This window comes from Pongo pygmaeus, chromosome 17, assembly GCF_028885625.2.
Source record: "Pongo pygmaeus isolate AG05252 chromosome 17, NHGRI_mPonPyg2-v2.0_pri, whole genome shotgun sequence".
Classification (NCBI taxonomy): Eukaryota; Metazoa; Chordata; class Mammalia; order Primates; family Hominidae; genus Pongo; species Pongo pygmaeus.
The window spans coordinates 35,573,530-36,085,777 of NC_072390.2; the positions used below are offsets into that span (position 1 = coordinate 35,573,530).

General features: G+C 41.2%; 4 protein-coding genes, 1 long non-coding RNA gene and 2 other non-coding genes across 29 annotated transcripts; 2 read left to right on the forward strand and 5 right to left on the reverse strand.

Moving 5' to 3' along the window:
* Window positions 1–33,375: 33,375 nt before the first annotated feature.
* On the reverse strand, window positions 33,376–34,944 carry LOC129018665 (uncharacterized). The gene is made up of 3 exons (XR_008495394.1): window positions 34,866–34,944; window positions 33,980–34,038; window positions 33,376–33,710 (listed from the first exon to the last, which is right to left on the reverse strand). It is a non-coding gene; the product is annotated as an uncharacterized LOC129018665 (long non-coding RNA).
* GREB1L (GREB1 like retinoic acid receptor coactivator) lies at window positions 34,923–322,792 on the forward strand. 6 transcript variants are annotated; one of them, XM_063653474.1, is made up of 35 exons: window positions 34,923–35,107; window positions 66,783–67,005; window positions 164,435–164,544; window positions 181,029–181,194; window positions 181,753–181,950; window positions 192,856–193,032; window positions 198,564–198,740; window positions 201,822–201,944; window positions 232,706–232,834; window positions 237,285–237,401; window positions 238,033–238,152; window positions 239,166–239,303; window positions 241,989–242,174; window positions 247,259–247,585; window positions 248,775–248,903; window positions 249,845–249,979; window positions 252,120–252,317; window positions 270,644–270,824; window positions 274,802–274,994; window positions 284,082–284,215; window positions 288,181–288,520; window positions 293,808–293,923; window positions 294,594–294,838; window positions 297,868–298,445; window positions 298,679–298,781; window positions 302,676–302,831; window positions 303,076–303,215; window positions 305,382–305,543; window positions 305,648–305,855; window positions 311,080–311,245; window positions 312,682–312,909; window positions 313,821–313,962; window positions 315,247–315,447; window positions 317,882–318,020; window positions 319,884–322,792. In XM_063653474.1, exons 4-35 carry the CDS (start codon window positions 181,038–181,040, stop codon window positions 320,045–320,047), a joined length of 5,907 nt encoding a protein of 1,968 aa, XP_063509544.1. In that variant the 5' UTR covers window positions 34,923–35,107; window positions 66,783–67,005; window positions 164,435–164,544; window positions 181,029–181,037; the 3' UTR covers window positions 320,048–322,792. The 6 variants fall into 6 exon arrangements, with proteins under 6 accessions (XP_063509544.1, XP_063509543.1, XP_054316315.1 ...); XM_063653473.1 differs by lacking the exon at window positions 66,783–67,005; XM_054460340.2 differs by lacking the exon at window positions 66,783–67,005 and having other exon boundaries at window positions 305,651–305,855.
* LOC129019206 (small nucleolar RNA SNORD23) lies at window positions 248,401–248,504 on the reverse strand. The gene has a single exon (XR_008495551.1). It is a non-coding gene; the product is annotated as a small nucleolar RNA SNORD23 (small nucleolar RNA).
* On the reverse strand, window positions 319,960–393,186 carry ESCO1 (establishment of sister chromatid cohesion N-acetyltransferase 1). Of its 15 annotated transcripts, none has more exons than XM_063653478.1 (13): window positions 392,779–393,068; window positions 378,359–378,489; window positions 369,567–369,669; window positions 367,209–369,325; window positions 361,874–361,988; window positions 360,055–360,121; window positions 358,071–358,185; window positions 354,733–354,864; window positions 337,158–337,247; window positions 333,294–333,437; window positions 329,702–329,889; window positions 327,619–327,719; window positions 319,960–324,522 (listed from the first exon to the last, which is right to left on the reverse strand). In XM_063653478.1, exons 4-13 carry the CDS (start codon window positions 368,736–368,738, stop codon window positions 324,482–324,484), a joined length of 2,523 nt encoding a protein of 840 aa, XP_063509548.1. In that variant the 5' UTR covers window positions 368,739–369,325; window positions 369,567–369,669; window positions 378,359–378,489; window positions 392,779–393,068; the 3' UTR covers window positions 319,960–324,481. The 15 variants fall into 15 exon arrangements, 13 of the variants coding, with proteins under 13 accessions (XP_063509548.1, XP_063509550.1, XP_063509552.1 ...); XM_063653480.1 differs by having other exon boundaries at window positions 360,055–360,115; window positions 392,779–393,053; XM_063653482.1 differs by lacking the exon at window positions 337,158–337,247 and having other exon boundaries at window positions 392,779–393,053.
* A 5,166-nt stretch (window positions 393,187–398,352) lies between these two features.
* Window positions 398,353–421,065, forward strand: SNRPD1 (small nuclear ribonucleoprotein D1 polypeptide). Its single transcript, XM_054460351.2, has 5 exons — window positions 398,353–398,468; window positions 404,357–404,642; window positions 414,943–415,019; window positions 415,965–416,156; window positions 419,890–421,065. Exons 2-5 carry the CDS (start codon window positions 404,629–404,631, stop codon window positions 419,964–419,966), a joined length of 360 nt encoding a protein of 119 aa, XP_054316326.1. The 5' UTR covers window positions 398,353–398,468; window positions 404,357–404,628; the 3' UTR covers window positions 419,967–421,065.
* Window positions 421,066–440,413: 19,348 nt separating this feature from the next.
* On the reverse strand, window positions 440,414–496,222 carry ABHD3 (abhydrolase domain containing 3, phospholipase). 4 transcript variants are annotated; one of them, XM_063653463.1, is made up of 9 exons: window positions 495,893–496,222; window positions 494,967–495,130; window positions 493,691–493,873; window positions 475,415–475,460; window positions 455,454–455,566; window positions 450,213–450,386; window positions 448,119–448,167; window positions 447,876–448,041; window positions 440,414–441,271 (listed from the first exon to the last, which is right to left on the reverse strand). In XM_063653463.1, exons 1-9 carry the CDS (start codon window positions 496,037–496,039, stop codon window positions 441,099–441,101), a joined length of 1,215 nt encoding a protein of 404 aa, XP_063509533.1. In that variant the 5' UTR covers window positions 496,040–496,222; the 3' UTR covers window positions 440,414–441,098. The 4 variants fall into 4 exon arrangements, with proteins under 4 accessions (XP_063509533.1, XP_054316328.1, XP_054316330.1 ...); XM_054460352.2 differs by lacking the exon at window positions 440,414–441,271 and adding an exon at window positions 445,127–446,098 and having other exon boundaries at window positions 495,893–496,170; XM_054460353.2 differs by lacking the exons at window positions 455,454–455,566; window positions 475,415–475,460 and having other exon boundaries at window positions 495,893–496,170.
* A 7,262-nt stretch (window positions 496,223–503,484) lies between these two features.
* On the reverse strand, window positions 503,485–503,654 carry LOC129019223 (small nucleolar RNA SNORA81). The gene has a single exon (XR_008495564.1). It is a non-coding gene; the product is annotated as a small nucleolar RNA SNORA81 (small nucleolar RNA).
* Between the last annotated feature and the right edge of the window lie 8,594 nt (window positions 503,655–512,248).

The following is a 512,248-nucleotide window of genomic DNA, read 5'->3' on the forward strand; positions in this document are numbered from 1 at the left end:
GGAGGCGGGGTTTCACGTGTTAGCCAGGATGGTCTCAATCTCCTGACCTCGTGATCCGCCCACCTCGGCCTCCCAAAGTGCTGGGATTACAGGCATGAGCCACCGCGCCCGGCCAATACTTCTGCTTTAGACTAATAACCCCAACTGCAGGTGTGCCTGTTGTGCTCACAGGCCAGGAACCCCTGTTTCACCTTTAAAGAATAAACCTCCATTATTTTGCGAGGTAAAAGACAGTCATCCAGCTTTATGGAATTGAAGAGGAGATCTGGGAATGTAACTACTTCATAGAGTTTCGACTTAGCCTTCTATTTTGAGCCCCAACTTCCAACTATAGCTGATGCCACCAATTCCTAAGTCTCTGGAAAATCCTTGTATATGTGTTTGCTTCCAGGCTTTCCTGTTTCCAGTTTAGACATTAGCTTTCTCAAATCTGCTAGATCCGTTGTCATATATCCATCTCTTCCCAGCTTCCTAAGTTTTGTTACTGTTGTCTGCTTTCTGGTCCTTTATATCCCTATGGATTTCTGTCTTTTAAAAAATCCCAGCTGGGCTTGGTGGCTCAGGCCTGTAATCCCAGCACTGTGGGAGGGTGAGGTGGACAGATCACGACGTCAGGAGATCACGACCATCCTGGGCAACACGGTGAAACCCCATCTCTACTAAAAATACAAAAAAAATTAGCTGGGTGTGGTGGTGCACGACTGTAGTCCCAGCTACTTGGGAGGCTTAGGCAGGAGAATCGCTTGAACCCAGGAGGCAGAGGTTGCAGTGAGCTGAGATCGTGCCACTGCACTCCAGCCTGGGTGACAGAGCAAGACTCCGTCTCAAAAAAAAAAAAAATCCCTTTATTATTATTTTAATAGAGTTTCAGTAGGATGCAAAAATAAATGAATGAGTGGAATTTGTCATTTTCATCCATAAGTTGACTTTGAAATGTTCTAGTCTCCTACAACTATTATTTTATTTTTGCACACAACTAAATGTTGAATTTGGAGTTAAATTTCTCTTAGTGACCATGCTTCAGTTTATGGTATAAAATAAACCATTTATCTACCACTATGCCTTTAGTTTTAGTTTAGTCAGAAATTTGAGGAGCAAATTGCAACATAGAAGGGAACACACATCTGGCCTGGCCCTGGCCATGGCCCTGGCCTTATCCTTCTAAATTTCTTTAACCTCCAAACTCTAGTGTGCCTCTGAGAACAAGGTGATCTTTCCAAGTGTGGCCTTGGCTGTTGGGAATAGGAAGCCAATTATCTGAGTTTCATGGTCCAATAATTTTTTTCTTTTAAAAAAAAAGACCTTTTTTTAAATCTGCCTACTTTATTTGGTAAAACAAAACAACAAACAAAACCTTATTTTTTAGAGCAGTTTTAGGTTCATAGCAAAATTGAGAGGAAAGTACAGAGATTTCCCACATATCCCCTATCCCACATGTGTATAGTCTTGCCCATTTTTAACATCCCCCACCAGAGTGGTACATTTGTTATAACTGATGAACCCACATTGATAGATCATTATCATCCAGAAGTTCATAGTTTACATTAAGATTCACTCTTGAGTACATTCTCTAGGTTTAGACAAATGTGTAATGACATGTAGCCATGATTATAGTAGCATACAGAGTAGTTTCACTGCCCTAAGACTCCTCTGTGCCCTGTTTATTCTTCCCTCCCTCCCATCAACCCTTGGCAACCACTGATCTTTACTCTGTCTCCATAGTTTTGACTTTTCCGGAATGTGATATAGTTGGAATCTTATAACATGCAGCTCTTTCAGATTGGCTTCTTATTTCACTTAGTAAAATGCATTTACATTTACTCTATATCTTTTTATAGCTTGATAGCTCATTTCTTTTCATCACCGAATAATAATACATTGTCTGGATATACCACAGTTTATTTATCCATTCACCTACTGAAGGACATCTTGCTTGTGTCCAAGTTTTGGCAATTAAAAATAAAGCTACTGGCCGGGCACAGTGGCTCACACCTGTAATCCCAACACTTTGGGAGTCCAAGGTGAGCAGATCTTTTGAGCCCAGGACTTTGAGACCAGCTTGGGCAACATGGCAAAACCTACCTCTACAAAAAAACAAAACAAAACAAAACAAAAGTTAGCTGAGCATGCTGGCGTGTGCCTGTTTTCCCAGCTACTCAAGAGGCTGAAGTGGGAGGATTACTTGAGTCCAGAAAGTTGAGGCTACAGTGAGCCATAATTGCACCACTGCATTCCAGCCTGGGGGCCACAGCAAGACCCTGTCTCAAAAAAAAAAAAAAAAGAGAAAAGAAGGAGAAGGAGGAAGAGGAGGAGGAGAAGGAAGGAAGAGGAGGAGGAAAGAAAGAGGAAGGAAGGAAGGAAGGAAGGAAGGAGAGAAGAGGAAGAGGAGGAAGAGGAGGAAAAGGAGGAAGAAGAAGAAGAAAGAAGAAGGAAGAAGATGACTATAAACATTCATGTACGGTATTTATTTGCTATTTGTATATCTTCTTTGCTCTGGTGACTTAAGATCTTTGAGCTATCTTTTAATCAGGTAATTTGTTTTCTTATTGTTGAGTTTTAAGAGTTCTTTGTATATTTTGGATAACAATCCTCTACCAGGTATATTTTTTGAAAATATTTTCTCCCAGTCTATGGCTTGTCTTCTCGTTCCCGTAACAGTGTCTTTCACAGAGCAAAACATTTTAATTTTAATGAAGTCCAGCTTATCAATTCTTTCTTTCATGAATCACAACTTTGGTGTTGCATCAAAAATTTATCATGAAACCTGAGGTCACCTGAATTTTCTCCTATGTTATCTTCTAAGAGTTTTATGGTCTTGTGTTTTTCAAGTCTGTGATCCATTTTGAGTTAATTCTTGTGGAGGGTGTTAAGATCTGTGTCTAGATTCATGTTTCTGAATGTAGATGTTCAGTTCTAGTACCATCTGTTGGAAAGTCTATCCCCTCTCTATTGTATTGCCTTTGCTTCTTTGTCAAAGAACAGTTGACTGTATTCATGTGGGTCTCTTTCTGGGCTCTCTGTTCTGTTCCATTGATCTGTTTGTCTATTCTTTCATCAATATCATGCTGGCTTGATTACTGCAGTTTTGTAGTAAGTCTTGAAGTCAGATAGCATCATTTCTCCAATTTGTTCTTTTCCTTCAATATTGTGTTGCCTATTCTGGGTCTTTTGGCTTTTGGCTCTCCATATCAACTTTTTTTTTTTTTTTTTTTTTGAGATGAAGTCTCACTCTACTGCCTCGGCTGGAGTGCAGTGGTGCGATCTCAGCTCACTGCAGCCTCTGCCTCCCAGGTTCGGGCGATTCTCCTGCTTCAGCCTCCCAAATAGCTGGGATTACAAACATGCACTTCCACACCCGGCTAATTTTTATGTTTTTAGTAGAGACGGGGTTTCCTCATGTTGGCCAGGCTGGTCTTGAACTCCTGACCTCAAGTGATCCGCCCTCCTCAGCCTCCCGAAATGCTGGGATTGCAGGCATGAGCCACTGTGCCTGGCCCCCATATCAACTTTCAAATCGGTTTGTCAAAATCCACAAAATAATTTTCTGGGATTTTTACTGGACTTGCAATGAATCTATAGATCAATTTGGGAAGAACTTAATAGCTTGACAATACTGACTCTTCTATCCATGAACATGAAATAATCTCTGTATTCATTTAGTTCTTTAATTTATTTCATTAGAGTTCTGCAGTTTTCCTAATATAGACCTTGTACATATTCTGTTAGATTTAAAATTAATTATTTCATTTTGGGGGGTGCTAATGTAAATGATGCTGTGTTTATTTTTTGTTTGTTCTTTTTTTGTTTTTTTGGTTTTGTTTTGTTTTGAGACGGAGTCTCACTCTGTCACCCAGGCTGGATGGAGTGCAGTGGTGCAATCTCGGCTCACTGCAACCTCCGCCTCCTGGGTTTAAGCAATTCTCCCACCTCAGCCTCCAGAGTAGCTGGGATTATAGGCATACGCCACCACGTGCAGCACCATGAGACAGAGTTTCAGCCTGTTGCCCAGGCTGGTCTCGAACTCCTGGGCTTAAGCAGTCTGCCCACCTTGGCCTCCCAAAGTGCTAGGATTACAGGCTTGAGCCACCTGATACTGTGTTTTAAATTTCAAATTCCGCTTGTTCATTTCTGGTATATGGGAAAATGATTGACTCTTGTATATTAACCTTGAATTTTGCACCCTTGCTATAGTTGCTTATTAGTTCCAGGCTTTTTGTTGTTGATTCTTTTGGACTTTATACATATACCATCATTGCATCTGCTAGCAAGGAGAGTTTTATTCCTTTCTTCCCAATTAGTATGCTTTTTATTTCCTTTTCTTGGCTTATTGTATTAGCTAGGACTTGGAATACAATGTTGAAACAGAGTGGTGAGATGGACATCTTGCTTTGTTCCTAATCTTAGTGGGAATGCTTTAAGTTTCTCACCATTAAGTCTGACGTTAGTTGTAGGTTTTTGTAGATATTCTATTCTGTTTGTTTGTTTTTTTGAGACAGGGTCTCACTCTGTCGCCTGGGCTGGAGTGCAGTGGTGCAATCTCAGCTCGCAGCAGCCTTGACCTCCCGGGCTCAAGTGATCCTCCCACCTCAGCCTGTCAGGTAGCTGGGACTACAAGTGCATGCCACCACGCCAGGCTCATTTTTGTATTTTTTGTAGAGATGGGGTTTCGCCATGTTGCCCAGGCTTGTCTCGAACTCCTGGGCCTAAGCAGTCCTACCGCCTTGACCTCCCAAAGTGCTCAGATTACAGGCCTGAGCCACCGTGCTCAGCTAATTTGTAGATAGTATTTACCAAGTTGAAGACATTCCCCTCTATTCCTAGTTTGCTGAGACTTTTTATCATGAATGGAAGTTAGATTTTTGTCAACTATTTTTTTCTGCATCTATTGGTATGATCATGTGAGTTTTCTTCTTTTAGCTGTTGATGTAATAGATTACATTATTTGATTTTTGAATGTTGGACCAGTCTTACATACCTGGAATAAATCCTACTTGGTGTGGTAATATAATTCCTTTTTACACATTATTGATTCAATTTGTTAATATTTTTGAGGATTTTTGTATCTATGTTTATGAGAGACATTGGTCTGTAGTTTTCTTTTCTGGTAATGCGTTTGTCTGGTTTTGTTTTAAGGTAATGCTGGCCTCATAGAATGACTTAGGAAGTATTCCCTCTGCTTCTATCTTCTGAAAGAGGTTGTAGAGAATTGGTATAATTTATTTCCTGAATGTTTGGTAGAATTCATCAATGAAGCCATCTTGGCCTGGTGCCTTCTATTTTGGATTTTTTTTTTTTGAGACAGTGTTTTGCTCTTGTTGCCCAGGCTGGAATGCAGTGGTGTGATCTTGGCTCACTGCAACCTCCGCCTCCTGGGTTCAAGCGATTCTCCTGCCTCTACCTCCTGAGTAGCTGGATTACAGGCGCGTGCCACCATGCCCAGCTAATTTTTTATATTTTTAGTAGAGATGGGGTTTCATCATGTTGGCCACGCTGGTCTCGAACTCCTGACCTCGGGTGATCCACCCACTTTGGCCTCCCGAAGTGCAGGAATTACAGGTGTGAGCCGCCGCACCCGGCCTGGAATGTTTTTAATTAGTGATTCAGTTTCTTAATAGATATATTAAAGAATTCATATTATTTACCTTTGGGTGAGCTTTGGCTGATTGTGTTTCTCAAGGAACTAACTAGTCTGTTTCATCCGTGTTATCAAATTTGAAGTCATGGAGTTGTTCATAGTATTACTAGATTATCCTTTTAATGTCCATGGGATCTGTAGTGATATCCCCTCTTTCATTTCTGATATTAGTAATTTGTGTCCTCTTTCTTTTTTTCTTAGTCTGGCTAGAGGCTTATTGATTTTATTGATCTTTTGAAAGAATCAGCTTTTGTTTTGTTGATTTTCTCTATTGATTTCCTGTTTTCAATTTTAGTGATTTCTACTTTTTAAAATTATCTCCTTTTTTCTCCTTACTTTGGATTTAATTTGCTTTTTTATTCTAGTTTATTAAGGTAGAAGCTTAGTTATAGATCTTCCTTCTTTTCTAAAATATGCATTCAATGCTATAACTTTCCCTCTAAACGTTGCTTTTGCTGCATCTCACAAATTTAGAAAAGTTGTTTTTTCATTTAGTTCAAAATATTTTAAAATTTCTCTTGAACTTTCTTCTTTGACACATATGTTATTTGTGTGTTGTTTAATCTCCATGTGTTTTGAAATTTTCCAGTTATCTTTCTGTTAATTAACTTCTAGTGTAATCCCATGGTAATCTGAGAGCAGATATTGTATGCTTTCTTTTCTTTTAAATTTGTTCTCACGCCTGTAATCCCAGCACTTTGGGAGACCGACACGGGCACATCACGAGGTCAGGAGATCGAGACCATCCTGGCTAACATGGTGAAACCCCGTCTCTACTAAAAATACAAAAAAAATTAGCCGAGCGTGGTGACGGGAGCCTATAGTCCCAGCTACTCAGGAGGCTGAGGCAGGAGAATGGTGTGAACCTGGGAGGTGGAGCTTGCAGTGAGCTGAGATCACGCCACTGCACTCCAGCCTGGGTGACAGAGCGAGACTCTGTCTCAAAATAAAAAAATAAATAAATAAAATAAAATAAATTTGTTAAGATGTGTTTCATAGCCCAGAATATGATCTACCTTGGTGAGGCCTCCACATGAACTTGAGAAGAATGTGTATTCTGTTATTGCTGGAGGAAGTAGTCTATAGATGTCAGACATATCCAGTTGACTGATGGTGTTTTTTGAGCTGAGATTCAACCCAGGGAATCTGGTTTCTATAGTAGCTGTTAGCCTGTAGTCCCAGCTACTTGAAAGGCTGAGGTGGGAGGATTACTTGAGCCCAGGAGTTCAAGATAGGAAGTCTGGTTCCGAAATTCCATGCACCTAGCTACTTCACTATGTTGCCTCCTGGGGGATTGATTTCTCTCAGTTTATTTCATAATTTTAGAGGTAACCACTTTAGCTGGAATTTTAACATTTCATTTGTATCTTGTAGCTATCTACTGTGTGAAAGACAACATGGAATGAAATACAACAAGGCATTTCTGTTTCGAGTTCATCTTCTCAAATCGTTTTTATTGTAAAGAGAAATTAATTATCATTTTAGCTTGTGATAAAAGGATAAAAATTAAATGTCATCACTGCTGAATAGGTCAGCTTGCTATAATTTATAATTTATTTATAATATAAATAAATAAGTATGATCCAGCTCTACTTACTTGACTAGCCTCATCTTGCTCTGCTCTTCAGAGCATATTAGCTGCCTTTCTGTTCCTGTCCCCCTACCTGTAACTCCTACATACTTCAGGTCTCAGCCTAAATTATCAATTCCTCAAGAAATTTATCACTGCCTTTCCAATATAAATTAGACTTCTCTGATATCTGTTTTTATAGCTCTATGTTTTTCTCTGATGACTCATACTGTAATTATAATCATGTTGTTCTTTGTATATCTGTGTCTGCTATCACTTTTTTTTTTTTTTTGAGACAGAGTTTCATTCTGTCACCCAGGCTGGAGTGCAATGGCGCGATCTCAGCTCACTGCAACCTCCACTTCCCAGGTTCAAGTGATTCTCCTGCCTCAGCCTCTGGAGTAGCTGGGATTACAGGCGCCCGCCACCACACCTGGCTGATTTTTGTATTTTTAGTAGAGATGGGGTTTCTCACTGTTGGCCAGGCTTGTCTCGATCTCCTGACCTCAGGTGATCTGCCTGCCTTGGCCTCCTAAAGTGCTGGGATTACAGGCGTGAGCCACCGGGCCCGGCCTGCTATCGCTTTTAAACTCGACAGGCATCTTGATTATTTATGCACTGTTTTATCCCCGGCACCTAACACAGGGCCTAGCACATAGTAAGCACTTTGTTTTCTTTTTGTTAATAAACTGCATCTATGTAATTAATAACTCTAAAGCTAATAAGTCAAATTATTGATCTGAGCATGTCAAATGGGTAAAATGGAAAATTGAGCAAATTTATTTATAGGCCACTAAGACAACCATATCTTAAAGGTAATTTTTAAAAAGCAATAGCCCAGTGATTGAAAGTATGTGTGCTTATATACCTTTTCACCTTGTAGCAGTCAAGAATTGGGGCATGTAAAATGATTAAAACAATATTGTCTGAAACTGAAAAGGACAGCCTGCCTCCTTTGCCTGGAATGCTGCCTTTCCTTTAATGTTCAACTCCTCTTGTATTTTCTTCATGAAGTCTTCTTGTAAGACTGAAACGCCCAGTGACTTTTCCTCCTCTGAATTTCTGTTAAAGTCCAAGGCCCCAAAGTCAGCACTAGATCCTATAGCCTGCCTTGTATTGTCCATAGCTGCTTTCAATGTTAGTCTTATCTCACCTTATTAGATTGTAAATCCCTGGAAGGGAAGAAACATACCTTTATACCTCTTCTATAATCCCATGGCGCCTAAAGCAGTGCTGAGAACATGATGTCTGCATAATGAGCACTCATTGAGTTGTCTGTAGGCAAAAACAATTAATTAATCTGACAGTTTGCAGTTTGTGGGTCATGGGTGTGTTTGAATCTTTTCAGCACGGAGCTTGCTCTCCAACTACTGTCAGCCTGGATCGTCAGCAATAAGGAGGGATACGGAGTCTCCTTTCTTCCTCTTCGACTTCTCTAAGGTCTTGCCATAAAACAAACTAAAACAAATCATTAGAACTGTTCCTACTCTGGGATTTGCTTCTCTTTAAGGAACACGGTTTAATGGTCAAAAAAGCAGCTGCTTTGTATTCTGGAGAATGTACCTAATTAATCAGAGGCCAAACAAATAGAAATAAATTCAGGCTTCCATTTTATTATTGAGTAAGGCCCATTTGACCTCCAAACAGATTTTGGGCAGGACAGGAGCATGTCCTGCTGATTTGAGGAGCTCCTCACAGATCCGTGGGAATTTTGGTAGGATCAAGCAGCGTCCTTGAGCAATGGCAGCCTCCTTTACTGTAGACCTCTAGAAAAAATTGCCAAGAGGTAATTGCTAGCCATACAATGAGAAGGAAGGGAGAGTGTTGCACTGAAGACAGAAAGGATGTGGATGGCTGGCTCTTTCTGTAATCCTTCATGCTGACCCTATTCCATTCAATTGGTCGTTTGTGAGCTTTTCAAAATTATTTCTTGAGACTATTATATGACTCAAGTGACTCTAAGGAAAAGTAAGAATTCCTTCTAGCTTTCTAGGAGCTTGCAATCTGCTCAGAAAGATAAGATTACACACGAGGCAGGTAGGTAACAATAGAAGACAGAATTTGATGACATATTGATCAGAGAAGGGCAAAATCACTCTGAATGGGAATTATCAGAGAAGATTCTGTAGGGTAGTGGAAACTCTACTGAACTTTGTAAGGGCCATTTATGGTGATATTTTCATAGCTAGGTCATTAACAGTTAATTTACTTCCTTCCCCAAAATGGTTCAATTTACATCAGATGCTGAGTTATTTGATTTACAAAATCCGATTTAAGAGTCAAGGTGGCTCACACCTGTAATCCCAACACTTTGCGAGGCTGAGGCAGGAGGATATTTAGAACCCAGGTGTTCAAGACCAGTCTGGGTAACATGGCATAACCCTGTCTCTACAAAATATGCAAAAAATTAGCTGGGTGTGGTGGCGTGTACCTGTAGTCCCAGCTACTCAGGAAGCTGAGGTGGGAGGACCGCTTGAGCCCAGGAGGTAGATGCTGCAGTGTGCCATGATTGTGCCACTGCATTCCAGCCTGGGTGACAGAGTGAGATTCTGTCTCAAAAAAAAAAAAAAAAAAAAAAAAAAAGCCAGGGGCAGTGGCTCACACCTGTAATCCCAACACTTTGGGAGGCCAAGGCGGGTGGATCATTTGAGGTTAGGAGTTTGATACCAGCCTGGCCAACATGGTGAAACCCCATCTCTACTAAAAATACAAAAATTAGCTGGGTGTGGTAGTGCATGCCTGTAATCCCAGCTACTCGGGAGGCTGAGGCAGGAGAATTGCTTGACCCTGGGAGGCAAAGGTTGCCGTGAGCTGAGATCACGCCACTGCACTCCAGTCTGGGCAACAGAGAGAGACCCTGTCTCAAAATAAATAAATAAATAATAAAAATAACAATACTGTGTAGCTTACCTACCTATGAGTTTGTCTAAGTAAACAAAGGACTGTTTGGTTAAGCAAATCGGTTTATCCCTGTGTCCTCTCTTTCTATAAAAATGAGGGCATCAGTTTAGAGAGCAGTTTCCCAAAGAAGTTCTACAAAATGTTAATAGATATTAAAAAAAAAAAAAGGGTGGGGGGCTGGGCGCGGTGGCTCACGCCTGTAATCCCAGCATTTTGGGGGCCTGAGACGGGCGGATCACCTGAGGTCAGGAGTTCCAGACCAGCCTGACCAACATGGTGAAACCCCATCTCTACTAAAAATAGAAAATTAGCCAGGCGTGGTGGCATATGCCTGTAATCCCAGCTCCTTGGGAGGCTAAAGCAGGAGAATTGCTTGAACCCGGGAGCCAGAGGTTGCAGTGAGCTGAGAACACGCCACTGCACTCCAGCCTGGGCAACAAGAGCAAAACTCCATCTCAAAAAAAAAAAAAAAAAAAAGGCAGGGGGGTGCTACATGCTCATGTGTGTTTCACAAACTACCGGTTAAACAAAGTTATACTGGGTTCTTATAATAGAATTTCTTGCAGCCTTTAATATGATTATTTGAATTGTGGCTTCTCAAGATGAGGGTAAAGTATTAATATGTACCATTTCCCAAGCTTATTTGACTATAGGATACCTTTTAAATAAAGTGTCACTAGGACTGTGCTCTAAAAACTTGGGCAAGAAGAATGCCTTTTCTGACTTAATTCTGTGATTCTGCGTTTGTACATTAAATGTATTTTTGTGGATCTATATGAAATCTAATTATTTTGCTAGTGTTAATTTCACTTAGAACATGTAAGAATTAGGCCAGGCGTGATCACTTAGAACATAAAAGAATTAGGCTGGGGCTGGGCGCAGTGGCTCATGCCTGTAATCCTAGCCCTCTGGGAGGCCTAGGTGGGTGGATCACCTGGGGTCAGGAGTTTGAGACCAGCCTGGCCAACATGGTGAAAACCTGTCTCTGCTAAAATTACAAAAATTAGCTGGGCATGGTGGCACACGCCTGTAATCCCAGCAACTCGGGAGGCTGAGGCAGGAGAACAGCTTGAACCCAGGAGGTGGAGGTTGCAGTGAGCAGAGATCGCACCATTGCACTCCAGCCTGGGTGACAAGAACTAAACTCCATATAAAAAAAAAAAAAATTATGCGATCTTTTTAATACATACCAAACTTAGAGAACATGTTTGTTTGTTTTTCTCAAGTAATCTAAACCAGGTTGCAGTTACAGGTAATGTGTTATGCTAAAAGACTGAAATGGTGCCAATTATATAATTGAAGTTCAATATTTTCTTGATATTAATTTTATAGTCTTTTGATTCTCTAGCGTTTTCGCCAAAGATGGCCACCTTAGAAACAACTTTTTGTGCTTAAGTTTGTCCATTAAAAGGACTCTGTTTGATATGAGCCCATTTTTCTGTGGCAGAAAATCACCTGATCAAAACAAGGTTAAACCTCAGAAAAGTTACCTCCTTAAATAAAGCCTGGAGCTTTATTTAATTATGATTTTACTATCTGATAACTACAGATTGCCTCCACTCCCAAGAAAAGATGACAAGTCAAGTTTGTTTGTTTGTTTCCAGAATCTGCAAACACTTACTTTTACATTTAAAAAAGTTACCCTGCCTCGAAATGTCAGCCTCTGGGGTTTTGTGAGACCCCTGCTGATTGACCCTACCCTTGACCTTAGCTCCAAAGCCCAACTCCATTCTGGCATGCTGGTGTAGAGAATTTATTTATTTTAACAGTAGGGAGCCAGAATTCCAGGAATATGCTTTTAAAAAGCCTCAAGAGCTATTTACCAGATCATCAGCTCCACAGGACTGGGAGGCCTCCACTAACACACAAAGTGGGTAGTAGTGGTTGGTGGCAGCCAAGGGCTCCAGGGGCTGGCTCAGCTCTAAGCAACAGGACATAAGGGAGTGTGAAAGGACTTCCACTAGAAGTGGTCTTTTTGATCATCAGGAAAAAAAGGAAAATAGACATATTTTAATAGTAGAGACCTTTCAGTAAAAAGGGGTGGTCCTTTAAGTTCCTCAGGTTATATTTATTAAAGCATGGAGGCAGTCTTAGGGCCAACTCTCCATTTTATCTGTCTGCCTCTATCCATTGATTCTCATTCTCTGTCATATGTCCTGTTAGTTTTACTATAAGATTGTAAAGTATGAGATAATATGCATCTTTATTCTCTTAAAAATGGTTTTTATTAGAATTGGGTAACCTGCCTGTTAAACGTTTGTAAAATACTAAAAAGTACGAAAAGGAAAAAATAAAAATTACTCATATGATGCTATCCAAACACAGCTACTATTAATAATTTAGTAAATTTCCTTTAGTTTTTTCTTGGGTAGGGCAGAGTCTCTTTTTACACATTTATAATAATTTTTATATACAATTTTCTCAGTAGATTTACTTAAATATTTTGAAGCATACAGAAGAGTTGAAAACGTTTTATTGTGAACACCTATATTCTCATCACTTATTTATACAGTTAACATTTTACTATAAATGCTGTATCACATATCTCTCTATTCATCCTTCAATCCATCTTATTTTTAAACATGTTTCTTTTTATTTTTTGCGACAGGGTCTGGCTCTACAGGCTGGAGGGCATTGGCGCCATCTTGGCTTACTGCAACCTCTGCCTCCTGGGTTCAAGCCATCCTCCCACCTCAGCCTCCCAAGTAGCTGGGACTATGGTGCATGGAACCATGCCTGGCTAACTTTTATATTTTGTGTAGAGACAGGTTTTCACCATGTTTCTGAAGCTGGTCTTGAACTTGTGAGCTCAAGCAATCTGCCACATCAGCCTCCGAAAGTACTGGGATTACAGGTATGAGAAACATGTCAAAGTAGGCATATAGACATTATTTTCTTTTTCTTTTCTTTCTTTCTGTTTTTTTGAGATGGAGTTTCACTCTTGTTGCCTAGGTCTGGAGTGCAATGGCGTAATCTCGGCTCACTGCAACCTCCACCTCCCGAGTTCAAGTGATACTCCTGTCTCAGCCTCCTGAGTAGCTGGGATTACAGGCATGCGCCACCATGCCCGGCTAATTTTTGTATTTTTAGTAGAGATGGGGTTTCTCCATATTGGTCAGGCTGGTCTCAAACTCCTGACCTCAGTTGATCTGCCTGCCTCGGCCTCCCAAAGTGCTGGGATTACAGGCGTGAGCCACTGTGCCTGGCCTGACATTATTTTCAATTGCTATATTTCTTGCAGTGAATTTTGATTTTCTTTTAAATTATTTCCCTATGGTTGACCAATTGCTTACTTCCCATTTTTTACTATTTACATAGACTTCATAGGAAGGATACACTTTTAAAATTTAATAGTAATTTCTGGCTATAGTAGAAGAGTAATACTGGAAAAATTGATAGGGACCATGTTGTGGAAGGTTTTGAGTACCAGGGAAGTTACAGCAAAATGTAGTATAGTTACATTATTGGAATCAGATAGATCATATACTTATTAGGTAACTGACATTGGAAAAAGTGTTAAACCTCTCTCAGGCTGTTTTCTCACCTGTCAAGCAGAGAGGCTATTATTACTTGTCTTACAGGGTAATTGTAGGGATTAAGTAACATATATGCTACTTCCTTAAAAAATAGAAGATTTTATCTGTACATAATAAATAGAAGATTTCTCAAAACAGTGGTTTCATGTCAAAGTTCATGGAAAAAATGTATTGGAGGATTTTTGAGTAGGACAGAGATGTAGATCAGACCTGATTTTAGGTGGCTTAATGCTGTAGAATTGTGCATGATGCATAAGAGTGAGGGAGAAAGGTTATAAGGAGGTAGATTTTATTCGATTTAATAAATATCTACTGAGTGTGTTTGAAATGTAAAGCACTGTGCTAGGTGCCTTGGGATTATAAAGCAGAGTGAGACAGCTGCCACAGAGATTTTAATTTGGTGGGTAATACATTGGGTGAAGCAAGAGCTATAAAACCATGCAGAATCCATCCACCCTGATTCATTATTTACCATCCATCCACCCATCCATCCATTTACTCATCCACCCATCCACCCATGCATCCGTCCATCCATCCATCCATCCATCCAATGAATATTGATTTGCTCCTGTCCTATGTCAGTTACTGTTCTAGATGCTGAAGATATAGCATGAGCAAAACAGAATAAAATCCTTGCCTTCATGTAGCATACATTCTAGTGGAAGAGGAGACAATATATAAATAAATGCATAATAAAATATCACATAGTATAATAATGAGTATCTTGAAGAAAAAAACAATGTAAAGGAATAAAGCCGTGTGGACAACTGGAGCCCTACCTCATATCATATCTTTTTTTTTTTGAGATGGAGTCTCGCTCTGTCGCCCAGGCTAGAGTGCAGCGGTGTGATCTCGGCTCACTGCAAGCTCCGCCTCCCACATTCACACCATTCTCCTGCCTCAGCCTCCTGAGTAGCTGGGATTACAGGCACCCACCACCACCCCCGGCTAATTTTTTGGATTTTTTTTAGTAGAGACGGGGTTTCACCGTGTTAGCCAGGATGGTCTCGATCTCCTGACCTCGTGATCTGCCCATGTTGGCCTCTCAAAGTGCTGGGATTACAGGTGTGAGCCACCGTGCCCGGCCGTCATGTCATATTTTTAAAACTTAATTTCAGCTGGAGTAATAACGTAAATGTGAAAGTAAAAACCTTAAATTTGGCCAGACGTGGTGGCTCATCCCTGTAATCCCAGAACTTTGGGAGGCCAAGGTGGGCAGATCGCTTGAGCCTGGGAGGTTGAGGCTGCAAAACCGAGATGGCGCCACTGCACTACAGAGCAAGACCCTGTCTCAAACAAACAAACTTTATGATTTTGAGAAAACATAGGATAATTATCTTTAAGACTTGGGAGTAGAAGATGATTAAAAAGTATAAACTATGAGAGGTAAAAGATTGATAAATAAAAGTTCAGATTAGGAACGTCTGCTCATCAAAGACACTATAAAAAGACTGAAAAGACAGGATATGAAATGGAAAAAGTATTTTTTCTTTTTCTTTTCTTTTTTTTTTTTTGAGACAGGGTCTTGCTCTGTCACTCAGGCTGGAGTGCAGTGTTGCAGTCATAGCTCATCTCCACCTCCTGGTCTCAAGCAATTCTGCCATCTCAGCCTCTCGAGTAGCTGGGACTACAGGGACCACCACCACGCCTGGCTTATTTTTTTATTTTTTGTAGAGACGGGGTTTCGCCATGTTGCCCAGGCTGGTCTTGAACTTCCAAGCTCAAGGGATCTGCCCACCTCGGCCTCCCAAAGTGCTGGGATTACAGCCATTGCGCCCAACTGGAAAAAGTATTTTCAGCACACACGCGCGCGCGCGCGCGCATACACACACTCTCTCTTTCTTTCTCTCTCTCTCTCTATCTTATTTCAAGGTATTGGCTTATATGATTGTGGGGACTGCCAAATCTGAAACCTGTAGGGCAGGCCAGCAGTTTGGAAACTCTCAGGCAGGAGCTGCTGCTGCTGTTTTGAGTCAGAATTTTTTCTTCTTTAGGGAAACCTCAGTTTTTCTCTTAAGGCCTTTCAGCTGGCTGGATAAGTCTCACCCACATTATCAAGGATAAGCTCCTTTAAAGTAAATTATTGTATGTCTTTTTTTGTTTGTTTGTTTGTTTGTTTGAGACAGAGTTTTGCTCTTGTTGCCTAGGCTGGAGTGCAATGGCGCAATCTCAGCTCACCGCACCGTCTGCCTCCCGGGGTTCAAGCGATTCTCCTGCCTCAGCCTCCTGAGTAGCTGGGATTACAGGCGCCCGCCACCACACCTGGCTAATTTGTTTTGTATTTTTAGTAGAGATGGGGTTTCACCATGTTGACCAGGCTGGGCTTGAACTCCTGACCTCAGGTGATCCGCCCACCTCGGCCTCCCAAAGTGCTGGGATTACAGGAATGAGCTACTGTACCTAGCCAATTGTAAGTCTTAACAGTGTCTCCAAAATACTTTCACAGCAACATAAATAACATAAATAACTGGGTGCTTTAGCCTAGCTAAGTTGATACATAAACTCACCATCACAGTCACAAAACAAAGAAGTTATGACACACATTTGTCAAATGCTGTAAAAGCTGGAGGCCAGAGAGAGAGGGTGCTTAAAAGAGTTCACAAGGAGCCTTCTCATACCCTAGGTGAGAATGTCAGTGACTTGACAACATATTCAGGATCCCCTTATCAGAGTGTGGATTGGCCTCAGTAAAAGCAGGGAATATTCCTTTAATGAGACCAAATTGTATCAAGCAGTCCCCGCTTATCAGTGGTTTTGCTTTCTGTGGTTTCAGTTACCCATAGTCAACCATGGTCTGAAAATATTAAATGGAAAATCCCAGAAATAAACAATTCATATTTTAAATTGCACGCTCTTCAGAGTAGCATGATGAAATCTCATGCCGTCCCACTCCATCCTACCAGGGAGATGAATCATCCTTTCGTCTAGCCGTCCATGCTGCACAGGAATACTTGGGAAATGTTGTGGGTTCAGTTCCAGACCACTGCAACAAAGTGCGTATCTCCATAAAGCGAGTCACACAAATTTTCTGGTTTCCCAGTTAGGTTTACATTATACTGTTATTTATTTATTTATTTATGAGACAGAGTCTCACTCTGTTGCCCAGGCTGGAGTGCAATGGCGCGATCTCGGCTCACTGCAACCTCCCCGCTCCAAGTTCAAGCGATTCTCCTGCCCAGCCTCCTGAATAGCTGGGATTACAGGCACCTGCCACCTCACCTGGCTAATTTTTGTATTTTTAGTAGAGATGGGGTTTCACCATCTTGGTCAGGCTGGTCTTGAACTCCTGACCTCGTGATTCACCCACCTCAACCTCCCAAAGTGCTGGAATTACAGGCGTGAGCCACGGTGCCTGGCCTATACTGTAGTTTATTAAATGTGCAATAGCATTGCATCTTTAAAAAGTACGTACCTTAATTAAAATATACTTTATTGCTAAAAAAGTAGCAGTACTAATAATGCTAACAATAATCTGAGCTGTCAGCGAATCATCTTTTTTTTTTTTTTTTTTGCTGGTGGAGGGTCTTGCCTTGTTGTTGATGGCTGCTGACTGATGAGAAGGGTGGTTGCTGAAGGTTGGGGGCTGTGGCAATTTCTTTCTTTCTTTTTTTGAGATGGAGTTTCACTCCTGTCACCCAGGCTGGAGTGCAGTGGCACAATCTTGGCTTACTGCAACCTCTGCCTCCCAGGTTCAAGCAGTTCTCCTGCCTCAGCCTCCTGAGTAGCTGGGATTACAGGTGTGCACCACCACGCTCAGCTAATTTTTTTTGTATTATTAGTAGAGACGGGGTTTCACCATGTTGGCCAGGCTGGTCTTTAACTCCTGACCTCAGGTGATCCGCCCACTTCGGCCTCCCAAAGTGCTGGGATTACAGGCATGAGCCACCGTGCCGGGCCTGGCAATTTCTTTAAAAGAAAACAGTGAAGTTTGCCACCTCGATTGACTCTTTCTTTCAAAAAGATTTCTCTGTAGCATGCAATGCTGTTTGATCCGCTTTTATCCATAGTAGAACTTCCAGAATTGAAGTCAGTCCTCTCAAACTTTGATACTGCTTTATGAATTAGCTTTATGCAATAATCCTTTGTTGTGTTTTTTTTTTTTTTTTTTTGAGATGGAGTCTCGCTGTGTCTCCAAGGCTGGAGTGTGGTGGTGTGATCATGGTTCACTGCAACCTCCGCCTCTTGGGTTCAAGTGATTTTCCTGCCGCAGCCTCCTGAGTAGCTCAACTACAGGCATGTGCAACCACGCCCAGCTAAGTTTTGTATTTTTAGAAGAAACTGGGTTTCACCATGTTGGCCAGGCTCGTCTCGAACTCCTGGTCTCAAGTGATCTGCCTGCCTCAGCCTCCCAAAGTCCTGGGATTATAGGTGTGAGCCACTGCGCCTAACCCTTTGTTGTCTGAAAATTTCAACGATGTTCACAGCCTCTTCACCAGGAGTAGAGTCCCTCTCAAGAAACCACTTTCTTTGCTAGCTCATCAAGCAAAAAAATTCCTCACCTGTTCTTTTCTTTTCTTTTTTTTTTTTTTTTTTTTTGAGTTGGAGTCTCGCTCTGTCACCAGGCTGGAGTGCAGTGGCATGATCGTGGCTCACTGCAACCTCTGCCTCCCAGGTTCAAGCTATTCTCCTGCCTCAGCCTCCCGAGTAGCTGGGATTACAGGCGCTCACCACAATGCCCAGCTACGTTTTGTATTTTTAGTAGAGACGGGGTTTCACCATGTTGGCCCGGCTGGTCTCGATCTCTTGACCTCGTGATCTGCCTGCCTAGGCATTGCAGAGTGCTGGGATTAAAGGCGTGAGCCACTGTGCTTGGCCACCTGTACAAGTTTTATCAGGAGATTGTAGCAATCTAGTCACATCTTTGAGCTCTGCTTCCACTTCTAGTTCTCCTGTTATTTCTACCACATCTGTAATTACTTTCTCAACTGAAGTCTTGAACCCTTTGAAGTTGTCCATGAGAGCTGGAATTAACTTCTTCCAAACTTCTGTTAATGTTGATATTTTTACTTCCTCCCATGATCACAAATGTTCTTAATGGCATCTAAGTGGTGATTCCTTTTCAGAAGGTTTTCAATTTACTTTGTCTAGATTCACCAGAGTAATCACTACCAATGGCAGCTATAGCTTTAAAAAATGTGTTTCTTTTCTTTTTTCTTTTTTTTTTTTTTTTTTTTTGAAATGGAGTTACTCTCTTGTCGCCCAGGCTGGAGTGCAATGGTGTGGTCTCAGCTCACTGCAACCTCTGCCTCCCGGGTTCAAGCGATTCTCCTGCCTCAGCCTGCTGAGTAGCTGGGATTACAGGCATGCAGCACCACACCTGGCTAATTTTTTTTTCTTTTCTTTTCTTTTTTTTTTTTTTTCGAGACAGAATTTCACTCTTGTTGCCCAGGCTGGAGTGCAATGGGGTGATTTAGGCTCACTGCAACCTCTGCCTCCTGGGTTCAAGTGATTCTCCTGCCTCAGCCCCCCAAGTAGCTGGGATTACAAGTGTCCACCACCATGCCCAGCTAATTTTTGTATTTTTAGTAGAGACTGGGTTTCACCATGTTGGCCAGGCTGGTCTCAAACTCCTGACCTCAGGTGATCTGCCCACCTTGACCTCCCAAAGTGCTGGGATTATAGGCGTGAACCACGGCACCCGGCCTAATTTTGTATTTTTAGTAGAGTTTCACCATGTTGGCCAGGGTTGTCTCGATCTCCTGACCTCAGGGGCCACTCGCCTACGCCTCCCAAAGTGCTGGGATTACAGGTGTGAGCCACCATGCCCGGTCAAAAAGTGTGTTCCTTAAATAATAAGACTCAAGGCTGGGTGCAGTGGCTCATGCCTGTAATCCCAGCACTTCAGGAGGCCAAGGCGGGCAGATCACCTGAGGTCAGGAGTTCAAGCCCAGCCTGGCCAACATGGCAAAACCCGTCTCTACTAAAAACATAAAAATTAGCTGGGTGTGGTGGCAAGCACCTGTCATCCCAGTTACTTAGGAGGCTGAGGCAGGAGAATCCCTTGAACCTGGGAGGTGGAGGTTGCAGTGAGCTGAGATTGGACCATTGCACTCCAGCCTGGGCAACAAGAGTGAAACTCCATCTCAAAAATGAAATAAGGGCTGGGCGTGGTGGCTCACGCCTGTAATCCCAGCACTTTGGTAGGCCGACATGGGCAGAGCACCTGAGGTCGGGAGTTTGAGACCAGCCTGACCAACATGGGGAAAGCCTTTCTCTACGAAAAATACAAAATTAGCAGGGCATGGTGGCACATGCCTGTAATCCCAGCTACTTGGAAGGCTGAGGCAGGAGAATCGCTTGAACTTGGAAGGCGGAGGTTGCGGTGAACCGAGATCATGCCGTTGCACTCTAGCCTGGGCAAAAAGAGCGAAACTCTGTCTCAAAAAAAAGAAAAGAAAAAATAAGACTCTAAAGTCAAAATTACTCTTTGAGCCATAGGCTACAGAATGGATGTTGTGTTAGCAGGCATGAAAACAACTATTTTTTTTTTTGGGGGGGACAGAGTTTTGCTCTTATTGTCCAGGCTGGAGCGCAATGGTGAAATCTCAGCTGTGCCTCCCGGGTTCAAGCAATTCTCCTTCCTCAGTCTCCCAAGTAGCTGGGATTACAGGCATCCGCCACCACGCCCAGCAAATTTTTTTGTATTTTTAGTAGAGACGGGGTTTCTCCATGTTGGTCAGGCTGGTCTCAAACTCCCAACTTCAGGTGATCAACCTGCCTCGGTCTCCTAAAGTGCTGGGATTACAGGAAAACAACTTTTAATCTACTCATACATCTCCATCAGAGCTCTTGGATGATCAGATGCATTGTCAACGAGCAGTAATATATATATATATTTTTTTGTTTGTTTGTTTGTTTCTTTTTTCTTTTTTTTTGAGTTGGAGTTTTGCTCTTGTTGCCCAGGCTGGAATACAGTGGTGCAATCTCAGCTCACTGCAACCTCCGCCTCCCGGGTTCAAGCAATTCTCCTGCCTTAGCCTCCTGAGTAACTGGGATTACAGGCATGTGCCTCCATGCCCAGCTAATTTTGTATTTTTAGTAGAGATGGGGTTTCACCATATTGGTTAGGCTGGTCTGGAACTCCTGACCTAAGGTGATCCACCTGCCTCAGCCTCGCAAATTGCTGGGATTACAGGCACGAGCCACTGCGCCTGGCCCCAGCAGTAATATTTTGAAAGGAATTTTTTTTTTCTGAGCGGTAGGTCTCAACAGTGGGCTTTAAAGTATTCAGTAAACCATGCTGTGAACAGATGTGCTGTCATGCAGGCTTTGTTGTTCCATTTATAGAGCACAGGCAGAGTAGATTTAGCTTTTTTTTTTTTTTTGAGACAGAGTTGTACTGTGTCACCCAGGCTTGAGTGAAGTGGTGCCATCTTGGCTCACTGTAACCTCTGCCTTCCGGGTTCAAGTGATTCTTCTGCCTTAGCCTACCGAGTATCTGGGACTACAGGTGTATGCCATCACACCCGGCTAATTTTTGTATTTTTAGTAAAGACGGGGTTTTGCCATGTAGGCGAGGCTGGATTTAGCATCATTTTTAAGAGCCCTAGAGTTTTTGGAATGGTAAATGAGCAATGGCTTCAACTTAAAGTCATCAGCTGCATTAGTCCATAAGAAGAGAGTCAGCCTGTCCTTTGAAGCCAGACATTAATTTTTCTCTAGCTACAAAATTCCTAGATGGCATCTTCTTCCAATGTAAGGCTGTTTTGTCTACATTGAAAAATCTGTGGTCTGGTGTGGTGGTTCATGCCTGTAATCCCAGCATTTTGGGAGGCTGAGGCAGGAGGCTCGCTTAAGCCCAGGAGTTCAAGACCAGCCTGGACAACAAAACGAGATTCTGTCTCTACAAAAAATAAAAATTAAACAAAAAAGAATGTCTGTTGTTCAGTGTATCCACCTTAACCCATGATCTTAGCTAGATCTTCTGGATAACTTGCTGCAGCTCCTACATCAGCACTCGCTGCTTCACCTTGCACTTTTTTTGTTACGGAGGTGGCTTCTTTCCTTAAACTTCATGAACCAACCTCTGCTAGCTTCAGACTTTTCTTCCATTGCTTCCAGCACTCTCAGCCTTCATTGAATTGAAGAGTTAGAGTTAGGGTCTTGCTCTGGATTAGGCTTTGGCTTATGAGAATGTTGTGGTTGGTTTGATCTATCCAGGCCACTTAGACATTCTCCATTTCAGCAATAAGGCTGTTTCACTGTCTTATCATTCATGTGTTCACTGGAGTAGCACTTTTAATTTCCTCCAAGAACTTTTTCCGGCCAGGCACGATGGCTCATGCCTGTAACCCCAGCATTTTGGGAGGCTGAGGCAGGCGGATCACTTAAGGTCAGGAGCTCGAGATCAACCTAGCTAATGTAGTGAAACCCTGTCTCTACTTAAAATAGAGGCATGGTGGTGGGCACCTGTAATCCCAGCTACTCAGGAGGTCGAGGCAGGAGAATTGCTTGAACCCAGGAGGCGGAGGTTGCAGTGAGCCGAGATTGAGCCACACTACACTCCAGCCTGGGCAATAGAGTGAGACTCCTGTCTCAAAAAAAAAAAAGAACTTTATCTTTGTATTCACAACTTCGCTGTTTGGTGCAAGAAGCCTAGCTTTTGGCCTCCCTCAGCTTTTGATATGCCTTCCTCAGTAAGTTTAATCATTTCTAGCTTTTGATTGAAAGTGAGAGACGGCTGGGCGTGGTGGCTCACGCTTGTAATCCGAGCACTTTGGGAGGCCGAGGTGGGCGGATCATGAAGTCAGGAGTTCGAGACCAGCCTGGCCAACACAGTGAAACCCTGTCTCTACTAAAAATACAAAAATTAGCTGGGCGTGGTGGTGGGTGCCTGTAATTCCAGCTATTTGGGAGGCTGAGGCAGGAGAATCACTTGAACCCAGGAGATGGAGGTTTTAGAGAGCTGAGATTGTGCCACTGCACTCCAGCCTGGGCGACAGCGCTAGACTCTGTCTCAAAAAAAAAAAAAAAAAAGAAAGTGAGAGACATGTGACTCTTCCTTTCACTTGAACACTTAGAGGCCATTGTAGGGTTATTAATTGACCTAATTTCAATCTTATTATGTCTCACAGAATAAGGAAGCCTGAGGTAAGGGAGAGAGAAGTGGGAATGGCTGCTTGGTGGAGCAGTCAGAACACACACAACATTTATATATTAAGTTCGCTGTCGTATGTAGATGGGCATGGTTCATGACACCCCAAACAATTACAATAGTAACATCAAAGATCAGTGATCACAGATCACCTAACAGATATAATAATGGAAAAGTTTGGGCGGGGCGTGGTGGCTTATGCCTGTAATCCCAGCACTTTGGGAGGCCGAGGTGGGTGGATCACGAGGCCAGGAGTTCAAGACCAGCCTGGCCAACATGGCGAAACCTGAAACCCCGTCTCTACTAAAAATACAAAAATTAGCTGGGTGTGGTGGTGTGCGCCTGTAACACCAGCTACTCAGGAGGCTGAGGCAGGAGAATCGCTTGAACCCAGGAGGCAGAGGTTGCAGTGAGCCGAGATCGCGCCACTGCACTCCAGCCTGGGTGACAAGAGCAAGACTCCGTCTCAAAAAAAAAAAAGGAAAAGTTTGAAATATCATAAGAATTACAAAAATGTGACACAGAGACATGAAGTAAGCACTGCTGGAAAAATGGCACGCATAGACTTGCTTGATTCAGGGTTACCACAAACCTTCAGTTTGTAAAATGCAGTATCTGAAGTACAGTGAAGTGAAGCACAATAAAACAGAGGTGTCCCTATCTCTGCTACTCACCTGTTAGTCACTTAGCAGTGTCTTGGTTACCGGATCAAAAAAGCACAGTAGATATAGGGTTTGGTACTATCCATTGTTTTAGGCATCCACTGGGGGTCTCGGAATGTATCCCCTGGGATAATGGGAAAGTACTATATTACAGAACATCTGAGGTGAGTCATAGAAATTATGTAACCATGGCATTTTTATCACTGATAACTCAGTAGTGAGGCCAAGGGAGACTGTCAGAGGTAAAATGGAAAGAGGGGAGACAGTGATTACTGGATGACAGGGAAAAGATGTAAAGGTTTACTGTGCATTGTTTTTGGGTTTTTTTTGAGACAGAGTCTTGCTCTGTCGCCCAGGCTGGAGTGCAGTGCTGCGATCTAGGCTCACTGCAAACTCTGTCTCCCGGATTCAAGCAATTCTTCTGCCTCAGCCTCCCAAATAGCTGAGATTACAGGCATGCACCACCATGCCTGGCTAATTTTTATATTTTTAGTAGAGATGAGGTTTCACCATGTTAGCCAGGCTGGTCTCCAACTCCTGACTTCAAGTGATCTGCCTGCCTCGGCTTCCCAAAGTGCTGTGATTACAGACATGAGCCACTGCGCCCGGCCAACACTGTCTTTTTAATGCCCAAAACTAAAAGGAGACATGTCCGTGGGGAAAGGATATATCAAATTTGAAAAGAGTTCACTAATGACCAAAAATTCCAAATCATAGCTGGGACTCCCTCAATTTCTTTAACCTTTGCCCAGTCCCTCCACCCCACACTATTCTTCAGCAATTAACTGAATTACTTAAGTTATTAAAATAAGAAAATATCAGCATGAAACGTGTAAGAATGGAAAATAAGTAAATAAATTAAAAATGTGAAAGAAACAAGCAAAAAGTTAAAAAGAAAAACCATTATGCCTGTAATCCCAGCACTTTAGGAGGCCGAGGCAGGCAGATCACCTGAGGTCAGAAGTTCGAGACTGGCCTGGCCAACATGGTGAAACCCCATCTCTACTAAAAACACAAAAAATTAGCCGGGTATGGTGGCAGGTGCCTATAATCGCAGCAACTTGGGAGGCTGAGGCAGGACAATCGCTTGAACCTGGGATGGAGAGGTTGCAGTGAGCCGAGATCGTGCCATTATACTCCAGCCTGGGCAACAAGAGCAAAACTCCATCTCAAAAAAAAAAAAAAAAAAAAAAAAAAACTAAGAAAAACAATCCAAGGAAACATGAAAAATTCCAACAACTCGTTCTGTGTAGTCTCAAAAAAATCAGATATTATTATCTCTCTACTAAAAAGTATCTATGAAGAGATGTAAGCATTTAAAGAGGACATTATGAAATAACCTAGGCTAGGTGTGATGGCGCATGCCTGCAATCCTAACTCTTGGGGAGGTTGAGTGGACACATTGCTTGAGGTCAGGAGTTTGAGACCAGCCTGCCCAACATGGCAAAATCCCATCTCTACTAAAAATACAAAAATTAGCTGGGCGTGGTGGTGTGCACCTGTAATCCCAGCTACTTAGGAGGCTGAGGTGGGAGGATCTCTTGAGCCTGGGAGGCAAAGGTTGCAGTGAGCTGAGATTGCACCACTGCACTCCAGCCTGGGTGACAGTGAGACCCCCCCATCTCAATAAAATAAAATAAAATAACCTAGAGAGTTTTAAAAGCAAGCTGGCAAGCCTTGCTTTTAAAGCAAGGCTGATCCATGTGTCAGAGGTCCTTCCTTTTTAAGGTGGAATAATATCCCATTGTATGTATTTATCACATTTTGTTTATTGATTCATTTATTGATTCATCTGTAATGGATACTTGGGTTGCTTCTACCTTTTGACTATTGTTAATAATGCTGCTATGAACATGGGTGTACAAATCTCTCTTGAGTCTCTGCTTTCAGTTCTTTTAAGTGTATATCCAGAATTACTGGATCATGTGGCAATTCTGTTTTTAATTTTTTGAAGAACTGCCATACTGTTTTCCACAGCAGCCGTACCATTTTACATTCCTGCCAGCAGTGTACAAGGATTCCAGTTTTTCCGCATTCTTGGCAATACTTGTTATTTTATTTTTTCTTTCTTTCTAATAGTAGCCATCCTGCTGGGTATAAGGTGGTATCTCATTGTGGCTTTGATTTGCATTTCCCTAGTGATTAGTGTTGTTGAGCATCTTTCATGTGCTTGTTGGCCACTTGTATATCTTCTTTAGGAAAATGTTACTCAAATTCTTTGCCTGTTTTTTGATCTGGTTGGTATTTTGGTTTTTTGTTTGTTTGTTTTTTGAGATGGAGTCTCACTTTGTCACCCAAACTGGAGTGTAGCGGGGCGATCTCGGTTCACTGCAACCTCTGCGTCCTGAGTTCAAGTGATTCTCCTGCCTCAGCCTCCCGACTAGCTGGGATTACAGGCACACGTGCTACCACACCCAGCTAATTTTTGTATTTTTAGTAGAGACAGGGTTTCACCACATTGGCCAGCCTGGTCTTGAACTCCTGACCTCAAGTGATCTGCCTGTCTCGGCCTCCCAAAGTGCTGGGATTACAGGTGTGAGCCACTGTGCCCAGCCTGGTCTTTTGTTGTTGTTATTGAGTTTAGGAGTTCCTTACATAGTCTGAGTATTAACCGCTTATCATATACAAGATTCGCAAATGTTTTCTGTCATTCTGTAATTTTTCTTTTCCCTCTTTGTGTCCTTTGATGCACAGTTTTTTATTTTGATGTAGTCTGTTTTATCTATTATTACTTTTGCTGCCTGCGCTTTCGGTGTCATATTCAGAAATCATTCCCAAATCCAATGTCATAAACCCCTGGTTTTTAGTAAGTGTGTTTTGACTGTTCATAACTTCTAACTAATCTGTAATTGCAGATTATATTTATTTTTATATAGAAAAAATTAACTCATCAAGCAGATTTATTCTTTTAATAATTAATTTGTAGCTTTCTTATTTTAGGGTCAAGAACTATGGCTTAGGCTCTAGATTTCCATTCTTTAGAATTTGTTAAGATTTTCCTTGTGGTTTAGAACATTTCAATGTTTGTAAATATTCTTGGACTTTAGAAAAGAATGCATGTAGGCTGAGTGCAGTGGCTCATGCCTGTAATCCCAGCACCTTGGGAGGCCGAGGCGGGCGGATCACCTGAGGTCAGGAGTTCGAGACCAGCCTGGCCAACATGGTGAAACCCTGTCTCTAGTAAAAATACAAAAAATTAGCTAGGTGTGGTGGTGGGTGCCTGTAATCCCAGCTACTCGGGAGGCTGAGGCAGGAGAATCGCTTGAACCTGTGAGGCAGAGGTTGCAGTGAGCCGAGATCATGCCATTGCACTCCAGCAGCCTGGGCAATAAGAGTAAAACTCCATCCAAAAAAAAAAAAAAAAAAAGAAAGAAAGAAAAGAATGCATGTACTATCTTTTTAGAGTTCAACGTTATCTATATGTATTATATGTGTTTTTTTGTTTGTTTGTTTGTTTGAGACAGAGTCTCACTCTGACACCAGGCTGGAGTGCAGTGGCGCAATATCTGCTCACTGCAACCTCCGCCTCCCGGGTTCAAGCGATTCTCCTGCCTCAGCCTCCTGACATATGTGTTTTGTTTATTTTCCAAATCCTCTCTGTTTATTTTTGGTCTATGTGATCTGTCAAATTCTTAAAGAAATGGGTTAAAAATTTTAAAATAAATTCTCCTTTTATCCCCATTAGTTATTTATTTGAATATTTTGGTGCTATGAGCTTGCACTTTAGAATTAGCATATCAGGGTTTGAGTTCCATGTCCATCTATCACTGTGAACTACGAACATCATTTAATCTCTCTGATGTCTAGTCTTCATTTGCAAAATGAAAGAAGGCATTAACCACAGTCATTCCATGGAGTTGTAAACATTATTTGAGAAGATGTATTTAAAGCACTCTCACTACAGGTGTGTTCAAAAGATACTCACTATTCTTTTGTCTTGTCCTACTTAATGCTTTTTTTTTATTCATTCATTCATTTTTTTTTTTTTTTTTTTGAGATGGAGTCTTGCTCTGTCGCCCAGGCTGGAGTGCAGTGGCACAGCTCACTGCAGCCTCTGCCTCCTGGGTTCAAGTGATTCTCCTGCCTCAGCCTCCTGAGTAGCTGGGATTACAGGTGTGCACCACGACATCCGGCTAATTTTTGTATTTTTAGTAGAGACAGGTTTCACCATGTTGGTCAGGCTGGTCTCGAACTCCTGACCTCATGATCCGCCCACCTCAGCCTCCCAAAGTGCTGGAATTACAGGCGTGAGCCACTGCAGCTGGCCCATTCATTGATTCTTGAGATGGGGCAGGTGGCAGCAGGGGTGGGGTGGTGTTCTTGCTATGTTGCCCAGGCTGGTCTCAATCTCCTGGCCTCAAGAGATCCTTCCACCTGAGCCTTCTGAGTAGCTGAGATTACACGCATGCACCACCATGCCTGGCAGTGTTGTTTTTTTTTTCCTTTGAGATGGAATCTTGCTCTGTCGCCAGGTGGGAGTGCAGTGGTGTAATCTTGGCTCACTGCAACCTCTGCCTCCTGGCTTCAAGCGATTCTCCTGCCTCAGCCTCCTGAGTAGCTGGGACTACATGTGCACACCACCACGCCCAGCTAATTTTTGTATTTTTAGTAAAGACAGCGTTTCACCATGTTGGCCAGTATGGTCTGGATCTCTTGACCTTGTGATCTGCCCGCCTTGGCCTCCCAAAGTGCTTGGATTTACAGGCGTGAGCCACCAGGCCTGGCCCGTGCTTTCTTTTAAATCATCAATTTCACTTTGATTTTATATTGCTACTTTTGCTTCTTTTTGTCTTCACTTGTTTTACCTTTGTTGGCCATCCATTTAATTTCAATCTATGTTGTTTTAATTCAGATATTATTCATAAAGAGAATATAGCTGTATCTTCTTGTTTTTTCAGAGAGATTTTTATCTTTCAATAGGGAAATTTAGCCCACTGAATTTGTTGTTATTGATGCTAAGAATGTATTCATACACCTTAAATTGTGTTTTCTCTTTTTTATACTTTGTTTTTCCCTTTTCTTCCTGACTTTTGTGGTGTTGGTGAAGTGGTATTGGTTTTAGTTTCTTTGTTTTTCTTTCTTCTCAAATTATTTGAAAGTTCTACAAGTTGTGGTATCTTTAAAACAAAACAAAAAAACTGATATGTTTATAAATAACCGATATGCTTATAAAGAAAAAAAGGATGTATCTTTTCTCTTTTTAAGACAGGATCTCTGTCACCAGACTGGAGTGCAGTGGCGCCATGATGGAAACTGTAGCCTTAACTTCCTGGGCTTAAGTGATTCTCCCACCTCAGCCTCCCAAGTAGCTGAGAGGACAGGATCATGTCACCACACCCGACTAATTTGTTTATTTTTTATAGAAACAGGGTCTCACTATGTTGCCCAGGCTGGTCTCAAACTCCTGGGCTCAAGTGATCCTCCTGCTTTGGCCTCCCAAAATGCTGGGATTACAGGCATGAACCACTGTGCCTGGTGGTATATATTTTCTTATTCCCCATTCTCTTCTCCAAACATAATGAGACTTTTAATGGTTAAAATTCACTCCCCAAGGGCCCATACCACCCACATTTATTGAAATAAACTGGGATTTTAATTATAGATTATTTTTAATATTTCAATTTTTGTTTTTTCTATGCTATATAGCATTTGTATTAGATTTTATAAAAACATTATCAATAATTATTTAGATCCCACAGGGCTTTTACTTTCCAGTACTTTTTGTTTACTCTATTTACCTCTTCATTGAGTTTTATTTAATTGCAAGTAGCATCAAATGTTCTTTATATATATACATATATGTTCTTTATATATCTACATAATAGATATTTATATATCTCCATAATAGATATTTATCAGATAGATGATTTGCAAATGTTTTCTCCCGTATTACGGGTTGTCTTTTCACTTTCTTGATTCTGTCCTTTGATGTACAAAGGTTTTTAATTTTTATGAATCCATTTATCTAGCTTTTTCCTTTGTTGCTCGTACTTTTGGTGTCATATTAAGAAACCTAATCTAGTGTCAAATAACTCTATAAAGGTAGTTTTACAGTTTCAGCTCTTACATTTAGATCTGTGATCCATTTTAAGTTAATTTTTGTATCTGCTGTAAAGTAGATGTCAAATTCATTCTTTCTCATGTGGATATCCAGCTGTCCCGGCACCATTTATTGAAAAGACTATTCTTTCCCAATGTATTGCATTATTTTGATATCCTTGTTGAAAATCAATTGACCATAGATGCATGGGTTTACTTCTGAACTTTTAATTCTATTCCATTGATCTGTATGTACTTATGTGAGCACCACATTGTCTCGATTACTATGGCTTTGTCATGAGGTTTGAAATTGGGAAGTGTAGTCCTCTGACTAGGTTCTTTTTTCTTAAGTTTATTTTGGCTATTTTTGATCCTTTGCATTCCCATATGAATTATAGGATCAGCTTATCAATTTCTACAAGACAGGCAAATGGAATTTGATAGAGATTATGTTGCATCTGTAGATCAACCTGGAGAGTATTGCCATCTTAACAATGTTAGGTCTTTAAATCCAGTAACACAGGATGTCTTTCCATTTACTTAGGTTTTCTTTCATTTCTTTTAATGATGTTTTGTAGTTACAGTATATAACATTGTGCTCCATTTTATTTTTCAAGCTTCCAACATATCAATAATAGCTCCCCTGAATTTATTTTTTCTCTTTTATTTTTTCTTTCACAATTTCAATTTCTTCATCTTTTTGCTCTGTACTCTGGAAATACTGAGATGGTCTTATAATTTACTAATTCAGTTTTCAGCAGTATCCATTTTTTCTATTAACTGCTTCCTTAGTTTTTTCAACTTAAATAGTCATCTACTGTTTAATTTCCAACAGCATTCTGGTTTTCAGATTGCTTCATTTTCACAACCTGTTTGTTACTCTTTAAATTTCACTAAGAACATGAACAAGATTTTTAAAAAAGTTTTGTCTTATTTCCTGCATTAACTCCATTTTAGTGGGTAATATTTGCTCTCGTTTGGTCCTCTTCCTTCAAATGGTAGATTCTCTCCTTATGATTGGTGATATTTTTTATCTGCTCATATTTATAAGTGAAGATCTAGATCATTCAGCATTGGTAACTGGCATCCGATCTGGAATTAGAGAGACCTTTGTTCGGTTCCCCACAGTGTATCTTCCCCTCTGACAAAGATGGTGGTAGGTTGGTTTTCCTTTCCAGTGAATTGGCTTTGAGTGGGAAAGTAGTAGCACCCTTTCTAGTAGAAGGCGAATTTTTTTTTTTTTTTTTTTGAGATGGAGTCTCGCTCTGTCACCCAGGCTGGAGTGCAGTGGCACGATCTCGGCTCACTGCAAGCTCTGCCTCCCGGGTTCACGCCATTCTCCTGCCTCAGCCTCCCGAGTAGCTGGGACTACAGGCGCCCACCACCACACCTGGCTAATTTTTTATATTTTTAGTAGAGACGGGGTTTCACCATGTTAGCCAGGATGGTCTCAATCTCCTGACGTTGTGATCTGCCTGCCTCGGCCTCCCAAAGTGCTGGGATTACAGGCGTGAGCTACTGCGCCCGGCCAGAAGGTGAGTTCTTATAATGCATGAGTATGCTGAGCCACTAAGCCTCATATCTTAAATTGAGAGAAAGGGAAACACAGTGAGGAAGCAAAGAAATAAAGTATTTGCAGCTTTGCCCAGGAAAGAACTTTGGGTATGATTACTGGCCCATGGAACTCATAGGAAGAGGATAGTCTACTAAGTGTCTAAGGAAATTGTAAGGTCAAATCAGCTAGAAACCTGACCTTTAAAATGCCTTACATATAGGCCAGGAGTCGTGGCTTATGCCTATAATCCCAGCACTTAGGGAGGCAGAGACTGGAGGATGGCTTGAGCCCAGAAGTTTGAGGCCTGCCTGGGCAACATAGCGAGACCCCATTGTCCACAAAAAGGAAAAACAAACAAACAAAACCAAAAAACAAAACAAAATCCTTAAGTATGAATGAACCCTCAGGACTCCAAACTTATATCAGCAGGAAATGCGCTGTGAAAACTGTGAAGTCTCTGAAGGGCTTACTTCCTAGTGTGCACTTCAGATATGGTCATGGAGAATAATGAACAAGGAAGAATATTCCAGAGTGTGGAGCCAAGGGCCACAGAAATAAATGCAAAATGGTGTTCATCCTTGAGAGCAGAACCAGGACGTAATCATAGAACTTCCTCCACTGCCAAGGTGCAGGATCGTCACAGTAACTACCCAGAAGGATTCTGCCATTTATGTATGAACTCTGTTATGAGTCTCATATTTTTCACTAAATTTAGGGTTTTAAGGCAGCGTATCTATGTAGAAACACTTGGGAATCACTGTTATGGGAGATAGTGGAGGGATGCACAGGCAATGATTACAGTCAACATTTAATAGTGTTCCGGGCTGGGCGCAGTGGGTAACACCTGTAATCCCAGCACTTTGGGAGCCTGAAGCAAGCAGATCACCAGAGGTCAGGAGTTTGAAACCAGCCTGCCGACATGGCGAAACCCCATCTCTACTAAAAATACAAAAAATTAGCCAGGTGTGGTGGCGGGTACCTGTAATCCCAGCTACTCAGGAGGCTGAGGCAGGAGAATCGCTTGAACCTGGGAGGCAGAGGTTGCAGTGAACCGAGTTCGTGCCACTGTACTCCAGCCTGGGCGACAAGAGCAAAACTCTGTCTCAAAAAAAAAAAAAAGTGTTTCAGGCACTAATGCATCTTTTTTTTTTTTTTTTTTTTTTGAGACGTAGTCTCACTCTGTCACCAGGCTGGAGTCAGGATTCAAAACTATGGGACCATTTTTCAGAATGTTCTCTGTGAACCCTATCATCTTTTATAATTATGGAGGTCTACTGGGCATGATGAGGGACATAGAAATCCCAAAGGGAAGACAAGGCATATACACAAATTCAGGACAAAGGAGTGTGAAATCTTTTTTTTTTTTTTTTTTTGAGTTGGAATTTTGTTCTTGTTGCCCAGGCTGGGGGTGCAATGGTGCAATCTTGGCTCACTCCAACCTCTGCCTCCAGGATTCAAGCGATTCTCCTGCCTCAGCCTCCCAAGTAGCTGAGAATACAGGTGTGTGCCACCAACACCTAGCTAATTTTGCATTTTTAGTAGAGATGGGGTTTCACCATGTTGGTCAGGCTGGTCTCAAACTCCTGACCTCAAGTGTTCCACCTGCCTCGGCCTCCAAAGGGTTGGGATTACAGGCGTGAGCCACTGCACCCAGCTGGGAGTTTGTTATCTAATGAAGATGGCATTGAACTCTTTTCAATCTACCAGGATATATAGATTACTCTCACTTTTACCCTTGTTAGGGACTTGCCTTGTTTACTGATAAATCACCACTACTACTGATATATTGTGCCGTCTAACTCACAGTAGGTGCGCAATATCTGTTGAATGGATGAAGAATGAATACCAGAATCCTGTAATATTAGACTATGGTCCTTGAGTGACTGCCAGATTTGCTTTCACATTTCTAGGGTCTAGTGTACTTGGTACTCAACAAATAGTCCTTGAACTAAACAGAGAGAAAACTGCACTGGTGGTTTTACTTTAAAGCTGCTCATTGTTCAGTTTCCTTATCTTTAAATTGGAAGGTGTTCTGCTTCTGCCCAACCCCCACACACTCTGCAGACCTTGTGATGGGTGTTTCCAAAAGATTCTCACCTGCTTTAACTTATATGAGCTTAGTTTATATTCACCAGGTGAACTTAAAATTTCAGGTTTCTACAGCACTGTCTTTTCCACGTGTATGGCCAGTTCTCATGATGAGTTTACTAAGTGACTTTGGATTCTTTTTAGCTATTGCTAATCATCTGCACCTTTCTGTTGTAGTTATTTTAAAGCCCGCACGCGCGCGCGCACACACACACACACACACACACTTGAGTCAGGGTCTCTCTCTCTGTCACCCAGGCTAAAAGCGCTGGGAATACAGACATGAGCCACCGCGTGGGGCCAAAAACATACGGATTTTATTTACTAAACCTGTATTGTGTGCATGACCCAGAATTATGAGAGTACAGCAATGACTGAGTAAAGCCATGTTTCCCACCCTCGTGGCACATAACAATGTTTCTATGTGTTTTTAAAGGCCGAACAACAGGGATTCAATTGTAAAATAAAAATATTTCGGTACAAAACATTATTGAAAAAAAAGACAACTATGTCTTCCGAATGGAGGAGGGAAAGGACAATCAAACCTCGAACAAATCGTTTATCTTGCTAGTCACAGCTTAGCTATGCCTTGTTATTTTCCGGTGATTCCAAACTTCCAGTCCATTCCCTCTGCATGAATCAAAAGTGACAGGAAAGAAAAAAACGTATTTCGGATATGGCAAAAAAGAAAAATGCAAGACAAGCAAACAAAAGTACTGGGACATCGTATGAGAACTACTTTAATTAACAATGTCTTTAAATGGTACCTAACACTCGACAATGATTCCAACCCACCCGGGCCTGGGCGCCGCGGCTGCCTCCCCACTCCCACGCACACGGGGAGCTCTCTGGGGCTGTACTGCACCAAAGGCACTCAAAATACATCAGCCTTTCCTTACCTAGATTCTTCCACCACATCCAGCATGGAGCTGCTGCTTCCAGAGATGTAGTCGCCTATCTGTGGCAACAATTAGTTTTAAAAATGGAGCTGCATCTCTAATAACAAAAGCCTCCAGCTGTGAAAAGTGGAGCGAAATCTCTCTACCGGGCCGCAGCATCTCTCAAGAACCTTTTCCCCGCAGCTCCCGTCAAGACCCAGGGCCAGCTGGACGCGGCTGCCCTGGGGTGGAGCCGTCCCCGTGGTCCCGGGAGGCTCCCGACGAGCCAGGGCCCGGGGCCGGAGGGCGTGCTCCTCCGGGAGGTGCAAAAGTCGGCTTGGGCCCGGAGCTCCCGGGTTTGTTTGGTTTTGTCCGCGCCCTGCCCCCACCCTACCCCCTTCATGCAAAAGGCCAAGGGTTTCCAAGCCGCCACTGCCCAGGCCGAGTTCACGCTTGGGGCTCTTCAGCCGCCGTCCAGTGAACAGAGAAAGCAATCGCGCGGAGGCGAGAGCACGCTGAATGAACACGGGCTCCGAGGAAATAATTTTTCCTCCTGGCTTCGCGCGTCAGCACACTGGGGTGCAGCCCTCCTTCACAGAAGACGCCCCACTGCACGACCCCCTGTACACCCCTGCCTCCGCACCCCCCAGGGGCTGCGCGTTCCTCTGTGCGGCGGGGTTTGGGAATGGAGGCGTGAGGACCGCGCATCGAGGGCTCCACAGGCTGGGCGGGGGGCGTCGTTGGAGGGGGTGGGGGAGAAATGCGCGCCCACCACCCTCACGGAGGGTGAGGGACCCCCAAAAGCCACTCGCGGACGCGGAGGCAGCGGGAAGGCGAGAGGCGGGGCGGGGGGAGGGGGCGCGGGGGTCCCCGCTGCGGAGGCCAGGGCCGGCGGGAGGGGCAGCACCTGAGGAATCCGCCTCCGGCTGCGGCGACCGCCGCCTCGCTCCGCCCCGGGGAACTGAGCGCGCGGACCGCGCGCCTGCCAGAGAGACGCCAGCCGCCGGCGGCGCTAGCACCTCGGAGTCGGGCGGCCGGAGCAGCGGAGCGCAGCGCGGCGCAGAGAACTGCACTGGGGGTGGGGAGACCAGCCCGGCCGAGCCGAGGGCCACCCCCTGGTCCTCTGCCCTAGCGCCCCGCCAGGGCCAGGTGAGCGGCCGCGGGGACTCCGGGGCGCGGGCGGGAAGTGTGAGGTCGCGAACCGGGCGCGGGAGCTCGCCTGTGACCGGCAGGAGCTGCCCTTTGGCGGGCTGGACGCCCTGGCCGCGCGGGGAAGCGCCGCGGCGGACTTTTCCGGAGGGATGGGAAGCGCAGCGGGGGTGTGAGCGGAGAGCGTGCGGGCGGCGAGGGAGCGCCAGTGCCAGCCTGGGAGTCGCGCCTGCCCTCCCTGCCGCCTCGCGTCGCCCACCGAAGGGACCTGGCCGTGCTGTCCGCGCCCGGAGGCCGAAGGCCTGTCACCGGGCTCTACTCGCTGCCTTTGTGGCGGGAGCGAGGCGGCCCGGGGTTGGGACGAGGGAGCTGTGGCGCGCCGAGTAGCGCGGGGTCCCCGGGCGGAGGCGGCGACGGGGCACCTGGTCTGTCTCCTCGAGCCCAGGGGCAGTGAGGGGGTGCCGGGCAGGCGGGCGGGCGACAGGTAGGGCGCCGCGGAGGTGGCGGGGAGAGGATGGATGGAGCTCAGCCTGGGAAAGTTGAGAGCGTCCAGAGGTGGCTGGGCGCTCGCTCGGCGTCTGTGGGTTTTTTTCCTCCACACCAAATGTCACTTCGTCACAAGCGGGCGCGCGTGTCTTCCGGCCAGCATGTCCATTTTTCTGTGCATGGTTGAGGACCACTCTTATTCCGAATGAGACACAAAGAGTTGTGTTGACAGCTGACCCTGACACAAGCAGACAGCGAGTGAGGTGCGCCCTGGCCGGGGAGGGTGAGGGAGACTCGTTAAAGGAAATCCATTCCCGCCGTCCCTCTTCCTAGCTCCATTAAGAGGAAACTCCATGTGGAGATTCAGTGCGTGGGGTTTCTCAGTTACATGAGTCCAAGGAACGTCCCCGAACGCGACTCGTCTGCCCGGAACTGCCGCTGCCTCTAACCGAGGCTGCGGGTCCTGGAGAAGCTCCTCAGTCTTGTCCCTTTCTCCGGTGAACGTGACGGTTCCAAGGTCCTTATCCTCCCCACCCGCTCCTCTGGCTCCGGCTGAGACGATAGAAACCACATTTTAATTTCTGCTTTTCACACCGTAAGGTGTTTTTTTCCCCCTCCCCCCGCCTCGAGGCGGGAATCTCTGCTTAAATCACATTTTTAAACCTAGCCATTTAAATACAGGGAAGAGCTTTCCCACAAAAGGTTTTTGAACTCAATCCCCCTTAATAAAACCTCTCATTCATCTATATATGTTCTTAGACTTTAAATCCTGAAATTCTGCTTTGAGTGTTGTGACTGTGTTGTTTCTTCTCTTTGCTGAAATTTTCTAGGAGGTCTTATGAATGATACTGAAAAATTATTTAAAAGAGAAAAAATTAAATTGTTGAGATATTTAGTAATACAATTACATGCATATAGGTATGTATTTCAAGAGGAAAATGTTTAATGAATGAATATTGAAAAGTAATATAAGTAGGGTAAACATTTCAAACAACAGTGAAGAGTATACAGTGTAAATTAAGCCCTCTCTCCTCCCCTCCATACAAGCCTTCATCCTTCTCAGAGGCAGCCATTCTTGTACATTTTTTGTATATCTTTCCGTAAGTCTATTAAAATGGAATTACATTATAGATATAGATGATGAAAGGGATTGAATATAAGACTGAACTATATATTCGTGGTGATGACTATTAACTTGATACCCACTCATGATGACATGAGATTATTTAGCCAAATGTGGACAATTATTATCTTGAAGATCAATTAGAGGGCTAAAAATCTTAGAACAGTATGCAGTGGAAAGCAAAACTATTAAGCGAATATCTCTTCCCGCACACACACCAGTTTCCCTACACTGATTTTTGCAATCTTTATTGAATTTTTCCTCCATTTTGGAATTCTTTATGAAATAGAGAATGAGAACTGTAGTAGTTTACTTTGTCTACCGCAGTGTGTATCTGAAAACACTGAAAGGGCGTATGTATACTCCCATTGATATAATATAAAGATGTTAGTGGTAAAAGATAAATACGAAGGCCAAGTTTCAGATGTTTGGTTGCATCTCTTAGTTCTAGGCCTGGATTTGCCACAAACCCGCCACACGACGTAACTTTTTTTGGGAAGCTTTGTTTCCCACTCGGTTAGATAAAGGAATTGAACTATGTGATCTTTAAGGGTCCTTCCAACTCCAGAGTTCTACGATTAAAGTAGTTGTCCTAAAACTGGCTAAAGATAACCCTTGGACTGTGGATGTTAGACAGTGGGGCGACAAAAAAACATTCCTGAATGGTGGATTCATGAAGAGGAGGGTTAGAGATGTTTAAACTATATCCCTGCTTTTATGAGTTTGATGTCATTGGAGAACAGCTACTCTCCTTACCCACAGAAAGTGTGTTTATATTGCTGATAGAGGCCAAACACCGGGCTGAGGGCCTCTGCATGTCACCTTGTGTGGCTCAGGAGAGTGAATTCTTCTCGCAGCCCACAGCGTCATTTTTAGGAAAATTACTCTTACCAAACTCTTCTTTTTGGTAAAGTGGAAATAAACTTTGAAAGAGACTTGATATAATTTAGTTAATACTTCTCTGAAGTGTTTAGATTATGAACATCCCTTATAGCTAAGATATTTTGGTTACTTGATAAATATTCACTTAGGGAGTACGTTCTTATTAGGAAACTTCTAATTTGTAAAGTACCTGCAGCCTTTGGGCTAATGATGGGGACAGGAGTTGAGGAGTGATTGTAAAGTTGTGAAAGTAAAAATAATTAGTTGATTTTAGTCACTATGTATGGTCTAAATTAAGGGATTTCAAAGGTACACTGTAAGCGGTGATCGCAAAAAGTGTTGATGTTAAGATAGAGATCTCACACTGAAAGCTAAAGCTTTCTAAAAGCACCGCTGATGAAACATATGTAATTATTTTGAATAAGTCTAATATAAATAAATTGTTAATTCGCTTTAGGAATTGTTTGGGATCCTAAGAATAAGAACTAGAAGAATATATTTGTAAGGGTACTTAGAGTAATATTGATTGATTAACGAAGCTGACAGAAACAAAAGAAAATTCAATACCAGTAGTGAAATTCTTCAAAATGGTAATAGTGTTTATTTTTTCCAGCTCCCTTCCCAATCTTGCCATACGAATGAATATTTTTATAAATGTTTTATATTGCAGATAATTTTCACCCTGATTTTTATAAACATTTTTTCTGTAGCTTACTTCCCGTTATTTACAATAATTTTATAAAAGGTTATGCAGTGGATGTTCGTTATTAACTTAAACCTTCCTATTTTTGATTTTCCAGCATAAAAAATATAATGCCTATTCTTTTTTTTTTTTTTTTTTTTTTTTTTTGAGACGAAGTCTTGCTCTGCCACACAGGCTGGAGTGCAGTGGTGCGATCTCCATTCACTGCAAGCTCCGCCTCCCGGGTTCACACCATTCTCCTGCCTCAGCCTCCCGTGCAGCTGTGACTACAGGCGCCCGCCACCACGCTTGGCTAATTTTTTGTATTTTTGGTAGAGTTGGGGTTTCACTGTGTTGCAGGATGGTCTCGATCTCCTGACCTCGTGATCTGCCCGCCTCAGCCTCCCAAAGTGCTGGGATTACAGGCGTGAGCCACCATGCCTGGCCTATAATGCCTATTTTTATACATGTAACTTTATTTCTTTTCTTTTCTTCTTTTTCCCTTAAATTCCTTAGGATCGTTTTTTTCTTGAGGGATAGTATAATGTAGTTGTAAATGGGTGGGTTCTAAAATTAGAGGTTCTGGGTTTAAACCTAGCTCCATTACTCGTTGGCAATATTGGACAAGTAATTTATTTTCTCAGAACTTTAGCTTACTAAGATGTAAGATGGGTTATAGTAATAGTTCTTTAAAGTTAAGAAAAAAAGCAATAACACATGAAACACAAATATTAACTCTTATTTTTATTAGGAAATTTCTAGATTTACAGTAATTTCCACATTACTTTCTAAAAGGACTATATAAATTTATACTGTCATTAACATATGTGTGTGCTTATGTTTTCTTAAAACATATTATTGTTACTAATTTGATCAGTGTAACATTTTATACCTTTCTTTTGCTTTGTTTTTCTTTGGTCTTACACAAAGTGAGGGATAGATAGTTTTTTCCGCCATATTGCTATAGCTTTCCAAATTGAGTGATGGAAATTTCATTACCTCAGTCATTTTGAGCTGTACCATAAGCTCGACATATAGGAGTGGTCAGTTACACCACTAATGAATGGTGAACCAAATTTTCCAATAGACTTTTTTCAAACTAATTGTAGTTTTCTTGTATTTTCAGTCTATGGTAATATTTATTAGCTATTACTATTATTATTATTTAACTCTTAGAAAAGTAGCTGTTAACTAAGATATAAACAATATTTAAGTGAAAATGCAATCTTCCTTGAAGAGCTGATTTGTGGTTAGTATTGTGATCACAGTTTGCTGGAATTTTACTAGGAATGCTTCTCAAAACTCGAGGAAAAATCAGAGAGAAAATTTATGATCTCCAATCATGTTATCTTTTGGCTACAAATGGATAATGAAGTTATGCCCACTGACTTGAGTTCTTATATAGTCAAGGTAATTTAGACTACAAAAAGCATGCCCTTGTGAATTCTGGAATTCCAGCATCCCTGATATTTTTGGCAAATACACACCCAACATGGATAACAGCAGCTCTTTGTGCTGTTGAGCCCCAGAAGGGCTCCCTATTGTGTACACTTTCTTCCCTCCCATTCTTGACTGGTGATAGCAAGTCCTTCAAGTCCAGTTGTGGAGTCCCACAGTGACTCTTCTCTTCTACCCAACTCTGTATTTGCCCCTACCACCCCACCTCTTCAGTGCAGTTGTTTTTGACCTGCCTGTGATGTAGAGAATTCACTATCTTTTCAAGGTTATGGTTTCAGATTTTATTTTTATTTTTCCCTATGCTTTATGAGTATCTTCAGCAGTCCCTACAGTAGGACTGTTGCCATGTTAGCATAGATTAACACATAATCACTTGATAAATGTTTGTTGCTGTGAGATATATCTTGTATTGTCTTCTCTGTTCTCGTCATAGTTCTATTTTTATGGTGCCAGTCTGCAGGAGCAAGCACCAGTTGTGTCCTGTATTCCCGTGTTTGCCTATATTAGCAAGGTTAGGAGTTAGGAGGAGACCTGCTTGTTACGGCTCTTCCAACTTTTTGTGTGCCTAGGAGACTTTCTTAACTCCTGTGCTTTACTTTTCTTCTGTAAAATGGGATTAACAATTACTGCTCTAATTACCAACCTTCTGGATAGGTTTATTTTGAAGATAAAGTGAAATAAATGTAGACATATTTTAGAAAAATGATCTACAAATTCATATTATGTTGTCAAAATTACATATTGTCACTACCCTTCTAGGAGTGTCCATATCTTTGAGAAAACTTCATCTTGATGTAGAGTTGCACTTAGAGCTTGAGGTTACATGCAGATTCTTGGGGTCCACTCTGACCTGTTGAATCAGAAATTCTGGGGATAAGGCCTACCAATCTGCATTTTAACAACCCTTCTGATACTGAAGCACTGTTCTAGGGAGTCAGAAACTTCAGCACCCACTAAAAAAGTATTCTCCTAATAGTTAAATATTAGTTATAAAATAATCCAGAAATATCATAAATCATTCTTGCATGCTAACCATGGAATGAAAATTAGCTATTATTATTAGCTGCTATTTGTCTTTTAATCTCTCAAAATTTAATTCAGGTAGGAATTGTAAACTCAGATGCATGGAGGCGCCAAGCAGTAAACCTGAGTTGTGAAGCAAGACACTTGTAAAGTAATAGAGGTGATGAGTTCTGGTGGACAAGAAAGTCTGAAGGTGGCAGAGTTTCTAAGTCTCCCCTGATTGTTGCCTTTTGGGGTTGTGGGCCACTGTTGCTAGGCCATTTGATTTTTCAGGTGAAGCTAGAAATTCACATTTTTATATGAATTTAAATGTTGGCAATACATTTTAAAGAAAACACATGGACCTAATAATCTGGAAGCCAGATAACTTCCAACCTCTGAGTTAAATAATATGGGTGAACATATTTGCATTTGAATGAGTGTGAGGACAGAAGAAACAATCCCATTCAACATTATTAATCAAATAAATGTATATTAAAATCACACAGACACTTTTTAACTTTCAGATTACAAAGATTCAATAGATTGATAAAATCTAATGTTGGCAATTGGATAAAGAAATGGTTGTTCTTATACTAAGACTGATGGCAAATGATTACAACTTTTCTGGGGAGTAATTTGGCATCATGTTTCAAGACTTTAAATGTCTATACCTGCCCTGTCCAATATGGTAGCCTCTAGCCACATGTGGCTATTTAAATGTAAATTAATTAACATTATATACAACCAAAGATTCAGTCTCTCAGTTATACTGGTTACATTTCAAGCACTTAATAGCTGCTCATGGCTGGTGGCTGCCATGTTGGACTGTGTAGATATAGAACATTTCCATCACTGGGGAAAGTTCTGTTGGACAGTGCTGGTCTAAACTCTTTGATTTGGAAATTTCCTTTTGGAATTTGTTAGAAGAAAACAATTAGACAAATGCACAAAGGCATATAGCAAAAATATCACTTGAAACATTATTTATAAAAGTAAAAAAATTAGAAACCACCTAAACACCATGTTATTAAAAATCAAGTTGTAGTAAATATCTATGAAAATAGTGTTACATATGTCGTGAAACTATTTCTATTGTAGAATCTTTTTTTATATTTCAGTAGATAACTTAGTTACAAGGGGTTTGGGAATCACCTTTTCTCTTGTCACAAACGCAAGTGAGTATGACAGAACTTTCCCTTTTTAGCCTACAGCTCTTATAGTAGGATGGGTTGACTTTCACTAAAACATGAGCAGAGGCACTTGAGAACTCTCTAAATAACATCCGTATCAGCTGGATTCTGGTTAGATATTCAAAATCTCAGGCCCCATCCCGAGCCTACTGAATCAGAATCTCTGGCAGGACCCAGAAATCTTTATTAACAAACTCTGCTTACTAGTGGTATCTGCCTTCTATCACTAAATTGCTCAAGCTTCAGTTGTTTTATCTTGGCCAAGTTAAATCTGACCTCTGTCCAGGTACTGTTCTAAGTGCTGGGGATGCTGCAGGGAAGAAAAGTGAGAGATATCTGGCTGGGTGTGGTGGCTCATGCCTGTAATCTCAGCACTTTGGGAGACCAAGGTCGGTGGATCACCTGAGGTCAGGAGTTTGAGACCAGCCTGGCCAACATGGTGAAACCCTGTCTGTACTAAAAAAAATACAAAATTAGCCGGGCATGGTGGTGTATGCCTGTAATCCCAGCTACTCAGGAGGCTGAGGCAGGAGAATCACTTGAACTCCAGAGGCAGAAGTTGCAGTGAGCTGAGACTGCACCATTGCACTCCAGCCTGGCAACAAGAGCAAAACTCCGTCTTAAAAAAAAAAAAAGGAAAGTGACAGATATCTCTGTTCTCAGGAGAATCAAACAATGAACAAAAGAAATTGAGGAAAATATGATGTTTTTTAGTGAGAAGTGCCAGAGAGAAAAGTAGAGCAGAAAGGGGAATTAGAAAGTAAGCTGGAGGTTGCGATTTTCTACAGGTGTCATTGAGAAGTGACACAAAGAAGTGAGGGACTGAGCCACTGGAAAGGTTAAGGGAAGAGGGTTTCAGCTTGTTGTTAGAGGGGCAACTAGGAGGCCTGGGAGCTGATGGGGAGAGGCAAGCGAGGGAGCGAGTTGGGGATTAGGTCAGAGAGGTAATCTGGATCTTTTTACTTCAAATTCTTTGTTCTCTCTAGTGCACCACACTCTCAGATTCTTTGGTTAATCAGTTTGTAAAGAGATCAAACATCCTGAAATTCACTTTTCTTTAGCGTGATCTGTCAATTCTTTCTGCCACATTTGCCTGGGGTGCTTGTTAAATACGGATTATTGATCACTAGACCTACTAATAAGAATTTCTAGGATGGGACCCATGAATGTGCGTTTAAAAAAAAATGTTCTGCCATAGTCTGAGGATGAATGTGCATTTTAAGTGTCTTCCCAGGTGGTTTTTATGGACACAAGTTTTAGAACTACTACTCAAATGTATCATTCTGTAATTGTAGTTATTTTTAGAGCAGGTGCACTTCAAGTTGTCACCTCTGCCTGTGTAGGTTAGTGTGAAGAGAAGATGTAATTGGTATAATATCTCTCTGTATTTTTAAACCTATTTAAATGGACACTAATATAAGTTAACACGTATATCTTTTTGGGGTGTTCGGGGAACTCTGAGTCTGTTACCATAATTTGTATCCACATCAGATGGTGGGGGAACCTTTTCACTTGAGAGTTCTGCCTCTCACCCATACAGTCTGTTCTATTTTTTGGAAAGGGCACATTTATATCTCTTTGTTTTTTTTCTCATGTTTTCTTTCTTTTCCTCTTGTTTCCTTTCTTCTTCCTTTTCTCTTCTTGAAATCTAACCACGCTAAGTCAAACATCATCAACATTTTGGTAGCCATTCTTTTATGCATCTCTATGCATATTTATATATAATCAATATTAATAATCTTACATAAATAGGATCATATTATGCTTTTTAAGAAACTTGTAGGCCAGGCACAGTGGCTCATGTCTGTAATCCTAGTGCTTTGGGAGGCCCAAGTGGGAGGAAGATCACTTGAAGCCAGGAGTTCGAGACTAGCCTGGGCAATGTAATGAGGCTCTATCTCTAAAAACAAACAAACAAACAAACGAAAACTGTAGTTACTTCTTTTTTAAAAATTTGAGGGCTGTCTTTTCCCTTTCCCCTTTCTTTTCACTCCAACAATGTCACTTATCTATTTATGTTGTTACAACTTTTTCCATGATCATGTACCCTTATATATATTTTAGTACCATATATGTACTATCATATCTTTCTAATTTTCACCTAATATTCAATAAAACACAAGGAATATAACTCTAGGTTAACTGGTATAGCTTGTCTTTATTCTTTTAAATTGTTATGCAATATCCTATAAAAATAATCTATAGCATCTGTATTCCACAGTTAAACAACCATTACTTCATTGAAGGGCATTTATTTAAGCCAAACAAGAAACAAGAGCTATATATTAAAAGATAGACATGTGATAACACAATTTAAAAACATTTTTGTAAAGCAAGCACCATAAATAACTACCATAGACATATGATAGATTGGGGAAAAAATCTGTACCATATGCAAATAAAAGATTACCATCTCAGCTGGGCACAGTGGCTCACACCTGTAATCTCAGCACTTTGGAAGGCCAAGGTGGGCAGATCACAAGGTCAGGAGTACAAGACCAGCCTGACCAACATGGTGAAACCCAGTCTGTAGTAAAAATACAAAAGTTAGCCGGGCGTGGTGGCACATGCCTGTAATCCCAGCTACTCAGGAGGCTGAGGCAGGAGAATCGCTTGAACTGAGGAGGCAGAGGTTGCAGTGAGCTGGGATTGTGCCAGTGCACTCTAGCCTGGGAGGCAGAGTGAGACTCCATCTCAAAAAAAAAAAAAAAAAAGATTACCATCTCTAGTTTATAAGGAACTCTTATAAAATGGTAATAAAGTATTTTATGAAACATAATTTTAAAGTATTTTGCAAACATTGTCACTAGCTATTCACAGAACCGCTATTCCAAATGGTCAATAAGTATGAAAAATGCTTAGCCTTATTAGTTGTTTAGAAATGCAAGTTACAAATAATAGTAAACTATCACTTGATACCTACTTGATATTACTATAGAACTTTAATCAACATTAAAATTTCCAGAAGTAGCTTATTTGTTCTTTGAAAAATCTGTGCAGAAACATTTGTTTTGAAAGTTATATTAGTCCGGGTGCGGTGGCTCATGCCTGTAATCCCAGCACTTTGGGAGGCTGAGGCGGATGGATCACCTGAGGTCGGGAGTTTGAGACCAGCCTAACCAACATGGAGAAACCCCGTCTCTACTAAAAATACAAAACTAGCCTGGTATGGTGGCGTATGCCTGTAATCCCAGCTACTCGGGAGGCTGAGGCAGGAAAATCGCTTGAACCAGGGAGGCGGAGGTTGCTGTGAGCCGAGGTCGTGCCATTGTACTCCAGCCTGGGCAACAAGAGTGAAACTGCATCTGAAAAAAAAAAAAAGTTATATTAAAGCGGCCGGGCACAGTGGCTCACGCTTGTAATCCCAGCACTTTGGGAGGCCGAGGTGGGTGGATCACCTGAGATCAGGAGTTCAAAACCAGCCTGGCCAACATGGCGAAACCCTGTCTCTACTAAAAATACAAAAATTAGCTGGGCGTCATGGCGGGTGCCTGTAATCCCAGCTACTCAGGAGGCTGAGGCACGAGAATCGCTTGAACCCGGGAGGCGGAGGTTGCAGTGAGCACCACTGCACTCCAGCCTGGGTGACAGAGCGAGACTGTCCCTCCCCACCCCCCAAAAAAGAAAGTTTTATTAAAGCTATAAAACATAATTTCCCAGGGTTTCCTGTTTGCTCAGATAATTTGAGGGAAATTGACTTTTATTTCAATCTTAGCTCATAAGCCAAATGATGAGAACAGAGCTTAGAAAATTTAATTTTGATATCAATTGCCCATTTGTATTCAAAAGGGTTTCCTTCTAAGACAGAGCTTTGTTGGATTTTAGAGCCATAGATCAATCTACCCTGAGAGGAAAACACTGCAGGGTTTACTTGACTTGCCCAAGGTCACTAAACTAGTCCTGCATGTTTTCTAGTTTACCATATTGTTTCACAGTGTCTTCTTATACTTGTAATTGCAGCTAATATAGAGAAAACATATTTCAAGGATTTTTTTTTTTTTTTTTTGAAATGGAGTCTTGCTCTGTCACCCAGGGTGGAATGCAATGGCACAATCTCAACTCACTGCAACCTCCACCTACTGGGTTCAAGTGATTCTAATGCCTCAGCCTCCTTAGTAGCTGGAATTACAGGCATGTGCCACCATGCCTGGCTAATTTTTGTATTTTTAGTAGAGTTGAGTTTTCACCATGTTGGCCAGGCTGGCCTCGAACTCCTGACCTCAGGTGATCCATCCGCCTTGGCCTCCCAAAGTGCTGGAATTACAGGTGTGAGCCACCGTGCTCACCTATTTCAAGAATTTTTTCTCATTTTCAAAAACCAAATATACAACATTTAGAGAAATTATATGTAATGTGTTTAGATTTTAAATAGAAATAGTAGCATGTGAGAATAATATTAACAAATCAGAAACAGAAACATTACTTGTAATTCTGCCATCCTTACAAAGTGAACTGTTATTGCAGTTCTGCTTCAAGTATTTATCTATATGCATTAATGATTTTACATACTGTTAATATGATTTCCCTAATATTTCCCAAATCTTTTGGTAACTTTGACTTCCAGGCTTTTTTTTTTTTTTTCTTAGAGATAGGATCTTGCTGTGTCACCTAGGCTGGAGTGCAGTGGCACAATCATAGCTCACTGCAGCCTCGAACTCCTGGGCTCAAAGGATCCTCCTGCCTCAGCCTTCAGAGTAGCTGGGACTACAGGTGTGTACCACTATGCCTGGCTAATTTGAAAAACTTTCTGTGGAGATAGGGTGTCACTTTGCTGTCCAGGCTTTCAGGCTTTTTTTGTTTTGTTTTGTTTTGTTTTGATAGAGAGTCTTGCTCTGTCTCCCAGGCTGGAGTGCAGTGGCATGATCTTGGCTCATTGCAGCTTCCACCTCCCGGGTTCAAGCAATTCTCCTATCTCAGCTTCCCGAATAGCTGGGATTACAGGCGCACTTCATCACACCCAGCTAATTTTTGTATTTTTAGTAGAGACAGGGTTTCACCATGTTGGCCAGGCTGGTCTCGAACTCCTTTCCTCAGGTGATCCGCCCGCCTGGGCCTCCCAAAATGCTGGATTACACACATGAGCCACCATGCCTAGCCGCTTTTGGGCTTTTTAAGCTGGTCTGCATGACTCTCTTTCTATCTGTTTTTCACACGTGTCATTTTTAATCCTTGAACATTGTTTTGTATCATTCTACAAATGATCAAATGTCTTTTATAGGTACCAGTTACCTCCCTTAGCATTTCCCAAAGGGTGTCACCTTAAACATTAACACCCCAGTCTTACGCTGTCAGCTGCATGTAAAAAAAACCAAAAAACTAAAGGTATTAAACAGTAATGAGTTTGTTATATCACCAACATTTCTCAGGGTGGCAGGAAGGGCACTGCAATTCTTGGGTTAATTTGGGTGCTTGACAATGTCCTCAAGAACCAAGATTCTTTTGGTCATTCTCCGCCATCCTCAGCTTGTTGATGTTCGTCTTCCAGCTTGTCTTTTCACTATCCCAAGATATTTGCAGCACATATGACTCATACCCTCACACAGCTTTGACTGGAGTCAGAAAAAGGCTCTTTATGTTCAGGCTAAATGCTTTTAAAAGAATTTACCTACATACTTTGATGTCCCAAATCGTGGTGAGACTTCACTGCATGGTCATGCGTCAGCCAGTCACTGACAAGGAAAATGGGATTACCATAACTGATGTAGAATATTCAAGATTTACTCCAGAGCCTGGGAAAGGGTCTATTCTTTGAGGTAAGCATGACAAACTGTGGGGTAAATATTGAAGAAGATCAGGAAATGGCTTGATTAGGCAACCAGCAGTGTGTACTATAAAATTGAATTTACTTAGTTCCCTTCAAGGCTCTTCATAATCTGACCCCATGATAATTTAATATAAAACCTCTATTCTAGACAAGTCGATCAGTTGTCTTCCCTGCCTATCTATCCTGCTCATGTGCATTTCTACCTGTGCCTTGACATATGTTATTTCACTTTCTTAGAAAGTTCTCCCTGTTTATTAGAGCTGATGTAGCTATTTTAATTAAAATTTAAAATTTAGTTCCTTAGGCACACAAGTCCCACTTCAGTAGCCCTGTGACTAAGCGGCTGCTGTATTGGATAGTGAAGGAACAGAACATTTCCATAATCACAGGAAGTTCTGACGGAAAGCACTGCTCTAGAAATTCTTACAAAGCATACCTATTATTTACACAGTGTTTGCCAAACTATGGACCACCTAGATGAGAATCAGCTGTTTGAGATGCTGTTTAAATGCAGATTCTGAGCCCTAGGAATAGGCCCTGAGCCACTTTCATGCCCAATAAAGATGAAGAACACTGCTTTGAGATCTAGTTTTGTTTCTTTTATGGAAATATACTGACCATTGGAGTTTTCATTAGTTTTCTCCTTCTCTAGATTTCTATAGCATTCATAGTTTGATGTAAAGTTTTAGAATTTCTTTACGATATTAATATTCTCTAATTGTCTCAGAAAGTATTCCTCCTGAATATTAGAGTATAAGCCTTTTAAGAGGAGGTACTGTGGCATATTATCACTTGTATTTTCCAAAATGTCGAATATAAAATTGGGTTCATAGCAAATACAAAGTATTGACTGCTTAATTACATTCTACAGAATTGTCAATCTATAGTATATTCACTTGGCAGTTCTTTGAAAATCATAATACTGTCTGCAATATTGAATATGGATGATAGAGTATTTCTGTAATTTTTTTTCTTAATTTTATTTGTTGGAAATAAATCTGAAAATCTTGGTTATATTTCTAACAAGTAGTGTATGAGGATGTTCCCCATAATAAATTAGCATCATTTTAAAAAATGGCTATTTTAAAGTGCTCTGATCTTTTGATTCTCTTTGTAGAACATAAATTAGTCAAACTTCTGAAGCCATAGTTGATAAAGCAACTTTCTGTTGCAAATGAACTCCCCACTTGAACCAGGGTTCTTCTCCAGATTAACTAGAAAATTCAGGTAGCTGTTCTGGCTGCTCTACTTTGATGATTTAATAATGGCCTGAAAATCACTGGAGCAGGAGGTTAAGGTCTTGGCAACATTAGAGAATAGTTAGGTGTACATTTTCACAAGTTGGAGCACAGTGAATGATCACGGTGGAATAGTAATAGGGTAGTCATGACTAGCAGCAACTCACTTAGTTCTAAGGTGAGGAATATTTCTCTTTGTGCATAATTTCACAGACTGTATCATTCCCCAGGGTGATGTGAAAACAACTACATTCTCTGGTAGGCTCATTACCTGTTGGTACAAAAATCAATCTAATCTATTAAGAATAAAATCTCTATTGAACAAATAACTACCTTCCTGAGACTCTTGATATTTTTTACTCTGAGACAGTTGCCCCATAATTTGATTCCAAAAGAGGTCACATTTCTGAGATAATGAATCAATGCTGCCAAGCATGATGGCTGGTACAAAATAGACTCCCAGTCACGCCTGTAATCCCAGCACTTTGGGAGGCCAAGGCAGGTGGATCACTTGAGGTCAGGAGATCGAGACCAGCCTGGCCAACATGGTGAAACCCCATCTCTACAAAAAATACAAAAATTAGCTGGGTTTGTTGGTACATGCCTGTAATCCTAGCTACTCAGGAGGCTGAGGCAGGAGGATTGCTTGAACCCGGGAGGTGGCGGTTGCAGTGAGCCGAGATCGTGCCACTGCACTCCAGCCTAGGTGACAGAGTGAGACTCCATCTCAAAAGAAAAAAAAAAAGACTCTCAGGAAGTGTTAGTTATTTTTCCTCATTAGACTTGTTGAATTTAAATGACAAGTCTCAGACTTTATTAGAGAGTAGCAATTAGTTGCTACTATGCACGGCTAATTTTTTTGTATTTTTAGTAGAGACAGGGTTTCACCGTGTTAGCCAGGATGGTCTCGATCTCCTGACCTCGTGATCCGCCTGCCTCGGCTTCCCAAAGTACGGGGATTACAGGCATGAGCCACCGTGCCCAGCCGCAATTAGTTTTAAGCGTTTGCCTCCCAATTAAAAATGTTACCAAGTTCTTACTTTTCTGGGAAAATTAGACCATGTAAAAATAACCTTTTTCCCCCTTGTTCATTTTAATGGAGCAATAAAATACTAGCTGTGGTATTTTTTACAGTATTGTTGGTCAAAAATTGTATCAGAATTGTTTCATATCAGTAGGTATTAAATGGACCATTTGCATAATCTACTGAAGATCTTTTAGAGTCTGTAAATGTGTGTCTGGTTATGGTATTTCAGGTATTCTAAACGTTTGAGGTTTTATGCCATCATAAAGACCTCTGAGCCAGTGGTATGCATTATCTCAACTTCTGCCTCCAGAGTAGGAACTGTGATGGAACAGTGTAACACATGGCATAGTTGCATATCTGGAATTTCAAAGGGAACATATGTATGTCAGAGTATGTGTGTATGCACAAAACACAGCTTTTGATTTAAAAAACTGCCATAAAGGTCTTCTCTGCTTAGTCTTCTGCTGTTTATTGATTTAATTAATAGCAGAAATTAATAATTTAATTCAACAATATAATTATTAAAAATGTACCCCACCTCACACATTGTGCACATATAATTTCTAATCCTCACAACAGCCCTGTAAAGTAGGCATCATTATTCTCACTTTTACAGCTGAGATAACTAAGACTCAGATAAGGCTTAGGTAAATTTCACAAGAGCCTTCAGGTAGTAAGTGTAAAGTCAGAATTCAAATCTAAGTCTGGCTGATTTAAAGCTTTTGTTCCTGCCTCTGTACTCTTGGGTACCTGTTTTGTGATTCAACTAGATTATAAGATCTGGATGTCAGGAATTGCATCTTACAATGTGTTATATTACCCAAAAAGGTAACTTGTGGCAAATGTTGCTGTTCTTGCTGAAGGTGCTATAGATAGCTGCCAAGGGACATTTTAGCCTTTGCACATACCACTAGGGGACCATTTAGTGCCATATTTTTGGGTAACAGGCTGTACAAGGCTCAATTTTGGTTGGCAAGGAATGGTGCCAGTGGGGGTCAGATCTTGAGTTTATTCACCAGACTGCAAGTGCTTTGTCCCTTTTGCTCACTGTTCTATTCCCGGCACCTAAGACCAAGCACATAGTTGCCCCCTCAATAAATATTTGTTAATGACAAATAATAATAACAGGTCTGTAGGAACTGTTAACTTTCTTCCATGGCTATGTATTACATCCTTAACCTAGGCCAAAATTCCTTCTGATCTAAGCCACTGACTACACAGGAGTTGGGGCAAGGGTGGGTAATGGAACAACATAAGCTTATTACATTGACTGGAAATACCAACACAAGCCCCATGCCCTTTGGAAGCTAGTTCAGTAGCATTATCTTTTAAATAAAGGATGGTAATGAGGAAAAATAAATTCAAAACAATTCTGTGGCAGAGGTGGAGATACATTTCATTCCCCTTTTGTTTTTGAATTATACAAAATGATGATGTGTTTATAATCCTTTGTGCATGTTCAATTGATCATCAAATTTACTTACTTACAAATGTACCTATATAATTTAAGTAATATGGGCTTTAAATTTGCCAACAAATATCCTAGTTAATAAAATATAGTCTAAGCCGTGTATTTCCAGGATAATACTGCATAGTGGAATAGAACCATGGATTGATAGTCTGGAAAAAAGTGTTTTGAAAAATGTGACATTTCCTGTACAGTATAGATGTTACAATTCATATTGCTTATTAGATTTTAAATGGACAAGATGTCCAAAATCAAAACAGTGTGGGCTTATTTTAGATACTGTTGCATGGGAGATTACCAGACATCTGTGTGGTGTTTACCCCTGGAAAGCTAAAGTTCACATATTGCAAACAGACACCATAATTCTATCCTAGATTAAGGTTTGTTTAACCTGTACTGATTTTTTAAAAGGATTTGAAGTAATAATTGGCAGCAATAATTATCAAACTCTCAGTTTTCATTTGGGTAAAAGGAATGATTTCATGAAATACATTTGTCACTTCTTTAAAAATAATTTTCTCATAATTTTTCTACTGAGCAAGAGGTGTTTATTCAGTGGGGATAATAGAATACACCATTGGGCAGGAAATTAACAATAAGAGTAAGCTAATAAGTCTTTTTTAAGCACCTATGATTGGAAGGGATGCTGTGGAGAGAGAGAGGAAAATGAAGAGCTGTCCCTGCCCTTGGGGAAACTGACAGTCTAGTTAAAACACAGTAATGTGACTTGTGGTTTTCTAGATTCAGATCTCATTTTATTCAAACCATGTTCCTCAAACCATTACTAATATAGGAAAATATTTATATAACATAATATGTAAAGGTGTTTTTTGTCCTGTTTCCCAATACCTAAATTACAAAAGAATTCAGTTGAACTTATATCAAATGGAATCTTATGCCCATTTAATTTTTTAAAAACTAGAAGATGTTTTTAACTTGTTCATGAGGCATTGAACATATTATAAAATTTGAAATGGTATTGGTAATGTTAAGAAAATCATGGTATGATCCTTAAGTTGTTAGCGACACTCATGGATATTAAGGTACCTATAAATAACACCAAAACTGTGGCATTCCTTTTTTTCGTGGTGGGAGTATGAATTTGACCACTGTTCAACTCATATCCTTTTTTTTTTTTTTTGTCTTATAGAGCAGAAACTAACTTTAGTTAGTATATCACTTTTGAGATGTTCTTTATATAGAAATTTAAGGCATGGGAAATTATCATTTAGAAAGAAAATGAATGAAAGCTCATTTGGACCTTCAGACTATGTTTAAAGCACATTGTACAAGATTAATTAGTACATAACTATTCTACTGATGTAGATTATATTGAGAAATAAATATTTGAAACATAGATCTTAAAGCATTTTCTTATAAGTTCACTTTTTAGAAATTTGGATTTTCAGCAATTTTATATCACTGAAAGCTGTGTGTACTCTAATTTGGTCCTTGATATGTTTCTCATCATGAGCAGTATTAAAAAACAATAGAAAAAATATTTACCATAAGTATGTTATTTTTAAATACATTTCCTTTTAATTGAATGAAATTAAATTTTCTACCTGATTTGTGGACCATCAGAGAAAAGAAGATACATATTAAGGAGTGAAAAAAAGGAAAGAGACTGAAAGATTAATTAGAACTTATTCCTTGTACAATTATATTTTAGGTTTAAACTGTTAGTCCTTTATATTAGGATCCACTAAAAATCTTAAGTTAGCCTGCTAAATTTTAGCTCCTCACAGTAGCTTGTTTTCCAGAGACTTACCATGCAAAGGACCGTCTGTTCCGAGTTGACTTTTGTTAGTAGTAATTCTATTTTGACTTAGGTGTTCAGAAATACTTTTCCCTTAACTCTTACATTTAAAGCATTAACATATAAATCTAATTAAAATTATGTATTAAGTTGACTGATTAAAAATAGTTGTATAGTCACAATTTTCTTTCTCCTAAGAATTAGAGATTTAAATCTCTGAAAACATTAATGTGTGTGGGGTGGTTATGATAGTCCAGCTGCCATTGTGTGTGTTTCATTTAAATGTAAATTTATCTTAGAGACTCTAAAGTTGAGCTCAGAAGGTACAGAATTTTAATTTGAATAGTCATTTTCTTTTTTTCATGAATACTAAAATCGGTTTTATACTAAAGAAAAAAAACCTATTAAACAGCCAATACTCAATTACTTCGTTTTAAAGTTTCTAGTATGATACTGAGTATTATTTTATAGTTCTATGTAAAGGAAAACAGTGGTGTTTTAAAGAGAAATCAGGTTGTGGAAATACATTTCTAATAATTAAATCTGAGCTGTGAAAAAGATTACTAACGTTAGCAGAAACACATTGACGTATGTATGACACATACATATCTATATACTATGTATATATTTAGACTATATATGTATTTTTCCAACACACAGTTGCTGGCTTGAATATATTCTTAACCACTGATTAAAATTTAGTCTTACACTTAGTCTGATACTGTAATTATAAATAAACTTCCAGGAGCAATTCTTGAGGACAAGTTTTTAAGGAAGCTTCTGCTTACTGCTATTCTCTTTAAAACAGGTCAAGATTTGAAGCTCTGTAATTTTGCTTTATTTCATAGCTGTTGTTGGCATTGTGTCAGCTACCATGAATTTTCTCTTAAGCAAGGTTACCTTCTGTTGCTTTTAGCAGCCTTTTCTACTTCCCTACAATAAAATAGGCCATTTGTGTGAGTTGCTGTTGATTGCATATTTTGAAGTCATTTTTGTCTTTAGTCATTTAATTACCAGCCTGTGATTATCTTGTGTTAAAAAAACAAACAAGTAGGCAGAAAACCTCTTTGATCTACCCTAACCTTTCTATATGTAAATTTTGGAAAAGCGACACTGTAGCATGCCAATAAAATTTACTCCTGCATTGACATTTCCAAAGTAATTATAAAAAGGATTATAAAATTTACTAAAGGAATTGCTATTTGTTGGTTGACAAAATTTACTTAAGCCACATAAATGTAAATATTTCTCAAGCAACCCCTATAGAGTCAACGGTTGCCATCAAAGAAAAGACTTTTGTTTATTCTAAATACCTTTATTTTGTTTTAATTTTTTATTTTCTAAATACCTTTATTTTATAAAGCTAGGAAAAATAAAAGTGTTTTGAACATTTTGAGGTCTTACATTTTTACTTATGCCATTCTTTAATATAAATGTTTCCATGATTTAAGTATGACATAATTCTGTATGATTTGCTTTAAATTAATAGTTACTGGTTAGAATTTAAAATTGAGTTTTATAGTAACCAGTAAGGATGCGAATTGTGTATTTATGGCAGTATACTGATTTACAGATTCTATGACAGACGGTCAGACACACTGGTTTTTATGAAAATCCATGAGCGTTTTTCTCCTGTTTACTCCGTGATTCCAGAATAATATGTAGGGGTGATTTCCTTGAGAACAGGAGTTATTAGCATCATTCTTAGGGGTAGTAACAGTACCCCTCCTTTCAAACACAGATCTTTTTTTTTGCTCCGTCTCCAACTTCCCTGCCATTCCTCTTAACTTCTGAGGCTTGGAGAAAATGAACTTTAAAAACTAGAATTCTTTCTCTGTTTTGAATGACAGACCTTATGGGGTTACTTATGTGGTTGGGCTTTTCTCATCCCAGATGGAGTACGTAAATACTTCATAAAATTCTTTATAAGATTAGGTGCTTAGAGATGCTTTTGCTTGGTTACACTTTTGCCTTCCCAAACAGTTGTTTCTGTTTTTTCACACAGAAAGCATGTTCTACCTCATTTGCATCAAAGCCCAGTTAGTTTAAGACAGATAATTTTGTAACAAAAATTTTATGTTTCTTAACATGATTTGGAAATTAGTATTCATCATTATTATAATTACTTGTATTGGTAGTTTGTCATTGTAATTGTACAAAGTGTTTCTAGGTTACAAAACCTAGAAGTTCTTTGCAAGGCAATGGGCCAGTGATATCAACCCATGGAAATGGCCATGGTAAAGCAGTTTTCTCTGGGTTCATTTCTAGTTTGTGTCATGGTTTGAGAAAAACAATAGATGAGAACCAGTTAGTATGAATATTTTTAATCATTTCATCTGCTAAAACTTCATGCCATGCCTAAGAAACGATGGGCTTACAGGGGTATTTTCAAGAATTGCTTTATAGAACTTCCTTATTAAACATTTTATAAGGACATTCTGCTTTAACAAATTACATGGTGTTGAGGTGGGGAGTATATGTAATTGTAAAAGGTTTATACCCCACATGCAGATTATTACCTGGTGACTGAAAATGCTGCCTGGATCTTTTTTTGCAGTGCCAGGGAAGGTGGGGGATGGGGAGAATGAAACTTGAATCAGTGGCCATCTGGCCCAGATTTGGCTGATTTCCTGTGCACTGCCCTTTGTTTCAGCCAGACAATGGATTGTTCCTTGAAAAGATAAGAACTCCATTGATGACTTTGTGCTGAATCAGCACGTTTGGTTTGGGATTGCAAGCACAGACTTATATTGAAGGGTTTTCATTTGTTGGTAGGTCACTATCCTTGTCTTCATCCATTACAAAAATAGCCTTAAGGTTGTTTTCTGTAGTTTCTGTGCTGAGATTACAGACAAATTGAATAAAATAATTGGACATGTAGTTTTCTAGTTTTGTACTACCTGTCTTAAACATTGAAATCTCCTTGTCTTTAGTTTCCAAAATTAATATCTCCCTGATCGTGATTTTTGATAAATCTTTATATAGAATCTTTTCTTAAGTCTGAACTTGAATTTTCCATTTGAGTCTTCAATGACTTAAGTTTAATGTTGTCCTAAATCTAAGTTAGACTTTTATGATATGGTTATGTAAATGGTAAATTTTTTGTGACATCTGTCGTCATATATCTGCAAATTACATTTTAGGGTGGTAGAGCTACTCCTTACTTTAAATGCTACCTACTCACTGTGACACTGTTTAATAAATGGTTATTGACTAGAGAAGTAGGGGTCTCTCACCTAGCATTCTAAGTCAGTCAGTCATCAGTTTTTGTAGGTTATCTCAAGCAATAGAGATCAGAGAGTAGTTAAGTGTCATTTTTCAGAAGACAAGAACAACCTTCACTGCTACCAATTTGTTGTATGACAAAGAAATACAAAAACAATCATTTTTACGTCTGAAGTCATAGGAAGATTGTTGGCAGATTTTGTCTACCTTTTAGTTTAATTCTCATCTCTTTACAGTTGAGTTGCCTTGTGACTCCCCAGTGCAGAATTTTCTCTGAAACCACTGATAACTTCAAAATCAAGCATCTGAGCAAAATAAACTGCTTTGAGATCTAACCTATAATTCATTTGTGTAGATAAAGGTATGTTGTTTAGGTAGAATCAAAGGGCCTGATCACAAGAAAAAAGCTTAATAGTTAGTTCCTTAGGGATCTAATTACGTAGCAGATGGGACCACACAGCACAGTTCGCTGTTATTTAGTGTAATTAATTTTAGATCTGCATCCAGAAAAAAAAAAAAAAAAAACGATGACAACAAATGACACAAAATCTTAGTTTGCATCCATATAGGGCAGTATCCACTCATAATTGTTGTTCCTCTTCTCTTTTGGATCACTTTAATCTACTCCTTACTCTATTCGATGCTAATAAGGTCTCAGAATTGCTTATTTGCTTTAAATGCATGAGTAGTTTGGATACACTGATATTAAGGGTGTCATGGATGTTCATTGGAATAGAATACTCAGATTTAGAGGATTGGTTAATTAAACTGTAAAATAAGCCAGAGTTAAAAGCTACAACAACAACAAGACCAAGACAAGTTCTACTTTATTTTCCCCCTGCTTTAATCCGAAACTAGTTCAGGGAACTAGTTCGAGGTAGAGGGGAAGGTCTTATCCTTTCTCCCCCTCCCCCCTCCTGGTCACCCTTCACCCCCGCCCCACGCCCCCCAACCTCTGACTCTCCTTCAAATCTCACTGAGGAATTATAGTCTCTGCAGAAGCTTGGTTGCAGATGCCTGGAAAGTTTACACTGCAGAGAGTTGTTTTGTTTGGCATAGCTAATCAGGAGCCAGGCTGGAATTGCTCATAGCTGTCATTCAGGTTTTGTTTCAAAGTCCAAGGACCTGCTGGGAAAAACAAAAAGCTAATGAAAGCTGACTGTATTTAGGCCTCAAATCTGTAGAAACTGAAATGATGTCCTGACAGTGTATTCTTATTCTTCCACATTCTTGCTGTTACTAAGGTAACAGATTTTTAGAGGCTTTCCATCTTCATTGTCAAGTATTTGCTACACTTATTGTTGTTTTTCAGATTAGAGCAATTCAGATTATCTCCTTTTGAGATGAAGGAAAAAGAGAAAATAATGGAAATAAAATGTCTGAATCAAATACCCTGAATGCTAGTAAGATCAGTTTTTTTTAATGCCTTAAAATTGTTAAATTCATAACACATTAAAATTTAGGACAAGTTCACTTTCCCAACTTTGTGATGCTGTGTGTATGAAATTCCCATTCTTGTAAGGTGAAATAGTACATATTCATATAATCAGTAAAGAATATATCTTATAGGAAAAAGGTATATAGTGAACTATACTGTCTTTAAGATCTTCCTTCCTGAATGAAAAACCAAATTACATAAAAAACTGACGAGCTTGAATTCCTATCTGTAAATGGTAAAATCAAGTAGCCTGAAAAAATGGACTGTGATGGGCATATTTATTGAAACCATTGTTTTTTTGATATTTGTTTTTACAGGAAGATTTGTCTTGATAGATTAGCACTCACCTATATTGAAATGCTGTTGTTTTTACAGTCTATTTGGGGCACATATCAAACCTGTGGTTTGATAAGTGATAAGCAAAAGATTATTTTGTGGAGACAAGGTGTTCTTTGGGTTGGCTTTAGAACTGAGACTCTTCAGGGATGCTTCTCAATAGTGTTATAACCTTTATGAATCCTCTTGCCATGATGTTGACTCATTTGGAAGATGACACAGTTTTTCTTTTTTTTTTTTTTTTAACGGGCTTATCAAACATCTTCATTAAATACTCTTTTCCCTGTAGCAATGACTGTAATATTGAAATGACTTAATTTTAGTATTGATCAGATCATGTCACTAATTTGGCCCCAACACAGCAACACAGTAAAAGCCTATGTTCATGGAGATAAGATCTGGCTTAATTTTCTTCCAAGAAATAATTAAGAGAGTGGGCAGCTGGCTGAATGGAAAAAAACCCGTAAGGATCTGGAAGAAAAGTATTAAAAATGTATCTGGAGGCCCTTGTTTTAATTTCTGTATCTCTGTTCATGCTAGTTTTCCAGCCTGGAATTTTATCTTTTCTCACCTCTACTTATTAAATCCTATATGTCTCAAGGTCTGGCTCAGGTCTTTCTCCATTCACTAAGCCCTCTTCAGCTGCTGGTGTCCAGAAGATAGTCAAGAGAGGCTGTATCCTCAGCTGGTTACAGTATCGAAAGAACTGTGTTCAAATAGGGTTTCAACATTTTTAGGAGGAGAATGATTAGGATGGGGGAGATACAAAGGGAAAATAACGGATGGAATAGATCATTTGAAATGGGCAAGTTTAATCTAGAAAAGATTTAAAGAGAGACAAGGTATCTGTCTTCAAGGACTGACATATGCAGCTGGAATTAGATTTACTCTAATCAGCTTTAAGGTAGTGGTTTCAAATTGTGCTGTGCAGAGCTTCAGGGATTTTGTGGGGAGACTTGGGCTGCAGGGAGGTAGAGAAGAGCCAGAGACGAGTGGACATGCTGAGTGCCCCCTGCGGCTGCCAACTGAAGAGTTCCACTTTTAACTGCTTTATGTATTGTGTTTGTGCCTACTATTTCTTTTAAAAACACATTGCATGCTTTAAAAAATAAAGTTTTGAAAAACACTGCTGTATAGAATAATAAGTGAGAGAGTTTGGGTTCAAATTACAATAAAATGTTCTAGCAATAAGAGACTTCGAAAAATTAAATGAACTGCTTTGTGAGATGTGAGTTCCACATTAAAGCAGAACATTAATGACCCTGGCAAGGATGTTGGAAGATTTCTGCTTTTGAGGAAAGGTTGAGTTAGATGGCCTCCTGGATTTCCTACAGTTCTAAGATTGTGTGATTTATTTCTTCTCTTATTGTCAGTATCAGATAATCTGACATTTAGCTGTTTGTTTGTTTGTTTGTTTTTTTGGAGATGGAGTCTCACTTTGTTACCCAGGCTGGAGTGCAATGGCATGGTCTTGGCTCACTGCAACCTCCACTTTCTGGGTTTAAGCGATTCTCCCACCTCAGCCTGCTGACTAGCTGGGACTACGTGCGTGTGTCACCACACCCGGCTCATCTTTGTATTTTTAGTAGAGACGGGTTTTCACTATGTTGGCCAGGTTGGTCTCAAACTCCTGGCCTCGTGATCCGCCCACCTCGGCCTCTTTTTTTTTTTTTTTTTTTTTTTTGAGACAGAGCCCCCAGGGTGGACTGCAATGGCATGATCTTGGCTCACTGCAACCTCTGCCTCCTGGGTTCAAGTGATTCTCCTGCCTCAGCCTCCTGAGTAGCTGGGATTACAGATGCATGACACCACACCCAGCTAATTTTTGTATTTTTAGTAGACACTGGGTTTCACCATATTGGCCAGACTGGTCTGGAACTCCTGACCTCAGGTAATCTACCTGCCTCGGCCTCCCAAAGTGCTGGGATTACAGGCATGAGCCACTGTGCCCAGCCACATTTAGCTATTCTTAATTGGGCTTTTTGAGAAACCCCACCTCCCCATTACATCCTGAAGTTACAGAGAGTAGGAACAATGTCTTCATTGTTTTTGCTTTTGGATTCCTCAGATCCTAGCACAGATGTAGGGGCTCAGTAAATACCTGTTGATAGAGAAATGACTGCAAGAAGCACTTGCTTGATTGCCTTATGACCCCATCCAATCATAAATGATGATAAGGGAAGGTATTTGCAGGAATTTTTTTTCTGCTTTTGCTTTCTGCCCTTAAGAAATAGTAGAAATGACAGAGAGTTGTGATAAGCCAGTCCCACCCCAAGCTCTTTTTTTTTTTTTTTGCCCAGGATGCCAGAATACTGCTTCGTCTGAAAAAGTGAACATTGCTCCCAGAGAGCCTAATAGCTAAAAAATTTAACATGGAAATCAGGATTCTCCATACAAATAAGAAACTGAGGCACAGTAGAATGGTGAAGTGAGGAGATTTCCAGATATTCCAAGTGCAAATAGGGGAATATGTTATAAGAGGATCACATTGTCAGCCTTGACTTCAGGGTCTTTTGCCCCCTGATTTCAGTTGGTTCTCATGATATTGAGAACTAGGACTAAAGGATATGAATTACAGGAAAGTTCTTCCAGATGCACGATTGGAATCTAGTAACGGTGGTAGACTTGATAGGGGTAGGCAGGTGCTTGATGAGCACAGAAGAATCAAAAGCAGCACTTTCACCCATAGAAGGCCTTTCATATTTCCTGCCTTTGTCTTGGGTGGGAAAGAGAGAAGTGTTTGTGCCAGCTTCTGGCACATTGCCTTGTGCCAAGTAGACACTAAAGAAGTACTTATGGAATCAAGCTGAAGTTTATTAATGGTACTTTCAGAGGAATTACCAATTATAGTACACACCATAGATGGGAATCATAGTTCTTCTTGCTTGAAGTCCCCTGTTCCTCTACAAAGTCAGGCGAGTTTAGGAACAAGTTTCATGATGTCTATATATATATATATATATATATATATGTTTTTTCAGGCAAGGTTTCACTCTCTTGCCCAGGCTGGAGTGCAGTGGCACAATATTGGCTCACTGAAACTTCTGCCTCCTAGGCTCAAGTGATTCTCCCACTGCAGCCTCCTGAGTGGCTAGGACTACAGGTGCACCCACCACGCCTGGCTAATTTTTGTATTTTTTTGTAGAGATGGGGTTTTGCTGTGTTGCCCGGGCTGGTCTTGAACTCCTGGTCAGCCTCCCAAAGTGCTGGAATTACAGGTGTGAGCCACTGTGCCCGGCCCTGGTGTCAGTCTCTTAGAGTTCAAATGAGGAGATTGGTCATATCTGAAAACACAAATAGGCTTGTGAAGATCTCTGTACAAGTTGTTCATTGTTGGTAAGTGACAAGAAGAATGTCTGGAGCCAGTAAATGATTCCAGCACTAAAGAAGCCTTGCCATACCCCAGGAAAAGGGTTACTTTTCATTAGGTGAGTAGTTATAAATGCTAATTATTAATATGTGTACCATAATGCCTGGGTACTTTCTGGGATGAAGATGTCATAAACAGAAAACTAGATTGCAAAGGGATCTCAAAATTAGTCTAATACTCATGTCTGTTTTACTGATGGAGAAGAAATTGGGGCCCCAGAGATACTTAAAGAGCCAGGATTAGAGCATAGGCTGTTTGATTCCCAGTATAATCGCCTATTCATAATGGTAAAGGAGGAGGATATCTTTATTCATTCCATAAATTTTTTACAATATTTAGGAATGGTCTTTCTTCTCAAAGATGTTTTATAATTTGGGGATTATGCCCAATTCTGGGAATTATTTATGTATCCTTAAAGCTACTGAACATGTCTTATGGCTTTATGCAATAAGAGGGCACTACAGGTGTCAAGAACATTGTAGAGCTGCTCATGTAGTATACAAGATAACACTTTAATGCCTTAGGCAACAAGTGCTTTCTGCCAGTAGGAATGAAAATACAAGGCCTATGGAAAAAATTAATTAAAACAAGACATGAGAGTCAGAAGAGGAAATAAACCAATGAAGACAACTGATTTGGAAATGGTGTAATAGTAAGGAAAAAAAAGGATTGTTTAAGCATACTGGAACAAATTTTTAACTCACTTAAAAGAATATGTTATTAATACTTTTAGGGCTTTAATAAAAACTCAGTTGTATATACATATTTATATGATTCTTAGCAACAGTTCATTAACATGTTTATCAATTAATTAGTCAGCATACTTGATTTATACCAAGCATCTCTAGAGATCAGAAATAGGTAGGATTAGGATAAAAATTTCACAGATGAAGATAAAACATACAACAAGAAAGAACTTAAAAACATATTTTACTTTACTGTTATATATATTAAAGAGTCTAATAATGAAAATTAGATTGCATTCTACACCTGTTTCCCAGTCACCCAAATCCCCTAACCAGAGATAACTCCATTTCTAGTATACCCTTCCTGAGATATTCTGTGTATGTACATGCATTTAGGAAAATATATTGAACATATCGTTTGGTACTTTGGAGATTGATGAAAACCTATCTATGAGCTAGTGCTCTTAACAGTGTAACATGCTATCTTGTGATGTATCTGGGAAGTGTCACTTGTTCAACAAAGGCTGGAGGATGGGCTGCGAGGAATGTCACAAGGAATGTCACAGGGATTCCCATCCTGGGTGGAAGTGGACATTGATGACATTGAAGGTTCTCCTCCCAAATTCTGTGATATACTTAAGTGCCTACTAGGTGCCAAGCACTGTGGGGACAAAAAAGAAGCATAAGGAACTTATGTTTTAGTTCGGAAGATAAGATACAAATTCACATGCACACCACAAGAGAGAATGTAAATTCTGTAAGACAAAATAGTGGTATCACAAAGCTATATCAAAATAGTTGTTGAATGACCTGGGTAGATGGCAGTTAGTACTATGAGTTAAGCAAAGGGTGGAAAAGTCTAAGAAAACTTTGTTTACAAGGTGGGATTGCACCTAAGCCTTGAAGAATTGAATTTGGATTAATAGGGAAGAGGTAAAGAGAGTAGTTTATCATCGTTGAACGCTGAAAGTGAATACAGGGATGGCGGGTAGACTGAGATGAAAGTGAAGGAAATAAGACGTTGATTTGGAGTAAAGCTGTTAGGTTAAGACCATGTTATGGAGTCAATGAAGTCCAGGATCTGAAGTGCAGCCTACATAAAATGAGTAACAAGGGCCCACTGAAAGTTTCTTTTTTTTTTTCTTTCATTTTTAGTTGACACATAATAATTGTACATATTTATGGGATACAGAACATTTCAATACATGTATACAATGTGTAATGGTCAAATCAGGGTAATTAGCATATCTATCACCTCAAACATAATTTTTTTGTATTATAAACAGAATTCTCTTTTAGTTTTTTGAACACATAAATTATAGTTAACCATATTCTCCCTAAGGTTCTACAGGACATCAGAACTTATTCCTCTAATCTAGCTGTAATTTTGTATCCATTAAACTACCTCCCCTGTCCTTCCCCTCCCCTCACCCTTCCCTTCCTCTATTATCTACAATTCTGCTCTACTTCTGTAAGCTCAACATTTTTTATTTTTAGCTCCCATATATGAGTGAGAATACATGAGTATTTATCTTTCTGTGCCTGGCTTATTTCACTTAACATCATATCCTCCAGGCTCATCCATGTTGCCACCAAAGACAGGATTTCATTTTTTTTTTTTATAGCTGAATAGTATTTCACTGTATATACCACATTTTCTTTATTCATTTATCTGTTGATGGACATTTAGGTTTATTCCATATCTTGACTATTGTGAGTAGTGCTTCAGTAAACATGGGGGTGCAGATATCCTTTTATACCGCTTTCCTTTCCTTTGAATATATACCCAGTAATGCAATCATTGGATTCTATAGTAGTTCTATTTTTAATTTTTTTGAGAACACCCATACTGTTTTCCATAATGGCTGTACTAACTTATGTGATGGTTGTACTAATTTACACCAACTATATATAAGAGTTCCTTTTTCTTTGCTTCCTCACCAGCATTTGTTTTTTTTTTTTTTTTTTTTTTGTCTTTTTCATGGTAGCCATTCCAACTGAGTAGAGATGATATCTCATTGTGGTTCTGACTTGCATTTCCCTGATGATTGGTGATGTTGATCATTTTTTCATATAGTTGTTGGCTGTATACAAAAGTCCACTCAAAGTGGATTAAAGACTTAAACATAAGACCCAAAATTATAAAACTATTAGAAGAAAACAAGGGAAATGCTTCAGAACATTGAGTCTAGGCAACAATTTTATGGCTAAGACTCCAACAGCATGGGCAATAAAACCAAAAACAGACCAATGGAACTATATTAAACTAAAAAACTTCAGCATAGCCAGGGAAAAATATCAACAGAGTGAAAAGATGACTTGTAGCATGGAAGAAAATATTTGCAAACTATATTCAACAAGGCACTAGTGACTGGAATATACAAGGAACTCAACAGCAAAAAACCAAATAATCTGGTTAAAAAGTGGGCAAAAGATCTGAATAGGCATTTCTCAAAAGGTGACAGACAAATGGCCAACTACCAGACATTTCTTAACAGGAATGTGACAGTGTTGTATTTTAGAACGGCAACTTTAAGCTATTGCATACATATGGGTGCACGTGAACCTGAATATTAGTGTTGGAAATAAAAGAGAAAAAAAAGAGACTCAAAAAATAAAAGGAAAAGAGATACATGATTGCTGATTGAATTTTGGAGTCAGGGGAGAGGGATGAGAGACTGATAACTCTACGTTTTCAAGCCCAGTTTCCTGGGAGAAAGATGTTGCCATTAACAGTAATAGGAAAGACAGAAGTCAGTGTTTTGGGGATGGAAATGATGAATTTGATTTTAGATTAAGGTTGAGATGATGGAGAGACATTGAAATAAAAGTATGTAGTCGTTGAAAGAGTGGGACTAGTGTTCTTGAAAGAAATTGGATGTGGAAGGCAGCATCCCTAATGCAGTACCCAACTACACCCTGAGTGTACCATCTCTCCGGGAAAGAAAAGCTGTTCTCCTATTTAGCTGAACTCCCATCAGACCCAATTTAAGTGAGAGTGAATTATTTACTTATGACAAGGTAAAGTCCAATATAGGGAGATGAAAAAATGACTATACTTTTATTATTTGACTGAAATATTACATTTCATCTCTATAGGATATATGTTTTTGTTGTACTGTGATTGACATTTGTTTAAATTCTTGAATACTATTTCAGCTGTTTAATTCTGAAAAAGAGTTTTAAGATCGTGTTCTGGTTAAGTTACCCTTCAATATAACATTATAGTCTTTATTGTTATTAACAAATAATAGTTCTTATGTACATTTAAGTAGTGTGAAATTTAGTGAACTTATTTTTATCCTATGGCATATTGTACCTGCCTCTGACTTAGCAGTTTTTTGTTTTGGCGGGCAAAAAAAGAAAAAAAGTTTACTAACGACAATGTAATACCCAATATCGAATGATTGGGTGTTTTACTGAATGACTGATCTATATAACTGCTAAGATCACTATGTGCAGATAAGGAAGGGGTGAACTTTATTTATTGGTCTCTTCCTCTTTGGACAGAGTCTTGATGCTCCCCTCCTTGGCCTGGAGCCTCTTATCAGGGAGCTTGCATGCTTCTTTGGTCTCAGACCTGTGGGCCTCAGCCTGGTCAGCCAGGAGCTTCTTGTGGGCTTTGTCTGCCTTCAGCTTTTGGATGTGTCCCATGAAAATCTGCTTTTTTTTCTTTTTCTTTCTTTCTTTTTTTTTTTTTTGAGATGGAGTTTTGCTATTTTCACCTAGGCTGGGGTGCAATGGCACAATCTCAGCTCACTGCAACCTCTGCTTCCCGGGTTTAAGTGATTCTCCTGCCTCAGCCTCTGGAGTAGCTGGAATTATAGGCGCCCGCCACCACTCCTGGCTCATTTTTTTTGTTTTGAGATGGAGTTTCGCTCTTGTTGCCCAGGCTGGAGTACGATGGCGTGATCTTGGCTCACCGCAACCTCCACCTCCCAGATTCAAGCGATACTCCTGCCTCAGCCTTACGAGTAGCTGGGATTACAGGCATGCACCACCATGCCTAGCTAATTTTGCATTTTTAGTAGAGATGGAGTTTCTCTATGTTGGTCAGGCTGATCTCGAACTCCCAACCTCAGGTGATTCTCCCGACTTGGCCTCCCAAAGTGCTGGGATTACAAGCATGAGCCACTGTGCCCGGCCTAATTTTTGTATTTTTAGTAGAGATGGGGTTTTGCTATGTTGACCAGGCTAGTCTTGAACTCGTGACCTCAGGTGGTCTGCCAGCCTCGGCCTCCCAGGGTGCTGAGATTATAGGCATAAGCTACTGTGCCTGGCCTAATGCTTGTTTTTGAACATGCTCCCCTTCACCTTCCAGTATGGGATGTGATGCTAGTGGTGGTCCATCCTCTTAGGTTCACAGTACCTTCTGAGCAGCCAGTGCAGAATTCTCATACTCCTTATGTTGGTTACCGTCTTGGGCATTTGAGAATTGCCTGCCCTTGTGGCGGGCCAAAGTGTTTTTCCGGTATCGAGACTGGGAATGGACAGTCACGGGCTTGAGGATGATCAGCCCATCTTTGATCATCTTCCAGGTCTGCCTGCAGGAGTTGGTGTTGGCAATTCCACTGATCTCATTGGGGTCCAGTCAGACCTTTTGCTATAGTAGAGGACCCTGGAGGTTAGCCTTCTCTGAAGCTGACCATACTCATGCCTGGGGCCTCAATGCCTGAAGAAAAATTGTTTTAGCAATTTTTAAGCTGAAATGTAATTGGTTGAAACCTCTGGAATATCCCAAGTGAGAAATTATACCTTAAGGTAAGGAATAAGTTTTGTTTGTCCTGAGGAGCTGGTATGCATCCTCTTCTGTGTTGATAAGAGACTGTTGTGTTCCCCCTTTAGTTCCTGTTCCCTAGGAAAGTTAGAGTTAAATTTGATGCTGAACTCTACGTCTATTGTTTAGTATATTTGATTTCTTGTATCTCCTGGACCTGAACTTTCTTTTCCTATTTTGTTACATGATGTATATCTCTTACTATAAGCCAGTGCACATCTTGTGGGGGAAGACTAAAGGTACACATAAATTTAATTTATTATAGCCATTGAACCATTCCCAGAGTCAAGGTTGTGTTTGCTCAGCACATAGAATAATTCCAGGGTCATAATAGGTACTCTAAAAATGTTTTGGAATGAAGTTCAACAGACGTTCAGAAATTTCAGGAAGACTATTTGAGTGGGAAAACTAGAGATGCTATCTTGAAAAGGGGGGCATTTATGCTTAACTCTGAGAAACAAATAGTGTTTCATAGGCAGAGATGGGCTGATGGGTTTTTTAGGGAAGAGAGTTGCATGAGCAGAGATGTAGAGGCAGAAAAACATGGACCTTAATCCTTGTTAGGGCAAATAATCATTTTGGAGAATCATGGGGAAGGTGGATGGAGTGGTAGGAGGGAAGCCTGGCTGCCTGCGCTGTTAGGATTATCATCTGTGGCTATTCCTTGGCTTTTATCTCTTTCTCATCATGTCTAGAGCCAGGCCCCAGATACCATAAGCCCAGGGTGTAAGAGTTCATAGGAATAGGAGAGGGCACACACCCACTCTTCGAGTGTCCTCTCTCATCCTGCCCTTGACGCTTAGTCATTGACTAATCCTTTACTTAAAACAACTTAGCTGTGATGTTGTTTTAACCCTGCCTAAAATCCAAGGAGTCCACAGGCTGCCAGGAAACCTTAATTATTCTTTAGTTTACTCATCAGGAGTCCCTGAACATAAAGTACTCTTACACACATAGTCAGCAAGGACTTTCTCAATGGGTTATTTCACTACTTGAAGCTCTCTGGTGAAATTTGGAAGTAATAAAAATAACTGCTTATATTTATTGAGCATTGTGTGCCAAGCACTCGACTGAGTACATTGTATTGATTGTGTCATTTCATCCTTATCACCATTCTTAGACATATATGCTATGATTATCTCCATCTTAGTAATAAAAAACAGGTAGAAGTCTAGTACACTACACTTGAGTTCACACAGTAAGTGCCAGAGCTGGGATTTGAATCCAGGCAGCCTGATTTCAAAGCCTGAACTATTAGCCAGTACATCATATTGATTTAAAGGAAACACATTAAGAAAGTATGAGAGACACATGTTCTGTATTCAGTAGATGATGACAAACAATGAAGTGTGACTGTTATTTAACAGTATATAACAGACGTTTATATTTCAAATTTCATGAACTGAGTGGTTTTGGGCCCATTGAGGCCTTTGTTTTGTCATTTTAATATTTAAATTAAAAAAATCTTTGGATGTCTTTAGATGGGGCATGCACTCTTCTTTCATGCATGTCCCATATCACCCCACAAATTTATGGCATGAGTGTATTGTCATGTTAGTTCAGAATTCATTTATTGACTGGACATGGTGGCTCTCGCCTGTAATCCTAGCGCGTTGAGAGGCCAAGGCAGAAGGACCGCTTGAGGCCAGGAATTTGATACCACCCTAGGCAACACAGTGAGACTCTGTCTCTACAAAAAGCTAAAAAAAAAAATAGCCAGGCATGGTAGCATGCACCTGTAGTCCCAGGTACTTGGGAGGCTGAGGTGGGAGGATACCTTGGGCCCAGGAGTTTGAGGCTGCAGTGAGCTATAGTCTTGCCACTGCATTCCAGCCTGTGTGACAGCAAGACCCTGTCTCAAAAAAAAAAAAAAAGAATGCATTTATTATGTTAGTTCAGAATGTAGCCCCCACTCATGCAGGTTGCTGTTTAAGTTAAGGAGAGGGGAAAAAGGGATGATACCAGCCATGCAGGTTTCTTTTATCAGGGAAGGAAAACCTTTCCCAGAAATCCCTGCAGTGGACTTTCCATTAGGTTTCTTAGCTAGAACTAGGCTGCATGACCATCCCTCACTACAGGGGAGGCTAAAAGGGTGGGGAACAGAATTCTCATGATGAGTTTAGACCAACCAAAATCTTCCCTTAAAGCTGTGCAAATTGGCACCCCAAACAAAACTGGAGTCCTGTTAGCAAAGAAGTGGGGGTAGATACTAAAAACAGGACTAAGAATATCTGTCATTCATTATGTTCTTTAAAATTATGATTGACTGCACACTACCCTCACAATGGACTGATTCATTAGGATAAGCTAACTGCTGTAGCACACATCCTTAAAATTCCAGTGGCTTAATTACTTGCTCATGCTGTAGTCTGACACGGTGAGGCACTTCTCCTTGCCATCACTCAGGGATCCAGGTCCTTTCATCTTGTTCCACTACTGTCTTCCAATTCTAGACTCCAAGATTGCTGTGGAAGGAAGAGAGCACATAGGGAAGGCAAACAATTCTTAACTGTCTTGGCCTTCACATCAGCCACGTTCCATTATCAGAGCTAGGAAATGTTCGACCTTGTCTCCAGGGAGAGGAAGTGGGTTTGCTGTGCATCTAGCCAGCCTCTGCCACACTGCAGTTGAGTGAAATCTAGTTGTCACTGAAGACAGTTGACAAAATGGATAAAGGTATTTTTTTACAAATGTAAAAAATGGCTTTCATAAGAAGTTATAAATGGACTTATAATTTTTTGATATTTCTTAAAGATATTTCACCTACTTTTCCTCTTTATCAACAGTTAAAATATGAGGCAGCCTCAAGCACGTTATTTCCAAAACACCTTCCTTGACCTCTCCAGACAATAAGCAGCTCACTGCATTTACTTCTGTGCCGGGCTACCCCTTAGCTGTAATAACTGGTTGGAATACATCTCACTTGGCTCAAATCTCAGAGGGTGAAGACTATGTACAGTTCATCTTTTAATCACCAGGGCCTAATGCCAAGAAGATAATTAAAAAAAGATGTAATTGAATTAATGTCTAAATAGATAAATGCATGTATTGACAATAGTAAAACTTCAGACTAAAAAGAGAGAAAGCTAGTTTTAAATTGATGAAAATTTTTATTTATATAATTTTTATAAAAATGCTTTTCTCTGGCAGGCTGGGTACAGTGGCTCATGCCTGTAATCCCAACACTTTGGGAGGCTTGAGGCGGGTGGGTCACCTGAGGTCAGGAGGAGTTTGAGACCAGCATGGCCAACATGGAGAAACCCCATCTCTACTAAAAATACAAAAATTAACTCGGTGTGGTTGCGGGTGCCTGTAATCCCAGCTACTTGGGAGGCTGAGGCAGGGAGAATTGCTTGAACCCGGGAGGCGGAGGTTGCAGTGAGCTGAGATTGTGCCACTGCACTCCAGCCTGGGTGACAGAATGAGACTCCATCTCAAAAAAAAAAAAAAAAAAAAGCAAAATTTTGTAGCATAAATGATAATGATAATTTGGACTAGCTGCTCATAAATAATTAACATATGTAGTAATATTTTGTCACATCTAGTTCTATTCAAGTGATTATGAGGTGAAGATCTTAAATTTTTTTCATAAATATATTAAGTATGCTGTTCAGTTTGAGTGGCCTTATATTTCACATCTGTGGAGAATAAATGAGATTTTTCTTTTATTAGTAATATTTGTCATACTTATTTTAATTTTCTATTCATTAATTCAACCAACATTCAGTGAGTTCCTGTGCAAATAGAAGATACTAATAGACACCCTAATCTGTAATTATATAATTAAATGATTTTATTAGTTGGGATGAGGGCTAGAAAACGTTAGACTAACTAGGAGTTCATGATTTGTCTTGGAGATTTAAGAAAGTTTTTGAAGAGGTTTTCTATGTTGAGATGAAGAGGAAGATTGAGACAAAGCACAATGGAGAGTAGGGGAAAGAGCACTTCAGAATGTTTGAAGGTGCGAAGAGAAAGTGCTTGACACATGGGAGGAACTGAGAAAGAAGGCTAGGGCCATCAGCTGGAGGGACAGGACAGGTGGAGACGTAAGCATGGGCCTCCCAGACCATGGTAAGGCCACTGGACCTTTACTTTAATGCATTTGTGCATGTGATTAAAAAAAATGAAAAGAAAAACTTACCATTTTAGATGAAAATGTGTAATAAACATTTTAGCCATCATAAAATATTTTAGAATAAGATATGTAAATACTGTCTTAGTCCATTTTGGTTGCTATAACAAAAATACCACAAACTGGATGGCTTATAAACAACAAATATTTATTTCTTACAATTCTAGAGGCTTGGAAGTCCAAGATCAAGGCACCAATAGATTTGGTATCTGGTAAGGGCCCATTTCTCAATTCATAGATGATGCCTTCTAGCTGTATCCTCACATGGTAGAGGGGGCAGTGGAGCTCTCTGGGGTCTCTTTTATAAGGTCACTAATTTCATTCATGAGGGATATAACCTTATGACCTGATTACCTCCCAAAAACCTAACTCCTAAAACCATCACCTTGGGGGTTAGGATTTCAACATATGAATTTTGGAGTGACACAAACATTCAGATCATAGCAAATACCAAGTATATATATATATATAAAATATATATATATATACACACATACACACAAACAACACAATTTTTATTTCTATTTTTTGAGACTGGGTCTCACTCTGTTGCCCAGGCTGGAGTCCAGTGGCATGATCACAGCTCACTGCAGTCTCCACTTCCCAGGCTCAAGCGATTCTCCCACCTCAGCCTCCTGAGTAGCTGCGACCACAGACATGTACCACCATGCCCGGCTAATTTATTTAGTTTTTATTTTTCAATTAAAAATACTGGCCAGGCACAATGACACATGCCTGTAATCCTGGCACTTTGAGAGGCTGAGGTGGGCAGATCACTTGAGCTTAAGAGTTTGAGACCAGCCTGGGTGACATGGTGAAACCCTGTCTCTACAAAAAAACTAGGCAGGCCTGGTGGAGTGCACCCATAGTCCCAGCTACTTGGGAGGCTGATGTGGGAGGATCGCTTAAGCCCAGGAATTCAAGGCTGCAGTGAACTATGAGTGCACCACTGCACTCCAACCTGGGCAACAGAGCAAGACCCCATCTCTAAAAAAAATAATAATAATTAATTTAAAAAATTTTTAAATACCACACTTGTAATAACAATGAAAAAAATAAAATAGGCTGGGCTTGGTGGCTCATGCCTGTAATCCCAGCACTTTGAGAGGCCGAGGTGGGTGGATCACGAGGTCAGGAGATCGAGACCATCCTGGCTAACATGGTGAAACCCCATCTCTACTAAAAATACAAAAATTAGCTGGGCATGGTGGCACACGCCTGTAATCCCAGCTACTCAGGAGGCTGAGGCAGGAGAATAGCTTGAACCCAGGAGGTCAAGGTTGCAGTGAGCAAAGATTGCACCACCGCACTCCAGCCTGGTGACAGAGTGAGACTCTGTCTCTAAATAAATAAATAAATAAAAATGTTGGTTATATTTCATAAAGGGAAGGAGAGAAACTAAACTAGGTTGAGAGAAATGTAGGAAATAGATTTGAATAAGTGGGGAAAAATATTTTTGTTACAAGTATGTTATTTTAAAATTTTTGGCTGGGCGCGGTGGCTCACGTCTGTAATCCCAGCACTTTGGGAGGCCGAGGCGGGCGGATCATGAGGTCAGGAGATCGAGACCATTTTGGCTAACACGATGAAACCCCGTCTCTACTAAAAATACAAAAAATTAGCAAGGCGCGGTGGTGGGCGCCTGTAGTCCCAGCTACTCGGGAGGCTGAGGCAGGAGAATGGCGTGAACCCGGGAGGCGGAGCTTACAGTGAGCCGAGATAGCGCCACTGCAGTCCGGCCTGGGTGACAGAGCGAGACTCCGTCTCTCTCTAAAAAAAAAAAAAAATTATTTATTTTTTTAGAGCTGGGGTCTTCTTCTTTTGCCCAGGCTGAAGTGCAGTAGCAGTATATATAATAAACAAAAAGCTTGGCCAACATAGTGAAATCTCATCTCTACTAAAAATGCAAAATTAGCTGGGCGTGGGCGTAGTGGTGCTCGCCTGTAATCCTAGCTACTCGGAAGGCTGAGGCAGGGGAATCACTTGAACCTGGGAGGCAGAGGTTGCAGTGAGCTGAGATTGCACCACTGCACTCCAGCCTGGATGACAGACCGAGACTCTGTCTCAAATAAAATAAAATAATAAAATAAAATGTTAATATTCTCTGCATATAAAGCATTCTTACAATCAATTTTAAAAGAACAAATACCTCAAGAGAAAGGGATCTAGGGCAGAAGTTGACAAACTCATCCTAGACCAAATCCAGTCCATGTCTTATTTTGAAAATAAAGTTTTATTGAAACATGGCCATGCTTGTTCACTTGCGTATTGTCTGTGACTGCATTTGAGCTACAGGGATGGAGTTGAATGTGACGTCAAAACCAGCAATGTTTAGTCTCAGTTTCCTGACCTCTTATATAAAGGAAAATCCACTGTTGGTGGTCTTGGAAGACAATGTAGAGTCTCTTCTCTTTGGGATGGTTTTCAGTGGTTCTGTTTAGCTTCAGGAGAATGGACCAGTTGGGCTCTTGAGGTTCATTCCTCACTTTCATTCTGTTTTATCTTGAACTTGTCTTGGGTCAGGTTTTTACATGGGAATGCCTACACAAGACCTGTCCTCTCTTATGCATTTATTCCCATTGGATCAGTCCTCAATCGACCTATCTTTCTACCCTGACCTTCTGCGACACCACCTCTTCCGTGGTAAACCTGTCCCGGAGGCCTCGGTGTTTTTAAGACCCATTCCCCATTCTCTGACCTTCATCAATACCTAACTCTCCAACCATTTATTCTTCTTTGCTCTTGCACTCAGGTTGTTGACTTTTATTGAAGAAATTCACACAACCTAGGAAATGGGTGGTTCATTCCCACCCGTTGTACATTCACAGTCTCTCCCCTGGGCTGGGAATGCTGCCCTGAAATCTTACATGATTCCAAATAAGCTCCTCTCCAGTTACCTCTAAAGGTTGGCCAGCCTAACCTTACTTCTCTCACATCAGCATGCCTGTTCCACCATCCTTTCCAGCTCTCTGAAAATGAACTTGCCTTTTACTGCACAGAGAAAATGGAGGCCTTCATGTAGTAAGTCCTGGAGCTTAACCTTGTCTCATTCCTCAGAGTGAGGAATCCACTTGTGTGACACCTTCCTTCTGCTGTATTGTAAACATTTTATCTGTAAAATGTTTTCTTTAGCTTATAAATTAGTTCATTTCTAGTCTTTCTATTAAAAAAAGGAAAGGAAGAAAGGGAAGAAGGAAGGAAAGAAGGAAGAGAGAGGGAGATGAGGTGGGGAGAAAGAAGGAAAGAAAGAAAAGGAAGAAAGGAAGCTTTTTTGATACGTCTTTGGATCCTCCATTTCTCACCAATTGTCCTACACGGCTCTCCTTCCCTTTACAGCCCAGCCTTTTTTTTTTTTTTTTTTTTTTTTTAACGGAATCTTGCTCTGTCACCCAGCCTGGAGTGCAGTGGCGCGATCTTGGCCCACTGCAAGCTCCGCCTCCCGGGTTCACGCCATTCTCCTGCCTCAGCCTCCCGGGTAGCTGGGACTACAGGCGCCCACCACCACGCCCGGCCAATTTTTTGTATTTTTAGTAGAGATGGGGTTTCACCGTGTTAGCCAGGATGGTCTCAATCTCCTGACCTTGTGATCCGCCCGCCTCGGCCTCCCAAAGTGCTGGGATTACAGGCTTGAGCCACCACGCCTGGCCCAGCCCAGCCTTTTGAATACAGGCTGTCCACTTGTTACCAGTTCCTGGCTATGTCATAAGATTTAGCCTCCTGTGAGGCTTGTGCAGGTGCCCTGGCCAAGTTGCCATGCTAGGGGTACCCTTTTCATCCTTCTTGGATTCCTTTGTGCTTGTGATAAGAGTTGGCTTTTGCCTCATTCTTAAAATGTGCTTCATTTTCTTTGTTGATATTGTTCTCTTTTAGTTTCCCACTTATGTTTTTCTTCAGCTGGTTTGCATGCTCTTACTCATTTTCCTGTCTCTTAAGTAGAATTTCAATCCTTAGCCCCTTTTCTCACCTTCTTCCTAGGCAATCCCATGACCTTTGTACTAATGATTTGTAAATCTCTACTCCCAGCCTAGGCCTTTGTGTAAACTCCTTCATCAAGTGCCTACTAGGAGATCTGCATGCCTAGATGTTCTAATGTGATCTCAAACTGAACATAGTCAAAACTCAACTCCCTGTCACCCCTGTCATGCCATCCACACCATGCCATGCTGCACCCTGTCATACCGCATGAGCCACCAGACCATAATGCTCTGTGACTTGTCTGTCTGCCCAATTCTATTTTGAGGTTCTTGAGGGCAGGGATCTCATTTTTTATCTCCGTATCTTCAGTGTCCGGTACATTGAGTTTGCTCAATGAATGTGTGAGAGAATGGAAGTAAGGAAGAAGAGTGAAAGCAAGAAAGTGCCAAAAATGTTCTCCTTACTCTAGGGCCTGCTGATAAAACACAACAAAAACTCATGAGGCCTGTCGAAATGGGTCTAGCCATGACAAGTGACTTTTTATTTAGTGTTGAAGCCATTTAGGCTTACAGATTGAAGGATATTAAAGTTACAACAAGGCTGGGCACAGTGGCTCATGCCTGTAGTCCCAGCACTTTGGGAGGCTGAGGCGGGTAGATCACCTGAAGTCGGGAGTTCGAGACCAGCCTGGCCAACATGGTGAAACCCCGTCTCTACTAAAAATATAAAAATTAGCCGGGCGTGGTGGCAGGCGCCTGTAATCCCAGCTACTTGGGAGGGTGAGGCAGGAGAATCGCTTGAACCTGGGAGGCAGAGGTTTCAGTGAGCCGAGATCGTGCCATTGCACTCCAGCCTGGGCAACAAGAGCAAGACTCCATCTCAAAAATAAATAAATAAATAAATAAATAAAGTTACAACAGCATCCTCCTCAAAATATGAAGTTTAGTGGTAAACATTGGGAATTTTACATTTAACATTTAGCACACTTTTGCTTAGTACCTGAATTTTTGGTACTTGGTGGTATTAAGAGCACTTAGTGTAAAGTGTTCTGGGTGTAAAATGTTCTGGTATCAACTGTTCTCAATACTTTGAAGTCAGAATACTAATCCTTGAGCAATTCGTAACACTGACTAAAAGATAAGCAACAAAGAAAACACCAGTCATGTGGTAGATGTGTAGAAAAATTATGGTTTTCAGAGTCCAGATTTGAATTACTAAAATAGCAATCAGAAATCATAAGGAAAAGATATGTATGCCAAACTCAGTGCAGAAACCAATTGATTATCTATTTTTAAAATTCAGATTGTCTTAATGTCAATGTTTCATTAAGAAAAACTCAAGACTTTTGGAAATTTGAAACTAATTAACATTAGAATAGTCTAATAGTTACATTAGAATAGCAATAGTTCCTGTACACCTGAACGCATGTCCTATGAAGTAGTGTTATTTACAGCTAACTCCATGTTTCTTAATTTTCCTGACAAATATCTTATTGTAAAAATAAGCATTCAATAAAGTAAAAAAAAATCATTAAGACATTACCAAATGTAATATTTATATTAAAATCATTCTAAAAATGCAGTTTGTCTCATCATTTCAAATCCCTTACTTGTTTAAAGAAAAGATTACATTTTAGAAAATTTGAGAAATAGAGAAAAAGGGCATCTATAATCCCACCAACTTCATATAGCTTTTTGCAGAAACATTTATTTTCATAATTGTAATTATATATGTAATTTTATATTCTTCTTTTAAAGTTAGTATTTCTCTCATGAATATTTTTCTGTGATGTTACTGAATAGTTATTATTATAATTTCTTATGGAAGCCTAATTCCATCTAATTATATACCTAAATTTCTTTATCATTTACTGGATACTTTAAATGAGATCCAGTTTTTTACTCTGTACTTATGGATCCCTTCCCAGCATACTTTGTACTTTTTCCTTAGGGTAGATTTCTGAAAGTAAAATAGTTCAGTTGAAAGTTATACTTTTAGATACATAATATCTTAATAATTTTCCAAAAGATTCTTCCAATTTTTAATTCCCCCGGAATGTAAGAGTACCAATTTCACTGCGAATTTGGCAGGTTTAAAATTTTTTTCTTAAAGAAATGGGGTCTTGCTGTGTTCATTTTAAGAGGTGGGGTCTTGCTATGTTGCCCAGGCTGGAGTGCAGTGGTTATTCACAGGCACGATCATCATGCACCACACAAACTCCTGGGCTCAAGCAATCCTCCCACCCCAGCCGTGAGAGTAGCTGGGACTACAGGTGCATGCCACCTGTGGCTGTCCTGATTTAGCAGGTTTCTAAAAAACAGTACTTTATTGGTTGTTTTTTGTTTTGTTTTTAGTTTGTAGACTATTTTAGAGCAGTGTTAGGTTTACAGAAAAATGAAGCAGAAAGTACAGAGGCTCCCATATATACTGTTTTGAACCCCTCTTCCAGTTTCCTCTATTATTAGTATTTTGCATTACTGTAGTATATTTGTTACAATTGATGAATGAATATTTACACATTATTAACTAAAGTTCATATAGTTTATATTAGGGTTCACTCTTTGTGTTGTACATTGTATGGGTTTTGACACATATATAGTTTCATCTGTTACTATTAGCATATCATGCAGAATGGTTTGATTGTGCTCTACCGTTGTGCTAAAAATCCTTTGAGCTCCACCAGTTCATTCTTCTCTCCCTCCCTGTAAGTCCTGGGCAACCACAGGTCTTCTTACTGCCTCTTGAGTCTTGCCTGTTCCCAGAATGTCATATAGTTGGAATCAGATAGTAGGTAGGCTTTTCAGATTGGCTTCCTTCACTTAGCAATATACATTTAAGGTTCTACCATGTCTTTTTGTGGCTTAATATCTCCTTTCTTTTTTTTTTTTTTTTTTTTAACTGAATAATATTCCATGGTGTGGATGTACCACAGTTTACCTATTCACCTTTTGAAGAACATCTTGGTTGCCTCTAGTTTGGGCAATTATAAATAAAGCTGCTAAAAACACTTGTGTGCAGGTTTGTTTGTATAGATATAAGGTTTCAACTTGTGAGTAAAGTATATGTATTTATATCTACTTGTTATTGTTTAATACATATATTATCTTCTCTTCCATCTCGAATGTATTAAGGAAATAAGTGTTTAAACACTTTTTTTTCTGCCTTCAGAGCCTGTTTTCTCCAGGTTGCTTTTTGTTTGCTTGTTTTGTTCTCTATTTTCCATGTCTGAGATGTTTCTCAGTTGTCTAATAATTCTGGTTGTCTGCTCTTATTTAAGAGCAGTGCCCCATAAAGCTGATAAGAAGCTGTAATCCATGATGTCTTGCTATTTCACTGAGGAATACCTACTGTCAGTATGTTAAGCATTTCTTCTTGGACTGGTTAGATTCTACAGAGAAAAACCTAGCCTCCTGTCATGATGGTGTAGGACTGGTTACTATCTTTCTGGGAGCTGAGTTGGAAAAGAGGTCTGGAGGTGGGTGGACTCAGCTTTCAGTATATACAATGTTCACCTAATCCCCTTGTTTGCAGAATGGCACCCCCACCCTCAACTCTGGCTGTCCAGCTTTCTGTAGAATAGGGGAGGTATAGTTGCCTGCCTGGAAGTGAAGAAAGTATCTGGGGATTGAACCGACTTTGTAAAAGAGAATTTCAGTTAATTCTCCTGTTACTAAGCTCACCTTTGTCTCCATACCTGGAACCTAACCTGGTGCTGCCTTTGGGGAGGTGGTGTGGTTTATTGTGTAAAACTAGTTGTTTCTAAGCTTCCCTCATTGCTGAGTTGAGATTCAACTTCTCATTTCTGCAAGGTCAATTATTGCCTGTCCATTTGCTTTCAAGTTTATAAATGTTGTTGCTGTTTCATTTACTTCTGTCTTTTGCCCTTCTGAATTCATGCCTTTAAAAACCTCTTTACTATACTTTTAATTGGGTTTTGGTAGGAAGAGAAAATAGATGCATTTATACAATCGGCCATATTTATGTGGAATACTCATGTATCTTTTTGTTAAAGGGAAGGTTTAAAAAACTCTATAGGTAGTAGAAGCTAATTGGCTAAAAACGTCAGAAAAATATTTTTCAAAATTTTAATTAATTAATATTTGCTATAAACAGACCCTTGCATAAAATTTTGGTACATGTCCATTCTGACTTTTCTGTATGAATACATAATGTGATTTATTTTCATTTTTGTGTGTCTCAAAAATACAATTATTAGAGATAGAAAGCAGATGAGAATTGGCTGCAAACAGGCATGAAGGATATTTTTGAGGTGACATCTTCAAAGTGGATTGCAGTAATGGTTGCATAACTCTACAAATTTGTGGAAAACTTTTGAAATACATACCTACAATGGGTGTGTTTTATGGTATGTAAGTTATAACTGGATAAAGTTGTTTTAGAAATTTCCCACTAACCAGCCAAATAAAACTCAAATCATTATAACATATATTATAAATATTTGTTCACTTAAAAATTTATTGTGTGGCTAGGCACAGCAGCTCATGCCTGTAATCCCAGCACTTTGGGAGGCCAAGGCAGGAGGATCACTTGAGCCCAGGAGTTTGAGACCAGCCTGAGTGACTTAGTGACACCCCATGTTTATGAAAAATTAAAAAAAAAAAAGCCAGGGGTCGTGGCATGTGCCTGTGGCCCCAGCTACTCAAGACGCTGTCAGGAGGATCACTTGAGCCCAGGAGTTCAAGCCTGCAGTGAGCTGTGATGGAGCCACTGCACTCCAGCCTGGGCAACAGAGCAAGACTCTATCTCTTAAAAAAAATTATGGTGAATACCTTTCATGTCGACAAATTAAATTTAGATCTATAAAGTATAAATGGTGTTTAATTAACACATTGTATTTCTCCCCTACTCTTTTCCCCTCACCTTACAAAATATATGAAATCCACTCTCATAATAAATTTTTGCTTACCTCTTTTCATTCTTGTTTATATGCTTACATACTGATGCATAGTTATAATTATTGTATGAAATTTAAATTGTGATGATAAAACAGCACCCTAACCATTTTTCCATATGCTACATAGTTATTGTTGACAGTTATTGGGTTGTTGCAAAAGTAACTGTGGGTTTTACCATTACTTTTTTTTTTTTTTTTTTTTTTTGAGACGGAGTCTTGCTCTGTCACCCAGGATGCAGTGCAGTGGTGCAATCTCAGCTCACTGCAACCTCCACCTCCTGGGTTCAAGTGATTCTCCTGCCTCAGCCTCCCAGGTAGCTGGGACTATAGGCGCCTGCCACCACACGCAGCTAATTTTTGTATTTTTAGTAGGGACGGGGTTTCACCATATTGGCCAGGCTGGTCTCGAACTCCTGACCTTATGATCCTCCTGCCTTGGCCTCCCAAAGTTCTGGGATTACAGGCGTGAGCCACTGCACCCGGCCTTTGCCATTACTTTTAATGGCAACCTAATACATAGTACTTCATAAGGTACATGTACATTAATTACCTATTTTTCTATAAGCATTTTTGCTGTTTCAAAATTTCTACTGCCAAAAATGATGTAATGCATACTTTTATGCATTTAGCTTTTTCATCCTTTTTTGATTTTTTACTTAGAATAAATCCCTAGAAAGTCTCTACTGCACTTAAACTTAATCATGAATGACTTCAGAGCAAAACAAACTGGCTTTTACATAATTCCATTTTAATGTACCTCAGAAAATTCCACACATAGGGAACCTATCAGTTATTTGTTGCTAATACCTGTTAAATTGTTCTACATTATGAGTTCTGATATTTTGCTGAACATATATTTTATCAGATATACTGATTCAAAAGAGTGAAGAAAGGCAGGAATTCTGTGGGAAAAAAAATCCTAGATATTATTTTGCTGAAAGGCAGCAGCAACATCACAGTGGTTTTGCTTTACTTAAAATTCCCAAATGAAGAGGTGAAGAACCCACTTTAGTTAGGAAGTCTGAGGTTTCTAATGCCGGTTTATCCTAAATAATTGTCTGTGTTGGGGTATCTCATCATTGATTTGGAGCTGTGCTTTACTGGATACAAGCTGAGAGGCTTTCTTTTAAACCAAAAACAAACTTTAAAAAGCTTTCATTTAGCACGAATAGATCACTACTTGGCCAAGTGGGGAAGTGACTGGGCATTCTGGAGAAGGCTCTGAGAGTTCTCAGCATCTAGGAAACACCTCTAGGAAACAACCTTTAACATGAGCAGGGTACTCAAGTCACTGGAGTCAAGGAGTCTGAGAGTTTTGCTCTTCTGAAATGACCAGCTATTTGTAGTCTGTTAACTGTCTTTAGGATATGAACATCTTGTTCAATGGACAAGTTAGATGGTAAGGGCTTAGGAAGCCCAGGATCAACTTGGTTCCTAAGGAACAATGTGTGTTTTCCTACAATCTTCCCTACACTTTCCTCTGTGCTATAGCCAGGGTATGACAACCAGAGCCTTGTCACAAACATTTAAAAAGACAATTTTTAAAGGTTGTAAAACTTTTAAAGCCAGCTTCCTCCTTTGCAAATGCAACTCCTTCTCACCCCACTTCAGTACCTGGACAGCCAGGAAGCCCAATGTTAGGGGCAAAAAGTGCTCTGTCCCTGCCACCCTCTTTGTATGTGTTGTACCTGTCAGCCTGTCACACACCCCTACTTCATCCCCCAGTTGATTCAAGGGTCTGTTTAAATAAATAAAAAAAAAAGCTCTATTGAGCTATAATTCACATAAAACTCACCCACTTAAAATGTACAATGCAGTGGTTTTTAGTATATTTACAGAGTTGCACAACCATGATCACAATTAATTTTAGAAAGTTTTTATCACCCTCCAAAAGAAACCTGTACTCATTAGCAGTTACCTTCATTACTCCCCAAATCCCCCAGTCCTAGAGAATCACTGATGTATCTGTCTCTATAGATATGCCTGTTCTAGAAATTTCATACAAATGGAATTATATAATTTGGGGGCTTTTGTGACTGGCTTCTTTTACTGAACATAGTTTTCAGAGTTCATCCATGTACTAATACTTGTTTCTTTTTATTGCCAAATGCTACTCCATTGCATGATTATACCACATTTTGTTTATTCTTCATCAGTTGATAGACATTTGGTCTGTTTCCACTTTTTTGGACTATAATAAATAGTGCTTGCTGCTGCAGTGAACATTGTGTACAAATTTTTGTATGGATGTATGTTTTCAATTCTCTTGGGCACATACCTAGTCCTGGATTTGCTGGGTCATGTGGTAACTCTATGTTTAACATTTTAAGGAAACTGCCAAATTGTTTTTCAAAGTGGCTGCACCAGTTTATGTTCCCACTGCCAAGGTATGAGATTTGTTCTCTCACCATATCCTCACCACCACTAGCTAATGTCTGTTTTTTTCCTTTTAGCCATCCCAGTGGGTATGAAGTAGTATCCCATTGTGGGTTTGATTTCCATTTCTCTAATGGTTAATAACATTGAGCACCTTTTCATGTGCTTATTGGCCATTTATATGTCTTTTTTGGAGAAATACCTGTTTAAATCCTTTGCCCAGTTTTTGATCATATTTGCCTTTTTATTGTTGAGTTGTAAGAATTCTTTACATATTCTAGATACAAGGCTTTTATCAGATAAATGGCTTAAAAATGTTTTCTCTCATTCTGTGGCTTGTCTGTTCATTTTCTTTTTTTCTTCATTTTTTGTTACTTTTTAATTTTTATCGTTTTTAAAATTTTCTGTTCATTTTCTTGATGGTATACTTTAAAGCACAAAAGTTTTTAATTTTGATGATGTTCAGTTTATCTTTTTATTTTGTCACTTATATTTTGGGATTTGTGTCTAAGAAACCGTTGCCTAATCCAAGGTCATGGAGATTTGTACCTATGTTATGGTTTTCTTAGTGAAAAATATCCTTTTTGCCACATAGCCCAAATATTATTCTTATTTTCCTAAGTTTTATGATACAAACATCTGTCAACATAGTTGAAAGCACATGAGTTTTTGAGAATACAATCAATGCAGGTTTTCTTGGAGTCCAGGTCATATCTGGGAGAGTAGTGGAAAATGAGACCAATGCAGGAAGAACTTGGAGAGTCCATCTAGGTACAAAGATCCCTGGGAATATAATTGTTGTTAGAACAAATCAACCAGAACCTCCTCATAATGTTCTTTGTGGTTCATGCCGTAGGAGCACTTATTTAAATATTTTTGTCTGAAATTAATTTCTATCTAAAGCATCTTATTAAAATAGTGAATGAAAACCTGAAAGGTGCTTGGAAGGGGCCCCAAATGGACTAACCCTATATAGAATTTAATGCCATACTAAGTTGTTATCTAGCAAAATTCCAGTGGGAAAAATTACAGCTAACACATGTATGTAAATAGGTGACTATACTTGCTTGTGGGGTAGAGGTGGTTCTCTATAGCTTAGCATTGTCTTCAGTGTTCAGATTACCTGAGCTCACCCTTTTTAATAGACAGCATTTAATAGAGCAGGGCAGTATGTTAGAGCAGTGCCTCTCAAATGGTCTGTGATGAAGACCAGTTTATTTTCTTTTGAACTTGAAATAGGACAATAATTTTGTAAAATGCAATAAACATAAATAACTAGAAAAATTAAATTGTGAAAGACATAAAACATACAACTCCCACATTTTCAATATTAGATTAAACAGACATAAAGTTACTCTGTCAAATTGCTGTTCTGTACTTGTCCAAGGACCACACTTTCAGTAGCAGTGGTTTAGGGGGCAAACTATCCTGATAAGCTTATGCCAGGGCTTGAATTACCTGTACATGAAGTTCATTAGGAGATCTCTTTGATTAGAGTGTATACTCAGGGTAACAGGAGATGATTGTGTCTTCCAAGAGATGAGGGCAAAAATTTAGCTATTCTTCATTCTGTAGGGTAAAAAGATTCTAACAGGAAGGAGGAGGGTGTAATAAAATAGAAATGGCATCTCTAGAAATAACGTTCATGTTTCAGATTGATTATAGGGAGGAAAATGAAACACAGTGAGCCTTTAAAAAAATAAGTCACGAGACTTCGGGCAAAAAACAAATAAATATGTGGTCAAGTCTGAGGCTATGGAAGTAAAAATGGAGCAACAGCAGAAGTATTCAGTGAGCCTCTCTTACATACTAAATATGGTTCCCCGCACTTTGCACATATAATCTCAGTTAATCTTCACAACAATCCCATGTGGTATTATTATTATTATCATTTGAGACAGGCACTCACTTTGTCACCCAGGCTGGAGTGCAGTGACCTCAAGTGATCCACCTGCCTTGGCCTCCCAAAGTGCTGGGATTGCAGGCATGAGCCCCTGCACCTGGCCTATGATTTTGATTTTATTTTGATTTTGTTTTTAGAGACAGGGTCTCACCATGTCGCTTAGGCTGGTCTCAACTCCTGGATGCAAGTCACCCTCCTGCCTCAGCCTCCCGAGGTATTGGGGTTACAGGCATGAGCCACTGCACTTGGCCAGATCTTAACATTTTGTAAGGGACCTTTTATAATCTACTTCTAGTCATGTATCTTCTCTGAACTACATGCTTAGGTTTTTAAGGTCCTGTGTCTACCTTGTATATAATAAAGTATTTCATCTAGCCTGCTTTGAGTCCTGTTAGTGCCATGCCTTTTAAAATGAGCTAACCCTCTAGTAGAGCAATTATATAGGAATTTTTTTTGGCCTGAGTTTTTTGTTTGTTTCGAAAAACAGAAAAGAAATAGAATAGAGTATGTGATTAGTCATACATGCTATTTTTTCCCACACCAAGACTTACACCAAGAACTTGTACTAATTGTTCTAAAGAATTGCACACTCCACACTATTGGCACTCTGTAGATGTTAAATAATAACTCCTTGGGGAGTAGGAGAGGTCTTTTGTTAAAATGGAGTGCAATGTTCATTGCCATTTGAGATACATGTTCCCTGATAAATGGCCCAAATATTTGCAGTTGTCTTTTATCATGCATTCATAGTCAGCCCTGTCATCTGTATCTTCTTTCGAAAGATCATTGGAAGAATTGTCTATTTTTCTTACATGTTACTAAAAATGAATTTTAATTTAAAACATAGTCAATATTTTTGTTTCCTGTAGGAGCCTAGTATCTTATGACTCACTCCTACTTTTAACAAGGGAAACATTGCCCTTGAATGTATTTGTGTACCAAGCATGAGAGTTAATAGTTACCATCTTTTCATATGGGTAGACTTGTTGCTCTAGGGAAGTGGAGGAAGAGTCTAAAAGGTTTTAGCAGCCTGTGAGAGGAGGAAAAGAATATCAACATTAACTTAAACCTATCTGCATGAAATAAGTTAAAAATCTTTTTTTTTTTTTGAGATGGAGTCTCGCTCTGTTGCCAGGCTGGAGGGCAGTGGCATGCTCGGCTCACTGCAACCTCCGCCTCCCGGGTTCAAGTGATTCTCTTGCCTCAACCTCCCGAGTAGCTGGGATTACAGGCGTACCCTGTAATCTACCACCATGCCCAGCTAATTTCTGTATTTTTAGTAGAGATGGGGTTTCATCATGTTGGCCAGGATGGTGTCTATCTCCTGACCTCATGATCTGCCCACCTTAGCCGCCCATAGTGTTGGGATTACAGGCGTAAGCCACTGCGCCTGGCTTAAAAATCATCTTTAACTTATTAAAAGTCAGTATGATATTATTACTTTTTCCCCCATTCTTTTTTTTTAGTGGGGAGTGTGATGCATAAGACATTTTGGGTTGTGTTAGCTAAAAATAGCCCCAAAAGCTTTTTTTCCCAGAACAAGAAGATTATCCAGAAAAAAAAAAGAGCTGTGATCTTTCTTCCACCTGGGGGAAATGGGTGTGAATCTCTCTGTGGAGGGAGCTATACTGGTCCCTCATTTCTGGTGTGAACACATGTGTGCCACTGCAGGGCTGTAGCCAGATTACTGCTTTTGGACCAAGGACCACTGTCTGGGCTGACTAGTCAGCACCAGTAATTAATGAATAGTGGTAACCTCAGGTTCGAAAAAATACCAAGAGAGTTATTTCTTTCAACAGTAAATAAAAATGAAAAGGCTCCCATTTTATATTAATTGGATATTCTTTTTATAGTTTGTCCCCAATCATACATACAGATTTTTTGAAATAACTATTTCCCTTTTATGTAAGTCTAAGAACTTTTGTGCAGGTTTAATTTTGAGATAAATTCTGGGGGTATGTGGGAAGTTATGCTGTTTACAAAAAGCAGGGAATTGAAACAGGTGGCATAGAACTTGTAAGGCTACCATGCTTTTTTTTTTTTTTTTTTTTTTTTTTTGAGCAGAGTTTCACTCTTGTTGCCCAGGTTGGAATGCAGTGGCACGATTTCGGCGCATTGCAACCTCCACCTTCTGGTTTCAAGTGATTCTCCTGCCTCAGCCTCCTGAGCAGCTGGGATTACAGGCGCCCACCACCATGCCCAGCTAATTTTTGTATTTTTAGTAGAGACGGGGTTTCACCATGTTGGCCAGGCTGGTCTTGAACTCCTGACCTCATGATCCACCTGCCTCGGCCTCCCAAAGTGCTGGGATTACAGGCGTGAGCCACCGCACCTGGCCGGCTACCATGCTTTCTTTCTCTTTCTTGATCACCCTCCCAGTGGCTGAGGACAAGAAAATGAAGACTGTGCATCATACCCTTCATTAGAGGCTGAGCTACCCTTCTGTACATTCAAGGAACTCTGACTTACTGCAAGGAAACTGCTAACAGCCACCTCTCTTTCCTTCTGTTTCCTAGACCTACAGTGGTAAAGATTTACCAGAGAGGATCTTCTGTAAAGTATGCTTTTTAGGCCAGGTATAGTAGCTCATGCCTGTAATCTCAGTGTTTTGGGAGACTGAGGCAGGAGGATTACTTGAGCCCAGGAGTTTGAGACCAGCCTGGGCAATGTAAGAGAGACCTCCCCTCTCCAAAAAAACATTTTTTTAAATTAGCACCCAAAGTACCAGCTACTTGGGAGGCTGAGGTGGGAGGATCACTTGAGCCCAGGAGTTCGAGGCTGCAGTCAGTGAGCTATAATCATGCCACTGCACTCCAGCCTGAGAGACACAGTGAGACACAGTGAGACCATCTCAAAAAAAAAAAAAAAAAAAAAAGGCTTTTTAGTCTTATCCTTAACATATGTATCTATTTAAATAGAATGTAAATTACCATTTTACTGATACTGACTTAAATTATTATTTTGTGTATTTTGTGATTCCAGTTTACTTTGCACCCTTGATTTAGCATAGGAAGGGAAACAATCCGTGTTTATTTGGAGGACAAAAGTACAGTCACTGTGATAATCTGGATTGTTTTCTGCTTTATCTAGGCAATTAAATCAGAATTGTATATTTGTCCATGGGTGATATTTGATGGTGATATGCCATTACTATAACAACAGGCTACATTCTTGGTGGCTACTAATTGCCTCCAGAATTAAGAGGACATGGAGGGTTTTTTGTTGACAAGACACATAGTATTTGTAGAAAATGCAAAAAGGACCCTGTCAGAGCTACTTTATTCAGAATCAGCAGCTCACTGACTGCAGTGACTGTAAAAGACGAGACTCCTGGGATTTACCAGTGACTTACTACTGCCTTGTCTCTGTGATTGCTGACAAATGCTATGCTGTTACTTGGCTTCTGGGAAATGGAAAAGGTAGAGTGGGGCTTTGGCCTTGGAGTGCTTCTGTGGAAAATATAACAGTAGATAGAACACCTGCTTTCATATTCTACTTCTTCATTCAACTACCGAATGGATCATTTTAATCGCCCTCTAGATGTAGCCAAAACAAGAGAGTGAGGGGTTTCAGTGCATGCTAATGGTAGTACCATATTCCTTTTAAAGATGAAATAAGTTTCTTAACCTTTAATTTTCGGGCAGCCTTGCTGTATTTTGTATTAAATGGATGAGTCATCTTTTTATATGTAAATCACTGATTTATTTTGAAATCACAATACTCTAATATAAATTCCCTTAAAAAACACAGCTTATATAAATGTTTATATAATCCTTAACTACTGGGCAGATGGTTCCATTTCACTTTTCTGAATCATGGTTTGGGTTTTTCACCCCTAAAACAAGTCCACTTAAGATAGACCATCTCACCAGGTGCGGTGGCTCACGCCTACAATCCCAGCATTATGGGAGGCTGAGGCAGGTGGATCACCTGAGGTCAGGAGTTTGAGACCAGCCTGGCCAACATGGCGAAGTCCCGTCTCTACTAGAAAATACAAAAGTTGACTGGGTGTGGTGGCATGTGCCTGTAATCCTAGCTACTCAGGAAGCTGAGGCAGGAGAAATCGCTTGAACCTGGGAGGTGGAGGTTGCAGTGAGCCGAGATGGAGCCACTGCACTCCAGCCTGGGCAACAGAGCAAGACTCTGTCTCAAAAAAAAAAAAAAAGATAGACCATCTCAAGTTTATGGTGAATTTTACTGTCGAGTCAAGGCATGTAACACTTAGCAGACCTGTGAGCTGGCATTAGTAGCTGTTGTTTATATAATGAGACTTCCCCTTTTGAAATGCTTTATAATGAGCAATGCTTGTCCTATAGGATATTTGTCCAGCCAAGCAGTTTATTCTCTAAACATAGTTCTATATTTATTCTACTGATGTCATCAACTAAAAATTAATTTCTAGGCCAATATTCTATCATGTTCTTCAGCCAGGTGATCACACATCACAATCTGGCCCTGTTTCACCTCCTCTCCCACTCGCCCCAGGCAGTACCCTAGCTATACTGAGGACCTGACCCATTGTTCCTGAAACCCAAGCATTCTCACATCTCAGCAACTTTGTACACACCATTTCTTTGCTCACCTGGAGTGCTGTCCCGCCCTGACTCTACCCAAACCTGTTTGCCTGATGACAGCCTGGCTCAGTTGAGCCCTTGGGTTACCTCTTTGTTAAAGCCTTCCCTGACTCGCTATCTACCCTTCACTCACTATCCACTCTTCATGTTAGAGACATGTGGGGCATTTCCATGTTGAGCTCACATGTCTGCTTCACCACTGTAGAGTAAGTGCTTTTTCTCCTTTGTATTCTCAATACCTAGTGCGGTACTTGGTTGGCTGAATGAACAAAGAGGCAGCCTGTGTCATGTTTATTCTTTTTTATTCCTTTATACTATTAAAAGAGGGAGGAAGTGAAGAGCCCATGTTATTTGAAAATACTGTGAACACAATGTCTGTGTATTAAAAAGCATATTGAAATCATGAATCAGTGGCAACCTTGCACAATATTGTGAAGAAGGTGGTTCCCCAAGACTTCCTTATAAGGTTGAACTCATGCATCTCATTGGGGACTAAAACCTTAAAGAAAGAGAAATGGAGGCTGGGCATGGTGGCTCACACGTGGAACCATGAAAACACCCCTGGCCATATGTACAGGTATCTCTACATAATGACACCAAAAGGCTGAAAGATTTGTTAAGAATAACAAAAACCACTGTAAAGAATTACTGGTCTACATAGTTTACTCTGAATATTTGTGTAACATGAACTGTAGAAGATACAGGATGGGCTTGGATGTTATTTTCAGTGGACTAGGGAAGCAATATTTCTACATTGGTTTTAAGTATAGAACAACATTTGAAGAGTTAAATTATCTGCTGGGGCAGTTTTATAGTAAAATTTCAAAAGATACAGAACTGATAAGTTCTGTAAAAAATCGAAGCACCAGAATGAGGGGAAACAAATTAGGGATGAAGACAAGGTAGAAGGATTTACATGGGAAGCCTTGTTAGGTGCTACTGGCATCAATAAGTAACTGTCCAACATAGCTTAATGAGCTGCTTTAAGAGGCTGATCTTCCTTGATGCAGTGTCTGGTGCTGTGTTAGTAGGTTAAAGCTGGCTTTGATGCTTGTACCAAAAAACTGTACTCTAAGTCAAAGGCAGAAACTTGGTTCTTTTTAAAAATTGAGACATAATTCACATACCATAAAATTCAACCTTTTAAAGTATACTGTTTGGTGTTATTTGTATATTCACAGGGTTGTACAACCATTACCACTATCTAATTCCAGAACATTTTCATCACCCCCAAAAGAAACCCCGTACTCATTAGCTATCACTTCTCACTCCTGCCTCCCCCAGTCTTTGGCAACCTCTAATATTTTCTGTGTTTATGGGTTCACCTATTCTGGACGTTTCATTGGAATTATATCATGTGTCGCCCTTTGTGTCTGGCGTCTTTCACTTAGCCTGATGTTTTCAAGGTCCGTCCGTGTAAGCATGTATCAGTACTTCACCTCTTTTCAAGGCTGAATTGAGAAATGCAGCTCTTGATCAAAAATCAGATGAGCAAAAGACATTTTGTTACTTCCTGCTATGGGAAATTTTATGGAGTGAAATGAATGCCATCGTAGACTAGATTCTGAAGTTTGGTCACTGGGAAAGACCTCAGGAATGCTACTGTAGATGTAGTTAGGTTTTTCAACTTGAAGAAGCAAGGAAGAGAGCACAGCAGGGGAACTGTGGGCATCTCAGAGGCATAAAGGTCTTTTTGTAAGGTTTATATTTATGTTGAATGATTCTAAAGAAGGACCAGGAAGAGAGGATCAACATTGGATTGGGTGGCATCACGAAGCAGGGGCAGTTTAGTAACTGGATATCTTAACAATCTCTGTTCAGGATGGGGAAGGAACAAAGAGGGGCTGGGGAAGTCATTGGCAAGAAAGCAATAATCACAAAAGGAGTGATTTTGCAGCTCTGGTGTGGCCTTGGCAGAAATATTTTCTGTTGGCTGTGCCACTGGCCTTGTCTGTGCATGTAAGAGACTGCAGAACTGATTTGCACCCTCTCACATGAGAGGGATACACTCTGGTTCTAAGATTAAGGAGCAAGTAGACTTGGCAACGTGAGGCAAATAAAACACAGCCAAACTACTAAACAGAACTGACCATTCACCCATTGAAAGTGGTAACCCTTGACATAAAATCTCTTTAATGGGAACAATCATTTTATTTTATGTAATGAAGTGTTACCTGATTAAAAAAAAATTCTTTAATGGTCTTCTGGCACAATATGAATTATGAATTACCAGAAGAAGGCAAGGAGTTGGACTTCTTAACCAACTAATTAATTAAGCACCGTTTATTGCCTGCTATGTGATGACCTTCATGCTAGGTATTTTGTATATATTGTGTATATTTTCTCTTATGGGTTTAAATACTAATAATTAATCCCTTTTTATTCAGCCAAAAGAGTATGTGTAAATATGCCTGTTTGCCAATATAGTCACTCATTTACAAAGTCACTATAGTTAGAGCTAGGCTCTAGGAATGAATAAGACACGGTCCTTGTCCAATAGATTATAATAGTGCTGTTCAACAGAGCTTTCTTTCTTTTTTTCTTTTTTGAGAGAGAGTCTTGCTGTCTTACCCAGGCTGGAGTGCAGTGGAGCGATCCCGGCTCACTGCAACTTCTGTCTCCCAGGTTCAAGTGATTCTCATACCTCAGCCTCCCGAGCAGCTGGGATTACGGGTGTGTGCCACCATGCCTGGCTAATTTTTGTATTTTTTGTGTAGAAATGGGGTTTTGCCATGTTGACTAGGCTGGTCTTGAACTCCTGGCCTCAAGTGATCTGCCCACCTCAGCGTTCCAAAGTGCTGGGATTGCAGGCATGAGCCACTGCACACAGAACTTTCTGTGATGATGGAAATGTCCTATTCTGCATGGTCCGGTATGGTAGTCACAGCTACATGTGGCTCTTGAGAAGTTGAAATGTGGCTCATGTGACTGAGGAACTGAACTTTAATTTTTATTTATTTTCAATTAATTTAAATATTCATAGTGGCATGTGAGGCTAGTGGCTATCATTAGAAAGCACAGCTCTAGAAATTCACAGTCAAATAATAGAAAAACAGGTAATCAAAATTTAGGGTGTGATGTATCCTCCAATACAGGTCCCTATAAAATGCCCTAGAAGCTCAAGAGATGTTTCTGGTGGTGGAAGTGACGAGAAAAATGCCCAGAGGAAAGGAGATAACATGGAAGTGAGACTTTGAAAGCAAAATAATAATAATAATACAAAGGGAGGGAAGGGAGTGGAGGAGGTTCATTCCAGGCAGATGTGCAGAATCCTTGAGGCATTAGGAACATGTATGCAAGTTCCAGAAAAGCCATGTGGCTTGGTAGGGTCAATTGTATAGTGGTTATTATAATATAATAATGTTATATATAATATAATAGTTATATATAATATAATAATGACAAAAATGGATTTTATGGTAAAGGGTAAAGATTAAAAACAATTTTAACACAGCATTTATTTTATGGTATACATTGTTAGAAGAACTGCCATACTTGTCATTTACAATACTCATTAGCATTCTCATTTCACAGAGAGAAAATTGAGGCCTAGAAAGTTAAAGAAATTTGCCAGGGAACACACAAGGATTGGAGAGTCAGGATTTGAATCCAGGCCTGTTTGACTTAGAGATCAATCTCTTCACAATATGTCTTTCAATTTAAATTTTTCTCAGTTTGGCATTGTGATGAATTTCCCTTGGTATGTGTCCCATGATTCATTTCTGGCCATTAGACATCTTCTATTAGTTTTTTGTCTCTAATTTCATATTTAAAATATTTTCTGGCTAAGAGATAGGTATTATAAGATGAGTCTATCCCATTAACAAAGAATTCCATGAACTCAGATTTTGGAAATTACTAAAAATGTCTCTTCTTTTTCTGTATAGTTATGGCACTAGGAGCCTTTTATATCCTAAAATGGGGTAGTTAGGGAATTCGTCAGTTAAATTGGAGGACCCAGTCCATTCATTCCCAAATTTGAATGGGCTCCTGTGACCATCAGGTCAGAGAACCCTTGCTTCCTCATGGTGAGGAATGGCTTGTTATTTGAGCCTCTCCACATCTTAACCTAAAGGTCATGACCCTAACCTCTGACTTCTTTTTTTCTTTTTACTCTTCCTAAGAGCGAATCTTAGTGACTGGACAGAGGCTTTGCTTTTCTTAGTGAAGAGGAACTGGACATCTGCACCTGTCCGGCAGGCAGGGTCAAGTCCTGGAAATGTCCCTTCTGGCTGGAAAGTGTGCTTTGTGAGGACTTTTTTGTTTTGTTTTTTCTCTTCAGATGCGAAAGAACTTAATGTTATTTGCTGAATTTCCCTAAAAATCCATGACAGAGTCATAGTAAGATTCATCTAACATTTGTACCTGCCAGGCCTTGAGCATATGCAGGAGTATAATAAACAACACCTGCTTCAAGGAGCGCCCTCCACTGCTAATGCAGGATGAGAGGACAGAAGCAGGCAAGCCCTCCTGGAGGTCTTTCAAGGAGGGCAGGACTTACCTGAGGAGAGAAAGGTCAGGCTATACATGGAGCACAGGTGTGGGCAAAGGCACAGGGTAGAGGGAAAGAGTAGAATGGTTTGGCTGAAGTAGAAAATTCAACTTTGGCTGCACATGAAAATCACCTGCAGAGCTTTAACAACACTTCTTTATTACTAAAAAGTCAAAAAACAATGGATGCTGGTGAGGCTGCAGAGCAAAGGAACACTTATACACTGTTAATGGGAGTGTAAATTAATTCAGCCACTATGGAAAGCAGTTTGGAGATATCTCGAAGAACTTAAAACAGAACTACAATTTGACCCAGGAATCCCATTACTGAGTGTACACCCAAAGGAATATAGCTCATTATACCAAAAGACACATGCCCTCACATATTCGTTGCAGCACTATTCACAATAGCAAAGACATGGAATCAGCCTAGGTGTCTGCCAATCAGCAGTGCATTGGATAAAGAAAATGTGGTACATATACACCATGGAATACTACACAGCCATAAAAAAGCATGAAGTTATGTCCTTTGTAGCAACATGCATACAGCCAGAGGCCACTATCCTAAGTGAATTAATGTAAGAACAGGAAAACAAATATCACATGTTCTCATTTATAAATGGGAGGTGGACATTGGGTACACACAGACATAAAGATGGAACAGTAGACACTGGGGAGTACTGGAAGGGATGGAGAGAGGGTGGCAAGGGTTGAGAAACTACTTATTGGGTACTACTTTCTGTTCCTGGGTGATGGGATCATCCATACTCCAAACCTCAGCATCACTCAGTTTACCTATATACCCCCTGAATCTAAGATAAAAGTGGAAATTATTTTTTAAAAATCACCAGTACATACACATAAATGAAAAAAATACAACAGCACCCCAATCATTCAGCTTTTTTTTGTTTTTTGTTTTTTTTTTGAGACAGAGTCTCACTTGGTCACCCAGGCTGGAGTGCAGTGGCGTGATCTCAGCTCATTGCAACCTGCACCTCGTGGGTTCAAACAGTTCTCCTGCCTCAGCCTCCTGAGTAGCTGGGACTATAGGCACATGCCACCACACCTGGATAATTTTTGTATTTTTAGTAGAGATGGGGTTTCACTGTATTGGCTAGGCTGGTCTCGAACTCCTGACCTCAAGTGATCCACCCTCCTCGGCCTCCCAGAGTGCTAGGATTACAGGCATGAGCCATCATTCTGCTTTAATTGATCTAAGGTATAGCTTGAGCATCAGGATTTTTGAGTTTTACACATTATTTTAATGTACAGCTGAGGTGAGGGACCATTGCTAGAGTCTCTTTACATGGAATGTGGTTCTCTGACCAGCAGAGCCGCCCCACCTGGAAGCTTGTTAGAAATGCAGAATGTCAGGCCCCATTCCCAGACCTAGGGAAGCAGAATTTGCATTGTCACAAAATCCCAGGTAACCTCAATACACATTAAAGTTTGAGAAGCACTGCTATAGAGAAAAGATGAGAAATATGGTTGCAGAGGGCCTGATTACCTAACCAGGTTTCCCAGCCCTTATACTGGGCTGGGCATGAATTACAGGTGTGCAGTGATAATACTGTCCCCTCAAGCCATTAGGAATGCTTGTACTTCTTGTCGGCAAGAAGTCTCCTCTGGTTATCTCTGTGTGCTCCTCGGATATCGCAAGTTCTTTGGGTGCCTTGAGGGAAAAGGGCAGGGGAGCACCAGCCACAGAGCATCTGTCAGGAGTGGAGATCCCCTGAAGATTTTTGATCAAAGGATATTATGTGTGTCATGTTGTGATGGAAGAAGGTCTTGACAGAGACATATAGAATGGACTGTGTTGGGGGTGTTCCGGGGTCTGGGAGGCATGTTAGGAGAAAGTTGCAATAATTCACACACAAGGTGAGAGAAGCCACAACTAAGGAGCATGGTCATGCTTAAGAATCGGGATAGCACTTATATACCATTCCCAAGTCTTCAGAGCAAAGCTTGGAAGGAATTTCAACAGATTCCCTTATGCCTTTCTGAAGACACCTTTTAACTTTGGTTTTGTTTTGGTTTATGCTTGTGTGGCATTATCTCCAAGGGTCGGGAGAGTTCTGATGATTAAAATCTACTTGGCATAAATAAGGTCATAAACATTCAGCACTCACTCTGCATGACCCCCTAGTTCTTGGTGGGTGGGATCATCTGACTTGAGGGTTATTAGTGGATTTCAAAGGAGAAAGGAAAACAATGATGGCCATCATTTGGTGACGGGGCAGCGAGGAGGAGTTTCAGGAAATGGAGAGGTTAAAAGTCCAAGTATGAAAGGCTTGCTTTTGTGGAATCGAGACCATATACTCCAGTAGGGACAGCCCTCACAAGGGAACCCACACATTACAGGAGATTGTTTTATTTGGAAATAAATGTTGAAATTATTGGTATGTCAAATTGATTTATTCTTCAAGGCGAAGCTAGAATTGTACCTCTTCTGGGAATTCTTCCCTAGTTACCCCAGTTCACTGTGCGTCCACATTCACTCTCAGTCTCAGGCTCTATTTCTTGTTCTCCTTTTCTCTCTTTCTCTCTTTATCTCTCTCATTTCCTAAAATTCTCTTTAATAGTTCAACAAGTATTTTTTTAGTTTCGATATTTGAAAAGTAACTGTGGTATCTACTTATTTTCTAATAACTTACTTAGAGTTTATTTCATTTTTCTGATTTATGATTATATCCTATCTCCCAAAATACATGGTAAGCACCTTGAGAACGTGGACCATATCTTATTCGTCATTGTCTTCTTAGGGCTTTTTGCTAAGTGTGTACAAATAATGATGATTTTCTAGGATGAGTCATTTCCTTGGGGGATTTGTGACTTTATAAAATAGCTATTTTCAAGGGTGCTCCTGATTGAATGTAACCAATTAAAAATACTTTGCCATATACATTTGTGTTTTTCAAGTTTGTTGATATTTCCAATGAAAACAATGAAGGCTGAGGCAGGAGAATCGCTTGAGCCCAGGAGTTTGAGACCAGCTTAGGCAACATAGTGAGACCTTGTCTCTATGCAAAATGTAAAAATTAGCTGGGTATGGTGGCGCATGCCTGTAGTCCCAGCTACTTGGGAGGCTGAGGTGGGGGGATCACTGGAGTGTGGGAGGTTGAGGCTGCGTATGAGCTGTGATCATGCCACTGTACCCCAGCCTGAGCGACCAAGCAAGACTCTGTCTCTGGGGAGGGGGTTGAGGGGGAATGGAGGGTATAGAAAGGAAAGGCTAAAGAATCTTCAAAAGGCTGGGCCTGGTGGCTTATGCCTGTAATCCCAGCACTTTGGGAGGCCGAGACGGGCAGATCACTTGAGGTCAGGAGTTCGAGACCAGCCTGGCCAACATGGTGAAATCCTGTCTCTACTAAAAATACAAAAATTAGCCAGGCATGGTGGCAGGTGCCTGTAATCCCAGCTACTCGGGAGGCTGAGGCACGAGAATCACTTGAACCCTGGAGGCGGAGGTTGCAGTGAGCCTAGATTGTGCCCACTGCACTCCAGCCTGGGTGATAGAGCAAGACTCAGTCTCAAAAAAAAAAAAAAAATAAAAGAATCTTCAAAAGTACAGTAAATATCCAGTGTTTATTTTAAGCTACATGGTTTAAAATTAAGCCAGAAAATATTCGGATCTTTTTGTGCTTTCAATGACTCATTTCAAAACAAGTTTTTTAAAAATTATAAATATATAGACTCTTAGTAAATATCCCTGTTTTCCTAACCTTTTTATATGGTACTCATTTTCCTTAGTTGCTTTTCTCCTCCTACCATTTGGGTTTCTTTTTTCTTTCTTTCTTTCTTTCTTTCCCCTCTGTTCGGAAGTGATACCATTTGTCATAGGAAGGTAATCCCTGGCTGTGTTTGTCATCAAGAGTGTCACTAGCCATCTGGATGTGACCCACTAAGATGTTTAACCGTTAGATTGTATTTTATGGGCAGTGTATTGAACTTAAATGCTTTAACAATTTCACTTACTTTCAAATCTTGACATGCTATTTTCACGCCCTTTCTTGGAATTCTGAAACCTAGTTATTTGCCAAATTCAAAAGGCAGATATATTTTGAAACTTGGGACCACTGAAAATTGTCAGTGTCACCTAAATTTTGAAGGGGAAATTATTTTAATTGTAGTCTGTTATGATATTAGACATTATGATAAAATAAATGTGTATTACATATAGGATACCAGCTAGAGCTTGACCAGAAAGAATGAAACTACTTTACTGAAATTAAGTCAACACTTTAAAAAAAAATCTAAACCTGGAGAAAATCTTTTTAAAGAATTCCTTAATGCATCGATCAGTAGTTTATATCCTTAAAGAATTCTTTATGGTATAATAACATTTATAACAGAACAGAAATAAGCCATTTCCTAACGCTGGTTTTTCTGCCTACGGAGGTCATAAAAATTGTTAATGCAGATGAGGTTGCCTTCTGTTGTGTGATGCTAATAGGAAATGGATCATTGCAGTTTATGGGGTACTTAGCCATTTTGGTTCATGATAAATGGCTGACTTCAAGTGACATTCCTTCACGGATTTCCCACTATTCATCACCTGAAAGAATGGAACCCAAACATGAAGTTGATTTTGAAGTTGTCAGGAGTTTCACTGTGGTGTAAATCCATCATAAGCCAATGTTTTCATTGATTTAGGAAGAAATTGTACAAATAGAAACACTCTTAAATGTTTTATGCTTCTATTTTCTTTTGCTCCAAAGCCAGTTTTGTGGCTCTCTTATCCTGCTCTAACTTCTGTTACCTCTTCTCTTTCCCATCCCCCTCTCTAAACACTCTCTTTTGAAAACGCCCTAGATTTTATCTTTGCAGAGATGCTTTGATGTAATTACGTTGTTTTAATCTATAAAATCAACCCAACATAAGCAGAAAGAATGGAACATATTTTCACCTAGTCTGTCCATCTAGGTGGCAGGTTTTACACTAGTATGGAGGACTTCTTCCACTGCTGTGTTCTTGCTGTTATCTTATTCTCTTTCCTTTTTCATCATCTTTTCTTGAAACACTCCCTCCTCACCCCTTCTTCCCCAACAGGACACACACACCATCCATGTGTGAGGGGTGGTGGGGGGAGGGAGGGAGGCTGCCTATTTGAACAAGATCACATTATCTAGGATCTTGCTCTTAGAAAATTATTCCCTAGCTTACTTTCAGGGAGGCATTGTAAGACTTACTCAAGATCTAGTCATGCCTCACATGTGCCTAAAGGAAGTTTGAGTCTTTCCTGTGTTTTCTTGATGTCTGGGATGTTTATCTCTGAGGTAGAGCCTGTGTTTAATTCAGTAGCATGATGCTTTCTGTGCTACTGGCATTTGAGAGTGTTTGATATCTGGCAGGATGCTATTCGGAAAGAGAATGTAAATATTCCTGCAGGTTGTCTTAGAAGCATTTAATGTAACTGAGATAATTTGCCATTTATTTCATGGCTTCTTAAAGGGATTTTGAGCCTCATTATCTATGTGCATTGTTAGAGTGAAGCTGACAACAGGTTATTTTGTTTGCTTGGTAAAACTTAACAGGAAGAAGCCATCCTTGGCTTTCCTTGAGGTGCTGGTATCTTGGAAGGGAAGCTAGCCAAACTTTTCCTCCCAGAGGCTGTCTTTTGACACAGAACATTTTAGTTCCTACCAGATTTCTCTGAGAGGCTTTCATGGAGCCCAGTTACCCCTTCCCAGTTACCCCTTTTAGCAAATGATATTCATGAATACCCTGCTCACAAAGAAATTTAGGTGAATAAATAGAAAGCATTTGAGATATCTGGACTCTTTTCGTGCTCTAGAACCCCAGATGCTAGGGAAGATTTGGGAGAAAGCCTAGAAGTGGTAGAATTTAAATATTAGTTAGGTTTCTTATGGCCATCTTTCCTATGGAAACTCTAGAAATAGCTCATGGGATATAATTTAATTACATGGTCTTAGATAAATCCTCATCAGTCTTTTATAGCTGGTTATGATATTTGATGAGATAAAACAAACCAACTTTTTTTTTCAGATTTATTGAATGAGAATCACTAATCTTGAATACTTATTCAGCTCAGCTCAAACCAATTAGCAAACTTTAAAAATGGCCAGTTCTAATATGGTACAGGCCATTGAAGCGTATTCATAACTTAATTTTTGGCCTGCGTTTGCATGATCTGGCCATTGGTGGCATTGAGGCTGGGATTGGAAGGAGGTTGCTTAAGGGAGGAAGAATGGACTAAGGGAGAAAAAGGAGGAAACTGAGGAAGAGAGGCTGAGAACATAGATACCCTGGTAGACACATACTTTTGACAGCATTTACCACATTTTAACTCTGGTATGTTGAAATGAACATTGATAGCCTTTTACTTTCTTCCTTCTCTTTTTTGTTTCTTCTCCTCCTCCCCTCCCATGTATGGCTATAAATATGTTGAAACTAAGCAAAAGCCAACTAAGATCTAAGGTATGCAACTTTTTCTGGGATGGAGGGTGGAAGACTGAAAGAAAGACACCTTGTTACCCAAAGAGTGCCTTGGGAATGAATAGTAAGTAGTTGTATGCTTTTTTGGAGGAGGTGGGGGTTCCACATTCAGAGGATCTTAATTATTACTGTCAAAAGACAAAATTACAACAAATTTAGTTTTATATCTAATTGGCTTTTATTTGCAATTCATGAAAGAGGACAGCCTCCATTCTACAAAATAGAATGAGAGCTCCTACTAGGCAATGGCAGAATAGTGGGTTTTGTAAGGTGGAAAAAGAAAACAGAACAATAGAGAGGGAAAGCTGATTGGTTAATGTCAGATTATTTCAGGTTACTGTTTTGTAAGGGTTAAAGCAGAAGGACTTCCTTACTGAACTGCCTCAGGCAGACTGGGACCTATCGGCTTCCTTAAAGCCTCAGTTTGATGATGTGACATTTAACATGAGTGACTCCATTTTGGTTTGATCTGGTCTATTGGAGCTTAGTGCAGGAGTTCAGTCCAAACAATGGCCTTCCATAATGTTTATTTGTTTGTTTGTTTTGAGACGGAGTCTTGCTCTGTCGCCCAGGTTGGAGTGCAGTGGCGCGATCTTGGCTCACTGCAACCTCCCCCTCCCAGGTTCAAGCAATTCTCCTGCCTCAGCCTCACGAGTAGCTGGGACTACAGTCACGTGCCACCATGCCCGACTAATTTTTTGTATTTTTAGTAGAGACGGGGTTTCACCATGTTAGCCAGGATGGTCTTGATCTCCTGACCTCGTGATCCACCCACCTCAGCCTCTGAAAGTGCTGGGATTACAGGCGTGAACCACTGCACCCGGCCTAATTTTTCTATATTTAGCAGAGACAGGGTTTCACCATGTTGGCCAGGCTGGTCTCGAAATCCTGACCTCAGATGATCTGCCCACCTCTGTCTCCCAAAGTGCTGGGAGCCACCGTGCCCAGCCCTATGTTTATTTAACATTACTTTCACTCTACATTGGCAAGCCTTTTGAACGCAATGTGTTCTTGAAGTCTGGGTCTTCACATGGATACCTTTAAGGTGAACTTGAAGTTTTTATGCACTGTATTCTCACCCCCTGGGTGCAGTTACTATCATCTGTTAAGACTTGCACAGAAATCACCAAATAATCTCTTAGAATTAAACAAAAAATAGGGGGAAAAAAGTTCCCAAATGGAAAAATTCTTGTTCTTTTGTTTTTTAAAAAAATTCTGAAATATATTGGAAATAAATGTTTGGGAGAACTAAACTATTAAGCATAAATATAACATTTTTCCGGAGACTTTATAATTGATGTTGAAATTGTCACTAAAGAATTGGTTAGCTGTTAATGGTTTTCGCTCTTCACTTACTGATTCAAAGGTGTGATGTTAGTTTTACCCTGTAGGCTGTTAGTTTGCTTCTTCGCACTTCAAAAAGATCTAAGGTCACTCACTGATTATGACTTTGCCACTTCCTGCCCTATTGTCCTCACAAAGGGATTTTGTGAGTAACCTTACTGTAAAGAAGTCAGCCCAATGAAAAATTCTTGATATTTGCATGTCTATTAAATTTAACATGTTTGCTTTTTCATTTGAACCTTTAATTGAATATTTTTAATTGTATAATTTATAAGGTCATACTTATTGGGACTTGAGAGTTCCTCTTATGAGAGTTGAAATGCTTTTTGTTTACTTCCCTGGATTATGCAGTAGAGTAAAAGAGGGTCAACAGAAGCTGACACTGTGTTGGGGAACAGCCAAGTCAAGAGATGTTCACATTTCTGTGAAATTTTGTTGATCTACAACCAAAATAGCAAAAAGCATTAATGCATTCTTAACACCTTTTAGTCAGTTGCCCACCCCCCATAGAATTTACTCTTTTGATGTAGCAGTACTGATAAACCTTTCCTGCAATTGTCATGCCTCTTCTTAGATATCATCTGGGTGTGACCTATGTGTCAGGCTTAAACTATCAGAGCAATGCATCTGGTTGTGAATCAGTAGAGTACTGCCTTGACTTACTTTCACATCTTCATTAGTTAAGCCCATATTATTATTATTATTATTTTCTGATTGTGGTCATTCTCTGGTACAAGTTATTGTCAGTCATACAGTCTCTGGTAGGGGAATAATTGAACAAAGTTGGCAAGAGCATTGAGCAAACAAAAGATGATATTTCTGTTTTTGTTTTTATGATTGCTACTTCACATCATTCTGTGTTTTTTCAGCACTTCACTATGTGAGGCACAACAGCCTATAGAGGACATTTAAAGACACAGTCCCCACCTTTCTCAAGTGTATGTTTTTAATATTTTTCATTTGGATTATTAAAAAAAAAAAAAGTATGTCTGACCTTTCCCTAGAACCCCAGATTTATACATACAACTGTCCAGTCTGTATCTCCATTTGGATATAAATAGGTATCTGACATGTAAGATGTACAAAATGGGAAGAAGCAGACAGATTGGGAACCTATTCTGGAGATAGCCTTACTAGCAGATTGAATGGAGGATCTGTTAAGAGAAAGAAAAAATAAAAAATAACCCCTAGGTTTTTATAACCTGAGCAGCTTGGTATTGTCAGTAACTGAGAGGAGAGGGGTAATGGGAATGGAAAATGCTCATTCCCACCTAGGGGCTGTTATCTTAGCTGATCTTTGTCCTGGAATGCTCTTTCCCCAGATCTTCACATGGCTGACTTCTTCCTGTTGTTCAAGTCTTCCCTACAATGTCAACTATCAGGCCTTTCCTGAACATCTCATCTAAATTATATATCCCTCCCTCCTGTGTTAATCTTTTTTTTTTTTTTTTTTTTTTGAGACAGAGTGTCGCTCTGTTGCCAGGCTGGAGTGCAGTGGCACGGTCTCGGCTCACTGTAACCTCCGCCTCCTGGATTCAAGCGATTCTCCTGCCTCAGCCTCCCAAGTAGCTGGGACTACAGGCGCCCACCACCATGCCCAGCTAATTTTTGTATTTTTAGTAGAGACAGGGTTTCACCATGTTGGCCAGGATGGTCTTGATCTCTTGACCTCATGATCCACCTGCCTTGGCCTCCCAAAGTGCTGGGATTACAGATGTGAGCCACTGTACCTGGCCCCTATGTTCATCTTTATCCCATTACCTTATTTCATTTTATTCCTAGCAAAGATCACTATGTAAAGTTCTTATTGATTTACGTACCTGTTTGATTCCCTTACATAACCATTCTATCTACCTCATACTTGCTTGTCTCCATTTCAGCCCGCTTTCAGTTATTGACAATATCTACCTGCTCTTTTTATTTTTTCTTTCTCTAAACAGATCCCTCATTCAATCTGCTAGTAAGCCTGTCTCCAGAATGGGTTCCCAGCCTGTACGCTTCTTCCCATGTTCATATTCTCATTGTAGTTCCAGCCATCATTACCTGTTACTTGACTGACTACAATGGCCTTCTCTCCCCTGCAGTCTATTCTTCATACAAAGCCAGAATGATTCTTTTAAAGCAGAAGTCAGATCCTCTCCAGCTGAAAACCTTATGGCAACTTCCCATCACTCTTGGAACAAAATCTAAATTCCTTGCCCTGTGAGACCCTGCTGGTCTGGTATCTAGCTAACTTTACTGTCTTATCTCCTATCACTTTCCTTTCACTTACTGGCCTTCTGACTATTCCCCAAGCCTGCCCAGCTCATTCCCAGCTAGGGGCTTTTATCTTAGCTGATCTTTGTCCTGGAATACTCTTTCCCCAGATCTTCACATGGCTGACTTCTTCCTGTTGTTCAAGTCTTTCCTAAAATGTCAACTCCTCAGAGAGGCCTTCCCTGAACATCTCATCTAAATTATATTCCTCCCTCCTGTGTTAATTTTTATCCCATTACCTTACTTTACTTTATTCCTAGAAAACATCACCATCTAAAGTTCTCATTGATTTAGGTATCTGTTTATTGTATTCGCCATCCCCCCTAGAATTATGCACCATGAGGGTTGGGGACCTTGTCTGTCTTGTTCACTGAGGTATCCCCAGTGCTTGTAACATTGCCTGGTATGTACAGTAGGTGTTCAATACATGTTTATGGTTGAATTAGTAAATAAGAATATTGAGACCCATGGGGCATATAAACTGCTGAATCACTAAAGGTAAGTATAGATTATATTTTAGGGGGGATATTCCTGCCAATTTTTCATGATAATTAAGTGGTCTATGGGCAAGGGAATGAACCTTCTCTTCTGGTTATTCAATCAATTTGTGACAAGGAAAAAGAGACTAGCAATCATAGCTTTTTCTCTTTTAATATCTGTGTATATAAACTGGTCATCATTTATCAGTTCTGCATAATTTTCTTTGCAACCTGATGTGTTATGTGCTTGAACAACAGTACGAAGTGTACTCCTTGCAGATAAGAGTCTGAAATTGTGGTAAGTACTCATTACAATGAGAACAGCTTGCACTGAACAGGCAGTAGCCATGCATACATCTCTCTTAAGAAAGAAAACATCAAATTGCAGACTCAGTGTGGTAAACAGCAGTTCATTTAACTGCAAAGCTTCTGAATATATAATGATTTTCCAGGAATTAATGAACATGTAGATAATGACAACTTACTATTTCTTTTGTGACTAAATCTTTGCAAATGAAGTATAATAAATTGGGCATATGCCTATGATTAAGGGAGAAGGGAGAAGAAAACAGAAAGATCTTTTTCTTTCCCTTGCTGTTTGCTGATAAACATCAGTAGGTTATAGGGCACAGACTCACCAAAATTAAAAGATGGTGATATGTTTTATCTTTTTTATTTCTGAGACCACTCTAGGAATATTCTTAGACTCTACTTTCCATTATTCCATTGTGTTATTTTCTGTCACGTGATTGATAATGTTTTCCTTTCTACATTCTTAGTAAAAGTAGCAGACTTCAAAGTTAAGAACTTTTCCCACTGACATTCTTCACAAATTTCCCTGTCCCAACTGTCTTCTGTGTTCCACTGCACAGTAGCAATTTTTCCCTTAGGAGTTTTGAGCACCTTTCCTTCCGCTGTTCCAATGGCAAGTACCCAAATCTGAGTTCTGCTACATTCTCTCACAATAAAAGCTTTAGTTACATGCAGCAGTTACCATTAATCCTTCGATCAGTTCCCCTGGTAGGAACTATGCAGGAATCTAGAGCTGGTGGATTTGGGGCTGACCGACTTGGCCTGGTAGAATTAAGGTTCACCGTTTCTCTGTTACTTGAATATAACTTTCTTCTTAATTGGGATCTGATTTTTGTCCTGGATGATATCCTGTTTTTAAATTAGAGAGGTGGTCCTAACACTGAGATTTTGATAAGCAATATAGAATAAGAGTTTAAAGGTGATTCTTTCTCATTGGATTATGGATAGATTGATCGTGAATTGGCACCTTGAAGATTTCTAAACATCACTGGTTCAGGGATGGTGATTACCATGTTGAAGATATCTTCCTTTTACCCCTTCTAGTCACCTTTTCACCCTCCTCTACCCTAACTCTCCCTACCCGGGAGGCTGTCTGTGAGGACCACAGTGAGGGGCTCCTGTGCCCTCTGACTTCTGCCAGTAGCAAAGCCCCAGCAGGAGACTCGAGGGGGGAGGAGTGAGGTCAGGCTCATTATTCTCCTGCTCCCTCCTTGTGGGGTTGCCTTGGGCTGCCCCTGCCCCTCGACCTAAGGTCATGGTTCTTCCCTATAAGACTTTCTCCTTTGGGGTTCCTGTAATCAATCCTTCTCATCTCTTTTCCTCCAGGAGTGTTAACAGTTCTGCCGTTACTGTTGCCAAATTAGAGCAGTATCCCTTTTAGTACCCCGACACCATGTCCATATCTTTGCAAATAGTTGCTTTCAGATAAATTTCTACAAGTTATGCTAATTTGGATGTGCCATCTGTTTCCTGTTTGGATCCCATCTGATACAAATGACTTACTGTTTCTTGGAATTTTGACACTATCAACTATTTTTGACTAAGTACCTACTATATACATATCACCTTAATACAGTCTGTGGAGTAGGCACAAAATAGAAGAGTCACTGCCTTCTGGGGTGTCTGTCATGTGAGATAGACAGCTTCTCCTTTACCTTCTTTAGTATTCAGTCAACGTTTATGAAATAGCTACTGTAAACCAGACATGGAGTATGCATCTCAGGCAGATAGAAAGCTGAACACTGTTTGGTCCCTGCCATTATAAATTTTTATTTTAACTGTGTATTTACAGAACATTCTAGGTGTTCAGATAATTGTAATTCACAGTCCTGGACCAGACAGAGATGAAGTCCTTCCATCCCAGCCTCACACATTTGCCAAAACTAAACAATAGCTGAGAGTATCATCACCACTATCACCGTTGTCATCATCGTCATTGGTCCATAGGGACCTGATTGGGAGAATGTGGAGGGATGGGCTTTGCCCTAATTCACCTTTAGAGTATTGGTACCACACAGTGCCTTGCTTCAGCCTGCCGGTGTCTCTCACTCTCACTCTGTGATTTATTTCGTTTTCTTGGGTCATACCACCAGTTTCGTAAACCTCTCTGATGTCCACTTCCTGAACCTTTGTCAGTGCTTTGTGGCCCTGGACTGAGGGGAGAGGTGTCAGCCTGATTTCTGTGTCCCTACAGCTCATGGTGCTATTGACACTCAGTAGTCCTCAGTAAATCTTCTGCCTTGGGAGCTTGATAATCAGAAATCATCAGCTTGTTTAGTTGTGCCTGATGCCTGGGCCTGTCCTATTCTGTTCTAGCCTCCACCTCCTACTTCTATATGGTGACCTCTGTGATTCTCAAGCGTGACCATTTCCGGAGTTCATAACAGGACCTCTTTTGTGCCTTCGTCTCTTTGGATGGGAATCTTGTAGAGTATCAAGGAAACCCTTCTGGGCAGATGGAAGATTTCAGTTAAGCACAAGTCTTTTCTTTATGTTGGCATTGGGTAAAACATACTCAGTGGATATACTTCAGAAGAAGGAGCCTGTAGTTAAATAAACTTGGGCATTGTCTTTAAAAAGTTTCTTCACTGTAGGGCAACTCTAGGGCTGTTGGCCACATTTTAGGAAAACCTGCTTCGTATAGTTGAGTTGTATCCACCAGAACCTTAGGCTGTAGACTTTTCCCTACATGGCTGTCAATGCCTGCTAACCCAGAAGAGCTGTTCAGTCAGAAGACACAGTATCAGGAAGGTTAAAAAAGATCTGACACTCCCTGTTCTGTCCGTGTGAGTGCCCCTGCCCAGTTGGGAAGGCCTCATGGTCATCTTTAGCATCGTTCTGTGAGAGTGTTTTGGCAGCCCTGCATGTCGTATTCTGAACAAGAGACATCATCACTCTGCACTACAGCCAGAATGCTACACTACAGCTGGGGCACTGCACGATGCTGTTTGAGTGATCTAAGGGCCGTGGGGGTAGCCAGAAGGAAATCTACTACTGCACCTTATGGAATGACTAGGACCTGTTATAAAAAAGTAAAAGTCATAATCAGCCTTTTACCCTCTGGCCTTTTACCCTTACTTTGTCTCCTGTAACCTGCCCTAAATCTATTTCTCCTATTTTCTCTCTCAGTTCATCTTGCCCCTTCTCTGTGGGTGAGCAAAACATAATCTATAGCTGTATGGTTTCATCCAAATCAGGGTCTAGCAATGTCTGGAGACATATTTGGTTGTCACACTGAGGGAGTGCTACTGGAATTAGTGGGGAGAGTACAGGGATACTGCTAAAAACATCCTGCAATGCATAGAACAGCCCCCCATCCCCCCTACACACACACACACACACACACACACACACACACACACAATGAAGACTTATCTAGCCCCAAATCTCAATAGTCCTAAGGTTGAGAAACCCTAATCTAGACCTTAACCTGTCCAGTAGAACTTTCTGTGATGATAGAAATGTTCTATACAGTAGTCATTACTATATGTAGCAGTTGAGCACTGGAAATGTGACTAGGGCAACTGAGAAACTGAATTTTTAATTTAACTTTTATTTAAACAGCTGCACTCTAGCTAGAGGCAGCCATACTAGACAGTGCAAGTCTAGACCATGTATCCTGTCTAAATACCTTGGTTTACAAATGTTGGGCAGAAAAGGTTGGTAACTGAGAGAAGAGAGGACCGATGAAGGAGTTTAGAGGAAGCTGCAAGGTAAGTGTATCTTCAAGAAGCCATGAGACTGACCAAGTGCAGTGGCTCACACCTATAATCCCAGCACTTTGGGAGGCAGAAGCAGGAGAATCACTTTAGCCCAAGAGCTCAAGGCTGCTGCATTTTTTTTACATGAAAAATACCTATTTTCTAAAAGAAGAAATGTAATGACAAAGAATTGTTTTATATTTTTTGCAAGTCCTTTTAATGTCTGACTTACTAGAAAACAACTGAGTTCTCATATCTGCTTCTGCATTCAATGTAACATGTCATGTAGCCTCTGGAAAACTCTTCTGTATACTCATGAGAGAATGACTGAAAAAGATAAATTCCATCTTAATGTTATGATGAAAACAGTTTTGACTTTACCGACACCCTGAAAGGATCTCAGATACCCCCACAGGTCCCTGTATCATACTTTGAGAACTACTGCTAAACAGAAAAGTGGCTGCAAAATTTTATTGATTTCATATTCTATTACTAAGAGTTTGACATTTCCGTCATTAGTAATCATTCTCTCTGCTATACGGATACGTTAAATACGTTGTTAAAAAAATACACACAAAAAAATTTTAAATTTGAAATTATAAACATGAATAAGAGTTAAAAATTTTTTCTTCCTGCACCTCAAGTGCTATCTTGCACAACACACACCTCCTTGGAGACCCATTATTGTAGAGGATGAAGTCTTTGAATGTAAGGCCTTTGGGTTTGGTGAGTAGAGGGCCTATATCGCCAAACTTTGAGAAAACAATATCTATAAAATGGTGATTGTAGAAGTAATGTTTACAAGGAGTGACAGGAGTGATGGAGGGTGAGGAAGTTGAGATAAACTACTTTAACACTTGGTGAGGGACAGAGGACAATAGCTGATTTTCCAGGCAAGGACTAAGCAGAAGGTACACTTGAATCAAGACACTTTGAAAGAGCCAGTTATCAATGCAAGCATTAGTTATTTTGACTTCTCTCACAAGAGTAAAATAAACAAAACTGTAATGTCTTTGACAGTGGGGTGATAAATGCCTCAAAGCAAATTACACATAAAATTTGGAGATATTCTGACAATGGTGTTTTTGTAACAGAGTCAGACAATATAAATAGTTAATAGGTGTATAGAGGTTTATTCTAAGTTGGTCAAAACAAGTTATTCTAATGGTTTTGGATTGGCATCACCAGGCAGGAGTGACCACTCCTTTAGCAGATAGGTGTTCCTCTTTGCAAATGAACATATTTCCACAAATGAGTCATTGAAGATAATCCTCTGAAAAATGATAAATTATGCCCTAAGCGGCACCCATCCATCTGCCTGCTCAATGTATCTTTCCCTCCTCCAGGTACATGTGCTGCTCAATATGGAAACATTATTCTAAAGATACTATGCACTGCTGGATACCACCTAATTTCCAGAAACAGCTTGGTTATATTGGGTTGGTGCAATCGAATATAACCTGGTTATATTAGGTTTTGCCATTAAAAATAATGGCAAAAATCTCAATTATAGCATGCTGAGATGACAAGCATGTGGAAATGTATACATTTTTTCTGGCCACTCTCAATGGCAGAGAGGATTTTCTTTAACTTTTATTTCAGGTTCAAGGGTACATTTGCAGGTATGTTATATAGGTAAACTCATGTCATGGGGGTTTGTTGCAGATTATTTCATCACCCAGGTACTAAGCCTAGTACCCAGTAGTTATTTTTCCTGATCCCATCCCCCTCCCACCTTCCACCCGCAAGTAGGCCCCAGTGTCTGTTATTTCCCTCTTTGTGTCCATGAGTTCTCATTATTTAGCTCCCACTTATAAGTTAGAACATGTGGTATTTGGTTTACTGCATTACTGCATTACTCTGCTAAGGATGATGGCCTCCAGCTCCATCCATGTCCCTGCAAAGGACATGATCTCATGCTTTTCATGGCTGCATGGTATTCCATGGTATATGTTTAACACATTTTCTTTATCCAGTTCTACCATTGATGGGCATTTAGGTTGATTGCATGTCTTTGCTATTGTGAATAGTGCTTCAGTGAACATTCACGGGCATGTGTCTCTATGACAGAATGATTTACATTCCTTTGGGTATATTCCCAGTAATGAAATTGCTGGGTCAAATGGCAGTTCTGTTTTTAGCTCTTTCAGGAATCACCACACTGCTTTTCCACAGTGGTCGAAATAATTCACACTCACACCAACAGTGCAAAGGCATTTTATTTTTTCTGCAACCTCACTAGCATCTGTTATTTTTGCCTTTTAGTAATAGCCATTCTTTATTTATTCTTTATTATTTTTATTGTTATTTATTTATTTATTTTTTGAGGCAAAGTCTCACCCTGTCACCAGGCTGGAGTGCAGTGGCATGATCTCGGCTCACTGCAACCTCCGCCTCCCGGGTTCAAGTGATTCTCCTGCCTCAGCCTCCCGAGTAGCTGGGACTACAGACGCATGCCACCATGCCCAGCTAATTTTTGTATTTTCAATAGAGATGCGGTTTCACCATGTTGGCCAGGATGGTCTTGATCTCTTGACTTTGTGATCCGCCCACCTTGGCCTCCCAAAATTCTGGGATTACAGGTGTGAGCCACTGTGCCTGGTCCAGTAATAACCATTCTGACTGGTGTGAGATCATATCTCATTGTGGTTTTGATTTTCATTTCTCTAATGATCAGTGATACTGAGCTTTTTTCACATGCTCGTTGGCTGCATGTATGTCTTCTTTTCAAAAGTGTCTGTTCATGTCATTTGCCCACTTTTTAATTGTTAAAGTCCCTTATAGATGCTGGATATTAGACCTTTGTCAGATGCATAGTTTGCAAAAATGTTCTCCTGTTCTGTAGGTTGTCTGTTTACTCTGTTAGTTTCTTTTGCTGTGCAGAAGCTAGCAGAGAAGATTTTAATATTTTTAAAAATATTAAATATTTTTATTTAATATTGCTGGTAGTAGAATTTTGGTGACTAAGAAAGAAAAATAAAAGCCAGGAAGGTAATCGCCATACAAAATCATGCAGGCAACTGTGTCTACTCCACCAACTCTGAAAAGTCAATTTTGGGGACTTTAACATATATTATACAATATGAAGACAATAGCAAACAATATTTTATTGAGTACTTACTAAAAGCCAATTATTGTTATGAGCTAACTCATGTTACCTCATTTAATCCTTAAGACAACCCGGCAAGGTCACTGGTATTGTCAGCATTTTGCAGAAGATGAGGCTCTGAGAGGTAAAGAAACGTAGACAAGGTTGCCCAGCTAATGAGGGGCAAAGGAGGAGTGCAAGTCCACAGATGCAGACTCTTCTCTTTCACCCCATGATGTAGGACAGCCATACCAGCAGTGACTTAAAACAACAGAGCATTTCAAGACATTTGCTTTTGGTTTGTAGTTTTTCTAATGTAATTTGACAACAAGCTAATCATGCCAACACAAAAAAAGAAGGTATCTGGGTTTTAAATACTTTCTCCTCCCATTTGTCTTTCTGCTAAAACTCAAAAACAAAAAACAAAAACATCTTGTGTCAAACCACATTTCTTAGAATCCGCCAAAGTACTTGGCTCAGGTTGATTTTCTTTCCCAAAGCCAAATTACTCTGCTGTTTCCTCATCTTTACAAAGAATAAAAAACAACAGTGGTAGCTTCTTTTATTTCTCTTTACTCACTGTTTGTATGGGTTTTTTCCCTCCTAGACGTGAATTTTAATTTTTTTAAGTAAACGAAATAACTGTTGACCAATCCCTTGCTTATCCTAGTGTCAAAAAGTGGGCATTCTTTTCCCTGACTGGCTACAGCAAAAACAATAAGGGAATTTCTGCAGAAGTGATTACCTGGTACCTAGGAATTGTTTGTCTTGCCTGTTCACCTGCTCTTCCTGTATCTGCTATTAGTGACTTTTCACCAAGGTGGCCTAAGTATTGTGGTTCCAACTCCCAAGTTGCTACGGTGACGATGCTTCTGTTCTTTGCTACAGTTTCTTTATAATGCTTGTTCCTTACACAACCCATTCCTAGGACCTCAGAGGTGATGGGAGATAGTTTAGGATATAGTTTAGATAGTTTAGGAAGATCCCATTGGTTTTGTGTGAAAGCGTGGAAACTTTCACAGTTTCCACGCTTTCACACAAGGTCAAAAATGATTAATTACTGTTTCATAAGCCCACAGTACCTGAAACAAGGTCTGCTTGACACATAGTAGGCACTTGATAAGTGTCTGTTGAATAGGAAATGATGGCAGCTTGATTAAGATGTCAGCAGGAACATCAAAACAAGGCCAGGGCATCTGACTTGTGCAATGGGGAAGAAGAACCTATTACAGATTTATGACTTCATATTTCCTAATTCCCTGTTTCATGGTTTGTATTTTGTGATAATTTTAGATCATGGATTGGCAAAATTTCTCTAAAGGGCCAGATAGTACATATTTTAGGCTTTGTAAGCCAATCATCTATGATCCGTGTTGCAGTTACTTAACTCTGCAGTTTTAATGTGAAAGCAGCTCTAGACAATATGAAAATGAATGAGCGTGGCTGTGTTCCAAAAATATTTTATTTACGAAAATAGCTTATAGGCTAGATTTGGTGGGAGAGCATGGTTTACCCATCCTTGATTTTAAAGGTGGAAATTTAATGGATTTCAGATCAAAAGATACTAGATGAGTCAGCTTCCTATCTTGAAACAAAATGAACACATATAAAAGTCTTTAGGCTTTGCCTTTGTAACTGTTAATGTAGGTCAGTGGATTTGGCATGTAGGCAGAGGGTAGAGAGTTAAGGATTACATTCAGTAAGATCTGCTTATAATCTATTAGTTTAAGGTTTTTATTTATTTATTTATTTTTATTTTTTGAAGATGAGGTCTTACTCTGTCACCCAGGCTGGAGTGTGGTGGCATGGTTATGACTCACTTTAACGTCAAACTCCAGGGCTCAAGCGATCCTCCCACTTCAGTCTCCCAAGTAGCTGGGACTACAGGCACACGCCACTACGTGCAGCTAATTTTTAAATTATTTTGTAGAGATGGGGTTTCACTATGTTGCGCAGGCTGGTCTTGAATTCCTAGGCTCAAGTGATCCTCCCGCCTCAGCCTCTCAAAGTGCTGGGATCACAGGCATGAGCTACCATGCCTGGCTTAGTTTAAGATATTGATCATTAAGAAGTTTTGCCCTTTGGCCCAGTAATTTTTCATCTCAGAGTATGTCATAAGAAATAATCAGCAATAAAGGCAAATATTTATGTACAGATGTTCAACACGTATCATTTTAAATAAAAATTTAGGAATCATTTAAATGTTCAGCATTAGAGGAATAGTAAAGTCTATTATGATATATTTACATAAAAATATGTAAGCCTTCTCCCAGCATTTTTGGGGCCCAGGGCAAGAGGACACAGGGAGGCCTACTAATATATGTCTAAATATTTTAAAGTTATAAATCAAGCTAACAGACTGCTAAAATATGTTTCATCCTTCTGCTTGGACAAATACACCTTCTTAATGACCTGGAAGGCCAGGTTTAAATCCAGAATTCTCAGACTCTTTGGAATTCCCTGTTGGAATGTGGTGGCTTGAGGAGAGGCAGCCAGCCTGCTCCGCCTCCCAGCTCTGTTTCAGCCCCGCAGCAAGAGAAGCCTTACACAACCCTCACATCGAAGTCCATCAGCACTCTGTAACCCTCCCCTCCCTGTTGTGGGCCTGGGGTGCACACAGTGCTGTGCAGTCTGCCCTCAGGGATAGGCCTGAGGAAGGTGGCTAAGCAGCACCTTTTCATCATGGCATTTCAGGACTCCAAGTACTGTGAGAATGGTCTAGAAGGATGGCTCAGACTCTATAGAGATAACCTTTTCCTCTGTGCACCCGCCCTTCACATGATGAGGAAAGGAGCCAGAGGAGGGCCATAGTGAGGCTGCTTTAAAACACAGGGTCCAGGGCAAGGGAGCATTTGCCTGGTTTTATTTTTTATTTTTTATTTTTTATTTTTTGATATAGGGTCTCATTCTGTCGCCAGGCTGGAGTACGTTGGCATTATTTATTGGCAAAAGTAGGGCATGAGCAATTTCCTTTTGTACCAATCTTTGTCTAAGTGGTAGAAGACAGATCTGGCTCAAATTATAAAAACTCAAAGAAGGTACAATATTATATTAGAATACTCTTGAGGTTACAACTGAAATTTGTCTCCCAGATCTTTTTGTCTCTGCCAAATAGCAGTGACGCATTTTGAAGGCACCTGAAGAGATGAAGCTAGAATTAACAGGCAGAACATCAAGCACAGAGATGGTTATTCCTGTTTTATCCACATGCTTTTGTGTTCTTGGGACTTTCTGAGCTTGCCTTTTCCCATGTTACCTGGCTGTAAAAACCACTTCCTTGCTATTGGGCTGTTGCAAAAGATAATAGATAATAGTTTCAGAAGTTGTTTTAAGTTGTTGAAAATAAAGTATCTGTATAAATACAAAGTTGTATTGTCACCAGTGTTACCATGATTTATGACTATGCCTTTTTTTTTTTTTTTTTTTTAAACGGAGTCTTGGTTTGTCGTCCAGGCTGGAGTGCGGCATGATCTCGGCTCACTGCAACCTCTGCCTCCCAGGTTCAAGCAGTTCTTCCTGCCTCAGCCTCTGGAGTAGCTGGGATTACAGGCATGGGCCACCATGCCCGGCTAATTTTTGTATTTTTTATAGACACGAGTTTTTGTTGTGTTGGCCAGCTTGGTCTTGAACGCATGACCTCAGGTGATCTGCCTGCCTTGGCCTCCCAAAGTGCTGGGATTACAGGCGTAAGCCATCGCATCCAGCCAGGCATCTTCTTTTCTAATATTTTTTTTTAAATCTCCTATCCAAGTGGGTGTCATGTTACGTGCCTATAATCGAGCTATGCAGGAGGATCCCTTCAGCCTGGGAGTTCAAGGCCAGCCTGGGCAACATAGTGAGACCTGTCTCTAAAAATCAATCAATGGATTAATCTATCAATTCAATCAAAAGATCCCCTATCTAAAGTTATACAATGTTAAAAAAAATTGCAAACTCATTATACAATAAATTTGTGATTGTAGGCCTGGCGCAGTAGTAGCTCACACCTATAATCCCAGCACTTTGGGAGACCAAGGTGGGTAGATTACTTGAGCCCAGGAGTTCAAGACCAGCCTGGGCAACATGGCGAAACTGTGCCTCTACAAAAAAAAATAGCAAAATTAGCCAGGCATGGTGGCATGCGCCTGTAGTCCCAGCTACTCAGGAGGCTCAGGCAGGAGGATCACTTGAGCCCAGGAGGCAGAGGTTGTAGTGAGCCGAGATTGCACCACTGCACTCCAGCCTGGGCAACAGAGTGAGACCCTGTCTCAATCAATCAATCAATAAATGTGCAAGTATAAAAAAAATTAGTTTATCAAGTATCTTTTATGTGACTAAGAAGTATGATCTGCTGCTCATTTTCCTCACAGCTATGAACTAAAAGCCATTGAGCTGACCTGCAGTCAGTTTCAGCTCTGCTGCTTACATCTGGGTAACCTCATTTAAGTCCCCAATCCTGCTGATCTGTTTCCTCAGTTAGAAAATGAGGATAAATCTGCCAGGCACGGTGGCTCACGCCTGTAATCCCAGCACTTTGGGAGGTCAAGGCGGGTGGATTGCCTGAGGTCAGGAGACCAGTCTGGCCAACATGGTGAAATCCCATCTCTGGTGAAAATACAAAAATATTAACTGGGTATGGTGGCATGTGCCTGTAATCCCAGCTACTCGGGAGGCTGAAGCAGGGGAATTACTTGAACCAGGGAGGTGGAGGTTGCAGTGAACTGAGATCGTGCCACTGCATTCCAGCCTGGGCAACAGAGTGAGACTCTGTCAAAAAAAAAAAAAAAAAAAAAAAAAGAGAGAGAGAAATAAAAAAAAGAAAATGAGAATAGCCTCCTGGATTTGTGTAAGAGTTCAATGAGATGCTACTGTGAAAATACCCATTTCAGAACTTGGTATGTAGAAAGTATTCAACAAATGTCTAGAGAATCTAAATCTGTTTGATCAAGCCACCGCAAAAGAAGAATGATAAGGATAAAAACAGCAAGTAATAGTAGACTAGTGCTTAAATTCAGATGAAAACCCCCGGTATCTTATAGGTTTTTTTGGATTTTGTTTTTCTTTTCCTCCCAGGTGGGACCTTAAAGACTCTTCCTTATCCTTTCTTAATTCTTTTCATTATGTGCCTCTTAAAAATTGGTCTAGATTCTTCCAAGGATAAAGCGATCACAACAAGGCCCACATCTATGGGTCAAAACCCAGTCATAATTGGTCTGTACCTTCTAATATCTACAATTTTGAAAATTTTAAATAATGTAAATCCAATGAGTATGAAACTCAGATACTTTTTCATGCATATTCTATACTCTACCTTCATAAAGAGGAAGTCAGTGATAAATATGCCAGTATAAGAAATGTATTCCAAAAACAATTTGTGAGATGTGTCAGACTCAGATTATAGTGACAGCTCTTTTAACCTTGTAGGAGTCACCAGGGCTCTCTTTCTCATATATAAAACATGCGTAACAGATGCCCACTGACCGAAAAGAGCTGGGAAAGTGAAGATCTGAAAGGAGGACTCAGAGATCACAGGGTCGCTGACCAGTCATCCTGAAACACTGGTGTGGGTGAACAGTAGGAACTTTGTGGAAGCTGAGTGTGGCCTGCTCTGGAAGAAGGACTTCACCCCATGGAGAGGTCTATGGGGAGCTGCTTAGCCCCCGAGTAGCTGCCTCTGTGAATGCACAGCCAGTAACTGGTGGTGGGCCTGGAGTCCCTCTTGGCCAACAGTCAGGAAGAAAACCTAGATGTGGAAGAGAGGAGAGCAAGAACAAGCAGATACCCATTCTGGCACCAGTGACCATTTGTCAGTTTTTGACTGAAGCAATATTCTAAGGGTAATGGCTGTCTTCACTTCCACTTCCAAATCTCACGCCAACCTCTTCCATACCTACAAACTCTAATTCAAAATCATACAGAGAAGGGGAAACATTTCCTTGGTTAACCAAATTGACGAAGCCCAATCCTGCACATCCACTTTAACTCTTTCTTTCAATTAACCAACCAATTGTAGATCCCAATCATGCCAAATTAAAAGGCTTTTCCTATTATTTATTCTCCTATCTACATTTCAAGTATGTTGATAAATGTTAGGAAATTATGCCGGAAGGCCATATACTCTTATGTTGTATTTTCAGAGTTAATAAAAGTTAGAATATTTTAGTTTTAGAGTTAGTGTAATTAGCTGGATAGAATTTCCAATTTTAGTTACGGAGAAGAGTTAGTATTTTTTTCCTTTTTCTCAGAGATCTTACAAAGACAACTAGGAAAAAGAGAAACAGATGTTAAAACTCCAACTTAGACTTTGAAACATCTGAAACCCAAACTATAATGCATGAGCAGGCACTGCCAAATACAGTGAAAGTAAACCAGGGCATGGGTAGAGGCTTAGAGGGGAGAGCCCTGTGCTGAAGATCAGAGACAAAGCTGGCAGAACAGTTACCAAAGGAAAAGGAGCACCCTTAGAGACAAAACCAATAATTTTTTGTTATGAACATTGAGAATAGGTGTGCAAACTAATGCAAGAGCTTCCCTAGAGCTGGTTTGGCCTAAAGAAAAAGCAAGGTTGTTGGAGCTAAATAAGGAATGCCCACAGAAATAACATTCGTATAAAGCAGTCTGTGGGTAAGGCATGGTAAAGGAAAGAGACTCAAATTTTTGAATAGGACTTTAACTTCCACTTCTCTTCTGATCAAGAAGTTAAAGCTAACTCACACACACAACATTGTGTCAAAGAGAGAATTCCTGCTAGCTCAAAATATGGTCCTAGTCTCAGTTCTACATGAATCTGCTATAAATTGCTGGTCCTAGAACTTGTCTCATTCAAGAATGAGTCATCAAAAAGGAAACTGCACAGAATATGTACAAAGTTACAATCAGGAAAAGGGAGAAAATTGGTAAATGAAGAATACTAACATGCACTAACAAGAAAAAAGGTTGCCTTAGAAGAGCATATAGAAATTGTCACCAAATAAGCCATACACTAAAATATATATATAAACATGTATATATAAAATATTGTAATTATTGTTAAAAAACAAGAGCTTAAAGTGCAGATACAAGAGCTCAGGGACTATATGGCAAGTCAAATGAAAGATGAAATACAGTAAAGCTCAAGAAAACAGATTAGAAAAATAAAATTATTATGCCGGGTGTGGTGGCTCACACCTGTAATCCCAGCACTTTGGGAGGCCGAGATGGGTGGATCACGAGGTCAGGAGATTGAGACCATCCTGGCTAACACAGTGAAACCCCGTCTCTAGTAAAAATATAAAAAATATTAGCCGGGCATGGTGGCGGGCGCCTGTAGTCCCAGCTACTCAGGAGGCTGAGGCAGGAGAATGGCATGAACCCGGGAGGCGGAGCTTGCAGTGAGCCGAGATGGGGCCACTGCACTCCAGCCTGGGCGACAGAGCCAGACTCTGTCTCAAAAAAAAGAAAAAAAGCAAAAGAAAACTATTTTAGTGACAAAGGCCTTCTTAGAAGCAGCACAAAGGAAGAGAAACATTTTGAAACACAGTAAAGGACAGGAGGAGGATTGAAAAGAGAAAGTGAAATGACAATGAAGAGTTCTTAAAGATCAGAGGAAAAATGATACATATGGAAAACAAGTCTGATATTTGCATAACCACTGTTCCTAAATAAGATGAAAAAAGATCAAAAATAATATTTAAAGATATAACTTGGCCTGGTGCGCTGGCTCACGCCTGTAATTCCAGCACTTTGGGAGGCTGAGGCAGATGGATCACCTGAGGCCAGGAGTTCAAGACAAGCCTGGCCAACATAGTGAAACCCTGTCTCTACTAAAAATACAAAAATTAGCCAGGCATGGTGGCATGTGCCTGTAATCCCAGCTACTCAGGAGGCTGAGGCAGGAGAATTGCTTGAATCCGGGAGGTGGAGGTTGCAGTGAGCCAAGATCACATCACTGTACTCCAGCCTGGGCAACAGAAGTCTCAAAAAATAAAATAAAATAAAATCTTAAGAAACCTTATCAGAAACTAAAGAAATCTTCCATCAACAGATTGAAAATACTATTTCCCAGTTTTTTAAAAAGTGAAGGATAGTCCAGGCGCGGTGGCTCACACCTGTAATCCCAGCACTTTGGGAGGCTGAGGCGGGTGGATCACCTCAGGTCAGGAGTTCAAGACCAGCCTCGCCAACATGGAGAAACCCCATCTCTACTAAAAATACAAAAAAATTAGCTGGGGATAGTGGCGGGCACCTGTAATCCCAGCTACTTGGGAAGCTGAGGCAGGAGAATCACTTGAACCCAGGAGGCGGAGGTTGCAGTGAGCTGAGATTGCGCCATTGCACTCCAGCCTGGGCGACACAGTGAGACTCCATCTCAAAAAAAACAAAAACAAAAATGCTATGCCATTACCATTACTAAGTAGGGCTTCTGCTAGCAGTTCTAGAATTGTTCAAATAATTTTCTGCATTAATGGAAAAAGCATATCATTATCTCCATAGATGTCAAAAAGGCACTTTATAAATTCAACATCTGTTCTTGGTTAAAATTTCCTAAAAAAAGTAACAAAAGATGGATTTTTTTTTTTGCATGATACACAATATATCCAACCCCAAACCAGCATCATGTTTAATGGGTAAATACTAGGAACATTCCACATAAGGATGTTCACTATTAGCAGCTTGATTTATCATCATTGTGGGCTACTGACAATAAAGTTAAAAAAAATTAGAATAAGGAGGAGGTGAAATTATTATTTGCAGATGTGATTACCTCATAAACTCATGAAAATCAATGTTCGAAAAGCTATTATAAACAGTAAGATAATTCAGAAGGTGGCTGGATGTATAATTTAAATGTGAAAGTAAGTAGTGTGTATGTATAAACAACTAACTGGAAGACAAACTAGAGGAAAATAAATCATTTAGATTAACAAGAAAAGGAAAAAAAACCAACAAAAAAACTGGTATTAAATTTAAACAGAAGTATGCGTGATCTAGATGAGTGATTCTCAACTGGGGATGACTTTGCCACCCACGGGACATCTAGCAATACCTAGAGACATTTTTTATTGTCTAATTTCAGTAGTGCTGAGGTTGAGGAGCCTTGATCTAGGTAAAGAAAACTTTAAAATGCTACTTAGGACCACAAAAGAAGGCTAATCTATGTTCTTGGATAAGAAGCTCCTAAATAGTAAAATACATAAAATTTTCCTAAATTGTTATATAAATACAATGAAATGTCAGTAAAAATAAAATGAACCAGAAAAACTGATTCTAAAATTCATATATAAAATTAAGCGAAAAATTCTGAATAAGAACAGTAGTAGTATATAGAGAGTAATCCCTATCAGATGTTAAAACGTATCTAAAGCTATGATAAATATAACAGTGAACTAATTATAATAGACTCAAATACATACTAGAATTTAGGATATAATAGAGAAGACCTTTCAGACCAGACGGGGAAAGATACATTATTTAGTAAATAGACTTAAGTTAATTGGATACAATCTGGAAAAAAGTAAAATTAGGCCCATTTGCCACATCTTACACCAAAATAAATGAAAAATTAATTGAATATTTAAGTGTAAAACTTATGGTAGTAAACATGGGATTTTTTTTTTCTTAATCTTAAGAAGGACTTCTTAAGTTTGCAAATAAAAGATTCGTAAGTTCAATACATAGAAATAAAAATTGTATTGGTTGGGCACAGTGGCTCACACCTGTAATCTCAGTGCTGTAATCTCAGCACTTTGGGAGGCCAAGTTGGGCAGATTGCTTGAGCTCAGGAGTTCAAGACCAGCCTGGGCAACAAGGCAAGACCCCACCTCTACCAAAAATATTTTTTAAAATAGCGGGATGTGGTGGTGTGTGCCTGTGGTCCCAGCTACTTGGGAGGCTCAGGTGGGAGGATTGCTTGAGCCCAGGGTTGGGGAGGTTGCAGTGAGCCGAGATTGCACCATATAGCCCAGTCTGGGTGACAGAGCGAGATCCTGTCTCAAAAATAAAATAAAAAATAAAAATTGTATAATATAAGTTAAAGTCAGAAGACAAAAGAGTAACTGGAAAAATATTTGTAACTGATATTACAGACAAAGGGCTAATTTCCTGACTTTGTGAAGAGTCCTTCTATATCAACCAACAAAAAATGGAAAAATGAATAAAGAATATGAACAGACATTTCATAGAAAAGCTATAAATGGCTCTTAAACTTGAAAGCATACTTAGCCTCACTCAAAATAAAAAGAATACAAATTAAAACTGCAGTGAGCTACTGGTTTTCTTCAATTAAATAATCAAAGTTCTAAGATGGGCACAGTACCGTGTGGCTACTCCAAAGGCTGAGGTGGGAGGATCTTTTTGAGAGGCCAGAGTTTGAGGCTGTTGTGCCCTATGATAGCACCTATACATAGCCACTGCACTCCAGCCTGGGCATCATAGCAAGACCCCATCTCTAAAAACTTTTTTTTTAAATCAAAGTTCTGAAAGTTAGGATAACATTCTGTGGGTGAAGGTGTGATGAAGAGGTGCTCTCACACATTGTTGGTGGGATTATAAATTAATATAATTTCTGTGGACAGTAATTTAGCAACATCTATCAAACTTTTAGAGGCACAGAAGTAATTCAGGAATCAAAAACCAAATACAGCATGTACTCACTTACAAGTGGAAACTAACCTATGGATACACAGAGGCGTACAGAGTGGTATAATGGACATTGGAGATTCTGAAGGAAGAAGGATGGGAAGGGGATGAGGGATGGAAAATTACCTTTTAGGTATTTGATTACCTTTAGATACTGTTTTCAGTCGCCGGGAATTCCAGGTCAGTGACTCCCAGATAGAGAAGTTGTTACTATATTTGAATTGTTGAAAAATTTGGGCATGTACTTATGGTTCTTAACTAATAATATTTAATAAAATAAGCTCAGCACATAGATGGCCAATTCACACTTACTGAATCTAACTGAAGCAGTACTGTATTATCCTGTTATTACAGATAAGAATAAAAGCTGTGTTCAAGAGCTTAGTTTGTGGGAGTTTGGGTGCAGATGTACTGCCTATTTCTACGGTATAATTTGGCTCTTGGGAAAAAGATAAATCTTGATTAAATATGATAGGCATTTTTATATGAGAAAATAACAGATAACTGGAAATTCTAGGTAACTGGACATTTTTGTCTCTCTCAAAATCAACCAGAAAACTTTTTTGTTTTAATCTTTATCATTAAAAAATGCTTCTGGCCAGGCGTGGTGGCTCATGCCTGTAATCCCAGCACTTTGGGAGGCCGAAGCAGGTGGATCACAAAGTCAGGAGATCGAGACCATCCTGGCTAACACGGTGAAACCCTGTCTCTACAAAAGTACAAAAAATTAGCCAGGTGTGGCGGCATGTGCCTGTAGTCCCAGCTGCTGGGGAGGCTGAGGCAGGAGAATGGCGTGAACCAGGGAGGTGGAGCTTGCAGTGAGCCGAGATGGTGCCACTGCACTCTAGCCTGGGCGACAGAGCGAGACTCCGTCTCAGAAAACAAACAAACAAAAAATGCTTCTAAGGAGAATTACTCTACTTTTCTGCCCTAGAAGGAAACGGTATTTGTCATAAGTTAATTGCTGCATATGAGGACTCCTGCTGGTCCTAGAGTCACAGTCCTCAGAAGCAGTTCCATATGGCATGGGTGTAGATTCTGGTAATTTAATACCTAGAATTGCCTTTTCATTGCTCTCAAGACACTTACTGGAATTTCAGAAAGGTTTTAAATAAAACTACTGGTAGAAGTCTGTTTTACTGATCTTTTCCTTATTTTATGTCAAGTTTGGACATAATTTTAGTTTTTGAGCTTCCTAATGACACCAAAGTCTCTTTCTTAGAGAAATCCCAAGTCTTACCTAATTCTGTCCAATTACGCTAGGGAATTTGTCTTAGAGATTATAAAGAGAGTGTTTTTGTGGACGTGAACCTTCTAGACTGAAGCTTTTTGGTAAAATGTTAGTTATAATAAGTTGATCCAGATTAGCAGCATTATCTACAATTCTTCTCCACCTTTGGGAGACAAATAACCAAATATCTGCTACATTTTTTCTTGTACCTCTCTTCTATGCTCGAATCCAACAGAAATTGAACTGAATGAAATAATGGCCACACTGCTCAATACTATATGGCAGAGAATATAGTCATGCTGACTTGTTGCGAAGGTACAGGTATATATTTTTTTATGTCATCTAGTAAATTATAATAAACGAGGGCCTGGTGTGATAGCTCACATATGTAATCCCAGCACTTTGGGAGGCTGAGGCAAGAGGATCACTTGGGCCCAGGAGTTTGAGACAAACCTGGGCAACAGAGGGAGACCCTGTCTCTACAAAAAGTAAAAAATTAGGCAGGTGAGGTGGTGCATGCCTGTAGTCCCAGCTACTCAGAGAGCTGAGGTGGGAGGATCACTTGAGCCTAGAGGTTGGGGCTGCAGTGAGCCGTGAATTATGCCACTGCCCTCCAGCCTGGGCGACAGAGCAAGACCTTGTCTCAAAAAAAAAAAAAAAAAAAAAGTCCCATGTTCCAGACTACAGGGTTCACATGCACAAAAACACTCTATAATCTCTATGACAAATTCCAAATTCCCTAGCCTAATTGGACAGAAATAGATAAGACTTGGGATTTTTCTACCAAAGAGACTTTGGTGTTATTAGGAAGCTCAAATACTAAAATTGTGTCTAAACTTGACATAATGTATATAATAAATTAAGAAAATCTAAATAAAACTACTTACTAAATGTCCCCAAGCAGGGAATTGGTTAATAAATGATGGTACTTTTATATTGTAGGATTCAAAGTCTTCAAAGATTTGTCCATAGTTGTTTTTAGCATATGAAAATATCATAAATTGATACATGGAAAAAGAACAGTGTGTATGATATGATACCCACGTTTTTGCGAGAAATTACACACATATGCAGAAACAAAAAAAAAGTTCATATAAAAAATGTTAAAAGGAGTTGATTTTGTTAGGGTTAGGTTTGGCAATAAGTAACAAAGAGCTAAGAAATAGTAGATTAAATAAAATAGAATTTATTTCTCTCTTTTAGGAAGTCCCAAGGGAGGCAATCTAGGTCCAAGATGGTATCAGGGACCCAGGCTTTTTCTGTCTTTTGTTCCCCAACATTCCTACAGACACCAATAGCCGGTCGCTGGGGCTCCAGGCATCCTGTCTACAGTCCTCCCCGACTCTCAGCAGTAATTTTATATTCTTTTTATAAAAGTTAACCTGTTGGATGATCATGTCTTTTAGTGAATAAACCAAGTTGCTTTTCACTAAAGCATCATGTTAATTTTGTTTACATTTGTAACACTTTAGTTCATTGTTAATACAAATCATTTTTAATCTGATATATTAGATAGATGTAAAACAATAACATGAGAATAAGACTGCTACTGCCTTCTGAAAAGTTCTCTTTGACCTAGATCTCTATTAAACTCATCATTAAACAAGTTCTTCCCATTTAGAAACTTCCCGAGCAGTTAAATAGAAGTGTTAACCAGCCTGTTGTTCCTTCCTCCTTTTTCCCTAAACTTGCTCTCATTTCCCATTTGGCACATGAAACCTTTTGGTAGATGTCTGCTCTTCTTTTTTTGTTATTGTTTTTTCTCACCTGGCTGTCTCAGGCTTAAAGACTGGTCTAGCCACAAAATCCATTGAGACATTCAGTTTATGAAATAAATCATGAAACCTTGAATTTCTGGGGCAACTGTTAAAAATTACAATCAATATTGTGTGTCATAGGATTCCTTTGGAAAAGAAGAAGTAAAAGGATAGCTTATTACAAACAAATTTTAAAATGCTATTTTCCTAAGGTTCCAATCTGTTCTTGAATTCCCTCCTGGGGAGTCCAGGTGTTAGTAACACAAGGTAAACAAAAAGGCCCTCAGGCATGTCATGATGCAAATTCAACTCACACACATACAAAGGGCAATACTCCCATCCAAATTAATGGGATGACATTTGCTGAAGTCCTCAAACTAGAAACTTCCCAATTATCCTAGGCTTCCCTCCCTTCCTCATGTCCCACACCTGCTGGGTCACTAAACCCTGTCGACTCAGCATCCTATGTAAGCCTTAAATAAATGACATCTCAGCTCCACTGTCCTTGCCAGTCCCTCTTCATCTCTCGTCTAGACCATTGTAGTCATCTCCCTACTGGGCTCCCTGCTTTTGGACTGTTCCTCTTCCTGTTCCCACTCTTCCATTTTTATCTTTGAATTATCTTTTTGAATTATCTCCTGTGAATTATCTTTTTGAAAAGCACATTTGATCACACCATTCTTTTGAGTACTATCTTCAAGGACTCCCTTTTATCTGTTTAAAAAAAAAAAAAAAAAAAAAGGAAGAAAGAAGAAGGCCCCAACCTTTCTTTTTTTTTTTTTTGGTGGGGTGGGGAGGTGGGGGCACGGAGTCTCACTCTGTTGCCCAGGCTGGAGTGCAGTGGCTGCGATCTCGGCTCACTGCAAGCTCTGCCTCTCTGGTTCATGCCATTTTCCTGCCTCAGCCTCCCGAGTAGCTGGGACTACAGGTGCCTACCACCACGCCCGGCTGATTTTTTTTGTATTTTTAGTAGAGACGGAGTTTCACCGTGTTAGCCAGAATGGTCTTGATCTCTTGACCTTGTGATCTGCCCGCCTCAGCCTCCCAAAGTGCTGGGATTACAGGCATGAGCCACGACGCCCGGCCAACCCCAACCTTTCTTAACCTAGCTCCACTCTCTAGCCTAACTTCAGGACCCACACAAAGCTACACCTACTTCTGCCTGTTTCTTTATGAAGAATGTCTTCAGCTTCACCCTTTCTCTGTCATGAACTCCTGGTCATCTTTGAAGTCCTGATTCAGTGCCATTCCCCCCCCGCCCCCGTTCCCCAGGATGTTTAAGCACTGTGTGTACTCCTCTGTGAGAGCCCTAATCACACTGGATGGAATTGTCTGAGCTGTGAACTTCTGGATGGTGTAGTCTTATTCATGTGTATATCCTCAGCATCTGTCCCATTGAATTGAGTGAAATAAAAGCAAGTACAGGATATGCTTTGTGTATCCCAGTAAGACCCCAACCTGAAAATAGTGCCAAGACAACCAGGAAACTTAGTGGTCCAGCTGAGCTGTATGAAGCAGAATTAGGCAGACAGTCTGCAGTAGTTCAAATGGAGTCCTGAGAAATTGTGTCCAGCCCTCATGTCACCCTGGCCTGCCCTGATTTTCTTTGCTTGTTCTGCCTAACTTCTTCATTCTATTCTCTCACTTGCTCAGGGGGGTCCATTTGGCTTAATCTGTTGGACCTGCCCCTTTCTCAGCACTGAAGGCTGATGCATCTGATATGTGTGTGTGTGTGTGCGTACATGCATATGTGTATATGTGTGCATGTGTGTGTATGTGTCTCAAGATGAACTCCCAGAAATAGAACTGGATGTGTCCACTTAGGGGGTTGTATGAATGAGGGGAAAGGGGACAACAGGAAATGATAGTAATCAGTTACTATGTACTGTTTGCCAAATGTCAGGATTTGTATTTAATTGTTAAAACCACCTTGTGAATGGTAGTCACCATTATTATTATCCCCACTTTACAGATGAGTTAACTGAGGCAAAGAGAGACTGAATCACACACACCCTTGAAATATGGGGGAACTGGGATCCAGTCAGCATATGTCTTAATCCAGAGTCGCTGCTGTAAGCGCAATTAGTCTTAAAATATTGTAATGGAGGCCAGGCGCGGTGGCTCACGCCTTGTAATCCCAGCCCTTTGAGCGACCAAGGCAGGCAGATTGCTTGAGGCTGGGAGTTTGAGACTCCTGGCCAATATGATGACATCCCCATCTCTACTGAAAATAACGAAAATTAGCTGGGCATGGTGGTGTGTCCCTGTAATCCCAGCCAGTTGGGAAGCTGAGGCACGAGACTGGCTTGAGCCTGGGAGGTGGAGGTTGCAGTGATTGGAGATTAGGCCACTGTACTCCAGCCTGGGCAACAGAGTGAGACTCTGTCTAAAAAAAAAAAAAAAAAAAAAAAATTGTAATGGACCATATTACAATTGACCCTTGTCTTATAAAGATATCTCTGAAGGGCAAAATAATGAAATGTTTGCTTTTCCTTGAGTTTTTTTGTGAGCACTGGTATTTTTTTTTTCTCATGAATGACTTAACTCCAAGGATAATTGTGGGCAAAAAGATACTCCTTTTGAACTTGGACTTAATCTCAAGGACTTGATTGCTTTTCCACCCAGAGTGTCCAAGGAAGACTTTCCAGACCTTTTCCTGGGTCTTACGCACCTGGCTTTGAGCAGCATTAGTAGCCTATTGCTCAAGTTTCATTCTAACCATTAGTAAATGTTTATTGGTCTCCTTGATGAGATGCCTGATGATGCAAAATAGGTAAACAAAAACAATGAGGATTGGTCCCCCTTCCCCAAAACAACCCTCACAATCCTGTTAATTTCTGGTCCTCTGCTGCTGAGGGAACACTTTAGAGTTCCCTCTGGGCTGCTGCATGCATTTCCCATCTAGCCCCCTCTCCTGTGTTACTTTCACTACCAGCTCACTCTTTCTTGGTTTCCAGATTCTCTGTATTCAAATTCTGGAGTATATCCTACATTCAAATTTCTTGGCACTCCTCTTTACCCACAATGTTTTTTTTTTTTGGGGGGGGTCTTTATCTTGGATATAACTTTTTCCCTAGGTCTTCAAAGGGGTCATCAATCCTGCATTTAACTTTGTAACTGAAGAAAAACCATAATTAAACCAGTTCTTATAGAACACCTGGGTCCTGGCTGTGGGTCAGCTGTCAATTGCTCTGTTGTCTGGGTGGCAGGTCAGCTGGAGAAGAAGCCCCAGAGTAGGGCCAGGCAGTGGCAGTTTGTCCTAACCATGCCAAGGGCAGCACCGACGAGCTGCAGCCCTGGCTCGTGAGGGCTGGCCTCATTATTTGGGAATTGGGAAGGATAAACAAATATTTTCACAGGGTGTGTCCAGAACTGAGTATTCAAGGTCACTGTGGTACAGACAGAATGCATGGTGTCAGTGTGTCTTGGTGTCTGGCCTTAAGTGGCCTCTCTTAGCAGCATCTGTAAAGAACACAGAGCATGCTGTAACCTCTGCTGTTGATACTGGGTGCGCTCTTACCACGACTTAGAAATCTCTAGATCTGTTTCCATTTCGTGTTGATTGCTTTGACTGTAGAGCCCAGCTTGCATTTTCTGTGGATTGGACCTTTGTCCTGCATGTTTTGCTCCTCCACTTGAAACTGACCTATACTGCTCTGATTCATTAGTCCCACCCATGGAAGTGGCAGGTACTCACAGGAAGTCTCAAATGGCCTTTGGTTTTCTTCCACTGAGGTGGGGTGAGAACACACAGACATACCTAAGTCTCTCTTTGAAAAAACTTTACTAGAATGAGTTTGAAAAAAAAATTTTAAGGGAATGTCAGAAGCAAACTTGCTTCCTTGACATACCTAATTTTTTTTAGATGATAACATATGCCATCCCAACTCCCCACTTCCTCCCAACCTAGATAGCATTAATGGAGGTAAGAAGCATTGAGTGACTGTTAGAATTTTTAAAAATCACAGTATTATACAAGTATTGGATTTTTCTTGTTCTTTAATGGCAATGTCCATCTGCATACAGTATAGGTTATAACACTTTCTAATATACATATACTGTTCCATAGTTTTGAGAATTTCTTTTTTATAAATCGACATCAGGCTATTTCGTCTGCAGAGTTTTTTTCTGGCTTCAAAATCAGTGCCTTGTCATTAGCAAACTTCACTTACTAGTTTTAGTCAAGTCTGAGCTACACAATGGTTGAATTGATGACTATTATATTTGTTTAACTGCTGTAAAGTAAGTTTGCAACAATAGATGCTTGCACTTAAATAGGCATGCCGAGCATTGGGGCCCTATCAGTCATGCAGAGATTTCCCTCCTGCTGTCTCCTCTGATGGACAATTCTGCTGATGTGGATATTCAAAAAGAAGGGATCAGGAAGAACAGATGATGGATAAAGACAATCTTCTGTCTTGAGAGGAAATCGGAGAAATCCCTTTAAGGAATTTCTTTGTCATGGTGTCAGAAGATTAATTATGCTCGTGTGAGAACAGCTTTCTCATTGGGTAAAAAGAGACATTATCCTTCTGACTTGTGACAGAAGATTTTCAAAGAAAGAGAGTTAAAGATTTCAGCTGCTCTAAAATCTTCTTATTCTGTTGTCTTCTAAGAATTCTCCGAGACCCTTGCATTACATCCATGACATTCAAGGAATAATGAATGAATCTGGAATTTTTGTTTCAAGAAATTCCTCCTCCCGTTCCTCATGTAGAGTTTCAGAAACCTTAATACCTGAGTTTGTATATCAGCTTTAAAAATGACATAATAATGTAGGTGATAACTTATTACAAACCAGGAACAGTTTCTTGTTGTAGTGATATGACAGAGGAGATACGGGCAGTACCACCAAAAAATTGTACAGAAGATTAATAAACACAGTTTTTAACAAGGCAATGAATTCTATAATCTGAAAAGGTATCTTTGAAAAATTCACTCAATTGTATGATTTAATTTAGTTGTAAATAGTGACAATATTTAAGATATTTACATTCTTCACAGCCACTCTGAACAAAACAAATTGGTATTCTGAAAAACCTTTGAAAGTTAGAGACTCAATATATTTCATGGAACATAAGAATAGTAAAGTTGTTCCAAGTAACTTTATTTTCCAGATAACTGAAACTTCAAAACTTAAACAAACAAAAAAAAACATTTCAATGAAAAATCTTCCTAAAATTCATTAGTTAATACTCTGCCTTTTAAATAATGCACATTAACTGACCCAGGGTCATAAATATGAAGATCTGCTGTTGTACTACATTGAAATACATTGTTATCCTCAGGGACTGTTGAAGCATAGTGTAGGGTTATTTGCCTCTATGCTAAGTGGCCTGAGCAGCCCCATTTTTATTTTTACTGTCACTTTTTATACAAATGGAGTCTCTTTCCTTCAGGTAAGTTATCTCTTCTCCCTAGAATGTATGTATCATGTTGCTGGTAAGTGGCTATTTTGCTTCATACCTGAGGGTAAGCCTGTACCTACAAAACAAATCAGTTCCGTTTATTTTCTCATTCCACTCTAAAAAAAAAAAAAATTTTTTTTTTTTTCTTTTTTGAGATGGAGTCTGGCTCTGTTGCCCAGGCTATAGTGCAGTAGCACAATCTTGGCTCACTGCAACCTCCACTTCCTGGGTTTAAGCGATTCTCTAGTCTCAGCCTCTCAAGTAGCTGAGATTACAGATGCCTATCACCATGCCCAGCTAATTTTTATATTTTTAGTAGAGATGGGTTTTCACCATGTTGCCCAGGTTGATCTTGAACTCCTGACCTCAAGTGATCTACCTGCCTCACCCTCCCAAACTGTTGGGATTACAGGCGTGAGCCACCACACCTGGCCTACCACTGTAAAAATTTATTTTTGGCCAGGTGCAGTGGCTCAACACCTGTAATCCCAGCACTTTGGAAGGCTGAGATGATAGGATCACTTGAACCCAGGAGCTCGAGACCAGCCTGGGCAACATAGTGAGACCCTGTCTCTACAAAAAGTTAGAAAATTAGCTGGGCGTGATGACATATACCTGTAGTACCACCTGCTTAGGAGGCTGAAATAGGAGGATCAGTTAAGCCCAGGAGGTTGAGGCTGGCTGCAATGAGCCATGATTGCACCACTGCACTTCACCCTGGGTGACAGAGACCCTATGTCAATACACACACACGCACGCACGCACGCACGCACACACACACACGCACACACACACATGCACACAGTCTCTCTTATTTCTGGGTATCTAGGTTCTAGTTACCCAGAACCTGGGTATACTGGTTCTAGGCTAGGTAGTGGAGGTTTCCCAGAAGTCTGGTGTCTGGAAGGACGTAGTACTATGCACGCACATATACACACTCACGTGCATGCACTGGGTTCATTTATTATAACTGGGTTCATTATAACTGGGTTCATTTATTAACTGTATTAATTGTATAGTGATAGTGATAGAATATTTACATTATGTATAACGTATCATCTTAGTTACTCTGTGAATATATCATCAGGGTAATACTTTTATATCAGAGCCTTAAGAATAGATTTCTAAGGCCGGGCGTGGTGGCTCATGCCTGTAATCTCAGCACTTTGGGAGGCCAAGGCGGGTGGATCACCTGAGGTTGGGAGTTCGAGACCAGCCTGGCCAACATGGTGAAACCCCGTCTCTACTAAAAATACAAAAATTAACTGGGTGTGGTGGCAGGTGCCTGTAATCCCAGCTACTTGGGAGGCTGAGGCAGGAGAATCGTTTGAACCCGGGAAGCGGAGATTGCAGTGAGCTGAAATCGTGCCATTGTACTCCAGCCTGGGGTACAAGAGTAGAACTCTGTCTCAAAAAAAAAAAAAAAGAATATATTTCTAGTCTGGGTTTGGTGGCTCACCCCTGTAATCCCAACACTTTGGGAGGCTGAGGTGAGAGGATTGCCTGAGGCCAGAAGTTCAAAAGGAGCCTGGGCCACATAGCAAGACCCCACCTCTACAAAAAATTTAAAAATTAGCTGAAAGTAATGGCACGTACCTGTAGTCCCAGCTACTTGGGAGACTAAGGTGGGAGGATTGCTTGAGTCTGGGAGGTTGAGGCTGCAGTGCCATGGTTGAGGCTGCAGTACACGGTTGTGCCATTGTACTCCAGCCTGGGTGACCAACTGACGGAAGACCTTGCCTAAAAAAAAAAAAAATTAAATTTCTAGTGACTGTACCACTTTAGGTACTTCTTCCCTACCTTTCCTAGGGCCCCAACATTGCTGTTGTGAAATGGTAGTCACACCTTGGTTTTAAATAAAAATGAACTATTACATTCCTCAAGACAAAATCATTAAAATGTGCATTAAATATTAGCTAATATTAGTAAGTTTTGCAGTAACTATAGTAATTGTACGGTCAGATTCAGATTTTTGTGAGAGTTTGTAGCCATGACCAAGTGAGTCTTGTTTTAATTCACACTTGGTATCAGTACCTGGGTAAATAGATTTAGGTTCAAAATTTAGAATTCTTGAGTTTTGAGCAGGATCTGAACTTTATTATCAGTTCCATATCCAGTTTGAGTTTTTTGAAGATGATAAAACTGAAGTGATGATTCTCATGAAACACACAAAGTGTTTAAGAAATAGCTCCAGGAAAATAAAAGTCCAAAAAAGTTTTCTCCTTCCTTTGTGAAGAGGGAATTGATGATTCAGTTACATTTTGTCTTGCTGGATAAAAAAATCGCCCCATTATTGATCACGAGGTCAGGAGATCGAGACCATCCTGGCTAACACAGTGAAACCCCGTCTCTACTAAAACAAACAACAACAAAAAAAATTAGCCGGGCATGGTGGCACACGCCTGTACTCCCAGCTACTCAGGAAGCTGAGGCAGGAGAGTCGCTTGGACCCAGGAGGCGGAGGTTGCAGTAGGCTGAGATCGCGCCACTGCACTCCAGCCTGGTGACAGAGTATGACCCCGTCTCAAAAAAAAAAAAAAAAAATTTGCCCCATTATTATCCTTTTATGCTCTCTTTTAGCAGGATGAGTTAACCTTTGAGAGGCTTTAATTAAAACTGGAGGTAATTCACCTTGATGACTTAGAACATTTGAAGATAAAAGTTTACTAATTAATAAAAAATATAGCCAGTTACAGAAAACGTTTCTCTCTTTGTCTTTGTGAGCCTGCCATTAAAAGAGAACGATCAATTTATCCCCCCACTAGCTGTATGAATTCAGTGGAAAAGAACTTTGGGTTTTCTCCTTCCTAAACCCTTGCTAAATTGTTCTGGCAGTACATAAAAGTGGGTCATTTGTACCTAACGTATTTTACTGATGCTCCATTAATCTTAGTGACGGTGTTCTCTCTTTCCCTGTAATAAGCAGGACAGCGGGTTATTATGGGAAAAGAGGAGATGGTAAGCATTTCTTAAATGATTGTATAATAGGAAAAGGCCATTTAATACTTTGGAGCCTAGCCTTTTGAGTATGGATACATGATCAAAATACCCATGATTGTTTTGTGTTTTTTTTGTAGTATTTATTAATAGCATATCATACCTTTAGCATTAAGAAGAATGTTAAAACAATTTGTGAAAAAGATCATGTGTGTCTTTGGATGTATATCAAGAAGGTCTTCATTCCAAAAACAAATGGTTTGTAAGACAAAATTAATCTGAGAAGATAGATGAATCAAGGACAAAAGATTTTTTGGAGTGCTATTTTGTTTTACATGTAAAAGCTCTATCACACTGCTTCTTATACACAATGATTAAAAGGAAAATTAACTTAAGACTTGAGAGTTTCTCAGCCATTGAGCGTTTAAACTAATCTTATGAAGGCCTTGATTATAGCTATAGTGTGTTTTGCATTTCTTTTTTCTTTTTTTTTTTCAAGACAGAGTCTCGCTCTGTTGCCCAGGCTGGAGTGCAGTGGCTCCATCTTGGCTCACTGCAAGCTCCGGCTCATTGCAAGCTCTGCCTCCTGGGTTCACGCCATTCTCCTGCCTCAGCCTCCCAAGTAGCTGGGACTACAGGTGCCTGCTACCATGCTTGGCTAATTTTTTGTATTTTTAGTAGAGACGGGGTTTCACCGTGTTAGCCAGGATGGTCTCGATCTCCTGACCTCGTGATCCACCGGCCTCAGCCTCCCAAAGTGCTGGGATTACAGGTGTGAGCCACTGCGCCCGGCCATGTTTTGCATTTCTTAAAATAATTTCCTCATTAAATCATTCTTCATTCTTTCAGTGAGAGGATGCTAGATGAGCAAGGCTGCACTGACGTTCTATCTTGGTCTCCTCTGTTAGTGGCAGGTTTCAAAGGTTAAACTAGCTACAGGTGAAAGGTAATCACTGGTAGTTTGGTGTCTTTCCAGATCCCACTGGAAACTGTAATAGCCAACTCTGTTCATTTGTAAAGAAAAAAAGAAAAGCCATTCCCTGAGTAGCATGGAATGGGAAGCAACCACCCTCTTCTTCCCTCTTACTTAAATAAACAAGCTAAATGGAAAAATAAACTTTACTTCTTCACATCTGGTAGAAAGCTTTCTCTTCTGTTGAAAGTTTACATGCTCCCTTTGCTGTGCTTGGCCGTGTGAACCAGGTGTCTCCCTTCCTTCTGTGAAATGACTTGTGTAGCTACCATAGTGAGAGACCCTGATTGCTTTACCAGTAATCCAATAGCATTATTATATAGCAATAAGCAAAATAAATCCCTCAGCATTGGGAATTACATGGGATGACATTCACCCCAGCTGCCCACATACCTGTTAGTAGTAAAGCAACAGGATCTTATGACAGTAATGCTGCAAGGAAACTTTGAATAAGCACATAAATTCTGCTGGGTTCCCCTTATATGGAGTCAGATTATACTTATTCTTTTGCATGTGCTCTACTTAATGGGACTAATTTTCAGTTTATACAGTGATCTATTTCTCTTTCTGGCATACACTGACTTTAGCAAGCCAGAGCAGGATGCTACAGGCAGCGGCACCATGATTTCTCAGGCACACTGGCATTTACTTACCACCAGCTTACTGCTAGTGGTCAGAATTTATCTTTGCAGACTCCCTGTGCATCTTTCTATACCCTCCCTACCCCTCTCCAGCCTTTATGCTTCTGGACCACTTTATCAGAACTCTTCTCCTTTCTGTTTTATCCTTCTCTAGTGAAATACTTCAGTAATTGGTATTCAATAATGTGATTTTACTGCTTAACTTTTCCATGAAATGAGGGTGTCAAGTATCATTTGCAGCCTCCTTAACCTCAAAATTCCACAGACTTCATATGTCTTATTACATAGTTGAACATTCCACAGTGTTCTTTAGGAACACATACCCTTCATGTAATGCAGGATCCAGTGATGATTATTGAAATCTTGGTTAAAAGCCATTTTAGAAGAAAAAGTAGAATATAAAACTTGGAGGAATCCCTTTTTCTTCAGATCCTAAGCATACTGTTGAATCTCAGTGATTTTGTGAGGCTTTATTTCTGATGAAGCTGTTGGGATTCTTTTGCCGTTTGTTTTTAGTGTTTTGATTTTTTTTTATGTTTTATAATAAAGAGCCTAGTTGATAAACAGTGTTTAATTTTGTTTAGTATTCTTGTTCCATGATAGTGCTAGCCTGAGAGGAAAAGGTAAAGGTCAAATGCTACAGGCATCCAAGAAGTAGTGGAGAGTGGACGTGATGCTCATCCCAGGACCCGTTGCTGCTGTCATGGCAAAATGGCCTTTTGAAACTCTCTGGTGCTTGTAGGCACCCTTCTTGAGGAACTCTGAGCACTTTGTGACCAGAACCATAGAATGGCAAGGGGCTTAGGAGGCACCATAACTGATTTGTTTCCATTTTCTGAAGGAGGAGATGGAAGCACAGAGCAGTCAACTATCTAGTCCTAAAGTCAGACAGTGAGAGGTCTTTTTAAAAATTCTTTTTTTTCACCGGGTGCGGTGGCTCACACCTGTAATCCCAGCACTTTGGGAGGCCGAGGCGGGGCCAGGAGATCGAGACCATCCTGGTTAACACGGTGAAACCCCGTCTCTACTAAAAAATACAAAAAATTAGCTGGGCGTGGTGGTGGGCGCCTGTAGTCCCAGCTACTCGGGAGGCTGAGGCAGGAGAACGGCATGAACCTGGGAGGCGGAGCTTGCAGTGAGCTGAGATCGCACCACTGCACTCCAGCCAGGGTGACAGAGCAAGACTGTCTCAAAAAAAAAAAAAAAATTCTTTTTTTCTCCTTTCTTTTTAATATGTTTGGTTAATCCTTACAAATAAGTATCCCATTTAATAATTATACACAATTTTGATCTCTCTCTTAATCCAAATAAGTGGTTTTTCAAACTCTAATGTCATAGAGTCAAGCTTAGGGCTGCCTATTTGCTTAATCCATCAGCCCTTTCTGGGGTGTTCAAAATGCAAACTCCTGAGTCCTTTCCTAGACCCACTGACTCATGAATCTCTGAGAGGGAATAAGAGCTCTACATGGCAACAGTGTTCCTCAGGTAATGCTGATGCAGTCCTTGAGCTAAACTTTGTGAGAAACACTGATCTAAAATTCTGAATGTAAAGGGTGTTTCATTGGCCACACCAGTCACATCAGGGAAAATCAGTAGTAATTCCAAAGAGATTTTCTATTTTGTTATATTCAGATCAAATATAGCCCATGCTGTAGCCGTTGCTGAAACAAATGGAAATATCTGTTCTATTCTTCCTTGCTACTCCAGTTTATCATTCAGCACTTTCTACCACCACCATCACTGTCAGCCAGCAAAATGACTTGCAGAGCCTATCTCTGGGCACCAGGCCTCAGGGCTGACCCACTCCACCTCACTTGTCTGTTGATTGTCTTCATCCACAGCTATGATCACTTGTTTCTCCATGCTGTTTCTTCCTAGGATTCTCCTGTGTTTCTTCACTTTTTACCCCAAAATAAAAATAAGTTGTTTTTCAACTTAAGCCACCAGCCTACATATCTCAACTCCTTTAGGAGGTTCCTTATATTTTACTTCTCAACAAAGACTTTCCCAAGGCAGATAACAGAATGAAACGTTATAAAGGAGAGTGAGGATCATGTCCGTGGATCAAAAATTATCAGTCTGAGTTAGGTTTTAAACTTATCTTACTAGGCTGGGCACAGTGGCTTATGCCTGTAATCCTAGCACTTTGGGAGGCCGAGGTGGGCAGATTACCTGAGGTCAGGAGTTCAAGACCAGCCTGGCCAACATGGCGAAACCCCGTCTCTACTAAAAATACAAAAATTCCGGGCGTGGTGGCAGGCGCCTGTAATCCCAGCTACTCAGGAAGCTGAGGCAGGAGAATTGCTTGAACCCAGGAGGCAGAGGTTGCAGTGAGCCGAGATCGCACCTCTGCACTCTATCCTGGGTGACAGAGCCAGACTCCATCTCAAAAAAAAAAAAATTATCTTATTAGAAAAGTTGAAATTTAAAAGGCACATAGTGGAGTCAGAATGTATTTGATTGTATAGAATCATGTAAGAGTGGACTAGGAATCCCATATTGTTTCTTCAATTCTAAGCCAGTTTTAGGCTGTCAGTCTGACCCCAATCTGCGTAAGTAAAATCATGTTTAACCAACATAGCATTAGTTATTTCTCCCTTGAATTTTGATTAACAATTTTGATTACAGTTTGGACCATTTTACATATTCTTTTCTGTGACTATGGGGAATTCAGTGTAGCTTAGCCTGAAAAGCACATGATAGAGTTTAAAAGATATAGGTTTGAATCTTAGCACTGCTAACTTTCTTGAACAAGTCACTCAACCTTTTAGAGTCTGTTTTCTCATATAATGAATGAAAGGCTCTATCTCATAATGTCATTATAAGAATTAAGTGAAGCAAAGTGTTCAAAGCTTTCAATGCAGTTCTGAGATGTTGTTTATAAATTTTTGGTTAATTTAGACATTGGTTATGTCTAATGACAATTAGGAAACCTCTCTCAACCTTAGACTAAGATAACATGTTGTTGGGTCTGTTGTGTTCATAAGGATTTTTTTGAGCAACCTAAAATAATAACATTCTTATAAAGATCTAGAACCTACAACAATACAATTGTTTTCACTTTTATTCTGATTACCTTTTACCGTGGATGCTTTATTGACAAACCCCAAGTCCACCTCACCTCTCTGGCAGCTACCTAAGTGGTATGGGTTTATTTGTGTCTCTATTTTTGCTTCATTTGTTTGCTTCTAAGATCCCTCCCGGCTCAGGCCATGCTCCTCATCCCCACCCGCAGGATCTGATGCTACAGGAATATAATTGTGGTCCCACTACCACAACCCCTCATTGCAGCACAATAGAAAAACATTGGGGCCGAGCGCGGTGGCTCACGCCTGTAATCCCAGCACTTTGGGAGGCTGAGGCAGGCAGATCACAAGATCAGGAGATTGAGACCATCTTGGCTAACATGGTGAAACCCCGTGTCTACTAAAAATATTTTAAAAAATTAGCCGGGCGTGGTGGTGGGCACCTGTAGTCCCAGCTACTCAGGATGCTGAGGCAGGGCAATGGTGTGAACCCCGGAGGTGGAGCTTGCAGTGAGCTGAGATTGTGCCACTGCACTCCAGCCTGGGCAAGAGAGCGAGACTCCTTCTCAAAAAACAAACAAACAAAAAAACCACACTGGTTTTGGAGTCAGAGGACATGCATTTGAGTATCAGTATTTGGCTACTTATGAGTGTGGTAATTTTATAAAGATTAACCAAGATTTTTTCTTTCTTTTTTTTTTTTTTTTTTTTTTTGAGACAGAGTCTTGCTCTGTTGCCCAGGCTGGAGTGCAATGGCACAATCTCAGCTCACTGCAACCTCTGCCTCCTGGGTTCAAGTGATTCTCCTGCCTCAGCCTCCCGAGTAGCTGGGATTACAGGCGCACACCACCATGCCTGGCTAATTTTTTTGTATTTTTAGTAGAGACGGGGTTTCACCATGTTGGCCTGGCTGGATTTGAACTCCTGACCTCAAGATCCACCTGCCTGGGCCTCCCAAATTGCTGGCATTACAGACGTTGAGCTACCGCACCCGGCCCTAACCAAGATATTAATAATATACATGAAAGAATTCTATAAAGTAGAGAAGTGTGTTCTTCCCATGGTTAGGGATTTATATAAGGAGGAGTGTTAACATTTGTTGCATACCTAATATATGCAACGTATTTCACATACATTATTGTCTTTACTGTAACACTATGAAGTAGGAGATATATCCATTTTACAGATAACTAGCCTCAAGCTACATGATTATGAGGTAGTGAAGCATGATCACCACTGCCTGTCTTGGCTTTCAGAGCAGTAATGGTCAGGCCATTTTTGGTCCTGCCTTGGCTACCAAGAAGAGAGGAAAGGAGTAGATGAGAAAATGGAAGGAGACGCTCTGTGTTGCAGTCAGCAAATAAGGAGCTATCTGAGAATTTGTACTAGTCACTGACTTGATAGGATAGATATCTGCCACTTGACTTTGTGACAAAACTGGAAAGACAGGAGAGGCCACAGCACTGGCAAGGGTTCCTCCAGTTGAAAGTTTGCAGTGGAGAGCTGTGCCTCTCATCTGCAATCATCTTGAAATATGACTCAGCCACAAGCTTCTTGATTTCTGTACTTCCCTTGTCCTCTGTCAAACGAATGTGATTGCAAGTGCATACTGCAGCCTGGGCACAAGGGATCTTTCCACCTCAGCTTCCAGGATGTACTATCGGCATGCACCACCACACCCAGATAATTTTTTAAATCTTTTGTAGAGACAAGTTCTTGCTGTGTTGCCCAGGCTGATCTCAAACTCCTGGCCTCAAGGGATCCTCCCACCTTAGCTTCCCAAAGCACTGGGATTACAGGTGTGAGCCACCACACCTGGCTACTTATTATAACTTTTAAACCTAAAGGAGTGGTGAAGCCAAAAAGCATTTTGGAGTTCATACTGACTGAATTTTTCTAGTGTTTTTCTGCTTGAACACAAATGAAGTCAAAGCTTTCACCTGGCCTGAAAGCTTCAGCTGACAGCAGTCCATTAGGTGTAAGGTCTTTCCTTCCATGTCAGTGCAGCCTTGCTTATGACCCTATTAGGCTTTGACAAAACAATGGGAGTACCTTTCAAAGGGAAAGTGGCAGCTGAACTGCTTTTGTTGGTGGTGAGGGGCCATTGTTATAATCAAACAAAACTGGGGAGATATGATGAGAAATTAATTTCCTGAAAATAGAAATTATGGGGAAAGGTTTTCATTATTAAACCTCAATTTTGGCTTTAGGGTTTTAGGATTAGCATTTAAATTATTGCAACCGTTTTTGCCTATGTGCTTATAGGGTCTCTAAATGCATTTGTAAAATTTCAGACTGATTGATGGCCTGAATTGATGTTCAGTCCATCATCATGGACTGAATGTTGAAATGATGTCTACAACAAATTTTAATGTCATTACAGACCTTTAAAATATTAAGAAGATTAAAAGAGAAAAAGGCCACTGTGTCTGGTTCGTGAATTTTGGTCATGAACATGTTATATTCAAGAACCATCCTTAGGTCCTTGTTCTAGGCTTCACTGCCTCAAACACAACTTAGATGGGATTTTTTTTTCTGTAATAATTACACTTAAGCACCTGATGATCTAATGAAGACAATTTCTTAATGTGCCAAAATGAGTTCTTTGTATCTTATTTGAATCTTTTGTTGCTTTAAGCTAATCTGCTTTAGGGTTCTCAAATCCAAGCATTTTACAATGCAGGCTCTAGCAATGGCATTCATCTGGAATGCTGCCTTTTGTTTACTAGCTTTACCAGACGCTCACTGCTTCCTTTGGTCATCTGGTGTCTTCACTAATGTGATTTGTACTCTTAGGCTCTGCAGGTAGCCATGAGCCTTTATAAGTGAGATTTACAATGGGACTCACCACCCTGGCTGCTAATGAAGGTAGCCACAGGGATTTCGTTTTGTTTTTTTCATCTGTCCCCCAAAAGAGTAGAGGAAATTGTGCTCTGGGTTTTCTAATTCTCCTTGTTTTCCATATAATTTTTACAATTGATTTACTAACCACCATACAAAAATATAAATATCTTTGTTTAGGAGTCAGAATGTTTCATCTGCCAGCCCCTCATGCTAATCACTAGAATTATTATTGAACCTGAAAAGAACAAAGTGAAGTCTCTGTTTAAACTTAACCAATTGGCATTTTACCTTCATCTGTTTTTGTCTTTGAGGAAGATTTTTGACCAATTTGGTTATTTAAAAAATAAAAACTGTGTGACTGGGCAACTTGGATTCTGGTTCCAGCCTTGCCATTTAGTACTTAAGTCATGGACACCTTTTGGTTTCTTATCTGGAAAAAAAAAAAGGGGGGGGGGGGTTAGTTAGCAAGGTACATATAAGAGCCAAGATGATGTTTTATATTCTTCTAGCTTTCTTTTCTACTACCATAGTGAACTAAAGTGCCCTGACTGGATTTGTGGGTAAACCTACCATTGAAAAACAACCTTGTATCTGATAAAATGTCTTGCCTAGCTGTCAAAGCAATAAATATAAAATGTTAGTGTCTTCATTTTAGAAATGCTATGATCTCTAGATTATAACCCAGTTTTATAGAGACAGGAATTTGCCCATTTCTAGTAGGGAAACACAGAGCCCATGTATTATTGTGCTTCACAAGACAGTGGTTCTCAGGTATGGTTTAAAGGTCTCCCAAAGGTCATGGCATCTTTGGATTATACAAGAGAGGGCATAAGCAATGATTGGGCTCAATCCACTCAGTTTTACTAATGAGGATCAAGAGACCCAGAAGTGCTTAGTAGTTTGTCCCTGGTCACAGAATTTATAGAGCTGCCAGTAGAGCCCAAACCCCAAGGACAAAATGGCCACATACCAGGGTGGACATGTCCTCGCTACCTCTTAATGAAACACAGGGAGCAGAAGGTTAAGAAGAGAGTTTTTTGTTTTGTTTTGTTTTGTTTTGTTTTGAGACAGAGTCTGGCTCTGTCACCCAGGCTGGAGTGCAGTGGCACTGTCTTGGCTCAATGCAACCTCTGCCTCCAGGATTCAAGTGATTCCCCCACCTCAGCCTTCCAAGTAACTGAGACTACAGGCATGTCCCACCTCAGCTTCCCGAGTAGGTGGAACTACAAGCTTGTACCACCATGCCTGGCTAATTTTTGTATTTTTAGTAGAGACCAGTTTGACCGTGTTGGCCAGGCTGGTCTTGAGCTCCTGACCTCAAGCAGTCCACCTGCCTTAGTCTCCCAAAATGTTGGGATTACAGGCGTGAGCCACCATGCCCAGCCTGGATTGTTAATTCCAAGTCTGAACACTTAAAAATCACTGCTTGAGGCTGGGTGCGGTGGCTCACGCCTGTAATGCCAGAACTTTGGGAGACCAAGGCGGGTGGATCACGAGGTCAGGATATCGAGACCATCCTGGCTAACATGGTGAAACCCCGTCTCTACGAAAAATACCAAAAATTAGCCAGGCTTGGTGGCAGGCGCCTGTAGTCCCAGCTATTCGCAAGGCTGAGGCAGGAGAATCGCTTGAACTCGGGAGGTGGAGGTTGCGGTAAGCCGAGATTGTGCCACTGTACTCCAGCCTGGGCGACAGAGCAAGACTCTGTCTCAAAAAAAAAAAAAAACTGCTTGATAGTGTTAGACATTTGGCTTGTTTCTCCCTTGCAACTGACAGCGTAAAGTCAATCCGATCTCACAGATGTTGTACTGAGGTGATGGCTCCTGCAAAGGTGTTGAAACTATAGTTCCTCCCCTCTGGGAATTTACAGTCTAATCTGGAAATAAAACAAGTATACAAGTGGTACTGTGTGAGTTAGTGGGAATACAAATGAATAAAACACAAACTGTGACTCTAAAGATTGCAAAATCTAAAGGAAAGATGGATTTTAATACAACTTCATAGGCCAGGTGTTTAATAGCTGGTTCATGGTAAATTCAGGGTCGTGTGGGAACTCACAGGCAGTCTTAAATCAGACTGTAAGAAATGAAAGGAACTTACAGTAAAATGCTGGCCAGTGTTCCTATTCTTGAGTTGGTGATTGCTACTGGAGAAAATCCCTCATCATTGCAGACTGAGATCACTCTAAATTCATTGTCCCTATCCCTAAATGCTACCTACTTATATCTTTGACTGCCTTTGGCTGAGTTCCTTTCCTTTTTATCTAATCAATTATTCCAAATCTATTCCACTCTCTTCAAGCCTGTACCCACCTGCCCCTTTCTCAGCAGGCTGCTCCTCTCACTTCTAGGAATCCCTGAAGAGTCCCATTAATTGCCTTGACTTTAGCTGACCCTAAGTACTAGTGAAGCCAAGTTCTTTATCTCCAACCCTGGGTTCCCTTGCACTTCAGACCCTATTAGATTACTGCTGGATATTTCCATTTGGCTGTTTCACAGCCATTTTGAAACTCACGTGTCTAAGAACTGAATGGATCACCTTCTGTCCAGAAATCTCACCTTCTTTCTCAGAGTTCCCTGAATCAGAGAAGGTACCATCATCCACCCCAGTTTGCCTGAAAAAAGAACTACTCTGGCTGGAACATGCCATGTCCAGGTAGGAGGCTGCAGTAATCCTTGTCGTAGTCTTTAACACATTGTATATAGTTGCATGAGAAATAGCATTGTCAAGTGATTAAAAACATGGCTTTGAAGTATGATGGATCTGTGTTTGATTCCTGGCACCATCACTTATCAGTCAGCTGTGTGACCTTGAGCCAATTATTAAACTTTCTAAGACTGGGTTACCTTTTCTGAAAGATGGAGACCATAATAGTACTTACAGGCCAGGCGCGGTGGCTCACACATGTAATCCCAGCACTTTGGGAGGCCGAGGTGGGTGGATCACTTGAGGTCAGGAGTTCGAGACCAGCCTGGCCAACATGGTGAAACCCATCTCTACTAAAAATACAAAAATGAGCCAAGCATGGTGGCATGTGCCTGTAATCCCAGGTACTCAGGAAGCTGAGGCAGGAGAATAGCTTGAACTTGGGAGGTGGAGGTTGCAGTGAGCTGAGATCATGCCACTGCACTTCAGCCTTGGGGACAGAGTGAGACTCCATCTCAAAAAAAAAAAAAAAAAACTACTTACAGGGTATTCTGGGGATTAAATGAGATCTCACATATGAAGCAGTCATCATAGGTATCCCTAACTAAGATCAAGTAGAGCAGAGATCATTTAGATCATTTCTGACTCACTCACTTCTGTATCTGCCAGACCTGACACAAAGAAGGCACTCACTAAATACTTGTTGAATGAGAAAATGAGGTAGCGGCAAGCCTAGATAAGGCTACTGACAATAGGGATGGAGAAAAGAAGCAATGCAAGGCAGAGACCTAGACGTCTTCCTGAATTACTTCCCCATGTCATCAATCACTAATTCCCACTGATTTAATTCCTAAATATTTCCCAGGCTCATCCCACCCTCTGTAACCCTCCCATAACTGCACCCACACAGGCTATCATGACCACTCACTAGGACTATAGTAGAAGTTTCTAAACACTCTCCCTGCATCCTGTTTTACTTCCTCACAAGCCCCTACCAGATTGCCACTGGGGAAATCCGTTCAAAGCTAAAATGCGAACATGTCATTTCTTTGCTTAACACCCATTCACGGCTATCTTTTATCTACAGGATCTAGTCTCAGCAATTCAGACCTGGGCTACATTTCCATCTTTCTTTCCGAACATGCCCTCTCTCACATTTGGGAGTCTAGAACAAGATTACTTGGTCTTGGTCTTATCTTCTGGACATACTGTGCTATTTCATGTCTTCATGTTTTTAAGAGGTTTCTGGTTATTCTTGTTCTTTCCACAGCCCTTTCTCCTGTCCTAATTAGGTTTACATTTGTCTGCAAATGACAGGAAACCTGAAACAGCAAGTTAGAAGTTTCTTTCTTCTTGGCATAACATTTGGAGGTAATAGTGCAAGACTGATAAAGCATCTCTGCTATCATCAGGGAGCCTCGGTCCTGTCCCGTGCTTCTGCTATCAATGTGTGGCTTCCATCCTTGTTCTCTCTCTCTCCTCTGCCCCCTCTAGAACCTTATTCCATTAGTCATCACCTCTTCCTTTTCTTTAAGGAAAGAACCTCATCCTGTAAGCATCCCTCCTTCTAATTATTTCTTCCTGCCATTGTACCTTTCTTACAATTATCAACCTATTTCCACCCTTTTTCACCACACTTGCTTCTTGAAAGGCTAATCACGGGAGGGATAGCATTAGGAGATATACCTAATGCTAAATGACGAGTTGATGGGTGCAGCACACCAGCATGGCACATGTATGCATATGTAACTAACCTGCACATTGTGCGCATGTACCCTAAAACTTAAAGTATAATAATAATAAAATAAAAGGAAAAGAAAGGCTAATCACATGCCATGGGACATTTTCATTCCTGATCCTATTTGATTTCTCCTACCTTTTAAAACTGTCCACCACCGATCAGCCTGACCAATATGGTGAAACACCATCTCTACTAAAAATATAAAAATTAGCTGGGCGTGGTGGTGGGTGCCTGTAGTCCCAGCTACTAGGGAGGCTGAGACAGGAGAATTGCTTGAACCCAGGAGGTGGTGGTTGCAGTGAGTCTGAGATTGCTCCACTGCACTCCAGCCTGGGCGACAGAGTGAGACTCCGTCTCAAAAAAAAAAAAAAAGAAAAGAAAAAAGAAAAAAACCAACAACAACTATAACTGTCTACCACCTTCCATTTCTATAGATTCTCTTGTCCCTCAGCTTTCACCACACTGTTCTGCTCCTGGCTCCCTTCCTGCTTCTGCTGCTCCTTCTCCATCTGCTTTGCTGGTTTTACTCTTCCTTTGCTTCACTCTTTTTTTTTTTTTTGAGACGGAGTCTTGCTCTGTCGCCCAGGCTGGAGTGCAGTGGCGCAATCTCGGCTCACTGCAAGCTCCGCCTCCCGGGTTCACGCCATTCTCCTGCCTCAGTCTCCCGAGTAGTTGGGACTACAGGCGCCTGCCACCATGCCCGGCTAATTTTTTTGTATTTTTCGTAGAGACAGGGTTTCACCATGTTAGCCAGGATGGTCTCAATCTCCTGACCTTGTGTTCCGCCTGCCTCAGCCTCCGAACATGCTGGGATTACAGGCATGAGCCACCGCGCCCGGCCTGCTTGACTCTTAAATGACAGTGTTTCTCATGGTTTCCTCCTGGACCCTCTCTCATTCCACATACTTCTCCTACCTAGGCAGTCACGAGGTAATCTCACCAGTACCCATAGCAGCTGGGCATGGTGGCTCATGCCAGTAATCCCAGCACTTTAGCAGGCTTAGGTGGGAGAATCACTTGATCCCAGGAGTCTGAGACCAGCCTGGGTAACATAGTGAGACCCCATCTCTACAAAAAATTTAAAAATTAGGCCAGGCACGGTGGCTCATGTCTGTAATCTTAGCACTTTGGGAGGCTGAGGCAGGTGGATCACTTGAGGTCAGGAGTTCGAGACCAGCCTGGCCAACATGGTGAAACCCTGTCTCTACTAAAAATACAAAAATTAGCCAGGCATGGTGGCAGGTGGCTGTAATCCCAGCTACCCGGGAGGCTGAGGCAGGAGAATCGCTTGAACCCAGGAGGCAGAGGTTGCAGTGAGCTGAGATCGCACCATTGCACTCCAGCCTGGGCAACAGAGCAAGACTCTGTCTCGAAAAAAAAAAAAAATTAAAAATCAGCCAGGCATGGTGGCATGCACCTGTAGTCCCAGCTACTCAGGAGGCTGAGGTGGGACAATTACTTAAGCCAAGGAGGTGGAGGTGGCTGTGAGCCATGATTGCACCACTGCACTCCAGCCTGGGTGACAGAGTGAAACCCTGTCTCAAAACAAGAACAACAACAAAAAACCCAGTGTCCATAGAGGCTATCTCTGTGGCTGCCCTCTGTCTCCAGGGACTGCTTGTTTAGTCCTCACATCCTGAAGTCAAGTCCTGAATTTCTTACTGCACAATGAAGGGGCTTCTCTTCTCTGTTCCTTCCACCCCTGATTATGTGCGACCTCCATCACCTCTTCCTAGACTCCTGCACAAACTTTTTATCTGGTCTCTAATCAAGCTTTCATACTCCCAAAGTTACCTTTTATGTTTTAAAACATCTAATTATGTAATTTTTTTTTGAAAACTTCCATTGGCTTTCTCCTGCTTCTAGGATTATATTCAAATCCCTAATTTAGTGTATAAGGCTCCTTATAGAGACTGGCCCCAACTTACTTTTTAAATTTTTTTTTCTCTTGCCACTCAATCTCCATCCCCCAAATCATGCACCCAACAATTAACTTTAGTATTTCTAAAATACACTATGCCTTTGATAGTCTGCTCTGTTGACCTGTGAGGTCCTCCTAATTTGATGGGTTCCTACTTTGTCCTTTAAAGCAGGGGTCCCCAGTCCCCTGGCCATGTGGCCTGTTAGGAACTGGGCCGGCACAACAGGATGTGAGCCGTGAGCAAGTGAGCATTACCACCTGAGCGCCACCTCCTGTCAGATCAGTGACGGCATTAGATTCTCGTAGACTCCCAAAACCTATCATGAACTGTGTGTGTGAGGGATCTAGGTTGCATGATCCTTATGAGAATCTAATGCCTGATGATCTGTCACTGTCTTCCATCACCACCAGATGGGACCATCTAGTTGCAGAAAAACAAGTTCAGGGCTGTCACTGATTCTATATTATGGTGCATTGTATAATTATTTTGTTATATATTCCAATGCAATAATAATAGAAATAAAGTACACAATAAATGTAATAGGCTTCAATCACCGTGAAACCATCCCCCAACCCTTGGCTGTAGAAAAATTGTCTTCCACAAAACCAGTGCCTGGTGCCAAAAAGGTTGGGGAACTGCTGCTTTAAAACCACCCAAAATATCACCTCTTGTGTGATGTTGTTTCTATTTCTTCAGAGTTGCTACCCTCTGAGCTTTTATAGTACTTTGTTCCTACTTCTAATGAACATTTATACATGTACAGATCTGTCTTCATGTCTAGATTGGACTCTTTTTGAGATTAGAGACTGCCTTTATCATCATTCCTAGCACAGTTCTCAGTCGTTTCTAGGTGAATACATGAATAAAATAATAAAATGAGGGAAATGGAATAGATTTTGCTTTTTTTTTTTTTTTTTTTTTTGAGGCAGAGTCTTACACTGTTGCCCAGGCTGGAGTGCAATGGCGTGATCTCAGCTCACTGCAACCTCTGCCTCCTGGGTTCAAGTGAGTCTCCTGCCTCAGCCTCCCGAGTAGCTGAGATTACAGGCACGCACCAATACGCCCAGCTAATTTTTTGTATTTTTAGTAGACATAGGGTTTCACCATGTTAGCCAGGTGTGTCTTGAACTCCTGACCTCAGGTGATCCACCCGCCTCGGCCTCCCAAAGTGCTGGGATTACAGATGTGAGCCACTGCACCCAACTAGATTTTGCTTTAATAATAATTTCTGTTTTACATATTTTGAACATGTTGAGTTGACATATTGAGTTTGACGGGATGGCAGAACACAAAAATGATGTTCCCTAGATTTTTCTAGCTTGGCAGCAGCAACTCAGAAAAGACTTGATGGGCAATGATGTAGATGGAGGAGTCACCAGCACAGACGATAGGAAACAACTGATTGGATCCCATGTTTTTCAGGAATGAACTGAAGAAAGTTAGAACATCTATAAGAAGTGGGGAAAAGATTGTAGTGGGAATTTGGGATATGCAGGGAGAAAATCCGTAAACAACCTTGCTGGAAAAAAACTGTTTGACACTTTTATCTGAGATCTCTCCCTTCATACCCCGTACGCCATATTCCTGCTGGCTACTTCAACCCCATCTTATTTATTCTCATTCTCTGTTGTTTGGAGGTGGAGGTGGTGGGGGAGTTTGAGTTTCTGCCCCTTTTGTAATAGCAAGAGAGAATGGGTAAGATGGAAATATATATATTTTGTTCCCCTTACAAAATAATCAATACATTGGAAAAGTTTAATTTATTTTTAAGTGAAATGTAACATTTATTCAAATAGGTTTTTTTTCCTTCTTATCTCTTTCTCTCTGTATTCTACTGTTTTGCTTTCTTAGAGCCTCTAGGAAATATAATACTGCTTTACGTAGATGTTTCTACACAACTGCTTAACATTTTGAAAACTGGTTAATTCAATTATTTAAAAATTAAAACTGTTGGCCAGGAGTGATGGTTCACACCTGTAATCCCAGCACTTTGGGAGGCCGAGCCAGGTGAATCACAAGATCAGGAGTTTGAGACCAGCCTGGCCAACATAGTGAAACCCCGTCTCTACTAAAAATACAAAAATTAGCAGGGCATGGTGGCGCGTTCCTGTAGTTCCAGCTCCTTGGGAGGCTGAGGCAGGAGAATCACTTGAACCCAGGAGGCAGAGGTTGCAGTGAGCCGAGATGGTGCCACTGCACTCCAGCTTGGGGAACAGAGTGAGACTTCATCTCAAAAAAAAAAAAAAAAAGGCACAGAGATGGATATGGGCTTGTTATTGTTGGGGATGGCAATAAAATCAAATGGAAAGGAATAGATATTACATTCTGGGGTATGATGGGTGATAAGTTTCAGTAGGCACAGAAAGGTAAGATAATGAAAGTTTTCAAACACTAGGTTGTGAAACTTGTGTTTCATGTACAGGGTATCAGTTTCAGACTACTTCCTGTATGGTCATGGAAAGTTTTGCAAAGCTTCACATACGCAAGCTATTTTATTTTATTTTATTTTATTTATTTATTTTTTTTCTGAGACAGAGTCTCAATCTGTCGCCCAGGCTGGAGTGCAGTGGCACAATCTTGGCTCACTGCAAGCTCCGCCTCCCGGATTCAAGCAATTCTTCTGCCTAAGCCTCCTGAGTAGCTGGGATTACAGGCACGTGCCACCACGCCCAGCTAATTTTTGTATTTTTAGTAGAGACAGGGTTTCACCATGTTGGCCAGGCTGGTCTCAAACTCCTGACCTCGTGATCCACCCGCCTCTGCCTCCCAAAGTGCTGGGATTACAGGCGTGAGCCACCACGCCCAGCCACACAAGCTATTTTAAATAAATTTAACAAATTCATTGGCTTATGATAAAAATAATATATGGATGGGGTATTAAAAACAAGTTATATTTATAGTCTTTACTATGCGAACATCCATAAACTGTACTTGTCACAGTACATTTATCTACAATAAACCTACTGATGTGAAAAGGTATTACTTGTCATGAAAACATCAATGTTTTGCAGTAGCAAATGTCCAAAGTCAATAATGGTATTAGCAATAATAATAATAAATACAGGGCTTAATTAAGTTTGCAGTGTGCTTTTATATATATATATATATATATATTTTTTTTAGGCACACTCTGTCGCCCAGGCTGGAGTGCAGTGGTGAGATCTCGGCTCACTGCAACCTCCGCCTCCCGGGTTCAAGCAATTCTCATGCCTCAGCCACCTGAATAGCTGTGATTGCAGGCGCATGCCACCATGCCTGGCTAATTTTTATATTTTTAGTAGAGACAGGGTTTCTCCATGTTGCCCAGCCTGGACTTGAACTCCTGAGCTCAAGCAATCCACCCGCCTCAGCCTCCAAAAGTGCTAGGGATTACAGGCATGAGCCACTGCACATGGCTTTTATATTTTTAAAGTAACAATTTCATTGTAGAAAATTGGAAAATAATGAGCATAAAGGAAAAAATTTATATTCTATAATCACATCACCCACATAATGTGATTATATCACACTGTATGAATTTATATCTTATTAAATTATTTTTTCCTTATGGAAATGGGACCATATAGGCGCGATGGCTCACGCGTGTAATCCCAGCACTTTGGGAGGCTGAGGTGGGCGGATCACGAGGTCAGGAGATTGAGACCATCCTGGCTAACACGGTGAAACCCCGTCTCTACTGAAAATACAAAAAAATTTGCCGGGCGTGGTGGCGGGTGCCTGTAGTCCCAGCTACTCGGGAGGCTGAGGCAAGAGAATGGCGTGAACCCGGGAAGCGGAACTTGCAGTGAGCCGAGATTGCGCCACTGCACTCCAGCCTGGGTGACAAAGTGAGACTCCGTCTCAAAAAAAAAAAAAAAAAAGAAATGGGACCATATTGCTTTTATAACATATTTTCCATTTCATATATTATAAATACATATCTATGTCAAAAATATAGTATGATAGTGTTTCACTTACGGATGGATTTGTAAGTGTTAACTGAGACAGGGTGTGCAAGGTACATGGCAGGTACTCAATAGTAGCGGCTATTACTGTTACTAGAATATGCTTAACCATTTCTCTATTGAGGGAATATTTGTTCTCAAGGGTGGGGGTATTAATGTTTTACTTTATTATATATAAAATAGACATTAGCTCCTCATTAGGAACATTTTTCTTAGCTGATTCTTTTTTCATTTTATTTGTTTTAGATGTGTAATATACAGATGTTTTATATTTTCACTAGTCAACTATGTCAACCTTTGTGATTTCTAGGTTAAGAAAGCTAAACTTTCACTATAACATAATAAATGCTGGTAATATATGTGATATATATCAGTGTAATAAATAATTCTGCTTCCTCTTAGTTTTTATATGGTTTGATATGAATGGGCATGTAAATGTATTTATGTATAGACATTTAAATTTAATCTTTTATTCTCTCGAATTTATTTTTAGTGTCTCATATAAGTTCTTTCTTTTCTTTTTGAGGCAGAGTCTCTCTCTGTCACCCAGGATGAAGTGCAGTGGTGCAATCTCGGCTCACTGCAACCTCTGCCTCCTGGGTTCAAGTGATCCTCATGCCTCAGCCTCCTGAGTAGCTGGGATTATAGGTGCATACCACCACACTCAGATAATTTTTTTGTATTTTTTGATATAGACAGGGTTTTACCATGTTGGCCAGAGTGGTCTTGAACTCCTGACCTCAAGTGATCCACCCACCTCGGCCTTTCAAAGTGCTGGGATTACAGGTGTGAGCCACCGCACCCAGCCTATAAATTAATTCTTTCTTAATTGTTATTCTTAAAATTGTTGATCATTATTTTAGGATCATTAAATGAGTAATTTGTCCTTCCCTTTATTATTTTATAATGCCTCAATTGTCACATAATAATTCTTATAAATAATAGTCTTTCAGACTGTCACCATTGAGCTTTTTATTTTGTGTCAATCTGATACGTTAGATTATTATTCAAAAAATAGTTTTGCCCAGGTATGGTGGCTCATGCCTGCAGTCCCAACACTTAGGGAGGCAGAGGTGGGAGGATAGCTTGAGCCCAGTTATTAGGGACCAGCCTGGGCAACATATTGAGACCCAGTTTTCAACAACAACAAGAAGTTTGAAAAAATAGTTTGAGTGCCTCTTATGTTGGTGGGTACTACGGTAGGTGCTGTGATTTCAGTAATAGGCAAAAACAGAAAAACATAATTTTTGCTTTCATGGAGTTTAGAATATAATAGGGAAGATAAACATTAATCATACAGATTATTGTGCAGCTTAAAAGTTAATTGTTAGGAGGGAGACGAACAAGGTTCTATGAGAGCTTTTAGCAAAGGACGGAGGGAGTCAAAGATGGCTGCCATTAGGAGCCATGCTTGAGTTGAAATCTAAAGGGCGAAAGAAGTTTAAATAGACAAAAGTAAAAGATGGGGTGGGTGGTATTTCAGGCAGAGGGAATGTAAGCATTTAAAGGTTGATCAGTGTTGCTGGAACACAGCATTTAGGAAGAGAACGTTGCAAGATAAGGCTGGAGAGATGCGCAGGGATACTTAGGATGTTGATTTTTTTCCTGAGAGAAATGTAAAATCTCGAAGGCTTTTAGCAAAGGGTTAGCATGATTGCATTTGCATTGTAATGCAGAGAAGTGATTGGAAGGTGCTAAAGAGGAGGTAAGGAGGACAATTAGACAAGTTGATACCAGCTCTTGGGAAGAGGCCTCAGTTCCAACCCATGAAGGTCTCTCCACAGAGCTGCTTGAGTGCCCTTAGAGCATGGTGACTGCCTTCCCTCAGAGAAAGTGATCCAAGAGATCAAGTCAGAAGCTGCAGTATCCTCTATGACCTTTGGAACCACATGCTGTCTTTTGTTAAATTTTTTTTTTTTTTTTTTTTTTTTTTGATATGGAGTCTTACTCTGAAGCCCAGGCTGGAGTGCAGTGGTGCAGTCTCGGCTCACTGTAACCTCCACCTCCCAAGTTCAAGCAATTCCTCTGCCTTAGCCTCCCAAGTAGCTGGTACTACAGCACGCGCCACCATACCCGGCTAATTTTTGTATTTTAAGTAGAGATGGGATTTCACTGTGTTTGCCAGGCTGTTCTGGCAAACCTCGTGATCCACCTGCCTCGACCTCCCAAAGTGCTGGGATTACAGGCGTGAGCCACCACACCCAGCCTTCTTGTTCAATATTTTATTGATCACACAAGTCAGCCTTGATTCACAGGAAGTAAGAATCACTGGAGTCCACCTTGGAAGATAGCTACCGCAGACTAAACCCTGTGGAACACTAACATTTAGGAAATTGAGAAGCAGCCTATGGATGCAGGAAAACCAGAAAAGCAATGAGATGAAATCCAGCAGAAGGGAAGGAAGTTTCAGAAATCTACTCAAAGGCATGTTAGATGAGAACTGAAAAATGTTCACTGGATTTGGTGACACGGATTTATTGACCCAAAGTTCTTCCTTTATAATATGGTTTAATGTGGTTCTTACTCACCTCCCCTTATAATCTTCTTGAAAAGATTTTTTTCTTGTCTTAAATTATCTTCCTTGTGAACTTATAAATGTTTTTGTAAAGTTCCATAAAAATTCTACTGAGATTTTAATTAGAATTGTGTTGTTTATAATTTTGTATGAGAAATACTTACTTTTAAAATAATTAGGCTTCTTTTTTTTTTTTTTTTTGAGATGGAGTCTCACTCTGTCGCCCAGGCTGGAGTGCAGTGGCGCAGTCTCGGTTCACTGCAAGCTCCACCCGCTGGGTTCACGCCATTCTCCTTCCCCAGCCTCCCACCACCACACCCGGCTAATTTTTTCTATTTTTTAGTAGAGACGGGGTTTCACCATGTGATGGTCTCGATCTCCTGACCTCGTGATCCGCCCACCTCGGCCTCCCTAAGTGTTGGGATTACGGGCATGAGCCACCATGCCCGATGTAAAATGATTAGGCTTTTAAGAAACCTAGTATATTTGTCTATAATGTGTAAATTTTCACTTAAATCACCAAATAGTTTGGAAACTTAAAAAATAATATCATATAGCTGTCATTAAAATGGTTCCTGAGTATTATTTTTCTGTTGCTATTTTGAATAGAATGTCTTCCTTGCCCCCCCACCACCATAGTGTTTTCTTTTTTCTTTTTAAAATAGTTTTTAACTGAAAAATATAAATTAGGCCAGGCATAGTGGCTCACACTTGTAATCTCAGCACTTTGGGAGGCTGAGGCAGGTGGATAACTTGAGGCCAGGAGTTTGAGACCAGCCTGGCTGACATGGTAAAACCCCGTCTCTACTAAAAATACAAAAATCAGGTGGGCATGGTGGCGCACATCTGTAGTCCTAGCTACGGGGTAGGCTGAGACAGGAGAATTGCTTGAACCCGGGAGGCAGAGGCTGCAGTGAGCCAAGATCATACCACTGTACTCCAGCCTGGGCTGGAGTAAGAATCCATCTCAAAAAGTAAAAATAAAAAAAGTATATATATATTTATGTCTTACAATATGATGTTTTGAAATATGTATACATTGCAGAATGACTAAATCATGCTAACATATTCATTACTTCACTTTTAAAATTGTTTGTTATGAGAACCCTTAAAATCTCCTCTCTTAGCAATTTTCAGCCATACACTACATCATTAACTATAGTCACCACATTGTACAATAGATCTTTTGAACTTATTCCTTCTATCTTTTTTTTTTTTTTTTTAGACAGAGTCTCGCTCTGTTGTCCAGGCTAGGGTGCAGTGGCACGATCTCGGCTCACTGCAACCTCCACCTCCCAGGTTCAAGCAATTCTCCTGCCTCAGCCTCCCGAGCAGCTGGGATTACAGGCATGTGCCACCACGCCCAAGTAATTTTTTTTTTTTTTTTTTTTTTGTATTTTTAGTAGAGATGGGGTTTCACCATGTTGGCCAGGCTGGTCTCGAACTCCTGACCTCAGGTGATCCGCCCACCTCAGCCTCCCAAAGTGCAGGTACAGGCATTAGCCACAGCACCTGGCCTACTCCTTCTATCTAACTGAAATTTTGTGTCTTTTGACCAACATCTCACCCTATTCCCAGTCCAGCCCCTGATAACTGTCATTTGACTTTCTGCTTCAATGAGTTTGACTTTTTTAGATTCCATATATAATTGAGATTATGCAGTATTTTTGTCTTTCTGTGCCTGGTTATTTCACTTAATATAATATCCTTCAGGTTCATCAATGTTGTTCCAAATAACAGGATTTCATTCATTTTAAAGACTGAATAGTATTCCATTGTGTATATATACCACATTTTCCTTATACATACATCTGTTGATGGACACTTAAGTTGATTTCATAACTTGGCTATTATGAATAATGCTGTAGTGACCAGGGAGGTGCACATATTTATTCAGGATCCCAGTATCATTTCTTTTGGATACATACCCAGTAGTGGAATTGCTGGACCATATGGTAGTTCTGGTTTTAATTTTTTGAGAAACCTCCATACTGTTTTCTGTAACGGCTGTACCAATTTACATTCCTGCCACCGTGGTGCAAGGGTTTCCTTTTTTCTACATCCTCTCCAACACCTGTTATCTTTCATCTTTTTTATTATAGCCATTCTAACAGATGTGAGGTGATATCTCATTGTGATTTTAATTTATGTTTCCCTGATGATCAGTGAAGTTGAGCATTTTTTCATATACTGTTGGCGATTTGTATGTCTTTTTTTGAGAAATGGCTATTCAAGTCCTTTGCCCATTTTAAAATTAGGGTTATTTGTTCTCCTACTGTTAAATTACTTGAGTTATTTATTTATTTATCTATTTATTTATTTATTTATTTATTTGAGATGGAGTCTCGCTCTGTTGCCCAGGCTGGAGCGCAGTGGCACAATCTCGGCTCACTGCAACCTCTGCCTCCTGGGTTCAAGCAATTCTTCTGCCTCAGCCTCCCGAGTAGCTGGGACTACAGGCGCATGCCACGACATTTGGCTATTTTTGTATTTTTAGTAGAGACAGGGTTTCACCATGTTAGCCAGGATGGTTTCTATCTCCTGACCTCATGATCCGCCTGCCTCGGCCTCCCAAAGTGTTGGGATTACAGGCGTGAGCCTCTGCGCCCAGCCTACTTATTTATAGTTTGGATTTTAACCCCTAATTAGATGTATGGTTTGCAAGTATTTTCTCCTAACCTGTATGTTGGCTCTTCGCCCTGTTGATTGTTTCCTTGGCTGTGCAGAAGCTGTTTAATTTGATGCAATCTCATTTGTCTGTTTTTGCTTTTACTGCCTGTGCTTTTGGAGTCATAGTCAAAAAAATCATTGTCCAGACCAATGTCATGAGCTTCTCCCATGTTTTCATCTAGTAGTTTTATAGCTTCAGGTCTTATGTTTAAGTCCATTTTGAGTTGATTTTTCTAAATGATGTAAGGGTCTAATTTCATTGTTTTGCACCTGAATATTCAGTTTTCCAAGCATCAGTTATTGAAGAGACTGTTCTTCCCCATTGTGTGTTCTTGGCCTCTTTCTTGAAAATCAGTTGACCATAAATGCATGGATTAATTTTGGGGGCTTTCTGTTCTGTTCCATTGGTCTATTTTTATGCCAGTACCATGCTTTTTTGATTATTATAGCTTTGTAGTAAATAATTGAAATCAGGTAGTATGATGCCTCCAGCTTTGTTCTTTTTGCTCAAGATTGCTTTGGCTATTTGGGGTCTTTTGTTGTTCCATATAACTTTTATGATTATTTTTTCTATTTCTGAGAAAAATGTCTTGGAATTTTGATAGGAATTGCATTGCATCTGAAGACTGCTTTGGGTAGTATGGGCATTTAAACAATATTCATTTTTTAAATCCATAAACACAAGATATCTTTCCATTTATTTGTGTCTTCAATTAATGTTTTATAGTTTTCAGTGTACAGATCTTTCACCTCCTTGGTTAAATGTATTCCTAAATTTTTTTTTATTTTGTAGCTATTATAAATAAGATTTTTTTCCATTTCTTTTTTGGATAATTTGTGGTTAGCATATAGAAATGGTGATTTTTGAGGAAAAACAGTTATTGTATGTTCTCTTTATTTATTTATTTATTTATTTATTTAGAGACGGAGTCTTGCTCTGTCATCTAGGCTGGAGTGGAGTGGAGTGCAGTTGTGAGATCTCGGCTCACTGCAAACTCCGCCTCCTGGGTTCAAGCGATTCTCCTGCCTCAGCCTCCTGAGTAGCTGGGACTACAGGCACCTGCCACCACACCTGGCTAATTTTTTGTATTTTTAGTGGAGACAGGGTTTCACTGTGTTAGCCAGGATGGTCTTGATCTCCTGACCTCGTGATCCGCCCACCTCAGCCTCCCAAAGCTTGAGCCACCACGCCTGGCCTGTTCTCACTTATAAGTGTCAGCTAAGCTGTGAGGACACAAAGGTGTAAGAATAATATAATGGACTTTGGGGGAAAGGTTGGGAGTGGGGGTGAAAGATAAAAGACTACACATTGGGTACAGTGTATACTGCTCAGGAGACGGGTGCACCGAAATCGCAGAAATCACCACTAAAGAACTTATTTATGTAACCAAAAACTACTTGCTCACCAAAAACTGTTGAAATAAAATGAAAAGATAATAACTTCACGGAATAAAAAAAAAAGAAATGCTGATTTTGTATGTTGATTTTGTATCAACTTTACTGAATTCGTTTATTTGTTCTAACAGTTGTTTGGTGGAGTCTTAAGGTTTTCTATGTACAAGATCATGTCATCTGCAGAGACCACCATAAATGTTTTCAATCTAGAAGTGTATTACTTTTATCTTCATTTTATGGATAAGGAAACGGCAGCCCAGGGAAGATAGGTGTCTTGGCCATGGTTATTCAGGGGCAGATTTGGGAACTGCACATCTTGAGCATCCAAATATTTTCGTGCTACATTAGTAAGAAATCAGGGGCTGGGCTCAATGGCTCACGCCTGTAATCCCAGAACTTTGGGAGGCCGAGGCGGATTATGAGGTCAGGAGTTCGAGACCAGCCTGGCCAACATGGTGAAATCCCATTTCTACTAAAAATACAAAAATTAGCTGGGCGTGGTGGCGGGCGCCTGTAATCCCAGCTACTTCGGAGGCTGAGGCAGGAGAATCATTTGAACCCAGGAGGTGGAGGTTCCAGTGAGCCAAGATTGTGCCATTGCACTCCAGGCTGGGTGGCAGGATGAGACTCCATCTCAAAAAAATAAAATAAAATCAAGAACTACTCAGTCAAGTCTTATTCAAGTTAGTATTCCCTTACGTATCACTTTCTTTGGTATTAGACTTCAAAGTGATAATATACATTTTATAGCACATTTCCAGTTTTTAGCATTATCATTTTGAAGTATAGTGTCATGACTTGAGGAACCGCGTCTCATCTCCATTCAGTTCTCCTAAGACTTGATTCCTACCAGACAGGAACTGCTTCTTCTTTGAGGTCTAAATAGCACCTAACAGTCTATTGCACTGAATAAATATTTAATGAAGATTGGATATTTCCTCTGTGGTACATCAATTACTCTTGTTGACTGTTGAGGAAAGCTTCTTTTTGTTATGGTTATTTTCATGAAGTAGGTTAAGAAATTCATTTTCTTGAATATTGTTACTAATGCCAGTTTAGATATTTGTGTCATCTCAAATATAAATCTGAGAGTCACTGATCTGGTTGTATGCAATAAAGTAATTTGGTAGAAGGGTTGTTTTTTCTGGAATTTGTGGTATTTAGGGCTCTGAAAATGAAAAACATTTGCTAATGTGGTATAAGGATGTTTGTGGTGTATTTTTTAATGGAAGAAATATAACTTTTATTGATAAATACTTCCAAAATTGTGAATAATTCTTTCAGTTGACAAAGAGTTATATTATATTTCTTGTATTTTAAACTCTCAGTCATATATTTATTTTTCTTATTTTTAAGCTTTCTTAACTGATATTAGGGTTTTGGTTTTGGTTTTATTATTATTATTTCTTTGAGATGACGTCTCACTCTGTCATCCAGGCTGTAGTGCAGTGACACGATCTCAGCTCACTGCAACCTCCGCCTCCCGGGTTCAAGCAGTTCTCCTGCCTCAGCCTCCTAAGTAGCTGGGATTACAGGTGCTTGCCACCACACCTAGCGAATTTTTTTTTTTGTATTTTTAGTAGAGATGGCGTTTCGTCATGTGGGCCAGCCTGGTCTCAAACTCCTGACCTTAGGTGATCCACTCACCTCGGCCTCCCAAAGTGCTGGGATTACAGGCACGAGCCACTGTGCCCGGTGACTGATATTAGGATTAAATGAAATACATTTATCTTTGCCTATGGAGTCTCTAAACTTATGAATTTAGTGAAATAGCTTGAACATTTTCAACTAGTAAAATTAGATTACTATAGTTGAATCATTTGGTGCAAAGTGTTAATGTGACATTCAGATAGAATTTATCAGACTCAATTAGAAAAACTCCTCTAATTTAAATAAAACAAAAAATTGAATACGTAGAGAAAAGGTTATACATGCTTTTTATTCTCTTTCCATTTTAGAAAGCAAATGAACATAATTATGAAATAGATAAGTCATGCTGAGTGATAAAATATCCTCCATTTTTAAAGAATGATTTCACTGTGTTTCACATTTGGTGACTTTTGGGATCTATATTTCCATTTAAATAACTGTTGACATTGTTGGAAAATTGGTGAGTGTATGTGACGACAGTTACAGTACATATTGGATAACAAGGGTAGAATAAATCAGTTAAGTCGTGGTGGTCTGTTATCTATTTTTAGGTCTTTTTGACCCAGGAGTCTGTGACCTATGAAATCTCCACTTTTTTGGATTTGTTAAGGTATTTTACAATGCAAAGATTTAAATTTAGATGAGTACCACACTGAAGGATATTGGCTAGTGTGGTCCAAAACATAAAGGATATCAAAGTATACACTGGGAAAAGCTTATGAAGTTCCGATAACGTATGTGAGAGGAGAGAGGCTACAGTTAAGGAAGTTTCTTTTCTGCTCTAACTTATAACAAAGAGAATCTGAAATTTAAGCTGGTATTTGCCATGCTCTGATTACTCAGCAGCATGCCATTTTGTGAAATCATTGCTGAGAAAATGTACCCAAATCTTGAGTACAGAGTGTTCTTGCATCTGATTGGAAAAGGGGCACATGAATTGTTTCTAAGGTATTGCAGACCCAAGGCTGCACAAATTAAGGTGGAGACTTGGGGGAGGGATCCAGTCAGGGAAGGGAAGCTTCCTAGACATTACAGCTCTGTCCAGAAGCCAAATGGGAGATAAATCACCACTGGCCACCTCTCTTATTATTGAAATGGTACAGCCCTGGGGTTTAACTGAAGGACTAACGGGGTTTTGAAGTGCAAATAGAATGGTGAAGAGTAAACCCTTTTAGGGTTTCATTTTGATGGATTTTTTTTTTCCTGTGTGGATTTCTGGTACAGACTGTGATCTGGAAGGGGCCCTTAAAAAAAAAAAAAAAAGTTTTGTTTTTCATCAGTCAGACAATAAGAACTTTCCACAGGGGTGTACTTTTCTAGCATGCGTATTGATTCTATTGTGTTTTAAAGTAGGTCATTTAATTGGATCTTTTTTTGAGCCTTCTGCAGTGGAGCTGTCATTTCAAGGTCACTTCTCTTTCTTGTTATTAATGCCAAAGTTTGAAAGTGTTGAATGATGTGGTACTTTTGGATTAATAGATTGTGGGAGATTACTTAGGGCCAGTGTGTATAAGGCTTTGTTTATAAAGTCTCCTAGTTAAAGATCCAGTCCATATTAGAACAAGTATTTTATGTAAGTGTTCTATAATTATTTAATCTTTTTTCTATTGTGATATGATTTTACATACTCATTTTATTATTTTGTATGTATTCTACTTTGCCAGCCTTAAAAAAAACCCAGAAAATTCTGAGATTATGAAATATTATACTATGTTATTTATGAAAGATACATTGAAGTGTTTGGGGAAATAAGAGAGACATAAAAATGTTTAAGTAACTGATATGTTGATTTATATAAGTTGAAATTTTTTTAACCTCCTCCCCACAAGTAATTCAATCACAGGAGACAAAATATATTTTAAAATTTGTTTTTTTTTTTCGGAGAGTGGGGAGGAGAGAAGTCATTAGTAACCCCAAAGAAAAATGATTGTAGCATAACTTAAAGGCTTTGTGTGCAAACATTTTAGAGAAAAAAATATTTTTATTAAAGAAATGCCATTATAAGTATTTAGATTTCTTCTTAGAAATATTGTCAGTGGGAATTTTCTTAAGCATTTTGGCTTTTTTCTTTAGATGTAACATAAATATTTGTATCATTTGCCCTTTTTGAGAAGAATAATGTATTTAGCTCCAACAGAGGTTTTCCTGTGTTGCTCGATATCTATTCTAAAAACGGATTGTTAATCTCCATAATTGGCATTGACCACATGATGTTCTTAATTGACCTCCAGGTTAGTTTTTGTTTTTATGTTCTTTGAAATTTCCCCTTCACTGAATTTGTCTGAATGTTAGAGTTATATTTACTTCCTATTGCTGTCTGATGGTTTTAAATAAGATGTTTTAAACAACAGCCACAATGAAAGTCCTAGAACCTAGATGGCATCAAGCAGAGTCTCCTGCATCTACAGCTTCCCTGTCATTAGTTTGTTGCTGGGAGATGTTAATATGACCTTTCCTTTGTTAGAAAAGAGCTGTGCAGCCCTTCCCAGAATCCTCTTGTAAAATGTCTTTTTAACCCAAGTTGGAGGTTGTCTGATGAATGGTTGGCTTTTTCAAATGTGCTGCACATATTGTTGACATTGTCACAGGTTGCTTTTTAATTTCTAATGTATTTTTAATTTGCAAAGCATGCATGTGCCTTTCACTGCAGTAGAATTGAGTCAGCATTTCTGAGTCCAGATATTAAGAGTCAGGCTTAAGAATGCTGTATGGTAGACTTAGATTTCCTGAAACACTTGTGAATGAATTTCACTTTGAATATTGATGAATAAAAGAAGATACTTGAGAAAGGCTCCCCCTGCCACCCCCGCCTCCCCACCCCCCTCCCCCCGCCCCCCCACGCCAACACACAAGAACTCCTCCTGCCTATTGGTGAGTGAATTGCCCCAATATAAAAGCACTGGGTGGGGAAAAGTGAGTTACAGAGTGAAAAGGCAATCCACAAATAATCACTCTTTTCTGCCTTTGATTGTGTCAGATTTTTTTTGTGTGTGTGGCAATTGTTTTCTTTTTTGCTTAGAAGAGGTTTATGGTCCAGTGTCTGTCAAGTCAGCCCCTGTCTTAAGCTTGCAGTTGTATTTCTCTCTGGAGTTCCTGGAGGTGATGTTATCTTTTGTTCACTCAGCAGTGTGGTTGTTTCTGAGAGCATCTGTCACTTTAGGCATTACAAGATGGATGGGTCTCCAGTGAACTGCTGGTTGAAGCAAATGGTGAAAATAAGAAAAGTCAAGGGGTTTCAGGGTGTGCAGAGGGGACAGACAACAAGGAAACACTGTTAGAAATCAAGAGTAAGCTGAGCAATAGAGGAAGAGAGCAAAGATGGATCAGATGTCATTTTATAAACATCTTGGAAATCAGAATCTTTTGGTGGCTTTCGTGATCTGAGGGAGACATCTGCATCATGGTAAACAATTCCATGCTTTGGATTTGCAAAATGTGTTTGAATATATATTTTTTAATCTTGGTAAAGTATTGGGAAAGAATCATAATAATACAGAATATATTATTTGAGGATTTTGCTGTTTGGAGAATTAGTAGTCTTTTTAATGTTTTAAAGATTAAATTAAAAATCTAACCTTAAAATTTTTCTGTTTTCTTTTCTTTTTTTTCTTTCCTTCCTCTTTTTTTCTAAATTTTCTTTTTGTAAACAAGTGAGCAAGCATAGACATTAAAATGAAAAGTTTTGGCCACATAACTAATATTCTTATTGTTTACTAAACGCTTTTTGGCACTTTTGTAGAGGAATTCTGAAAATTCAATGCTCAGGCTTTTGGGAGGCTGGGGACAGATTTTAAGTTATTTTCAGTAACCTTCAACTTAAGGGGCTCTTTGGTCAAAAAAAGAAATATAACTGTTATTGATCTGTCAGAACAAGTTGGAGATTTGTATTGTATTTAGAAATTTATTTTGTTGGCAAAGGTCAAAATTTATAAATCCTGGCTAATACAAAGTTCCTCCTGTGAAAGACAAGGAACAGGAAGGAGGTTGGCCAGAGAGTAAGAAAGGAGAAGAGGGGGCAATATGATTGCAAAAAAAAAAAAATGATTTTGTCAAACTTCTTGGCATTTGTCTATGAAAAAGACCATAGGTTGAAAGGCAAAGAAATTAAGATGATTAGAAGCTTTAAGCTATACAAATGGTTGAGTATCTTCCTTCTCTATGGGTGTAAATAATAGATGAAAGAGTAAGAGTGACAACAAAGGATCAGGTCGTTTAAGAGAATGTGTGCAGCCTGAATAGGGGTCTGTGGCCCAGGGCCAAAGGTCTTAGCTTTGAGTGTAATTAGAAGAAAATACAAAAATGTCATTACTAACAGGTGAAGTGTGCAGCACGTGGCCAAAATTAGCAATTTTAGACTCTGAAGCTATTGGAATTAGATTACTGACTTTTTTTTTTTTTAATCATTAGGGTCCTTGTGGAGTAATATAGTTTCATTGGCAGTAATGCAGTTTGACCTTGTTGACCATATGGGGTAATCTTGGGTTTGGATGTGGGTAGCAAGGCTCCTGCTGACTTAGGAAAAGATGTCTATTTATGTGTGGGCAGGTGGGATATATGTGAGTTTGAAAACCTAGAGCTTCCATTTTTAATTATTATTTGGCCTGAAGACATTCTTCTGACAGTAAGAGGTAAGATAAATATTTTTATTCGAAAAATCTAAAATTTTTTTTCTTTCAAGTCGGCATAAGAGAAAAGTAAAACAAAAAAAAAACCATTTTTAGACAACATAAATTAATTTTACTTCAAGTATTTTAGTTATATAAATATTTATATTGAAGTTAGTTTCTTTCTTAGGAAAATCCTCTTTTGTTTTCTTTTTAAACAAAATAACAAAGGACTAGAAATGCTTCTGTGTTATCTATAAAAATCAATGACAAGTAGTTTTCATTTCACTTTATGTTTTACAACTGTATTTCCTATTTTCCCATGCAGTAGTTTATATTGACCATAATCTATTTAGAGGAGGGATGAGCACGCATACTATACTTTTCAACCAATTATATGCAATTATAATTACTTAGTTTAATATCTTCTAGGAATACGCTACTCAGAAGGGTAAGAAACAATAGCTTTTTCTCTTTGCAGGCTTTCTTACTGGAAATTATTCAATCAATGTTAATTATGTTTTACGTTTTTGATAGTTCTTTGAGTAGATAAATTTGGGCCGGGTATCAGGGATTATTACTCTTAAATTCCTTAGATAAGAAAATTACCTTCCACTAATTTCATTCCTAAAAATAGTCTGTTGGCTTTTGATATTATGGTAACATCTGCCATAAATGCAGACTTGACAGACTTATTCAACCTACTTTTAGTGGGGGAAATCATAAGAACAACAGAAATTATCCTTGAGTATATATAATTAGGAGTAATTATTTTGAGACTATTGAGAAAGGTGGAGTATCTGTATATTTGCTCATGATAATGTATATGGAGTTGAAAAGTGTGAGACTGATCATTTCTAAGTGTGATTTTCATAGAATTATAAATATTTGGATTATTATATTATAGAATATGTATTTGGAAATTAACTCATGTCTTTATGTATATATTTTTATTTTTTATGTTTTTGCAGGTGCACAAAAAGCTTTAAACAAGTTAAAATCTAGGCAACAGACTCCCTGAAGTGTTGACTGCCCAACTTAATCATGACTGTGATTCAAAAATGTTAATAAATAAACAAAGGTATTGTACAATTATATATGACCCTCCCCAATTTTTCAAGATCAAATTTGTTTTAGGAAGTTGTATTTAGAATTTAAATAAAACTACTATGTTTGCTCCTTAAAGTGAATAAGATATTTCCATGAGTCCCTCTCCTTCCCTGCTTTCCTCTCCCCTCCCCGGTCCGCTTACCCCATACCAGAAAGCTTCTGCAGTGAGTTCTTTCTCTACAACAACCTCTGTATTTCCTATATACCTAAATTAAGAAAATAAGAATTCGGTTCTTTATTCCCTTTTGTTGATTATGATTTTATGCTTCAAATTGTCTAGTAAATAAGACTTCTAGATTATTGGCTTCTGCATAAATACCCAGATTATCCCTGTTGACTGCATATATTTGTCTCATATAACACTATCCTGAGATGTATGTTCTAAAGATTTTATAAAAGTTTTTGTTTTTCTATTTTAGGAGGCTTTTAATTTAGAAAAGGAAAAAGGTGATGCTCCCCACCCCCACCCCATCAAAGAAAATCAGATGCTTGCTTAGAATTGAGAATTTAAGGCTACTGTTTAGGTAACTCCTGTCTGTCAGAAGGGGCATATCCCAAGACTGTTTCTCTCCTTTTGGACGTTACAATGTGCTTAAATAGCCTGGCATTTCCAAGAGAGGCCAAAGATCTTTTCCTCTTTTATAACACGTTGTATCCTTTTGAGGCCAAAAAGAACAAGAGGGTCATTGCCACTTCAGCCTGGTCCCTGTTTGTTCCTTCATGGTGACCACGCAGATACTGAAACCCAGGATGGGCTTAACATTTGGGCCTGGAACATCTGGAAAATGGTCAGAGAGGGAGCGGAGGAGGCAGAAGAAAGAGAACTGTTGCATTTTGTTTCACCAGGTGCTAGGAGGAAGCAACATTAGCCTTTTTGATATGGGAGGCACATTCTGTGGACCCTGGAGTTAGGCTGCAACAATTGAGGAGGTCAAAGGACAGCTGAGTGGGGTCAGTGAGACACCATGGGGTGTATTTTGTTACTTAGTAAAAGGAGCAGCCTCCTAAACCTTAAAGGATTCTCTTGAAAACCTGTGTTGTGAAAAGGTTTTATGAGTCTCATGGCAAAAACTCCTGATTTATCTAAGGAATGCTCGCTTTTGTCTAATGGAAGGATAATCCTTACCAAATGTTGGCAACGTCTATAAGAGTCAATATAGGTCTGAAAGAACAGTTGGAGTTTGAAGTGTACTTTGCTTTTCAAAATGTTTATCATTTTAGTGTTTCTCTCTCAGGAAGAATGTTGCACTGTTGAAATATCACCTTTTTCTTTCCTTGGAGCAGAAAGTGGTAGTGGGTGGGGAGTGAGGGAGGGTGGACGGGGAGAGGTAAGCCGGGAACCTACATTAATTTAAAAATCATTCTACAAGCTTTTGGCCTAATCCGCAAACAAGGTATTATTATTAAACCTTTAAAAACACCAAAACTTGTTAACCCTAAAAAGTAATATTTGAATTTATTTTAACTTATGTAATGGGTGGTACATGAAGTGTCATGTTTCTGGAATACAGATTTTTTTATTTAGTTGTTGATAGAAAGGGCTGTCAGTTGACAAATAACCTAAAACCTCGTGTTTCTTCCTGAATGTGGTCAAGAAGAAAATCAGTGTCAGAGTCAAGAATAGAGAATAAGAAAAGCAATACAATAAGGAGTTTTCTCTTTGAAGGGAAATGGAGAAGGGAAAAATCTGCATATTGTAAAAGCTCTCTTTACCACAACCCATGACCTCAAGAGACCGCTTATATGATTGTGGATACCTTTGAAAGGTATTAGCCACCTGACAGGTTGTGAAAGGAGACTGTTAGAGGAATTTGGCAGTATTTTGATATTCCAGTTTATATACTATCTTTTACATTCCAATCTATACACATATATAGAGAGAAAGCATATATTACAATGTATATAGTAAGGGAAGAAAGATAAAATGATAAGGCCTATAATAGGCCTTGTTAATTTATAAATTTACAATATCTACTACTTGTGTGTGATTTGTTTTGAATTTTTGATAATCACTCGTGTTAAAGGAACATACACATAAATGTAAGGCTTAGCATGTAGTCTGCTCTTTTTCTATTTTCTCAAGGTTAAAGCATCTTTCAACAACTAATTTAGAAACCTAAGTATAGTGACTGATAATTGCCTAGAGAAAACCCACAGCTGTTTAAGAGGCCTTAAAATTGTGGCAAAACTGACAAATACGATTAGCAATGTTAATAAGCTAAGAAGATGGAAAGACAGGGGCAGATGACAGAGTGGAAAGATGGAGGTAGCAAGAAATCATAAAAGAATAGAATGTTTAAGAAAAAAGCAGTGTTCACGGTTGCTTTGAATTTACAGTGCTTTTTCTTTCAAGCAAAGTCTACTTCTTTTATTACTCACTCTCTAAATTACCAGTGGAATGTGTGCTTTGCAGGTTAAATAATTCAAATACATTTGTTCAGCCCCTAATTCACGTCTGATTTTGAAAGAAGACAGCTATTTGGCAATAGTATTTAAGAAAAACAATCAAGTTTTGCTGATTCTAAGGCACAATTTGATTTGCGGTACTTTTTAGAAGTCAGTTTTAAATGTACTTCTGTTTTACTGTAATTACTTTGGGAATTTATTTACCTCTCTTTGTACCCTTGTAATGCTTACTCACTCAAATATATTACACAGGAGACCCTGTTTCTGGGTTTAGTGACCCACCATTATCAAAAACAAAACAAAGCCAAAAAAAACCAGTAGAAGTATTTAATGTGTTATTATTACTAATTATATTTATCTGGTTAATGTTCATAGCCAACTTTGCAAACAACTTTTTTGGGAAAATTAAATGAGGCTAGGTAAATAAGAGAAATCAGTTGAGTGTTAGGTGGAAAATATTTAGTTATCTATGCCTTTCTCACTATACTTTTTAAAGCATCAGATGAAATTTGGAAAATTATTATAGTATCTTTTGAAATTCTACTCTGCATTTGGGAAATTGGCGAATTGTTTTTTGCCTCTGGTGTTTTATGCAGATTTTAATGATTGTTGTGATAAATCCCCAGAAGTTTGTTTTCGGAAACCATAGAGACTCTGAACTCTGAATGTGACAGCGTTGAAAGATGTGGTGAGCCACGCTTTGGAAGCATTTCTGGTTATTTAATGTTTTCTGTTCTGGATTATTGACTGTTCTCCCTGTTGAAAAATTGGTCTCTGGTGACATGGTAGAGGTCACACGTTGCCTATTATTGTTTTGCTTCTTTGATCTTACACAAGGATTGCCTCTGGTAATTATACTAGTTCCAGAGAGTCTTGACAAGAGGTGTTTATTTTACAGAAGAATTTCTGGCATTTCAAGGAAGAAAGTAAAGATTTCCAGTGGTAATGTGTACTTCTTTGTTACAAAGGAAAAATAGCGTTGTAGTCATGATAGTTTTTAGTCATTATTATGAAATTAGTTGGCATAGTACAATAATTATTTCTAAAACAATTTAATACATATTGCATATCTGTAAGTATATTGCTAAAAAGGGTAAATTTTAGGATTAAGTTAATAGGGTTGGGTCTTTATTTGAATACCTAAAATACTTTTGGCTTTACAAACTATCAAAAGAAATTCGTCCAGCCTGGCCAACATGGTGAAACCCTGTCTCTACTAAATAAATACAAAAATTAGCCAAGCGTGGTGGCACGCGCCTGTAATCTCAGCTACTCAGGAGGCTGAGGCAGGAGAATCGCTTGAACCTAGGAGGAGGAGGTTGCAGTGAGCCACGATTGCACCACTACACTCCAGCCTAGGCAGCAGAGTGAGACTCCATCTCAAAAAAAAAAGAAAAAAGAAATCCAAATTTCCAAATTTAAATGTACAAAACTATTAAAGGAGTTTAAAATTTTTGTCTTTTAATCTGTTTGCACTTTCTAAACATTCTCAGCAAGAAGGATGAATAAAAATGAAATAAAACACTTCTGTTTTGAATGCATGGTTAGCTTTGTGCTTTTATGGAATGTGCTTGGGAAGACATATCTCTTCAGATCTGTTTAATATATAATTGGATAAGACACAAAAGCTCAAGGTCACATCAGTAGGGACACAGCCAAGCCTCTTAGAATTTAAGAAATCTTTTATCTCTCAATCATTGTACATACTCTAGAGTTGTACTGTTCAGTATGACAGCTACTAGTCACATGTAGCTATTTAAATTAATTACAGCTGGGCACAGTGGCTCACGCCTTTAATTCCACACTTTGGGAGCCTGAGGCAGGTGGATTGCTTGAGGCCAGGGGTTCGAGACCAGCCTTGCCAGCATGGTGAAATCCCGTCTCTACAAAAAAATACAGAAAATAGCCGGGCAGGTGGCACATGCCTCTAGTCTCAGGTACTTGGGAGGCTGAGGCATGATGCAGGAGAATTGCTTGAGCCCACGAGGTAGAGGTTGCAGTAAGCTGAGATCACACCACTGCACTCCAGTCTGGGCAACAGAGTAAGACTCTGTGTAAAAAAAAAAAATTAATTACAATTAAATAAAATTGAAATTTTAGTTCCTCAGTCACACTGGCCACGTTTTAAGTGTTCAACTGCCACATGTGGCTAGTGGCTACCATATTGGACAGTCCAGAATATGAACGTTTTCATTATCTTAGAAAATTCTGTTGGGCAGTGCTGTTCTTGGTGTCAAAGGTCATCTCATGATTTGTATATATGATTGTACAATTTCTTAATAAATAAATTGTATATAGTGCCAAATAGCAGCCTTTGGAACTTTTACATTATTTTTCCTAGAAACAAGGCTCCAGAATCTACTGTAGTGTCCAACTTTTATAAAGGAAAGAATGCATCTTACTTTTCTTCATATCCTCAATGTGGCACAATGATACAATTTTTTTTTTTTTTTAATTTAAAAATGGTTGCTACTGGCCAGGTGCCGTGGCTCATGCCTGTAATCCCAGCACTTTGGGAGGCCGAGGCGGGCGGATCATGAGATCAGGGGATCGAGACCATCGTGGCTTATGTGGTGAAACCCTGTCTCTACTAAAAATACAACAAATTAGCTGGGTGTGGTGGTGGGCACCTGTAGTCCCAGCTACTCGGGAGGCTGAGGCAGGAGAATGGCGTGAACCTGGGAGGCGGAGCTTGCAGTGAGCCGAGATCACACCACTGCGCTCCAGCCTAGGAGACAGTGTGAGACTTCATCTCAAAAAAAAAAAAAAAAAAGGTGCTACTATGGCTACCAACATTTTCTGCACTTTTTCCCTGTGCCAGGCACTATTCTAAAAACTTATTACTGTATGTAAAATCTCATGTATTTTCACAAAAATCTATGAAATTGAAAGTACTGTCTCCATTTTACAGATGAAAGATTGAATAATTTGCCCAATATCATACTAGGAGTAGGTGGGTACAGGATTTGAATTAAGGTCATTGGACTCCTGAGTCAATGTAATTAATCCCTATGACAGTAGAATTCCTATAAATGCTGAGTGAATAATTGTTAAAGTTTAGAAAGTGACATCTGTAAAGAAAAAGTTAATAGAAAACTAGGAAGTTATACAAATTTGTCTTTTTTTTTTTTTTTTTTTTTGAGACAGTCTCGCTTTGTTGCCCAGGCTGGAGTTCAATGGCATGATCTCGGCTCACTGCAACCTCCGCCTTCCAAGTTCAAGCAGTTCTCTGCCTCAGTCTCCCAAGTAGCTGGGATTACAGGCATTCGCCACCACGCCAGGCTAATTTTTGTATTTTTAGTAGAGATAGGGTTTCACCATCTTGGCCAGGCTGGTCTTGAACTCCTGACCTTGTGATCCACCTGCCTCAGCCTCCCAAAGTGCTAGGATTACAGGCATAAGCCACCATGCCCAGCCCCAAATTTGTCTTTTTAGTATTATGCCTGACATGAGAGATTTTTTTGCAATTTGTTTTGTTTTGTTTTTTAGCTCATCAGTTGTCGATAGTGTATTTTATGTGTGGCCCAGAACAGTTCTTCCAGTGTGGCCCAAGATGGCTTTGAATGTGACCCAACACAAATTTGTAAACTTTCTTAAAATATTACGAGATTTTTGCCGGGTGCAGTGGCTCATGCCTGTAATCCCAGCACTTTGGGAGGCCGAGGCAGGTGGATCACCTGAGGTTGGGAGTTCAAGATCAGCCTGACCAATATGGAGAAACCCCATCTCTACTAAAAATACAAAATTAGATGGGCGTGATGGCGGACGCCTGTAATCCCAGCTAGTCAGGAGGCTGAGGCAGGAGAATCGCTTGAACCTGGGAGGTGGAGGTTGCGGTGAGCTGAGATCACGCCAAAACAACAACAAAAAATTATGAGTTTTTTTTGCAATTTTTCTTTTTTTTTCTTTTCTTTTTTTTTTTTTGCTCATAAGCTATTGTTAGTGTTTGTGTATTTTATGTTTGGCCCAAGACATTTCTTATTCTTCCAGTGTGGTCCAGGGAAGACAAAAGATTGGACACCCCTGTTCTAGAGGGATGACTAAATTCATGATACCCTTTGGCAGGAATGCTTCCTAGGTGGTGAGTGTGCTTCATATCGTCTCCACTGAGAAGGCACGCATCATCTCACTGTCTCACTTTTAGTGATGCTAAGCTCAACCAGTGGATTCAGGAGGTGACAGCGTGATCTCTCCATTATAAAGTTCCCCATCAACCTTCTCTCTCATGGTTTCACTTATTAACCATTGCCTGAACGAAGTTTTCATTAGGGGTTACAAAGTGGTAATTTTATAATTCTGTCATTCTTTGCCCCCTGCCCCTTTTTTTTTTGAGACAGAGTTTTGTGTCACCCACGCTGGAGTGCAGTGGTGCTATCTCGGCTCACTGCAACCTCCGCGTCCCAGGTTCATGCGATTCTCCTGCCTCAGCCTCCCGAGTAGCTGGGATTACAGGCACCCACCACCGTACCCAGCTAATTTTTGTATTTTTAGTAGAGACGGAGTTTCACTATGTTGACCAAGCTGGTCTCGAACTCCTGACCTCAGGTGATCCACCCGCCTTGGCCTCCTAAAGTGCTGGGATTACAGGAGTGAGCCACTGTGCCTGGCCATCTTTGAACATTTTTTAGCTGGAATTCTTCTTTTAAAAAAATTCAAACTCTCAATAATCAGGACTATTTGGTTACTTGGAAGTACAGAAAGAGCAGAATAAATGGTTTGCTCTTTTCTTTTAGAAGTACAGAAAGAGCGGAATAAATGCTTTGCTCTTTTCTTTTCCTGCTTGTAGTGCTTTGTTTTTGTCTTTCCAAAGGAGCTCTTGCTTTTTCTCCTGTAGTAGCAAAATTAATTTGTGAATTTTTATATTTTAAATATGCTTCAGTCAGTTGGATTTATTCTCTTTTATGTTTGGTTTCTCTAATCTTTAGCCTATGGGAGCTCTTCAAGTAGTCTCATATGTCTTTTAACATGCTTCATTAGTTCTTTTTTTTTTTTTTTTTTTTTCCCTTCAGGCCAGGTTTCACTCTGTCACCCAGGCTGGAGTGCAGTGGCACAATCACAGGGTCACTGCAGCCACCACCTCTCAGGCTCAAACAATTCTCATGCCTCAGCCTCCCGAGTAGCTGGGACCACAGGCACACACCACCACATGCCCAGTTAATTTTTGTATTTTTTGTAGAGACAGGGTTTTGTCATGTTGCCCAGGTTGGTCTCAAACTCCTGGACTCAAGCCATCTGCCTGCCTTGGCCTCCCAAATTGCTGGGATTACAGGTGTGAGCCACTGCACCCAGCCTTATTAGTTCTTGATAACCTTTGCTTTCTTGTTCAGATGTTCGAGGCTCATCTTGCGTATTCCCTGCCCCAGACTTGGAACTGGTCATACCTTGAAAAAATCTTCATTCCTTTCAGTGTGGAAGGCATTAGGCCACTACAATCAGAGTATAGGAAGTGCTTATTAATAGTAATTGAATGGTATTGCTTCTCAGATTTTTCAGTAGACAAAGCTTAGAAATACATATTTTAAAACTTAAAATGAGTTATTACTTAGAATATGTACATCCCCATCTACCTGTACCACAGCTTACTTTGCTGTTAAAATCACACAACCCCAAATTAGTGTTTTAGATTCAGTTCTTTTTCTTTTAGCTTGTACATGATCTTTTTAAAAATCAGTGTTTTTCTTGTTCTTCGTTGTCATTTTCTTTTTAAAAATACTTTTAAAAATTAATGTTTATTTGTTTCAGATAGTTGGTATTAAAAGAAACTTTTATTAAAACCCCAAGTGCCATACTTGAAAATATATTTATACTTAATCAAAAGGGGAACTTTTTTCCTTTTTCTTTTTCTTTTTTTTTTTTTTCCACACAGGGTCTCATTCTGTCAGCCAGGCTGGAGTGCAGTGGCATGATCGTGGCTCACTGCAGCCTCGACTTCTGGGCTCAAGCAGTTCTCCCACCTCAGCCTCCCAAGTAGCTGAGACTACAAGCACCCGCCACCAATCTTGGCTAATTTTTTATGTGAGGAGGTTTTTTGTTTTGTTTTGTTTTGTTTTTTTGAGACAGAGTCTCACTCTGTTGCCCAGGCTGGAATGCAGTGGCACGATCTTGGCTCACTGCAACCTCCACCTCCTGGGTTCAAGCGATTCTTCTGCCTCAGCCTCCCGAGTAGCTGGGACTATAGGCACGCACCACCACGCCCGGCTAATTTTTGTATTTTTAGTAGAGACGGGTTTCACCATCTTGGCCAGGCTGGTCTCGAACTTCTGACCTCGTGATTAGTCCACCTCAGCCTCCCAAAGTGCTGGGATTACAGGCATGAGCCACCACACCCAGCCCTGATGTGAGGAGTTTTTTAATAGAGAGGTACGGTTATTTTGTTGTGATTTTTAAAATTGTTATTTGGCTTTGTGACTCTTAGGCTCATATCTTAAGTTAAAATTTCCTTTTCAGCATGTCTTGCAACTGTGATAAATAGAGATGAGGCCACATCAGCAAACAAACATTTTCTTTTCTGATTTTTTTCTTTGGAGGTCAGCAATTTTGTAGTACATTACCGAGTTTTCATTTACCCAGTTGGGCCATCTTGGTCAGTGGGTTAGTAGCTTAATGGTCTGAGTGATAAAGATAGCACCTAAGAGAGCTGCTTCTGAGCCAAACTGATTTGGTTCTACCCTGTTTACCTGTTTCCTTGCAGGGTGATCTTAGGCAAGTTCCTTAACTTCTCTAAGTCTCAGTTATCTTGAAAATGTGAGTAATAATAGTGCTTGCTTGGCACTTAGTAAGCTCTCCATGCTACTCTTGCAATCACTGAAGGGATGCTTTCTTTCACATTTTTTGACAATAACTACCACCACCACCACCACCACTACCACCACCACCACCACCACCACCACCATCACTACTACTAGTAATAATAACAACAGCTACTATTATATTAACTTCCAGTAATGCCTGCCATTGTAACACGTGCTTCACATACAACTTTAACTACAAGTAAGACTGTATATTCTGAAATCAATGCTTTAATTGTAAAAAGTCTTTGAGAGTTAAGGGAAAATTTTATCACTGAGGAGGGCATTTCTCTCTCTCTCTCTGCTGTATACTTTTTTTTTTTTAATTTTTTTGAGAGAGAGTTTTGCTCTTGTTGCCCAGGCTGGAGTGCAATGGCGTGATCTCGGCTCACTGCAACCTTCACTCCAGGGTTCAAGTGATTCTCCTGCCTCAGCCTCCCGAGTAGCTGGGATTACAGGCGCCTGCCACCATGACTGGCTATTTTTTGTGTTTTTAGTAGAGATGGGGTTTTGCAGTGTTGGCCAGGCTGGTCTCAAGCTCCTGACCTCTCAGGTGGTCTGCCCGCCTCGGCCTCCCAGAGTGCTGGGATTACAGGTCTGAGCCACTGCACCCGACCTCTCTGCTATGTACTTAATAAATACTATAGAAGTACAGTTTTAATAATAGAGTAATTATTAACTATGAAACCTTTCACAAAAAGGAAATGAAAACATACAGGTTAAGGAGTACTGTCCCTCAGAGTGCATTACTACTTTTTTCCATTTTCAGAAGGAAAAGGAGAATTGAGGAAAGGCGTGGAAGCATTAGCAGGCACCTGTTTCCCAAGCTACTCTTTTTTTTTTTTTCTTCCAACCTCTCTAGCCCCACTTCCTAAAGTCACCGGAGATACAGGCTGCCTGTTTTACCCACATCCCCATTCTACAATTTTTCTTTCTATGGAAAAAGGGAAAAGGATAGAGCAGAAAGGCTGCAAACCACAATGTTGTGGTGGTTTGTAGTTGATCCAGTGTGCATTTGGAGCAATTAATTAGGGATACAGAAAGACTTGCTCATATTTTTTACTGTCCTTTTCTTCCACATTTTCTCAAAGTCACAGAAGTGCTTGTTAGTATCTCAGAGGTCTGTAGTGCTATGACAAAATATTTAATATAGTTTGTCCTTTTGTAATTTTACAATAAAAAATATGGAAAAGCAATGTAATGGAGTCTTATAAACTTGATGTCAGCCAGATACATACAATACATAAGTATATAGTGGAAATTACAAGTTGGCTTTCTGTCTTTTTTTTGAGACGGAGTCTCAGAGTCTCGCTGTGTCACCCAGGCTGGAGTCCAGTGGCGCGATCTTGGCTCACTGCAAGCTACGCCTTCCGGATTCACACCACTCTCCTGCCTCAGCCTCCCGAGTAGCTGGGACTACAGGCGCCTGCCGCAACGCCCGGCTAATTTTTTGTGTGTTTTTAGTAGAGATGGGTTTTCACCATGTTAGCCAGGATGGTTTCGATCTCCGGACCTGGTGATCCGCCCGCCTTGGCCTCCCAAAGTGCTGGGATTACAGGCATGAGCCACTGCACCCGGCCCTGTCTTTTTTTTCATAATTATGTCTTAGAATCTACAGAAGTGATGTGAGATTTTTGGGCCCCTCAGTTCTTTGTTTTTGCTTTTTTTTTTTTTTTTTTTTTTTCTTAAAAATAGGCCAGGTGGCTCACGCCTGTAATCCCAGCACTCTGGGAAGCTGAGGTGGTGGGTGGATCACCTGAGGTCAGGAGTTTGAGACCAGCCTGACCGACATGGTAAAACCCCTTCTCTACTAAAAATACAAACATTAGCCAGGTGTGGTGGCGGGCACCTGTAATCCCAGCTACTCAGGAGGCTGAGGCAGGAGAATCACTTGAACCCAGGAGGGGGAGGTTGCAGTGAGCCGAGATAGTCCTATTGCACTCCAGCCTGGGCAACAAGAATATAACTCCGTCTCAAAAAAAAAAAAATAGAGACAAGGTATCATTATGTTGCTGGTCTCAAACTCCTGGCCTCAAGCAATCCTACCTCAGCCCCCAAAGTGATGAGATTACAAGCCACCATGCCTGTCAGAAGTTGCCTTTCTTTTTGCATTTGATGTAATGAGTAGTTTTGAAAAGTATCTTTCCATCTTCTGCCTGAAGTCAAATTTATTCACATTGACTTCCAGTCAGGTGTTACACCATCTCAGGCATGGGGGCTCTTTGAGATTTAGAGGAAACGGAGGCTGGTGGATAATGCCAACAATTTCAGTGACCCTGAATACCATGGCATATGACATTTAGAATATATTACACAGACGTCCTTTGAACTCCACCCTTCTTCTTTGGGTAGCATTGGGATATCAAGGGCAGAACTCCATAGTCAGCACTAAAGAAGTCTGAGGTCAGTTATGTAATTCTTTACATTACCATTATTTATTTTTATTTTTTATTTTATTTTTTGAGATGGAGTCTTGCTGTGTTGCCCAGGCTGGAGTGCAGCAGTGCCATCTTGGCTCACTGCGACCTCAGGAGATTCTCCTGCCTCAGCCTTCAGAATAGCTGGGACTAGAGGAGCACACCACCATGCCTGGTTAATTTTTTGTATTTTTAGTAGAGGCAGGGTTTTGCCATGTTGGCCAGGCTGGTCTCAAACTCCTGACCTCAGGTGATCTGCCTGCCTTGGCTTCCCAAAGTGCTGGGATTACAGGCGTGAGCCACCGCACCTAGCCACCATTATCATTTTTTAAATGTCCTGTTATGTTTTTATTTGGAATAGAGTCAGCTAATTCCTTTTATTCTACCAAATCTCAGCAGGGAATAGATACTTCCCATTGTCTTCATCTGAATATTGCTAATGCTTTTGTAGGGTTGTGAAACTCCATTGCCCATTTTTAAATTAATTTAGTGGGGTTTTTTTTGGGTTTTTTTGGTGGGGGGACAGGATCTTGCTCTGTCACCCAGGCTGGAATGCAGTGGCACAATCATAGCTTACTGCAACCTCCAACTCCTGAACTCAAGTGATCCTCCCTCCTCAGCCTTCCAAAGTGCTGGGATTCCAGGCATGAGCCACTAGGCCCAGCCTGATTTAATATTTTTATTCAGCATGATATTTATCTGTCATTTTTGTATGTTCTGTCGTATTACTCCTTAAACTCTAAGTTGAAGAGATTGAGATTATGTGATCCTCCATGTATAACTAGTTTAATTTTAAAATTAAACTAAAAAGACCTGTTGGAGAATGCAGGTTTTCAAGATTTTCTTTTTTATTTTGAAAGGAGTTTTGCTCTTGTTGCCCAGGCTGGAGTGCAATGGCACAATCTTGGCTGACCACAACCTCCGCCTCCCGGGTTCAAGCGATTCTTCTGCCTCAGCCTCCCAAGTAGCTGGGATTACAGGCAGGTGCCACCACGCCCAGCTAAGTTTGTATTTTTAGTAGAGAGGGGGTTTCTCCATGTTGGTCAGGCTGGTCTCAAACTCCTGACCTCGGGTGATCTGCCTGCCTTGGCCTCTCAAAGTGTTGGGATTACTAGCGCGAGCCACCACGCCAGGAGGTTTTCAAGCTTTTCAATGATGAAAGGAAGATAACTTGTTGGAGTGGTAATAGATATAGAGGTGGCAATATTTCCAGACATTGGTGCTCTGGAAAAAGGCTGAAAGTTCACTTTTGACGTTATTTCATTGTTCACAGATAAGCAATCCTATGGTTAACTCTGTAGTTCCTAGTCCTTTTCTCTCTTTAGCAAAGAAGAAAGGTGAAATGGTTGTTGGATTTTGATTTAGATGCATAAACTAGTGGCACAGCCTATTTCTCCTCCAACCTCCCCCGTGTTTTGATCATGTGTGGTGCTGCTGAAAAGTAAATTACTTCTGAGCTTTAAAAATTTTTAATGTTTGTATTGTACTGGTGGGGAGGCTTAGGAGCCTGGCCAAAAACTTGGTGTTTCAGGAACATTTCAGTTGACAGACTTTGTTGATTTTCTTCTATTTCTTCATCTTTTAATTGGGTATTTTATATACATATGCAACTTGTAATTGGGTATTGTACATTTTGAGTATAAACTTTTTGTAAAAAAGAAACCTAACAATTTAAATTCATGGCATTTTATTTTTATTACCTATATCAGAAAAGTCACCAAAATAGGACCCTGGCTTTTTCTCCAAATCGTGGGAATCTCTAATAAAGCTTTGACAAACCCAGCCACTCTGATGGAAATCACTGCATACTACTCACTGCCACCAGGAATCACATCAGAAGTCTTCTTTGCTGTGTAAAAGTAGCTCAGGGGCACCAAAATCTTCTGTAGAGCTTTAGTGTGTGTCTGGGAAACTTGAGATAGAGTTGTGGATTCCCATGCATCACCTCGTCTCTGCTCATGAGTGGGCACGTTGGGTGTTGGCACCCTTTCCTGATGAACACTGATGCATCCTCAGGGTTCTTCTCAACCAGTCCTCCAGCGACTCTCTCCAAGGAGTTAATCAGAATTGGCATTCCAGATAAATTTTAAATTCTATCCCTCTCTTTGATAGAAGGGGGGCCTAAGATATTCTCAAAATTACCTGTCTTGAAATAAGATTTATCCAAGGTGAGGCTGTACAGTAAGAGTGCAGGCTTTGTCATCACATGACTAGATACTGAGTCCTGGCTCTATCCCTTATTAGTTGAATGCTAGTGAACTGGTCACTTCGTTTCTTCAAGTTCTGGTTTTTTGTTTTGTTTTTTAATCTGTGAAGTGGAAAGAGGTCATACCTTTTTCAGAATACTGAGGATTAAATACAACAATTTTTATAAAGTGCTTAGTAAACTATCTAGCCCAATAGTTCTCAGACTGTTAGTATTAGAACCCATTTATACTCTTGAAGATTATTGGCCAGGCGCGGTGGCTCACACCTGTAATCCCAGCACTTTGGGAGGCTGAGGCAGGTGGATCACGAGGTCAGGAGTTCAAGACCAGCCTGGCCAAGATGGTGAAACCCCATCTCTACTGAAAATACAATAATTAGCCGGGCACAGTGGCAGGCGCCTGTAATCCCAGCTACTCAGGAGGCTGAGGCAGGAGAATTGCTTGAACCCAGGTGGCAGAGATTGCCTGAGCCGAGACTGCGCCACTGCACTCCAGCCTGGGCGACAGAGTGAGACTCCATCTCAAAAAAAAAAAAAAAAAAAAAAAAAGATTATTGAGGACCCCATAGCATTTTTGTTTATTAAAAATTAAAACTGAAAAATTTTACAAATATACATTACTTTTAGAAATTATAATAAAACTGCACTGTATATGAACATAGATAGCATATTTTATGAAAAATAATTGTATTTTCCAAAGACAAGTTAGTGAGTAGCTTATGTGCTTCTGCATTCAACCTGTTGCAATATCACACATCCTGCAGATTCTGGAAAATTCCATGTACACATATGAGTGAATCAGAGTCAAAAAGACAAATAATATCCTAGTAATAGTTTGATGATGTGCCCAAGAATGGACAGCTGACCCATTTCTAGCCAGAGATTCAAGGAAAAGTTTGCTGGGAAGAGGCATTCCATTCCAAATAAAAAGACCAAGTTTTCTAAAAAGAAGGTCTTTTGCCCTTTTGATTATTTGGAATGTAGACATGTTGCTTTGGTTTGTCACAGCTGTTTGGAGACAAGATCAAGAGTAAAAGTCAACACATTCAGGGTGATAGAGCAGAATGACAGGAAGAGCTCTGTTCTTGAGAGCACTGTTGAACAGCTGAACCAGCTCCTACAAGCCTTACCTACCAGCTTTGAACAAAAAAAAATTTTGTTTAAATAGTTTGAAATAATTTTGGCTGGGTGCGGTGGCTCATGCCTGTAATCCCAGCACTTTGGGAAGCCCAGGCAGGTGAATCACTTGAGGTCAGGAGTTCGAGACCAGCCTGGCCAACATGGGGAAACTGCATCTCTACTAAAAATATGAAAATTAGCCTGGTATGGTGCTGTGTGCCTGTAGTCTCAGCTACTTGGGAGGCTGAGGAGAGTTGCTTGAACCTGGGAGGTGGAGGTTGCAGTGAGCCAAGATTGTGCCACTGCACTCCAGCCTGGGTAAAAGAGTAAGTGAGACTGTGTCTCAAAACAATTTTTAAAAAAATAGTTTTGATTTCATGGACCATCGAAAGGGTAGGGTCTTGGCCCCACCTCCACCCCCAAGACCCTTTGAGTATCATTAGTTTAGCCATTAATTAGCATCCAATAAATTATAGTTATTATTGTTATACATGGAAATTTTTTTTTTTTTTTTTTGAGACAGAGTTTTGCTCTTGTCGCCCAGGCTGGAGTGCAGTGGCACAATCTCGGCTCACTGCAACCTCCATGTCCCGGGTTCAAGTGATTCTCCTGCCTCAGCCTCCTGAGTAGCTGGGACTACAGGCACACGCCACCATGCCTGGCTAATTTTTGTATTTTTAGTAGAGACAGGGTTTCACCATGTTAGCCAGGCTGGTCTCAATCTCCTGACCTCGTGTCACCCGCCCCAGCCTCCCAAAGTGCTGGGTTTACAGGCATGAGCCACTATGCCCAGCCTATGCATGGAAATTTTTATAACCAGCAAGTACTATAGTACTATATAAATATTAGTGATGAGAAGTAAAGGTCATGACTTCAAAGCTTTTTGCTATATACTTTCTTGAAGGGTCCCAAATAAGATTGTACTTCAGATGAAGCAAAAGAAACAACAGTGTTTTTCAAATACTAGTAATACATAAATGAATTATTCAACTTGAAAAGGCTCAAGTCTTGCTTTCAGAAATTTAATTAAATATAGAACCATAAAACTTTCATTTTTTTCCAGAAGAGAGCCTTTTTCCCCCATCTAGAGTAATAGATCTTTGTAAAGAGAAAATTCATTACTTACTCTGAAACCACTGATAGAGTTTCTAGGGAGTTACAGTAGCCTCCTATAAAGGTGATATGGCCACACTGTTAACCAGGTTGGGATTCATGACTGACAGGTCAGTCTTGATTTACTGGTTGGAGAGCCTTGACTTAAGCATTTATTACTGTTATAGATACAAAATCCCTTAAAGGGGCTTTTTGAGTTGGGTTTGGGCTGTGAAGACAAAAAGCACACGTGATACGATAACAAGTAACTTACACAAGCTGTCTTAAGATCTCTGGGTAGTTCATATATTTCACATCTTAACAAGATATATGGACATAGTTTAAATTAGCTCTACCTGTACTTTGAGACATAGAACCTCTAATTATATCAATTTTATCCTTTCTTCTTTTTCTTGGGGATGGGTAGGTGTAGATCATGGGGAATTCATATGCTGGGCAACTGAAATCTGCTCGATTTGAGGAAGCTCTCCACAACTCCATAGAAGCCTCCCTCAGATGTAGTAGTGTGGTACCGCGGCCAATTTTTTCCCAGCTATACCTGGACCCTGACCAGCATCCTTTCTCATCTGCAGGTAAGTTTCTCAATCACACACATTTCTGGATTCTTTTTTTTGTTTTGTTTTGTTTTGGTTTTGTTTTGTTTTGTTTTGTTTTTTTGAGATGGAGTCTCTGTCTGCGGCCCAGGCTGGAGTGCAGTGGTGTGATCTCGGCTCACTGCAACCTCCGCCTCCTGGGTTCAAGCGATTCTCCTGCCTCAGCCTCCTGAGTAGCTGGGATTACAGGCGCATGCCACCACTCTTGGCTAAATTTTTTTGTATTTTTATTAGAGACGGGATTTCACCATGTTGGTCAGGCTGGTCTTGACCTCCTGACCCGTGATCCGCCTGCCTCGGCCTCCCAAAGTGCTGGGATTACAGGCGTGAGCCACTGCACCTGGCCACTGGACTCCTTTTTTAAAAAGTGGGATTCTTGTTTTAGAAGTGGGGATTCCAAATCTTGGGACCTCTGAGATAAATTGGCTAAATGTTAGAAAATGCTAGACCTTTTTTCTTTAATTATGTTTTTCAGAACTGTGCATTTTTCCATAAGCATCTTTTATTAAATCTGCTGTGATTTATTTGCTTACCCAGATGTCAAACCCAAGGTGGAGGATCTGGACAAAGATTTGGTAAACCGCTACACTCAAAATGGAAGTCTGGATTTTTCTAACAATCTAACAGTTAATGAAATGGAAGATGATGAAGACGATGAAGAAATGTCTGATTCAAACAGCCCACCAATTCCCTATTCACAAAAACCTGCCCCAGAAGGATCTTGCACTACAGATGGTGGGTTTCAGTTGTGTTTTCTTTTTGCTATTTTCTCTCTAATATTGTCTGACATATTTCTAATTATTACATGCGGTGCTCAAGGCTGGAAACTAGTAATTATCGTATGGAGAGGAATGAGAAATGATTATGCTCTCATTTACATTATCTCCTGTGACTTCGCAACAGATGTCTGTAAGAAAGACAAGTATTATCATCTCATCTTACAGATAAAGAGACTGAAATTCACAGTTGTTGACTTCCCTGAGATGGTCTGTTTAGAATTGCAAAGGCAATTCTAAACCCAGGTCAAGGCTTTTCCAGTATTTCAAGTACTTTCTGCAAGAATGCTACTATTTTAGGACCTTTTTTAGTGTTCCCTCTTCGTACTTCTTTCTATTCCGCACCCCCCGGCCCTGCAAACAATCAGAGAGATATTAGAGATTTCATATTTACCTTTTACATTTATTTTGAACACTCATCCAATATAGAGGATTAAAATATTTTATACATATTATAAATGTAAAAATCTATAGAGGATTAAGATGTGTAAATTTTGTTAATCCCTTTTTATTTATTAGGGTCAACCTCCTCTTCCACCAAGGTGTCACACTTCACAAGAAAATCCTAGTATAAAGCATTTCCAGTATTTCATGGTTTTGGTGATATCATAACTTAAATTACACTCTCTTCCCTCCATTTAATAGTTTACTGTGCTATTTTCTGACCATCCCAGCCTAATTAGTTCGTGAATAATACTTTGTCCGATTAGCCAGAGTATTGTTATTATACCCAGAATGACTTGGACCTAGGGTGATTTCAGTGCATGAAAATTTTGGAGTGGGGGAAATGGGAGAAGAAGAAAAGGGATATAATTTCAGAACATTCCTCTTACAAAGCTTAAAGTGCAAATAATTAGAGAAAAACTAGAGGTTCAAATATGGAAAGTCAGAAAGCCCTGCTTGGGAGTTTTATTTTCTCTTGACTTTTTTTTTTTTTTTTTTTTTTGGACAATGTGATAAACAGTAAAGGAGTCAAAATCCCCTACCTAGGAGATGAGGAACCCTGAATAATTCTCCTGGTAGCTTCTAAGTGCCCAATTCACTAAAGATGGCCTCTAGCAATTAGTACTACTGCTCTTTGATTCGGCCCTGCCTGTAGCACATTATTCCTTATGAATTTGTTTATGATTGCTCAAACTTAATATAATATATATGGATTTATTCATTATTGACATAATACAGGCCTTTAAGCCTGTGGAGGTGTAGGAGGTGACTAGCATTATGTTTCTTTTTACTTGCTTTAATGTCCATCTTCATGCCTTTTATTTAATTGAGCTGTCAACTCATTTATCAGGTAACAAAATGGAAGGTGAAATAGTGCTTAAAACATTGTTGGATTCCCATTGAGAATCTCGTTATGTGTGAGAGTTACATAGAGTAAAAGCTTTAGAGGATAATTTTCAAATATCTAATTTTATACCAAAAAATGGGAGAGAGGTTTCCATTTTTCCTGTGCCTAGGTATGTTTTTAGTTTGCCTTGTAGGGTATCTGGCACTGGTGTTATTTAGGTATAATAAACTCAGTGATCTAGAGATAGCCAGTATTTCTTAAACTTTAAAACATGAGAATATGAGAGTATATGGGAAGGGTAATATCATTTTAAAGATAAAGGAGGTGCAGTTTTTTTTTAACTGTCTCACTCAAGTTCAAGATTTAGATTCCGAGACAATTCAAAAACACTAGTCCTACACTTAGATTCCTATATCAGCTACTTTCGGTTCTTATAATTAATGTCCATTTTTTCCCCTTTTAATTCACCTTGGGGGAAGGCATTTAAAACAAAAAGTTTATAATTAATTTGGTAGTTTATAGTTTGTAGATACCTTTTTTTTTATTTGAGACGGAGTCTCACTCTGTCACCCCGGCTGGACTGCAGTGGCACGACCTCAGCTCACTGCAGCCTCCACCTCCCAGGTTCAAGCAATTCTCTGCCTCAGCATCACACGTAGCTGGGATAACAGGCGCCCGCCACCACGCCCGGCTAATTTTTGTATTTTTAGTAGAGACGGGGTTTCACCATCTTGACCAGGCTGGTCTTGAACTCCTGACCTCATGATCCACCCTCCTCGGCTCCCAAAGTGCTGGGATTATAGGCGTGAGCCACTGTGCCCGGCCAGTAGCTTTTTTTTTTTTTTTTTTTTTTTGAGTCCTCAGCCTCCTGAGTAGCTGGGACTACAGGCGCCCGCCACCATGCCTGGCTTCTTTTTTATGTATTTTTAGTAGAGACAGGGTTCCACCGTGTTAGCCAGGATGGTCTAGATCTCCTGACCTCGTGATCCGCCTGCCTCGGCCTCCCAAAGTGCTAAGATTACAGGCGTGAGCCACCACGACCAGCCAGTAGCTCTTTCAATTGAACTCATTCTAAGATAGCTTTAAGAGGCCTCTTACTCAAAGGGAGAACAGTTCTGAAATTTTCCTTATGAAAATGGCAATGAAATAAGGGCAATATACTGCCTGGACTTATTTAAGCATACCACCTTCCCTTCATGGGAAATCCTCTATTTACTTAAGGCTCAAAGAAAGGTAAAGCTGTTTTTAGAGGCAATTTAGATAAGCAAATACTTAACACCTGATGGGCTGCTGGGGTTTACCATTCAGATGTAAATTTTGGTTGCTAATTTCTTATGTAAATTATCAGAATAGTGTAGGTTCCTACCCTGCTGGGAGGCAGTTGATTGTCCAGAGGGGTAAAGGACAACCAAATTTTAGGCCTCCAAATACTGCTTTGATTACTTTAGTTTGTGTTTATAGCTGTTTCTGTAAACTTTTCCCTGCCCCCTTTTAGTTTACTCTGTAACCTTCAAGTTGGAGATAATTGGAGAATGCTAATCTGTTTCTGTGAAGTGAAATCTTTGGCTGTTTTCTTAAGGAAATACAGATGAAGTTTATAAAGAAGACCTGTCTACTATTATTCCTTTTTTAAAAAATTAAAATCATTTGCTCTGGTTTTAGAGCAACATTTCAGTGTTATCTTCAGAAAATGAAATTATTTCAGGGGCAGATTTGTCAAAAAAATTATTTGTATGCCCGTTATCACTAACTTATGTTTCTTTGCTTGTAGACTATGAACAGGCTTAGATCCTCCCTTAGGATACTCTTAACCAGATCTTCTCGTAGCCTCTAAAAGAAAGATCACATCAGTCCTTCAGAATTATTTAGATGTAATTCAGAATTACCCTGTTGGGGAGTCCTAAGGTTTTGTTTTGTTTTTCATTTAGTTCAAGGTTTTAACTGAGATTTAATATTTGATGTTTATTAGACTAGTAATCAGACATATTTCTAGTAGTGGGAAAATAGAACTACCTGTCACACTGGATATTGGGATCCTATAAGTCTTGAGATAGAATATTTCATAGATTTTGTTTTTAGCTATCCACTCTTTTTTACAGACATACACAGCTTATTTTCCATCTGAAAAAACTAAATTAAATATTGCTGTTTGCATAATGTTTTTACTCTCGTAGGGATCCCTCATGATATATTTTGTATATCATTAGCTGATCTGAATCCCAGCAATGAGGATTTGGAGGAAATAGTAAATAGATACATACTTTACAGAAATAGACCAGACCCTTGGCAGGCGAACTTATTCTTAGAATAACTACAAACTGAATTCATAAACTTTTGCTTGACTTAATGAGCATTTTTGGCCTTGAGCTGATTTCTTCTGGACCCTGTTCCTAGACTCAGCCCTGCTGTGCCTTTCTTTCCTATTCTCTTCTTAATTAAATTGCCTGTATGGCTTGTGTTGGCAAATAGCTACATGGTAAAAGATAAAATAGAACTATTTTATTTTATTTTTGAAGAACAGCTTTAAATTTGTGAAAATAAAGAAAATAGTACAGTGTCTATATATCCCCACACAGTTTGCCCTATTATTAGTATCTTAGTATAGGACATTTGCTACAATTAATGAATGAATATTGATACATTTTTATTAATTTTAATAACAACTAAAGTCCACAATTTATTTGAGTTCCTTGGTTTTTTCCTAATATCCTTTTCCTGTTCCAGTATCCCATCCAGGATACAGCATCAGATTTAATTATTATGTCTCCTTAGGTTCTTTTTTTTTTTTTTGAGACTGAATCTCGCTCTATCGCCCAAGCTGGAGTGCAGTGGTGGTGTGATCTCGGCTCACTGCAAGCTCCGCCTCCCGGGTTCACACCATTCTCCTGCCTCAGCCTCCCGAGTAGCTGGGACTACAGGCACCCACCACCATGCCCGGCTCATTTTTTGTATTTTTAGTAGAGACAGGGTTTCACCACTTCCTTTTGACTGTGACAGTTTCTCAGACTTTACTTGTTTTTGATGACCTTGGCCGTTTGGGGAGTATTAGGCATATTGTAGGAGACCCCCCCATTGGAATTCATTTGATGTTTTTCTCCTTATTAGATTGAGGTTATGGGATCTGGGGAGGAAGATCACAGAGGTAAATTTTTATCTTATTCTTTCAAGGGTACATACCATCAACATGATTTAACACTATTGCTGTTGACCTTGGTCACCTGGCTGAGGGGCTGAAGGAGTGTTATCCCCACTCTCCTTCCACTACATACTGTGGAAGGAATCCCCAGATCACACTTAAGGAGCCGGGAGTTATACTCCACATCCTTGAGGGCAGGCTATGTAAATTATTTGAAATTCTACTGCCTGGGAATTCATCTCTTCTCTCCCATTTATTGATGGGTTCATTCGTTTATTTATGTCATTATGGCCATAAATGCCTACATTTATTTTATGTTTATAATCCAATACTAACTTATTTTGTTGCTCAAATTGTTCAGTTTTGGACATTGGGAGCTCTCAGTTGGTTCTCGTGCCACTTTTACAAACCGCCATCATTATGGGGTGGGTTTTTTTTTTTTTTTCATCAAATAGGAATTTTCTCTTTTCATTGGCACAGGAACCTCTTGACTTCTTTTTTTTTTAAGGGAAGGAGGCTAGGCACACACCTCTCATAGAATACAGTAATTGTTTAATAATTATTGCTTTTCTTCTCTAGGTGTCCTCATATCATAAGTGGGAAAACCCTCAAAGATTGTAATACTAAAAACTATTTGTGTAATTTTCATTTTGTCACAGAAATTGCTCTGAAATAATCTCTCTTCCCTAGAAAATCCTGCTTTCTTCAGGCCTTCTCCACACTAACTGTGCCTTCTCTACTCTATACCTCTTTAGCCCAGAAGCAAAATTGTAACTTTTCCCTCTTAGTCTCCCTTTTGCAATGTATTGCTTGAGAAAGTTCAGCAGAAATGTCAGTCTGTGAGCATGAATTACTTTTGCAGCTTGCCAAAACTTGAATTTTAAGGACTCATTAGCAAGTATGAAATAGGTGAATGCCGACACAGTTAATGGCTGGCAGGGGCTGGTGTATCAAATGATGCTCAGAAATCAATCTGAAAAGGCCACAGGGAAGTCAAGTGATAGGACCCAACAAAAATTAGGCAAGGATGAAGTTATAGGAGAGTTCTCCATCAGACTAGAGGAAGGCGAAACAGTATACAGTCACGTGCCAAATAACACCATTTCGGTCAATGACTGACTGCATATATGACATTGGTCCTGTAGGTTCCAAAGCTGAAAAATGTCTGTTGCCTGATGACATTGTAGCCATTGTAAAGTAGTGCAATGCATTACTCATGTGTTTGTGGTGATGCTGATGTAAAGAAACCTACTGCACTGCCAGTCATATAAAAGTATAGCACATACAATTAGGTACACCACATGATACTAGGTAATAAATGACTATGTTATTTCAGAGTGCACTCCTTCTACTTATTTAAAAAAAAAAAAAGTTTACTGTAAAACAGCCTCAGGCAGGTCCTTTAGGAGGTATTCCAGAAGATGGCATTATTATCATAGGAGATGACCCTCCAAGCATGTTTTTGCCCTGAAGACCTTCCAGTAGGACAAGATATGGAGGTGGAAGACTGTGATATTGATGATTCTGACCCTGTGTAGGCCTAGGCTAATGTGTGTGTTTGTGCCTTAGTTTTTAACAAAAAAGTTTGTTTGTTTGTTTTTGTTTTTGTTTTTTTTTTTGAGACGGAGTCTTGTACTGTCACCAGGCTGGAGTGCAATGGCGCAATCTCGGCTCACTGCAACCTCCACCTCCCGGGTTAAAGTGATTCTCCTGCCTCCACCTCCTGAGTAGCTGGGACTACAGGCGCCCACCACCATGCCTAGCTAATTTTTGTATTTTTAGTAGAGATGGGGTTTCACCATGTTGGCCAGGATGGTCTCGATCTCTTGACCTTGTGATCCACCCGCCTTGGCCTCCCAAAGTGCTGGGATTACAGGCGTGAGCCACTGCGCCAGGCCAACAAAAAAAGTTTAAAAAGTAAAAAACCAAAACAAAACAAAATTTTAATACAAAAAAGCCTTATAGAATAAGGATATAAGAAAGAAAACATTTTTATACAGCTATACAAAGTGTTTGTGTTTTAAATGTTATTATGAATCAAAAGGTTTTTAAAAGTTAAAAAGGTTATAAAGTTAAAAAGTTACAGTAAGCTAAGGTTAATTTATTATTGAAGAAAAAAACATTTTAGTAAATTTAGTGTAGCCTAAGGGTACAGTGTTTACAAAGTGTACAGTAATGTCCTAGGCCTTCACATTCACTCATTACTCACTCACTGACTCACCCAGAGCAACTTCCAGTCCTGCAAGCTCTGTTTTAAGTGACTTATACAGGTGTGTCATTTTTTATCTTTTATATCGTATTTTCACTGTGCCTTTTCTGTGTTTACATATGTTTAGATACACAAATACTTACTGCCTGTAGTATTCAGTACAATAGAATGCTATCCAGGTTTGTAGCCTAGGGGCAATAGGCTATACCATCTAGCCTACATGTGTAGTAGGCTCTACCATCTGGGTGTGTGAAAGTACACTCTATGATGTTCACACAACAAAATCACCTCTTAGAATGCATCCATGTGGTTAAGTGATGAATTGACTGTATATGAGTCATAGAGGTGTTAATGAGGTCAAAGGAGCAGTTAATTAGGAGTTAAGAGACCTGGGTTCTGGATCTACTGTTTCTGGTGGTTGAGTATTTGGCCTTGGGCCACTTTCTTAGTCTCTTGGGGCCCTTCTGTCATTTACATATTAAAGAGGTTAGAACAGATCTGTGTTCCTCAATCTTTGACTCACAAATGTCTCTTATAATAGTGTGTAATCTTTTGAACTCAGAGATTTAAAAACCAATTCTGTCATTACATGGCATGTGATAAGGACTTGATTTTAAATAGAAAGCATTTATTTTAGATTGGTTTGTTTGTTTATTTATTTATTTAGAGACAGAGTTTCACTCTTGTTGCCCAGGCTGGAGTGCAACGGTGCAATCTCGGCTCACTGCAGCCTCTGCCTCCTAGGTTCAAGCAATTCTCCTGCCTCAGCCTCCCAAGTGGCTGCGACTACAGGTCCATGCCACCACCCCCAGCTAATGTTTGTATTTTTAGTAGAGACAAGATTTCGCCATGTTGGCCAGGCTGGACTCGAACTCCTGACCTCAGGTGATCCACCTGCCTCAGCCTCCCAAATTGTTGGGATTACAGGCGTGAGTCACTGCACCTGCCCTACCTAGATCAGTTTATTAATATATTGTTTGATATTCATGCTGTACAAGAAAGATTATCTACAGGGTTAGTACCAGTCTTGAGTGTTGAGAGCATTGAATAAGGTAATCTATATAGTATTTAGCACTGTTCCTGGCTATGGCAATTGCTCCCCAAGTTTTAGCTGCCATCATCATCATCATCAATTCCCAACTTCCAAACCTGTGAGCCCTGTTCCATAATAGAGGTGGGTGGGCACAGCAGTTTTTTTTTTCCAATGGGTTCCATGTATCCATAGGCTCCAAAAAATGTTTGTAAACTAAGTAATATGACCGACATATTTAATGACTATTTTCCAAATAAATATAAATGATATTTTGAACAAATGCAGATTCATTTAAAATTGCTAAAGAATTCATAAGTTTTTATATTTTTTGTTAATTCATGAACTTCTAGAGTTAAATTGACTTTTAGAGTTTAAATTGACTTTTGTTAATGTTAAAAAGGGATCTATAAGCTTGAAATGATTGAGTCCTGTAGTCTTGATAATTTTATTCTTTCTTCTGTTGACTTTTCTCAATTCTATTAGGCTTGTTTTTGAGGTTTGGTGACCCAAACTATATGGTAAATTTAATATGCCCCACCGCTTCATCCATTTTTTAAAATTTGAATTTTAATTTTTTTTCTTTAAAAAAAAATTTAGACAGGGTCTTGTTCTGTCACCCAGGCTGGAGTACAATGGCACAATCTTGGCTCACTGCAACCTCTGCCTCCCTAGCTCAAGGGATGCTCCCATCTTAACCTCCTAGGTAGCTGGGACTACAAGCGCTCACCACCAGGCCCGACTAATTTTTGTATTTTTTTTGTAGAGATGGGGTTTCGGCCTGTTGCCTAGACTGGTCTTGAACTCCTGGACCCAAGCGATCTGCCTCCTTGGCCTCCCAAAGTGCTGGGATTACAGGCGTGAGCCACTGCACCTCACCTCATCCAATGTTTTCATGGTGTTTTCTTTTTTATTTCTCATGCCAGTAACTGATAGCATTCAATTATCTGTTGACACTTGGTTAAAATCATAACATGAATTGACGCTAGGAGAATCTAGCATGGTTTTTCCTTACTTTGTATTGGGCAATGATAATGGTGCTCTCCTCGGGTTTGTGTAGGGAGAGGTAGGCGTCCTCCTTGCTTCCAAAATTTTCTGAAATAGCGTTTTTTTTTTTTCCCTGTTCTTGAGAGCAAGTCTCACGCTGTTGCCCAGGCTGAAGTGCAGTGGTGCAATCTTGGCTCACTGCAACCTCTGCCTCCCTGGTTCAAGTGATTCTCCTGCCTCAGCCTCCCAAGTAGCTGGGATTGCATTCATGTGCCACCATGCCTGGCTAATTTGTTGTTGTTGTTGTTTGTTTGTTTTTTGAGACAGAGTCTCGCTCTGTCGCCCAGGGTGGAGTACAGTGGCGCGATCTGGGCTCACTGCAAGCTCCGCCTCTACAGGTGCCTGCCACCACGCCTGGCTAATTTTTTGTATCTTTAATAGAGACGGGGTTTCACCATGTTAGCCAAGATGGTCTCGATCTCCTGACCTCATGATCCGCCCGCTTCTGCCTCCCAAAGTGCTGGGATTACAGGTGTGGGGCACCGTGCCCAGCCTTTTTTTGTATTTTTAATAGAGAAGGGTTTCACCATGTTGGCAAGGCTGGTCTTGAACCCCAACCTCAAGAGATCTACCCACCTTGGCCTCCGAAAGTGCTGGGATTACAGGTGTGAGCCACTGCACCCGGCCTGAAATAGCATTTATCATACTTTTATTCAGCCTTTCTCGGTTGCAAATGACAGAAACCCAACTGAAAATGGCTTAGGTAAAATGAAGAAATTACTGAAAGAATCCCAAAGAAAAGGTTTCATGGCCAGACCTTGGGAAAGGCAGATACAGTGGGCTGAGGGATCCAGATACTGCCAGAACAATCTTTCAGCCTCCTGCCTGTGCTGACGGAGTTCCCTCCCAGGTCAAGAAACGGGGCTGGCACTAAGCGGACTGAGCCATGCTCTCCTTGGCTCCATGTTCAGATTTTCTAGGGGAAAGGCTTTGATGGGCCTTGTTTATGTCATATGTCTACCCTTGGACCAATCAACTATGGCCAGAAAGTTGGGCTATCAAAGTAGCCCAGTTGGATCAGGTCCTAGCTCCACATCAATTTGGAGTGTCACAACTCCCTGGGGAAGTCATGTGATTGGAGTACAGACAGAATCACTTCCCAGAAGATTTGCAGCAGAACTGTAGCTGTTCCCTATAACACTGTCTGTGATTCTTGGTTCCTTATACATTCTTCCAAATGACTGCAATGTGAGTTCTTGGAGGAAGATATATTTTGTTCAATTCTGTATCTCCTGGTCTTGGACAGCATCTGTTGCAAATGTTTGTTTAATAAACGATGAACAGATGAATTCATATAATACATTATGATATACAAAGTGGTTATGTAAGATTTTGTCACATCTTGTCATGTCATATCATGTCATGGTAAAAAGTTAAATGCTGTAACAGTTTTGGCCCGTTCATCTAGGAGTCACCAAATTCTGAGCTTCAGTCTTTTCCTCTGTGAAAATAAAGAGTATCTCTATTCTGACACTGTCCCCATCTAGAGAAGTGAATTTGCATTGGAAGTAAAATAATCGTATTACATGCACATAAAAACTACATGGTTTTCAAAGTTTGTTGTGTATTCATCATTGCCTCACTTGTTGACCAGACTCACGCCTGTAATCCCAGCACTTTGTGAGGCCAAGATGGGTGGATCACGAGGTCAGGAGTTCGAAACCAGCCTGGCCAACATGGGGAAGCTCCATCTCTACTAACAAAAAAAAAAAAAAAAAATTAGCCGGGTGTGGTGGTGCACGCGCCTGTAATCTCAGCTACTCGGGAGGCTGAGGCAAGAGAATCACTTGAACCTGGGAGGTGGAGGTTGCAGTAAACCAAGATCCCACCATTGCACTCCAGCCTGGGCGACAGGGTGAGACTCCATCTCAAAAAAAAAAAAAAAAAAAAAAAAAGAAAAAGAAAAAGAAAATATGAAGTTGTCACTTTGGCTGAAGCAGATGGAAATATTTCCTTTCAGTGTCTTTTCAGCTTCGTTCAGAGGGCCACACTTGGTAGATTTGTCTTCTCGTTGGAGTATAGGGGTATAGGGACTTTAGTTTAGTCTTTAATAGTGATTCTCACAAATAAATCTACTCTCCAAATGAGTGACAAGAAGATATAATCTCACTAAACATTTCACTGTGTCCTTTTTTTTAAACTGGTTTTTAGGTTTTTGTCAAGCAGGAAAGGATTTGCGTTTGGTATCACTGTGTATGGAACAAATTGACATCCCAGCAGGATTCCTCCTGGTGGGGGCCAAGTCTCCCAATCTGCCTGAACACATCCTAGTTTGCGCTGTGGACAAGCGATTTCTACCGGATGATCATGGAAAAAATGCACTTTTAGGTGAGTATTTCATGCTTATAAAATTCCTTCCAATATGAGGGAGTTAAAGTACACATTTATTTAAAACTACTGCAGAATTTTTAAAAATATACCGGAGGATTATTTGGGGATTATATAGTTTAGTTCAATTATGAGACATTTTTTTCTTTTAGTAACTTTTTTTTTTTTTCTTTTTTTGAGATGGAGTCTTGCTCCATCGCCCAGGCTGGAGTGCAATGGTGCAGTCTAGGCTCACTGCAACCTCTGCCTCCCAGGTTCAAGTGATTCTCCTGCCTCAGCCTCCCGAGTAGCTGGGTCTACAGGTGCATACCACTACACCCAGCTAATTTTTGTATTTTTAGTAGAGACAGGGCTTCACCATATTGGCCGGAGGGGTCTTAAACCCCTGACCTCATGATCTGCCCGCCTTGGCCACCCAAAGTGCTGGGATTACAGGCAGTAACTTCTTAAACATTTATTTTCTTTCTTTCTTTTTTTTTTTCTTTTTTTTTGAGACAGAGTTTCGCTCTTGTCACCTAGGCTGGAGTGCAGTGGCACGATCTCGGCTCACTGCAACCTCTGCCTCCTGGGTTCAAGCAATCCTCCTGCCTCAGCCTCCCGAGTAACTGGGATTACAGGCGCCCACCATCACGCCCGGCTACTTTTTGTATTTTTAGTAAAGACAGGGTTTCACCATGTTGACCAGGCTGGTCTCAAACTCCTGACCTCAGATGATCTGCCTGCCTTGGCCTCCCAAAGTGCTGGAATTACAGGCATGAGCCACCACGCCTGGCCTTTTCATTTTTGTTAATTCTCAAAACACTTAGCTTAATTAAATGACTTTTTGACCAGACATTTTTAAAAAGCATGCAATTTATCAAAAATTAATATTTTATAAAGAAAAGATAATTCACTCTCTATAGTCATTGATATCAAGTCAGCTCTGATATTGGACCTGATATCAAGTCAACTCTCAATTATTCTTCTGTGGATTATTCACTTTGTAAGTTATTTGTTGTTTTTCCATACCACCCATTCCAATGTCATATAGATAGATATTTCTATCTATACTTGTGTGATGTGATTCTCACTTTATATTTAACATTAGTTCACCCAAAATAACTAGGACTATGTATCTTTATATTTCTATCTATATGATATAAAATGTAAATGACTTTATCTCAGAATTATTTTACTTTCTGATATTAGAGTCTGGGCTTTTTCACAACATAGCTTCCATATATCATAAGAAATAACAGACTTGATTTATTTTATTTTAAATAATTAAAAAGGTAAGAGAGCACATGAGATTTGTTGCTTTTCTACTGCTGCCATTTCTCTACTCTTGTTTTTGTTTCTCAGAATTTGTCTTACTATAGATGGAATCATGTTTCAGGCACAAATATCAGTAAAAAGGAAAAAGAATAGAGCAATGAATTCAAATATTGTATTGATCATGATGTGTAATTTTTGTAGTTTGATACATTCTTCCTAGTTATATAGTGTCATCAGAAAGTCTAGCAATACACTGATCAATAAGTGAACCTGCACATGCTTTATAGAAGTTCCTTAAATTATAGTTTAAAGACTTTTCATGGTTCATAGGAAAAGAAATGGTAATTTTCATTTTTCATAAGGCTCTGATAAAAAAAGAACATTTTCGGCCTGGCACGGTGGCTCACGCCTGTAATCCCAGCACTTTGGGAGGCCGAGGTGGGCGGATCACGAGGTCAGGAGATCGAGACCATCCTGGCTAACATGGTGAAACCCTGTCTCTACTAAAAATATCAAAAATTAGCCGGGCATGGTGGTGGGCGCCTGCAGTCCCAGCTACTTGGGAGACTGAGGCTGGAGAATGGCGTGAACCCGGGAGGCAGAGCCTGCAGTGAGCGGAGATCGCACCACTGCACTCCAGCCTGGGGGACAGAGCGAGAGTCCGTCTCAAAAAAATAAAATAATAAAATACTACTACTAATAATAATTAGCTGGGCGTGGTGGCGCTTGTAGTCCCAGCTACTCGGGAGGCTGAGCTAGGAGAACGGCGTGAACCCGGGAGGTGGAGCTTGCAGTGAGCCAAGATGGCGCCCCTGCACTCTAGGCTGGGCGACAGAGCGAGACTGTCTCAAAAAAAAAGAAAAAACGTTTTCACTTTGTTTTTGTTTAGTGAAATTGAGCAGATGGTTTAATATAGAGGTCTAATGATAAATCTAATATGGTGGACTAAATTAGCGATGAAGATCCAACTACTCGTTTTTTCATTCAGCAGTATTTATTCAAAATGTACTGTATGAGAGAAATTACACGAGGCTCTTACGTAGGGACAAAACAGTTAAAAGACTCAGTCCTGTTCCTCACAGAGCTTACTACCTAGTAGGCTGTAGTAGAACAACTTCAGAAAACTTTTTAGCATTTGAAAAGCATTATCATCTCATCTAATGATAAACAGTTCAGGTGTGGCTCTGACTGTAGACAATGAAAATCTCTCATAATGCATTTTTTGTTCAATGATTCTGTGACTAGAGAATCCTCTTAGAATATGTCATGGAAAAGACAGAGAAAACACCATCAGAATAATAGACTTCATAATCCTTAGAAATTAGGAGTGAGACCAAAGACCATGTGCTTTAGAATCAGAACTGTGTTCAAATCCCAGATTTGTCACTTAGTACTTTAAGAAGTTCAGCAAGTATTTTAAGAACTTAAAGTCTTAGATTGCTCATGTATATAATGGGGCCATTAACGCCTACCTTGCGGGGTCATAAAGATCAAATGAGATGATGTCCTTAAAGCACCCACCCAGCACAGTGCTTGGGACATAGTATTTGCTCTTCAAATGGCAGTTATTTACTATTGTATTTATTAAATACCCTTACAGACTTAGAACCTTGCTTACTTTCTCTAGCCTTGTAAGTGGACATAATTTTTTACTAACCACTTCTCCATGTAAAAGTGCAGTGCAACAACGAAAAGGCAGGTTTTTCTTAAATAAGCACATTGCTGGGATTTTTACATGTTTGATACTCTATTGTCCGAAAACTAATATTCATCCAACATTTCTTACTTAAAGTGGATGATTTTCATATGCATTAAAATATAGTGGAAAAATGTTTAAGCTTCCACTATTCTAGAACCCCTGTGGATTCAAATATCAATTTGTCTAAATTTTTATATAAATTATGCAGATTCCAAAGACTATGGGGGAATTGATTTAAAAATATATTGATCCGGTTGGTAGTGCATGTGCCCCAAATCTACCATGCAATTGGAAGACTTGATTGCTAGAAAAACTAGAAGGTAATTTGGCTGTGAGTGGTGTTATTTTTTGTTTTCAATGACAAGAACCTCAAGCAGATAAAATCTCCCTTGAAGGAAGGCTAATGCTGAAGCCATACAGGGTTTGTAAAATGGACTGTAGGATTCTAACTCTTTTATGTTGTTAACTTATCATTAATGTGAAGATTCTCTCCTTTGCAGATTATTCAGACCCATGGCTTTTCTTCTTCTTCACACTCTTGCTTTTCACCTCAGAATAGACAGAGGAAAAGATCAAACTCAACCTCAGTAGTTTGTTAATTCTCACACTAATCTTTTCTAAACCACTTGGATCTATCAGTTAAGCCTCATGTTTTGGCACTGTTCTTGATTACTTTGGCTGTAAGTTTCTTGTAGCTTTTTTCTGTGTTTTGGATGTGGCATATCTACTTCACAGGTCAGGCAGTTTTCCATGAAGGTGCGATGATCAGACCAGAATGTAGTTTCCACAAAGGCAGGGACTTTGTCTGCTTTGTTCAGTGCTAAAAAACCTGGTGCCTGCAACAGTGTCTAGCACATGATAGAGTACAGTATTTGTTGGATGGATGGTTGGATGGTTGGATGGATGGATGGATGGATGGATGGATGGATGGATGGGTGGGGTGGATAGATGGATGGATGGATAACTTTAGTGACCTAGACAGCCACTGGCAACCATTTTTTGGCGGGGAGGGGCTACTGCTTTAAGGTATTGGACAAATTTTCAAATGTTCTCAAATATACTCCATCTCTGAATATATTTTAAGTCATTTATAAAATTATATTGTTTATATGTCTATAAAGAGGCAGTAATAAATTGTTAATTCTATGTGATTGACCAGAGGTTATGAATATCTCTTCTTCATCACTGTTTCCCAGTGTTTAGCAAAATGCCTAGCATATAGGTAGATGCTCAATAAATAGTTGTTGATTGAATAATAACAAATTGGACTTCCCATTTATAAATGCTTTGAATTGATGGTTAGCATTCTGAGATTAGGATATTGTGAAATATTCTATCTTTAATCCTTGTGGCTTTTCTCTTCTCTATTTATATATCTTTGTTAATTATTAATATATATCAAGTTAGCTTAGGGGTCTGAAAAGAGTGTATCACTTCATCAGTGAATTTGTTTTCAGTTATTTACATATAGAAATATTGCCTTTATACGATATGGAATGCCCTTTCTTATTACAACTTTTTTTTTCCTATTCATCTATGTAACAGTAAATGTGTTATGTCCTCATCAGACACAACTAGAAGAACTCACTCTTACTGTCTGCTTTTACTCTGTGTATTAAGGGGGACTGAAAAGTTGATTTTCAATTTTAAAAAAAGGCATGGCTTTTTCATCCTCCCAGTTTTCTGTTTCTTCTTTTTTCCATGTCCCCTGTTCCAACCAGGTCACCAAAATTTTTATTTTGTTTGATTTGTCTGAGTGAGGAATTGTTTGGATATTAGATCTAAAGGAATAAGCCAGTATGAATAAAGAAGTGTTAGAAAAGGGGAAATGGGAATCTCATGGAACTCCTGTCGGAAAGTATAGCTAGATCTCACAGAAACTAGAAGCTGACAAAGCCCTGAATTTGAACATCTGGCCTGTGCTCTGCTCTCCTCTTCGCAGATCAGCTTCCCTTCATGGTTCTTGGTTCCCATACCTTAGCTTACATGTGGCTGACATAACCCTAATTCGGACTCCAATTCTGTAAAACCTTACAAATCCAGGGTCCAGTACCACCTGCCTGACTTTTTGTATTTATTTCGAAATTCCAGCAGAAAGATTCTGACTGTGCCAGACTGGGTCAAACGGTGGGCCACAAGCTCACCAGCTGTGGCCATGGAGGCAAGTTCAAGTGGTAGAGAGGGCAGAGAACCAGGGTGAGGACGCAGGTTCTCTAAGGAAGGAGTATGTGGGGAAGAAATAATAGACATTCTAGAACCAAGCTTTTTATTATATTTTGTGCTTTATTTCCTTAACCTTAACCATTATCTGCTGTATTTATCTACTCTATTTCCTTAACCTTTTAGAGGTTAACCTTTCCTTTCCTTTTAGAGCAGCATTTAAATTATTTCCAGTCTTTCACTGTTATAAAATAACTCTGCTAAAGAAACATGTACCTGGTTTTTTTCCCCTGAATTATTTCCTTGAGATTGAGACATTTTTGGGTCAAAGAATGTGAATGTTTCTATGCTGTTTAATACATAAAAGTATTGTATCAACTTACAAGGCCATTAGTAACATTGGTTTTCCTCACTTCAGGGTTTTCTGGAAATTGTATCGGCTGTGGAGAAAGAGGATTTCGATATTTCACGGAATTTTCCAACCACATTAACTTGAAGCTTACCACTCAGCCAAAGAAGCAGAAGCACTTAAAGTACTACCTAGTCAGAAGCTCCCAGGGTGTACTGTCTAAGGGACCTCTTATCTGCTGGAAAGGTAGTCAATTTCCAGGAAGAAAAGGGGAGGGAATGGAGATTTTACGGTGGTGACAAGTGACCCATACAAGATTCAGAGTTCAGGTGGGATACAGATAAATATCCCAAGTTCAGAAGGATATCCAAAAATTTAAAGCCTTCTGGTAGGTTATTTGACTTGCCCCTTACTATTTTTAACAGAGACAATTCAAGTTTAGGAAAGTGCATGTCTCTGTATTTGTCTCTTGGGAAGGGGGTACAGCTATCAAGGGGAAAAATGGACTCTTTCTACCTCTTCCGTCCTTTAGAGAGGACCTCAGGGTGACAGCTCCTTGGTTAGATGCCCTATTTACTCTATTTAATTTCTTTGGAGATTCTCAAACATCTGTATTTTTTCTATTTTAACTAGACCTAAACATACTTAGAATAAACATTAATGTTCTCTTCATAATACCCGGGAAAATACACTGTTAAGTTGTCAAAGTGTTATTTCTTATAAATTAGGAAGAACTTAACATTTATAGAAATGAATCCAGTTGAAACATCACATCTTCATGTGCTTGATAGGATTGACAGAAGTTCTCTTCACTGTGCTAAAGAAAAGAAGTATTCAATTATTATTCTATTGATCAGTTTCTTAGATACTGAGATTTTTTTCTCCATATAATAACTATTTTTAATGTTTTTCCTGACTATGAAAAACAGCATAATATTCCAAGTTACAACTGCAGATTCGTTTCTGAATCCTTCACCTTAATTTCTTAGTTGTCTTTGAAGTAGCATTATATAGTTCTTTAGGAAATGGGTATAATTCCAAGACACGTATCATCAGAACTTAAAGCTTGTGACCACTGAATCATAAGCTGGTGAATTATAGATAAGTCTTTATCCTATTAAATGACTTTTCTCAGAAAAATCATTTTGAATGTCATGAATCCTAAGAAAACGATAAAAATAGGATAGGTATCACCTCCCTCCCTTTTAATTTCCTTCTTTAGCCTTGTTTTGGTTGCATCAAATATTTTTAACTTCTTAGTTAGTACTCAGTGGCAATTCATCCTTCCTTCCTTCCTTTCTTCCTTCCTTCCTTTTCCTTCTCTTTTCATTTCTATTTTCTTTTCTTTTCTTTCTTTCTTCCTTCCTTTCCTTTCCCTTTTTCTTTCTTCCTTTCCCTTTCCCTTTCCTTTCCCTTTTTCTTTTTTTCTCCCTTTTTCTTTCTTTCCCCCTCCCCTCCCCTCCCCCTCCCCCCTCCCCTCCCCCTCCTCCCTCCCCTCCCCCCTCCCCCTCCTCCCTCCCCTCTCCCCTCCCCTCCCCTCCCCCTCCCCTTCTCTTCCCTCCCCCTCCCCCTCCCCTTCTCTTCCCTCCCCCTCCCCTCCCCCTTCCTCCCCTCCCCTCCCCCTCTCCTCCCCTCCCCCCTCCTCCCTCCCCTCCCCTCCCCCCTCCCCCTCCCCTCCCCCTCCTCTCCCCTCCCCCTCCTCTCCCCTCCCCCTCCCCTCCCCTTCTCTTCCCTCCCCCTCCCCTTCTCTTCCCTCCCCCTCCCCTCCCGTCCTCCTTCCTCCCCTCCCGTCCCCTCCCCTTTCCTCCCCTCCCCTCCCCCTTCCTCCCCTCCCCTCCCCTCCCCTCCCCCTCCCCTCCCCTCCCCTTCCCCTCCCCTCCCCCCCTCTCCCCCTCCCCCCTCCTCCCCCCTCCCCTCTCCTCCCCCCTCCCCTCTCCTCCCCCTCCCCCCTCCCCTCCCCTCCCCTCCCCTCCTCTCCCCTCCCTTCCCCTTCCCTTCCCTTTCTTACACACTCTTACTCTGTTGCCCAGGCTGGACTGCAGTGGCTCACTGCAACCTCTCCCACCCCAGGCTCAAGTGATCCTCTTACCTCAGCCTCACAAGGAGCTGGGACTACAGATACACACCACTGTGCCTGGCTAATTTTTGTATTTTTTGTAGGGACAGGGTTTCGCCATGTTGCCCAGACTGGTCTTGAACTCTTGAGCTCAAGTGATCCACCCACTTTGGCCTCTCAAAGTGGTAGCGTTACAGGCATGAGCCACTATGCCTGGCCTCATTTTTCTGATAAAGAATAACATTTGTGAAAGAAGCCTCACATTTATAATAGTTGCTATTTTGGAGCTGAAATTATATTTATTTATATAATTTATATATATACACATGTAATATCAATATACATATATGCATATATTACCTATTGGAGATATGCTCTTAGGCCAGAATACAATAGCTCTTCATAGAAGGTCATAGCATAGAAGGTTATAGAAAACTGCTTCCAGTCCTTGTATGTATCTCATAAACTTGGAGACACTCTAAAGGACCCTCTGTAATTAACTTTGTCATATAAAATCATTTATATTCCTTTTTCACATGCTACTTTTTGAGACTAATGGGGTAAAATTTGGTTGGAAGTTAACAGTCCCACAGGCTGTCATAGTATTTACTATCTACTTGAATCAGTACAAAGCACTATTAAAATATACCAGAGGCCCATTAATACTGGCTTACTTAAAATGAAGCTTGGCATAGCATGATCAGTAACCACTTTGACTATTGGCTGTCTCCTTTAATAAGAACTGAGAATAATATTAATTTGAGCATTTAAAATTTTTCTCTACTGCCTATACATTTTTCTTTGCTTCTGTTTTTGGACCTAAATTAAGGTTGAGAAGAGAAGGTTATATAGGCAGCCTAGACAGACCCTAGGTTACTGTTCTACATTTAAACCAATCCCAGGTAGGATGTTAACTGGTATTGAAAGGCCTATTAGGTTTTCATAAATTACTAATGTCTTTACCTCTGTCTTACCCATAAAACTAGCATGACTATATTAGTTACGAGTATTTTTCCTCTGGGAACTAGTATGTAGGGAACAAAAGTCCAATTTCTTTGAAACCATTTCTTTGTCTTCCAAACAAAAGCATTGTGTTCACTAGTTGAAACATTCTGTTGGAGTCAGGATGGGGAAGGGGATCTCTAATTAAAGAAGTGGCTGCCGCTTAAGGAGCAGCGATTTAATTTAGAGATTTTATGGATTGTGTCCCCATCAACTGTTTTAACAGAACATTGGTCACTTCATACAATGTGATTTTTACTCTTTTCCAGAATGTAGAAGCCGACAATCCTCTGCTTCTTGCCACTCTATTAAACCAAGCTCTTCAGTGTCGTCAACTGTGACCCCAGAAAATGGGACAACTAATGGATACAAATCAGGATTCACTCAGACAGGTATGGGATATTTTCTTTTGGCATTTCAAGCATCACATGTATATTTAATGAGGCTTTTAAAAATATATACTTACTGCTGGCTGGTTTGAATAGAGATATTTCAAAATAAAGGTATTACTTGAGTTACTATTAGAGTTAGAATTCAGCCTTGAGATGGGTTAATCTGTGGATGACCAGAATCCAAGTCCTCACAGTCCTGACAGCTGGCAGGAAATTTAGCTGGAGCCTAGGACCTCATTCTAGGGGAGACTGACAGTAGGCAATAAGTGGAAATCCAGACCTGAGGGAAGTCTGCATCATAGCCATCCAGTGGCAAGTATTGGAGACACAGTCACTAAGACTGGAGTTCCAGGGTAGGGCTCTAACTAAGCCCACAGAATGTCATAGGGAGTAGTGCACCATCTGGGATACAAAACAAGGTCCTAAGCTAGGGTTGTGGATCACAACGGATGAATCCAGGATCTAGTTTCTAGTGATACAAGAGAGGGACTTGGTTATGAATAACTAGATAAAATCTTAGTGCCTGAAACTAGGTCACTTTATCAGAGCAGGATCAGCAGAATGACTGATCGTACTGAGCAGATAAGCTACTAGTCTAAGGCTTCTAAAAATTCCTCCAGTATAGAGCACCAGCCCAGGCCCTGAGGCCAAGATAAGATTCCAGGTGGAACTTCATGGTTCCAGGTGGCCAAAGGGCTGGAGGGCTTTGCTTGAAAAGATCACTGCAGATAGTCTTTGAGAAAATTACTCAAAACCAGCCTTGGTTATATCTTAGGCAAGAAGGAAAGTATTTTAAAAGACTTTGTGAATTTTTTTCAGTTCACTTGTTTTTTGTGGAGTACATTTTACTCGTCTGATACACAAACTTCATAGCATATGTACTTTGCCAGTGTTAATCACAAATTGAGAAGAAGGTGGTCTTCATTTGCTACATAGCATACCTCTTCCAAATTAATGTGAAATTCTGTTGAGCTGGTCAATTGTTTCTACTTATTTTCAAGATAGAAGTGATTATTCGAATATGTTAGCAGCAGCAGCAGCAATGATAATACGGCTAACTTTCTTTGGGGCATTTCTTGCTATGTGCCTGTACTCAGCTAAGTCCACCTCTTCCTGGATTGTAAAAAGTTTGGCTTTTAAATTGCGCGGGAGATTTAGATAGAGGCTCTGATCTAAGAGAATAGACCACTTCTCTTTAGAATAAATGAGAGAACATGGTGTCACTAGGTATTCAAGAAAGAAACAAGTTAGCATTTGGCTCTGGCCATTGAAAGTATAGCCTTCATTACATTAATGACACACCTGCATGTCTTTCTTAGAATATCATTTATGTAATTTGATTGATCCTGTGATATGTTATGCTGTGAAATATAATTTTTAGAACCACAGTATTAAAAGCTAAGATTTACTTCATTACAACAAAAACGTATCAAGTGTTTATTTTGTTTTAAGAACCTTATCAGATGCTATAAGGCAGGGTTTCAGTACTCGACTGATGTCTGTAATGATTTAAAAAACATTCATGGCTGGGCGCGGTGGTTCACGCCTGTAATCCCAGCACTTTGGGAGGCTGGGGTGGGCAGATCACTTGAGATCAGGAGTTCGAGACCAGCCTGGCCAACATGGCGAAACCCTGTCTCTATCAAATGCACAAAAATTAGCTGGGCATGGTGGCATGCACCTGTAATTCTAGCTACTTGGGAGGCTGAGGCACGAGAATTGCTTGTACCCACGAGGTGGAAGTTGCAGTGAGCCGAGATTGTGCCACTGCACTCCAGCCTAGATGATGGAGTGAGACTCTGTCTCAAAAGAAAAAAAAAACTAATATAAGGGATTAAAGAACAATAAAACAGGGCCAGGCACAGTGGCTCATGCCTGTAATCCCAGCACTTTAGTAGGTAGGCCTAGGCATGTGGATCCCTTGAGGCTCAGGAGTTCGAGATCAGACTGGGCAACACAGCGAAACCCCGTCTCTACTAAAAGTACAAAAATTAGGTGGGTGCTGTTGCAGTGAGCTGAGATACCACCACAGCACTCTGGCCTGGGCAACAGAGCCAGACTGTGTCTAAAAAAAAAAAAAAAGAAAAGAAAAAGAACAATAAAACATGTAACCTTTCCTAAGAGGGAGAGGTAGGTATGTAAATAACCAGTTGTGCCTGAAAATAATGACAAGATATTAAAATGTTAATAAGAAGTAATGCAATTTTAATTCTACCAGAAAATATACTTTGTAAACAAATTTTGCTTTGAAAGAGGAAATCAAGATTCAGGCTTTAGCAAAGGCTTCCCCAGTTGCCATTATGAGACACAGGCCAGGAGCAAGGGGAAGGCACTGACTGACTCACCGTGAACACAGTGGCCAAGTTTTAATGCTCACATTCTTTTATGTCGCTTGTGAGGATGTAAGTGGTAATTTGACCATGAAAATTAGTTATTAACAATTTCAGATGCAACCCAGAAAATTTAATAAAAGTAAGTGCCTTTATAAGTGATGCTTTGTATCTAAAATTTTTGTATTAATGAATTATGTTTATAGATTCTTCAATAATTTCTTTCTTCTGACACTTGAACATAATGGACTGTAGAAATTTCATGTTGGCATTATGATACCATCGCAAATATTAGCATGTGCAGCACCTCCTTAACTGATGGATTGAGATTCACCTTTCTATAGGATATTATTTTCTCCCTAATCTTATCTGCAGTCAGTGACTGTCTGTAATCAACAGTTTTTAGCCTCAAGTATGGGTACACACATTGTATAGTATTTGAAGAAGAGTTTAATGCACTATTTGCATGCCTTTGTCTTGAGTTCTACCTGCTAAGCTATATATATTCTATTCTGGCTTGGTTACCACTTATTGCTTGCATATTTTCTCTTAACGTTTTCTTCCCTTTTTTTTTTTTTTTTTTTTTTTTTTGATATGGAGTCTCACTGTGACACCCAGGCTGGAGTGCAGTGGCACTATCTCAGCTCACTGCAATCTCCGCCTCCCAAGTTCAAGCGATTCTCCTGCCCTAGCCTCCCGAGTAGCTGGGATTACAGGCGCATGCCACCACACCTGGCTAATTTTTGTATTTTTAGTAGAGATGGGGTTTCTCCATGTTGGTCAGTCTGGTCTTGAACTCCCGACCTCAGGTGATCCACCAGCCTCGGCCTCCCAAAGTGCTGGGATTACAGGCATGAGCCACTGCATGTGGCTTTCTCTTAACATTTTCATGTAACTGCTAATTCAAATTTTGGCCACCAATCTCAGTGAAATATTTTATCATTTTTACTGAAGGGGGCTATATTTTTATCTATCTGCATTATAAGTGTGACATACACACATATGATGTTTAATCGGGACGAGAATTCAGGAATAGATGAAAAATACATTTGTCTAACTCAGGATCTTGAAAATTTCCAAGTTTTTTTCTAAAGGCTTTATTGTTTTAACTCTTGCAGTTAAGTCTATGAGTCATTTTTAGTTAATTTTTGTATAGTATGAAATGAGAGTTTAAATTCGTCTTTTCATGTGTGGATATCCAGTTGTACCAGCACCATTTGTTGAGCAGACCGTTTTCTCATCAGTGAATTGCACTGGTCAGATGACTCTAAATATAAGGATTTGTTTCTGGAAAAATGGATAAAATGGGCCTCATCAAAATTAAAATATTTTAAACTTCAAAAGTCAATTAACTCTCAATATAAGGATTTGTTTTTGGAAAAATTGATAAAATGGACCTCATCAAAATTCAAAACTTTTACACTTCAAAATTTTAAGGATAAAGAAAATATGGTATATATACACAATGGAATTCTATTTAGTTGTAAAAAAAATAAGGAAATCCTGTCATTTGCAGGAACATGGATGGAACCAGAGGTCATTATGATAAATAAAATAAGCCAGGCAGAGAACGACACACATCACATGTTCTCACTTACACATGGGAGCTAAAAACAGTTGATTTCATGGAGACAGAGAGTAGAATGATGGTTACCAGAGGCTGCAAAGGGTGAGGAGATGGGGATGAAGAGAGGTTGGCTAATGTGTACAAACATAAAGTTAGATAGAAAAAATAAGTTCTAGTGTTTGATAGCAGAGCAGCATGACTATAGTTACCAATAATATATATTTTTAAATAGCTAGAAGAGAAGATTTGAATGTTCCCAATACACACACAAAAAAGATAAATGTTTGAGGTGATGGATATCCTACTTATCCTGATTTGATCATTGTATATTGTATGCATGTATCAAAATATGTGTACCCCATAAATATGTACAGTTATTATCTGTCAATAAAAAGACACCATTAATAAATGAAAAGACAAACAACAGAGTGGTAAAAATATTAGCAAAACACAAATCTAATAAAGTATTAACACCCAGAATTTACAAAAGCCCTTACAGCTTAATAAGATAACAATCCAACTGAAATATGGGCAAAGGATTTGGAATAGACGTTTCTTCAAATAATACATACAAATGGCTAATAAGCACATGAAAAGATGCTCAATATCATTAGTCAGGGAAATGCAAATCAAAACCATAATGAGAGCCAGGTGCGGTGGCTCACACCTGTAATCCCAGCACTTTGGGAGGCTGAGGCAGGTGGATCATCTGAGGTCAGGAGTTTGAGACCAGCCTGACCAACATGGAGAAACTCCGTCTCTAATAAAAATACAAAATTAGCCAGGTGTGGTGGTGCATGCCTGTAATTCCAGCTACTCAGGAGGCTGAGGCAGGAGAATCACTTGAACCCGGGAGGTGGAGGTTGCAGTGAGCCGAGATTGCACCATTGCACTCCAGCCTGAGCAAAAAGAGAGAAACTCCATCTCAAAAAAAAAAAAACAACAAAAAAAAACGTAATGAGATACTACTTCACATCCTCTAGAACGGCTGTCATAAAAAAGACAGTAACGAGTGTCTGTGGGTGTGGAGAAGTGGGAACCATTATACACCACTGGTAGGAATGCGTTGGTAAAATGTGGCAGCCATTTTGGAATACAGTTTGGCAATTTCTCAAAAAGTTGAACATAAAACTAACATGCAACCCAGCAATTCCACTCCCAGGTATCTACCCAAGAGAAATGAAAACATATGTTCTTGCCAGGCATGGTGGCTCAAGCCTGTAATCCCAGCACTTTGGGAGGCCAAGGCGGGCAGATCACAAGGTCAGGAGATCAAGACCATCCTGGCTAATCTGGTGAAACCTCGTCTCTACTAAAAATACAAAAAAATTAGTCGGGCGTGGTGGTGGGCACCTGTAGTCCCAGCTACTCGGGAGGCTGAGGCAGGAGAATAGCGTGAACCCAGGGGGCGGAATTTGCAGTGAGCCGAGATAGCGCCACTACACTCCAGCCTGGGCCACAGAGCAAGACTCTGTCTCAAAAAAAAAAAAAAAAAAAAAAAAAAAAAGAAAGAAAAAAAAAGAAAACATATGTTCTCATAAAAACTTGCATGCAGATGTTCATAGCATCATTATTCGTTATAATAAAAAGCTAGCAACAACCTAAATGATTGACTTGTGATTAACTTGTGAATGGCTAGACAAAAATGTGATGTATCCATATAACGGAATACCATCCAGCAATAACAAGAAACAAACTGTCGACACAAGCTACATCATGGATGAATCTCAAATATATGATGTTAAGTGAAAGAAACCAGATGAAAGAGACCACATATTGTATGGTTCTGTGTATACGAAATGTGCAGACAAGGCAAATTTATAGAGGAAGGAAGTAGATTAGTGCTTGCCTGGAGCAGGGAGTGGGAATGGAGATGAACAGAAAATGGGGTGTGAGCATTCTTATTAAGGGGATGAAAATGTTCTAATGCTGATTTATGGTGATGGTTACACAACTTGGTAAGGCTACTAAAAATCATTGAATTGTATAGATGAAATGGGCAAATTTTATACATAAAGTATACCTCAATTAAGCTATAAAAATAGATTAAAAAGCTGCTCTGAGAAAATTCATAATCCTTTGGGGTGGCACTGTTTCTCTTTCAGTTTAATACAATCTAATTTATTGAGTATCTGTGGTGGGGTGAGCAGTTCTTCAAAGCAGATGGTAAACAGCACAGGGCTGGGAGTCAGAGTCCTGCTATTAAGATACTGTACCTGACATATATTGGCTGAAAATTGGGACAAGCCAATCAATTTTTCTGTGCCTTGGTTTCCTTTCCTCATTTGCAAAAACTGAAATTAACAACGCCTGTTTTGCGACTTTGTGAGGAATGACTTAGCCTTGCTACCACACTTCTGCTTATGTGACACTGTTCCCTGTTATAATGATTTGCGAACCATGTATATTCTCTTATACGCTAGAAGCTTTATGTTCTTTTTGTTTATCTCTGTACCACCTAGTACCAGACAAATGCCTGGAAATAAATGTTATTTGAATTCTGTTTTTATTTAAACTAGAAATTAGCATTTGGGGATTATTAATTTAGTCTTTATTAATTTATTAATAGTACTGGTATATACTGTTTTTCTAAATGAAGATAATATGCTCATTCACCATTAGAAGAACACATGTTTTATCCCCTAGCTTGTAGGGAAGCATGGGGTGAGCCTCCTAAGCTCTGCCCCTGTCACTAATAGTATGGCTTTTAGGAAGACTCTATGAAGCAGGGCCACTTTATGATTTTCTTGGGCCCTAGGTATCTTTGCCTATGTAGGCTCTTCCTCTGTAGAAAAATATGTCAAATTATGTTTTATAACTGTTGGTATAAAGGTGAATATATCATTATAATATTATATATAAAGGCCAGCACGGTGGGTCATGCCTGTAATCCCAGCACTTTGGGAGGCTGAGGTGGGTAGATCGCTTGAGCCCCAAAGTTAAAGACCAGCCTGGGCAACATGGCAAAACCCTGTCTCTCCAAAATCATAAAAATTAGCCAGGTATGGTGGCAAGCGTCTGTAGTCCCAGCTACTGGGAAGGCTGAGGCAGGAGAATTGCTTGAACCCAGAAGGCAGAGGTTGCAGTGAGCCAAGATTGTGCCACTCCACTCCAGCCTGGGAGACAGAAAAAAAAAGACAAAGTGTTGATCATAAAGGAAAAGACTGATATTTTACTACATTAAAATTATAACTTCTAACTATTAGGAGTCACCATAGAGTAAAAAAACAAGCCACAAATTGGGAGATGATATGTGTAATACATAAAACTAACAAAGAACTAGTATTAAGAACATACAAAGAATACTGATGGGCCAGGCACATGGTTCATGCCTGTAATCCTCACTCTTTGGGAGGCTGAGGCAGGAGGATCACTTGAGCCCAGGAGGTTGAGGCTGCAGTGAGCTATGATCTTGCCACTGCACTCCAGCCTGGGCAACAGAGCTAGGCTCTATCTTAAGAAAAACAAAAACAAAAACGAAAAAAAGAATACTTATGAATTAATAAGATAAATATGTCAATAGAAACAGTGAGCAGAAACTTCAACAGGTGCTTCACAAAAGAGAATATCCAAGTGGACAATAAATACATGAAAAGATGATTAACTACTTTGGTAATGAGGAAAATTAGATAAAAAATGCAAGATATTATATTCAGATCCCAAATTGGCAGTGAATTTAAGAATGACAAATAGTTGATGTTAAGGATTTCTTTTTTTTTTTTTTTGAGACAAAGTCTCGCTCTGTCGCCCAGGCTGGAGTGCAGTGGCACAATCTTGGCTCACTGCAAGCTCCGCCTCCCGGGTTCACACCATTCTCCTACCTCAGCCTCCCGAGTAGCTGGGACTGCAGGCTCCCGCCACCACAGCCAGGTAATTTTTTGTATTTTTAGTAGAGACGGGGTTTCACCGTGTTAGCCAGGATGGTCTTGATCTCCTGACCTTATGATCCATCTGCTTCGGCCTCCCAAAGTGCTGGGATTACAGGCGTGAGCTACGGTGCCCAGCCAGATGTTGGCAAGGATTTCAAGTAATAAGAACTAATATATACTGCTAGTAGGAGTGTTAATTGATACCAAATCTCTGTAAGTAGGTTGCAATACATAGTAAAGTAGAAAATGCGCATATCCTCTGATCCAGCTACTCCATTCTAAGGAACTTTTTGTATATGTGTACCAAGAAGTATGTACAAGATTGTTTATGGCAGTGTTCTTCACAGTCACCTTAAACAGGAAACAACTAAAGTGTTCGTTAAAAATACAATGGGTAAGTAAATTGTGAGATATTCATATTTAGGGTCAGATGAGGTGGCTCATGCCTGTAGTCCTGGCACTTTGGGAGGCTGAGGCTGGTGGATTGCTTGAGCTCAGGAGTTCAAGACTAGCCTTGTCTTGAACATAGTGAAATCTTGTCTCTACAAAAAATACAAAAAAAGATTAAAAATTAGCAACGCGTGTTGACACATGCCTGTAGTCCCAGTTGGGGAGCTGAGGCAGGAGGATCTCTTGAGCCTGGGAGGTCAAGGCCGAAGTGAGCTGTGATCTCACCACTGCACTCCAGCCTGGGCAACAGAGTGACACCCTGTCTCAAAACAACAACAATTATATATATAAAATGAAATAGCATATGGCAATGAAAATAAACAAACAGATGCCTACACCTAGCACTATAAAGGAATCTTACAAGGATGATACTGAACAAAAAAGTCATTCACAAAAGACTCCGTCCAATATTATTTCATTTCTATTACATTAAAGAAAGGGCAAAACTAAACTGTTTGAGGAATGCATACAAAACACAGTGATCACCTCTGGGCAGAAGGAGGGAGATGGAATGGGAAGAGCACATAGGAGGCTACCGGCTGCTGACAGTATTTTGTTTTGTTTTGTTTCTTTGACTTGGATGGTGGTTTCATAGATATTTGCCTGTGGTTATTCCTTAAGCTATAAATAAATGTTTTGTGCACTCTTCTGTATTATGATACATCTCAAGGAGAATAAAAGGGTGGATTTACTCCCCCCCCCGCCACCAAACTACATACATGTACCAATGTATGTAGTCCTCATACTTTGACAGCAAGTAGTATCATAGGCAGGGATGCTATGGTGTAATAATAATGTTTGTGTCTTTTGAGTTTTTCTGTTTCGCACTGTGGTGATTGTACAGTGGGATTGTTGCTGTCATAGTAATCTCTCATAGCTGACTTTACTGTCTAAGAATGGAGTGGGCAGGAACAACTCCAAATGGAACTCTGTAAGTGTCCAACACTTTTCCTTCCCATCCTCCACCATGGCCTCCTTTCCTTTGCCTTCCAAGAGTTTAGAGCTCTCATGCTGCCTGCTGCCCTCTGTGTGTCCAGAATATTTTGTGATCTGCCACCCCCAACCTAGGCCTACCCTGCTCACACAGCCTATCACTTTGTTTCCATTTCCCCCAGGACTCCTCCTCTGTCCCTGGTGATGGCTGTTTAAGAAGCAGATTGTATGGGAGTGTATCATTCAACTGTCCCTAAGATGTGACCATGTCTGTCTCCTTCCGCTTTGTGTCCTCCTTTGGGCACTTACTTCCCCCTTCCCTCTCTAGGTGCATCAAAAGTTCCTCCAGCATGATTTTCCAAATCTAGTTTCTTATGAATACTCAGTTAATGCTTTTCTAAAACAGTCTCTTTTTTTCCAAATATGGTGGGAACCCTTTGGCAAATTTGCCCGCTTCTAGCCAGATACTGAGAACACGCGGGCTTTTCCTTTACACGGTAAACTCCTTGAGGGTAGGGGTTGTATCTTTGTCTTATTCCCCTACTGCATTCCCAGAGCCTAACATAGTACCTGGCATGCTGAAGAGGCTCAATAAATATTTGATGAATTCATGGATGGGAGAGAGAAGGAAAACAATGATTACTCCCCTCTGAGACAGCAGAGGAGGCTAAGGGTCATGCATGTGCTTGTGAGACTTCTATTCCTGCTAAGAGAAAATGCAACCCCTTAGTAAGCATGAGGAAGAATATCCCACTTTGTGGAAATGAAGAAACCCATAAGTAATAACAGTGAAGTCATTTTCACTTATTACACTAGCCAAAATATTTTATTTCAGTGATAAAATGCAGTGCTGGTAAAACGACACTCTCAGCCAGGCTGGTAAAGGTGAACAGTGGTGTGACCTTTTAAGAAAGCAGTTTGGCAATATGTAACAAGAACATTTAAAATATTTGTACCTTTTGCTATAATAATCTCACTTTAGCAGGCTTAACCAAGAAAATAACCAAAATGGAGAGTCAAGATATTCACTGAAGTTCCCTTTATATTAACTAAAAAGGAAAAGCAACCTTAGTGTAGAAACAATTGAGCAAATCGTGGCATACACACATGATAAAGATGCTAAAAAAGATCATTATGAACTTTGCGGCCACCTAGGAAATAATTCTGTTAAGCAATAAAAGTAAAATTGAAATGATTTTTTGTCATATCATGTAAAAAGATAATGTGGATAAAACATAGAAGGGCATGTACTAAAAGAAAAAAAAACTGGTTTGTGGGAGAAGTAAGACTTTAGCATGTTTGTTTCTATTTCTGAATTTTCTTTTATGTTATAATTTTCATAAACATAAAAATTCTCAAAATTAATCCAAATGTATACGTTAGTAGAAAATGTCTGCTTTTTACTGATCTCTCGTCAGCTCTGCATGTGTAGAAATAAAGGCCAATACCTAATGTAGGCAAGTTCAAGATACAGGTAGATAACATAACTAGATTTTGAACTCTCTGCTCACTACTGAACAATTATATTTGGCAATTACTGGGTACTAGGAGATGAGGGTACAAAGATGGTATTGAGCTCTACCTAGAGTTCTGTAAAATGCTCACGTATGTCAGATTTCAAGAGCAGAATCGGGGTAGTAGGAACAGGAAAACAAAGGGAGAACACCATGGTTATAGAATCAGTAGCAGATCAGCTCAACATTTGCTCCTGGCCCAAATGGAGAAAAGAGACTGGATTTACCCTCCCCCTGGAACAACTGCAACAACAAAATACAGACAAAAATACATTAAAAAATTTTAAATACACTATACATCAGGCAACAAAGAATAGTGATCCCTGAGAGATGGGAAACAAAGTTGAGTCTTATGATTGCCCAAGATTGCTGTCTTCGCAATTTCTAGACCATGATATAGGGAGAGGAAAGTGGTAGAACCCAGCAGACTCCTTAAGTCAAGTAGAAGGAACTGAGAGGGGAGACCGGAGCAGCTAGAGTTCACAGGACTAAGTACCAGAGGGAAGAGAGCTGCACAAAGAAGAGAGAAACTCACAGATGTGCAGAGGGTCCCTCAAATGTTCAACATAGTATTACTTGGTACCTGCATGTGAAGAAATTACTCAAAGCTGATCTTTAAAAAGTACCATTCAAGCCAAGTGTGGTGGCTCACATCTCTAATCCCAGCACTTTAGGAGGCTGAGGTGAGAGGATTGCTTGAGCTCAGGAGTTTGAGACCAGCCTGGGCAACCTGGTGAGACCATGCCTCTACAAAACAATAAAGAAATTAGTTAGGCATGATGGCATGTGCCTGTAGCACTGACTACTCTGGAGTCTGAAGCAGTAGGAACACTTGAGGCTGAAGTGAGCTGTGATTGAACCACTGTGCTCCAGCCTGGGCAGCGAATGAAACTCTGTCCCAAAGGAAGGAAGGGAGAGAGGGAAGGAAGGACACAAGGAAGGAAGGAAGAGAGCGAGGGGAGGGAGAATGGGAAGGAAGGAGAAGGAAAAGAAAAGGAAAGAAAGAGAAAGAAAGAACCATCCAAAAGGATTAGAGGAAACTGCCCAGCATTCACACAGGGCCAAGAAAAGTGGCTATTCCCACCAGCCACCAGCCAAACAGGAAAACCACATAATACATCAGGCATAAGATAGAGTACTTAGGAAGGTCTTGTCTCAGTAACAGATAATACATAGCCCTAGACTGAGCACTGCTCCAGTCCTGCCTAAAATATCATGAAAGCAAAACCCCAAAAGATCAAATTGTTTCCAAATAATTTAACTGTATACAAAACAAAGCTCAAGGATATTTATAGGAATATAAAAACACTCAGCACCCAACTAGATAAAATTGACAATGCCTGATGTCCAGTGAAAGATTACCAGGGTGCAAAGAGGCAGGAAAATACAACCAATACCAAGGAGATTAATCAATCAAAACCAATGCAGAACTGACACGTTAGAGTCAGCAGAGAAAGACATCAAAACAATTATTATAACTATATTTCATATCTTCAGAAAGTTAAGTAGACATGGCAGATACGAAAAAGACCCAAATTAAACTTCAGTGTTTGAGAAGAAAAGCACACTGGATGGGATTAACAACAGATTAGTCATTGAAAAAGAAAAGAATAATGAAAGCACAGTAATGGAAACTATCTGCAGCTAAACTCAGAAACAAAAGAAAATGAAATGAACATCAGTGAGCTGTGGAACAACTACAAGCAGCCTAGTATACTAGTAATTGGAGGGCCTGAAGGTGTGGGAGACAAAATATATATTTGGAGAAATAATCCCCCACAAGTTCCCAAACTTGATGAAGATTATAAACCCACAGATCCAAGACATTCAGTGAACCCCAAGCATAAGAAACATAAAACTACACCGCGGATCACGAGGTCAGGAGGTCGAGACCATCCTGGCTAACATGGTGAAACCCTGTCCCTACTAAATATACAAAAAATTAGCCAGGTGTGGTGGTGGACGCCTGTAGTGTCCCAGCCTGTAGTGTCCGAGCGCCTGTAGTGTCCCAGCTGAGGCAGGAGAATGGCGTGAACCCGGGATGCAGAGCTTGCAGTGAGCCAAGATTACCCCACTGTACTCCAGCCTCAGTGGGGTGGCTGACAGAGCAAAACTCCGTCTCAAAAAAAAAAAAAAGAAAAAAAAAAGAAAACTACACCAAAGCATATCATTATAAATTGCTCAAGGCTGGGCACAGTGGCTCATGCCTGTACTCCCAGCACTTTGGGAGGCTGAGATGGGCAGATCACTTGAGGTCAGGAGTTCAAGACCAGCCTGGACAACATGGTGAAATCCTGTCTCTACAAATAAATACAAAAATTAGCCAGGTGTGGTGGTGGGCATCTGTAATCCCAGCTACTTGGGAGGCTGAGGCAGGAGAATCACTGGGAGGCAGAAGTTGCAGTGAGCTGAGATCATGCCACTGTACTCCAGCCTGGGAGACACAGCAAGACTCCATCTCAAATAAATAAATAATAAAAATATAAATAAATAAAATTGCTCAAAAGCAATGGTAAACAGAAAAATCTTAAAAGCAGCCAGAGAGAAAAGGCATGTAATTAGTACAGGGGAACAAAAAGAAGCCTGACATCAGATTTCTCATGGGAAACAATATAAATGAGAAGACAGTAGAGCAATATTTTTAAAGTTAACCTAGAATTCTATACCCAACAAAAATATCTTTCGACCAGGTGCAGTGGCTCATGCCTGTAATCCTAGCACTTTGGGAGGCTGAGGTGGGTGGATCACTTGAGGTCAGGAGTTTGAGACCAGCCTGGCCGACATGGTGAAACCCCATTTCTACTAAAAATGCAAAAAGAATTGCCAGGCATGGTGATGTGGGCCTGTATTTGGGAAGCTGAGGCACGAGAGTCGCTTTAACCCAGGAGACAGAGGTTGCAGTTAGCCAAGATCGCGCCACTGCACTCCAGCCTGGGTGAAAGAGTAAGACTCCATCTCAAAAACAAACAAAAAAAAATCTTTCAAAAATGAAAATGAAATAAAGACACTTAAGACGTACGAAATATGGAATAGTTCACAACCAGCAGACTCATACTACAAGAAATGCTAAAGGAAGTCATTCAGATAGATAGACATGATAGCAGATGAAAATCCGAATCTTTACAAGGCATTGAAAACCCCTGAAAGTAGGCCAGGCACGGTGGCTCACGCCTGTAATCCCAGCACTTTGGGAGGCCGAGGCGGGTGGATCATGAGGTCAAGAGATCGAGACCATCCTGGCTAACATGGTCTCTACTAAAAATATTTAAAAATTAGCCGGGCGGGGTGGTGGGCACCTATAGTCCCAGCTACTCGGGAGGCTGAGGCAGGAGGATGGCATGAACCTGGGAGGCGGAGCTTGCAGTGAGCCAAGATTGCGCCACTGCACTCCAGCCTGGGCAACAGAGCGAGACTCCATCTCAAAAAAAAAAAAAAAAAAGAAAAAAACCACTGAAAATAGTAACTGCATAGATAAATGTATTTAATTTTTAAATTTAAATCTATTTAAAAGATGATTGTTACACCAGTATAATAATATATTTTGAGTTTATAATACATATAAAAGTAAATTGTATGACAATAGTCTAAAGGCCAGGAGGGGAAATATGAAAGTTCATTATTGTAAAGTTCTTATACATGAAATTTTGCAACATCACCTGAGGTTTTACAGTGGCAAGTGAGGATATACAGTCATTTCTCAGTATCCACAAGGGCTTAATTCCAGAACCCCTGCTGATACAAAATTTGCAGAAGCTCAATTCCCTTATATAAAATGGCATAATATCTGCATATCACCTATACACATCCTCCCATGTACTTTAAATCTTCTGTACATTACTTTTAATACTGAATACAATGTAAATGTTATATAAATAATTGTTATACTGTATTGGGTTTTTAAATTTGTATTTTTATTGTTGTATTTTTATTTTTTATTGGTTTTTAAAAAATATTTTTGTTTTGTTTTGTTTTGTTTTGTTTTTGAGACAGAGTATCATTCTGTTGCCCAGGCTGGAGTGCAGTGGTGCAATCTCAGCTCACTGCAACCTCCACCTCCTGGGTTCAAGCGATTCTCCTGCCTCAGCCTCCAAGTAGCAGGGATTACAGGTGCCTGCCACCACGCCCAGCCAATTTTTTTGTATTTTTATTGGAGATGGGGTTTCACCATGTTGGCCAGGCTGGTTTCGAGCTCCTGGCCTCAAGTTATCCACCCGCCTCAGCCTCCCAAAGTGCTGGGATTACCAGCGTGCACCACTGTGCCTGGCCTGGTTTTGTTTTTCATAATTCAGTTTAATCAATAAGCATGTATTTATTGACTATTTTTTTAAAAAAGGAAGTACAGTCATGTACCACATAATGATGTTTGGTCAGTGATGGACCTCATGTAAAAGGTGGTCCCATAAGATTATAATGCTGTATTTTTACTATACCATTTCTATATTTAGATATGTTTAGATACACAAATACCATTTTGTTACAATTGCCTATAGCATTCATATAGTAGTTATTCATGTTGTAATTATTCAAAACTATTCATGCCGTATAGTTTTGCTGTAGCCTTGGAGCAGTAGGCCACACTGTATAGCCTATGTGTATAGTGGGCTATACTGTCTAGCTTTATGTAAGTATATTCTAGAGTTCACAGAAGGACAAAATTGCCTAATGACACATTTCTTAGAGCATATTTCTGTCACTAAGCAAACATAACTAAAATTGTCTTTATTGATAGACCACGTGATTGTCTATGTAGAAGACCCAATAAAATCTTTTAAAAAGCTACTAGAACCAATAAGTGAGCTTAAACATTACAGGATACAAGAGCAATATACAAATGTCAATTGTATTTTTAGAAAGCCTAGAAATAAACCCACACATACAGGGACAACTGACTTTTTATTTTTATTTTTTTGAGACAGAGTCTCACTCTGTCACCCAGGCTGGAGTGCTATGGTGTGATCTTGGCTCACTGCAACCTCCGCCTCCCTTCAAGGGATTCTCCAGCCTCAGCTACCCAAGTAGATGGGACTACAGGCGCATGCCACCACATGCAGCTAATTTTTGTATTTTTTGTAGAAACAGGGTTTCACCATGTTGACCAGGCTGTCTCGAACTCCTGACCTCAAGTGATCCACCTGCCTTGGCTTCGCAGAGTGCTGGGATTACAGGCATGAGCCACTGTGCCCAGCCACAACTGACTTTTTAACAAAGGCACAAAGACAATGCAATGAAGAAAGGATAGCCTTTTCAGCAAATGGTACTGGAACAGTTGAATATCCATATGCAAAAACATGAACTTTGATCTATGTCTCATACCACATACAAAAATTAACTCAGATAGGTCATAGATGTAAATGTTAAACCAAAAACTATGCAACTTATAGAAGAAAACATGGGGAAAATATTTGTGACCTGGGTTAGGTAATGGTTTTTTGGATATAACACCAAAAGTATAATCTAGAAAAGAACAAATCGATAAATTAGACTTCATTAAATTAAGAACTTCTCCTTCAAAGACACTGTTAAGGGAATGAAAAGACAAGCCACAGACGGGTGCGGTGGCTCACGCCTGTAATCCCAGCATGTTGAGAGGCCGAGGCAGGCAGATCATGAGGTCAGGAGTTTGACACCAGCCTGGCCAACATAGTGAAACCCCATCTCTACTAAAAATACAAAAAATTAGCCAGGCATGGTGGCGGGTGCCTGTAATCCCCGCTACTCGGGAGGCTGAGGCAGGAGAATCACTTGAACCTGGGAGGCGGAGGTTGCAATGAGCCGAGATGATGCCATTGCACTCCAGCCCGAGCGATAATGTGAGACTCCATCTCGAAAAAAAAAAAGAAAAGCCACAGGATAGGAGAAAAATCTTTGCAAAGCATATAAAAGGATTGTTTCTGAACTAAAGACCTATAAAAATTGAAAAATAAGAAAATAAGCCAGTTTTTAAAATGAGAAAAGTTATATGGATGGCAATTAAGCATCGTGAAAAGATACTCAACATCATTAATCATAGGGAAATGCAAATTTAAATAACAATGAGATACCAGTATACACCTATTAGTATAGCTAAAATAAAAGACCACATCAAGCAATGGTGAGGATGTAGAGGTGATAGAACTCTAATGCAGTGCTGAGAACATAAAATTATAAAGTCACCTTTGGAACAGTTTGACAGTTGCTTAAAAAGTTAAATATATACCAGCCATATGGTCTAGCCATTTTATTCCTAGGTGTTTACCAAAGGGGAAAGAAAATAAAATCCATACAAACACTTGTATACAATTGTTGATAGCAGCTTTCTTTGTAATAGCCCCAAACTGGAAACAACCCAAAAGTCTGTAACAGGTGAATGGATAAATAAATTGATATATCCAGACAGTAATGAATTATTGATACCCATGACAATGTGGATGAATCTCAATATAAATCTAGTGAGTGAAAAAAGCCAGACCAAAAAGAAAAAAAAAGTGATACTATACAATTCTATGCATAGAAACTCTAGAAAATGCAAAGTAATCTACAGTAGCAGAAAACAGATCAGCAATTGCTTGGGGATGGGAGCAAGGGAAGCATAGGTGGGAGGAATTACAAAGAGGTGCAAGGAAACGTGGGGATGATAAATATGTTCGTTATTTTGATTGTGATGATTTCATGTGTATGTACATATGTCAAACTTACCAAATTGTGTACTTTATGTGCACTTTATTGTCTATTATCCCTCAATAAAGCTGTTTTTAAAATCAACAGCATAAGAATGGATTAGGAAGATACCTGATTTAACATGAGTTTTAGAGGGGAAATATGTTATATTTTAATTAAATGCTAATTCAACTGAATCAAAAATAAAACATGGCTGACATAACTAATGCAGGCTCAGAGTGCAATAATAGGAATATGGTGTCTACATTAGAAGGACATTAATTGCATGTGAATGTGAAAAGAGGTCCATTGTCGTTAACCCAGGAAAGAAGCAAATTATAGTCTACATTTTGTACAGGCATCAAAGGCAAAAAGAGAGCTCATAAAGACTTAAGCTCTTGGTCATCTGGAAAACCTTTAACAAGATTTAGCAAAGCATTTACTGAATGTCTACTGTGTTCTAGGTTCTGTGCTAAACATATTCATTGCTACTGTGAGGTTGTAGTGCCATTTTGCAGATCATGAAACAGACTGTAAGGAGGGTTAGTAATTGGTGAAATAAGAGCTAGTGAATGACAAAATCAAGATTCAAACTCTCTACTGGCTACGTAATTGGCTCCCTATGTTTTGGAAGATTTTTTCCCCCAGTGATTTTGGGCTAACAGAAAGTAATTGAACTATTGTATAAAGAGGATAAGGAGATTATTTTGGTATTTTTTCCCATTTTATTTCTTTAGCCACAATGTGACAGTCATTGTACCAGGAGCTGGGAATGCCCTCAAGGAGCTGTATGACCTAGTGGGAGAAACAAGAAGTTACAAACTACCACAATGTAGAGAGCAGATCTGTGACTTGCTTAAGGAACTTTCCAAGTTTGTGAATCCTCCAGTGCTTACAAGTTCCTTCTTTAAATGGATATGAAATCATTAGTAGAGAGAATGAGGCCTTGGTGAGATGTAGATGCTGAGCAATCAGCTACTTACTCACTAAGCACCAGGTTCTGCACAGTAGCTTCAGAGCCCCGTGGTTCAAACTTGTGTCTGAGCAAGGTGACAGGGGATCACATTTTGGATATTTGGGGGCTACTCCCAAATAATCAAAACTGTTCTGAAACATTTACATATTTCAAAAATACCTATGTGCGTGTGTATATACATACATATATAATATATTCATATATATGCAGTAAAAAGTTTCTCTTTCATCTCACCTTATTTCTACAGCCTCCTCCCAAACAGGTAGCCACTGTAATTATTTTTCTTATGTATTTTTCTAGATTTTCTTTATATCTATTCAAGCAAGCACAGATACAAATTCTTATTTTTACAACTTTCTTACTCCAAAGGCAAAATTTTGTGTGCACGATTCTGCACCTCACTTTTTCATATTGCTATGTCTTAAAGATCTTTCCAAATCAATAGAGAACTTCCTCATTAATTTTTTACTGCCACATACTATCTGGATATGCCATAATTTATTTAACCTGCTCCCTCTTGATAGGCATTTATATTGTTTTGAAACAATGCAGCAATGAATAACCTCAATATATATCATTTCTCACATCGGTATAAATGTCCAGGATTGCTGGATCAAACATATACTCATTTGTAATATCTATACATGCTGTCAAATTACTCTCCTAACAGGTTGTACCAATATTTCCACAGAGGCTCACTAATTGAGTTTATTTATTGAACTTTTGGATTTTTGTGAATCTGATGGGTGAAAAATAAAATCTGTGTTTTTTTTAGACAGAGTCTTGCTCTGTTGCCTAAGCTGGATTATAGTGGCGTGATCTCGGCTCACTGCAACCTCCACCTCCTGGGTTCAAGCAATTCTGCCTCAGCCTCCCAAGTAGCTGGGATTACAGGCAAGTGCCACCATGCCCAGCTAATTTTTGTATTTTTAGTAGAGACGGGGTTTCACCATGTTGGCCGGGCTCGTCTCGAACTCCTGACCTCAGCTGATCCACCTGCTTGGGCCTCCTAAAGTACTGGGATTACAGGATGAGCCACCACGCCTGGCCTAAAATCTGTGTTTTTTAAATTTGCATCTCCCTTATTTACATTAAGCATTGTTGCATTTGTTTAAAAGCTGTTTGCATTTTTTTCTATAAACTCTAAGTTCATAACCTTTACCCTGTAGTTATTGAGTTGCTGGTTATCATAGTTTGGGTTCTGCTAGAATCAGAGCTTAAGGGAAGGACTTGAGTGCAGGTTGTTTATCTGAGAAATAATCCTTGGAAGCAGGAGTAAGCCAACATAAGAGTGATTTTCGTACATAATTCCTGTAAAGCAGAAAGGCTTGAGTCCACTAGATACTCTAAGAAGCATGCAGAATTCCTCAAAGAATTATCCTTCTGAAGAATGGGAGGCTCAGGCCGGGTGCAATCACTCATGCCTGTAATCCCGGCAGTTTGGGAGGCCAAGGCAGGAGGATCACTTGAGCCCAGAAGTTCAAGACCAGCCTGGGCAACATAGGGAGACCTCCTGTCTGCATACAAATAAATTAGCTAGGTGTGGTAGCCCACGCTTTTGGTCCTACCTACATGGGAGGCTGAGGTAGGATTGCTTGAGCCAAGGAGGTTGAGGCTGCAGTGAGCCATGATCACACCACTGCACTCCAGCCTGGGTAACAGAGTGAGACTCCATCTCAAAGAAAAAAGAATGGGAGGCTCGGGAGGCTGGGACATTTATTCTTACATCCGTTATTAATTTAGGATTGCCCTACAAGCATTATACTTTCTTGCACTTCTGGACTATACACAGGGCTGAGAGAGCTTTGTGGCCTTGGAGAAGGCCCTGAGACAAATAACTAAAAGAAGCTAGTTGTGAGCTTGAGGTAGGATGCTATCCCCAGGAGTCTGAGCTCATGCATAACTGTCCACTAGAGCCTCTACTGAAATCAAAGGTAGACCAAAGGGATGTGATGTAGGGCAACAAAGCATCTGCTTACTACAATCTTTTTCTCTTACTGGCCTCTGTTGACAGTAATGCATAGTATAATTATTTGTGATATTAGTCACAAAATTTTCCCTGGTTTATAATTTTGTTTATACATAGTATTTTTAAAGTAACAACTTTGGCCAGGTGCAGTGGCTCATGCCTGTAATCCCAGCACTTTGGGAAGCTGAGGCAGGCGAATCACTTGAGGCCAGGAGTTTCAGACCAGCCTGGCCCACATGACGAAACCCCGTCTCTACTAAAAATACAAAAATTAGCTGGGCATGGATGGTGCATGCCTGTAATCCCAGCTACTTGGGAGGCTGAGACATGAGAATCACTGGAACCCAGGAGGCAGAGGTTACAGTGAGCCAAGATTGTGCCACTGCACTCCAGCCTGGGTGACAGAGTGAGACTCTGTCTCAAAATAAAATAAAGTGGCAGCTTTATTAAAATATAATTAATATATCATGCAATTCATCCATTAAAAGCATATAATTCAATAAAAAACAAAAAGTGTACAATTCAGTGTTTTTAAGTATTATATTCACAGAATTATGCAGTCGTCACCACAATAAATTTCAGAACATTTTCATCACTCCAAGGAAAAATCCCATATCCGTTAATAGTCATTCCCTGTTTCATCCCTCTCCTCAGCCCCTGGCAACCACAAATCTGTTTTCTATTTCTATGTATTTTTCTGTTCTGGGCATTTCATATAATTGTTACACATGGCCTTTTGTGAGTAGCTTCTTTCATTTGGCATAATGTTTTCAAGGTTCATCCATATCGTAGTATGTATCAGTACTTGATTCCTTTTTACTGCTGAATAATATTCTACTGTATGGATAAACATATGATACAAATAAATTTTCAGTTTTCAGTAGGTAAGTTAATACAAATCAATTTTCAGTTTTTCAGTCAGGTTGTCTATTATTGATTTATAAGAGGTTTTTTAAATATTTATATTTGAGATACAAGTTCTTTATGAGATACATGATTTTCAAAGATTTTTCTCCCATTCTGTGGGTTGTCTTTCACTTTCTTAATGGCGTCCTTTGAAGCATAAACCTGTGTTTATCCATACAATATACAATCTGTGGATAAACATCATTCATCAGTTGATGGGCATTTGGGTTATTTCCATTTTGGAGTTATTATGAACAATCCTGCTATGAACATTTGTGCACAGGTTTTTGGCTGGATGTGTGTTTTGCCTTCTCTCACATTTCAAACCTAGGAGTGGAATTGCTGGGTCATATGATAACTCTATGTATAATCATTTGAGAACTGTTTTCCAAAGCGGCAGCACCATTTTACATTTCTACCAGCAGTGTGTGAGGATTCAAATTTCTCCATATCCTTACCAACACTTGTTAATGTCTTTTTTTATTATAGCCACCCTTGTGGGTATGATGTAGTAGCTCATTGTGGTTTTGATTTGCATTTCTCCAATGGCTAATGCTGTTGAGCATCTTGTAATCTGCTTATTGGCCATTTGTATATTTTCCTTGAAGAAGTATCTATACAAATCAATTTTCAATTTTTTAGTTGGGTTGACTCTTTATTGATTTACAAGAGTTTTTAAAATATATTTGGAATACAAGTCCTATATCATATACGTGATTTTCAAAGATTTTCTTCCATTCTGTGGGTTGTCTTTTACTTTCTTGATGGTGTCCTTTGAAACATGAAGTTTATTTATCTTGATGAAGACTAATTCATCTATATTTTCTTTTGTTTGTGTTTTTGGTGTTACAGCTAAGAAACCATTGCCTAATCCATGGTCATGAAAATTACTCCTGTGTTTTCTTCTAAGAGTGTTATAGCTATTAGCTATTAGCTATTACATTTAGATGCATAATCTATTTTAGGTTAATTCTTTTTTTTTTTTTTTTTTTTTTTTTTGAGACGAAGTTTACCTCTGTCACCCAGATTGGAGTGCAGTGGCTCGATCTTGGCTCACTGCAACCTCTGCATCCCAGGTTCAAGCGATTCTTCTGTCTCAGCCTCCTGTGTAGCTGGGACTACAGGCGCCCGCCACCATGCCTGGCTAATTTGTTGTATTTTTGGTACAGACGGGGTTTCACCATGTTGACCAGGCTGGTCTCGCACTCCTGACCTCGTGATCCGCCCGCCTCAGCCTCCCAAAGTGCTAGGATTACAGGCGTGAGCCACCGCACCCGGCGTTAGGTTAATTCTTGTATGTGATATGAGGAAGAGGTTCAGCTTCGTTCTTTTGCCTGTGGATATCCAGTTGTCACAAAACCATTTGTTATGATGACTAAATTTTTTAACCCCTTGAATTTTCTTGGCACTGTTGTCAAATTTCATTTGCCCATAAAATGTAAGAGTTTATCTCTGGACTCTCAATGTTATTTCCTTGATCTGTATGTCTGTCCTTATGCCAACACCACACTGCATAATTATGGTAGCTTTGTATGAAGTTCTGAAATGGGGATGTGTAAGTCCTCCAGCTTTGCTTTTCTTTTTCAAGATTGTTTTGGCCGTCTGGGTGCAGTGGCTCACGCCTGTAATCCCAGCATGCTGGGAGGCCGAGGCGGGCGGATCACGAGGTCAGGAGATCAAGACCATCCTGGCTAACATGGTGAAACCCCGTCTCTACTAAAAATACAAAAAAATTAGCCAGGCATGGTAGCAGGCACCTGTAGTCCCAGCTACTCGGGAGGCTGAGGCAGGAGAATGGTGTGAACCCGGGAGGCAGAGTTTGCAGTGAGCCAAGATCGTGCCACTGCACTCCAGCCTGGGCAACAGAGCGAGACTCCGTCTCAAAAAAAAAAAAAAAAAAAAAAAAGATGATTTTGGCTATTCTGGGTCCCTTGCATTTTTATTTGAATTTTAGGATTAGCTTGTCAATTTCTGTGAAGAAGCCAGCTGGAATTTTGATGGGGCTTACTCTGAATCTTTACAATAGTTTGAATAGTATTGCCATCTTAATATTAACCTTTCTGATCTATGAAGATGGATGTCTTTACATTTGTTTAGGTCTTCTTTAGTTTATTTCAACAGTGTTTTGTGTCCAGATGTGGTGGCTCATACCTGTAATCCCTGCACTTTGGGAGGCCGAGGCAGGCTGATCTCTTGAGCTCAGGAGTTCAAGAGCAGCCTGGGCAACATGGCAAAACCCCATCTCTACAAGAAATACAAAAAATTAGCCAGGTGTGGTGGCATGTGCTTGTCATCCCAGCTACTTGGGAGGCTGAGGTGGGAGGATCACATGAGCCCAGGAACTTGAGGTTGTTGTGAGCCATGATCATGCTACTGCACTCCAGCTTGGGCAATAGCATGAGACCCCGCCTCAAAAACAAAAAACAAAAAAACCAACAATGGTTTATAGTTTTCATAGTATAAGTTTTACAATTCTTTTGTTCTACTTATTATTTATTCCTAAGTAGTTATTATTTCTGATGCTATTATAAAATGGAAGTTTTTCCTTAAGTATATTTTGGGGTTACTGCAATTACATGGGAATACAACTGATTTTTGAATACTGATCTTCTGTCCTGAAGCCTTGGTGAACTCATTTATTAGCTCTAGTAATTTTGTAGTGGCTTCATTAGGATTTCCTGTATATGGGATTATGTCATCTGCAAATAGATGTGTTTTACTTCTTCCTTCAAACCTGGATACATTTTATTTTCCTTCGTAATTACCCTAGATAGAACTTCTTGTACATGTTAAGTAGAAGTGGCAAGAGTGGACGTATCTTCGTCCAGATCATAGTTTGATCTTTACCACTCAGTCTCATGGTAGCAGTGGGTTTTTTGTTGTTTTTATTTTGGGTTTTTGTCTTTTTGTCTTTTTTTTTTTTTTTTTTTTTTTTTTGTCCTCTTGTGTTGAAACTGAAGGTAGTGGGTTTTTTGTAGATGTTTTTTATCAAGTAGAGGAAGGTCCTGTTTCTAATTTGTTGAGTGTTTTTGTCGTGAAAGAATGTTGGATTTTGTCAAATGCTTTACCTGTGTCTCTTGAGATGATCATGTGGTTTTTGTCCTTTATTCTATTAATATGGTATATGGAATAACATCAATAGATTTTCATATGTTAAGCCAACCTTGAATTTCAGCTATAAATCTCACTTAGCCATAGCATATAATCCTTTTTTTTTTTTTTTTTTGAGATGGAGTCTTGCTGTTGTCCGCCTGGGCTGGAGTGCAATGGCATGATCGCGGTTCATCTTTTTTTTTTTTTTTTTGAGACGGAGTGTTGCTGTTGTCACCCCGGGCTGGAGTGCAATGGCACGATCTTGGTTCACTGCAACCTCCACTTCCCAGGTTCCAGCAGTTCTCCTGCGTCAGCCTTCTGAGTTGCTGAGATTACAAGTGCCTGCCATCACACCTAGCTAATTTTTGTATTTTTAGTAGAGATGGGGTTTCACCATGTTGGCCAGGCTGGTCTCGAACTCCTGACCTCAAGTGATCCACCAGTCTTGGCCTCCCAAAGTGCTGAGATTACAGGCATGAGCCACTGCGCCCAGCCTATAATCCTTTTTATATGCTACTAGATTGTATTTGCTAGTGTTCTGTTGAGCATTGTTATGTACACATTCATGTGTTTCATAAACTATTCTCTGTAGCTAACTTGCTTGCTTCCTTCCTTACTTCCTTCCTTCCTTCCCTTCCCCTCCCCTCCCCTCCCCTCCCCTCGCCTCCCGTCCTCTCCTCTCCTCTCTTCTCTTCTTCCTTTCCTTTCTTCTTTTCCTTTCTTCCTTTTCTTTTTGAGACAGGGTCTTGTTCTGTCACCCAGGCTGGAGTCCAGTGGTGCGATCATAGCTCACTGTAGCCTCAAACTTCCTAGCTCAAGCAGTCCTCCCACTTCAGCCTCCTGAGTAGCTGGGATTATAGGTACAAACCATGGCACCCAGCCATTTCATGTCTTTGTCTGGGTAATATTGGCCTTAAGAAGTTGAGTTGGGAAATGCTCCTCCTTCTTCTACTTTTTGAAAAAATTTAAGAAAGCATGGTATTCTTTAAATGTTGGTAGGATTCACTAAGGAAGACTTCTGAACTAGGCTTTTCTTTGTGGATAATTGTGGGATTTATTTTTGGTTTTGTTTTTAACTAATTTAGTCTCTTTGCTTGTTATAGGTCTATTCAGAATTTTTCTCTCTCCTTGAGTCAATTTTGATCATTTCTGTCCTAAGAATTTGTCAATTTCAAATCTAATTACCTAATTAGACTTATCTAATTTGATGGCTATATTAGTTTGTGAGGGCTGCCTTAACAAAATACTACACACTGGGTGGTTTAAACAATAGCAATTTATTTTCACACAGTCCTGGACACTGGAAGTCCAAGGCTGAGGTGCTGGCAGGATTGGATTCTGCTGAGGCCTCTCTCCTTGACTTGCAGATGACATTCTTCTTGCTGTGTACTCACGTGGCCTTTCCTCTGTGTATGGGTACGTTCCTGATGTCTCTTCTTCTTCTAAGGACACCAGTCATTTCAGATTAGGCCCTTACCCTATGACCTCATTTCATCATAATTACCCCTTTAAAGGGCCTATGTTCAAATACAGTCACATTCTAAGGTTTTAGGAATGGGGGCCTCAACATATGAATTGCGGGGAGACAATTCAGTCTATAACAATGGCATACAATTGTTCACAGCATTTGTTTATAATGCTTTTTTTTTCTTTAAGGTTGCCAGTGATGCCCCATCTTTTATTCCTAGTTTTAGTAATTTATATCTTCTCTTTTTTCATTGGTCAATCTGGCTAAAGACTTGTCAATTTGGTTGATTCACTCGAAAAACAAACTTTTGGTTTTGTTCATTTCCACTATTGTTTCTCTATTCTTTACTTTATTCATTTCTGCTGTTGTCTTTATTCCTTTCTTCTTCTTTCTTTGGGTTTAGTTTTCACTTTTTCTAGTTTCTTAAGGTGATTGATTTGGGATCACTCTTAAGGTGATTGATTTGGGATCTTTTTTTTTTTGAGACGGAGTTTCGCTCTTGTTGCCCAGGCTGGAGTGCAATGGTGCAATCTTGGCTCACAGCAACCTCCGCCTCCCGGGTTCAAGCCACTCTCTTGCCTCAGCCTCGGGAGTAGATGGGATTACAGGCATGCGCCACCACACCCGGCTAATTTTGTATTTTTAGTAGAGACGGGGTTTCTCCATGTTGGTCAGGCTGGTCTCAAACTCCGGACCTCAGGTGATCTGCCCACCTCGGCCTCCCAAAGTGCTGGGATTACAGGCATGAGCCACTGCGCCTGGCCTCTTTTTTTTAATATAGGCATTTACAGCTATAAATTTCCTTCTAATTACTTTAGTGGCATCCCATAAGTTGTTGTATGTTGTGTTTAATTTTCATTTATTTTATATTTATTTATTTATTTATTTATTTTTGAGATGGAGTCTTGTTCTGTCACCCACGCTGGAGTGCAGTAGCGCCATCTCGGCTCACTGCAACCTCCACCTCCTGGGTTCAAGTGATTCTCCTGCCTCAGCCTCCTGAGTAGCTGGGATTACAGGCGCCCACCACCACACCGGCTAATTTTTTTGTATTTTTAGTAGAAACAGAGTTTTGCCACATTGGCCAGGCTGGTCTCAAACTCCTGACCTCAAGTGATCCGCCTGCCTTGGCCTCTAAAAGTGTTGGAATTACAGGCGTGAGCCACCACGTCCAACCTAATTTTCATTTATTTTAAAGTGGTATATAATTTCCTTTGTGATGTCTTTGATCCATTGGTTATTTAGGAGTGTGTTATTTTTCATAAATCTGTGAATTTCTTAAATTTTCTTCTGTTATTGATTGTTCATTTGAGTCTCTTGAGTTTAGAGAATGTATTTTGTATGATTTTAGTTCTTTGAAGTTTATTGAGGTTTGTTTTATGGCCTAACATATAGTCTATCCTGGAGAATCTCCCTAGTGCCCTTGAAAAGAATGTATATTCTGCTTTTGTTGGTGAATGTTCTACTGACGTCTTAGGCTTAGTTGGTTTACAGTGTTGTTCAAGCCTTTTATTTCCTTATTGATGTTCTCCCTGGTTGTTCTATTCATTATTGAAAGTGGGGTATTGAAGTACCCAACCCTTGTTATTAAATAGCTGTTTCTCAGCTATTTCTTCAATTATGTTCTTCAATTAAATTTCTTCAATTATGTTCATCTTTGTTTCATTTATTTGGGGCTCTGTTGTTAGCTGTATATATGTTTATAATTATGTCTTACTGGTGGATTGACCCTTTTATCATTATAAAATGTTCTTTTTTTCATGTAGTAATAATTTTTGTCTTAGAGTCTATTTTTCTTTTCTCTTTTTGTTTTTCTTTTTTTTTTTTTTGAGACAGAGTCTTGCTCTGTCGCCCAGGCTGGAGTGCAGTGGCATGATCTCAGCTCACTGCAAGCTCCGCCTCCCGGGTTCATGCCATTCTCCTGCCTCAGCGTCCCGAGTAGCTGGGACTACAGGTGCCTGCCACCGCATCCGGCTAATTTTTTTGTATTTTTAGTGGAGACAGGGTTTCACTGTGTTAGCCAAGATGGTTTCCATCTCCTGACCTCGTGATCCACCCACCTCGGCCTCCCAAAGTCCTGGGATTACAGGCGTGAGCCACCGTGCCTGGCCTAGAGTCTGTTTCTTCTGAGATTAGGATGGCCACTCCATCTCTCTCTGGCTACTATTTGTATGGCTATAAAATTTTGCCATGCAGAAATTATTTATTTTTTGTAACTGAATTTATCAGTCTTTTGTTTATGGCATCTGCATTTTGATTAATAATTTGGCTTTTTCCATATCAAGGTGATTATTAATTCTTCCATATTTTGTATTATTTTTATATTTTCAGAGTCTAAGTTTATACCTTTGGTCCATTTGATTTTTTTTTGACACCTGATGTAAGATGTTGGTACAACTTTATTTTTTTCCTATGTACATAACTGCCTCAATATAATTTACTGAATGGTTAACTTAGGTTGATTGGCATCTTTTTGACATTGAATATTTCTGCTCAGAAGCATGGTATGTCTTCATATTTGTTCAGGTGTATGTTCATGATTTTCATAAGTTTTTTTTTTTAATTAAAAAAATCTTTAACATTTTCTTTTTTTCTTTTTTTTTTTTTTTTTTTTGAGACAGAGTCTCGCTCTGTCAGCCAGGCTGGGGTGCAGTGGCATGATCTCAGCTCACTGCAACCTCCGCCTCCCAGGCTCAAGCAATTCTTCTGCCTCAGCCTCCCGAGTAGCTGGGATTACAGGTGTGTGCCACCACACCTGGCTAATTTTTGTATTTTTAGTAGGTACGGGGTTTCCCCATGTTGGCCAGGCTGGTCTTGAACTCCTGACCTCAGGTAATCCACCCGCCTCGGCCTCCCAAAGTGCTGGGATTACAGGCATGAGCCACTGCGCCCGGCCGACATTTTCAAACATATATAAAAATAGAATAATAAAGTAAACCACCACCATGACCTATCACCCAGTTTCAGTACTTATGAACACATAGTGATTATTATTTAATCTGACTTCCTCCTTCAATATGTTAAGACAAATCCCAGATACTATGTCCAGAAATATTATGATGTTTTCTTCATGTAGTTGCATACATTTCTTATTAAGCTTATTCGTAGGCATTTTATTTAACTATGGATTGTTGTTTATATATATGAAGATTTATTTCTTTAGATTAACTTTGTACCTTCTGATTTTTAAAACATTATTCTGTACCAATCTGAATTCATTGTTTTGAAAATATAAGATGAATTATCACTCTTCAAATTAGGGATATGCTAAAATTATAGATATAAACTAGTATAGAAAGCTACTAATCTTCCAAACAATATGACTGTGGCCTGAAACATAATGACAAATCTGTGTAAGAGCATAGCAAACTAAACTCGGATTCTTGTCCTGTAAGGCTCTGTTAAGACATGAAAAACTGGGGTCATCTTCGGTTTCCTACAACTTTGTAATGTTGTGTGTGCACTGGGTCCTTCCAGCAGACCTTAAATCACTCACTGGTGAGTAAGTCAGGCCCTCAGAGAAGCACGTTAACTCATCCAAGCCAGTGGGGGACCATTTCATTCTTTTGAGTTCTGATGAGAAACAATGATTAGATGAATCAGGAATCATGTTGTGGGATGAATAATTTCTAGATAATTTCTAAGGGAGCACCATTAGTAAGTATCCTGTTCCTTAGAGCATGCTCTCAGACTCTCAGAGAGGTTTAACAGTCCCTTTTGACACTTTCCTGTGTTAATCGATCTAGCTGTTCTGCTGCAGTAGTCAGGGATTTGGGGTCTCTACTCATTTAGAAAAACTCTAATTGGCTTGAGTCTTTCTCTCTTCCACAGCCTGTCTCTGAAATAGCATGTGGTTTTCTGGGCTGAATTATTTTCTTAATCCAAAGAGCTTTCTTTTGGATGTTCCTGGTATTGCAGTAAATTAATTCTAATTTATTAAAAGAAAAAAAAAACTAAAGCAACTTTCTTTCAGAGAAAAATGCTTTCTCCTACATTTCAGTGAGTTAGTTTGCATGACACTTTAAAAATAATAAACTCATCTAGGTAGAGATAAATACATCTCATTAAAATCTGGTTTTGAGGCTGGGCATGGTGGCTCACGCCTGTAATCCCAGCACTTTGGGAGGCCAATGCAGGTGGATCACTTGAGGTCAGTAGTTCGAGACCAGCCTGGCCAACATGGCAAAACCTCACCTCCACCAAAAAATACAAAAATTAGCTGGGCATGGTGGCGTGCACCTGTAGTCCCAGCTACTCGGGAAGCTGAGGCAGGAGAATCGCTTGAACCCAGGAGGCAGAGGTTGCAGTGAGCCGAGATCATGCCACCACTGCACTCCAGCCTGGGCAGCAGAGCGAGAATCCATCTAAAAAAAAAATAGTATACATATGTGTGTGTGTGTGTGTGTATGTATATATGTGTGTATATGTGTGTGTATATATATGTATATATGTGTATATATATGTGCATATATGTGTATATATATGTGCATATATATGTATATATGTGTATATATGTGCATATATGTGTATATATGTGTATATATGTGTGCATATATGTGTATATATGTGTATATATATGTGCATATATGTGTATATATGCGCATATATGTGTATATATATGCGCATATATGTGTATATATATGTGCATATATATATATATATATATATATATATATATATATATATATATATATGGCTTTGAGGAGGACTATGGAGACTACCTCCACAGTTAACTTTGACTAGATTAAATGGCTGCTACTATTTAAGGTAGTAATTCTTACCTCACAAAGTTGTTACACGAATTAACTGAATTAATATATTTTAAGTGCTTAAAATAGCATGCATCACATAGTAACTTCTGGTGAGTGTTTGTTAAATAAGTAAAAAATTAAAAACCAGTATACATAGAAATGGACTTTAAAAAATGTCAGAATAGTTCAAGGAAAGGACTGAAATTCTATAATCTGCTTTTTCTCAACTCTTGTTGAATTAACTTCCTTCCTGCATATATAAATAGTTGCTAATTTAAACAAACTCTTTCATTTTAAAGATTCGCCGATTCTCAATCCAGCTAATTCTGCAATCAATTTAAGTGGAGCTCAGGACCTGACCCGGAATAAGAATGTTGTGAAACCACTGGCTTTATCTTTGCAGGTTGTAGGGAAGACTTTTGCTGCAGGTGATGTTTTCCTCACTTATATATCTTTGGTAAATACATAGTCCGTAAACGACTTGTGTGACATTTAATTGACAAATTGATAGAAGAAAACAGAAGCTGCCGCTCTCTACCAGTTGAAGAGAGAAGTGGGGCTGTCTATAATAATGTACTAGTGTATGAAGCTTTGTGTTCTCTACATTCCAACCAGAAGAGTCAGGGAATGACACTTGTTACTTGGAAGTGACATAACAATCTGATTCCATTTAACAAACATTTCTTGGGCACCTGCTATAACTAGGAACTGGGAATACAAAGATAAATAAGGTTCAATCCCTGACCCCCCAATTTCCTTTTAATCTAGTGGGGGAGATAGACCTCTGACAAGATATTTTCAATGTACTGTAGCAAATATGGCAATGTACAGAAGAACGCAGAGCAAAGGGTTTTAGCCCAGCATTGTAGGAGTAACTAAGAATAAGTTCTCAGAGGAGCCTGGTCTTTGACAATGAGGAGATCTTCACTGTACAAAGGAGTAGAGGAAAAGCAATTCAGATTCAGGGAACAGCAGAAACAACGGTTAAAAGGAAAAGAAGGGAAGGGGGAAAAGCAATATGATGTATGCAAGAACTTCCAGCAATTTGGACTTGATAGAACCATAAAATGTAAAGCTCAAAAAGCGGCAAGAGGTGAGTAGGTGGTGGTTAAGGGAAAAGTTATAGGCAGCCTGGCTAAGAAATGTGGATTTCACTCTATAACTTATAGAGCAGAGGAATGGCATGGTTTGATTTGAACTTGAGCTAGATCATTTTGGCTGTAATGTGTAAGAAGAAGACGAGATAGGAAAACTAGTTGGAGATCATTTCACTCGTCTCGGTGACAGATGATGAGGTCCTTGGCTGGAATGATAATAGGTTGCAGAGGAGAGGACAAATTGGAGAACTACTCACAAAGTGAAACCAGCAAGAATTAGCTGATTAACGTGAGCATCAAGGAGAAGAAGGGGTCTCAATAGACATTCATCTTTCTGGGCTTATGGTGATGCCATCATCTGAGACAGGGATACAGAAGGAGGATCAGGTTCTCCAGTGGGAGATTGAGAGTTCAATTTTAGAAATGCTGAGTTTGAGATTCCCATAAGACATCCATGTGGAGCTGTTCAACAGCCATTTAATTTATCATAGGGATAATTCAGGACTGATGGTGTAGAGTAGAGCCACCAACATATAGTTAAAGTCATCAGGGTAAATAGTATAAGCCAAGGAGAGATGTAGGCTGAGGCAAGCTGTGAACAAAAGATAGGCTTCATCCGGCCACAGTGACGCCTGTAAACCCATCACTTTGAGAGGCCAAGGCGGAGGATCATTTGAGACCAAGAGTTCCAGACCAGCCCAGGTTACAAAGTGAGACCTTGTCTCTACAAAAGATAAAAAAATTAGCTGGGTGTGGTTATGTGCACCTGTGGCCCCAGCTACACAGGAGGCTGAGGCGGGAGGATGGCTTGAGCCTGGGAAGTCAAGGCTGCAGTGAGCCATGTTTGTGCCACTGCACTTCAGCTTGGGTGACAGAATGAGAATCTATCTCAAAAAAATAAAGATAGAATCCCATAAAAGTTCAGTGGTGTGTGTGTGTGTGTGTGTGTGTGTGTGTGTGTTTCTTTTTCTGAAACATGGTATCTCTCTGTCACCCAGGCTGGAGTACACTGGTGCGATCTCAACTCACTGCAGCCTCAACCTCCTGGGCTTAAGCAACCCTCCCGCCTCAGCCTCCCAAGTAGCTGGGACTATAGGCACATGCTGCCGTGCCCAGCTAATTTTTGCATTTTTTGTACAGACAAGGTTTTGCTATGTTGTCTAGGCTAGTCTCGAACTCCTGGAGTCAAGTGATCAGCCAGCCTTGGTCACCCAAAGTGCTGGGATTACAGGCATGACTCATGGCACCCAGCCAAGTTTAGTGGTAGAAGAAATTTTAAGAGAAGTAGAAGAATGAGCATAAAGAGAGCCTGTCATTTTTGGAAACTTTTCTTTTTTCTTTCTTTCTTAATTGTAGAGACAGGGTCTCCCCATGTTGCCCAAGCTGGTTTCAAACTCCGGGGCTCAAGTGATCCTACTGCCATAACCTCCCAAATTGCCGAGATTATAGGTGTGAGCCATTGTGCCTGGCCATTTTTGGAAATTTTTCAACAGTTAGGCATCATACTTTACACAGCCCACTTCTGTTCTTACTCAGGTCCAACAATTCTTGCAGGATCTATCTTCTGGTTGGATTACAGACTTTGAACAATAGAATCAAGTTTTTACCGCATTAAAAGAATCAAGTAATAGATCAGTAATAATCATGGTTACTAAAGCAATCAGATGAAAGGCTGAACAACTTTATAATGCCAAGGATTATGCTGACAACTTTTGAACCTACTAATCAATCTTAATATCATAAGAAGAGAGAAAACTGGCTTATGTGCCTCCTGATGGAAGTACTGTATACCACAGTACTTATGAGATAACTCTTGCCAAAAAAAAACCCTGAATTTGATCAAACCTCTATATCTAATAATTAGTTTATTAGAAATACAGGGGACAAGAGAATAAGTGACACCACAGGTATCTAATCAGCAAAATCTAGAAAATGGAAAATTCTGCCAGGTTTTCAGCAAATTAATTGTAAGAAAGAAAAGGAAGGGCATCTTATAGATTAAAAGAGGTTTCAGGGACGTAGCCGCTAAATTCAGTATGTGCATCTTTTTTGAATTCCAATTTGAACAAGCCAACTGTTTTTAAAAAAAGTGTTTTTTTAACAGATAATTAAAAGATAGTTGGGGAAATTTTTGAATACTAATAGGATATTTTATGATATTAAGAAATTATTGGCTATATGCGGTGGCTCATGCCATCAAGAAAGATGGGCTGTGTTGGTGAATGTTGAAATTGGATGGTGGGTGTGTAGATGTTTATTATAGGCTCATGCCTATAATTTCAGCACTTTGGGAGGCTGAGGTGGGTAGATCGCTTGAACCCAGGAGTCCAAGACCAGCCTGGGAAACCCTGTCTCTACAAAAAAAATACAAAAATTAGCCAGGTGTGGTGACACATGCCTGTAGCCCCAGCTACTTGGCAGGCTGAGGTGGGAGGACTGCCTGAACCCAGGAGTCAAGACTGCAGTGAGCTGTGATTGCACCACCGCACTCCAGCCTGGATGATGGAGTGAGACCCTGTTTCAAAGAAGAAGGAGAAAAAAAGAAAGTATTAATCACTGCTAATTTTAAGTATAGCAATGATATTACAGTTATTTTTAAAAGAGTCTTTTTCTTTTAGAAACTCATACATAAGACCATGTGTGGTGGCTCACACCTGTAATCCCAACACTTTGGGAAGCCAAGGTGGAAGGATTGCTTGAGGCCAGGAGTTTGAGACCAGTCTGGACAACATAGCAAGACTCTGTCTCTTAAAAAAAAAAAAAAAAAAAAAAGACATAACAATTAGCCACGTGTGGTGGCACACTCCTGTAGTCCCAGCTATTTGAGAGGCTGAAGCAGGAGAATCATTCAAGCCTAGGAATTCAAAGCTGCAGTGAGCTCTGAGTCCGCCACTGCACTCTAGCCTGGGTGACTGTGAGACCTTGTCTCAAAAAAAAAAAAAGGCCTGGCACGGTGGCTCATGCCTGTAATCCCAGCACTTTGGGAGGCCGAGGCGGGCGGATCATGAGGTCAGGAGATCGAGACCATCCTGGCTAACACGGTGAAACCCCATCTCTACTAAAAAAAAAATACAAAAAATTAGTCGGGTGTGGTGGCGGGCACCTGTAGTCCCAGCTACTCGGGAGGCTGAGGCAGGAGAATGGTGTGAACCCGGGAGGCAGAGCTTGCAGTGAGCCAAGATCGCGCCACTGCACTCCAGCCTGGGTGACAGAGTGAGACTCTGTCTCAAAAAAAAAAAAAAAAAAAAAAGAAAAGAAAGAAAGAAGCACACAGAAGTATTTATGTACAAAAATGATGTGAGTTTGCTTCAGAATAATTCACAGCATGCATGTGTGTATGTGGAGGGGATGGAGGTAAGGGTATAGATAAAGCAAGATGGGCTGTGTTGGTAAATGTTGAAATTGGATGGTGGGTATGTAGATGTTTATTATCCTATTCTCTCGACTTTTCTATATATTTGAAACTTTCCATGATGCAAAGTTAAGAAAGTGTATATAAGAATTTTTTTCCCTTCCTCCCACCCATCATCTCCAAAGACTTCACTGAAAATGATTCCAGAAGATCTCTTGGGGTCCTAGGAAATTGTTCCTAAGTGACATTTAATTTTAATGAAGATCTTCCTCTGACAGTTGCAGTTGGTTTTGTATAACTGGACTGAGTCCTATCCGTGAGATTTCTTGGAATCCTAGAGTGTGAGGTCTATCAGATGGTTCCAGCATCCCAGAAAGCAGTGCCCTGCCCAGCCTCTGTTCTGAGCACTCCTCTCCTTGTGTTCTACAGATGCTGCTAATGGAAACAGTAGCCATGGAGGGAAGGGCAGTGCATCCAGCTCCACTCCAGCCCACACAGGGAATTACTCTTTGTCACCAAGACCTAGCTATGCATCAGGAGATCAAGGTACAATACCTGTCGTAGAGTTTTGTAATAATGTACTTACCTGTGGTCAGAAGTGCTCCAGATTTTGTAATGAATTATCTGGCAACACACTCTAGAGTTTTTTCTCAGTTCGTCATACAGTGTTTTGAAAGTTTGTAATTGGTGTGAACAGTAATGAGTAAATATCTTGGGATTCTATATGGATGACCTAACTGGGAAATAATGTTGAAACAAATGTATAAGGAAGTGTCTTGAAAAACCATGGGTTTAGCTGACCAAAGTACAGGATTCAGAGTTCTCTGTTGTGTGATCCTGGACAAATCTGAGCCTTCCTTTCTCCTTTTACAAAATGGGTATAACAACAATATTTGCCCCACAACTCCACAAGATTGTGGGTAGAATCAAATGAAATGACCTACATAAACTTGGGAACTGTAAAACAACATACAGATGTTAAGTGGCTGTTGTTGTAATGTGAGGTTACTAATGTGGCTTTTTTTTAAACTTTACCTCTAAAGGAGTGATTTAGACTTTCTGAGTATAATCAAATTAAAGGTTCTGTATTACTTGTATTACTCTGGCATTCTTTCCTTTCTTCCACATGGCTGAGAACAAGACTATCTCTTTTTTTTGTTTTTTTATTTGTCTTCAGCTACCATGTTCATTTCTGGGCCACCAAAGAAACGACACCGGGGATGGTATCCTGGGTCACCTCTCCCCCAACCTGGCTTAGTTGTACCTGTCCCTACAGTTCGCCCTCTTTCAAGAACGGGTAAGATTTTAACAGGAGATGGATTGTAAGTGTGTTTTTAATTAGCAGAGATATCTTCTACTTCCATTCTTTCCCTGAATTCTTGACGATGAGTTATATGAGGATATTGATAGTAGCTAATGTTTTGTCCCAATCACATTTGCCTTCCCTACATGCACAAGATCATTACAACTGATCTGAATTCAACATTTGGCTTAATTTCAACCCATAGCATTGAAAAGCCATTCATTATATGGGACACAATGCTACCAACCCACCATCATAGGGCCATATATGGACTTGTTTTGCTAGTAGTGATGTTAGATTTTCCCTGCTGTTATCTGGTTCTTTATGTGACCCATGCTTATTATTTCTGACCTGGATGGTTCAGTCTGTGGCTAGAAACCTGAAAAACCAAAACCAACTGGCTCTCTTTCAGAACACCTAACTGTAGCCATTTGGTATCCACAGTTCAAACATTTGTCTACCTTGCTGAACAAACCACAGACAATTGTAAATATACTGGTTCTAAGACATAAATGAGTTATTTAAATGTTTGTTTAAATAAATAGTTTTAAAGACTACATAGACATCTTATATACACAAATAATTATACCAGTCTATCACTATGGTTGCCTGTAGGTAGTACTGGTTAATGATGACTTCATCCTTCTTCACACTTTTCTATACCTTTCAAAATGTATGTAATGAACAGATATATATGCCTTTGATAATCCTGGGGGGAAAGCTAAAATACCAAACAGGATACAAAATATTGCATATGGAAAAAACAACTGGAAGGAAAATCACCAAAATGCTAAATAGTAGTTGTAGCCACATGATATGATTATGGTTAATTTTTTTTCTCCTTTTTTTTCACTTATCACTTTACATAATAAACCTAATGAAAAACACAACAAACCATTAGATTTCTAATGCTTCTCTATTAAAAGTATTAAAACTGCATTGCTTTCTGTTGTATTTCATTTAGTTTTCACATGTCATCTTTCTTGTCAAACTTTTTTTTTTTCCAGAGCCCCTTTTATCTGCCCCAGTTCCACAGACCCCACTAACTGGAATTTTACAACCCAGGCCCATTCCTGCAGGGGAAACTGTAATTGTTCCTGAAAACCTGCTGAGTAACTCAGGAGTTAGACCAGTAATTCTGATAGGTAAGGTAATGGAATTCCAAGTTGCCTGTGTCTGCTGGAATCTAGGAGTGTTTTTCCATTTCATTGTTTGTGTTTTTTCATGTATTCATGAAGATATTCATCCATCTGTTGATTCTTTCAGCTTTTATTGGTCAGGTCTTTCATGCTATATTAAACATGTGATTAGGAGCTGAGGATAAGGCAAAGTCTTTTTGCCCTCAAGGAGCACTGTTTAGTGGGGGAGTCTCACCTCGCATGAGCCACCAGCGTTGGTAAATAAGCATTACAACACATGGGCGATACCATTATAGCACACTGTGACATGTGAGCTCCTTAGAGGTTCACAACCAAGAGCAACCAGAACTCAGAGCTCTGAGAGAGGGCTTATCTCTGCCTGGAGGGGTCTGAGAAGACTTCCCAGAGGTGTTGGTTAAGCTGGGTCCTGAAGGTTGGTCAAAGTGGACAAGGTCAGGGAGGGGACATTCCAGTTAAAGGGAGCCAAACCACAAAGAAGTGAAACAGCCAAGCCAGCTGACAGACCCTACTCGAGAACCAAGAGGCCCCACAGTTGCGGGTCTGAACCTTAGTGTCTTTGAGGAGGCTGAGTCCTTCCAGGTGGTCTACAAGTGGAGGTATAGACATTTAGGGGTCCCTACATTCCAGGACTAACTTAGTGCCTTTCATACCCATGTCAGGAGACTCCTTGGTTTAGGGCTGGCCTAGGCCAGAAGGAGACTGTGTGCTCTACCTTAAGGACAAAATAGATAGGGTGTTTAAGTTCCCCACATCTTTATGGTGTGTTTACATGCAGTGTTATTTGCTTTTTGGGTTGACCTGAGCCTGCCTAATTGGATGGTTTTGCTTGGAGTCATGTCCTTTACCTGGTTGCTCTATCTGCTAATCCTAGATCTGTAGGTACTGAGGGGATCCCAGTTGCTTAAATGCTGTATGGATTAGGAAGCTCTTTTTGAACATTAACATAGTGCCACTAAGCTTTGGAAAGATGCATAGAACGTGGGGACCCTTTGGTCCTTTGGTGCCTGCCTTTTAGAAAGTCTCACAGAGGGACTATCCTCTCCATCAACCACCAAAACAGAGCATATTTTGGACATATTTTATCCTATCTATTTCAAAACAGTTTGAGACTGTTTACTGACATTTAGGAGGACAGCCTCACAAAAATAGCTAAGATAACAAAGGAACAGGGATCTCCAAGCACCTGAAACTAGTAGAATCTTGCTATTAATCAATGAATTTAGCTTACTTTTTTTTTTTTTTAAGAAAATCTCAGGAATATCTCCAGGTGGATAGTGTTGGAAAGGAAAGGAAAGGGGAAAGGAAAGGAAATCTCAGGAAGTGAAACATGTATTGTCTTTTGTTTCTGTTTTTGGTTTTTGTCATTGTTTTTTAAGACAGAGTCTTGCTCTGTCACTCAGGCTGGAGTGCAGTGGCACAATCTCTGCTCACTGCAAGCTCCGCCTCCTGGGTTCAAGTGATTCTTCTGCATCCTGAGTAGCTGAGATTACGAGTGTGCACCACCACGCTCAGCCTAGTTTTGTATTTTTAGTAGAGACAGGGTTTTGTCATGTTGGCCAGGCTGGTCTCAACTCCTGACCTCAAGCAATCTGCCTGCCTCAGCCTCCCAAAGTGCTGGGATTATAGGCGTGAGCCGCACCACGCCTGGCCGGTATTTTTTGTTTTTGAGATGGAGTCTCGCTCTGTCGCTCAGGCGGGAGTGCAGTGGCGCGATCTCGGCTCACTGCAACCTCTGCCTCCTGGGTTCAAGCGATTCTCCTGCCTCAGCCTCCCATGTAGTTGCATGCCACCATGCCTGGCTAATTTTTGTACTTTTAGTAGAGGCTGGGTTTCGCCTCTACTAAAGGCGAAAATGTTGGCCAGGCTGGTCTCAAACTCCCAACCTCAGGTGATCCACCCACCTGGGCCTCCCAAAGTGCGGGGATTATAGGCGTGAGCGACCTTGCCCAGCCATATTGTCATTTGTTTGTTTTCTGATTTCTTATCTGAAAATAAACTTGATCAGGGACTTTATCAGAAACATTTTATCATTGCAGTTTTACAGAGGATACAGACATGTTTTGCAAACTCATCAATCTTCCAGCAAAATATTAACATGTTTCTTCCACGAGAAACAGAGATAATATGAGTACAATCGTCCCTTAGTATCCCTGGGGGATTGATTCCAGGCCCCGTCCCATATCAAATCGAATATCCTCAAGTCCCTCATATAAAATGGCACAGTATTTGCGTATAACCTATGCACATCCTCCCGTATGCATTAAACCACCTCTCCGTTGCTTGTAATACTTAATACAGTGCCTACACATCACGTCATTCACATGAATTTAGCGTACTACTCAGCCCACAGCAAATTCAAGTTTCACTTCTTGGAACTTTGTGGAATTTTTTTCTTCTGACTATTTCAGTCCACGGTTAATTGAACGTGAAACCCACAGATACAGAGGGCCAACTGTATTTTGTTTCCTGTTCATTTAACTTAATATAAGGATAGAATTTGGAGCATTCAAGTGAATTCCCTAGGATTGATATGTTTGAGTGATTTGTTTGGTAGCTATCTCAGAGGGCAGGGAATTTTGTTAAGCATCTTTGATCCTTGTTGAGCAAGTGTACCTGGTTGGACCATAAAAAGAAATGTTGAACTGTACTGACCTGTTTCTATTGGGACAGGCTATGGCACTTTACCCTATTTCTATGGAAATGTTGGTGACATTGTTGTGAGTCCTCTGTTGGTGAATTGCTACAAGATTCCACAGTTGGAAAACAAAGATTTGGAACAATTAGGGTTGACTGGCAGCCAATTTCTGAGCGTGGAAAACATGATTCTTCTGACGATACAGTATCTTGTGCGGCTGGGTAAGTCATTTTCCATAATCATTTGCTGGTGACTACTTTTGAGGTTTTTTTGTGATGTACTTTTTCTTTCTTTCTCACATTTATCCTCCTATCTCTTATTTTGCTTCTGTCACTTCTAATGTTCTTTCCCTTCAACCCCATTCTCTGTAACTTTTCCCTTTCCTCTCCTTCATTTCTTTTCTACTCCTTTCCTTTCCTCTTCTTTGGGTCCTAGAGGAGATGAATTGCACCACCTAGTGTTCAGTCTCATGATGCTCCAAAGGTCTCCAAAGTAGTTAAGGTAGGCAGAACCTTAAAGAGTTGTGCCTTGAGCACCCCTTCCGTGGGGAGCTTGGCCAGGCCACCTTTCTGAAAGTGCACCTACCATCTGGAATGCAAACACAGCCATTGTCTTAAACAATTATTTTCCAGTTTTCCACTTAGCCTTTTTATCTTGTTTATCCACTGGCCCTACACCCATTTTTTTTTCTTCTCCAGCTACACCCCTTTGATGGAGTCCTATCGTGCTTTCCATCATTGAGGTCATAACTATGGACCTCCCTGGAAGGTCCTTTGAGCTATAGGGTAAGGGGGATATGTAGGTCATGAACTCTTCACTTCCTCTATCTGATATATTCTCCTAAGCCCCAAGTAGGTGTATGCAGGTGCCCTGACAATACTAGAGTGGCTTAGCAGCATTTACATCGAAATGTCCTTTATTTTGCAAATGGCAGTAGGCCATCTAATTATACACTCACTCTACGACTTCAAGCCACTGATTTACTTAGAAAAATATTTGAGATATGCCCGGGCGCGGTGGCTCATGCCCGTGATCCCAACACTTTGGGAGGCCAAGGTGGGCGGATCACCTGAGGTGGGGAGTTCGAGACCAGCCTGACCACCATGGAGAAACCCCATCTCTACTAAAAATACAAAATTAGCTGGGCGTGGTGGCGCATGCCTGTAATCCCAGCTACTCGGGAGGCTGAGGCAGGAGAATTGCTTGAAACCGGGAGGCGGAGGTTGCAGTGAGCTCAGATCACATCATTGCACTCCAGCTTGGGTAACAAGAGTGAAACTCTGTCTCAAAAAAAAAAAGAAAAGAAGAAAATATTTGAGATGTAAAATTACACATAAAAATATTTGTATGCACTCGTGAAATTTTTTAATTTTAGAAAATACTTCAGTGTTAGGAGATAATAAAAACACTGGTCTAAATAACTTTAAAAGAAAAAAAAAAGCTTTATTAGGGCATATTCAGTGTTTGGTGCGTTAGCTAGCAATCTTGAGTAGAACTCCGTGCCCTGAGAGGCTGCCTTGACGTGGCCTCTGCTTTGACATGGCCTTTTGAAATTTACAAGGCACCAATTTCATGATAAACCTAGGACTTGCTAATGATGCTTATTGAAAGGTAATACAATTATAAAACTCATCTGGGTCCACAGCTTATTTGATGACATGATTTTAATTGCTAAATACTGAAATTAGATTGTAGACTGTGTTCTAAGATCTAAAGCCAACTTCTAAATGCACCCAGAATTAGTAAAACCAGACTTCATAGAGTGATGATATTATAGCCAACCAAGCAAATCACTATAGCACTCTTTTTCAGTTAGTTTGTTTGTTTGATTATTTGTTTGTTTGTTTTGAGACCGAGTCTCACTCTGTTTCTCAGGCTGGAGTGCAGTGGTGCGATCTCGACTCACTGCAACCACCACCTCCCATGTTCAAGCAATTCTCATGCCTCAGCCTTCTGAGTAGCTGGGACTACAGGCATGCGCCACCACACCGTGCTAATTTTTGTATTTTTAGTAGAGACGGGGTTTCACCATGTTGGCCAGGCTGGTCTCAAACTCCTGACCTCAGGTGATCCACCTGCCTTGGGCTCTCAAAGTTGGGATTACAGTCGTGAGTCACCACGCCCGGCCTCTTTTTCAATCTTAATAGCAGTTTTTAAAATCAGAGTCTAATTTAATTAAATGAACCAAGTGGTCAAAATAAGATATCTTTCCTTAAAGTACTAAATGCTGTTATCTTTTGTAAAAAAAAAAAAAAAAAAAAGAAAAGAAAAGAAACAATTTCAATGTTATTACACAGATTCTTCTCTGCCCTGCAGGATCAATTCTTTCCAGAATTTGACTTGTAGTCAATCAATTAGGCCTCTCGATATACATGAATAGCTATTTCTCTTTTAAAATCTAAGCTTTGTACATTGAGACATCTCTATCCCTCAACAACTGTTTTGGAGTCCTTTATTTATTTATTATTTATTTATTTATTTATTGCCTCTGGAGGTTTCAAGAAGGCAAGCAAGAATAGTTTCACATATGCCATAGATTATAGACATTTACAAAAATAAATCTAAACTTCTAAAAGGATAATTTTAATACTTCAGCAGCTCAGTTACTTAGAGGTAACAGAGAAGAAAAGCAAGACTCTTCAGAAGGAACCATACCTCTTCACTACAGTCACTTTTAAAAAATCTCAGTCATTTCACAATCAGAAAATCTTTGAAGTAGATAATGAAATCAGCAAATCCAGAGATTCTTGTAAGGCTCTGAGTCTATTTAAACCTTGACTTTTCCTATTAAGGTAGTTCTGTCTGAAAAGTCATTAAAACTGATACCTCGACTAACCTAAGTTATTGGAGATCAGCACTTGAAGGAAAAGATTATTGTTACCAAGCTTGCAAAAGTGGAGAAAAGACACCTGCAATGTAATTGTAAAGGCTGAGGATGAGGCACTGGGTGTGGTGGCTCACGCTTGTAATCCCAGCACCTTGGGAGGCTGAGGCAGAAGGATCACTTGAGCCCAGGAGTTCAGAACTGCAGTGAGCTATGATTGTGCCACTGTACTCCAGCCTGGCAGACAGACAGAGACCCTGTCTCTAATTAAAAAAGTAAAAATAAAAAATTTTTTTAAAAAGGCTGAAGATGAAAAAGTGATAGTTGATTTTTGGAAGCAAGACATTTTACTCTAAGAAGTCTCTTACCTCATTTAAACTTTAATACCTTTTCCCCCACTTCTTGATCCCTAATGGTACATCAGTCAAAACTCTATAAAAGCGAGCTTTAAGGCAACAAGGGATGTTGTGAACATGTTTAGTAATTTTATTTTCCCAGAATGCCTTTGTACTTTGAATTAATTATGCTTCCTGATAGAATATGTTACTTAGTCCTGGAGTGAGTCTTATGGACTATTAACCAGGCCCCTGAGCTTTCAGGTTGTTAATGAAAGACAGTAGGGAATTGGAGACAGCCAGGGCCACCTGCTTTTCAGCTGTCATGTTCTGGTGGAAGAAAGCTTTAAATAGATGACCACCTTCTATCCACTTTGAGCTCACTGAAAAGTGTGTACCTAGTGACAATTAACCATGATGCCAATTTGATAAAACTGAATGAAGATCAGACATCTTGGTGGCTCCTAGGTGATTTTTTTAAAAGAGCATCCCTCAAGTTTTTTGAGAAGGACAGTAGAGGCCAGGCACGGTAGCTCACACCTGTAATCCCAACACTTTGGGAGGCTGAGTAGGGTGGATACTTGAGGTCAGGAGTTTGAGAGCAGTCTGGCCAACATGGTGAAACCCCATCTCTATCAAAAATACAAAAATTAGCCGGGCATGTTGGTGCATGCCTGTAATCCCAGATACTCCGGAGGCTGAGACAGGAGAATTGCTTGAGCCCAGGAGGTGGGGGTTGCAGTGAGCCGAGATCGCGCCACTGCACTCCAGCCTGGGTGACAAAGGGAAACTGTCTCGAAAAAAAAAAAAAAAAAAAAGCAGCAGCAGCATAGAAGAAACCCAGACATAACGTATACATTACCATTTTCTTGCCCTGTTTCCATGTATAGAGGAGAAAAATCTGTTTATGAGAATTCTACTCTCCTACCTCTCCCTGGCCTCCACCCGATCCTGGAAAAACTGTTTTCTCCCATTAAAATTGTTGTTTTTATAATGTATAAGATTTTAATTTTTCATATCTGAAAAGCATTACTAAACACCTCATTTTCGTACTTTCCCAGAAAAGATGGGAAGGGCCAGAGAAACCACTTAGATCCCTATTAGAGGAAGGAATGGGTCTGACTCACTCGTGGTGCCTCCTCATGCAGAAGTCCAGCCCATCACCCCTTTGTTCTTCCATAAGGGGCTTTTAGCCGTGGGTTCTGGGGCTATTGCTTGGTCTCAGATCACAGACACTGAGGTGTCTGAGCTGGTTTATGGGAGCCTGAGTTTCAAATATTGGATTCACACAGCAAAAGAAATAATTGAATAGAGGGAGTGACTGTATTCTCACTGCTTTCAATTTAAACTAAATGTTGAAATTTTAGTTCATTTGTGTCACTTGGATACCAAATATTGACTTGCTTATTTTGTTCTAAAGACTGGTTGAGTTTCTAAAGAGAATAAGAAACAAAATCCCCCTGATTCCAGGGGCCACAGGTCAGCAGTATAAGTTTTGCCCCAACTGGTTGGAGAAGAGGTCCAAATGGCATATTTAACAATCCAGAATGCTGGGGAATAACTAGATCATGAAAGCGTTCTCTATCTGGGAAAAATGTGAGGCTGCCTCCAATATGACTTGGGAGTGAAAAATAATTAAACTTCATTTCCTGCAGAGTATTCTCAAAATTAGGCTTAGAAGCAACACATTAAAATGTTTTCCAAAATGCCTATGAATAAAATGAGAACTGAATGAAACTTAAAATTGGTTATATACCAGTAGGTTGGCTTCTTTTTTCGTTAGTCATTAACGATTTCCATAATGCCAAGCTTAATAGGTCAAGAAATATGCCATGTGCAAGGACCAGCTCCGAGGGCATACAGTGGAATTAATGGTTTCTCTTGGTACCTCCTCTTTTAAAGAGATCAGGAATACAGAAAAACAGAAGCCTGATTTTTTTACAAAAATTGAGGCAGAAAGAAAAATAATATCACAACAGGGAATGATTAGTTGGGACTCTATACTTGTGACCATTCCAAGAAAGAGGTTATTTTCTAGTTAGAGTATGTATGATGGGCTGAGAAGGACTGCAGGATAGCATGTGGGTGTGTGTCTCTCTCCTACCTGTGATTCTTTAAATTCCAGCTGTAATTCTCTTCTATATAGGTCCTGATCAGGTACCTCTCAGGGAAGAATTTGAGCAAATTATGCTGAAAGCTATGCAAGAATTTACTCTGAGAGAAAGAGCCCTGCAGATAGGTGCTCAGTGTGTCCCTGTGTCACCAGGACAACTCCCCTGGCTTGCTAGATTAATTGCCAGCGTATCTCAAGACTTGGTTCATGTGATTGTGACCCAGAACTCTTTGGCGGAGGGCATTTCAGAGACCTTAAGGACTCTCAGTGAAATGAGACACTATCAAAGGCTGCCAGATTATGTGGTGGCAATCTGTGCATCGAAAATCAGAGGAAATGAATTTTGTGTGGTAGTGTTAGGTGAGTAATTTTTTTGTTTTTTGTTTGTTTAATCAATTCATTTGACCATTTGTCCATTTAAAAATGTGTATTATGTGTTTCAGGCATCCACATAATCAACCTCTGATTAATTGCTGGAGCTTGGGCTCATCCTTCTAATTTTAACTTTCCCTTTCCTTCTCAGATCAGGTTTTGTGTAGCCCTCAGTTTGGCTGGTGCCCCTGTCAGCTGGTTGTGGGAGCATTATTTCAAAGCTCTCCCTAGTAACAGATACCTCTGTCTCATGTAACTGCTGTCCTTTAAAGATTTTGGAAATGTTACTACTCTAGCATGTGATAAAGCCAGTGCCACAGGTGGCCTAAGCCAGTTAATCGAATTTGCCAGAAAAGTAGCTCATATATTCCCCTTCTCACTGGACAGTCTATTTAATATTGTAACATAGTCTCTAAAGAAAAGATTCAGAAAGTTGGTACACTACCAAACTGGGGAGTGGGAGGGGATTTTTGTTTGTTTTGCACTGTGCAGATTTTCTATCAGGCACCTTCCTGGGTAGTCATTTGAACTACATTTTGCTTCTCTCTTCTCTGAAGAGGCTCTCACCTCTTCTAGCAAAGAAGCTAAGAAACCCCCTCACTTTGACAAAACCTGTCTGCCCATTTTTCTGTGCTACATGTATTTCCAGAAAGCTTCATCAGTGTGATACATTAATATTTTTTCATTTTTATGAAAAATAAGAAACAATCCATGTTTATATTTTTAAGGCAAATTCATTATAACCACGCAAGCACAATTTTTATAAGGTTTTTCATACTCTTCCCTAGTCTGTTTTTCCCCCATGTTCTCAGCCCCTGGGCATCTGCCCAGTTGGCCAGCCCTGGGGCAGCCATGGTGTTGCTCACAGCCCCTGGGGGGGACCCGGACCTTCCTTAGTCATTAAACACAAACGTGCGTATTTTCAGTTACAAACATAACGTACATCATTTTTTTTCCTCGATCATCTGTATTATAAACATTTCTGTTTCTGTCTAGAGTCAGAATTGATATTTCAAATGCTGTATAATTGTCCACACCTTTTGATGTGTCATAATTTTCTTAACCCAAGTCTCTATAGTGACATCCTTTGATTGTTTCCAGTTGTTGCCATTATAAGTAATGTTCCAGCAACATTTGTTCTGTTGATGAGTCTTCTCTTCTCCCCTCCATCCTGCAGGTCAGCACCAGTCCCGAGCTCTGGCAGAGAGCATGCTCACCACAAGTGAGTTTTTGAAAGAAATTAGTTATGAGCTTATCACAGGAAAGGTCAGTTTCCTGGCATCACATTTCAAAACCACATCATTAGGTGAGTGGTTGTAAGATTTGGCAACACTGCCAGCCCCTAGTTGTATGATTTTCTGAATTTAAATCTTAGCCTGTCAAGATGAGTGTGGAGCTCAAGCTTGCCAGCTGATCTTTCATTTGAAATGGTTTGTCCTAAGTATTTTGTCACTAACACCACAGGAAGCAGTAAGGGGGTCTAGAGGAAGGCACATTGGTACTGGATTCAAAAGTCTCAGCTCAGCCACAACCTTGTTGAGTGACCTTGGGTGAGTTTCTCTCTCCCTGGAACTCGGTTTGTTCATTTGTTCCTTCCTTCCCTTTCTTTCCTTCCTCCTTCCCTCCCTTCCTCCTTTCCTTCCTTCCTTTTTTTTTTTTTTTTTTTTTTCGCAGTGTCTCACTCTATTGCCCAGACTGGAGTGCAGTAGCGTGATCATAGCTGACTGCTTGATACCACCCCCTTCACGGGCTCAAGCGATCCTCCTGCCTCAGCCTCCCAAGCAGCTTGGACTACAGGCATGTGCCACCATGCATGGCTAATTTTTTAATTTTTTGTAGAGACTGGGTCTCACTCTGTTGCCCAGACTGGACTGCAGCTCCTGGCCTCAAGCAATCCTCGTGTGCCTTGGCCTTCCAAAGTGCTGGGATTACAGGCATGAGCCACTGCGCCCAGCCTGGAACTCAGTTTTCTATTCCCATTCTGCCTGCTTTTGAGTATTAGGGAGGTCAGAGAGATACAACATGTGAAAGCATGTAAATTATAAGCACTATATCAATGAGAGTAGTTCTTGCTATAGAGACACCAGTATAGTATAAAGATGGCCAAGTATAAATGCCGATATGAATTGCTGGCTGACCAACAAATCTACTGGGAACAGCCTAACTGCCCAACTTGGGCAGTTAATGAAAATGAAACAAACATATCCTTCCTTGTAACCTTCTTATCTCTACTTTATTTTGTAATAGGCGATGACCTAGACAAGCTGCTGGAAAAAATGCAACAAAGAAGAGGAGACAGTGTGGTTACCCCTTTCGATGGAGACCTTAATGAATGTGTGTCACCCCAGGAGGCTGCTGCTATGATTCCCACACAAAACCTGGGTAATGTCATCTCAGACCAAGAGGAGGAAGTCAGTCCTTGGGACAGACATTGTAAAAACTAAGTCATTCTAAGGGTTTTGAGGATTCTTCAAGTCACAGACCACAACAGCCTTTTCCTGATTGTCTACATGATAAACCTGGTTCAAATTAAAAATGCTTTCCCATGTGGCCTGAATCAAAGGCCTTGTTCCTAGTAAAAGTCTTCTGGAATGAAAATCAAAGTCAAAGACTTTATCTTAAGCACTTTCTCTTTTTTCTCTAAAAGATTCCAGGACATTGGCTCATTTTCCTTAGCTCCACCAGCTGTGCCCAGAGGACTTCAAAAAACTGTCTGAAAGAGTCAGACTACAGGCAGTGCAGAGCCCCCAGCTTCTGCTCTTTCACTTACTCTCTGACTTGTAAAACACACATTATCTCAGGGATAGTGAGACTTTCTTGGCAGATAGAGCAGCGCTACCAACATGTCATCGGCCCTACAACAAGCTTCAGGGGCTCAAAGTGGGAGTGTCAGGGATGAGGAGTCTGATCGTTAAGACTGGATTCGTTTGGGTTCAGATTCCTTCCCCAATTCACTGATTGACAGGAATGACATAGGACAGGACAGAAAAAAGAACAGGAGAAAGGATAGGTGGGAGACAGACCCATATAAGCTGCTGCTGACAGCCACTTGGCCCCCACTTGATAGGAATGTATCATTTATGTTAGGATTGTCTCAGGCAATAAAAGTAGCATGGCTTGGCAGTCAGCTCTGTTGTAGAAACAAATGCAAATACAGGCAATAAAATGTTTTGACTTCTCAATGGTATTTGGTAATAAAGTGATCATCCAGATGATCTAAAATGTGTTTATATTAACTGTTTTGAATTGTTAACACATTTAGAATTTAAATATTCTGAGAGGACTTACAGATTCCTGAGTACATTCTTGGTTCCCTGTTTAAAAACCTTGTTTAAAGACGTTTTTGAAACAGCAGCCTAACTGTATTAAAAGACAGATATATTTTGATTAGTAGTCTATGGTACAAAGACTATTTGGGCTTCTATTTAAAGTTGCAGGTTTGGGTTTTTCCAGTGGATTCTCTCAACTAGTAGGGAGACCGTCCATCTAAATCTCCACTTGCTGTCAGTGACCATGGTAACTGGGATATGTTGACGGCTGTCTTTGCCTTGGCTGCATTTGATTTTAGAAAACATTAATTAGCACAGGTTAATTAGGCCCTGTTGCAGTTAAACTGCCACGTGTTCCTGATAATAACCAGAGCTTTAAAGAAGCATTGGTTGTTGCTTGCTTGCATGTTTAGCTGACTAAACTTCCTTCATCGTGTGTGTGGATGTGCATGCATGTATAAGAAAGATTGATTGCTTGATTATACTTGCAATAAAAAGCTACTGACCTGCTTAGAGTATCTGGGAAATGTTTTTGTAATACGTCACCTGCTGAGTGGCCAGCTGGCTATGTCATGAGTCAGGTGTCTTCAGATAGTCCAGGCATCAGCACTGGAGCTGGCCACAACCACCTAGACCTGCCAGGTCACAGCACTGGCAAAGTGGAGTCGAGTGGGAAGAAAGGTGAAGGTCGTGTCTCCATGACCCACGTTATGTAGTCACTGGGGAGGGAATTTCCGACCATGTTGCAACTGACTTGCTAAAGAGGAAATATTTACTGTAGTGCCTTCCAGAAAAGCTCAGGGGAACTCAGCACCATGGTCATTATGGCATCCCCTCTTTCCTTGAGCTGGGTCGGGGCTGGAGCACTGGCCTATGCTGATATTTCTAAAGAAAACTGTAAATGCTCCCCTTTCCAGGGATGAGTCTTGGCTCCAGCTGCGAGAGTGTAGTCTGTCTCCTCCACTTCTGGGTTGGGATAGGGGTGTTGAATTAGGCATTTGTGAGATAATCAATTTTTAAATAATACATTTGCAAAACTGCAACGTCCACTGCTGAGCACATCCTCTCATCCACATTTCAGGGAAAATAGGCAAATCTATTAAAACTCAATAGAGAGTGCAAATAGCAGGTGAGAATTCGTAGTGAGAGTGCATTACATTACCGTCTGTGTGGTATGTGTCCTGATAGAGATTCACAGTGGCCATTATGGAAGTAAATTAACCTTGTTCTTATGACTTCTTTTTAAATTTTAGATTTAGATAACGAAACCTTCCAAATTTATCAACCGCAGCTAACAGTTGCCAGAAAACTCTTATCCCAGGTGTGTGCTATAGCAGACAGTGGCAGCCAGAGCCTGGACCTCGGTCACTTCAGCAAAGTAGACTTCATCATCATTGTCCCCAGATCGGAGGTGTTGGTTCAGCAAACTCTTCAACGGATTCGACAATCAGGTAAGAGTGAACTTTCAAAGAGGAGCCCACCTAGATCCAGCTTCAGATCCCCTCTGCCTCTTTCTTTTGCTTAATCCAAATGTTTATAGGATGCTTAAAACCTTCTTCAGTAATAAAAATCATAAAAGCACAATTTTCTCAAGGCAAGGATGGCCCTGCGTGAGTTGATGGCATCTGTGCCACCTGAACTCCTCCCACATGCAGGCCTCATTTGCATAGGTGGATTCTTGGCCATTTAGCACATTAACAGCACATCTGCAACCTGGAAATCAGAACACCATCACCCATGTCAGCAATGACGTTCTTTAAGAAAAAAAGGTTAGCGTTATTCCTAATAACTTCAAGTATAAAGAAAAAAAATGTTTTTCCCAGAAAACGTGAAAAGGTAGAGAGCAAAAATTGTACAAGTCTAAAAAAAAAATGTTACAAGTCTGTGGTAAATAATATCCCTTTTCAGAAATAAAATTGGTTTAGAATTACAAGAAGGTATAAGGAATTTAGAAACTTGGAACAGCTGTAAAATGCTTGCCTTTGTAAACTAGCTTTAAAAAGGAAATTATTTATTATTATATAATAAATTATTATTTATTATTATATAATAAATTATTGTTTATTGTTATATAATAAATTATTTATTATTATATAATAAATTATAAATTTAATTTTTTGTAGAGACTGGGTCTCACTTTGTTGCCCAGACTGGACTCCAGCTCCTGGCCTCAAGCAATCATCCTGTGCCTTGGCCTTCCAAAGTGCTGGGATTACAGGCATGAGCCACTGCGCCCAGCCTGGAACTCAGTTTTCTATTCCCATTCTGCCTGCTTTTGAGTATTAGGGAGGTCAGAGAGATACAACATGTGAAAGCATGTAAATTATAAGCACTATATCAATGAGAGTAGTTCTTGCTATAGAGACACCAGTATAGTATAAAGATGGCCAAGTGTAAATGCCGATATGAATTGTGCCTCTCAAATTTTATCCTACATAAAGATCACCTGGGGATCTTGCTAAAATGCAGATTCCACTTCAGTGGGTCTGGGTTGTGCTCCGGATTCTGCATTTGATTTTTTTTGTTGTTGTTGCTGTTTTTTGTGAGACATAGTCTCACTCTGTTGCCCAGGCAGGAGTGCAGTGCTACAGTCCTGGCTCACTGCAACCTCCACCTCCTGGGTTCAAGCAATTCTCCTGCCTCAGCCTCTTCCAAGTAGCTGAGATTACAGGTGTGCACCACCGCTCCCAGCCAATTTTTGTATTTTTATTACAGACAGGGTTTCACTGTATTGGCCAGGCTGGTCTTGAACTCCTGACCTAAAGTGATGCACCAGCCTCAGCCTCCCAAAGTGCTGGGATTACAGGCATGAGCCACCATACCCAGCCCGGATTCTGCATTTCTAACAAGCTTCTAGGGATGCCAAATGTCAGAAGACCACACTTTGAGTAGCATGGCTCAATAAGAAATCTTGCTTGATTGTACTTTTAAAAGTAACTAAAAGAGTATTGTAATTGGATTGTTTGTAACACAAAGGATAAATGCGTCAGGGGATGGATACCCCATTTACCCTGATGTGATTATTACACATTCCATGCGTGTATCAAATTTTCTCATATACTCCATAAATATATACTCCTACTGTGTACCCACAAAATTTAAAATTAAAAGTTTTTTAAAAAGGCCTCTTGTTCCAGAGGCCAAATGAGCTGACTGACAGTATATTTTTCCCTGTTTCTATCTCTTTAACCCCTCTTGGTGGCTGTGACTGACATGTGAAGTTTTGTCCACATCTTCTGGAGGCCCAAGTGCCTGGTTGACAGTGCAGTCTTCTTTTTAGCCTCTCAGTTTTGGAATGACAAGTTACAAAATGACTTGTTGGAAATATCGACCTGTAGGTGATGAGCTGGAAAAGGTCAAATGCCTTCTCTCACAGCTCTCCCAAAAACCAAAGTGAGTTCTCTCTCTCAGCTACTGGCTTCTTTCTGCATTTATCTTTCCTGCCTCTTCTGCAGTGTGGGGAGTGGGTGGGTGTCGGTCACACCAAGCAGTAGCCAGATTTTTTTGTTATTTCATATGGATTTTTTTCCTTTCGTAACATGGAGGGAGGGCCTTGTCTTTCAGGTATTTTACTTGCACCAGTTGGCATTTGTGGCCTCCCTGAGTTTGTGATCTGATATCCCAAATTGTGCTTGAGCAAACACATCATGGCACCTGTTTGAAGTGACGAAATCATCTGCAGAGCCTTTTCCTGAAATAACCTCTCAGTGACCTGTACTTTCACCTTTCCTAATAAATGCAAGCTCCTAAATAAAGCCTTGCATTTTTGACAGATGAATAAATTGTACAGATTTTTTCCTTTCTCTTCTCAATGCCCTCAGATTTTTCTAAAGTATTTTAAGATTATCACCTCTCAAAAAGGTACCAGAATTTGACCAATTATATAAGCTTAGAATCCAGAAAAAAAAAATCGATGTAATAGACAGGTTTGGCACACTCAAAGCAAAGCATATTTTTAGAATTATTCACATCTTGCTTTGGCATACATACTGAAATTTTTGCTGCAAAAACAATCACTTCTGTATGTTTAAACATACCTTTATTTTGTTATAAAAACATGATTATGGCATGCATCATTTAAAAAAATAAAGTAGAAACATTTAAACATTTATAATCCTACCTTTCAAGGGTAACCACTGTTAAAATGTTGGCATTAACAAATAACTTAATACCTAGCGTTCCACCTCTCTTCCCTGCCTCTGTTTTTTTCACTTGGCATTACAGTGTGTACCTTTTTCCATGTCATGAACATCTTTTGTGAGCATCATTCTTAATGAATGTATAGTCACATCATAATTACAAAAAAAAGTATTTATTTGGATATTTAAATACCTTCATATTCTTGGAACACATACCAATTGATAGAAGAGAAAGGACTAGAAGCATGTTAAAATGTACGGAGAAATTGTTCCGGGTAGAATAAATAGCAGGAGATCATCCATTAAAATAACTCTTTAAAATCATAGCTGTTAAAACAGAAAGTTTTTAAGAAATCATCTGACTTAGTTTCCTCATATGTCATCATGTGAATTGAGAAGAGCCTAGTTTGCCTGAGGTCACAGAGGGTAGTACCTTGAGAGCAAGGACAGTTTTTTTTTTTTTTTTTTTTTTTTTTGAGACCGAGTTTTGCTCTTGTTGCCCAGGCTGGAGTGCAGTGGTGCGATCTTGGCTCACCACCACCTCCACCTCCACCTCGCGGGTTCAAGCGATTCTTCTGCCTCAGCCTCCAGAGTAGCTGGGATTACAGGCATGCGCCACCATGCCTGGCTAATTTTTTTGTATTTTTAGTAGAGACGGGGTTTCTCCATGTTGGTCAGGCTGGTCTCGAACTTCTGACCTCATGTGATCCACCCGTCTTGGCCTCCCAAAGTGCTGGGATTACAGGTGTGAGCCACTGCGCCCGGCCCAAGGACAGTTTTTTTATTGTTGCATGCCTAGTGCCTCGTTTCATGCCTCTCTTGGGCCTGGCACCAGCAGGTGCTCAACTGATGTTTGAATGGAGGGCTAGAAGGAGAAAGAGATGGGCAGAAGGAGAAACAGTGTCCAAGGTCTCTGTGTCCTGGTTCCATTTGCCTCCTTTACTAAAGAAAGCATTCCAGCAGAGCCTGCCAGGGAAGAGCTGCCAGAGTATGCAGAAAGGGCACATCCTTGGCAGTGCCTGCATGGCTGAAAGTGAAAGGATGAAAATAGAAACCATCATGTTGTTGCAGATCCAGCACTAAAGTGAAGCATTTGAAACCTCAGCTCACATTCTGATGAAGAAATGAAGCAAAGAGGGGAGGGAAGAGGAAAAAGGAAAACAAAACAAAATATCATAGACAGAATTTGAAGGTTAAAAAAAATGAAGGGGGTTTAACATCTTTTAAGTTTGCCTAATGTAGGCTTGTAACTGCTGGAGTGATCAGTGGGGAAGGAGCATTTTTATACTATAGGAAATTCTTTTATTTTAGTGTCATTTTTTTAGAAATCTGAAGTGGTAGCATAATTCTTCTAATTCGGAGGACCCCATATTCTGTGGATGAGAATACTAGCATACTGGTGCAATCCAAAGGCAAGCCCATTTCAGTTCAAGGTGGGAGAGAGAAGTACAGGAAGTGACTATCCGTTTTTCGCCTCCCTGCTTGTAAAATGGTGTTGGTGGGAGCCCCAGCAAATGGGAGCGGGTCTGGAGGTATCCAGGCAAGGAAGTTTTATCCTGTCAGGGGAATGACACAACTCTGATACTTTAACACATGCATGATTATAACAAAGCCAGAGAGACGTATTTGTCTGCTGATACAGAGATTACTCTATTCAAATGGACATAAGACAGTTTTAAGGAAGCAGTAGACATTGCGGGGGAAGTGAAGAGAGAGAGGAAGGCATTCCCACTTTCTTTTCTTTTTCTTTTTCTTTACTTTTTTTTTTTTGAGACGGAGTTTTGCTCTTGTTGCCTGGGCTGGAGTGCAGTGGCACAATCTCGGCTCACTGCAACCTCCGCCCTTCAGGTTCAAGTGATTCTCCTGCCCCAGCCTTCCGAGTAGCTTGGATTACAGGCGCCCACCACCATGCCCAGCTAATTTTTGTACTTTTAGTAGAGGCAGGGTTTCACCATGTTGGCCAGGCTTGTCTTGAACTCCTCACCTCAAGGGGATCTGCCCACCTCGGCCTCCCAAAGTGCTGGGATTACAGGAGTGAGCCACTGTGCATGGCCGGCATTCTCAGTTTCTAAAAACAGATTTTCTTGTGGCGGAGCTTTCTTCTGTAAGATAACAATAAATAACAAAAAAAAATTTTAATAAAAAAAAAAGACATATTTTTTTGGTCTCACCAACCTTATACTCCCTTGCTGGTCACTCAAAATTTCAACAGAAAAAAAGACAGTATTTTTTGTTCAGTGACTAAGACACAGGGAACAGGTGCCCAGGAAGAACGTACTGGGAAACTACTGTGTCCTGAGGTAGAGGAAACACGAGAGATTGCTCTGTGCAAGCATTACCCAGCACATGCATTGCTGTCCGGGGGATGGCCCAGCCAGTACCCAGCTCTCAGTACCTTCTGTTCTCACCCTCAGGCACATTTACCCCCCGCTTCACCACAGCCACAACCACTGCCCCCCTCGTCATACCCTGGACCCTGCCTAATCCTGGAATCACCCATTCAGATGTTCCCAATTTCAGGCCACACTCTCCTTTGTGGCATATACAACATGTTCTCACTGTGTGGGGAAAAATCAACCTTTCCAGTTGATGGCGTACTAAATTCTTGTTTTGTTTTTGTTTTTGTTTTTGTTTTTGTTTTGAGACAGAGTTTCGCTCTTGTGGCCCAGGCTGGAGTAGAATGGCATGATCTCGGCTCACTGCAACCTCCACCTCCCAGGTTCAAGCAATTCTTCTGCCTCAGCCTCCCGAGTAGCTGGGATTACAGGCATGTGCCACCACGCCTGGCTAATTTTTTTTGTTGTTTATTTTTGAGACAGAGTTTCGCTTTTGTTGCCCAGGTTGGAGTGCAATGGCGCAGACTTGGCTCACTGCAACCTCTGCCTCCCGGGTTCAAGCAATTCTCCTGCCTCAGTCTCCTGAGTAGCTGGGATTACAGGCATGCGCCACCACACCCGGCTAATTTTTTTGTATAGATGGAGTTTCACCATGTTGGTCATGCTGGTCTCAAACTCCTGACCTCAGGTGATCCACCCACCTTGGCCTCCCAGTGCTGCAATTACAGGTGTAAGCCACTGCTCCCAGACTAATTTTTGTATTTCTAGTGGAGATGGGGCTTCACCATGTTGGCCAGGCTGGTCTCGAACTCCTGACCTCAAGTGATCCACCTGACTCGGCCTCCCAAAGTGCTGGGATTACAGGCGTGAGCCACCGTGCATAGCCCTTTTTTGATTCTTTAGTTGGTTCTCTCTCCCATTCTCCACAGTGGCTGTCATGGACTCCATTTCACTCCTCAAACCCCAGACTTCATCCCTCATCTTTCTCTCTTAGCAAATGACCATGCTACCCCACCCAAAGAAAAAAACAAATAAAAACTTGCCTCTAAGCCAGGTGTGGTGGCTCATGCCTATAATCCCAGCACTTTGGGAGGCTGAGTCAGGTAGATCACCTAAGGTCAGGAGTTCGAGGCCAGCCGGGCCAACATAGTGAAACCCTGTCTCTACTAAAAACACAAAAATTAGCCAAGCATGGTGGCATGCACCTGTAATCCCAGCTACTCAGGAGGCTGAGGTGGGAGGATCACTTGAACCTGGGAGGCGGAGGTTGCAGTGAGCCGAGATCGCATCACTGCACTCCAGCCTGGGTGACAGAGTGAGACTCCATCTCAAAAAAAAAAAAAGGAAAAGAAAAAGAAAAAAAAAAAACAACAACTTCCCACCTGGGAATCTAAAAACCTAACTGTGTATACACCTGTCCCCTTCCCTGCTGATCAGTGGAGGAGCTGCCCTGCTCTGTTTCAGCCTGACCCACACACCTCACCCCAGATACAGTTTCCACCTTTGAGGAACCTCACGCTATTGCTTTTCTTCTCTCATTGCTTCAACTTTTTTCTCTCTGGGGTCTCATTCCATCAGTGTCAACCTGCCCCACTCTCTCAAAGACAAAACAAGACTCCGTTAATCCCACCAGCTCCCCTCCTCCTACCAACTGCCAAACCAAGAGGGCTGTGTCCATCCTCACCTCCATCTCCCAGTCACTCCCCAACACCTGGCAGACTGGCTCCCACCCTCACAGCACCCTTACCCGTATCACCAATGACCTTTTCAGTCCTTCTCTGAGCTTTTGGCAACACTGGAGACCTCCATTCCTTTCGTTAGATTCCTTCTGGTTCCTCTGGCTGCCAGGGCATGCGCCTTCCCAGCTTTTCTCTCACCGTGTGTGTGTGCGTGAGCACCACGCACACACTGCAGTTCTCCAGCCCTGGCACTCAACACACTGTGTGTTGTAGTTGCATGTTTATTAATGATCTTTCTCTTCAGCCAGAAAGTAAAATGATATTTTACTATGCATGAATATTTGCTGAACAAATATTCAACATTTTGTTGAATTTTAAGTTCAAATCTATTTTGAAAGGCAAACACAGAAATAATCTTTAAGATTTGGTAGCCCTCTGGTAAAAACAAATTTAGTTATTAAAGCCTATGTTCCAGAAATCTACTTTGGCCAAGAGTAAGAGACATTAGTTAATGTGTCCCCTAAAAGGTTATTAATCTAAACCTTTAGGGAACACGGTGACTCCCAACCACCACTGGCTGTGTTCTAGAACTCAATGAGTTGCAAAATGTCAGGAAGGAAGAAGAGTTACTGGTGCTCCTACGTTCCCACTCATGTCAAAAGTAAGATTTAGTATTTAGTTAGACACAGCCCTGGATCTCTTAGTACCACCATCAGTGCCGCAGGTGCGCGCTGCTGATATCCATGTTTTATTGTGGAGTTGGAAAGATGTGACAATTTGCTTATGATTCATTTGAAAAATAAACTTGTTTCATTCCATAGAACTGTGATAAATTAAGTTAGTAAGGAAACAGAATAAAAGTGACTTTTCTTAGACTGGCCATTGCTCAGCACTTCTGACATTTTCAGATTCCTTGCCTCTGCTTATTTTTGAAAAACAAAACAAAGCATGAAAGTTAAGTCAGAAGCTAAAGAAAAAGTTTATTTGTTCTTTTTGTTTTGTGTTTTGTTTTTGTTTTTGAGGTGGAGTCTTGCTCTGTCACCCAGGCTGGAGTACAGTGGCACGATCTTGGCTCACTGTGACCTCTGCTTCCCAGGTTCAAGTGATCCTCCTGCCTCAGTCTCCAGAGTAGCTGGGATTACAGGTACACACCACCACACCCAGCTAATTTTTGTATTTTTGGTGGAGAAAGGGTTTCGCCATGTTGACCAGGCTGGTCTCGAACCACTGACCTTAGGTGATCCACCCACCTTGGCCTCCCAAAGTGCTGGGATTACCGGTGTGAGCCACTGCACCCGGCCTAATGGAAAAGTTCATCTATGGGATGGAAGAGATAGGTATGGAGTGACTATAATTTTGACTTTTGAGCCTTGAAAATGATTTATATATTCAAAAATAAAATAATGGGGAAAGGCAAACTTAAAATTTAATACAAACAAATGAAGGAACCTAACTGCATATCACATTGATAACATTAACCACACAGCAAAAGGAATTAATTCAAGTAACTTTTTAACAGTTTTCTTACTGTACGTTGTTAATGTGACATATCCTATGGGGAAAAAGATTGGAAAGAAATCTTGAATTTGAATTAGAATGTTTGTTATTGGGAGTATTACTGATAATTTTAAAACTATTTTGTATATATCATAGGAGAGAGCAAATAGGTAAATGGTTTAATGGTTTTTTTTTTTTTGAGACGGAGTCTCGCTCTGTCACCTAGGCTGCAGTGCAGTGGCATGATCTCGGCTCACTGCAAGCTCCGCCTCCCAGATTCATGCCATTCTCCTGCCTCAGCCTCCCAAGTAGCTGGGACTACAGGCACCCGCCACCGCACCTGGCTAATTTTTTGTATTTTTAGTAGTGATGGGGTTTTACCGTGATAGCCAGGATGGTCTCGATCTCCTGACCTCATGATCCGCCCGCCTCGGCCTCCCAAAGTGCTGGGATTACAGGTGTGAGCCACCATGCCCGGCAGTAGTTTAATGTTGGAAACCAGGGTTCTCAAATGAAAGACGGGAACTTCAAATGTGAAATGGGAAAATAAGAAATATTCATTTTAGGTTTAAATTGGCAATAAAAGGGTGAAGTCATAATTTGAAAAAAGAAAACTCCTCCTGTCCACTGAAAGACAGGGTCTCACTCTGTTGCCCATGTTGGAGTGCAGTGGCCTGATCATGCCCCATTCCACCCTCGAACTCCCAGGCTCAAGTAATCCTCCCACCTCAGCCTCCCAAGTATTTGGAACTACAGCCACATGCCACCACACTTGGCTAATTTTTTTTAGAGACAAGATCTCACCACGTTGCTCAGGCTGGTCTCAAACTCCTATCTGTGAGCACATGGAGCATTTAGGTTTGGGCTTTTAACACCATTCCCCACTGTCCCAGCTCTGAGGTGGAAACATTTCTGGAATATTTTGTTGTGCCAGAAAGTGGGAAAGTGCAAAGATTGATTGGAGCATGCCAAAAGGACATGGCAGCCTGCTTGAGGGGATTTATGGCTAAATTTGGAAATTTCGAGCGTCACAAGGAATGATAGCAATGGATTGCAACCTATTAAAAAATTTTTTAAAACCCATGAGTCCAGAGCAATACTAAAAAATAAAAGGAGCAGGAGAGCTGAGAGGTTAGGGGAATGCCTTCTCTACAGAAGAGTACCAGTTAATAAATGCAGGAAAAATGATGGAATTAGAAAATCCCCACTTTGTAGTACCAATGTGTAATTATTGATTCTGACAAAGATGGATACTAAAGCCATTGAATAAAATGTCATTAGGGGGCTGGGTGCAGTGGCTCACGCCTGTAATCCCAGCACTTTGGGAGGCCGAGGGGGGCGGATCATGAGGTCAAGAGATTGAGACTATCCTGGTCAATATGGTGAAACCGCATCTCTACTAAAAATACAAAAATTAGCCGGGCATAGTGGCACATGCCTGTAATCCCAGCTACTCAGGAGGCCGAGGCAGGAGAATCACTTGAATCCAAGAGGCAGAGGTTGCAGTGAGCCAAGATCTCGCCGCTGCACTCTAGCCTGGGGACAGAGAGAGACTCCATCTCAAAAAAAAAAAAATGTCAGGGAACAAATATTCACAGAGTCTCAAAGTATCATCCCATGGATTAAAAGCTAACAAAGAGGGAAAGGTATCTCTACAATGGAGAGATCTGGCAGTAGACACTGCCATAACCAAGTAATCAAAATTTGGCATCTCCAGTTATGAGACAAACTGACATTATGTGCAAAAAAGCACACAATGTCACCTATGAGGTATAATTGCCAAAACTGTTCAACCTGAGTCTGATCACAAGGAAGCTTCCAGACAGATCCAGATGGTGTGGCATCTTACAAAACAATTAGCTTGAATTTTAAAAAATAACGTCATGAAAGATTAAAAAGAAAAAAAGGTAAAAGAAAAAAAGGTAAAAGAAAAGTCAGGGAGGCTGTTCGGTTATTTTAAACATGGAGAATAAAGAGACATGACAACCAAGTATAATACTTAACTCATTTATTTTTTAATGGACAAAGATTGTATATGTTTTTGATATAGAACATGACATGTTAAGTAAACATTATGGAATGGCTAAATCAAACTAATGAACATATCCATTACCTCACATACTTATTATTTGTTTGTGGTGAAGAACATTTAAAATCTACTCTCTTAGCAATTTTCAAGTATAAAATATATTATTATTAACTATAATTACCATGTTGTACAATCAATTCCCTGAACTTTTCCTCCTGTCGAGCTGAAATTTTGTGTCCTTTAACAAACCTTATCTCCCCAGCCCCAAAACCCATGCTTAATTCTTAATTGGATACTTGAGTAAAATATAAAAAATTAAAACACGGCTCTGGGACAATTACTGAAACTCGAATATGGGCTGTGTATTAAAGAATATTATACTGATGTTGGTTCATTTCCGTAGATGTAATAATAATATTGTAGTCTTATAGGAGAATGCCTTTGCTCTTAGGAAGAGCATATTGAAGGATTTAAGGGTAAAGTATTATGATATATGTTACTTATTTCCAAATTATTTAGCAAAAACACAATACATAAAAAGTAACAAAGAAAAAAGCAAATGTAGCAAAATATTAACAACTGATTCATCTAACTGAAGAGTATACAGGTATTTATGACACTAGTCTTTCCATTTCTGTAGTAGTCAAAATAGAATGTGAAGTTAAAATAGTTGCTTTTCATTGATGATGTATCTGTCAGATGGAATTCTGTAGAGTTATTATTGTCCTTAAGTAGTTTCTAAAACATGGATAGGTAATTTACATTCCCCCTTTTTAAGAAGTTTTATTTATTGAATAGATCAAATTTATAAAGGATATTTTAAAAATCACAATGGAATGAGCACTCATTACCCACCAAAATAAGGAACACAGAAGACTGTTCCTCCCTAGTGCGCCTCCTTGATGCTAATGTCCCTCTCTTTTCAAAGGTAACCATTACACTGAATTTTGTGTTTATCATTCCCTTGCTTTTATTTATAGTTTTATCATAATGCCTTAACTTCTAAACAATAGGTGCTTAATTTCATATGCTTTAAACCTAAGTGGAACTACATTCTACGTATTCTCCTGTGATTTATTTTTTATGCTTAATGTTACATCCCTGAAGTTGTTCCTGCTGTTGTTTGTAGCTGTAATTCATTCATTTTACTGATTTTTAGTATTCTTTTGTATAAATACATCACTTATCTTTTAAAAAGCACAATTCTACTACTGATGTACATTTGTAATGTTTCTAGTTTTTGATTCCTTCAAACAGTGCTGGTACACATATAAGAGTTTCTCTGGGAATAGAATTGTTGGAGCACAGCTTATGAACATTTTAAATTTTACGAAAGAATGCTAAATTTTTTCCAAAGTGATTGTATTTACACTCCCACCTGCAGTGTATGCGCTTCAGTAAATATTTGGTATGCGCATACCTCCTTAAATTTTTTTATTTTAAAATAATTTTAGACATTAAAAAGTTGCAAAAATAGTACAAGGGATCTGAAAATGAAATTAAGAAAATTTTAATTACAAGAATATAAAAAAATAAAATACATCGGAATGAATTTGACAGAAGAAGTGCAAAACTTATGCTTTGAAATAATGAAGCATTGCTGAATGAAATTAAAGAAGACCTAAATAAATGAAAAGACATTTATATTTATAAAATTGAAGATATATTAATATTTTTAAGATGACCATATTCCCCCAAATTGGTCTACAGATTCAATGCATCCCCTACCAAAATCCCAGCTGGCTTCTTTGCAGAAATTTACAAGCTGATCCTAAAATTCATGTGGAAATTTGAAGACCCAGCATACCCAAAACATTATTGAAAAAGAATAACGTTGGAAGACTCTCACTTCCCTATTTTAAGCTACAGTAAACTATATAAGCTACTGTACTGAAGACAGTGTGGTGATGACAAAATGATAAACATATAGATAAACAAGATGGTATTGAGATTCCGGAAATAAACCTCCCATTTACAGTCAATTCAATTTTGACAAGGGTGCCAAGACAGTTTAACAGAGAAAGAACAGTCTTCTCAACGAATGATGCTGGGACAACTGAATATCCACATGCAAAAGAATAAAGTTTGACCTCTACCGCACATACAAAAAATAACTCAAAATGGATCAAAGACCTAAATGTAAGAGTTACAATTACAAAATTCTTAGAAGAAAATGAGTATAAATGTTTGTGACCTTGGAATACTAATAATTATTTCTTATATGTGACACCAAAAGCATAAACTTTTATATACAAACTGGACAATCCTCAAAATTTTAAATATTTGTACTTCAAAGGACATCATCAAGAAAGTGAAAAGACAAGCCACAGAATAGGAGAAACTATTTGGATATCATTTATCTGATACAGGACTATATCTACAATATTCAAAGACCTGTTACAACTCAATAATAAAAAGACAAATTGTTTAATTAAGATATGGATGAAGGATCTGAATAGGCATCTGTCCAAAGGAGATACGTGAATGGGCAATGAACACATGAAAAGATGTTCATCATTAGCCATTGGAGAAGTGCGAATCAAAACCACAATGAGAGACTACTACACACCCCACTAGGATGACCCATAAAAGAGAGATAGTAAGAATTGTCAATATTTGGAGAAATCGGAACCTCGTACACTGCTGTTAGGAATTTAAAATGGTACAGTCACTTTAGGAAACAGTCTAGTGGTTGTCCAGATGATTAAATATAGAGTTACTCTATGATCCAGCAATTCCACTCCAAGATATGAAATGAGCCGGGCGCGGTGGCTCACGCCTGTAATCCCAGCACTTTGGGAGGCCGAGGCGGGCGGATCACAAGGTCAGGAGATTGAGAGCATCCTGGCTAACACAGTGAAACCCTGTCTCTACTAAAAATGCAAAAAAATTAGCCGGGCGTGGTGGCATGCACCTGTAGTCCCAGCTACTCAGGAGGCTGAGGCAGGACAATGGTGTGAACCCGGGAGGTGGAGCTCGCAGTGAGCCGAGATCATGCCACTGCACTCCAGCCTGGGTGACAGAGCGAGACTCCGTCTCAAAAAAAAAAAGATACGAAATGAGAGAGAAGTGAAAATATACGTGCATGCAAAAACCTGTACACAAATGTTCATGGCAACATTATTCATAATAGCCAAAAAGCAGAAAAACCCAAATATCCACCAAGTGATGAATGGATAAGTAAAATGTGGTCTATCCATACAATGGAATATTAAAAATAAAGAGAAATAAAGTATTGATGCATACTACAATGTGGATGAAACTGGAAAACATTATTCCAAGTGAAAGAAGCCAATCACACAAGATTGCATCTTGTACCATTCCACTTGCATGAAATGTCTAGAATAAGCCAGTCTATAGAGACACAAAGTAGACTGTGATTGCCTAGGGATAGGGGTGTTGAGGGAAGAATTGAGGGGTTAAATATATGGAGTTTCCTTAGGAGGTGATGAAAATGTTTTAAAATTGTGGTGACTGTTGTCCAACTCCATGAATATATACTAAAAGCCATTGAATTATACATTATAAATGGGTAAATTATATGGAATACATGCTTATATCAATCACTAAAGCTGTTAAAAAATCATAGAGTTCGCTAAACCCTTCACTCAATTTCTCTTAAAGTTAACAACTTACCTAACTATAATAAAATTATCAGAGCAGGAACTCAATGCCAGAGTGATACTGTTAACGAAAGATCTCACCAATCTTTCTCTTCGTGTTGTTTTTCCTGTTCCAGGTTCCAGTCCACGTTCACACATTGCATTCAGTTATGTCCTCTTCATCTCCTCCAATCTATGACATTTCTTCAGTCTTTCCTGGCTTTTCATGACCTTAAGTTAATACTAATCAATTGTTTTGTGTAGGGAATGTTTGCGTTTTCTCACAATTAAATTGAGGTTTTGAGTTTTTGGCAAGAAAACCACAAAAGTGATACTATGTCCTCATTGCATCATGTCAGGGAGTACATGAGGTTGATGTTTTATTATTGGTGATGTTAACCTTGATCACTTGATTAAGGCATGTCTGCCAAGTTTCTGCATTGTAAAGTTACTAGTTTCTTCTTTGGAAGTGATTTAAAATCTTGTGGAAATATTTTGAGCAATGATAATATCCTGTTTTCATCAAACTTTCAACCATGAATTTTTGCATCCATTAGTGGATCTTGCCTGCAATTTATTGTAGTATTTCCAAGTTGATGATTTTCTGTCATTTTTTCCCTACATTTACTAGTAGGAGTTTGTTAATTAAATTCTGTAAGGAAAAGCTGTTCTTCCTCATTTATGTATGTATTTATAAATACAGGTCATTTTTATTTTATTCTATGGGTTATCTCCAACACTATAGTGATGATCATTATTATTTTGCTCAAATTTTCCAGCATTGGCCATTGGAGGCTCCTTCAGGGCAGGCTCTTGTGTTGTTTTTTTTTTAACATATTATCATCCATTTTCATACTGTTTTCTTACTTTCTGAAACCATAAGACATTCGAGGGTTACTTTTTATTGTTCTACCTCAACACTGGGATTAACCTTTTTTCCAAGAAACCTGATTCCTTGTATTGAAGAATGGTATTTAGAAATCAAAATGTGGGCGTTAAGTGTGCCCATTGCTACTAGGATGTCATTGTGCCTAAGTCCACTCAGCAGACAGAGCTAGGAAATTACATGTATGTATATTAACACATGAATGCACACATATACCTCTCTATTTCTATATCTACCTATCTATGTTTAAAAATATGAGTTATTTGTAACTTCTTTCTCTGACAGGAAGAAACCTAGTTCTCATTATCTACAATATATTCACTTCTTTGACTTTTTTTCTGATAATTACACAATTACTAACTCATACCTCTGTGCCCAAACCACTGTCTTATTAACAAAGAAATTCTTAATTAACAAAGAAATTCTTAATTTCCAGTGAGACAAACCTCTCCCATGTTTTCTACTTCAGAACTATCTTGACTCTTTTTGGTTCTTTGCTCGGCCATATACATTTTAAAAACATTTTTTCAAGTAAAATAAAAAAAAATCAAACCTGTTGGGCCAGGATTGTGCCTATAATCCCAGTGCTTTGAGAGGCCAAAGTTGGAGGATTGCTTGAGGCCAGGGGTTTGAGACTAGCATGGGCAACATAGTGAGACCCCCTTCTCTATAAAAAAAAAAAAAAGCCAGGCATGCTAGCACATGCCTGCAGGCCCAGCTACTCAGGACGCTGAGGCAGGAGGATAGCTTGAGCCCAGTAGCTCAAGGCCACAATGAGATGTGATCACACGACTACACTCAGCGTGGGTGACAGAACAAGACTCTTGTCTCTTTAAATTTTTTAAAAAAAGGTAATTTTATTGGAATTACATTGAATCTCTAGATAAGTTTGAGGAAAATTTAATTTTAACTTTATTTTATGATGTAGCTCTATTTAGGTCATTTTTAACGTAATTAATAGTTTCATCATTTTCTCCATAAAGGTCTTACATACCTTTTGTAAGATTTATTCCTAGATACATAATATTTTTTGAACTTACTGTAAATTTTTTTTAAAGTGCACTTCCTAACTACTGCTTGTGTACAGAAATGCAACTGATCTTTGTAAATTGATTTTGAATCTATCAACTAAATTCTTATTGACTCATCCATAGATTATTTTGTGTTTTCTAGACAGACATATTATTAGTAAACAATGATAGTTTTGTTCTTACTTGTTTTGTTTCTTTCTTTGTAGTTATAAGCCAAATATATATATATATATATATATATATATATATATATATATATATATCTCAGGATATACAATTACAGAATGTGAGTCAGGCTGTACAATATGCTAGAAAAAAAAACAGGAAAGAAAGCACAAAAATGGAAGCAGTGAATTAAAGAATTATGGATACTTTTTATTTTTAAATGTATCTCTATACTTTCCAGTTTTTCCAAAATAAGTATCTATCACTTTCATTATGAGGAAAAAAAAAACTTAAAAATAAAAGCAAGTCTATAACACAATTTAAAAGTAGGGATGATCTCCTAAAAATGCCCAGCTACAAATAAAACAATCAAGTAGCTCTGATGTGCCTGCTGAGGACAGAGCCAGCACCCTGCATAGTTATGGACTAATATACCAGGTTATATCCAAGAAAACAACCTCTTAGATTCCTGGAACTTTGTTTTTGCAGTAAGGGAATGTATGGAATTGACCTGTCAAAGATATACAGTCATCTTTACACTGGACCTTAGCCAAAAAGCCACGTTCAGTCTTTATTTCATTTGTTTTGAAAGGCAGCAAACTCTTATTTATCAATACAGTATATTTTATCCTCTTTATGAATTATTTATGATCTTTTTAGTATGCCTTAACTCACGCTGCTTATTTCCTAAGGATAAACAGGAAATACAGACTAATTTGCAACTGGTACTACACTCCCTATTTTACAGATAAGGAAACAGACACTTTAGAGATTAAGTAGGTCCTTTCTGTAATGCCTCTACCAGCTTCTTCTACCTACCCTATGGTACCTTGTCTCCATCATGACACTCATCAGAATTTTCTGTCTTCTCCACCATAAACTCCATGAGATTTAGATCTTAGTCCTGTTCCCCTCTGTATCCCCCGACCTAGCACAGTAAGTGGCATGGCACATAGTAGATGATCAATAAATAGCTATCAAAGGTTGAATGAGTTTTTTCCTCTCTTTTGTTTCTTTTCTTTTTTTTGAAACAGTCTCACTGTATTGCCCAGGCTGGAGTGCAGTGGTGTGATCTCGGCACACTGCATCCTCGGCCTCTTGTGTTGAAGCAGTTCTCCTCCTTAGCCTTCTGAGTAGCTGGGACTACAGGCGTGCGCCACCACACCCGGCTAATGTTTGTATTTTTTATAGAGATAAGGTCTCACTATGTTGCCCAGGCTGGTCTGGAACTCCTGGCCTCAAGTGATCCGCCTGTCTTAGCTTCCCAAAGTGCTGGGATTACAGGCATGAGCCACCACACCCGGCCACAATCCACTTTCAAAAAAATCCCAGTACCTGACAAATTAAATGTTTGATTGATTGCTTTTGGAAATATTCACAACAAAATTTGACTACATTTGGGTGGGAATTGAAAACAATCGGTGAGTAAAGGCTCCTCATGAACAGTGTTTGAAAGCAAAATTACCTTTCTCTCCACCTTTTCTGGTATAAAGAATTTTTTAAATGGTAAAACTTTTTTTTCTGTTATACCATTTAGGCCTGTTAGTATTACAGATTCTAGATGCTAATTGCATGTAATTGTTCATTGAGCTGCATTTATATTAAAAGAAAAGACAGATAAAATTAAGTCAATATAATTCATAAAAGTCTCTTCATTTAAAGGAAGATTTCTTCTTTTAATCAGTTATCTCAACAACAGTTTTATGTGCCTAGAACTACTTTAGATGTGTGTAGAAGTAATTTTATTATAGACAGAGATAATGATACAGTATTAAACTTTCATAGTTTCTAACATTTTGAGAATATAGCAATCATGACTAATTCAGTTCAGTTTATTAAGTTGGTACATAAATCCGACATTCATTGAGGTCTGCCAGTGCTCTAAATACTGTGCAAGATGGTCACTGTATAAAAATGAGTAAAACACTACCATAAAAAGCTCACAGTCTAACGTGGTGTCTTTGAACATTATAGTGGTTTTTTTTTCTTGTATATGGTTTGTTGCCAAATTTAGGGTAAAGAAGGCTTATATTAATTTGGTCAAGAGCTGTAGCCCAAAGCTTAATTTTTTTCCAGGTGGCCTGTTGAAGCCATTAGCAGCAGCACGTTATATACAAATAGAATTTAATGAAGCAAAGGTCTCATACACTCAGCTGCTTTTATCTCATATACCAGAATGTTCCCTGTATTTGTGTCAGGGATGGGAGGTGAGTGGCAGTGTTACAAAGAAAAGAATATCTGATATTTCCTCCTCATACTGTGATGGGGAACATAAAAAAGAAAAAATATCTGCTCTGTAAATCTCTTCATACAGTTGGTACCCAGTGTCAGCTGACAGTGAACTCAAGTCTATCTCCTGTGTGTGTGTATGTGTAAAAGTGTGTTAAAAGATGAACTTTTTTCTTCTTGGCAGGTGTCCTTGTAGACTTGGGTCTGGAGGAAAATGGGACAGCCCATCAGAGAGCAGAAAAATATGTTGTTCGTCTAGACAATGAGATTCAAACCAAGTTTGAAGTTTTTATGAGGAGAGTGAAACAGAACCCGTACACACTGTTTGTGCTAGTTCATGACAACTCCCATGTGGAACTAACGAGGTGATTGGTTCAGTGTGAGCAAATGGAGTCTCCCTTCTACAGGAATAATTGTTACCTAATGAAAATGTGTTAAAGATGGCCGGGCGCGGTGGCTCACACCTGTAATCCCAACACTTTGGGAGGCTGAGGTGGGTGGATGGCTTGAGGTCAGGAGTTAGAGACCAGCCTGGCCAACATGGTGAAACCCCATCTCTACTAAAAATACAAAAATTAGCTGGGCCTGGTAGTGCATGCCTGTAATCCCAGCTACTTGGGAGGCTGAGGCAGGAGAATTGTTTGAACCCAGGTGCTGGAGGTTGCAGTGAGCCAAGATCACACCACTGCACTCCTGTCTGGGTGACAGAGTGAGACTTTGTCTCAAAAAAAAAAAAAAAAAAGAAAGAAAAGAAATGTGTTAAAGGTGATTCCAAAGCCCAGGGACCCTAATGTTTGCCATCTTCTTACTGGTAACTTTTTCCTACCCTTTTCTTGCTTCCTCAACTTCTCTCATCGATTTCATGTTGGTTTTATGTTAACTACATACATTAGTCCATTTTCATGCTGCTGATAAGGACATACCTGAGATTGGGAAAATTTACAAAAGAAAGAGGTTTCACTGGACTCACAGCTCCTCATAGCTGGGGAAGCCTCACAATCATGGCATAAGGCAAGGAGGAGCAAGTCACATCTTACATGGATGGCGGCAGGCAAAGAGAGAATGAGGAAGATGTAAAAGCAGAAACCTCTGATAATATCATCAGATCTCTTGAGACTTACTGTCACAAGAACAGCATGGGAAAGACCCGCCCCCATAATTCAGTCATCTCCCACTGGGTCCCTCCCATAACACGTGGGAATTATGGGAGCTACAAGATGAGATTTGGGTGGGGATACAGAGCCAAACAATATCTTTCCGCCCCTTGCCCCTCCCAAATCTCATATCTTCACATTTCAAAACCAATTATGCCTTCCCAACAGTCTCCCAAAGTCTCAACTCTTTTCAGCATTAACCCAAAAATCCAAGTCCAAAGTCTCATCTGAGACAAGGCAAGTCCCTTCTGCCTATGAGCCTGTAAAATCAAAAGCAGGTTAGTTACTTCCTAGATACAATGGGGGTACAGGCATTGGATAAATACAGCCATTATAAATGGGAGAAATTGGCTAAAACAAAGAGGCTACAGGCCCCAGTAGGAACTCTGTGTGGTGGGTCTGACCCCACATTTCCCTTCCACACTGCCCTAGCAGAGGTTCTCCATGAGGGCCCCACCCCTGCAGCAAACTTTTGCCTGGGCATCCAGGCATTTCCATACATCTTCTGAAATCTAGGCAGAGGCTCCCAAACCTCAGTTCTTGACTTCTGTGCACCCACAGGCTCAACACCACATGGAAGCTGCCAAGGCTTGGGGCTTCCGCCCTCTGAGGCAACAGCCCAAGCTGTACATTGGCCCCTTTTAGTCATGGCTGGAGCAGCTGGGACACAGGGCTCCAAGTCCCTAGGCTGCACACAGCACAGGGCCCGCCCCACAAAACCACTTTTCCCTCCTGGCCCACAAAACCACTTTTTCCTCCTAGGCCTCTAGGTCTGTGGATGGGAGGGGCTGCCATGAAGACCTGTGACATGCCCTGGAGACATTTTCCCCCATTGTCTTGGGGATTAACATTCGGCTCCTTGTTACTTATGCAAATTTCTCCAGCCAGCTTATTCAGGGAAACTCCCCCTTATAATACTATCAGATCTCATGAGACTTTCACTGTCACAAGACCAGCATGGGAAAGACCATCCCCATAATTCAATCATCTCCCACTAGCTTCCTCCCACAACACATGGGAATTATGGGAGCTACAAGATGAGATTTGGGTGGAAAAACAGAGCCAAACCATATCACTACACTCTGGATGAATTTAGAGATTCCTGAAAAAATTTTGTTTTAAGAGCTTTGTGGAACTGAGCTTCATCAGAGAAAGGACAGCAATAAGGAGGTTAAGATGAATGAGCTCCTGGAAGGGAGATGTGCTTCCCTCTCTGCCTCCACCCCACTTTTCCATTTGGCCTTGCTTCTTTTCCTTCCTCTCCCACTATTTCTCCTCTTCCTTGCCCTTCTCTCTTCCCTGTTGCCTTTAAAAGCAGTAGAGATTCCACTTTCATGACCTGAAACCTTCTCCAGTTTCCCAGTTTAAACAAGAGAGTATCATATTTACTGGATGAACTTATTATTATTTTTGAGATAGAGTCCCGCTCTGTCACCCAGGCTGGAGTGCAGTGATGTGATCTCGGCTCACTGCAACCCCCACCTCCCGGGTTCAAGCAATCTGTGCCTCAGCCTCCCGAGTAGCTGGGATTATAGACGCCAGCCACACGTCTGGCTAATTTTTGTATTTTTAGTAGAGATGGGGTTTCACCATCTTGGCCAGGCTGGCCTTGAACTCCTGACCTCGTGATTCACCCACCTTGGCCTCCCAAAGTGCTGGGATTACAGGCGTGAGCCACCGTGCCTGGCCTGGATGAACTTATTAATGAAAGAGAGGTTGGCAGGGTGCAGTGGCTCACGCCTGTAATCCCAGCACTTTGAGAAGCCAAGGTGGGTGGATTACTTGGGGGGTCAAGAGTTCAATACCAGCCTGGCCAACATGGTGAAACCCCGTCTCTACCAAAAATACAAAAAAATTAGCTGGGCGTGGTGGCACATGCCTGTAATCCCAGCTACTCAGGAGGCTGAAGCAGGAGAATCACTTGAACCCAGGAGGCAGAGGTTGCAGTGAGCGGAGATTATGCCACTGCACTCCAGCCTGGGTGACACAGAGAGAGACTCTGTCTCAAAAAAAAAAAAAAAAAAAAGAGTCAAATGGGGAGCCATATTTGCTCCCAGATCAAATTCTAGTAATTATCTGGTAGGGGGCATCTTTGCTCCTATGGATTAAAAAGCAAATCGGCAGGGGTCAGGGGTGGCAAATAGTCACCATGTATTACATATCATGGTTTGTCCTCACCATGTAGTGAGGAGAGAAATTTCAGACATCATCAGGCATTTATAGATGTCCTTTTCTCCAGGAGATGCTGAGGTTAAGAATCTGGAAGTTTTTGGTTTGTGGTAGGGAAATGTCAGAATTGCAAAGCTCTTTTTCAGAAGCCAGAAAGTGTTTGATAATACTCCACAATCTGAAACCTAGAGCCATACATAGGTATAAATAAAATCTTGTAGAACTTGTTAGATTTCGAAGAAAGGAAGGAAGGGAGAGCGAGAGAGCGGGAAAAGAAATTTTGCCCACATCTGTTCAGGTCTTGGTAGTCTTCTATGAGCAGGAATAGCTCATTGACCCCGTACACCTCATCTTTGAAAGTTTTGGGTGATATTTCTGAGGATACGTGTTGGGACTTCTCTGAATTTAATTTTTGTTGTTGTTGTTTTTGGGTTGTTTTTTTTTTTAAACAGTCTCACTGTGTTGCCCAGGCTGGAGCACAGTGGCGTGATTTCTACCCACCGCCACCTCCTCCTCCTGGTTCAAGCAATTCTCCTGCCTTAGCCTCCCAAGTAGCTAGGATTACAGGCACACACCACCACACCCAGCTAATTTTTTTTGTATTTTTTTTTTTTAATACAGACGGGGTTTCACCATGTTGGCCAGGCTGGTCTTGAACTCCTGACCTCAGGTGGTCCATCTGCCTTGGCCTCCCAAAGTGCTGGGATTACAGACGTGAGCCACCATGCCCAGCCCAACTGCAGATTTAGATATCACTGGCCTAAATGACTGAGTTTGCACTTTGAGGTATATTGGGAATAAAGTGAAAAGGAAAAAAAATACATATTCCTGAAATCTGTCTGAAAAGAAGGAATGTAAATTTTTTTTCCCTTCCGTGTCAAATTTTAGTTGTTTCTTCTCTGCTCCCAATTGAAAAGAGATAGAAAAATAAAAACTAAAACAGTATCTCCATGTTAGTGTCTGATTCTATATCTACTTGGTTAAATGAAGTATTAATTTGACTTTCAATTTTTCTACAGTGTCATTTCAGGCTCTTTGTCACATGGCGAACCCAGTCATGGGCTAGCTGATAGAGTCATTAATTGCAGAGAAGTTCTGGAAGCTTTCAACCTCCTGGTCCTCCAGGTCAGCTCCTTCCCATACACTCTGCAGACCCAACAGTCCCGCATTAGCTCTAGCAATGAGGTTCACTGGATACAGCTGGATACTGGGGTGAGTCTCTTGCCTGCTCTCTGATACACTGTCATGTTCTCAGTTCCCCAGAGGGTAGGACCTTGTAACAAAATATGTCACGGCTTAAGACCATATTCATAAGAATTCAAAATCTAACATAATGCTTTATGTAAGAGTTCAAAAATCTGGCCGGGTGCGGTGGCTCACACCTGTAATTCCAGCACTTTGGGAGGCCGAGGCAGGCGGATCACAAGGTCAGGAGATCGAGACCATCCTGGCTAACACAGTGAAACCCCGTCTCTACTAAAAATACAAAAAATTAGCTGGGTGTGCTGGCACACGCCTGTAATCCTAGCTACTCAGGAGGCTGAGGCAGGAGAATCACTGAAACCCGGGAGGCAGAGGTTGCAGGGAGCGGAGATTGTGCCACTGCACTCCAGCCTGAGGGACAGAACAAGACTCTGTCTCAAAAACAAAACAAAAAAAAAAAAAACCCACATAATTCTGTACCTTCCAAAAGTTCCATATATTTACAATTATTATAAGACTAAAGGCTTGTGAATAGTATCCTATATAAATTTGATTAGGTGGTTCTTAGGTATCATGCAGATACAAAATTATCTGTCCTATATAATTTTTCAAAAAGAAAATGTTGATGTTATCTGAGGCCATCATCAATATCCTGGATTTCCTTTGTGCCTTCATATGATTAATTTCACCCTGAGACCTGGAAATTTTATTGTCCTCTTGGATGGGCTTTTTGTCATGTTTTAGTCTGATGATCTCTGCATCATTGTTAATTACTCTCTTGCTCCTCCAGCAACTGGGTTTTTGTTTTAAATCACTTTTCACAGTCTTCTGTATGAAATGGGATGATGGCACTGTTACTTTAACTCCATAGTAGTAGTGAATGTGTTAAGACTACCCATCTCAACATTGGATATATCCAGGGATTTATAGTTTTTACTCCAATCTCTAATATTGAAAAATATTTTCTGTGACCTGCAAACTGTATGCTAAATATACTATCAAAGAAAAGAAATGTGAGTTGCATAAAAATAATAAAAATTAACCATTAAGCAATGGATCCCTCATTTAAAAATACTGAACACACTGGATATTTTTAAATAAACATGTTTAAGTTAAAAACACCAAAAATGCCTTACATAAAACTAACATTTGTTTTTCAACCCAGTGCATTTTATTCTGTCATGAAGTAGGTAAGGTCTCTGACTTGTCGCTCTTATCTTCAAGCATTGGTTTGTTCCTTGCAAGCAGGAAGCTCAGGTCCTTGAATCTTGTTGTCTTCAGCAGTCACTGCCTTATGAGAACTAACTCAGTGTGTTCTATCACTAGGGATTACTTTGAGCTTTTGCTTTCTTGGTATCTTCTCCATGCCAGCTCCAGCCATTCATTGGGCAGTTGAGGTAGGGATGAGATAACAGAGCTGCCAGAGTTCCTTTGCCTCCAGACTACAAGGGGAGCCTGTGGGCTACTCAAGTAGCTGCTGGGTTGCTCTGACAAAGAATGGGATTGCCAAGAGAATGAATGGAAAGAATAATTATTTTTTAATTATTTTTTTTTTTTTGAGGCGGAGTCTCGCTCTGTCATCTAGGCTGGAGTGCAATGGTGCGAACTCAGCTCACTGCAACCTCCACCTCCCAGGTTCAAGCAGTTCTCCTGCCTCAGCCTCCAGAGTAGCTGGGATTACAGGTTCCCGCCACCATGCCTGGTTAATTTTTGTTTTTTTAATAGAGACCGAGTTTCACCATGTTGGCCAGGCTGGTCTCGAACTCCCAACCTCAGTTGATCCACTCATCTCGGCCTCTCAAAGTCCTGGAATTACAGGTGTGAGCCACCATGCCCAGCCAAGACTAATTAATTTTTTAATCCCCCAGATAGTTCTCCTGTTATACATTAAATTTCAATATATTGTTGGAGTGTAGAGAGAACTGTCCTAATTCAGTCCTTTCCAAAAGGGATCACACCCCAGTGATAGGAAGAAGGACCAATAGCCTCTGCCCTTTATTTTCTCCTATCATGACATAGAGAAACAGATTTAAAATAATTTTCCTTAAAAGTCATTTTAGCCAGGCACAGTGGCTCACACCTGTAATCCCAGCACTTAGGGAGGCCGAGGTGGGTGGATCACTTGAGCCCAGGAGTTCAAGACCAGCCTGGGCAACATGGTGAAACCCCATCTCTACAAGAAGTATAAAAGTTAGCCAGGCATGGTGGCATGTGTCTATAATCCCAGCTACTCGGGAGGCTGAAGTGGGAAGACTGCTTGAACCCAGGAGGTCGAGGCTGCAGTGAGCTGAGATTATGCCACTACACTCCAGCTTGAGAGACAGAGCAAGACCCTGTCTCAAAAAAAAAAAAATCATTTTAAGGAAATGATTAATTTTTAAGGTTTAATAATGGTATTACAGTTATTTATTTTTATGTTTTTTTGAGTCAGGGTCTGACGCCCATGCTGGAGTGCAGTGGTGCAATCATGGCTCACTGCAGCCTCAAACTCCTGGGCTCAAACAATCCTCCCACCTCACCCTCCCAAGTAGCAGAGCTACACGCACATACCACCATGCCTGGCTAATTTTTTAAATATTCTGTAGAGACGGTGTCTCACTGTATTACCCAGGCTGGTCTCAAACTCTTGGCCTCAAGCAGTCCTCCTATCTTGACCTCCCAAAGTGTTAGGATTACAGGCATGAGCCACTGTACCCAGCCTGTGGTTATGTTTCTGAAAAGGGTTCTTGGCCAGGCGCGGTGGCTCACTCCTATAAACTCAGCACCCTGGGAGGCTGAGATGAGTGGATCACTTGAGGTCGGGAGTTCGAGACCAACCTGGCCAATGTGGTGAAACCCCATCTCTACTAAAAATACAAAAATTAGCTGGGTCTGGTAGCAGGCACCTGTAATCCCAGCTACTCCGCAGGCTGAGGCCAGAGAATTGCTTGAACCCAGGAAGTGGAGATTGCAGTGAGCCGAGATTATGCCACTGCACTCCAGCCTAGGCGACAGAGGAAGACTCCATCTCAAAAACAAAAAGAGGGAAGGAGCTTCTTATCTTAGACGTATCTAGTGATGTACTTCTGGATTAAAGATATGATATCAGGTATTTGTTCAAACTAATTGAGAGGTGAATAGTTATACTCTTCTTCAATTTAAGATTTAAAGAAATCATCCCTGAAATTGAGATCAACATGGGATAAAGGAAAAAAAAAGCATTTAATTTAACATACAACAACCTTATACATGTAAGGGAGAAGCTCCTGATGATTAGCGTCCTTTAGTTATATTGAAGCCTATATCCCAGGAGGAGTAATTGGAAAAAAGCAAATTAATTTAATTCAAAAAATATGATTGAGCACACTAGTGGACTTGTGTTGAATCTTGCAAAGAACACACAGAAAACTGATGGTTTAGGCCGAGCACAGTGGCTCACGCCTGTAATCCCAGCACTTTGGAAGGCCAAGGCAGGCAGATCATTTGAGGTCAGGAGTTCGAGACCAGCCTGGGCAACATGGTGAAACACCATCCGTACTAAAAATACAAAAATTAGCCAGGTGTGGTGGCAGGCAACTGTAATCCCAGCTACTCGGAAGGCTGAGGCAGGAGAATCACTTGAACCCGGGAGGCGGAGGTTGCGAAGAGCCAAGGTAGCACTACTGTACTCCAGCATGGGTAACAGATTAAAATAAAATAAAATAAAGAAAGAAAAAGAAAACTGATGGTTTAGAGGAGAAAGCAAAGTACATATCTAAGTCACTATTATCCAGAGGAGAATAAGACAATTTCAAAAAATCAAAATGCTGCGGGAGTTGAAGTGAGGGAGGAGTCACATTTATTTGAGAGGTCCAGAGGAAGCTCTGTGGAAAAGAGAGAACAGGGGATGGCCCTGGAAAGACAGGAAGGCCTGGGCAGGGGGGATGGGGGCAGGAGGAGGCACTCCTGGCAGCAGACAGTGTGAGCAGGGGACACAGAGGAGGAAACTGTGGGCATTTTTCAGAGAATGCTGGATAGGAGGCAAAAGAAGACTGGAAATATACACATGGAGGCTGTGAGTGCCAGGCTAGCAAAGTTTACACTTATTATACAGGCATTAAGGATTTTTAAGCAACAGTATATATGTATGTGTGTATATATATACACACACACATTATATACATATTATGTATACATATGTACACATTATATAATGTACATATTACATAATGTACACATTACATAATGTACACATTACATAATGTACACATTATATACATATTACATAATGTACACATTATATACATATTACATAATGTACACATTATATACATATATGTATACATATTACATAATGTACACATTATATACATATATGTATACATATTATATAATGTACACATATACATATATGTATACATATTATATAATGTACACATATACATATATGTATACATATTATATAATGTACACATTATATACATATATGTATACATATTATATAATGTACACATTATATACATATATGTATACATATTATATAATGTACACATTATATACATATATGTATACATATTATATAATGTACACATTATATACATATATGTATACATATTATATAATGTACACATTATATACATATATGTATACATATTATATAATGTACACATTATATACATATATGTATACATATTATATAATGTACACATTATATACATATATGTATACATATTATATAATGTACACATTATATACATATATGTATACATATTATATAATGCACACATTATATACATATATGTATACGTATAATGCACACATTATATACATATATGTATACGTATAATGCACACATTATATACATATATGTATACGTATAATGCACACATTATATACATATATGTATACGTATAATGTACACATTATATACATATATGTATACGTATAATGTACACATTATATACATATATGTATACGTATAATGTACACATTATATACATTATATATAGAGAGAGCATTATTAGAATTTACCTGTTTCTTGTTTATATTAACAATGCAAATGTACAGCTTGATGAATTTTCACAAACTAAACACACCTGTGGGACCAGCACTCAGATCAAGAAACAGAATATTACCACCACCCTAGAAGTCCTGTGTCCCTTCTAGGCACTGCCACTAAAGGGTAACATTATTCTGGCCTCCTGTACTACAGATTTGTTTTGCTCAGTATGGAGCTTATATCAATGGAAACATGGAGTGTGTACTCTCGTATCTGACTTCCTTTGCTCAACATTATGTTTGTGAAATTTGTAGTTTTCATGAATCGTAAATCATTCTTTTTGCTCCGTGTGTGTGTTACATTATATGTCCACCACAATTCATGTATCCATCCTATTTTATTTTACATAGTACTGCTGTAACATCCTGGCACACCCTTTAGTAAACGTATGTATTCATTTCTTTTGGGTCTCTGTGAGTGAAATTGCTGTGTCATCAAGTACTCATATGTTCAGCTTTAATAGCTACTGAGAGGCAGTTCATTCAATCTAGAGGCTAAGTCAAAGTGATTAGAGTAGATCAGTCAGTGGCTTTTCTGATAATTTGGGTTAGAATGAACAAATATATAGGCCGGGCGCGGTGGCTCACGCCTGTAATCCCAGCACTTTGGGAGGCCGAGGTGGGCGGATCACAAGGTCAGGAGATCGAGACCATCTTGGCTAACATGGTGAAACCCCGTCTCTACTAAAAATACAAAAAGTTAGCCGGGAGTGGTGGCGGGCACCTGTAGTCCCAACTACTCGAGAGGCTGAGGCAGGAGAATGGCGTGAACCCAGGAGGCGGAGCTTGCAGTGAGCCGAGATCACGCCACTGCAGTCTGGCCTGGGCTACAGAGTGAGACTCTGTCTCAAAAAAAACAAAAAACAAAAACAAAAAAAACAAATACGTGAATCAGAATGATGGTCCTGGTAGTAAAATGGATGGGAGACATGGTACATTTTCTAGGATTTGTTTATTCAGGGAGAGAGAAGAACCAGAAATATTTTTGAGGTGTTCCGTTTAGTTGGAAAAAAGAAGTTGAAAGAAGTTTTTTGTTTTGTTTTGTTTTTTGAGACAGAGTCTCAGTCTCACTCTGTCAGCCAGGTTGGAGTGCAGTGGCACGATCTCGGCTCACTGCAACCTCTGCCTCCCGGGTTCAAGCGATTCTTCTGCATCAGCCTCCTGAGTAGCTGGGATTACAGGCGTGTGCCACCACGCTTGGCTAATTTTTTATATTTTCAATAGAGATGGGGGTTCACCGTGTTGACCAGGCTAGTCTTGAACTCCTGACCTCAAGTGATCTGCCCTTCTCGGCCTTCCAAAGTGCTGGGATTATAGGCCTGAGCCACCACGCCTGGCCCGAAAGAAGTTTGATTTGTGGAGAGCAGATGAGACTGACTTTGAGTTAAGATGCAGGTGAGCACACCATTGTGTAGATTACAGATTTTTTTTTTTTACAAACAATGATTATTGAAGCAGCTGGTGTGGTTAGAATCATGGAAGAAAATAACAAAGAGAACTGCCAAGAGGGTAGTGAGGCCAAGGGCCAACAAGTCATCACCACTGGCGTTGGCCTCAGGAGTCCTTGGTGACCTTCCAGGGAACAGCGTCTGGAGAGCAGAGTGTTGGACAGGAGCAAAGGCAGAGACAGCAGCGAAAGCACAGGGAGCATGGAGGGTCACTGAGAGGGCAGGCCTTCCACAGCGGGGAGTTTGCCTTATGAGAAGGGACATTCTCCCCCCGGAAATAGTGATTCAATAAGTCATACAATTTATGATACCTGAAACATATCTTTATAGTAAAATCATTCAGTTTCATAACTGTTTAAACATAGTTTAAAGGATGGTTCCGCTCATTTCTATTAAAACTTTTGTAACACAAAACCATAGTTACAGTTTAATGCAAACAGAACAGATGGGGAAACCATTCACTTCTAATTCTAAGTTTTAGTAGCTCTAGTTCTTAAAACCCATACTGGCTCTAGTTAATCACAGGCCATCTATTTACCAACCTGCTAAGAATAAAGAGAGAGAAATAAAAACTAGGAAAGGTGGATGCAAGGTGGATGCATCGTATCCAGCAGTTCTGATGCTGTGTCAGGAAGAGCAGCAGGCTCAGAATAGGATTTGATATTTTCCCAAAGAAACAGGGGCCAAGGGTGAGAGGGAAATGTGAAGACCAAGTACACACTTCATAAAGCTTTTCCAAATGACTCTGTGTCTGCAGTCCAGATGAGGAGGGAAACTTAGATGAATGACTTTTTTCCCTGTGAAATGACTTATTTGACACAGTTACCCAGAACACAGCTAAGCCCAGAAGGAAATAAGTAAAGGCTTCTAGCCTTGAAAATAGATGTCATTCAATCTATGTTGTCAGTCTCCAGTATCTCTAAGAACATATTCCGGTGCTCTCATAAAGCCTCTTTACTCTCAAACCCTATTCCTAAAAGCAGGGTTTTGGGGGGGCCTCAAAAAATAAAAAGCTGCCAGTTAAAACATGCTTTATTTTTATCTTATGGACCTTATAAATCATACAGTTGTTTCTCTTTAGATGGTTACTGAAAAGCTCAGAACCAGCCGGGCACATTGGCTCATGTCTGTAATCCCAGCACTTTGGGAGGCTGAGGCAGGAGAATATATATATATATTTATATATATATATAAAAAATTTTTTTTTTTTTTGAGATGGAGTTTCGCTCTGTCGCCCAGGCTGGAGTGCAGTGGCACAATCTCGGCTCACTGCAACCTCCACCTCCGGGTTCAAGGTATTCTTCTGCCTCAGCCTCCTGAGTAGCTGGGTCTGTAGGCACCCGCCACCACGCCTGGCTAATTTTTGTATTTTTAGTAGAGATGGGGTTTCACCATATTGGCCAGGCTGGTCTCAAAAAAAAGTGCTGGGTTTACAGGCGTGAGCCACCATGCCCAGCCTTTATCTTACTACATTTTCTAAAGCTGCCTTATTTCCTTTATGAGTTGGAGAGTGCTTAAATAAAAACGTCAACACATAATAAATAACAAAAGTGGGCCAGGCACAGTAGCTCACGCCTGTAATCCCAGCACTTTGGGAGGCCGAGGCGGGCGGATCATCTGAGTCCAGAAATTCGAGACCAGCCTGGCCAACGTGGCGAAACCCCGTCTCTCCTAAAAATGCAAAAAATAAATTAGCCGGGTGTGGTGGTGGGCGCCTGTAATCCCAGCCACTCGGGAGGCTGAGGCAGGAGAATCGCTTGAAACCAGGAGGCAGAAGTTGCAGTGAGCCAAGATCACACCATTGCACTCCAGCCTGGGCAACAAGAGCAAAACTTGGTCTCAAAAATAAAATAACAAAAGTGAGACCAAATGGCACAGGCAACATGACAGCAAGAAGTGACTGTAAAAAACTAATGTAGAAAAGATGCAAAAGAAAACTATAAACAAAAACAGATTCATGAACTCAAAAAGCTTATTTAATATCGTAGAGCTTCTGAGTTTAAGGATAAACAACTTGTCACACTTCTCAAGATCCTCTGAGGGCATCCTTGTGTCATATCCTGAAATAGCTATTCATTTTCATAGTGATGACTGACTCATCAAGAGGGGGCTACGTTAAATACTGTGGATCCTGTTAAAGGAAAGCATATATTCCATTTTTAAAGTAAAATTTGTTTGCAAAGATAAGCTTTTATGAGTTCTCATTATGAAATGATGTCAGAAAAGTTAAGGTTTCTGTAACAGAGGAGTTTGTCAATCTCTAGAGCGTTCTGAGGAGAGCCTATTTATCTGTATAGAGAACTACTTCCAGCAGGGAAAAAGCCTGAGAATTGAGGCTGTCTGACCTTGTGTATCCCAACAAAAGAAAAAGAAAATGAACCATGTGCCTGAAGGAAGTGTGTCAACTTTCCACTAATCACATATTCAGTTCCTTTGAAATTAAAACAAGTTTCACTTAGTGCCTCAGAGATGACTTTAGAGTTGGTGTCGGGTTACATAATGAAACAATATTTTTTCTTACTTGTCAGGAAATAACCTCTTACAGGGGTTATTTCTGTAAACCCCACTTTCTGGAAAACAAGACACACTGTATCCTGTCCTTATTGGGTTTTTGCTCTGTATTTTGAACCAGGAGGACGTGGGCTGCGAGGAGAAGCTGTACTTTGGCTTGAATGAGTACAGCAAGTCTCTGCAGTGGGGGATCACGAGCCCACTTCTGAGATGTGACGAGACTTTTGAAAAAATGGTGAACACACTCTTGGAGAGGTAAATAGTAAATAAGGCCTTCTGCTCTTCTCTCTAGCTGTACTTGCAGATCTAAAATAGCCAAAAGCCTTTTGTGTCAGTGCTACGGGGTGTTTGATGGAGCCCTTGCAGATGACATGCAAAGGCCAAATTAAAACAGCCTTTCCTAAGATGCCCTACTATTGTTTTATGTGATCATCCAAGACCAATGAAGGAAAATACAACCAAAGTGGGCCATTGCACTACTTTTCATGCTGAGTCAGCTCCCGGTCATACTTCATTGCCATCATCAGGAGATGGATAGGGCAGAGAGGGATTTGCTTATTCAAGACCTGCTTCTGGCTGGGCGCGGTGGCCCACGCCTGTAATCCCAGCACTTTGGGAGGCCGAGGCGGGCGGATCACGACGTCAGGAGATCGAGACCACCCTGGCTAACACGGTGAAACCCCGTCTCTACTAAAAATATGAAAAATTAGTCAGGCGTGGTGGCGGGTGCCTGTAATCTCAGCTACTCGAGAGGCTGAGGCAGGAGAATGGCGTGAACCCGGGAGACGGAGCTTGCAGTGAGCCAAGACCACGCCACTGCACTCCAGCCTGGGTGACAGAGCGAGACTCCGTCTCAAAAAAAAAAAAAGTCCTGCTTCTCTGAGCTCCGGCCTCTCCTACCCTACGCCTCAGACTTTGACATTTTTCCCTCTTTTCTCCCCTGTCCACCACAGGCAAGGACCCTAAGATGATTCAGTAAAAACTAAACTTTACTATGAGAGATTTGAAGTATACACTGGAAGAAATTAAAAAGCAATCAGATAATTGAGGTGAATTCAGTTCTTGGGGCGCCTCCTCCAGTCCCTGGCCTTAGGGATTAAGGAACATAACTCTGCTGTCTTCTCTTCCCTTTTCTAAAAAAAGAAAAAAAAAAAATCCCCATTTCCAGATTAAACTCTGAAAGAGTTTTTTTTCCCTCTGTGACCTTGAATCATAGATTCAGAGGTAGGTAGAGACATTAGAATTTACCTAACCTAATAAAGGTCCCTTTCTGCCCTCCACAATATTCTGTTTGATCATCCAATGTTGGGGCGATTGGGCTTTATTTTATGAGGCGAATTCTAATTTTTAGTAGCTGTAGTTCTTAGAATGGCTTTAATTGATCATATTATTTAACATCTATTTAACAAACCTGCCCATGATTTTGCTAAGAAAAAAGAAAAGGAAATTAAAATGAGGACCTATGGATGCATCCTATTCAGCAAATTATAATACTGCATTCGGAAAGAGCACAGGCTCAAGTAGGGTTTGATATTTTTGCAGCTGTTGGATTTGGGAAGTCTTAACTGAAACTGTGACATTAATCCTTTCACAGCACATGTAGTCTTAATTTTCCAAAACCATTCCATGAGTACCCCCTTTAAGCGTTCCTACCCACCTGTTACATCTACCAGCTTGAAATGCATCTTCTTTTTCTGGTAACATCATTCAGAGTTTCCTAACTTTTATTTTAAATGATGATCCCATCAACTTCCTATTGTAGTTTTGTGCTACAAAAGTTGTAAGTATTGTTTAATGCAAGCTTCACAGATTGGAGAAGCTGTGCACTTCTAACTTCATGATTCTTTCAGAGTATGAAACAGAAATGCCAGATAGCAAAGTTACCATTTATTCTAACTTTGGCTTTTCTACGTGACCCAGCAAAAAGCATTAAGCTTGAAACATAGATTATCTATACTTATTTCCTCCAACCCAGTCACCCCAGCCTAACAGTAGCTATGACTTACTGAATACCTGAAGGGACCAGCCCAGGATTTATTGAACTGAAGGATTTCTTCATTTCTACCCAACCAGCTAAATCCTTGCAATGTGTGAAGACATTGCTAGAGACTGGATAAAATATAGACCTAGCTTTGTCTCTGATCAGTTGTATGAACTGGGACAAGCAACTGAACTTCTCTCTGCCCCTGAACTCATTCTCTTTCTATGAAAAGGCAGAGTGGGCTAGGTGCGGTGGCTCACGCCTGTAATCCCAGCACTTTGGGAGGCTGAGGTGGGCGGATCACCCGATGTCAGGAGTTTGAGACCAGCCTGATCAACATGGAGAAACCCTGTCTCTACTAAAAATACAAAATTAGCTGGGCACATGCCTGTAATCCCAGCTACTTGGGAGGCTGAGGCAGGAGAATTGCTTGAACCCGGGAAGCAAAGGTTGCAGTAAGCCGAGATTGCACTACTGCACTCCAGCCTGGGTGACAGAGCGGGACTTCATCTCGAAAAAAGAAAAAGAAAAGGCAGAGTTGTTCATATACAGGGCATCTTGGTCCTTTCCAGTTCTAAAACACCTCAAAAGTGTTCATGTGTTATTCATTTGATAGCTGTCATTGGCATTTCTTTGACCTGGAGGTTTTCTGTGCAAGGCCAGTGGACCACTTGTTGTATTTTAAGTAGAATTATAGAATGGAACAAAGGTGAACTCCCCCATCAGCCTACCCAGCTGCTGGTGGCTGCACTGCTACCAAATGGCAACCAGAAAGAAAGTGCACAGCCCCAGCCTTATTCTACCAGGTGCCACGAGAGCCCTGGCCAACCTTGGACCCAGGGCCCACTTTGCCAGCACCTACTTTCTTTCTTTTTCTTTTCTTTTTAATTTTTTTTAAGACAGACTCTCACTCTGTAGCCCAGGCTGGAGTGCAATGGCATGATCTCGGCTCACTGCAACCTTCACCTCCCGGGTTCAAGTGATTGTCCTGCCTCAGCCTTCCAAGTAGCTGGGATTACAGGCGCCCACCACCATGCCCAGCTAATTTTTATATTTTTAGTAGAGATGGGGTTTCACCATGTTGGCTAGGCTGGTCTCGAACTCCTGATCTCAAGTGATCCACCCACCTTGTCCTCCCAAAGTGCTGGGATTATAGGCGTGAGCCACCGCGCCCAGCCTACTTTCTTTTTTAAAAAATTTTATTTTTATTCAGCAGCAGAAGTACTGCTGGGCAGTGTGCCCAGGGTAGCCAAGCACCTGCTTTCTTGACTAGCAGCTCTTCATGCCTGTAACTGGGTCCTCTTTGCCCATTTGTACTCATTTTGTCATCAGGCCTGGCTGAGGCGTAGCACCAAAAGGAGAGATTTGTTTTCTACCTCCTCTACAATTGTAAAAACTGCCAATTTTAACAAAGGGATCCTCTTCCCTGGCAGTCCAGGCTTAGGGGAAAATGGTACCAGAGGCTGCTGCTGCTGCTACCAGGCTCAGATTTGCTTGGCTCCTTTGACGTAGCCAGCTCTCAGGTGATGAAGCTACAACACTAGGGGGTGCTATTTCTCCAGTCAGCTCTAAGTTTCTCCAGCACCAAGGAACAGTTTATGGAAAGATAGAGATTGCTATCTGTGAGGCTGACCTCAGATTAGTAGTAATAATTACCCTTTTTATGTCTAATACTCGACAGATATTACATTAATGCCTCAGTTTCCTGTATTGTAATCTTATATATCAGAGAAATAAGTGGACAGTGCTGCCGTTCTAACCCAGTACCACCAGCAAGAGGTGAGGATCCAGGGATTATCCATAATGACTATGCTGGCAATGAATGGAATAGACCAGTGTGTCTCAGAATTTAATGTGCATGCAATTCCCCGGGAGTCTTGTTAAGCTTCAGATTCTGATTAGTAGGTCTGGGGTGTTGAGATTGAGCATTTCTAACAAGCTCCCAGGTGCTGCTGCTGCTGGTGGTCTATGGACCATACTTTGAGAAGAGAGGGTCTCTAGACAATCTCTAAACCCCTTTACTGTGCTGTACTTATCCCAACAGGTTGACTCACATGCTTTGGAAGCTCGACCTTTTCCTTCCAGTGATGTGGGATCCCAGGTCATTCTAGAGCTAAAGCCCCACCACTGATCAGTAGCCGCTTCCCCACCATGCTTAATCTGCATTCTTACTGCACAGGCCTTGCTGCTCCCAGCTGGCCCTGCTGCCTGAGTGCTAGTGCCTTGTGTTCTGTTGAAGGTACCCCAGGCTGCACAGCATGGTCGTCCGCTGCTATCTTCTCATCCAGCAGTACTCTGAGGCCCTGATGGCTCTCACCACCATGGCGTCACTCCGAGACCACAGCACACCAGAAACACTCAGCATTATGGATGACCTCATCAGCTCCCCAGGCAAAAACAAAAGTGGGAGGGGACACATGCTCATTATCAGGGTGCCCTCGGTGCAGCTGGCGATGCTAGCCAAGGAGCGGCTACAGGAGGTGCGTGACAAACTGGGTCTGCAGTATCGGTTTGAGATCATCCTTGGGAACCCAGCCACCGAACTCAGTGTTGCAACTCACTTTGTGGCGCGATTAAAGGTTAGCAATGGACAGACATTTCTCCTTTAAAATACCATTTGTTTCTCTTTTCTAGGAATCCTACATAGGTGGCTCAGGGGCCTGAGTTTAATAGAATCACATGTGTGATTCCATGACAATGATAATGCTAAATTAAGGGACATATTCACTTTCTTAATTAGAACCAGTTTGTAAAGATTGCCCAGCCCCTTTATAGCATGCAGTTAGTGCATGCAGTTGGTCTTCCATGCTCTCCAACTGCAGGTGCAAAAAATGAGATGACCCAATTTGACCCCATGTTTATTGGCCTTGTTCAAGATGCATGTAGCCCATGGCCATCTGTTTTCTCAGAAAAAAAGGTAAGTTGTCCTCTGAGACCTCTGTGGGGTAATGTTTTAAGTATCCTCAACTCACTAATTCTTTTCTGTTCATCTAGCCTCTCTGTGAGCTCATGTCTAGAGTCGGTAAAGTATTCTGTTTCATCTTCAGTACTCAGAACTGTTCCTAGCCCTCTTGCATGTGGATTCCTCAACAGTTTGTTGTTTCTTTTTACTTGCTTTGACCCTCAGCCCCAAGGCTTTGGCTGGACTGAGACTTCGCCAGGCTCGCTACAGAAGGGTTTAGTGCATGACTGAGTCCCTCACTGCTCCCTCTGCACGGCCAGTGATTGACTGCTTCTGCCCTTCCTCTCCTGTCAGGCATCAGGGTGAGAGGAGTAGAACCCTCAACCAACTAACCTAACTCCCTACCTATGCCTGACTCGGTTTTTCTGGGCCTGTAATCCAGTGGGGCCTAGCCATTAGAAAGCATTTAATCAAATATCCACCTACATGTTGGTATGGAACTGAGCTAGCTACTGTATGTCTGAGTTAGACCAACTTGTATCTGCACCCTATACATTAAATACTGAGCTAAATTGGGTTAAGGAAAATCTGGTTCAGCACAAATTTTATGAAAAGAAGGCACATAGTCTTGGGGGAATTTGCATTTTCACCCTGGGCTGCGGTTTCCCATCCGCAAAATGAGAGAATTGGGCTGTATAATCTCTAAGACTTCTAATTTGGGGATGATTATTTAGTGTTCAAAAATTGTTCTGGGCCGGGCGCAGTGGCTCACACCTGTAATCCCAGCACTTTGGGAGGCCGAGGCAGACGGATCACGAGGTCAGGAGATCAAGACCATCCTGGCTAACACGGTGAAACCCTGTTTTTACTAAAAATACAAAAAAAAATTAGCCGGGCGTGTATTCCCAGCTACTCGGGAGGCTGAGGCAGGAGAATGGTGTGAACCCAGGAGGCGGAGCTTGCAGTGAGCTGAGATCGCACCACTGCACTCCAGCCTGGGCGACAGAGCAAGACTCTGTCTCAAAAAAAAAAAAAAAAAAATTGTTCTGGAGATGTAAATCTTCTTCTTGTGTTCAGTTAGCTAACCTAAATTGAATAATCCAAAATGCAGACAAAATATCTTGTATTAGCTTGATAAGCAACTGGAACAAATAAAATTGTCCAAAAAATAGAAACTCCTAAATTTAGAAGTTGTAACATTTATGTTTCATATATAGATACATGTTCACAATTTTATGTTATAGTCATAGACTACATTACAGTGGAATTCCTAGGATGAATTACAAAACTCCAGAAACGCTTCTTACAGTATAATTCATGGAGACCTGAATTATGGGCTTGAGACCATTTGAATATTGCTAATGATGAAGAATTTGGAGGCCGGGCACAGTAGCTCACACCTGTAATCCCAGCACTTTGGGAGGCCGAGGCAGGCAGATCACAAGGTCAGGAGATCGAGACCATCCTGGCTAACACGGTGAAACCCTGTCTCTACTAAAAATACAAAAAATTATCTGGTCGTGGTGGCGGGCGCCTGTGGTCCCAGCTACTTGGGAGGCTGAGGCAGGAGAATGGCGTGAACCCGGGAGGCAGAGCTTGAAGTGAGCTGAGATTGTGCCACTGCACTCCAGCCTGGGCGACAGAGCAAGACTCTGTCTCAACAAAAAAAAAAAAAAAAAAAAGAATTTGGAAAGGCGGACAATCAGCAGCACCATGCTGATTCTCCCACATCTGTTGCCAGAGATGACCTAAATGCACGTGAGGCTGCTGGGTCTTCTCCTAGTCTCTTTTGACACTGATTAAGTGAAGCTACTTACAGAGTCTTCAATCATGTGTTCAGAAGGGCCAGTCACTAAGTCAGTATAAATCAGTCTGTCCTAAATAATTTACCCCTCTGGACCACTGTTGGAAAACCACAGTCAAGGCCTGAGGTTCTTCACCTGGCTGCTAGCTCATCAGAATCACCTGCAGGGCTTTCAAAGGGACATTAGTTGAGGATCACTGTGCCCTAAACGAAGGGGGCCTCAAGTTATGACTTCTCAAGGCAGTGACATCTTCCTCAATTGGTATGAGTAGCTGCCAGGCAACAAGTACGCATAAGAGAGTCCCATATTCTGGCCGTTGTGATGGCTCATGCCTGTAGTCCCAGCTACTGGGAGCCTGAGGCAGGAGGTTTGCTTGAGCCCAGGAGTTTGAGGCTGCAGTGAGCTATGATCCCACCACTGCACTCCAGCCTGTGCAACAGAGTGAGACCCTGTCTCTTAAAAATATATAAAAATAGACAAGTCCCAAATTCTCAAAATCACTGGATCACATCAGTCCTTTTTATACTCTGTATTTGTGTGGGAGTAAACATATGAGATCATGTTGGGACGTTCACATCCTAAGCAAGACTAAATTGTCAAGTAGATTCTGGTTCACTCATTTATTTCTAAGTTACCAACCTCCTTCACCATTTTCAGGATAGCAAGATTGTGCCTTCTATCTCTACTTTTGGGTAAAATCTAACACTACTTCTATTATGTGATCTTATTTTTGTGCTTACCCCTAATTATCCTGTTGTGTATTGTGGTTAACTTATACTGATCATGACCCCTTTGGAAGGATACGAAGTTTAAGTCAGTTCCTCCAGAAGGCAGGTGAAGCTTTCATTAGATGTCCTTGGTCTTAAGCCTTGTATTATCCTTGAACTCAGTGATCATCCCATCTTTTGTGTTAAGTGCTTCTGCAATAAAATCATCTTGAGGGCCTGATTGACGCACAGTAGAACTGTAGCCATCAGTCATCAGAAGGAGCAATGTGATGGAAAAGCATTTTATAGTGGGTTTGGCTAGCTGTGGTTGATCAAGAGTAAAAGTGAGATTTGACTACTAATTTTCTGAAAATAAATATCCTCATATAGGTCAGGTGCAGTGGCTCACGCCTATAATCCCAGCACTTTGGGAGACTGAGGCAGGCAGATCGCTTGAGGTCAGGAGTTCAAGACCAGCCTGGCCAACATAGCGAAACCCCATCTCTCCTAAAAATACAAAAATTAGCCAGGTGTGGTGGTGGGCACCTGTAATCGCAGCTTCTCAGGAGGCTGAGGCAGGAGATTCGCTTGAACCCGGGAGGCGGAGGTCGCCATGAGCCAAGATTGTACCACTGTACTCCAGCCTGGGTGAGAGTGAGACCCTGTCTCAAAAAAAAGAAAAAAAAAAGTCCTCATACAGTAAAACATTTTAACTGTTATTCCATTAATATAACCTGACCTCTTCCTGGTAAAGCCATGACCTATATAGAGATAGTTCTGGGAGATAAAACACATTCAGGGAGAAACCCAGTGTCAGGGATACCATGCGTCCAGTGTGAAGGTAATCAGTGAAGTGATTTCTATTCCAGAATGGTTTGCTTTAAATGAGACAATGTTACGGTTCCCCCTGACATGAAATGGTATGGAAAATTAAATTTTCACAGAGAATTTTTCTTCTAGCATTAAAAAAATCTTTTTGACACATTGATTTTTCTAAAACACGGAAAGTCTGTGAAACTCGTGAACAGTTACGTAGATTCCCTATTTCCCCTTAGTATGCACATATATAATAAAAGATTGGACAACAAGTAAAAGCCTAAGAATGGTTAAGCTTCTTCCAGTTTTACAAATTATAGAAATTTTATTTGAAGTGATTGTGGGAATGTTTATTTCTAAAGACTGGCTTTTCTTTATTGAGCCTTTTCTAGGCATCAGCAAATCATCAATCAAACCCTATTATCTTTTGCCTGGTGACTTTCTTTTTATCCCATTTTGTGCTTAGCAAAGGAAGTACCAGTCTATTTTAAAATAAAATTGTATGCATTACTGGCCGGGTGTTGTAGCTCACACCTGTCCACGGCACTCCAGCCTGGGCAACAGAGCAAGACTCCATCTCAAAAAAAAAAAAAAAATTGTATGCATTACTTAACACCTTGCTTCTTAGTCTGTTCCCCTAAAACATTATCAGAAATGTCAGTTCATTGCTTATAATAACTCCTGCTAGAAAGGTAATAAAAAGTATAGGTACATGCTACACACTTAATGAAAAGTAGTAGAAACCACCTTATCTACTTAAGAGATGGTCATTTTTCTTTCTGTTCTAAATAAAATAGACACATTTGTAAGATCATTTTACTTTTGAATATTTTTCAGATTGGCGGGATTACTTTTCATTGATATATTCGTTTTCAAGATTGGTGTTCCATTTATTAAAGATGTGTATGTCTGTGTATATGTGTGTTTATATGAAAAATTGATAATAGATTCTTTGAGAAACCATGAGCCAATTACATTACCCCTCCAAATGAGGGGCAGTTTCGTTTTGTTGTTTTTTTCTCAATCCAGGTCTGGTTATATTTTTAGCCTTCTTGAGAGAGATTCTTTCAAGGCCCTAAGCCAATAATTGCTTATTAGTTATTTTAAAAGTCAGTAAAGCAAGAAGGAGGGAAAATAACTATCAAGAGTGGTTCAGTGTTTTCATATTTTCTTGGTGAAATGTCTGTTGTAATGGTATTCTGAGATTCTTTTCTGAGTCATTCACAACTGAAACTCTTTTTCAGTCTTCCGATCCCAAGAATTTCTCCAATGTGTGAAGAAAGTATATTTAAGTGCCTTGATTCAGGTAGTTTAGCCAGGATTTCTGTAAGGTTTCCATCACTAGTGGGGTATTTCACATTGTATGTGTTTTTGGCTTGTGTTACTAATGTCTGAGGTATACCAGCATCTCCTGTTTTATCCTACTGAGATAAAAAACTACAGCCCTCATTCCTACAGAAGTGCCTTGTATATGTGACGTAGTAGCAGTTAAAATATACATAACATACACATATATAAACACTTAGTGGAGTAATTTGAAAGCACAGTGTGTCTAAAATCTGGACTTAGAAACCTGTAAAAAAGGTGGAAACTTAAATGAGAGTTTTAGTTTTAATATATGGGTCTCTTTCTATAGAGTTGGAGAGGAAATGAACCAGAAGACTGGATCCCTCGGACATACCAAGATTTAGACGGTCTACCTTGTATTGTGATATTAACTGGCAAAGATCCTCTTGGAGAAACCTTTCCCAGGTACAATTTCAATAATTAATTCTATTTTTCATCAGTTGCCCAGCTGAACTGATGATTAAAACTTGGCTAATGGCCCAGTCATTTCCTTTGTTTGGCAGGTAATGAGAAGGAGGATTGTTTAATGCAGGGATATAAGAAATACAGCCATACAACCTTCTTTTTTTCTTTTTTTTAGCTTTTCAGAGAGCACCCAGCAATTTTGGGAATGGGCGATAGCCACATTTGAGAAATGTCAGAGAGGCAGGGAGGAAAAGCAGGATTTTTTTTTTTTTTATAAAGTGCTTTGTCTTTGTTAATCTGCTATTCCTGCACCCCTCAAGGATCTAGACTCCGTAGACTGGAGGGCAACAACAACAACAATAAAAGCATTAGTTGAATGCTCACTGTGCATGTCAGGCAGTGCCCTAAATGCCTTACATGTATTCAGTCCTTAAAACAACCATATGAACCCGACACTATCCACTCTTTTTATATTAGAAGAAAATGAAGCACAGAGAAGTGAAGGTCATAACAGCTGGGAGGTGGCAGAGCTGAGGTTTCAGTCAAGGCTCACCTGGCACTGAAACCTATGATTTTAACTGCTGTGTGTTGCATCCAGATCACCAGGCACACATACACACTGCGTGCCTGGCCAGATAGACTCACCAACAACACAATTACTTTTGTTCAGGTCTTTGAAGTACTGTGACCTCCGGTTAATTGACTCAAGCTATTTAACTCGCACGGCCTTGGAGCAGGAGGTGGGTCTGGCATGCTGCTATGTCTCAAAAGAGGTCATCCGGGGACCCATTGTTGCCCTGGACCTCAGCGGGAAGGAGCAGGAGAGAGCTGCTGTCAGTGAGAATGACTCCGATGAGCTGCTTATCGACCTGGAGCGGCCCCAGAGCAATAGCAGCGCTGTCACAGGGACCTCGGGTCAGTACTTTCTTTTCTCTTTCATGGAGTGAGAGACATGAGTCAGGAGGTGTGTAGGAATTTGGAAGGCAGAGGCATTTACTGACACCCCAACGGCCTTCAGAGGAGCCTTCAGGGACTGGCATCCTCTCCAGACCCAGCTCCAGGGGGGAGATGCTTGGAAAACGTGACTGTTGAACAGCCACAAAATACTTTTCTGGGTAAACATTTAAGGAAGAGCTTGGTAATAGGCTAAAAACAATTTTATCAACTCTAGCCTGTACCATTTTCCCTAGTCTTTTCTACCCTTAATCTTCTCATGGTTATTATGCATCTCTTATTTGCACAAAGGCCCTGTTTTTCTTCCAGGTCCTAAAGCTGTATGTTTGTGCTAAATGGCTTAGTACCTGGCACAAAATGTTTCCTAGAATGAATGAATGAATGAATGGCTTTTCTAAACAGTTAACAGCAAGCATTGTATGCTGAGGGCTCCTCTGGGGCCACTGTCAGTGGTGAAGGCCCCACCCTGTAGCCTGCTGGCCTCTGTCTTGCAGCATTACTGCAGTTCTATGGCAGTGCCTGGCATGAATTTTCTTCTGATAAATTGTAGTATAGCAAATGCAGCACTCTTTCCATTTTTTCTGATTATGAAAGTAATAAAGCTTAATGCAGAAAACATGGAAAATGTCGGCCGGGTGCAGTGGTCCTGTAATCCTAGCACTTTGGGAGGCCGAGGCGGGTGGATCACCTGAGGTCAGGAGTTTGAGACCAGCCTGGCCAACATGGTGAAACCCCATCTGTACTAAAAATACAAACAATTAGCTGGGCGTGGTGGCTCACGCCTGTAGTCCCAGCTACCCTGGAGGCTGAGGCAGGAAAATCACTTGAACCCAGTAGGTGGAGATTGCAGTGAGCCAAGATCACACCACTGCACTCCATTCTGGGCGACAAGAGGAAAACTCTGTCTCAAAAAAAAGAAAGAAAGAAAGAGAGAGAAAAAAAAGAAAGAAGAAAGAAAACATGGAGAATGTAACAAAGTACAGAGAATTCTGAGATTAAAAATGAAACACACTCCCACTTCCAGAGGTAACCACTCTTAATGTTGGGTCGCATGCCCCTCCTTCTCCCCTCACCCCCCCCTTTTTTTTTTTTTTGTTGAGATGATGGAGTTTCGCTCTTGTCCCCCAGGCTAGAGTGCAGTGGCACAATCTCAGCTCACTGCAACCGCCAGCTCCCGGGTTCAAGCGATTCTCCTGCCTCAGCCTCCTGAGTGGCTGGGATTACAGGCGCCTGCCACCATGCCCAGCTAACTTTTGTATTTTTAGTAGAGATGAGGTTTCACCATGTTGGCCAGGCTGGTCTCGAACCCCTGACCTCAGGTGATCCACCCGCCTCAGCCTCCCAAAGTGCTGGGATTACAGACGTGAGCCACTGCGCCCAGCCCCTCACCCTTTTTTTGAACTATCATTGAGATCCTTCCATCACTCTGACACATACATGCGAACACACCATAATTTTGTCCAAAAGCAGCACTGGTCTTCCTGTCCATTCTGGCAGCAGCTGCTGGATGGCTCTGGGCAGGAATGAAAGAGGAGGGGTCTGTGGGGTTTGCTGTTGATAGTGACCCTCAGCCTGGAGTTGCTGGAGCTGCCCTGCTCGCCCAGCCAGGGGTTAGGGCTGACCGTGTGGACCACTCTACCTGCCTCAACCCCACTGCAACAGGCTCCCCAATTTTCTCTCTGAGAGCAGTTTCAGAATAGAGTCAAGGAGTTTGAAGGATAGTAAAAGTTCACAGAAGGGGGGTGGGGGATAACATCTGGAAGCTTTTGGATACCAGCATGAGGAGGAGGAGCGCAGCCTGTCTTCCTTCCTGTGGTTCTTGCATCCCACTCCTTCCTCTCCCTCACTTGAGCTGCCCCACAAAGTGAGCGCTTCCCTGGCTTTGCTCTGCTGAACTCACAAAGGTGGTTTGCCCTTGGCTACTGTGTCCCTCCCTACAGACCACGCTCACAACACGGAGCACAGGGACCCCAGCCATGGCTGACTCAGAGGGTGACGGGGAGGTTCACTGCCCAGAACGCACAGTGCTGCGGGGAGAAGGCAAGCTCTCCCCCAAGGCAGAGGGACACAGGCAGCTGAGCAAGTGAAGGGGTGGGTTTTAATCATGTCTTGTTGATGGCTGTTCATTCAGGATCTCCCAAGGTTGCGATTCGACCTCCATGTCTGGGCAGCAACAAGCTGAGCTCAGAGAGGGCCTTTAGTTGAGCTTTTGCTTTGTCTTTAAACCAAAGAGTGGCTGGTCTATTAGGAGGACAAACACACTTGAAAGGAACTGGTCAAATGTGTGGGGCTACTTTAGGGAAAAGCCACCGGCCTTGGAGTCGCATGTGCCTACGTCCCGCTTCGCGCAGGGCATCCCCCACCCTAGCTTCGGAGTCCATGGCAGGGGTTGCAGTCCGGGGACCTGATCTGAAGCCAGAGGCATGAGGCCCTCAGCCCCTAGAAGGAAGCCAGTTCTGCCAGGACAGGACTTGAATGTGGAGCCTGTGTTGGGTGGGGTCCTGGGAGGAATCAGAGGGCAGACCCAAACCAGGTCATTTGAGGAGAGTTTAGTAGAGGGACTGTTTACTAAGATGTGAACAGAACTTGGAAAAGGAGCAAGAGGTGTGCTGTGCCGGGGGGTGGTTAACCCCAGGGAGCCCTGGCCACCGTGGGCCTGACACAGGGAGGGGTGGGAGCACCTCTCCAGACCTGAGCCGCAGCCCACAGTAGAGAAAGGTGGTTCACCCCTGGAGACCATGCAGGGGGAAGCCAGGGAAGAAGCACCCCATCTCCTTCTGGTGGCTGCCATTGGCCAAACCCACTGAGAAGCCAGGGCAAGGAAGCAACACGGAGCAGCGTGGAGAGCGGCAAAGAGAAGACTTCTTGCTCAGGGTCTGCAGCTGCGGAGCCGAGCCCAGTGTCCGCTGCTTTCCTGGCCTTTGCCTCCTTCCACACCTTAGATCAGTAACAGGGCTGCTGTGGGGTGGGTTCTGTCTGTTCTCTCACAGGTTCCATCATGGAGAATGGAGTGAGCTCTTCCAGCACAGCTGACAAGTCCCAGAAGCCGTCCCTGACCCCCAGCTTTCAGAGCCCAGCCACCAGCTTGGGGCTGGATGAAGGGGTCTCCGCCAGCTCAGCTGGAGCTGGAGCCGGGGAGACTCTGAAGCAGGAGTGTGACTCCCTGGGCCCCCAGATGGCGAGCAGCACCACCTCCAAGCCATCATCGTCGTCCTCAGGACCCAGGACCCTCCCATGGCCGGGACAGCCCATCAGAGGCTGCCGGGGCCCACATGCAGCCCTGCCACCAGTGGTGATCCTATCCAAAGCGGCCTACAGCCTCCTGGGCTCCCAGAAGAGTGGCAAGCTGCCATCCTCCTCGTCCCTGCTGCCCCACGCCGACGTGGCCTGGGTGAGCTCCCTGCGGCCGCTCCTGAGCAAGGACATGAGCAGTGAGGAGCAGTCCCTCTACTACAGGCAGTGGACCTCGGCCCGGCAGCACCACGCCGACTACAGCAACCAGCTGGACCCGGCCTCTGGCACCCGAAACTTCCACCCCCGGCGGCTCCTGCTGACAGGGCCCCCACAGGTAGGGCCAAGCCAGCCGGGGCCGTTTCTTAGGCTGGGGTTGGCACGTCTTCCTCAAGAAGTAGAAGCCAGAGAACCTCCTGGGGGTGGAGCAGGTGTGACAGAGCAGTGAGGACCTCATTCAGGCTTCTCAGGCAGGAGACACTGCAGAGCCAAGGTGTAAAATCTCTTTTCTCTTTTCCTCCCCACTCTTTCCTGCCTCCACTCCTCCCCAATTAAAAATCTTTCCGTTAGGTGGGAAAGACGGGCTCCTATTTACAGTTCCTCAGGATCCTCTTCCGCATGCTCATCAGGCTCCTGGAGGTGGATGTGTATGATGAGGAGGAGATCAACACCGGTGAGTGCTGAGCCCAGGGAGTGGGCAGAGAGGCAAGAGACAAAGACATTGAACTGCAAATCCCGGGAACTTGCTTTTGGCTTCTGGGATTTCTACAGTGCCTAACCTGCAGTTATTGGGAGGCTAAAGATAATGTGCCCAAGGCCGGGCATGGCGGCTCACGCCTGTAATCTCAGCACTTTGGGAGGCCGAGGCGGGCGGATCACCTGAGATGGGGAGTTCAAGACCAGCCTGGGCAACATGGTGAAACCCCATCTCTACTGAAAATACAAAAATTAGCCAAGCATGGTGATGCACACCTGTAATTCCAGTTACTCAGGAGGCTGAGGCAGGAGAATCACTTGAACCCAGGAGGCGGGTTGCAGTGAGCCAAGATCAGGTCACTGCACTCCATCCTAGGTGATGGAGTGAGACTTTGTCTCAAAAAAAAAGAAATTAAAAGAATGTGCCCAGCAAACAGTTCTGAGTAAACTGTAGCCTTTTTTAGCTCATTGAGGTCAGGGATGGTGTATTCTACTTTTAGCCTCCTCTCTACAATGTCCCGCGAGGTGCTGGGCAAAAAGGCGTTTTGGTTTTTGGGTTTTTTTTTTTTTTAATTTAAGTTCTGGGATACATGTGCTGAATGTGCAAGTTTGTTACACAGCTGTATACGTGTGCCATGGTGGTTTGCTGCACCTACCTACCAACCCTTCATCAATGTTTTAAGCCCCGCGTGCATTAGATATTTGTCCTAATGCTCTCCCTCCTCTTGCCCCTCACCCATCCTGTGTGTGTGTGTGATGTTCCCATCCTGTGTCCATGTGTTCTCATTGTTCACCTCCCACTTATGAGTGAGAACATGCTGTGTTTGATTTTCTGTTCCTGTGTTAGTTTGCTGAGAATGATGGCTTCCAGTTTCATCCATGTCCCTGCAAAGGACATGAACTCATTCTTTTTTATGGCTGCAAAAAAAAGGTATTTTATAAAGGCTTTTTAGGTAGATTAATTGCCTAGATGGTTAACTGTTGTAAAATTCGAGTTGTAGTATTCAACTGCTTAAGGATCCAGGGCATATTTGTATTCTGGATACTAGTCCTTTGTTGATTGGTCAGAGTATGTCTTATATTTTACCCATAGGCTCTGAGTGAAGGCACAGGATTACTATAATGAGATGAAAACTTCTATGTGTAGAACTGAACGCTGGCACTACGAACAAAACATCGGCACTAAGACACAAGGGCAGGTGCTTGATAGGGCTGTGGAAGCCAGTGGGCACACCAAGACCACTCCAGCTGTCTTCCCCAGCTGGCACCAGGGAGATGATTCCACTCTGCCGCTAAGAGCAGTGTGGCTTGGCTCGGCACTGGCACAGTGCAGTAGCTCCCGCCTGTAATCCCAGCACTTTGGGAGGCCGAGGCGGGCGGATTACCTGAGGTCAGGAGTTCGAGACCAACATGGTGAAACCCCATCTCTACTAAAAATACAAAAATTAGCCGGGGGTGATGGTGGGTGCCTGTAATCCCAGCTACTTGGGAGGCTGAGGCACAGAATTGTTTGAACCTGGGAGGGGCGGAGTTTGCAGTGAGTTGAGATCACGCCACTGCACTCCAGCCTGGACGACAGAGCGAGACTCTGTCTCAAAAAAAAAAAAAAAAAAAAAGAAGAAGAAGAAGAATAGTGTGGCTCAAAACTGTGGCTTCAGACCTCCCGCCAATTTGACTGTGCTGGCAGGGAACTGTGGGAAGTAGAGGCAACCAGGTGGAAGTTCTTCTCAAGCCTCTCCAAGATGAGTCTGGAATAGGGAAAGCCCTTGGCATCGTCTACCAAATTAGCTCTTGGAGATCTCACCTCACTTGTTTTACCTAAATAGTTGAACCTGTTCCATGACCAGCCCAAGAAATTAGTTTAGTGCCGAGCAAGAGTAGGTAAAATCAGCCATATTTAACCACTTTTTATGGCTTCAGGCCTGTTTCCATTTCTCATCAATTCACATCCATGATTTTAGACACACACACATGAATTCATCTTCCCATCTACATCTCCTTGTTTTTTTTCCCAGCTAAGCTGCACTAGATCGTCGGGCCCACCAGGTTGGCCTCAAAACACCCCAAGGCCCCCGGAAGGAGCTGAGCCAGAAGGGCAAAGCCAGAGCCAAGCAGACCGGGCATCGAGGCCTGCCCTTCTGCCAGCTCTCCTGCCAGGTTCGCTGGCACCACAACAGAGTGATGCCTTTGATTTTTTTCCTCAGATCATGCTACAGTGATCTTGACTCTTACTCTGTGCCGGTGAGCTGTGAGAGTCTGTTACAGCCTGTTTGACCTTTGTAGTAAGAAACACTGTTAGTTTGGCTTTCTTCCTTCTCCCTCATTTTAGTGCAGGTTAATGCAACAGTGCTCTCAAGAGGCACAATGACACCTTTTTAAAAACGAAACTAGGCTTGAAAGTGCAGACTTTAGTTCAGGGATATAAAAATAAATGTATTATATGTGTTAAAAAGATATTAGCTGTACCTCCTATCTTTAGCCTTTTTTGGAAAGTTTCTTTTCTCCCTTTGAAAGTTATCTTAAGCTACTTTTTCATCTTATACATTTTATTTTATATATATATATATATATATATATATATATATATATATACACACACACATATATTTTAAGATGGAGTTTCTGTCGTCCAGGCTGAAGTGCAGTGGTGTGATCTCGGCTCACTGCAACCTCTGCCTCCTGGGTTCAAGCAATTCTCCTGCCTCAGCCTCCTGTGTAGCTGGGATTACAGGCTCACGCCATCATGCCCAGCTAATTTTTGTATTTTTAGTAGAGGTGAGGCTAGACGTCTGAGATCAGCCTGAGCAGCAGGGAGACCCCATCTCTCACAAAAATTTTAAAACTCTAGCCAGGTGTGATGGTACACGCCTGCAATCCTAGCTACTCAGGAAGCTGCAGTGGGAGGATTCCTTGAGCCCAGGAGTTCAAGGTTGCAGGGAGCTTAAATTGCGTCACTGCATTCTAGCCTGAGTGACAGAGTGAGACCCTGTCTCCAAAAACAAAAAGAAAATGGTCTGGTATGGTGGCTCACACCTGCAGTCCCAGCACTTTGGGAGGCTGAGGCAGGATGATCGCTTGAGCCCAGCAGTTCAAGACCAGCCTAGGCAATACAGTAAGACCCTGCCTCTACAAAAACGTTAGCTGGGCATGGTGGCACGTGCCTGTAGTCCCAGCTACTCAGGAGGCTGAGGTGGGAGGATCATTTGATCCCAGGTGGTTGAGGCTGCATTAATGCTTACAATAATTTGGGGACTCAGGGTTAAGTACAGTGCCTGAAGGTGTGACGTTGTAAGGGGCAGGGCCAGGATTCACACCCAGGTCTACTGGCTCTCAACCGTGACTACACATTGGAACACTCTGAGGAGCCTTAAACAATATGACTGGATCCTGGGCAGTCAGACATTCTGACTGAACTATTTCTGGGATGTGTGGCCTGAGTGTGGAAATTTTTACCAGCTCCCCAGCTGATTCTAACGTGCGGAAGACATTGGGAATCTTGCTCAGTGCATCCTAAAATCTCTTGGGTGTCAGTATATTAACACCCCACAGTTAAAATCTCAAGACAGAAATAAGATCATCCAAAATTAAACTTTTAAGGAAATTTGGCCTGGTGGAGACTAGTTTATCTTACAGATGCCAGAGTTTGTGAATTGGGTCTGCAGAGACGAATGCTGGGGGCCAGTGAGGGCAAATGTTCCTCTCAGCATGGGTGTGAACAATTCTGCCTCCTCTACTGGGATAGGGGAGCTCATTTTTCAGAAATGCGTTTGTCCACCCATCCGGGCTCTACATCCCATAAAAGCCATTCTCTCTGACACATGGGGAAAAGGGAGGCCAGTCACCTGCTCTGCACACTTCCTTCTTGTCCTAGATCACAGTGAAAGCAGTGAAGTGAGCCAGTCAGAGGGAGAGCCCTGGCCTGACATCGAGAGCTTCAGTAAAATGCCTTTTGATGTCAGTGTGCATGACCCCAAGTACAGTTTGATGAGCCTGGTGTATACTGAGAAGCTGGCAGGGGTCAAACAAGGTCAGTGCAATCAGCCAAGTTCACCTCCTCTCCGGGTCAAGGGGACACTAACTCAGGGCGCCTATTACATCTCACTTTTCTTTCGCTCTTATGCGCATCATTTTTTAAATTTTCATAACTGTTTCTTAGGGCATAAATTACAGAATACATGGAAAAGTCATTTTGGGGAAAAGGGGACTTTTCTTTCCAGGCATAGGGAAAACGTGTTATCTCATGGGATGGCTTTTTGCCCCTTTATACACAGAAGTGATAAAGGAATCCAAAGTTGAAGAGCCCAGGAAACGGGAAACTGTGTCCATAATGCTGACCAAATATGCAGCCTATAACACCTTTCACCACTGTGAACAGTGCCGCCAGTACATGGACTTCACTTCTGCCTCCCAGGTACCATCCCACCTTCGCCCTCGCCCTCTGTCACCCAGTATGGATTTTGTATGTAAGGATGGGGGGTGGAGGGATGAAAAATAAGGCCCCTAGTTTCAGGCCTCTGGTAAAGGATAGTTTACTCATAAGGAGGAGCCACTCATTGGTGAGAAAAATGCATGAAGGCTGGGTGCAGTGGCTCACCCTGTAATCCCAGCACTGTGGGAGGCCGAGGCGGGTGGATCACCTGAGGTCAGAAGTTTGTGATCATCCTGCAACATGGTGAAACCCCGTCTCTACTAAAAATACAAAAAATTAGCCGGGTGTGGTGGCACATGCCTGTAATCCCAGCTACTCAGGAGGCTGAGGCAGGAGAAACGCTTGAACCTGGAAGGTAGAGGTTGCAGTGAGCCGAGACCACGCCACTGCACTCCAGCCTGGATGACAGAGTGGGACTCCATCTCAAAAAAAGAAAAAAAAGCGCAATGCATGAAGCGATAATTAAATGAATGTTGGGTTTATTTGGATTGTGGGAGGGAGAGGAGGCAGCTTAGTTTTAGTGTCTTGAATTACTTCTTCAGATGGTTACACGTGTCATGTTTAGGTTAGGGAGTAGCTGAGATGTTTATTTGCAATCCACATATTACAGTATATTTGATAAAAGGGTTTCCCCCTCTTCCCTTTGGATCACTGACTAAAATGGCACTATTATCTCAGATCCACAGGGTGTGCCCTTTGAGCTGTGATTCTAACAAGTCTGTTGATTTGCACCAACCTAGTCATATTCTCACACCTGCGTGGGGTGGCTTGGCCAGTGGAGTCGGTTTGTTTTATGCAGTGAGAACTGAGACATAGGAATGAAGAACATGGGCCAATAACCCTTAGTATGTGGCTTCTTTTTGGCCAGTGCATCTTTAAGCACAAAAGATGGAAAGGCAACAAATGATAGTAATATCCAGAGCTTACTTCTCCAAATTCATCTTTATTTTTATGACTTGGCTCTGAACACACAGAAACAACTCCTGCTTCTGGTAGGCCATACTGACTCCCCTAAACCTGTTTCTGCTCTTCAGGGCCAGGTTGTCACCCTTTTCCCACATCTCATCCTGAAATACAAATAAGTACTAGAAAGGATATACTTTAAAAAACTGATCGAATCATTCTGCCCTTCTAATACAAGTGACCTTTTATATCCCATTTGTTTTCTTGGTGTTACTGAAAACTTTTGGTGGGCTGATTTGAAATAAGCTCATAAAAGCTTTATAGAATATAGAAGACCCAAGTCCCCTGGTCTACAGATTATAGGTTTTTAGAAAATCTCTTTATTAGAAACCCTCTATTCATAAAGTTTCTGTGTGACTACAGTACTAAGTAGTATATTCCCACATTTCTGAGGCAGAATAAACTAGAATTAAGGGAAGAAGTGTAATGTTATTTTTCTATGAAATATAGTCTTTTGGTTAAAACCATTGGGAAACCTACTTCGATTCTAGTTGCTGATAAAAATTTATGGTATCCTTTTATTAAGCCAAATCTTATCCACATTAAAAGCGTGAAAAGACCTATTATATAATTATTCACTGAGATAGGTTTCTGAAAAAATGTGAACTCTGCAGCACTTTAAATGTAGGTCAGATTTATATTTGGCTTCAGTGAGTCAAATAGTCTGTTTTCTGAAACCAGAGTTCTGGGCTAAATGATTGAACCTCTTCAGCATCCACTGTAGCCCGGAAAGATGGGGCTGGAGAGGCATTTTAATGTCAAACCTGATATTTAGAAAGCTGATATTCATTTGATCTGACCCACATAGAGCAGAAGTGTTTCCCTCCAATTAACAGGGGACCTTTGGGAATGCATACAGAGCAGGACATCCCACAGATATATCTGACCTCTGCACAAGATGGAGCAGCTATGGCTCTGAGAGCATAAAGAATGCAGTGCCAGGCAACAAGTACTTCTCCCACTGAGGCTATGCAGGTGCAAGATGGCGGGCTGTCATGTCAGTGGCAGCTCCTAAATGAAGTGTTTGCCTTATCAACCTTTTAGAAGTGGCTGCTCACAGCCTGCTCTGGTGGCACTTACCAGTTCATGTTAGTTTCCATCTCTTAATAACAACCTGAAGGAGTGGCCTGAAGTTTGGAAACTGGGCTTACTTATGTTCCCTCCCTTTCTTCTTTGCAAATGTAGATGTCTGACTCCACCCTTCATGCCTTCACATTCTCTTCTTCTATGCTGGGAGAAGAGGTTCAGCTCTATTTCATCATTCCCAAATCCAAAGAGAGTCATTTTGTCTTCAGCAAGCAGGGCAAGCACCTGGAGAGCATGCGGCTGCCCCTGGTTTCAGACAAGGTGGGTGAGAGCATCTGGACTGCCAGGCACCAGACCTAGTTCTTTAAGCATCCTCAATCTAGAGGCTTTAATTTCCCCTTGTGGTCTGTATTTTTCCCTTTCAGCAGAATTTGAATGCAGTCAAGAGCCCAATTTTCACTCCTTCCAGTGGTCGACATGAGCACGGACTCCTAAACCTTTTCCACGCCATGGAGGGCATCAGCCACCTTCACCTCCTGGTGGTCAAAGAGTATGAGATGCCTCTGTACCGCAAGTACTGGCCCAACCACATCATGCTAGTGCTTCCCGGCATGTTCAATAATGCAGGCGTGGGTAAGGGGCCCCCCTGGGATGGGGAGAAGGGCTTCGAAGATAAACTGAGCTCCATTCCCCTTTCAGATTCCCCTGCCTCTAGAAATTGTCCTGCCCTCCTCACCACTCTTTGAAAAAAAAAAAGCTTTTTGACTCTTACTTGAATTTGAGTTTTCTTTTTCCCTTTATCTGCACTTTTGCAGAATTAACTCTGAGGACTAGTAATTAAGGAAGAAGTCACTGGTGTACTGAGCACCCTGGGAAAGTTTGGGATTCCTCCCCATGTAGGCTGCAAATGTTCCTGAGCTGAGCACTCTGGGGCAGGAATGTAACCATGAGAAAAAAGATGGTCTAAGGGAGAGGCAGCATTAGTGGTTCACCCAGATCAGGAGGGGCCCCTAGGTCATCTCATCTTTAAGGCACGTAGCAAGTTATAGGGGGCTGCTGTACAACCAGGGAGCTGGAAGCATTGTTACTGCCTATGACACAGGAATGTGCCTGAAAGAAGTCCTCCTGCTTTCCTCCTGGGGTTTAAGAGCAATGCTCTGATTTCTCAAGGGGGCCAGTGCTTGTTGTATGTATGACAGAGCTGTGGAGACTGGAGATGTCAGAATGCCTTCGTTTTCCTTTCTCAGGCAGGACATCTCTAACTGAATCCAGTATTTTAGAGCTGCGCTCTTCTGGACACTTCTTGCGCTGCAGTTCTAAACAGTTTGGCCCATCTGCTTCTGTCGGTGCCTCAGTGCCAAGTCAGGAGCTGCTTGTTCCCATTTTAAAGGGAAGTTATAATAACACCCAGGCTAGAGCTGGACTGGAAGGCAGATAAGACCTGAGTAGTTTTCTTGAACCCACATGTTTCTTCTCTCCAGGGTCTCATCTTTCTCCACTGTCTCCCAACTTAGCCTCTGCCTCTCCCTTCCTTCTTAGGTCTCTCCATTTCTTGTTCCTTTCTATGCCTTTTCATGTCCTTCAACTTCAAACAGCCTTAATATGGGCTTAAAATATTTTCAAAAATGGTTTTGTTTTGAATATAATTGTGTTTATCACTTTATATCAAGTGAATTAAGGCTTCTGTATATTTCTGTTCCTTCAGCCTCCCCAAAACCACCTATACTCATACTAACTGAAGCCTTTTTCTGTATGAATATGACCTTCTTCTGTGCCTGCCTGATCCTTAGGAGAAAGTTTTCTCATCCTAGATCTGACCGAACTATTTAGTACTAGTTTTACCATTTTTGCAATAATTTGGGGAGAAAGAAGCCAACACACATATGCAAATGAAATATACAAACTATTATTTTTATTTTTGGTAAAAATCACATAACATAAAATTTACTGCCTTGGCCGGGTGCGGTAGCTTACGCCTGTAATCCCAGCACTTTGGGAGGCCAAGGTGGGTGGATCACCTGAGGTCAGGAGTTTTGAGAGCAGCCTGGCCAACATGGTGAAACCCCATCTCTACTAAAAATACAAAAAAAAAAAAAATTAGCTGGGTGTGGTGGTGTGCGCCTGTAATCCCAGCTACTCAGGAGTCTGAGGCAGGAGAATCACTTGAACTCAGGAGGTGGTGGCGGCAGTAAGCCAAGATCACGCCACTGCACACCAGCCTGCACAAGAGTGAAACTCTGTCTCCAAAAAAAAAAAAAAAAAAGTACTGCCTTAATACTTCTAAAGTGTTAAAGTTCAGAAGTGTTAAGTACATTCACATTGTTTTAAGACTGATTTCCAGAACTCTTTTCACCTTGTGAAACAGAAACTCTATACCCATTAAACAACTCCCCATTCCCTCCCTCCCCTCAGCGCCTGGCAGCCACCATTCTACTTTCTCTAAGTGCCTCATATCAATGGAATGGTACAGTATTTGTCCTTTAGTGACTGACTGGCTTATCTCACTTAGCATGTCCTCAAGGTTCATCCATGTTGTATCATGTGTTAGAATTCCTTCCCTTCTTAAAGGCTGAATAATATTCCATTTTATGTATCTACTACATTTTGTTTATCCATTCATCTGTCAGTGGACACTTGGGCTGTTCCCACCTTATGGCTGTTGTGCATCATGCTTTTATGAACACAGGTATACAAATATCTGAGACCTTTCTTTCAATTCTTCTGGGTATGTATCTAGAAGTCAGATTGCTAGATCATGTGGTAATTCTATTTTTAACTTTCTGAAGAATCACCATACTGTTTTCCATAGTGGCTTGCACCATTTTACCTTCCCACCAACAGTGCACAGGGATTCTAATTTCTTCACATCCTCACCAACACTTTTTTTTTTTTTGAGGTGTTTTGCATTATGATTTTGTTTTGCATTCCCCTAATGATTAGTAATATTGAACATCTTTTTGTGTGCTTGTTAGCCATCTGTATATCTTCTTTGAAGACTTGTCTCCAAAGTCCTTTGTTGAAACATCAACTGAATTATTTTGTTGTTGTTGAGTTGTAGCAGTTTTTAAAAAATATATTCTGGGTATTAACACCTTATCAGATATATTCTTTGTAAAGATTTTCTCCTAGCCGGGTGCAGTGGCTCACACCTGTAATCCCAGCACTTTGGGAGGCTGAGGCGGGCAGATCACCTGAAATAGGGAGTTCAAGACCAGCCTGACCAACATGGAGAAACCCCGTCTCTACTAAAAATACAAAATTAGCCTGGCATGGTGGCACTTGCCTGTAATTCCAGCTACTCAAGAGGCTGAGACAGGAGAATCACTTGAACCAGGGAGGTGGAAGTTGCAGTAAGCTGAAATCGCACTGCTGCACTGGGCAACAAGAGTGAAACTCCGTCTCAAAAAAAAGATGTTCTCCCATTCCATGGATTGCCTTTTACTCTATTATTTGATTAAGTCCAGTTTGTCTATTTTTTTCTTAGCTTTTGTTTTTGATATCATATGTAAGAGATCACTGCCAAATTCAATGTCACAGGCCTTCCCCTATGTTTTCTTTTAAATGATTTATAGTTCTAGCTTTTATGTCTAGGCTTTGATCCATTTTGAGTTAATTTTTGTGTAGGGTCTAAGGTAAGGGTCCAACTTCATTCTTTTGCATGTGACTATCAGGTTTTCCCAGCACCATTTTTTTTTTCTTTTAAGACAGGGTCTTGCTCTGTCACCCAGGCTAGAGTGTGCAGTGATACGACCATAGCTCACTGTAGCCTCCAAGTTCTGAGCTCAAGCAATCCTCCCACCTCAGCCTCCTGAGTGGCTAGGACTATAGGCATATGCCACCATGCCTGGCTAATTTTTAAATTTTTTGTAGAGACACGGGTCTATGTTGCTCAGGCTGCTCTCAAACTGCTGGCCTCAAGTGATCCTCCTACCTCAGTCTCCCAAAAATGCTGAGATTACAGGTGTGAGACATCATGCCCAGCCCCCAACTGTGTTTGTTGACAAGACCGTCTTTTACCCACTGAATGGCTTTGGCACCGTTGTCAAAAATCATTTGACCATATATGAGAGGGTTTATTTCTGGGCTTTCTATAGGCCCAGATCAAAACTACCATACTGTTTGCATTACTGTAGCTTTGTAGTAAGTTCTGAAATCAGGAAGTGTGAGATCTCTAACTTTGCCTCTCTTTCAAGATTGTTTTGGCTATTTGGGGTCCCCTGAGATACTGGATGAGTCGCAGGATGGATTTCTGTATTTCTGCAAAGTCTTTGGGATTTTGATAGGGACTGCATTAAGGCTATGTGGATCACTTTGGGTAGCACTGATATCTAATATCAAGTCTTCCAATCCATAAACACAGGATGTCTTTCCATTTATTGGTGTCTTCCTTAATTTCCTTCATCAATGCTTTGTACTTTTAACTGCACAAGTCTTTTGCCTCCTTAGTTAAGTTGATTCCTAAGTCTTCAATTCTTTTTGATGCTATTGTAAATGAACTCTTGATTTCCTTTAGATTGTTCACGGTTGAGGTATAGAAATGCAACTGATTTTGGTGTTGATTTTGCATCTGCATCTTTGCTGGATTCACATATTCGTTCTAAAGGGGATTTTTGGTGGAATTTTTAGTTTTCTATGTATATGTTACCTGGGAACAGAGATAATTTTACTTCCTTCCTCTTTGGTTGCCTTTTTTTTTCTTAATTTCTCTGGCCGTGACTTCCAATATTATGTTAAATAGAAATGGTAAAAGTGGCATCCTTGTCTTGTTCCTGATCTCAGTTTTGGAAAAGCTTTCAGTCTTTCACCATTGACTATGATGATGTTAGCTGCGGGCTTTTCATATACGGCCTTTATTATGTTGAGAATGCAAACTATTACACACACGTTCTTGGAAGGTAGATTTTCCTAAATCCCAGTTTTACCCTTGATCTTTTCACACTGCTTTGGGTTCTTCCATAGATTTAATAGCTTTTCTTTCATTTATCACCTATATTTTGTTTCATTTTAGGATGGCCCACTCATAAAATTTGGCTGATTCCTGACTATCATCTTGATAATCACTAACATTGACCGAGTACTTAGAGGGTGCTAGGCGCTATCCTGAGCATCATACAGCAACCCTATGAGATCGCCATTATTATTGCCTTCTTAGAGGTGGGGAAGCCAAGGCACAATGTGTTTAATTTGTTCAGGGTCACATGGCTAGAAAGTGGTGGAATTAGGATTCAAAATCAGACAGTTTGGCTCCTGTCTATTCTCTTAATCTCTACACCATATTGCCTCTTACAAAAGGCAGATCTAGGGAAAGGGTGCCAGTTTCCAGAGTCGTCGTCTTCAAAGAAGCTGCTGTCAGTTTCCTTGAAGTATCTAAAGCAGGGGACATATCAGTGGAATTGGCATACCCACTCACTGCAGCCCAGTTAACTCCGTAGTACAGGACATGTGAGTGGCTGCTTCCAAGTCTGAGAGAGCCTCTTGTCATGCTTCAAGGAAGTAAACAGTAACAGCATTTCCTAGATGTGGATTTCTTTGTCCTATGAGGGAAACTGGATTCTTGCAATACTTTCAAAGTGTGGTTCATATCATTTGCATCCTCAAAGATATCTCTGGTTTCTGGCCCTTCACCATACCTACTCAAATGCACCTCTAGTAATGGACTCTAAGAATCTACATTTAAAAGTGATTCCCCAGTAACACTGGTTTGAGAGCCACTGCTCTGAACATTTGGTTGGCTCCCACCTGCATGGTTCCCATGTGAACAGGCATTCTGTGGAGAGAATATAGCTGCCTGTGGGGCTTCAGCCAAGCCTGAGTGAAGGATGTGTGGATATGCAGATGTGGTTATGTTGCCTTCCAGGTGCTGCCAGGTTCCTCATCAAGGAGCTATCATATCACAACCTAGAATTGGAGAGAAACCGCCTGGAGGAGCTAGGCATTAAACGCCAGTGTGTCTGGCCTTTCATCGTCATGATGGATGACTCATGTGTCCTATGGAACATTCACAGTGTTCAGGAGCCATCCAGGTAGACTTCCAAGCTGTTCTGGGGGCGTATGACACAATGCTGTAGACAGGACAATACATTTCTTGACTGCAGTTACATACGGAAGTAAGTAAGAGAGAGACAGCTTTCCAGAGCAAAACAGTCAACCATGAGACCACCCTCACTAGAACATTTTGTGGTGACTTAGGAATCTTTTAGACATTCAGTAGCCCATTAAATTCCTGGACCATTCTGGGATCACAGCATTGGTTAGCTATTAAAGTCTACTGAGGCGAGGCACGGTGGCTCATGCCTGTAAAATTCCAGCACTTTGAGAGGCCAAGGCGGGCTGATCATTTAAGGCCAGGAGTTCTAGACCATCCTAGCCAACATGGCGAAACCCCATCTCTGCTAAAAATACAAAAATTAGCTGAGCTTGGTGGCGCATGCCTGTAGTCCCAGCTACTTGGGAGGCTGAGGCAAGAGAATCACTTGAACCCAAGAGGCAGAGGTTGCAGTGAGCTGAGATTGTGCCACTGCACTCCAACCTGGGTGACAGAGCGAGACTCTGTCTCAAAAAAACAAAAATAAAGTCTGTTGAGACACTACGATTTACAGAGAAAGACTGCTGACATCTCAAATCAGGAGACCTGGTTTTAGCCCCAACTCTGTTTTTTGTTTATAATTTTTTGTAGAGATGTTGCCCAGTCTGGTGTTGAACTCCTGGGCTCAAGCAATCCTCCCGCCTCGGCCTCCCAAAGTGTTGGGATTACAAGTGTTAGCCACCACACGCAGTCATGCTTCTTAACTGTCTGTATGAAAAAGGAAAGTCATCTCACCTCTCCATATCTCAAGTCCATCACCTGTAAAATTACGCCTGGGCCAAAATCAGTGGTTCTCTTCCTGGGGTAGTGCCCCCTCACATTGCTAGGGGGTGCTGGTCGGGGCATCTGTGAGGACCAGAGAATGTCAAACTTTTTAAGAAGTCCAACACAATAAACCCTCAAAATTCAATAGCACTCCCATTGCGACACTGTGCCAGCTGACCTTTAAGCCCCTCCCAGCTCAAACATTGTGATTTTGTGTCCTTGTTCCTATTTTGGATTTGAAGCCAGTGAAATTTTCAAATATTCCTTATTATACACAATTACCAGAACTGGGAAGGATACCTCTATGCTTCCAACCTCCGGCTACCTCTTCTTTGGCAACTCTTTATTCATTGTTCACTCTGACACAGGGGCCGGATTTCTTTCTTTGCCCGAAAGTGATAAGCCCCATCCCAAAAGGCAGTTTCTTTATAATAGTGACAGGCAGTGTGAAAACTGGGCTTGACATTCTTCTCCATTTGCTAATATGAAGTAAATCAGTTAATTTTATCCTTGAGAGTATTACTGGTATATAGTAGTGTGTAGACACTTCACAAATGATCCTCTCTTCTGTAATATTTATCAACATCTTATATAAACTATATTTCATAGCCAGCCCATGGAAGTAGGAGTTTCCAGTAAGAATGTGTCCTTGAAGACTGTCTTGCAGCACATTGAAGCCACACCAAAAATTGTCCACTATGCAATCTTGGGCATACAGAAATGGAGCAGCAAGCTGACTTCTCAGAGCCTAAAGGCCCCATTCTCTAGGTGTCACGTGCATGATTTCATTCTCCTCAACATAGACTTGACTCAGAATGTGCAGTATGACTTCAACAGGTAAGTCAGGCCTCATGGATGCAGGTAATCCTGGCATCTACTGATTGCTTCTGCCCAGCTCTAGCCTCTGTAATGCTTTTATTCGTATGTCTTCAATTGAGAAGCTGACTCTTTATGTGGGCAAGGAGAAAGGGGGATCACAAGCCCCAAAGTGTGCCCCTTTATCACCAAACTGACCTAGACCTTAACAGGGGTTACAATGTGAAATGCTTAGAGAAAACACTTTAGCCATCTCATTATTCAACAAGAACTCAAGACACAAAAACTACTGACTCAAGTCAGTGTGTGGACCCACAAACATCTAAGACTAAGCCTCCTTCACCCTCCAGACTCAGAAGGAAATCACTTTTCCTGAATGTTAGTAGGATTCAGGGAAATCCCACTGTAGGGAAAAGGCAGCAGATGGGGATGAGCAGGGTAGCCATGGCCTTGCCTCCCAAATAAATTATGTCCAGGTTCCTACAAAACCTGAGAGGGCCAAGCAAGAAGGCAGGAACCATAAAGTCCTTATGCCAACCTTACGGTTATAGAATAGCTGCTGTTTTCACTTCTGTTTTAAATTTGACAGAGGCTTCATCCTGCTTGTAGCCAGAAATTTAAAACTGGGAGCACCTCTGCATTCCTGTTTTGCTGGAGTGTATCAAATAGGAATATAGTCCTGTTTTTGCACAGGGATACCTAAAACCTGTGACTTGGCTGGGACAAAGATCATCTCACTTTCCCCTTCCTTTAAAGGCTGTAATGCCCAAATCAGAGTTTCTCCAGGTCAGTGTTACGAGGGCCAGCTCCACAAAAGCAGGGTTGATTATTTTAGGCTCCTAATATCTTGCCACACATTTATTTCTCTGTGTATAGTTATCATGGTTAAGATATGCCAGCCGAAGAAAACTATTGTTGTGGTTACAATTTAGGTATTTCTGTGAAGATGTTGACTTTAATCTGAGAACGAATAGTAGTGGCCTGCTCATCTGCCGCTTTAATAACTTCAGTCTCATGAAGAAACATGTTCAGGTTGGAGGGCAAAGGGACTTTATCATTAAACCAAAGATCATGGTGAGTACCGCAAGCTTGATTCAAGTGCTGAAAATAAGCACGATGATAATGACTATCTTTGTTATTAGATGTTGGCATTAAGCACTTTCTATTTTATTAGAAAAGTGAAATAACACAAGGGAGTTGTTTTTTTTTTTTTTTTTGAGACAGTGTGTCCCCTAAGCTGGATGGAGAGCAGTGGCGTGATCTCGGCTCACTGCAACCTCTGCCTCCTGGGTTCAAGCGATTCTCGTACCTCAGCCTCCCAAGTAGCTGGGATTAGAGGTCCGTGCCACCACGCTTGGCTAATTTTTATATTTTTAGTAGAGATGGGGTTTCACCATGTTGGCCAGGCTGGTCTTGAACTCCTGACCTCAAGTGATCTGCCCACCTTGGCTTCCCAAAGTTCTGGGATTACAGGCATGAGCCACCACATCCGGCTATTAGGGAGTTCTTAATGTCAAATTTTCAATCTCATTTCTGTTACTGAGACTCATCTAGCGCCAAAACATTTGTTTTGACAATCCAACAAAATTACTTTAGATGTCAGCCTTAAATCTAAGTTTCTTTGGATTTAAGCCTTAACACATCCTTCAAAGCTTTAGTTTCAAGATGGCAAACTTTACATTTTTACTTTCTTTTTTTCTGAGACAGAGTCTTGCTCTGTCGCACAGGCTGGACTGCAGTGGCGTTGATCCCGACTCGCTGCAACCTCTGCCTCCCGGGTTCAAGCAATTCTCCTGCCTCAGCCACTATGCCCCACCACATTTTTACATTCTTTATGTAATACACGAGAGAAATATAAATCAAGATGCCAGTCTCGTCCTTTGCTAGAAGTTTCTTAAAAGACAGTAATATAGATCAAAACCTGTATTACTACCCTTTTCTAAGAAATCTACTGAATCTAGTAATTCACAGCATGTGGGCTACTAGTGGAGCTTAGAAACCTCTTTGCCATTTTTTTGGTGGGGTTGTGGGGTGGAGTTAGGATGAGATAGGATTTAACCCATACACACTGTAAAAGGCTTCCGATTGGATCTCACAATGTACCTGTTAAATGTGGTAACTTTCAGAGAAGCCTGCTTTCTTCTGCCCTCGCTGTGTGTAACTTACATTAAATCCTATTGTACTATTCCCAAGAGAAAAAAATTTTCAGGACCCTTTACTAACATACATTTGAACCTAGCACCCCTCACTGTGCTACTGCTATTATTTGGGGACTGTTAGGATACAATTCAGTGTTTCCTCACCTGTTTAATCCAGTGACAGACAAGTTTCCCATGATCATCTCGCCTCTGATTTCAGGTGTCAGAGAGCTTAGCACCCATCTTGCCCCTTCAATACATCTGTGCTCCCGACAGTGAACACACGCTACTGGCAGCCCCTGCACAGTTTCTCCTGGAGAAATTCCTTCAGCACGCCTCATATAAACTCTTCCCCAAAGCCATCCATAACTTCAGGAGTCCTGTGCTGGCCATTGACTGCTACCTTAACATTGGACCAGAGGTAAAAAGGGTGTGGGGGATACTGTGCTTACCTACATCCATCCATTTCTTTCTCATTTTAGCTGTTTGCAAAAAAGGAGCCTGTGACATGAAATATAAATCAAGATGCCAGTCTGGTCCTTTGCCAGAACTTTTATTAAAGATAGTAATACAGATCAAAACTTGTATTTCTACCCTTTTGCATACTCACTTATGCAAAGGCTCACACAACATGCAATGGCAGTTTGCCCTCCCCATGCCTATTTTATTTCCACAAATGAGCCAGATAATATACAACTCAGCTGTCAGCTCCTCTGAGAAGCCTACCTCAGTGACTTTGGGCAGCAGTTGCTTGCTCCCACTTCTCTTAACATTCATCAGATTATATTGTAATTATGTGGGTTTTTCTTCATAGAAGTGTGAGTTCTTCAAAGACACACAACGTCTTAGCCATTGTTTTAGACATACATAAGAGGAGCTCAGTGATTACTGAACAAATAAATGTGTACCACCTGAAGCCTTTAGAGGTGGCATTTCTCCACTTCCCACCCCTTGGACTTCTTTCTAAAATTTTTCACGTTTTAGTTTTTTTAAAACTGCCACTTGCACCTCCAGGCTCCTGCAACTGAGCTGTCCCTTTAGAAATGATTACTGTACTACATCCTCCTTGTAAAAAATGTTTTAAAATCATAAGAAAGTAAAGTCACCTGCCAGAAGAACATTTTGGTGTACTACATTTCCTTCCACGGCTTTTTCTTTGTATGTATTGAAAAAAACACACATATCCATACACATACTCTTTTAATGCTAAAGTCCAACTGTATACAGTTTGGAAATTAATTTTTAAAATTTGACAATGTAAACATTTTACATTCCCATTTTTATGTTTCAATAATCTACACTGTAGATTGGGTAATGAATTATAGAATTTTAGAAATAGAAGGAACCTTAAAAACCATCAAATGTAAAGGCCAGGCATAGAAGCTCATGCCTATAACCCAGCACTTTGGGAGGCTGAGGTGGGAGGATCACTTGAGGCCAGGAGTTCGAGACCAGCCTGGACAACATGGTAACACCCTGTCACTACAAAAAATAAAAATAATTAGCCAGGTATGATGGCACATGCCTGTAGTCCCAGCTATTCAAAAGGCTGAGATGGGAAGATCACGTGACCCCAGGAGTTCAAGGTTGCAGTGATCTGATTTGTGCCACTGCATTACAGCCTAAGTGACAGAGACCCCATCTCAAAAAAAAAAAAAAATAAACCCACACCCACGAGATCTAATAACATCTTTTACAGTATGTATGTAAGTACTGTAAAAGATGTATGTAATTTACATGTCTGATCCAGATATTCCAATTCCCCTATCCTAGAGTCCAGGGCTCTAGGTATTAACACAATGTCAATACTTAACAGCTAACATTTACTGAATACTAAGTTATTTAATTCAGAAAACATCCTATGAAACAAGTACTATTGTTATCTCTACAGATGAGGAAACTGAGGTATAGTGAAATGAAGGAGACTGCTCATTGTTCCATGGCTACTAAATGGAGGAACCAGTATTTGAACCCAAGCAGACTGGCTCATGCATTTAGCCATTCCACTGTTTTAACTCCCAACTATCTTACTTACTTCTCTGTAATTTTTGCAGTTATCATCTGTTCACAGAAGCCAGATAGAACCAAAAATTTAAATTAATGCACTGTCTTTTTTTTTTTGAGATGGAGTTTCATTCTTGTCACCCTGGCTGGAGTGCAATAGTGCAATCTCGGCTCACTGCAACCTCCACCTCCAGGGTTCAAGCGATTCTCCTGCCTCAGCCTACCGAGTAACTGGGATTACAGGTGTGCACCATCATGCCTGGCAAATTTTTTTTGTATTTTTTAGTAGAGATGGGATTTTGCCACGTTGGACAGGCTGCTCTCCAACTCCTGACCTCAAATGATCCATCCACCTCGGCCTCCCAAAGGGCTGGGATTACAGGCGTGAGCCACCGTACCCAGCCCATGCACTGTCTTAAGCTTCTATCCAATTGAAAATTTAAGTATATCTAAATGGAAAGCTGATCAAAAATATTTTTTATTCTCACCAATAAGGCAATCCAAACATTTAATCTTTCCTAAGTATGCTTTTTTTGTGGAAGGTAGTTTTTTAAATTTGATAAAGACTCTTAAATGGAAGGGCTTGTTTCTTACTACTAATTTGTCTCCAATAGTCCTTTATTATGAGAAATAAATAAGAGAAGCTTTAAACAGGTTAACACCTGGCACGCTACATAAAAGAGGCTGCAAAGCTTAACTAACCAAGCCATTTAAGTTAACATTGGAAAAAACTCATCTCCTTTACCTTATCCTGAAATAGACAAAAAGGAAGGTACTGAGTCATTCTGCTGAACTGCAGATATTTTGCTTGCTCTTGAAATGCCCATGCTATTTCTGCTTGATGATTTCAGGTGGCCATATGCTATATCAGCTCCAGACCCCACTCCAGCAATGTCAACTGTGAAGGGGTGTTTTTCAGTGGACTCCTTTTGTACCTCTGTGACTCTTTTGTAGGTGCTGATCTTCTTAAGAAATTTAAATTTCTAAAAGGTAAGTCAAATTTAGTATCTTGCTTGTAATTGCTATTGGTTCCCACTGAGCAAAATACAGAAGATAAAGATATTTTTAAAAAGCACTTGAGGCCAGGTGCAGTGGCTCACGCCTGTAATCCCAGCACTTTGGGAGGCCGAGGCGGGTGGATCACGAGGTCAAGAGATCGAGACCATCCTGGCTAGCACGGTGAAACTGTCTCTACTAAAAAATACAACAAAAATTAGACAGGCATGGTGGTGTGCACCTGTAGTCCCAGCTACTGGGGAGGCTGAGGCAGGAGAATGGCGTGAACCCGGGAGGCGGAGCTTGTAGTAAGCCGAGATCGCGCCACTGCACTCCAGCCTGGGCAACAGAGCAAGACTCTGTCTCAAAAAAAATAAATAAATAAATACAAAATCAGCCGGGCATGGTGGCGCATGCCTGTAATCCCAGCTACTTGGGAAGCTGAGGCGGGAGAATCGCTTAAACCCAGAAGGCAGAGGTTACAGTGAGCCAAGATCGTGCCATTGCACTCTAGCCTAGGCAACAACAGTGAAACTCCATCTCAAAAAAAAAAGAGAGAGAGAGACTGGCCTAAGAACAAACTAAGATTAAACATCACAGATAATCCTTATAAAATGACCTTTGAGATCAGTGAAGAAAGTGAGGTTCAGAACACTGTGCAGCATGAGAACAGGGAGCGGGCTTGTGGGGGGACTGTGCATTCATTCATTCACTTATTTATTTATTTATTTATTTAGAGACTTATTGGGGATGGGGGAGTGGTAGATTTTGCCTCCCAGGAGACAGAGACACTTCTGATTGTCACACTAGAGGCTGCTGCTTGCTGGCATATAGTGGGCAGAAGCCAAGACTGCAGGATGTTTAGATTCTAAACATCCTACAAGACACAGAACAAGGCTAGGTGTGATGGCTCACGCCTGTAATCCCAGCACTTTGGGAGGCCAAGGTGGGTGGATTGGCTGAGCTCAGGAGTTTGAGACCAGCCTGGGCAACACTGTGAAACTCCATCTCTACTAAAATACAAACAATTAGCTGGGAGTGGCGGTGTGCACCTGTAGTCCCAGCTACTTGGGAGGCTGAGACAGGAGAATTGCTTGAACCCAGGAGGCGGAGGTTGCAGTGAGCCAAGATTGTGCTACTGCACTCCAGCCTGGGCAACAGAGCGAGACTCTGTCTCCAAAAAAAAAAAAAAAAAGGAAGACACAGAATAGCCCCCACAACAAAGAATTATCCAAGCCACAACAAAGAATTATCCAAGTCCAATAGTGCTGAGGTTCAGAAACCCTAATCTAGGAGGAACAAATGAGAAACATAACATTAGTTATCACAGGGAAGAGGGAATGTGGTTGGAAAATTACTTACTTTATACTCTTTTAAAAATTACTGAATTTGGGCTGGGCGCAGTGGCTCACACCTGTAATCCCAGCATTTTGGAAGGCCGAGACAGGTGGATCGTGAGGTCAGGAGATCGAGACCATCCTGGCCAACATGATGAAACCCATCTCTACTAAAATACAAAAAAAAATTAGCTGGGCCTGGTGGCACACGCCTGTAGTCCCAGCTACTTGGGAGGCTAACGCAGGGGAATTGCTTGAACCCAGGAGGCAGAGGTTGCAGTGAACCGAGATCGCACCACTGCACTCCAGCCTGGAGACAGAGCAAGACTCCATCTCCAAAAAAAAAAAAAAAAAATTACTGAATTTGCAAAACTACTTAATAAAATTAAACAATTCTGATAGATTGCTTATCCATCTGTTGGTTCTCAGATGTGTTAGCTTAGGAAATATAATCAGAGATAAAGTTCATTATAAACTCAATCCCTGAGCCTAGGACATATTTCTGTCTTTTTTCCTGAAGGTGCTACGCTGTGTGTCATCTGCCAAGACAGAAGTTCCTTGCGCCAAACAATTGTCCGCTTAGAGCTAGAAGATGAGTGGCAGTTCCGCCTCCGGGACGAGTTTCAAACTGCTAACAGCAGTGATGACAAGCCTCTCTACTTTCTTACTGGACGTCATGTATGAGCTTTTGAAGAGACCAAAAACAGCAAAAAGATGCCTAGGTGGGATGGGACAGAAACAATTTGGGATTTTTTTTTCCTTTAAAGTACAATCACTGCGGAGCAAAGTGCAACATATTTGTCTAAATTCTCCAAAGAACTCCCCAAATCTGATCCAGGTCTTTGGGGACATCACTTTCCTTCAGTTCCAATTACAGGACCCTTAAATTCAGGTAAACTCTATCCTAGGCAGTTATGCAATTACTTAAGGTACGGTCTGCCCATGGGATCCTGAGGAGGATATAGTTTGGAGAGTGAATATGGAGTTTCCATTATTTTTTTCTATTATACTATGTTAGGGGGAAACTGACTGTCAGGATTAACTAGCCTGAATGTGTTACATGAGACTCATGCCATTGGTGTGGAATTAAGTGAAGATTAACGTTTGAGGCCTGAACCCTCAGTTTCTCTTCAGATCTGTACTTTGGTACAGTATTACTCAGGGGTTTGAAATGATAGAATGTAGACGATATTTGTATTTAAAAAAAAGAAATAGCTTTGTCTTTCTCTGTGCAGTGTTAGTTTAAGATTTATAATCTTCTATGTATTGAAACTTTTGGCAAAATTTCCACAGGAGTTAAAGTTTACTATTTAAACTGAACAAACAAATCAGTAAATGCAGAGCAGGCATTGTGTGCATTTATACATCTTCTCCTAGCCTAATTCCTTTGCTTTACCCATTCTTTAAATGTGTTTCCAGTCTTTAAGAATATCTTATCTATGAGACTATGGAACAGTGATTAATCTTTTGCAAGAACTTGATTAAGTCAGTTGAGTTAAGAAGCTTTCAGCAGGTAACCTGCACCCACCGTTTGGTTGGAATTAAGCAGTTGGCACCAGCAAACCTAAATGTCAGGCTGAGGTTCTGTTGCAGAGTGAAACTAGTTTGTTTCCTTTCAGGGACTCAAGCAAAGCTTCCTTTAAAAGATGCACTAAATATTACCACCTTACACTGACAACGCCACAGAAATTGCCGAATTGGGAAACAGCCATAGAAAGACAAATGTTTTTTTACTTAATCTTACCAGTGACTCTTGTGAGGAGTAAGGAAGACTGCATTAAGAGTCTTTTTGATTCATTAAAATCAGCAGGGGGTGTTTGTCCAGTATCGGCAATGGGAGGCATATGTTTCTACAGATTTCTCAAATATTTTAATCAAAAACATTACTTTTATTTTAGAAAGTGTTCTAGACAAAACTAAGTCTTAGAAGTTTACTCTTAAGTTACTCCAGTTCTCATCATTGAACAATCTCTTGAGAGTTTTCTCATTAGCCCATATTTACTACTTTATCCCCACTTAAAATGGCCATTTTTACTTGAATCGATCTTGTTTGTGACCTGAAACTACTGAGGGGCCTACTAAGCCTGCATTTACTTAGAACAAATAGTGTTAATTGACCAGCTTTATTATCTTACGACAACAAGGAGTTTACAAAGCTAGTGAAAAAATGGAATGTATTAGACTAAAAATGGTTTGCAGATCTCTTGGTTTTAATATAGCTACTTATAATGCTTTAACTGTATTTTGAAGTGAACAATTCCTTTTAACCCCATTTTTAATTGTCCTTCAAAGAGGACCTGCCTTATATATGCTTTAAAAAATACTCCTTAATTTTAGTACAGCAGAATTTTTGGTAAAGAGGTATGTTTTGAAGCAGTTTGGTTTAAATATGAATGTATTTCACTTGTTCCTGTTTTGTTGAAAGGGCCTAATGCAAATAATACCAAGAAACCCACTGTCTGTGCAATATTCCAATAACATTTACATAGGGCAAATAAAATACTTGAAAGAATTCTAAAACAATTGTACCTGGGGTGGATGGCCTCTCAGGGTTTCTTCTGGCTTTATGACTTCATAGTTTAAATAACTTTTTTTTAAGTAGTTACATCAGATGCAGGTACTCCATTAGTTAGGGCTGCACTCTGAAAATTCAAATTATTATTATGAGCTCTTAAATACTATTTAACTCTGTGGAAGAGATATGCCAGAATAAAGCCAAAAGACCATCACCCCTATAATAGAGAAATTGACCTGCCTATTCTTTTCAAAGCCTATCTTACTAATGTTTGGATCTTTTAAAATCATCTTATCAGTATAATTCTTGAGTATGTTAGGTCCTTCTTTAAGGATAAAATTGCACAAGCACAGGACACCATGATTTGTATATATATATATCCTAGTGTGTTCAGCTTTAAGCTTTGCAATCCCTTAGGACACTGATGTGGGATGAATGGATTCGCTAGGCCCACACAGTAACTCACCTGTAGACCTGCTGAACCTCAGCATGTATGACAGTTCACACAGGTTAATACTGAATGTAAACTAAAAACTAGAAGAGAATTGTTGTAGTCAATTTTTTTTGGCTGTAATTTATGCAATTGCTTTTTGTGATTTTTAGAAAATGGGGCACCTGTGTTACTTTATTACTGTAAAATGTTCTTAACCAAAATTTGGTGAATTTCACTAGTCTACCTCACATTTTGTTAATGATTCAAAATTGTCTTGTGTCTACTGTTATGTTTTTGTCCTTTGATTTAATTTGCTTAACGTATTAAAGTTATCTCCCACCCCCTCCAAAAAGTTATTTTTTCTCTATAGTTTTTCTGGCATGTTAAGAAAACAAGCTCCCTGACTCTGGCAATGTCCTAAAAAGGCTGGAAGTCACATTATAGGTTGGAAAACCAAGATTAAAGAGGTGTTGAAAACATACATAGTAGATCCCAATCTTTTATTTGACAGATTGCAACTACACTCACTTTGATGTCCTTTTGGAAACAGAACTTTTTGGGTTGCTAAAACTAATACAAGGTGTTTGTTATTGTTAATCTCCAGTTAAAACTTCTCAAACTTTTTGAGAGCGTCTCAAAGTTGCTAGAACTATGTAGTATGAAGATGGTGTTGTTGTTATTGTAGTATGAATTATATCTTCTTAAAAATTTTTACCAACTTTTGAGAAATAACTTTGTTGTCCCAGAAAAATGGCTTTCAATCTATTAATAAAGTGTAGTAAATTAAAAGAATTTGACATAGATTCCACGAAAACAATCTTCTAGGCCAAAGGACCCTCAGGAAGGGCAATAAATATTTGTAAGTGTAATGACAGACTTTCAGAGGAAAGTAAAGACTGCTGGTGTTCCACTATACATTCCAAAGCAGCTGCCTTGAAAAGACTATTAACTGTGAAACTGACTGCTGCAACATCACACTAAACTACTTAGGCCTGAAACAACATCCAGGGAATGAACATTTCTCAAGGTTCTCTTTAGACACAGAAACTGGAAACTGGTCCTTAAAGCTTCCTCTGAGTCTAGGAGAATACTACTCTAACACTGAAACCTTGGCTTCAATGGAAACAAAACAACAGTAAAAATACTGCTAAAGATGACTTTAGGAATTGCCTCTAAGGCCAAAGAAAAAGTCATTCACATAATAAATTCACTGTGTTCTCAACTATCAAGTGTTGAGTTAAAGCATCTACTTCAGTGACTATGACAATAGATAGTATTAAGTTAAAAAAAAAAAAAAAGGCAACACCAGTAAGTTGTTTTCTGACCACTTCATTCCAAATATTTTATTTTTACTAGTCCAATGTATTTTATTTTTACCAGAAGGGTGGTGGGGGTGGGGGGTTGCTAAAAGACAGAACTCATCCCTTTTTCTGCCAAAAGACTCAGGAGCCATGAGAAAGAAAATGTATGTGTGGAGTCACTACCCTAGAAATCAACTCAGCAATCTCAACCCTAGCTGCAATGTGGATGGGCAGGAATACAGCTGTGTTCCCATCCAGAAGGATAAGACTCTATAGCTGGGCAGCCTTGCAAAGTAAACAAGAACAATTAAAATAACACTGCAGGTTTGTTGTACTCACTGACTGTCCTTACAACAGTCAGGCTTTCAGTAGATAAACCAAGTTCACTCTTGCATATTATGAAGTAGTAAAAAAATACTGCTTTTTATCTGTGTGTCCATGCAGATGAAGGCATCACCCATAAAATCTTGTAGTTCCTGACTATATTTGTGGCTCTTACAATGTCTCTATGCTAGACATTTTTATAAACAACCAACAACTCATATGAGGGCTGCTAACAAAAAATGTATAAGCACCTTTATATCGTCAGCAATTACAGACTCACCCTCTTCTGCAGTCTGTGGCCATGAGTGTATACTCACTGTGTCCCTGCTGCCTCCACCACTCCACTGAGACTGCTGTTTTCCTAACATCACTTGGGCTCTCTTCAGTCTTCAGTTGTGGTATGACAGGGTTGACCATTCTTTGATTCTTGCCATTTTTCCCTTGGTTTCTACCACTCTCTTCTGGCTCTCCTGCCTTGCTGCTCATGCCTTCTTATGCAGTCTTCTTTGAAACTCTTAAATGATGGTGCACCTCACAACTCTCTTCTACCTTCTCATTTTACAAACCCCAGGGTGACCTTCTGAACCTTCAAATAAATAAGTAAACTCATAAATCTGTTTCTCAGAACCTTTCTCAAACTCTAGATTCACATATCCAATTGTATACTAAAAGGTGTCTCCACTTAGAGACTCTTTCTACAACCACCTTAAAATCTTGACCAGAACTGACGGCATCCCCATCCAATCCTCCCAACCTAATTCCCCTGTATTCCCATCTGTCAATCTAACTCAATTACCCAAACCAAAATTCCCACTTACCTTAACCTCTTTGCCATGATCTTTTTCTGGTTGTTTATAAATTCCTATCAATTCAACTGTGTCAATTCTTCAGTTTTTATCTTTTCAGTGTGTATCTGTCTCGTCTTCATCTCCACATCACAGCTTTAGTTCAGTGTTTCAACACTTTTCACACAAACTGCTCTTAATTATCTTCTAAGTTCCAGATTCCTTAATTATAAACCCTACCTCACAGGACTGTCGTAATGATTACATAAAATAATGCAGCACTAAACACACAGGGTCTGACACATAGCAAACACTCAAATGTTAGGTATTAACTAATAATACTATTCTTAGAGAAATACCTAAATTGTAAAATTTGGGAGGCTATATCTTCAGTATAAACATGAAAATAAACTGGTTTCTCAGTAACAGTAACATTTAAACCAACCACCCAATATACCCTCTTCCACCTCCAGGTCGCCTTGAAACCAAGTCAAAAGTAGTCAAAGTAGTATACTATTGTTTATGGAAATTGGACCTGTATTATGAGATTAACAGTTACTACAGAGTCTACACTATATCCCAAAATTTCATTGTTTTTTTTTTTTTTAAAAACCATGGTACCTGTCAGGCAAACAATGAGACCAGGACTGACTCTTCTAGAGTCTCAAGCCCAAAGGGAAATGATAGTATCAAAAGCTAGGGCCAGGTGCGGTGGCTCACACCTATAATCTCAGCACTTTGAGAGGCCGAGGGAGGTGGATCACGTGAGGTCAGGAGTTCGAGACCAGCCTGGCCAATACGGTGAAACCCTGTTTCTACTAAAAAATACAAAAACAAATTAGCCGGCCGTGGTGGCAGGCACCTGTAATCCCAGCTACTCTGGAGGCTGAGGCAGGAGAATTGCTTGAGCCCAGGAGGCGGAGGTTGCAGTGGGCTGAGGTCATGCCATTGCACTCCAGCCTGGGTGACAGAGTGAGCCTCTGTCTCAAAAAAAAAAAAAAAAAAAAAAAAAAAAAAAAAAAAAGCTAGACCAGCATGATGAATCACAGGGAAATATTTACCATGCCCTATCATTCTACCCATACAAAATGTATAGAGTCTTATACTACTCTAGAAATTTTTTTTTTTTTTTTGAGGTGGAGTTTTTTGCTCTTTTTGCTCAGGCTGGAGTACAATGGTGCAATCTCTGCTCACTGCAATCTCCACCTCCGAGGTTGCAGCTATTCTCCTGCCTTAGCCTCCCGAGCTGGGATTACAGGTGCATGCCACCAAAACCAGCTAATTTTTGTATTTTTAGTAGAGACGGGATTTCACCACGTTGGCCAGGCTGGTCTCGAACTCCTGACCTCGTGATCCGCCTGCCTTAGCCTTTCAAAGTGCTGGAATTATAGGCGTGAGCCACCGCACCCAGTCTAGAAATTTTAAAAGCAAAAATTTATAGGGAAATAAAATGTATACCTGTTAATTTAAGGCCCTAAATTTTAGCCAGTTTTCAACTGAGATATGATCATTTCAGCTCATAAAAATAACCTAAGTTGAACCACAGTGGTAATTCATTCTTGGGCTGTGGGCCCTTCATTTATTTGAAACATCATAAAAGTACCATGTTACTAAAATAATCAGAAAGGATTTTGCCTTTGGAGATAAAGTTCAGCTGATTTGCTGCTGACATAATGATCCTTTGGCAAACTGGTGGAAACTGCCTTTAGGAAGCCAATGTTTTAATCATACTTCAAGATATCAAACCAAAAAAACACCCTGAAAAAGCACAAATGACAACACACCATTATCTCAGTTAGTACATTGGTCACTTAGAAAAAGCTATCAAGTATTTTATTATTTTTATTCTACATTATATACAGGTCATAAAAGGCCACAGCAGTTTTTCAACATATAAACCCTTTAAAAGTAGAGGGCACTATGAAGGATAGACAAGTATCAAAATGAAGTCCAGTAATGAGGGCATATACTCAGTGCAGTATTTCTGAGGAATAACAAAGCAGATACCGAGTCATCCATACTTTGCTTCCAAGTATTCTATACGTTTTTATAAACCTCTTTGAGATTTGTTAACAGCCTAGGTGTGCCAAGTTGCCATTTATTTTAAAAGTGAAACCGGAATGAAAGAATAATGAATCTAGGAGGGTACCTTTCCTAATGCTTGTCATTTACAGCTCTCCAAGAAGGAAAGCCGCAATTCTTTACCACTTTCTACTTCCTCGTTCCATCAAAGATAGGAAAGAGAAAAATCAGGAAAAAAAACCTCAATATTCTAATTCTTCCTATTTAGCTGGAGCTTTCCTTTTCTATAGGGGTTTCTTCAACGTATAGTTCAGGCCTTCTAAAAATTAGCTTCAAATTCCAAAACACTTAATATTGCACCCTCCTTGAACAATAACTAAAAAAACTGGTTTCCACTCTGTGAAAATACAATCTTTAAGCCTATCACTGGTATCAGCAGATCAATATAAAAAAATACAGTACCAAGCTACACTGGTATATTTCCATATTAAGAACTTCAAAATATACTTATCACTGAGACCATAGTCCTTGCATTAGTTTTCAGTCCACTATGAACAATTATCTGCTGCATGTAAACATGTCTAAATAACTATAGATAAAATACATCAATCATAAATTTCTGTAAAAGATAATAAAATATCTTCTTTAAAAAACAAAACAATAAGCTATTACTGCATTGTTTCCAATTTTATGAAAATGGAACAACCATATGGTTGTTGCCAGTCCTGAGTTCATTGTAATAAAAATGGCCCTAGTTCCTGGTTAAAGTCAGCAACCAATCCATTCTCTTCAACAGATGTCTTCTAGTGGTGTAGGCAAGAATTTGTTTTATGTGCTATTCTGTCCATTAATAAAATTATATACCAGAAACTGACCAGTGCCACAGTACTGTGTTGCAAACAGCTTTCCATCAGGAGTGGGATCTGAGAAAGCAATTTCTTCTTTGCTCAAATATGAGCCATATATAAAGTTACTCCTATTAAAAAAAAAGGGGGGGAAGGGGTTAAGCATGAAATGTTAAAAATTCTTTCTAATCAATCATTAAAACTGGAATAACCTGTCAAATACAATTTGACTAAAAGAGCTTTTTAGGTACTGTTGTATGTGCTCAAAATTGTTGAAAATAATTATTCATCTATAATATCAATAACCTGAGGTTAAATTTTAATAAAAGCAACAATATAAAAACATTTACCCAACATTTTTCATGATAAAAAGATTCAACTAGGAGTAGAAATATTTCCTCAACCTGATCAAGGGCATCAAGGAATAATCAGAGTTAATGGTGAATGACTGAAAACTGTTCCTCAAAGATCAGGAATAAGAGAAGACTACTCTTACCTCTTCTATTCAATATTGTATTGGAGGTTCTCGTCATGAGGAAAAGAAATAAAAATCATCCAGATTGGAAAGAAAGAAATAAAACTATCTCTTTTGCAGATGAAAAGGCCTTGTTTATAGAAAATCCTAAAAAATTCACAAAAACAAAAAATCTAATAAACGAATATGCAAGGCTGCATATTCAAGATTGATATTCAAGAGTAAACTATTTCTATACACTTGTAATGAACAACCTAAAACTGAAATTTAGGGGGGAAAAATTCCATTTATAATAACATCAAAAAAATTAAATACTTGCCAGGCACAGTGGCTCACACCTGTAATCCCAGCATTTTGGGAGGCCAAGGTGAAAGGATTGCTTAAGCCCAAGAGTTCAAGGCCAGCCCAGGCGACATAGCAAGACTCCGACTGTACCAAAACAAATGAAATTTTTGCCAGGCACATGGCTATGGTCTCAGCTACTCACGAGGCTGAGGCAGGAGGATTTCCTGAGCCCAGGAGGTTGAGGATGAAGTGAGCTATGTTTGCACCACTGCACTCCAGCCTGGGTGACAAAGTGAGATGCTGTCTCCAAAAAAGAAAAAAAAAATACTTGGGAATAAATGTAACAAAAGAAGCGTTAAGACTTGTACACTGAAAACTATCAAACATTGCAGTAAGACATTAAAGACCGAGGGCCAGACACGATGGCTCACACCTGTAATCCCAGCACTTTGGGAGGCCAGGGTGGTGAACTGCTTGAGCCCAGGAGTTCGAGACCAGCCTGGGGAACATGGCAAAACCCCATCTCTACAAAAAATAGAAAAATTGGCCAGATGCAGTGGCTCACGCCTGTAATCCCAGCACTCTGGGAGGCTGAGGTGGGTGGATCACTTGAGACCAGGAGTTCGAGAGGTGGTGGGTGCCTGTAATCCCAACTACTTGGGAGGCTGAGGCAGGAGAATCATTTGAACCTGGGAGGTGGAGGTTGCAGTGAGCAGAGATCACACCACTGCACTCCAGCCCGCAACAACGGAATGAGACTCTATCTCAAAAAAAAAAAAAAAAAAAAAATTGGCTGACCTAAAAACCTCTTTTGAATAATTAATTTTAACCTCCTTCATTAATCTTTATCAGAGGTACTTTATAGGACAAAAACCAAAACAATTTTTTTGAGTCTCCCTTTGATATCTCTGACAGTTAAGTGATAAAAGAAAAACTAATAAGAGATTTCGACAGTTTACAAATAATATTCTTGAATTAAGATAAATTTCTCTAAAAGCTGAACTCCCAAGGAACTCTCCACATTTCTTTGGTTATATTTAAAATTCTTCAAAATGAAGCACAACGTGAAATAGGCAGGTTATTTTGGCCTAACATCATAGTTACAAATAAGTAAGTTGAAACAGCTTAATATTAATAGTGTTTAGCCTATAGTGCTTTCTTCTTCCTCACATTAAATTCTCATAAAAAGTTACAGATCCAATACAGATCCAATACACTGATAACCTCATGCAAAATTTGTAATTAATACAAATAAAGATTATACACATGTTAATTAAATGCCAATCTTTACACTAAAGCTCTGCCTAAGTCCTAAACTACTAAAAATGATTTGAAGGATTACATTCAAGTTACCTTAGGCATTCAATCATGCGAGAAGCAATTTTCTTCCGACGCATCATGCTGAATACCCATATTCGACTGATCCCACAGATTGCAGGCTCTGGTAATGTTGAGCAGCACCAGGCTTTTTGCCTTTCAAATCTGACTTTTTCTTCTTCTGACCTGGTAACTGGAAGTTTCTCTTCTATAACTCTGTAGCCCTACAGGTGTCAAAAATGGGGAAAAAATTTAAGTGAGATTATTAATTAGCAACTAATACTGATCTAGTTGAGGAGGTTATGACATTTGACTGGCTTAACAAACTATGGGGCCACTTATGCTTTCACTCTCATTTTTAGGAAACAGACAACCTGGATCTGCATTATGTTCCAGTTCACTTACTAGTTGTATGACCATGAAAGTAAGTTACAATTTCTTTAACCTTTGGGTTCCTCACTGGAGATATCCATCATCTCTCATTTTGAGAGATTAAACCAAGTAATATATACAAAGTACCTTGCCATCATGAGGAGCCCCCTCAATAGGAACTGAACATTAGTTCTCTCTACCTCCCGCACTCCAAGAACCAGCAAAAGTACATGTTAAGAACACAGCAGTAACTGTTTCTGTGATTGCTGTCACAGTTCTAGATTTCACAGTTGTACAAGAACTGAGACTAGGGATAGCAGAGAAATTAATAATTTAAAAAGCCATGTCATCACACTGCAATCTCTTTTAAAAAAAAAAAAAAAAAAAGTACCTTAAAAAACATGTATCTCTTTTATGGTGGCTGTCTTTATGGGAAAATAAAAATAAAAAATATCTCTGCCAGTCTAGCTGCCAAAAAATAACACAATTGGTTTTTTTTGTTTGTTTTTTTTTGTTGTTTGTTTTTTTTGAGACAGAGCTTCTTCTGTCGCCCAGGCTGGAGTACAGTGGTGCGATCTCGGCTAACTGCAACCTCTGCCTCCTGGGTTCAAGAGATTCTCATGACTCAGCCTCCTGAGTAGCTGAGATTACAGGCATGCACCGCCATGCCCGGCTAAGTTTTGTATTTTTAGTAGAGATGGGGTTTCACCATGTTGGCCAGGCTGGTCTTGAACTCCTGGATTACAGGCGTGAGCCACTGTGCCCAGCCATGACTAGCCTTCTGATGGGACAAGATATAAAACTTAAAAGCAAACAGACAACACAGTTAAGAGTCAGCAAAAACATCCCTAACAAACATTACATAGTTATCCTTCTAGTCTAAACACCACTATAAGTCATTTATGGATCTAGGTGGAATAGAACCTTAAAAACACAATAGTTTGCACTATGTAAAATTAACTCAATTTCAGTATGGCAAATTTCTATGAGTTAGTCAATTTATATCAAATTAATTTCCCCAAACTACCCTATCAGTTACTTATTTAAATCAATTTTGTTATTATAGCAAGGTTCGTAAGCACTATATAATAATTTCAGGCTAAATATTTATTTATTCATTTATTATTTTTTCTTAAGAGACAAGAGTCTGGCTATGCTGCCCATGCTGGAGTGCAATGGCTATTCACAGACACGAACATAGCACCCTACAGCCTCAAACTCCTGGGCTCAAGCAGTCCTCCGATCTAAGCCTCCCAAGTAGCTGGGACTACAGGTGCCACCACACCAGGCTGAATTTTTAAAACATGTAGCTTAACATATATAGAGAAACTCCTGCAAACTTGCTTTGACTTTTCACTTTTTTAGAAATTTTTATGACCAAGCATACATCTGTGCAAGCAGCTATTAACCCACTTATGTCTAGTGTTCCATTACTGGAACACTAAGCATGTGGGAGTTATTTATATCCTACTGCTCAAGGTCATCGCCAAGGTCTTATTTTTCACTCATGCAAAAAATCAAAAAATTGTTGCAACCTTTGGCATAAATGAGTTAATATGCTAAAAGACACCATCTGAACAGTAGTCACACACAATGTACACTGAGTTCATGAGCAAGAACTTAGCTGGAAAAAGACAGAATTCAGGTCTGCCTCAAAGTGAGCATTATTAGGGAGTCCAGAAGCTTCTGTTCTCTTAGGATGGTCTCGGCAGTTTCTACTAACACTCATAATGTAAACATACATGATTCCATTGTTTGTTTTTTTGTACAAATTGGCTCCTAAACACAAGATAACTACTCATTTGGAGTTCAACAAAGAAAGTGGTGATCTATTCCAGGTGTGGGCCCCCTTTTTTTTTTTTTGAGATGGAGTCTTGCTGTTGTCCAGGCTGGGTTCAGTGGCACGATCTCAGCTCACTGCAACCTCTGCCTCCCAGGTTCAAGTAATTCTCCTGCCTCAGCCTCACGAGTAACTGGGATTACAGGCACACACCACTACATCTGGCTAATTTTTGTATTTTTAGTAGAGACACGGTTTCACCATGATGGCCAGGCTGGTCTCAAACTCCTGACCTTCTGATCTGCCCACCTCAGCCTCTCAAATTGCTGGGATTACAGGTCTGAGCCACTATGCCCGGTGGTGTGGGCCTTTTATAAAGGTACAGATAGTAAATATTTTAGGCACTACAGTCCACCTGGTCTCTGTTGCAACTATTCAACTCTGCCTTTGTAGTACAAAAGTAGCCACAAATATGTGAGCCAAATGGGTGTGGGTGGGCGACAATAAAATTTTTTTACAAAAACAAGCTGGATTTTGCCCACTCTAGTTCGCCTAGCCTTGACTTAACTCCAGTGCTAAAGGGACTAACTGAGAAAGACATTACATTGGTATCTAACATGGAAACTTCCAAAATAAACTTTGATAGTATTACGATTTTTTTTTTTTTTTTTGAGACAGAGTCTCACTCTGTCACCCAGGCTGGAGTGCAATGGCGTGACTTTGGCTCACTACAACCTCTGCCTCCCAGGTTCAAGCGATTCTCCTGCCTTAGCCTCCTGAGTAGTTGGGATTACAGGCGCACACCACCACACCCGGCTATTTTTTTTCTTTTTTGAGACCGAGTCTTGATGTGTTGCCCAGGCTGGAGTGCAGTGGCGCAATCTTGGCTCACTGCAACCTCTGCCTCTCGGGTTCAAGCGATTCTCTTGCCTCAGCCTCCCCAATAGCTGGGACTACAGGCACGTACCACCATGCCCTGCTCATTTTTTGTATTTTCAGTAGAGACAGGGTTTCACCGTATTAGCCAGGATGGTCTCGAACTCCTGACCTTGTGATCCTCCCACTTCAGCCTCCCAAAGTGCTGGGATTACAGGCATGAGCCACCACACCCAGCTAATTTTTGTATTTTCGGTACAGACCAGGTTTCACCATGTTGGCAAGGCTGCTCTCGAACTCCTGACCTCGTGATCCACCTACCTTGGCCTTTCAAAGTGCTGGGATTATAGGCGTGAGCCACTGTGCCCAGCCTGATGGTATTCTGATTCTATAGAATTTTTATCTTACTGACTTGAGAAACTAATTCCCATGCATAACCATTACTCCACTATGGTGAAGACTCACACATGGGAATTCTTGCATTAAAACTGTTCCTTACATAAAATGGAGACAAATTTATCGGATTTATGTTATTTGGGATTACGTTGTAAACTTATTAAACACCAAATTACTTAAGAACACTCTTTAAAAATCACTTACCCATTGGATATGTTCCGCAATTAGGCAGCCAACTACTTTTTTGTCATTGGAAATGAAGAGAAGTGTTTTAGTTCTGGAATAGCACATTAGTGGAGCCTGTTGAAAACCTAAATCATTGTCAACCATCTCTCTAATCTCGTCAACCTGCCAAATAAAGAACAGTAATTATTTTTAAATGAAAATATTATATACATGTAAAAACACACTATTTCAGTTCAGTAGATCAACTTTATTCCAAGCAGGGCATCCTCTAAAGAGTTCTCTGGGCTGGACGTGGTGGTTCACACCTGTAATCCTACCACTTTGGGAGGCCAAGGCAGGTGGATTGCCTGAGCTCAGGAGTTCACGACCAGCCTGGGCAACATGGTGAAACCCCGTCTCTACTAAAATATAAAAAAATTAGCCAGGTGCCGCAGTGTGTGCCTGTCATCCCAGCTACTCCAGAGGCTGAGACAGGAGAATCCCTTGAACCTGGAAGGCAGAGGTTGCAGTGAGCCGAGATTGCACCATTGTACTCTAGCCTGGGTGACAGAGCGAGACTCCATCTCAAAAAAAAAAAAAAGAGTTCTTCTGAATGACCGTACTGATCAATAACTGTTTTTTAACCCCTTTGGAACACTTTGCAAAATGAAGGAAGAACTGGAGGGAGATGCCAAACCCAACAGTCTAGAGAACAAGAGGGATGGGGTGAGAGCTCCTACAATAGATTATTAGGAACATTAGGACTTCTTATTAGAAGTATCTAATTTGTGAATTGAAGAGAACTTCACTGGAATCTTAGCCAGGCAAGCCACTTTTCTTCCCAACCCTTAATTAGTACTCTCATCGGTAAAATGAAAGCGAGTATAGAGAAAAGGAATTCATGTTTACTTCCTATCAACCACTTATAGGCCAGACATTATTCAAAGCACTTTACAAATATTTCGCTTAAATCCCACATTTCTTGGAGGTTTATGGTTCTTCACTTTACATATGGAAGAAATAAAACTCAAAAGTTAAAGAACTTTCCCATGTCAGATATTGGACATCTAAAAAATCAAGCAGCAGAGTCACATGTGAACCCAAAATGTTACTATGGCATCAAACCATGCTTCTTACAGTTTAGCTCCAAACTGACCAAAGTCAAACATGGTAAGCTCAAACTGTTTGCAGGCAATCAAAATTAAGACCTCTGTAGGTACTCAACCATTAGTTCCTTCCCCAGTTAAAAGATATTGCAAACAAAAGCCGGGGAGCAGTGGCTGATGCCTATAATCCCAGCACTTTGGGAGGCTGAGGCTAGAGGAGTTCAAGGCCAGCCTGGGCAACACAGCAAAACCCATCTTTACAAAATTTGTTTTGTTAGCCAGATGTGGTGGCACTTGCCAGTAGTCCCAGCTACTCAGGAGGCTGGGGCAGGAGGGTCACTTGGGCTCAGGAGTTTGAGGTTACAGTGAGCTATGATCACACCACTGCACTTCAGCCTGGGTGACAGAGTGGAATTCTCTTAAGAAACAAAACAAAACAAAAAACTAAAAATAGAGTCCAATAACACTCATTTATGTTATTAAGTCCTCCTAATCCTGAGACAGCATCCTACAACTCCTAATTCCTCAAGACGAGTAATTCACAATTCCCTAGATTTTAATTTTTAACCTATTATGGGTTACTAAGATTTTGTTCTAATAAACTAAAATGAGGAAATTAGCATCTGCTGAGGGTTCCTTCTGAGAAGTCTGGTTGCCACATATGGTAGTGTAGCAAAAGTTCCCACTGTGCACTTCCAAATGTGAATAGCTGGAATTCCAAAAATTCATTAATTTAATTTTCATTTAAGTTGACCCTTGAACAACAAAAGTTTGAACTGTGTGGGTCCACTTATATGTAGGGTTTTTTTCAATAAATATATTGGAAAATTTTTTGGAGAATTGTGACAATATGAAAAAACTAGCAGATGAACCATGTAGCCTAGAAACATAAAAAAAAAATCAAGAAAAGGTTAGGTATGTCATGAATGCATAGAATATATGCTAGTTTAAGTATGGGTTTAATCAATTATTTATGTTATCAATAAGGTTACCAGTCAACAGTAGGCTATTAGTAAAGTTTTGGGGGAATCAAAAGTTGCACTTAGGCTGGGCAGGGTGGCTCACACCTATAATCCCAGCACTTTTGGAGGCTGAGGCAGGAGGATCCCTTGAGACCAGGAGTTCAAGACCAGCCTGGGCAACAAAGTGAGACCCTGTCTCTTAAAAAAAAAAAAAAAAAAAGTTATAGTTGGATTTTTGGCTGCATGAGAAGCCGGCACCCATAACTACTACACTGTTTGTGGGTCAACCGTGGTTCATCACTGATCCAACATTAATTCAACAAGAATTTACTATTGTGCAAGAATCAATGTTTCAAATACAAGACAGGTTGGGCATGTTTACATGTCACTGTAAATACTGTTGTCTATTCTGTTAGGCAGCAGTAATATGAAAGCTTATTTGGGTATCTAAGATTGTCCATTCGGATAAACAGAGTATCTAAAGTTAAGAACCAGAAAATAAACTTACATATTTTAAATAGATTATTAGCTAAACTTTCAAATAACAGGCGCAAAGTATTTTCCTTCAACCAACTTTTCAGGTGAAGTATTCTTAAGTTTAAAGAAGTCCAATTGTTAACCTAAAAAAAAGTATAATAAACTGTTTTCCTCCTGTTTCCAGACATTTGGGACACACTCTAGTATAATTACTAAAGTTTTTCAGATAAACAACTGAACCCATTGCTTACATTATGAGGTATTTCTTCTGAAAAAGCATCCAGAGGTTGAAGAAAAACATACTGAGTATATTATTTGAAAGTGTAATGAACATATTAAACTTATTTAAAAATAAGTTTACCTTATGGTTCCTGATTTTTAAAATAACCTATATAATAAAATGGTTCCAGGATTCATTATCTGGTTCATTTTTCAACACAATAAACTCTCTGAACACTTGAAGTATGGAACTCTAAGTTAGACTAACACCTGCCTCACACTAGATAAGATAAATTTTTATGTTTCTGCATTATATTTATAAACTGGAATGTATGCTTATATCTTAAAAATATTATAAGATTGAGTCATGTTTAATTTCAGCTTTACTGTGACCTACTTAGCAATCCCCTTCTGCAATAAGCTTTTATTTAGAAATTTTCCCTTAGAATGAAACTTTACATTTTATTAATTATCCAAATTATTATAATTCAGCTTTTATTTCTGATCGTGAAATCTTTTAGTTGGCATTATTCACTTAACAGAAGATAAGCATATCTACTTTGGCACTCAAATTATTAACTACTACTAATACAGGACAATTTAGTAATAATACTGGACTCAATTAGTACTCAATTCATTTAGAATTCATATACTGGACACACTACAAAGTTTAACATAATTTTTGAATTGGGTTATACCCTTTAAATGCTTATTTCTTGTTTTCAGAATAGGTGTTTAAATATACTATGCCAGCAATCTGTTATCCTCTCAAAATTAACTGCAAAATGGGCCAGGCGTGGTGGTTCATGCCTGTAATCCCAGCACTCTGGGAGGCCAAGACAGGCAGATCATGAGGTCACGAGTTAGAGACCAGCCTGGCCAATATGGTGAAACCCTGTCTCTACTAAAAATACAAGTTAGCCATGTGTGGTGGCACACACCTGCAGTCCCAGCTACTCGGGAGGCGGAGGCAGGAGAATCGCTTGAACCCGGGAGACAGAGGTTGCAGTGAGCCGAGATTGTGCCACTGCACTCCAGCCTGAGCAACAGAGCAAGACTCTGCCTCAGGGTAAAAAAAAAAAAAAATTAACTGCAAAATGATATTATCCACTCTACATGAAGTTTCACCAGAAATTTACCTTTTTCAGGGCATACTTTGGGTCTTCAGGAAGAACCATTATTATCCTGCCATCAGGGTATTCAGCCAGAATTCTTTCTTTCTTCCAGCCCTAGATATATATATATATATATACACACACATATGTAAAGTATGAATTTTATGTATATTCTATTCATTATATCCACGTACAAGATAAGTACATCAATTTGTCTAAAAATTGCAAACATGAAAAATATATGCTCATTAATGCTTAATAAAGCATGATAAATCGGCTATTTTGTTAAGCATACAATAGGTACAAGGCAAGCTAATTTCTCTCTACTACTCAGAGATATATCTAATACCACAAGAGTATTTCTAATTTATCATTTCCCATTTTAAATTAATTTTGAAAGCCACACATCAAAAGCAAGCCCCTTAAAGTCAGTAATTCCCAGAAACTATAACTCTCCCAGATTCTTGATAAAAGAATTAAACTCTTATATTTCATTGGAACATGGTTACCTCCACAAACAAACACTCCAAGTTTTATGTCTGGCATGCCAAAGACCTCCAGGAGGTTTTAAATGAACTGATTTGCATGCAGTAGCCCAGTATGAAAGGAATAGTCTTATGCTTATTGATCACAACTACCAAAGCCACAAGAAGGAGACTATAAAAAATATAACTACCTTCTAAGAATCTAATAGGGAAGGAGAAGCTACGTTGTGTGTATCTGAAGTTAAACATACTCAAAAAAAGAGGTAATAAACTCTTCTTCAGATCCACACTCGTGGTGATTAATGAGCAGAACCTGCATAAAAAAACAAAACAAAACAAAAGCCACTTAAATCTAGTAAGATGGGACTGAACCAGAGGTTAAAACTAGGAGCTTTGAAGTTCAAAATAAGTACAGAAGGAATGAGCTTAACTAGTTGTTCCAGTTGTCTTAACCCAACCAACTTTACATAAAAAGGCCTTTCCAGAAGCCATTTATACTTTCAGAAGAGAAAACCACCATATTTTTTCTGATGTTTCTTCTAAGAACACAAAAGCTCAATGAAACCAAGAAAATGGCAACTAGATTTCTTTAAAATATACTATGGCAAGTATGAAAACAGATTCGTTTTCTTAAACCATCAAGAATTTTTTGGAGGAGGGAGGGCAGAAAGATCATAGTTGGGAACAAAAATTCTAATTAATAAGCTTGGTATATGTAACAATTTAAATTAAAATATTTAAAATCCAAAATTTGTTTACATAACAGAGTACCCAAGTTAAATTCAGATGATTAAAATTATGATTGGTAAAATGTTCTCAAGATTTGAAAAGAAAGGAGCAGAAACAACAGCCACAGAAGTCCTTTTTTCATCTAAGAAACTAAATCTGTAGTTCTTCAACGTAAATAAGGTTTTAAAAAAGAAACTTAAGGCCGGATGCAGTGGCTCATGCCTGTAATCCCAGCACTTTTGGAGGAGGGCAGATCACGAGGTCAGGAGATGGAGACCATCCTGGAAACCCCGTAGCTACTAAAATACAAAAAATTATTGTATTTTTAGGCGGGTGTGGTGGCACGCGCCTGTAGTTCTGGCTACTCAGGAGGCTGAGGCAGGAGAATTGCTTGAACTCGGGAGGTGGAGGTTGCAGTGAGCTGAGTTCATGCCATTGCACTCCAGCCTGGGTGACAGAGTGAGACACTGTCCCCCGCCCCAAAAAAAAAAAAAAAAAAAAGAAAGTAAATCTGAATCATATACAGATCTGAATATAGGTAAACAATTTTTAGAAGATTTACAAGACATCACCTCTTTTTTAAAAACAAATTTCTATTAGTAATGTTACTTTATGAAAAAGCTTTCAAATTTATGAACCTATTTTTAATAAAATGAAGAGATTTTCACTTTAAAACATCAAAAAGACCTAAAAATGTAAGTAACCTCAAGTTACAAGAAAACCATTCTTCCTGAACTGAATCATCTAAAGACAGTTCCATAAACTATTTTCCTATTAAATGCCTTTGAAAACAGTAATACTGGTTTCATGTCATTATATTGCATTATAGACATCAGACAAATTAATTTTGCTTTACTAATTTTTAAGTGCGAAACTTTCTCTTGAAACAACTTCAGACTTGTATGTTCATGCTGAAATTTTTATCACAATTTCATTTGATATAATTTTATGTTTTAAATAGTACCGTTTTTTTCATGTACTAAATAAAAGCCCTTTAAGAAGCAAAGGCTGCAAAGGGATACTTAGTATTCCTTAGATTCCTAATGTTCATGACAGCAAGTTTTATTTATTAATGTAATTTACTTATTTGAGACAGAGTCTCACTCTGTCACCCAGGCTGGAGTGCAGTGGCAAGATCACAGCTCACAGCAGCTTCAAACTCCTGGGCTCAAGCAATCCTCTTGCTTCAGCCTCCCAAGTAGCTGGGACTACAGGCGTGCACCACCATGCCAAGCTAAGAAAGCATATTTCAGTGAAAACTTTTAAGTAATTCTAGAGTAAAAGTTCAGGGTTTAGATCCTTGTCCTTGGTAGTTACTAGATGCATGGCCTTAGGCAAATCACTGGAAGTCTGATTCTGTTTCCTGATGTAAGCATTCTAAAAAATGGCTATCATCACCTCCATCACTTGGGTAGGTACGAGGGTGCTATATTTAAGATGACTGCTCAAAGAGTAGCCACTCAGTAACTCTTAGTAACTTCCATTCTCCCTTCTTACTAGTATCAAACTAAGATCAATGCACTAATCTAACAAAACGGTCAATCAATAAATGTTCCCAAGGTTAAATACAGCAATAAATTCAAATCATAGACAAAGAAAGGATGAAAGAAACAAGTTAGCTAATATTTGTTCAAATAACATACTCAAGACATATCTATGCCTCAACTACAGTTAACTGCTAGTCACAATAACCACATGACCCTCCTCACTTCAGAGAAACTTAGAGGCAATAAAGTCCAACCAACGCTTAAAATTAACGCAGAGGAGAAGCAGGGTTCAGGAAAGAGTGCATGCAATTTAGAAGAATAATCAAATAGCCACAACGTTTTTGCAAAGATATAAATTCCAACGCAGCGCACTTACACTTCTGACCTTTAGCTCCAACATATTTCAGCACTAGTATGTTACACATAACCCTCTGCTAACAAGCAGTATTTTCCAAAACCCATTTTTTTCTTACTTCATCCATTTCTGCTTCATGAAAAGCAGAAAACTTTATATTCCTAATCTGTATTTCTAACAGCAAGAAATTATTAATATTATTATTATTTTTTTTTTTTTGAGACAGTTTCATTCTTGTTGCCCAGGCTGGAGTGCAATGACGCAATCTCGGCTCACTGCAACCTCTGCCTCCTGGGTTCAAGCAATTCTCCTGCCTCAGCCTCCCGAGTAGTTGGGATCACAGGCATGTGCCACCATGCCCAGCTAATTTTTTTGTATTTTTAGTAGAAATAGGGTTTCTCCATGTTGGTCAGGCTGGTCTCAAACTCCCGACCTCAGGTGATCCGCCCGCCTTGGCCTTCCAAAGTGTTGGGATTAAGAAATTATTACTCTTTTCTCCTTGCTATTGGAGTTACCCTAAACTGTACAGTCTAAAGAATGGATTTCTCCTTTTTCCATCAAAAAAAGGATTACAATTGGAAACAAAATACACTGAGTGGTAAATACACTGACATACATACAACGATCAAAATTCAAACCAAACACTTAAGATGTGTAGATTTAATTGTATAAATAATACCCCGACTTTAAAAGTTCACATTAATCACAATTTCATGAAAAGGTTGAATGAGAATATACATTTGAAGGAATATTTGAAGAAATAAAACCAACAACCAGCTTTTTAAAAAAATAAATATTACAAGGGAAAAAAACAGATCCAGGGAGAACCTTGGGATTAAAAGATACTAAAGGGACATACCAACCAATGTAATATATAAACCCTAATTCAAACAAATAAGCAACATAGGAAATCATGAGCTATTTGGGAAGCTTTGAACTCTGATAGAAAACTTGATTTCAACAATTAATTCATTTATTGAAGGTGTAGTTACATTCTTTAAGGTACTTTTATGTTTAAAAAAGGAATAATCTTTGGCCAGGCGCAGTGGCTCACACCTGCAATCCCAGCACTTTGAGAGGCTGAGGAAGGCGGATCACGAGGTCAGGAGATCGAGACCATCCTGGCTAACACGGTGAAACCCTGTCTCTACTAAAAATACAAAAAAATTAGCTGGGCGTGGTGGTGCACGCCTGTAGTCCCAGCTACTCGGGAAGCTGAGGCAGAATTGCTTGAACCCGGGGGGCAGAGGTTGCAGTGAGCCGAGATTGCACCACTGCACTCCAGCCTGGGCGACAGAGCGAGACTCCATCTCAAAACAAACAAAAAAGGAGTAATCTTCATCTTTAAGCAATACGTATTTAGAGGTGGGGCATGGTGGCTCATACCTGTAATCCCAGCACTTTGGGGGGCCAAGGCAGGCGGATTACCTGAGGTCAGAAGTTCGAGACCAGCCTGGCTAACCTGGTGAAACCTTGTTTCTACTAAAAATACAAAAAAAAAAAAAAAAACTAGCTGAGTGTGGTGGCATGCGCCTGTAATCTCAGCTACTCGGGAGGCTGAGGCAGGAGAATCACTTGAACCCAGGAGGTGGAAGTTGCAGTGAGCCAAGATCATGCTATTGCACTGCAGCTTGGGCAACAAGAGTGAAACTCCATCTCAAAAAAAAAAAAAAAAAAAGTACATACTTAGAAATATCTACTAAAGTAATAACATGATGCCTGAGTTTACTTCAAAATAATTGGGAAAGTTAGATGAAGATGATTATCCATGAATTGTTGAAGGCAGGTGATCAGTACAAAGGGGTTCATTACTCTGTGTGTGTGTGTACTGTATTAAACTTGTTTTGGAAAATTCAAATTGCCTATTGTCAAAACTGTACCAATGGCCCAAGGTTTGTTCAAGTATTTAGAAGTAAAAAATAAATGCAAAACTAATCTAGTCAGCATTGCAGCCAGACCCGAGGTACAGTAAAGTAGTGACTGTAACAGGAGCAGCTAAACCTGAAGTGTGATAAAGCAGTGACTGTAATAGGATCACAAAGGAGTTTTGGAGGTGCCAGTAATGTTGCTTCTTCTTACATGGGTGTGTTCACTTTGTGAAAATACACCATTATTAAGCTGCGTACTCGCTGTGTACTTTCTTTTCCTTTTTTTGGTTGAGATGGGGTCTCACTATGTTGCCAAGGCTGGTATCAAAGTCCTGGGCTCAAGCCATCCTCCCACCTCAGCCTCCTTAAGTATTGGGATTACAGGTGTGAGACACCATGTCTAGCCTGTGTACTTTCTTTACATGTTATAAGTCAATACAAATTTTACTTAAAAATAATTACTGGACAGGCGCGGTGGCTCATGCCTGTAATCCCAGCACTTTGGGAGGCCAAGGTGGGAAGATCACCTGAGGTCAGGAGTTCGAGACCAGCCTGGCCAACATGGCGAAACCCCGTCTCTACTAAAAACACAAAAATTAGCCAGGCTTGGTGGCGGGCATCTGTAATCCCAGCTACTCAGGAGGCTGAGGCAGGAGAATCCCCTGAACCCGGGAGGCAGAGGCTGCAGTGAGCCGAGATCACGCCATTGCACTCCAGCCTGGTTAACAGAGCAAGACACTGTTTCAAAAAAAAAAAAAATTTACTAAAGGAATTTGAAAAATAGGCATTTCGATAGTAATTTAAAAAGTTAAGTTGAGGCCAGGCGCAGTGGCTCACGCCTGTAATCCCAGCACTTTGGGAGGCTGAGGCGGGTGGATCTCCTGAGGTCAAGAGTTCGAGACCACCCTGGCCAACATGGTGAAACGCCGTGTCTACTAAAAATACAAAAAATTAGCCGGGCATGTGGCGCACGCCTGTAATCCCAGCTACTCAGGGGGCCGAGGCAGGAGGATCACTTGAACCCAGGAGGCGGAGGCTGCAGTGAGCAGAGATCATGTCACTGCACTCCAGCCTGGGTGACAAGAGCAAAACTCCATCTCAAAAACAAAAAAAAAACAATACTGGTAAAGATGTGTGTCTAATCTATATGGCCATATTGAACTTCAAAGTGTTGAAAAGTCTTAGATATTACTACTAGTTTGAAAGTGACATATACATGGAAAAATTCTCTCAATTCAATAAATTTGTACTGGCTACCTACCATGTATACAAACCATTATCTTGGCAGTATAGCATAGTGGTAAGGAGGATTTCAAAAATCAGAAAAACCTAAAATTCAAATGCAAACTCTGCTACTCACTTGCTGCACTGCTTTGGGCAAATTACTTAACCTCTCTAAAACTTGGTTTCCTCACCTATAAAATAGATATAAAAACAGGCCTGGTGCAGTGGCTCACACCTATAATCCATACTTTGAGAGGTAGAAGAAGGAGGATCACTTGAGCCCAGGAGTGCTAGACCAGCCTGTTAGAGCAGCATGGTGAAACCCTGCCTCCACCAAAAACAAATAAAAACAAAAAAACAACAGAAAACGACTGAGAAGCTAAATGAGAAAACACTATAAAATGTTGACCACAGGGCCTAGCACAATAATATGTACTCAATAAATAACAGTTCCGATTATTACAGCAACTAAGCATTTTAGTTGGTTTAGTAGGTTTTGGTTTTTGTTTTGAGACAGGGTCTCACTTTGTTGCCCTGGCTGGAGTGCAGTAGTGCAATCATGGCTCACTGCAGCCTCAACCTCCTAGGCTCAAGCAACTCTCCCAACTCAGCCTCCCGAGTAGCTGGGACCACAGGCATGCAGCCCAACACCCAGGTGATTTTTCTATTTTTTGTAGAGACAGGGTTTTGCCATGTTGCCCAGGCTGGTCTCAAACTCCTGAGCTCAAGTGATCCTCCCACCCTGGCCTCCCAAAGTGCTGGGATTAAAGGTGTTAGCCACCGTGCCCGGCTGGTTTAGGTTTTTATATCTTCAATGCCTTCATGCCTTACAAGGTCATTCATGATCTGGTCCCCCATTTACCTCTTTCAGCCTTATCTCTTGCAGCTTTTCCAATACAACACAGTCACAAGTCATAATGAAATACTTATATTTGCCTGGCCTTTCACATACTGCTCTCTTGGCCTGATATGCCTTTGCTCTATACCCTTCTGAGCTCAAGGGACTCCTACTTATCCTTTCTGAATTTATTAAGTGCTAACCTGACTTTTCCAATCTTTGTCATATGTCCTTGCTCTATGCTCTATATAGTACCCTGTATATCCTAAAATACTACTGTAGCATTTTCCACACTATTTAAATGTTTATCCATCGTCCCTCGCACTGATCTGTAAACTTACATAAAAGATCTTTATAATAATTTTTAAAAACAAGGTCGACAGTTAATAAATGTTTAAGAAATAAATAAGCCTAGAAAAAAATTATCACATAAGATATTACTGTCATTGCTTACAGATTTGAAGAAAAAAAAAAAACTAAAGAGAAAAAGTTAATTTGCTATGGTCATACAACTAGTGAGTGGCTCATTAGGAAACCACATCTCTATAGTTTAAGCTCACTTTCTTTTCTACTATGCCACAATGACCTCAAGAATCTTATAAATCTAATAGGAGAAACATATAGTATACAAATGTCTTTAATACAAGGTGCAATAAAGTATATGCTTGAAAGGAAATTTTCCTTGATTCTAAAATAAGCTTTATTATACTTCAATGTTCCTGAATCCAAAATCAGTCTATCAATATGTATATTTAATTTTTTCTTAATTCTCAAAAAAACAGCTATCAAATTGAAGCAGGAACCTACAAGAAAAGGCAAAATAATGTAAGCAAAGTGTTAAAATAGTTTTAGGAAGATAGAGAAAACCCTTATTGGGATAAGAGACGAATAAAAGAAAAATATTCATAGAAAAGAAGGTATTTCTGGCCAGGCGCAGTGGCTCACCCTGTAATCCCAGCACTTTGGGAGGCCGAGGCGGACGGTTCACAAGATCAGGAGATCGATACCATCCTGGCTAACACGGAGAAACCCTCTCTCTACTAAAAATACAAAAAATTAGCCAGGCGTAGTGGCGGCACCTGTAGTCCCAGCTACTCGGGAGGCTGAGGCAGGAGAGTGGCGTGAACCTGGGAGGCGGAGCTTGTAGTGAGCCGACATCGCGCCACTGCACTCCAGCCTGGGCAACAGAGCGAGACTCTGTCTCAAAAAAAGAAAAAAAAAAAGAAACACAATGTCTAAATGAACTGATTTTCAGAGATGAACCAGCCCTTCCTAAGTGAGCAGAGACCAGTAGCCATTTTTAACCATAAGATGTTGACCAAGTCTGGAAGCATGAGTGAACAAGCAAGCCTGCCACAGACAGAGGACAAGGAGAAGAGTCTCCTGCTGGAACAAAGAGAAACCAACCAGAATTACGTGGCCTGACATGGCAGTCCGAAATCTGAAGAAACTCCAAATACAGCAATAATTATCTACCAATTCTCTCCCATGGGACAACTGCACAGTTGGGCTGGAAGGTTTAGAGAGTTCTAGTGTCGTGTGGAGCTTAGATCCCCAATCTCAGCTGGAGAGAGACACCTAATACCAGAACAGAAAACTAAAGTTTCAAACCCAACTCTGACCTGACCCAGTTCAATTTCTAATTAGGTCTAAGCAATCAGCCCCTCACCACAGTTACGACAAAAGAAAAGAGAAAGCACTCATGGGTAAGGGAAAGGATACTATCTACTTCAGTCTCTACTATTCGTTCACACACAATCTCCAACGTCCAATAAAAATTTACAAAACCAGACAGGAAGACTCAATATTGTCAAAAGGTCAGTTCTTCCTGATTTAATCTACAGATTTGATGCAATCCTAATAAAGATCCCAGCAAGCTATTTTGTAGATATTGACAAACTAGTTCTAAAGTTTGTATTGAGAGGGAAAAGACTTAGAATAGCCAACACAAAATTGAAGGAGAACAACAAAGTTGGAGGACTGACACTACCCAATTTCAAAACTTACTATAAGGCTAGTTATCAAGACGGTGTGGTTGATATGGTTTGGCTGTGTCCCCACCCAAATCTCATCTTGAATTGTAGTTTCCATAATCCCCACGTGTCATGGGAGCAACCCGGTGGGAGGTAATTGACTCATGGGGGTAGTTACCCCCATGCTGCTGTTCTTGTGATAGTGAGTTCTCACAAGATCTGATGGTTTCATAAAGGGGTTTTCCCCGTTTGCGCGGCACTTCTCTCTCCTGCCACCATGTGAAGAAGGACAAATCTGCTTCCCCTTCTGCAATGGTTTTAAGTTTCCTAAGGCCTTCCTAGCCATGCAGAACTGTGAGTTAATTAAACCTCTTTCCTTTATAAATTACCCAGTCTCAGGCAGTTCTTTATAGCAGCGTGAGAATGGACTAATACAGTGGTACTGGTGAAACAACAGATCAATGAAACAGGACAGAGAACCCAGAAACAGACTCACATAAAAAGTCAACTGATCTTTGATATAAGAGAAAAGGCAATATAATGGAGAAAAGATAGCCTTTCAACAAATGGTGCTGAACTGGACATCTACATGTAAAAGTAATCTAAACACAGACCTTGCATCTCTCACAAAAATTAACTCAAAATGGATCTAAACATAAAATGCAGAAATATAAGATAACATAGGAGAAAAACTAGATGACCTTGGGTATGGCAATGACATTTTAAGTATACCAAAGGCACAATTCATGAAAGAAATAACCGATCAACTGGACTTCATTAAAATTTAAAATGTCTTTTAAAAGATACTGTTGGCCAGGCATGGTGGCTCACACCTGCAATCCCAACACATCGGGAGGCAGAGGCAAGAGAACTGATTGAGCTCAGGAGTTTGTGACCAAGCTGGGCAATATAGGGAAACCTCAACTCTACAAAAAATTAAAAAATTAGTCAAGCACGGTGGTGTACCCTCGTGGTCCCAGCTACTAGGAAGGCTAAGATAGGAGGATTGCTTGAGCCCAGGAGGTCAAGGATAGAGTGAGCAGTGATCACACCACTGCACTCCAGCCTGGGTGACAGAGCACAACCTTGTCTCAAAAAAGAAAAAGTGTATAATTAACAGGATTTTTTGGACTGGGCACGGTGGCTCTTGCTTGTAATCCAGCACTTTGGGATGCCAAGGCAGGTGGATCACTTGCACCCAGGAGTTCGAAATAAGCTAAGATGACACAGCAATACTCCATTTCTATTTTTATTTAAAAACAAACAAACAAAACTTTTTTTGAAAAAGACACTATTAAGAGAATGAGAAGACAAGCCACAGGCTGGAAGAAAATACTTACAAAAGAAATATCTGATTAAAAAACTGTTACCTGGCTGGGCACGGTGGCTCATGCCTGTAATCCCAGCACTTCGGAAGGCTGAGGTGGGCGGATCACCTGAGGTTGGGAGTTCGAGAGCAGCCTGACCAACACGGAGAAACCCTGTCTCTACTAAAAATACAAAATTAGCTGGGCATGGTGGCACATGCCAGCAATCCCAGCTACTCGGGAGGCTGAGGCAGGAGAATAGCTTGAACCCGAGAGGTGGAGGTTGCAGTGAGCCGAGATTGCGCCACTGCACTCCAGCCTGGGCAACAAGAAGGAAACTCTGTCAAAAAAAAAAAAAAAAAAACACACACACAAACACACAAAAAAAACTGTTACCCAAAATATACAAAGAACTCTTAAAACTCAATGAGAAAACAGCCTGATGAAAAAATTAAAATTAAAATAAAATAAAAAATGGGCAAAGGACCTCACCTAAGAAGATATACAAATGGAAAATAAACACATGAAAAGATATTCCATATCATGTATTAATAGGGAAATGCAAATTAAAACAGTAACATACCACTACAAGCCTATTAGAAAGGCCAAAATCCAGAACACTGGTAACACCAAATGCTGGTGAGGATATGAAGCAAGGCAAACTCTCATTAATTGCTGATAGAAATGCAAAAGAATACAGCAACTTTGGAAGAGAGTCTGGCAGTTTCTCACAAAACTAAACACACTCTTACCATACGATCCAGCAATCAAGCGTCTTGGTATTTACCAAAAAGAGCTGAAAACATGTCCTCACAAAAACCTATACACAGCAGCTTTACTCATAATTGCCAAACTTTGGAGCAACCAAGATATCCTACAGTAGGTGAATGGATAAACTGTGATACATCCAGACAATGGAATATCACACAGAGCTAAAAAGAAACGGGCTTTCAAAGCCATAAAAAGACATGAGAGCCCAGCTCAGTGGCTCATACCTATAATGCCAACACTTTGGGAGCCCGAGGCGGGTGGATCACTTAAGGTCAGGAGTTCAAGACCAGCCTGGCCAAAATGGTGAAACTCCATCTCTACTAAAAAAAAAAAAATAAAAAATTAGGCAAGGCGTGGTGGCTCACACCTGGAATCTCAGCACTTCGGGAGACTGAGGGGGCAGATCATTTGAGGTCAGAAGTTCGAAACTAGTCTGGCCAACACAGTGAAACCCCGTCTCTACTAAAAATACAAAACTTAGCCAGGAGTGGTGGTGCACAACTGCAGTCACAGCTACTTAGGAGGCTGAGGCAGAGAATCGCTTGAACCCGAGAGGCGGAGGTTGCACTGAGCAGAGATCACGCCACTGCAATCCAGCCTGGGGGACAGAGTGAGACTCCGTCTCAAAAAATAAATAAATAAAATAAAAAATAAAAAAATTAGCCGGGTGTGGTGACACACGCCTGTAGTCCCAGCTACTCGGGAGGTTGAGGCAGGAGAACTGCTTGAACCCAGGAAATGGAGGTTGCAGTGAGCGGAGATCACGCCACTGCACTCCAGCCTGTGTGACAGAGCAAGACTTTGTCTCAAACTAACTAAATAAATAAAGACACGGGAGATGTTTAAGTGCATATTACTAAGTGATAAAAGCCCATCAGAAAAGGCTACATACTATATTATTCCAACTCTGACATTCTAGAAAAGGTAAAGCTATGGAGACATTAAAAAGACCAGTGGTTGGCAGGGATTAAGGTAGGCAGAAGGGATAAATAAGCAAAGCAGAATTTTTAGCACAGTGCAACTATTAAGTATGATACCATAATGGTGAATACATGGCATTATATATTTCTCAAAACCCACAGAATATACGAGAAAATCCTAATACGAAACATGGATTCTGGGAAATAATGATGTGTCAGTGTAGGTTCACCAATTATAACAAATGTACCACTATGATAAGGGATGTTGACAGTGAGGGAGGCTATGCACGTGTGGAATTAAGGAGTATACGGGAACTCTCTGTACTACCTGCTCAATTTTGTTGTGGATCTAAAACAGGTCTAGGCCAGGCATGGTGGCTTACACCCATAATCTCAGCACCCTGGGCAACAAAACAAAACCCCATCTCTACAAAAAACTTAAAAATTAGCCAGATGTGGAGGCACTCGCCTGTAGTGCCAGCTGCTCAGGATGGTGAGGCAGGAAGATAGCTTGAGCCCAGGAGGTTGAGACTGCAGTAAGCCATGATTGTGCCACTGCACTACACCCTAGATGACAGAGTGAGACACTGTCCCGAAAGGAAAAAGAAAAATTAGCCAGGCCTGGTGGCCTGTGCCTATAGTCCTAGCTACGCAGGAGGCTGAGAAAGATTGAGCCCAGGAGTTTGAGGTTACAATGAGCTATGATCGCGCCACTGCATTCCAGCCTGGGCAACTCAGCAAAACCCTGTCTCAAAAAATAAAACAGGCTGGGCGCAGTGGCTCACACCTATAACCCCAGCACTTTGGGAACTCAAGGTGGGCAGATAGCTTGAGCTCAGGAGTTCGAGACCAGTCTGGGCAACATGGTGAAACTCTGTCTCTACAAAAAATACAAAAATTAGCCACGCATGGTGGCACACAACTTAGTGCCAGATACTCAGGAGGCTGAGGTGGGAGGATTGCTGGAGCCCAGGAGTTTGAGGCTGCAGTGAGCTATAATTGTACCACTGCACTCTGGCCTGAACAACAGAGTAAGATCCTGACTCAAAATAAAAATGAAATTTAAAAATCAGAAAAAAAATCTCTAATCCTGCTCTACTACTATTCACTTCTCTTTTCTCTAATGCCCAGTTTCCTCTTTTTCCTAATAATCTTGAAAAGGAATAAAGAAAAAGTATACATAATTAAATTATATGCACTCAAATTTCACATAAAAAAATAAAGATTAAGCAAGAGTTACTGGATTATGGTTTCCCTAAATCAAAAATTTAATCACATGTAACTTCTTTCCTCAACTTTCTGTAACAGCACTATCCAAGAGAACGTTCTGTGTGATGATGCGAACATTCTATATACCACCTAACACAGTAGCATCTAGCAATGTGTGGCTTTTAAGCACTGGATAGTACAACTGAAGAAGGGCATTTTTAATTTCATGTAGCCTAGTGGCTACTTCACAGGATAGCACAGCTCTGTAGCCAATCAAAGATCTGTCAACTCTTTCTTTTTTTTTTCCCTTGAGATGGAGTCTCGCTCTGCTGCCGAGGCTGCAGTACAGTGGCACGATCTCGGCTCACTGCAACCTCCGCCTCCCAGCTCAAGCGATTCTCCTGCCTCAGCCTCCTGAGTAGCTGGGATTACAGGCGTGCGCCACCACACCCGACTAATTTTTGTATTTTTACTAGTGATGGGGTTTCACCATGTTGGTCAGGTTAGTCTTGATCTCGTGATCTCAAGTGATCCACCCCCTCGGCATCCCAAAGTGCTGGGATTACAGGCATGAGCCACTGTGACCAGTATTGTCGACTCTTTCTTCAAAGTTTCTCATCAATGTTCTTTCCTATTTCTACCAATGCCATAGTAATTCAGCACTATACACACCTAATATGTATACTACTCTCTATATATGCCATTGAAATATTACTTCTCTCCCTACACTTCATCAAAATATTGTTTTAACGTTATTTAAATTTTTATCATTCAAAATGTTCGAGATTCTTCAAAACTTAAAAGAACAGAAAGAATAAAGTCCATATAGCTTTCAAAATCAAAGTATCACAATTTGACTTGATTGTATTTTTCTAGTCTCATTATCCACAAAAATCCTCATTCAGTAAAAAAGATCTACTCATTATTCCTCACAAAAATGTTAAGCTTTTTCTTTAGTTGTACTGTTACCAATCATAGATGACTATCTATGTTCATTTTAAAAATCAAATCTTAACTCTTTCCTGTCTATGAAAACAAACCATGCTGACCACTTCTAAGTTGCAAAGCTAATGTATGATTTATTTAGTTAAATATTTAATATTGATTTATTGCTTTAATGGTTACTTAGATCTTTTATTCACTTTTCATTTCTTTCAGACTTTGTTCCTAAACTTGAAGGAAAGGGCATAGCCCCGAGAGTAGTGCTCTCCACACAGCATTCACTCAGACGTGAATTAATTCAAAGGAGTTAAGAAGGATAATACAGGAAAAAAGGATTGAGTTTTTCTCAGCCAAGAACCCATACATTGTTCTTTCGCATTACTAAAAGCTCAAAATATAGCTGAGTTCCTGATAGGTTCCTGATAGGTTTCTGGCAGTTTCCTGGCCTCGCAACGTGGCTCAATACGCCAGGGGAGAGAACTCGTGCTTTCTCTTCACATCTTTAGGGAAGAGTACCTTAGTTCTGGAAGGAAACTAAAGTAGTTTCCTAGGTCTAAACCAGAGTCCAGACTCCACCTGAAAGCATTAAGAGGTTTCTTCCTAAATAGTTTTTTGGCTTTTTTGTTTTTTGGGTTTTTTTTTTTTGAAACAGGGTCCTGCTCTGTCACGCAGGCAGTGATGCAATCTTGGCTCACCTTAACCTCCTGGGCTCAAGCCAACCTCCCAAGCTCAAGCGATCCTCCTGCCTCAGCCCCACCGAGAAACTGAGACTACAGGCGCATGCCACCACGCCTAGCTAACTTTTTTTGTACAGATGGGGTTCCACACGTTGCCTCGGCTGCTTCCTAGTTTCTAATAAGTCAAATAAAATTCATTTCCCCAAATGGTGTCAGCCAAGCAGATGGGGTAAAATGAAAGAATACAGTAAGAAAAAATTATCTACCTTTTATTTTAACCTTTGAAAATACGACTTTCAGCCATTTCCAATTGTTACCAGATTATTAATCTGCCTCGAAAAAATTTTTACCCAAAGAAAAAGGTACTTATCTTATTTTCTACAGAATGTTTGATTAAAATCTTGGCCAGGCATAGTAGTTCACGCCTGTAATCCCAACATTTTGGGAGGCCAAGGTGGGTGGATCACCTGAGGTCAGGAGTTCAAGACCAGCCTGACCAATATGGTGAAACCCCATCTCTACTAAAAATACAAAAATTAGCCGGGAATGGTGGCATGCACCTGTAGTCCCAGCTACTTGGGAGGCTGACAGGAGAACTGCTTGAACCCAGGAGGTGGAGGAGGCAGTGAGCCAAGATTGCACCACTGCACTCCAGCCTGGGTGACAGAGCAAGACTCTGTCTCCAAAAAAAAAAAAAATTTGTTTTAAGTAAAACTAGTTGTTTCTAATTTATACTATTTTTAGTCTTAAGTAGAACAAAACTTTATTTCCAGTTCCTGATACTGTCCATTTAACAATTTAACATGAATTAACACCAGAGTACCAAATGACTTCTTCTATATACTTCTCACCAACAGACAAACCTAACAGATAAAATTGGCATTAAATAAAATTAAGATATTTTGTCAAGCATTTGTGAGTACTTAATGTCTATGAAAGGCATAAAATGAAAAGCCCAATAGATGTTTTAAAGGCACAACCCAAAATCTAGAACTGTGATCACAGCAGAACAGCTTTAAGATAGGTACGTTTTCTTCTTCTCTCCATACACTATAGAATACCACAATGTTTTGGAAGAGTCTCTTCCTTAGACTCTATGTATACCTGCATTTGAAAACAGCAAAAGATAATATCGACCTTGAAAACAGCAAAGAATGGCCAACTGCTAAACTCAATTCCTTCTCTTGAGCTTATTTCAAAAATGAAAAAAATAACCCATGGCTCTGTCCCATCAAGTGGGGGTTGGAGGAGGGGTCCGGCTGGGGCAAGAAATAATCTTCCCTAGGTTGCTACATTGCTTTGCAGCTTTGCAAGAGAGCCAGAATGTGTTTGGAAGATGATGACTTCACCTTGTTCCATGAATCAACTTCCCTGACATCTTGGAAGAGTAGAGCAGATATTTCCTGATTGATTTATTTACTCTTCCTCTCAGAAATTAAGAATTTTCCTTAAGGTGAAGAATTAAGACTTTGAAATCAAATGTTTTTATAATTTTAGGAAACTAAATGATCACCAGAATTGAATAATGTACACTGAGTAGAATTTACTTGAACTAACTTCCTCTACGAGGTTTGTATATAAAATATACCAAACTATTTTTGTCCTAGAAGTATTCTATAATTTAGCTTCCTGATAGAACTATTTTTCTTTTCACAATGCAAGGATATTAACATAGCCAAACTGAAAAAGTACAAATTTCAAATGATAAAACAATATCCAGCTATAGACATTCTATGTCCACGCACCTTATATTTGGTGAAGTGGTAGGAGAGAGTGTGTGGAAAAGTCAGATGAAATAAGAAATATAAAGGATGACCACAGGTAGAGAACCAAAAAAGTAAAAACTCACCCTATCCTGGGTAGAAGTAGCTGGATGGATGAAACAATGAATACAAACCCTTCAACCGAAGGTAAGTATTAATACAAGCATATGAATTTAACGGAGGCCAATAAAGACCTTTAAATAATCCAGTATCTGGTACCTATATAAAGATTTATATGAAATGAATTGGTGATCTCAGTTCAGATATCCTGGAGGTCTTATTAATGTGAGTGTACAGTACTGAAGGTAACATGTATACAATAAAAAGAGATTCCATTTCAGATATGGGTAAACAGCAATTCAATTAAATTACTATTTTCACAAGATATCTGAAATGGTTCAAAATTGCTAAAAAAAATTTTGCTAGTTCCACAAATATTAATACCCATTATGCCTAAAATGCACTTACATTAAAAAATATATTTTGTACTAAAACAGATTTACTCTGTGGGAATTTTTATTTTTATTTTTTTAGTATACTACAAATTCTGAGGTCTTAATTTTCTAGAATTTTTCTTTTTTAATCTTATAAAGAAAAACCCTCATGATAACAAAGAGAAGGTAAAGGAAATCTCCAAACAACCTACTTGGTATAATACCTATCATGATCAATCTCCAGTATAAAACTGTGCCAAGAAATGTAAATATTAAATAGATTTATCAACAGTAAATAATTACTGAAATCAAAGGAAATTTTTTTAAAAAAACATACAAGTTAAATAGCATTACTTCTGACAAGTACAATCACTACTTCAGAAAAGTAAAATTTAAATTCAAAATCCCACAACATAAACCAGTCAGAATAAATTAGCTGGTTTTTATGTTTGGCTTTGATTTTAAAAAGCCAGTATACATACTACATGTGCTTCGTACATACTATTATCTCTTAAAAACATAAATTTTTCAGTAATTTAAATTTGGCAACTCATCTCATTAAGAGACCCACCTAATTGTCTGATTTTTGCATTTCAGAATTCACAAATTCCACTTACCACATATTTCACAGCACTTATAAACTGGTTGTGGAAAAGCAGATGCTGTGTTTCATCTTCTGGATTTGAAGCTGTATACAGCATTCCACAAACATTACAAGAAACTGCTCCAAATCTTTTTTGTCCTGCATCCTATTTACAAAAAACACACAAAAGTTTTTTTCCTCCCAAAAGAATTATTCCAGAATATCAGCCTCTAAGGCTATAGTGTGAGCATAAAGTAAGAATTGTTTAATCTACAATGAATAACATTCAATGTTAATTACTAAAAATAACATGGTAATCTTTGAAATCTGCATGTAATTTTACTAAGAAATGTTTCCACTTTAGTAACCTGATCCACAGCATATAACAATTTTTAAAAAACTGACAAATAGCTTTAACATTACAAACTCAGTCCTAAAGCCCCAAATAGGAAATACTCTATGAATGAGAACTAATATATATTTCGTATTTGCAATAATTATACTACTAGCGTGTAGAGGAAAAAGTTTTTTTGATACAGGGTCTCACGGTCTCACTGTGTCACCCAGGCTGGGACTACAGGGATGTGCCACCATGTCTGGCTAATTTTTGTTTGTTTTTGTTTTGAGACAAGGTCCCACTCTGTCACCCAGGCTGGAGTGCAGTGGCACGATCTTGGCTACTGCAACCTCTGCCTCCCAGGTTCGAGCAATTCTCCTGCCTCAGCCTCCCAAGTAGCTGGGATTACAAGAGCGTGCCATTGCACCAGACTAATTCTTTGTATTTTTAGTAAAGATGGGGTTTCACCATGTTGACCACATTGGCCTTGAACTCCTGACCTCAGGTGATCCACCTGCCTTGGCCTCCCAAAGTGCTAGGATTACAGGAATGAGCCACCACGCCTCGCCACCTGGCTAATTTTTATATTTTTTGTAGAGAGAGAATTTTACCATGTTGCCCAGGTTGGTATAGAACTGAGCTCAAGTGATCCTCCTGCCTTGGCCTCCCAAAGTGCTAGGATTACAGGTGTGAGCCACTGCACCCAGCTAGACTTTTTTATGTTTATTTTTAATTTGAGACAGAGTCTTGCTCTGTCACCGAGGCTGGAGTGCAGTGGCGCCATCTTGACTCACTGCAACCTCCCACTCCTGGGTTCAAGTGATTCTCCTGCCTCAGCCTCCTGAGTAGACGGGATTACAGGCACCCACCACCATGCCCAGCTAATTTTTGTATCTTTTAATAAAGACCAGGTTTTGCCATGTTGGCCAGGCTGGTCTCAAACTCCTGACATCAGGTGATCCACCTGCCTCGGCCTCCCAAAGTGCTAGGATTACAGGCATGAGCCACCGCACCTGACCCACTCCATTTTTTAATGTCTTAAAAGTCTGGGGGGCCACCTGAGGTGGCTCACGCCTGTAATCCCAGCACTCTGGATCACGAGGTCAGGAGTTCAAGACCAGCCTGGCCAACATGGTGAAACCCCGTCTCTACTTTTACAACAAATAGCCAGGCACAGTGGTGCGTGCCTGTAAACCCAGCTACTAGGGAGGCTGAGGCAGAAGAATCACTTGAACTCGGGAAGCAGAGGTTGCAGTGAGCCAAGATTGTGCCACTGCACTCCAGCCTGGGTGACTCTATCTCACACACACACAAAAAAATTAACAATTAGCTGTGTGTGGTGACGCATGTCTGTTAGTCCCAGCTATTCAGCAGCCTGAGGTGAGAAGATCACTTGAGGCTGGGAGGTTGAGGCTGCAAGTGAGCTGTGATCACGCCACTGCACTCTAGCTTGGGTGACAGCGTGAGACCCTATCTTTAAAAAAAAAAATCCTACTGATTATGTTGACTGTAACTACATAAATGTTCCTAGTACTCTGGGTGCCTTAATTTTTTTATATTCACTCATTCAAGTTAGATTTTATCAATCAAAATATCTCCTCTTTTCCAATTTATCTTCCTGTAATTTAAAATGTAATTTTAAAATAATAATGTATTCTGCAATACAGATATTCAAAATCATTTTATACATTAAGTTCCATGTTATTATTATTATTTTTTTTTTGAGATGGAGTATCTCTCTTGTTGCCCAGGCTAGAGCGCAATGGCGCGATCTCAGCTCACCGAAACCTCCACCTTCTGAGTTCAAGGGATTCTCCTGTTTCAGCCTCCCCGAGTAGCTGGGATTATAGGAATGCATTACCACGCCCAGCTAATTTTGCATTTTTAGTAGAGATGGGCTTTCTCTGTGTTGGTCAGGCTGATCTTGAACTCCTGCCCTCAGGTGATCCGCCTGTTTCGGCCTCCCAAAGTGCTGGAATTACAGGCATGAGCCACTGCGCCTGGACAAGTTCCATGTTATTTTAACATTTAAATCAACTACTGAAAGGAGGTAGTGATCAAATGACAAATCTAAGAAAGTAACAGATGTGAAATAAAGTATCACAATTTGTTATAAAAGTAGAAGTATGAAAACAATTATTGTTACAAGACAAAGTCACTATTTAAGAAGGGAGTTGTAATAACACCAGGAATATTTTTCTGAGACAGGGTCTCGCTCTGCTGCCCAGGCTGGAGTGCAATGGCGCGATCTCAGCTCACTGCAACCTCCGCCTGCCAGGTTCATGCAACTCTCCTGCCTCAGATTCCTAAGTGGCTGGGATTACAGGCATCTGCCACCACGCCTGGCTAATTTTTGTATTTTTAGTAGAGACAGGATTTCACCATGCTTGGCAGGCTGGTCTCAAACTCCCGACCTCAGGTGATCCACCCGCGTCAGCCTCCCAAAGTGCTGGGATTATAGGCATGAGCCACTGCACCTGGCCTGGGAACATTTTTCATAATAAAATTTATTATGACAAAAAGGCTCTTTGGCAAAAGTGAATGAATTTATTCTTTAAAACCCTGCATAAATACAATGCTGCTATGATTTTGATATGATTTATCTTCACCAAAATTTACGGGGAAATTTGATCTCCAATGTGACAGTGTTTAGAGGTGGGGCTTAGTGAGATGTGTTTGAGTCATGGAGGTGAATCCCGCACAAATAGGTTAATGCCCTCGAATGCTCTCCTGCTGGGGTGAGCAGGGTTAAAAAAAAAAAAAAAAAGAGTCTGGCTTCCTTGGTTTCTCTCTTTTGCTTCCTCCCTTACCACATAGTCTCTCTGCACATGAGCTCACTCCCTTTCTGCTTTCATCCGTAAGTTGAAGCAATCTGCGACCCTCACCAGATGCAGATGTCAGGCCATAGAAGCATAAGCCAAATAAACCTCTTTTCTATAAAAATTACCAACCTCAGATATCGTATTACAGCAACACGAAATATACTAAGATGGTTCTAACAACAATTCACCAAAATGGTCAAGTTGTATACTTACTATAATCAACTGTTTTTCATCAGTTTTCTCTGCTTCTTTTAGTTTCAAGTCCTTTGGAATTGTTATCTCCAAATGGGAATTACACTTAGGCAAAGAATGATTTCGTGGTGTCTCCCTTAAAAAAATAAAATAACTAAATGTTACAGATGCAAGTCATTTCAAATCATTGGAGGGGAAAAAATAACTTATTTTCTTTTTTTTTTTTTTGAGACGAAGTCTCACTCTGTCACCCAGGCTGGAGTGCAGTGGCGCGATCTCGGCTCACTGCAAACTCTGCCTCTTGGGTTCATGCCATTCTCCTGCCTCAGCCTCCAGAGTAGCTGGGACTACAGGTGCCCGCCACCACGCCCGGCTAATTTTTTGTGTGTATTTTCAGTAGAGACAGGGTTTCACCGTGTTAGCCAGGATGGTCTCGATCTCTTGACCTCGTGATCTGCCCACCTCGGCCTCCCAAAGTGCTGGGATTACAGGCGTGAGCCACCGCGCCCGGCAAAAGTAACTTATTTTCTACACAACGCTGATAAATTTCAGCTTCAAGAGAGGGAGAAAAACCTTTTAAAAATCAAGGGGCAGGCCTGGTGTGACGGCTCATGCCTATAATCCCAACACTTTGAGAGGCCAAGGCAGGCAGATTGCCTGAGCTCAGGAGTTTGCGACCAGCCTGGGCAACACGGTGAAACCCTGTCTCTACTAAAATAAAGATAAATAAATAAAATAAAAACTAGCCGGGCATGGCACCGTGCGCCTGTAGTCCTAGCTACTCAGGAGGCTGAGGCAGGAGAATTGCTTGAACCTGGGAGGTGGAGGTTGCAGTGAGCCGAGATCACGCCACTGCACTCCAGCCTGGTGACAGAGCGAGATTCCATCTCAAAAAAAAATAATAATAATAATAATAAAAATAAAGGGGGAAAGAAAATTACTAATTTTCAGTAAAAAAACAGAAACTAATTTTCAGTAAAAAAACAAAAACTAACTTTCAGTAAAAAAAAAAAAAGGCAACACTTACCACAGTTTGAATATGCTTTTAAGTTTTATAGTTTTAGCTATCTAAGTCATTCCAATTTGTACTAAATACTGTTTGTTGTTAATCCAAAAGGCAAAATAAGTCAGATCTATTTAATTCTGACATTAAAAAGAAAACAAAAAGCTTTTAACCTTACTTAAAACACTCTTACATGTTGCTAATACCCAGTATTTCTAGAAGTCTAGGGAAAAGGGCATTCTCGAACACTATTGAGACAGGCCCAACCACTTTGGAGGAAAGTCTGGCAATGCGGGATAAGTTCTATAGCTATGAGATACAGACACACAAGTAAGCAAAGATATATGTGTTTAACATAGGATTTGTCTTTTCTGGATAGATATGAACCAGAAATATCCAAAATGTTCATAAAGTATAGAACTGTTAAACCACGGTAAAGTCACACAATGAAATTTAATGCAGAATTTAGAAGAATAAGGTAGCTGCCAGATACTGTGGCTCACACCTATAATCTCAGAGACTTGAGAGGCCAAGGTGGGAGAATCACTTGAGGCCAGGAGTTCGAGACCAGCCTGAGCAGCATAGCAAGACCTTGTCTCTAAAAAAAGAATTTTTGTAAATTATCCAGGTATGGCGCCACACTATAGTCCTAGCTACATGGGAGGCTGAGGCAGAAGGATCACTTGAGCCCAAGAGTTCAAGGCTGCAGTGATTGTGCCACTGCACTCCAGTCTGGGTAACTGAGCAAGACCTCAACTCTAAAATAAATAAATAAATAAATAAATAAATAAATAAATAAATAAATAAATAAAAAGAATGAGGTAGTAGGGTAGAAAAAATGTCCATAGTAAACAGTATTTATAGGCATAGAAAAAGCTGTAATGAAAACAGAATCTGTAGGTAAACTGAGGGTTACTAGCATAACTTTTTAGAGAAGAATCCCCTAAACTCAAAACTTGTAAGTTAAAACCCTTAAGCTCTAAAATTTAATTAATAGCTTACCTGTTATCACTGCTTTTAGATGTCTGGTTATTGAGAATACTGTGCTGTTGGGGAGCTGAACCTGTAACTTAATCAAGAAGGTGGGTTATATATTGAGTTTTATACTAGTTTTCCATCTAATGGATAAAATCACTATACATAAAGAAAAAAAAACCTTCAATGCATTAAATGACTTATTTTTAATAAAGACCATCTGATAAAATTAGAACCTTCTTCCTAGATACCATTCTTCAGACAAAAGGCAGAAAGGCTGTCTCATACTCAGACTACAAAGCTGCAAAGAGATGTAATGGTAGATTAGCTTGCCTCTAATTTAACCAACAATTATTAGGACTGAATAATAAGGAAATTGTTTCGATGCCTGCATAATTATACAATCTCTAAGTAGAAATAAATGAAAACATTTTCTTGTTTAAAAAAATAAAAATAAAAAAGACGCTGGGCACGGTGGCCTCACATCTGTAATCCCAGCACTTTGGGAGGGCAAGGCAGGCGGATCACCTGAGGTCAGGAGTTCAAGACCAGCCTGGCCAACATAGGGAAACCCTGTCTCTACTAAAAATACAAAATAAGCCAGGTGTGGTGATGTGTGCCTGTAATCCCAGCTGCCCAGGAGGCTGAGGCAGGAGAACTGCTCGAACCTGGGAGGCAGAGGTGGCAGTGAGCCGAGATCGCGCCACTGCACCCCAGCCTGGGGGATAGAGCGAGGCTCCGCCTCAAAAAAAAAAAAAAAAAAAAAAAAGACGGTCTCTGGAATTTTAGTCAGAATAATAAATAAAGGCAATAAGCAATCCATTTTTATTTTCTAATGAATAAATGCATTTCTCATATTTATATTACATTCTCTCTTCCCCAACTCAGAGAAAAAGTTAAATCATGTCAATGATTATCCGAACATTTTGCTCCATGTATACCTTTCCTTTAGCAGAGAAACAACAGGAATTAAGAGATTTCTTTTCTATACCCTCTGCTGTCTCACCCAATATAAGTGAGCAAATCCTCATCCAACAGTTCAAATAATTTTTTTTCTTTTGGTTTTTTGGTTTTTGAGACAGATTCTCACTCTGTCACCCAGGGTGGAATGCAGTGGTGCAATCTTGGCTCACCTCTACCTCCCAGGGTCAAGCAATTCTCCTGACTCTGCCTCTCAAGTAGCTGAGATTACAGGCGTGCACCACCACGCCTGGCTAATTTTTTTCTTGTATTTTTAGTAAACAGAAACGGAGGTCTCACCACATTGGCCAGGCTGGTCTCGAACTCCAGGCCTTAAGTGATCTGCTGCGATTACAGACGTGAGCCACCACGCCCGGCCCAAATAATGTGTTATAAAAAAAAAAGTTCACAAGGTTCCAAAACTAAAGCTTTTGGACAATTTGCAAAGTGGACAATTTGCAGCACTTATTAAATCCTTAATTTAGAGATAGGATCATTCAGATGGAAAACTGAGTAAATAAGGGTTAAAGATAAGAACCTGAAATGGTAAAGCACAAATAATAAAGTACTTAAGAAATAAGCTGCTACCACTATTTTATGCAATTCATTAAGAACACTTCTCAAGAAAGTAAGTCACAAATAAAGTTGTTTAAAAAACAAAAGAACTTTTGGTAGGGAGTCAAAGGGTAGTACTTAGGTACTTTAAACCAGTCAACAGAAGTAATTCTGAAAGAATAGGTGATAGTCATGATAATCACGTATTTGAAAAATACAGCAATGGTTAAAAAGAATTTAACAACCCTATTTGGTACATAACATTTTCTGTAATACTGACAAAAACGTCACTGAAGACTATGAAATCCAAATAATATTTCCAAAGTATTACCTGGAAATTTATTCTCTCCTGTATCAATTTTTGCTTGACTGAGCAGAGTCGAAACAGCAGTAACATTTTCCACTGGACTGTTTTCTAGCTTGGATTCCAAACATTGGCTGAAATTCTGAACACATATAATTCAAAATTTTTATATCAACTTTGGGTTTTATCTAAATACACTTTCGGTAAATTTTAGCATACTAAAAAAATTTAAGATACTTTTTATTTGGAGTAATTAATACAGACATGAAGTCTCCCCATGATCTTGCTACAAGCTACCCTCTCAGCATCAGGGCCCATTATTACCCTTCGTGCTAAATTTAAAAACAAGCAGGGTACAGCAGTGCATGCCTGTTGTCCCAGCTACTCAGAAGGCTCACTAAAAGGGGAGGATCACTTAAGCCCAGGAGTTTGAAGCCAGCCTGGACAACATAGTGAGACCCTATCTCAAAAAAAGGAAATATCTCTCCCACAGATATATTCAATAGTTTCCCGGCTCTATACCTTTTTTCCAAGTTTCGTCCGCCTAGACTATAATGTCCAATATGGTCATCACTCCCACATCTAACTAGTGAGCGCACTTAAAATGTGGCATCACTTGAAATGTGTTGAAAGCATAACCAGATTTTGAAAACTTAAGCACCCATTAGCCAGGCACAGTGGCTAATGCCTGTAATCCCAGCACTTTGGGAGGCCGAGATGGGCGGATCACTTGAGGTAAGGAGTTCAAGACCAGCCTGACCAACACAGTGAAACCTCATCTCTACTAAAAATGCAAAAATTAGCTGGGCGTGATGGCAGGCACCTGTAATCCCAGCTACTCGGGAGGCTGAGACAGGAGAATCACTTGAACCTGGGAGGCGGAGGTTGCAGTGAGCCAGGATAGTGCCACTGCACTCCAGCCTGGGTGACAAAGTTAGACTCATCTCAAAAAAAAAAAAAAAAAAAAGACAGATTAAATAAAAGATATTAAAATTAATTTTATCTATTTCTCTTTACTCCATTAATGTGGCTACCAGATAATTTTAAATCATGTATGTGGCTCATTTATATTCCTACTGGATAGTGCTGATCCAGAATATCTTTCCCCCTATACAAATTCAACTCATTCCTCCTCTTCCATAAAGCCTTTCCCAATCTTCTCTAGCTGTTCTTCATCTACTTTGTCTAAATCTCTTTCATGTGCTTATCACTTTTTATTTTCAATCAGTTATTTGTGTCTGACTTACCTATAAAGCCTAAAAGCAACAACCATATTATATTTACCTTTTTATTCCCAATAGCCTCTAATTCAGAACCTTGCCAAAGCAGATACTCAATTAGTAAATAACAAAAGAAAATACTTCAGGCCGGGCGTGGTGGCTCACGCCTGTAATCCCAGCACTTTTGGGAGGCTGAGGTGGGTGGATCATGAGGTCAAGGGATCGAGACCATCCTGGCCAACATGGTGAAACCCTGTCTCTACCAAAAATACAAAAAAATTAGCTGGGCGTGGGGCCGGGCATGGTGACTCACACCTGTAATCCCAGCACTTTGGGAGGCTCAGGTAGGTGGATCACCTGAGGTCAGGAGTTCGAGGCCAGCCTGGCCAAGATGGTGAAACCCCATCTCTACTAAAATACAAAAATTAGCCAGGTGTGGTGGCAGGCACCTGTAATCCCAGCTACTCGGGAGGCTGAGGCAAGAGAATCACTTGAACCCAAGAGGCAGAGGTTGCAGTGAGCCGAGATCGAGATCGTGCCATTGCACTTAGCTGGGTGTGGTGGCGGTCCCAGTTACTCAAGAGGCTAAGGCAGGAGAATCACTTGAACCCGGGAGGCAGAGGTTGCAGTGAGCCAAGATCACACCACTGCACTCCAGCCTGGCGACAGAGCAAGACTCCGTCTCAAAAAAGAAAAAAATACTCCAAACTCCATCAACAGTGGCTATCTCAGGGAAATGGAAATGGAAACTCCTTAAGGGCAGAAAACCCACCCACGTTCTATAGCCCTAGCACAGCACGGCACCTTGAACGTAGCAGGCACTGAAATGTCCTGAACCAATATGGTCACCACCACATTTCCTGATCACTCTGTGACAGTGGTCAAAATGTTGAGATTAGTGAAAAATAATTGGAAACAATCTGAAAGGTGAAAGTCTTCTTTTTCTTTTGAGACAGAGTCTCACTCTGTCACCCAGGCTGGAATGCAGTGAAATGATCACAGCTCACTGCAGCCTCAACCTCCTGGGCTCAAGAGGTCCTCCCGCCTCAGCCTCCCAAGTAGCTGGGACCACAGGCACACATTACCACTCCAAGGTAATTTTTAAATTATTTTGTAGAGAGAGAGTCTCACTATGTTGCTCAAACTTGTCTAAAACTCCTGGGCTCAAGAGATCCTCCCACCTCAACCTCACAAAATACTGGGATTACAGGCATGAGCCACTGTGCCTGGCCCAAGGTGAAAGTCTTTTCATAGAAGAAAAGATAAACTTGTGGTATATTCCTATAGTTTTAAAAATACCCAGGTATCAATAAGTATCACATATAATGTTGATTACACAAAGCCAAGTTACAAAAACATATGTGCTAGTATTTTTGTAAAACACTGAAACACAAACAAAGCTAAGTATTCTTTATGAATTTATATACACATAAAATCACAGAAATAAAAACTGAAAAGATCCACATCCACTTTAGGAGCACATTTAACTATGGGGAGACAGGTAAATTGAATAAAGAGTTGCAGTCTTCGGCCAGGCGTGGTGGCTCACACCTGTAATCCCAGCACTTTGGGAGGCCGAGTTGGGAGGATCAGGAGGTCAGGAGATCGAGACCATCCTGGCTAATGGGTGAAACCCCATCTCTACTAAAAATACAAAAAATTAGCCGGGCGTGGTGGCAGGCGCCTGTAGTCTCAGCTACTCGGGAGGCTGAGGCAGGAGAATGGCGTGAACCCAGGAGGCGGAGCTTGCAGTGAGCCGAGATGCACCACTGCACTCCAGCTTGGGCGACAGAGACTCCATCTCAAAAAAAAAAGAGTCGCGGTCTTTATCTACACCTGTAATGTACCTTTTGTAACTTTAAAGGATTTTCAGTAACTTTTTTTAAATGTTAACTTTTGTCAAATCTGGGTGGTAGACATATGAGAGTAATGTTAATCTCTGCTATATTCTAAATGTTTGCAATATTCCAGAATTTCAAACCATAAGATTTTTAACATAGCAACAAATTTCTTAGCATATTTTTTTTTGAAGACAGACTTTCACTCTGTCACCCAGGCTGGAGTACAGTGGCGTGATCTCGGCTCACTGCAGCCTCCACCTCCCAGGTTCAAATGATTCTTCCGCCTCAGCCTCCTGAGTAGCTGGGATTACAGGTGTGCACCACCACACCCAGCTAATTTTTTGTATTTTTAGAAGAGATGGGGTTTCGCCATGCTGTCCAAGCTGGTCTCGAACTCTTGACCTCAGGTGATCCAACTGCCTCAGCCTCCCAAAAGTGCTGGGATTAAAGGAATGAGCCACCATGCCCGGCAGGATGGTTTCTTGTAATGTTCCTCCAAACAGAGGGGCTGCATAAATTCAAAGTATCTTTCAGTAAAAGCAATGTTATCAAAGGTCAAAATAATGTGGTCTACATAAACATCTTCACTCAAGTAGAGTTTAGTACAAAGGAATGAATTAGATTTCATATCTATCAATATACTCTCCATAAACTTTCTGCCTTCTGAGTTTTGACAGGCATTTATGCAGCAAGCAGTTAAAAGACACACTCTCCAACTGTATCTGGAGACACAATCCTGAATAAAAAGCCACTACATCTCTGCAAGAGGCCACAACTTATTACTCATACTACAACTCACTACTTATTTCTAATTACTATCACGGACTGGTAAAATCTCTCTGAACAATCATCTTTTAATTGATGCTTGCATTCCTATCTATATAGAAAACAAAATCTGAGAGTACAATATGGTGTCTTCTCCCTTTAAGAAAAATAATAGACACTGATCTATTTTCATGGCTTCTGGAATAAAGCCCAGACTCCTAACTCACTCACATTTGCTCCTAGACAAAATGTCTCAAAAGAGAACTTTAAATCACTTGCAAAACTTTGAAATGATTTGACTTTTTCTCTATTCATGATGACTTTTTTTGCTCAAATGATTTCTAATGTTCAGAGTATGTTGTTTTAGAAAGAATGCTGGGCTAAGAATTAGAACACCTGGATTCTAATTCTATTTGTGCCACCAAACATGTTGCCTAAATCACATTCCACTCTCAAGTTTTCTTATTATAAAATTAAACAGTACAAATAAATGAGTTTGATCTATGTTAGAGTTCCAGGGTTCTATGCATATAAAATTTCTGCTTATTGGTTTTATATATTAGTAGTCTACATTTAATTTACTTTAGAAAGAAAAGGGCTCAGACGCTTTCATAAAGTTTAAAACTACTTTCTTAGATAATCAAAATTTATTCCAGATACAAGACTCTGGTTTTTAATTTACTTTTCCATTTCAGAGTCTTGGCCACTACAATTTTATTCTTAGGCTGAAAACTGAATTATTTATACCTCTCAGACATTCTACTTGCCAACTATTCAAAATGGCCACAAAGGTCATCTCCTTAAAGATGTTTAACTTTTAAATTATATCCAGTAGGAAAAAAGGCTGATTAGTCCTAGTTGAAATTACTTTTAATATTTAGGTCAAAAGTAGTCCCTAAAGGCCAGGTGCAGTGGCTCACGCCTGTAATCCCAGCACTTTGGGAGGCTGAGGCGGATGGATCACCTGAGGTCAGGAGTTCAAGACCAGCCTGATCAACATGGAGAAACCCCGTCTCTACTAAAAATACAAAATCAGCCAGGCATGGTGATGCATGCCTGTAATCCCAGCTACTCAGGAGGCTGAAGCTAGAGAATGGCTTGAACCCGGGCGGTGGAGGATGCAGTGAGCCGAGATTGTGCCATTGCACGCCAGCTTGGGGAACAAGGGCGAAACTCCATCTCAAAAAAAAAAAAAAGTAGTCCCTAAGAAACATACTTTCTATGGTTATAATTAATAGGAAAATCAGTGTGTTAAATTTAAAAGAAAAGCTGGAATTCAACTGGCTTATGCTTACATAAAATAAAAATGAAGAGTAAAAATGAGGAAACAATGAGAAGCACCCCAAGTAAATGTGAGACATCTAAAGTTCTATCACAACAAGACTGGGTGAATAAAACTCTCGCTAACAACTTAACAGGAGAACTTAAACAACTCTTCAATCTTTTATGACTTGATTCTTATGCTAAAATGTTATAAAGACATTTCTTACAGAAAATATTTAGGCACCTCTATTGTGCATAATAAAAACAGATTACCTTATTTGATGCTGAATCAAAAGAATGTTTCATCTGATTATCCACTGGTGGGTCAGAAGGTTTTATCTCATTAGCCAAATGATAATTTTCAGGAGAGCTTTCTGTGGTTTTATTAATTTCTGCTGTAATATCATTAATTTTCACTTCTTCAGAATTAATTTCTTTCATTTCTTCCTGCTGGCAAGTTATATTTCTATCATGTGGCTTTGTCCCTAAAAATGTACTTTGAGTCACTGGATGATGCATTTCTAAAGCTGGTGGTGAAAAACTGGTTCGTAATAAGCCTAATTTAGGGGAAACTTGAGAGTCCAACTTATTGTGCTGCACAGAGTTAAATTTTGAGAGTTTAATTTTAGTCCAGTTGGAGTTCTTCTTGGCTGCGCTGTTTATTCCATTTAGTATACATTTCACAGGCTTTGTTTTTCTACTTGGGAAAAAACGATTACATTGCACATCCTGATTTGTTTCCTTCTGATGAAGTATTTGTCTTTCAACATTGGTCTCTTCCAATTTTATTTCCATGGGCTTTTCTTCCTTTACACTTTCCATTTGTGAAGATTCCTTTTTTACCTCAACATTATCTGACTCAATTTCACCAGCAATTTCTTCACAGAGCTGGAGAATACTACCTCGTTTGCTCTTTCCTGCTTGCTCCAGCTCATTATCACTTTGTTTAGGCACTGATGGCTGTGGACTTTTTGGGAGTGTTGTGTTAGTATTCACTTGTGTATGAACCGACTTCTTCATCTCATTCTTTTTCGAGACCACTGAAGTAGGCATTTTTGATCTTTTCACCTCAGAAGTTACAGGCACAGGTTTCGTTTCGTCTCTTCTAGTAGTCTTCTGAGGACACTTTTCAGATCCTTGTATGCATTGAGAACTCCAAGCACAAGCTGTCTGATGTTCTACCTTGCGTTTTTTCCCTTTGGGAGAATTTATTACTTCATTAATTACTAGATTTTCATCTTCTTTAGAGTCAGACTTTACTTCCAGTACTTTTCTCTTCACATGTTTTTGACGTGTTTTATTAGATTTACTCTGAGTACTGCTACACTGCTCTTTTTTAGTTGGTGGCAAACTCTGTTTAACTGCTTGAACTTGACCCTGAATTTCTCTACTGCGTAACGACCTTCTTGAAACCTCTGTTAATTGTTGTAGCCTTTGTGATCTCCGGTTAAGCTGTTCGTTTGCTTTAGGGTTTTCATGTACTAATTTTTTCTGAGATAATTTCTTTTTTGTAGATTCTTGTGAATGTCCCCTCACAGTCACCGTATTTTTATTAACGGATTTAGTAGCTTTATCATTAGATGCTGCCTTTGATGACCTTGTACTCATGCGTGTTTCCAATTCTGGCTGATTTATTTTACTTTCACTGGAAGATTTAGCCTGTGATTTTATAGTTTCCTTTGGACCTGATTTTTTTGCTAGATTCTTTTGAGAATCCTGAATTTCTGTTTCTGAATTCTTATCTTCACTTTTTTTAGTAACTTTGGAGGAATTCTCTTTTGATTTCTCCTGAATGGACATCATTCCTGAGTAATGACTTTCTTTTCTGAGTAGTTTTGAAGAGGATTTTTGTGTCCTGGTAGGCGTGAATGCTGATTAGCTAGTACTATTACTGAGGAGCAGGTCTGAAAAATCAACTTTAACTGATGCTGATATGCATTTTCAACAAAAATACTAGTTTGCTTCAAGTAAGGTTTCTGTCATTCCTAGAACATGAGAAAAGCTGGCATGAATGCTAAAAGATACTTGCTTTACTTTGGACAAGGTAATAAAAATTTGAGGAAAATTTTGATTATTTTTAACAAGTTTTTTTATCAAAAGAAATTTAATTCAGGTTCAATCTGTTTTGTTAATTTTTTAATTAATTTTGGTTTCAGGCCTAGCCCTATTACTGGAGGAGTTATTTATCAGTGACCTGTTTTGATAAAATTTTTGAAAACTTTTTTCTTCTGAAGTCTACAGTTATTGGACTTCGATTCACTTGAAACATGTCTTATGGCTAACACGTTTCTTTCCTTGTTTGCTGAGTCTGTTGGTTTGCAGCTCTTATCTAACCTCCTTTGTTCAACAAAATATTCTATTAATATAGATTTCCTTTTGTGCTGCCATTTCTGAAAAATTAAAAAACAAAAATAAAGTTGTGTACAATCCATGAAATATGGCAATGCTAATACTACACAGAAATAACCTTGATTTAAGTAAAATCTAACTCCTCCTCTTGAAATATCTGGTCAGTACACTTAAGGCTAACAGAATGAAGTATCCCAAGTATATTCCTATGAATAATCAATAACTTGTCTTATATAAGAATAGAATAGTTGAAAATCAGTGTATTCCTTGAGGTTTACTTACAGTTTTTGCCCCAAAATATAGACTCGATGTCTCAGCCACCATAACTCATGAAAATTAGACAAAACCATTCCTTATAATATGCTCTTAACACATTATACAGCACCTGAAAGAAAAAGGGTTTTTTTTAATGTTTAAAAGGACAAAGGAAAGATGTAATCATCCTTTCAGCTCTCATCAAACATAACGCTCCATAATTTCATCCTGTCCTACCATTAGTCATTATTTCCTCAAAGCTCATATTACACGTACAGTATTTAATTTTAGTATTTCTAATTTGCAGTCAACTATATGCAGCCAATGGACTAGTAGGCATTCATTCATGTTGTGAAAAAAAGTTTTAAAGTACGAAAACAATTCATAATATAAGCATAAAATGGGTTAAACCAATAAAGTAAAATCCTATTTTGGGGAAAAAACAAAGCACATAGATAACTATATACATAGAAAAAGACTGAAATACAGTTAAAGAAGGAAGATTTAAGCAAACACATTTACCTCTATTCTGATTCAAACCCTACTGGAAAAAAAAGCAATAGAGGGACTAAAACAAAACAAGACCCAGTTGTGGTGGCTCACACCTGTAATCCTAGCCACTCCAGAGGCTGAGGCAGAAGGTTAAAGCCAAGAGTTTGTGACTAGCCTGGAGGACATAGCAAGATTCTGTCTCTACAAAAATTAAAAATTAGCCAGGCATTGTGGTATGCACCCATAGTCCAGGTTACTTGGGAGACTGAGACAGGAGGATTATTGAGCCTAGGAGTTGAAGGTTGCAGTAAGCTATAATCATGCCAGTGCATTCCAACCTGGACAAAAGAGTGAGACCCATATCTAAAAATAAGTAAGTAAATAAAAAACCAAGACAAAGCCATAAACCCAAAGGATAAAGAACAAGAGAGTAGATGATAAAAATGTAGAAGTACAGATGCTACAGAGAAGGACAAATAATTGACTTAGTAGGTTCAAGAAAATCTGAATCTTCAGGTAGAAATGTGGAAAACTGAGAAGATCTATTTATACCCAAGACTCAGGAATTGGCAGTATCGGACTCCATAGAAATGGGGATGAAAATACGACTCAAAAGGCCGGGTGCGGTGGCTCACACCTGTAATCCCAGCATTTTGGGAGGCCAAAGCAGGTGAATCACGAGGTCATGAGTTCAAGACCAGCCTGGCCAAGATGGTGAAACCCTGTCTCTACTAAAAATACAAAAATTAGCTGGGCATGGTGGCGGGCACCTGTAATCCCAGCTACTCGGGAGGCTGAAGCAGGAGAATCGCTTGAACTCAGGAGGCGGAGGTTGCAGTGAGCTGAGATTGTGCCACTGCACTCCAGCCTAGGCGACAGAGCGAGACTGTTGTCTCAAAAAAAAAAAAAAAAAAGAAAATGGGACTCAAAAAAGCAGACAGGGCCGGGCACAATGGCTCACGCCTGTAATCTCAACACTTTGGGAGGTCGAGGCAGGCGAATCACTTGCAGCCAAGAGCTCAAGACTAGCCTGGCCAACATGGTGAAACCCTATCTCTACTAAAAATACAAAAAAATTAGCTGGGCATGGTGGTGCATGCCTGTAATCCCAGTTGCTCAGGAGGCTGAGGCAGGAGAATCACTTGAACCTGGGAGGCGGAGGTTGCAGTGAACTGAGATCATGCCATTGCACTCCACCCTGGGCAACAAGAGTAAGACTCCATCTTTTTTTTAAAAAAAAAAAAAAAAAGGCTGGGCTCACACTTGTAATCCCAGCACTTTGGGAGGCCGAGGCGGGCGGATTCACTAGGTCAGGAGGTCGAGACCATCCTGGCTAACATGGTGAAACCCCGTCTCTACTAAAAATACAAAAAATTAGCTGGGTGTGGTGGCAGGTGCCTGTAGTACCAGCTACTGGGGAGGCTGAGGCAGGAGAATTGCTTGAATCCGGGAAGCGGAGCTTGCAGTGAGCCGAGATCTCACCACTGCACTCTAGCCTGGGCGACAGGACGAGACTCTGTCTCAAAAAAAAAAAGCAAACAGACTCCCAGATTGCCATTCCCATTACTAGCACTCAGAAGACTAGTGGTGTAAATCTCTAGAAGGAGTGAAACAGAAGGGCTACAGGCTTAACAGGCACAGTTGAGGATGGAAGTATCATACTGACAACAGAAGGAATAAATAGGAATATACACACTGATTGCTGAAACCCACTCTGTTCATTCAAAACCCTCTTTGCCTACTCAAAGGCTCCTAGAGGATAGCAACCAAGCCTATACCTTCTACTAAGGAAGTGGAAAGATTGTGTTCTACTGATCGTTCTGAAGATGAGTACTACTGAATTTGGCAAGCCCTAGAGAAAATACCTAAAAATACTGATAAGGTCTACCTATAATCACTAAGACACACACACAAACACACACCCTATAATCAGGAGTCTACCAGCCACTCCACCATCCAAATACACACAATTTCCAATCACTTTTAACCATGAACAGTTAAACAAGAATCACCATAAATACAAGAAAAACCTTAATACGAAGAAAAAACAGGAAAAAATTAGCTTTGAAGACAAAATTAGAGACAAAAACTAAAAATAAGCTAATTTGTCATGAAACAGATATACAAGAACAGCATACAAAAAAGAACTCTTGAAAATTAAAAACACTATAGAAAAAAGTGAAAAAGTCAACAGATGCATCAGAAGGTAAAGACAAGGAGCTCTCCTATAAAGTAGATCAAAATGACTAAGATGGCACATGGGAGAAAAAAAAGAAAGAAAATTAGAGGACGAGCCATGAGGTCCAACCCGCCATTAACTGGACCTTTCAGAGAATAGAAAAAAAGCACTGGGGAAAAAAAAAAATCAAGAATTCAAGAAATTTTCCTAGACCTGAATAACATGAGTTTCCAGATTAAAAGGACCAAGATTGCCAGATGCAGTGGCATGTCTATAATCCCAGCTACTCTGGAAAGCTGAGGCAGGAAGATCACTTGAGGCCAAGAGTTCCAGACCAGACTGAGTAACAGAGCAAGATCTACCACGAAAAAAAAGAAAAAAAAAATTTTTTTGAGACAGAGTCTCACTTTGTTGTCCAGGTTAGAATGCAGTGGCGCAATTTCAGCTCACTGCAACCTCCACCTCCCAAGTTCAAGCAATTCTCGTGCCTTAACCTCCCAAGTAGCTGGAACTACAGGCATGCACCACTATGCCTGGCTATTTTTTTTTTTTTTCCCAAGATGGAGTCTCACTCTGTTGCCCAGGCTGGAGTGCAGTGGCACCATCTCGGCTCATTGCAGCCTCCACCTCCTGGGTTCAAGTGATTCTCCTGCCTCAGCCTCCTGAGTAGCTGGGATTACAGGCACGCGCCACAACGCCGGCTAATTTTTCTGTATTTTTAGTAGAGATCAGGTTTCACCATGTTGGCCAGGCTGGTCCCGAACTCCTGACCTCATGAACTGCCTGCCTCGGCCTCCCAAAGTGCTGCAATTACAGGCATGAGCCACTGCGCCTGGCCTTTTTTGTATTTTTAGTAGAGACAGAGTTTCACCATGTTGGCCAACCTGGTCCCAAACTCCTGGCCTCGAGTGATCCACCCACTTTGGCCTCCCAAAGTGCTAGGATTATAGGCATGAGCCACTGCACCTGGCCAAAAAAATTTTCTAATAAGCTGAGTATGGTGGCACACACCTGTAGACAGGCCCAGCTACTCGGGAGGCTGAGGCAGGAGGATGACATGAGCTCAGGGGTCTGAGGCTGCAGTGAACTATGATCATACCACTGCACTCCAGACTGAGTGACAAAGCAAGACCCCATCTCTTTAAAAAAAATAAAAATAAATAAAAAAAATTGGGGCCAGGCACAGTGGCTCACGCCTGTAATCCCAGCACTTTGAGAGGCCGAGGCAGGTGAATCACAAGGTCAGGAGTTCAAGACCAGCCTGGCCAACATGGTGAAACCCTGTCTCTTCTAAAAATACAAAAAAATTAGCTGGGTATGGAGGCAGGCACCTGTAATCCCAGCTACTCAGGAGGCTGAGGCAGGAGAATTGCTTGAACCAAGGAGGTGGAGGTTGCAGTGAGCCGAGATCACGCCACTCACTGTACTCCAGCCTGGGCAACAGAGCGAGATTCTGACACACACACACACACACACACACACACAGAGCGAGATTCTGACACACACACACACACACACACACACACACACACACACACACACACACACACACACACACACACACACACACACACACACACACACACACACACACACACACACACACACACCCCCACACACACACACACAGCAGGGAGGGGACCTAAAAATATCTAGAACAATGGATGAAAAAAATTATCTATTTTTTAGTATTATTTTTTTTTTGAGATGGAGTCTCCCTCTGTTGCTCAGGCTGGAGTGCAGTGGCGCAATCTTGGCTCACTGCAACCTCCATCTCCCGGGTTCAAGCAATTCTCCTGCCTCAGCCTCCTGAGTAGCTGGGATTACAGGCACATGCCACCACAGCCGGCTAATGTTTTTTGTATTTTTAGTAGAGACGGGTTTTCGGTGCATTGGTCAGGCTGGTCTCGAACTCCTGACTTCAGGTAATCCAACCACCTCGGCTTCCCAAAGTGCTGGGATTACAGGCATGAATCACCGCGCCCAGCCCCCAAAAAATTTTTTTCAGCCTTTCTATGTTTCTGCTGGCAATGAGGAAAAAAACTTTTTAATTTTTAAAAAACCTATCATAAGGATAAAAAGATGACTCTCAAACTTCTAGAGGGGGGAAAAATCCTGACCACATACAGAGGATTAAGATCAGAATTACAACAAACCTTCCATAGCAACACTGGAAGCAAGATAATGGGAAAATTATTCAAAATGCTGTAAAAAAATTATGTCCCAAGTAGAATTCAATGCCCAATTAAGTGTGGAGTCTAGAATATTTTTCAGATATGCAGGGTGTCAAAAAATGTAACTCCCAAACATCTTCCTCTAGGGTCTACAAGAGAATGTGCACCAAAAAATAAGCGTGTTAAAATGAAGAAAAGAGGAGGGAGTTTAGAAACCAAACAAAAAAATGAGACTGCACATGTGTGTGCTTACTGAAGTTTATATGAATAAATCTAAGTATAAATAAGTTAGTTTAAAGGAATTTTTTAAAAAGAAATACTATTGGCCAGGCACGGTGGCTCACACCTGTAATCCCAGCACCTTGGGAGGCCAAGGAGGGCGGATCACCTGAGGTCAGGAGTTCGAGACCAGCCTGACCAACAAGGAGGAATCCTGTCTCTACTAAAAATACAAAATTAGCCAGGCGTGGTGGCGCATGCCTGTAATCCCAGCTACTTGGAAAGCTGAAGCAGAAAAATCTCTTGAACCCAGGAGGTGGAGGTTGCGGTAAGCAGAGATCGCGCCATTGCGCTCCAGCCTGGGCAACAAGAGCGAAACTCCATCTCAAACAAAAAAAAAAAAAAAAAAAAGATTTTTTTTTTTTTTTTAAACGGAGTCTCATTCTGTCACTTAAAAAATAACAGGGTAGGCCAGGTGCAGTGGCTCACGCCTGTAATCCCAGCACTTTGGGAGGCCGAGGCGGGCTCATCACGAGGTCAGGAAATAAGAGACCATCCTGGCTAACATAGTGAAACCCGGTATCTACTAAAAATGCAAAAAAATTATCTGGGCGTGGTGGCGGGTGCCTGTAGTCTCAGCTGCTCGGGAGGCTGAGGCAGTGAGGCAGGAGAATGGCGTGAACCTAGGAGGCGGAGCGTGCAGTGAGCCAAGATTGCACCACTGCACTCCAGCCTGGGCAACAGAGCGAGAATCCATCTCAAAAAAAAAAAAAAAAAAAAACAGGGTAGATTTACACTGATATTAAAATACACTTAGCTGTAATATTTAACAGTTTAGTTCCAACATATGAATTTGTAGAGATGAACAGAACAAAATAGACTAAAAATAGGCCTGAAATACAAAATTAGCTGGGCATAGTGGTAGGCGCCTGTAATGCCAGATACTTGTGAGGCTGAGGCAGGGGAATCGCTGGAACCCAGGAGGCAGAGGTTGCAGTGAGGTGAGATGGCGCCATTGCACTCCAGCCTGGACGACAGAGCAAGACTCCATCTCAAAAAACAAATAAATAAATAAAATAAAAATAAAAATAGGCCCTAATCCATCAGGGAATTTAGTACATATAAAGGTGGTATTGATTTTATTAATTTCAAATTAATGAAAATAGATTACTCAACAATTGCTGTTAGCTGGGCGCACACACCTGTAATAACAGCTACTCCAGAGATGAGGCAGGAGGATTGCTTGAGCCCAGGAGTTTGACACCAGCCTGGTCAACACAGCAAGATTCCATCTCAAAGAAAAATTTATTAATCAGAGTTTGAGACCAGACAGGGCAACACAGTGAGATCTCATCTATACTAAAAAAAAAAAAAAAAAAAAAAAAAGAATCAGCCAGGCGTGGTGCATACCTATAGTCCCAGCTATTCAGGAAGCTGAGGTGGATGGATCGCTTGAGCCTGGGAGATCAAGGCTTCAGTGAGCCATGATTACGCCACTACACGCCAGCCTGGGCGACAGAGACCCCATCTCCAATAAATGAATTAATTAGTTAATTAATTGGTGTTAGAAAAACTGGGTAACCATCTAGGTAACCTATTCTAGTTCATGAGTAAGAAAATGTTCAAGAAAAATGTTAATCATTAAAATAAAAACATTAAAACACAGATTAAAGTATGGGAAATCTTTTTTTTTTTTGAGATGGAGTTTCGCTCCTGTTGTCCAAGCTGGAGTGCAGTAGTGAAATCTTGGCTCACTGCATCCTCTGCCTCCTGGGTTCAAGCGATTCTCCCACCTCAGCCTCCCGAGTAGCTAGGATTACAGGTGCACACCACCACGCACAGGTAATTTTTTGTATTTTTAGTAGAAATGGGATTTCACCATGTTAGCCAGGCTGGTCTCAAACTCCTGGCCTCAGGTGATATGCCCGCCTCAGCCTCTGAAAGTGCTGACATTACAGGCATTACCGTGTCCAGCCAGGAAATCCTTAAATATTTGTTTTCACGTGAGAAAGGCCTTTTAAGCCTTGTCACAAAATTGAGAAGCCAAGTTTGAAGGGCGAAACTGGGGAAAAATACTGGCAAGAAATAGCGAAAGCTAATAACCAAAATATATTTACAGGGAAACAACTATAAATGGCTGGTATAATAGATAACAAGATAATAATACAAATTAAAACCAACACAAAATATCATTTTTCACCTATCAGACTGGCCAAAGATCAAGAAGTTTAACAATACACTCTTGGTAAATGTTTGTGTCAGGTACCTTACATTACTGTAAGTGATTCAATGTCTATGCAGGACAATCCACCTATCAAAATTATAAGTGCTAATTTTCAAACAGTTTAATTTCAGGCCTGGCGTGATGGCTCACGCCTGTAATCCCAGCACTTTGTGGGGGCCAAGCTGTGCGAATCACCTGAGGTCAGGAGTTCGAGACCAGCCTGGCCAACATGGCAAAACCCCATCTCTACAAATATACAAAAATTAGTGGGCGGGCACCTGTAATCCCAGCTACTCAGGAGGCTAAGGCAGGAGAATTGCTAGAACCCAAGAGGCAGAGGTTGCAGTGAGCCAAAATCTTGCCACTGTACTCCAGCCTGGGCGACAGAGTGAGAATCTGTCTCAAAAACAAAACAAAAAAACAACAGAAACAAACTACTAATAGTAAACAATATGGATGAACCTTGCAATCATTCTGAATAAAAAAGCTAGACACAAAAGAGTACATACTATATGATTCCACTTTTCATGAAATTCTGTCTTTTACAAAGGCACTAATAAAAAAAGAAAAAAAAATTCTAGGCCAGGCAGGGTGGCTCACACCTGTAATCCCAGAACTTTGTGGGGCCAAGGTGGGCAGATCACGTGAGGTCAGGGGCCTGAGACCAGCCTGGGCAACATGGTGAAACCCCGTCTCTACTAAAAATACAAAAATTAGCCAGGTGTGGTGGCGTGTGCCTGTAGTCCCAGCTATTCAGGAGGCTGAGGCAGGAGAACCGCTTGAACCCAGGAGGCAGAGGTTATGGTGAGCCGAGATCATGCCACTGCACTCCAGGCTGGGCAACAGAGCGAGAGACTGTCTCAAAAAAAAAAAAAGAAAAGACATCCTAGAGAAAGCAAACTAATCTACAGTGACAAAAAGCAGCTCAGTCATTGCCTGGGATCAAGAGTGGAGAGAGGGAGATTAACTTTTGGAGGTGACAGAAATGTTCTTTATCTTGACTGTAGTGGTGATTCCATGAATATTTAAATCTGTCAAAAGCTACCAAATTGTAATTTTAAGAGAGTACAGTTTATTATACATAAATTATGCTTTAATAAAGCTGTCCAACAAATAGAGATATAAGTTATATGAAACCATGACTAAGAAACATTACTAAACCAAAAAAGCAAAGTGCAGAAGAGAGAATGTAGCATGTCTCCCTTTGTGTAAAGAGAGAAAAGGGAGATGGTGGAAGGAAGACAATACACAGAATCATATGCCTTTTATGCAAAAAATATATCTGGAAGGAGACACCAACTAATAATAGTGATGATTTCTAAACAGGAGAACTACTAGACCACCAAGTGCCAGGAGTATGAGAAAAGCTTACTTTTCACTATATACCCACTGAAATGTTTTATCATGTAGACATATAACCTTGTTGAAAAATAAAAATGTAAGTTAAAATTCTCTGAAAATATAAAGTATATTTGGCACACTGATTAATCATCTTGGAAGATACTAAATCATAAAATTATATGCCACTTACCTTAAAGAAATAATATATCACCTTTTTCTTCAAGTTGACTGATGGATGATGCTTCTAATGAATGATACTTCTTATCACTTCCTGTATGTTTAGTAATCTTTAAAAAAAAAAACTCTATAGCCAAAGACAATCTGTTGAAAAAAAAATAAAAACACAAAAATATCACTATTAACAGAAACATTAAAACAACTTAGACAAAGCTAGACTAAAAAATGGCCCAGTCAGGTGCAGTGGCTCATCTCTGTAAATGTAGCACTTTGGGAGGCAGAGGTGGAAGGATCAAGGATCAGGGATCGCTTGAGCCCAGGAGTTTGAGACCAGACTGGGCAACATGATGAAACTCTGTCTCTTCAAAAAATACAAAAATTAGCCTGGTGTGGTGGCACGTCTGTAGTCCCAGCTACTTCGGAGGCTGAGGTGGGAGTATCACCTGAGCCCAAGGAGATAGAGGCTGGCAGTGAGCTGTGATCATGCCACTGCATTCCAGCCTGGGTGACACAGTGAGACCCCCATCTCAACAACGACAACAAAAAGCCTGTGATGATTTTTCACTATTATATGCAAAACATTACACAACTGCTGTAATCCCAGAACTCTGGGAGGCCGAGGCAGGTGGATCATGAGGTCAGGAGTTCAAGACCAGCCTGGCCAAGATGGTGAAACCCCGTCTCTACTAAAAAAAATACAAAAAATAGCCAGGCGTGGTGGCGGGTGCCTGTAATCCCAGCTACTCGTGAGGCTGGGGCAGAGAACTGCTTGAATCCGGGAGGCAGAGGGGTGCAGTGAGCCGAGATCGAGCCACTGCATTCCAACCTAGGCTATAGGGCAACACTCCATCTCAAAAAAAAAAAAACTTACACAACTGCATGGTCACCATCTCAATTTTATACCATATAATACAGTTTTCTTAAAATATAATCACTAATTCTTATCCCACCTCCATGAGAGAATTATACTTCCCTTCTGAAAAGATACGAGGCTTGGTCACATGCCTTATTTTGGCCTCAGTGGGGACAGAGTATCTATACTTCCCTGACCTGATCGTCTTGGCCACCTGACTTACTTTGGCCAACCAGATGCCAGCCTATAGTTATCAAGTTGTACCAGTATCATTTGTTAAAAAATAGTATTCTTTACCCATTGAATTGTCCTCATACCTTTTTTAAAGATCCATTGCTGTAAATGTATGGTTTTATTTCTGGACTCTCAATTCTATCCCATTGGTCTTTATGATCTTATACCAGGACTACACAATCTTGATTACTGTAGCTTTCCAGTAAGTTTTTAAAAGATGAAGTGTGAGCCCAAAACTTTGCTACTCTTTTTCTTTTTTTTAGAGACTATGTCTCTCTATGTTGCCCAGGCAAGTCTCAAACTCCTGGCTCCAAGTTATCATCCCATCTCAGCCTCCTGAGTAGCTGAGGCTACTCAGCTGTGGATACTGTGGTATCCACAGGCACATACCACCTTACCTGGCTAATTTTTTTATTTTTTGTAGAGATGGGGTCTCCCTGTGTTGCCCAAGCTGGTCTCAAACCCCTGGGCTCAAGCCATTCTCCCACCTCGGCCTCCCAAAATGCTAGGATTACAGGTGTTTGCGCCACTGAGCCCAGCCTAAAAGAATTTTTTTATTGATACATAATGATTACACATATTTCTGGGGTACATGCGACATTTTGATACAGACATACAACCATGTAATAATCAAATCACGGTAACTGGGATAATTCATTACCTCAAACACTTATTACTCGTATCAGGAACATTTCAAATCTCTTCTAGTTATTTTGAAATATGCAATAAATTATTAACTACAGTCACCCTAGTGAGCTACCAAACACTAGAACTTATTCCTTCCAACTGTATTTTTATAACCATTAATCACCTTCTCTCTATCCTCTCCTCCCCACACCCTTCTTAGCCTCTGGTAACCACTATGCTACTCTCTACCTCCATGGGATCCACTTTTTTGTGGCTCCCACATACGAACGAGAATATGCAGTAAATCTTTCCATGCCTAGCTATTTCACTCAAAATGATGTCTTCCAGTTTTATCCATGTTGCTGCAGACAAGATTTCATATTTTTATGGCTGAATAATATTCCATTCCATACCACATTTTATCCATTCATCTCCTGATGAACACTTACTTGGGTTAATTCCATGTCTTGCCTATTGTGAATAGTGGCACAATGAACATGGGAATGCAGGTATTTCTTCCATATACTGATTTATTAAAGCAATTATTTTCTTAATTTCCTTTTTGGATGGTTCATCACAGTGTACATAAAACTAATTTTTGTACACTGATCTTGTGTCCTGTAACATCGTTAAATTTAATTAGTTCTAATAGGTTTTTTTGTGTGAATTTCTTAGGATTTCCTACATGTAAGATCATCTCATCTGCAAAGAGAGAGAGTTTTACTGCTTCCTTTCCAACCTGGATGCCTTTTATTTCTTTTCCTTTTGCCAATCTACCTTGGCTAGAACCTCCAGTGGAAACCTCCTCCTTTCCACTGTTGAAAGAAGTGGCAACAGCAGGTATCTTCATTTTATTCCTAAGTTTAGGGGGAAAGCTCTCAGTCTTGCATACAGTTAGGTATGATGTTAGATGTGGATTTTTCACAGATGCCCTTCTATTTCTAGTTTCTTGAGTGGTTTTATCATGAAAGGATATTGGATTTTGTCAGATTTTTTTTCTGCATCTATTGAGGTAATCAATGTCCGTTTCTTTCCTTTATTCTATCAACATGGTGTGTCATACTGATTTTCATATGCTGAACCAACTGTGCACTGCAGGGATAAATTCAACTTGGTCATTGTGTATTATCATTTTTATAAGTTGCTGGACTCAGTCTGCAAATAATTAGTTGAGGATTTGTGTGGATATATTCATAAGCAATATTAATCTGTAGTTTTCTTGTGATGTCTTTGCCTAGTACTAAGGTCTTTTTAGTACTGTGATGTCTTTTTAGTATCAAGGCAATACCAGCCTCATAAAATGAACTAAGAGATCCCTCCTTTTCTATTTTTTGAAAAGTCTATGAAGGACTGGTGTTAATTCTTCTTTAAATGTTTGGTAGATTGCATCAGTGAAGCCATCTGAGCCTGGGCTTTTCATTTTTGGAGTTATTTTTATTCAATCTGTTTGTTATAGGTCTATTCAGATTTTCTATTTCTTCTTGAGTCAGTTTATAGGAACTTGTCTATTTTATCTAGGTTATCGAAATGGTTAGCATACCATTGTTCATATTCCCTTTTAACCCTTTTTATTTTGGTAATATCTCTCATTCCTTATTTTAGTAATTTGAGTCCTCTCTCATTAAAAACTTTTTTAAAAAAGATAAAAGTAGCCAGGTGTAGTAGCTCATGCCTATCATCCCAGCACCTTGGGAGGCCAAGGTGGGAGAACTGCCTGAGCCCAGGTGTTCAAGACCAGCTTGGGCAACATAGCAAGACCCTATCTCTACAAAAAATAAATTAGCCAGGTGTGGTGGCACACACGTATGATCTCAGCTACTTTGGAGGCTGAGGCGGGAGGATCATTTGAGGCCAGGAGTTCTACTCCAGCCTGGGCAACACAGCAAAACTTCAAAACAAAAAACAAACAAACAACAACAACAACAAAATAAAACACAAGGTGCCCCTGGGTCTGGTAACACATGCCTATAGTACCAGCTACTCAGGAGGCTCATGTGAGAGGATCACTTGAGTCCAGAAGTTTGAGCCTAGACTGTGCTATGATCCTGGCTACAAAGAGCCACTGCACTCCAGCCCGGGCAACCCAGCAAGGATCCATCTCAAAAAAAAAAAAAAAGCAAAACCCACAAGGTGGGTGGATTTGTCCTATCAGATATCAAGATTTACTATAAAACCACATTAATGTGTGATATTGTTTCAAGGATAAACAAACAGACCAATGGAAAAGATCAATGACACAAAATAGACCAGATTCAAACCAAGTATTTAAAATATACGATCATTTGGTTTTTAAGAGACAGCACTGTCGCCTTAAAGAAATAGTACTGGGATAACTGGATATCACATAGAGGAAAAATGAAATTGGATCCCTAGGCTGCTCTGCCTAAGGAGTAGCAATTTTTTATTCCTTTACTTTGTTAATAAACTTGCTTTTACTTTACTCTAAAAAAAAAAAAAAGAAAAGAAAAAGAAATTGTATCCCCACCTCATACAATACTGAAGTCAATGCCAAATGGACTGACTACAGACCTAAAATGTGAAAGGTGAAAATATTAACTTACAAAGGATTGGTATGCACAGATTATACAGTATGTATAAGATATCCTACAAATTAATAAACCAGCCAACCAGAGAGAAAAATGGGCCAGGTATGGTGGCTCACGCCTGTAATACTAACACTTTGGGAGGCTGAGGCATGCAAATCTCTTGAGCACAGGAGTTTGAGACTAGCCTGGACAACATGGCAAAACCCTATCTCTACAAAAAATACAAAAATTAGCCGGGCATGGTGGCGTTCACCTATAGTCCCATCTACTTGGGAGGCTGAGGCGGGAGACTGCAGTGAGCCTTGATCACACCACTCCACTCCAAGCTGGGCAACAGAGTGAGACCCCGTGTCAAATAAATGAATAAATAGGATACAGAGATGATTTAATTTTAGAAATGTTAATAATAGGTAACATTGGCTGGGCGCGGTGGCTCATGCCTGTAAGCCCAGCACTTTGGGAGGCCGAGGTGGGCAGGTCACCTGAGGTCAGGAGTTTGAGACCAGCCTGGCCAACATGGTGAAACCACATCTCTACTAAAAATACAAAAATTACCCAGGCATGGTGCGCATCTGTAATCCCAGCTACTCAGGAGGCTGAGGCAGGAGAATCATTTGAACCTGGGAGGTAGAGGATACAGTGAGCTAAGATTGCACCACTGCACTCCAGCCTGGGCAACAGAGCAAGACTCCGTCTCAAAAAATAATAATAATAATAATAATAATAAGTAACATCAACAAGTCAAATAAAAACAATTACCCTATTACTTCAATGTAGCCACTTTCCCCCTCCAAGTCACTTCTTAAAATTAATCAGCCTTTTTCCTACATAACCCTAGGACTATTTTGCCCAACCTCATCTTGATTTTTTTTTTTACTTTTTTCTTTATTTTGTTATTTATTTATTCATTGCCCTTAAATAGTCTCCTATCCAATCGTCTTGTATTTCAACACACCACTGGAAACTTCTAGCCATCTCAAGCTACAGTAACTCCATCAGATTTACTGCAGAATCAAGTCCAGTATACCTCTCATTCCCAACATAATTTACTGAAGGACTTTTTCCCCAAGCTGCTATGAAAACCTCTTCAGTTCCATAAAACACTGGTGCAAATTCAGAAAGCCATCTAAACAGCTGGGAAAGATTTCTCTTCTGGGACAACAGAGTAGAGAGTAAGTTCTCAGCAACACTTAGCTTGAAGATGGCACAAAGCAAAGACGGCAAGGTCTACCGAGAACATCAGACCTCTCACACTTAAGGCCTTCAATTTGCACAGATCCATTCCCACCAGTCAAATGCAAGTCTGTCTTTTTTTTCTCTCTCTTTTTTTCTCTCACTGTGTCACCCAGGCTGGAGTGCAGTGGCGCAAGCTCGGCTCACTACAAGCTCCGATTCCCGGGTTCACGCCATTCTCCTGCCTCAGCCTCCCGAGCAGCTGGGACTACAGGCACCCGCCACCACACCAGGATAATTTTTTGTATTTTTAGTAGAGACGGGGTTTCACCATGTTGGCCAGGATCGTCTCAATCTCCTGACCTCGTGATCCGCCCGTGTCGGCCTCCCAAAGTGCTAGGATTACAGGTGTGAGCCACTGCGTCCGGCCACAAGTCCGTCATATCAGTTATTTTCCCTTACTACCTTCCTTCTAACTCTCCTGACACTGCTGATCACTTCCTTTCTTAAACTCACCCACATGAACCCTTTTTCTTTTTTTTTGAGACTGCCTCTCACTCTGTCGCCCAGGCTGGAGTGCAGTGGCGTGATCTCAGCTCACTGCAACCTCCACCTCCCCAGTTCAAGCAATTCTCTTGCCTCAGCCTCCTCAGTAGCTGGGACTACAGGCATGTGCCACCACACCCGGCTAATTATTGTATTTTTAGTAGAGATGGGGTTTCACCATATTGGCCAGGCTGATCACGAACTCCTGACCTCGTGATCCGCCCACCTCAGCCTCCCAAAGTGCTGGGAATACAGGTATGAGCCACCGCACCCAGTCATGAACACTTTTTCTATGAAAAGCAGCTTTCTACATTCAATCTCTTCACAATACAAATTCTACTTTAATTGAATTTGTATTTCAATTTTAATTGAATTTGTATTTAATTTAAATTTAATTTAATTAGCCTTAATTGAAAATTCACTCTCAGCCAGGCACAGTGGCTCACACCTGTAATCCCAGCACTTTGGGAGGCCGAGGTGGGTGGATCATGAGGTCAACAGATCGAGACCAACCTGGCCAACGTGATGAAACCCCGTCTCTACTAAAAATACAAAAAAGTTAGCTGGGCATGGTGGCGCATGCCTATAGTCCCAGCTACTCGGGAGGCTGAGGCATAACTGCTTGAACCCAGGAGGCAGAGGCTGCAGTGAGCCGAGATCTCATTACTGCACTCCAGCCTCACGACACAGCAAGACTGTCTCAAAAGAAAAAAAAAAAGAAAAAAAATCACTCTTGAAATTATACCCTTTTCTCTAAAACTCTCCAGTAGTGGCTAAATGGTGGCCCCCCAAAAAATACACCTGTGTCCTAATCCCTGAATTAGGGATTGTGAATGTATCTTATTTGGGGAAAAAAGGTCTTTGCAGACATAATCAAATTAAGGATCTTGAGATGTGATCATCCTGGATTATCCAGGTAGGCCCTAAATCCAATAACAAATATCCTTGTAAGAGAGTGGCACAGATATCCTTGTAAGAGAAAGAGACAGACACAGACAAGAGAATATAATATGAAAATGATGGCAGAGATTGGAGTAATGTGGTCATAGGCCCAGGAATGCCAGGGCAACCACCAGAAGCTAGATGAGGCAAGGAACAAATTTAAGATAATAAATTTCTATTGTTTTAAGCCATCAAGTTTCTGATAATTTATTACAGCAGACATAGGAAACTAGTCTTTCCTAAGCAGGCTATATCACATCAAGAAGCCTAGTTTTCCAAGCACAACCATTTTTTATCTTACACAAAATTCTTTACACGTCTCTTTTAAGGTTTATGCCATTCTGCTATCAAACTTACTTTCTTCATTGTTGTATTCCTACTGATCACCAGAAATTCTTCAATCATAGTTTTCTTCTCCAGTCACACTGTTACCACCATCAACTCCAAAGTTCACATGGATCACCACAGATCGTTAATCTCCTTAATAATTTACCAATTCTTAATACATTTCAACTATACAACCTTTTAACCACATCAAAGGGACAAGAGAGAAGTATTGACTGCAAATCTGAGTCTAGTGGCTTGTCAAATTCATAACTCCTTTCTGAAAAACTTGCCATGGTCACAGGCACCTCCTTTAAAAAAAAAAAAAAAAAACCTTAGAAAATTCATAGTTACATTCTGAAAGTCCTGACCCTGCTATGGTTTCCATAGCTAACTAGATCAAGTGTGGTTTGTGACCCAAGAGGTGCCAATATCTAGTCACTATAAAGCAGCGTTTTCCAACCTCACCACTATTAACATTTTTAACCACATAGAGTCTTTGTTATGGGGGGGCTGTCCTGTGCATGGAGGAGCAGCAGCCTGTTTAGCAACAGCAGCAGCAGCCCCGACCTCCATCCACTAGATGCCAGTAGCAACCCTTCCCCTAGTCCTCACAATCAAAATATCTCTAGACACTACAAAATGTCTCCCCAGAGGCAAAATCACCCTGGGTTGAGACCTACTACTATAACAGCAAAGAACTAAATTAAGAATTACAGGATACCTGCTGCTTGAAGAATTAAAACAAGGCAAGCCTACCGCTAGAGCTGTACTATTCTCAGCCACCTTGAGTCCTGAGATATATTCAGGTTTATGTAAGACCTGGTGAATTGTTCTTCAGCAAAGTCTAGTGTTTGGTGATTCCTGTTCTTTTCTTCCACAAGATCTAGCTCTGTAAATAGTCTTCTCTTTCTACATATCCTCACAATGAACTACTATTATTTAAGGTAACCCAAGTATTTCTCACATTCTAAAATGCCTAAAAGATCACTTAAGCTCAGGAGTTCGAGACCAGCCTGGCCAACATGGCGAAACCCCATCTCTACTAAAAATACAAAAATTAGCCAGGCGTGATGGTGGGCGCCTGTAGTCCCAGCTACTCGGGAGGCTGAGGCAGGAGAATGGTGTGAACCCAGGAGGCGGAGCTTGCAGTGAGCCGAGATCCCGCCACTGAACTCCAGCCTGTGTGACCGAGTGAGACTCCATCTCAAAAAAAAAGATTAAATTTATCTTCTGAAAATTATCTATTTTGGAAGAAAAATTTAATCTAATGTCTTGTGATAACAACAAACTTTCAAACACTAGTTGAACAAAACACAACAGTAAATTTCAAATTTCCATGGGAACAAGATTATCTTCTTAAAAGCAACAAGTATTTGTTTAACAACTCGATTTTCTTATGGGCTAAAATAGTCTACAACTACTGTGTGTGTGTGTGTGTGTGTGTGTGTGTGTGTGTGTCTGATGGGCTAAAATAGTCTACAACTACTGTGTGTGTGTGTGTGTGTGTGTGTGTATCTTTTTTATATATGAAAAACTACAGGAGAGCGCCACCATGTCTGGCTAGTGTTTTTTTGTAGAGACGAGGTTTCGCCATGTTGCCCAGGCTGGTCTCAAACTCCTGGGTTCAAGCGATCCACCTGCCTCGGCCTCCCAAGGTGCTAGGATCACCGGCGTGAATGTGAACCACCATGCCTAGCCTATGGTATATATTTTAAATATATATATATTTTAAATATATATGGTAGATAGGCATATTCCCCACCCTCAAATAGCTTATGGAGAAATTATCTAAGTGGCGTATATCTTCTAAAACTGAACAGTATCTGTGTTACAAAGAATAATGCTTGGCCGGGCATGGTGAGCCGAGATCACGCCATTGCACTCCAGCCTGGGCTGCAAGAGCAAAACTCCGTCTCAAAAAAAAAAAAAAAAGGGGGGGGGGTTGGCGCTGTGGCTCACGCCTGTAATCCCAGCACTTTGGGAGGCCAAGGCAGGTGGATCACGAGGTCAGGAGATCGAGACCATCCTGGCTAACACGGTGAAACCCGTCTCTACTAAAAATACAAAAAATTAGCCAGGCATGGTGGCAGGTGCCTGTAGTCCCAGCTACTCAGGAGGCTGAGGCATGAGAATGGCTGAACCCGGGAGGCGGAGCCTGCAGTGAGCCAAGATTGCCCCACTGCACTCTAGCCTGGGCAACATAGCGAGACTCCGACTCCAAAAAAAAAAAAAAATAGGCCGGGCCCGGTGGCTCACGCCTGTAATCCCAGCACTTTGGGAGGCCAAAGAGGGGGGATCACGAGGTCAGGAGATCGAGACCATCCTGGCTAACACAGTGAAACCCCGTCTCTACTAAAAAATGCAAAAAATTAGCCGGGCGTGGTGGTGGGCGCCTGTAGTCCCAGCTACTCGGGAGGCTGAGGCAGGAGAATGGCGTGAACCCAGGAGGCGGAGCTTGCAGTGAGCGGAGATCACGCCACTGCACTCCAGCCTGGGAGACAGAGCGAGACTCCATCTCAAAAATAAATAAATAAATAAAATAAATAAAAATAAATAAATAAAAAGAATAATACTTGTCACAAAGACTATACTATTTATAGGGGATAAAAGTAAGTTAAATTTAATCCTCTCCAACGATGCCATAATAGAAACCTTTCCTGGGCCAGGGGTGGTGGCTCATACCCGTAATACCAGCACTTTGGGAGGCCAAGGTGGGCAGATCACTTGGGCCCAGGAATTTGAGACCAGCCTGGGCAACATAGTGAAAACCCGTCTCTTCAAAAAAAAAAAAAACAAAAAAAGAAAGAAAGAAACCTTTCCTAATATAAAGCTACTTGGAGTCCTACATAATTTTTAAGAGTATAAGGGGATCCTAAGACCAAAAAGTTTGAGAAACACTGCATTAAAGTAATACTTAGTGCCTCCTTTTAATTTACCCTCTGAGTTTTTATCTGTGAGAATCTTATGTATACTGCCATAAATGTTTAAAGTTCTTAGAAAAGCTCCTGATATATCACCAGTGCTTAAGTGTTAGCTATAATAATATTAATAATTAGCTATAATAATATTACAGGGAAAATGTTTTTATGAAAAGATAGAAAATATTGGCCAGGCATGGTGGCTCACACCTGTAATCCCAGCACTTTGGGAGGCCGAGGCAGGGGATCACCTGAGGTCAGGAGTTCAAGACTAGCCTGGCCAACATGACATGGTAAAACCCCGTCTCTACAAAAATATAAAAAAACTAGCTAAGCATGATGGCAGGTGCCTGTAATCCCAGCTACTCGGGAGGCTGAGGCGGGAGAATCGCTTGAAGCCTGGAGGCAGAGGTTGCAGTGAGCTGAGATAGCACAGCCTGAGCAACAGAGCAAGACTCCGTCTCAAAAAAATTTAAAAAAATTTACTTAGTTACTCCTGGCTTCGCTTAACTACTTGCCAACTCAATTTCCATATGATCATTACCCCCTTCAGTCAACAACTACATTAATTCTAAACATTCAATTATTTACCTTAAAGCAGTAGTGCTCAAAATGTGATATGGGGACTCTCAGGATTCCTGAGATCAAAATCACACGAGAGCAAAAGATTAAAAGTACAAAACAGACCAATGAATTCTAACGCAACAGAATGCAAAACACATGTAGACATGGTTTCAGATTCTACATTGCAACTAACCTTTAGGAAATTACCACTTGTTGAGTTTTGTTGCAGAATCAGAGTATTACAACTATCTGAAAAAGCTAAAATACCCCACCCAACATACTGGTCATAAACTTCAACCAGAAACATATATAGCAACAGACTGATAGGAGAATCCAGCTGTCTTCTATCAGGCCAAACATTAAGGAGATTTACAAAAATGTAACACCATCACCATTCTTTCACTAAATTATTTTTGGAATATAGTTTTTCATTAAAATGTTATTTATTAAATATATTAAGCTGGGTGTGCACACCTGTAGTCCCACCTATTTGGGAGGCTGAGGCAAGAGGATCACTTCAGCCCAAGAGCTCAAGGTCAGCCTGGGCAACACAGTGAGCCCCTGTTACTAAAAAAAAAAAAAAAAAAATTTAATTAAAATTAAAATGTTATTTATATTAAACTGTAGTTTAATTATTTCATATGAATTAATATATATGAAATTAATTCCTAACACAGTAACTATCAATAGATATAAACCTATATAAAGAAAAGCTACTTGGAATCCTACATAATTTTTAAGAGTGTAAGGGGATCCTAAGACCAAAAAGTTTGAGAACCACTACATTAAATACTTAATACCACCTTTTAATTTACCCTCTGAGTTTCTGTGTGAATCTTACATGTGCTGCCATAAATGTTTAAAGGAAGCTGAACAGAGCAGAGGATATAAATCTTCCTTTAAGCATTGTAATGCACTCAAGCATAAGATGTATATGCCCCTTCCCCTCAGGAAAAGACATGATGGCCGGGTTAACAGAATGCTCTTATTTGCCAAAAGTAACTACAGTATTATAATACAGCTATAATACAGAACTTACACAGAAAAAACAGAACCAAAGGATTTTCACTGAATGATCCACAGAAAAATATGAAAGTCAGGGTTACAAAAGGGGTAATATAGTCCTTAAGTTAATTATCTACAGTAACAATTTTACTGGAGTTGGTTTCTAATACCTAAATTTTAATCACCTTCAATAGAAGGTATTCCAAGAACTCTATGTGGAACAAAAATCTGCCAATAAAAGTCATGAAAAAATATTTAACTATTACAAAAACAATCCATTATTTGAACTGTGCAGCGCTGGTCACCTTCATTAATAGAATAAATACAATCAGCTCTGCATAATAAATTACCAAGCTAAAAAGGACTATCTGGCAAAAGAAGTTAATGGCATTCATTAATTAGGGTACTTTCTTAGTTATTCTGTGAAGCATAATTTATCAATTTAAATGCCAGCACCTTGTATGGGATGGACATTAAATAAATTACTTGGCCCGGCATGGTGGCTCACGCCTGTAATCCCAGCACTTTGGGAGGCCGAGGCAGGCGGATCACCTGAGGTCAGGAGTTCGAGACCAGCCTGGCCAACACGGTGAAACCCTATCTCTACTAAAAATACAAAAAATTAGCCGGGCGTGGTGGCACTTGTCTGTAATCCCAGCTACTCGGGAGGCTGAGGCAGGAGAATCGCTTGAACCCAGGAAGCGGAGATTGCAGTGAGCCGAGATCTCGCCACTGCCTTCCAGCCCAGGCGACAGAGTGAGACTCCATCTCAAAAAAAAAAAAAAAAAAAAAAAACAATTACTTGTTCACTACAGGATTATAATATTGATTGAGAAAGGTGAAACAATAGCATATTTTCCTCAGTTAGCAATGATAAAGGAGTTCTAGCTCGTAAGCCAGGACAAATTTTGGAATTGTGCTTCCGAAGTCACACATCTGACCCAACAGTGATATTCTGCATTCTGCCTAAAAGGGAAAAAGTGGCTCTGTTACAGTCCTAGTTTCCTCATTTCCTCACGTGCGCTAGGCCTGAATTTGCGGCTTCCAAATTAAGCACTTTTTAAAGCACTTCTCATCCTACTCCCATGTCTAATTCCATTGATTAGATTTTTTGCTTTTCAAATAAAAAAAAATTCACCAGGCACAGTGGCTCAGGCCTGTAATCCCAGCACTTTTGCAGGCCCAGGTGATCACTTGAGCCCAGGAGTTCGAGACCAGCCTGGGCAACATGGCGAAACGCCATCTCAACAACAAATAGAAAACTTAGCCTAACATGGTAGCGGACGCCTGTAGTCCCAGCCACTCAGGGAGGCGGAGGTGGGAGGATTGCTTGAGGCCGGGGAGGGAGGTCAAGGCTAGAGTGAGCCGTGATTACACCACTGCAATCCAGTCTGGGCGACAGAGCGAGACCCCGTCTCAAAATAAAATAATAACTTAAAACTTTATTCGTGTTGGTGTCCTGTGTAAAGCAGAAACTAAGTACTTGATCAGAAGACAAAGTGAATATAGCATAGTTCACTGCAACCTGGATATTTTCAACTGAAATCCATGTTTTATCCACTTTTTTAAAAAAGCCAATGTTGGTGGGGGGACTAACCACACCTTAGGCCACCAAGTAGTGCTTTTGTTTCCTGCGAAGGTTATTTATTGAGATACCATTTTGTTATACTATCTAGATACTGTGTGCTGCGATTCCTGTTTAAAGGAGTCTCATTGCAGCTAAGACTACATAAAACATCGTTCACAGTACTTCTCAAATAGCAAACCTTGAGTTCCTTCCTCCTCCTCTTCCTCCCTCCCCTGGTCCCCGCTGCGTCCCCATCGCCCCAGAAAATAAAGCACACGCCGGATTTTCGGACGCATCATTGAGAGGCGGAGGGAAAGGAGGTAGTCTTCTAATTGTTGGACTTGCTATCCCATTCTGCCTGTGCAAAATAAACCCCCATAGTAAAATAATCTTGAACCGTGATAAAAATCGAGGACCCAATTCTCTTTGGCTCGCCTCTCTTCATCGCTATAAACTTCACTGCGGCCCTCAATGCACTCATTTCTACTCCAGAGCTGCCCTACCTGTGCCGAGAACCCCATCTGCAGCACGAGTTACTCTATGACCTTGGGCCCGCTCCCCTCCCAAGCTGAAGGCTGTAAAACCAAGACCCCACATCGCGCCCCGCAGACTGCAGAGGCCTCCAGGCTCAGGCCGGGTCAGCGGGTTGCGGCGGGGGGCGGCGAGCGACTGGCTCCGGGGAAGCGCTGGGAGAAGAAAACGCTGGGGGCGGAGACGGGGCCCGGAGCTACCTGCGGGACCAGCACCGGCGCTGCCCCGGTGCTAGCAATGGCTACACGCCACCTCGGGGCTCCTGGAGCCCTCGCGGCAGTGCTGGGAACTCCGGCCCTGCCCCGTCCGCGGTCACGACCCCTTATGAACTCCGACCGCCCAGCAAACAGCGGCAGGTGGTGCGCGGCCGCGCGAGCACGTTAGCTGCCTACCTCAAGCGACGGCGTCTTGGAGCCTAGAGCCTCCCGCCTCCCTCCCAGGGGCGCGAAAAGCTGGGACCGAAGCAGTAGGAAGAGGCTTGCGAGGCAACACGCCACCGAGGGTGGAACAGGAAGAGGGAGAACTGTCCGCTCCCTTAAGGGGCTGGCAAAAGGGAGGTGAAGACACAGGCGGCGGGGACCGTCAGGGACGCTCGCGTACCTTCCTTTTGCCTGGCGGAGGGTCAGACTAGAGCCAGCGGATCGCCTCACATCCGGGTATCAGGAGACACTCAGCTGCTTCTGCTGCGGCCGCCGCCTCCCCCGCGGCGCAAACACCAAACTTCCGGCGACGACGGCGACGCCTCGCTCGTCAGATGGGAGTTACCTGTGACCGTCTTGGGTGCGCTTGCGCAACGCTCCTCTTCAGTCCTAACCGGCTCAGCTGACGTGCCCAGAAGACGAAGATGGCCGCCACGCTCACTGCGTGTCACGCAGTTTTTCACCCCGGCCCGGACGGCTGGGCGTCGGGGAAAGGCGAGCTAGTGTCCATTCTCAGCGCAGGCGCGGTGGGAGGCCTAGCGCGCGCCTCCGCGGGTGGTCGCCTGGCGGGGAAGTGGCGGCGCCCCCTAGCGGCGGCCGCTTGTCGTTCCTGGGGGTCATCGCTTTGAGCTAAAAACCACCCAGGCTCCCAGCGGTTGTGGTTTACCTTGGAAATTTGTCGCAACTGGTTGCCATGTAGGTTTTGGCTGCTTCTGTCCGCGATGTATAATCCAAGTGCCTTTGGTCTTCCATATGAGCCAATGTAAAGAAGGAGGGTGGGGCCGGGCGCGGTGGTTCACGCCTGTAAATCCCAGCAGTTTGGGAGGCAGAGGCGGGTGGATCATTTGAGGTCAGGAGTTCGAGACCAGCCTGGCCAACATGGTGAAACGCCGTCTCTACTAGAAATACAAAAATTAGCCGGGTGGTAGTGGCGTGCGCCTGTAATCCCAGCTACTCGAGAGGCTGAGGCGGGAGAATCCCTTGAGCCTGGGAGGCGGAGGTTGCAGTGAGCTGAGACTGGGCCACTGCACTCTAGTCTGGGCGAGTGAGACCCTGTCTCAAAAAAAAAAAAAGGAGGGTGCAGTCCCTGCACTACCCTCCAGCGCCTCCAAAAAATGCAGGGCTTCACCCTCTCCTTGCACACTTTCCTCCTGTGTATCAGAGTGCAAGAGCCATCAGAAATTGTAGAATATTCCGCTAGACTTAGACTGAGTGTTCAGACAAAGCTTTGGCTCGCTCTTGGAGGCCTCTAGAGATAGAATCCAAGATTCTATCACTAGGATTCATGGTTCCCACACTTTTTTGTGTGTGTGTGACAGGAAGGATCTTGCTGTGTAGCCCTGGCTGGTGTGCAGTGGCACAGTAACGGCTCACTGCAGCCTCGACTTGGGCTCAAGTGATCCCGCCTGCCTTAGCCTCCCTGAGAACTGCATGTATGAAGCCCACGACACCATGCCAGGCTAATTTTATATTTTGTAGATATAAGGTCTCACTGAGACCAGCCCAGGCTGGTCTCGAACTCCTGGCCTTAAGTGATCCTCTCTTCTCTCCTTGGCTTCCCAAAGCGCTGGGACTACAGGCCTAAGCCACTGCTCCGGCTACCAGACTGCTTTTGAACATATGTTCTGTGCTACCCTTTACTTATTTGCGGAACTGTGAGGCTAGTTCGGTACTTGTGCATTTCACAATGGGAAGAGGTGATCATAAATAGGTTTTCCTCTTCCTGCCCTCCTTCTTTGAAGCCAAGTACAACCAAAATGTGCTCTAAGTTTGTCAAACCTGATATTTTTCTGACAATTCATCTTCCACGAATAGCGAGCTGCCTGTCAGTTTGCTCAGGGAGATGTTATAGCTTAAAAACAAAAACGAGGCTGGGGGCAGTGGCTCACACTTGAAATCCCAGCACTTTGGGAGGTATTGATGGGTGAGGCCATTCTTCACATTACCATAGTTGTGTTACTTGGCAAAGACCTGCCACTGCTTCCACCTTCACCTCCAGTCCCTGATACACACTTTAATGACATATGCCAAACAGCTCAAATTGAAGGGAGGAGGAAGAGGAGTAAACTACTGGTCTGGTTAAAAGCTGGTTATTTATCAGGAGACCTGACCTATGTTTCCCTTCATCTTCATCTTCTGATTGGCAGACAACTGGTGGGACTTCTTTTGGTTGGATAAACTACTTTGTCTATAGTAATTCAAATTCTGGCATACAAAGAAACCATATTTATGAGTGTCAATTCTCACAAAATAGACCTCTGCTTCTGAGTAGTCTATTCCACTGTATGTGCTATATTGACCTCAATCAGGAGCATAGGAATTCGTGCAAATATCAGACCATATGAAATCATAGCCCTCCTGCTAGGGGCCTAGGCCATAGCAGCTTGGTGCTCTGCTGACCCTGGTGTCTGATCCCAGCCAGTGGCCTTAAAAAAACAAGAAAAGAAATAAATCACATGTATTTTCGCTACATAATTCATGCCTGCAATTTATGCTATATTTTCTTTTTCTTTTCTTTTCTTTTTTTTTTTTTTTTTGAGACAGAGTCTTGCTCTGTTGCCCAGGTTGGAGTGCAGTGGTGTGATCTCGGCTCACTGCAACCTCCATCTCCCTGGTTCAGGCAATTCTCCTGCCTCAGCCTCCAGAGTAGCTGGGATTACAGGTGCCCGCCATGATGCTCAGCTAATTTTTTTGTATTTTTAGTAGAGACAGGGTTCCACCATGTCAGTCAGGCTGATCTGGAACGCCTGACCTCAGGTGATCCACCCTCCTCAGCCTCCCAAAGTGCTGGGATTACAGGCATGAGCCACCGTGCCTGGCCTTATTTTCTTTTCTAAAACTATATGTAATTAGTTTCTGTGAAAAGAATAAATAGTTTGCGTTCATGGGAAAAAATGAACTTTCTTGAGCATTATTCTTTATCATTTTGAAGGATATTTTTCACTTCCGATTCACGAATACCAGTAGTCTCAATTTGTAGTGTAATTGATTAAATCTTACTCTGAACTATTATATCATATTTGTTTTTCCTTCTATCGGTAGTTTTCTTTTAGAGCATTCTATCTATGAGCTTTGGAATTTGGTTCATTTAATTTGGTTGTCTACTAAGAAACAATAATAATCTGATTAAATAATAATCCATTATTATTTAAATATCTTTGAGATTACAGTCTCTTTCAGGAAAGAGTAAAGAATTAAAGTTGGCCGGGCACTGTGGCTCATGCCTGTAATCCCAGCACTTTGGGAGGCCGAGGCGGGCAGATCATCTGAGGTCAGGAGTTCAAGACAAGCCTGACCAACATGGTGAAACCTCGTCTCTACTAAAAATACAAAAATTAGCTGGGCATGGTGGCACCTGCCTGTATTCCCAGCTACTCAGGAGGCTGAGGCAGGAGAATTACTTGAACCCTGGAGGCAGAGGTTGCAGTGAGCCAAGACCGTGCCACTTGGGCAAAGACTTCATCTCAAAAAATAAAACAAAAAAAAAAAACAAAGAATTAAAGCTTTTTGAGGAAGAGTGGGAGGAGGGAGAGGAGCAGGAAAGATAACTGTTGGGTACTGGGTTTAATACCTGGGTGATGAAATAATGTGTACCACAAACCCCCATGACACGTGTTTACCTATGTAACAAACCTTCACATGTACCATCAAACCTAAAATAAAAGTTAAAAATTTTGTAAAAAATAAAAATAAAAATATAACTTATAATTTGGAAATATAACTATTACTTATGTCTACATCTAAAGCATTTTTATTAGTGAATGAATAAATATTTTTAAATGTTAAAAGTTTTACAATTAGTCAGTGAGAAGCCTAGCATTGAACAGGTAGAGAATTATAGATCACAATTGAAAGAATCACAAGTTTTAGTTCGAAGGGGGTCTGAGACTAGCAAGAAAATATTTTTTCAGACAACTGTAGGAAGACATTCAACTTAGAAAAAGAAAGTAGTGTTTGATAATCCAAACAAAATGTTAGTCAGGTCTCTTTAGTTAGAAAATGACTGAAATCCAGCTCAAACTCATGTGAGCAACATTAAAAAAAAAAAAAAAAAGTATTGCTGCCATAACCAGGAGCTATAGAGGAACTGCTGACCTCAGGTCATCCTAAAACCTGAGGATGTCAGATGATGTCAGCAGGACACTCTACAATGCCCAGCTCTTCTTTCATCTGTATTAGTTTCATTCTCAAGTATGCTTTCCGGACAACTTGGCAGAGATTACATAAGTTCACAGCAAACTGGTTTCAGTGAAAAGAGTGGCCCCCATTCCTGAGATCTCCCAAGAAAGTCCTGGGGAGATCTTTGATTGTTTCAGCTTTGCTGTGTACCAGTGCTAGAAATAAACGCTATAACCTAGATGACACATCGTGGTGCTCAACATTATAGTTACATAAGTGGTGAAGGTCTTTTTCACACCCCTTACAGCAACAATGACAAGACCATGTTCTCCTGCTGAACTCAAAACCATGAATGTAATTTCCTGGACTTGTTTAAATTGCTTGTTTCCTTGCTGACTCTAAATTGCAGTATATACTTTTCTGCCTTTGCTTATCAGTAGGATGTCTACTTCTGAAAACTGATAATGGAATAGTTGCATTGCTCCATGTATTATTTTCCCATTTCCTTGTTCCTTTTCTTTCTTGTGACCAATCTAAATGCCTGCAACAGATAAAGCCTCTGCCAAATCACAGAGGACAGGACAATCTCACTTTCAGATTAATCCTCCTGCTAGCAGGAAATTAAGGCATTATTTGTTGCTCCACTCTTGTTGACTTTATTTCAGGACTCTTTGATGGTTTTATACTATGAGAAAGTAAAAATCCTAAAAAATTTTTGAGCTAGAAAATAAAAAGTACAGCAATTTAGGATAAATCAACTGACAATGACATTTCAATTTGCCATCTGGGAGACACATCACTACCATACAAATAATAATGCTGGCCCCACATACTTGAGAGGGGATGAGTAGGTGTTAGCCAGATTAAACAACTGTATGTATGAAAGGCTGGAGAGGAAGTAAGCTTGATGAATTGCAAGAATTCCATTTTTGTTTTTCTTTTTTTCTGAGATGGAGTCGCACTCTGTCACCCAGGCTGGAGTGCAGTGGTGCGATCTCAGCTCACTGGAACCTCTGCCTCCTGAGTGCAAGTGATTCTCCTGCCTCAGCCTCTCGAGTAGCTGGGACTACAGGCACCCACCACCACAAGCAGCTAATTTTTTGTATTTTTAGTAGAGACGGGGTTTCACCATGTTGTCCAGGCTGGTGTCAAACTCCTGACCTCCCATGATCTGTCTGCCTCAGCCTCCCAAAGTGCTGGGATTACAGGCGTGAGCCACCACGCCCAGCCCCAAATATTCTTACACTATTGAGGGGAAAAGGGATGGCTTAAGAAGTACGCAGGCCCCTGTCAACCTAAAAGGAAGAGGCTGAAACACAAAATGTGATTTAAAGAGTTTGCTTGAGCCAAAGTGAGGACAGCTGCCCGGAAGACTCAGACACAAGTAAACTTGAATATGAGCTCCTTTTGGCCTTTGTTACAAGCAGGTTTTTAAAGGCAAAAATCCTGGACAGGGAGTGAGCTGATAGAAAGTTGTTTTTCAAGAATTATCATTGGCTTACAGAAATAACATTGATTAGTGATGGACTATGCATTGTTAAGCTATACAGTATGGGGTTTAGTGTCTGGTGTGGCATTAGTAGGTAATTTATAGCTACTTGTAATAATAGTGAACAGTTTTTTTTGTGTGTGACAGGGTCTGGCTCTGTCGCCTAGGCTGGAGTGCAGTGGCACCATCTCAGCTCACTGCAGCCTCCACCCGCCTCAGCCTCCCAAGTAGCTGGGACCACAGACGTGCACCACCATGCCCAGGTATTTATTTTATTTTATTTTTAGTAGAAACATGGGGTCTCAACATATTGCCCAGGCTGGTCTTGGACTTCTGAGCTCAAGGGAGCCTCCCATCTTGGCCTCCCAAAGTGCTGGGATTACAGGTGTGAGCCACCAGGCCCGGCCACAAACAGTTTCAATAGATGAATGAGATGTGTGTCTCGTTTTAATGTTTCTCTGGGCTTGATAAAGTTAAAAAACTCTGATTCATCAAATACAAGTTATTTTCTTTTATCAGCCCAAAGTAGGAAGGGCCTTCAAGATATAGAGAGGAGTACCACCCTATGCTCAGTACTGGGGATGCTGCAGAGAACAAATACATTCAAGTCTCCTTCCTCATGGAGCATACATGCTAATAGAAGAGGCATTCAGTTATTATTATTATTTTTTGTTCTTTTTTTTTTTTCAGACGGAGTCTCGCTCTGTTGCCCAGGCTGGAGTGCAGTGGCGCGATCTCGGCTCACTGCAAGCTCTGCCTCCCGGGTTCACGCCATTCTCCTGCTTCAGCCTCCTGAGTAGCTGGGACTACAGGCGCATGCCTGGCTAATTTTTTTGTATTTTTAGTAGAGATGGGGTTTCACCGTGTTAGCCAGTATGGTCTCGATCTCCTGACCTCGTGATCCGCCTGCCTCGGCCTCCCAAAGTGCTGGGATTACAGGCGTGAGCCACCGCGCCCGGCCTATTATTATTTTTCTTTGAGATGGAGTCTCACCTTGTTTCCCAGGCTGGAGTGCAGTAACACAATCTTGGCTCACTGCAACCTCTGCCTCCCAGGTTCAAGCCATTCTCCTGCCTCAGCCTCCTGAATAGCTGGAATTACAGATGCCTGCCACCACACCCGGCTAATTTTTGTATTTTTAGTAGAGACAGGGTTTCACCATGTTGGCCAGGCTGGTCTTGTACTCGTGACCTCAGGTGATCCACCCACCTGGGCCTCCCTAAATGCTGGGATTACAGGTGTGAGCCACTACTCCTAGCCAAGGCATTTAGTTATTTCATAAATATTTATTGAGGGCATATTAACAAAGCATTATTTTAGATGCTGGAGGTGCTGCAGTCAACAGAAAAGACATAATTCCCTGCTTTCGGTTTCCATTCTTGTATCTGACAATAAATAAGTAAATAAATAATTAAATGCTAAGAAGGAAACAAATATGGTCCTCAAAAAACACTGTACAGTCACACTTTCTGTGATGATGGAAATATTCATATATCTGCATTGTTCAAAAGGGTAGCCATAGACACATATGAGTATTTGAAATGTAGTTACTAGGCCAGGCATGGTGGCTCACGCCTGTAATCCCAGCACTTGAGGAGGCCAAGGAGGGTGGATCACAAGGTCAGGAGTTCAAGACCAGCCTGGCCAAGGTGGTGAAACCCTGTCTCTACTAAAAATACAAAAATTAGCCGGGCAAGGTGGAGGGCCCCTGTAATCCCAGCTACTTGGGAGGCTGAGGCAGAGAATTACTGGAACCCAGGAGGTGGAGTTTGCAGTGTGAGCTGAGATGGTGCCACCGCACTCCAGCCTGGGTGATGGAGCAAGACTCCATCTCGAAAAAAAAGAAAGAAATGTAGTTACCAAAATTGAGGAGCTGAATTTTTTTTTCTTTTTTTTTTTTTTTTTTGAGATGGAGTCTTGCTCATCACCCAGGCTGGAGTGCAGAGGCGTGATCTCGGCTCACTGCAAACTCCACCTCCCAAGTTTCATCAATTCTTCTGCCTCAGCCTCCCAAATAGCTGGGATTACAGGCATGCACCACCACGCCCGGCTAATTTTTTTGTATTTTTAGTAGAGATGGGGTTTCACCATGGTGGCCAGGATTGTCTCGGTCTCTTGACCTCATGATCCACCTGCCTCGGCCTCCCAAAATGCTGGGATTACAGGCATGAGCCACTGCACCCAGCCTGAGGAGCTGAATTTTTAAATTTTATTTAATTTTTTTCATTTTTGAGATGGGGTCTTTCTGTGCTGCCCGGGCTGGCCTCGAACTCCTGGGCTCCAGTGATTCTCCTGCCTCAGCCTCCCAAGTAACTGAGACTATAGGCATGCACTGCAGGGCTGGCTATTTAATTCTAAATAGCAACATTCAGGCATTATTCATTATCTAGGGGCTCATTGATATCATCACAGGTTTTAGTTTTTTAGAAACTCTATCCTTGGCTGGGCACAGTGGCTCCCTGTAATCCCAGCACTTTGGGAGGCTGAGGTGGGAGGATCAATTTATTCCCAGGAGCCTAAGGCTGCAGTGAATTAGGATCACACCACTGCACCCCAGCCTGGGCAACAGAGCAAGATCCTGTCTAAACGAACAAACAAACAAAGAAACAAACAACACTATGTCCTGAAATTGGTTCTTCTCCTGGTTGTAAGGAAGTTCCCAACAGCTCCAGGGGTTACTCCCTTTCCATTCATAACAAAAGAAAAGAACATTCCCTCCAAAGGTCCGATTGGATCAACTTAGATCCCAAACGTACTGTGAACAAGTAATGGAATGGAGTATTAAAAGGGTAGAGTCAGCTTTCTTAGGACCACAAGGATCACCAGAAGAATTTTAGGAACATTTGGCAAGACAAGAGAATAGATGTTGAGAAGGCAACACACAAATATCCGTTTAAGCCTTGCTACTCAAATTCATGTGCATAGAGTAGGGGCAGCTTCATCAACTGAAGGCTTGTTAGAACTGCAGAATTTTAGGCCCCACAACAACCGAATCAGATTTTCATTTTAAAGTTTCCAGGCTGGGCGTGGTGGCTCAAGCCTGAAATCCCAGCACTTTGGGAGGCCAAGGTGGATGGATCATCTAAAGTCAGGAGTTCGAGACCAGCCGAGCTAACATGGTGAAACTCCATTTCTACTAAAAATACAAAAAATTAGCTGGGCTCAGTAGCGAGTGCCTGTAATCCCATCTACTCAGGAGACTTAGGCGGGAGAATCATTTGAACCCAGGAGGCAGAGGTTGCAGTGAGCTGAGATCGTTCCATTGCACTCCGGCTTGGGCAACAAGAGTGAAACTCCATCTCAAACATAAATAAATAAATAAATAAATAAATAAAAATAAAGTTTTGGCCGGGCGCGGTGGTTCACGCCTATAATCCCAGCACTTTGGGAGGCCGAGGTGGGCGGATCACGAGGTCAGGAGATCAAGACCATCCTGGCTAACATGGTGAAACCCTGTCTCTACTAAAAATACAAAAAATTAGCCGGGCATAGTGGCGGGCACCTGTAGTCCCAGCTACTCGGGAGGCTGAGGCAGGAGAATGGCATGAACCTGGGAGGCAGAGCTTGCAGTGAGCCGAGATCGCGCCACTGCACTCCAGCCTGGGCGACAGAGCAAGACTCCATCTCAAAAAAAATAATAATAATAAAAATAAAAATAAAATAACGTTTCCCCAGGTGAGTCCTAAACACATTAAACTTTGATAAGTATTGTCCTTTTTGTTTGTTTGTTTGTTTTGTTTCAGACTGACTTGCTCTTTTGCCAGGCTGGAGTGCAGTGGCACAATCTCCACTCACTGCAACCTCCGCCTCCCGGGTTCAAGCAATTCTTCTGCCTCAGCCTCCCGAGTAGCTGGGACTACAGGCATGCGCCACCACGCCCAGCTAATTTTTGTATTTTTAGTAGAGACGGCGTTTCACCATGTTGGCCAGGATGGTCTCGATCTCTTTACCTCGTGATCCGCCCATCTCGGCCTCCCAAAGTGCTGAGATTACAGGCATGAGCCACCATGCTCAGCCGATAAGTATTGTCTTACAATATCTAAGAGTTCTGTTGATCAGGGATGAAGTCTAGGCTAGAGATACAAATCAAAGTCATGGTTTTGGAGGAGATTACCAGGTTAAAAGAAAAAGTATACATAAAGAGACTACAGCTGCAAGCCAGGAAACACTCTGACATGTATTGGCTCCATAGAGAAGGAGGAACCGGCTAAGGAGATTTAGAAAGAGGAGTTAGAGGCTGGGCATGGAGGCTCTGGGCCTGTAAACCCAGCACTTTGGGAGGCCACAGCAGTGGAATCTCTTGAGCCCAGGAGTTGGATACTAGCCTGGGCAACATAGTAAGACCTCTTCTCTATGAAATGAAAAATAAAATATTAGCTGGGCATGGTGGCACGCACTTGTGGTCCCAGCTACTGAGAAGGCTGAGGCAGGAGAATAGCTTGAGCCCAGACGGTCAAGGCTGCAGTGAGCCCTGATTGTGCCATTGCACTCCTGCCTGGGCAACAAGGCGAGAAACCCTGTCTACAAACAAAACAAAAGAAAACAAGAGTAGTTAGTGGGATAAGGAAAAAGGCCAGGTGAGCTTGGCATCTTGAAACCTGAAAGAGGAAAGGGGAGTGTTTGTGTTAAATTTTGATGAAGCTCACACCCGTAATCCTAGCACTTTGCAATTTGGGAGGCCTAGGTGGGCAGATCACTTGAGGTCAGGAGTTCAGGTCATCCTGGCCAACATGGGGAAACCCTGTTTCTACTAAAGAGACAATAATGCTGGGCACGGTGGCTCACGCCTGTAATCCTAGCACTTTGGGAGGCCGAGGCGGGCGGATCACGAGGTCAGGAGATCGAGACCATCCTGGCTAATCCCGTCTCTACTAAAAATACAAAAAAATTAGCCGGGCGTGGTGGCGGGCGCATGTAGTCCCAGCTACTCGGGAGGCTGAGGCAGGAGAATGGCGTGAGCCCGGAAGGCGGAGCTTGCAGTGAGCCGAGATCGCGCCACTGCACTACAGCCTGGGCGACAGAGTGAGACTCCATCTCAAAATACATACATACATACATACATACATACATACATACTCACATAAAAAGACAATAATTAGCGGGCCATGGTGATGCGCGCCTGTAATCTCAGTTACTGGAGAGGCTGAGGCACGAGAATCGCTTGAAACCGGGAGGCAAGGGTTGCAGTGAGCCGAGATCACGCTACTGCCCTCTGGCCTGGGCGACAGAGTGAGACTCCACCTCAAAAAAATAAAAAATATATATATTTTGATGAGATGTTGAGAAAGATGAAGATTGAAAAGTTTGTCTTATAGATTGGAACTTAAAGTGAAAATAATCCGCTACATTGTGTGATTTTATGTTTTAATTTTTATTATTTTTTGAGACGGAGTCTCGCTCTGTAGCCAGGCTGGAGTGCAGTGGCGCGATCTCAGCTCACTGCAACCTCTACCTCCTGGGTTCAAGCGATTCTCCTGCCTCAGCCTCCCGAATAGCTGGGACTACAGGCGCGCATCACCACGCCCCGCTAATTTTTGTATTTTTAGTAGAGACGGGGTTTCACCATGTTGGCCAGAATGGTGTCGATCTCTTGACCTCGCTATCTGCCCGCCTCGGACTCCCAAAGTGCTGGAATTACAGACTTGAGCCACAGCCCATTGTGTGATTAGCTTCAGGTACATTAAGCAATGCTAAGGTTCCTGGTGTTGGAACAGAATCAGCATAATACTTTGGGCTTCTCTAAGACTTTCTTTGCCTTCAGTGAGGAATTTGTATTAGGTGCTGCACTCACAGTGCCCTGCTGTTCAGAAACGTGATGGTGACAGTACTTTTTTTTTTTTTTTTTTTTGTGAGACGGAGTTTCGCTCTTGTTGCCCAGGCAGGAGTGTAGTGGTGCGATCTCGGCTCATTGCAACCTCCGCCTCCCGGGTTCAAGCGATTCCCCTGCCTCAGCCTTCCGAGTAGCTGGGATTACATGAGCCCGCCATCACGCCCAGCTAATTTTTTGTCTTTTTAGTAGAGAGGGGGTTTCACCCTGTTGGCCAGGCTGGTCTTGATCTCCTGACCTCAGGTGATACCCCCACTTCGGCCTCCCAAAATGCGACAGTCCTGTTAATTGGATTTAATCTCTTCGAATCTCCCTCTCTTGCAGGACATTTTTTTCCTAGACCAGCCCTCGATACCCTCAGCCGTCGCAAGGCAACCTCCAGCCGCCAGGGGCCGCAGTCGCGCTCCTCGCGGCCGGAAGAGAGTGCGGCCCAGCGCAGCCTCGGCGTTTCCGCCGTGCGTCTGCAGTGCTCCGCGCGCTCCTGACGTCCGGAGCCCCTGGAGTAGGCGCTTCCGGCCATTCATACTGCAGTCGGTCAGTGTTCGGTTGAAGGATTCTTTGTGCTATCGGACCCAGGGGGTGACGGCGCCGCTAGGATGAAGCTCGTGAGGTGAGGGAGTGACCAAGCAGCTCTGGGGGCTGTGAAGGGAGGGCTTGGCCCGGAGTCCGGAAGGCTGGGCTCTCCCAGTTGCAGGAGGCGGGAAAGCCGCGTGTGCGCGGCCTGCTAACGGCCGGCCTTACTGCGCCCGCAGCTCGTGCTCGGGCCTGGGCTTCCGCCTGGGTCGTTCGCGGATCCCGCGTGTCTTCCAAGAGGTTGGTATAAAGGCCGAGCCTTTTCTTCCCGCGTAGTGACTTAGAGGCTTTAAAGGTGCAGCGCCTCCTGGGACACATCTCCCTCTTACAGTTACTCATTTTCTTTTTGAGTGGAACTCCCCAGTCCTACTTAAGAGTACTTAGAAAGCTGTATGAGCTGATCTGGAAACAAACCTGTTTGCAAAATATTTTAAATCGGAGAAGGACTTCTGGCTTCACAAGTTTTTGTTTTTTTTTAAATAAAGACGGTGTCTCACTTTGTTGACCAGGCTGATCTCGAACTCCTGGGCTCAAGCTTTCTGCCCGCCTCGCCCTCCCAAAGGGCTGAGATTACAGGTGTGAGCCACCGCGCCCGGCCGATTTTTAAGTTTATCTTTTGATCCTCCTTAGACGTATGATTGATTATTTCCACCTCTATTTCCCTTTAAGGTAGGCTTTTTATTTAGGAAAATCTCCCAATATAGGGCAGAAATTATCACAACGTAATTGTGGCTGATTACCCAGATAATATATAGTTTTATTTCTTAGGAAATAAATAGACCCTGTCAGTTAGGTGAGTCTTCTGAAGACTTGTTTACTGATGTGAATAATTCCAAACTACCTGCAAGTAGATTTGGTTTTGGTGTTTTTCCTTGAGACTAAGCCTGGAACAGAGGCAGACGTTTCTAATAGCTAAGCCAGCAATTATAAATATTTAGCTTGTTTTTTCCTGTTGAGTCAAGGATTGTCAATGTCTGCTAAATAGTTATTGGGCACCTGTTACATACTAGGCGCTGGTAATAGAATTTTTTAAAAGGCAGAGTACCTGCCTTGTTGGAGTTTTCTGGTTAGTGAGGATGACAGACAAGTAGATAACGTCTGAAATAGCGTTTGTTTGAAACATTTTAAATAACACATAAAAGCCTTCAACATTCAGGAAGGAGGCCAGGCGCAGTGGCTCACGCCTGTAATCCCAGCACTTTGGGAGGCCAAGGTGGGTGGATCACTAGGTCAGGAGTTCTAGACCAGCCTCACCAACATGGTGAAACCCCGTCTCTACTAAAATTACAAAAGTTATCCGGGCGTGGTGGCGCGTGCCTGTAATCCCAGCTACTCAGGAGGCTGAGGCAGAAGAATCGCTTGAACCCAGGAGGCAGAGGTTGCAGTGAGCCGATATAGTGGCACTATGCTCCAGCCTGGGCGACAGAGCGAGACTCCGTCTCAAAAAAAAAAAAAAAAAAAATTATATTCAGGGAGGAGTTGGTACAAAAGACATTTAAGGTTAATTTTTGGTATATTCTTATTTGAACTATAACTTTGGATAGGAAGTGGTAGACTTTAAAGTGCATTTTTTAGGCTGGACGCGGTGGCTCATGCCTGTAATCCCAACACTTTGGGAGGCTGAGGCAGGCGGATCGCCTGAGGTCAGGAGTTCAGGAGCTGCCTGCCCAACGTGGTGAAACCCATTCTTTCGAAAAAATACAAAAATTAGCCGGGCGTGGTGGCGGGCGCCTGTAATCCCAGCTACTCAGGAGGCTGAGGTAAGAGAATCACTTGATCCCGGGAGGTTGCAGTGAGCTGAGATCGCACCACTGCACTCCAGCCTGGGCAACAGAGCGAGACTCGGTCTCAAAAAAGGAAAATTACATTTTTTGAAATTTCTCCATACCTGCCAATCTGAATCTTAATCTACTCATAGTTCAATTTTGTGTAATACACCTTGGATTCCATTTGTTCCCTTTAAAGATACTGCATGTTATGACAATTTTCCAGTAATTTTTAATACCTGTACTGAATCCTGTTTTGTGTCTTAGGTAAAATATAGAAACAAATTTTTTTTCTTACTAGAGAATGTATTTTTCCTCCAGAAAATGATTGTTTGACTAACTGGTTTGCATTTTCAGTAGACTTATTTCTGTATCTCAGTTGGCAGCATTGTCATCCTTATTCTCACTGTCACCCTAACCAAAAACCTGGGAGGTGAGCTTGACTTTTTCTCTCCTGATGTCCTTGACATTTGATACATTGCCAATTTTGCCAGTTTTACCTACTTCATAAAAGTGGCCCACATTATCCTGTTTGGTTTTTGGGTTCAAATAGTGTGTTTTGATACCGAGGGACACTGCGTTACTATTTGATATCCAAGTTTCACTAAGTAGAAAGAATTCAGACAGTGAAAGATTCATCTGAAAATAATTTGAATCCATTTGGTTCCTGGGCTCAGTTAGGGAGGGATAATTGTGTATTTGTCCTGCCCATAGTAGCCTCCTTTCATTCCAGTCACCACCATTGAGGTTCAGGCCCTTTTTATCCCACTCATGGATTTTTGTTTTCCTTCTTTAAGGTAAATATCTTATACAATGAAATGCAGTGTATATTTCCTGCTATTGAAAAATGTAAACACTTTTGTAACCTAAACCCGTATCAAGAGAAGTAACATTACCAAAACCTCAGACAGTTTCGTCAAGCCTTTCCCAGGCAACCTCTGGCTCCATACCTCTAGATGCAACCAGTTTCTTCCACCATAGATGAATTTTGCCTGCACTAGAATTTCATATATTTGGAATCACAAAGTATTTTTGTGTAAAACTTCTTTTACTCACATGTTTTTGAGATTCATCCACATTGTGAAGTGTATCAGTAATGTGTTCATTTTTATTACTGGATATTAGTGCATTGTGTGTTTGGAAGTTCTGTATTTTAGGCCGGGCGCAGTGGCTCCCGTCTGTAATCCCAGCACTTTGGGAGGCCGAGGCGGGTGGATCACCTGAGGTCAGGAGTTTGAAACCAGCCTGACCAACATGGTGAAACCCCGTCTCTACCAAAAATACCAAAAAAGTAGCTGGGCGTGGTGGCAGGTGCCTGTAATCCCAGCTACAAGGGAGGCTGAGGCAGGAGAATCCCTTGAACCCAGGAGGTGTAGATTGCAGTGAGCTGAGATCACGCCACTACACTCCAGCTTGGGCAACAGAGCGAGACTCCGTCTCAAAAAAAGAAGAAAAAAAAAAGCTCCATATTTTAAAAAATTACAAGAAAAGAAAATAAAAAGTTATGTATTTTGTTTACAACTACGTTGAATATTCTTCAGGTTTTTGGAGGGAAACAAACTTTCGTGGGTAAATACTCAAGAGTGGAGTTGATGGACTGTAACATAGTTATGTGTTTAGCTTTATAAGAAATTTCCAGACCATTTTCCAAAGGTGTTGTACCATTTTACACTTCCATTAACAATATATTAGAATAACAGTTGGTCCACATCCTCACCAGTATGTGGTGGTGTTTGCTCAGTCTTTAATTTTAGCCATTTTAGTGGGTATGTAGTGGTATCTCCTTAGGGTTTAGTTGGTTTTTTGCTTGTTTATTTGTTTGTTTTTGAGGCGGAGTCTAACTCTGTCACCCAGGCTGGAGTGCAATGGCATGATCTTGGTTCACTGCAACCTCTACCTCCCAGATTCAAGTGATTCTCCCACCTCAGCCTCCTGAGTAGCTGGGACTACAGGCGCCCGCCACCATGCCCGGCTAATTTTTTGTATTTTTAGTAGAGACGGGGTTTCACTGTGTTAGCCAGGATGGTCTCAATATCCTGATCTTGTGATCCGCCTGCCTCGGCCTCCCAAAGTGCTGGGATTACAGGCATGAGCCACTGCGCCTGGCCCAGAGTTGTAGGAATTAGATCTGTGTCCTGGATACCAGTTCTTTGTCAGATGTGTTTTCTCTCAGTGTGTGGTTTACATGTTCATTTCCTTAATAGTGTCTGTCTTCTTGTCGCCCAGGCTGGAGTACAATTGTGCGATCTCAGCTCACTGCAACCTCTGCCTTCCAGGTTCAAGCGATTCTCCTGCCTCAGCCTCCCAAGTAGCTGGGAGTACAGGCGCCCGCCACCACGCCTGGCTAATTTTTGTATTTTTAGTAGAGACAGGGTTTCACCATGTTGGTCAGGCTGGTCTCGAACTCTTGACCTCGTGATCCATCCGCCTTGGCCTCCCAAAGTACTGGGATTACAGGCGTGAGCCACCGCGCCTGACTGATCGATTTTTATGTATCTGGAACTCTTTAAGTCTTTTTTTTTTTGAGATGGAATCTTGCTCTGTTGCCAGACTGGAGTGCAGTGGCGCACTCTCAGCTCACTGTGACCTCCACCTCCCAGGTTCAAGTGATTCCCCTACCTCAGCCTCCCAAGTAGCTGGGACTACAGGCATGCGCCACTATGCCTGGCTTATTTTTTTGTATTTTAGTAGAGATGGGATTTCACCACATTGGCCAGGCTGGTCTCGATCTCCTGACCTTGTGATCTGCCTGCCTCGGCCTCCCAAAGTGCTGGGATTACAGGCGTAAGCCACCGTGCCCAGCCTATATCTGGAACTCTTGGGCTCAAGTGACTATTATCCATCTTGGATTACTTTTGGAAAATGGTGTTAGGGGTCCAGGTTCATTTTTTTTCTGTATGGATTTCCAGTTATTCCAGCATCATTTGTTGAAAACATCCTTTGCCTGTTACACGTCTTTGGCACCTTTGTAAAAAATCAACCATATAAGGCCAGGCTTGGTGGCTCATGCCTGTAATCCCAGCACTTTTCGGAATCCAAGGCAGGCAGATCACCTGAGGTCAGGAGTTCGAGACCAGCCTGACCAACATGGCGAGACCCCGGCTCTACTAAAAAAAACCAAAAAACAAAAATTAGCTGGTTGTGGTGGCGAGCGCCTGTAATCCCAGCTAAATCAACCATGTAAATGTGGGACCAGAAATAGATCTGTTTGCTTGTATTGTTTCATTGATCTATTTGTTGTTCCTTATGTCTCGATTACTGTAGTTTTAACTTGTATGTGTACTGTTCTAGTCACATAATTTGTCTTCCTAGAGATTATACTTTGGTCTCTTGTCCTTCTAAAATCTGTTTCTGAACATTTGCCCTAGGTTGTCTTTTAAATGTGAATATGAGCCTGGTACTCCACTTCATTGATGAAAATCCTTCAGTAGCTCTCCTAGAGGAATTCTTTAACAGAGCTTAGGCTTCCCATGAAAGGAACCTGCCTAACTCCTCTCTATTCATAGGACCTTAAATATAGAACTTAACATTTCATTGGCCAGGCGTGGTAGTTCATGCTTGTTATCATAGCACTTTGTGAGGCCGAGGCAGGCAGATCACTTGCGGTCAGGAGTTCGAGACCAGCTGGGCCAACATGGTGAAACCCCGTCTCTACTAAAAATACAAAAATTAGCTGGGTGTGGTGGCATGCGCCTGTAGTCTCAGCTACTTGGGAGGCTGAGGCACAAGAATCTCTTGAACCCGGGACGCGGAGGTTGCAGTGAGCTCAGATTGAGATTGCGCCATTGCACTCCAGCCTGGACAACAGAACGAGACTCCATCTTAGTATCTATAATTACTCTGTGTCTTATGCTGTGTTTTTTCTTTTGTTTCTTCTTGCTGCATATTTCCAACTTTTCGGGCTTCTTACTAGAAGTCTGCTAATACCTGACTCCCTTCTCCACATGCTACAATATACTCTTAGTAAAAAACCTGTGTGTAGCTGGGTGCAGTGGCTCACGCTTGTAATCCCAGCACTTTGGGAGGCCAAGGCAGGCTGATTGCTTGAGCTCAGGAGTTTAAGACCAGCCTAGGCAACATGGCAAAACCACATCTCTACAAAAAATTTAAAAATTTAAAAAATATTAGCCGGGCATGATGGCATAGTCTCAGAAAAAACCTAAACTAAAAACCTCTGTAAAAAAAAAAAAACAAAAAAACCTCTGTATATCTCTATTGCTTTCTACAACTTAGTTATTTTTACGTATCTTTTATGTATCTGAGCCACTGCGCCTGGCCACATAAGGTTTTTTTTTCCTTTTATTTATCTTCTTTGCTTCCAAAAAATGATTTGAAGAACTTTTATAGTAAAAGTTCTTACTAACTGGGATAGTAAATTCGTGTAAAAGATAAAAACAAAAACTTGATAATGGGAGGAAGCCATTAGTTCAGAATTCTAGGCTTTTCTAGTTATAATTGATTGTTAAATTCTCTGGTGAAATAAAGTGTTACCAATTCATTGAGAGAAACATTTTCTTGATGTCATATATAAAAAGAGATTCAACTCATGAGTCTTCTTAAAGTTTGAGGCTTGTTACATCCCAGACCAAGTAATTTCTTTTTTGTGATGGCTGTCTATACCACTAAAAAAAAAAGAAATTTAAAAAAGACATTTTAAGGTTGGTTTCCCTTTATTCATTGAAACATTTCAGCCAACATTATTCAGTGCCTATTAGAGTCTAGGATTAGATATAGAGGTTACGATCCCTACCCTCAACAATAGTCTAGTGCGGGAGGATAATAGGTTATCTTATGTGTACCATTTAGTGTGATAGATGATAGGATCTATTAATTCAAAGTATATATTATAGACCAAAAGTTTTTATATGAACTGTGTATTGTATGATAGTGTGGGGTTCATTTTCTTAGATGTGATTGTGAGATTATGGTTATATAGGAGAATGTCATTAGAAAATGCATGCTGAAGTGTCGTAATGCCTACAGCTTTGAGATGGTGTGATCAGTTTTTTTTGGTTTGTTTTGTTTGTTTGTTTTTTTGACAGAGTCTCGCTCTGTCGTCCAGGCTGGAGTTTAGTGGCGCAATCTTGGCTCACTGCAACCTCTGCCTCCCGGGATCAAGCAATTCTCCTGCCTCAGCCTCCCCAGTAGCTGGGATTATGGTCGAGTGCCACCAAGTCTGGCTAATTTTTTTGTATTTTTAGCAGAGACGGGATTTCACCATGTTGGCCAGGCTGGTCTCGAACTCTGACCTCAGGTGATCCGCCTGCCTCGGCCTCCCAAAGTGCTGGAATTACAGGCATGAGCCACCATACCTGGCGAAGACTGTCTTTAAAAAAAGGGCCAGGCCTGGTGGCTTATGCCTGTAATCCCAGCACTTTGAGAAGCCAAGGTGGGCTTCTGATCACCTGAGGTCAGAAGTTCGAGACCAGCCCAACTGGTGAAAACCTGTCTCTACTAAAAATACAAAAATCAGCCAGGTGTGGTGGCAGGCGCCTGTAGTCCCAGCTACTTGGGAGGCTGAGGCAGGAGAATTGCTTGAACCCAAGAGGCGGAGGTTGCAGTGAGCCAAGATCATGCCACTGCACTCCAGCCTGGGCGACAGAGCAAGACTCCGTCTCAAAAAAAAATAGAATTTTTAAAAAAGACAGAGTCTTGCTCTGCCACACAGGCTCCAGGGCAGTGACACAGTCATGGCTCATTGCAACCTCAAAGTCCTGGGCTCTAGCAATCCTCCCACCTCAGACTCCAAGGAGCTGAGACTACAGGCATGAGCCAACAGGCCCAGCTAATTTTTTTATTTGTAATTTTTTTGAGATGGAGTCTTGCTCTGTCACCTGGGCTGCAGTGCAATGGCATGATCTTGGCTCACTGCAACCTCTGCCTCCCAGGTTCAAGCGATTCTCCTGCCTCAGCCTCCTGAGTAGCTGGGATTACAGACCTGCACCACCACACCTGGCTAATTTTTTGTATTTTTAGTAGAGATGGGATTTCACCATATTGGCCAAGCTGGTCTCCAACTCCTGACCTTGTGATCCGCCCACCTTGGCCTCCCAAAGTGCTGGGGTTACAGGCATGAGCTACGTGCCTGGCCAACTTATTTATTTATTTATTTATTTATTTTATGTAGAGACAGGATCTTGCTTTGTTGACCAGGCAGGTCTCGAACTCCTGGCCTCAAGCGATCATCCCACCTTGACCTCTCAAAGTGGTGAAATTACAGGCATGAGCCACTGCACTGGCAATTGACAATATTTGTAAACCCTTTAACTTTTCTTCCTCTACAAAATTTTATAAAAAGGGGAGAACAGAAATCTAGATGAAGTGAGAAGTGGATAGATTGTTCATTATATATTATCAAGGCAACTGGCTATTCAGTTGGGAAAAGTAATAAAGACAGATTTGTGCCTTACACTGCATAAAAAAGATCAATTCCAAGTAGATTAAAACTCTAAAAGTAGAAGAAAATAAGACACTATTTTTTTACAATCTTTCCTAGGCAAATTATGTATCCCAGGAGGATGAACAAATTCAAAACATAAAAGTGAAAAAAGTTTGTGTGACTAAAGAAACCATAAACAACAAACTTGAATGACTGGCAAACCAGTAGAAAATAAAAGAAAAACTCAACCTAATTGAGAATATGTCAATAATGTGAACGGGTAATTCGCGGAAGAAATAGTTTTCCCATATTAATGAAAAGATATTCAGGCGGGGCGCGGTGGCTCAATGCCTGTAATCCCAGCACTTTGGGAGGCTGAGGTGGGCGGATCACGAGGTCAGAAGATCAAGGCCATCCTGGTTAATATCGTGAAACCCCATCTCTACTAAAAAAAAAAATGCAAAAAATTAGCCGGGTGTGGTGGCGGGCACCTGTAATCCCAGCTACTCAGGAGGCTGAGGCAGGAGAATGGCGTGAACCCAGGAGGCAGAGGTTGCAGTGAGCCGAGATTGTGCCACTGCACTCCAGCCTGGATGACAGAGCGAGACTCTGTGTCCAAAAAAAAAAAAAAAAAAAAGAAAAGAAAAGATAATCTCACAGGTAATTAAGGAAAAGCAAATTTTTCCCCCATCAAATTACCAAAATTTGAAAGACTTATAGCAACTTGTGTTGGTGAGTGTTTGCATAATTGGGTTTGTAATGGGAAAAAAATTAAACCAAAGTAATGTCCATCAATGGGGTAATAAATTTTGACATTTCCATATAGTGGAATACTTTCCAGTTCTTAGAATGTTATTTTGTTATTTTGGCTTTTTTTGAGATGGAGTCTTGCTCTGTCACTCAGGCTGGAGTGCAGTGGAACAGTCTCACCTCACTGCAAACTCCACCTCCTGGGTTCAAGCGATTCTCATGCCCCAGCCTTCCAAGTAGCTGGGATTACAGGCGTGCGCCACCATGCCTGGCTAATTTATTTACTTATTTATTTATTATTTTTTTTTTTTGAGATGGAGTCTTCCTCTGTCCCCAGGCTGGAGTGCAGTGGTGCGATCTCGGCTCACTGCAACCTCTGCCTCCCAGGTTTAAGCGATTCTTCTGCCTCAGCCTCCTGAGTAGCTAGGATTACAAGTGCACGCCATCCTGCCCAGCTAATTTTTGTGTTTTTGTAGAGATGGAGTTTCACCACGTTGGCCAGGCTGGTCTTGAATTCCTGACCTCAGATGATCCGCCCGCCTCGGCCTCCCAAAGTGCTGGGATTATAAATAGGCATGAGCCATCATGCCCAGCCTCAGTTCTTAGAATGTTTTGTATGTTGAAATGGAAATATGTCCAATATAAACTGCTAAACAAGGACTACAAGTTATAGACGTGAATAAAATATGACCCAATTTATGTAAAAAGAAATCTGTATATGTGCTTCTGACTGCATATAAAATGATCTGGAATAATATTCCTACATACCCACGGTGCAGGGAGTTAGGAAGGGAGATTTTTACTTTATAGGCATTATAATAAGCTTGTAATCTTTTTACCAACTGTAATTCTTTTTTTTTTTTTTTTTTTTGAGCTGGAGTCTCGCTCTGTTGCCCAGGCTGGAGTGCAGCGGCGCAATCTCGGCTCACTGCGAGCTCCACTTCCCGGGTTCACGCCATTATCCTGCCTCAGCCTCCCGAGTAGCTGGGACTACAGGTGCCCACCACCATGCCCAGCTAATTTTTTGTATTTTTTAGCAGAGATGGGGTTTCACCATGTTAGCTAGGATGATCTCGATCTCCTGACCTCGTGATCCACCTGCCTTGGCCTCCCAAAGTGCTGGGATTATAGGCGTGAGCCACTACGCCTGGCCTATTTCTTTTTCATGGTTTATAATGAGTCTAAGATCTTGTATGTCTGGAATTCAGGTTTGAGAATTAGAAATGTCCAAATGACAGTTTATGTTAGTATTGTTGTGTTCCTTCATAAAGGTTGAGGATATAATTCAGGAAAGCTGAAATTGTTATGCAGATTATTGATAGGAATTGATGCAGATAGCATCTAGCAAATTTTCAACATCGAGATGTTTCACCCTTTCACCTTAATAAATGTGATTTTAAAGTGTTACAGGTAAAAATTAATGGTTTTATTCCTATTTATAGATTTTTGATGAAATTGAGTCATGAAACTGTAACCATTGAATTGAAGAACGGAACACAGGTCCATGGAACAATCACAGGTACGGAGGTTGGACTGCTTTTGTAACATTTTTTTCTTCTCTTTTACCTAGCCAGAGTTTATTTTTTGATTGCTTAATGAACATTATTGTAATACAGATCATTATTCTTTTGTCTGAATTATGTAATTTTTTTTTTTTGAAAGTTTTGCTCTGTCACCTGGGCTGGAGTGCAGTGGCACGATCTCAGCTCACTGCAACCTCTGCCGCCTGGGGTCAAGCAATTCTCCTGTCTCAGCCTCCCGAGTAGCTGGGACTACAGGTGCCCGCCACCATGCCCGGGTAAATTTTTTTTTTTAGACGGATTCTCACTCTGTTACCCAGGCTGGAGAGCAGTGGCACAATCTCAGGTCACTACAACCTCCGCCTCCCGGGTCCGGGTTCAAGCAATTCTCCTGCCTCAGCCTCCCAAGTAGCTGGGGTTATGGGTGCATGCCACCACACCCAGCTAATTTTTTATATTTTTGGTAGAGACGGGGTTTCATCATGTTGGCCAGGTTGGTCTCGAACTCCTGACCTCATGATCCATCTTAACAAAAGCAGTAACAATTTTTATATACAGAGAGAAGCAGAAACAAAGGTGAGGATAGTTTGGTGGAATGGGGATTATGAGGAAGTTACAAAGACAGTGGGAGAAACATGAAAGAAATACCTGTCAAATCAGTAATGAGCCTAAAGCCCAGTCAGGGTTCTTCCATGGCTTGCTGCATTCACTTCTGTAAGCAAAGCATTAGTGTGCTAGGAAAAATCTCTAGGAAGGAAACACTGCTGATTTATACTGACATTCCCCCATTTACCAGTTGCACATGTGCTAAATTGTGTCATAGAAAACTTGCACTTTGTAGAAGAACACTATTCTTTTGTAGTTCAGTATTTACTGTGGCTCAGATTAATTAGTTGCCTTAACTTGTATCATACTAATAACTGCCCAATTATTTTCCTCTTTAGGTGTGGATGTCAGCATGAATACACATCTTAAAGCTGTGAAAATGACCCTGAAGAACAGAGAACCTGTACAGCTGGAAACGCTGAGTATTCGAGGAAATAACATTCGGTATTTTATTCTACCAGACAGTTTACCTCTGGATACACTACTTGTGGATGTTGAACCTAAGGTGAAATCTAAGAAAAGGGAAGCTGGTAAGTTTGAAGGATTATAAACATTTTTGTGAATGCTAATCCTAATCCACACTATTCATAATATAGATATTTGCAAACCACACAAGTGTCTTTGTTGTTTAATATTTCCTATAATATGTATTGTAATTCTTGGTGTTGCTATTAAAAACATTGAGCAGCTGGACGCAGTGGCTCACACCTGTAATCCCAGCACTTTGGGAGGCCAAGGCGGGTGGATCACAAGGTCAGGAGTTCGAGACCAGCCTGGCCAACATGGTGAAACCTCGTCTATACTAAAAATATAAAACTTAGCTGGGCGTGGTGGTGGGTGCCTGTAATCCCAGCTATGCAGGAGGCTGAGGCAGGAGAATCGCTTGAACCCAGAAGGTGGAGGTTGCAGTGAGCCGAGATCTCACCACTGCATTCCAGCCTGGGTGACAGAGCCACTGTCTCAAAAAAAAAAAAAACAACAAATATTGATGCAGTCGGGCAGGGTGGCTCACACCTGTAATCCCAGTACTTTGGGAGGCAGAGGCGGGCAGATCGCCTGAGCTCAGAAGTTCGAGACCAGCCCGGGCAACATGGCATGAACTTTGTCTCTACTAAAAATACAAAAATTAACCAGGCATGGTGGCAGATGCCTGTAATCCCAGCTACTCGGGTGGCTGAGGCAGGAGAATTTCTTGAACCCAGAAAATGGAGGCTCCAGTGAGCCAAGATTACGCCACTGCACTCCAGCCTGGGTGACAGAGTAAAACCCTGTCGCCAAAAAAAAAAAAAAAAACTACAACAAATTAAATAATGAATCATGAGTCTTCATTTCAAGTTTGTCATAGTCTAGTGTTAGGGAGTTATTTAAAAATTATTGGTTTGGGCCAGGTGTGGTGGCTCACGCCTGTAATCCCAGCACTTTCAGAGGCTGAAGCAGCTGGATCACAAGGTCAGGAGTTCAACATCAGCCTGGCCAAGATGGTGAAACCCCATTTCTACTGAAAATACGAAAATTAGCCAGGTGTGGTGGCGGTCATCTATAATCCCAGCTACTCGGAAGGCTAAGGCAGGAAATTGCTTGAACCTGGAAGGCGGAGGTTGTAGTGACCCGAGATCATGCTGCTGCACTCCAGCCTGGACGACAGAGAGAGACGTGGTCTCAAAAAAAAAAAAAATTGTTGGTTTGTTGTTTGTTTGGTAAGAGACAAGATCTCATTGTGTTGCTCAGGCTGCAGTGAAGTGGCATGATCATAGCTCACTGCAGCCTCAAATCCCTGGCCTCAGGCTGTCTTCTGCGTTGGCCTCCCAAATGTTTGGATTTTTTTTTTTTTTGAATAAACATTTATTTTCTTTCTTTAAAAAAAAAAAAAGAAGAAGAAGCTGGGCGTGGTGGCTCACGCCTGTAACCCCAGCACTTTGGGAGGCCGAGGCAGGTGGATCACCAGCCTGGCCAACATAGTAAAATCCCGTCTCTACTAAAAATACAAAAAATTAGCTGGGCGTGGTGGCGGGTGCCTGCAGTCCCAGCTACTTGGGAGGCTGAGGCAGGAGAATCGCTTGAACCCGAGAGGCGGAGATTGCAGTGAGCAGTTGTTTTCTTAATTTATCTTTCTTTTTTACAGATATGCACCACCAAACCTGGCTAATTTTTTATTTTTTGGTAGAGACAGGGTCTCCCTATGTTGTCCAGGATAGTCTTGAACTCTTGGTCTCAAACAGTCCTCCTGCTGTGGCCTCCCAAAGTGCTGGGATTACAGGTGTGAGCCACCATCATACCTGGTCCATTTTCTTTTCTTGGTTATTTTTTATTTTTTATTTTTTTTTTGAGACAGAGTCATCCTCTGTCGCCCAGGCTGGAGTGCCATGGTGCGATCTCTGCTCACAACAACTTCTGCCTCCCAGGTTCAAGCAGTTCTCTTGCCTCAGCCTCCCAAGTACCTGGGATTACAGGTGCCCAGCCCTTTTTTTGTTGTTGTTGTTGTTGTTGTTGTTTTTGCAACACCCCTCCAACTCTGTTTTTCCCCCCATTTTCTTTATTTTTTTTAACACTTCATTTTGAAATAATTTTAGACACAAAAAGTTGCAAAAATAGTACAAGGAATTCCCATACACTTTTCACCAAGATTGTCTAAATGTTAAAATCTCATATAACTACAAAAAATTAGAAATTTTACATTGATGTGGCACTACTGTATTATCTAGAGACCTTTCTCACATTTCTCTGATTGTTCCTCTAGTGTCCTTTTCCTGGTCCAAGATCCAATCCAGTACAACAGGTTGCATTTAGTTGTTATGTTTCCTTAGTTTCCTTTAATGTGTATCAGCTGGTTCTCCTCAGTTTTCCTTTTGTGACCTTGATATTTTGTAAGAGTATATGGGCCAGTTATTTTGTGTAATGTCCCTTAATTAGCATCTTAAACTTACTATTTATTGCTTAGAATGGTAAGACTAGAATCAGTGTGTACAAATTTCTAATGTGGCCAGGTGTGGTGGCTCACACCTGTAATCCCACCACTTTGGGAGGCTGAGGCTGGAGGATTGCTTTGGCCCACGAGTTCGAGAGCAGCTTGGGCAACAAAGGGAGACCTCGTCTCTACAAAAATTTTAAAAATTAGCCAGACATGATGGTTTGTACCTGTAGTCCCAGCTACTCAGGAGGCTTAGGTGGGAGGATCACTTGAGCCCGGGAGTTCAAGGCTGCAGTGAGGTGTGATTACACTCCAGGTGGGACTACAGAGTGAGACCCTGTATTTAAAAAAAACAAAAAACAAACAAAAAAAACCCACACATTTAGAATGTGACTGACTTCTATGTCAGGATTTTCTAATATTCTTAGCTGTCTGAAGATGAAATAAGTTTATTTGGGTGATGAATTCCCTATCACCATGATACTCAACTAGAGTTAGGATGACCCAGTAGGGATATTACTATTTGGATTAAAGCACTAGATTATGTGTAGGTCAAATGAGTTTTAATTTTCTGAAGAGTTAATAAGATTGTGATTTGATGTAATAGATTTAAACTTTCGGCCGGGCGTGGTGGCTCACGCCTGTAATCCCAGTGCTTTGGGAGGCCGAGGCAGGCAGATCCGAGACCATCCTGGCTAACACGGTGAAACCCCGTCTCTACTAAATATACGAAAAAATTAGCCGGGCGAGGTGGCGGGCGCCTGTAGTCCCAGCTACTCGGGAGGCTGAGGCAGGAGAATGGCGTGAACCCCGGGGGGCGGAGCCTGCAGTGAGCTGAGATCCCGCCACTGCACTCCAGCCTGGGCAACAGCGAGACTCCGTCTCAAAAAAAAAAAAAAAAAAAAAAAATAGATTTAAACTTTCCTGGTTTTGAATTAACTTGCTTGGATTTTATTCAGTTACCAAAACTCTGACATCAAGGTGATCATGTTCTATTCTGTGATATAGATCTTCCCTTTTTTTGTGAGGTTCAAATCATTTTATAGTGAATTTGAGACATGATATAAAGAAAAAGTATTTTTAAATTTGACACATTTCTTAGTAAATAAATTGAAATGAAACAAATAATAATCTCCCTAGGTCTTTAGTTCTTGGTTCTGCATGATAATGTGTTGGGAGGTGGGGGGAATCTGAAGTCTAACACATTTAACAGAAGCTAGTTAAACTTTATTTACTGTAGCTACTAATAAAGAGCTATAAACAGGGAAAGGTGTGTGTGTAAATGTTGTTTGTGGTGTCTAGGTAACATTCATGTAGGAGAGAATTGAACTTGGTTTGTTTTTCTTTTCCTTCAGTTGCAGGAAGAGGCAGAGGAAGAGGAAGAGGAAGAGGACGTGGCCGTGGCAGAGGAAGAGGGGGTCCTAGGCGATAATGTCTCTCAAGATTTCTAAGTCATATGGGATTTGGGATATTTTTTGTACAGGTTGTGTTTGTTTATGTCAGTTTTTAATAAACATAAATGTGGGACAGAGCTGTCTATTTAGTATATCAAAGTTTTAGTAGTTTCCTCCACATTTACGAAATTACCACAGTGAGAGCTAAGCATTTCTACTGGGCAGTTTCATTTTTAGATGATCAGGTTTTAAGTTTTTGAACTAAAATTTTTCTTTTTCTTTTCATGATGAATAAGGTTAAAAGAAAAGCCTTAGACAAATTAAATTTGGCAGAGTTTAATTGAGCAAAGGACAATTCACAAATCAGGTAGCCCCTGAACCATAATAGGCTCAGAGGCTTCAGCCCAGCTGCATAGTTGAAGATTTATGGACAGAAGGAAAGTGATGTATGGAAAATGGAAGTGAGATAGAGCAACAGCCGGATTAGTTACAGTTCAGCGTTTGCCTTATTTGAATATGGTTTGAACAGTTCGCTGTCTTTGGTTGGCTGAAACTTAGTGATTGGCACAAGAGTAGGGTACCGTCTGTTTACACATGCAGTTAGGCTACAGTTCTATGTACTGAGAAACCTTTAAGCTGAACTTGAGATATGTAAAGAGACTTTAGGCTAAACTTAACAATATATATAGAATATATACCTTCTACTTCACATGCACTGAATATGCATTTTATTGCTTTACTCTTCATTCTGTGGCACCTACCCACAGGGGAAGTAAGAAGTTCGTTTTGGTATTTCGGAAACTAAAGTCCTTATGGGATGGAGTCTAGAATTGATTCTCCTTTCCTGAGTTTTACTCCACAGAGTCTTAGGTACCTGGTAAAAAGTTGTCTTCTAAATTAAGGGTCATTACTTTGTTGTCTAGCTGCTAATGTCTTGTTTCTTTTGCTTTTTAATCAGTTCTCAATAGGATATAGTTTTATGTTTTCCAAGTTATAATTTGGAATTAATGGTCACTAGATTATCAGTTATGAGCAGTGTTAAAATCTGTTAATGTGTAATGTACCTGTCAGTGCCTCCTTTATTAAGGGGTTCTTTGAGAATAAAAGAGAAAAGACCTACTTTGTTTGACAGCAAAACTGTTCTAATTGTTAATAAGGATTTTTAAAAATTGTTTTTAATTTGTTAAGCTTAGAAAAAATGTCTCTCAGTGCATCAGTTCTTTGTAAAGCTTACTACCAAGTATTTATATGCTAAGGAAAACAACTGAGGATGTGGGTGGTTTAAATCTGTATTTTCATCATGTATGTGAGTTTTTATTTTGTTTTTTAAGTAAAGAAATTTTCTGCAAAGATTGTTACCTTAAAAAAGTTTAGCCCAGGCGTGGTGGCTCACCCTGTAATCCCAGCACTTTGGGAGGCCGAGGCAGGTGGATCACGAGGTCAGGAGTTCAAGACCAGCTTGGCCAAGAGGGTGAAACCCCATTTCTACTAAAAATACAAAACTTAGCCAGGTGCAGTGACAGGTGCCTGTAATCCCAGCTACTCATGAGACTGAGGCAGGAGAATTTGCGTGAACCCAGGAGGCGGAGGTTTCAGCGAGCCGAGATTGTGCCACCGCACTCCAGCCTGGGCGATGGAGTGAGACTACGTCTCAAAAAAAAAACTGAGAGAGAGATATATATGTATTTATATAAATATATACTAATAGATACATTAGTATACATGTAGAATGTACCTGTCGTACATATTAGATATATAAATTTATATATTGGTATAAATACTAGATATATATATTTTTTAAGTATAAGTATCTTACCTCATCAAGTAAATTCAAATGCTTTTTGATTTTTCCACAGTTGATATTCTGTTTTTTTTGTAAGTCATTGAAGTTATGTAGTAATTAGCTTTTTTTCCCCCACAAATTATTGGCAGTGGTCACCCAGTTTTATTACAGGTTCTATGATCCAAAAAGGGATGTATGAAATTCATGATGATTAAGACAATTTTTTTTTTCTTTCTTTCTTTCTTTCTTTTGAGACGGAGTCTTGCTGTGTCACCCAGGCTGGAGTGCAGTGGTGCGATCTTGGCTCACTGCAACCTCTGTGTCCCGGGTTCAAGAGATTATTGTGCCTCAGCCTCCGGAGTAGCTGGGATTATAAGTGTGCGCCACCACACCCAGCTAATTTTTTTGTATTTTTAGTACAGATGGGGTTTCACCATGTTGGCCAGACTGAAGATAATTCTTTAATAGTAAATATATTAAAGGTGAGTTGGCTTGACAAGATACAACCAATATGTAATTTTTCTCCATACCTTTTTTTTTTTTTTTCCTAGAGACAGTCTTGCTCTGTTGCCCAGGCTGGAGTGCAGTGGCGTGATCTCGGCTCACTGCAAGCTCCGCCTCTTGGGTTCAGGCCATTCTCCTGCCTCAGCCTCCTGAGTAGCTGGGACTACAGGTGCCCGCCACCATACCCGGCTAATTTTTTGTCTTTTTAGTAGAGACGGGGTTTCACTGTGTTAGGATGGTCTCGTTCTCCTGACCTCATGATCTGCACGAGGCCTCCCAACGTGCTGGGATTACAGGCGTGAGCCACCGTGCGTCCCCGGCCTATACCTTTCATTAATTAATAAGCTGGGGGAATAAATAACTGGATTTCATTCTTCTCCATCTTCTGACCTGTTGGTGCTCCTATTGGTTGCATCCAAGTAGAAGGCAAAAGGCAAGAGACCCCTGTAATGCAGCAGGTGGAGAAATTTGTTGAAGGGGTCAAACAAAACCCTGCAAGAGTAGGAAATAAACAGTTGGCTCTTGTCCTCGTGGAGCTTATAGACAGAAGCAGATATCAAATAAAAATTGGAGCTGGGTGCCGTGGTGCACACCTGTAGTCCCTGCTACTGGGGAGGCTAAGGCAAGAGGATCGCTATAGCCTGGGAATTTGAAGCTGTAGCGTGCTATGATTGCAAGCAGCCTGGGTAACCTAGTGAGACCTGGCTCTTAAGTTTTAAAATTTAAATGAAAATGGCCACATAAGAGATTTAAAATTACGTTTTAGCCTGGCATGGTGGGTCACGCCTGTAACCTCAGCACTTTGGGAGGCCGAGATGGGCGAATCACTCGAGGTCAGGAGTTCGAGACCAGCCTGAGTAACATGGTGAAACCCTGTCTACTGAAAATACAAAAATTAGCTTGGTCTGGTGGCGGGTGCCTGTAATCTCAGTTACTCAGGAGGCTTAGGCAGGAGAATCACTTGAACCCTGGAGGCAGAGGTTGCAGTGAGCTGAGATCACGCCACTGCACTCCAGCCTGAGTGACAGAGTGAGACTGTTTCAAAAAAAAAAATTGTTTTGAGATTTTTTGTGTCTATGATGTTGCAGTGAGAAACCAGTCTAGTAACAGTTTAAATGTAATAATAAATCACAGTGGGTACTAGATTGAGTTTATTCCACTAGAGGTCATTATTTCATTTTCATGTGAAAGAGCTAAAATTGTGTGAAGAAAAAGCTATTTGAACTGATTGCCATCATTTGCTATAAAGGAAGCATTATAGTATGAATAGAAAACAGACTAGAGTTTAACATGCTTCTCTTGACCCCTCTTCACCACCCCCTAAAAGGCAGATGGGATCTTAGGACTGCAGCATTTTGTACACATCTGATATTTAATGAGATGTTACATATGAACTTTAGTTTTTTTTGTTTCTTTTTTTTTTTTTTTTTTTTTGAGACAGTCTGGCTCTGTCGCCCAGGCTGGAGTGCAGTGGTGTAATCTCGGCTCACTGCAAGCTCCGCCTCCCGGGTTCACGCCATTCTCCTGTCTCAGCCTCCCCAGTAGCTGGGACTACAGGCGCCCGCCACTACGCCTGGCTAATGTTTTGTATTTCTAGTAGAGACAGGGTTTCACTGTGTTATCCAGGATGGTCTGAATCTCCTGACCTCGTGATCCGCCCGCCTCGGCCTCCCAAAGTGCTGGGATTACAGGCGTGAGCCACCGTGCCCGGTGGAACTTTAGTTTTTTAAAGAAATGTATTATGAATATAGATAGAACACCCAAAGTGAAGGAATAGAAAATGAAATTTCAGTTTCTTTTAATCTATCATAATTATGTGAGCATAGCTTAGTATTTTGAAATAGATTAATGTAGTCAGCAAACAATTCATGTATTACCTATAATAGCTATCATATAACATTTAATAACATACAGTTGTTGTTCCTGAAGACCTAACCTAGAAAATACCTCCATAACAAGAAGAATCTCTGTCATAATAAACCAACAGGAGACTAAAGGCATTAAAAGTATATCTGATACTGGCCTTTATTAATGTGAAATTCTTATGGATCTGTGAAATAAAGAGGAGTACTTTATTTTCCTTTTTTTTTTTTTTTTGTTTGAGACAGTCTCACTCCTTCACCAAGGCTGGAGTGCAGTGGTGCGATCTTGGCTCACTGCAACCTCTGCGTTCCAGGTTCAAGCAATTCTCGTGCCTCAGCCTCCTGAGTAGCTGGGATTACAGGCATGTGCCACCACACCCAGCTGATCTTTTTATTTTTAGTAGAGATGGGGTTTCACCATTTTGGCCAGGCTGGTCTCTAACGCCAGACCTCAAGTGATCCGCCTGCCTCGGGCTTCCAAAGTGCTGGGATTACAGGTGTGAGCCACTGCGCCCAGCCAATAGGAGTACTTTTGAAAAGGAAGATAAATTTTTTTTTTTTGAGACAGAGTCTTGCTCTGTCACCCAGGCTGGAGTGCAGTAGTGCAATCTTGGCTCACTGTAAGCTCCACCTCCCAGGTTCATGCCATTCTCCTGCTTTAGCCTCCCGAGTAGCTGGGACTACAGGCCCCCACCACCACGCCCGGCTAATTTTTTGTATTTTTAGTAGAGATGGGGTTTCACCGTGTTAGCCAGGACGGTCTCGATCAGGACGGTCTCGATCTCCTGACCTCGTGATCCATCTGCCTCAGCCTCCCAAAGTGCTGGGATTACAGGCGTGAGCCACCACACCCGGCTGATAAACTTTATAATATTAAGTTCTTTCTGTGTGGGAACATAGTAGTGTTCTCTATCTGAACCAGCTTTTCTTCTCAGTGAAGTTTTAGGGTTTTGTTTACGTATTCCATATATTTCGAGAAATGTTAGTAAACAGTGAGATTCAGTTTATGAAGAAAATAGTAATAATAGCAAGGCTGTAGATACCCAGTGCAGTTAATTCTTGGAATTTTCAGTAGTTGCATAAAGTTGCTGTTAATACTAAACCACTACTTCTAGGGAAAATATAGGGTTAAGTTCCTGCAAGCCTCTAGTCACATTTTCATCAGCCAACCAATACATAACCTTGTTTTATGAGTGTTTCTGTTTAGAGACATATATATAGTAGTATATGTAATACATATATACTACTAATTTGTTAATTCATGGCTAGCAGCACTAACTCATCCATGAACAAAGCTTATCTAACACTTATTTTCTCAGAAAGGCACATCACAGCCTTGAATTTAGGAACACGACAGCACTAAACCTGGGGGCCATTTTAAATGTCTCAAAAAAAAAAAATAGTTAAACAGGCTTGTTTAAGGTCTTTGCCGTCCCACAACACACGCTGCCTACGCACAACTAGTGTTTTCCTACTTCTGTGGCTTTGTGCTTGTCCTTCCTCTTCTGTAACATCCTCACCTTCCCAAGTTCTCTGTGTTTGTGCTTAAGAATCCTGTATCATAGCTGAAAGACATTACAGACCATCTAGTCCTTGCCTTCTGTTTTCAAGTTGAGCAAACTGAAGCTGACAGAGGTGGAACTTATTTGCCCAAGGGCCACAATAAGCCACTGGTGTCTGGAGGATACACGGGCTCTGTGCTTTTCCTGCCTCCTAGGATGTATTCCCTGGTTGCCCTCCTTCACTCCCTGTCACAGTCACTGATGGCTTCCCCTTGTGAGGGTTTTCTCTGTGCTAAGCTGTCCTGTACTACTCAAGTGCTATTCAGCATATATCCTTAAGTCTTGCTGTCTTGTTCAGTTTGTCTCCAGCCGTTTTAAATATTTTTAGGGTAGAAATCTTTTCTTCTTTTCTTCCTTTTGTATTCTCCATTATGTGTCTCCCTCCCTTCCTGCCTCCCTTCCTTCCTCTTCCTCTCTTTCTCTCTTTTTTTTTTTTTCTTTTTTTCTTTTTAGAGGGAATCTCACTCTGTTGCCTAGGATGGAGTGCAAGGGCATGATCTCAGCTCACTGCAATCTCTGCCTCCCGGGTTCAAGCAGTTCTCCCATTTCAGCCTCCCTAGTAGCTGGGACTACAAGTGTGTGTCACATGCCCTGCTAATTTTGTACTTTTTTTTTTTTTTTCGAGATGGAGTCTCACTCTGTTGCCCAGGCTGGAGTGCAGTGGTGCGATCTTGGCTCACTGCAAGCTCCGCCTCCCGGGTTCACGCCATTCTCCTGCCTCAGCCTCCCGAGTAGCTGGGACTACAGGCACCTGTCACCATACCCGGCTAGTTTTTTGTATTTTTAGTAAAGACGGGGTTTCACCGTGTTAGCCAGGATGGTCTCGATCTCCTGACCTCGTGATCCGCCCACCTCGGCCTCCCAAAGTGCTGGGATTACAGGTGTGAGCCACTGCGCCCGGCCAATTTTTGTACTTTTAGTAGAGACGAGGTTTCACCATCTTGGCCAGGCTGGTCTGGAACACCTGACCTGGCCCACCTTGGCCTCCCAAAGTACTGGGATTATAGGTGTGAGCCACCACACCTGACTCCATTATGGCTTGATACAACAAAGGTCAGTACAGACTGACCTTTGGGTAATTAAAGATAAAAGTTGATGGACTCGAAAATAAAACATGACAATCATATTGAAACCACTATAATCAAGACTGTTTCCATCTTTCTACAGTGACGCTCAGGAAAATTAAGCAACAATTATATTTTTACCTGAGTGTACCCTAGAATTACCAGTGAGGAACACACCACACTGGGTCAGCCTGTCTTTAGGAGAGGAGGTAAGAAACCATCCAATATCTCTTGACTGAAATAGGGTTCCAATAAGCTATATGCTCTGGAAACAAAACCTCTCTATCAACTCTCATTCCAAATCACTGCATATCTCATAATAATTGGCTCTTGTCTGCTGGCTGCAGGGGAGCACTAGGTCCTGGAGGAGGGGAACTGCAAGGCAGCTAAGGCCACGATTGTCCTGTATTTACTATTAAACAAGCTTCACAGTGACAGAGCTGGCCATTTGAGGACAGACCTGACCCTGAGCCTTCCACTCTGGGGAACCTTTCGGGTAAGTTTGATGTATCTGGGGATGAAAATCAGCCATGGAATTCTAGAAGCAAAAATAAAATATGGAAAGGCAACTGATGAAAACTTCCAAGACTAGAGCTTCGGTTTTCTTTGTCTTAATCCATGGTTGGTTGAATAGCCATTCAATGGCTACTTTTTTTTCCCCAGTAAGAGCCTTCTAAATCAGGGATGAGATTTTGCAGTTTCAGAAAGATTCAAGGCTGGGCGCGGTGGCTCACTCCTGTAATCCTAGCACTTTGGGAGGCTGAGGCAGGCGGATCACGAGGTCAGGAGATCGAGACCATCCTGGCTAACACAGTGAAACCCCGTCTCTACTAAAAATACAAAAAAATAGCCAGGCGTTGTGGCAGGCGCCTGTAGTCCCAGCTGCTCGGGAGGCTGAGGCAGGAGAATGGCGTGAATCTGGGAGGCAGAGCTTGCAGTGAGCCGAGATCACGCTACTGCACTGCAGCCTGGGCGACAGCAAGACTCCGTCTCAAAAAAAAAAGAAAGATTCAGGTTCCAGCAGGATGTTTCCAATTAAGAGTCACTTCCATGTCTGCTCCTTGTCACAGGCTGATGTATATTTCGGCACAATCGGAATCCGACTTCTATTCTGAAGTTTTAAGATTTGAGTCAGAGGGCTGGATGTGGTGGGTCACACCTGTAATCCCAGCACTTTGAGAGGCCGAGGCAGGCAGATCACCTGAGGTCAGAAATTTGAGATCAGTCTGGCCAACGTGGTGAAACTTCGTCTCGACTAAAAATACAAAAATTAGCTGAGCGTGGTGGAACACGCCTGTAATTCCAGGTACTCAGGAGGCTGAGGGAGGAGAATTGCTTGAACTCTGGAGGCGGAGGTTGCAGTGAGCTGAGATCATGCCACAGCACTACAGCCTGGGCAACAAGAATGAAACTCCGTCTCAATTAAAAAAAAAAAAACAAAAAACGGGCACAGTGGCTCACGCCTGTAATCCCAGCACTTTGGGAGGCTGAGGCGGGTGGATCACGAGGTCAGGAGATCGAGACCATCCTGGCTAACACGGTGAAACCCCATCTCTACTAAAAATACAAAAAAAATAGCCGGGCATGGTGGCAGGCACCTGTGGTCCCAGCTACTTGGGAGGCTGAGTCAGGAGAATGGAGTGAACCCCGGAGGCAGAGCTTGCAGTGAGCCGAAATCGCGCCACTGCACTCCAGCCTGGGCAATAGAGCGAGACTGTCTCAAAAAAAAAAAAAAAAAGATTTGAGTCAGAGGCCTAGCATTTGTTTTTCTTGGTTACTTCCCCTTAACTGTGCACGATTAGAGCATTTGATAATTATTTTTTGTTCTTGCTAGAAAGATTACATCATCTGAGGGATTTGGCTAGCATGCATCTAAATATATGGGTTGCTATAGTTTGGGTGTTTGTACTTCCAAATCTCATGTTGAAATTTTTTTTTTCTTTTCTTTTTTTTTTTTTTTTTGAGACAGAGTCTCATTCTGTTGCCCAGGCTGGAGTGCAGTGGTGTGATCTTTGCTCACTGCTACCTCCGCCTCCTGGGTTGAAGTGATTCTCATGCGTCAGCCTCCCGAGTAGCTGGGATTACAGGTGTGCACCACCACGCCCGGCTAATTTTTGTATTTTTAGTAGAGGCAGGGTTTTGCCATCTTGTCCAGGCTTGTCTCAAACTTCTGACCTCAGGTGATGCGCTTGTCTCTACCACCCAAAGTGCTGGGATTACAGGTGTGAGCCAACACATCGGGCCAGGACATTAATAGATTAAAGAAAACGAATCAACTATTTGGGGGGACTGTATTAGGATTCCCCAGGGAAACAGAACCCATTGGAGAGATACAGAAAGAAACTTATTGTAAGGAATTGGCTATGATTATGGAGGCTGAGACTAAGACAAGTCAGTAGCATAGTTCAGGGTGAGTCCCAGTGCCTGATAACCATGAACACTGATGGTATGAATTCCAATGTGAGGGCAGAAAACCAATGTCTCAGCTCAGACAGGTGGAGAGAGCAAATTCCTTTTTGTTTTGTTCAAGCTCTCAATTGGTTGGATGAGGCTTACCCACATTTGGAAGGGCAATCTTCTTTACTCAATCTGTTGATTCAAATGCTCATCTCTTCCAGAAACACTCTAACAGACACACCCAGAAATAATGTTTAACCAAATATCTGGACACCCTGTGGCCTTGTCAAGTTTACACAATAAAACTAACCATCACAGAGCCCAATTCTTCACATCTTCTCTCCTGATCATCACCTCATTTGCATATCTACTCACCATTAGTCACTTTCTTTTTTTTTTTTTTGAGACAGAATATCACACTGTTAACCTGGGCTGGAGTGCAGTGGTGCAATCTCAGCTCACTGCAAACTCTACCTCCCAGATTCAAGCAATTCTCCTGCCTCAGCCTCCTGAGTAGATGGGATTACAGGCACCCACCATCATGCCCAACTGATTTTTTGAATTTATAGTAGAGACAGGGTTTCACTATGTTGGCCAGGCTGGTCTCGAACTCCTGACCTCATGATTCGCCTGCCTCAGCCTCCCAAAGTGCTGGGATTACAGGCGTGAGCCACTATGCCCGGCCACTTTCACCTTTAACCTAGTTTTTCCCACCCACTAAATTGCAACCTTGCCTTTCTGCATCTATCTTCTATATTTATTTACATTTTGTGTGTAACATTGACAATGTCTGTTTATGTGGATGTTTTGTTGGCATCCAACTTAGAAGAAGCAAATGGTCTATTAAGAACATACTGTAGTTCAGTGAGAAGCATGTTCATTAGGCCAAGGTCTCTTTGGAGTTATAATTTTGAATTTATTATGGATTTATTTTTTATGGATTGTATTTCAGTAAGAAATAATGTGCTTGAGTTTCCTAATCATACTTAACAGGTTCTAGCCTTTATTAAATGTTCTCATAAAATGACACCTCTCAGGGAATATTTATGAAAATTTTAACCTATAAATTACCTTTATTTATTTATTTATTTATTTTTTGAGATGGTTGCCGAGGCTGGAGTGCAGTGGTGCGATCTCAGCCCACTGCAACGTCCACCTCCTAGGTTCAAGTGATTCTCCTGCCTCAGCCTCCCTAGTAGCTGGGATTACAGGCGCCTGCCACCATGCCCGGTGAATTTTTTGCATTTTTAGTAGAGACAGGGTTTCACCACTTTGGCCAGGCTGGTCTCAAACTCCTAGCCTCAGGTGATCCACTCTCCTCGGCCTCCCAAAGTGTTGAGATTACAGGCGTGAGCCATCGCGTCTGGCTAAATTATCTTTTGTATAAGGGCAACACATTTCTTCCTCTTTCCATATTCCTGCCTGAGCCTATAAAATAGAATACAGTTCATGAAATATTTAGGGTAGAAGAGGGTTGACCATTTTGTTTCCCTCCCTCAGCAATGGAGTCTGTGTTCTGCTGGCATTCCCTGGGGGCATCCACCAAAAGGCAGGCCTGGAGGAGCTCCACGCTATATGGCTTTCTTTTCTGTGCGTGACCCACACTCGGGGTAAATGTGCTCTGTGCATTCAGCTCTCCCTATAAACTCATCCTGAGTTGTGCCTTGGGGGAAGGCGGGCATTTCATTTTATCTTCCAATCCAATGTATGTTTTAAATCTAGCTTTACCACTAATAAAGCAGATAATCTGCCCCCATCTGTTTTCTCAATTTAATTCAAAGTCTGGAGATGGAGAGTATAGTCAATTGGTACTTTTGAAACCCCAAAACTTTACAATATATATACAGATAGGATCCAAAATGAATTTGATTGCTTGTTGCTGATGCATATTTGTGACATACATGAATACATTTTATCTGACTGTCTATCCTTCCCTGCTTGTTTTTTTAAAATTTAATTTTTTTTTAGAGATGGAGTCTTATTCTTCACATAGGCTGGAATGCAGTGGCATGATCATAGCTCATTGTAGCCTCAAACTCCTGGGCTTAAGCAATCCTCCATCTCAGCCTCCTGAGTAGCTAGAATTACAGGTGCATGCCACCATACCCACCTGATTTTTTTTTTTTCTTGTAAAGATGACATCTCTATGTTGCCCAAGCTGGTCTCAAACTCCTGAGCTCAATCCACTCACCTCAGCTTCCCAAAGTGCTGGGATTACAGGTGTGAGTCACCAAGCCTGGCCCTGTTTGTTTTTTTTACTCCATTTTAGGTCTTCCCTTATAATTAATAAAGTTTTCCAAATTCTGCATTTTGCAGATTGCATCCCCCAGCGTATCTTTTTTTTTTTTTTTTGAGACAGAGTCTTGCTCTGTCGCCCAGGCTGGAGTGCAGTGGCGCAATCTCAGCTCACTACAAGCTCCACCTCCCAGGTTCACTCCATTCTCCTGACTCTGCCTCCCGAATAGCTGGGACTACAGGCACCTGCCACCACGCCCAGCTAATTTTTTATATTTTTAGTAGAGACGAGGTTTCACCATGTCAGCCAGGATGGTCTCGATCTCCTGACCTCGTGATCCACCCTCCTTGGTCTCTCAAAGTGCTGGGATTACAGGCCTGAGCCACCGCGCCCGGCCCCCAGCTTATCTTTTAACATGCTCCTCTGTCCCCTGAATGTCTCCTAAACCGGAGGTTTGATCTAGTTGGACTGTACTCTTCAAGTTTAGTTTTTTTGTCTCCATCTGAAGGCTCTGGGAGAAAAAAAAAGAAAAAAAATTTTTTGTCAAGAATACTTCATACCTGGCATTCATACTGTTTATCATTTTAAATTTTTTTTGGTCTTTCCTTTTGTCGACTGTTTGACACCTTCCATTACCATACTGTTTTTCATTCTTGTGTTATTTACATTTTCTTTTCTTTTCTTTTTCTTTTTTTTGAGTCGGAGTTTCACTCTTGTTGCCCAGGCTGGAGTGCAATCGTGCGGTCTCGGCTCACCACAGCCTCCTCCTCCCGGGTTCAAGAGATTCTCCTGCCTCAGCCTCCCGAGTAGCTGGGATTACAGGCATGCGCCACCATGCCTGGCTGATTTTATATTTTTAGTAGAGACGGGGTTTCTCCATGTTGGTCAGGCTGGTCTCGAACTCCCAACCTCAAGTGATCCACCCACCTCGGCCTCCCAAAGTGCTGGGATTACAGGCGTGAGCCACCGCACCAGGCTAAATTTTCTTATACAGTGTAACATATTGATGAAAGAGGGGATTCCTGGAGCCAGACTCTGAATTTGAGTACTGGCTCTGCCCTTCAGTTCTTTGAGTGACCTTGGACAGGCTATCTAAATTTTCTGTGCCTCGTTTTCCTCATCCATCAAACATGAAAGGTGCATTGGGTGGATTAAAAAAATAATAAATACATGTAAAGTACTTTGAATAGTATTTGGCATAAAGTTTAAGATCAGTAGATGTTAGTTATTATTATGAATTATTATTATCAGTTGGGGTTTTGTTTGTTTTTAGAGACAGTCTGTCACCCAGATTGGAGTGCAGTGGCATGATCAGAGCTCACTGCAGGAGCTAGGTATGGTGGCTCATGAGCCTAATCCCAGAACTTTGGGAGGCTAAGGTGGGAAGATGGCTTGAGCTCAGGAGTTTGAGACCATCCTGGGCAACATGGTGAGACCCCCATCTCTAAAAAAAAAAAACCCTAAAATTAGCCAGGCATGGTGGCCTGTGCCGGTAGTCCCAGGTATTCAGGAGGCTGAGGTGGGAGGATCAATTGAGCCTGGGAGGTCGAGGCTGCAGCAGTGAGCCGAGATGGCGCTACTGCACTCCAGCCTGGGTAACAGGACAAGACCCTGTCTCAAAAACAAACAAATGAACAAACAAAAATAGCTCACTGCAGCCTGAAACTCCTGAGCTCAAGAATCCCCCTGCCCTAGCTTCACAAATAGCTAGGATGACAGGCATGAATCACTGCACTTGGCCCATATTTGCCTGTTTTTGAAGAGCAGTATACTACTTTTGTTTTTAACACTTTGAGTATTTTTACTTTCATTTAATAACATACAGACTGAATTCATGGTGGGTGCTATGATCAGAATGTTTGTGTTTCCCCAAAATTTATATGTTGAAATTATAACCCCCAAAGTGATGGTATGGCTAGGCGTGGTGGCTCATGCCTGTAATCCCAACACTTTGGGAGGCCGAGGTGGGAGGATGGATTCATCCCAGGAATTTCAGACCAGCTTGGGCAACATAGTGAGACCCCCGTCTCTACAGAAAATATAAAAAAGAAAAAAAGGAATAAAAAAGTAATAAAAGTAAAAAACAACAACAAAGTGAAGTTATTAAGAGGCGAGGGGAGAGAAATGGGGAATGACTACTAATGGTTATTGAGCTTTTCGGAGGATGATAAAAATGTTCTAAAATTGTGGAGATGATTGCATAACTCTGTGATGAAACTAAAAACCATTGGATTCTACATTTTAAATGAGTGAATTGTATGATACAGGTATTGTGTATCAGTAAAAAAATTGGCGTCCTAGCTACTTAGGAGGCCAAGGCAGGAAAATTGCTTGAGTCCAGGAGTGCAAAACTTTAGTGCTTGATGATTGTATCTGTGAATAGCTACTGAACTCCAGCACAGGCAACACAGCAAGACCCCATCTCTAAAAAATAAGCAATTTTTAGCCGGGTGTGGTGTCACGAGCCTGTAATCCCAGCTACTCAGGAGGCTGAGGCAGAATTGCTTGAACCCAGGAGGCGGAGGTTGCAGTGAGCCGAGATCACGCCATGGCACTCCAGCCTGGGCAACAGAGCAAGACTCTGTCTCAAAAAAAACAAAAACAAAAACAAAACAACAATTTTTTTTTTTAATTGGAAAATGCAATTCAAAGAAAAGAAAGCCTTTGGGAGGTGATCAGATCATGAGGGCAGAACCAGAGTGATATTAATGTCCTTATAAAAGAGGCTGGATGGAGGGAGTTCTTAGAACTGTGAGACCTTTATGTCTGCTGTGTAAAGCCACTCCATTTATGGTATTCTGTTATAGTAGCCTGAAGGGACTAAGACAGTGGGCCTCTCCCTCTCAAAGTATGAGGTTTTTGTTGTTTTTTTTGCTAAAGCTGGAGACAAGGTGCATAGAGAAGGTGTCACCTGTTACTTACCTTCTGTAGGAGAAAAATTGTGGTGTGAGAAGTTAGGGAAAAGAGAAAATGGGGTCAAATTTAGCGCTCCTGCTTTTGTTGAATGTGTCAGTTATTTGAACCATTCACTCAATTTTCTTATCTTTTTATGCAGAGTAACTTTTGTTTATTACTTAATTAGATTAATACTGCCTTAGTCTGTTTTCTGCTCCTAATAACAAATATCTGAGATTGGGTCATTTATGAGAAAAGAAATTTATTTCTTACAGTTAGGGAAGCTGAGAAGTCAAAAGTCAAGAGCTACGTTTGGTGAGAGCTGTCTTATGGTGGGGACTCTGAAGAGTCCCGAGGCAGTGCGGGGTATCAGGTGGCCAGGAGGCCGAGCATGCTAGCTCTGGTCTCTCTTTCTTTTCTGATAAAGCTACCCAGTACCCTCCCATGATAACCCATTAATCCATTAATCCATGAATAGATTAATCCATACATAAGCGCTAAGCCCTCATGAGCCAATCACCTCTTAAAGGCCCTACCTCTCAAAATTGCCACGTGGAGGATTAAATTTCAACATGTGCTTTGAAGGGCACATTCAAACCATAGCAGATACCATTTATCTTTCCAGAAGCTTAAACAACAACAACAACAACAACAACAAAGAACTAAAAAAGAAATGAGAGTATAAATATAACTATTTTAGATTAACTATTCCCATGCCTTTTCTCTGCCTCTCATTTTCTGGTATTTCTTAATGTTTTCACTTCTTTTCTTTGACAGGCACATGCCACTACGCCTGGCTACTTTTTGTATTTTTAGTAGAGATGGGGTTTCACCATGTTGGCCAGGCTGGTCTCGAACTGCTGACCTTGTGATCCACCCGCCTCAGCCTCCCAAAGTGCTGGGATTACAGGTGTGAGGCACTGCGCCCGGCCATCAACTTCTTATATTTTAATAGTACTCAATAGTTCAAGCATTTTTATGTTATCTTTCTAATCCTCATACAAACTCTAAAATTGATATTACTGTCTGCATTTTATAGATGAAGAAACTGAGGTCTAGCAAGGGTGAATGATTTGCCTCAGGTCAAATGGCAGATCAGCAGCAGAGCTAAGAACTAAATTCAAGTGCTCAGAATTGAAGTCCAAATTTCTTACCCAAGAAAAGAACTTACAAATACTAGGATCAATGATTAATGATTATAAAGAGCTCTAGGTATATATATAGAATATTAGGCATTTTTTGTGTGTAAAAATCTATTTCTAAATATGTATCATGAAAATATATATACTAGTTTATTCTACATCATGTTTCTCCAAGCATTACTTCAACTCTGTAAGAAAACCTGGAAGTTTCAACTGTCATATTGAAAAAATAAACTATATTCAGGGACCAGGAGTTAAGTACAGAGCTTGGAAAAATAGAGGCCTGAAATCCTTGCATCTGCCCATAGGTAAAGTAAAATAGATAAACAGTATATTTAAAATTTACAGATACTAATTAGTGGGTTAACAATTTCAAGCAGAGAATAATGCTCTTCCCCCCGCCCCCACTGCCTCCCAAGATGGAGTATCACTCTTATGCCCAGGCTGGAGTACAGTGGCATGATCTCAGCTCACTGCAAACTCTGCTCCCCAGGTTCAAGTGATTCTCCTGCCTTAGCCTCCTGAGTAGCTGGGATTACAGGCATGCGCCACCATGCCCGGCTAGCTTTTCTGTTTTTAGTAGAGACGGGGTTTCACTATGTTGGCCGGGCTGGTCTCGAACTCCTGACCTCAGGCGATCCACCCGCCTCGGCCTCCCAAAGTGCTGGGATTACAGGCGTGAGTCACCATGCCCTGCTGAATAATGCTCTTTTGGGATCATTCAGATCTGTTAATGTATTGCTAGCTTGTCTACCAATAACCAGCTGGTATTTAGTTCTTGGTAATATGATCAACAAACCTGAAGTATGGATAGAATAGATATGATTATTGTACTGTTTGCAGGATTTGGGTACCAGTATCTAACTCTAGGGGGAAGATAACTATTTGTAGAAGGCACAAATAGACAAATTGTCGAGTTATAAATTAATACTGAGTCACAGTCTTAACAGTGACAAGAAGTCTTTCTTATTTGATCCAAGTAATTATTTTTATTTAAAAGATGTTCAGGGTCAGGCGCGGTAGCTCTCGCCTGTAATCCCAACACTTTGGGAGGCCAAGGCAGGAGGGTCACTGGAGGCCAGGTTTGAGACCAGCCTGGCCAACATTGTGAAACCTCATCTCTACTAAAAATACAAAAATTGGCCAGGTATGGAGGTGCGTGTCTGTAGTTCTAGCTACTTGGGAGACTGAGGCACGAGAATAGCTTGAACCTGGGAGGCGGAGGGTGCAGTGAGCCGAGACTGCACCACTGCACTCCGGTCTGGGTGACACAGCGAGACTCCGTCTCAAAAAAAAAAGAAAAAAAAAGTGAGAGTCAAAAATACTGTCTTTTAAGTGATACCTCGAGTTAAAATAGCACATTTCTTAGGTATTCTTTATCACCTGACCTTGCAAATTGTCCTCATCAACTCCAAATTAAGTTCTAAAATGTTGAGTGCTTACCTTGTGACTGACCAGTGCTATATTACGTTCAGAGTAACTGTGAGATTTTAAAAATTACCATGTTGATTCTGAAGTCTGCAGGGGAAACAATGCTTTAACAGATGCTCTGCTTCAGAGACAGGTTGCAAAAATCTCTCCTCTCCCCACTCCTGATTTGCAAGTCCTACCTTTCCATCAGTGTCAGGGCCTAACATTCAAGTATTATTATTATTAACAAATAATTATTAAGAATTTTGAATGAGCCAGACACTATACTGGCCCCAGGGGAAAAAAAAGGAGGGCAAAAAAGACATGTTTCCTATCCTCACTGTGCTTATAGTCTGCTGGAGAAAGCAGGTAAACAAAGAATCTATCAGTAAGTGTGATGACTGCTAGAGAAAATAGTGATTTCCTTAACTTCTAGTAACTTCTAGAATCCCAGTGTTTTTCAAACTGCAGGTTGCAACTCATTGGTATGTCTCAAAAATAAATTTTCAAGTAATTTTTTTTTATTTATTTATTTACAGAGTCTCACTCACTCACCCAGGCTGGAGTGCAGTGGTGCGATCTCTGCTCACTGCAACCTCCACCTCCCTCCAGGGTTCAAGCGATTCTCGTGCCTCAGCCTCCCAAGTAGCTGGAATTAGAGGTGTGTGCCACCATGCCCAGCTAGTTTTTGTATTTGTAGTAGAGACAGGTTTCCCCATGTTGGCTAGTCTGGTCTCGAACTCCTGACCTTAGGTGATCCCCCCGGCCTTGGCCTCCCAGAGTGCTGGGATTACAGGCGTGAGCCACCGCGCCTGGCCTCACTTTCATTTTAAAAATAAAAACGGGCTGGTTGCGATGGTTCACACCTGTAATCCCAGCACTCTGGGAGGCTGAGGTGGGCAGACCACCTGAGGTCAGGAGTTTGAGACCAGCTGTGCAACATGGTGAAACCCTGTCTCTACTAAAAATACAAAAATTAGCCAGGCCTGTTGGCGGGTGCCTGTAATCCCAGCTACTCGGGAGGCTGAGGCAGGAGAATCGCTGGAATCTGGGAGGCGGAGGTTGCAGTGAGCTGAGATTGCACCACTGCACTCCAGCCTGTGCAACAGAGTGAGACAGTGTTTTAAAAAGAAAAACAAAACGAAACAGTGTTGTTCAAGTAAAAAAATAGACCAGACTAGAATAGGATGGGCTAGAAAATATGAGAATGTATTGCATATAATACGAGTATTGTTCTATAAAATGTGTGTTTATTGGCCGGGAGTGGTGGGTCACGCCTGTAATCCCAGCACTTTGAGAGGCCAAGGTGGGCGGATCATAAGGTTAGGAGTTCGAGACCAGCCTGGCCAACATGGTGAAACCCCCATCTCTACTAAAAATACAAAAAATTAGCCAAGTGTGGAGGCACATGACTGTAATCCCAGCTACTCAGGAGGCTGAGGCAGCAAAATCGCTTGAACTCAGGAGACGGAGGTTGCAGTGAGCCGAGATCTCGCCATTGCACTCCAACCTGGGCGACAGAGCAAGACCCTGTCTCGGTCGGGGGGCGGGGGAGTGTGTTTATTTATTGGGTTCAAGGTGTAAAAAATGTTTGAGGCTTCTCCCCCACCCACCCCCCACCCTGCCCCACCTCTGGCGAAAAAAAAGAAAAGAGAAAACTGTATCTATTTTCATCCCTAGTGCTGAATACAATGCTCTATATAGAGAAGACTTGGGATAAATGTTCGATGACAATATACAGAAACATGAGAGGGAAACTAGAAAAAAATTCCATGATATGCTTAAAATGAACTTTTCAAAATAAGCGCTAGCTCACAAAGTTGTATTTTCATGTTTATACCACTATTACTCAGCTAATTTTGACTAAGGACCTACCGTGTTTTAGGCAATATGCTAGTTGCTTGGGATATAAGAAATAATTAAAACACAGCCTTTCTTTCTCAGAGCTTGCTAGTGTGTGAAGAAACAGCTGGGGAGAATAATCTATCCTCGATATACAAGAATCAGTACTTGAAAATATTCACCTCATTATAAATAACAAGTACATAATTACATGCATGTAGAATTGTATTTTATTTTTGTTTTATGCTGGTGGTTATCTTTAAATCTTTAAACATTACAGTGCTAGTTCATATTTTGGTTTTGGTAGAATATCATGGTTAAAACTTATAATTCAGATTCACTAGGATGTTTATAATAAATAAAACATACAATAAGTGTTGGTGAGGATGTGGAGAAATTAGAACCCATGTACATTGCTGGTTGGAATGTAAAATGGTACAGCTGCTTTGGGAAAGCCTGGTAGTTCCTCAAAAAGTGTAGAATTACCATATGACCAGGTATATACCCAAGAGAAATGAAAAATTTGCCCACACAAAAACTACACAAATGTTCATTGCAGCATTATTCATAATAGCAAAAAGAAATAACCTAAATGTCCATCAACTGATGAACAAAATTTGATCTCTATCTGCACAATGGAATACTATGCATCCATAAAAGGAACATCTGGCTGGGCGCCGTGGCTCACACCTGTAATCCCAGCACTTTGGGAGGTTGAGGCGGGCAGATCACGAAGTCAAGAGATTGAGACCATCCTGGCCAACATGGTGAAACCCCGTCTCTACTAAAAATACAAAAATTTGCCGGGTGTGGGGGCGTGTGCCTGTAATCCCAGCTACTCGGGAGGTTGAGGCAGGAGAATGGCTTGAACCAAGGAGGCGGAGGTTGCAGTGAGCCGAGATTGTGCCACTGCACTCCAGCCTGGCGACAGAGCGAGACTCCGTTTCAAAAAAAAAAGGAACTTCAAGAACTGGTACCTGCCACATATGGATGAACCCTTAAAACATTATGCTAAGTGAAAGAAGCCAGTCACAAAATAGCATACATTGTTTTACTCCATATACATAAAACAGCCCAGAACAGGCAAATCTATAGACACAGAGATTAGCAGTCGTCTAGGGTTGAGGGATTAGTGACTTCTAAAGGGGTAGAGGGTCTTTTTTTCAGGGTGATGAAATGTTCTAAAGTTAGATTATGGTGATGGCTGCACAACTCTGAACAAACACCACTGAATTATGCCCTTTAATTTTTTTTAGAGATGGGGCCTTGCTGTGTTGCTCAGGCTGGAGTGCAGCAGATGTTTAAAGGTGTGATCATAGCTCACTGCAGCCTCGAACTCCTGGGCTCAAGTGATCTTCCTTTCTCAGTCTCCCGAGTAGCGAGTAGCAGGGACCACAGGTGCATGCTCACTGCTCTAGCTCCAAATTGTGAACTGCAGCAGCCACCCTGTGTTTAGGAGATAACTAGCCACCGTGATAAGGATGGAATAGAAACAGCCTGGGTCTTTGATGACATTGGTAAGCCTCTGCACCAGCTCTGGCCTGTCCACCAGGAGAATTCTTATAATACAAGTTAATGAGATATAATTTTTCCTTAAGGCACTGTTAGGTTTCCTGCAGCTGAAAGTATTCTTAATTGGTACAAGTGGTGTGAGCTCAATATTCTGGAAACAGTAAAGCAAAACAATATTAATGTTTCTTACTAATGCATTAATAAAATTATCATAAATTACTTTCTAGGGATTACTTTCTGGGCCCTTTTAGCAGATAAAAACTCACAAAGGACCAATTTAAAATGGTATAATTTATTTTAATATAATGATATATATGTGTCCACATATACTATTTTAAAAATAAGCATGTAAATTATAATCATTATAAAACATAAGTTAGTCCTTATTTAATATTATCAGAGTAAAAGAGCACATATAGAAGTCAGTCTAACATTGTTGCACTTGTCTTTTAAAGTTAGAATACATAAAAGATTTAGCGCGTTGTATTTTATTTCAGTTTTCATGTTATCGTCAACTATAAATACCCTTAGGAATGTACCACCTTATAACTTACATTCAAATAGTCAATATTTCTTAGTAGTTATTAAAGTACCATTAAATCACCTAAAACAAATGATCTAAAAAAATACTAGTTTAAATTAAAACCCTGAGGAATTAAAATTTTTTTTACACAGTAGTTTTGGTTAAGTGCAATTTCATGTACATACTACCTTGTTTAAGGATGTACTTGGTAAGGCATAGTAAAAATAAAATCTACAAAAGTAACAATCTAATACTATATTTAATTTGTTGCTACAAAGTTGTTTTGTTTCTCTAAAAAGTAGTTTTTGCATATCATTCTGGACCTCTTCACCCATCTGCTGGCTTATTTGCTTTATATACAATAGTTAAAATTTGTGCACTAAGCTGAGCTGCCTTCACAATTGTGGTTCAGACAAAATGCACCTGAAGAACTACATGTTAAGAGAGTTCATGTCCATGCTCAACCATGGCTTGCACAAATTGCTTGAAGACACGATCCATGTAAGTGGACTGTCTTGGCCAGATTCCCTCCAGAAAACCAATATGGCCTCCATAAGAAGTAAGGACCAAAGCAACATTAGGATTTTGCTTAGCAGTTTCTATTGGAATAGCTTCAGACCAGAAAAAACATGGCAATAAGAGAGAAGGAGAGAGAAAAATATTATGTTTTTGTTAGGAAAAGCATATACCTTTATCATATCTAATAAACAGAAATCAAAACACCATTATATAAATATATGTAATAAGCATAGTTAAATGGAATGAGTCTGACTAACTTATATCAACTATCTATATTCTTACAACAGTTCATATATATGGTCATGTACTGCACAATCATTTTGGGAAGAATCAATCCAAGATTGATCTTCATAACACAAAAGTATACATCAAGTCTTATTTTGAGAAATTAAGACAATTCAAGGAATGGTGAATCCTCATAATATGCTATAAAATTCCCACTGAGGTGTTACAGCAGGGAAAAAAACTAAGCTTAGCATCTTTGTGAGAGTTAGAAATTCATTAGGTATTATTTTGATTAACTTTACATGATGTGGCTGGGCATGGTGGCTCATGCTTGTAATCCTAGCACTTTGGGAAGCCGAAGTGAGAGGATCACTTGAGCTCAGGAGTTCGAGACCAGCCTGGACAACATAGTGAGACCCCATCTTGAAAGAAAGAAAACAAAGGACAGGAAGAAGAAAGAAAGGAAGACAGGAAAAAAGCAAAGAAAAAGAAAGAAGGAAAGAAAGAGAAAGACAAAAAGAAGAAAAAGAAAGAGAGAGAAAAAGAAAAGAAAGGAAAGAGAGAAAAAGAGAGAGGCCAGGTGTGGTGGCTCATGCCTGTAATCCCAGCACTTTGGGAAGCTGAGGCAGGTGGATCACGAGGTCAAGAGATCGAGACCATCCTGGCCAACATGGTGAAACCCCGTCTGTACTAAAAATACAAAAATTAGATGGGCGTGGTGGCACGTGCCTGTAGTCCCAGCTACTTGGGAGGCTGAGGCAGGAGAATCGCTTGAACCCAGGAGGCAGAGATTGCAGTGAGCCGAGATCGCACCATTGTACTCTAGCCTGGCAACAGAGCAAGACTCCATCTAAAAAAAAGAAAGAGCTCAACGCCTGTCATCCCAGCACTTTGGGAGGCCGAGGCGGGTGGATCACCAGGTTAGGAGATCAAGACCATCCTGGCCAACGTGGTGAAACCCCCATCTCTACTAAAAATATAAAAATTGGCTGGGCGTGGTGGCACGCGCCTGTAATCCCAGCTCCTGGGGAGGCTGAGGCAGAGAATTGCTTGAACCCGGGAGGCAGAGGCTGCAGTGAGCCAAGATCACGCCACTGCACTCCAGCCTGGGCAACAGAGCAAGACTCCATCTCAAAAAAAAAAAAAAAAAAAAAAGAAAGAGCTGGGCGTGGTGGCTCACGCCTGTAATCCCAGTGCTTTGGAAGGCAGAGGCAGGTGGATCACGAGGTCAGGAGTTCAAGAACAGCCTGGCCAACATGGTGAAACTCTGTCTCTACTAAAAATACAAAAAATAGCCAGGCATGATGGTGCGCGCCTGTAATCCCAGCTCCTTGGGAGGCCAAGGCTGCAGTGAGCTATCGCACCACTGCACTCCAGCCTGGTGACACAGCAAGACTCCGTCTCAAAACAAACAAACAAACAAAAAGAGAAAGAAAGAGAGAGAAAGAACAAACGAATGAACCTTATATGATGTTAGATTCCTCAGGCCATCTGTGGATGTATTAAGGATTCAAAAGTATAAATATAATTTATATAATAAAAACATACAGATAACCAAAAGGAATGAAATTCTCTCAAATAGTAACAGTGTTTATCTTTGGGCAATGAAACGGGTGAATTTTTCTTTTTCTTCCTTCTCTGAATTTCTATTTATGGTAAAGACTAAGGAAAAGTATTTAAAAAACATAGTTGCGGCCAGGTGTGGTGGCTCACGCCTGTAACCCCAGCACTTTGGGAGGCGGAGGCAGGCGGATCACGAGGTTGGGAGATGGAGACCATCCTGGCTAACACGGTGAAACCTCGTCTCCACTAAAAATACAAAAACAAAATTAGCCAGGCATGGTGGCGGGTGCCTGTAGTCCCAGCTACTCGGGAGGCTGAGGCAGGGGAATCGCTTGAACCAGGGAGGTGGAGGTTGCAGTGAGCCGAGATTGCGCCACTGCACTCCAGCCTGGGTGACAGAGCAAGACTCCGTCTTAAACAAAACAAAACAAAACAAATCAACAACAAAACAAAAAAAAACATAGTTGCTGGCCGGGTGCGGTGGCTCATGCCTGTACTCAAAGCACTCTGGGAGGCTGAGATGGGTGGGGTGGATCACTTGAGGTCAGAAGTTTGAGACCAGCCTGGCTAACATGGTGAAACTCTGTCTCTACTAAAAATATAAAACAATTAGCTGGGCATGATGGTGGGCACCTGTAATTTCAGCTACTTGGGAGGCCGAGATAGGAGAATCGCTTGAACCAGGGAGGTGGAGGTTGCAGTGAGCCGAGATTGCGCCACTGCACTCCAGCCTAGGCGAAAGAGAAAGAGACTCTGTTTCAAAAAAAAACCCCAAAAACCAAAAAACAAAAACAAAAATATAGTTGCTGTATTTAATATAATTCACCAGTAATGAGTCTTTTTTTTTTTTTGAGACGGAGTCTCTGTCACCCAGGCTGGAGTGCAGTGGCGCAATCTCAGCTCACTGCAACCTCTGCCTCCCTGGTTCAAGTGATTCTCCTGCCTCAGCCTCCCGAGTAGCTGGGACTACAGGCATGCGCCACCACACCCAGCTAATTTTTGTATTTTTTAGTAGAGACAGGGTTTCACCATATTGGACAGGCTGGTCTTGAACTCCTGACCTCGTGATCTGCCTGCCTTGGCCTCCCAAAGTGCTGGGGTTACAGGTGTGAGCCATCATGCCTGGCCTCGACAGTCTTTTCATATGCTCTAATAAATCCACCTTGAGTATAAATTTTATTTTTATCTTTTTTATTTTTTATTTGTTTTTGAGACAGTCTTACTCTGTGGCCCAGACTGGAGTACAGTGGTGCAATCTCAGCTCACTGAAATCTCTGCCACCTGGGTTCAAGCGATTCTCCTGCCTCAGCCTCCCAAGTAGCTGGGATTACAGGTGCTCACTAGCATGCCCAGCTATTTTTTGTATTTTTAGTAGAGACGGGGTTTCACCATGTTGGCCAGGCTGGTCTAGAACTCCTGACCTCAAGTGATTCGCCTGCCTCAGCCTCCCAAAGCGCTGGGATTACAGGTGTGAGCCACCTGTCTGGCCTGAGTATAAACTTTAAAAGATATGAATTAAAGTTTTTTTTTTCTCCCATGCTTAGAGGTCAGTGAAAATGTTTTGATATAAGGTCTCTAATGGATCAAAACCTGGCATGAGAAGTGTTTTGATTTCAGATACTGCCAAATCTTATCTCCCTAATTAAGATAACATGGTTGAGGCCAGTGTGGTGGCTCATGCTTGTCATCTCAGCACTTTGGAGGGATCTCTTGAGGCTAGGAGTTTGAGACTAGCCTGGGCTGCATAGCAAGACTGACCGTGTCTTTACAAAAAATGTTAAAAAAAAAAAAAAAAAAGCCTAGTGTGGTGGCATGCACTTGTAGTCCTAGCTGAGGCTGAGGTGGGAGGACAGCTTGAGCCCAGGAGTTAAAGGCTGCAGTAAACTTTTCTTTTTTTGAGATGGAATTTCACTGTTGTTGCCCAGGCTGGAGTGCAATGGTGTGATCTCGGCCAGCTTACTGCAACCTCCGTCTCCGGGGTCCAAGCAATTCTCCTGCCTCAGCCTCCTGAGTAGCTGGGATTACAGGTGTGTGCCACCACGCCCGGCTAATTTTGTATTTTTTTTTTTTTTTTTTAGTAGAGATAGGGTTTCACCATGTTGGTCAGGCTGGTCTTGAACTCCTGACCTCAGGTGATCCACCCACCTCGGCCTCCCAAACTGCTGGGATTACAGGCGTGAGCCACTTTGCTCAGCCTGACTGCAGTAAACTATGGTAGTGTCACTGGACTCCAGTCTGGGCAACAGAGCGAGATCCTGTCTCCAAATATATATATATATAATGTGATTGATGCAATAATTACAACTTCACAACTTGGGCTGAGTTTTAGGGGCAAACGAGCTAATTAAAGGTAACAGCTTCTCTACCTCACCCCCTTGTAAGAAGAAAAAGGAAGCTAAAATTCACTAAGAGAACTGGGGCCTTTCCACAAATTGACTGTTTAGACAGTGCTCTAAATTTGACCCTTCATAACACTCTAAAGAATAAACCGATAGCCCTAAAGCAAGGCTCAACAAGCTAAGTTCTTATCAAAAAGTGGTCCTGAGTTCATGTCCTTAGCTAGCCACGTCTGTCCCAAGGAAGAACACCTAAAAGTGAACATCTATCTTGGGATCAGGTGTGGGTACTTAAGGGGAAATGGCTGATACTATTTTTGCTTTTCCTTTTTCACCAAACATTTAGAGTGTTTCATTTGCCTCTAAAGGAATTATCAAGAGCCTAAACTTCACACTCTGGATACATTCAGAAATTTCTAACAGAGAGTTACAGTCATATCAGAAGAACAAAAGGCTGGGCCACATTTGAGTCATGCGAAAGATGCTGGCTGCCTGTTCTCTCAGACTGCAGACAATTGTCCACTATTTCATTGTGGCAAGACTATTTTAAAGGCTTGGGAAAGAATAGAAAATAATGAGTTCAAACTTCACCCAAGTGGGTAAGGTTAAAATGTTGGGAATTTTTTATTGGTAAAAAGGTCAGTGAAATATAAAAACGGGTAGAGAAATACTGGACTTCCTTAATCCAATGAAAATATGCTAAAACAATCACCATCTAAGTCAACTGATATTAAAGTTCAGAGTTTCATTTTCTTAATTGTGGTCAAGGCCGTAAGTTTCAGCTTCTAAGATTACCTGTAATTAATAATAAATCACACAATAAAATAGGATCTCCTAGAGAAATGATAGGTAATTTAAAAATATATATATATACACACACACATTGGGGATTTCTGAAAATTTCACGACATATTTGTTATGTTTATAGTCAGAAGCATTTTTTAAATGAAGTATTTGGGGAAAATGGTTTTAATGTATTGAGGGGAAAGAGAGAAAAAGTTTTTGTTTTTTTTTTTTCGAGATGGAGTCTCACTCTGTCGCCCAGGCTGGAGTGCAGTGGTGCAATCTCGGCTCACTGCAACCTCCGCCTCCTGGTTCAAGCGATTCTCCTGCCTCAGCCTCCCAAGTAGATGGGATTACAGGCACGTGCCACCATGCCCAGCTAATTTTTGTATTTTTAGTAGAGGTGGAATTTCACTGTGTGGGCCAGGCTGCTCCCTATCTTTGTTATTAAATTTCATATTTCTTAAGAAAGCAGGAAAGTTGGCGGGGTGTGGTGGCTCATGCCTATAATCCCAGCAGTCTGGGAGGCTGAGGCAGGCAGATCGCCTGAGGTCAGGAGTTCGAGAGCAGCCTGGCCAACATGGTGAAACCCTATCTCTACTAAAAATACAAAAATTAGCCAGGCATGGTGGCGGGGCACCTGTAATCCCAGCTACTTGGGAAGCTGAGGCAGGAGAATTGCTTGAACTTGGGAGGCGGAGGCTGCAGTGAGCCGAGATCGTGCCTTTGCACTCCAGCCTGGGTGACAGAGTGAGACTCCATCTCAAAAAACAAACAAAAAAAAACAAAAAAAAGGAAAGCAGTAAAGTTTAGGCTGGGTGTGGTGGCTCACGCCTGTAATCCCAACACTTTGGGGGAACCAGGCAGGCGAATTACCTGAGGTCAGGAGTTTGAGACCAGCCTGGCCAACATGGTGAAACCCCGTCTCTACAAAAATACAAAAATTAGCCAGGCATGATGGCGGGTGCCTGTAATCCCAGCTACTTGGGAGGCTGAGGAGGGAGAATCGCTTGAACCCGGGAGGCGGAGGTTGCAGTGAGCCGAGATCATGCCTTTGCACTCCAGCCTGGGCGACAGAGCGAAAAAGAAAGAAGGAAAGTTTATTTTTGAATAATTTTCTTTTTTTAAGAGGCAGGGTCTCATTCTGCTGTTCAGGCTGGAGTGCAGTGGCATGATCACAGCTCATTGCAGCCTCAAACTTCTAGGCTCAAGTGATTCTCCCACCTCAGCCTCCCAAGTATCTGGGACTACAGGCACACATCACCATGCCCAGCTAATTAATTTTCTTTTATACAGTATTCCAGGGAAAAGGAAAGAATGTTTCTCTTTAAATATGACCTTCTAGTCCAAATATGCTTCACTAATTGAGATATTCAAAGCCACTGTGTTTATAAAGTCTCAAGTTCTCTTCCAGCTTAAAAGGGAAGAAAAACTTCAAATTCTTCTTTATAGGAATCTCAGGAAGAAGAGGCAAGTGACGACAATATTCTCTTGAGGCAAAAGGACTGTAACATAATCTGTCCAAAGAACAGTGTATTTGGTAAGAAGGAAAGGTTATAAAAATGAGAATGAGCAAAACAGTGAGTCATAATTTGTTCTGAGCCTCTCACAATGGACTACATAAGGGTCTGTGAAAATATTTAAGTAATCTGAGACATTTAGATACTGTGTAATGAGTATCTAGTTTATCATAATGGAAATGACACATTTTATTACTATATTTCCTTAAAAAGAACAATATATTAAAAGTTAATTCATGTCAAAATATATAAAAATATGTTAATTTTACCATGACTGGGTGAGAAAACATCATCCACAGAATTTAGACACAATACTGGAATTCCTACTAACTTCAGTCTAGGACTTGGACTGGCATCAGTATAATAATCATCAATTGTTCGGTATCCAAACATGACTGAAGTGAATCGCTTATCAAACTCTCTGATGGATTTAGCCTGAAACACAAAAACAAATTATATCTAGTCTTGCCCAAAAGAAGAAATAAAAGTATTACATAAAGTTTCTCTCCTACCTTCATGACATGATCCATATCAACTTGTTTTACAAACATATGTCGGTGCCTGGAACAAAAGAATTTCGGAAGTAAAAATCAAGGTCATTCCTACTCCATCATACTAAAAAGACTTAAAAACAAATTACTAAACAGCCTACCACAGGACACAAAGTTGGCACTCAACAAATATTTGCTTAATCAGGTACGGCAGGATTAGTATAATAATGTTTGTGCTGAAGATATTTTCTTCAAGTACTTTTTTTTTTTTTTGAGACAGAGTCTTGCTTTGTCGCCCAGGCTGGAGTGTAGTGGTGTGATCACAGCTCACTGCACCTTCAACCTGCTGGGCTTTAGTGATTCTCTCACTTCAGCCCCAGAGTAGCTGGGACTACAGGTGTGCGCCACCACACCCCACCAATTTTGTGGGTTTTTTTTGTTTGTTTGATAGAGATGGGGTTTTGCCATGTCATCCAGGCTGGTCTCAAACTCCTGGGCTCAAGTGATCCACCCTCCTCGGCCTCCCAAAGTGCTGGGATTATAGGCATGAGCCACCTTGCCTGGCCTGGTAAATCTAATCCAGTGTTTAATGTCAACTTCCAGGATAACTATGGTTTTCAGTAAGTCATGTGCAAATCAACAGTACTTTTAAAGTTTATATTCATCAATTCACTTAAAAGTACGTTGTAACAGTCATAAAAAAATAAAGATTATGTGCATTGCATGTCTGTATCAAAATATCTCATGTACCCCATAAATATATACACCTACTATGTACCCACAGAAATTAAAAATTAAAAAAATTAAAGAAAGAAATATGCAAACAGAAACATCCTGCTGGGCGGGGGGCTCACATCTGTAGTCTTAGCACTTTGGGAGGCTGAGGTGGATGGATTGCTTGAGTTCAGGAGTTAGAGACCAGCCTGGGCAACATGGCAAAACCTCGTCTCTGCAAAACATAAAATAATTAGCCAGGTGTGGTGGTATGTGCCTGTAGTCCCAGCTACTTGAGAGGCTGAGATGGGAGGATCACTTGAGCCTAGGAGGCTGAGGCTGCAGTGAGCCATGATCACACCACTGCACTCCAGCCTGGGCAATAGAGACCCTGTCTTAAAAAAAAGAAAAAGAAAAAGAAAAAAAAAAAAAGAGAGAGAGAAAGAAAAAGAAAAAAAGAAAATACACAAACAATTCCAGAGAAAACTAATGCAAAGATAGTATTTTGGTAGTATAAGAGCTGTGAGGGCTGAGATTATCTAAGTGAACTGCATTCTCCTGTCTCTAAAACATACTATGCTCGTAAGCACACCCTCAAGGAGCCGTATTATTCAGCAATGAAAGTACTTACTACATTACTTACTATCCAGGAAAGACTTAGGTATTATTAAGATTAGCAACAAGTAGAAAATCCAGGGAAACAGCCCATCACACCACTTAACACATTCCATACTAACATTTTTAGTCTTTTAGAATAATTTAGAATGGTGATTAGAATAGTAACCTTCAATAGTGTACCTTCACTAAAAATGGGGCACATACTTTAGGGGTTGTACAAGACAATCCACTGGGGTTCAGAAGGAAAACATTACAACTTTTAGCTACATTTTTAACTTATGCTTAAATTTTAACTGATACTTACATTTTTTATTTATATGCATTTACAACAAAGATAATATTTTGGTACAGTAGTAAATTTATTCAGTGTATAAATACATATATTGGTATTATGCTTTAAATTTTTTTACTGTTGGGGCATGTAATCAAAACATTTGGAGACAACAGGATTTTTTTTTTTTTTTTTTTTTGAGACGGAGTCTTGCTCTGTCACCCGGGCTGGAGTGCAGTGGCATGGTCTCGGCTCACTGCAACCTCCGCTTCCTGGGTTCAAGCAATTCTCGTGCCTCAGCCTCCTAAGTAGCTGGGACTAGAGGCGCACATCACCATGCCCAGCTAATTTTTTTGTATTTTTGGTAGAGACGGGGTTTTACCATGTTGGCCAGGATGGTCTCAATCTCCTGACCTCGTGATCCCCCCGCCTCAGCCTCCCAAAGTGCTGGGATTACAGGCGTGAGCCACCGGGCCCGGCCCTGGAGACAACAGATTTTAAAGATGACTCACTTATTAACTGAAGACTGAAGGCAGGTTGTCAAATAGTAATTAAAAAGTAGCCAGTTCAGTGGTTTTTCCAATGACTCTGAGCAAGCGAAGGTGTTCCAACCAACGGAAAAAGTTGCAGCTGCCATCAAAGGAGTTTTGGACCCAATTTTGCCCAGGTAATTTAGAAGCAGCATTCTAAAATGGGGAGAAACAGGAAACTCAGTGATTAATTTGTTGTATCACAGAAGACATCCATTTCTAACTACAGACTTTATATTAACTACGGAGAAGAAAAATATAAACTAGTGTTTAAGTCCTCTATCCTGGAAAAGCATGCAAGCATTTTCATTCTTTCCTTATATTCATATATTTATTTGTCTTGCAGTCAACTATGTGGTAAATAGGACAAATCATAGTTATTCCTTATATATGTATTCTATGAAGTCAAACATAAGAGAAATCCACCCTAAGAGTAGTTTTTAGACGTGACTGCATGCTGAAATCACCCAGAGAGTTTTTGTATGTGTGTGTGTGTGTGTGTTTTTGAGACAGAGTCTTGCTCTGTCACCCAGCCTGGAGTACAGTGGTGCGATCTTGGCTCACTGCAACCTCCACCTCCCGGGTTCAAGCAATGATCCTGCCTCAGCCTCCCGAGTAGCTGGGATTACAGGCATGCATCACCATGCCCTGGTAATTTTTTGTATTTTTAGTGGAGACGGGGTTTCATCATGTTGACCAGGCTGGTTTTGAACTCCTGACCTCAAGTGACCCGCCCACCTTAGCCTCCCAAAGTGCTAAGATTACAGCCGTTGCACCCGGCCTCGTTTTTCTTTTTTTTTTTTTTTTGAGATAGGCTCTGTAGCCCAGGTTGGAGTGCAGTGACACAATCACACCTTAGGGCAGCCTTGATCTCCTGGGCTGAAGTGAGCCTCCCACCTTACCCTGCCCAGTATCTGGGACTCCATGTGTCCACCATCATGCCCAGCTAATTAAAAAAAAAAAAAAAAAAGAAATTTTTTTTTTTTTTTTTTGTAGAGATGAGGTCTCACTATGTTGCTCAGGCTGGTCTCCAGCTCCTGAGGAGTTTGTAAATGACTACTGATGTCTGAGTCTTACCTGGAGAGATTGTGAGTTAACTGGTCTGGATCACTACCCTAGCTGCCAAGGATCCTTGCACCCTGTGGCAAGTTTCTAAATCGCTCTCTAGTCTAGACTTTCTGAGTTGTGGTAGAACAGTTGACCCCTAAAGTAACTTGTTTTCTCTTTCTATTCCTGTTATTTGTCCTTATTTCCTAACACATATTTTCTTCTTTTCTTTTTGTTCTACTAATTTTCTTGATTCTATGCTAATTCTCTTTTGGTAAGAGAGACCATAATCGTGTTTAATCTACATACACAATGTTGAAAATCTAAAGTTTAACGCTGCCAAGTAACAGGATGATATCCTAATTGTTTCTCATTATATTTTTTGTACTTGATTTCTTCAATTATCCAGGTTTTGAAATAGGAGAAATGGGTAAAAATTCTCCCTCATTCTTTTTTCCAGTCCAAATGACTTGCAGGGGTGAATATGATGAAGTTTTAGATGGAAAGTGGACATTTAGCTTTTGAAAATGATCCTTCGTAACAACTGAACTATCTGTATACAGTATTGTGATTCACCAAACCGTATATAGGACAATGCTTACTCTTCTGCAAAGGGTTCATTCTAGAGTCCTAGTTTTGGTGGCCCTACTCTTTGATGGGAGGTCAGATATTGTTGGGAGGCTGGTAAAATGCACAAATTGGAAGGGCTTGAAGGGAAACTCAGGACTAGGAAGATTCAGAAGTAGATATGACCAAGCAGGTGGGATACGTCTTGGTTATTACTCAGGAACGAAATGATGTCAAGATGTTATCCCCCAAAAGACTGTTTTACTTCTATAGGAAAAGGACCCTATTTTCTCACCAAAAGAAAAAAACTACAAGCTAAAAAAAAAAAAAAAAAGAGAGAGAGAAATAACCCCTGGATTAAGAGACTTAAAAAGCATACCAATCTCAATGTATAGACTTTTCCTGGCTCCTAACTAAACTAAAACCAAACAAGCAAACAGACTATTTGGGAAATGTGAACACTTACTGAATACTGGATGATAGTTTGAAATTAGTGTTAATTTTGTTCAGGTGTAATAACAGTAACATGGTTTTGTTTTTTTGTTGTTTTTTAAGATAAACTCCAGCCAGGTGCAGTGGCTCACGCCTGTAATCCCAGAACTTTGGGATGCTGAGGCAGGTGGATCACGAGGTCAGGAGTTTGAGACCAGCCCAACATAGCGAAACTCCCTCTCTACTAAAAATACAAATATTAGCTGGACATGGTGGTGGGCGCCCGTAATCCTAGCTACTTGTGAGGCTGAAGCAGGAGAATCACTTGAAACCAGGGGACAGAGGTTGCAGTAAGCTGAGATCTCACCACTGCACTCCAGTCCAGGTGACAATTGGAGACTCCATCTCAAAAGAAAACAAACAAACAAACAAAAAAACACAAAACATAAACTCCACTTTTTTTTTTGAGATGGAGTTTTGCTCTTGTTGCCCAGGCTGGAGTGCAATAGCACAACATAGGCTCACCACAACCTCTGCCTCCCGGGTTCAAGTTCTCCTGCTTCAGCCTCCTGAGTAGCTGGGATTATAGGTATGCACCACCATGCCCAGCTAATTTTGCATTTTTAGTAGAGACGGGGTTTCTCCACATTGGTCAGGCTGGTCTGGAACTCCCGAACTCAGGTGATCCGCCTGCCTTGGCCTCCCAAAGTGCTGGGATTATAGGTGTGAGCCACCGCGCCTGGACTTTTTTTGTGTGTGTGAGACGGAGTCTCGCTCTGTTGCCTAGGCTGGAGTGCAGTGGCGTGATCTCAGCCCATCGCAACCTCTGCCTCCCGGGTTCAAGCCATTCTCCTGCCTCAGCCTCCTGAGTAGCTGGGATTACAGGCCTGCACCACCATGCCCAGCTAATTTTTGTATTTTTAGTAGAGACGGGATTTCACCATGTTGGTCAAGCTGGTCTTGAACTCCTGACCTCGTGATCCACCCGCCTCAGCCTTCCAAAGTGCTGGTATTACAGATGTGAGCCACTGTGCCCAGCTTTTTTTTTTTTTTTTTTAAGACGGCATCTCGCTCTGTTGCCCAGGCTGGAGCGCAGTGGTGTGATCTCAGCTCATGGCAACCTCCACCTCCTGGGTTCAAGCGATTCTCCTGCCTCAGCCTCTTGAGTAGCTGAGATTACAGGCATGCGCCACCACATCCAGCTAATTTTTGTATTTTTAGTAGAGATGGGGGTTTCACCATGTTGGCCAGGCTGGTCTTGAACTCCTGACTTCAGATGATCCGCCCGCCTTGGCCTCCCAGCGTGTTGGGATTACAAGCATGCACCATCATGCCCAGCTAATTTTTGCATTTTTTATAGAGATGGGGGGGTTTCACCATGTTAGCCAGGCTGGTCTCGAACTCCTGACCTCAGGTGGTCTGCCTGCCTCAGCCTCTCAAAGTGCTGGGATTACAGGTGTAAGTCACCACACCTGGCCCACCTTTTAGAGATATCAACTATTTATAAGTGATGTCTGAGATTTGGTTCACAATAATCAGAGTTGGGAGGGAAAGGGGAGGGGGTGACACTGATGAAACAAGATGATCCATGAGTTGCTGGCACTTGGCCCCAGGGGCATCACAGGCTCTATCACAGGGATTACCCCAGTCCATGGGGCACTGGGCATAAAGATCGTCCATGGACTGTTTTTGTGTGTTGCATCTCCATAAGAAAAAATGTGTCAAGATATAAAACACATCCCCAAGTGGTAAGCCCACTTGAGATCGTGTCACAGTGCTAGGCAACTAGAAGGGGTGCTTCCGTCTAACAATTCACAAGACATTAATGTTCAACCAGCTGTAAAGGCTAATGGTCAAGTTCTGCCTTCAGGCACTGAGGCTTCAATGCGGCATGAATAGACATTTCCCAGGAGCATGTGAATAGAGAATCTGAACCTGTTTATGTAAGCTCTGGCCTTTAGAAAAGCCACGCGTTTATATGATTAAGGGAAAAGTTCAGCTCTCACCCTGTCCTTTAAGGTTCACATCATGGGGGAAAGGAAAGTGACGCTAAACTCTGTCCATTAAGCACAATTCAGAGTCTGCGTGGGTTTTCTCCATTGAGATTTCTTCCTTTAGTAGGTCAAGTCAGACCTTCCATGCTAATGGAAGAAATGTATTCTTTTCTTCTTAGTTTTATGTTTATCAGAATCTAAAAAGCTGTGGTTAAAGGCCTGTTTTTTAGTCTATCATTTGTAAATGCTGTTCATTTTCTTTTTAAAAAAATTAAATTTTTTTCTTTGTCACAGCCACTGGCTATAGAAAAAGGCTGTTCATTTTCAAGTGATTCATGTTCAAGATGTTCTAAAAACTGAAATGACAGATAAACCAATTATAAAATTATGAAAAAATATCATTTTCTATCTTAAGTATTTGCTGATTTAAAAAACCAGTTTTGGACAATGGCTTCAGGAATCTAAAAGCTTAGTAAAATTCCAGATGATAAAAATTTTGGATTTCCTTAAGCTCACTATCACTAGAACAACCATAAAAAACCCCAAAAACAATTAGTAGAAATAAGCCTAAATAAAAAAGTTCCAAATAAGCCCCAAAGTAATTGCAAGCAGCACAAATGACAATATCCATATGCTTAAAATAGCAGCTAGAGTAGGGGGTTAACAAAATTTCAGTTTCTAGGAGAGCACTCCACAGTAGGTCCATTTGCCCAGCAACAAAACGAAACAAAACAAAATACCACCTGGGGAAAAATAATTTTGAAGGCCACTGCAGCTGGAGAGAGCAATAAGTGATTATTTCTCTAACTGGAGTGATGAAAGTCATGCTACAAGTTCAGCTTCAGAACGCAGCTCCAGGGATGGCTGGGAGTGCATCAGGAATCAGAAGGTCAACATGGCAGCCAGTGAGTGATGCAATCGACTTCATGGGCTTCGGACAAGCCTTCAGGCTCACAAAATCCGCAGTCACAGAGACCCGTAGTTAAGAAAAATATTAAAATTCACCTGAATTAATTCTTTCCTTCCTTCGTTCATTCAATCAGCCGCATTTAATAAAATATGATAAACATAATCAGACATTTATTTAAAAAGTGTCCATATAGCTAGCTTATAGTCCTCTCAAAGAGACAGCCAATAAAATAGCTTCCCTCTCAGAGATTATTTTAGAAAGGGAAAACCTTACCCTCCCATTGAAACCCCTGCTGCCAGGAAAGGAGCAGAAGAGTACAGGCTGTGTACATGGTGAATAACTGTCTCCAAGTCTTCAGTGTTAGCACAACAGTAAGTCCTTGGCGTCTGGAAGTAGTGACAAGTAAAGCACAAAAATTACAATGTGAGGTTAATGATTTGTAAAATGCAGAAATGTAAACAGGAGCAAGAAGTCATACATATGAGCAAATAACCTTTGTTTGCACATACTGTGGTATTAATAATTTATCATTTTCCTGTCTTGCAGTGCGCATATATGCCATTTAAAGTCAGCACAGTTAGCGTCGGCACCAACAAAAAGAACATGAACATGCAAGGAAGGCTTGATGCAGATGGGGCAAGACCAATCCAAATACCTTAAATTAAACAAAGTACCATACTCAAATGTGTCTCCAACTTAACCAGAGCAGTTTAGGAAAAAAAGCAGAGAACTGTGCTTTCTATTAAACAAAAAACAACCTGTACCCTCAAAGCCAAAATAACTTTTTTTTTTTTGGAAAGACAGGGTCTTGCACTGTCACTCAGGCTAGATTGCAGTGGCATGATCACAGCTCATTGCAGCCTCGACCTCTCAGGCTCAAGCAATCCTCTGACCTTAAACTCCCAAGTAGCTGGAACCACAGGTACAGGCCACCACAGAGATTTAAAAAAAAAAATGTTTTGTAGAGACGGGGGTGTCTTGCTATGTTGTCCAGGTTGGGCTTAAACTCCTGGGTTACAGTGATTCACCTGCTTTGGCCCCCCAAAGTGTTGAGATTATAGGCGTGAGCCTGTGCCTGGCCCAAAGTAACTTTAAAAATATTATTTTTGAGATGGAGTTCTGCTCTCTTGTCCAGGCTGGAGTGCAGTGATGTGATCTCAGCTCACTGCAACCTCTGCCTCCCAGGTTCAAGTGATTTTCCTGCCTCACTCTCCTGAGTAGCTGGGATTACAGACACCCACCACCATGCCTGGCTAATTTTTGCATTTTTAGTAGAGATGGGGTTTCACCATGTGGACCAGGCTAATCTTGAACCCCTGACCACAAGTGATCCACCTGCCTCAGCCTCACAAAGTGCTGGGATTACAGGTATGAGCCACCACGTCTGGCCAAAAAAAATTTTTTTGAGACATGGTACTGCTCTATTTCTAGGCTGGAGTGCAACGGTATGATCACAGCTCACTGTAGCCTTGACTTCCTTGTTCAAGTGCTCCTCCTGCTTCAGAAGCCTCCTGAGTAGCTGGGACTATAGGCATGCACCACCATGCCTGGCAAATTTTTAATTTTTTTGTAGAGACAGGATCTTGCTATGTTGCCCAGGCTGGTCTCAAATTCCTGAGCTCAAGTAATCCTCCTGCCTTGGCCTCCCAAGCAAAATCATTATTTATTAAAAAGCAAACAAGCAGCCAGGCACAGTGGCTCACGCCTGTAATCCCAGCACTTTGGGAGGCCAAGGCAGGTGGATCACGAGCTCAGGAGATGGAGACCATCCTGGCTAAAACAGTGAAACCCTGTCTCTACTAAAAATACAAAAAATTAGCCAGCTGTGGTGGTGGACACCTGTAGTCCCAGCTACTCGGGAGGCTGAGGCAGGAGAATGGCGTGAACCCGGGAGGTGGAGCTTGGAGTGAGCTGAGATCACGCCACTGCACTCCAGTCTGGGTGACAGAGCAAGACTCCATCTCAAAAAAAAACAAAACAAAACAAAAAAAACCAAAAGGGGCTTTTCAATAGTGTACCCCAAATCCCCAAAATTTTAAATTGTAGCTCATTTCTAATTGGGGAACTGTTTTCTCCACCTTGAATGCCGTCTGCCAATGAAAGAGTATGGTTTCCTAGTGCTGTCTTCACTCTAGATCAAGCAATCTATGGTCTAATTTATTAACTGAATTTTTTTAATTTTTTAATTTATCTTTATTTTTTTTGAGATAGAGTCTTGCTCTGTCGCCCAGGCTGGAGTGCAGTGGCACAATCTCAGCTCACTAGTACGCCTCTGCCTCCCAGGTTCAAGCAATTCTCCTGAGTAGCTGAGACTACAGGTGTGCGCCAGCTAATCTTTTTTTTTTTTTTTTTTTTTTTTTTTTTTGAGACACAGTCTCGCTCTGTTGCCAGGATGGAGTGCAGTGGCGCGATCTTGGCTCACTGCAACCTCTGCCTCGCGGGTTCAAGCGATTCTCCTGCCTCAGCCTCCCAAGTAGCTGGGACTACAGGTACGTACCACCATGCCTGGCTAATTTTTGTATTTTTAGTAGAGATGGGGTTTCACCATGTTGGCCAGGCTGGTCTCTAACTCCTGACCTTGTGATCTGCCTACCTCGGCCTCCCAACGTGCTGGGATTACAGGTGTGAGCCACCGCGCCCAGCCTATTTTTTTTGTATTTTTAGTAGAGACAGGGTTTCACCACGTCGGCCAGGCTGGTCTGGGACTCCTGACTTCAAATAATCCACCCGCCCTGGCTTCCCACAGTGCTGGGATTACAGGCGTGAGCCACTGTGCCCGGCCAAATATTTTCTTTTCTAATAGTATGTATATACAGATAGCCTCAGCTGTACTACACTGCAGTAGACAGTTAAAATGTTAAAATATGTAAAGTTGATCATGCTTCAATATATAACGCATTTAAACAAATGGTTTTTATGTGAACATCATCAATAAGGGCTCTGTTTATAGCAGAAAAGCATCACGGATGCTTCACCTGAGATCTGGGAGGAGGGGGCAATCCTCTCTGTAGAATATATGTGAGTGTGTGTGTCAGAATTAAGTACATGTGAGAAAAAATAACCAGAAATTTAATAACAAGGAGAGGAATCTGGTAACATTACTCTAAGAAAACATGGAAAGTAGTTATCTACACCACCCAATTTCATTATGTCAATAAACCATGATCATACTAGGAAGGTTTTGTATCACCCACTATTCAATCACTAATGAGTAGCCTGAGAAAATTACAATTTTTTTTTTTTTGAGACGGAGTCTTGCTCTGTCACCCAGGCTGGAGTGCAGTAGCGCAATCTTGGCTCACTGCAAGCTCTGCCTCCTGGGTTCATGCCATTCTCTTGCCTCAGCCTCCCAAGTAGCTGGGACTACAGGCGCCTGCCACCACGCTTAGCATTTTTTTTTTTTTTTTTTGAGATGGAGTTTCGCTCTTGTTGCCCAGGCTGGAGTGCAATGGCGAGATCTCGGCTCACCGCAACCTCTGCCTCCCAGGTTCAAACAATTCTCCTGCCTCAGCCTCCTGAGTAGCTGAGATTACAGGCATGCACCACCATACCCGGCTAATTCTGTATTTTTAGTAGAGATGGGGTTTCTCCATGTTGAGGCTGGTCTCGAACTCCTGACCTCAGGTGATCCGCCCACCTCAGCCTCCCAAAGTGCTGGGATTTCAGGTGTGAGCCACCGCGCCCGGCCCTAATTTTTTTTTTTTTTTTTTTTTTTTTTGTATTTTTAGTAGAGACAGGGTTTCACCGTGTTAGCCAGGATGGTCTCGATCTCCTGACCTCGTGATCCACCTGCCTCAGCCTCCCAAAGTGCTGGGATTACAGGCATAAGCCACCACGCCCAGCTGAAAATTATAATTTTTAACAATTGCCTCAATTAAACTCATCCCTAAAACAGCCTATTCCCTACTGGCATCTTTTGGAATCTGCAAATATGACTGTCCGAGAGAAAAACGTTAACCTGACAATATTTTCCACAGCTAACATTTATTGGATCATTAAATTTGTGTCCACAAAACCCTGAGGAAGATCCCAGTGTATCTATTTTATAAATGAGGAAACTGAATTTAGAGAAGTTAAATAACTCCTGTAACATCTTAACAGCTAATAAGTGACTATGCTCAGATACTTAAAAAAACATACTTTGTGATTGAATGCACTTCAATCACAAGGGGGGAGGGGCACAAATTCAACGTAAAATCTAAATAGAAGTGGTGGCTCACGTCTGGAATTCCAGCACTTTGGGAGGCTGAGGCGGGTGGATCACCTGAGGTCAGGAGTTCGAGACCAGGCTGACCAACATGGTGAAACCCCATCTCTACTGAAAATACAAAAATTAGCCAGGCGTGGTGGCGGGTGCCTGTAGTCCCAGCTACTGAGGAGGCTGAGGCAGAAGAATGGTGTGAACCCGGGAGGCAGAGCTTGCAGTGAGCCGAGATCACACCGCTGCACTCCACCCTGGGCAACAAAGCAAGAATCTATCTCAAAAAAAGAAAAAAAAAGAAAAAGAAAAGCAAATATCTTCTACTATGCTCATTCACAGTGACTTCAGAATTTGTCATGAGAACCTGGGTGATGAAATCATCCTTACTCAGCATTTTTATTGCAGGTGAGTCTATCCACACTGCACAGCTTTAAAATTTCTGAATTATTTCTGAATAGTCCCCAACATATATTCTTATTATATAGGCTTTAACTATATGTGTATATGTAAGAATGCATACATATAGACACATACAGAGTTAGGGCATAAGAAAAATGCCCTAAGGAAAATTGCTAGGATCACAGAATCTTTGTGTCAAAAGGACCATAGATGTCACCTGGTTCCTTATTTACACATAAGGAAATTAAGGCCCGGCAAGGTTGAGTAATTTGCCAAAGGTCACAAAGTAGCAGAGCCTGCATTACATGTTTGTAGTAAGAACCTAATTCTTGTAAAGCACCAGGGTTCCATGAGGTATACAGTGAATAAATCATTATCTGGTACCCTCAGATATAGGGGCTGATTTTTCCCTAGACATTTTTCTCCAAATAGATTGCATTAAGATCAACACTGATAATAATATTGCCAATGAAGGAGTATGGATTTCTGGCACTGCCTTCATTCTAGATAAAGCACTATACAATCTGATATATTATTTTCTTTCATAATAGTATAGCCGTATAGCCCCAGCTGTGCTACACTGCAGTAGACACTTAAAGTGTTAAAATATGTAAAGCTAGGCAGGTGTAGTGGCGTATGCCTGTAGTCCCAGGTACTCGGGAGGCTGAGGTGGGCCAATCGCTTGAGCCCAGCAGTTTGAGAGCACCCTGGGCAACACAGCAAGACCCCCGTCTCTAAAAAAAAAAAAAAAAAAAAAAAAAAAAAAAAAAAAAAAAAAAACCACACCTAAAATTAGCCAGGTGTGGTGGAGGATCACCTGAGACTGGGAGGTAGAGGCTGCAGTAAGCTGTGATCATGACACTGCACTCCAGCCTTGGTGACAGACTGAGACTCTGTCTCAAAATGAATAAACTATATAAAGCTCCTTATGCCTCAATACATAATGATCCAATGGTAAAGACTGACAGGTTCCAGACTCTGAAATTCAGCAAATCTAGAACCTTTCTATCATAGTCGGCCTCCTGCTAGCTCCTCCCCCCTGGCGGCTCTGCTAGCTTTCCATTTCCTACCCAGTCTCTCGCTTTTCCCCCAACCCCAAATGCAGGTAGGTATTCATTCCCAAAAGTTTTGTCTTAGGCTTGTATCTGCTTATTTTCTGGTCAATACCCAGTTCTTGAAGCTCTTATCTACTCCCATATCTTCATCAACCACCTCTCCCCAGTGACTGAACCTAAACCTCCACTGTCACTTTCATCCTCAGCTCCAGATCCAAATTTCCAACTTCCAGCAGGCAGCTGCCCTGTAATGTTCTACCAGTACTTCAGACTCAAAATGCACAAAGATTAACCCATTTTCCTTCTCATGAAAACTCCCAACACTTCTCCTAACTTCCCATTTCCCTATAAATGGCACTTATATTTTCCTAGTTAAAATTGTGGGCGACATGGCGTTCTCCCTCTCCCTTAACTGCACAGCTGATAAACTGCCCAATCCTGTAGCTTCTTCCTCCTCAGTGAAAGGAAACTCCACTCCTCTTGAGTACAGGGCTGGTAAGTTGGATTCTCTCAAAAGGGCCCCTGAAGCAAGGATGTGACTGCCAGCAGTTCATATGGAAGGCGACACCAGGAAGCACCCGTGGCAGAGTGGCAGAGTGAGTCAGGAAAGGCAGGAAGTCAATAAGAAAATGATATCAGGCAGTTTACGGCTGTGGGCAACTGGGACTCAAGCTCCTTGGGATAGTCTGGCAGACTGTTGAACAAGGCTTACAGTGATCCCCACTGAGTGGCAAATGAGCTATTTATCCACCAATTCCCTTTCAGCCACTCACTGGTTGAAGGCTATCCTGGAGGATGTTAACGCCCCGGTACTTCTGGTCTGCCCTAAGTGCAGTTCCAGCAGGCTCCGATGGCTAGAGAAGGCCCCCAGTCACAGAGATGCAGGAAGCCCTCAAAAAGGCATACATGGGAACGGTAAGTGCCAAGGGGGTAAGGATGTAGCACCAGCTGTCTTTGCTACAAGGCCTTTTTGCCTCTCACCTGGACTGCCACAAAACTTAACTGGTTAACTCCCAGTTTTTCTTGATAATCATTCATAATCCTACATTCAATGCACTATCAGATTAATCTTCCTAATGAACACTTCCAGCTGTAATCATGACAGTCTTTCTGCTTAAAATTTCTCATTAGCTTTCCACTGCCTACTGAATTAAGCCTCTGCCAAGCATTCAAGACTTTCCACAATATGACGCCGAGCAATCCTTCCAGCTCTGTATTTTATTATTTCTCCAAATGTACAGACGCAGACCAATGGGATACTGTTCTCTTGCCTGCTAGGCCCCTTAATATCCTTGCCACCTGTGACCTTCACCTGCCTGGTGTCCTTCTCTGTCAACCTTGCCTGTTGAAATTGTGCATGGAATAAATGTCACAAGAAGGCTGGGCATGGTAGCTAGCTCATACCTGTAATCCCAGCACTTTGGAAGGCTGAGGAAGGCGGATCACTTGAGGTCAGGAGTTCGAGACCAGTCTGGCCAACATGGTGAAACCCCCTATCTACCAAAAAATACAAGTTAGCCAGGCGTGGTGGCACATGCCTGTCATCCCAACTACTTGGGAGGTTGAGGTGGGAGGATTGCTTGAACTTGGGAAGCGGAGGTTGCAGTGAGCCAAGATCGTGCCACTGTACTCCAGCCTGGGTGACAGAGTGAGACCCTGTTTCAAAAAAATAAATAAATGTCACAACAGGTGAGACTTGGCCCCTGTCCTTTAGGACCTCACAGCTGTTCTCAATCCTGCTCCTAATTGCCCTGTCCAGCCTGCTCCATGCCCTATCCCATGTGAGTCTCTATCACTGTCTTTTCACCTCTAGCTCTGTTAATAAACCCTTGTCAAACTGAACTGACACACAGGACTAGAAGGGAGGAGACCTGATGAACGAATAAGTTCTGATATACACAACTATGCAGTTCTATCACACAGCCTCTTGCTGCTCGATGGGTTCCAACAGGAAACATCATCTGCCTTCTTTCTTCACAGGAGCTGAAGTTAGAAATAAGCACAGACTACAGAACTTGGGACCCATTAAAGATTCACCCAGAATACACAGCAAAGACATTTATGGGGCAGTATACTGAATTGGTAGGCTTTGCAGAAACTGTCTCCAGGCCTGAAGATACAACTAGAAGCCTTTTAGACAAAAAACTCTGGTTAAATTCTGTTACTCGGGCTAGTAATGCAACTGGCAGCTATCCTTCTGGTAGATGAAATCACATCTAATCAGAAGAGAGACGAAGGAAGACCTGGGAGGATTCCGCTGGGTGGTGAAACTCCTTCTGGGTGGGATGAGGATGGGAAAAATGTAAAAAATCCAAAAGATATATCACTTCCAGCAGATATTTGGACATAAACATTCAATAAGTTAGAATAATTTGATAATAATTATAAACCAAGGTTGTTTAAATTATCCAACTGTGACTATGATCAGACAGCAATGACAGTAATTTATTATCATTATTATTTTTTATAGAAATGAGGTCTCACTATGTTGCTCAGGCTGGTCTCAAACTCCTGGGCTCAAGCAATCCTCCTGCCTCAGCCTCCCAAAGCATTGGGATTACAGGTGTGAGCCACCATGCCTGGCCAACAACAGTAAGTTAATGGCTGAAAGAGGTTAGTTTTAAAAAATGCATTGAAGAGAATGAAATATCATTAATTACTATTATTCATATATAATAGAAAAACAATAAAGCATATATTTTATATTTACCTATGGACATCTAATTTATCCTTCTTAATCAACTAAGGGCTTCTTAAAAGCTGACAAACTGATTTCTCCTAACCTGACAGTTTTCTTGTACCAGATTTAGAAAATGTTTTAGAATTTAAAATTCTCTTCATTAAAAAAACGATTTTTCGCCTAGACTCAAATTTTAAAATTCCCTCTGTTAATCAGGTAGCCAGACTCTCCCTAGCTATTCTTGGAGGAGATTAATTTGCTAATCTGCAGTGGAAGCCATAACTCAGAATCCTTCTCTCTCAGGGCTGGGGTTACCGCACTTCCAATGCTGAACTAAGCTATCTAGAATTTTAGTTTTCTGTCCAGCAAAGTGAAAACTGAAAAAGACACATGAATGCCTCGTAAAAAATCATTTACGTTTCATATTTACTTAACTGTAATGTTTGATGATCATCAGGATCTTAGAATATTTCATTGAGTATTCCTCTCTCAAGTACTTAATGATTTGCACTCAAATATTTGATAAGATACATTTAAATGAACTCTGTGATTCCTGTGTGGATGTCGGCCTCCCCAAAAGGAACAATGCTTTTAAAATAGGACTAATTATGCTCTTTAATTGATCTCTACAGTGTGATGTGGTTTTCATTCCACCCATCCCCTGTCCAGTACCTAGTAAACTGCCTAAGTTGTCCCTAGGAAAATTGATTTTTGGAATATGAGTTAATAAGGAGTCAGAGAGAAGAAAAATTATTTGCACATAAATAAAACCAGCAGTTTAATGAACAATCATTTCACCCAGTCATTGATAGACATATTAAATGACCAACTGTCTAAATTTGCCTGGGAGTTTGCTAATTTTAAAAAAACAACTAACCATAAAACAAAGGGCCCCAGGAAATATCCTGGCCAGCTTTGAGGCTGGCCTCTGTGTCACATTCCTGCCAACGCTCCAGATGACTGCTGTACATGCTCATGATGTCAGGTTATACAAGCTACACCAATAAATGAGCAGTTTTGTTAGTGGCTTACAGCAGGTCAGCCAGGAGTTATTTTCAGTCCAGGCTCCTAAGAGGCAAATCTCGTGACTCACCTGGGTCATGGAGGCTATCACATGCAGCACTACTCACCACCTCCCAGGGATATTCAGCCCTGTTTGTACATTAGACTCACCAAGGAGTGTTTATTTAAAATAAATTACAGATACCTGGACTCCACCCTAGACCAAATGAATCAGAATCTCTGGGGGATGGGGTTCAGGGATCAATATTTTTTGAGATGGAGTTTCGCTCTTGTTGCCCAGGCTGAAGTGCAGTGGCACGATCTCAGCTCACCGCAACCTCCGCCTACCAGGTTCAAGCGATTCTCCTGCCTCAGCCTCCAAGTAGCTGGGATTACAGGCATGCACCACCACACGCCTGGCTAATTTTGTATTTTTAGTAGGGACGGGGTTTCTCCATGTTGGTCAGGCTGGTCTAGAACTTCCCACCTCAGGTGATCTACCCGCCTTGGCCTCCTAAAGTGCTGGGATTGCAGGCGTGAGCCACCGCGCCCAGCTGTTTTTTTTTTTTTTTTTTTTTTTTTTTTTTGAGACAGCGTCTTGCTCTGTTGCCTAGGCTGGAGTGCAGTGGCAGTCTTGGCTCACTGCAACCTCCGCCTCCTGGGTTAAAGTGATTCTCCTGCTTCAGCCTCCTGAGTAGCTGGGATTAGAGGCACCCGCCACCATCCCTGGCTAATTTTTGTAGTTTTAGTAGAGAAGGGGTTTCACCATGTTGGCCAAGCTGGTCTCAAACTCCTGGCCTCATGCAATCCACCCGCCTCTGCCTCTCAAGTGCTGGGATTATAGGTGTGAGCCACCACGCCTGGCCAGGGATCAGTATTTTTCAATGCTTCCCAGGGGACTCCAATGGGAGGCCAGAGTTGAGAACCTCTGCAACAAGAGAATAAGTAGGGTGAGAGCTAAGCCAAGAGGAGGATGCTGCAGTGGTAAGAATGGTAAAACCTATCTTGAGTGACTTGGGAGAAGGGAAATCCAGTTCTATATGGGTCTGAACCTCTTGGATTCCTTGAAGTGTATGGGGAAGTATTCCCAAACATCTCATACCTTACAGGATCACCTGACACATATTAAGCATGATAGCTAACTATTAAATTATTATTTCTAAAACTCTTCCATTATTCAAGAAAATATTCTTTCTCTTTTATTTTGAACTTTTTTTTTTTTTTTTTTTTTCTTCTGAGCTAGGTTCTTGCTCTGTCGCCCAGGCTGCAGTGCAGTGGTATGATCATGGATCGCTGCAGCCTCGACCTCCTGGGCTCAAGCGATCCTCCTGCCTCAACCTCCTGAGTAGCTGGGACTACAGGCACGTGCCACCATGCCCATACCCAGCCAATTTTTAAATTTTTGTAGAGACAAGGTCTCATTATGTTGCCCAGGCCGGTCTCCAACTCCTGGACTCAAGCGATCTTCCTGGCTTGGCCTCCCAAAGTGCTGGGACTACAGGTGTGAGCCACCACACCTGGTCACAATCTTCTACGTTTAAAATTTTTGTGATTATTGGACTGCACCTATCAATTTTGGGAGAAAATTCTCAAGGATTAAATGTGTTCACACCTACACCTGGCTGAGACCAGCCTTCCTGGGTTGTTATATATATAGATGAAGGTAAGGGGAGCAGGGATAGGTTATTTTTGAAGCACTTAGGAAAGGGCCGACTTGCTTGGAACAATATGTCCAGTAGGGAGGTACTGCATGTGAGAAAGGCACTGCCTGAAGGTAGAAGTTTGAAACTGAATTGTGCCTTGGCCGGCCCTGACCTCTACACCCTTCCTCCCTCTGGCTATCAGGGAGGTCCCTTAACCTTTCTAAATGCCTTCTTCAGAAAATGGCCCACAGTGGGGTGGGGTGGAGGAGCTGGGGGGATGGGGTGGGGAAAGAGCTCTAAGTCCCTCCTACACTACTAGCTTCCATGGAAAAGCTAAGGTGGAAAAGCTAGTACAAAACAAGAACAGATTTCTCTAAACCTGAGTCCTTAACCCCAAAGAATCTGAGGTTGGAGGGACGATCCTCTCTCTGAAAACCCTCCTTCCATCTAGCCCCAGATTTTCAGGCTGACTTGACTGGAAGACAGTACTGAAAGGTCAAGACACCAGGCTGTACAGCCTGAGTTCCTGCCGTGAGACCACTCATCAGCTTTATGACTTGATTGTCACCCCACTTCTCCAGAGGTGTCCTCATCTGTGGAATAAGGTGGGTTTCCTTTTTTTGAGACTCAGTCTCACTCTGTTGCCCAGGCTGGAGTGCAGTGGCATGATCTCGGCTCACTGCAACCTCTGCCTCCTGGGTTCAAGCAATTCTCCTGCCTCAGCCTCCCAAGCAGCTGGGACTACAGGTGCCTGTCACCACGCCCAGCTAATTTGTGTTTTTAGTAGAGACAGGGTTTCACTGTGTTAGCCAGAATGGTCTTGATCTCCTGACCTCGTGATCCACCCACCTTGGCCTCCCAAAGTGCTGGGGTTACAGGTGTGAGTCACCACACCCAGCCTGAGGTGGTTTTGTTTTGTTTTTGAGGATTTGTGGACCTCTGAAGTAGAGCCATTCAAAATGCCAGTTCAGGATAAGCTGCTGGCATCAGAATGTAAATCAGCAAGCTGCTTCTCTCATTAAGGAAATATTGTGATGAGGGAAAAAAAGTCAGCTTATCTAAATAGTGTACAGAACTGAAATTGGTTTATGTGCTTTTAAAGTATATTAACCATTATTTAAAAAAAAAAAACAACTTACGGGCCGTGGACCTGGTAGCTCATGCCTGTAATCCCAGCACTTTGGGAGGCCAAGGTGGGCAGATCACCTCAGCCAAATTTCAGTTAGATAGGAGGCATAAGTTCAAGGGATCTATTGTACAACATGGTGACTATCATTCATGACAATGTATTATATACTTGTAAGTCTTCCCATGGTGGAGGGAGAAAGCTCTGATGTCTCTTCCTCTTCTTCTACAGGCACTAATTCCATCATAGGGACGCTGTCTTCATGATCTCGCCTAAGCCTAACTACCTCCAAAGGCTGTGCCTCCTAATACCATCACCTTGATGGGTTAAGGCTTCAACATGCGAATGTTGGGGCAGGGAACACAAACATTGGGTCTACAACAATATTTTATAGCCATCATGATGTGTAGAAAGTGCTGACCAGGGAGTCAAAACCAGCTCTGAACTCATCCACCAAACTTAGGTAAATCATTTACTCATTTAAATATTCTCAGGTAATGTATATGTTGATTAGCTTGATTTAGCCATTTCACAATGTACACATATTTCAAAACATCATGTTGTACACAATAAAGACATACAATTTTTGTCCATTTTTAAAACTAATTAACTTTTTTTTAAGGCAGAGTCTTGCTCTGTAGCCCAGGCTACACACAGTGGTGTGATCTTGGCTCACTGCAACCTCTGCCTCCCGGGTTCAAGTGATTCTCCTGTCTAAGCCTCCCAAGTAACTGGGATTACAGGCATGTGCCACCACGCCCAGCTAATTTTTGTATTTTTATTACAGACGGGGTTTCACCATGTTGGCCAGGCTGGTCTCGAACTCCTGGCCTCAAGTGATCCACCCGCCTTGGCCTACCAAAGTGCTGGGATTACAGGCATAAGCCACCGCATCCGGCCCTAAGTTGGCTGACATTCTATCTCAGCTCCTTATCTTGTCTGGGACTAGTCAGGTACCCTGAGGAATAGAGTTGGTCCACAGGCCACATTTTGGGCAGTGCTGCTTTAAATTATTTTCCAGCTTCTGCTTGACTTTCTTGGCCCTCCCTCACCTGCTGAGCCAGCCCTAACTTGAACTAGAAAGCACTTAAAGGAGGATTTTCTTTTTAAAAGCTTTATGAGATGTAATTTGCATACCATAATTCATGTACAAGTCAATGGTTTTTAATATATTCAGAGTTGTGCCATCATAATTTAAGAATATTTTTATCACACCAAAAAGAAACCTCCTACTATTAGCAATCATCCTCCACCTCAAGCCTTAGGTGACCAGTAATCTACTTTCTGTGTCTGTAGATTTGCCTATTTTGAATATTTCATATAAATGGACTCATACAATATGTGGCCTGTTGAGATGAGCTTCTTCACTTAGCATAATGCTTTCAAAGTGCCCATACATTCAAGACTTCATTCCTTTATTTTTTGAGACAGAGTCTCGCTCTGGTGCCCAGGCTGGAGTGCAATGGCACAATCTATGGCTCACTGCAAACTCCACCTCCTGGGTTCAGGCCATTCTCCTGCCTCAGCCTCCCGAGTAGCTGGGACTACAGGTGCCCGCCACCATGCCTGGCAAATTTTTTTTTTTTGTATTTTTAGTAGAGATGGGGTTTCACCGTGTTAGCCAGGATGGCCTCGATCTCCTGACCTCGTGACCTGCCCGCCTGGGCCTCCCAAAGTGCTGGAATTACAGGCGTGAGCCACCGCGTCCAGCCGACTTCATTCCTTTTTAATGTGAAACAGTATTCCAGGATATGGAGCTATCGCATTTTGCTTATCCATTCATCTGTTGATAAATATCTGGGTTGTTTCTACCTTTTGTCTATTATGAATAATGCTGCTGTAAATATTTATGTACAGGTGGTTTTTAGTTCTTTCTTTCTTTCTTTCTTTCTTTCTTTCTTTCTTTCTTTATTGAGATGGAGTCTTGCTCTGTCGCCAGGCTGGAGTGCAGTGGCATGATCTCGGCTCACTGCAACCTCCACCTCCCGGGTTCAAGTGATTCGCCTGCCTCAGCCTCCTGAGTAGCTGGGACTACAGGCATGCACCACCGCGCCCGGCTAATTTTTTTGTATTTTAGTAGAGACAGGGTTTCACCATGTTAGCCAGCGTGGTCTCGATCTCCTGACCTTGTGATTCACCCGCCTCAGCCTCCCAAAGTGCTGGGATTACAGGTGTGAGCCACCGTGCCCAACCTATTTTTATTTTTTAGAGACAGGGTCTCTGTTCCCCAAACTGGAGTGCAATGGCACAAACACAGCTCACTGCAGCCTCAAACTCCTGGGGCTCAAGCAATCCTCCTGTAGCCAGCCTCCCAAGTAGCTGGTACAACAGGCACATGCCACCACACTTGGCTATTTTTTGTTTTTGTAGAGACAAGGTCTTACTATATTGCCTAGACTGGTCCTGAACTCCTGGACTCAAGTGATCCTCCTGCCTTGGCCTCCCAAAGTGCTGGGATTACAGGTATGAGCCACTCTGCCTGGCCCATGTATAAGTTTTTGTGAGAACATATATTTTCATTTCAGGAATTTCTGGGTCATATGGTAACTCTATTTTAACTTTTGGAGGAACTGCCAGACTATTTTCCAAAGTGGCTAGGATGCTTTTCTTATTGGATTAGGAACACAGAAGTCTGCATGATCCTATAAATAAAAATAGGGAACCCAAGATCCTATAACTTTATATAGGATCTATAATTTTAATTATAGATCCTGTAACTAAAAATAGTTCTCTGTGTCTACAGATTTGCCTATTTTAAATATTAGTTATAGGATCTATAACTAAATTTGTAGCTTTTAGTTATAGATCCTATAACTAAAAATAACTTTCAAGAAATTTTGGCTAAGTTATTTGTAAATCACCATTCCTAAACTAAGTTTACAAAGTAATCAACAATGTTAGAGAATTTGTGGGTAGCTTGGATGCCTATCCTTGAAAACCAATGTGCAGGGCAGAAGAAAAAGTCCCGTCTATTCCAAGGCTCCTAGAATCCTACAGGAATACCTGAGGTTTGCTCTACTGAGACTAGGACTGTCTGTCTCCCGCAGGAAACAGACCCAAGGAGAAAAGGTGTATAGGATACTCATTTCCTAATAAGAAAGGTCTTTGGCTTTCCCTCAATCCTACAATAACTAATTGGAAATGAGGACAGAATGGCAGTGGAAAATTTCTACTTCCTTATTCTCCTTTGTAGGAGCCATAGTAATCTCTATAAATTCTAAGTATATCTCTAACATTTCCACTCCTAGGAGAACTGCTTACCCTAAATCTCATTTCACCTTTGCTAGTTCTTGTGAGCTAATTTCTGTTAGAGACAGTTCCTTCCTGTTTGATCTCTGCTGATTCATCTTTTGTTCTTTTTTATGCCTACCCTAAAGTCTCGCTTACTCTGGGTCTGAGCTACATTAAATTCTTTCTGGAACAAGGTGAGGTATAAATAAACATCAGAGTTCCCTAATATGAAACAGTAATTGTTCTTAGCTTGAAGACAGAAAGAAGCAGGATTATCAAGGGATCTAAATACCAACGTTAGCTCTAATAATCAATATTAGCATCTCATTTTTTGATCCAACTCAAGAAAGAGTAATAAGGATGTAGAATGACCAAAGGTAATTATAATCATATCCATTTAGAACAAGTACTTTAAAAAAGAAATTCAAGGAAGTAAACTAATTAATTAAATGTATACTTCTTATACCCTAATGATCTAATGAGTTAATACAGTAGCAGTTATGCCTTGGGTTATAAAAAACTTTTTTTAATTTTAATTTTAATTAATTAAATTTTTCTGAGACGGAGTCTCGCTCTGTTGCCCAGGCTGGAGTGCAGTGGCACGATCTGGGCTCACTGCAGCCTTTGCCTCCTGGATTCAAATGATTTTCCTGCCTCAGCCTCCCGAGTAGCTGGGATTACAGGCATGTGCCACCATGCCCAGCTATTCTGTATTTTTAGTAGAGACAGAATTTCGCCATGTTGGCCAGATTGGTCTCAAACTCCTGACCTCACGATCCGCGCACCTCAGCCTCCCAAAGTGCTAGAATTACAGGTGTGAGCCACCGCACCTGGCCTATTTTTAATTTTTATTATTTTTTAATTTAATAGAGATGGAGTTTCGCCATGTTGGCCAGGCTGGTCTTGAACTCCTGGGCTCAAGTGATCTGCCTGCCTCAGCCTCCCACAAAGTGCTGGGATTACAGGCATGAGCCACTGCGCCTGGCCCTAAAAAGCTTTATCTTGCAAGATATTTCAAGTTTATTATTTCTTTTTGTTTGTTTGTTTTTGAGATGGAGTCTTGCTCTGTCGCCCAGGCTGATGCCATCTTGGCTGACTGCAACCTCCACCTCCTGGGTTCAAATGATTCTCCTGCCTCAGCTTCCTAAGTAGCTGGGACTAAAGGTATGTGTCACTACACCTGGCTAATTTTTTTGTATTTTTAGTAGAGACAGGGTTTCACCATATTGGCCAGGCTGATCTCGAACTCCTGGCCTCAAGTGATACGCCCGCCTCAGCCTCCCAAAGTGTTGGGATTACAGGTGTGAGCCACCGTGCCCAGTCTCATGTTTATTATTTCATGTGAACTTGAAACATCCTTATGAGGTGGCAAGTACACATTATCATATTTCAGTTAAGACAAAGAAAAACAGAAAGGTTATCTGACTTGTACTTTATCATTTATAGCTGGTTAGTGGTGACAACAGAACTTGAACTTGGGACTTCTTACTGAGTCCGAGGTACTTTCTGCTACATAAACCCAAGCTGCCTGCCAGACTATAACTCTAACAGCTTAGTGTGTTATTAGCTATTTTGAGACACATATTTGCTGGGGGGTACTAGTTAATCAAAATTTAACTGACACACTGTGTAAGACTCCAGAGACCCAGCTACTCTTATCTTACTTAGAACTCAGTGAATTCTTCTTGGAGGTTTTTCAAAAATACAATTAAAGCTTATGGGCTGAAAATTACTGGGTTGCTGTACTATTTCAAAGCAAATTTCTAATTAACTTTAAATGCTAAGGAGAGAATGTTTTCACAGCATCCTTCTCGTTTTCTCTCCTTCCTATTTGTTGTTTCTTTCTTTTTTAAATGTGTGTGTGTATATATATATATACACACACACATATATATTTGAGACAGGGTTTCAATATGTTGCCCAGGCTGGTCTTCAACTTCTGGGCTCAAGTGATCCTCCCACCTGGGCCTCCCAGGTGTTGGGATTGCAGGTGTGGACCACGACTCCCAGCCTGCTGTTTCTTAAGCTTCTAACCACCAATCTCCCCTTCTACTCTACACATGCCCTAACTAATCTCAACTACTCCTGAGCTTCAACTTCTACCTGCACACTGATCATCTCAGTCTGTCTCTCTCTTGCTTGCCTATTTCTCCTGAAGGCCAGTCCAGTACATCCAAAAACTTACTAAAAATTTCCACCGGGATGATCTAAAAGCACCCTAAACATCTAAAATGGAATCTGTTATCTTTGTTACATCATAATCTCACAAATTGTTCTAAATTTCCTATTTCAGCAAATACCAGCATCTTCCATCAGCCAGCCAAGCTTGAAATATTACCCTTGACTCCCTTGTCTTTACTTCCTACAATACAACTAATACTATTTTCTTCCCCTTGAATACTACTCATTTTTGTTCTCTCTTCTTTATTTCCCTTCCATCTGCTTTCAAACTCCAAACTCCATGTAGGTCTGTAGTAACTGCTTTCTAACTGGCCTCCCAGCCTCTAGCCTCCAGCCTCCTTCCCCTCCATCTCTTTCTTTCCTACACACCACTGCCATGGTTCTCTTTCTAAACATGACCATGATCAAATTATGCCCTTGCTTCAAAATATCAATGATTCAATACCAGGTTCTTAGGATTCTACATGTGATTCTGGCCCTACCCTTCTAGAAAATTCCTGTCACTTCCAGAAAAGTAAGAAAGCATAAAGCATAATGGTCAAAAACATAAGCACATAGATCACCTGGGTCTGAATCCTGGCTGTGTCATTTATTGGGAGGGGTAAGTTCCTAACCTACCAGTGTCTTGTTTTCTTCATCCGTAAAATGCAGGACAGGGGCCAGGTGCAGTGGCTCACACCTGGAATCTCAGCACTTTGGGAGCATCGCTTTAGCCCAGGAGTTTAAGAGCAGCCTAGGCAACAGAGTGAGACCCCATCTCTACAAAACAAACAAACAAATAAATAAATAATCAGCCAGGCATGGTGGCACACACCTCTGGTTCCACCTACTTGGGGAGCTGAGGTGGAAGGATCACTTGAGCCCAGGCGGTCGAGGCTACAGTGGGCCGTGATTGTGCCACTGCACTCCAGCCTAGGCAACAAGGCAAGACCCTGTCTCCAAAAGGAAATGGGGGATAATGGGGGCTATACTTACCTAAATTGTTGGGCTGTTTCTATTTCTGAAGATTAAATAGGAAAAGACATAACTGATACATTCTACGGATTACATAAATATTAGATAAAATTATCATCATCATCCAGCCATAGTAAGTAGCTGCTACTGCACGCACTTTATAATACCTTGGTCTTTGCGCTGAGAGAGCCTCTCTCTCCCCTTTGGAGGTTCAATACCACAGCCTTCAAGATCCAACTCAGAACGCTACCTCCTCTCTAAGTTCTCCCACCTCCCCCAGGCGCTTTGTTCCTCTTTCCCTTTGTGCTCTGTAGCCTTAACAAAGGCTACTGTTAAACACTTAGCACTGTGTATATTTTTATGGACTTGACTCTCTCTCCCACAACTAAAGTTTGAGCTCCTAAAGATTAGGGCTGTGTCTCATTAATATGTATATCTTCACCCTATTGCCTTGCACAGTGCCCGATTTAACAGGCACACACCACAGCTTTGCTGAATGAACAGGTCTTTGTCCCTCACTTCATAAAGAACTAACAAGCTTGGCTTTGCAGCACATTATTTCCTTGAGAGCCTCCGACCATGTCTTCTCCCGCGCTTTGTGTCCTGGAAGAATGCACAGCAGACAGGAGCTGCTGAAAATGATTTGCCTGGGCCAGGGCCACAGTGACACATTCAAATCTTTCCCTTTAGAGTACTATCTGTCTACGAGATTCCTAAAGGGCTGGACTGAATGAGGAAATGTGAACCTTCACATCAAGCTATTTATTACAAGGCACTTGAGTAAGACCAGAACACTCTGTAACTTTTGCTTTCGAAATCGTGTTGATCTTCATTTCCTCCAGTGCCTAAGTCACTGTAAAGCAAAGTATAAGAGGTTTTTTCTTCCCAAGTTCTTATAAAGTGTTGACATTTGTGACCTGATTGTAAATTTTTATTTCCAGCATGACTTATTTATAGTCTTAATGTCATTCTCTATCAATGACCCAAAAAATGTTTCTTTCAATTCTAGTAGAATTGCCTTTGACCTGTTGAGATTGTAAAAAGTTAAAAAGCTGAAGAAAATTTTAGCAAGTGGAATATTTCTCATTCCATCTCATGGATTTAAACATCAGATAGAGTGATTTTCTAAGAGGTGAAAGATCTATCCTAGCAAAAACTCAGAATTAGAGGGGGAAAAAAAAGACCTGATATAAATTTTAAAAGGTTTCAATAACATTTCCACCATGTAAACTTCAGCTGGCAAACAGGCATATAACGTACAAAATTGGTTCATGACAAATGTAAATTTCATAAGTGGAAAAAAAATCACTGTATTAATTTGTTTTGCATTGGTTAATTTTTAAGGAAAATGTGTTTTGCATTAAAAATGAGGCCTTCTCTTCCCACTTCTTCCCAGAGTCAGGAAAAGCTGGGTTGAGAGGGTAGAAAAAAAATGATGTACGTGAATAACTACTGATGCTAAAATGTAGTAAGTACAAAAGTTTAGTTACAAAATAGAATCTTAATTTTTATAAAAATAGAAATATATTATATATATTTTATTTATATATGAAATCTGAATGAACACAGACTAAAGGAATTTCCTTGGTTATATAATTATCGGTCTTGTAAATTTCCTTTTTTTCCATATCTGTATTTTCATATAATAAATTTGTATTGCTTACATAAACAGTTATTTTAAATAAAAAGAATATGCTTTTTGTTATAAAACTAGAAATGATTCTTTAAAAAGTTAAGACTGTTGTCATTTAAATTTACTTACCAAAAGATTCTCCCCCGCCACTCCTCTGTTGTTAAAAACCACACATCTAAAAACCAGGAAAGCAATTTTTGTTATTTTTACATGATTCTTGCTCATAATATAATATTAAAGTCATCTTACTGACACTGATTTAGAGCACTAAAAGATTTAAAAAATCTGTCTTATAGGTGTAATGTTTGACAATTTCATCTAAATGCAATGCCCTAAAATAAAATTCCAGTTCTCTAAATTCCACATGTGGGTTCAAATTAGAAAACTATATACTGAAGTGATGTTAATTTTTCCTGCCAAGAGTAGAATATTTCCAACTTCTTCCTACACACATATGTGGGCCTCCAACAAGTGTTTTTAAAACAATTCTAAATACAAGTCAAATTTAAATGTTTTTGCTTTTTTTTTTTTTTTTTTTGAGATGGAGTCTCACTCTTGTCACCCAGGCTGGAGTGCAATGGTGCGATCTCGGCTCACTGCAATCTCCGCCTCCCAGGGTTCAAGCGATTCTCCTGCCTCAGCCTCCTTAGTAGCTGGGATTACAAGCGCCCACCACCATGCCCTGCTAATTTTTTTTTTGTATTTTTAGTAGACACAGAGTTTCACCATGTTGACCAGGCTGGTCTTGAACTCCTGACCTCAGGTGATCCGCCCACCTCGGCCTCCCAAAGTGTTGGGATTACAGGCGTGAGCCACTGAGTCTGGCCTTGTTTTTGCTTTAAACAAAGAAAAAATATATATCCTCTACCCATTGCATTTGTAACATTCATACGTATCTATTTATATTCTAAGAAACAGCTCTTGTTCCCTTAAGGCTCAGCAAACATGGACACCAGAATTTTACATGAGGTGTAATCACAGGTAGAGCCACAAAGAGCCTGGTGCCTGAGCTGGTGGGATGGGCCCCATTATGCTACTGCTTAGTGTTCAGTTGACCTAGGGAGGAAAGATGACCTTGTGCTTTCTCTGATCCTTTTTGCATCTGCTGGGTAAATGGGCTCAGATCAATGTAAAGGGTTTAGATCAATGTGGGCTCAAGTAAGTACTTGGTGAAAGTTAGCTGTTAGTAATAATGGTAGTTGTAGTGTCGTGCTGGTTTCAAAAGTTATTCAGTATTTAAAATATGTAACTCTCATTTAACTTTCAGGCAGCCACAGGCCCAGATATGTATTTTTACCATCCTTAGACAAAATCTTGATTTGTGTCCACACAGGTTCTCACTGATTTAGTGAGTCTATATTCATAACAATTAAAATTCATTTTGTTTTTGTCTGATTACCTATTCAACCAACCAAGGCCATTTAAGATTCCAAATCTCTTCTTGCAGGGTGCTGCTGGGCACTGTACAGGTTCTAAGCAACAAAGAACCTACTGCTGTATAGAGCATACACAAGTCTGACTCTCTTCTCAGGGAGGTTAGATCTCAAGGCACACCAGCTTCATTTAATGTGGTATGCAGGCTATGTTCTTGCAAAGGAATTTTCTTGCAACTGAAAAGTCATATAGAAAATTTTATTAGGCCCAGTTGAAAGAAGAGAAATGTTTAGAAACCTCAGAAATCCTATTTGAGAAAAAGCTAGAAATATTACATTTTATTGACTCACGTAAGATAAATCTTTTTGTTGTTTGAGACCATGGTCTCACTCTGTCACTCAGGCTGGAGTGCAATGGTGCGATCTCGGCTCACTGCAGCCTCAGCCTCTCATGCTCAGGCAATTCTCCTGCCTCAGCCTGCTGAGTAGCTGGGACCACAGGTGCACACCAACATGGCTCAGCTAATTTTTTTTTTTTTTTTTTGAGACAGAGTCTCGCTCTATCACCCAGGCTGGAGTGAAGTGACATGATCTCGGCTCATTGCAACCTCCATCTCCCAGATTCAAGTGATTCTCCTGCCTCAGCCTCCTAAGTAGCTGGGACTACAGGCACATGCCACCACGGCCGGCCAATTTTTGTACTTTTAGTAGAGATGGGGTTTCCCCATGTTAGCCAGATTGTTCTAAAACTCCTAATCTCAAGTGGTCTGTCTGCCTCGGCCTTTCAAAGTGTTGGGATTACAGGCGTGAGCCACCGTGCCCAGCCAGCCTGGCTAATTTTTATAAGTTATTTGTAAAAACAGGATCTCACCATGTTGCCCAGGTTGGTCTCTAACTCCTGGGCTCAAGCGATCCTCCTGCCTTGGCCTCCCAAATGCTAGGATTACAGGCATGAGCCACCGTGCCTGGCCAGAGAAATCTTAAATAAACTATAAATACATTCAGAAAAGTCAGAGTAGCCTCAGTGACTCCTTTATCTTTTCTTGCTAAAAACAATGGCAAGATGTCTTGATATAAATAAAATTTCAGTTGGCCATTTGTATTTACTTGCATAAGCACTTAAGTCACACAGGAACCAGTGCTAAAGTTAATTATGACCTTGAAACTTGAAGCTCCCAGTCATTCAGAAAAGAACCACTTTAGAGTACAAACATTAAATAAGGATTAAAATGGCTTCTGGAGCAAGATGTCATCATGTGACTGCCAGTGAGAGAAGGCAAGAACACTAGTGAGGGCAAAGAAAAAGATGATCTGCAAACTCATGAAAAAGCAGCCTGTACATCTGGGATTTTCTTCTAAACTGCAGAGTGGGATATTTGCAGTTTCCTTCAGGCAACTTTGGAAAGTGGATCATAGTTCTGGTAGCTCTTGCTAGAGGACGAATTGTACTGACCACTCCGTAAGGCTTTGATCCTAACAATGTTCAATCAGTAGCAGTCATCATTGCATACTTCAAGCCTTGGACGTGGGGCAGAGAGGTAAGAATGAATGAGGAAGCAAAGCAGCTACAGAGGATGGCAGAAAGAAGGGTGCCATCCTGCCCTTTCTCCCACTCCAGCTGGGGATGAGCAACCAGCTCTTTTCATTTAACCCCTTTGCTACCCTGACAGTAATCAGGGAACACTGAGCTAAAAGGGCTAGCTGTGAAACTACTATTCCTAAGGCATTGAAAAATCTGTTAACCTCTTCTTTTTTTCTTTTTTTCTTTTTTTTTTTTTTTAGAGATAAGGTCTCACTGTTGCCCAGGCTGGAGTGCAGTGACACAATCACGGCTCACTGCAGCCTCAACCTCCTGGGCTCATGTGATTCTCAGCCTCCCGAGTAGCTGGGACTACAGGGGCATGCCACCACGCCTGGCTAATTTTTAAATTTTTTGTAGAGACAGGGTCTCCCTATGTTGCCCAGGCTGGTCTTGAACTCGTGAGCTCAAAACAGTCCTCTCATCTTGGCCTCCTAAAGTTTTGGGATTACAGGTATGAGCCACTGTGCCCAGCCTGTTTTTATTTTTATTTTTTGAGACAGAGTCTTGCTCTGTTGCCCCTGCTGGAGTGCAGTGGCGCAATCTCGGCTCACTGCAAGCTCCGCCTCCCAGGTTCAAGCCATTCTCCTGCCTCAGCCTCCCGAGTAGCCGGGACTACAGGTGCCCGCTACCACGTCCAGCTAATTTTTTGTATTTTTTTTAGTAGAGACAGGGTTTCACCGTGTTAGCCAGGATGGTCTCGATCTCCTGACCTCGTGATCCACCTGCCTTGGCCTCCTAAAGTGCTGGGATTACAGGCGTGAGCCACCACGCCCAGCCGCCTTTGTTAAGCTTCTGTAACAGCTCTCTCCAATTAATTTTTACAGTTACCTCAAACAATTCTAAAGGGCGTGTATATGAGGAAAATTGTTCTGCGAAGCATATTTTTCTTACATATTTGAACTATATAATTTTTTTCCTCAAAACAAGGAAAATATAAAGAGAAGAAATATCAAATAAAGAACAAATCTGGTAAGAAGAACTTTCTGTGACAAGATAACCCAGTAACCAGGGAAGCAGGTGGGTGTCCTTTAATGAAGGTTAAATAAAAGGAAGAGACTACCTATAGCACAGAGTTTCTCAATCTTTAGTACTATGGACATTTCAGCCCAAATAATTGTAGCAGTGCTGTCCTGTGCATTATAGGATACTCAGCAGCATTTCTGGCCTCTACCAACTAGATGCTAGTAGCACATGCCCCAGGCATAACCACCAAAAACGCCTCCAGACATTGCCAAATGTTCCCTGGGGGAAAAACTGCCCCTAGGATGAGAACCACTGTCACAGTGACATGGACCAGAGAGCCTCGAATCTGCTCAGGCTTGAACCCTGGAAGTCAAGGTTACAGTGCTGTGATCACACCATTGTACTCCAGCCTGGGTGATGGAGAGCCTGTCTCAAAAAACAAAAACAACAAAAAAAGTAGCAGGCTCTGAGCTTGGGCACCTAAGAAAAGCAGCGAAACTTCCATGGGTTTTGAGTACCTGTCTAGGCCTAGTTTCCAAATCTGTAATTTTATCAGGCAATCTGAAATATTTCAGTTCTAAGATTCCCCAAATCTTTTGAGTCTAACAATAGAAATGATAATCAGCAAAGGGTACAATGAGAGGAACATTCAGGGATCAGCTAGTCATATGATTGATTTCAGGTAATAATAATAACAACAGATACTGTTTACTAGTGTTTACTAGGTGCCAGATCATGTTCTAAGCACTTTACATGAATATTAATATTGGAATAACTCATTTATTCATTCAATAATATTTACTGAACTAAAGACTGAGTTAGAGCCTGTAGTAGTAGAGACACAAAATATCAACATAAGGTTCCTGGCCTCAAGGAGGGTACAGTCTAGTTAGATTGAAAAGATATGCACCATATTTTCAGTTGAGTGACTACAACAAAAGTAATAAAACAAGACAGTACAGGGTAAATGTCCAAGGAGTGGTACAGACAATAAAACCCTATGAGGTCAGGATGGGCAAAATTGATTAAGAAAGGCTTCATAAAAGGTAGATTGATCTTATGTTAGGACTTGAAAAACAGTAAAGATTCCAGCAAAAGGCAAGTGTGAGACACACTGTAAAGGGAGTAATCCAAGCGAAGATATAATGTGAGAATGTGTTAAATGTTCTAAGGGATGAAAAATCAATTATCAGTTGAAAAGTGGTTACACGGACAGTAACAATAGAAAATAAGAATGGAAAAACAGGTTAGGACAAAAATAAACATAAGGCTCTGAATTCCAGGTAAAGAAAAGATAAGGAAGTTCTGCCTCTGGTAATGTCCAGGTAGATCCTTTAGGGCCAAGCTTTCCATAGAATAATAACTATACATTCTTAAAAAAATATAAAGGCAGTAGAGAACAACAACAACAACAAAAAGCACGCAGAAACTGAATGGGAGTTGACACTAGGAAAATGAAAATCATACTGGGTGAGTTTTCAATTTTCACAGCTTCTCCTTTTTTTACCTGAGGGAAGGCAGTAGTTGGCTATTACTCAATGATAAATAAAAGTTGGGTAGAAATGCTCAGTCTCTTGGCTGGGCACAGTGCTCACACCTGTAATCTCAGCCCTTTGGGAGGCCAAGGTGGGTGGATTACCTGAGGTCAGGAGTTCGAGACCAGCCTGGCCAACATAGTGAAACACTGTCTCTACTAAAAATACAAAAATTAGCTGGGTGTGGTGGCAGGCACCTGTAATCCCAGCTACTTGGGAGGCTGAAGCAGGAGAATCGCTTGAATCCGGGAGGTGGAGGTTGCAGTGAGCCAAGATCACACCGTTGCACTCCAGACTGGGCAACAAGGGTGAAATTTGGTCTCAAAAAATAAATAAATAAGGGAAATGCTCAGTCTCACAGGCTTGAAGAACTATTAAAACAGTTTGGGGCAACAATACAAGTTGAAAAACAAGCAGAAAAAAATCTTAGAACGGATACACAGAGAAAGAGCACTAAATTCTGACTAAAAGCTGGGCCCAAATCTCTAGCTGATCCCTCATCTATACATATGTGAAACACACTACAAGCAACCCAATGAAGGCTAAAAAACTGGACAAAGATTTCAACTGCGATCTACAACAGAGGAGAAAGAGTTTGAAGTTTGAGTGCAGCCAAGTTAACTATCTAATAAAACAAACAAAAAGCAACACTCTTTGGGAAAATGTAACAGAATCCAGTCTCTACAATGGATCATTCAAACTGTCCAGAACACAACCCCAAATTGCTAGACCGTGAAGAAACAGGAAAACATGACCCACACTCAAGAGATAACCTAACTGGCCCCGAGATGGTCCAGATGTTAGAACTAGCAGATGAAGTTTTACAGCAGCTACTATAACTCAAGGACATCAAGGGTGGTGGGGTAGGGGAGCTTGTAAAGAATTAAAAAAAAATAGAAAATCTCAGCATAATAAAATTTATTAAAATGGAAATTCTAGAAAAAAATATAAAATCTGAAATAAAAAATTCACTGGATTTGCAAATTACAGCTCGAACACAGGATAAGAGGAAAAAGGTCCAAAAAAAGTAGAACCTCTGTGATTTGTGAAACAATACAGAAAAAAAAAACATACATGTAATTGTGGGCTGGGCACGGTGACTCATCCCTGTAATTATAGCACTTTGGGAGGCCGAGGCAGGCAAATCACTTGAGGTCAGGAGTTTGAAACCAGCCTGGCCAACATGGTGAAACCCCGTCTCTACTAAAAATACAAAAATCAGCCGGGCGTGGTGGCAGGTGCCTGTAATCCCAGGTACTCAGGAGGCTGAGGCAGGAGAGTCGCTTGAACCCAGGAGGCGGAGGTTGCAGTGAGTCGAGATCATGCCACTGCACTCCAGCCTGGGCGACAGAGCAAGACTGTCTCAAAAAAAAAAAAGAAAAAACAAAAAAATCCACGACAGTAACAATTACATTAAATGTAAATGAATAAGAACCTTAATCAAAAGATGGAGATTGTCAGACAGGATTTAAAAAAAGCAAGATCTGGCTGGGCGCAGTGACTCATGCCTGTAATCCCAGCACTTTGGGAGGCCGAGGCAGGTAGATCACCTGAGGTCAGGAGTTTGAGACCAGCCTGGCCAACATGGCGAAACCCCGTCTCTACTGAAAGTACAAAAATTAGCCTGGTGTGGTGGTGGGTGCCTGTAATCTCAGCTACTTGGGAGGCTGAGGCAGGAGAACTGCTGGAACCTGGGAGGCGGAGGTTGCAGTGAGCCAAGATCATGCCATTGCACTCCAGCCCAGGTCAACAACAGTGAGACTCTGTCTCAAAAAAAAAAAAAAAAAAAAAAAAAAAGAGCAAGATCTAACTACATGCTATCTACAAGCAATACACTTTAAATATAATGACATAGATACTCTGAAAGTTAAAGTGTAAATAAAGATACATCACACAAACACTCAGGAAAAAAAGAATGAAGTGGCTATGATAATATCAGGTAAAGCAAACTTCATGACCAGAGGTTAAGAAGAACATTTCATGATGATAAAAAGTTAATTCACAGGAAGACTAACAATCTTAAATGTGTATGTGTCTAACAGAGCTTCCGTATACATGAAGCAAAATTAATAGAATTAAATGGAGAAATAGAAAATCTACAACTATATTTTAAAATGCTTCTATCAATAAAAGATAAAAGTGAGCTGTAAATAGTCATTGTCAATATTAACCAAATTTAAATGTATAGAACACCACATCCAACAAGAGAATACACGTTCTTTTCAAGAAATGATACTATCTAAACATTTCCAAGCTTACTAAGGTCATAAAGGTGGTAAAACAAATGAACATAATTCATGTACCTTTTTCTAAGATGCTTCAGAAATCAAACGCAGTAATTAACGTGAGTGTATTATTCACTATTACATGCCTAACTCATGATTATCACATGGTAATGGAGAACACTGAAAGTCGATTCATAATTCAGGAACCTCATTATCTCCCGTTTCAACTCTTTCCCTATAAAATCTATTATCTGAGTAGGAAACATGACTTGTTTGCCTGTCATGTCTTGAATTTCCCTGATAAAACTGAGTCCCAGTGATATCACAGGTATACATTATCATACTCAGCAACAATCATGGGATTGGAAGAGCTATGTTTTCCCAAGCTAAGAGCCTAAGGCATCCAAGGGTATAAAATAGCAGTAAAGAAGGGTTTTCAGGAACTATCAACATTTCAAAAAGCCTCACAGAAATCATATGTTTATCTGTAATAAACCTGTACATTCCAATCTTTTCTTTTCTAAGACGGAGTTTTGCTCTTGTTGCCCAGGCTGGAATGCAATGGTGCAATCTCAGCTCACTGCAACCTCTGTCTCCCAGGTTCAAACGGTTCTTCTGCTTTAGCCTCCCAACTAACTGGGATTACAGGTGTCCGCCACCACACTCGGCTAATTTTTGTATTTTTAGTAGAGACAGGGTTTCACCATGTTGGCCAGGCTGGTCTCGAACTCCTGACCTCAGGTGATCCATCTGCCTCAGCTTCCCCAAAGTGCTGGAATTATAGGCGTAAGCCACTGCACCCGGCCCTACATTTCAATCTTAACCCTGTCACACACCAGCTAATTTTGATCAAATTACTAACTTTTGTTAGTAATTTCTGCTTTTTGTTTGGTAAAATGGGGTTTATAATATGTATCTTGAGCTGGGTATATACTAAGTAGGATAACCTATGTATAATGCCTGGCATGGGGCCTATCATGTGGCAGGCACTCAGCAAAGCTAAATTTAATTGTAACCAACCAAAGTGGCAATTCTGGTTATTTCTTGTTGATCATGAGTTCTAAGCGGCCCTATGAATTTTTTTAAAAAAGAATAGTAAGTTAATATTTAATTAATGCAGTTTATTTTTTAGGTATATTTCAAAACCAGTGGCCACAAGGGAAAAAGAGTCAAAGGTATCTTTAACGTGAGGAAGCTGAAAACGAATGATACAACCAGCATCGCTAATTCTTTCAGTGATCTTATACTATTTTATCGCAATCGTTTCCCTTCCCTGCTTTAGCTGTGATCCTAAAATTTACTCAGCTGCTTTCTGATGTTCTCATATTTCATTTCACTCATTTGATTTCTAGCTGTGTCTCTGGTATTTTTGTAGATTTTGTCAATAAACACCCAGTTGAACTGGCCCTATTTAATAAGCAAAGTGCTCTAAATTTATAGTGCTTGTAAGTAACAGTTGTTACTCCAGTGTCACAAGTCACTGCTGGAAACTGTATTACCCAAAACAGACTCAGAGACATGGATTACAGGACACTGTCGATTCCAGCGGCCACTCTGCCTTAGCAAGCAAGACATTTCCTTCCTTCTCTCTGCACTACCCTTTGGCTTGCCAGGCACACTGTTGTCTCTGGGCTCTCTTGGAATGGCATCTTCTTGGTATTAATAACAGTAAGGTGTAGGCAGTAAGTAGCTCATTTTAATCTGACCAGATTACAACAGTGGGGCTCTTTCCTAAGCCATACAATGGTTCTAATTCACTTCTTAAGGTTTCATAGCTAACACTTACAAAATGTTTGCCATAAGCCCTGTATTAGTCAACATTCTTTATACACATTACATGCAATCCACACAACCCTATGAGGTCTAGGTATTGTTACAGATGAGAAAACAGGTGCTGAGAATGACATAATTTGTCTGTGGGTAGGCAGGTAGTGTATGACAGAGCTAGGATCTGAACCCAGGCAGATCCGACTCAAGAATCCACTTAACCACCTCACTTCACTGCCCAGCACTACCTAAGCTGTAACACTCAGGTCTCTTTTTCCAAAGAAGACGGGTGCTCTGAACACAGAGTACCCTTTGAGGGCATGCCAATTCTGATAAAAAGAGCTTTGTCCCTGAAGGTTTAATTGAGGTGCCATGTTACAGTGGAACAGCTAACAATTAGTGCCCTAGAGAATGGGACCACTTGTCAGTCTCCACCATAACTTTTTCTGGAATACCAAGAAAGAAGCTAACCTCTTCATTCAGTGCTTTCTAACATGCATTACTCAATCTGGCTAGTCTCACAAATGATCAGTTAACTGCCTTATTCCCAAAAGTTTAAAAACCAAATAGTTTTAACAAAATGAGTTACTAAGAAAAAAATATTCTGGTGGTAATTTAAAATAATTTCTTATCTAAGACATTGCTTTCAGATGAGGGAAAGCGTGGTCAGAACTAACCCTTTTGTTCTGCTGTCTCGTTTACCTTAGTTCAGCCTCTCTCATCCTTCCTCCCTCAGGAAGTCTGTAGCTAGACTCCCCACCCGTCCCCCACCAAGGCACCTCTAATGCTGCAGGAAAAGCTAAATTGCATCTAGAGCTATGATAACTTCAAATGACATTTACTTGCTACTTCCTCTACATAAAATATTCTCAGGATCACATTTTTTTTTTAAACTTATTTTTATTTTTTTTGAGACTAAGTCTTGCTCTGTCACCCAGGCTGGAGTGCAGTGGCACAATCTCGGCTCACTGCAACCTCTGCCTCCTGGGTTGCAGTGAGCCCCCCGAGTAGCTGGGATTATAGGTGGGGGCCGCCATACCCAGCTAATTTTTGTATTTTTTAGTAGAGATGGGGTTTCACCATGTTGGTCAGGCTGGTCTCGAACTCTTGACCTCAAGTGATCCACCTGCCTTGGCCTCCCAAAGTGCTGGGATTACAGGCATGAGCCACTGTTCCTGGCCAGGACCACATTTAGAAGCAAATTTTAACAACTTTTAAATAATCTCCTACACTGAGTCTCTCAAGAATATAAATGATGAACAGTGACATCCTTGCTACCAGTAGGTGGGCTCTGCAACGAAGAATAAGAGATCCTAATTCTGTCAAACCATACCAAAAAATTAGTTTTTTCCTCTTACCAAAAAATTAGTTTTTTCTCTAAGTAGGAAATAAAGTAACAGGACGGTAAGAAATGTCTTAAAACACAAGTTTACAATCTTGCAAAAATCCCTCGAGTGATCCTTTTGCCCTCTTCTAACAACTGTCCTGTTTCTCTCCTTTCTCTGTCGAACTCATCGAACGTGTGATCCATTCCTGCTCTGTCTATTGAGGTCATCTACCCAGCAGTTTGGCTTCCTTCCTCATCGCTCTACTGAGATCCTCTCAGGTTTTGCTTTATTCATCCTCTTTCTCCTTTAAGTTGTATGTGACACCGCTGATCTACTCCTTCCCTCCATAAAATGACCCTTTTGGCTCTTCTGATATTTCTGAATCCCAGTACTGCCAACTCTTGACTACTCAGCGGCACGAGCTGCTAGTCACCTCCCAATATCCATCCTTCCCTTCTTCCTCAGCAACGGAACTCCCAATTTTAGTTGGTACATGGCTGTCCAAAATAAAGATATGACTTTTTTTTTTGAGATGGAGTCTCGCTCTTGTCACCCAGGCTGGAGTTGCAATGGCGCAATCTCAACTCACTGCAACCTCTGCCTCCTGGGTTCAAGCGATTCTCCTGCCTCAGCCTCCCAAGTAGCTGGGATTACAAGCACCCGCCACCATGCCCAGCTAAAGTTTTTGTATTTTTAGTAGAGACGGGGTTTCACCATGTTGGCCAGGCTGGTTTCGAACTCTCGTCCTCAAGTGATCTGCCTGCCTCGGCCTCCCAAAGTGCTGGGAATATAGGCGTGAGCCATCATGCATGGCCAAGATTTAATTTTCAAGCTTCCCTTGCAGCCAAGAGCGGGCCAATGTGATACAAGCAAAAGTGGTGTGCACAATTGCTGCGATGCATCTTTAAAGGAAGATGGTACTTTTCCTATTCTTGCTTTTTTTCTCCTTCTTGGGTGTTAGAATGCAGATGTGATGGCTACTGCTGAAGCATCCATGTTATGAAGCAACACACTAGGTTGGTGCAAAAGTAACTGGGGTTTTTGTCATTAAACATAATGGTAAATTACTTTTATTTTTACCATTATTTTTAATGGCATTAAATTTGCCATTACTTTTAATGGCAAAACCCACAATTACTTTTGCACCAACCTAAGAATAAAAGCAGCTTAGGTTCCTGACACTGACATGTGCCACACAAGCTGTGATCTACCTTCTTATATTTTTACATGAGAGAGGAATAAGTTTATATCGTCACTATTGAGTTTTTTGTCACTTACAGCCAATTCTGCTCCTTTCTGATGTACATTTCCCTGTTGCTGCACAGTCTTTGCCACTTCGACTAGACTGTATGCTCTTTGGGAATAGGTTCTGATATTGTACTTTGCAGCACCAAAATACTTATGACTGACCTAGATTTCAATGAACTTACAACTGTATAATTCTGGATGGGTCATTCTTGTTAATAGTAGTTGGGGGTGGAATACAATGGTAAATGAAGGCTCTTGGTTTTATTTTTTTTAATTTAAATTTTTTTCCCCCAAGTAATAATGGCTCTCAATTTTAAAAAGTCAAAAGATGATTCAGATTTTGTTGCAGTTACTGTTTTTCTCGTTTTTTTTTTTTTTGAGATGGAGTCTTGCTCTGTCACCCAGGCTGGAGTGCAGTGGCACGATCTCGGCTCACTGCAAGCTCTGCCTCCCGCGTTCACAACATTCTCCTGCCTCAACCTCCCAAGTAGCTGGGACCACAGGCACCCACCACCACGCCTGGCTAATTTTTTAAAAAATATTTTTAGTAGAGACAGGGTTTCACTGTGTTAGCTAGGATGGTCTCGATCTCCTGACCTCGTGATCCACCTGCCTTGGCCTCCCAAAGTGCTGGGATTACAGGCGTGAGCCACTGTGCCCGGCCTTTCTCCTTGTTTTTGTTGTAGTACTAGAAATCAATTCAGAAAACGGGAAAAGGATTTAAGAAAACAAGATATTATTCATGTACATAAAATAATACCTATTAGGCTATATTACTGGAGATTTTTTGGAATGAATGGTAAGGTTTCTAACTACTTTATCAATCATATAGGTGTAAATTGTTAGAGAGAACTACCTTTTCTCCAGCTTTCTGGTTTCCATGAAGAGGGCTTCTCTCTAAACATAATTATGGTCTTTTATTATTATTATTCATTGTTATTATTTTGGGTTTTTTTTTTTTTGGTAGAAATGGGGGGTCTCACTATGTGGTCCAGGATGGTCTCAAACTCTTGGGCTCAAGCAGTCCTCCTGCCTTAGCCTTCCAAAGTGCTGGGATTATAGGAATAAGCCACTGCACCTGGCATTCCTGGCCTCTCTTACTTTACTTACCTTCCAGGAGGTGGTAGACATAACTGATTAATAAAATTTGAAAGAATTTATCTGGCTTAGCAACTTTCTCCTCGTGGGGGCAGGAACTATCCAAAAGAGTACATACTGCAATCCACCAGTGAAGATGGACAGGTTATCTTCATGTAGGCAGGCCAAACATTCCCCATCTCATTCTATTTACCTTTTTTTTGAGCCAGAGTCTCGCTGTGTCGCCCTGGCTGGAGTGCAATGGTGCGATCTTGGATCACTGCAACCTCCACAACCCGGGTTCAAGTGATTCTTCTGCCTCAGCCTCCTGAGTAGCTGGGACTACAGGCACGTGCCACCATACCTGGCTAATCTTTGTGTTTTAGTAGAGACGGGGTGTCACCGTATTGGCCAGGCTGGTCTTGAACTCCTGACCTCGTGATCAGCCCACCTCGGACTCCCGAAGTGTTGGATTATAGGCATGAGCTACCGTGCCCAGCCTATTTATCCTCTTATTTTTCAAAAACTGAGCCAGAGTCTCACTCTGTTGCCCAGGCTGGAGTGCAGTGGCGTGATCTTGGCTCACTGCAACCTCCACCTCCCGAGTTCAAGCGATTCTCCTGCCTCAGCCTCCCAAGGAGCTGGAATTACAGGCACTTGCCATGATGCCCGGCTAATTTTTTGTATTTTTAGTAGAAACAAGGTTTCGCCATGTTGGCCAGGCTGGTCTCAAACTCCTGACCTCAAGTGATCCAGCCGCCTCGGCCTCCCAAGGTGCTGGGATTACAGGCCTGAGCCACAATGCCTAGCCTCATTCTGTTTACCTTTGACTTACATAGTAAAGCGTTTGCTCACAATTATCTTAAACAAACTTAAGCCTAGTTTCCATCCCATCCTTCCTGAATTTTGAATTAGTGCACCTTAACAGAAAAGTACTTCGTTAGTTTTCAGGTAGAGGGAAAAAAACAATGGTTTAACATCAACAATAAACCATTATGTCTCCTTTGACCATATGCTGGGAGTTAGGTTCTAATATCTAAATCATATCTTACCAGTAAATCATTGACAGTTCCCTGGTGACCTGACATAATTCATGACTCTCCTTAAACCTTCAACCTTTACACAAGATAGTAACTGGGACAGGATGGCAAATGCACCCTGTGCTTCAGGGATGTTCATACTGAAGGTACTGAAACTCTCATTTATAGCAGACATGGTTAACATCTATGTACTCCCACAAGGAAACTACATGTTTCTCTATCCCAAGAGGTAGATTTGCTTGTACTCGTTCTTTTGAATTATAAAACATTTTCTTTTCTTTTTTTTTTTTTTTTTTTGAGATGGAGTTTTGCTCTGTCGCCCAGCCTGGAGTGCAATGGTGCGATCTCAGCTCACTGCAACCTCCGCCTCCCGGGTTGAAGCAATTCTCCTGCCTCAGCCTCCCAAGTTGCTGGGATTACAGGCCCCTGCCACCAGGTCCAGCTAATTTTTTGTAGTTTTAGTAGAGACGGGGTTTCACCATGTTGGCCAGGCTGGTCTCGAACTGACCTGAGGGGATCTGCCCACGTCGGCCTCCCAAAGTGCTGGGATTACAGGCTTGATCCACTGCGCCCGGCCTATAAAACATTTTCTACCCTGGCCAGGGAATAGAAGATGAGGGAAGGAAGACATAAACATTTTCTTTTTTTTCTTTTTTTAAGACAGAGTCTTGCTCTGTCACCCAAGCTGGAGTACAGTAGCTCATTGCAACCTCCGTCTCCCGGGTTCAACCATCTTGGTCCACTGCAACCTCTGCCTCCCAAGTAGCTGGGATTACAGGTGTCCACCACCACACCCAGCTAATTTTTCTCTGTAATTTTAGTGGAGATGGGGTTTCGCCATGCGGGCCAGGCTGGTCTTGAACTCCTGACCTCAGGTGATCCACCGCCTTGGCCCCCCAGACTGCTGGGATTACAGGCATCAGCCACTGTGCCTGGCTGACATAAACATTTTCTAAAGACCCACTTTGTGCAGGACACCCAACCAAGTACTTTATGCTTATTTTTTTTGAGATGGAGCCTTGCTTTGTCTCCTAGGCTGGAGTGTAGTGGCATGATCTCAGCTCACTGCAACCTCCGCTACCCAAGTTCAAGCGATTCTTGTGTCTTAGATTCCTGAGTAGCTGGGATTACAGGCGCACGCCACTATGCCTGGTTAATGGGGTTTCGCCATGTTGACCAGGCTGGTTTTGAACTCCTAACCTCAAGTGATCCACCCACCTCAGCCTCGCAAAGTGTTGGGATTACAGGCATGGGGCACCACACCCGGCCTACTTCACACATTCTAACTAAACCCTGTGAAGTAGGTGAGAACACTGTGATGAAGGAAGTTAAATTAACTGCCCTGGGTCCCTTAGAAAGTGGCAGTTCCAACATTTGAATCCAGCTTGATTCCAAAGCCCAAGCACAGTCCTTCATATTACACAGCTTTTCACAAACCCTGTTTTCCGCTAGATCCCATGCTACAGTACCAATGACTTAGATCATTTTGGTACCTAAAGACTCAACTCAGCCTTGCGCCAAACTTCCAGATCTATTTTTATTCTTAGTGGTCTTTAAAACTACCTGGCTTTCTGTGGTAGGTTGCAAAAATATTTTGAAGCTCTTCCTATCAAGAGGCAGAGTCTATTTCCCTACACTTTGACTCTGGGCTGATCATGTGACTTGCTTTGACCAGTAGCACTGTGGGAGTTCTCAGCCTGGGCCTCAAGAGGCCCTGCAGCTTCTGCTTTTGTAATCTTTTTTTTTTTTTTTTTTTTTTGAGATAGAGTTTCGCTCTTGTTGCCCAGGCTGGAGTGCAATTGCGCAATCTTGGCTCACTGCAACCTCCGCCTCCTGGGTTCAAGCGATTCTCCCTCAGTCTCCTGAGTAGCTGGGATTACAGGTACGTGCCACCATGCCTGGCTAATTTTTGTATTTTTAGTACAGATGGGGTTTCACTATGTTGGCCAGGCTAGTCTCGAACTCCTGACCTTGTGATCAGCATGCCTCAGCCTGCGGATGAGTGCCGGGATTACAGGCGTGAGCCACTGCGCCCAGTGAAAATCTGGCAACCTTTATAAGCAATGGACAAACGGTATGTGCACTGGCAACTCTAGAGCTTATAAGACTCAGTCCTTGAGTTTCAACCACATTGTTTTTATTTTTTTTTTATTTTTTTGAGACGGAGTCTCGCTCTGTCGCCCAGGCTGGAGTGCAGTGGCGCGATCTTGGCTCACTGCAACCTCTGCCTCCCAGGTTCAAGCAATTCTCCCGCCTCGGACTCCCGAGTAACTGGGATTACAGGCATGCGCCACCACACCTGTCTAATTTTTTTGTATTTTTAGTAGAAACAGGGTTTCACCATGTTGGTCAGGCTGGTCTCAAACTCCTGACCTTGTGATCCGCCTGCCTCGGCCTCCCAAAGTGTTGGGATTACAGGCGTGAGCCACTGTACCTGGCCCCAATTTTTTTATTTTTATTTTTTTTGAGACGGAGTTTTGCTCTTATTGCCCAGGCTGGAGTGCAATGGCACAATCTTGGCTCACTGCACCCTCTGCCTCCCAGGTTCAAGCAATTCTCCTGCCTCAGCCTCCTGAGTAGCTGGGATTACAGGTGCCTGCCATCACACCTGGCTAATTTTTGTATTTTTAGTAGAAACGGGGTTTCACCATGTTGGCCAAATTGGTCTTGAACTCCTGACCTCAAGTGATCCACCCGCCTCGGCCTCCCAAAGTGCTATTATTACAGGTGTGAGCCACTGCACCTGACCCACATTGTTTTTAAAAGCAGTTCTAAGTCTTGAGAGAGAGCTCAGGCCAAATCTAGAAGCAGTAATTTAAATATGTACAAAAGGCTTTATGATCTTCTGTACTTTCTGAGCATGACTAAGTTTTAGCCAAAAAAAAAAAAAAAAAAAAAGGAACCAGGCTGGGAGCATTGACTCACGCCTGTAAGAGACTGCAGTGAACCAGTGAACCATGATCATGCCACTGCGCTCCATGCTAGGCAACAGAGCCAGATTCGGTCTCAAAAAAAAAAAAAAAAGGAACCAAGCCTCACATCTAACTGTATGGTGCTTAAACATGGAATAATGATGAATTCCTGCTACTGCCAAGCAAATTTCTTGAATATAATTCTTGAACATCACATCATAGTTCTTGAGAGAATGTTACTTCATGGACAAAATAGGCTATTATTTATAAAAGATCAGAATTAACTTGTTAAAATTGAGTTAGCTATCATGGAATTTTCCCCTTTACATCAAACATCAAAATGTTCTTCCTTTCCTTTTTTTTTTTTTTTTTTTGCCCAAGGTGTCACTCTGTCATCCAGGCTGGAGTCCAGTGGCACGATCATGGTTCACTATAGTCTCTACTCCCTGGGCTCAATTGATCGTCCTACCTCAGCCTTGTCAGTAGCTGGAACTATAGGTGCATGCCACCATGCCCGGCTAATTTTTGTAGACTAGGTCTCACCATGTTGCCCAGGCTGGTCTCGAACTCCTGGGCTCAAGCAATCCACTGGCTTTACACCTTCCAAAGTGCTGGGATTACAGGCATGAGCCACTGTGACCAGCCTAAAATTATTTTTTTAACGTAAACTTACCATCAGCTTTTCACACAAGTGTTTCAAGTTTAACAAAAGATACAACTCTACTTTAAATACAACTCACAGAGTGTTCCAGCTCAGAGTATTAAGCTCCAGTTCCAGAGTATTAAGCTCAGTGGTGACTGAGCTTAATAATGGTTACTCAGAAAAGCTGTGGCATCATCAACTGGAGACTAGCCAAGTGCACCTGCAAACTCAGGTGGTCAGAAGAGGCAGAGATCACCGTTGATAAATAGGGACGACCTACAAGCCGATTCTGAATATTTTTTGCACTTGGGAGCTGAGCCACGGTGACCAGATTAGTGAATCCAGGCCCCAGAATGTGCCATGACGGCCACTGTGTACCCTCTCAGGGGTTTGTAATTGCTGTTCTCCCTGCATAACACTCTCTCCATTGGGGTGGGGATGAGGGGAAGGGCTCAGTCAATGCTCAGATGACTCTAATTTCATTCATTAATTCAGCCTAAATCTGCAGGGTGTCTACTATGCTAAGTGACATTTCCTGTGAGATGATTCAGTTATGCATCTTCCGGAAAAAAAGAATGCAGAGAAAAATAATAATTTAAGGGACTGCTTTTCTATGCAAGAAGTACTAAGTATTTCTGAAACAAACATGTAGATGTATTTGTACTTCATTTGGAATGGATCAAGTGGAAAAAAAGAAATCTTTTACTGGTACCTGTATCCTAATTCTTCACTAAGATGGATCATATGAAGGATATATGACTCCTTGCTTGTTCCAGTGAGGCCAGGCAACAATAAGATAGTAGGTCTGGTGCTGGCATCCATATAACACGTACTGTTATCATTATCGAACCAGTCCAGTGAAATCTGTCCTCCATCTGCAGTTTTAATAAGTTCACTGAAAGGAATAATTCAGAAGACATTACTATTTACATGTTTTAAGTCATGTCTTAATTTTCTGTTTTAATTCTAAACACATGACATTATTTGGTCATCGAAAAATAACATTTTTCCAGCATTCACGAACACACACCCATATCTCGATCTACATATCATTTTCTTTCATTAGAAGCATTTTATGAAGATTAGTACCATCAAGTATTTCCAATAGCCTCCGTACAAGGTCGTATATAAAAATGAACTGCTAATTATTAAGATAAATGAGTACTTACTCATTACTCTAAAACACCCAGCATTTAACCCTTGTTTGATTGAGGTCACTCAACTAACGCGACAGGGAAGTCTGAATAAGTAAAATGCTGATCTAATCTCTGACCACTGCTCTAGATCTTTGGACTCAATAATGCAGTCTCCTTGTATAGTATACTTCAAGATTTTCTTCTGAAATAATTTAAAGTATTTCTCACTAGTATTTATGAACTTACAGAATTTTCCCAAACAGTGCAAGTTCCAGGCAACAAAATAAACTCCAGAAGGCCAGATGACTAAGGGAAATTAATAACCGGCACCATTTAAATCTGGTTCCTGATAAATCCTGGACCGTATCTTTAACACATCAAGAGCTATTACCATCAAGATCCCATTTGTCTGTCAATAGGAAGTCATTTTACACCAATAAATCGCCCAAAACCCAAATTAAGTGGCATCCTTCTCACCCCACCCCCACCCCCAGTATCTGCTACATACCAATCAATGAATGCAGATCATCAAAAGATCTGGGTCTTTCTGACAGATGTATGAAAAACTGCGAGGCAGTAATCCCCAAACACTTCTCTCATCCTAAACATAAACCATTTACATCAGGTTGGCGGTTAGGGCGGGGGCCAGGAGGCAAATACCTGCAGCTGGGGTATTTTCCTGCAGCTGGGGATGGAGCCGGGGACATACCTTCCATTTTAATTCCCTCTTTCTGTTCTACATACTTCCTAAAGCAGAGATTCTATTAACTAAGAACTGGGAATAAGCAAGCAAACAAACAAACAAAAAAACTGTGATTTTGCAGAAATGACTGAAAACGGAAATTCACTTACTTCCTGTACTGCACCGGGGGCTTCGAAGTGATGAAAGGTCTAAGCAGGGTCTGTCCTCGACCCTCCCAGCACCAGACCGTCGGGTAGTACGTTTCTGTAACCACCGGACAGTGGTCTTGAAGGAAGCGGCTGAAACTCTCACCCCCCGTCACTAACTGGGGTTTCTGAAGGGAAAAGCAGTATCAGAGAAGGGCCCAGAGCAAAGTTTCTGCCAACCGTAAACCAGAAACCGGCAGACTTGTCTCTCGCGCGCGCGCTCCCTCCGATTACATCTCTTTCTGGAGGGCTGACGCAAAAAATTTACAGTCACAGAGGACTGAAACGGGGGTTTCGCCAATGCCACGAGGGGAAGGCTAGAATCGCGATAAGGGAGTTTGTTTGTTTGTTTGTTTTTACCTCCGCCTCCCGGGTTCAGGGGATTCTCCTGCCTCAGCCTCCCGAGTAGCTGGGATTGCAGGCGTCCGCCACCACGCCCGGCTAATTTTTTGTAATTTTAACGAGGTTTCACCATTTTGGTCAGGCTGGTCTCCAACTCTTGACCTCAGGTGATCCACCCGCCTCGGGCTCCCAAAGTGCTGAGATTACAGGCGTGACCAACCATGCCCTGCCGGGAGTCATTTTCAAAAGCGCCACGGCGTTCCCGAGTGCGCCGCCGGCTTCGCGATCGGTGACCGGGCAGCGCCGCAGCGCTGAGGTCAGCAGGGTTCAGGCTGCGCTCCGAGGACCACCCCGCCGGGACCCCCAGGGGGCGGGCGAACGGGCGGGGGCTGTTGGCTTTCCCGCGCGCGCTGGGGGCGGCCGCTCGGGAGCAGCTCGCCGCCTGTCCCCGGGGCTGCCGACCGCCCCTGGGAGCGCAGCCTCGCGCCGCGCCCGCTACCCTCGCTCCCGGCCCAGCAGCCCGCGGCCCTGCGCCACCCCCGGCTCACCTTGGCAATGCTGCTCAGGTAGTAGCAGGCATAAGCGACACTGAAGCCCAGGATCAGGGATAAGCCCACCCCCGAGCCGAAGAACCCCACCCGGACTTGGTGTTCCAGGTAGAGGGAGAGCTCCCGGGACAACATCCGCAGATCCATGGCCAGGCACTGCCTGGCCCCCGGAGCGCCGCGCGCGGGTCCTGCAGCGGGAGGAGAGCCGGCCGGCGAGCGGGCGAGAGCGGACGCGGAGCCGCTGCTTACCCCGGACTACAGCGTCTCCTGCCTGGCGGAGCGTGGCTTCCGACAACGGGCGGGGCGGAGCGGCCCAGGGAGGCGTAGCCCGAGGCTCCGACCGCCGCCAGCTCCGCCCCGGCTTCCTGGAGCCGCCCCCACTGCCAGCCACTCAGGAACCTTCCAGAAGAGCGGTTCCAAGACCGGCCGCCGGGAGGGCGGGCGGACCGGGTTCTCCCAGCGAGGTCGTAGTGGGCGACGGGGATCCCCAAGGGTGGGCGGAGAGCTGACGGGTCGGCAGCGCTGGTTAAGGCCCCGCACCTGCTGCCCCAGTGACCTTGAACGATTCCGCTCTGCGGCGGGTGTCCCTAAACTAGCGATTTAGGGTGTCAGGTAAGTATGCCTTGCATTCAAGGCTTTGGGGAGTTAATGCCAAAGATATGTTAGCAAGTAAGAATCCCACATCCTCTAGACATTTGCGTTGGTCCTCAAGACTATGGAAAGAGAAAAAATATTCTATGAGCATTGAACAGTGAGGACATCATACTCGACTCTGAATCACTCTGTGAATCTTTTTAGTTGCTAAGTGTCACTTAAATGAAAAGTGGTCTCTGAAAATAAATGAAAATGTCAGGAATAGCAACCGGGATTCAATTGTTAAAAGCCTATTTGTGGTTCATTAATGCTTTGAATTTAGAGACTTATGGAAATTCACACCGATTACCTAATGTACAGACAAGAAACCATTTATGAAGTAGGGTCTCCTAGGCTTATTTATGGCAATATGATAAATCAGGATACTTATGGGTATCTGAAATGGTTAGAAGATTTAATAGCCTATGCTTATTGTTATGAACTCCTCCCTCAGAGAGGTAGGAAGAATGGCAAGACTTAGACAAAAGAAGGGAAAGTCCTGTCTAGATTATGAAAAATGTCACAGGATTGTAAATTAATGATGTAATTTAGATGGCGACGTGAGACGGGCCAGAAGTGAGCAATTTATTTGGCTTCGATTTGGTCATTTCAACTTGGTGGTTGGCTGCAGCACCCAAAATAATTCAATTACCTTTACTGAGCCTGTTTTTTTTCTTGTTTTAATAATCTGTAGTGTAACAATTTCTACTTTATAGAGTTCCCGAGAGGACAAAATAGTGTATGTACTGGACTCCCCGTGAGCAGAAGTAATTTTCACGCTCTGGCTCTCACACCTGAGCACACACAGCAAACGTGAATGCATATGCTGGTTGCCATACTTGAAACTTCATAGCATTCTTCATAACCCCTGCACCAGCCTTCTGCACTACCTACCAATAAATGCATGCATATTTCAGTTTAAGTTTGTTCTGTCTTTTGTTTTTTGTTTTTTTTTTTGAGACAGAGTTTTGCTATTGTTGCCCAGGCTGGAGTGCAATGGCGAGATCTCGGCTCACTGCAACTTCCACCTCCCGGGTTCAAGCGATTCTCTTGCCTCAGCCTCCCGAGTAGCTGGGATTACAGGCATGCCCCACCACGCCCAGCTAATCTTGTATTTTTAGTAGAGACAGGGTTTCACCATGTTGACCAGGCTGGTCTCGAACTCCTGATCCAACCGCCTTGGCCTCCCAAAGTGCTGGTGAGAGGTGACAACGTGCTAGCAGCCCTCGCTCGCTCTCGGCACCTCCTCAGGCCATGGCATTCATTCTGGCCGCGTTTGAGGAGCCCTTCAGCCCGCCGCTGCACTGTGGGGGCCCTTCTCTGGGCTGGCTGAGGCTGGAGCCAGCTCCCTCTGCTTGCAGGGAGGTGTGGAGAGAGAGGCGCCGGCGGGAACCGGGGCTGCTGTGCGAGGCGATCGCTGGCCAGCGCGAGTTCTCGGTGGGTGTGGGCTGGGCGGGCCCTGCACTCGGAGCGCCGGCCGGCACCGCGGGCTCTGGCCAGTGAGGGGCTTAACACCCAGGCCAGCAGCTGCGGAGGGTGCCCAGGGTCCACCAGCAGTGCCAGCCCGCCAGCGCTGCACTCGAATTCTTGCTGGGCCTCAGCTGCCTCCCCACGGGGCAGGGCTCATGACCTGCAGCCCGCCATGCCTGAGCCGCACCTCCTGCCCCACCGTGGGCTTCTTCCGGGCAGAGCCTCCCCCACGAGCGCTGCCCCCTGCTCTGCCGCGCCAGGTTCCATCGCCAGGTTCCAAGGGCTGAGGAGTGTGGGGCTGAGGGGCAGGACTGGCTGGTGGCTGCGGCCCTGGTATGGGATCCACTAGGTGAAGCCAGCTGGGCTCCTGAGTCTAGTGGGGACTTGGAGAACCTTTATGTCTAGCTAAGAGATTGTAAATACACCAAGGAGCACTCTGTGTCTAGCTCAAGGTTTGTAAATGCACCAATCAGCACTCTGTATCTAGCTAATCTGGTGGGGACTTGGAGAATCTTTATGTCTAGCTAAGGGATTGTAAATACACCAGTCAGCACTCTGTGTCTAGCTCAAAGTTTGTAAATACACCAATCAGCACTCTGTATCTAGCTAATCTGGTGGGGACTTGGAGAATCTTTATGTCTAGCTAAGGGATTGTAAATACACCAGTCAGCACTCTGTGTCTAGCTCAAGGTTTGTAAATATACCAATCAACACCCTGTGTCTAGCTCAAAGTTTGTAAATGCACCAATCAGTGCTCTGTGGGGACTTGGAGAACTTTTGTGTCCAGTTCAGGGATTGTAAATGTACCAATCACCACCCTGTCAAAACGGACCAATCAGCTCTCTGTAAAACAGACCAGTCAGCTTTCTGTAAAATGGGCCAATCAGCAGGATGTGGGTGGGGCCAGATAAGGGAATAAAAGCAGGCTGTCCAGCCAGCAGTGGCAACCCGCTGGGGTCCCCTTGCCGGTGATGGAAGCTTTGTTCTTTTGCTCTTTGCAATAAGTCTTGCTGCTCACTCTTTGGGTCTGCCCTGCCTTTATGAGCTGTAACACTCACTGTGAAGGTCTGCAGCTTCACTCCTGAGCCAGCGAGACTACAAACCCACCAGAAGGAAGAAACTCTGAACACATCCGAACATCAGAAGGAACCAACTCCGGACACGCCGCTTTTAAGAACTGTAACACTCACCGCGAGGGTCCGCAGCTTCATTCTTGAAGTCAGTGAGACCAAGAACCCACCAATTCCGGACACACTGGGATTACAGGCAGGAGCCACTGTGCCTGGCCAAATTTAAGTTTAAAGTGAAAATATCATCAAATAAAATGTTTGTCTGAGCTTGGGCACTATAACAAAATACCTTAGTCTAGGTGACTTATACATTTATTTCTCACTGTTCTGGAGGCTGAAAGTCTGAGATCAGGGTGCTGATGTGGTTGGGTTTTGGTGAGGGCCCTTTTTTGCCTTGCGGATGGCTTCTCTTTTGCTGTGTCTGCCCACGGTGGAGAAAGGAAGCTCTGATGTCTCTTCCTCTTCTTTTACAGGCACCAATTCCATCATAGGGACCCTGTCCTCATGATCTCACCTAAACCTAACTACTTCCTAAAGGCCGTGCCTCCTAATACCATCACCTTGAGGGGCTAGGGCTCCAACATATGAAGGTGGAGGTGGGGGATACAAACATTGATTCCTATAATATTTTATAGCCATCATGGTGTGTAGAAAATATACTGACCTAGGAGTAAAAAACAGCTCTGAACTTATCCACCAAACTTAGGCAAATCATTTACTCTTTGGGGGCCTCAGTTCCTTGTCTGTAAAATGAAATGATTGAGTTGGAGGTTGTCCAAGTTTATTTCCTGTTAGAAAAACATTCGCCATCTTTCTTTAGAACTACTATTTTGGCTGGGCGCAGTGGCTCACGCCTGTAATCCCAGCACTTTGGGAGGCCGATGCAGTTGAATCACTTGAGGTCAGGAGTTCAAGACCAGCCTGACCAACATGGTGAAACCGCATCTCTACTAAAAATACAAGAAAATTAGCTGGGCATGGTGGTGGGTGCTTGTAATCCTAGCTACTCGGGAGGCCGAGACAGGAGAATTGCTTGAACCCAGGAAGGCGGAGGTTCCAGTGAGCCAAGAGCGTGCCACTGCACTCCAGCCTGGGCGACAGAGGGAAACTCTGTCTCAAAAAAAACAAAAAACCAAGTAACTGTTATTCCCAATTTATACATGAGGAAATGAGAGCTCAGAAAGTTTAATTCATTCATTCAATCAGTTTCTTCTTGGGTGATTACAGGGCACTGAGGATCCAATCATAATAATACTTAGAGTCTAGTGTGGCAACAGAGGAGTAAGCAGTTACATTACAAAAAGTGTGGTGTCTGGGGATGGTTCCAGATGCAGCAGGTACACAGGGTTCTTAGTAGCAAACAGCAAAAGTCAATTTGGGCTTACCACATGCAGAAAGGAAATTTATTACAATGGTATTTGATAGCTGATGAAACTCCAGAAGGGCCAGAGAACAAGGCTTAGAAGTTGGGAACAATGCCTTTAAAAGTCATGGCGAGGCCGGGCGCGGTGGCTCACGCCTGTAATCCCAGCACTTTGGGAGGCCGAGGCAGGCGGATCACGAGGTCAGGAGATCGAGACCATCCTGGCTAACACGGTGAAACCCCGTCTCTGCTAAAAATACAAAAAAAATTAGCCGGGCGCAGTGGCGGATGCCTGTGGTCTCAGCTACTTGGGAGGCTGAGGCAGGAGAATGGCCTGAACCCGGAAGGTGGAGCTTGCAGTGAGCCCAGATAGCGCCACTGCACTCCGGCCTGGGCGAAAGAGCGAGACTCTGTCTCAAAAAAAAAAAAAAAGTCATGGTGCTGGTCCTGTGATGACAATACTCCTGCTCTCTCTGGGCTACACTCCATGGTTTTTGGCATCCAGACCAGCTACACTGGGCATGAGGCTGTGTTCTAAATCCCTGACACTGTTGCCTCTGGAAACAGGGTGTTACCACCTCTGCCCCCTCACTACAATGGATTATCCCTGCTTCTTAATTTCACTGTATCCTTATTTATTCAAAGTCTGTTGTGAGTGGAACTGACTGGTGCAGTCTAGGTTGTATCTCACCTTCCTCCCAACTGTGGAGGTAGGAAAACAAATATCTGGCATTTTCAGTGTCTGTTGTGGGGGGGCATGCACGCTGCTTCATTTGGTGAAGAATCCCCAAACACAGATGAAGGTTCAGATGCTGGACAGTCAAAAAGAATGCAAATGTTTACCTCAAGCGTGTAATGGAGCAACTTAGCCACATCCAACAGCCTAGGGAAGATCAGAAAAGACTTTCTGAGAGAGATGTGAGCAAAGACCTAGATAAGAAGAGATGAAGGTGAAGAGTTTGTATAGGACGATTGAACTGCATGTGCAAGGGTCTGAAGATAGAAGCAAATATCAAGTGAAATAAGTTTCCATAGCAAATGAGTGGGGTTTGAACCAAAGACTGGGTGGTTCCAAAACCCGTTTTGGGAATTACAATGCTACATTACAAAATATTACCTTTGTGATGAAGAAACAAAGAAAATGAAATCATTGCTTCAAAAATTTTTAAGACACTTGCTTAGAATATGCTTATGTTTTTAATTTTTGTAAACTAATGAAATTCTTTTTTTTTTTTTTTTTTTTTTTTTGAGATGCAACCTCTCTGTGTCGCCCAGGCTGGAGTGCACTGGTGTGGTCTTGGCATACTGCAACCTCCGCCTTAGCCTCCCAAGTTAACTGGGATTACAGGCGTGCACCATCACGCCCAGCTAATTTTTGTATTTTTAGTAGAGACGGTTTCACCATATTGGCCAGGCTGGTCTAGAAATCCTGACCTCAAGTGATCCGCCCACCTGAGCCTTCCGGAGTTCTAGGATTACAGGCGTGAGCCACTGCACCTGGCCTTGAAATACTTTATTGGATAAATACAATACTAAACAAAATTCATTCAAATACTTTCCCCAAAAAATCCATTTTTGCCCAGGTGCAATAGCTCGCACCTCTGATCCCAGCACTTTGGGAAGCCAAGTCGGGAGCATTGCTTTAGTCCAGGAGTTTGAGACCAGCCTGGGCAATATAGTGAGACCTTATTTCTACAAAAAATGTAAAAATTAGCCAGGTGTGGTAGTGCATGCCTGTAGTCCCAGCTACTTGGGAGGCTAAGGTGGGAGGATCGTTTGAGCCCAGGAGTTCAAGACTGCAGTGAGGGGTATTCACACCACTGCACTCCAGCCTGGGTGACAGAGTGAGACCCTGTCTCAAATATATAAAGCCTTTCTATTCAGGCCAATGACAAACACACAAAAAATAGATATGCTAGTTTAACATAATTGGCTGATTTTTTTTTTTTTTTTTTTGAGACAGAGTCTCTGTCGCCAGGCTAGAGTGCAGTGGCGTGATCTTGGCTCACTGCAACCTCTGCCTACCTGGTTCAAGCGATTCTCCTGCCTCAGCCTCCCAAGTGGCTGGGATTACAGGCAAGTGCCACCATACCCAGCTAATTTTTGTATTTTTAGTAGAGACAAGGTTTCACCATGTTGGCCAGGCTGGTCTTGAACTCCTGACCTCAGGGGATCCACCTGCCTCGGCCTCCCAAAGTGCTGAGATTACAGGCGTGAGCCACTGCACTCGGCCTAATTGGCTGATTTTATACAGCACTTACATCTTTTAGTCCACAAGTATATTATTAAATGATAGAGAATACCTAATAACTGCCATTTCTACAGAACTAGGAAATAAATTTCTAAGAAAGAAAGATTTTCCAGACCCCACCTTTTATTTATTTATTTATTTTTATTTTTATTTTTTGAAATGGAGTCTCACTCTGTCACAAAGGCTGGAACGCAGTAGTGCAATCTTGGCTCACTGCAACCTTTGTCTCCTGGGTTCAAGCAATTCTCCTGTCTCAGTCTTCTGAGTAGTTGGGATTACAGGTGCCTGCCACCATGCCCGGCCAATCTTTTTGCATTTTTAGTAGAGATGAGTTTCACCATGTTGGCCAGGCTGGTCTTGAACTCCTGACCTCAAATCATGCGCCCACCTTGACCTCCCAAAGTGCTGGGATTACAGACATGAGCCACTGCGCCCAGCCAGACCCTATCTTTTATACCCACCCCAGCAATCTAACTCTAAAGAGGATAAAGCCAATGACTTTCCTCACAAGAGCTCACGACTTGTGTCAGTTTGGTGTCATAATCTTTCTTTCTTTCTTTTTCTTTTTTGACAAGGTCTTGCTCTGTCACTCAGGCTACCACGCCATGGTGTGATTACGGCTTACTGCAGCCTCGACCTCCCAGGCTCAAGTGATCCTCCTGCCTCAGCCTCCCAAGTAGCTGGGACCACAGGCCCATGCTACCATGTCTGGCTAAGTTTTTTCTTTTTTGTAGAGACTGGGTCTCTCTGTGTTGCCCAGGCTGATCTTGAACTCCTGGGCTCAAGCAGTCCTCCTGCCTTGCCCTCCCAAAGTGCTGGGATTACAGGTGTGAGCCACTGCGCCTGGCATCACCCTAGTCTTTATAATCCAATGCTATTATGTTTATTCTTCTGTGTACTCTGCTAGCATTATCACAAAAAACAAGATATGGTCCTAGTTTCTGCGATTTTAGCACAGTGCTTATACAGGAAGTTGTTTCTTTTTAAAAATCCTGATCAAGTCTGTACCTGAAGCAACAGACCTAAAGCAGCACAGTTGACCTTTATAGGTTGGTATAAAATGCTCATGAAGCTCTTTGTCATTTTTTTTCTAACTCTATTTGTATTTCAAAGGAGAAATCAGAATTGCGTAGAGAATGTGTGGTAGGCAGACTCTAAGGAGACTCCCAGTGATGTCTGCCTCTTGGTTCCCTTCTCCTGGAGTGTATATAGGACCTGTGATTCATTTCCAACCAATACAGTAGAGATAGCAAAGGTAATGGGATGTTAACAGTCCTGTGATTACACTGTGTTATATAAGACTCCTTAGCAGACTGGAGCTAGACTGTCCTTTCAGCCTTGAGGAAGCAGCCATGTGAACTGCCCTGGAGAAAGCCACATAGCAGCGAACTGTAGGCAGCCTCTGGGATCTATGGGTGGCCTCCATCAGACAACTGCAAAACACTGGTGACCTGAGTCCTGCAACTGCAAGGAAATGAATTCTGCCAACAACCTGAATGAGTGTGGAAGGAGATTCTTTCCCAGTCAAATCTCCAGATGAAAATATAGCATGGTCAACATTTTAACTTCAGCCTTGTGAGCCCCTGATTAGAGGACCCAGTTAAGTTGTACCTGGACCTGTGACCCATGGGAACTGCTAGATAAGAAATGTGTTGTTTGAAGCTGCTGTTTGTGGTAATTTGTTATGCAGCAATAGAAACCTAATAGAGAATATAAAAGGGTCCTACAAAATCATTTAAAGATTAATAAATATTAATGGCTCATTTTTTTGCCCACCAATGTATCTATTATAGGAATATTTTATATTTATTATTATTATTTTTTGAGATAGGGTCTTGCTCTGTCACCCAGACTGGGGTGCAATGGTGTGAACACCTCTTACTGCAGCCTTGAATCAGTCTTGGGGTCAAGCAATCCTCCCCACTCAGCCTCCTGAGTAGCTGGGAGTACAGGTGTGCATTACCACACCCAACTTATTTTTTTGTTTTTGTTTTTGTTTTCATAGAGACAGGGTCTCGCTATGTTGCCCTGACTGGTCTTGAACTCCCGGCCTCAAGCAGTCCCCCCATCTCAGACTCCCAAAGTGCTGAGATTACAAGCCTGAGCCACCAAGCCCATCTGGAATATGTTTAATAAATTAAAGATCTCTGGGCAAGGCGTGGTGGCTCACGCCTGTAATCCCAGCACTTTGGGAGGCTGAGGCGGGCAGATCATGAGGTCAGGAGATTGAGACCATCCTGGCTAACATGGTGAAACCCCGTCTCTACTAAAAATACAAAATATTAGCCAGGTGTGGTGACAGGCACCTGTGGTTCCAGCTACTCGGGAGGCTGAGGCAGGAGAATGGCGTGAACCCGGGAGGTAGAGCTTGCAGTGAGCCAAGATTGCGCCACTGCACTCCAGTCTGGGCGACAGAGCAAGACTCTGTCTCAAAAAAAATTAATAAATAAATTAAAGATTTCTGGCTGGGCACGGTGGCTCATGCCTGTAATCCCAGCACGTTGGGAGGCCGAAGAGGGTGGATCACGAGGTCAGTAGTTCGAGACCAGCCTGGCCAACATGGTGAAACCCCATCTCTACTAAAAATACAAAAATTAGCCAGGACTGGCGGCGGGTGCCTGTAATCCCAGCTACTTGGGAGGCTGAGGCAGGAGAATCGCTTGAACCCAGGAGGCTGAGGTTGCAGTGAGCCGAGACCATGCCATTGCACTCCAGCCTGGGTGACAGAGCAAGACTCTGTCTCAAAAAAAATGAATAAATAAATAAAGTAAAATAAAAAATAAATAAATTAAAGATTTCAGCTCTTTCAATCAATATTCAACATTAAGAAATCCATTAAGAGATTTTTTTCTTCATACCTCTCTTTTTTTTTTAAATTGCCACAATGTACATTAGTTTTTTAAGAGTAAAAAGTGATTTTTTTAGAACATACAACTAATTGTAAAGGCATAAATCACACGAAAATATATATAGCTAAAAGTAAGAAAGGCCAAAACCTTTTTTTTTCTTTGAGACGGAGTCTCACTGTCACCTAGGCTGGAGTGCAATGGTGTGATCTCGGTTCACTGCAACCTCCACCTCCCAGGTTCAAGCAGTTCTCTGCCTCACCCTCCCGAGTAGCTGGGATTACAGGCACCCGCCACCATGCCCAGCTAATTTTTGTATTTTTAGTAGAGATGGGGTTTCACCATCTTGGCCAGGCTGGTCTTGAACTCCTGATCCCAGATGATCCACCTGCCTCAGCCTCCCAAAGTGCTGGGATTACAGACATGAGCCACCGTGCCCGGCCAGTAAGGCCAAAACATTCTAAGATGTAATGGAAGACAAGTTTTGTTGTTGTTTTTAGTAATTTCAACTTTTATTTTAGATTCACAGGGTACTTATGTAGGTTTGTTACATGAGCAAATTGCATGTCACTGAGGTTTGGGGTGTGGATCCCCTCATCTATGTAGTGAGCATAGTACCCAATAGGTAGTTTTTCAACCCACGCTTCCCTCCCTCCCTCCACTCTCCAGTACTCCCCAGTGCCTATTGTTCCCTTCTTTATGTCCATGTGTACTCAGTGCTTAGCTACCACTTATAAGTAAGAATATGCAGTATTTGGTTTCTGTTTCTGTGTTAATTTGCTTAGGATAATGGCCTCTAGCTGCATCTGTGTTGCTGCAAAGGACATAGTTTTTTTTTTTTTTTTTTTTGAGGTGAAGTTTTGCTTTGTCGCCCAGGTGGGAGTGCAGTGGCGCAATCTCGGCTCACTGCATGCTCTGCCTCCTGGGTTCATGCCATTCTCCTGCCTCAGCCTCCCGAGTAGCTGGGACTACAAGGGCCCGCCACCACGCCCAGCTAAATTTTTGTATTTTCAGTACAGATGGGGTTTCACTGTGTTAGCCACGATGGTCTCTATCTCCTGACCTCGTGATCTGCCCACCTCGGCCTCCCAAAGTGCTGGGATTACAAGCGCGAGCCACCGTGCCTGGCCAATTTTGTTCTTTTTTATGGCTAGATAGTATTCCATGAGATGGATATGTACCACATTTTCTTTTTCTTTTTCTTTCTTTCTTTCTTTTTTTTTTTGAGGCAGAGTCTCACCCTGTAGCCCAGGCTGGAGTGCAATGGCATGATCTCAGCTCACTGTAACCTTTGCTTCCTGAGTTTAAGCGATTCTCCTGCCTCTGCCTCCCAAGTAGCTAGGATTACAGGTGCATGCCACCACACCCGGCTAATTCTTTGTATCTTTAGTAGAGATAGGGTTTCACCATGTTGGCTGGGCTGCTCTCGAACTCCTGACCTCAGATGATCCACCCGCTGGGCCTTCCAAAGTGCTGGGATTATAGGCGCGAGCATCCTCCTCGCCTGGCCACCACATTTTCTTTATCCAATCCATCATTGATGAGCACCTAGGTTCAATTCAATTGGAATCAAAATTTTCCATTGGAATCGAAAAATCCCATTGGAATTTTAAATAGGAATACATCTCCACAAATTTTGTGTAATATACCATATTTAATGGAAGTATATTAAAATACAGAAAATCCACCCATAAAAAAATATAATTAGCTCTGGAAAGATACAAAAGAAACTGAAACTAGTGGTTGCCTTGAGAGAGTGAAAATGGGTCCCTGGATATGAAAAGTAGGGAAATTTACTTTTCACTAAATGCCTTTTGTACCTTTTCATTTTGCAACATGTTTTTGTACTTTTAAAATTTTGTATCAAGCTACTGTTAACATAGTAGCTAGCAAGAAAAAAAGGTGAAAAGAACTTTATTAGTTACCATTGTTTCATGATGGAAAGCTAGACCACAAAAATAATTTTAGGTTTAATCTTATAAACCTTTGAGGAGTGTATCAATTCGTTGCCTACCAGCTGCACCAAGATCTATGATGATAGTGGTGCATTAGTGGAATTCTCATAGGCACCTGTACAAAATATGTTGTAAATAGGAATATTGATGAGGCTGTACTGCTGCCCCACCTGTCACTTTGCTTATAATCCCACAAACATTTATTTTTTATTTTTCATATATGTATACATATATATACATATATTATTATTATTATTATTTTTGAGACGGAGTCTCACTCTGTTGTCCAGGCTGGAGTGCAGTGGCTCAATCTCAGCTCACTGCAAACTCTGCCTCCCAGGTTCAAGCAATTCTCCTGCCTCAGCCTCCTGAGTACCTGGGATTATAGGCATGCATCACCATACCCGGCTAATTTTTGTATTTTTAGTAGAGACGGGGTTTCACCATGTTGGCCAGGCTAGTCTCAAACTCCTGCCCTCAGGTGATTTGTCTGCCTCTGCCTCCCAAAGTGCTGAGATTACAGACGTGAGCCACCACGCCTGGCCTTATTTTATTTTATTATATATATATATTTTGTTGTTTTGTTTTGTTTTTTGTTTTGAGACAGAGTTTCGCTCTTGTTGCCCAGGCTGGAGTGTAATGGCATGATCTTGGCTCACTGCAACCTCTGCCTCCTGGGTTCAAGTGATTCTCCTGCCTTAGCCTCCCAAGTAGCTGGGATTACAGTTGCCCACCACTGCACATGGCTAATTTTTGTACTTTTAGTAGAGACGGGGTTTCGCCATCTTGGCCAGGCTGGTCTCAAACTCCTGACCTCAGGTGATCCACCTCCCTTGGCCTCCCAGAGTGCTGGGATTAGAGGGGTGAGTCACCATGCCTGGCCTATTTTTTTTTTTAATTAAAAAAATGCTTGGCTGGGTGTGGTGGCTCACGTCTGTAATCCCAGCACTGTGGGAGGCCGAGACAGGTGGATCATGAGGTCAGGCATTCAAGACCAGCCTTGCCAAGATGCCAAAACCCCGTCTCTACTAAAAATACAAAAAAAATTAGCCGGGCGTGGTGGCACGTGCCTGTAATCCCAGCTACTCGGGAGGATGAGGCAGGAGAATCGCTTGAACCCAGGTGGCAGAGGTTGCAGTAAGCTGAGATTGCGCCACTGCACTGCAGCCTGGGCGACAGAGCAAGACTCTGTCTCAAAAAAAAAAAAAAAAAAAAAGCTTAATTAAGGCAAGGTCTCATTATGTTGAACTTCTGAGCTCAAGTAATCCTGCCACCTTGGCCTCCCAAAATGCTAGGAGTACAGGCATGAGTTACCATGCCTGCACCCCTCCCCTTTTTTTTTTTTTGTATTTTTAGTAGAGGTGGAGTGTCACCATGTTGGCCAGGCTGGTCTTGAACTCCTGACCTCAAATGATCCACCCTCCTCGGCCTCCCAAAGTGCTGGGATGACAGGTGTGAGCCACCACACCTGGCCCCATTTTCCATTTTTAAAATTACACAGGAAATTCATTAAGTCACATTCCTTACAGGATGAAATTTGGAGAAAATTTTTAATAGGAGCACAAACAGAGCTATAATGCAGGCTTGTTTGCAGCTATTGCCTTGCCCAGTGTAACAAGATGTTAAGTAGTGCTTTCCCTCCTTCTCTGGAATTGGTGAATGCAGTTCATATCCATGCACAGAGGAGTCAAGTACCAAAAGCTGTGGATCTACACAGATCTCCAGGGTTTAGTAAGAAATGTCTGAGCTGGGCAAATCGCCCAAAGCCATCACTCTAGGTGCCTCCTCCTCCTCCCTGCCTACATAACAGACCAGAGAGGAAGAGATTAGCAGAGTTTTGAGTTGTTGGACTGGGAGTTTCATTGTAAATGTCCTCTTTGCAGAAAGTGCCCAAATGCTAGATCTCTTGGTGGTGAATACATGAGTTTCATGCTGGGAGTAGGGAGGATAGGGCATGGGGAACAGGTAGTGTGAAATAGGTGGATCTACAGACCTCCACACTGCATAATTTCTGAAAGACCCACTCCTGCTCAGTATATTTTAATTAGCTCCCCCATCTCTGTCTCCACAGTTTCTTTCTTCTCTAGGAGTCTCCTTCTCCAGGGGCCATGGGAGTTAGTCTCAGTGTTGGCCTTCCAGTGCACTACAACTCTCGTGCATAGTCTCCTCCCATGCTGAATCTGGGTTGGCCTTGTGATCTGCTTTACCAATAAAGGGAGTTGGAAATGACACTGAAATTTCTGAAACTAGGTCATAAGTCTTATGGTTTCCAAATTGGCCTTTCACAACATGCACTCTAGGGAAACCAACTGCCATGTAAGAAGTCCTACTACTCTGGAACCAGCATGCTGTGGGGCTGCTTATATTGAAATACCTGATCAGGAGCTTTCTGCTCCATCAGCTGCTACTGGAGAGGAAAAATAGCTCTGTGTCCTCATTATCTCAATTTTGGTAGCTTAAAAGACAAGATGATGAGAATTGCAGAGCTTTGGCCCTAGCTCATGGAAAGGCAGTAAACTGGGGGGAATCACCATGGAGGATCATGGCAGAGAGGAGACAGGACTAGATTGCAGCTCCCACTTGGACAGCAGTGTGTGGAGTCTCGCTTTGTGAACTTTTGCTCTAGACCTACTCCGGGAATAAATCAGAAAGCTGAGAGAACCCACGAACCCTCTGGAGAAAGTGGATTGCTCCTGTAGGACCTGGGAGACACCCCAAATACTGTGCTGGTATCCACAGCTGAGAGACCTACAGATGGCTCATATCACAGGACTCTGTGCAGACAACCCCAGTACCAGCTCAGATCCTGGTAGACTTGCTGGGTGGCTAGATCCAGAAGAGAGATAACAGTCACTACAGCTTGGCTTTCAGGAAGCCACATCCATAGGAAAAGGGGGAGAGTACTACATCAAGGGAACACCTTGTGGGACAAAATAATCTGAACAACAGCCTTCATCCCTAGACTTTCCCTCTGACAGAGTCTACCCAAATGAGAAGGAACCAGAAAACCATCTCTGGTAATATGACAAAACAAAGTTCTTCAACACCTCCAGAAAAACCACACTAGCTCACCAGCATGGCTCCAAACCAAGAAGAAATCCCTGATTTACCTGAAAAAGAATTCAGAAGGTCACTTATTAGGCTAATCAAGGAGGCACCAGAGAAAGGTGAAGCCCAATTTAAGGAAATTAAAAAAAAAAAAAAAGATACAACAAATGAGGGGAGAAATCGTCAGTGAAATAGATATCATAAATAAAAAACAATCAAAGCTTCAGGAAACAATGGATGCACTTATAGAAATGCAAAATGCTCTGGAAAGTCTCAGCAATAGAGTTGAACAAGCAGAAGAAAGAACTTCAGAGCTCAAAGACAACGTTTTCGAATTAACTCAATCCAACAAAAACAAAAAAGAATAAGAAAATAAGAACAAAGCCTCTAAGAAATCTGAGATTATATTAAATGACCAAACTTAAGAATAATTGGTGTTCCTGAGGAAGAAGAGAAATCTAAAAGTTTGAAAAACATATTTGGGGGAATAATCAAGGAAAACTTCCCTGGTCTTGTTAGTGACCTGGACATCCAAACACAAGAAGCTCAAAGAAGACCTGGGAAATTCATCACAAAAAGATCATTGCCTAGGCACATTGTCATCAGGTTATCTGAAGTTAAGAAGGAGGAAAGAATCTTAAGAGCTGTGAGGCAAAAACACCAGGTAACCTATAAAGGAAAACCTATCAGATTAACAGCAGATTTCTTAGCAGAAACCCTACAAGCTAGAAGAGATTGAGGCCCTATCTTCAGCCTCTTTAAACAAAACAATTATCAACCAAGAATTTTGTATCCAGCAAAACTAAGCTTCATAAGTGAAGGAAAGATACAGTCTTTTTCAGATAAACAAATGTGGAGAAAATTTGCCACTACCAAACCAGCACTATAAGAACTACTAAAAGGAGCTCTAAATCTTGAAACAAATCCTGGAAACACATCAAAACAGAACCTCTTTAAAGCATAAATCTTACAGGACCTATAAAACAAAAATACAACTAAAAAAACACAAAAAACAAACATATACAGGCAACAAATAGCACAATGAACGGAATAGTACCTCACATCTCAATACTAATGTTTAATGTAAATGGCCTAAAAAATGCTCCACTTAGGCTGGGCGCGGTGGCTCACACCTGTAATCCCAGCACTTTGGGAGGCCAAGGAGGGCGGATCACGAGGTCAGGAGATGGAGACCATCCTGGCTAACATGGTGAAACCTCGTCTCTACTAAAAATACAAAAAAAATTAGCCGGGCATGGTGGTGGGCACCTGTAGTCCCAGCCACTCGGGAGGCTGAGGCAGGAGAATGGCGTGAAGCCAGGAGGCGGAGCTTGCAGTGAGCCGAGATGGTGCCACTGCACTCCAGCCGTGAGACTCCATCTCAAAAAAAAAAAAAGCTCCACTTAAAGGATACAGAATTGCAGAATGGATAAGAATTCACCTGTCAACTATCTGCTGCCTTCAAGAGACTTACCTAACACAGAAGGACTAAGCAAAAAGAAAAAATCTGAAGGCATCACATTATCTGATTTCAAACTATATTATAAGTCCATAGTCACCAAACAGCATGGTACTGGTATAAAAATAAGAATATACACCAATGGAACAGAATAGAGAACCCAGAAATAAACCCAAATACTTACAGCCAACTGATCTTTGACAAAGCAAAGAAAAACAAAATGGGGAAAGGACAACCTATTCAACAAATGGTGCTGGGTAG

Excerpts from the sequence above, each read along its gene's own strand:
- GREB1L (XM_063653474.1), top strand. The coding sequence starts at position 181,038 with ATGGGGAATTCATATGCTGGGCAACTGAAATCTGCTCGATTTGAGGAA. Across the intron at positions 201,945-232,705 it reads ATCAGGATTCACTCAGACAG|ATTCGCCGATTCTCAATCCA; the intron begins GTATGGGATATT and ends TTCATTTTAAAG. Across the intron at positions 288,521-293,807 it reads ACTTTGTGGCGCGATTAAAG|AGTTGGAGAGGAAATGAACC; the intron begins GTTAGCAATGGA and ends CTCTTTCTATAG.
- ESCO1 (XM_054460343.2), bottom strand. The coding sequence starts at position 368,738 with ATGATGTCCATTCAGGAGAAATCAAAAGAGAATTCCTCCAAAGTTACT. Across the intron at positions 361,989-367,208 it reads TTGATTCAGCATCAAATAAG|AATTTCAGCCAATGTTTGGA; the intron begins GTAATCTGTTTT and ends ATATGTGTTCAG. Across the intron at positions 327,720-329,701 it reads CGCATGATTGAATGCCTAAG|GAGTAACTTTATATATGGCT; the intron begins GTAACTTGAATG and ends TTTTTTTAATAG.
- SNRPD1 (XM_054460351.2), top strand. Across the intron at positions 415,020-415,964 it reads GGTCCATGGAACAATCACAG|GTGTGGATGTCAGCATGAAT; the intron begins GTACGGAGGTTG and ends TTTCCTCTTTAG. Across the intron at positions 416,157-419,889 it reads ATCTAAGAAAAGGGAAGCTG|TTGCAGGAAGAGGCAGAGGA; the intron begins GTAAGTTTGAAG and ends CTTTTCCTTCAG.
- ABHD3 (XM_063653463.1), bottom strand. The coding sequence starts at position 496,039 with ATGGATCTGCGGATGTTGTCCCGGGAGCTCTCCCTCTACCTGGAACAC. Across the intron at positions 450,387-455,453 it reads GCAGGGGTTTCAATGGGAGG|AATGCTGCTTCTAAATTACC; the intron begins GTAAGGTTTTCC and ends TCCCCATTTTAG. Across the intron at positions 448,042-448,118 it reads ATATGGATCATGTCATGAAG|GCTAAATCCATCAGAGAGTT; the intron begins GTAGGAGAGAAA and ends TTTGTGTTTCAG.